Here is a 576716-nt window from a genome sequence, read left to right as displayed (position 1 = left end):
AGTGCAGTACTCAGATTATGGCTGTTTCTATTTGTGCTGCAGTTGACGCCAAGATACTCACACACCAGATGCGGGATCATGGCTGGGTCTACAACTAGGAGAGCACCACAATCCTGGAAAGGTTTGGCTCCCAGTTCTAAGTCAAACCCTGTGCAAGTGTTATATTAGTTAATGTTGCATCCAGACCTTCCAGTAATCCCTTCTATGCACACAGTATTTCATAGTGCAAACCCACTGACTTTGCTCTGTAGAGTGCGCTGAAGATGTCCTTGCCGCCAATGTATCCCCCTAAGGCAGCTTTCCCCAAGCATTGACTACTACTTGTTATGAGAGGTCCCGTAGCCCCTGTAGATATAGTACATTCTTCTACCATCTCCACTAAATGCTCCAGACCACCATTAAAAAACTTGGTGTTCTTCAAGTTCTTCCATATTTGCCTGAATTCCAGAACATCTGCTGCCCTTCGCTATAGCCACAATACAGTTCTCATTTAGGAGCTATAGACTGGCTTTATGTAGGATGAGCTACTTATGGAATTGGCTATCTCCAGAGGTGTGCAACCAATAAACAAAATGGTTATTAATGGCTGCATGAAAAAAACACAAATAAGCACAAAGTTAGAAATCCATATTATTTGGAAATCGTTTGTTTGGTTTAACAGTGCATTTTATCTTCTTCGTGCATTGTGTAATGTACCCGCCTGTACTTCCCAGTGAGTTAGTAAAGATATTTGTCTTGTTAAAAGTAGTGTTGGGGCCACAGAACTTCACTTAACACATTAGTAAGGAATTCGTTGATGTATAGCAATAACCAGCAGTCAGCGTTCAGGGAAACAGTGGCCAAATAAAATTAATCACAGATGGAATATGTACAAATTATCCTGGCCAAAATCGAAGACATTAATCTCATCCTAGCCTTGTTCCTGTAGTTTATTTTGCTGATTAAATACCATCTGTGTCACACACAAATGACACATCTGAGTTGAATGACTTTGTCTCTGAAATATACTGTTGAATTATATTTTGATCCTCCAATTATTTCTTACCCATTTCTGTTGTCGTTTAATGAATTACCAGAGGATCACCAATTATGTCTCTGTCCTTGGCTATGAATTCAAGGTTACCCAAATCTATATGAAACAATAGACTTGATAAGGATGACCAAGTGATCTCCATAAAATCAGTCATGAACAACACCAAAGATATGTATAAGAACAAACTGCAGATGCTGGTTTAAATTGAAGATAGACATAAAATGCCAGAGTAACTCAGCGGGACAGGCAGTATCTCCTGAGAGAAGGAATAGGTGACGTATCGGGTCGAGACCCTTCTTCAGACTCCAGAATTTTGTGTCTACCAAAGGTATGTGACCAAGTTAAAAATCCAGCACAAAGAATGGCTTGAGGCGACATCCTATGTTCTTCTACATATATTTAGGGCACATAAGAGCGCCTATTAACAATGCATCAGTATTGTACATGCTGCCAATTAGAAACAATTCTGTGTAGGAAGGAACTGCAGATGCTGGTTTACATCGAAGATAGACACAAAATGCTGGAAGAAAGCTGCATCTCTGGAGGGAAGGAATGGGTGACATTTCAGGTCAAGACCCTTAGGACCCTGCGAGTCAGGAGATAAGGAATCTAGAAATATGGAAGGGTTTCAAAGAGAATGTGAGGTGTGAAAATGACAGATCAAAGCATATGATATCCAAGGAAATGTAGAATAGTTCATTGTTGGCTGAAGGGAAGGAGTTCTCCCAATAGCTTCACTGTCCTCCGAATTAATTTTACTGCTTGTATGCCTCGTTGTCACCTTACCCTCAGTCACCAATGAACCATTCTACATTTCCTTGATCACCATCTGTTTTGATCTGTCGTTTACACACATCACATTCTCTTTGAAACCCTTTGTTTCAAACTCTAGTTTCCTGACTCAGTCTGCAGGGTCTCGACCCGAAATGTCACCCATTCCTAATCTCCAGAGATGCTGCCTGTACCACTTAGAAAGCAATTCTACTTGTTTCTTGCACTGTCAATCTGTTAATACCTAGAGTGCCATTTCTCATACACATAAAATCAAATATAAAACAAAAAACTATATGATGAACTAGAGCCAGGGAGGTATTTATCAAGGTATGTAAATATATGTAAACTAATAGTTTGGCTTTGATACAGAATACTTTTAGTACAGGTATTTTAGACTACAACCTATTAGGTTAGTTACATCAAGAAAAAAAAATACACTTTACAGTTGGCATTGCTCCTGCACTGTCTAAATTAGAAGCAGTTTCATCTTTTTATCCAGTCTATTCCTTCTGTTTCCCTTTTTTAAACATCTGGTGAATATTGTTTGGCTGGTAGTTTGGTTCAAATCACAAAAGGATTTCACTCTGTCAATAACAAACTTGTCTAATATCAGGAACAAAATAAAAAAGAGAAAAGGCTAGACTATTTAATATGTACAAATGTAGCTTCTGGGTTATTTCCTATTTACTTTCAGTCCACCTGACAATCACTGTTGTGTACTTTCACCAGTACTTTCACATCTGAGAAAAATATACATAGATTTTGCACATCTGAGAAATCTGTGTCAGGGAAGAGGAGGATTAAGTGGTCTTCTCTCATTTGCCTCATCTTAAAAGGGGTTTTTTCTCATGTGAAAGTACTTTTAGTCCTAGAAAAATCTTTAAAATCACAAAAGGATTATAATTTATATTATTTATGTACTTAAAAATCTGTAATTTTGAACAACCAAATTCCTAGAAAAAGATAGAAAGTGGAACCCACATTTTTGCCAATGAATATTTAGAATAATTTACAAATATTTACCCCAGATTCACAGTTTTATCTGCTCATTTGGCAAGTTCATGACAAACTTAGAATGGTCATACTTTCCATTGTGTAGAGAATGTTCTGTGTCATCAGTCAAAGAAGATACTGTATTTCTTTTTAATCTTGATACACAATGGCTGTGTGTTTGTCTGACTACAGTGGAAATGAACACTTTTGTGTAGAAATCCTTAAGAATGTTTTAACTTTTAAAAGTATTTTGTTGTATTATTTAAATTCTCTGGGGTTTTTTTAAAATGTTTTCAACCCTTTGGAGGTCCTTGAATGAATCTAGACATCTGAGCGTGCTTGAAGTTATGAAGTTTGAAGTTTGAAGCATAGACAATTTTATCAATTCCATTTAACTCAAGAAAGTTGCATGGACAGGAGTCAAAATGTATTTCTCTTTTTGTGGCAAGCTTTGTTTTGTCCGGCAATGTGATGCCATTGTGGCATGGTCAGCCTTCTCAACGTACAGGCCTCGACACCAAGGATTCCTCCCATTGATTTCCTTAACTTTCTCCTGAGCGGAACAACTGAGGAAGGCATTAATTTATTTTAGATGTCAGTGCCAAATCGCTATTAATATTCTCTCATTCTTGTTAAGTTGCTGCTCTCTGTTTTTACACACTGTATACTAATTGTGTTCGTTGGTGAATTTTGTACATATAAATGGATTCTAAAAACACCTGACAATGAGTCCTGTAAACATCACAAGTATAAATTCTTCTCAATTATTTTTGTTAAAAAATAGTCAAATTAAGATCAGAACCACCAGTGTTTTTGAAGAAGTGTATGATAATCTAATGGCACGTGACATCGATCAGGACATTACTACCTGCAGACCACTCATGAAGATACAGACTTCCATTTCATGTATGAAGGCTAATTTACGTGGCTTAAATGGGACCTCACTGACTTTATACCACACAAACTTAGGGAACCTGATTAAGGCCAGGCGCCTTTAAGTAATTTATTCACATGAGTTTCTTTCACATCCTCCCACACTCTCTACAAACTAATGACCTACAGCATTCCTCCATCCTCACCAACATTACCCAATTCTTCATCCACCAATCTCCCAATTTGAACTAACCCTTCCTATTCTCCTATGGATTCCTGATATCCCCATGCCTACCAACTTGCCATTCATCATGCCCCATCCCCAGAATGTTAAGTCATCACTTTAACTACTAGCACTCACTCAGAGGAGTTTCCATATCATAATTTCAGAGCTATACATTTTGATAGATTTTACAAATATGAACTTTATGCTCAAAGAGTCGGTGTGATGATCTATCCATATTGACTGGGTAAGAGTCATGGAGAAATTTAATTTGTTATGAAAAATTTGAACAAAGAATTGTTTGATGTTTTATGGCATCAAGGACTCGATAGAGTGGATGTGGAGAGGATGTTTCCATTAATGGGAGAGTCTTGGACCAGAGGCCTTGGCCTCAGAATAAAAGGATGTACTTTTAGGAGGGAGATGAGGAGGAAGTTTGTTAGTCAGGGGATGGTAAATCTGTGGAATTGATTACCACAGAAGGCTGTGGAGGCCAAGTCAATGTATATTTTTAGGGCAGAGATTGTTAGATTCTTGATTAGTAAAGGTGTCAGAGGTTGTGGGAAGAAGGCAGGAGAATGGGGTTGAGAGGGAAAGATAGATCAACCATGATTGAATGGCAGAGTAGATTTGATGGACTGAATTCTGCTCCTATCACTAAAAAAAATGGTACATCCTGCATTCATTCACATTGTTAAAGGTCTAACCTGTCACACTGGACTCTCTGACTGAGAAAATATTGGCAGCTAATCAGCTGAAGCTTGACACTCCACCCACTCAGATGGACTTAATCCCTACACTTCTAATGCATGGATATGAATTATGACACACGACTATCAGCAATACATTTAAATTGTGACTGAATTCATCCAACCATTCATTCTTTAAGAGCAGCATGTCAATTGCCTTTTGGGACAGAGTAAGTGACTGGGGTTGTTTGCTGTATAATAACAGTATTTTCTATTTGGTTGCTCTGACAAAAGAAACAAGGATTATCAATGATTTGTGTAGGCTCTAGAGGCATGTGGATAAGCCTTACTCGCTTTCTGAAGATAATTGTACATCGGGTAGTTGTTTACTTTTGATGGCAAGAAGAACAGCATAAGTGATGACATTTATATTGATGATAACAGTACACTGATCCCTAGAACAGAAACATATACACAGATTTTGATTGAATATTTTCATTGAGACCAAGTAGGATGTTTTAGAAGTATAATGCTTTTGCACAAAAGAAAGCTCTTGCATGGTCTAAACTAGGCAGCATTGATGTAAATGTCCCACATTACTTTTATCTGCATAATTATTTATCCTGAGAGGGAATGGCTGGCTTTTATTTTCTCAGTATTCAATCACAGTTGACAGAATATGTAAAATGGTGTAAACAGCTCCAGGTGATGATAGAAGTTGAAAAGCAACACCCAAGGCACTTATTGATAAATCTCTTATTCAGAATGTACTCTTTATTTCATATTCACTCATTTCTGTTATTTTGGTAAATTATTGTAAACTCTGCTTTCCATATCCCTGGGATTATAGCATCATACAATTAGACATTTTCTTCAGCAGTCCAGTGTAAATATATGGATCAAATAGTCTCCCATATTTGAGACTGAAGAAAGGCCCAGACCCAAATTATTGTGTCTATTTTTTCCACAGGTGTTGCCTGACCTTTTGAATTCCTTCAGTACTTTGTGTTTTGTTCAAAATTCGAACATTTGCTGTTCCTTGCTTCTTCCACATTCATTGATATAATGATGTACAATTTGTTGGTGAGGTTAAATGTAGAATATTGTGTTCAGAAATTTGGCCATCTTGCTCTAAGAAAGATGCCATTAAGTTGGAGAAATTGGAGTTGCTGAAGAGTGCATTTGTGAGGATGTTACCAGGTCACGAGGGGCTGCATTATAGAGAGAGGTTGGGCAGATTAGGGCAATATTCCTTAGAGCGTAAGGAGCTTTTGGGTGATCTTGATGTAGATAAATGTGACCAGCTTAGTGAGCATCTCAATCAGCATGGACTATTTGGATGGTAGGGCCTGTTTCTGTGCTATATGCCTCGATGACTAATTTAAAACAATATATTATTTCTTTGATGAGAAATAAATTTAATAATTTTTTGAATTATTACTAAACAATATTTGAAAATTAAAAACAAACTGCTGGTGTAACTCTGCAGGTCTTCCTTGGATGTAAAGGATTAGTCGACATTTTGGGTCAAAATCTTGCATCAGGAGTTCCTCCAGCAGTTTGTTTTGTTTCGGATCCCAGCTTTGCAGTCTCTTGTGTCTTCAGTACTTAAAAATGTACAAAATTAGATGTCATTAATTAAAATACTTGACACATTAAGCGTAATCTTTTTTGAATGCTCTCTATATATCCTTTTTGTTTGTGTGTTGGTGGTGGGGTGTTTTGTTTTGGTTGTGTATGTGGTGAGGGTGGGTATGTGGGGGGGGGTGTGGGGGGGGAAATCTTTCTTTTTTTTTTAGGTCTCTTCCGCGGGGCCTTCCATCGCCCGGCGCGGCTCGGCCGCGGGACTGAACAGCGCCTGGTGCGGCTCGGCCGCGGGGCCTTCCATCGCCCGGTGTGGCGCCGCCGCGGGACACCATTCTGCTTTAGTTAAACATTTTGTTCAAGATGGCCGCGCCGTTGTGTTTGGCTGCCTGCCACTGTATGTTTCTTTTTTTTTTCCTAATCAGATGTGCAGCACTTTGGTCAACGTGGGTTGTTTTTAAATGTGCTATACAAATAAAATTGACTTGACTTGACTTGACTATTAATAATCACTATATATAGTTCTGAAACAAAAAAAAAATCATGGATTATTTCTGTGTTTTAAGTGAAATTAAAGATTCTACCACAAGAGGGAGCAGAGGATTTCTTTGCAGTTGTTGAGAAATAGAAGACATCTGTTGATGGAAATAAATAATTTTTCTTCTCATCCCACAGTTTGACATTGGCCAAGTGAGTGGGCAAGCGAAAGTAAGATGCTATCCATCTTTTAGCCTAATTGTCTGCAGTCATAAACCTGCACAATATCACATCCCAGAAGAAGTGAAAGGGATTTTTGAACAGGTATTAGAGCAGATATAGATATATTCTTCAGGAACAAAGAGAGGCAGGAAAGATATGTCCAGATTATTTCCTCCCTTCTTCTTTCTTCTTCCTTTACCTCCTCCCCACCCAGCCTCACCCCATCGCCCTGCTCCTATATATCCTTCAGCTGTTTATCATGCAGTTAGTGGCAAGGGCTTTGCCTTCTTACCGCCAAGGTTGTACAGTCCACAGCAGATTAGCATCCACTCCACCCAGTGTTGCTAGAGTCTCCCAGAACTCTTGTTTCAGCTCATCAGCATTTTGCTCCATCAGTTTGTGTGGCAAAGCAGCAATCTTTCTCAGGTTGATGTTTTTATCTTAAGTCTTGAATGCTACCTTTTCTTTATAATTTAAAGTGCACTTCCAACTTGGCACAATTCCCAAACAGCCTAGTGTTTGCTGATGCATATTTAACCTCTTGTGTATTCTTTGCAAAATGCCTTTCTAATAATTTCAGTTAACCTTCTGCAAATAGTAAATCAAGATCCATTTTCCACATAAGAGCAGTTTGGGCCACTAGCTGCCACATGATTCTGGTCTCCAACTTGAATTTATACATTGAACTATTTTATGTAAAGATTATTTACCTTCCAGTAATTTTCCACTCTTTAGAACAGGGTTAAATAAATGCAACATCATGCAGTTTGCTGTTCTTTGTTAAATAAGGTAGATCACTGATGTATTTGCATAAGAATTAAGACATATGAAATGGAGCAGGAATAGGCCATCTGGTCATTCAAGTGTGGTCTTCCATTCATCACCTTCCTGTTTTATCTCCATTTCACTTGATTCTCTTGATATTTAGAAATCCATCAATCTCTCCTTTGAATGAATGCAACAATTGAGCCTCTGTATGTCGCCAGAATGGATAATTCCAAAGATTTACCTCTCTTTGAGTGAGAAATTTATTTTCATCTCCATGCTGAACAGCCTAATTCTTATTACCAGAACCATAAGACCATAAGACATAGGGGCAGAATTAGGCCATTCAGCCCATCGAGTCTACTCCACCATTCAATCATGGCTGATCTATTTTTCCCTCTCAAACCCTTTTTCCTGCCTTCTCCCCATAACCTTTACCATCCTTCCAAAACAAGATACTCTGACTGTAATCTCTGATTCTATATTCCTCGGCCAAGGTAAATATCCTCCCTGCCTCAACTTTGTTGACCTCTATGAGAATCTTAATTTTCGATGGGATCTCCTCCCATTCTTCTTAAATCTAAAAAATTCAAGCATTGTTTGCTCAATCTCTCCTCATATGACAGTCCCACTGTTTACTGAAATCAGTGTTCTAAATCTTTACAACACTCCCTCTATGGTAAGTATACCTGTTCTTTAGGTGTGATCACATCAAAGCCCTGTTCAATTGCAACTCAATAATTTTACTTCTCATAGAGTCAAACAGAGTGGAAACAGGCCCTTCAGCCCAACTTGTTGTCCCACCTGCCTGCGTTTGGCCCATATCCCTCTAAACCCATCTTATCCATGTACCTGTCTAAATGTTTCTTAAATGTTGCAAAAGTGCCTGCCTCATCTACCTCCTCTGGTTGCTCATTCCATATACCACCATCCTTTGTGTGAAAAAGTTACCCCTCAGGTTTCTATTAAATCTTTCCCCCTTCACCTTAAACCTATGTCCTCTAGTTCTCGATTCCCTCACTCTGGGCAAAGGTCTCTGTGCATTTACCTGATCTATTCCTCTCATGATTTTGTATACCTCTATAAAATCACCCCGCATCCTCCAGCACTCCAAGGAATAGAGTCCCAGCCTGTTCAACCTCTCCCCATAGCTCAGGCCCTTGAGTCCTGGCAACATCTTCGTAAATCTTCTCTGCACCCTTTCCAGCTTGACAGCATCTTTCCTATAACATGGTGGCCAAAACTGAACTCAATACTCTAAATGTGGCCTTACCAATGTCTTGTATAACTGTAACATGACCTCCCAACGTCCATATCCAGTTCTCTGACTGCTGAAGGCCACTGTGCCAAAAGCCTTTTTGACCACTCTGTCTACCTGTGAAGGGACTTTCAACCAACTGTGTACCTGCACTCCTAAATCCCTCTGCTCTACAACTCTTGCCGAGCCCTACCATAGCCTGTGTAGGCCGTGCCCTTGTTAGACTTCAAGACTGTACTCAAATTATTTTATAATAAAGGTTACCATATTACTTACCTTCCTAATCACTTGTACCTGATGTGTAGGAAGGACCTGCAGATGCTGGTTTACATTGACGATAGACACAAAATGCTGGAGTAACTCAGCAGGGCAGGCAGCATCTCTGGTGAGAAGGAATGGGTGACGTTTTGGGTTAAGACCCTTCTTCAGACCTGATGTTGACCTGACCTGATTTGTACCTGATGTTAGCTTCAAGTGACTTAGAGACTCTCTTTCACAAAAGAGAATAAATTGCATTCAGTTTGCTTTGGCTAGAGGGCTGTAGAAATTACTAATGATGGATTTTTATTTCACATTTATTTAATGGTTTGAATTTAATTCCCAGCTGCCAGAGCCAGATTCAAACTCTTGTCTGCAGATCAACTGTCCAGACCTCTATACTGTGAGACTGTAAGGATGCCATCTGAGTACCAGAATTATATTCATAGTACATGTATATGCTTGCAATAAAAATATCTTCAGATGCCATATTAATGAGGGCGTTGGTACATGAACTTGGGCAGACACTAAAACTTTTCAGAGTAAGCAGAATAGTCAGCATGCAATCCTGATTTGGCATCAGCACTGCCATTTTGCAGTGATGAGAAAGGCCCCAATGCCTCTAACTAGTGCTATTTAAAGAGATAATTCACAACTTGTGTTATGTTTTTGCTTGATTTCTTCTCACTGTTACTGTAATTCTGCATGTCTGCTTAATTCTAAATATAATTCTGGTTGCTAAAACCCATAAGGCTTCCTGTAAAAGACGCTGAAAGATCTTGCTATCTTGAGGTTTCCGCACAAATTAGATATGGGTACATTGAAAAGCATGACATACAATGAGATGAGAAAGAAGGTATATAAAGCAAGATTAGTGGCTGGAACTGGGTGAAGGACGGATAGAAAGACCAGGATAGATTGAAAGATAGAAGGAAGGAAGGGACGTATTTGCCAAGAATATTCAGGAAACAATTCTCCTCTCCATACCTCAATGAGAAACAGAGTGTGAAATGTCTGCTCTTTCTTGGGATGCGTAGCAAAACTCTGGGACAATGGGGTGAGAAACCCAAGACTTTGGTAGTGAGATGGGGTTATGAGACCGATGTTGTTTTCCTTAGGATGAACAGAAGGTTTGTGTTCAATCACACTTATCGCTGATGCCTTGGTATTCTAGAAATCAGAAATAGGAGCAAAAGGTGCTGGAAATACTGACCAGGCCGGCCAGCATCTGTGGAGAAACAAATGCACCAATGCACCATTTTGCAAATCTGTCAAAGTCTTCTGTAACTTGCCCATTGAAGTCAACTCTCTGCTGCGGAATTAGTGCATGACATTCTCATCGATAGAGCTGATACCTGAATTAACCTTATAACCTACCATAACTGCAAACATATTATGCGATGTGTATCTTCGGCAGGAATTTGACCCCAGGCATTGGTGAATTTAGTACCAACGCAGCGGCAAATTATCTTCAATGGAATCAGATTACTTAAGTGCAATATAATTCACGAATGTTCTTTTACTGCACATTTATTACAAACTGCACAAATTCCACTTTCTCCTCCATTTTATTTGCTACTATTCTTTAAATTTCATATACAGTATTTATACGTACGTGTGTGTGTGTGTGTGTGTGTGTGTGTAATATGTGTGTGTGCATCGTGTATATACATAAAATATACTGACAAAAAGCGATAGTTGTACTCTAAGGGGGGTAAAAATTGAATATACAGGCTAAGAACATAATTTCCAAAGTTTATAAATCAGAAAAGTATGAAAAGGGGAAAATTGCAGAATATATTGGATGCAGCCGGTCAGGCAACATCTGCGGGGAAAGAAGTGGAGAAACGTTTATTAAGAGAGCCATTATGGTCGAATAGCTGTCACTACGCTCAAGCTTTCAGATGACAGTATGAAATTGTTAATAATGAGTGAAGACGATGTGGGTTATATGAATGTTCGGTAAGAATCAAATTTGTAAAGATTCTTGCTACATGAATGATGAGGGAATGTTGAATTGAACAGTGTCAGAACTTCATAGCCAGAAAAATATGATGTTCAAAGATGCATTCACTTACCTTGAAATTGTATGTGAACCTATTTGTTCATTGTATCAAGGTCCACAAAGTGATTCTTGGCATTGTCCTCAAAACATAAGCCTTATTCCTGTCTCTCTGCAGATGGAGGACTTTGGATTGCATTTAAAACTTCCAATGTAGCTTAAAGCTTGGGTCATCCAACATCATGCCATTCTTCAAAGTTTCACAGGTCATATTCAGATGCAAAAACTTTATTGCACCTGATCCAGCCAAGCCTTGCCTCCCCTCTAACAGGTGGAGGTGAGCTGCAAGCAGTCCAGCTGAATTTATCTCATGTCATTTGTCCAGGATTTTCTCCCTTGCTGATGCATCTTGTCAATGAATTGCACAGTTAATCTGAATGCACATTGCAAATATGGAGTCAGTAGCCCAAAGTAGGTGTGCTATCTACATTCCACTCTCACGCAGACCAATCACACATTACTATTCCCAATCTTCATTTCGGGGGATAATTAATTTATTGTGTCAAGTCTTGAAGGGATATCTTTCTGTAATATGCTTTGAATGAGACAATTTGTATTTAGACAACAGACAAATTCTGCCAATAGATCTGAAATGAAAAGGACACTTTTTATGAAGTTATAATTATTTTCAGAAAATAGGAGAGTACTGTCTTCTCCCCTAGGACTATATTGTCCCGCTGTCTCACTGAGAGGCTTGGCAGTGCAGACACCAACACTAGGAGGTCGGAGGTCATAGCTACCCACAGAAATGTGGATCCGATGAAGGTTAGATCTTATCCAGTCGAATGTGCGTAAAATTTTCAATGGATGTCCAAATAAATACCAAATGCACTCCAGCATTGAAAATTAACTTTTGCAATCACATTTTGAAATGTCAATCCTAATGATTTGAATTAATTTTGGAGGTTTTTTAAAACTGGAAAAATAATCCCTTTCATATTTAATTGTATCTTAACTTCTGTCTTAATCCTATCTTTCTTTCCTCTGTTTCTGTGCATGATCTGAAATTAAATTAACGGACATTGCCTGAATTGGACTTTGTTCTGCCCTTAAATAGCCTTTAGGGTGATTGATGAAGCAGATAAGTGGTTCCCTAGCCTGTTCACAGGGGTCACAGAGGGCAGTGCACCAAAGTGGATGTTTAATTGCAGCAAAAGCCCACAGAATGTACATCAGCAAACAGAAGAGTAATCAAAAGCTTGTGTCATTTGTTTACTGCTGACTGCAAGATTCAGACTGCTAAATGTTCCCATGTTTGAAGGGAATGGAATCTGGAGACAAATGTGACCTTTATCTGCATTACTCATGACCAGCTCTGGGAATTTATGAGAAATTAATTAATATTTTCATTGTGGCATATATTTCTGAAACTAACTTGAATGTCTTGGTCCTTGAGTTATTCTAATTGATGTTAATTGCCTGATTTGTCATTCAAATTTTATTCCTCTAGTGCATACAAGGCTAAACTCCATGTTAAACTCTCTTGTATATTTTGTAATATCCATATTTCTGCTGGAAGTATCAACTCATTACAAGTTTCCCTCAACTTGTATTTACCAGTGATAGACACAAAAAAGTTGGAGTAACTCAGTGGGTCAGACAGCATCTCAGGAGAAAAAGAATAGGTGACATTTCGGGTCAAGACCCTTCTTCAGACCAACTGGTCTGGTGTTGCTTGCATTTCAAAACGTTCATGATTGTGTTGAAATCCTCTATGATGATATCCTCCCTACCTCCCCCCAGCCATACTTCCCTGCAAGATCTCATGATCTTCTGGGTATTTTTACTTTCCTACTCTATGCTCTCTTATTCTGTACTCCCTACCAAAAGAGCATGAGATTTTAGCTGACAGCCTTAAGATTTGGCATTCTCTTTGAAAATTTCCTGATCTTTCTATCTTTCTCTCCACATCTAAATCTGTCTTTGAACACTATTTCTGACCAAATCTTTGTTGATTTATCTTAAAATAATAACAGGAACACTGACCAAGTCAGGCAGTATCTCTGGAAAGAGAAACACAGTTGGCATTTCAAGTCAGACACCATGTTAGAACTTAGTTCAGGACTGCTGAATGTTTCCAGCATTTTTTTTTATTACCAATTTCCACCATCTGCCAGCCTTTTTTGATTGTTATTATCTTTAAACCTTTAAACAGGGCTGTCTAACCTGTTGATAGACACAAAATGCTGGAGTAACTCAGTGGGTCAGGCAGCATCTCTGGAGGAAAAGGATAGATGACGTTTTGGGTTGGGACCTTTCTTCAGACTGAAAAAGGGTCCCAATTGAAACGTCACCCAACCTTTTCCTCCAGAGATGCTGCCTAACCCGTTGAGTCTATCTTCGGTATAGACCAGCATCTGCAGTTCCTTTCTACATACATGCTTAACCTGTTGAGTACTTCTAGTATTCCCTTGAGTTTTCACATTTTCAGTACATAGTCTTTTTCCATACCAACTTCCTGTTTAAGCACTCCATTGATTGCATTTTTCCCTCTTGTGCCAGAAGACTGATGTTTTCCATCTCACATCCGGAGATTTGTGTACAAATATAATCAGTGAAACAAAGCCTCAGCACTGCACTGCCACGCATGCAGTAGCAACGCTGTGCTCTATTGATTATTTTCTAGTGTTTTCGAGATGGATAGTGAGACAAATCACAGTTAGCGCACTAAAGTACAGTATTAAACTCCACATTAGAAAAATATTGTAGAAACACTAAAGAAGGAGAAACTATTTTATTTTCAATTATTTTTCAGACGGGATACTATACTGAGACCTGGTCTGACCTTTTGGTACCACGTCATAGAACAGCAGGGGGATTAGTGCCAACAATCTGCCTGATATCTATCCCTCTGTCAACATCAGTGAATAAAAACTATATTGCCATTATCTTCTTGTTCTTTGTGTGAGTTACTATGTCAACATTTGTTGCCAAGATTCCTACAGAACAATAGTGATTGTTCTGTCGGAATTGTTCATTGAAGACAAAGTGGAATTTGCTGCCACAGAAGGCAATGGAGGCTAATTCACCAGACGTTTTCAAGAGAGAGTTAGATTTAACTCTTAGGGCTAATGGAATCAAGGGATATGGGGAAAAAGCAGGAACGCGGTATATTGATTTTGGATGATCATATTGAATGGCGGTGCTGGCTCGAAGGGCTGAATGGCCTACTCCTGCACCTATTTTCTATGTTTCTATGAAAGGTGCTCCGTGAATCCAAGTCCTTCTTTTATTTTACCACCTTCGTTCACATCATTCAGGATCAAAATCCTTCCAAGCGAATCACCATTTTAGTAGTTCTTATATCAGTTTCATACCCCTTGTGATACGGTTAAATCTAAATGAAAAAGATCACATTTAGACCTAACACTCATTCCTGTGTGTGGTCCTGACCTTCTAATTATCTGTCATCTTAATTCTCTGCTCCACAACTATTTGTCCTTAGCCAATGCAGCTCAAAGTAAACTCATCAAACAATGCCTCATATCTTGAAAAGGCACCTAATAGCCTTTTGGACTCAATGCTGGCTTCAGTAATTTCAGTTATCAACTCTGGTTATTCCCTTTTATTCTTCTTTTAGACCCGTCTTTTGCTTCTTAACAACTCACAGTAGCCCTTTCTTCTCCCTTGCATCATCCTGCTTTTGTATTTGATTTCTCCTACCTTTCACCACATCAGAGAATTTTTCTTTGGTTCTTTCCTCCCAGCCGCCTCTTTTGCTTAAAACCAATACTTTCAGTCCTGATGAAGACCTGAAATATCAATGTTTTTATTTTCTTCAAGAAAACTGCTGAGTATTTCAAGCATTTTTCCAACGTTTTTTTTCTTCCGATTTTCAGCACTACAGTGCTCCTCTTTCATTTTCTAATATCTATTTTTACAACTCAATATCAAATATTGTCTGATGGTACTCCTGTGAAATGTCTTTCACTATTGAAAACACTATAAAAAAAGCCACAAATACATTTGAAATTGCTTCTTACAGGTTCACAATCCCACACCACTGGTTTTTTATTCACCTTATTTCCTTCACCCCACACATGGCCTCCAATCCCTCAAATGCCTACTATCCACAATGGGATGTTGCAAGTGCAAATGTGGTATTCTCTATTCATAAATCCATTACACTGGAAGAAAAGTCAAAGTAAAGCAGCAGTTATAAGACTGTTACTTTTAGAAAGTCATCCTCGGCGGACACTCGAAGCAAGTATGACTGTCCTCTTTAGGACGCCTGTGCATGACTTTGTTTAACGTGGGGAGATTGGTGCACAGACCCACCACAGTCCTTGACAGATCTGGGTCAGGATCCAGTGGCATGGAGTCCAAAATGACCGGACACCCTTTTCTGCTGCAGTCTTCATCCGCCTTCCCAGCCGTTGTGACGCTCCACTAAAGTCAACCATCATCCTCCCTCCGCCTGTTCCACTGTTGAGGTCTTGGTTGGATTGCTCTTCGTCACGGACCTCCCCCTCGACCTCACCGCCATGGGTGACCCTACCAGGAGCATAGCTCCAGACGGCATCGCTCTCAGGACCATGACAAGGTGACAATCCAGGGAGAAGAAAGTGATGTACTTTTATCTGCAGTGTTCTAGGAAAAGGTGGTAGGAACATTTGAAATAGAAACAGGGTGTACATGTTGGTGTACAAAAAAAGACACAAAGTGCCAGAGTAACTCAACAGGTCAGGCAGCACCTTGTCAGAACCTTTCTTCAGATTGATTGTGGTGGGGGGCTGTGGGGGGAGGTGGGAGGGAAGGAAGCTGAATGAAAGGAGGGACAGGACAAATCCTGGCAAGTGAAAGGCGGATACTGGTGAGAGGTTTTGGACAGGCATACGGTTGCTCAATGACCAGAGACGAGAAGACTAAAGGCACGAGATAAGGACACAAAAGTTGGGAATTGTAAAATCAGAGGAAGGAATGTAGGTAGAAAGGGATGGGGAGGGGAGAAATGGGTGACTCCAAATGAGGGATAGGGAGAAGAGGGGGGGGGGGGGCAGGGAAGGAGGGACTGGTTTAGGTATGTTACAGAAAATTGGAGAATTCAATGTTCATACCATTTGGTTGTGAGCTTTTGGAATACGAGGTGATGTACCTCCAGTTTGCATGTGGCCTCACTCTGGCAATGGAGTAGGCCCAGGATGGAAAAGTCAGTATAGGAATGGGAAGAGGAGTTGAAATGATGAGCAACAGGGAGATCCAGTAGGCCTTGGTGGTCCGAGTGCAACAGATAAATGAAACGGTTGCCAGGTCTACGATTGGTCTTGCCGATGTAAAGGAGACCACATCAGGAACACCAGATGCAGTAGATGAGGTTAGAAGAGGTGCACATGAACCTCTATCGCACCTGAAGACTGCTAGGGTCTCTGAATGGATATGAGGGAGGAAGTCTGGGGGCATCTCCTACGGTTCCAAGATAAAGTACCTGGGGAGGGGTTGTTTGGGTGGGAAGGGGTGAATGAAGCATGGAGTTGCAGAAAGAAGAAAAGGGTATCGATGGGAAGATGTAACTGGTGGTGGTATCACATAGGAAGTGGCAGAACTGTCGGAGAATGATGTGTTGGATGCGGAGGCTGGTGAGGTGAAAGGTGAGGACCATGGGAACTCTATCCTTGTTCCATCTGAGGGGAGGGAGAGCGAGAGGAGAGCTACGACAAATAGAGAGACATGAGTGAGGGATCCATCTATGACAGCAGGGGACAAACACTGTTTACTAAAGAAAGAGAATATCTTGGATGTCCTATAATGGAAAGCATCGGAGCAGATGCAGCAGAGGTGAAATTGAGAATTTAGGATAACATCTTTGCAAGAGGCAAGGTGGGAGAAGGTATAGTCGAGATAACTGCGGGAGTCAATAGGTTTGCATTAGACATCAGTCGATAATCTGTCCCCTGTGATGGAGACTGAGAGATCAAGAAAGGAGAGAGAGGTATCAGAGAAACATTTGATAAGTTACCTTCTGTGCTTTGGGCAGATCATTGAACTTTGCAGCACTGTCCTGGAAGTTGTACTTGTATCAGTTCTCCCCCTCTCCAAATGACTAACATTTTCAGATTTTCCACCATGAATTTCCAGTAGCTCTGTCTCTTTTGAGCTCAAATTCATTTCTCAAAGTCCTGTTGTCTGTTTTTGCGAAATATCAACATTTTTTTCTCTTTCATCATGCTATGGCCCGCCTTGATTTGGCTGACACTGCCAGGTGTTTCTGTGTTGTAAAGTGACACAAAAATAGTAATGTAGCATGCACAAAATCTGGCTGAGTGAGCCAAGCACCACATCTTATGTTGCATTCTGATCCCACAACCTGCTGTTGCAAGTTTGAGCTAGACTGTGCCAGCTATTCTTAACGGTAGAAGTATCATAAAAGTTAAGAGAAATGAACAAGTTTTCAATCTGAAATCAAAATTATTGGTATTAGTTTATTATTGTCACGTGTACTGAGATAGAATGAAAAGCTTTTGCTTGCTTGCTATCCAGTTAAATCAAATTATTCTATGCACGAGTAAAATCAAGCCAAAACCAAGTACAACAGGTAGTGCAAAGAGAAAAGTGAAAAGGAATAACAGTTATGTCCAATTCTCGCCAATGATAAAGTAAGCTGAGGCCGGAAATTTCTGAAGAATAATTGTGTTGCATAAAACCTTTGTGCTCTTTTATAAGTTGCCCCACCCTTCCCCGTCTAAAAGTATTGTTCTACATTGTATGCAGCAGTCACCTTCTCCTTCCCAAGAGAACTGTTGTTGTCAATGTTCCTGTTGGTCACTTATAATCTTTTTCCCAGATGTAATCAGGGAATGTTACAATATGTTCACAACCAGTGCCTTATTACAAATCTCAGCCTATTTGTATGTGCACTGAAGGCCAAATTATGCTATCTGAAGACAATTATCCCAAAGAGAACTGTTGCTGCTCATCCACTTCCAGTAGGGTAAATCCTGAACTTGAGACATTGACTGTAAATGTGGGACAAGCTGTGTGTTAGACATTAGTGCAGTTCCACTTTGATAGAAGAAGTTTACCAGAATGCTGTCTGGGTGAGAGGGTATTAGCTAAAAGAGAAGTTGGACCAACTTGGATTATTTTCTCTGGAGCATCAAAGGCTGAGGGGAGACCCTGCAGGACCTATACATCAGGAGGTGCAGATCCAGAGCCAGCAACATTATGGGGGACCCCTACCACCCTAGCAATGGACTGTTCCAGCTGCTACGGTCAGGCAAACGCCTCCGCTGTCACGCTGTGAAAACAGAGAGGATGAGACGGAGTTTCTTTCCACAGGCCATTAGGACTGTTAACTCTCATATCACCAGGGACTAATTTAATTTATTGTATTAATTTATTTTTCGTGTTAAAAAAAAAAATCTATTCTGTTTTGTAGTTTTAGCACAATCCGCAGGCGTTGTCACTTTCATTTCACTGCACATCTTGTATATGTATGTGACAAATAAAGTTGACTTGACTTGACCTGACAGAAGTATGTAAAGTTATGAGAGGCAAACATAGGGTAGACAGTCGGAACCTATTTGCCAGGCTGGAAATGTCAAACACTATAGGGCATAACTATAGGATGAGAGGGAGTTAGGATGTTTGGTGGAGATATGCAGGGCAAGATTTTTACAGAGTGGTGGGAATGGTGGGTGGAAGGCAGATAAAATACTACATTGAAGAAGCTTTTTGATAGGTGCATGAATATGCAGGGAATGGAGGGATATGGATCACATGCAGGCAGAGATATTAGTTTAAGTTGGTATTGTGTTGGCCATAGGCATTGTGGTCTGAAGTGCCTGTTCCGGTTGTACTGATCAAGTTCTATGTTTCCACAAAGCTAAATGTTAAAAATTACTTGTTGGTTCCTTTGTCCACTTCTCTGAGAAATACCTATAGTTTGTACCTACTGTAGGAGGAATTATAACTGAGTAAAATTTAGTTGAGTAGAGGAGCATCTACACCTGGATGCCCAGTTACGTCATACTTTCAATTTCAATGAAGGGTTCAACTAGCTTCAGGGAGGTACTTTTGCTACCTTTACTGGAAATGTGCTTTGAGATAGTGGGATCTGAAGGAAGTCAAATGGCTGATTTTTATCTCTGCACCTGCTCGGCTTTCACCGATGAGTAGGTTTAAAAATTCTCTCGCTTTCTCTATTATTTCCAGCAAAGAGCATGAATACAATTATCACTTTGCAGTCATTTTTGATATACTTGCTTACTACTGTGGAATTAACTAATTGTAAATGAACGTGGTCTTCTCCTGAAATGTTCCTTAAATTTAACAAAGATATTGTATCTTTCGGAAACTACAATAGTTTCTTATAAGTGCAATCATGCCTGCAAACATGTCAGTAACCTTTCCAATTAATGTGTTTGAAATAAAAACCAAGAACCTCAAACATACCGGAAGCTGCTTTCAGAGTGCACTGGTTTCTTTATTCAAAAATATAACACGCAGCCATCAACAGATTACATAATGGGCCTACTGAGAAACAAGCTGATTTATCAATCATAGTAAAAAGCCAAGACTATTTTTTCAGGGAGAGTTTTTAAATTGTGAACTTCCTTTTTCTAGTACTTTTCTGCAAAATTGGTGTTTACATCATTTTTTGTTTCCTGATACATCTAATGACTAACTTCACCGACTTGTGGTTGAAAATCTTGTTAATGCAAACACATCCTGTCTATAAACCTTTCTTCACACACACAAGCCATATTTTCCATCACGGGTTCTGGTGGTGCTTTTAAGACAGCACTTAACTTTAAAATAGCATGTGCGTACATTTCATAACGCCCATGTAAATACTGTAAGTTGCTGCCATGATTTGTTAACAAATAATCAAATCATTTAACTTACTTTCCATTTCTTTTTCTTCCTGTAAGCTCTGTGTATTGATTACTTCTCAGCTCAACTATGTAGAGAATTGAGACAAAATACTTGAAACACGTCACCCATTCCCTCTCTCCAGAGATGCTGCCTGTCCCGCTGAGTTACTCCAGATTTTTGTGTCTATCTTCACTTGAATGCACGTGTCTGTAGATCCCAAATACTCACAGATGAGGAAAAACTTCAGCTAATCAAAATCGTGTACCATCTCCAAATAAGGCATCTACATAATTACTTAATGATTCCAGGGTTGTCACTGTGCAAAAGTTAAACCAAATGGTGATTGTACAATGCAAGGCAAAACCTGTTTTCACCCTGGAGTTATTTCTTACTAATTTAAGTGTCTCCTAGTTCTATCCATATTAATTCATTAGTATTGAGGTTTATCTAATGTGTTTCTGTTGTCTGCCCAAACATATTCAAACAATTTCTGTAATTTGGTCTAAAATGTAATGCAGTATACCCTGCTTTCAAAGAACTTTATAAAATTGGCTACAAAGTTAATGGGTGTACGGTTCGTGATTTTCCAATATCCCTACAATCTGTCAAGTTTATTGTCATATGCACAAGTACGGTGAGGTACAGGTACAATGAAAATTTTGCTGGCAACAGCACCACAGCCACATGGACTCAAACACACAAAAACATACATTATACATAAAGTATGCATTAAATTCTGCAAGAACGTTAAAAAAATAGACTGCAAAAAAACATTAGAGTAAAACACAGTTAGGGAAAAAAGCAAGTCCAGGGGTTATAGGTAGAGATTGATAAGTTGTTGATTAGAAAGAGTATCAAAGGTTATGGGGAGAAGGCAGGAGTATGAGAAAAATAGATCAGCCATGATTGAATGGCGGAGTAGACTCGATGGGCTGAATGGCTCAATTCTGCTCTTGTGTCTTATGCATTTAAGGCAAATTTATGGGACTTTGGTTCGGCTGCATTTGGAGTATTGCATATAGTTCTGGTCACCACATTACAGGAAGGATGTGGTTACATTGGAGAAGGTGCAGAAGAGGTTTACCAGAATGCTGCCTGGATTAGAGGGTATTAGCAATAGATTAGGAGATGTTGGACAAACTTGGATTCTTTTCTCAGGAGTGTCGGAGATCGAGTGGAGTTTCCGATAGAAATATATAACATTCTGAGAGGCTTAGGTCGGGTATACAGTCAGAAACCTTTACCCCATTGAGCCTTAACCTATTGGACCAGCCTAGCATGTGGATTGAGCAGACTTAATATGGATTAAAAAATATCATTTTGAAAATGTTTTGGAATATTTTAAGAATAAGAAAAAAAGTGTAATATATCTGGATTTTCATAAAAGTTTTTGACAAGAGATTATTAAGCAAATTCAGAGCAAAAGGGATTGAGAGTAATATACTGGTGTTAAGCAATGATTCATTAAGAGACAAAATATAGATTAGGATTGAAGGGGATGGGAAGGATAATGTGAGTGCACTAGTGCTCATAATCTATATGAATAATTTGGGTTAGGGGATCAAGTGTATGCAAGATTGTTCAAGGTAAAAGGATTGTTGGCAGGGTGGACTTTGTGGTGCTAGCAGAGAAACTTTGGGGGATATAGACTGGTTAAGTGAATGACTGAAGATGGCAAGTGGAATTTTGTGTAGGAAAAATTAGGTGATCCATTTTACAGCAAATTAGAAAGTTCATAAATTCATATGTCATAAGAGCAGAGGTGGATTATTTTTTAAATGGTGACAGAATGAAAGGTGTTCAGAGGACCCTGGAAGGTCTTCTACACGGATCACTGGAAGTTCATGTACAGGGTTAGAGAGCAATTAGGAAAGCAAACAGTATGCTGACCATTGTAAAAATATTAGAGTTGAAGAGCTATCTTACTCCAAATATATAAGGTTATGATGAGACCACATGTCAAATACTGTGTGCAGGTTTAGTATTCCTACCTCGGAAGGATATATTTGTGAAAGGGAGAATGCTGGGAAGGTCAATTCCTACAATGACTAGTTTGCAGGTAGCAGAAATTAAGCAGACTAAATCTGTAGTCTCTGAATGAGAAGTGATCTGATTAAAATATGCACATTTCTTGCAGGATTTAACAGGCACATGCAACATTGCTATTATCCTTGGTTGAGATATCCAGAAGCAGGGGTTAGTCTTATAAAAAGGAATATGAGAAGATAATTCTTCACCCAGTGTGAGTGAATCTTTGGAGGAATGGTCAAGAATAAGTCAAGTCAAGTCAAGTCAAATTTATTTGTCACATACACATACTCGATGTGCAGTGAAATGAAAGTGGCAATGCCTGCGGGTTGTGCACAAAAAGAATTACAGTTACAGCATATAAATAAAGTTAATAAGTTACTAAACATAGCACAAAAAGTGTCGACAAAAATTTAGTCTCTGGGGTTATAAAAGTTGACAGTCCTGATGGCCTGTGGGAAGAAGCTCCGTCTCATCCTCTCCGTTTTCACAGCGTGACAGCGGAGGCGTTTGTCTGATCGTAGCATCTGGAACAGTCCGTTACTGGGGTGGCAGGGGTCCCTCATGATCTTGCTTGCTCTGGATCTGCACCTCCTGATGTATAGGTCCTGCAGGGGGACGAGTGTAGTTCCCATGGTGCGTTCTGCCGAACGCACTACTCTCTGCAGGGCCATCCTGTCCTGGGCAGAGCTGTTCCCAAACCAGACTGTAATGTTGCCGGACAGGATGCTCTCTACAGCCCCAGAGTAGAAGCAATGAAGGATCCTCAGCGACACTCTGAATTTCCTCAGTTGTCTAAGGTGGTAAAGGCGTTGCTTAGCCTTACCCACCAGTGCGGCAATGTGCGTTGCCCACGTCAGATCCTCTGCGATGCGGACTCCCAAGTATTTGAAACTGCTCACCCTATCCACAATAGACCCATTTATCTCGAGTGGCGTGTACGTCCTTGGATGTTTAGCCCTTCTGAAGTCCACAATCAGTTCCTTTGTTTTAGTGACATTCAAGAGGAGGCTATTGTCCTGACACCAGAGTGCCAGATCAGCCACCTCCTCCCGGTAGGCCTTCTCATCGTTGTTGGAGATCCGGCCCACCACCACAGTGTCATCAGCAAACTTGATGATGGAGTTTGAGCTGAACCTGGCCCCACAGTCATGTGTGTACAGGGAGTACAGTAGGGGGCTAAGGTCGCAGCCCTGGGGGGATCCTATGTTCAGGGTGAGGGAGCTAGATGTGTGTTCCCCCATCCTGACCACTTGGGGCCTGGCAGTGAGAAAGTCCAGGACCCAGGCACACAGAGGGGTGCTAAGCCCCAGTTCCAGCAGCTTCTCAACCAGTCTGCTGGGGACTATTGTGTTGAATGCTGAACTAAAGTCAATGAACAGCATCCTCACATAGCCCCCCTGGCTGTCCAGATGAGAGAGAGCGGTGTGTAGAACCTGGGAGACCGCATCATCCGTGGACCTGTTCGGACGGTATGCGAACTGTAGTGGGTCCATGTTGCGAGGAAGGAGGGCGCAGATGTGCTTCTTGACTAGCCTCTCAAAGCATTTCATGACAACCGAGGTGAGGGCCACCGGTCGGTAGTCATTTAAACACGCTGGAGAGGCATTCTTTGGCACCGGTACAATGATGGATCTTTTGAAGCATGCAGGGACCACGGACTTTGCCAAGGAGAGGTTGAATATTGTGGTGAGCACTGGAGCAAGCTGAGTAGCACAAGACTTTAGTACTCGCCCAGATATACCATCTGGGCCTCCAGCTTTCCTCGCAAACCAATGTCATTGTCCTCTTCCAAACCAACAAATTCAGTGACGTGGCCCAAGTTACATTTATTTGTTTTTGTGTACACTATATTGCCTGCATGCTTAAATTCTATCAGGGGAAGAGATGACCAACTCATAGAAGGCAAGATTCAAGGATGCGCGCTAAGCCTCAAAGAAATGCAGCATCCCAACTGACTCCAAGTAACTTCTCAAAGTAGAGATAACATCTAGAACCTTGTGTCCATGCATCAGGAACACAGTTAAGCAACAGAAAGAATGCATCATCTCACACACAGACTTTCCCTGTGTCCACTAACACATGGACATCTATTACAGAGAGGGCAGTTCAAACTTTGGCCTCATCAGCCACTAAATAGTGCAAACAAGCCATCCTCCGTTTCTATGGATTGGTTGAGAGGAAGCAGCAAATCTTTATAATTCATTCACAAGAAACGATCAGCCCACTCAGTATGCTCCACATCTGACTACAAATGGTTAAATATTATGGGATATTAGTGTCAGTGAAGGGACTTGACGCTGGTGCACCGCGGTCTTATTGAAGAGCAGGTGTCAGTTTGGTCTCTCCTTGGTTGGAGGTCGGTTGTACCAGCCCCTCTCCCCTAAAGAGGCAACGTTCACCTTGCAGTGCTCGTGCTCCGCACGCTTCCCTCGCTTGGGACACGACGCCCGACTCCAGAGAAGTAATGAGCATCATGACACCGGGCGGCCACGCGCACACGCAGGAGAGCCGGGAGCGCGCAAGGAGAGAAGGGACGGCGGGAGCGCGCGCTAGAGAGTAGAGGCGGCGGGAGCGCGCGCTGCAGATAAGGTTCGGCTGGAGCGCGCGCTGGAGGGGGTGGAGTCATCTCGGAAAGTGGGAGGATCCGGGGGCGCGGGCCCGCCCTCGTTGACAACGGTGTGGAGAGTGGCGGAGGCGCGCTCGAGGGGCCGCGCAGGAAGGGAGGAGACGGGGGGACGCGCGGGGACACGCTTGAGGAGCCGCGGGGACGCGCCTGAGGAGGAGGAGGAGTCGCGGGGGCGCGCCTGAGGAGGAGGAGTCGCGGGGGCGCGCCTGAGGAGGAGGAGGAGTCGCGGGGGCGCGCCGGAGGAGGAGGAGGTCGCGGGGCGCGCCTGAGGAGGAGGAGTCGCGGGGCGCGCCTGAGGAGGAGGAGGAGGAGCTGCGGGGACGCGCCTGAGGAGGAGGAGGAGTCGCGGGGGCGCGCCTGAGGAGGAGTCGCGGGGGCGCGCCTGAGGAGGAGGAGGTCGCGGGGACGCGCTGGAGGAGGAGGAGGAGCCGCGGGGGCGCGCCTGAGCGAGGCAGTGCCGGCTGGGGCTGGGGCTGGGGCTGGGGCTGCGGACGGGAGTTGGTCTGTTGTAAAAGTGACACCAGCTCGCCCATGGGAGGTTGTGTGGGCTCGCACCATGACTCCTCGGGCAGCTTGAACGAGAATTCCGACGGCACAGGAGGTGAGGGCGGTCTGCGTGGCTGGGTTGGGCTGGGGGCTCGGCGTACCCGCCTCGACACTTACTCTCTCTCTCTCTCTCTCATAGTTTTGGGTCGGCGTTTCACTCTCTCTCTCTGACTGTCTGTCTGTCCCCGGCGGCGAGAGAGTGAAAGTCTGAGTGTGGGCCTCGCACTGGCTCCAGCCTCCGTCACCCACCCTCTCCCCTTCCTCCTCAGTCTGGGCCAGCCTCGGCTCCGAGTCTCCCCCTCCCTCTGCTCCGTCTGCCCCGGGCTGCTGGAAGGGGAATGCATTTCTCGCCTTTCATCCCCTCCCGTCTCTCCTCTTCCCTCCTCCCCTCCAACTCCCTCCCCCGATCCCCAGCTCCAGGCTGCGGCTGATGGTGGCTCCGAGGGATGCTCCCTCCGCCGACGGTGGGATGGCTCTGAGACTGGAAGCCCAGGGGCATCTTCTGCCTTTGTCTCTTGTCTTACATCTGAGCACTATGCTTCCTTTTCCCCCATTAAACCCAAACCAGGCATATTTTAAGACCTGGTCGAAGCGTTCGTTGCTCAATTATTTATCGGGAATGGATTTCAAGGTTTCACAGTTTGGGGTGTTGTTCATCTCTGTTCCCATTGTTGTTCTGATTTATTTTAAATGGATATTTAGATTTGTGAAGTTTTCCGAAGCGTCGATTTGCCAGGCGTCGTCATTTTATTTAACAAGCTGTAAAGTTGTGTCGAACAGCCCGAGTCCGAGTGGTGATGCTGTTCTTTAAACTACAACCTGACATCATGACATGGGCCTCTTGTGAACTGTGCGATCTTGTAGATTTGTTTATGTTGTGAAGTTCAGAAATAGCCGTTTAAAGAATTGGTATAAGTCATTATTTTTTAAAAGGAACCAGTCGTGCATCTATTTTACTACTTTAATATTGGATGCTTTGACCAAGTTCAGCCCATCAAGTTTCCTCCAAACGTCTTCAAGATTGATTGTGAAGTTTTGAAATATTTTTGGAAGAAATGATGGCCAGCTATTTTTTTTTCAGTAAATCGTCTACTGTGGGAAAGGGAGTTGCTTTGATTTGCTTTGGAACTAAACAACTTTTTAAAATGCAGTTTATTGATTGTAAAAAGAAAGATAAACTTAATAGTTTTTAATGAAAGAGGTGCCACTAAAATGCTGCATTAATTTTATGCTATTATTTTGTAATCAGTTAAAGTTATATGGTACATTTCACTCATTTTGCACTGCCAGCTCTTAAACATGGAATTAAAAAGTCCTCGGGCACTGTGAAGCTTTAGGTCAGAGGTTGATAACTTTTTTTGCTGTGCCAATTTTAGATGGAAAGACGTCTGAGCTACTTCCACCCCTTCCCGAGTCTCCATTGTAACTATAAAGATTAAATAGTAGTACACAAAATTGGTTCAATACGTTCTTTTCTGGGGTGAGGATGAGGATAACAAATCATGAAAAGTTAACAGAAATTATGTGAACTAACACCTAAACAGTAACTGGAATTGGTCCTAGTTCCTCAGCAAAAGGATGGAAATTATCGAAATGTAATCCACAAGCAGTTACACAAATTTTGCATCAGTGCCCAGTTTGATTCCTCCACGATCAATTAACTCAAGATGGCAATAATAGCCGAGAACCAAATGTAGACAAAATTATCAAATTCATGGAGTAAGATGTGTAGGGGGAAAAAAACTGCAGATGCCGGTTTAAATTGAAGGTAGACACAAAATGCTGGAGTAACTCAATGGGTCAGGCAGCATCTCGGGAGAGAAGGAATGGGTGACATTTCTTCAGTCTGAAGAAGGGTCTCGACCCGAAACGTTGCCCATTCCTTTTCTCCTGAAATGCTGCCTGACCCGCTGAGTTACTCCAGCATTTTGTGTTTACCTTCATGGAGTAAGATGGTAATTGTGCTTTAAGAATGTGACTAGGAGAAGATGAGAACAGTGCGTGTTTATTTTGATTTTTTTTTAGAAGGTTTTTGATATTTTCCCACAGAGGAGTTGATTAAGACGTGGAGAGCTCAAGGAGACGCAAGACTTTATATGCTGGTATCTGGAGCAACAAACAATATGCGGGAAGAACTCAGTGGGTCAAGCAGCATCATGCTGTTGCTCAAAAAAATTGTTAGGAGTTGGGATAATAGGTTGACATGGATTGAAAGTTTGTTGGGTGGAGAGCAGAGTTGGAATAAATGGATCTTTCACAGGCTAGCAGGGTATGACTATTGAGGTAACATAGGGATCGTGAGAATTTGGGTAATGTTGATGTACTTAAGGGCCTGTGTGTACTTGCACACTGGCCACATAAGCCAACATGCAAGTAAAACACATGATTCGAGAAGTAAATGGTACATTAGTCTTTATGTAAGGATTTGACTGCAGGAGTATAGGTATAGTTGTACAGTATTCGCTTCCTACCTGAGAAACGATATACATGTCATTGAGGAAGTGCAGTGAAGATTCTATAGACTGGCTCTAGCGATGGCAGGTCTGCCAAATGAGGTGAGAGTATGTAAATTAGGTCTGTAGTCTCTAGAGTTAAGTACGAGAAGAAATCCCATTGAAACTTGTAAAATTCCTGAAGTATTCAAATATATTTGGGCTTCAACTCCATAAGTCAAGAGTGTTTTATTGTCATATGTCCCAGAGAGAACAATCTCTCGGATCCCTTTCCCGTGACTTTCAGTCTGAAGAAGGGTCTCGACCCGAAACGTCACCCATTCCTTCTCTCTAGAGATCCTGCCTGTCCCGCTTAGTTACTCCAGCTTTTTGTGTCTATCTTCGGTTTAAATCAGCGTATGCATTCCTTCCTACATAGAACAATGAAATTCTTACTTGCAGCAGCATAGCAGAATATGTAAGCATAGTAAATGAGAAAAAAACCGCCTTGAAAGCAGCAACTCAAATAGATAGAGTGGTAAAGAATGCGTATGGAATACTTGCTTTCATGGGCCCGGGCATTGAGTACAAGAGTCGGGTGGTCATGATGCAGCTTTTTCCTTTTAGTTGCAGTTTTGGTTGCCCCATTACAGGAAGGATGTTGGGGCTTTGGAAATGATCCAGGGAAGGTTTACCAGAAGGATGACTGGATTAGGAGGTAATAGCCACAGGGGGAGGTTGGACAGACATTGGAATGTTTTCTCTGGAATGCTGGAGGTTTGTTTGGTGCTCTGATAGAAGTATATAAAATAATCGGAGGCACAGATAGGATTGGCAGTCAGAACCTTTTTTCCCCCAGGATGAAAAATCAAATACTTGAGAGCATATCTTTAAGGTGAGGGGCAAAGTTTAATGGAGATATGCGGGGCAGTTTTTTCACACGCACTGTGGTGAGTGGCGGGACACACTGCAGGGGGTGGTGGTTGAGGCATTATGAGGGTGGCATTTAAGAGACTTGTGGATAGGCATAAGGATATGCAGTGAAGGGAGGGATATGGATTATGTTTAAGCAGCTAAGAGTTAATCTTGACATCATGTTCAGCATCAACATTGTGGGCTGAAGGGCCTGTTTTTGTGTTGCACTGTTCTTTGTTCTATGTAAATGTTCAAACTCGCACATCTGTGGTCTGAGGTTCCCATCGGCCTCAAGAGAACAACTATGGAAAAGATACTTAGGGACAATATATATAATTATTTGGATAATCAAGGCCTGATTAGAAACAGTCAACATGGATTTGTGCCTGGAAGGTCATGTTTGACTAATCTTCTTGAATTTTTTGAAGAGGTTACCAGGGAAATTGATAAGGGCAAGGCTGTGGATGTTGTCTATATGGACTTCAGTAAGGCATTTGACAAGGTTCCACATGGAAGGTTGATTAAGAAGGTTAAATCGTTGGGTATTAATAGTGAGGTTGCAAGATGGATTCAACAATGGCTGAATGGGAGATACCAGAGGGTAACGGTTGACAATTGTATGTCAGGTTGGAGGCCAGTGTCTAGTGGAGTGCCCCAAGGATCTGTGTTGGGTCCACTGTTGTTTGTCATTTACATTAATGATCTGGATGATGGTGTGGCAAATTGGATTAGTAAATATGCAGATGATACTAAGATAGGTGGAGTAGTTGATTGTGAGGTAGATTTTCAAAGTCTACAGAGAGACTTGGGCCTTTTGGAAGGGTGGGCTGAAAGATGGCAGATGGAGTTTAATGCTGATAAGTGTGAGGTGCTGCATTTTGGTAGGACAAATCAAAATAGGACGTACAGGGTAAATGGTAGGGAATTGAGGAATGCAGTGGAACAGAGGGATCTGGGAATAACTGCATTGTTCCCTGAAGGTGGAATCTCATGTGGATAGGGTGGTGAAGAAGGCGTTTGGTATGCTTGCCTTTATAAATCAGAGCATCGAGTATAGAAGTTGGGATGTAATGTTGAAATTGTACAGGGCATTGGTGAGGCCGAATCTGGAGTATGGTGTGCAGTTCTGGTCGCCAAATTATAGGAAGGATGTCGACAAAATGGAGAGGGTACAGAGGAGATTTACTAGAATGTTGCCTGGGTTTCAGCACTTAGGCTACAGAGAGAGGTTGAACAGGTTGGGTCTTTATTCTTTGGAGCGTAGAAGGTTGAGGGGGGACTTGATAGAGGTTTTTTAAATTTTGAGAGGGACGGACAGAGTTGACGTGGGTAGGCTTTTCCCTTTGAGAGTGGGGAAGATTCCAACAAGGGGACATAGCTTCAGAATTGAGGGACAAAGGTTTAGGGGTAACATGAGGGGGAATTTCTTTACTCAGAGGGTTGTGGCTGTATGGAATGGACTTCCGGTGGAAGTGGTGGAGGCTGCCTCGATTTTATTATTTAAGAGTAAATTGGATAGGTATATGGATAGGAGGGGATTGGAGGGTTATGGTCTGAGTGCAGGTAGATGAGACTAGGTCAGGGAGAATGGTCGGCGTGGACTGGTAGGGCCGGACAGGCCTGTTTCCATGCTGTAGTTGTTATATGTTATATATGTTATACTCGAGTCCAAGAACATCTGCCTGACTGACTACTGTCTGGTCACACTTACATCCACCATAATGAAATGCTTTGAGAGGTTGGTTAAGGTGCAAATCAACTGCTGTCTCCAAAATGACTTGGAACCGCTTCAATTTGTCTTTTGCCATAACAGATCAACAGCAGACACTGTCTCATTGGCTTTCCACTTTGGCCTGAACCAGGAACACACATGTAAAACTGCTGTGCATTGACCACAGGTTGGCATACAACACAGTTATCCTTTCAAATCATGATCAAACTCCAAGACTTGGGCCTCTGCACCTCCTTTTGCAACTGAATCCTTGACTTCCTCGTCAATGCAAATTGGTAACAATATCTTTTCTTCACTAACCGTCATCACAGATGCATGTCGAGGCTGCCACTAACCATCATCACAGATGCATGTCGAGGCTGCATGCTCAGACCCCTGTCCTACTTAACTGGGTGTGTAAGCACAGCACCAATACCTTTTACAAATTTGCCGACGACACCGCTGTTGTTGGCCATATCACAGGTGATGGGCCAGCGTATATATGAGAGAACACCTGGTTGAATGATGCCGCAACAACAACCTGTTGGGTTAACAAAACCAAAAAATGAAGCGTTCATTTCCGAAAGGGGAAGGCAGGAGACCATGCACCAGTTTTCCTTAGTGGGTCAGTGGTAGAGAGAGTCAACAGCTTCAAATTCCAAGGCATTAATATTTTGGATGACATATCCTGGGCCAAGAAAATAGCTATAATCACAAAGAAGGCATACCAGCACTTCAACCTCTTAGAGGTTTAAACAGATTTGGCATGTCACTAAATAGTCTTGAAAAACATCTTGTATAATGTACTGTAAAAAATGTCCTGACTGGTTGTATCATGGCAAATTCAATGGAACGCAAGAAGCTGCAGATAGTGGTGGACTGGGCCTGGTCTATCATGAGCACAGCCCTCCCCACTTTTGAAAGCATCTATGTGAGGCACAGCCTCAAGAAGGCAGCATCTATCACCCGTGCCACGCTTTCTGCTCGCTGCTACCATCAGGCAGGTGGTACAAAATCCTGAAGTCCAAACACCACCAGTGGCAGGAACAGTTTCCCACTACCAGGTTCTTGAACCAATCTGTGCAACCCTAATGCTACCTTGGCAATGAAATGCTACCTCTTGCAACTACCATGGATTTGTTTTCCATTTTTTTTGCACCATTGTCTTTTTTTGCACAGTATTTCTTACACGTTCATGCACAATTTATATGTAATTTATTTTTAATATTTTGTATTGTCTGTTGACTGAGTCTATATGCCTGCAATGCTGCTGAATTGGAAGTGGAAATTTTCCAATGAAAATTTGATGAGGAGAATTTTTTTAAATTAGAAGATTTTGAGTCTTGCCATTGAAGATTATGGCATCTAAGTCATTGAGTTAATTGACCACATGGATTCAAGAGAACCATTGGATCTCGACGTAGTGCCAGGAAATGGCACTGAGATAGATCAGACATAATTTTGATGAATAGTAGTCTATACCCTAAAGTCACAAAGGATATAAGGATACTGTGGGGGGAAAATACACAGTGGTGGAAGATGAACATTGATCTCGAACGTTGGAGCAGGTTTGATAGACTGTACCCGGATATTCTTTCTTTTCTTTGTCAAGTTGTTATGTCCTGGGTATCAAGGCGCCTTTTGATCAAATAAGATAAGCCAATAATGAGAAAACTCTTGCCTAGTTTGACTTCTACTCAGGTTAAAGGAAGATGCTTGCAGTTGTTGATAGCCATTATCTCATCCTGATAAATTCCCTGGAGTTCCTCTGTGCAATTTATTCAATTCATAGAATTATAAATCATGTATGACACAATAAGAGACCATTCATTCCATCATGTCTACGTTGGTAGAAAAAGAGCTACTTGGACTAATCCCGTCTTCACAAGATGAACTTTAACTCTGCTGGTCGCAATTCATCAAGAAATCATGCATGCATTTCTTAAATGTGAGCACCTCTGACCGCACCACTTTTCTGGATGGTGAGTTACAAATTCCTAACATCCTCTAGGTAAAATATAAATTCATCTTTCTTCTTATCCTATCAAATAGTTTAAACCTCTGCCCCTTCTGATGAGGGACATAGCCCTATTCTACTTATCCCATTTGGGCCTCTTGTAATTTTCTAAATCTCATTTGCAGCTGTCTCTGTTCTAAAGAAAACTACCTCCATTTATCTAATATTTTCTCAAGGCAAACATTTTGTAGCCCTGACAACATCCCTGTGAAGCCTGCCTAACCCATTACATTACTTGTAATGTGATCAGGTCTAACTATCTTCAGCTGATCTATCATTGCCCTATGACAGGTGAGGAGGCCATTGTGCTCATTGAGTCTATGCTGGATCTTAGACTATTCTTATCAGTCCTAATCTTTTTCTCTACAACCTATTCTCTTTCGAATAAGCATCACTGATTCTCTTACTGAATACCTATTCAAGCGACAGTTAATCTACCAGCATAATAAAGGAAACTGGAACTCCCAAAGGAAACCCCATGTAGTCATACGGATAATGTACAAACTTCACACTGGCATTGCCAGAGGTCAGGATTGAAATCAGGTCACTGGAACTTTGCAGTTTCAGCAGGGCAATTTGCTGGACCACTGTGCCACCTACAATGATCCCCAGAAAAATGATGGACGATGTAATGGACATTGCTATCAAACAGCATTTACCAATGCCTAATTTGGGTTTCACTGAGACTAATTCTAGATCTATCATAGCTGTTGTCCAAACATGGATTAAAAGTGAATTCTAGAACTGATATACAATGCATGCGTTTGATATCAAGGCAGAATTTAACCAAGAATGACGTTAAGGAGCCTTGGTAAAACTGGAGCCACTAGGTAAATGATTTCATATTTCCACATGGCAGAGAAAGCCATTTTATCTATCAAGTCTAAGCTGGCTTTCAGAGTGATTCCCATTAATCCTGTTCTCTAAAATATTGCTATAACTACAGTGCCCTCTATAATGTTTGGAACAAAGACCCATCATTTATTTGCCTCTGTGCTCCACAATTTGAGATTTGTAATAGAAAAAAATCACATGGTTAAAGTGCACATTGTCAGATTTTATTAAAGGCCATTTTTATACAGTTTGGTTTCACCATGTAGAAATTACATTTGTGTTTATACATAGTCGTCGTCCCCATTTCAGAGCACCATAATGTTTGGGACATATGGCTTCACAGGTGTTTGTAATTGTTCAGGTGTGTTTAATTGCTTCCTCAATGCAGATATAAGAGAGCTCTCAGCACCTAGTCTTTTCTCCAGTCTTTCCATCACCTTTGGAAACTTTTATTGCTGTTTATCAACATGACGACCAAAGTTATGCCAATGAAAGTTAAAGAAGCCATTATGAGACTGAGAAACAAGAATGAAACAGTTGGAGACATCAGCCAAACTTTAGGTTTACCAAAATCAACTATTTGGAACACCATTAAGAAGAAAGAGAGCATTGGTGAGCTTACTAATCGCAAAGGGACTGGCAGGCCAAGGAAGACCTTGACAGCTGATGACAGAATTCTCCTCTCTATAATAAAGAAAAGTCTCTAAACACCTGCCGACAGATCAGAAACACTTCAGGGGTCTGGTGTGGATTTGGCAATGATCCCTGTCTGCAGAAGACTTCATAAACAGAAGTATAGAATTGCAAGATGCAAACCACTGGTTAGCTGCAAAAATAGGATAGCTGGGTTACAGTTAGCCAAGAAGTACTTAAAAGAGCAACCATAGTTCTGGAAAAAGGTCTTGTGGACAGATGAAACAAAAATTAACTTATATCAGAGTGATGGCAAGAGCAAAGTATGGAGGAGAGAAGGAACTGCCCAAGATCCAAAGCATACCACCTCATCTGTGAAACACGGTGGAGGGGGTGTTATGGCGTGACATGTATGGCTGCTGAAGGAACTGGCTCACTTATCTTCATTGATAATACAACTGCTGATGGCAGTAGCATAATGAATTCTGAAGTGTATAGACACATTCTATTTGCTCATGTTCAAACAAATGCCTCAAAACTCATTGGCTGGCGGTTCATTCTCCAGCAAGACAATGATCCCAAACATACTGCTAAAGCAACAAAAAGTTTTTCAAAGCTAAAAAATGGTAAATTCTTGAGTGGGCAAGTCAATCATCTGGTATGAACCCAATTGAGCATGCCTTTTATATGCTGAAGAGAAAACTGAAGGTTACTAGCCCCCAAAACAAGCATAAGCTAAAGATGGCTGCAATACAGGCCTGGCACAGCATCACCAGAGAAGACATCCAGTAACTGGTGATGTCCATGAATCGCAGATTTCAAGCAGTCATTGCATGCAAAGGATATGCAACAAAATACTGAACATGACCACTTTCATTTACATGACATTGCTGTGTCCCAAACATTATGGTGCCCTGAAATGGGGGGACTACGTATAAACACTGCTGTAATTTCTATATAGTGAAACCAAAATGTATAAAAATGTCTTTATTAAAATCTGACAATGTTCACTTTAATCACAGGTGATTTTTTTCTATTACAAATCTCAAATTGTGGAATACAGAGGCAAATAAATAAATGATGGGTCTTTATCCCAAACATTATGGAGGGCACTGTATGTACTGTTACTGCGGTGTTCTTAATTCTTTAGTACGTTGACCATCATTATAAATAATGCACTTTATAAACATAGACTGTGCAATCTGCTGTCTTCATGATAGACTACAGCATCTTGCTGAAGTATGCTTGACAACATCTTCCAAACCTGTGACCTTAATAATTTATGAAGATAAGGACAGGTACATCAAAACATCAGCAGGATCATATGTATGTCATTTAGATTCTTGGAAATATGATTCTTTCTTGTCGTTTAGTGAAAATCCGTAAATTCTATAAACAGTAGCAATGTGTAAGCCCTGTACCACGTGAGCCATAGTGATCCAGGACCCAATCTCACCACAACCTTTGCAGGAATAATTAGCAATAGATAATATGTGCTTGTCTGACCAGTTATGCTTGCATCCCTTGAAAGAATTTAAGCAGGATTCCACAAAATTGTCCAATGACTGTAAATGGAATGTGAATTTCCGAACTGTTAAGTGTGAAATGATGGATTATGTTAAAATGGGGAAGGCTGAACAGGTTGTGGCTTTTTTCTGAAGCATAGCCAAAGTTGGGGGATAATGTAATAACATCTTCAATCAAATGTCTTCCACTCACCATGCATTTACAGCCGCAACATTTGCTGCTGAAGAAAAAATATAATTCTCGATTTGCCAATTCAATTCCAACCAATGTCTGCAGAAAGTATTACTTTTAATATATCTAATTTGTCAATTGGAAACAGATAGTTTTATTTGTAATGTTGACTGGGCCTGTTTTAAAGTTGCAGTTGAGATGTTTACCACTTTTTTCTTCTGAAATTATACTCTGTTTTAATTTAATCATTGGCTATTTGATACCACAGTTTTTAATAGACTTATAACAAGAGGTAATTGTCACCTACATATAATACTACTTTATTTTTTGAAGTGCATTTTATATTTGGCAGGACTACATATCTTAATTGAGTTGCATTTCTGCAATATCAACAATCTGGTTTCTAAGTTACTACTGGTCAACACTGAGTTGTATTTGAGATGGTGAACTCTGTGAAATGTCCAAACCCAAATATAGCTCACTGTAAAGACAAGGGAGATGTTTCCCATAACATAGACTAAGTTTAATTGATTTAGTAGATATGACACTGCATGACCCACTGCTGACATTTCATTGGTGATTTAATATGAATATCCATCATTTCATGCTACTACAACTTAAAAGTCACCATAAGTTTAAAAATGCGGAAATGTTGTTACAATTGTACAAGGTATTGAGGTCATAGCTAGAGTGCTGCATGTAATTTTGAACCTAAGAAATTCAAAAAATCCACATGGCTAATTTCTGGGAATGAGAGGGTTGCAAGCAGCATAAGATATGGAATTTAATTTCTTTAGAGTTTGGTATAATAAGAGGTGAGGGTGATCTTATTGAAACAGATCATAACATGACCTTTGGGACATGACTGGGTTGATGTTGTGATTTTTCCATTAGCTGGCAAAACTCAAACTAGGGGAGGTAGTTACAAAGTTATGTTGTGGAGACTTGATCACGGGGGATGTTTAAATTGGAAGTGGGTCAATTCTTGAAAAATTAAGGAACCCTTTCTGAAGTCTGCACGCTAGTTTCAGAATCTTGGTCTATCCTGCCATGCCCTCAACCTGTAAAGCCCAAAGTTTTAGAGGTTCTAAGATTTCCTCTTGCTTCAACTTGCTCGTTTTAGACATGTTCCTTAAAACCTTATTTGGCTAGGGTTGGTATTATGCAATACTGCTTTCTGAGGCTCAGTATAAAATGTTTTTGACTGATGACATTCTTGCAAAATAATTAATTCAGGGACTTTGCACATGTAAGATTTTGTTAGTCTGTTTTTATCCTGTAAAATTGTTTAGCACTGTGAAGCCATTAGATTATCTTGCCCTATTGTGGTAAATGAGAACCTTTAAATATTAGATATGTCTAATATCAGACCTTTTAATGCTCATGGCAGCCAAAACAAGATACGAGTACCCAGAGTTTTGTCCTTGACCACAACTGGCAATATAGGTGTAAATTGTGGTCAAAATATCATTGTTTTACTAAACTGATGTTATAGTTCAGAGGGTAGTTAATCTGTGGAACTCATTGCCACAGAGGGCTGTGGAAGCCAAGTCAGTGGATATATTTAAGGCAGAGATAGACGGGTTCTTGAATTGAAAGGGTGTTACCTTTCAATTTCTTGAATTGAAAGAAAATGGGGAGATGGCAGGAAAATGGGATTAGGAGGCAGAGATCAGCCATGATTGAATGGCAGAGTGGACTTGATGAGCCGAATGGCCTAATTCTACTCCTATAACTTGTGAACTTGTGAAGCCTGGATCTATCAATCACTTGCCTGGCTTTGTCCCATCCCCAGCTCTCTTCCAGTTTTCTCCCCACGACTCTTCTATAATCAGTCTCAAGTAGGGTCTCGACCTGAAACGTCTCCTAACAATGTTCTCCATAGATGCTTCCTGACCCGCTGAGTTGCTCCAGGACTTTGTATCTTGTCATGGTTTACCTTGTGTGTTTGCACAAACTGCAAAACTCATGACATTGCATCATTTTGTCTGCGCTGAGCTCGCTCCGGCTGTCTGAATAGCACATTTACTGATTACACACACACACACACACACACGCACGCGCGCACGCACGCACACACGAAAAATAAGAGAAACTAGCAACTTCCTGAACTCCAGATTCAGGAACAGCTTCTTCCCACCAACCATCAGTCTATTGTACAGATGACAATTATACACACTTGAATATCTCTGTTTTCCACTGCCTCATTACACCTTTGCTGCTGAATCAATGATTGCAGAGTGGCAGAAAAGCTGTTGTCCAAAACTTGGAACTGTGATTGGAATCATAGTCATACAACTCAGAAACAGGCCATTCGGTCCAACTTGTCCATGCTGACCAAGACATCCCATTTACACTATTCCCACCTGCCCATATCCCTCTAAACCTATCCTATCCATAAACCTGTTCAAATCTCATTTAAATGTTGCTATAGTACCTACTCCTCTGGCAGCTCATTCCATATACCCAACATCCTCTTTGTGGAAAAAGTGGTCCCTCAGGTTCTTATTACATCTTTCCCCTGTAACTTTAAACCTGGTTCTTGATTCCCAGGCTCTGGGTAAACAGACTCTACATTCAACCTATCTATTCCCCTTGTAATCTTATACACCTCTATAAGATCGCCCCTCATCCTCCTGAGCCCTAAAGAATAAAGTCCTAGCCTGCTTAACCTCTCCCAATAGCTCAGGCCCTCGTCCCGGCAATATCTTCTTAAATCTTCACTGCACTCTTTCCAACTTAACAACATCCTTCCTATAGCAGGATGACCAAAATTGAACACCATACTCCAAATACAGCCTCACCAGTGTCTTTTACAACTGTAACAAAACATCCCAACCTCTGACCTTCATTCGTCAGGGTATTCAGTGCAATGTACCGAAAACCTTTTTGACCACTGTACCTGTGCCGCCACTTTCAAACAGAATGTGTTGACGGCAGGGCTGTGTGGACATGTATCTCTAAACTAAACTATTTGTTTATTTGCTTTGAAGGTAAGCAGAGTGCTAAATCCTAGTTATTTCCGTAACTGCGGACTGAGAGGATACCTCTGCCTGGCATGGCCACATTACAAAACAACAAACTATCTTTACCTTCTCAGGCACACAGCAGATGGAGAAATTAGTGCTCGCCGCATTCCAAGTTCCTTGAGGGTGAGGCCAACTAATTTTGAGAGCATAACATTCGTGCCAGATTTGCACGACTGAGAAGGATGGCGCGCTTTTGGTAAATAAGTGTCCCCCGTGTACAAAGCTCAGGTATCGTTCTTGTCTCTGAGGAGAAGGGGGACAATTTCTTCTACATTCTGGAGGAAGATTCCATCTCTCTGCCTCTTGGTACTATCCTTTTCTTGGCAGCTGGCTCACATTGAAGCTATCAGCTCACTCTAGAGTTGAAACATAGAAAATAGGTGCAGCGCCGCTCCCCAACGACCACAGTTTGAATGTGCTGTGTGATTATTCACCTGCCGGAGAATGGCCCGGTTTCTGACTGTTTGTGTGGATTGGACAAATTCCGGCGGATTTGAGCAGTTTGAGTGGATTGTGTGACTTGGAGGCACTGATTTAATGTTGCTCCCTAAGAGGGAGTGGCACTGAATCAGTGCTTCCAGGTCACACAGCAGGTTGTAGTCCACTTGGATTGCTTGAACCTGCGGGATTTTGTCCAATCCACAAGGAGCGGTCAGGGACTGGGTCATTCTTTAACGTTGGTCGTGGGTTCCCCATTGACAGTCCGGTTTGGTTCCTTGCGGCAGCCGGTGGACTGAGCCGGACTCTGCTGTCTTGGAGGGCATGCTTGGTTGGCTGGTTGGGCGGGAAGTTGCCGGGGTTTTTGATTCCTTCCCCTCCCCAGAGCTTGCAGGCTGGGACAACGTCCTTGGTAAACCTGCACACAATGCCAGTGGAGTTTGTGGTTGGGGCAGGCGGGCCCGGCTCCCGGGAGAGGGAGGTGCCGGCCATCAGGAGGAATGGGGGTCCAGGTTGCCCCAATGAGAACATGGTGTGCAGCTGGCGTTGTTGACACTGGGAGAGCTGCCCTTGGTGTCTCCAGTGCCATTGTATGTATGGAGCGGGCACTGACCACACTCACTGACACTGCAGTCGACGCCCAATGCAGGGGCGTGATGTGTTTCCTGCCCATACTCTGCAGAAATCCCTGCGGCATTTCAGTTGAATTTTGCACCGAGTTGGCCCAAGCCTGTGCATTTGAATCCTGGACTTTGGGACCTCACTGATTGTTGCTGCATTTTGTTGTGATTTCTGGGAGCCCCTAACGGAGGTTGTGTAGCAACTCGCCTCCTGGCCTGGGCGGCCGTCATTGGTGGAGCGGGAGCACGTGGTCACTGGCTGAGGTCACGTGGGGCGCGGGCGGTGACGTCACCTTGACCCGTATTTAAGACCCCTTTATAACATATGCTACGGGCCACGCTTTCAAGGAACTATATACCTCCACTCCTACATCCCTCTGCTTCAAGACACTCTTGGGGCCCTGCCAGTCACTGTGAAGGTCTGACCCTGGATTAACTTTCCAAAATGCAGCACCTTGCACTTATCTGCATTAAACTCCATCAACCATTCCTCAGTTCACTTGTCCAATTGATCAAGTTCCTGGAATAATTTTGAGATAACCATCTTCACTATCTATACTACCCACTTTAGTATCATCTGCAAAGTTGTTAACCGTGCCTTGTAGATTCTCATCCAAATCATATAAATCACAAAGAGCAATGGGCTCAGCATCGATCCTTGAGGCACATCACGTCACAGACCTCCGGTCCGATAAACTACCTTCCACAGGTCTGAAGAAGGGTCTCGAACCGAAACGTCACCCATTCCTTCTCTCCAGAGATGCTGCCTGAGTTACTCCAGCATTTTGTGTCTTTGATTTAAACTAGCATCTGCAGTTCTTTCCTTCCACAATCTTCCTTCCACGAAGCCAATTCTTGATCCAGACACACTGAATCGCATGCGATTTAACCTTCCAGAGCAGCCAACCTTATCAAACTTCAACCTTCCAGAGCGGAACCTTATCAAATGCCTTGTTGAAATCTATATAAACAACATTATTGCCATGTGCATTTCAACCTTTTTAGTTACTCAGTCAGAATCATAAGACTCAATCTCCCACGTACAAAACCATGCTGAGTATCCCGAATCAGCCCCCGTCTATTCAAATGCATAGATATCTTGTCCCTCAGAATCCTCTCCAGTAACCTGCCTTCCATACATATTAGGCTCATTGGTCTATAGTTCCCAGACATTTCTTTGTGGCCCTTCTTAAATAGAGGCACACAATTAGCCACCTTCCAGTCTTCCAGCACCTCGCCCATGTCTAATGATGATTCATAGATCTCAGCCAGGATGTCTGCAATTTCGTTTCTAGCTTCCCATTATGTTTTGTTTACTTTCGAAATACGGCGTGAAAACAGGTCCTGTTGGCCCATTCAGTCAGTGCCGACCCACGATAACCTGTACACTAGTTCCATGTTATCAAGGTTTCGTATCCTATGCACTAGGGGCAATTTACAGAAGTCAATTAACCTATAAACCTACACATTTTTGGAATATGGGAGGAAATCATAGCACCCAGTGAAAACCCACTTGGTAACAGGGAGAAGATATAAACTCCATACAGACAGCACCCTGTTGAGGGTGGCACAGTGGTGCAATGGGAGAGCTGCTACCTTAAAGCGGCAAAGAATCAGATTCAATCCTGACTACGGGTGCTGTCTGTTTGTACATTCTTCCTGTGACAGTGTGGGCTTCCTCTGGGTGCTCGGGTTTCCTCCCACATTCCAAAGACGTGCAGGTTTGTAGGTTAATTGGCATATGTAAATTGCCCCTCGTGTGTAAGATAGAACTAGTGTATGGATGATTGCTGGTCGGTGCAGACTCACTGGGCCAAAGGGCCTGTTCCCATGCTGTGTCTCTAAACCTAAAGCACCCGTCGTCAGATTTGAGCCCAGGTCTCTGGCGCTGTAAGACAGCAGCTCTACCGCTGCGCCACTGTGTCCCAAGATATATCCGATCAGGATTATTCAAGGTTTTTTCTCAACTAAATGTCTGTTTAGAATTTGTGTCGTTTAGAATTGTTTTAACATAGTTTCTTTCTCCTTTGATACATAGTCATTATATGAAGTTCGAAGTGATAATTTCTAACTTTGTGTGGGTTGGAGCATTGTTGAAAATATTGCAATCGGTATTTAACAATTCAAACCAAATCATCTTACAGTTCACACCTCCCTTACTGCCACTTCCCCCACCCCCCCAAAAAAAAAGTCAAATAGTAATGTTGAAAACCGGTCGCATTCCTTATGCAAAGAAATCCATTATTAAACCAAACAAGATATCCCAGGAAGGTTCAGCATACTCGACAAATTTATGGAGAGGTAACCTTTCATTAGAATTGAGAACATTTGGAGGGATCCATTCATAAGATGTAGAGGACAAGCAAACAAAAAGTCTGATAGGGTGGAAAGCGGGAGTGATTAAAGTCAGAAGTGTTGATGGTGAATAATTATCACGAATTAGCAAAAGAATGTGAAGTGAATGATGAAAATCTGAAATAAAATTTTGGAAATGATTATCCAAAAATGTTAAATTTAATGTTGAATCTCATAGGTAGACAGGCTAAAGAAAAGGTTGAATAGTGATCGCAGTTGGAAATCTATTTTAAGACATTTAAATTGTAACCGAGGTAGACAAATTGGAAAAGGCAGCATGGTCGCCCCAATGAAAAGAGCAGGATGAAGATAGTCAAACGGTCGCATCAGATCTCCGAAAATAAATCAATTCTGTTTGGAAGGAGTTATGAAGCAAGGATCAGAAAATATGTGGGAATTCTATAACAGCCCCAAACACTAATATCAGGTTGGAGCTTTGTGTATAAATCAGGAAATTGGGTGCATGTAACAACGGTAATGGTATAAGCATTGGAGACAAACCAATTAGGAACAACAGGCTGTAGGCTGAATTTATGGAGTAAAAGAATTTTTTTAACAACAATATTTCAACGGGGAACTTGGTGTGATAAGTAGACAATTTATCTGGTAGTTAAGGGACCATGAACATTTTATGACCAGGATTTATATTAAGATGAAATGTGATATATTTTAATCTGAAACAAGATTTTAAATCTAAATAAAGCAAACCATAAAGACATCAGATCAAAAGAAAAGGTTGTTGGTCGAAGGATTTTGGAATTCGGCAAAAGCGGACAAAGGCATTGACGTAGAAAGGAAAAGTGGAATGTGGGAAATACAAAAACACACTGTCAGACATCTGTTAATATGGTAGAAAGAGAAGATTAGAAATAATAATCATGGTCCGAAATAGGCAGAATTATATTCGGGGGAAATATATGAAATGTCAGAAATTAAATATTTTATCTGTCTTTGCAGATGTTATGGAAAAAAGTGGAAATAGTTGTGAGCTACAGGTCCAAAATAAATGAGGAGCTTAAACAAATTTGTGTTAGTAAAAAATTAGTATCCGATAAATTAATGAGTTTGAAAGCCAATAAATCCATAGAACCTGATGGCCTGCATCCTGGAACTTTAAAAGAGATGGTTATGGAAATAAATATAATCTTCCAATATTCTATAGATTTTCCTGCTTCCTGCAAAGACACTATCCCCTACTCCCAATTCCTCCATCTACGCCACATCTGTGCCCTAGATGCGTTATTCCATACCAGGATATCCGAGATGTACAAGAGTCCACATCTTGAACATCTGAGATGTCCTCATTCTTTAGGGAACAGGGGATCCCCTCTTCCATCATAGATGAGGCCCTCGCACGTGTCTCCTCGGTTGCCCGCAGCTCTGCTTTTGCTCCCCCTCTTCCTAGCCGCGACAGAGTCCCCTGAGTCCTTACCTTACACCCCATCAGCCGTTGTATACAACACATAATCCTCCCAACATTTTTGCCACCTCCAACGGGATCCCACCACTAGTCACATCTTCCCATCTCCACCCCTTTCCACCTTCTGCAGAGACTGTCCCCTCCGCATCTCCCTGGTTAACATCCCTGCCCACCCAAACTACCCCCTCCCCTGGTACCCTCCTTTGCAATTGCAGGTAATGCAACACCTGTCCCTACACCCAGTGGCGTAGCTAATGGGGGAGCATGGGGAGCGACCATTCCCCTAGAGCATATTTTGGAAAAGTGGCGCCTTTTCAACAATTTTTTAACTCTTTAGTTCACTTGGGCGATAAAAGTCGAATCTCATTATTTTGTTTTTGTTTTTTTATCGCATGGCCTTGGAAGAACTTTCAGGAGTCATTACTTTATTTGACCAACTTCCCAGTGTTTTGAACTGTCTGCTCAATCTCTTGTGATATGTTGGTGGTCGCTGGCATCGGGAACCAAAACAAACCGTGACGTCATAACCTCCTCTCTGACTGGCAGTTTACCTCGTCTTTCAGTACTAAAAGAAGAACAACGCAGTAAGATCAAATCTTTCGCACTGACTAAAGAAACTTTGTGATACTAGATGGGCGTCCAGAAAGTCAGCAACAGAGGCAGTCTTGCAGAATTTATCAGCACTGGTAGTTGTTCTACAAAGAATTCTGGATGGTGAGATAAAAAACTGTACTAAGTAACTCGCTGAGGCAAAGGGCACACTGGAAACACTCGGTACTTATGAATTTTTAGTTGTTCTTATATTCTGGAGTAAAGTGCTAGACAAGGCTTTCAATTTATCCACATATTTACAGAAAAGTAGTCTAGATCTGGTAACGGCTTCTCATTTGATTCAGCTTTTTGAAAAAGATATGAAAAATATGTGAAATGAATATGAATCTCAATTCAAAACTTTTTTATTGTGTTTTGATTTTAAATACAAAATAACAATTTATGTACTTCCTTTAAAACTGCATCTTCCTTGTGTTTTGATTTTAAACACAAAATATAAATATATAATGAGTTTTAAATTGTTTGGTATGTGTCATGGCACCTTTTTTTATGTGCTCGCTCCCCCTAACTTTAGAACCTGGCTACGCCCCTGCCTATACCTCCTCCCTCGACTCTGTCCAGGGACCCTGACAGTCCTTTCAGGTTGGGCGAGAGGTTCACTTGCACCTCTTCCAACTTCATCTATGGTATCCGTTGTTCAAGATGTGGACTCTTATACATTGGCGTGACCAAACGTAGACCGGGTGCTCGTTTCTCTGAACACTTTCGCTCCATCTGCCTGGACCTACCTGATCTCTTGGTTGCCAAACAATTTAATTCTCCTGCCCATTCCCACTCTGACCGTTCCGTCCTTGGTCTCCTCCATTGACAGAGTGAGGCCAAATCCAAATTGGAACAGCACCTCATATTTTACTTGGGCAGCTTACAACACAGCCATCTAAAAAAAAATTCTCGCACTTCAAGTAACTCTTGCATCCCTCTCTCTCTTCATCCCTCCCTACCCAAGTCATTGTACTAGCTTCAAAGTCATCTTGTTGAGTCTAATTGTCTGCATCTCGTTTTCACCTAGCCCACAACTAACAATGGCCTGTTTCCTTTATCATCGTTACTTTTTTGCATATCTTTCATTCATTTGTTCTATATCTCTATATCACCGTCTATATCCCTAGTTTCCCTTTCCACTGACTCTCAGTCTGAAGAAGGGTTTCGACCCAAAACATCACGTATTCTTTTTCTCCAGAGACGCTATCTGACCCGCTGAGTTACTTCAGCTATTTGTGTCTATCGTCAGTTAGCTTGCATCAGTAGTAAGGAGAAAGGCTGAAATCTATTATTAATGAACTGAAAAATAAAAAATAAATAGGATTGTGCAGAATCCATGTGGATGGATAAACGGGAAATTCTATTTGACAAATCTTTTTAATTTTTTGCAGTTTCTGAAAATATATGGGGAAACCAGTATTTGAACTTTCATGTCCTTTTAAGGTGCCACTGAAGAGGTTATTAAATAATATCAGAGCAAACCGTAATGAGGTAATATTAGATAGAAAGGAGTAAAATAGTCATTGTTGGAGCCATTTTGTTTGGACTGGTTGCTGTTCGCACATTATATTAATTTGTCTAGTTATATCTTGCCGGATTAATTTGGACACTTGGAGGCGATCGTTAGCCAGAACAAGGTGATATATATGTGTGTATGTGTATGTGTACTGGGAGGAGTTAGATACAGGGAGGGAGAGTACACAGTTCTTACCAGACCTGTGACTCGAGCTGTGAGCAGAAGGGGGAACAGAGCAGCCAGCTACGACTTGTATGCAAAAGAAGTACTGCCTGGTATGTTCATCTCCTTGTTTGTACAACTACTTCAATAAACAACTAATTAAACTGGAAAAATAACTGGAAGATCTGTTCTGTTGGGTTTGCGTAAAGATCACTCCGACTCCCTGTAGAGTAATGGCAATTACAAAGGAGTTTACTGGAAAGGACTGAAAGTTGCCATTACAGTCATTTTCAGATTGAGACCAATAGGGTGCCCTGTGGATGGATAAGTGACAGTGATTTGACTGAAAGAATGTTGTGTCATATATCTAGTTTTGCTGACAATGCAAAGCGTAGCAGAATAGAAACATAGAAAAATAGGTGCAGGAGTAGGCCATTCGGCTCTTCGAGCCAGCACTGTCATTCAATATGATCATGGCTGATCATGTAAAATCAGTACCCCATTCCTGCTTTTTCCCTATATCCATTTGACTGTGAGGGAGGATGGAGAGAGGTTTGAGCGTAAAAGGACAAAAATGGTCTGAGTGAATGGATAAAGTTGTTACAGATTGAATGATGTGAGCTCACCTGGTAGAAATGTTAAATTATGAGAAATTCAAAGGTGTTGCTGTTCAGTGTTCACAAATCACTGAAAGTTAACCTGAAGGTGCGCCAAGCAGATATGAAGGCAAATTATATGTTGGCATCCATGGCAAGAGGATTTGAGAAGGAAAGCAGAAATGTCTTCTTGTGCTAATTAAGACCCCAGGTGGGACAATATTATACAGAGGTCTGTTTGTGTAACAACAGAAGGGAAATAAAACAAAGGTTCACTTGGCTGATGGATCAAAATATTTTTTGTTATTAAGCGAATAACAGTGAAGAGTGAAAAGTCAGCCATGATAACCGAACAATGGAGCAGATACTCAGGGTGAAATGGCCTCTTCCGTTTCTTATGTTCTTTTCAATGGTATGGTTATTTGGAAAATTTATTATTCTTTAAGTGTTATGGGACAAATGTAGAAGTCAAGAGGTCAGAGGGGACATGAGACGGAGAAATAACATGACAGGAAGGCAACCTGCAGTTTTGGTTCATGTTTTTACAAAGATGCTGTCTTGTCTGCTGAGTGTTTCCAGCATCTGTTGCTGTTATTTCAAATTTTTGCTATCTATAGTTTTTTTTAAAAATATCATGTTCTACAGAGTAGTTATCTAATCTGCATTTAGTTTCCCCATTACAGAGTATGTACATTATAAAGTTTTGTTGTTATGTTATAAGCAACAGCATAATGTACTAAATTAGGAAAAGTGCAAGAAAATGATTGATTCATCTGAAAATTCTGTTTTGGAGAGTCGATAGCAGGACGAGAGAAGATGAGTGTTGTATCTCACGGTTGCAAGAGAAGTTAATGTGGGACAGGAAGTAAGTAGTGTTGGACTTGGAAGTGTAAATTAAGGTACCGGAGGTAATTGTCTCTTCAGCATGTTGAAAGTATGGTAAAGAGAAGATGTGTGCAATTATATCAACAAATTAGAGGAGGAGATGAGTTGAAGGTAAGGATAAAAGCATTCATCTCCTGGTACTGGCAGTGGAAGGAAGATTGAGAATAAAATGCAAGAAATAGAATGGCAGGGGCCATGAGATTGCAGTTCCTATCAAATTGTTGAAAAAATGATTGGATGCAGTGATATGGAAAGTAGTGTCATCAGAAAAAAATACAATGTAGATGGATAAACAAAGACAATGGTAGGCACCCATAAAGTGAGCTAGGTGGGAGCAAGCGTTGGTGGGATAGCTGTGAGAATCAGTAGCATGTTCAAAGTGAAATCAGACAGAGGATGGTAATGAAGGGATATATTCAAGAAAAAAGCAAATGGCACTTTAGCTGCCCTGGTCTGGATTGGACGTAAAGAGAGAATATTAGTATTTATTAAATCCATTTGCAGAAATGAACACTAATAGAAAACATAGTGGAGAGTGTCAGAAGTGCCGTGGATATGTGGGTGGAATAATCAAAAATAACAATGAAAATAAGGAATAAATAGGTTCCATAGGACAACGTCTACTATGTGAACTTTAGTTAATCATCTTGACAAGCAGTTCAAAAGGGCTATGCACATTTCCAAGACTAATTTTGGCAGCTGTGATGAAAAGATCCCCAGAGAAAAGATACCAACGAATGTCTAAGAAACAATGGTCTGATGTTTAGTGGTGAGATCATGCTCCATTAGGATTTATGAGGCCATCTCAGGGGAACTAGTTTTCAGCCTATGCAGTGTAGTGGTTACCACTCCAAACATCAGCAGCACCTTCCTTGACCTTTAATTCATTAATAATGTTGGATGTTGGACTTGGGCAATTCTAGGGCAAGAGGGGAAAAAGGTTACAGTGAGTGAGTGAAATGGGAAATATTGAAACACTAGGAGTTCACATTTTAAAAGCCAAGAGAGGTCACAGAGAGGAAATGTGGAGGAAGGGAATCTGGAATTCTGATGGAGATAAGAAGTTGTTGTGTTGGGTAAAGTCTCCAGGTCAAATAAATGAACTGGGGAGGCAAAGATGGTGTATGGTGATCCTGTGTCATTTGGGATAGGAGGGGATTAAATCTATTTTGTTGAATATAGGTTCAGATTCAATAATCACTAATTGTGGTGTATGACTTATTGAGATGTTATAAAATGTTTGCCACTTGTCTCAATTCACGGAAATAAAACTGTGTATTCACTCGCACCAAAAGACACTGTGGAGTGCAATGACTAATCTTTTTGTCGTATTTGAAGCTTCATATCCTTAATAGTCAATGGAGATTATCACTGCCAGAGTTCTTATTTGAGCTCCACTGAAGATGATGTGGAAGAGTGAAATAATCTGAGAAAGTTTGTGCAAAGGAAGTCTTTCACTTTGAAGATCAAACTATTTAGTTCACACCTCCAACTTTAGATAGTTCCTCTGTCCCTCTCTTCCCCTCCTCCTTCCCAGATCTCCCTCTATCTTCCTGTCTCCACTTATATCCTTCCTTTGTCCCGCCCCCCTGACATCAGTCTGAAGAAGGGTCTCAACCCGAAACGTCACCCATTCCTTCTCTCCCGAGATGCTGCCTGACCTGCTGAGTTACTCCAGCATTTTGTGAATAAATACCTTCGATTTGTACCAGCATCTGCAGTTATTTTCTTAAACTATTTTGTTCTGGTTAAGTAATCAAAATCTGAATTATTTCTTGACACTCTCGGTGGGCCAAGTGGTAACTTGGGCTTCAAGGCAGTGTATAGTATATTGTCAGTATGTAAAACTATTTAGAAAACAATGCTTTATGTGTGGTTAAAAATGAATTCTAATGTGAAATATCTGTCCTTCAACATTAAGGCAATTAAGCATAGGGTTCTGGATCAAATGCACCATATATGGCATCCATTGTTTACTCAGAGCTCAGCACAGGATGCCTCAACTTTGGAATGAATGAAAATAAGAGGGTTTTTTTAATGTATATTTTGTTGTTTAAATATTGCTAAATTCACATTGTCCTAATTTAAAGTTCCCTTAAATTTCTTTAAATCTGCGTCATTAATTCAAATGCAGTGTGCTGCCCTTCCTCGCCTGAGTAAGGTACATTATTGAGAGCATTTAAAAAATATGTTTGGAATGCAAGTACAATCAGAATTGACCAGGGTGTGAGTGCTTTGTGATTATGTTGATTGCTTTCCTGAGACAGAGTGAAATGTAGATGGAGTTGATGAGATTAAGGCTGGTTTGCTGTGTTTTGCAATTTGTAATGGTCTTGGGCAGAGCAGTTTGCAAACCAATTTGTGATGCATCCCAATAGGATGCTTTCTGCAGTGCATCTGGCTTTGCACAAGTGTTATGGTATTGGTTCATCAACAGTTTATGACTTAAAGGAGAAAATTCTTTTTTTGTTGTTGCTGGGAATGAAAGTCAGAAATATATTGAAAACTGGAGAAAGCACGAAGTTAGACATAAAATGTTTTAAGCTTTGATATGGCAAGTGTTGAGAATATCATGTTAGTTCCTTATGAAGCAGACACAAATATTGCATCAAGAGTAAACCTGGAGTATGACTAGTTGGCAAAATAAGTTTAAAAGTATGTACGGTGATTCATTACCGTGTGTGTATATGGTGAAAAACAGCTTGCTGCAGCTGTGGCAAAATTTGTTGATAAATTTGTACGGTTACTGGCAACAGAAAATCTATCGTCAGAACAGGTGCATAATGCAGATGAAACAGTCCTGTATTGGTATTGTACGCCAAAAAAAATTAAATACCAAATACTGAAGAAAACCCTTTTTCCCAAACTATTGGGAGTCCAATTGGAGATTAGCATTCCAAGAATAAGCACTCAATTCTAGGCTGCAGAAATGTAGTTTGCACACATAGAAACATAGAAAATAGGTGCAGGAGTAGGCCATTTGGCCCTTCGAGCCAACACCACCATTCAATATGATCATGGCTGATCATCCAAAATCAGTACCCCATACTTGCTTTTACCGTATCCCTTGATTCCTTTAACCCTAAGAGCTAAATCTAACTTTTGAAAACATCCAATGATTTGGTCTCCACTGCCTTCTGTGGCAGAGAATTCCACAGATTCACAACTCTCTGGGTGAAAAAGTTTTTCCTCGTCTCAGTTCTAAATGGCCTACCCCTTATTCTTATACTGGTTCTGAACTCTCCCAACATCGGGAACATTTTTCCTGCATCTAGCCTGTCCAATCCTTTAAGAATGATATTGTTTCTATAAGATCCCCTCTTATCCTCCTAAATCCTTGTGAATACAAGACCAGTCAGCCCATTCTTTCATCATGCGTCAGTCCCGCCATCCCAGGAATTAACCTGGTGAACCTACGCTGCACTCCCTCAATAGCAATGATGTCCTTCCTCAAATCAGGACACCAAAACTGCACACAATACTACAGGTGTGGTCTCACCAGGGCCCTGTACAAAGGCAGTAGGACCTTGTTGCTCTGAAACGCATATCCTCTCGCAATGAAAGCCAACATGCCATTAGCTTTTTTCACTGCCTAATGTACCTGCATGCTTACTTTCAGTGGATGGTGTAAAAGGACACCCAGGTCTCGTTGCACCTTTTCCTAATCTGACACCAATTCAGATAATAATCTGCCTTCCTGTTCTTGCCCCCAAAGTGGATAACCTCACATTATACTGCAAGCTGCCACTCAGCTTTTTGTCATCCACAAACTTTGAGATGTTACATTTAATTCCCTTGTCTAAATCATTAATATATATTTTAAATAAATGTCCCAGCACTGAGCCTTACAGCACTCCTCTAGCCACTGCCTGCCATTCTGAAAAGGACCTGTTAATTCCTACTCTTTACTTCCTGTCAGCCAACCAGTTCTCCATCCATGTTAAAGCCCAACCCCCCCCCCCCCCCCCAATACCATGTGCTCTAATTTTGCACACAAATTTCTTGCGGGACCTTGTCAAAAGTTTTTTGAAAATCCAGATACACCACATCTTCTGGCTCTCCGTTATCCATTCTACATGTTACATCCTCAAAAAAATTCCAGAAGATTAGTCAAGCATGATTTCCCCTTCATAAATCCATGCTGACTTTGTCCATCCTGTCACTGCTTTCCAAATGCGCTGCTATTACAGTGCAAGTTCATGCAAATCTGTGAAATTGTAAGCCTAAGGGCTTTTTATAGAGTTGAAACATTTTTTTGTATTATACCTGAGTCACATGAAAAGATAGAGGTGAAGCCTCTAAATTTAAAACTTATATAAGATGGCCGGCATCCGTGCGTGCGCAGTTACGATGATTGAATTCTCCTTCCAACTCTTTTTCCTACACCCCCTATCCCTCTTTCCAATTGCATTCCTGTCTCTGGCTTTACATTTCATTCCTCTTCTCTCCTTATCTGACACCCTTTTGGCTTTTCATCTCTCACATGTGCCACTTACTCCACCCATCATCCAATCAAAATCCCCATCGCCCTGTATCAACCTGTTATTTGCCAGGCTTAGTCTCACCTCAACGTTTGTTTTTCAATTTTTCCACTGCTGCTATATTTAGCCTGAAGAAACATCACAACTTAAAATGTCACCTATCTGTTCCCTGCACAAATGCTGCCTGGCCCATTTTGTGTTGTGCTATTCTTTCTATAACTTCTAATTAATGTATCTACCACAATGGTTCGGTGTTGCAATTTTTATTACCACCAGTGTTACTCACGTATTTTGAGTTGACCTGATAAAGACGAGCCATCCTTGAATATTGCTTGGAGACACTCTAACTCCATGAATGTCTTCTAGAGTAATTTATGCTTAAAAGTGGAGATTTTTATCACAATTTCCAGCTGTGTTTGTGTGTTTCAGATAGAAATTACTAATCCAATTTTCTCTGTTAATCAAAAAAAGTTTGGTTTCTCATTGTTTCCTTACTAAAGTCATATTTGGGTTATTTAACACCAGAAACCCATTGTGGAGAGCTGGCTTTTGTGTTTATCCCATTAAATTCATTTTCTATGAATCCTAGAAAATTGTTGATCAATATCAATCCTAGTCCACAAGTCCACTGCTACTAGGAAAACTTGTATTGTAGCACAGATTAAAAATCAGTATTAATTTAGTACTGAGCACTGAAGAGCCATAATCTGCAAGGGTTTAGACTGAGGTTTGGGAGTAACTAAAGTAACCCCTTTTTTGCTGTAATGTTCCCAATTTTCTGATTATGTCCAGTCCCCCACCCCTGCTTATGTGCAGAGACTATATGATTATGTAAACTGTTCTTAATACTGATGTTTACAGTAGTGCTATTGCACTACTTGGTATAGAAATGTCACATGTTTGGCTTCTTGCTGGCCAGTGAGCATTGAAGAACAATGAAAGGCACAGTTGCAATTTCCTGGTGATGCAATTGATTGTGGATGCTGGAACCTTGACCAAAAACAAACTGCTGTAGGAATTCAGTAGCTTGGTCAACATCTGTGGGGGAAGCGGATGGACAAACACCATTTCTTCAAACTATTGAGGTGAAAGGGAGCTAACTGGTAGAAAAGTGAGAAAGGTTTTCGGCAAGAGCTAGCAAATAATAGATGGATCCAGGAAAGAAGGGGTAGATTGACAGAAGGGGAGAGAAGTGTGAGATAGTAACCTAAGCTGAAGCCGATAACTGAAGAAGACAAAAGTGTGCAAATGTTGGAATGTAATAAGATAGGAAGGTGGGGGTGAATATTTGAACAAGAGGGAGGGATAGTGGTTGGACTGAAATGGGAGGAGGCAGTGTGATGTGGAGGTAAAGGAAAATTTAGGGCCTGGAGGAAAATGGAGGACCTGGAGATGTTGTTGATGAGGGGATTTGAAATGACTAGCAATCACTATCTCCAGCCGCCCCCTGCTGACAGAGACCAAATGTTCATTAAAATGGTTACCCAGTTTATGCTGCTCTTGATCTGGCCTCCTCTAGATCCTTTCCTTCTACTTCAGCTGCCTATCTCACTGAGGTCCCCCAGCAATTTCTTTTTACAACTTCCTATTTGTCTGAATCTCTTTGCTGTAAAAAAATCTTTATCTACTCTGTATCAGAAGGCAGCATACATTTTGACATAATTTGTTAATTTTTCAACATCTTCGCTGATTAGGATGTAGAGGAATTGTTTACTGGTTGAGTCGAGACTTACTGGCAATGCAATTGATCGTCTATTTTGCCTTACCCAAGGGAGATGACCATGGAGAACATGATCTCTGATTTATAATTACTATCTCTGCTGTAGTACAAGGCAGGTTTCCCAGTGGAAACTTAATACCAGTTCATGCAGTTTAAACAGTCAGTTTTTTTGTGGAAAATGTATTCTTTTTAGCAGATCCAGAAAATCATCAAATGATAGTGTCTGTTTCCTGAGTGCTACAGAATTATATTACATGGTTGTTCACCCATCTTTTTGGAGTAATTTGGGACTTGCATCGTTAAACAATTGCAGTGACAAGCGATTGTGATTGAAGTAAAATTGCCCGCCTTGGAACTTGCTGAGCATTTTTCTTTATATGTATCAGCGCTTTGTTAGCTTCACTAAGGAATTTATTGCTCTCAGCTACATTTTGGGACCCCACCACCTCTAAGTTTTCTCCCACATGAAATAGTCATGCAAAACAATAGATATTTCAAAAGTCAAAGAAATGCTCTCTCTTCCACTGAGATTTCCTGCCCTTGTAAGGATGACTTTGGTTTAAGTTTCCCCATAGTGAATGTAGAACCACTGTCATTCAAGTTGTAATAAAAATGAACTGCAGATGCTGGTTTATACCAAAGATAGACACAAAATGCTGAAGTAATTCAGCAGGTCAGACCGTGTTGCTGGAGAAAATGGATAGGTGACGTTTCGGGTCGGAACCCTTCTTCAGACTGATTGTAAAGGGGGGGGGGAGGGGAACTGGAAACAAGTTAAGACCAGGACAAATCAGGGCTGGCAACAGATGGCAGGGTAATCCCGATAGGCCAATTGTTGGCTAGGGACAGTGTGATCCCAAGATGGATACATTATTGCAAACTGTGGAACTGGTTAACTGACTTGATGGGAGAGGGGAGTGTTATATATCTATCTATCGTATATGCATGTATAAGACACACACCCAGGACTGATCACCCTGCGGTGGGCCGGCCTCGACTGAGGGTGGCTTGTGATAAAAGGCCAAAACACCCAGTGACGTTGAGGTACACAACTGAAGATGTGTCTGAATGGTAGCAACATCACCTAGTGGTCACCCCCAAGAACAACACCAGTCAATTGTAGTGCAAACCTTGGGGATTGTAACATCTAGTCCTACTAATCAATCTGTCCAAAACGGTACCCGACAGCGCAACAATTTTAGGCCCATTCTATTCACCATTCCCCCGTGGTCTGAATAAACCCACTTTTGTTACTTTTTAAAAACAATTTACCTAATAAACTTTAATAAATGTGCTCCCCCCCCCGCCCAGCAACGGGTCCACGGTTGGGCCGAGGGGGGGAGGGAGAGGGGGGGGGAGGGGCAGGGGGTAAGGGGTTGAAGGGGGAGGGAAGGAGGGGGTGCTACACCAATGTAGGAGAGGTTTGGACCAAACCGCTCCACTTGGTCAAGTAAGGTACCCAAAATTCATGCAGTTGGGTTGTAAGCTATCCAAACAAAATATGAGGTGCTTTTTGCATGTAGCCCCACTCTGGCAATTGAGGAGGCCTAGGACAGAAAGGTCAGTATGGGATTGGGAAGGAGAGTTAAAATGGTTAGCAAAAATCAAGAGATCCAGAATGGCTTGGCGGACCAAGCGTAAATGTTCATGGAAACAGTCGCCGAGTCTACGCTTGGTCTCGCCAATGTACAAGAGGCCACATCATGAACACAGGATGCAGTAAAGGTTAGAGGAGATGCATACAAATCGGCTATCTCACCTGGACGGACTGTCGGGGTTCCTGAATGGAGTCGAGGGCAGAGATATAAGGGTAGGTGTTGCTTCTCCTGCGGTTAAAGGGGTTGTACCTGGGGAGGGGGTGGTTTGGATGGGAAGGGACAAGTGAACCAAAGAGTTGCGGAGGGGGCAGTCTCTGCGTAATGTGGAAAAGGGTGGAGATGGAAAGATGTGATTAGTGATGGGATTATGTGGAGGTGAAGGAGTTTGGTGGGGTGAAAGGTGAGGACCAGGGGAACTCTGCCCTTGTTGCATCTGGGAGGAGGAGGAGCGTGAGCAGAACTACAGGGCGGAGGAGACTTGTGAGGGACCCACGTATGACAGAAGGGGGAACCATGTTCACTAAAGAATGAGGACATCTCTGATGTTCTTGTATGGGGAAAACCTCATCTTGGGAGCAGATGTGGCAGAGATGGAGGAATTGAGAGTAGGGAATTGCATTTTTGCAAGAAGCAGGGTGTGAAGAAGTGTTATCCAGATAACTATGGGAGTCGGTAGGTTTGTAGTAGACGTCAGTCGATAATCTGTCTCCTACGTTGGAGGAACATATTTCAGCTCATAGGTACTCTCTTGCACTTTTGTTGAGCACTGGGAACCTTTCTTTTCTTTGCTCTTAAACTGGAAGCCCACCATTTGTCATGTAGCAGTAAAACTTGAACCAAATTGTCCTTGAAGCACTTTTCATATGGACAACATGGCCTTAATCCAGCAGTGACTTTGGAAGTTTTAAAAAATTAGTAAAATATGCATGTAAATCTTGCGACACTTCATTCCATTGTAGAAACTATCATTTTATTGCACATGCTTCCATTTTCCACTTGCATTCCTCATCCCTTCCAGCTATACAGCCAATTTTCCCACCTTTCTCAGAACCTTTGCATAAAGTTGTGATTTAATTCAAAGCTAATATCTAGGCCATATGCCAATCCCTCCCAACTCTCTTACTATTTCCTCCTTTGAATGCCATAGGGCCTAGATATTAGCTCTGAGCCTTTAATGAAATCATTTGCAATTAATGCAAGCAATATAATTAGTGAGACTAATGAGACATTATTGAACAATTGCAATCTCCTGCACCAAACCCATCTTCTAGCTTCAAATGGTTATGTTTTAATTCAAAATCCAACTTTCATGACTTAATACAGTAACAATAACTTAATTTTTTATTGAGTCTTTAATGTTGCAAACTGGCCCCAGAGTGTGCTCATGAGCATAACCATACAACATTTAACATCAAGCATATATCACAGAACATCTTAAAGGAGAAAGTGTGTTGAAGACAGAATGTGTGAAAACATAATGTAATTAAAGTTGAATAAAGAGGCCAGAATTAAAGGAAAAGGAATGTAGGTATAAAGTTGGCAGCAAAAATGAGTCAAAATTAAGTTGTTGCTTTACTGAATACCATCATAGGTATCATGGGTGAAAGGTGTAGTACAAGTTAAGACACTAGGAATTTTTTTGTTGACGTCGAGGAATTTTGTCTCGAGTCCATTGAGGAACAAGTGAGAGTTTCAATAGCAGATGTATTGGGACGATCAATGTTGGACAATGTAACAGAGGTGGAAATAAGTATATTTAGATATGGCAATGCCTCCCAAACTCATCATGAGATCACGCATGACATTGATATTGCTTCAGTGTCAAACAATCACCAGAGAGAGGGTTGAGTTAGTGGCAAGGGCTGGAAACTGTGTAGTTGTAATGAATTTTTAACATAATATGAAATTTGTAATCAGAATCGTATGGCAAGTCCTTGCCTTCCTCTGAGTTGACACTATCGCTATTCTTGTATTGTTAGTTTAACCTCAGTCAGAGTGCAAGTCCAGGATACTATTAAATCGGTCATAAAATATACCTAGGAGGTCTTTGTAGGTACTTTTAAAACTTGCCTATAATTAATTTAAATGTTTAAACAATGCAGTTGCGGGTTACTCTGTCTAAATATTTAAAATGTATGCATGGAGAAGAGCTCTCGTGGCAAACAGGATTAAAGTTTCAGTCAACCAATGTAAATGGTTTTTTCCTGGCTGCAACTCAAGCTATAATTGTTGCTTTCAGGCTGATAGCAATTGTATCTTGGAGTATCAACTACCCTGGCTGTTTTAACTGAAAAATAATTACAAATTTGTTTGTAAATAAGTAAATATCTGAACTTTTGCTATTCTTATGGGATCATGATTAAAACTAATTCCAGATATTTTTTTAAGCTGTTGACATTCACAGATTTTAAATGATTGTGTTGCTGTGGTACTGATCTAGAAATAAAGAGAAATTGCTCTCTGAAGTGAATTAACATTGCATGTTTATCGCTTATTGTAATGTCCTGCATGACCTAAGATGCATGTTGAACTAAACTTTAAAATTGAGCCTTTGAAGCTTTTTTATTCGACTGATTTAAAAAATTGCCTTCACATTTTTTTAACATGATTCGTTATGCAAAGAACGTAAGTGTTCAGCACAAAGTGTAATTCTGCTAGTAACAATTATTCTGTCTCCCTGAAAATAAGCTGATCTGATATTAGTGTAATTTTTAAGTGCATAGTTAAAATTGAACCCTTTTCAACCCTTTTTTTAATTTGAAATAAAAAGGCTACTTTCACATTTAAACCCACAATTCAAATGCAAAATCCAGCAGTATGATCAATATTCCATTGAACAGAGCACCCTAACTATCTTGACTTTGCATGTCGAAGGATCATTCTAACCTCGCAAGATGGATGAGTTTGTTCCTGGTGAGACATTAAAATATTAATCTGATACAGGATCCCACCAATCTTGCACGTGTCCATTTTCATTGTTAATGGACACAGTATGGAGGAGGGAGTATAACCAATCTGTTTTCGGGAACTCTCTCCTATGCCAACCCTACAACCTCCTTCAATCCCATTGTTTATATAATCTCACTCTCCTTTGCTCCAGCATTCAGCTTCTGTACTATGAATGTAAATAATAGATCTGGATAATTGAAACAGCAACTTTGGTTTTTTGGATTTAACAGGCTTTATCTGAAGTCGCTGTAAGTATTTGTGCATTAATAACATCGATTGTTACTATTTTTGTTTGCAATTTGACAGCAAATTATGGACCGTGATTTCTGCTGAATTTGCCAGAAACAATTGAAGGTTTATAATTACCAAGATGCACATAAACTGAAAGAAATGGACTGGCTCATGCTCCCACTCCTCTTTTCTATTTATCAATTCCAACTGGGTGTGGAATTTGAGGACTCACTATTTGGCTTTGATGTGAATTTCCTCACACAATATATTGATGGACTCTTAACACCTGTGGAACTGACTGAAATTGGAAAATAATGCTGGAGGGCTAAGGGGAAACTTGAATCATTTTGTGCATTTACTGACCTGTATGTTGATATGAAGCAGATGTTGAAGCAGAGATGTGATTTTGAGTTGCACTGTTACAGGTGGTTTACTGAGTGAAACTGACTGCACTAATGTCATACGTCTAAGAGCACAATTTAACATTTATTAAGCTGTGTTTACCACAATGAAAGAATATTAAATACTTTTGGCAGCGATAGGCTGTTTAACCATTGAGATATTCAGCAATTTATTCTGCCTAATTTTTAACATTCGCTTCAGTTTCCAAAGATGCCATCTAGGTTTCAGGTTTTTGTTGAAAAACACTTGATAAGTGGCAGCTATCGATTCTTGTGATAACAGTAAATTTGATCCAAAAAAAATTACATTGCCATGCAGTTCCTCAGTTTTTAATCCTCACCTAAAACAAAACAATGAAAAGAGAGAAGAGAAATCCAGCAATAGGTTGTTGTGCAGAGCTGCTCCTGCCCTTTTGAAGCTCTATGCGTTTTGAAAATGATGTGCAAAGATGATTAATACTCACTTTGAATTTCCCAGGACCAGTTCAATGAAATTCATGACCTGGAAAAAAAAACTTTGTTATTGTTGATCAAAGGATTATTAGACCGGACTATCCTGAAATGGAACATAGTTAGCTTCTGTGGCATGAGGGCAATATAGAATCATATTTGTTAACTTTTTTCCACTCCTTTGAGCAGCCACGAGCATCTAAAGGAAGACAGAACTTCAAACCAAGGCCTTAGTCAGTCGACGCCAGGTGCACCCTAGCCCTTTGAAAATATACTATTTGGCTGTATTAATTTCCACATCTAATTTTGTATGTTTTAACACTTTTGAAGTAGTGTTTGAATTGGAATATTATTTTAAAACTTCCAATCTTAGACAGTTAAATAATGCCCCCAAAACATAGTTCTAAATTAGGAGTAACTGTCAGTGGCAGCAATAAGTTGTTGTGCACAGCTGTTCCTGCCTTTTTGACACTACACAGAAGTGCTCGTACAAAAGAAGGAGCATATCAAATCCCATTTGTAATGAGCATGGGAGTAGCGAAGTGGACTGTAGCAACTGCTGAATCCAATTCTCCTGCCAAGTACCAACATGCTGGTGTATTTTACAAAATGGATTGCATAGTTAAGCATTTAGTCATGGTGAAAGTTAGGAAGTGGGAAGAAGGAATATTGTAAGACATCCTGCAACCAGGGAAACCCAAATTTTAACAGAAGATATTTTAACTTATTTTGAGTGAAATGTTATTTTAGTTACTGGTAATTGCAGTTTTATTTATAATCTGCAGGCATGACGACTGTTGATGCTGGAATTTGGAACAAAATAAATTAATTGCTGTAGGAACTCTGTAGGTCAAGCAACATCTGTGACGCCAAAGGGATGGTTAACATTTCAAGATGAGACCCTGCATCAGGGCTCTGTGTGTGTATGTGCGAGAGAAGATGGGCATTATATGGAAGTGTGAGGAAGAGGTGAGACAGGGTTGGTAGGCAATAGTTGGAACCAGATGGTGGGGGGGGAGGGGGAAGGATGTCCAAATGGTGAGCAGAGGAGTCCAGTGCGAGGGGATTAATATTAAGGAAGAGGCTGATGGGTGGAATCAGCAAAGGGAATGATGTTGGACAGATGGAACTAGTGGGAGGGGGGTGATGAGAGAAGATAATGAATGGGAGAGGGGTGGAAAAGGTGAACAGAGAGAGAGACCCTGGGTGGACTGAGAAAGGAAAACTGGGAGTATTTAGAACGTGTTGATGGAGTTGAAATTATGAGTGGCATAAAGAAGCATAATGTTTTGTTGTGCACATGAAAAATGTTTGTCCACAGAAAGATGGTAGGCTTTCAGGCAAACTGAATTGCCACTTTATTTTAATGGAATGCTAGTGGCAATTCTGAGATTTGTAGCAATTACATGATTTCATTAATCTCCCAGGCCTGATCAGATATGCTGTGTTATATCTGGACTTTCAGAAGGCCTTCGACAAGGTCCCACATAGGAGATTGGTGTACAAACTTAAAGCACACGGTATTGAGAGTTCAGTGTTGAGGTGGATAGAAAATTGGTTGGCGGACAGGAAGCAAAGAGTAGGAATAAACGGGTCCTTTTCGGAATGGCAGGCAGTGACTAGTGGGGTACCGCAAGGCTCAGTGCTGGGACCCCAGTTATTTACAGTATATTAATGATTTGGACGAGGGAATTGAATGCAACATCTCTAAGTTTGCGGATGACACGAAGCTGGGTGGCAGTGTTAGCTGCGAGGAGGATGCTAGGAGGCTGCAGAGTGATTTGGATAGATTAGGCGAGTGGGCAAATGCATGGCAGATGCAATATAATGTGGATAAATGTGAGGTTATCCACTTTGGCGGCAAGAACAGGAAAGCAGAGTATTACCTGAATGGTGACCGATTGGGAGAAGGGGAGATGCAACGTGACCTGGGTGTCATGGTGCACCAGTCATTGAAAGCAAGCATGCAGGTGCAGCAGGCAGTGAAGAAAGCGAATGGTATGTTGGCATTCATAGCAAGAGGATTTGAGTTTAGGAGCAGGGAGGTTCTGCTGCAGTTGTACAGGGCCTTGGTGAGACCGCACCTGGAGTATTGTGTGCAGTTTTGGTCTCCTAACCTGAGGAAAGACGTTCTTGCCTTAGAGGGAGTACAGAGAAGGTTCACCAGATTAATCCCTGGGATGGCGGGACTTGCATATGAGGAAAGACTGGATAGATTGGGCTTGTACTCGCTGGAATTTAGAAGACTGAGGGGGGATCTTATAGAAACATATAAAATTCTTAAGGGGTTGGAGAGGCAGATGCGGGAAGATTGTTCCCGATGTTGGGGGAGTCCAGAACCAGGGGTCACAGCTTAAGGATAAGGGGGAAGTCTTTTAGGACCGAGATGAGAAAACATTTCTTCACACAGAGAGTGGTGAGTCTGTGGAATTCTCTGCCACAGAAGGTAGTTGAGGCCAGTTCATTGGCTATATTTAAGAGGGAGTTAGATGTGGCCCTTTTTGCTAAAGGGATCAGGGGGTATGGAGAGAAGGCAGGTACAGGCTACTGAGCTGGATGATCAGCCATGATCATATTGAATGGCGGTGCAGGCTCGAAAGGCCGAATGGCCTACTCCTGCACCTATTTTCTATGTTTCTATGAAGCTAGAAATTAAATTGTGGGATCTCTGGTTGAGATATATGAATCGTTGTTAGACATGGGTCATTTATTGGATGATAGGAGGATGGCAAATGTTGTGCCTCTATTTAAGGGGAAACCAGTGAGCCTAAAAATCTGTGGTAGGTAAGTTACTGGAGAAGATTCTGAAGGATAATTTGTCCATGCATTTGGATAAACGAGCTGATTAGGGCTAGTCAGCATGTTTTGTACTTGCTAACTATCTTGGGAGATCATATCTTATGAATTTGTGTTTTTTAAAGAGGTAACGAAAAAGGATGATGGGGGCAAGGCCATAGACATCTGTTCAGGAAGGTCTTTGATAAGGTTCCGCATGGTAGGATGGTGTGGAAGGTTACATCGCATGAGATCCAGGTAAAGCAGGCACATTGGATACAGAATTGGTTTCATGGAAGGAAGCAGATGGTGATGGCGGAAAGATGGTATTTGGACAGGAAGCATATGACAAGTTGTGTGCCTTATGGATTGGTGCTGAACCCATTGCTATTTGTGTTTTACATCAACAATTTGCATGAAAATGTACAATGCATGATTAGTAATTTTGCAGATGACTCTGAATTGGGTGGAATTGTAGATAGTGAACATGGTTATCAAACATTACAGCAGGCTCTTGCTCAGCTGGGCAAATAGGCTGAGGAATGACTAAAGGGGTTTAATGCACACAAGTGTGAGGTGTTGCATTTTAGGAAGTCAAACCAGGGCAGGGCCTTCACAGTGAATGGTAAGGCCTTGGGGTGTGTTTTGGTGCAGAGCGATCTAGGAGTACAGGTTCATCGTTCCCTGAAAGTGGCGTCACAGATAGATAACGTGGTCAAGATGGCTTTTGGTACATTGACCTTCATTATTCAAGGTATGGAGAATAGAAGTTGAGAATGGTGAATCTGTGGAATTCTCTGCCACAGAAGGTAGTTGAGGCCAGTTCATTGGCTATATTTAAGAGGGAGTTAGATGTGGCCCTTGTGGCTAAAGGGATCAAGGGGTATGGAGAGAAGGCAGGTACGGGATACTGAGTTGGATGATCAGCCATGATCATATTGAATGGCGGTGCAGGCTCGAAGGGCCGAATGGCCTACTCCTGCACCTATTTTCTATGTTTCTATGAGATGTTATGTTACAGTTGTACAAGACATTGGCGTGGCCATATTTGGAGTTCTGTGTTCAGTTTTGGTACAGGAAGAATGTCATTAAGCTGGGGGGGCATCGAAGATTTGAGGGGATGTTGCCAGGTCTCGAGGGGCTGAGCTATCGGGAGAGGTTAGGTAGGCTAGGACTTTATTCAAAAACAAGAGGATTTGTTGTGAAGGTGAGAGGGGCAAGATTTAATACAAATCTGAGGGGCAATTTATTCACTCAGAGGGTGGTGTTACATGAAATGAGCTGCCAGAGGATATGGCTGAGGCAGATACTATAACAGCATTTAAAAGTCACTTGGACAGGTACATGGATAGGAAAGGATTAGAGGGATATTGGCCAAATGCGGGAAAATGGGACTAGTTTAGATTGGGTATCGTGGTTGGCATGGCCAAGTTGGAATGAAGGGCTTATTTTCATGCTGTATGACTTTCTTTGGCTTTAATGATCTAAAGTGTGTCATTGAGTGGTTAGATGTAGACCAATTTCATTCAATATTATAACTAACTACAATTTATTATTGTCTAGTGCTGTGTATTTGTTATTAATCCCAAAATCAGCATCTCTAAAATAAATTGTCTTGCATCTTTTCAGATATAATTTCTACTTTTACTAGAGGTATTTAGACAGACACATAAATAGGCACAGTATGACAGGATATAGACCGATGCAAACAAGTGTGATGAGTGTAGATTGGCAAAAATGATGGCACGGATGTAGTGGGCTGAAGAATCCATTTCTGTGCTGTATGATTCTGATACCATCATTAACACTTGTAGGTACTTATTGGCTGTAAGCTGCTTTGGAATATCCTGAGATCAATGGAACTAAATAACTATATTTTCCAATTATGGGGCATGTCTATTGTCAACATTATCTACCCTCAATTGGTGATGTAAAGTCCTACTTTGAATTCTGCAATCCATTGTGTCAAGATAATCAAAATCAGGATCATGTTTGATAGTTTTTATTGTTAGTTCCCTGTTTATATATTTTGAAAAATAATGATTGGAATAACTTTCCTTGACATTTCTGTTTTTATTTTTAAGGTAAATATGTTTACTTTGAAGCTCATTCATCGATAAATGTACGCTCAATATTTCCTCCTGTCGTAGACTGACTAGAACTTGAAAGTAAAGCTGGACACAAAGACTTCAGTCTGAAGAGGGGTCCCGACCCAAAATGTCATCCATCCTTTTCCTTCAGAGATGCTGCCTGACCCACTGTTACGGCAGCACTTTGTGTCTATCTTTGGTATATTGCCAGCATCTGGAGTTTCCTTTCTACACATAGAAACTTAAAGTACCATTTGTGTCCTAATGGATACCAAGATTGATTTAAACTTCATAATACTGTGTGGGGGATGTAGGTATAATCTATTGGCTGCCGTTCAAGATAAGCCCTTATCTAAACCAAATCTCGAGGTACAATGCGTATTTGTAAATTTCCATGTGACCATACTTAAGGCATGTAGCAGTGAAAACTGGTGATCAGAATCTGGATGGTGAGGCCTAATATTGTATAAAGATACATTGTGTATATGTTACTCCTCCCTTCTTCGGACTTGGTTTTAAGAAAATATCTTCCTTGAGTCTAAAACTCATTTAGCTCCCCCACACTAAAAATAAATTTAAGTCAGTAATGGGAGAAAATGTAATTAAATTTGAATTCATTTGTTCCATTGATAACGTTTGGTGTTTTATTCATAACCTTAAGTAATATTTGGTATAGTATGAACAAATATCAAAGTATAGACATTGATAAATAGTGTTGAAAAATAAACAACAAATTGTGCCAAGTCTATTTTTTATTAGGCAAATGCACCGGCGTATAGATTACAATCATGTACAAACTGCACACTCCAAATATGCTTCTGACTGCTCCATTGATACTCACAAAAAGGACACATGCCTTTTTTTTAGTTTACAGTAGATATTACCAAATCTCAAAATATTTTGTGGCTCAATCAATCTGATGCACTTGAATCGTGTGGAAAGATTTAATCCTTTTCTTATAGACAGAAGATATATTTTGCAATATTCAATAAGTACACTGAACAGTACAGCACAGGAACAGGCTCTGTGGCCCATAATATAGATGGTTTGAGTGATGTCTGGGCTATATCCACAAAACTGCAATTTCTTGTGGTCTTGGAAGATCTTGGAACTTGTTCCCAAACCAGGTTATGATGTATTCCAATAAGATGCTTTCTACGACGCATCTGTCAAAGTTGATGACGGTTATTTGGCACATGACGAACATCCTAAGCCATCTAAGGAAGTAGAAGCATTGGTGTCTGTCTTGTTATTCAGTATGGTGCACAAAACAGAATAGCTGAGTTTTTAATAAGGTGAGAGAATGGGTAATGATGATGCTCAAAAGGTCCGGGTGTACTTGTGTGCAAATCACTGCGAGCCAACATGCAACTGCAGCAAGCATCAAAAGGCAAGTACGTTGGCTTTCATTATGAGAGAATTTGAATACAGGAATCCTGATGCAATTTCCGGAAGATCTGGGTGAGATCACATTTGGAATAATAGTCAAACAGCAGGGAAACAGGCTCTTCGCCACAACTTGTCCATGCTGACCAAGATGCCCCATCTATACTTGGCCCTCCTCGTGTTTGGCCCATATCCCTCTAAACCTTTCATATCCATGTACCTGTTCAAAAGTATTTTACATTTTCGTCATCATACATGCCTCAACTGCCTCCTCCACCAGCTAGTTCCATATCTCTACCACCTGTATGTGGGAAAAAAAGATGCTCCCAGGTTCCTATTAAATCTTTCACCTTAAACCTATGATCTCTGGGTAAAAGACGGTGCATCAACTCCATCTACTTCCCTAATGATTTTATGCACCTTTATAAGATCACCCCTCAGCTTCTGCGCTCCAAGGAATAAAGTCCTAGACTACCCAACCTTTCCTGATAGCTCAGGCCCTCATGCCCTGGCAATATCCTATTAAATCTTTTCTGGACTCTTTCCAGCTTAATTGCTTCCTTCCTCTGGCAGGGTGACCACAGCAGAACACAATGCTCCAAATGCGGCCTTGGTAACATGCTGTTCAACTGTAACGTAACATCCTAACCTCAGTCTGAAGAAGGCTCCCAACCTGAAAAGCCACCTTTCCATGTTCTCCTGCGATGCTGCCTGACGTGCTTATTTACTCCAGCACTCAGTCTTTTTTTTTCCTGTACTCGGTACCTTGACTGATGAAGGCCAATGTACCAAATGCTGCCTTGACTACCCTATGTACTGTGATGCCACTTTCAGGGAACTAAGTATCTCTGCTCCTAAGTCCCTCTGCTCTACAACATTCCTCTGAGCCCTACCATTCACTATGGAAGTCTTGCCCTGGTTTGATTAGCAAAATGCAACACCTCAGTTTTCTGCATTAAACTCCATTAGCCATTCTTTTGCCCAACTGATCAAGGTCCTTTTGTAATTTTTGATAATTATCTTCACTATGTATGATGTCACCCACTTTTTAAATGTCATTCGTGCCATTTGAATAATGTGTACAATTTTCATCTCCTTACTTAAAAAAAAGACGCAATTGTCATAGAAAGAATGCTGCAAGGTGATCTAATTTATACTTGCAAGATTCTTCGAGGAATCTATTGGCTAAATTGGTGAAGATATTTCCCCCGTGTTAGAAGTCTAGAACCTGGTGATCTATAATAAACTTTTAGGACCATGAAGATGAGAAATTTCATCACTCAAGCCACTTTGAATCTTTGGAGACCTGAGGAAAATAAGTCATTGAATTTGTTCAAAGCGGAGGTCAATGTTTTTTATATTAATGGAATTAAAGGCTGGCGCTATTGAAGGTAAAGAGTTGGATTTGTGATGATACCAACATCCGTAGAAACTACAGATGGTCAATACATTTATCCACTATGTAGGAAGCAATGATCAGCTTAGATTTTCTCTTTATTTCCCTGATCTACTCTCATTTTATCCTGTTAATCAATCTCAATTGGAGCGAGTCTGGATACTAATTTTAGTGAACAATTATTGTATTTCATGATCTTAATTGTCATCCAGTTATCAGTGTATGAAGAAAACTTTTGTAGTTTTTGGGCTCATGTCTCGATCCTGATTTTAGTGAACAATTATGTATTTCATGATCTTGATTGTCATCCAGTTATTAGTGTGTGAAGAAAGCTTTTGTAGTTTTTGGGCTAATTTCTGTCTGATGGTTTATATATGCGTCAGTCCCTTCATTTGACAATTGTGCAGTCATAGTGTGGAATATGAGGTGCTGTTCCTCCAGTTTGTGTGTGCCCTCTGGCAATGGAGAAGGCCCAAGACAGAAAGGCCAGTATGGGAATGGCCCAGGACAGAAAGATTGGCATTCCTGTTCCTAATCCCTTTCAGATTTGCATACCGACTCTCCTCTTTTCCAGCTTCCTCTCCACCACTACAATCAGTCTGAAGAAAGATCTTGACCCGAATCATGTCTATCCATGTCGCCCAGATATGCTGCATGGTGCAATGAGCTACTCTTAACACTTTGGGTTTTATCACTTGCAAACATTATTGAACACTTCTCTGCCTTATACTGTTGCATATCGTAATTGTCATGATATTCACAGTTTAAGGATAAGGGGGAAGTCTTTTAGGACCAAGATGAGCGTTTTTTTTCACACAGAGTGGTGAATCTGTGGAATTCTCTGCCACAGAAGGTAGTTGAGGCCAGTTCATTGGCTATATTTAAGAGGGAGTTAGATGTGGCCCTTGTGGCTAAAGGGATCAGGGGGTATGGAGAGAAGGCAGGTATGGGATACTGAGTTGGATGATCAGCCATGATCATATTGAATGGCGGTGCAGGCTCGAAGGGCCGAATGGCCTACTCCTGCACCTGTTTTCTATGTTTCTATGTAAACTGTATATGAGATGCAAAGGGGTGTATTTTGCTGGAGGATTGCTGGTGTCAACCCTTGAAACCAATAGAAGCCTCAGACTTTCATTCACTCATAAAGCAAGAATGTCCCACCACCACATTGGCAAATAAACCTGCTGTGCTCAAATTGAAACTGTAGATTTTAATTAGCATGGTAGACAAGAATACTTAGAGGCCAAGTGGTAGTAGGTACATTACTTTTGAATTATTTGATTTTAATGTTTGTAATCTTTACCATTATTTGAAAATAATTATTTTGATTTCAATTCTGATAGCTGATAAATGACTCTGAATGACGTGGGCATTAAAAACATAAAATTGAGACCAATTTCTTGGCTAGAAAAGCCCCTTCCCAGCTTTGCCATTGAGGTGGTCCTTGTACAGCTGACCCAGGTAAATGCAGACCTGAATAAATTATATGTGGCTACTTTGCACAGGAAGATCGGGCACTGCACATGTGATCCAGCACATCGTGTATGCTGTGTTATGTTGGTGGATATGGTTTTCAACTGTGAACCTGGAAAGTTATTTTGTAAAATCCACCTTCCTCTTCCACCAGCACTCCAGCCAGCTCACATCCCCCAAATATCTGCAACATACTGTAAAGTATGATTTAAACAGACTAATTAATATCTGAATTGATCACCGTTTCGTCCACACCATAGAAAATGCTGCCTGTCCCGCTGAGTTACTCCAGCATTTTGAGTCTACCTTCGGTTTAAACCAGCATCTACAGTTCTTTCCTACACATGGTGTTTTGATTGTTGTAATTTAAAACAATTGTTTATATCATAAATTTTGTGTTACAAGAACTCAAACTTCAATGCATTATTTCATGGTTGTTGATTTTGGAATGTAAATTCAATTATTAGACTACCTGTAAATCACATGTATTTACTTTTTTTCCCCCACCCCTGACTTTTTGCTTTTTGTTGCAGTGGCTTTGGGTCGCAATCAGCCTCTGAAAAAAGAGAAACCAAAATGGAAAAGTGATTATCCAATGACAGATGGACAGTTACGTAGTAAGAGAGATGAATTTTGGGACACAGCACCTGCTTTTGAAGGTCGGAAGGAGATTTGGGATGCCCTCAAGGCTGCAGCACATGCTTTTGAAAGTAATGATCATGAACTCGCTCAGGCAATCATTGATGGCGCAAGTATAATGCTACCACATGGTAGGTTGCTCTGTGCTATCAGAATTTCTGCTAAATTTGTATGATCATTGTACAGGTTGACTAATTAACATGCTTGTCAAATCCTGAAGCTTCATATGTCACTTATGTGGTTTAAAAAGTGCATGAGTATTAATTGTGTGGCACAAATGGTACTTCAATATTAGTAATGTTTTTTAAGTAAAGGAATAGCAATTACTGGCAAAGAGGTGGTCATTTGGATAATTATGTCCCTGAATGCAAAGAAAGAGGTAAATTGCTAATCCCATTTCTCAGCTCTTGGGCAGCTTTTCAGCCCATGGCCTGAACATTGCAGTTTTTCAAATGTTCATCAAAGTAACTACGTGCATGTGATGAGGATTTCTGTCTCTACAACTTCAAATGCACTTCCTTCATCAATACACAGTTACCTGGGCAGGAGATTGGGGGTGGAGATTTGATGGTTAGTGGGAGAACCAGAAGCACTAGAGCAAGGGAGTTTATCAGGGCAGTTAAATTTGAAATATTCCCCTCTTCCTAGCATCCTGGAGGACAGCAGGGAAAGGGGCAATATTAATATATGATGCTTTATTTTAATTAATATATTATTTCATAGACTGACAACCTCCACTATGATAACAGATCATGTAATTTGCTATAACGATCTCTGTTCTACTTTGACATTTCGTAATGTAAGATTACAGAAGTCATGGTGATGGTAAAATATTACAACTCTTAGTACGTATATCCTTTCTAAATAATTGACACTAGATCAGGGAAGTTGACTGGGTCTTAAGTACACGGGTGTTAACAATTCTCCCTTTTTTTTGGAATTCACGCTTAAAAATTCAGCAACCTGAGAAAAAAAAAGGATTGTTCTCGGTAATTCTGCTTCAGCAACCACTGTTCTGGTCTCGGTCACTTTTTCCTGTTTCAAAATTCTTGGAATTGTAATATAGACTTGTCATTTACAAAAATAATGACGTCAGGAAAGGATCAGTAGTGACCAGAGGGAATATAACCCGGCCAGTCCTGCTGCTTTCATTAATGTGAGGGTGGGGTTGCGAGTATCTTTTACCCCTCCTGTTGGAATTTTGGACACAAGATGATGATTCTTTGGAACTTCTCAGACAAATACAAAGCCAGCAGCACGTCTGTTCCTCAAGCAAGTCACATTCAGTAAATTTTACTAGGTTGAACAAAGAATGTTTAGAAACGGACAAAATGCTGGAGTAACTCAGTGGGACAGGCAACATCTGGACAGAAGGAATGGGTGACGTTTTGGGTCGAGACCCTTCAGTCTGAAGAATGGTTGATGTGAAAAGTCACCCATTCCTTCTGTCCAGAGATGCTGCCTGTCCTGCTGGGTTACTCCAACATTTTGTGTTTATCTTCGATTTAAACCAGCATATGTAGTTCTTTCCTGCACACAATGTTAAAAACAAATTGATTGAAAAATTTAAATAACTTGTCTAGAGATGTACAATGTGCAGATCACTCGGTGAAATCAAGGACACTGAAGATTAAATGTCGGATAGAACCGACAATGGGGAAGCATGGATCAAACTCTGGTCATGATGAATTATTTTATTGTTTTGGTAGGTTGTGATGAATGGAGGTAGGAGACTTGTGCATCACAACCACAGGCATGCATATCTGGAATGAAAAACTTATTTTTCTGCTGTTAATTATGTGTAATATTTCTATTGTTAATCCAAGACTTGTTCTGAAGTTTCTTGGTTTTATTTTTTGTTCTTGGCAAAGGTAATTTGTTTCCATTGTCGCCTTCATAATGGTTATGATCAATTTGAAATTTCATTGCCCCCAGTCCTTATTGCTGCTGAATTAAACTGTTCTTAAACTTTTCTAACCAGTACATATCTTTCAACTTAAAGTAACTTCTCAGAAGGTATATTTTGTGTTCAGATTTCCTGTCCTTGTTTATAAGATATCTTGGGTATTATGCCAATCATGGTGTAAAATGACAAGAAACAAGATAAAATACTTCAAAAAAATGTTTTAGTTGATACACCAGAGAGTCCCAGCTTATTTTAATTTTTACATTCTGGAATATCCAACAATTCTTTGACATTGGGTTAAAATTATTTTTGTTTAGGTTTATTGATATAGTTTGTCTTTTTTGAATGAGCCGCATTGAATGGTTAGTAGGCTAGATAAACATGAATTTATTGTGCGAAAAGGTACTGCTCAAATTGTACGTATTAGCATACAAATTACTGTCCAAAACTAATTTTGCCATTTCAACTTTATTTTAAATTAAAATAAATAGTGGCCATGTCCCAGCTTCAGCTGTGACTGATGAATTTAAGAAGCAGACCTTGTTTCAGATGAAAACATTAATTTGGTCTGCAAGAGTTGTGTTGGCTTGTTTACCAAAACAGTATAAATGAGACTTCCAGGCTAAAATCTGTGTCTCGATAAATTGTTTATTCTTTCTGCCTCATGTGCAATCCTGCTCTGCATAAATGATATAGTATGTTCTCTATTTATTCTTATTCTATAAATAACAATTGGTTGATCTGATTTTACCCCTGTAGCCAGAGGAGTAGACTATCCCCAATAACAGTTCATTTTGCTGTCTGTTCTGTGGTCTGACATTTCATTCTGTGGTGACATGGTGCACGATTATGGTGAAGTCAAAAATTGGTTTCCATTATGCTACAGTTAATGGAATTTCTTGTTTCTTTCTTTGACTCTAAGAGGCAATCGAGGAGCAGCATTGTTCACTTTACATTGCCTTTTAAAAATTTCACAAAGGCCTTTATCTCCATTAACAGGCACTATGGAGCATCCTTACCAAGCTTACTTGTTCACTCCTTGGTCAGGAAGATAATTATCATGTACACTGTCATCTTTCCTATTGATCTAGCTGATATCTGCTGTGCTTACCGAAGGTATCACAAAATGCTGGAGTAACTCAGCGGGTCGGGCTGATACTTGCCGCTCTGCTGTGCTTACTATTTCTTTGCATCCCCATAGATCTCTTTTCTACCAAAACACATCTCGACAAACCCCAAGGTAGACATTGGAATGTTTGTCATCCTGATAGTGTCTTAAATGTCAACAGCGAAGATTCCTAATCAAGATTGGCATTCCATTGTCCATTTCTGTCCTCCAATTTGTTGAAAAGTTCAGCTTTTTACATGAGTTGGGGTTGGTTGTAGGCCCTTCTTATTGATCTGGGGATTTTGTGTTTCAACATATCCTTAGTCATTCATTCCGTTCCTTCACCAATATAGATCCAGTGATTTTAGCTTTTAAACCATTCTGCTGCATCACTTGATGTTCTTTTTCAAGGCAAGGCAAGTTTATTTATATAGACATTTTAGCAACAGGGCAATTCAAAGTGCTTTACATAAAATATTAAAGAGTAATTAAAAGCAATCAAAAACAGTCATTAAAGAGAACAGAAAATAAAAACAAGCTAAAATAGAATAAGACAGGTATAAAATACATGAATAAAACTTGCAGTGCAGTGGAAGAAATTAATAATTATTTCATTTAATAAAAGGCAGCGTCAAACAGAAAAGTCTTCAGCCTTTATTTAAAAGAACTAATTTGCAGCAGACCTGCAGTTTTCTGGGAGTTTGTTCCACATATGTGGTGAATAAGAACTAAACGCTGCTTCTCCATGTTTAGTTCTGACTCTGGGGACAGAAAGCAGACCTGTCCCAGACGACCTGAGAGGTCCGGATGGTTCATAATGTAGCAGAAGATCAGAAAAGTATTTTGGCCCTAAACCATTCAGTGCTTTATAAACCAACAGTAGTATTTTGAAATCAATTCTTTGACGGACTGAAAGCAAGTGTAAAGACCTCAGAACTGGAGTGATGTGATCCACTTTCTTGGTAAAAAGGTCACCTACTCTGGAATCAGTTCTTTATTTGGGAGGGTTTTTATCTTGCTTTAATTGGGAATCGATGTAAGTGTATTGAGACTCTTGAAAACATCCAATCTTTCCATCAAAACATTCTGACGTTATATGGTTTATCTCAAAGCTTGTGAAAACAACTGTGGTTCACAGACTCTCTGGTCCTACTGTTTCAAAAATGTAGAATGCGTAGTTAACTTTCTGTTTATTTCCCTCTGATTTGAATCATTCTGAGTGGTGGAATTTTGCTTTATCCTTTTGCCATCAGTATAATATTTTTCAAGATTTTTGTTTGGATGTTTTCTTCTTTGAACTTTTTAGATTTTTTGTGTACAAACTGTGATGTGATATTACTTTGCACTTATGTACCTTTAGGATTATGCCTGCAAATTTGTTTTGATTACTGATCTGAATGGCAAGTGAATTTTTCCAATGACTTGCATATTTTTTTCATCTAGATTTCTGTTCCATAATCTTGTGTTCCCAATTATTGCATCCTTCTTGCAGAGCTTCTTAAACTGGTGAATGGTTCACCCAAGGGTGAATGAAATTATTTTGGGGGTGACTGAAACTAGATATTTTATACATATTTTTTCTATACTTAAAAAAAGGCTTTGCCATTAAAGTGTTTAGTAAGCTCTTATTGGTTTTAATGGCAGTGGAGCTGGAAATTTGATATGATTTTTCTCTCTACGTATGGTTTTCTAATTTCAAAGTAGCAGGATATTTCCCAAATTTACTAAGATGTTTCTAAGAATCTAATTCTAAGTTCTAAGACAGTTGTTTACTAACATTACTTTATGTAAACTTGAAAAATTCTAATAATTTTTCTGTTCTTAATTTTTTTTTGTCACTCCTAGTTGGGAGGATGGGAGGGCGCCAAGCTTTTCAGAACTAAGCAACAGACAATGTTGTGATGATGTTTTGAGCATGCATGTGACAGATACATGTCAGTACACATGCATAACTTAAAATATATCTGGATGTGGAAGAACCATCTTCTGGAGAGAAGTATACCAAATATGGCAAGTTGATATTTGGTGGTATTGTGAGCTTTCGTCGGGGAGAGTTATAGAAAGTTAAATTAGTTGGATACTAATATATTAAATCACATACTCCATAGTTTTTTGAGCTAGTTTTCCAAGAAAATATTTATTTTCCAAGTAATCAAAGCCCGAAAGAGTAGGATGGGGCTGACGCCCAATGTTTAGACGTTGGAATGGTTTTTTATCATTCCAATAGAATGATTTTCCAGCTCCAGTGATAATTAAACTTTTTTTCACTCCTAGTTTTCTTTACATATTTTTAAGATGTTCAAAAAGTTGAATAAAATAAACACATAAGAAATGAATTGCTCATGTGACAAAATAAATTATATATAAAATTATACATAAGGGCGAATAAGACGAAAATTACCAAAAGACAACAAAATTTAGTCGCGGATGAATGAAATGTTGTGATAAAGACGCAAGGGTGAATGACAGTGAAATTGTTTAAGAAGCACTGCTCTATGCAATGGATATTCTTTTGATCATTTTATATTATCTGCACTCTTTCTCTTCCATTTCCCCTATTTTTGCATTTCCCAATGGGTGAGTCATTTTTGTTTCTATTGTGAGAGTGCACTGACTCTGTTCCTTTTTGCAAGACTAATCCAGAAATTAGTTGATTATTGAGCATTTTCATTTGCTTGATTGTATTCATTTCTGCCCTATGTTATAGCTTATACAAAGATTTCTGCCATAATGTGATAGTTGCATTCCTAAGAAACCTTGTGTTATAGAAAATTACATTATAAAGACATTTGGGGAAAGGGGGTCAAGGGGAAAAAAGTTTCAGACTCGCAATAACAAAGTTATCTTTCCTGTAGGATTTACAAAGATACAGGCCCTTTTAGACAATAGACAATAGACAATAGACAATAGGTGCAGGAGTAGGCCATTCAGCCCTTCGAGCCAGCACCGCCATTCAATGCGATCATGGCTGATCACTCTCAATCAGTACCCCGTTCCTGCCTTCTCCCCATACCCCCTCACTCCGCTATCCTTAAGAGCTCTATCCAGCTCTCTCTTGAAAGCATCCAACGAACTGGCCTCCACTGCCTTCTGAGGCAGAGAATTCCACACCTTCACCACCCTCTGACTGAAAAAGTTCTTCCTCATCTCCGTTCTAAATGGCCTACCCCTTATTCTCAAACTGTGGCCCCTTGTTCTGGACTCCCCCAACATTGGGAACATGTTATCTGCCTCTAATGTGTCCAATCCCCTAATTATCTTATATGTTTCAATAAGATCCCCCCTCATCCTTCTAAATTCCAGTGTATACAAGCCCAATCGCTCCAGCCTTTCAACATACGACAGTCCCGCCATTCCGGGAATTAACCTAGTGAACCTACGCTGCACGCCCTCCATAGCAAGAATATCCTTCCTCAAATTTGGAGACCAAAACTGCACACAGTACTCCAGGTGCGGTCTCACCAGGGCCCGGTCTCACCAGGGCCCGGTACAACTGTAGAAGGACCTCTTTGCTCCTATACTCAACTCCTCTTGTTACGAAGGCCAACATTCCATTGGCTTTCTTCACTGCCTGCTGAACCTGCATGCTTCCTTTCATTGACTGATGCACTAGGACACCCAGATCTCGTTGAACTCCCCCTCCTCCTAACTTGACACCATTCAGATAATAATCTGCCTTTCTATTCTTACTTCCAAAGTGAATAACCTCACACTTATCTACATTAAACTGCATCTGCCATGTATCCGCCCACTCACGCAACCTGTCCAAGTCACCCTGCAGCCTTATTGCATCTTCCTCACAATTCACACTACCCCCCAACTTAGTATCATCTGCAAATTTGCTAATGGTACTTTTAATCCCTTCGTCTAAGTCATTAATGTATATCGTAAATAGCTGGGGTCCCAGCACCGAACCTTGCGGTACCCCACTGGTCACTGCCTGCCATTCCGAAAGGGACCCATTTATCCCCACTCTTTGCTTTCTGTCTGTCAACCAATTTTCTATCCATGTCAGTACCCTACCCCCAATACCATGTGCCCTAATTTTACCCACTAATCTCCTATGTGGGACCTTGTCGAAGGCTTTTCTGAAAGTCGAGGTACACCACATCCACTGACTCTCCCTTGTCAATTTTCCTAGTTACATCCTCAAAAAATTCCAGTAGATTTGTCAAGCATGATTTCCCCTTCGTAAATCCATGCTGACTCGGAAATTGGAGGAGTCATAGTGAGGCCCACTGCAAATTGGAGGAACAGCACCTCATATTTCGCTTGGCCAGCATACAGCCCAGCGGTATGAACATTGACTTCTCTAACTTTAGATAGCTCCTCTGTTCCTCACTTCCCCTCCCCCTTCCCAGTTCTTCCACTCTTCCTGTCTCCACCTATATCCTTTCTTTGTCCCCCCCCCCCCCTTTGACATCAGTCTCGGCCCGAAATGTCACCCATTCCTTCGCTCCAGAGATGCTGCCTGACCCACTGAGTTACTCCAGCATTTTGTGATACCTTGTATTTGAGTTTGCAGAACTCCAATGATTAGGCCCACTAATCCCTCCTCCACTCCCTTCAATCTGCATTTACTGAGTGTCCGAGACAATTGTAAAAAAAAAAAAGATCTTTTCACCTGTTTTTTGCCTCAGGCTTTGGAATTAATATTATGGATGACTTGATTTCAGAGCTTGAGTGCACACTGAAGTTTTCAAGGATAGCATTGTGATTTGTACCTTCTGTTTAACCTATTTAGAGTCGTAGAACCATACAACAAGGAAACGGACCTTTCAGCATCCCACGTTATTCATGCCAGCTGAGATGTCTTATGTGCATTGAAGCTAGTGTCATTGCCTGGGTTTGCCCCATATCCTTCTAAACCTCATCTGTGTACTTGTAAACATTATTATTGTATCTGTCGCTATAGTTTCCTCTGACAGCTCATTCCAGATACCCACCAGCTTCCATGTGGATAAAATTGCCCCTTGGGTTATTTTTTAATCTTTCCCTTTCATCTTAAAACTATGCTTTCTTGTTTTTTTATTCCCCTACTCTGCTCTGGAGGGGAGGGGGGGGAAGGAGGGAAAAAGACTGATCATAAATCATCACTGTGCCACTTATGATTTTGTATACCTCCGTAATGTTACAACCTCCTACGCTCCAGGGAAGAGCGTCCCGGCCTCTCCATATAAGTCAAGCCCTCCAGCCCAGTAAGATCCTTGTGTACCTTTTCTGCACCCTTTCGAAACTTCCTATAGCTGGTGACAAGAACTCTGCTCAATATTCCAAGTATGGTCTCACCGACAACTTGAACATTTCAGCATGATGTCTCAACTTGTCCTAACCAATGAAAGCAAGTATGTCAAATGACTCTTGTACTCATCTTTTCAAAAGATCTAATAATTTCTCCATTCCTTGTGCCTTTCAGAACAATACTAAATATTGGAATACATTTAAGTTTAGATTTTCCTAATTCTTCTACCATAGCATTGATCTCTCGGCCCATAAAAGCCTGAAATGTTGCAGAGATCGTCTTTTTTTCCCTGGTATTCACATAATCACATCATCTAGTATTTGTTTTCAATTTCTTCATTCAGACTTTAAATCAATAGAGATTTTTCCCCGCTGATTTAACCACTGCCACAGTGTTGCGTCTCTTTATTGTTTCCCTGGGTACAGTATGTTAATTGCACCAGACTGAAATCTGTGGCTCAGCAACTTATTCTTTTAGCTTTCATGTGCTGTGCAGCTGATACATTGTGTTCTCTCCATTCAGAATATTGCACATCATTAAATGACACAGTACAACAAGAACAAAAGTTAATCGCAAAATGGATAATAATAATAGCATTTTTCATAAAGTTTAATTAAAACAAACTCCTTGCTAAAGAGGATTTCACTGTGGACAGATACAAATGATAAATCCTTACGTTTGAAAGTATGGAATAAAGAGATTCATTGGGCCCTTGAGGGCTAAAATGCAAAGTTCTGACTTCATTGAAGGCACTTGTTTTAAATATTAGTAGGAAGAGATTTTAGTAAAAAGAGATTACACCTTTTTTTAAGAATACTCTTTAATGCTTTTAAGCTGTATCCTGTAATAGAAAACATGTTTATTTTGGAAATAAATATTTAGAAATATCCACCCATCCATGGATAACGTATTTAAATATCACATTGTTTTAAATACCTGCGGGGTTTTTTTGTCCTTTATTAATTTGGGATTCTGTTAATTTAATTCAAATATATGTTAGGCAGCATTAGTATGCCCATGTGGTAAAGAACCAGCCTAATTTTAATATCCCCTGAGAATGCCTTTATGACATGGGTGATTGCATTATTCTAGGGACCTTTACGATTTATATGGAGCCTGGCTTCTGATGCAGTGCATTTAAGCTAGGGCAAAAGACTCTTAGGGGAAATTATTGGTGTTTTAGATTCTCTGATCGTTTGCATTTGTTTACATTTGGACAAATTGCACACAATTCACGGTGCAGCTGATGAATTTTCAGCCACTGACGTCAGTTGCACTGAAGAACTGAGTGGAGCTGGTGTAAATTTGTGAGATGTGAAATAAATTTGGGTCACCAAACTGCAAATCTATGTGATTCGAATCAGCGATGTGGCATTAAAAAAACAATCTTCAAAATTACATAAACTGATTTTTTAAAAGTCAGATTTTCTGGCAAAAGTAATGCGTGTTTCGTTCCAATGCAGTCACTATTTTATTCACCAAAGGGTGTGTGCAATGCTGGTGTTGTGGTTGGGGAGCAGCTCGGAACCAGAACTGCAGATGTTTTTCCTCCGCTTTATTGAATCCATCTCAGTGCAGGCAGATGTTCAAATATTTTGCTGCAACCTCGCCTCATATCAAACTGTTGTGCTTTATATGTTTGTAGATCAATAGTATATGAACGATGATTGGCAGCCTATAGATGTGATCAAGACCATTTTTAGCTTGGCAACTAGGCAGCTATCTGGAATCTCCAATGGACCTTTTAATAAGTTTGAGACTCTCATGATATTTATGTTTCATTACTGCCAACCACCATAATTTTAAATTGCATACTGTTCTTATTGCTTGGTCCAATCAAATAAATCGTGGTTGTGTGCCATCCTGTACATTTTGCGGCTATTTACAGTCTATTTGTCTATTTCTTTCCCTTCATCCTGATCTCATCAGTGCGTCATGACTTTTGACAGGCCTCTCAAGGGACTGGTACATTTTGACCAACAAAAAGAATTGCAAGCAATTAATAGATGTGCGACAGAAGGCAAATTGTAGTGATCTAGGAAATAAAAAGGGAAGGGGACCAATGGAATTGTTGCACCACAAGTCTGGAGTATTGGCTGGAAGGAGTGATTATGTGAGTTAATGATGTTAATCAATTGGCTTGTTTGTGAAGGAATAGTCTTTTAATTAGCACATCAGTTCTTTTGTATTTGTGCGGAAAACATTACAAACTTGTCACAGTGTGCTGGAATGGGTTGGAGAACATGGATTGGGGATGTTTTGGGTCTGGGCCCTTCCCCAGACTGATTGTGTGGGGGAGGAAGGGAGCAAAGCAGGAAGAGAGGAAGGGGTAGGATAAAGACTGGCAGGTAATAGGTTGTTGCAGGTAAGGTTATCTTTGATCAACAGATGGTGCACAAAAGACAGAGGTGAAAAGACAGAAAGGTTTCAGACAAAAGGATTGAAGAGTTGTGATTTGTGAAGCTAGAGGAAGGAATGTAGGTTGATGCGAAGGGCGAGGGGGAAAATAGGTGTGACTGGTTCCTCCAGTTTGCGTTACAAAATTGTTTGTATTCGATGTATCTTGGCTCTTTCCAAATCCATTGATGGGGCCAGTTTAATTCTTATTGATCATAATATGGTGGTTTTGGTACAACTAAATGGCTTACTAGGCTATTTTAGGGAGCATTTGAGTCAACCATACTGTCGCTTGGCCTGGTATTGCATGAAATCACATTGATCTGTTTTCATGCATTATAATGTTGTGAATCTTCATTTTTAATGTATTCCTTCTGCTTTACCCAACTTTTACATCTATATGACACACCAAGTATTAAAGTAATGTCTTTTGCTGTACCTAACTTGTATTTCTATTCCTCATACCAAGTATACTTGTTTCGGTAGTGGTGACTGCCAAATTGGGTATTTTTTATACAAGACAATTTTGCTTTGCTCTTCGGCTATGAGTGAGAGCAAAGACGTGTGCAAAAAATGAACCATTGGAATAACTCAGTGGGTCACGCACCCTTTGTGGAGGGAATGGATAGACAATGTTTCGGGTCAGGACCTTCTTTTAGACTGAAGGTCATCCCCTCTACAGATGCTGTCTGACCTGCTAAATTCCCCCAGCTGTTTGTTTTTCTTGCGCAAGATTCCAGCATCTGCAATTTCCTGTGAGGGCAAAATCTTCTTTTCTTTTTCTCTTGTACCTTTTCAACTGGGAGTAGAAAATATTTCATCCTGTTTAGTTTGGACCAGCTAATCACAATAGTTGAAAAACAAACAAAACAGAAAAATGCTAGACATGCTCAGCAGATCAGGCAGCATCTGTGGAAAGACAAACGGAATTAATGTTTCAGATTGTAGATCCTTCATCAGAATGACATGACTTAATCCTAGGCTCAAAGAAGTGGTGTACTTTGTTCACAAAAGGACATTATAATTGACAGAAAGAACAAGCAATTTATATCCATTCTATTGAAGAAAGGACTCCCAAATCCTGAGGTGCACAATGATCACGGTATTCATTTTAATTGGTCTTCCAACTGAAAAGGGGAAAAAAAACTCTAGTTCAGAACAAGACTGTCATCAGTGGCCGTCTTCAGTATGATTGATTAAAAAGTACTTCAAATTATCCACAACCAGCTTTGTCCCACATTGTGTTTTACAAAGTTCAAGCAAGCCATTTATATTAGTTGCAACAGTTAAGAAAAGTCAGACTATTAAAAGAAGCAAAGACGAAATTTGCAGAGGCTACGGACATAATTTTTCAATCACCCCTGGCTTTAGGAGTGGAGCTTGGGTTTACTTTTTTTATTTTTAAAAGTAAGAAAATGCTAAACACAATAATTATTGGTCAGTAAACTTATCTTCAATAATGGGGAAATTATTGGGGGGGTTTTCAGGAGCGGTATTAACTTTGGCATGTTTTACTTGACTTGATTACATTTTTTGAGCAGGGTTAAAAAGGGTCATGTGGTGGTTGATGCAGTGCACATAGAATTCAGTAAGACTTTGGACAAGGTCCCACATGAGAGGCTGTTCACAAAAATGAATACATAACATTCAAGGGAGACTGCCAAGTTGAAACCAAAAATGGGCTCATAACAGGTTGACAGATGGTGTTACGACTGAAAGCTGGTTACCATGTGTTTCACAAGACACTGTACTCTGGCACTTGCTTATTGTTCACATTAATGATTTAGACATAAATGGAAGGGGTGCAATTTTGAGGATTAGGGTCGACACAAAAATTGGTTGTGGTCAATATGGAAGAAGAAAGCTTTTGACTTGGAGAGGACATAGATGGGTAGAAACTGTTAAATAGAATTTAATCCAAAAATATATGAAGTAATGCATTTGAGGAAAGGCACCAAATGAATGGATTAGAAAGTAATGAGAAATATGGAATTGAGCAACTGAAGGAAATATTTCCAGATCATTAAAGATAGGACAGATCGGTAGGTGGTTTAAAAAAGCATAAAGCATAAAGCACGCACACGCACGCACACAGACGCACGCACACACACAGACGCGCACAGACACAGAAGCACACAGACACACAGAGACACAGACACACACACACAGAGACACTAATAATACTTAAAATATAATAATGTAAGAATATAAAATGTTATATTGTATATCTATTAATATATATTAATCTCTTACAGGGGAGGGGGGCGTGGGGTTCTGACTGATGCCCGGGTTGAGGGGGGGTTGAGTGTGGGTGGGGGGGAGGGAATGAGGGGGGATGGAGTGGGTGAGTGGGGTGGGGGAGGAGAAGGGGGTGATGGGGGTGGGGGAGGGGAGAGTGCTAGACCAATGCAGGAGAACTTTGGGCCCAACGGGTCCACCCTGTTCTAGTAGCCTTTGACTTTTCAAAATGATGCGCTACTTAATTTTGTGTTAAGCTTTTCTATCTAAATCATGAAATCAGAGGCAAGTCTGCTGACTGCTTACAGTGGATTCCATTCAGTAGCATTGCCTGCTTTTTCCACATAGCATACAACTTATTTTTAAATTCCAATTTTACCCAATTTTAATTTTGAAAGCCACAATTGAATCTCACCATTGCATGAAGGCAGATGATTCCGTATCATAAACTGTAAAGTAAAATGTCCTTGCACCATTTGTGGATCTTTTGCAAATCACTTTTAATCTGTGTCTTGATCATTGCACTAAAGGTCCAGGTAGCCTCCAATTTCACTTTTCAACCTATCACGATTGTGTTCACTCTCTCTTTCTCTGCTTTGAAAAACAACCCAACTATGCCATTTTCTGCATTCCTTGCAACAGAAGTCCGTCAGCCCATAAAATCTTTTTTTCACTCTCTAGGGTCGTCACATCCTTGAGTTGTGGCAGAATCGATATCTTTGAGTAAAGCTTGCATTTGTGTTCCAAGCTCTCCTTATTTGTACTTTATTAACTGTTTTCTCAGCCTCCGTTATCAGACTCTTGAACGGATCTGTCATAAGCTTAAGAATATCCTAGTCAAGAGTGTTTTATTGTCATATATTTCCCAGATAGAACAAAATTCTTACTTGCAACAGCACAATATTTCTAAAACATAGAACAGAAAGAAGATCCTGAATATGTGATTGAGGGGTGATCATGTGATTCTTTTAACTGAAAAAATGTGAAATTAAATCGTTGGTTATTTGAATTCTGTAATAAAAATAGAAAACTGGAACTACACTACACGTATGGTTGCAACTGTTATAAGGAATAGCTGAAAATAATAATTTAACATAAATTAGTGGCCTGCCCATAATATTTGTGATTATCGTGTAAATTCAAATGATTTTAGTTTTGAATTATTTTGTTTGATATATTAAAGTTTACTCCTTCATTAATCACACTACTATTTTTGATCCCAAACTTTGGGCATGGGATCCTTGGCTCAAGATTCAGCTGCACTAAAGATTCAAGAACAAAAGAAAGATTAGGCCTTTGCTGCATGTCTTGGGGATATGGAAAATAATTATTGGGCCAGTGCCTCGTTTTGAGGGACGGGAAAACTGCTAGGGAGTGAATGTCCCAGAACTCTACTGAAGATCAAGTGTGGGAAAGAAGTAAACAATGAGGATAATTGCATAATGCTGGAGAAAAAAAATGGCATTTTGCAAGTGAATTTCCAACTGCGTGTTTTCTAAAAGGAACTTTCTTCACTAATTATGTACATCTACTTCCCACATTTAAAGATGAGACTGAGGTTCAAACTAGAATAGCTTGTATTGCTTATTTTTAATGCTTCTATGCACACAAAAATGAATCCTGCCAATGACAGGAAATGTTTGTCATTTGTGACTGACTGTTTCTTTTTGCTTCCACCCACAGGAGTCCTTACAGAATGTTATGATGAACTTGGGAATAGGTATCAACTTCCAGTTTACTGCCTTGCACCTCCAATCAATATGATTGAAGAGAAAAGTGACTTGGAGACTCTGGACATCCCAGAACCCTCACCAAACACTGGACAAGAATGTCAGCTGCGGCTGCGGCTCTCCACGGGAAAAGACCTGAAGCTTCTTGTCCGCAGTACAGATACAGTCTATCACATGAAACGGCGTTTGCACACAACAGAGGGAGTAGAGCCCTCCAGCCAGAGATGGTTCTTTTCTGGCCGACCGCTGACAGACAAAATGAAATTGGAGGAGCTGAAAATCCCCAAAGACTATGTGGTGCAGGTCATCATCAGTCAACCTTTGCAGACTCCTACCCCTGTGGAAAATTGACTCCTTTTGAATCTTTTTAGACTATTATTCCTATCTACGCAAGAACTTTCACTTAATGTCACCTGCAGTCCCATCCGTGATGAGGACTTCCAGAATGGTGTTCCTATTCCTGTTGTTCTACTTAAGTTTAGAGCACAGCAGTTTATGCCAAGAAAGCAACTCAGGAGAGGCTCCAGTTCATTCATATCTTTCCAGGATTTGCTTTTCTTATTAGAAGACTTTGTGGATGCATGTCTGACCCAGATAGGTTTTTTTCGATAAATGGGCTGTATTGTCCAGTGAAATAAATCTAGCTGCAAATGTGTGGCCACCATTTTATGCATTACTTAGCTACAAAGTTACTTTATAAATCGTAAGTAGCAGTTTTTAAATGGTGCACACATACTGTCAAATCATAAGACTACACACAATCATGGCATTAGATTTTCCTTCAGGGATAATAACGTCAGTGAAACTGAATCATTTAGAGTCGATTGTTTGGTTTTTAATTACTTTTAATTTTACAGCATGCAGACTTATGGAGGCTTATCTTTCTGGATTAGTGGCAAAGTAATTTATTGATAATGTATAAAAAGTACAGCCATTCATAAGTCAGTCTCTTTTTGTTTTGACTTTAGCAATTGTCAGTCTGTGCTGAGTTACATATTTTGTAGTGGAAAAAAATTAAACATTAAAATTGGTGAAGAGGGTTAATAGCCATGGTTTTGCTTGCATTTTTGTAATCTCTTTTTCAGTCGGCTGATGACTCCTAGAATGTGCATCTGCACAGGATTGGACCTGATGATGATATTGTTAAAGGTCAAATAGTCTGCTGACTGTCTTATGAAGAACTGAAAAAGGTGTTGTCTGTTTCTGTAAAACTGCAGTGCAGCATAAATTGTCACATTACAGTGAAGGAAGAAAAAAAATCTTCAGTTAGCTCCACAAACTAATTAGCCATATTCCACATGATCACCTAATTAGCATACACTCATTTGCTTTTTATTGTTTTGAATAATGTTTTTTTTAATTGAAAGCTGATTTTTATTTGGGATCTCAACTTTTTAAGCATTCCAAGAGCTTCAGTGTTGAAACATTAGCAGTTTAAACATTATTATTGAATGCAAAGAATCAGCTTAAACAAATACAACATTTTGTTTATTTGTCAAAACTATTCAATAGTTCTCAACATTTAAAATGAAAATACTTAATTTTTCTCAATATTTTTCTTTGCAGTGTACATTTTAGATCAGTTGTAGAACCTTTAGAATTATACCTTCCATATATCATTGTTCAAATAAAAATATTTATTTTTGACACCAAATGTTTGGCAGTAGGATGATTGTTAGGAAGGGAAAGTTGTGATACCATATTTACATAAAAAGTACAATTTCTTCGCATTTAATTTGATGTTTCATGTTAGTTTCCTAGTTTTTTATTGCCTATTTGGGAGCCATGAATACAATATTCTCAGTAAATGTATTATGTAACTCTAGTTAAGTATAAAAGGAATGATCATTTGGTGTTAGCTTAGATGTAAACATAGGTCCATGTTGTGCCTGAGATATGGAACACTGCTTTTAAATTAAAAGCTTATAGTTTTTCCTATTAACCTTGGGTAGGAAAAAGAAAGAGATTTCAATTTGTACGTTACTGTCCACCTAAAAAGTAATTGTAGTACTATTATTCCACTTCAACGTTCAATCATTTGGTATTCGATTTTTAATTTGTACCAGTTTGGAAAGGAATGTTGTTATACAGAAGATTGTTTCTAGTTGGATTATACCTAGTTGGATTTCATTTATGCATTGTCATTTTGGTACTTGCAGTACTAAACCTTATGAATAAATTGTCATGGTGTACTGGGAAGTGTCTTGAACATTTGTATATTCCAATGTAATAACTGTTCATTGACTGGCTTATTATTACTGAAAGGGCGGATATTGTTTCCCAAACCAATTGTCTAAAAGTTTCAGTTTCACTGATCAAAAGCTGTTCTGAAAAACATTTGTGATAATTTTAGATTTTCTTTGCAGTATTTATTTTGACCTTTATGCTACATAGTATAGTATTTAAAGTGAACTGGAGCAAATGCAGTAATTATCCCTTGGTAAAGCACAACAAAATAAACAGTTGTACAACAAAGTCACTTTTTTAAAAAAATATTGAAATGTTTTAAGCATTTATTTTGTAGTTCATAATAGTACTGGGGCTATTGAATTGGTTTTATATCTTACATTCAAAGTTGCAAAATAAAAGTCTTAATATAATGAGGTTTCAATCATGCTTTTCAACTTCCATGCTGCAGGCTTTTGCCATTTCCTCTTTAAGGAACAATAGTTTTTTTTTAATGTTTTATAACTGTACGTTTGAATTTTCACAGATGATGTTGGGACGGTGTCCTCTGCTTTATACACGTTCCAATACAGTTTGTGCTCTTAATGTGCAGTACAATGATGTAAGATCTGTACATTGTAATAAATGATTATTTGTCATAAAAGACCAGTGAATGTTTGGTTATGAATGCTTTATGATACACAAATAAATAAACCAAATGTTTGTAATTGCAGCCCATCAATCAGTTACCTGAATTACAATTTAACTCCAACCCCTTTCATTTATTTGAATATTCTAAGGAATGTTGCAGCAATCAACTTTTCTCCTTTGGATGAGAAGTGTTTCTCATTTGGGTTAAGAAAAAGCGAAACTCATAATAAACTTAAACTTGCCCTTTTACTGTTTGTGCGTTTCCATTTTCTAAACTCTTCTGTTAAGCTCTATAAATTTCAGCATTGAAACATTTCATTTACTTTGCCTTTATCAATTCATTTACAAACCTAATGCCACCGCCACCTTTTTGTTGTTATGAAATTCTACTTAATTTCCAGATTGAGTAACTTGGTGATGGTTGGGGATTAGTGAATGTTGTTACTCAGACAGCAATGGCTTTGATCTGTGCTGCCCACATCAACAACCTCCCTTGGCTCTCATGCCTATCTATATTAAGGGCAAAATACAGTGGTTAAATTGTACTGACCACTAAGTCAAATTTGTGATCTTGATTACCAACTTGTACAAATAAATGACTCCTTGTTAATAACTGAAAATAAATTATGTGTAGAATGGTGGCTAAATTTAGGAAAGCTTTCTCAATATGCTTACGTTAGCACCATAAATGAACTTAACATATTTGACTAAACTAAAACAAAGTTGCATAATGCAAAATATTATTGCATTTTTAATCCATTATGCAACCGTTTGAAGCATGTTCATTGCAAGGGAGATACTTAGTGTTTGCAGACAAAGTAGAAAACCTTTTCCTAAATTCTCCTGGAAGGAGGAAATGGATGTGGGTGAGAAAAACTATTAAGGTTTTTAAAATCATTTGTTAATAGCAAATTAACAAATATAATAATACCTCATAATCCCACAATAATAAACAATTGACTTTTTGTATCATGGGAGAAGTTTACCTATCCAATATGAATTCTTATCTAAACAAAAATGAATCTGTAATGCTGCCATGTCCAAAATAACTTGACATTGGCATTTGTTAAACTGCTGGTTTTTCCCAATGAAAATTAAACATATCAGTATAAAAAAAGTACAGTAAAATGTGGCTTGGAAAAAACATTCAACTTATCTGAAAAATAATCTGCAGTTTCCGGGAATATAATCTTTACAATTGGCATAATTAAATTTTGATGAACATTTACAAGAGGTTGCTTATTTCAGACAATGAAACATTGAGTAACAGCATAATTTTTTTTTCTGTTTAACAAAGTTATTTCTCGATGCTTCTGAAGCCAGTGAATTCAAATAGATAGAGAAAGGTCAAAGTAGTATAAAAGCAAATAAGTGCCAAAGAAAATAAGGTGGTGGTAAAAGAAAATGTTATTTATACCTGGGAGGTAAAAGAGTTATAAGAGGAGAAGGGGAGCAGGGATTGGTAAACACGTTTGACTTATGGAGCCAGAGGGCATGTCATGGCCGAGATGACAAATGAGTACTCTTATGGACTAATTTTCATTAGTCAAGATTAATGAAAAGTAAGTGTTGCTGAGAAAGATGCATTTGAGGTGGTTGTCTTGTGGATCACCTTCGCTCAGCCCACGTGAACCAACCTGATCTCCCGGTTGCTGGACACATTAATTCTTCCCATTCCTACACAGACCTTTCTGTCTTCGGTCTCCTCCACTGTCAGAATGAGGCTAAATGCAAATTGGAGGAACAGCATCTCATATTTTGCCTGGGCAGCTTACAGCCCAGTGGTATGAATATTGATTTCTCTCACTTCAGGTAGCCCTGGCAGTCCCTCTCTCTATCCCTCCCCCATCCAAATCGCACTAGCTTCTCATTTTCAGCCTACAAACAGCTTACAATGGCCTGGTTCCTTTGTCACCATTACTTTGTTGCATATCTTTTATTCACTGTTCTTCATCCACATCACCGTCTATCTCGTTTCCCTTATCCCGAACCAGTCTGAAGAAGGATCTCGACACGAAACGTCACCCATTCCTTCTCTACTGCCTGTTCCGCTGAGTTACTTCAGCTTTTTGTGTCTATCTTCGGTTTAAACCAGCATCTGCAGTTCCTTCTTACCCATAGATAGAAGTTGGAGTTGTTTTCCATGAAACCATAAATCAATGGGATAAAGAAGAAATGCTGGAAACATGCTGGTCAGGAAGCATTTGTGGGGGAAAAAGAAGGGTTAATGTTTAACATCAATGATACTTGGTCGGACTGGGAATAAAAAGGAAATAAGTTAGTTTTGTAGAGAGAATGGGCAAGGGATGTATAGGACAAGGGGAATCTCTTGACAATAGCACTCGGATTGTATTGCAGCTAAGATGGAGAGTTCGCCTGGTTTAATGGGTTTATGAAGATAGAGAAAATATGAATTAAAAACTGAGATGGTGGAAATAAGAATGAGAACGCAGGAATGAAAAAGTTGAGAAATGCAGGGCTGTTGAATATGCGCAACATGTCAGGTTGTAAAGAAAGAAAGGGGAGAGGGAATCTGGAAGAGCTGTTTAAAATCTTGAATTTGATTGGCAATGAGTGATTTTGATCTGGAATGCACAGCAGGGGTAAGTGCAGGCGGATTCAATTATTGCTTTCAAGCAGAAGGGAAGTAAATACCAGTAAGAAAAAAAGTGCAGGTGTACAGGGAGAGGGAAGGGGGACCTCCATGGATTGCTCTCGCATGGAATAGATTGGTCTCTTGCTGTAACAGTTTTGACTAGGTGATAACTTACAATATTGCTTAGCAAAACCAATTTTGCAACCTTAATGCATGTTGCATTAGACTGCTTTTCTTCAATATCTGGCCTGTTGTCAAAATGGAAGGTGATACCTATTTTATATTAGCAAACAATCTCTTGGCAATGGTCATAAGGCTCACATATTAAAGTAGATATGAAATTACTGTAGTTGGACAAGCCTTTTGAATGTAAAGCTTGAGGTAAAATATCCTTTAGCAGTGTTTTTGAAGCTGTAAGTGAATATTATTTTCCTGACATATAAATCTTAATTTGTACCACCAAACAGACTGTCTGAAGAAGAGTCCCAACTCAAAACATCACCTGTCCATTTCCATCTACAGATGTTGCCTGTACTGCTGAGTTCCTCCAGCAGTTTGTTTTTTGCCAGTTAAACCCATTGGTTTCTCTGGAAACATAGTGTGTACATGTTTTGCCTCATAACTGATTATTCCTCACTGCCAATGATGTGATTTTGGAAGTTCCACAAATTTGTATTGCACTGATGGGACTGAAGGCTGATAAATCCCCAGGGCCTGATGGTCTGCATCCCAGAGTACTTAAGGAGGTGGCTCTAGAAATAGTGGAAGCATTGGAGATCATTTTTCAATGTTCTATAGATTCAGGATCAGTTCCTGTGGATTGGAGGATAGCAAATGTTATCCCACTTTTTAAGAAAGGAGGGAGAGAGAAAACGGGTAATTATAGACCAGTTAGTCTGACATCAGTGGTGGGGAAGATGCTGGGGTCAATTATAAAAGACAAAATTGCTGAGCATTTGGATAGCAGTAACGGGATCATTCCGAGTCAGCATGGATTTACGAAGGGGAAATCATGCTTGACAAATCTACTGGAATTTTTTGAGGATGTAACTAGGAAAATTGACAAGGGAGAGTCAGTGGTTGTGGTGTACGTCGACTTTCAGAAAGCCTTCGACAAGGTCCCACATAGGAGATTAGTGGGCAAAATTAGGGCACATGGTATTGGGGGTAGGGTACTGACATGGATAGAAAATTGGTTGACAGACAGAAAGCAAAGAGTGGGGATAAATGGGTCCCTTTCGGAATGGCAGGCAGTGACCAGTGGGGTACCGCAAGGTTCGGTGCTGGGACCCCAGCTATTTACGATATACATTAATGACTTAGACGAAGGGATTAAAAGTACCAATAGCAAATTTGCAGATGATACTAAGTTGGGGGGTAGTGTGAATTGTGAGGAAGATGCAATAAGGCTGCAGGGTGACTTGGACAGGTTGTGTGAGTGGGCGGATACATGGCAGATGCAGTTTAATGTAGATAAGTGTGAGGTTATTCACTTTGGAAGTAAGAATAGAAAGGCAGATTATTATCTGAATGGTGTCAAGTTAGGAGGAGGGGGAGTTCAACGAGATCTGGGTGTCCTAGTGCATCAGTCAATGAAAGGAAGCATGCAGGTACAGCAGGCAGTGAAGAAAGCCAATGGAATGTTGGCCTTCGTAACAAGAGGAGTTGAGTATAGGAGCAAAGAGGTCCTTCTACAGTTGTACCGGGCCCTGGTGAGACCGCACCTGGAGTACTGTGTGCAGTTTTGGTCTCCAAATTTGAGGAAGGATATTCTTGCTATGGAGGGCGTGCAGCGTAGGTTCACTAGGTTAATTCCCGGAATGGCGGGACTGTCGTATGTTGAAAGGCTGGAGCGATTGGGCTTGTATACACTGGAATTTAGAAGGATGAGGGGGGATCTTATTGAAACATATAAGATAATTAGGGGATTGGACAAATTAGAGGCAGGAAACATGTTCCCAATGTTGGGGGAGTCCAGAACAAGGGGCCACAGTTTAAGAATAAGGGGTAGGCCATTTAGAACGGAGATGAGGAAGAACTTTTTCAGTCAGAGGGTGGTGAAGGTGTGGAATTCTCTGCCTCAGAAGGCAGTGGAGGCCAGTTCGTTGGATGCTTTCAAGAGAGAGCTGGATAGAGCTCTTAAGGATAGCGGAGTGAGGGGGTATGGGGAGAAGGCAGGAACGGGGTACTGATTGAGAGTGATCAGCCATGATCGCATTGAATGGCGGTGCTGGCTCGAAGGGCTGAATGGCCTACTCCTGCACCTATTGTCTATTGTCTATTGTACATTTATTTCTTCACTTAAGATTACACTGATGTTCATAAGAGTTTATGTTTTAGTCTATACCACGTAAAATTTAGCAGTGCCTTCTGCATTGCGTCTCCTTTTAACCATGGTCGCATGGGAGAGAGGAGGATGATGGCAAAACTATCATCACTGCTGGACGACTCCTCCCACCCCATGCAGGACACTGTCACTGCACTGAGCAGCTCCTTCAGTGACAGACTTCTTCACCCCAAGTGTGTGAAGGAGAGATATCGAAGGTCCTTCCTTCCTGCTGCTGTCAGACTGCACAATCAGCACTGCTCCCAGCAGACCAGTAAAATAAAGATAATTACTGTTATTTATTTTTTTAATGAATGCTTATTTATTTTTGCTATCCATTTTGCTGCTGTAACCCTGCAAATTTTCCCGTTGTGGGACGAATAAAGTACTTATTATTATTATTGTTATTATTATTATTATGTTCTTGGATGGATCCTGATTCCCAGAATTATCATGCTTATGTCGTACAATTACCACCATCATCTATTGTACACGTGATGGCTCCCACTGATTGTCGCCGGACGCTTGCGCCCTTTTCAGGACGGACGATGACAGTGATGTAACGTTTGAAACATGGATGATGGACACGAAAGAGGAAGAAGAGTACAATATCTGGCTGATGCATACCTTACAGTACATTGGAGGACATTGTAAATGGCTTTGGAACAACACGTTGCGCTTTGCTGGGCCTAGAACATGTTCTGCCTTATGGAACTCAAAACAGCTTCACAGATGGAGATAGACACAAAAAGCTGGAGTAACTCAGTGAGACAGGCAGCATCTCTGGAGAGAAGGAGTGGGTGACGTTTCGGGTCGAGACCCTTCTTCATAAATGAAGATCCTCAGCAATCCTAATAATTTATTAAAGGACTAATTGTTTTTGCATCTATAGCTATGTCGACAGAAGTCTGAGCAGGCAAAGCATGTTGCCAGTATGAACATGGAATTCCAATTTTAGGTAACTATCAATTTCCTGCAACCCTCATTCCATTTCCCCTCCCCCCCCCCCCCCCACCTGTGTCCCTCCTGGACCTACACTTATTTCTCCCCTCCCCTCAACCTACATTTCTTTCTTTAACTTCACAACTCTTCTACTTACCTGCCCGATCCACTGAGTTACTCCAGCACCTTGTGTCGTTTTTTTTGTAAGCCAGCATCAGTTCCTTGTTTCTAGGTTTCTGCTATGTTTGTAATGGAAGTGCGATATCTGCCATCAGGCACCGAAATGAGGTTGGGTTTGCACTCTTAATAGAGTAGCTGCAACGTTCTTGCTGGAAAGAATGGGATCTAAACTCTGCAGAGCACTAGGAAAGGTTGTACTCTACGAACAACCTTGTCAGTGTCCTCGGCAGCAGTATTCCTGTGCATAATAGGAAGATGGTAAAATGAAAATCCTGTTCCATGGAAATTGAAAATAAATTTGTACTATACATTTAAATTAGAAATATAGGAACTGTTTGGACAGATTAAATACGTGAGGAAAATCTCTAATCACCTTATTAAAAATATACGCTACAGTGTTACTTTGGCCAAATGGGGGCACTGTTTGGTAACTGAACTTTGGATTTAGTTGAAAATTGTGAGTCCAGATAGGGCCTTTCTCTGCCTGCTCTGGGGTGTACTGGCATTACTTGGCACTACATCCCTACCAAAGTGACCATTCATTGTTAGTCTATACGTTATTGTGACCCGAGGAATACAGGTTCAAGGACACCAGTGGAGCATTGATTTATATCCTTCAATTATATTGACCATCACTACTTGTCAATGTTTTCGTACAAATATAATTTGCCTGAGGTGTCTGTCAAATACAGATGCAGTCAGCAGGAGCTGATGCCATCAGGAGAGAAGGAAATAGGAGATTTTTTACATTTAAACTAAAAAGGGGTTTACATTTTTCTGAAAATGCTTTTTTAAATCATCTAATTCCACTTCATTTTGGACACTCATCCACAATCGTAGCCTAACAGCGGGTATTTTCACAACGTTTAAGAAACATTTAGACAAGTACGTAGATAGGATTGTTTTAGAGGAATATGGGCCAAACGCATGCAGGTGGGACTAGAGTAAATGGGGCATGTTGGTCAGCGAGGGCAAATTGAGCCGAAGGGTCTGTTTCTATGCTGCATGACTCCATAACTAGAAGATGCTAAATTTCCTCCAGATTTCTTAATAGTGCTTTCAGCAGGTATTGGTTTAACATAATTTGATTTTAGTAGAGAACTTAAAATACTTTGGCACATGAAGGAATCAAGGAGTGTAATGTTTGCAAATTGTTTAGGAAAACACACTTCTGAATACATTGAGTAAATGCAATGTATAACTAGTCAGTGACATGTGATTTTTTTTTCTGTTCACCTGTTGGGAAATATGGCGATGTCCTATGATGAGAGCTCTAAACAGATCATTTGTGTTGTGAGGTACCATCTGTGAGGTGCGAGGTTGTGGGGTGAAGGCAGGAGAATGGGGTTAGAAGGGAGAGATAGATCAGCCATGATTGAATGGCGGAGTAGACTTGATAGGCCGAATGGCCTAATTCTACTTATTACTTATGATCCATGCAAAATGGGATTAATTCAGTACAGATTTAGCAGATCCAATTTGACCATCCATGCAGCACATAAAGCCTACTGCAACAATAAAACAATATTCTGCGATTTGTAACCCTCTGTTCTAATGTAGAGCTCACTCTGTCATTATTATCAAGCCAAAGGAACAGCACTAATTTATTAAGTGGAGTAACGCATGCATGGAGTAGCACCAGACATACTGTATATGTGTATGTTTGTGTATATATGTGTGTGTGTGTGTGTATATATATATATATATATATATATATATATATATATATATATATATATATACGGATGTGTACAGAAGATAGACTACAGAAAAAGCTGGAGTAACTCAGTGGGTCAGACAGCATCTCTGGAGAAAAGGAATAGATGAAGTATTGGGTGGGTCAAGCCATATGTGTGCGCATATGTATATGTAGATGTGTATCAATATGTAGATGTGTGTCTATGTATATGTAGATGTGTGTGTATATGTAGATGTGTATCCATATGTATTTGTAGATACGTGTGTTTATGTAGATGTGTGTCTGTATATGTAGATGTATCCTTGTATATGTAGATGAGTGTATACGTAGATGTGTGTCTGTATATGTAGATGTGTGTGTATATGTACATCCATGTGTACATTTATGTGTGTGTGTATAAAAATAAAGTGAAATTTAAAGCTGTAATGTAAGTCAATGTACACAGTAATCAGAAAAAAAAAGAACAAAACCTTTTTACTGGGTAAAAGCTCTTTAGTCCTGTCATGATGAGTTATTAATGGTGGTGAACAATTAAACAGCTAATGGGAGGAAAGAGCTCAATAAACATCCCCATCCTTGATGACGGAATCCAATATAACTTTTTTTTTTAACTAGCGTTTTTACAGCATGTTAATTTCTCAATTATTATTGCAATAACATCTCGTGACAATGTCATGTGACTAGTTTATCACTCATGACAGTTATACAAAGGGGAAAGTATCTTTAAATGGTGCAGCGCACATTGTCCATTGAATATGTTTACAATTATGTCTCAATATAAATTGAAGTTTGTAAATTGCATTTTTGAGAAATAAATATAAAAACTCAAAACTTCAATCTATATTATCAGTTGGTGATCTGTGCACAAAGTCCTTTTTTGATTGGTATTGCTGCACAGTGTCACAGCGGGAGAGATACTGTCTTACAGCGCCAGAGATCCGGGTTCAATCCTGACTATGGGTCCTGTCTGTACGGAGTTTGTACGTCCCCGTGACCTGTGTGGGTTTTCTCCAAGAGCTTCGGTTTCCTTCCACACTCCAAAGACGGACAGGTTTGTAAGTTAATTGGCTTGTTACAATTGTAAAGTCTCCGTAGTGTGTGTAGGATAGTGTTAATGTGCTGGGATCGCTGGTCAGTATGGACTCGGTGGGCCGAAGGGCCTGTTTCCGCGTTGTATCTCTAAACTAAACTAAATATGTTTTACTTATGGTTTCAGGAAAGGAGCAAATTATCGTGGCAGGTAATTATCCATGTGTTCGGAAAAATTAGCTTAAAGAGTAGACAAGGTATTTAATTCTTTCAATTTATCCCTTTCTCAGATTGTTTTAAAACAACAAGCAAACTTTGGACTCATTAGTTTAAATACCTCCTTGGCACTATATCAAATAACATTTATGTTTTATATTTCCTCTTTGCCATGCATTCATTTTCAGTCAGTTCCTTATTGTTTATATGTGGTATCTCAATTTAAACTCAATTTGTCCCCGATAAGCAATGAGAAATAAAACCAAACAAAAAATATACCTTTCAGGATATTTAAAAATGTTTTGCATCCATCATGGCACTTTCTTTTTTCTTGAAGTGCAGTCCTTGTTGTAACACAGGAGAAAGAATTGCTGTGTGGAATGAACACATGACCCTTTCACTGTCAACAATGTAATCATGACGGTTTGTTTTCAATGGTATTGATTGATCAGGTCACTGGAATGACTACACAGCATTTCAAAATACTACCATGGGGTCGTTTGTCTCATTTGAAAAATAAGACATTTGACAGGGCAGTACATCCACAAACTGTGCAGGAATGTCAGACGAAACTTCTGCGTTGCTGGAGGAACCAGCACTTTATAACTCAGAGGCAGAATTACAACCAGCTGCGCCAGATCTACCACAAAAGAAAAATAACTAACATACTTTTCAAGATCAGGAAATCTCACTTAGCAACGGCAGTTTTAATTGTTAGCAGTTGCATTTGGACAAGATGTATTTTGATAATACCTTTCATGTAATACTTCTGTAATGAACTCCCATGGTAATAGCAAATGATGAGCTCTGTTTTAAAAATACTGGTAGCTATCAGTGTGTAATTAGTCATAGAGTCAAAGAGTCGGTCAGCACAGAATAGTTACTGTGGTCTAACTCTGCCATGCAGACCAAGATGCCCCATCTAAGCATTTTTCTATATCCATCAAAATCTTTCCCATCCATTTATCTGTCCAATTTTTTTAAATGTTATTGTACCTGCCTCAGCGACTTCTGGCAGCTTGTTCCATTAACCCACAACCCTGTGATAAACCTGACACCGCAGATTCCTATTAAATCTTCCCCCTTTTACCTTAAACCTATACCTCCTAGTTCTTGATTGTATTGTCATGGTGAATCACAGAGACATTTACAGGTTGTGAATTTCCCATGAGCATGCTGCCCTTGTTCTATCAAGTGGTGGAGATTGTGAACTTGAGAGCTTCGGATGAGTATCTGCAGGCATTTTACAGATAGGCCACACAGTGTCAACAATGTACGTGATGGTGGAAGGAGTGTATCTTTAAAATGGTGCCAGGCAAGCAATTTGTTTTGGCCTGAGAGGTGTTAAGCTTCTTGAATACTTTTGGAGATTTGGAGAGTATTCCATCAGAATCCAGAATGTGTGTCACTTGTTTCAAATGTACAGCTTCTTTTGATCTAGTCACAGAATTCATGTAAGTGATCATCAGGTCAATGTTGACACCATCAGGATGCAGATTGTGTAGGACCTGGCTGTATTATTGTCATTGAATGTCATCGGGAGACGGCTTATCTCTGTTTTAGTGATGGGCGCGGTTTGGCATTTATGTAAACCCAAACTGAGTGGCAATAACCCGGTTATTTGATGAGTCAGCACATCTTAAAAACACTCTTGTTATCAACTTCCCATCATTTTTATAGGATTGAGAGTAAACTTATTGGAAAGCAAATGACTGTATTTTGCATTGTCCTGTTTTGTGTGGGCAAGGGCACAGTGGTAGTGGCACCAGAGACGCGGGTTCGATCACAACCTCGGGTTCTGTCTACGTGGAGTTTGCACGTTCTCCCTGTGACCAAATGGGTTTCCTCTGGGTGCTCTGGTTTCCTCCGTCAAACATTATCCCAAAGATGTGCAGGTTTGGAATTGTAAATTGCCCCTAATGTGAAAGGATGGATGAGAACAATGAATAACATAGAACTAGTGTGAATAGGTGATTGATGGTGGGATGATGGGCTTGTTTCCATGCTATATAACTAAACTAAACTAAACAATTTGCCACATTACCCAGTACGTTTCAGAGTTCAATAGTCGTTTATTTGTCACATACACATAAATGTGTAGTGAAATGAAACATTACCCGCAGTTGAAACACTAAGACCAATAAGAATAATCAATAAAAATGCAATAACACATATAATCATACACTAACACCAAACAAAAGAAACATCCATCACAGTGAGTCTCCTCCAGTCCCCTCTCACTGTGATGGAAGGCCAGAATGTCTTTTCTCCTCCCTGCCGTCTTCTCCCGAGGCCAGGCTGTTGACCTTGCCACGTCGGGGCGGTCGGGGCTCCCGACATTGGAGCGCCGCGCCGGATGGTGAAAGGTCCACGGCCTATTCCAGGCCGCGCCGGATGGTGAAAGGTCCGCGGCGGGCCGACCCAAGCCCCGCGATTCGGGGCGGGTGAACACGCTGCCTCTGCCGCTGCCGGTGCTCCCGATGTCGGCCCCCACCCAGGGGCCTGTGGGCTTCCGACGTACACGAGTACGAGACGAGTCGCAGCCGCTCTCGCAGCATCCGCAGGCAGCCAGCGCCGCAGGTGGTGAGTCCGGGCCGTGGGCTCTGCGAACCAGAGCCCCAGGTGGTCCCAGGTGCATGGCCGGTGGTAGGCCGCAGCGGGAACGGAGACACGACACAGAAACAAAGTTCGTGTCTCCGTTCGGGAGAGAGAATTTTTAAGTTGCAAATGTAATAGAAGAGCTTGCAAGGAAAGGGTTGCTATTTCTCATCCAGATAGGCTTTACATGGTCCTGACACTACCACTTGCAGATAGCAGAAGTAGTATTTTAAGTAGGGTTGACAAAGAGCTCAGAGATGTTTGTCTTTTATTACTGGTAACAATCCTAAGTAATTATACTTTTGTGCTCCTTCGGTTATGCATATACTGGTGTCATTAGATAATTACAGTCTTTTGTCACCTGTGAAAGTGATTTATATCATTGGAAAGCAAATGCACCATGTGAAAAGAAGCCATATTTAAACTTGGAACTATTCCGACATTTACTTCATTATCTGCACTAAGTCACGTGGTGGCAAACTTGCAGCGGGTTGAATATTGCATTGGTTCCTGTTTCATCCCAGTGAACAGATAAGAGGAATTGGAGGAGGACTATAACTGATCATTCTTATAACGTCACTCTCATTCACATTGTATACATATGGATGACAAGCATAAGGGAGAATTGATCAAATTAGCTGTTATATCTTTTTGTTCCCAGGTGTGAGAATATTGAATTTGAGTCAAGGGAGGTTTGTGCATATTGCAAATACTGCATGAATATTCAATATCTCCGGTATAAATTTCATGTAGATTTCATAAATGCATCGATGAAATTATTTCATGGTAACTACTACTATCTTTTCATTGCGTATGGTACTGCTGCAAACATGTTTTTCTTTTTAAAAATCATGATATGTTTGGAGACATTTGCGATGGAATACTGGAAAATAACTTAGCTCAAATTATTCTAGGTATTTAGATTGTATTTAATTTTAAACATAAGTCAAGTTACATTGCTAGCTCAATTGTCTGTTATTGACCTGAAGCTTGTGAGGAATTTCTTTTCATGAAAATAAAATAAGTCATTAACTAACTTTGGCTTTGATCAATTTCAATATTTTCCCTTTCAAACAGAAAATATACCTTTTAATGAAACCATTGAAATGATCGCTGAATCAGTCCAGCATGCCATCTGAAGTTAGTTCTCGCCTTCTGTGACATTTCCCCTTATCCTTTCATGTCTTTCCTTTTCAAATGCTAAACCATTAGAAAAATTTATGGAAAGCAATGTTTGCAGGAGCCATAAACTCAAAGTTCTTGGACATAAAGCACTCAAAAATTCAATTTCATTAAACCAATAAGGATCATGATAATTTAATGTTATTGCCATTTAAAATAAGCTCTGAAAAAAACATATTTTATTTCACTTTGCTCTCGATATAGAAAAGTAATTGGATACAAATAATTGATAGTGGAATGTGAACAATCAATGGATTTGTAAGAATTGAGTGAAATTTATGATCAACAAAGCGCAATTTATTCCAAAAATAGCACACCCATTCAACGCAAGGTCAAAGGGGTAAAGCTTATTGTCTTCCTAGAACTGACTGAGCATAATAAAACTGAAATAAGGATCATTTGGTGAATTCTAACTTGAATGTGGTTTTACACTTTGGCAACTGAGCCACTATCATGTTATCTTTAGAACTGTGCACCTTGAAAGATGGGTTAATGAAATAAAGACAATAAACATTCAGCCATCTGCATCTGGGTGGTAATGCAAAGGTTGATACTGTAGCTGGAGAAGCAAGCAGTTAGCCGGCATCTTTCTGATTTCAGTTCACATTTACCGTTGTCGCTAATTTATTTTCTCTTTTTATTTTGTAAGGTAAGAATCAAAGCTCAGCATCAATGTTACTGCTTAATTCATTTAGAATTCTACTGCACAATTGTAGAGTCATAGAGTGTGCAAACAGGCCCTTCGTCCCAACTTGCCCACGCCAGCCAACATGTCCCAGCTACACGAGTCCCACCTGCCTGTGCTTGGTACATAGCCCTCCAAACCTGTCCTATCCATGTACCTGTCAAATTGTTTCTTAAAAGCTGGGATAGTCCCAGTCTCAACTACATCCTCTGGCAATTTGTTCCATGCACCCACCACCCTTTGTGCAAAAAAGTTACCCCTCACATATCTATTTAATCTTTTCCCCTTCAGCTTGAACCTTTGGTCTCTGGTCCTCGATTCCCCCTACTCTGGACAAGAGACCCTGTGCATCTACACAATCTACTGTATTCCACATGGTTTTGTACACCTCTATAAGATCACCCCTCATCCTCCTGCTCTCTAAGGAATAGAGACCCAGCCTGCTCAACCTCTCCCGAAAGCTCACACCCTCTAGTCCTGGCAACATCCTTGTAAATCTTCTCTGAACCCCTTCAAGCTTGACAATATCTTTCCTGTAACATGGTGCCCAGAACTGAATGCAATTTTCTAAATGCGGTCTCACCAACGTCTTGTACAACTGTAACATGACCTGGGGATGAGGAGGTCCTGCACCTGGATCTCCTTGGGAGGGAACTGGGAGGGCTTGGGGGAGAGGGAGATGGGCAGCATCTTTAATTAGAAACAAAGTACTGTAAAATAGATCAGGTAACATCTGTAGAGAAAGAGAGTTTATGTTTCAGGTTAATGATCTTTCATCAGAACTGGGCAAAGTTTGAGTTCACTTTATTGTTACGTGTGCCGAGGTACAGTCAAAAAGCTTTTGTTGCGTGCCTGTCAGCGGAAAGACAATGCATGATTACATTCGAGCCATTGATGGTGTACTGATACATTGTAAAGGGAAATAACATGAATAATGTTTATTGCAAGGTAAAGTCCGATCAAAGCTAGTCTGAGGGTCTCCCGTGAGGTCGATAGAAGCAACAACCTGTTCCAAGTTGCAGAGGGAGGTAGAAAGGAAGAGGAAGTTTTCTGCGATTTTGATTTTACTCCTATCCCTTGAAGCAAAATGAAAAGAAGGTCAGAGTAGTGGTACGGGAAAGGCTGAAGCACAATACTGCAGCCTGGGATGGTTCCCGGCAACTCTAGAATACAGGCTTGTACTGGCTCCAGATGATCAGTGCAGAGGAGGAAGTGGAACAGCGACATATCATGGGGACAGAAAGACCACCATGGGGAGAGTAGGTTCCTGTGTGCACCCAACTGCAACAAGGAGATCAGAGGAGACTGAGATCACGATGAAGGGAGACTGAGATCACGAGAAGGGTCATTTGCAAGGCAGAGAGATTGACATAGAGGGTGAGATAGCAGGTCTTGTGACTAATCAGTCACAGGTAGGGAGAGATCATGAGGATGGAGGCATCGTGTACTCAGCCAGCTGTGCGTGCCAGGAGAGCTATCATGCATTTGGAAGGGACTGCCGGTTGGAAGAAATTATAAGGGGAGAAATCGCGAGGAGACATTGTGTGGTCAGCCAGCCGCAGTGAATAAGGGATGATGGCAGAAGAGATGTCTGCAAGGCTACCAGAGATCTCCTGGGCCAAGAGCGTCGCTGCTAAAACATAAACCTGTCGGATCCATCTGTTCACACCACCTTTCAAAATAAACTCCCACTCATCCATGAATTGCAGCTGGTAGATAGTGGTTATATACATCCAGAGGGGAAAAGAAGATATCCAGGAGCAAACCTGTGGTTCATGAATCCATGGGGAAGGCTGCAGCTCTGTTATTCTCTCTTGAGCACATGGATTCCACAAAGCACACACTGGTCAGGGCACTTCCCCTTGACCCACTGACGCTGCCTCACAGCGATTTTGTTAGTTTCATCTCGCAGCTTTGTTTTGCAAAACTAATGCACTTGGCAAAGTATAGTTAACAAATGCAGTGCCACTAATTCAGATCTGGTAGGTCACGTAGGACAAGAAATGCCATTTAAAGTCTGCAATGTGCGCTGAAATTCTTCTGCCCTTCTGCCTTACAATGGAGGATAAGAGCCTGAGTCAGTAAGAAGAAAATAGCGGCCAAGGTACTAACTAACTCCCTTTGCTGGAAATATAAATATGAATGGGTAAATTTCAAGCTCAGCCATTAGGTTCACTGTCAAACACCCTGGCTACATTTACTATAATTTGCCAAGTAACTAAAATGTTTATGCATATCCTATCTTTGTTAAATTTTACTTATTTTTATCAGAATATTCCAGTTTACCTACCAGTCCTTGCTCAAGACAACAGGGAGATAAACCCGAATTGTCATATTCAAGCCTGTCACTAGGAGGCGCATGGCAGTACTGCATTTGCTGCGTCCACAAGAAAAGGTAGTAAATTCCGACTCAGAGTCCAGATCTTTCTGGCATGAATCAGGAACCTTCACTGAGTTAGTAGAGGCGGGGGCAGCCATGGGAATCCTCAACAACGATTAATCATCGTTAAAGTTGTATATCCTTGCATGCTTGTGTATGATGTGTTACTGAGACTTTAAAACATGGCTATTCTCATCTATATACTAAAACTCTCGTTTGTTTGTTTATTTGTGATCGACCTACAGCCAAAACGGTACACGATAGTTTGACAATTGTAGGCCCACCTTTCTCACTGTCACCCCTTTAATGGTAAAGCAAGTAGTTTTATTGAAATCGGTGTTATATTTTTTAAGTTATTCACATTTTTAAGTTTAAATCTATCCTAGGGAGAGAGGAGGGAGGGAGGGGGGAGGAAGGTGGATAAGGGGGGATAAGGGGGGTTGAGGGGAAGGGGGAGGGGGGGGAGGAGAGGGTGCTGCACCAATGCAGGAGAGGTTTGGGCCCAACAGGTCTACTTGGTCTAGTAAGCAATCAAATTCTTGCACACACCTGTGCACACCTCAAGTGGCGCAGTGCTAGAGTTGCTGCCTTACAGCGCTTACAGCACCATAGACCTAGGTTCGATCCCGACTATGGGTGCTATTTGTATGGTGTTTGTACGTTCTCCCCGTGATCGCGTGGGTTTTCTCCGAGATCTCCAGTTTCCTCTCACACTCCAAAGACATACAGGTTGGGAGCTTTATTCACAAAATGCTGGAGTAACTCAGCAGGTCAGGCAGCATCTCGGGAGAGAAGGAATGGGTGACGTTTCGGGTCGAGACCCTTCTTCAGACTGGGAGGTTAATTGGCTTGGTATAAGTGTAAATTATCCCTAGTGTGTTAATGTGCGAGGATCGTTGGTCGGTGCAACCACAGTGGGCTGAAGGGGCCTGTTTCCGCGCTTTATCTCTAAACTAAAATAAAAAAACTAAACCTTATAATGCATTGTTTTTATATTGGTGAACTGGTAACCCAAGAATCTGGTTTTATAATTCTGAACATGTTACTCAACCCTTTTGGAGCCAAACATTTATCTCAAACTCTTAAGGATTGTTTCCAATAATAAAAAAAACCAGGGCTATGATACTTTTAATACTGTGCCGCTTTTAATAGGCACATGCATTTTCTGGGAAATGAACGATATGGATCAGATGTAGGCAGAGGAGATTTGGTTAACGTTATCATGTTCAGCATAGATATTGTGGGCTGAAGGGCCAGCTCCTGTGCAGCACTGTTCTCTGTTTCAATTTGAAAAACCCCTCCAGGATAGAGTGGCACAGTGGCACAGCGGCACAGCAGTAGAGCTGCTGACTCAAAGACCAGAGACCCTGGTTTGACTCCGACTATGGGTGCTGTCTGCACAGAGTTTGTACGTTCTCCCTGTGACTGCATGGGTTTTCTCAGGGTGCTCCAGTTTCCTTCCACACACCTAAGACGTACAGGTTTATAAGTTAATTGGCCTTGGTAAAATTGTAAATTGTCCCTGTTGTGTAGGATTGTGTTAGTGTGGGAAAGGCTGTGGCACGAAACTGTTAACATTTAGGCAACCCAGAGGACAGTTGCTTCCAAAGCCTGCCAGTTTAAAAAAAACTTGAAATGATAAGTTTGTATTTATTTAAAAAAACATACCAGGAAGGTATCATTCTTTCATTGAACAAAAAATACAACTGATTCATTAGTATCTTTAAGAAATGAAAATTCAAAATTGATACCTGGACTCATTTTGGCCTGTACATAACTCCACTCCTCCCAATGGCAGCCATATGAAACAGCATATCAAGTCAAATAAATTCAGAGCAATAGGGCGAATCCAGATACATCTCAAGCCTCTCAATAATGTTTATTTTTTAAAGCTTGATTCCACTCCTCCTTCTCTATTTCACTGCATTATAACGTGGTGAATAGGCCTTAGCATTGTTTCAAGTGATAAAATCCATTAGCTTTTTCCTGGGTTCGTAAAGTCACAAGCCTAATATTTCAATCTGGTGCCAGATGTTTTTATGTGCCAGATAATTGAATTGAGGCGTAAGATTGATTGTGAAATATGATTGAATTCCAGTGCAGCATGAGCCCTTAAACATCCATGACATGCCTGAGCATCAGTTACGTAGGACATGCAATAGTGATGTCGCTGGCATGCAACACACATCTCACATTGCTACAATATTTGAAGCGTGACTCGAACACAGCATACAGCAGGAGTCTAAAGAAGGGTCTCTACCCGAAATGTCACCATTCCTTCTCTCCAGAGATGCTTCTGTCCTGCTGAGTTACTCCAGCATTTTGTGTCTACTCGCTATTGAGGGACTGAGATTACATGGACCATTGCTGAAGAACATAACTACTGATTTAACTCCCGTGCAATGATGGAACAGATTTGTTTAGTTTAGTTTAGAGGTACAGTGCGGAAACAGGCCCTTCGGCCCACTGAGTCCGTGCCGACCAGTGATGCCCACATACTAACACTATCCTACACACACTAGGGATAATTTACAATTATACCGAGGCAATTAGCCTAAGTCTTTGGAGTGTGGGAGGAAACCAGAGATCCCGATGAAAACCCACGCAGGTCACGAGGAGAACATACAAATTCTGTACGGACAAGCACCTGTAGTCAGGATCGAACCCAGCTCTCTGGCACTGTAAGGCAGCAAGTCTTAACACTGCACCACTGCGCCGCCGGTTTGATGATGAAAATGAAGTCATGTTTTATTTCAAGGTCAAATATTGTGACAATGTGAGATGCGTGTTACTATTTCAAGGGTAAGGGAAGGGGATGGGGTGGGGAATGGAAGCTTAACCACTCTGATCCTCTCCTTAATATACGTGACTATTGTGCTATGACCCATACAGCGAGATGCCCATTCCTGGGGCTGTATTTCACATTGGATTACAATGCCACATGCATATTTCCAGTTGAGGACCCCACTGTTATAGTAGCTCCAGGCAAGGTGAAGAACATGCATTTTCTGTGCACAATGAGCACTCAACCCCTTCAATGTATACACAATTATTGCGCACAATCACACCAGAGGCCTGGAAATTCCCTTACTTATGTACATAACGCCTTGCTCAAGGTCCATGTGCAAATAACTGTGGTGGAAGTCCCTCTTCCACTCCTTAACCCTCTTCACACCATTGCAGAGCACTTAATTTCCACAGTGGATCTAAGTCTTCTATATATACTGACTGCCGCTCAGAAGCTCCTATTCTTTGGGACCATTTGGGGAAATTTGAATCAATGTGACAAAACATATAATTAATTCTGTATTAATTAATGATCGTTACCTTGGACAATATAAGTACACACCTTTGTTGATTTGTGCCACTACTCCATTCAGCCAGGATTTTTGCTACTTATACACAGCAAAATAATGTAGCTGCTGGAAATTTGAAGCAAATCGTAAAGTTCAGGCTGTAGACGTTTTCTAGGTAATTCCAATTTATCTGCCTGTCTTTAAGATTTTTACCAGAATTTGTGAAGTAAATTGAAAATATTCTGGAATAATTCTTGAGGGATTGCTGGTTTGCTAGAAGCTACTGAAGAAAACTTTATCTGTGTGCCACATAACGTGGCAATCTTATTAAAATCCAGATATTTGTCATTTCATGTTGAAGTTCACTAAGTTTCCAACCAAGCATGTAAGTTTGCAAGTTCTGATGAGGAATATTACAATTCGAATGTAAGATTATTAAACAGAAACATTAATGGTGTTTCTCTCTCCACAGAAGCTGCCCGGTCCACTGGGTATCTCCAGCACATTCTTTTTATTGCAGTGGCAGCCTTTGACCTCTGCATCTGCTGACATCTCCAGCCGTTAAAAGAAATGATATGCAATACTCAATGTGTTTTAGAGATACTCCTTTAATATTTGTTTGCACTCTTTGAGTAAAAAATGAAGATATAATTGAACGTCATTTTCTTTGTTCAATCTATGTAAAGGAGTGGAGTGCATAGTACGTGTTATATTTCACCAAGAACAAGGCAAGGCCATTTCCACCGAACAAAGTACAAATATAGCACTCTCTGAGAAATCCATTTTGATTCATTTACCTTTAAAATTCTTATTCTGGAGTTCAATCAACATAAATTAACATTACTTTTTACCAGTTTGATATTTTGTATCTTAAAATAATTTCACTCACACTAAAAAAAATAGGAAGGATCCCTGGAAGCAATAAATTAAATTTGGAAAATTAGTCAGGCATCTTGGCATTGAAACTTACCTGTACCAGCCTTTTTCTGCTTTAATTTCGACATTTTTGCTTGCATTTTATGAGGTTAGGTAGTTATGTTCGAGAACCATCCCTTCCAAGAAGTAGACATTTACTGATTCTCCAATAGACAATCAAAAAGTCTTTATGTGTGCCAAATACCTGCGACAACATTTCATAATGACGATAATTCACTATCAGATATTTTTGGAATCCCAATTGTTCTACGTCTGGCTCTCCAGATGCTGATTCCACATACATGTTAACACTTCTGGCTCCCAAATCCTGCTGATCCTTTAAACTCACCTGAGCCTCAGTTCCAACACTCTCTTTAAACTAATTGTGGACTGGTTCTGGCACTCTGTTAAAACTCACCATTTCTCACATTCCTTTTAAATTTACTGGGTTTTGGTTCACTGGTAAATGTATAATACTACTGTGTAACATCTAAGAAAAAATAATTATAAATGTGTTTGAATACTAATTGAGAATAATATCCATCAGTCCAGTAACTTTGCCAGTCCAGCAACATTGAAGTGCCAAGCATGCCAGATTAACAATTTTATTGTATTTAAACTCTCATGTTGGAATCTAGTATAATTTCAAGCCAACTGGTAAAGATTCCAAGTGCATTGAACCAACACTCCAGGCAAGATATGTTTGGTTCAAGGGCCTGACCATTTCGTGCAAAGACATTCCTTCTATTCAATCTAATACCACGGGTTAAGCTCAAACCCCACCCAACCTGTCTTCATCAATGCCTTGAAACACATCACCATAACTCTGATGCCTGCTCCCCTAACAGATGTCCCAGCCATCTGACCCAGCTTCTTTCCAAGGCATTCTCTCATCCTCTCACACCAACCCACAACATGACCTGCAACATGTGTACAAAATCATGAGAGGAAGAGATCAGGTAGATACATGGAATCCCTAGCCTAGGGTAGGGCAAATGAGAACCAGAGGACATAGGTTTAAGGTGAGGGGGGAAAGATTTAATAGGAACCTGAGGGGTAACATTTTCACGCAAAGAGGGGTGTATGGAACGAGTTGCCGGAGGAGATAGTTGAGGCAGGTACTATCACAATGTTTAAGAAACATTTAGTTGGGTACATGGATAGGACAGGTTTAGAGGCATATGGGACAAACACAGGCAGGTGTAGATGGGACCTGTTATGGGCAAGTTGTGCTGAGGGCCAGTTACCACGCTGTAAGATTCTATGACTCTATCCCAGAGTTCTTTGGCTCTCAGCACAATGGAGGTCATAATGAAAAAATATTACTGAAAGTACTTCCGATTGAACAAGGACAATGTCATGAATTTAATTCTGAAAATCTAACCAGGCTTCGAGCTTCGTGGTATGGTTACGATAGGGGGAAATAAAAGCTATTTTATGATTTTTTTCTGATATTTCTTTGAAAATGTAGTTTTCTGACTGTTGGTGGTTCTTTAGATATTCAATGATTTCAATGATTATCTTCCTTCCACAATAGATAGTAAAGGGATACTTAATTACTGACATAAATCATGACGCACCAGGTTAATCTCACAGCAAGGGACGGGCAATCAAGATGGTTTTATTGTAATTATGAAAACCTTCCTGGGACAGATTTTGCTGAAGAAAGTAATTGCAACTGAAGAACACAAGCTATTATTAGTGCACAAATCAACCTGCAGCCAAATTTGAGGATGTTATACTGTGGATTGTGAATCACCTCAAGTTCCCAGCTAATTTGTGGGCCTCATATAATCATCTTGCAGTTAATCTGCCTGAACCTGCTACATTTAGGTATCAATTCCCCATCAAACTTGGCGCAGAAAATTGCATTTTATAATAAGTAATGTAAATAATTGATGCTAAAAAAACATGAGGAGGCTGAGGGGTGACTTTATTGAGGAGTACAAGACCATGAGGGCATGGATAAAGTGAATGCTCAAAATCTTTTCCCCAAGGTAAAACTAGAGAGCACAGAGCTAAGGTGAGAGGAGAGACATTTAAGAGGGATCTCAGGAGCAACTATTTCACCCAGAGCATAGTCCGTATCAGAAATGAGCTGCCTGAAGAAGCTATAGAAGTGGATACAATTATGATTTTTAAAAGACCATTGGACAGATTTAGGATAGTAATGCCTTAGAGGTTTATGGGACAAATGTAGGCAAATGAGACTCGCCCCATATGCCAACTTGGTTGGCATGGATAGGTGGGCAAAAGGGCCTGTTTCTGTGCTTGCACCTCTATGACTATGTAGAAACCATATTCCTCCAATTCTGATCTTTGTTAGAGTCATGATGTTATACAGCACAGAAACAGGCCCTTCTGCCCAACTGGTCACAGTGAGCAAGTGTCTAACCAAGCTAGTCCCACTTGCCTGAGCCTGGCCTGTAATCCCTTCAATTCATGTACCTATTTCCTCTATTCATGTACCTGTCCAAATGTACTGGAGAGACTAGGCTTGTACTCGCTGGAATTTAGAAGACTGAGGGGAGATCTTATAGAAACATATAAAATTCTTAAGGGGTTGGAGAGGCTAGATGCGGGAAGATTGTTCCCGATGTTGGGGGAGTCCAGAACCAGGGGTCACAGCTTAAGGATAAGGGGGAAGTCTTTTAGGACCGAGATGAGAAAGCATTTCTTCACACAGAGAGTGGTGAGTCTGTGGAATTCTCTGCCACAGAAGGTAGTTGAGGCCAGTTCATTGGCTATATTTAAGAGGGAGTTAGATGTGGCCCTTGTGGCTAAAGGGATCAGGGGGTATGGAGAGAAGGCAGGTACAGGTTACTGAGCTGGATGATCAGCCATGATCATATTGAATGGCGGTGCAGGCTCGAAGGGCCGAATGGCCTACTCCTGCACCTATTTTCTATGTTTCTATGTTTCTATGTTACTCTAAACTTCGTAATGGTACCCTCCCCTATCACTTCCGCTATCAGCTCCTTCCATATAGGCACCACTCTGTGTTCAAAAGTTTTCCTTCAGATCCATTTTAAACCTTTTCCCTCTCACCTTAAACTGAAAATAAACTCTGCCAAATCTCAAAATAAATGTTAATTGTTTCTGGCTTTTCTCTCTGATGCTCTTTTTTTACATCTCCGTCTCAACCCAAGCTTCCTTATTTTTCAATTTCAGTACCTAATCTGATGTTGTCATCAACAATCCCTTCTTTTATTCCTTGTCTAACCTCCTCTATTTCTAAATCATTAAATCTCACAGAGTAAGGAGTTTGATCCATTCACAGATGCCTGTACCCCATTCTCCTCCCCTGCCACCTCTCCAACTGCACTGTCATCAGCTTGCACTTCCACCAATGTTGTGGCCGACATATTTTTAAACCTGTGTATAGGAAGTGCAACAGAACGTGCTCTAAGAAACCTCATTACCACAAAATTTGGTTTTGTGAAATAAAATGAATGAAAGATAAAAGTGCAAAGGAAAATTCCATGATTTGCTGATAATGTCTAAGTGAAGGCCTTGGTGAATTGGGATATGGTTGAATACAAGCAAGTTTATGGATTGAGAACACTTTTCAAACTGGTTAATTTTTGAAAACATATATCTTTTATCCCCGTACTGTGCTCCTAACTAATTGATCAGCACAGCGTTCTTATTGTAGATATAACGTCTTTTATCTCTCTATCAGATCATTTCTTCATGCCTCGCTGTCCTTGCTGGTATATAGTTTAACGAGAGCAAGCATCTTTTTCAAATAGCTCCATCCCTGTATGAAGGAATGTGTAGGAAGGAACTGCAGATTCTGCTTTACACCAGAGATAGACACAAAATGCTGGAGTAACTCAGCAGGACAGGCAGCATCTCTGGAGAAAAGGAATAGGTGACATTTTGAGTCAAGACCCGTGGTTGAGTCTGAAGAAGGGTCTCGACCCGAAACGTCACCTATTCCTTTTCTCCAGAGATGCTGCCTGACACGCTGAGTTACTCCAGCAATGTGTGTCTATCTCTCCCTGTATAAGTTGTGATGGAGAATGGAGGTTGACTCAGATGATGTTGAGGGACAAATAGACCGTCTTTGTACTCTCTTCACTAGAAATATCTGTACATGTTTATTTGCGTTGGGAATGTGCAGCTCCCAGAATGGCAAATTAATACAACTAATATCACAGGTAGGAATAGCACAAAGTATAACTGGTGCATATGACTCAGTAATCTCTGTACTATCGGGGAGGTTAAAATGTCATGTTCATGGAGGCCTGTGGCTCAGGGCCAGAACGTCTGAATTAGTAAGGAGTTTAGTTTAGTTTCGTTGTGGGGTCAAGTCTCATTCCAGGGATTTGAGTATGGTCTAGGATTAGTCTCTAATGCCAGACTGAATAGAATAGAACACTTTATTGTCACATATGACAAGTCACAGTGAAATTCTTTGCTTGCATACCTTGCCAAGGTATGCAAGTAGTCGCCCATAAAGGGCGCTTGCAAAGTTACAGATTTCGCCCCCAGGATTCCCCTTTGTTCTTTCTCCCCCCCCTCCCTAACGGCGGTCCCCCCACGCCGGGTCCTCCATTGTCCATTGTTCTTCACAGGCGGTCCCCCCCACCCCGAGTCCTCCATTGTCCATTGTTCTACCCCCACCCCAACCCCCCCTCACGGCGGTGCCCCCACACCGGGTCCTCCATTGTCCATTGTTCTACCCCCACCCCACCCCCCTCACAGCGGTGCCCCCAGAACGGGTCCTCCATTGTTCTACACCCCCTTCATGATGGTCTCCCCACACCGATGGGGGCTGCAGAAGGAGTGCTGCAGAGTCAGAGATTATATCTTGTGGATGAGACATTAAAATGGATCCCATCTGTTTGCTTAAATAGATGTAAAGGATCATATCACAAAATTTAAGAGAGTTATTCATTCCCTTTCGACTGATATTTATCCTACAGCCACCTTCCGTCAAAACACCACACAATGAGTCATTCTTTCTTTGTACATTCAGTTAATACATTTTTAAGAATTAAGCCTGACAATTACAATAGAGTATATCAGTAAAGAAAGACTTTCCAAGAAGAACATCTAGATAAAAAGCAGTTTTTAGACTTTAATGTAAGTACCTCTGGTACAAATCCACAGAAAAAGTAAGATGTTTTTGTCTGTGCAAACATGTTATAATTATTTCTATTTCTTCTTTGAAAACAGATTGCTTCGATGGCATGAGATTACAAGGTATATGAAGAAGGAAATAATGTCGTGTGCAATTGTTTCTTTTTCCTTCGATCTTCATTAATTTTTTCTTGCTTATCTACACAGGCCATGATGAATAATTTGAATTCACTGTAGGTCAGATTCTAGTGTACACAAATAAACAATGTGAGAGGCAAACAGGGCAATTATAAGATTACACTTTCTATCTTTGTTATCCTTAATATTCTAATCCTTCATCTCCAACTGCGTGACATTAACCGCCTCAAATTCTCCACTCCCCTGATTAACTCTAACCTCTCCCCTCCTGAACGTGCAGCCCTCCACTCACTCTGCAACAACCCTGACTTAGTCATCAAGCCCGCTGACAAGGGAGGTGCTGTGGTAGCCTGGCGGGCTGACCTCGACCGGACCGAGGCCATACGACAACTCTCAGGCACCTCTTCCTACTTATCCTTGGACCATGACCACACCAACGAACACCAGACCTTAATCATCAGCACCATCACGGACCACACCATTTCCGGCGCTCTACCCTCTAATGCCTCCAAACCTTATCGTTCCCCAGCCCCGCACGGCCCGATTTTACCTCCTACCTAAAATCCATAAACAGAACTGCCCCGGCAGACCCATTGTTTCTGCCTGTTCATGTCCCACCGAACTTATTTCCACCAACCTCGACTCCATCCTATCCCCACCGGTCAAATCCCTCCCCACCTACATCCACCTCACATGCTCTCCATCTCCTCGATAACTTCCAGTTTCCAGGCCCCCACTCCCTCATCTTTACCATGGATGTCCAGTCACTCAACACTTCCATCCCCACAAGGATGGTCTTGAAGCCCTCCGTTTCTTCCTCAACCGTAGAACCAGCCAATCCCCATCGACTAACACTCTCCTCTGCCTAGCAGAGCTGGTTCTTACCCTTAACAACTTCTCCTTTGACTCCTCCCACTTTCTCCAAACCAGAGGCGTAACTATGGGCACTCGCATGGGCCCTAGCTACGCCTGCCTCTTTGTCGGGTACGTCGAACAATCCCTGTTCCGGGCGTACACCGGCCCCATCCCTGAACTCTACCTCCGCCACATCGACGACTGCATTGGTGCTACCTCTTGTACCCATGCAGAACTCACTGACTTCATACACTTCACTTCCAATTTCCATCCTGCTCTTAAATATACTTGGACTATCTCTGAAATCTCCCTCCCGTTTCTGGACCTCACCATCTCCACCACAGGAGACGGACTAGTGACTGACATCTACTATAAACCCACTGACTCGCACAGCTATCTGGACTACACTTCTTCCCACCCTGTCTCCTGCAAAAAGTCTATCCCCTACTCCCAATTCCTCCGTCTACGCTGCATCTGCGCCCGGGATGAGGTGTTTCACACTAGGGCATCAGAGATGTCCTCATTCTTCAGGAAACGGGGCTTCTCCTCTTCCATTATAGACGAGGCTCTCACTAGGGCCTCTTCTACATCCCGCAGCTCTGCTCTTATTCCCCCTCCCCACATTCGTAACAAGGACAGAATCCCCCTCGTTCTCACCTTCTACCCCATCAGCCAGCGTATCCAACAAATCATCCTCCAACATTTCCGTCACCTACAACGGGACCCCACCACTGGCCATATCTTCCCATCCCCTCCCCTTTCTGCGTTCCGCAGAGACCGTTCCCTCCGTAACACCTGTCCGTTTACCTCCCCCCTTAACTCCATCCAAGGACCCAAACAGTCTTTCCAGGTGAGACAGAGGTTCACCTGCACCTCCTCCAACCTCATCTAATGTATCCGCTGCTCTCGATGTCAACTTCTTTACATAGGCGAAACCAAACGCAGGCTCGGCGATCGTATTGCTCAACACCTTCGCTCAGTCCACCTTAACCAACCTGATCTCCCGGTGGCTGAGCACTTCAACTTCCCCTCCCAGTCTGACCTTTCTGTCATGGGCCTCCTCCAGTGCCATAGTGAGGCCCATCGGAAATTGGAGGAACAGCACCTCATATTTCGCTTGGGCAGCTTGCAGCCCAGCGGTATGAACATTGACTTCTCCAACTTTAGATAGTTCCTCTGTCCCTCTCTTCCCCTCCCCCTTCCCAATTCTCCCTCTATCTTCCTGTCTCCACCTATATCCTTCCTGTGTCCCGCCCCCCTGACATCAGTCTGAAGAAGGGTCTCGACCCGAAACGTCCCCCATTCCTTCTCTCCTGAGATGCTGCCTGACCTGCTGAGTTACTCCAGCATTTTGTGAAATAAATACTTTCGATTTGTACCAGCATCTGCAGTTATTTTCTTACACTGAAGAATTTTAAAGTGAAATTTAAATTTGACTGAATGAAAAGAGCTCCTACTTCAAACATTTAGTCGTGAATTATTATTCTGGCTTGTTTATAGCCAAGTATTTACCATATGTAAATTTTCTCATTGTTGCTGATGTTTTAGCTCTTCAATGTAATCTCCCTTTTGAAGGAAGAAAGTCAAGAACAAAAGAAGGGATTTGGGGCATTATTTCAGATTGCAGCTCAATAATGGCTTGCATTTTCTAGGCCTTTCATATGAATCCAAAACTGCACAGTTTGGCTGCAACCCACAATGACCAAGTGCCAAGTTTATACATGTCTTTTCTTCCAAGGAAACACTAGTAGTGCAAGATGCGGGATTCATGCACCAACCCTTGATAACTGTAGATACAAATTACAAATTAAATCAAGAATAACAGATAGAGATAACAAATGAAAATCAGGAAGTGAGACAAATGACAACTAATATCTTTTTGCTACCTGTCATTTTATTTTCGAAGAATATTTCAGCTATTGATTAAATTGTCTTCCAAAATGTGGTCATGACCTCAGAGTATGTCCACAGAGTATTTTAATTGCTATTACATGGGCAAACTATTTGTCCATTGTACATTGACTCTTGAGGTTGGAATATCCTGTTACAGAACCCAACCATTTCAAGAAAGGTTTGGGTGGAGATAATAGTGAAGGAATGCTCTGGAGGGTCAGGCATTGTATAAAACAATTTGTGAAGGCCAAGAGGAGGACTAGTGTTCTTATAGACCTTTAAACAATGTTTAAAAATTATTCATTTCACAACACACTGCAATGATCTTTTCAAGGACTGCTCGTGAGGCCCTTATGTGGATAAGTGTGAGGTTATCCACTTTGGTGGTAATAATAGGAAGGCCGATTATTACCTGAATGGTGCCAAGTTAGGAAAAGGGGACGTACAACGAGATCTGGGTGTCCTAGTGCATCGGTCACTGAAAGGAAGCATTCAGGTGGAGCAGGCAGTGAAGAAAGCCAATGGAATGTTGGCCTTCATAACAAGAGGAGTTGAGTATAGGAGCAAAGAGGTCCTTCTGCAGTTGTATAGGGCCCTAGGTGAGTACCTGGAGTACAGTGTGCAGTTTTGGACTCCAAATTTGAGGAAGGATATTCTTGCTATTGAGGGCATGCAGCGTAGGTTTACTAGGTTAATTCCCGGAATGGCGGGACTGTCATCTGTTGAAAGACTGGAGCGACTAGGCTTGTATACACTGGAATTCAGAAGGATGAGAGGGGATCTTATCGAAACATATAAGATTATTAAGAGGTTGGGCACATTAGAGGCAGGAAACATGTTCCCAATGTTGGGGGAGTCCAGAATCTGGGGCCAAAATAAGGGATAGGCCATTTAGAATGGAGATGAGGAAAAACGTTTTCAGTCAGAGAGTTGTAAATCTGTGGAATTCTTTGCCTTGTGGCCAATTCTCTGAATGCATTCAAGAGAGGCTAGATAGAGCTCTTAAGGATAGCTGAGTCAGGGGGTATGGGGAGAAGGCAGGAACAGGGTACTGATTGAGAATGATCTGCCATGATCACATTGAATGGTGGTGCTGGCTCGAAGGGCCGAATGGCCTACTCCTGCACCTATTGTCTATGTTTATACAATTTGCCTGCTGCATGCTTTGCCCATTTTTCCGCAGAATTCTGTTATGGTATAGTTAGCGGAATATGACCCAGGTCTGGGCCAAAGAAACTCCCACCAAATCCTTCCAGGCACTAGCAGCAAGCAATTCTATGATCCAAACCGGCTGCAGTTGAAGAATTTAGGAAGGGGAATGCTGTAATTCCAAAACAAATTTTAGATTAAAAAGGAAGTATTAGATGTCCTGCTGGTCTTCAAGGTGGAAATATCCCCAGAGCCCAATGGGGGGTACCTCAGGCTACTATCAGATGCAAGGCAGAACATTGCTAGGGCCACGATGTTAGGCTGCAGGTGAGATGCCAAATGACTGGAAGACAACAAATGTGGCACTGTTACTTAAGAAGCCCAGCAGGGATAATCCAGGTAATTACACACCAGTGACTCTAACATCAATCGTGCCAAAATTATTGGAAACATTTCTGTGGTAGATTAATAAGCACTTGGAGAGGCAGGTCTTAAAAAGGTGTATCTGTTGAATTTGATTGAATTTTCTTGAAGAGATCATTAACTATGTTAATGGAGGTAATGCGGTTGATGTAGTCTACGTGGACTCCAGTAAGGCCTTTGACAAGATCTCATATGGAAGACAGGGTACAATTGGAATCCTTTGGATTCGGAACCATTTGACAAATTTAATTTTAAAAATGGAACAAAAAAGCTGAGATCCTCCTACTGGAGGAACTCAGCAGATTGAGAGGCATCTGTAAGGGGAAAGGAATAGTTAACACTTTGGGTAAAGACCAAATACTTCCTAAATATGGCAATTAAAATTTGACATTTTGTTTAAAATCAAATTGCCCTGCCATAGGATGATCTTTGTAAACAGAAATTGATTGAAAAATTAAAAGCAATTTATAAGTGAGATTTGGCAAATACGCAAAAACCCATCTTATATGGTGGTGAAATAAACTGAATAAGGGACTGCTATCATTTTGTTAATGACATATAATTTATATTTTGCACTAGGAAATACATGGGAGTAAAAAAATGAATTGATGCTGCTCTGAAGAAAATAAAATGGATGGTAAAGTGGCAGTTCCTATCAATGGTTCCAACAGTGGATGCAATCCTAACCTCTGGTGTTGTCTTTGTGGAGTTTGTACTCTATGCCTTTGACAGTGTGTGTTATTCCTGGCTGCTTGGGTGTGCTCCCATATCCCAACGATATACCAGTTAGCAGCGTTATTGGCTATAATAAATTGTACCTGTAGGTAGAATGGTAGATGAATTTGGGTGGAGTTATGAGATGCGAGGGAAAATGTTACCAGAAGGTAAGTGAGGGATTGGAATTGTTCTGAGAGCCCACAGAGACTCGATGGATTGAATGGCCTCAGAGGTGGTGAGGAATAAATGAAAAACGTGAAAATCCTTATTACTGTTTTCGACAGCAGCCAGGAAAAGCTGGGTGGAAATATATATTTATATTGCCGCTTCAGCTTCATTACATCTGGAGATTGTGGAGGGAAAACCCACCTTAGATGACACAAGATCAGGAAAGGAGGATCCAGACAACAGGGAAAGGATACTATTCCAAGGTGCAAGATTTAATGTCTTTGGGGCCTTAGCTTTTAATATTTAAATGCAAAGGTTGGAAGAATGAACAAAGGGTGTGTATTATATGTGCAAATATCATCCTAGTTATTCAGCACACTGGATCTAAAAGGAATATGGGCAAATTGAAGCAAAGCCAAAGCAAGTTAGAGTCCATGTGGGGTTATCCGCCTTGAATCAAGGAAGACAGATCCAAATGTTTTCAAAATTAGTCATGATGAAATTGTAGATGAGCAAAATGACTTAGCTGTCCTTGTACACAAAACTAAAAGATGGTGTATAAACTCAAAATGATCCAAAAATGCTAAATGAATCCCATTACAAAGCAATTGAAATACAAGAGGTAATATCAGACCTTCATCATTCACCATCCACATTCATGTATTTATTCCTGATAAAATATATTGGCCTTAGATGATATGTTGCGTAGATTTAGCAAACTGATACAACGACTTAAAGGTTTAACTTTAGATAGGTTACATAATGTTGCTTCTACTCCTGACAATTCAGAAGACTGAGGAATGATCTAATGGAGGAATTTAAACTGATAAAAGGATTTGGTAATTGAAACCATTTCCTTTGCGAGCAGGCATAATCTTAAAATATGAAATAGACCATAAAGCAATGAAATTAGGAAGCATTTTTTCCTTGCAAAAGATAGTAAGAATTTAGAACTCTCTATAAAGAAATGGCCTATAGATGTTCGATCAAATTAATTTTTGAATATCAAGATTAGCTTTTTTTTCATTGCTTAACATTGTGCTGGTGCTGCCAATTTAGGCTTTGCTACAAATTCCTTCTCGTCAGTGCCCGGCTGACACTTAAGTACGCCGACCCAGTTAAAATATTGGAAGTGCTTTTAAACCCAATGGAACACCAGCTTAGTGAGAGTCATTGCTTCCACAACAGATAAGGAGAACATTGGGGTGGGGGGGGGGTTATTCGAGTATCACAATGTTACTATCTTACCTCACTGTTACTTGCACTATAATCCTGAAACATCTTCAAAAAGGCACGTCCTTTGATATTGAAGAGAAATCCTGCACTGTAAAATTCAGCTGGGGAAATGGTATGTCCCCCATCCATATCAAATAGGTCAAAGATGGGGCGAGAGTGACGATAAAGAAACTGCTGTTCCATTTTATCCTGCAACATTTAAAACAAATAGTTAAGAGTCAAGGTAGATGCAGAAAGCTGGACTAACTCAACGGATCAGACAGCATCGCTGGAGAAAAGGAATACTGACATTTCCGGTAGAGGAAGGGTCTTGACTCAAAACATCACCTATACCTTTTCTCCAGAGATGCAGTCTGACACACTGAGTTACTCCAGCTTTTTGTGTCTATCTTCGGTTTAAACCAGCATCTGCAGTTACTTCCTACACATTAGTTAAGAGTCATGAGTGTTTATTGTCATATGTTCCAGATAATGATTATATATAGGTATGTAGGTTAATTGGCTAGGTAAATGTAAAAATTGTCCCTAGTGGGTGTAGGATAGTGTTAATGTACGGGGATCGCTGGGCGGCACGGACTTGGTGGGCCGAAAAGGCCTGTTTCCGGCTGTATATATATGATATGATATGATATGATATATATATATAGATGTACAGGTCCAAAGACGTACAGGTATGTAGGTTAATTGGCTGGGTAAATGTAAAAATTGTCCCTAGTGGGTGTAGGATAGTGTTAATGTACAGGGATCACTGGGCGGCACGGACTTGGTGGGCCGAAAAGGCCTGTTTCCGGCTGTATATATATGATATGATATGATATGTGATTTATCCAGAACATGCCGTGGTTTGACTTTAAACCTTATATGGTCTTAATGAGCAATTTTTAAGAGACCTTGACCCAAGAAAAAATCTGCATTATCTAGTTTAACTTTGATGGAAGTGACCTGAGGTACAGTTCACTGCGGAACATGTCTGAGGCTATAACAACATGAAAGGCATTCTTGTCACTCTATTGGATTTTCACACAGATATATTGAATGGCCATTTGGCTTCCTTTTGCCAATTGTAGTCAATGAAGTCTGAAGGATTTGCAGTCAAAATCTGCTCAGGGTACAAATCGGAAGCGAGAGACAAATGTCGGTGTTTACTCATTTTACAATGAATATAAACTTTTCACACTCCAACCGTCCTGCAGCCCCTCAACTCGACCACATCCCACGCTTTAGTCTTCATAATGCAGGTTCACATCCCCCATCAGAAACGCGTCCATGCTGCTAGGAATTTGCATGTTTCACCCGATACAGAAGAACCAATGAATGATGATATTAATGTACTTAATGGATTTGTGGCAGCAGGATTCTTCAATTTTTTTTGGAATATCTCAGTAGTTGCATGGATAATTAAGGGTTTATATGTGGCTGCCACAAGACGCCAACAGTGGCACAGTGGTGGAGTTGCTGCCTTTGAGCGCCAGAGTCCCGGGTTTGATCCTGACTATGGGTGGTGTCTGTACGAAGTTTGTACGTTCTCCCCACGACCTGCATGGATTTTCTCCGGGATCTCCGGTTTTCTCCCACACTCCAAAGATATACGTTTTTAGGTTAATTGACTTGGTATAATCGTACATTGTCCCTAGTATGTGTAGGAGAACGTTTGGTGTGCGCGGATCGCTGTTCAGCAAGAGGCTTTTTCCGCGCTATGTCTCTAAACTAAACTAAAAAAACTAAGCTAAATTAAGAGGCCATAGAGTCATACAGCGTGCAAACAGGCCCTTCAGCCCAACTTGCCCACACCGACCAACATGTCCCATCTACACTAGTCCCACCTGCCTGCATTTGGCCAATATCACTCTAATCCTATCCATGTACCTACCTGTCTAAATGTTTCTTAAACCTTCTGATAGTAGTGCCTTTGTATGATTTCCTTTGAGAGGATTTCTTGTGATGTGGCCTAATGTTTATTTTTTTACCTGACCATAAAGTTACTTTTGGACAATTCAATATTTCCTTTAATGTTGGGTGCTGAACACGAAGGAGGTTTGATGGAAGCTCTGCATGAGGCTTCTCCAAACTGGTTGAGCTTTGTCCTTCTGCTGGAGTTGTCTCAGCTTCTTCGGCATATGGGATGCAGTTCCTTTTCTTGTCTTTCTTTTGTCTCATTCCCTGTTCTGACAAAGGGTCTTTGCGCTGAAACTTTAACTCTGTTTCATTTCCCAGAAATCAACTAGCCGTGAAAGTGGATCGTACTGAAGGGTGAGCCCCATACCCATCTGCCACAGAACCTTTTTCCCAAGGTGTAAATGTCAAAGACTTGATGGTGTAACCTTCAGGTGAAAGTGGCAACATTTAAAGGAGATGTGCAGGGTAAGTTGTTTACACAGAAAGTGATGGGTGCCTGGAACACGTTGGTTCACCAAGGGTGAAGACTAACACGATAGTGGCATTTCAGAGGCTTTTGGATTGGCACATGGATATGGAGGGAAATCGACCACGTGCAGGCAGAGATTAGTTCAATTTAGCATAATGTTCGGCAAGGACATTGTGGATCGAAGCGTCTTGTTCTGTGTTGTACTGTTTTCTATGGTAGACACAAAATCCTCAGTTACTCAGTAACTCTGAGTACTCGAGCACTTTGTGTCTATCTTTGGTTCAAACCAGCATCTGCAGTTCCTTCCTACACATTTCTATGAATGCAGCATGACCTGATGAGTATTTTCAGCATTTTCTATTTAATTTTGGCATATGAATCTGTTTCCAGGAACAATTTATTTCAGTATTTAGGCTCTTTCCTTCTGCTGGGTGTCATTAAAGAAATCACTGGTATTTTGAAAAAAAAACATAGGTACTAAAATAAATCTGTACCTTGTTGGCAATAATGATGCAAATTAACATGTAAAACTCGTCAAATCCAACCTCCCCTGAGGCTCTCCAATCAAACATATTGAAAGTCTTTTTGATATGTTGTGCGGTCATGTCTGTGATACATCGAAGGAAGTGAAAAAATTGAACATCTGTAATATAATCATGAAAATGAATGTGTTATGACATGTTTCAGGATTACAAATCTCTCATTTTATCCCATTAAATCCCCTTTATATAGCACCACTCAAGGATATGCCTTTCCTGTTCCCACAAACATAGTTTTAATTGGCAAAATGCCTGCCCTTTTTATCTGGTACATGAGATCAGGCGTTATTTTCATCTGCAAATGAAAGCAATAAAAAGCAAATAATCTAAATGAGTTTTGAATATATTGAATGCAATCCATTTTCATGTTTGGCATTGATTTATATCTGAAATTAGCATTAGTCAATAATTCTATTAACTCCAGCAGATCAGCGTAGTGTTATGTTGATTTATATTTCAGAGGTCCATAACTCTGGAAGATTGATAGTGGATTGATTCTGGAATTCTGAAAACATTTCAGAGAATGCTGAGCAAATTCACCAGGATGTTGCCTGGGATACAGCATTTCAACTATGAACACAAACTGGAGAGACTCTCCTAACCAACTTCCCTTTACTAACACTCTTCTCCGCCAAGTGGCGCTGACCCTCATTCTTAACAATTTCTCCAACTCATCCCACTTCCTCCAAATCAAAGGCATAGCTATGGGCATTCGCAAGGGGCCTCAGCTTTGCCTGCCTCTTTGTTGGGTACTTTGAACAATCCCTGTTTCAAGCGTACACTGGCACCATCCCCAAACTATATCTCCGTTACATTGACGACTGCATCGGTGCTACCTCCTGCACCCATGCAGAACTCATAGACTTCATTACCTTCACCACCAATTTCCATCCTGCACTCAAATTCACTTGGACCATCCCCAACAACTCCCTTCCCTTTCTTGATCTCACCGTCTCCATCACAGGAGATAGTCTATCGACTGACATCCATTATAAATCTAAAGACTCCCATAACTCTCTAGACTACACTTCTTCCCACCCTGGTTCCTGCAAAGACTCTATCCCCTACTCCCAATTCCTCTGTCTATGCAGCATCTGCGCCCAAGATGAAGTGTTCCATACCAGGACATCCGAGATCCTAGCTTGACATCGGAGGCTTCGGCCCTGTGGACCGCAACATCGGGAGCTCGCAGATCCCTGGCTGGTAACCGGCTTTCGGGAACTCCAGCCATAGCAGCTTCGACCGCCCCAAATCGCGAGGCTTGATCGACCCGCTCGCAGGACCTTCATCGCCCTGCGTGGCTCGGCCGCGGCACTTTCCATCGCCCAGTGGGGGCTTAGGACCTTCATCGACTTGCTCGGCTCGGCCCTGGGATCTTCCATCGCCCGGCGGGGGCTTCAAGAGTCGGGAGCCTCGATCGCCACGAGGCAGCAGTTTGACTGCCTGACCGCGGGAGAGGAACGGAGGAGGAGATGACATTTCTTTGCCTTCCATCACAGTGAGGGTGTGCCTGGAGGAATCACTGTGATGGTTGTCTGTGTTCAATTGTAATTGTGCGTCTTGTGCTCTTTATTGTTTGTGACTGCATGGTAACGACAATTTCGTTCAATTCATTTTGAATGACAATAAAAGCTATTTGATTTGATTTGATTTGATTTGATGTCGTCATTCTTTCGGGAGTGGGGATTCCTCTCTCCCACCATTGTTGAGGCCCTCACACGTATCCCTTCGGTACCCCGCAGCGCCGTTCTTGCTCCTCCTCCTGAGCTGCAACAGGGACTGTCCCCCTAGGCCTTACCTTTCACCCCAGGAGCCGTTGCATACAGCACATAATCCTCCGGCATTTTCGTCACCTCCAACAGGATCCCACCACTAGTCCCATCTTCCCATCTCCACTCCTTTCCGCCTTCCGCAGTGACCGTTCCTTCCGCAACTCCCTACTCAACATCCCTTCTCACCCAAACCACCCCCTCGCAGAGTTGGTAAGTTGATAATCTTTCCCCCTCAAACCCATTCTCCTGCCTTTTCCCCATAACACCTGACAGAGGAAGTTAAAGGGGACACAATTGAAGCATATAAAACTGTGAAGGGTATAGATCAGACATATTACTGGAAAAATGTCCCCATATCAGAGATGGTTAAAACTAGAGGACATAAATCTAGGCTATGGAGTAAGAGATTGAGAGGGGATCAGAAGAAGACCTTTTTTCACTCAGAGTGGTGAGTACCAGGAATGCACAGTCTGAGAGGGTGGCAAAAGCAGAGTCAGTGACAGCATTTACGAAGTGTCTAGATGAGTATTTCAATCACACAGGCATTCAAGGCCGCAGACTAAATGCTGGAAAATAGGATTAATATGGAGGATGCCTAATGGACAGCATGGAGATGGTGGGCCGATTGGTCATACAACCACACCAAATAGGCAATGGCAAATTCCATGAAAGAAGTAACCCTTGCATTCCCTCTCTCTCCATCCCTCCCCCACCCATGTCGTACTAACTTCAAAGTCATCTTGTTGAGCTTCATTATCTGTACTCGTTTTCACCTAGGCCACAGCTAACAATGGCCTGTTTCCTTTATCATCATTACTTTTTTACATTTCTTTCATTCATTTGTTCTATATCTCACTACATCACTGTCTCTATCTCTCATTTTCCTTTCCCCGGCTCTCAGTCTGAAGAAGGGTCTCGACCTGAAATGTCACTATTCGTTTTCTCCAGAGGTGCTGTCTGACCTGCTGAGTTACTCCAGCTTTTTGTGTCTATCTTCTATGTGATCATCCCTCATCCTCCTGCGCTCCAAAGAGTAAAGTCTTAGCCTGCTCAACTGCTCCCTATAGCTCAGGCCCTTGAATATCCTTGTAAAACTTTTCTGCATCCTTTCTAGCTTGACATCATCTTTCCAACAACATGGTGATGAAAACAGAGCACAATGCTCCAAATGTGACCTCACCAATGTCTTCTATCTCTGCAATATGACTTCCCAACTTCTGTACTCCTGACTGATGGTCAATGTGCCGAAAGGCATTTTGACCACCCCATCTATCTGTGATACCACTTTCAAGGAACTATGTACCTGCACTCCTAGATCCCTCTGCTCTACAACACTCCCCAGAGCCCTACCTTTCACCGTGTAGGTTCTGCCCTTGCTAACTTCCTAAAATGCAACTCCTCCCATTTCTCTGTATTAAATTCCATCAACCATTCCTCAGCCCACCTGCCCAGGATCAAGATCCTTCTGCAATTTTTGACAACCATCTTCATTATTTTCGATATCACCCATTTTAGTGTCATCAGCAAACTTGCCAATGATGCCTTGTTTGTTCTCATCCAAATTATTGATATGTGACAATTAGCAAGAACCCAGCACTGAACCCTGAGGCACACCACTAGTCAGAGGTTCTTCTCAAGGATCAACTCTGTTTTCATCTCCATGCTACTCCTTGGTGGGATGACTGGGAGTCACAACACCAGATCCATTTGCGCTAATGGCACTGAGCACCCTCTCTGAACCATCACTTAGAGCACTGTTTATCTGACATCAACTACTGGATGTGCAAAACTTTCCTACTACCGAACATAGAACATCGAACTGTATAGCCAGGACCAAGCCCTTCAAATCACTATGTCAGTGCCAAACACAATGCCAGATTAAATGAACCTCCTCTGCCTGCACATGATTGATATCCCTCCATTCCCTGCATATCCATGTGCCCATCTAAAATTCTCTTTCATGCCTCTATTTTATCTGGTTCAACCAAATGGTACTATCAATGGGACTTTGTCACATGTACAGTGAAGTTCTTTTTTGCATACAGTTCCGTACAAGTATTACTATGCATAAGCACATCTTAGATGAAGTTTATAGAAATAGCACACTGAAACAGTATACAAGAGTCGCCAGTTTTGGCACCATTTTTGTGTCCCTGTTGTAAGTGCTGAGTTCTTAACCTGGCCATGCAGGCCCATTATCCTGGCTGCGTTGTAGGGTCGGCCTGGCTAAGTGAAGCTGTTGGTGTCCTCCACTGTTGTTCAACAGCTCCGTGCAGCTGAAGGTCATATCTACCCCACCTCATTACAGGGATTGGGGCATCCATCATGATCTGTGGAAATTTTGCATTCCAAGCACCCATCACTCTCTGTGCAACAAACTTGCCCCACACATCTTTTTTCAACTTTACCCCTCTCACCTTAAAGCTAAGAGCTCTAGTCCTGAACATTTTCACCCTAGGAAAAAGGGTCTGACTGTCTACAGAACATAGAACATAGAACATAGAATGCAAACACGGGGAATAATGAAACCATTCTGAAGTCATAGAATACTGAAGCACATCTCTTTACCACCAGGTATCACAAATGCTGGAGTAACTCAAGCAGGTCAGGCAGCATCTAGGAGAGAAGGAATGGGTGACGTTTCAGGTCGAGACATCTTCTCTCCTAGATGCTGCCTGACCTGCCGAGTTACTCCAGCATTTTGTGATGCCTTCGATTTGTACCAGCACCTGCAGTTATTTTCCTACTCCCTTTACCACCATGTACCCAGTTAAACAAATTTCATTCCCCAGAACTTGGCCTAAAAACATCAAACCTACAGCATTAAGAGCTTGGCAAAATACTTCTTAAATATTGTGAGAATATCTGCCCCCATCACCCTCTCAGGCAGGGCATTCCAGATTCCAGTCACCCTCTAGATGAAAATAATTCTTCCTCAAATAGCCTCAAAATCTCCTACTTCTCACTTTAAACCTTATGTACTCTGGTTATAAGCAACTCTGATCAAGGGTAAAAGTTTTTCTATGTCCACCATATAATTTTGACTATCTCATTCTCTCAATCTCAACTCCACTCAGCCTCCTTTCACTCCAAAGGACGCAAACCCAATCTATCTGGGCTCTCGCCTTGGATGAAATATTGCAACCCAGATGATACTCAGCTGAATTTCCCCTGCTGTTCTTCATGTATCTGTACACTCTGGATGGACTCAATTGTAAACATGGATTGTCTTTCCATTGACTAGTTAGCACGCATCCAAAGCTTTTCACTGTACCTCGGTACACATGACAATAAACTCAACTCAACATGACATTTATCTGAACTTTATGGCTTCAAGCCATAGTGGAACTTAAACATACAAACATTCTTAACACAAAGCCAGGTGTGTTGCCAGCTAAGCCATGATGACAGCTAAAGTAAACAATCAGAATATCTCAGATTTTTTTTAAACTACTGAAAATATTCAGTGTTAGAGTTAATGTTCTTCCAGAACTTAAATCTTACCATTTAAAGTCCTGTTGTCATGAACATCCAAAAGTTTAAAATATTCTAAAAGGAGCACAGTATTTCTAACTGACATCAAAACATGAATTTTGTCAAGGTACAAAAAATTAAAAATAACTCCAAGCCTTAGTCTCATTTTGAAAAGTAGCACTACCAGGTTCAGTAACAGATACCAGCTCTACATTCACTGTTGTCAAAGTGAACAGCCGAGACAAGTCTGAGCCAAACGGAAATGAATTCTATTGTTAAATAACAAAGATGTTCAGTGTGATCTATGTTTTGTGATGCAATAAAAGATGACTTTCAAAGATACATTCTATTTTGTCATAAACCATGACCTCATAGTGAGACTGTTCAATATATTAATAGTGACATCATTCAAAATTGTTCAATATTTATTGAAAACGGAGCTGCATTTTTATTAAATACAGTGGAGATATTACGGATTTGGTTTTGTTGCGAGAAAAAAATGAATATTCTGCCAACTAATTAAAACCACCAAGGGATAACTTTGCGGCACCCCAGTAACAACAGTGCACAGTGAGGACCAAGCTGAGAAAGGGAAAGGAACACCCAGTTATCTTCCCAGTCTGTGATCACACGGGGGAAGTCAAACAGAAGGATTGTCACCCTGAATGTGTCACCTATTCCTTAACAGTGAACACACCAGCCCATCCCAACACAAAGGGAATATAGTTTATTAGATGCAGCCATCTCTCAATGAACTTCAACAGCACAACTGTCACAAAGTCCATCATCATCAATAGCCTCCATTTTACTCCTAGCCAGGCCTTAAGTGGAGCAGCCACATTATATTGTGGCTACAATTAAACTGCAACGTGATCCTGCAAAAATAAAGCACCTCAGCTTCTCAAAGCATCTGCCCTGTCTACAAAGATCAGATAAAAACTGTTTCATGTGAGAAGATGGATGCTTCCACACATGAGCTCCAACAAAAACACTGACCACATAACAATTCATTTTGCACAGTTTAATTAGTTAGCTAGTTTGATTAGTTATTAAGTTGAGAGCGATGTAACTGTGCATGGTGATAATACAGCTTTCTATAATTGGATAAACATTTGTTGTGTGGAACGTACTTACAATGTAAAACGTACATTACTAAGTTTCTCGAGCAAAATAAAACAAATTGCTGGCGTTACTCAACAGGTCAGGCAGCATCTGTGGAGGCAAAGGGATAATCAACATTCTGGGTCAACACCCTGCATCAGGACTGAGTGCAAAGGGAAGATAGCTTGTAAAAGGGGGGAGGGGAGGGGAGGGGTGAGGCAGGATCTATCGTCCTTTAAGTGGATCTAAAAGGGTTGATGGGAAGGGGAACGAAGTAGGGGAGGACGTTTGGAGGAATCCACAGAGTCTGGGAGGTGATTAGTGGAGGCAACAAAGGGCGGCTGATTATTGCTCCAGTTTTTTGCTCCAGCTTCCAGCACCTGCAGTTTCTTACCATAATCCTCAATCCTTTGTTGTCTCTGCTGGTCACCCCCTAGCCTTTGCTATCTCATTCTCTTCCTACCCCACCTGGCTCCATCTGTTCATCAACAAGCCTCACCTGGATCCACCTTTCACTTATTGACACAAAGTGCTGGAGTGGGTCAGGCAGCATTTATGGAGAAAAAGGATGGGTGAGGTTTTGGGTCCGAACCCTATGCAACTTCTGTCTCACCCGTCCTCCTCACCTCATTACACTGGCGATCTCCCCTTTGCCCACACAGTGCAGATGTGGGTCTCAACCAAAACATCAGCTATTTCTCTTCATCCACAGACGTTGCCTGAGTTTGTCCAGCAACTTATTTTCTGCGGCAGATTCTATCATCTGCAGTCTTTTGTGTCGGACGTAATATCCTTCTGTGATTTTGAAGCTTTATATATACATACTTTTCAAATGACTTTCATGGGGGAAGTTAAATATATTGAACGATCATATTTTGAAAAGAAAACAAGGTGAATTCTTTTAGGAATCCTGTTCAGGGCCGGATTAAGCTAGTGCGGGGCCTGTAGCGAGGGTTGCCAACTTCCTCACACCCAAATACGGGACAAGGTGACGTCACCGCCCCACGTCCCACGTGACCTCACCCAGCCAGCGGCCGCGTGACCCACCCCATCTCACCCGGCAACCCGGTGACAGACCCTCACCCTCTCACACCCGGCAACACTGACCGTCACCCCCCCACACCCGGCAACACTGACCGTCACCCCCCCCCACACCCAGCAACACTGACCCTCACCTCCCCACACCCCATACATACCCGGTAACACTGACCCTCATCCCCACACACGCCCCCTCACACCCGGCAACACTGACCCTCACCCCCCCACACCCCAGCAACACTGACCCTCACCCCCCCACACCCCCCCACACCCCAGCAACACTGACAACACTGACCCTCACCTCCCCACACCCCAGCAACACTGACAACACTGACCCTCACCTCCCCACACCCCATACACACCCGGCAACACTGACCCTTCCCCCCCCCCCACACCCCTGCAACACTGACCCTCACCCCCCCACACCCCGGCAACACTGACCCTCACCCCCCCACACCCCTGCAACACTGACCCTCACCCCCCCACACCCCTGCAACACTGACCCTCACCCTCTCACACCCGGCAACACTGACCCTCACCCCCCCACACACCCCAGCAACACTGACCCTCACCCCCCCCTCCCCCACCCCCGTACACACCCGGCGACACTGACCCTCACACCAGTTTCTGCCCCAAACCGGCCCCAACCCACGCCTTGTCAAAGCACCAATTGACGATGCTCACCCCACTCTACAGTCTACCCCGATCTCTCACCTGCGTGCCGCTGGTTATCTCTGTCTCACTGCCTGTCTCTGTGCCTCTGCCTGTCTCTGTCTTGCTGCCTGTCTCTGTCTCTGTCTCTGTCTCGCTGCCTGTCTCTGTCTCGCTGCCTGTCTCTGTCTCACTGCCTGTCTCTGTCTCTGTCTCTGTCTCTGTCTCTGTCTCTGTCTCTGTCTCTGTCTCTGTCTCTGTCTCTGTCTCTGTCTCTGTCTCTGTCTCTGTCTCTGTCTCTGTCTCTGTCTCTGTCTCTGTCTCTGTCTCTGTCTCTGTCTCGCTGCCTGTCTCTGTCTCGCTGCCTGTCTCTGTCTATGTCTCTGTCTAGCTGCCTGTCTCTGTCTCTGTCTAGCTGCCTGTCTCTGTCTCTGTCTCGCTGCCTGTCTCTGTAGGTGAGGCAGCCATTATGCTTTGGGTGCTGTCTGTACGGAATTTGTACATTCTCCCTGTGTGGGGTTTCTCCGGGTGATCTGGTTTGCTCCCACACTCCAAAGACATACAAGTTTGTAGGTTAATTTGCTTCGGTAAAATTGTCTCTAATGTGTAGGATAGTGCTAGTGTACCGGGTGATCACTGGTCGATGCAGGCTCGGTGGGCCATAGGACCTGATTCTGCACTGATTCCCTAAAGTCTAAAGAGAGGTTGAACGAGTTAGTCTTCCTTGAAACAAAGGATGCTGAGGATGCTTAGTTCGGGTGTATAAAATTAGAATGGAGTGAACATGAAGGGCTCATTATCTTGAAGTTGAAGCATCAAATAACTAAACTTAAGATGATTTGTAGATGGATTAGAGGGAGGTTTAGGAAAAATATTTGCACACAAATAATAATGGGGCTAGGAAATCATCACCTAAATGAAGAGAAAGCTCTGCATCGTACATTAATACATTGGACAACAAATCAACAGTTGGAAAGTGGGATTTGCCTAAATAACATGGACAGAATGGGCCGAATGGCCTTCGGCTGTGCTAATGACTTTTCATGGTTATAATTACACACCAGCTTTCACTGCACTCTGTGGACTAACTCTTCTTCTGCAGAGATCCATTCATTGCTACAGGTTTCACAATTACAATCTAATGTTCCCGGATCCTCTAAAATCCTGCTTGAATTATAGAATTGTACTTCAGTTTGACGTTTGTCACACAGATGGTGAGGGTGAACTGTCAATTTGCTTGTCCTGCCAATTCAGCTGTTACATTGCTCTAGATATTACAGACTGGGTGATTTCCAATAAATCCATGACAGGTGACTAGAACTGGGTGTTATATCACTATAATCAAAGCTTTTGTTCTTTGCTGAAAGGACAGCACTAGTATCTCTCTGGGCACAGTGCTCTACACACAGTGAGAGTTGTCTTAATATCGAGGCTAGATCAACAACAGGGTGATGAAAAACGCATTCAATATACACGTTGACAAAAAATATAACTAGTTACAATAGAGTGTATATTTCAGTGTGGGTAGATCATTAACTGCATTCGGTGCACCAGATGCGGCCTGTTTTCCGTCGGCTAGACCAAGTACAGACCCAAGCAACTGTCTCGCTGAACACATGCTCTGTCTGCCAAGGCCTGCAGATAGTTGCTCACTCCCTTTCCTATTCCCATACCAAGCTTTCTGTCCTTAGCCTCCACCATTGCTGGAGAGAAGCCGCACGCAAACTGGAGGAACAGCACTACATATCCCCGGTTAGCTGACAAACTAAGGGCAGCCATGGTGGCGCAGAGGTAGAGTTGCTGCCTTACAGCGCCTGCAGTGCCAGAGACCCGGGTTCGATTCTAACTACGGGTGCTGTCTGTACAGAGTTTGTATGTTCTCCCCGTAACCGTGTGTGGTTTCTCCGAGACCTTCCGTTTCCTCCCACACAATTGTTAATTGGCTTGGTGTATGTGTAAATTGTCCCTAGTGTGTGTAGGATAGTGTTAATGAGTGGGAATTGCTGGTCGGTGCGGACTCGGTGGCCCGACGGGCCTGTTTCCGCGCTGTATCCTTAAACTAAACTGAACTAAACTATACTAATGGTATGAACATTGAATTGTCCAATTTCAAGTAATACTCTGCTACCCTATCTCTTTTTCCTATGTCCCAACCCTGTTGTGCAACCATTCTTCCCACTATCTCACCTCCCCATCTCCTTTCCCCTCCTTCATACACTCATCTACCATCCCCGAGTCCCTCATTCCCTTTTTATTCTTTTCCTCTCCTCCCCCTCTCCCCCTCTCCCCCCTTCCCCCTTCCCCCCTTCCCCCCCTTCCCCCTTCCCCCCCTTCCCCCCTTCCCCCCTTCCCCCCCTTCCCCCCTTCCCCCCTTCCCCCCTTCCCCCCTTCCCCCCCATCCCCCATCTATACCTTCCTCTGGCTTTATATTTCATTCTTCTCCTCTCCTTATCTGACACCTGTTTGTCTCCTTTCCACCTCTAGCCTTTGTCACTTACTCCACCCATCTGCCAATTGAGCCCCCTTCACCTGTATCCATATATTGCTTGCCTGGCTTTGTCCTGCTAGCACATCTCTTTTCCCGTGTCCTCCTCCCCACTACGATCAGTCTGAAACATCACCTGTCCATTCCTTCCACAGATGTTGCCTGACATCCTGAGTACTTGCAGCACTTTGTGCTTTGTTCTTGAGTTGTTCCAGCTTGTTTGCTTAAGACTTTTGTAAATGTGTTCCCCTGTGCCCTTTGGTTTTTACAGCAATTTGGCTCTCTTCCCATCTTTTATCATGCCACATTCCATAAGGAAGGGCTATTAAATGACTATTTCTGTGATCGATAATTAAATTCAGCAATCTTGAAGTGAGGCCAATCTCTATTGCCTTCTGTTACTTAACTCTCTGGAGACTCCGCCAACTCTGGAAAAGCACTAAATGCAAGTTGGCTCTCTCAGAACTAAGAAGAACTAAAAAGGAGGTACATTCCTTTAACATCTCTCCCTTCACAGTCTAGGTACTGACATCGCAAATCTCCCTGATTCTGGCCTTGGCTCCCCACCTCCTTGATCATCCTCCAACTGAAGCCCTGATTCTCTTGTGTGACCCTACATTGGGGGATCACTGGCCTGAATATTTCCTGACTCTCACTCTAACTCCATTATCCTCCCAAATTCCCAAGTTATGGCCCAAATCCATGATCAGAGCCTCATACCTCATACTACTGGCCCCATGAAACTTGGTGCCATCCTCACTCCACACTGACACCACCCACTAATCCCATCTCAACTGAAGGCTATTTCCTAACTGGAAAAGTCCACCCCAGTAAAAGCACCATTCACCATTGGCCATTCACATTTAATGCCTTGGACATACCGTATAACCACCACATTTTGCTGCTGCAAGCATGACACGAAAGCAGTTGTCGGCATGGCTCAGAACTCCAAAGACGTACTGGTTTGTAGTTTAATTGGCGTAGATACAATAATTTGTCCCTGGTGTGTGTAGGGTAGTGTTAATGTGTGGGGTTCGCTGGTTAGTGCGAACGACGTGGGCCAAAGGGCCTGTTTTCACGCCGTATCTCTAAACTAAACTAAGTTAAACTAAAGAGCCTATTTTTTCTTACACCAAACAATTTTTGGATTCTTTTATCACATTGAGGAATCTTCTGTCTGATTGATCGAAGGGCCACAGAATTACTTCCCTGCTGATGGATGATGTTGATTTGTTAAGGAGGGCGATGTTTTGGAAATTAACTTGAGAAACCTTATATTTCTGCCCAAGCGCTAAAAAATCTCTCTGGGCATTTGTGATGTGGGATTACTGCTTCACCACCAACCATAAACTCCAGAACATTGTTTCATTCCACACTAATTTCCACATGTGAAGAGAGATAGATGACTGTTTTATAAGAGAGACACATTTCTCTCATTTCAAGTGACCCTTGCATTCCTTTTATCTCCGTCCCTCCCCCACCCTAGTCATCCTACTAGTTTCACTGATCGTATCCCTTCGTTATCACCTCTTCCACAGCCAATAATGAACCATTGTGGGATCCACCTTTGCTGGGTCATCGGTGCTACCCTGATTTGTTCTGTCCTATTCGTACTTCTAGTTTCTCACCAACTGACTCTCAATCTAAAGAAGGGTCCCGACCCAAAATGTCATTTATTCCTTTTCCCCAGAGATGCTGCCTGACCCGTTGAGTTATTCATTTCGTGTCTATATTTGGTGTAAACCAGCATCCACAGTTCCTACCTACACAAGAAATGTGTGTCTTGAGCAAACATACAAATGGCTGGAGAAACTCAGAGTGTTCGTGGATGGAAATGAGAGTGGAAATGTAAGGACAGGTGTTACATCTGCTGCGGTTGCAGGAGAAAATGCCTGGAGAGCTATGGGTTGGTTTGGAGGAGATTAACAAACTACAGAGTTGCAGAGTGCTTTTTATAGAAAGCAGAAAAGGGTGGTGATGGGAAGACGTGACTGGTGGTGGTGGAATCACTTTGAAAGTGATGGAAATGTCAGAGAATGATAAGTTGAATTCTAAAGCTGGTGGAGTGAAAGGCGAGGCCCGGGGGGGGGACAATCCTTGTTCCATCTGGGAGTGTGGGTCGTGAAAGCACCAATTCAGGACACCAGGAAGGGGGCCTAGGGCATGGGCTCCATCCACAACAGCAAAGGAAAAGCGACTTACTGTAGGAAGAGGACATTTTGGATGTCCTGCAGTGTAAAGCCTCATCTTGGGAGAGGATGTGGCAGAGGCGTTGAAATTGAGAGATTGGTATTCTTTCAGGAAGCAGTTTGGGAAGAGGTGTAGGTAAGCTAAAAGTGGGACCTAGGAATTAGATGTTACTGAGGTGGTGAAGAGCATGTGAGATGTCTCATGTAGTTGGGAAGTGACTGGACAAGGGGGAAGAATTTAGAATCAAGGTAGTGGAAGATTTTGGTGGGGCAGAGCAGGCATAAACAATGGGTCTGCAAAGGGTATCCCGGCACACCCATTGTTTATATCTGTTCAACCCTTCCAACCTGCTTGTGGATTTGGGAAAGGAGATAGAAATGGGCAATACAGGGTTGGGGATCTATAAGTTTGGAGACCTTCATCCAAATGACTCAATGGGAAGCCATTGTCCCAATGGCACAATGGGGAGAATAATTCTTCTTTCTCTTTGTTCTTTTAATTCTCTAAGCTGTAAGTTTTGAAAGCTGTTGATGCTAACCATGCTTTGCTTCTTATCAGTGAAATATGCTATGTAGAATTGAGTAGTGCAACATGAGAATCTGCATCATGTTGTCTTTCAGTTTAGTGCAACCAGCCGATCAGTTGTTATTGTCATAAAGATTATATTGAATAGTTCCTCATACCCATGATCTAAGTTATTGATGTACACCAAACAGTTACAGCTTGTTGTAAATTGAAACTTTAATGCTGAATATGTTCTCTATGATTTATTATTCCTCAATCAAATTTGGCCTTACTTTGATATGTTTGGTTGTAGCCATCAATATTTTTTTTTCAGAAACAGTAGGATTTCCCTGCTTGTCAAAGAACGTTTGTTTAATGTAGACACAAGGAACAGCAGATGCTGGAATCTTGAGTAAAATGGATCAGACAGCACCTGTGGAAGGAATGGATCGGTGACATTTTGGGTCACGGTCCTTTTTCAAGGAGAAAGCTGGAAAAGAGAGGTCTGGGTTGTCCAAAGCCTGACAATTGACAGGTGATGGGAGGCTTGATTGGTAGATGGATGGACAAAAGCCAGAGATAAAAAGGATACAAAAGGATATCAAATAAGGAGAGAAGAGGAGTGAAATGTAAAGCCAGAGGGAGGGATATAGGTGGAAGAGGACAGAGGGTGAAGGGGCGAAAGAGGGGCTGTATAGTGCGAGAAATGGGTGGGATAGTGGGGAAAACATGTTCAATGTAGCCAATAAAAGGAAGGAAAGGTATAGCGGAGTGGCCTATTGGGAGCGGCCATGTTGGGAGAGATGCTGTGTTGACATGAAGTGCTGTCTTTGAGAGTAAGTGCAGTACTGAGGCTTCAACGAGAGGGCTGTGCAAAGGGAAACAGCAAATTAAGGTTCAGTCTGCTGCTCTGGATAATTCTTCCTTGGTGTAGTAGAGATGCCAGGAGGGATAAAGTGAAAGATAGGGAAGTTGGAAATCAAGTGATTTCAAATGCCCCTGAGGACTACACCTGCAATAAGTGCATTCAACTGCATTTCCTTACGGACCACAGTAAGGAACTCGAGCTGCAGCTGACTGGACTACCTCACGATTATCCAGGGGTGTGAGTGTGTCATAGATAGGAGTTCCAGTGAGGTGGTCATGCCTAAGGTGCAGGTCAAATGAAGATGGGCGACCACCAGGAACGGGAGTAGGCAGCGAGTGCAGGAATCCCCTGGGATTGTTCCCCTCGACAACAGGTATGCTCCTTTGTGCTGGAGGACTGTCGGGGGAGAGCAATAGTAGTGGTCCGGTCTGTGGTTTCGGATCTGGCTCTGAGGCACAATCAGACAGAGTCATAGTAGATAAGTCAGACAGACCCAATAGTGATGGGAGACTCATCATTTAGGGGCACAGACAGGAAATACTGGGGCATCAAATGAGGCTCCAGGATGGTGTGCTGCCTCCATGGTGCCAGAGTCTAAGATATCTTCAAATGGCTGCAAGACATTCTCAAGGGAGAGGGCAAGCAGCTGGAAGTCGTTGTGTATGTTGCTCTCCCCGAGACTATGTAGTCAGCCAAGTTTAAAATGTTAGTGCTGCCAGTCACAGAATAGGCATTGTCCTGCATTCACAAGCATACGTTATTCTATTCCTGGTTATTTAAATCTATGATAGACACCAAAAGCTGGAGTAACTCAGTGGGACAGGCAACATCTCTGGAGAGAAGTTTCGGGTCAAGACCCATCTATCTCCTCCTGTAACATTAACTATAAGCTGGTGAAGCCTGTTAAAGAATAACTTTCTTGCTGAGGTCATGTGATTATGCTGGCGGAAGGAGGTGTCAAATTCCTGCCCCAGTCTGCACAGTCATGCATAAGACAGTGTATTGACAAAACGTGCTCTCACGCAAATATTGAATTAAGACCAAGTTTTTCATGGGTACATCTCCTTTGGGTTTTGTTTGCCAATTGTATATTGGGCCAGAGGTTTTGCAGAGATGCATTTAAAATAGAAAACCCATAATAAGGAGCCCAGATTACCTCATTTAAAAATGACAGGAAATTATTTTGTAAATAGCCCATTATAGTCAATCAAACTGTTCTTTTGCAAATATTCTGAAATAAAGTATATATTTCAGTTTAAAAAAAACAAGTTTTTCATTGGTACCTCTCATTTGGGTTTGGTCTCCCCTGCACGACTCACATTTCTTCCTCTGCTTCACAATTCGCAACTCTTCAAACCTTTTGTCTCACATCAAAAGATGTATTAGGAATCTGAGGGGTAGCTTTTTCACACAAAGGGTGGTGGGTGCATGGAACGAGGAGATAGTTGAGGCAGGGACTATCACAACATTTAAGAAACAGTTAGACAGGTACAGGTGTAGGACAGGTTTGGAGGGACAAGGGCCAAACGCAGGCAGGTGGGACTTTTGTAGCTGGGACATGTTGATCGGTGTGGGCAAGTTGGGCCAAAGGACCTGTTTCCATGCTGTTTGACTCTGTGACTCTATGATTCTATGGCACTATGACACATCATTTCTGATTAATGCGCTTCCTCCAAATGTTATGAATGATTGTCATTGTAATTTGTTAACATTAAATGACGGTAATTCACTTTACATACATACTCATCAACTCATACATTTACTTTCATTCTTATAGAGTCATGGAGTTACTCAGCACTGAAAGTTTGACACAAAACACAAAGTGCTGGTGTGAATCGACGGGTCAGGCAGCAGCGGTAGAGTTGCTGCTTTACAGCGAATGCAGCGCCGGAGACTCAGGTTCGATCCTGACTACGGGTGCTGCACTGTACGGAGTTTGTACGTCCTCCCCATGACCTGCGTGGGTTTTCTCCGAGATCTTCGGTTTCCTCCCACACTCCAAAGACGTACAGGTATGTAGGTTAATTGACTGGGTAAATGTAAAAAATTGTCCCTAGTGGGTGTAGGATAGTGTTAATGTGCGGGGATCGCTGGGCGGCGCGGACTTGGTGGGCCGAAAAGGCCTGTTTCCGTGCTGTATATATATGATATGATATGATATGATATCAGTAGAGGGAATGGATAAGTGATGGTTTGGTTCGGGACCTTTCTTCAGACTCTTATTCTTCAGTTTGCAACAGCAGGAATGTCCCAGCTGTCAAGACAAGACAAAATAACAATAGTAAATAATAATGCACCTTTACCTCCATCTTCAGCAGCATCTTGGACATACTTTAAGACTGGTTCTATCTTGTCAGTTGTTTATAGCTATTAAATTGTGTCTGGAGTTGATTCATTGGGTTAATATTCCAGAAACAATCAACATAGCTGGGATCAGTCAACCCATAAAATATTAATAAAAGATTAACTTCCATCCATAGAAATAGCTAGAGGCAGAATAAAACATTTTGAACATATACACATGTTTCAACAGCATTCAGTAAAGTAATAAATCTTTTCACTTTAATCCACAACTTAAAATATATTATAATAATGGGAACAGAAATATACTTGTCTGACAAACATTGAATTAGAAGTGCCTTTGATTGCCTTTGGCCACTTTAATGCATTCTTTCAAAGATTACAGAAACCACATAGAGAGAGACGGGAGGTGCATCTTATTGAGTTCCTTAATAAGTCACAAAATGAGTAACATGATGTCAGCTTGACTCATGGCCTTTCAGGACAACAAAGGCTTAGTGTTTATGTGTGCAGATATTTCATACATCACGATAGCCTGTTAAAATCTGCTGCACAGGTTGTGGCTCTAAAACCTCAATCTGGAATGATGTGCATGCAGCATGTCATTGTCATTACGCAAACTTGAACTACTTAAATGAAGTTACTACTTTTTGAAGAAGGGTCTCGACCCGAAACGTCGCCCATTCCTTCTCTCCTGAGATGCTGCCTGACGTGCTCAGTTACTCCAGCATTTTGTGAATAAATATCTTCGATGAACTACTTAAGTGCTCGTTCTAGTGTTTCCTCTAACAATTTCTCTCATGATCTGCTAACATGATGGCACCCATCTTAAATTACGCATTCCAATCATTCACTTAGTTTCCTCAGGATATCCCTAAACCGCAGCACGTTGTTCTTTAGATACCGTAATTCTCCAAATTCTTGCAATTTCTGTTTTACTTTTTATTTTACCATCTTAAAGGAATTACGGAAAGAAGTTTAAGCTTGCAGAGGAGGTGCATCCCAGCTGTCAAGACAAGACCAAATAACAAAGGCCAACAACAATGCACCCGTACCTCTATCCTCAATAGCACTTTGGACACACTTGAAGGACAAGATATGTTAACTTATACAAGTGAGTTGCATTGGTGTTATCTTTAGATCATTTGAGTTAAGTGTAGAATACTAATGAAATTTGTCCTTAGTGTATTATTTTAGGTACTTTTTATAAAATGGTTAATAACTGGAAAATTGGACCCAGGAGACTACAAACACTAGAATCTTGAGTAATAACAGACTGTTTTAGTTTTAGAGATACAGTGCAGAAATAGGCCCCTCGGCCCACCGAGTCCACAACGACCAGCGATCGCCACATATTAACACTATTCGACACATACTAGGGACAATTTACACTTATACCAAGCCAATTGTAAGTCTTTGTAGTGGGGGAGGAAACTGAAGATATCTGAGAAAGCCCACGTGATCACGGGGAGAACGTACAAACTCTGTACAGACAGCACCCGTTGTTGGGATCGAACCCGGGTCCCCAGTGCTGCAAGCGCTGTCAGGCAGTAACTCTACCGTTGCGCCACCGTGCCACCCACTGCTGGAGAAACGTAATGGGTCAGGTAGCATCTGTGAAGGGAAGTGGACAAATGACATTTCGATCAGATCTGAAGAGACACAAAACATTGTCTTTCCATTCCTTCCACAGATGCTGCCTGACCTGCTGAGCTCCTCCAGATATTTGATTCTTTATAATTCACTGTAAAATTGTACCTAACCCTGGAATTGCAATCAATTTATAATTGTGACTTGTCTATAATTAGATCGTTTGCAAAAGATGCGAAATAAATTTGATATTTTTGCATGAGTCTTCCTTTCACTGATTCAAATGTACATATCAGGGCTGGTGTAGCCCACTCCACCGTTCAATAATACCAAAGCTGACCTAACTACAATCTCAATTTTGTATTGCTGATTACTCACTACAACTTTTCACCCCCTTGTTATCCACTGTCTTTGTTGCTCTGCCTAAAAAAGCTCTGCTTCCACCACCTGTTGAAGAAGCGAGATTTAAAGATTCTGAACCCTCTGAAATAGGAAACATAAATCATCTCATTTATTTCAAATAGATAACCCATTATTTTAAACAGTGATCCCTGGTTCAATATTTCTTCACAAGCAGAAACATCTTCTTCACATCCATCCTTTTATGTTTCCATCAAGTCCCCTATCACTCTTTTAAACTCCATTGAATCCAATCTTCCCTGCATAAATTAACTGTAATTTCTCTACTTTGTGTGTCGTCCTCTCTCAAGAAACAATAATATGGCCTTTTCAGGCCTTTTTACCCATTTCAGGCCTCTTAATATCCTCTTCATCCAAGTCATCTTGTAACTGGCCATCCATTGTTGCTAAATTACATATTTTTCTTTAAATTCAGAATCGGCAGCGAAAATATTTGAAGAACTGAAAGTAAAATCTAAATTTCAGTCTGCCTATCATCGTTTCTAATGACGATTGCATTTTATTTTTCTATTTCTGTTGACTATTGATTGCCTAGATGCTAAATCTGCCACTATTTGTAATTGCTATAATTACAAATTAAGGAAATAATAGACTGTTCACAATATCAAGATCAGACCTGTGTTAATGATATTTACACTGCTGTTCATTCCATCAGGAATTTCTGAGCTTCATGTTTATTGCAATAAATATGTTTGTTGAAATCCTGAGACCCAGCTACTGGATTCCAGCTGCAGAAAGTTAAAAGGCAGTTTTGCCTTTTATGCTACAAAAATCTAACCACACAAACCCAGCCTAAAGTCAGCATGGTGCTCCTGCCTAATCTCTTCCAAATCTTTGTTTCTCAATTCAATCAGTTTTCTTTGATGTTTAAAACGGCACTTAACTTAAACACTTAGCCTCCAATAAAATTGGATACAGATGAATTGTAGGTCATGACAATGAAAAGTATTAGTCACAAACTATGATGGGGGATGGGGCTGTAATAGTGGAGAACGGTCTGATTTCTCCATTTGGACAGTCTTCCTGCATGGGAAAACATTTCTGTATTCAATGAAAGGAAAACTGATTTGAGAAGGAAGTCCTGCAAGCCTCCATTCCCATGGGGGTTGCTGGACATCTTAAGCAGTCTCTTAAGGCAGTCAGAAAAGAATTGCCGATTTCATTATTCCATTGAGAATGTCAGCGGTCATTCATCACCAGTTACCATAAATTTCAAGACAACAAAAAACTGAGTGAGCGTGAAAAATAAAACAAGGGAAGGAAAAACAAAATGAAAGCAAACCATTAGGCCTGTTCATGCTTTAAAACCAATGAAACGGGTTAGAAGAGCCGTCACTGGGGTTATGTAGGAGAAGTTCAGCAGGCAATGTGCTGACGGTAAAATAGGAAATCTGAAATAAACAAAACTTACACACAAGAAGAAACAAGGTTATGATGAAATGCAGGACAGCAAAGCAAAATAAGGTTTACTTTGGACTTCTATAGGAAGTAGGAGGACATTTATTGAAAAAGCATGAATCATAAATTAGGGGATAAATGATTTTACAGATTAACTTAATAGTGTAATATTAAAGAATTTGGTTTTTTTGATATTTGTCACAATGATTATATTCTGCATGGAAAATTCGATCCAATTGATTTCTACTATTGTGAACTTCTGTAAAACTTCCTCCAAGGTTTGCCAAGGTTCTTCAACTTACAATGAACATGTGAATGCCTACAATTTTGATGGGAAATGTTGTAAGGCAGTTAATCTGAATTTCTGCTTTTAACCCCCGCCAACACTGAACAACAGTACTGAGAATCCGCCAGCTATAAAAACCCAACTGCTTTAATTTTGTTTCTTGGGAAGGCTTGGTATGGCACTTTTACTTACAAAGAGATAATAGATAAATGAAATCTACAGTTTAGTGTACAAAGGAGAAGTGAGGTAACAAGTGTGGAGATATCAAAATAAATGAAGAGGTTTTAGTATCATTTAATTATTTCTTAGAATAATACTGGGGGCTATTATGTGGTATGCACTTGGATGGCTCCTTACAGGAGCAGTATAATTAATCCCTTGTCTGACTTGGGAGGTCATGGGAGGTTATGTTGCAGTTGTATAAGACATTGGTGAGGCCACATTTAGAGTTCTGGGCACCGCGTTATCGGAAAGATGTTATCAAGCTGGAAAGGGTACAGAGAAGATTAATGCGGATGTAGCTAGGACTAGAGGGTCTCATCTAGAGGCAGAGGTTGGCTAGGCTGGGACTCTATTCCTTGAAGCGCAGGAGGATGAGAGGTGTATAAGATCATGAGAGGAATAGATTGGGTACTTGCACAGAGTCTCTTGCCAAGAGTAGATGAATCGAGGACCAGAGAACATTGGTTAAAGGTGAAGGAGAAAAGATTTAATAGGAATCTGAGAGGTAACTTTTTCACACAAAGGGTGGTGGATGTATGGAACAAGCTGCCAGAGGAGGTAGTTGAGGCAGGGACCATCCCAACATTTAAGAAGCAGTTGGGCAGGTACATGGATAGGACAGATTTGGAAGGATATGGACCAAATACTGGCAGGTGGGACTTAGTGTAGCTGAGATGTGCAATTGAATAATATTTATAAAAGCCTTGTAAAAGAAAATATTGGCTGGGGTGGGCAAGTTGGTGTGGGCAAGTTGAAATAGCCTGTTTCCACACTGTATCTATGACTCTATGAATGTTGCTGTTGAAACTGTGTTCAACATCTAAACTATTCTCTAAAGCATCAATTTTTTTTTAAATACTGAAGTTGCAAGTTTTGATATTGTGTAATGATGCTCTGAAAGACATGAGGGCTTTTGGCCTTACTGTGAGATAAAAAATATATATTCAATGTTGCTTGAAAAGCACTTTGATATTCAAGGTAGGAGAGACAAAGGTGAAAGCATAGTTATTGTGTTACCTTCCCAGCACACATGTCTTGCACCACTACTCTGTAGCCATTAGGATGAGGGAGCTGTGATCCTTTCAGTCAGCACTCGTGACCAGCAATGCAGCTTGGATTAGAACCAAATTCTAATCCAAGAGTCTGTTCTTCCAGTCAGTTCTGCTGAGATAGTCTTCAGTGCCAACAATATTAAAGTTCAGATTTCAATATCTGGATATTATTCTCTCTCCTGGATAAAAAGAACGTTAAGCGGTCATAATTCCGTCCAAGTACAAACAGAATCTTGTAAAGATGTGCCATGAAATAATTTGGGAACGAAATGAAGGAATGAAACACTGTTCCTGACTTAATTACTGAGTGCAACTGAATAATATTTGGTAAAAGCCTTAGGAAAATGTTCCCTTATGGTTCAAGTGTTTATTCATATTTTACTGTACATGTAAGCTTGCACCATTGAGCTTGTTCCAATAACTGTTGGCGTCAGTGGGTTAATAACTGGATTGACGAATAACCTGTTCAACAACCTGTCAGTTATTACACAGGAAATGACTAGTTAGTTCACTTAGTGTTTGCTATATTTACCCTTTAAGCGTGCAAAGTCTAGTTATTATACCAGTGCATAAATAATAACCCAGGATTCTGGAGGCAGCTCAGAAATACTGAAAATGTATAGCCTGGCTACAAATTGCAAAATTATTTGCATCAACTGGTGGGCATTGAAAATTTTCATTCAAACGCCACCAATCTTGAGGCGTGCCAGAGCTCAGCATTTTTTTAAATCCCTTCTCACTTCCTACTTTTTAATTTTATTTTTCTTCCGGTCATCTAGCACCCCACCCAGTGAAACAGCTTTTTATAAATACATAAACATAAGTGCTTTAAAAATTGAAGGAAATAAATGCAGGATGTTCAAACATTTCATTTAGTTACTGGTGAGTCCAGCATTTATTGCCCCTCCCTGAATGCCTGTGATAAAGGATCGGTAAACCACCTTCGAACTGCTGCCATCCTCCTGCTCTTGGTATTCATACAATACTGACGGAACACCCACGTTACAATTGGGTAGCGAAGCTTTGAACTCAGTGCCCACAACAATAAAGCACGAACAATACATTTTAAATTAGAGCAAATGCAGATTTACATTTGCCATATCTGAATTCAGTGCCAAGCTCAATGCCAAATGGTTTGCCTGTCATTTTATTGGGGGGTTTTCTGTTTTACCAAAGTAGTTATGATACAGCCGAATGCCTTGCTTGGCCATTTCAGATCATTGTTGGAGTCACACGCAAAGCAGACTTGAATGATGACAGGGGGTTTTTCCTTCCATTCTGGGGATTTCCTTCCATTTAGTGAACCGGTGGTAACAGCAATCAGATAATTTTGTGGTTACTGTTACAAGGACTGGATATCAAATTATTTAACTGTTTAAATTCAACAGATGTTCTGATTAAGTTTGAACTCACATCTCTGGATTGCTAGAAAAGGACTTTTCCTCTCCTGCATAACTACTAGTTTTGCTTTACATTTTAGTTTTGTTATTGTTTTACATTGTGTTCCAATGACAGTAATTTAACCCTGTGCTGCGGCTGCATTGAATCATATTAAAAAAGTTATTATGGTGAGTGGTGAACTTGTGCCAAGATTGCAGTCTGAAGTTCAAAAGTTCTAGAAGCAGAATTAGGCCATTTGGTCCAGCAAGTCTATTCCGCCGTTCAAACTTGGCTGATCTATCTTTTACTCTGAACCCCATTCTCCTGCCGTCTCCCCATAACCCCTGATATCCTTACTCATCAAGAATTTGTCAATCTCCGCCTTATAAATATCCATTGACTTGGCCTCCACAGCTGTCTGTGGCAATGAATTCCACAAATTCACCACCCTCGGACTAAAGAAATTCCTCCTCATCTCTTTTCTAAAGGTATGTCCTTTTATTCTGAGGCTAGGGCTTCTGGTCCCAGACTCACCCAATAGTGGAAATATCCTCTGCACATTTACTCTATCCAGGCTATCCTTCCTATGAAGAGGGGTCCCGACTCAAAATATCACCTATCCCTGTTGTCCAGAGATGCTGCCTGACCTGCAGTTACTCCATTACTTTGTGTCTTTTTGTGTAAACCAGCAACCACAGTTCCTTGTTTGTATTCTATATGATGTCCCCCTAGGATCAAATCTGGAGTGTTGCAAAGAACTGCGAAAACCAATGGAAGGTCAAAGGAGTGACTTTTAAGGAGAATCTTACAGTTGGAAAGATACAGAAGTGGATATTGTTTGGGCAGGGATTTCAAATAATTAGAGACAGAAATAGTGGGGCAAATAAAGTTGGAGATATTAAGTGGACTAAAATGGGAAAAATGCAGATACCAGAAGTTTTAGGATTGTGACAGATGACAGATTAAGAATGGGAAAGGCCATAGAAGCATTTGGTTTAGTTTTAGTTTAGAGATACATCACGGAAACAGGCCCTTCGGCCCACTGGGACAGCACCGACCAGCGATCCCCGCACATTAACACTATCCTACACACACTAGGGACAATTTTTACATTTACCAAGCCAATTAACCTACAAACCTGTACGTCTTTGGAGTGTGGGAGGAAACCGAAGATCTCGGAGAAAACCCACGCAGGTCATGGGGAGAATGTACAAACTCCCTACAGACAGCACCCGTAGTCGGGATCGAACTCGGGTCTCCGGCGCTGCAAGCGCTGTAAGGCAGCAACCCTACCGCTGCGCCACCGTGCCGCCCCTATTTTCAAATAGCAGCATTTAAAAACAAAATGAAAATGTAAGGTTTTACACAATTAGGCATCAATAAATATCTGTGAAACAAGGGTGGTAGTTGAAGGTGGCTTGGTGCGGATTAGAACATAAACATCACCCATTCCTTCTCTCCCGAGATGCTGCCTGACCTGCTGAGTTACTCCAGCATTTTGTGAATAAATCGATTTGTACCAGCATCTGCAGTTATTTTCTTATAAACATCACAGGTTTGGATAAACACAACTTTATGAACTGTAGTTTGAAGGAGGCTTGTAAGGAGTTTTGTTGTCAGATTATACTGTAATGAAGGCTTGAGGAGAGGATCAGCAATTTATGAGCTGAGCCAGAGGCTGGGCCGGAAGAGGAGATTTACGAGGACGGTGCCAGGACTTGAGGGGCTGAACTACAGGGAGAGGTTGGGCAGGTTAGGACTTTATTCCTTAGAGCACAGGAGGCTAAGGGGTGGTCTTGGAGAGGTGTATAAAATCATGAGGGGGATAGGTAGGGTCTTTTACCAAAGGTAGGGAAATCAAAAATAAGGGGACATAAGTTTAAGATGAGAGAGGCAAGATTAATACGAACCTAAGGGACAACTTTCTCTCAGAGGATGGGAGATATATGGTAGGGGCTGCCAAAAGAAGTAGTTAAGACAGGTACAATAGCAGCATTTAAAATACATTTGGATAGGTACATGGATCGGAAATGTTTAAAGGAATATAGACAAATGTGGGCAAATGGGACTAGCTTAGGTGAAGCATCCTGGTCAGCATGGAAGAGTTAGGCCCAGGGTTCTGTTTCTGAGCTGTATGAATCTTTTACTCCATAATGTGCAGATGGTTCATATGTCCACTAAATCTAGGGTCAGATACAACAGGTTCCATTTCAGGGAGGACTGCATGGTTCCATTTCAGGGAGGATTGAGTTAGAAAATTGGAACAGTAGATAATGGGGGCAAAGGTGACAATTTTCTAGATTTTTTAGAGTCATAAAGTGATACAGTGTGAAAACAGGTCCTTGGGCCCAAGTTGCCCACACCAGCCAACATGTCCCAGCTACACATCCCATCTGCCTGCATTTAGCCCATATCCCTCCAAACCTGTCCTATGTTGAAAGACTGGAGCGACTGGGCTTGTATACACTGGAATTTAGAAGGATGAGAGTGGATCTTTTTGAAACATATAAGATTATTAAGGGATTGGACACGCTAGAGGCAGGAAACATGTTCCCAATGTTGGGGGAGTCCAGAACCAGGAGCCACAGTTTAAGAATAAAGAGGAAGGCCATTTAGAACGGAGGTGAGGAAAAACTTTTTCACTCAGAGAGTTTTAAATCTGTGGAATTCTCTGCCTCAGAAGGCAGTGGAGGCCGAATCTCTGGATGCTTTCAAGAGAGAGTTAGATAGAGCTCTTAATGATAGTGGAGTCAGGGGGTATGGGGAGAGGGCAGGAACGGGGTACTGCTCTCCTCTGCTCTACACCCAGCCCTCACCCACTTGGACACTAAAAACTCATATGTTAGGATGCTGTTCATAGACTTTAGCTCAGCATTTAACACCATCATTCCCCAGCAGCTGGTTTGTAAACTAACAAATCTGGGCTTCAGCCCCCTTCTCTGCAACTGGCTGCTGGACTTCCTCACTGCCAGACCCCAGTCCGTACGGGTCGGCAGCAACACATCGGACACCATCACGCTGAGTACGGGTGCCCCACAAGGATGTGTGCTAAGCCCCCTGCTCTTCACTTTGCTGACCCACGACTACACACCCACCTACAGCTCCAACCACTTCGTCAAGTTTGCGGATGACACAACAGTGGTGGGTCTCATCAGCAACAACGACGAAACCCACTACAGGAAGGAGGTGGACCAGCTGGCCGCGTGGTGCACAGACAACAATCTCTTCCTGAATGTGGAGAAAACAAAGGAGATTGTTGTCGACTTCAGGAGAACGCACACCCAACACCCCCACCCACTGACCATCAATGGTGCTGCTGTGGAGCAGGTGAGCAGCACCAAATTCCTGGGGGTGAACATCACCGAGGATCTCTCCTGGAGCAACAACATCACGTCCATCGCCAAGAAAGCCCAACAGCGCCTCTACTTCCTCCGCAAACTGAAGAGAGCGGGAGCCCCCACACCCATCATGTACACTTTTTACCGAGGCGCCATCGAGAGCATCCTCAGCAGCTGCATCACTGTGTGGTTCGGAAGCTGCACAGCCTCCAGCCGCAAGACCCTGCAGCGCATAGTGAACACTGCTGAGAGGATCACTGGCGCCTCACTCCCAACACTCCTGGTCCTTTACACCACCCGCCTCACCCGCAAAGCATTGAGCATTGTGGGTGACCCCTTCCACCCCTCCAACAGCCTCTTCACCCTCCTGCCTTCAGGGAGAAGGTTTCGCAGCCTGAGGTCAAGCACCACCCGACTAAAGAACAGTTTTTTCCACCAGGCTGTCAGGATGCTGAACTCTCTCCCCTCCCTTCCTCCTCTCTCCCCTGCCCCTATTGGACCTGGACTTTAACACCCCACACACACGCACATCCAGCACCAGACACTTTAAAAAAAATTTTTTTTAACGCATTTGAAGTGACTATATTTTATATTTTATATTTTATGTTGATTGTTGTTTGCTGTGCCTTTTTAATTTTAACTTAGTTTTATGCACTTTGTTCCTCGGGATTGTGGGAAACGGTATTTCGATTTTCTGTCTGTGTAAACTGGCTGAGGATTGACAATAAAATTGACTTTGACTTGACTTTGACTGATTGTGAATGATCAGCCATGATCACATTGAATGGCGGTGCTGGCTCGAAGTGCCGAATGACCTACTCCTGCACCTATTGTCTGTTATCTATCCATGTGCCTGTCATTGAACCATACCTTTGCTCAACCATTGCTGCCATTGGAGAACTTAGAGAGTGCAACTGGGATCAAGTTGATGAAGTTGTGGAAATTAGTTTTAGATTATGTTATCAAGGGATGCGAGAAAATAAGAAACATCCGAAGATAGATCATTGGAAAACATCTGCGATAAGAGGAGGTTTGTGGGTGATTTTCAGGCTACAACGAGATAGCAGTGGAGTTTCATCAAAACCAGCGGGGAAGAGGTGTTGGAACAGGAGCAGTGGTCGAAGGTTGCAAACTGGACTGAGAAGGGCAGGGGTTAATTGGTCACCTTTGTCACAGTTACTAAGGTTATCATTTGTAGATTTTATGAGAGCCGTTTCAGGACGATGATAGGAACTAAAAAAATCAAATCTGCAGAACTCAAGCATGCATTCATGACAAACACGGACCCGGGTTTGAACGGTTCAAGTACTTTGTAAAGGGATGGGTGTTAAATCGAAGGTAGACACAAAATGCTGGAATAACAGCACTGAAGCAATCCAGCTGCCACTGCCCTCCCTCACCCCACACACCCCACCTCCAGTCCAGCGGTCTGCTTAGACGGCATTGGCATTGCGGAGCATTGAAAAAGTCTGGTCTACCCCAACAGCTGCTGACGACATTCGACCGCTGCACCAAAGAGAGCATCCTAACACATGGCATCCCTGTGTGGTATCTCAGCTGCACGGAGGCAGAGAGGAAAGCTCTTCAGCGGGTAATCCATAGAGCTCAGTGGACCATCGGAACACAGCTACCAGCCTTGGAGGGCATCTACAACACACGATGCCTCAGAAAAGCCACCAGCATCCACAAAGACTCTTCACACCCCTGCAACAGTCTGTTCGAACCTCTACCATTGGGCAGACGATACAAGGCCTTCTACGCCCGCATCTCCAGACTCAGGAACAGCTTCATCCCCAGGGCCATAGCTGCTATGAACCGGTCCTGCTGAGCCGGGTGGTCACATGCTTTGGCAGGACAGACTAGAAGGCTCGATTAGGGAGGCTGTTTGGGTGGAACTCAGAAATGAGAAAGGTTTAGCAACACTTATAGGGGTGTATTATAGACCGCCAATTAGGGAACGAGAATTGGAAGAGCAAATATGTAAGGAGATAGCAGATATTAGTAGTAAGCACAGAGTAGTGATTGTGGGTGATTTCAATTTTCCGTATATAGACTGGGAATCACATTCTGTTAAAGGGCTGGATGGTTTGGAGTTTGTAAAATGTGTGCAGGATAGTTTTTTGCAGCAATACGTAGAGGTGCCTACCAGAGAAGGGGCAGTGTTGGACCTCCTGTTAGGAAATGAGACGGGTCAGGTGACGGAGGTATGTGTTGAGGAGCACTTTGGGTCTAGTGATCACAATGCCATTAGTTTCAATATCATTATGGAGAAGGTTAAATCTGGACCAAGGGTTGAGATTTTGGATTGGAGAAAGGCTAATTTTGAGGAGATGAGAAAGGATTTAAAAGGAGTGAAATGGAACTTTTTGTTTTATGAAAAGGATATAATAGAGAAATGGAGGATATTTAAAGGTGAAATTTTGAGAGTACAGAGTCTTTATGTCCCTGTTCGGTGGAAAGGAAAGAATAATAATTTGAAAGAGCCGTGGTTTTCCAGGGAAATTGGACACTTGGTTCGGAAAAAGAGGGAGATATACAATAAATATAAGTGGCAGGGAGTAAATAAGGTTCTTGAGGAATATAAAGAATGTAAAAGGAATCTTAAGAAGGAAATTAGAAAAGCGAAAAAAAGATATGAGGCTGCTTTGGCAAGTAATGTAAAAGTAAACCCCAAGGGGTTCTACAGATATGTCAATAGCAAAAGGATAGTGAGGGATAAAATTGGTCCATTAGAGAGTCAGAGTGGACAGCTATGTGCTGAGCCGGAAGAAATGGGGGAGATATTAAACAATTTCTTTTCTTCGGTATTCACCGAGGAGAAGGATATTGAATTATGTGAGGTAAGCGAAACAAGTAGAGTAGTGATGGAAATTATGAGGATTAAAGAAGAGGAGGTACGGACACTTTTGAAAAATATAAAAGTGGATAAGTCTCCAGGTCCTGATAGGATATTCCCTAGGACATTGAGGGAAGTTAGTGCAGAAATAGCAGGGGCTATGACGGAAATATTTCAAACGTCATAAGTGTGAGGTGCTGCATTTTGGTAGGACAAATCAAAATAGGACGTACAGGGTAAATGGTAGGGAATTGAGGAATGCAGTGGAACAGAGGGATCTGGGAATAACTGTGCATTGTTCCCTGAAGGTGGAATCTCATGTGGATAGGGTGGTGAAGAAGACATTTGGTATGCTTGCCTTTATAAATCAGAGCATCGAGTATAGAAGTTGGGATGTAATGTTAAAATTGTACAGGGCATTGGTGAGGCCGAATCTGGAGTATGGTGTGCAGTTCTGGTCGCCAAATTATAGGAAAGATGTCGACAAAATGGAGAGGGTACAGAGGAGATTTACTAGAATGTTGCCTGGGTTTCAGCACTTAAGCTACAGAGAGAGGTTGAACAAGTTGGGTCTTTATTCTTTGGAGCGTAGAAGGTTGAGGGGGGACTTGATAGAGGTTTTTTAAATTTTGAGAGGGACGGACAGAGTTGACGTGGGTAGGCTTTTCCCTTTGAGAGTGGGGAAGATTCCAACAAGGGGACATAGCTTCAGAATTGAGGGACAAAAGTTTAGGGGTAACATGAGGGGTAACTTCTTTACTCAGAGGGTGGTGGCTGTATGGAATGGGCTTCCGGTGGAAGTGGTGGAGGCTGGCTCGATTTTATTATTTAAGAGTAAATTGGATAGGTATATGGATAAGAGGGGATTAGAGGGTTATGGTCTGAGTGCAGGTAGATGAGACTAGGTCAGGGAGAGTGGTCGGCGTGGACTGGAAGGGCCGAACGGGCCTGTTTCCGTGCTGTAGTTGTTATATGGTTATATGGTTATATCGCACAGTGAACCGGCACAGATCTACTTGCACTTTATTCTGTTTTAAAACTGTTCCAATTTGTTTCATTGGGTTGTTTAAATTAATACTGACTAGCTAATTAATTTATTGCATCGTATGGGAGGCGCATTCCCAATCTCGTTGTACCCCTGTACAATGACAATAAAGATATATTGTATTGTATTGTATTGTAGAAAACAGCGATGTTTGGATTGGATTATATTATATTTGGATTGTATTGTATTATATTGTATTGTAGAAAACAGCGTTCAAAACTTTCCCCTCCCCGGTCAGGGGTACAGTTCAGCAGCTGACACCGGCCCTCCCTCCTGTGGGAGGGGAGAGGCTGTGACTGATGCCTGGATTGTTCAATTGGCAGCCAGAATGGCCCTTTATTATTTTAACTGATGGGTTAATAGACGCACGACAACCAATTGAAGCAGGGGCAAGGCTGGCGGAGATTATATCAAGGGTCGCAGCGCCGCAGAAGCGGGACAGGTGGGTGTTGGAAGCCTGGCTGTTGCTGGGCTAGTGTCCAGCAGATAGATGACTTGTTTGGATCAAGTTGGCGATCTTTGTTTCAAGTGGAGCTGCGAGGAGGGAATGAAAGTTACAACGTGAGCGGGCGGCGTGGAGAGGCTTGGCCCCGCTGGGAGCGCTCCGAGCCCAGAGCAAGAGGCAGAGAGCAGAGTAGAGCAGAGCAGAGCAGAGCAAGAGGCAGAGAGCAGAGTAGAGCAGAGCAGAGCAGAGCAAGAGGCAGAGAGCAGAGTAGAGCAAGAGGCAGAGGCAGAGGCAGAGGCAGAGGCAGAGGCAGAGGAGAGGCGCGACTCCCCCGCACAGATTGCCAAGCGCCTTCCCTCCTGTCCCCTCCTCAACCTGCACTACAACCCCCCCCCCCTGCTCCTCTCCTCTTCCCTCTGTCCCGGCCGGGCATGGCTTTCGCCAACTTCAAGAGGATTTTGAGACTCTCCACCTTCGAGAAGAAGAAATGCAAGCAGTACGAGCACGTCCGGAGGGACTGCAACCCCGAGGAGATTTGGGAGGTGATCGGGGAGCTGGGAGACGGCGCCTTCGGCAAAGTCTACAAGGTAATGGAGCAGGGACCTTCTTTCTGTGCTTTGTTTGGGAGGGGTGGTGTGGTTTCCATTATTGAGTTTCTAAACCCCCCCCCCCCCCCCCCACCCGCCTTCTCCAACACACGCCCGTCCCGCCTGCCCCTAGTGTTTCTTTAAAGTTGTTCACTCCACAAACTTTGAGAGAGACATTCTTAGCGGAACAGACATTGTTGCAGGCTGTGTGATTAGCTACTTCACGTTGCCCTGTTTCCTTCCTCTCCCTTGGCTGTGAGACAACCCCACACCCACCCCTGAATGTACTTTGGGGAGGGGGTGTGGGATTGTGATTTTGCGCGTTGGACTTTTGTTTAAAATGTTTAAACAATGGCCTTTACTTTCTTGAAAGTTAACATTGTGTTTCTTACACTTGAGAGTACAGGACTGTCTTCTCTTTCTGCGTTCCGGCGGATGAACCCGCGCTCTCTGTGTTGTTATGTGGGCTTTCAGAATGAGAACTAGATTTATTCTTTTTTGTTGGAAGGGCGAAGTTTCATTGTTTTCCTCGGCGTTTCAGGTCAAGTTTTACAAACATTGTTGGGCGGGTTTTCCGGATGACGCACTAATACTGTTACGAAAAGGAGACGCAGAAGTGATTTCCTATTCAAAACACGAGACTGTAGGACTGGCTCAGTGTGTCAGGAAGTGTCCCTGTAGGGAGGCGAGGGCAAAGCACAAGTGTGTGTGCTGGAGGCGCGAAGTGACTTCTTCTTAATTCACGCCGTCCCTGTATATTTTGGGGAAGGCAATCCGGCCAATGTTCACACATCTTGCAACATGACCGTGTGAAATTTCAATGGTCCCAGATAAAAGTAAACAGCAGAGTAGAAGTCAGTTACAGTAAATTCCATTCTGCGACCCGTGCTGTAATGGGCACGCATAGTATTGGGCACCATGGTGTCCAGCTAGTTTTAGTGTTCGTACCCATTGGTTATCACCTCTTCCACAACCATCAATGGATTATGGATTATTGCGGGCTCCACCTTTGCTGGGTCACCGGTGCCGGCTTTGCCTTTGATTTGTTCTGTGCCTTTTCATAACTCTAGTTTCTCTCTCCCCTGACTGTCAGTCTGAAGAAGGGTCTCACTCAACCCGAAATATCACCTATTCCTTTTCCCCAGAGATGTTGCTTGACCCGCTGAGTTTCTCCAACATCTGTGTCTTCCGGAGGAACTCAGTTGGCAAGGCAGCACCTGTGGGGGGAAATGGACAGAAGATGTCTCGGATCAGCATCTGCTGTCCCTTGTTTCTCTGGTCTTACTGGGGGTAAGACAGATTTCCCAAATGGAGTGGTTTTACCACTATACAATGTCAGTTCTATTTTTTGTTTTCTCGGTTAGGTCAGCAAATGTTGAAGGTTTTCATGTTGGTTTGCTGTAAGTTATTGGCTTTCTTGGGTTCACCGCACAACAACCGGTTGTTCCATCACTTGGACCAATGTTCATCGAGTTCCACAAATAGTGCCCGATATCAGATGTCTGTTGTGTTATAACCGAGTTCAGACTTCACTTCTGGCTTAACATAATCTAGGTTGGAAATTTAATGCAGAATTGTCTTCACTGATATGTGGACAAATTCCTTACTTTCTGTCATAATTAGAGTAGATGTAAAGGATGATAACATTTTTATTAGCATGTAACCTGCTCAACGGAGCCCATAATTTTGTCCATGGGGATAGACTGTAAACAAAGTTATCTGGTCAATGAATGGGAGCAGTTGGAGAGTGAAAACATAGAATGTAGGAGTTGTGAAATTCAGAGCAGAGGCATGCAAGCAACAGGCCAAACTAGGAACATTCTCCACTTCCAGAGGTAGAAAGGGGGAAAAAAAGAGCTGAACCAATTTCACAAATGGACAACTGATAGAGATATAACAAAACAAATTACCTGATTTTGTAAAATTTATTCTGGAGCCCAGAAGGCTGCAATGTGTCCAAACAGAAGATGAGGTACTGTTTATCAAGCTGGTATTGAGGCACAGATCCAAAAGTCAAAGTGATAGTGGAATGGAGAATTGAAGTGACAGACAACATGAAGCTCGGTGCCACACTGTGGACAGAAGGCTGGTGCTCTGCAAAGCTGAAACCCAACCAAAGCAGCATTTGGTTTTTCCGTCTTAGCGCAGTCCACATTGTGAACGCTGACTGCTATGCACCAGATTGGAAGTGCACATCACTTGCTGCTTCTGGAAAGACTGTTTGAATCCTGAGAGGGTTGGAAGGGAAAGAGTGAAAAGACATGAGTTGCATGGCCTGTAGGGTACTACAGGCAATAGTACCCTGTAGTATTACAGGCACATGGGATCATCATCGCTTACTGGTTTATCTCTAGTTTGTACACTATCCTGATTTGGATGTACCCAAATTCTTTTTTTAAGTTTGTGAATCTTCCTTCATCACCATAGCAACAGTGTGGGGTGTATTTCCATCAACAGGACTGCAGCAATACAAGATGGCGACCACTCGCCATCGTAATCACCAAGAGCAGATGAAAATGGGCAATTTAATACAAATGAAAAACAAATTAATAAAGCATACACTCAGCAGTGTTTATCTTTCAAACCCACAAATAGATCCTTGTTTAGCTGTGTTTGGATTTGCAGCTCAGTCTAAATGCACATCAGATAGTTAATTATTTCTAAAATGCTTTACGTCATTCCGAAAACCTCAATGATATTTAAAGCCTACAGCTGACATTGGGTGCTAGTGGGCCTGTTGTTATCTGCATTCTTCTCGTGTAAAATTTCTTCTATAGGGAGTTGGTAAAATATCATCTAACATTAAAAGTTATGAATAACATTGAGGCAATTACAGGTTGCACATACACCAGCTGTTGATATTAACCTATGTTATGTCAGAATTTGATCTTTAAGAGTGAAATCATTATGAATCCTGGATTGTTGGGGCTGTGGTTCTCTGGGAGGGGCAACGCAGTGGTAGGATGTGGCTTTGTTTTACTCGTTTCTCTGTACAGCAAATTCATGATTTGTCATGTCTCGGTGTCGAAGGGCTGAGTTCATGTGGTAATGAAGTGTACAAGAGATATTGGTTATGAAATTGTTTTGTGGAATGCAAGTGTATGAGCAACTCATTTTATGATCCCTTTGCTATTTTTGGATTTATTTAAAATTAAGCTCCACTAAAATGGCAGTGAAGAAATTCACATTGATTAAAGCATTCCCAACGATATGGCCATGTACTCCTCATGTGAACTTCATGTCAGCAAACATTAACCAAACCATCTATATTTATGTCCAAGTGCTTCATTTTTTTTGTATGGCAATTCATTTGACTGGGGATTTTGTAGACACTTTCATTTAAAAAAAATTCAAAATAGACTATTCAAGAAATAAATATATACAATACGTGATCCTTACAAAGCTCCATTCGACATTCTCGGAGGCTATACATACAATCCAGTTTCCCCAATCACAATTTTACCCCACACCCTTGCCACTCATGTGGCCCACTGGTGTGGAATCCCTACCCTTATTTTGAGGGGCGTCTCCACCTCATCCTGCCCCCCATGACCAGCAGCGGAAGGACCCTGGACTGTCGCCCTTCCCCACAGAGCCTTGGCGTTGGCTGCACCAAGCTTCAGTGCATCCCTCAGCGCGTAGTCCTGTCGTCTGCAGCGGGCCAGTTGACAACATGATGTTGATATATGTAATTTCCAGCAAGGTATTTGGTTGTCTAAAGAAGAAAAGTGGTTTATTTTAATCCCCTCACTCACTATAGAATAATACATCCAGCAGTATCTCTGGGTTGCATCCTGAGAGATCTGTCAACACAGCATAATAAACCCTCAACGTGTGGCAGAACTGGGTTGGCTTGGTTAAGTCACCATGTGATGTGTTAATTTAGAATTATAGTTAGAGATCCAAGGAGTGGAGGAAGAATTTGACTTCTTTACTTTTTTTTTTGGTGGGGGCAGGGAACTCGATGGAAAGGATAAATAAGTTTAGGCAACTTGGTAAAGTTGATAACCGTATCCAAAAATACAGAGCATCAATCAACAAAGATAATTGTATTTTCGGCAGCATTGCAAAACAGTGATAAAGTTGTAAACGGGGAAATTCTGTAACCATCTAATCAGACCGAATCTAAATCATACAAATAAATCCTGCTGGTCAGACAGTGTTACAGGGCAGACAGAAACAAACCAGAAGGTTAATTCCCATTGTTAGGGCTTGATCGACAAGGGAAGACATACTTACCTAGAGTTTTCACGTTGGAAATGAGCAACTGAAATGGTTATACACAGGATTATTTTGTACATTTTCATGTTTTAAAAAAATAACCCAAGATATTTGAAACTGTAGAACTAGAAGGCATAGTTTTAAATTTGGCAAAAAAGGGTACAGTGGAGGCAGAAAGGGGGAAATGCTGGAATGATTGAAAATAAATATTTCCCTGCTATGCAAGGAGGTTACTTAAAGACCAGCTGAAAATTGTTCATCTTCTGTAATTATCTGTTGCTCATAAGGGACAGGTGACACAGCAGTTTATTATTACCCCCTGTGCACAAATGATTGCTCAAAACGTTATGCCTCTTTCCATCTGAGTGTAATGCAGGTCACTCCTAACCGCTTAAGCTTAAATTGACATAGAGGTTGTGGAAAGTAGTGATTCTCCTTCCACAAGTTTAAATTTGTAAATTTTAATAATACATTATTGATATTTACCCAAAATTCCTCTCATGAAGATCACAGTTGTAGCAGTATTTTCACTTTTAGAGTCCAAATTTTAATAAAAGGATACAAATAGCAGCAAGGATACAGTGTTCTGCCTGCCCCAAGGGAATGCAATTAAGGGAAGAGTTTGAAAATTGGAAGTGTTTTTAGTGTAACAAGGTATTGAAGTATTTGATCTTGTAACCAAAAATAATGTAATATTGAGGCTGAGGATATAGGAGCAAATTGTTTCCAATGATTAAGGGTTTAGAGACCCAAGGTGTACGATTGTGGATAATTTGATCGTGTGCAAGTATAAGGTTGCAGCTGTTGATTTAAGCACTAGATGAAGTGATTACGTCAGCACCTAAGAAATGGTTAGTTATGTAGATGAAGAAATGGGGAATATTGCTATTAAAATGGATATAACAAAAAATGTTTTACTCTTCGGCTCTTTTCCCTCCTGGAGGCCCAAGTGGTCTGCTTTGCCTGGTTATACCTGTTTCACATTGAACTATTACCCTTTCACTTTCCCCTAAGGAAATGAAGTAGCAACGGAAACCCATATATATCTAAACTATACTGTGTTTTTGAGGTCTATGTGAAACTTTCCTTATTTCAAAGTTAACTAGGTCGCTTTCTGCATCTTTTCCCCGCTATATCAATGGCTATTTCAGGCAATGCTTCCTGTCCTTAACTTGAACTTAAATGTTTCATCACCATTCCTGCTGATTACGACTTTTACCTTCAGATAGCCAGTCTTTTCCCTCCCGTGGATCCTCTCTCTGTTTCAGTGGTTAGGTTCGCAATCAGAATTTAAAATAAGTCCACGGACTCTAAGTTTTCCCTAAATATTTTATATCGTATCATATATATACAGCGCGGAAACAGGCCTTTTCGGCCCACCAAGTCCGCACCGCCCAGCGATCCCCGCACACTAACACTATTAACGCTATCCTACACACTAGGGACAAGTTTTACATTTACCCAGCCAATTTACCTACATACCTGTACGTCTTTGGAGTGTGGGAGGAAACCGAAGATCTCGGAGAAAACCCACGCAGGTCACGGGGAGAACGTACAAACTCCTTACAGATGGCGCCCGTAGTCAGGATCGAACCTGAGTCTCCGGCGCTGCATTCGCTGTAAAGCAGCAACTCTACCGCTGCGCTACCGTGCCGTTTACTCCACTGTCTCTCCTCTACAATGGAAAACAGGATCCTCATTTATAACACCTCACTTGCTTACCTGAATAATGATAGGACTGCTGGGTTGTCTTGTGTACCAGCCTACAAGCCTCCTCATTCAATTATATGCGATCATCAGAAACATCACCTATTCCCATTTCTTCATTCCAAAGGTTTTGTTCATAATCTCATCTTTGCCAACAAGTGTCTCTTATGATAGAGTCAAGAATGTTTTATTGTCATATGTCCCAGATAGAACAAAGAAACTCTTACTTGCAGCAGCACAACAGAATATGTAGACATGGCACAGTGTAAACAATACAATAAACGAGAGAGAAAAAATCCAGTATGAGTGTGCATACATACACACATACTCACGAAATACATACATATATGCATGCACAGACGTGCGCGCACACAGCTTATTTGAGGTTGTAGTGTTTAATAGATAAATGGCTGTAGGGAAGAAGCTGTTCCTGAACTTGGACGTTAGTTTTCAGGCTCCTTATACCTTTGAGTTCGACCATTGGAGATGCTATATCTGCCCCTTTGCCCTCTTTCCCAGTCTCCAGAGCCCAGACACCCCAAATTAAATAGCAATTTATTTGTACAGCTTACTATTCAGTGTACTGTACTCATTGCTCACTGCAGTCTTATCACCGGGGAAGCTACAGTCCGATTGCTTGATGGCTTTGCAGGACGCTTTAGTTCCAGTTATGTGCCTCTTTAAATCTTCAACTCTTTCCCACTCTGGATTTGGTTTTCAGCTTCCGATGTGGTTTGAATGAAGCCCAACACAAGCACCGCTCCTGTCTAGGAACATTACAGCCCTCTGATGCCATACTGGGTTTAACAAATACAGATATTCAGCTGTTCCAAACCTCGTAGCTCGGATTTCCAGCATTCAGTTATTTTTAATTTTTGCACCTCTTTGTTGGTAACTTCAGATACGTTTGTCTTCTATTTTCCTCCACTGCTAGACTTGACTATTATTAGTCATGTGCTTTTACCACCCTCTTTACTGCACTCCCAGTCTTCTGTCAAAATCTCTCCTGTCCTTACTTGGACCTTTCTTTGTGCTCTGCCTTCTCCCAGTCCCCCCCATATCTTTGACATGATTACAATACAATACAATATATCTTTATTGTCATTGTACAGGGGTACAACAAGATTGGGAATGCGACTTCCATACGATGCAATAAATTAATTAGCTAATCAACACAAATTTAGAGAAACAAAATTAGAAACAGTTTTAAAACAGAATAAAGTGCAAATAGGTCTGTGCCGGGTGTGCGATGTGACCATCCGACTCAGCAGAACCGGTTCGGAGCAGCTATGGCCCTGGGGATGAAGCTGATCCTGAGTCTGGAGGTGCGGGCATAGAAGGCCTTGTAGCGTCTGCCAGATGGTAGAAGTTCGAACAGACTATTGCAGGGGTGTGAGGAGTCTTTGTGAATGCTGGTGGCTTTCCTGCGGCATCGTGTATTGTAGATGCCCTCCAAGGTTGGTAGCAGTGTTCCGATCTGTGTGCTGGATTTGATGTGCGAGGACCAGCCTTTCAAAGCACTTCATGATTAGAGGAGTTAGGGCAACCGGACGGTAGTCGTTCAGGTTAGTGATTTTTGTTTTTTTCGGCACCGGCAAATTGTGGTTTAATCTCTTAACTATTCCCATGAAAGGTGAATGCAAACTCTAATTCATCTCCACCGATGCTGCCTATTTTGCTCAGTATTGCCTGCATTTTGGTTCCTTTTAAGAAACATTTTGATTCCTTTTTGTGGATTCAGTAAGAACCAAATACCTTTAAATGAGGCAAGTTGGTCAGTCATTCAATGAAACAGATTATAAAGGAGATTCACTTTTATTTAGAATGTATTGTCTGTCACATTTTTTTCATGCCATTGACTCTTCCACCTGAAAATGCAAATTGAGATGACTTGAAGGTGCGGCACAGTGGTGCAGAGGTAGAGTTGTTGCCTTCGCGTCAGAGACCCGGGTCAGTCTTGACTGAGTGCTGTCTGTAACAGAGTTTGTACGTTCTCCCAGTGACTGCTTGAGTTTGCTCCGGTTTCCTCCCACACTCAAGACGTACATGTTTGTAGGTTAATTGGCTTCAGTAAAATTGTAAATAGTCCCTCGTGTGTGGGATAGTGCTAGTGTATGTATGGGATGATTGCTGGCCAGCCGCGACTTGATGGGCTGAAGGACCTGTTTGCACGATGTATCTCTAAAGTCTAAAGTAAAATATGCACACCCTACAAAATTGATATCCTAATAAATTTGAATACTCGCTATTGATTCTTTGGGTATTTTATATAATTTATTATTGTTGATGGTACCATCTTATGTAGCAAGATGTTAATTCACAAAAAAATTACACCCCACAAGGCAATTAGCTGAAAACAGAAGATTTCTTAAAACGTGCTTTTGCTTTAACCTAACAATTGCTCCTAAGTGCAATTAAGAAATATTCTGTCTACAATATACGTAATCCAGGTGTATAAAATATGTTACAGACGCCATGAGCATTGAAACATCCTTTGACCCACTGAAACCACACTGACCATCGTGTACCCATTTGCACTCATCCTACGTTAATCACACTGTTAACTTTTCCGGCATTTCTATCAGCTCTCTCGAGATTCTACCACTCGTCTATATAATAGGTGGGGATTTGCAATGACTGCTTAACCTAATAACGTGCATGTCTTTTGGATGTGGGAGGAAACTAGCATCTGGAGGAAATTCATACACGCATTACCTGAGGTCAAGATTAAAACTGACTCACTGGAATTGTGAGGCAGCAACTCTAGTGGTGTGACAATTTTGTGTCTGCATCGCAGCTGCATGGATATTACCCAGTTCACATCTGTAATAGCAACAGCTGTGGGACAGAGTATTACATTTTACTTCAATCAAAATGTATATCGATATAGTTGCTAGTTGCTAGTGTTTGATTTAAAATATGCATAATCTAAGCAAATTGTTATTTAGATCTGAATGATTTAGAAGTTGTGGTAAGGCCTATTAATGATTCAATCATTGCTGATCTATCTTTCCCACTTAACCCATACTAATCAAGAATCTGTCAATCTGCCTTAAAAAAAAAATACCCAATGACTTGGCCTCCACAGACATCTGTGGCAATGAATTCCTCAGATTCACCGTTCTCAGATTAAAGAAATTTCTCTTTATCTCCTTTCTAAAAGTATATTCTGAGGCTATGCCCACTAGTTTGAGACTCCCAAGAGTGGAAGCATCCTCTCTACATCCCCTCTATCAAGCCTGTCACTATTTAAGTTCCTGTGAGGTCCCCCCTCATCCTTCTAAACTTCAGCGTGTACAGGCCCAGTGCTGTAAAACACTCAAACATATTTGAATATCACTCGTGCTTTGAATTAACGATAGTGTAAGAGGATCAATCCCATTTGCTAATTCGTGGCTTTACTTTGTGTTTGGATGTGCTTTGAAATTTAGTCTTTGAAGACAATGTGATTTAACATTTCAAACTAACTTCAACCACAGTAGTCTCGTACTGAGTGCCTAGCTGCCCTGAAATTAATTTAAGCTCTATATTCAGTATTGTACATGTTTAGTTTTGCAATAACAGGCTTGGAACCGCCATGTGTGTGGGCCTGAAGCATGAACTCAGAAAATCATAGTCCATTGGTCTTTGGTCTGTGGGTGTATCATCCTTGGTCTTAGATTCCCCAGGTCCATACTCATTTGGCTCTCCTTGCATTAGGTGATCTCTCAGGACCTACATCAGCAGCAGGAGGTTATCCAGTTCTATATTGGGTCATCGGCCATTACCTTCACTGTGCTGAGCCATTTTCCCATATGCTCCTTGAAGACGCAGCAATCCCTTTTAAGGAGGCTGCATTATCTTTGAAATCCTGTGGACTATTGGTACCCCTACTACCAGGGCAGCCAGTGTGGCATGGTGGGCAGGGCAGACCCATCCAGAGTGTAAGGTCCCATTTCCTGGTGCAGGTTGGGGCAAAAGCTAATACGTTGTTTAACAAAATTACAGTTCTCTGCATTTTTATTCCAGATCCATAAAGTGTGTTGGGTCTTCTAGTTATGTCACTAATTGGAGTTTCTGTGCTTATAAGGTAATTTGAAGCAATTTTTAAACATTGCAATGTTCCTTGGGGAATGCAATGTTTGTACTCTGCCTGAGATATTCTTGGAAAATGTTGCAGCAGTGAGGATACTGTTGGCACTTGCCTTTTCGGTGGATTTTGAAGAAGTAGTTTGAATTTAAATCTTGCAAACTTATTTTTTGAGTGAGACTCCAATCCTTTATAAGCTTTGAGCTCATACCACTGGTCACCCAAGCATCATCTTAGTCCCAAGATCAGCTGATGTAGTTGATTCACTTTGCCCTTTCAAAATAACCTTTGTTACTTTCCTCCTCTTCAAGGTAGAGCACAACACATTCTAAACCTCTTGTATTTGCAAAATGTCTACCTCTTCTATGTACTTTGTTTGCACTATTATAGCCTTGTTCCTTGTGTAACAGTTTATAGACACAAAAAGCTGGACAGTGCATTGTATGTCATGCATTGGTGAGCTAGTGGAATACAGTAAGTTAGCATGCAAATAAACTAATGTTTTTTTTTGCTTGAAATAGTCTAATTTTAAGTATTAGGAAGTGGGTCAGCACAATTGTAACGAGGTACTCTTGAGCATTGGTTGTTAGATATGTGGCAATTGAGAAAAGGAAATTCCTGTTTTGTAATGCACACATTATGAAAGACATTTAACTTGCGTTTATGTCTAGCATATGCTTTCCTGTATTGTTTGAGCCTAATGTTGGTATATAATATAGTTCTAGTTCAAAATATTAATTTGAAGTCAGGCATTTTCAATAAATGTCTTAAAATTTGTTGCACGATTGAAACATTGGGAGCAAGTCGTATGCCCTGGCACAACACGAGTTAATTCTGTTGGTCTTGAGTTCCTTCCTCATTTTAGTCTGGTTATCTGCCCTGAGATCTCTGTGCTGTCATGCAATGACAGGTTTAGTTTTGGATGGGTATACTTGGAATTAGTTTGCAATAGGTTTCATTTGAGACCTGGGATGAGGGGGTATTCTTAGAAAGAAAGGTTGAACAGGTTGTTTGTATATTCACTGAAATTAAAAGAATGAGATATGATCTTATTGAAATGCAAACTTGATGGGGCTTTTTATTACTATTGGTTATTATCGTCACTTGCATCGAGAAGCAGCAAAACATTTTGTTTGGAGTGGATTCTTGGCAAATTGTGCCATACAAGAGTACAACAGGTACAAAAAGAGAAGGAAAAAACAAAGTACAGAATAGTGTTGCAGCTGTGCAAGAGATGTTTAAGAGACAGATTGGGGGTTCAGAAATTCATCATTTTGAGAAGTTGATTCAAGAATCCGATAACAGCAAGGAAGTTGTTGTTCTTGAATTTGCTGGTGTGTGCTTTCAAGCTTTTGTACCTTCTGCCTGACAGGAAAGGGGAGAAGAAGAAATAAGTGGGGTGTGAATGGTCTGTGATTATGTTGACTTTTTTTCAAAGAAGCATGGTATAGTTGGAATTGACAGGGAGAAGGTTGCTTTGTTTGATGGTCAAGGCTGTGTACACAATCACAACAATTTCTTGAGCAAAAATCAGTGTTGAAGGAATCTAGGGAATGGGCAAATGATGTTTTGGGTTGGGATCCTTCTTCAGACTGATGCAATTTCATGCCAGGCTGTAATGCATCCCAACAGGATATTTTCCATGATGCATCTGTAGATGATCAGTCTGAAGAAGGGTCTCGACCCGAAACGTCACCAATTCCTTTTCTCCTGAGATGCTGCCTGACCCACTGAGTTACTACAGCATTTTGTGTCTACCTTCAATTTGAACCAGCATCTGCAGTTATTTTCTTACACATCTGTAGAAAGTGGTCAGAGTAACTGGAGACATGCCCACTTTCCTTTGATTTCTGAAGAAATAGAAGTGTTGGTATGTTTTTTTGGCTGTATTATTGATGTGGTTGGATCAGGACATTGTTGGTGATATTTATGCCTAGGAACCTGAAGCTTTTGACCATTTCCACTATCGCACCATTGATACAGACTGGGGGGGTGTATTCTGTCCCACTCCCAAAGTCAATGACTTCTACATTTTTATGGCATTGAGGGGCAAAGTTATTGTCTTGACACCATGCTAAGTAGCTCTCTTTCTCCTGCCTTGTCATTATTTTAGTTCCAGTTGACTACTGTGGTATCGTCTTATAACATTTGTAAATGGGGTCAGAGCAAAATTTAGATGCACAGTCAAGAGTGCAGTGATATAATAAGGGACTGAGCACACATCCTTGCAGGGAAACATAGAGGGTGTGTGATCATCTATCTTGATTGATTGTGGTCTGTGGGTTGGGAAGATGAGGATTCAGTTGCAGTGTGTAGTGCTGAGCCTACATCCACAAATAGACCTGCCAAGTGGTCTGAGCATGTTTTGATGACACAGTGAGAGACTGTATCTGAGCCATTGGCTTTCTGTGGGTGTATGTCAGGAAGGCTGATGTGAAGTGTGTGAGGCTGACCATGGGTACAGGTGCACCCAAAGCTGTTAGGGTGGGTAATATCACTCTGGTTTAGTTTATCCAGTCTGCAAAAAGAGTACACATGACTACAATCAAGCTGTCCACAATGTTTAGATACAGGATAAAATAAATCATTGTCTCTTAGTGTCCCCGATGGCTTTGTGAAGGTCGCACCTAGATGTCTTGTCCAGGTTAGGATCACTTGACCTGAATGCCTCTCACACTTGGTCTTCACCAGGGATCCATGTTTTCCGGTTTGTGAAACTCAGATTAGTGACTTTGGCACACTTACTGATGAAGTCTTTGACGGCGGTGGTATAATCATTGAGGATGGGCGCAGAGTCCTTTGAATATGGACCAGTCCATTGATTCAAAGCAATCACGAAGGAGTTCATCTATCTCCCTGTGATAGATGATGAAAGGGTTTTCCCCCTGCTAGGATACTTGGGACAAGATGGTATAGTTTAAGAATAAGACACTATCCACTTAATCCAAATACTAGGAGGCATTTTTTCAGACACAGTTAGGACCAAAAAGAAGTTTCTTCACCCAGAGTTTTGGTATCTAAGGAATTCTGTACAACAGAGCAATGGAGGCTTAATTGAGTATATTCAGAGCTCAGAAGGCCGGATATTTACTCTAGAGTAGTGGAGGTGTATGGGGACTAGGCAGGCCAGGGAGACCCTGATAAGATCATCCATGACCTCAATGCTTGGCAGTGGCTTGAGGTGTCACGTGGCTTATTCACGTTTTCCTTGCTGTTTTTCCCCCAAAACAAATTCCTGTTAACTTTGTGAATTATCACACAGATTAAATCTATGCGTTCACAACTCTTTGAAGTATGTCTCACACTTTTAAAAGGCCTCATTTATAATAAGTTTTGTCGATTTATTAAAAAATGTCTGTAAATAATTTCTATCAACAACTTGATGTTTTGTATGCTGATTGTTTATGCTGGTGGAGTTAAATGTACATAAAGGTATTTTGCCGATCCAAGCTTGAATAAAAGGAAGGCTGTGCACTGAATGCTGCAAATGCTGTTTACAACTTTAGCTGCATTAAAGGTACTGTTGTGAAAGAGTGAGCAAAATGGAAAGTGAAGCAAAGAAGGCAGATAAAGAGGAAACCGTTTTAGCAGATGGTATTTAATGTTGAGAACACTTGGCAGATTCTTAAAGGGGTATATTTTCCATAGCAATGCCTTGTGCTAACTAAATATGTCAAGATTACTTGGGTGTTGGGTGAGATGGACAATGGACTGAACGGGTGGGTGAATGGTCTCAGCCATCCATTCAGATGGGCTGCTGTAAAATTGTATCTTGAATGCATCATGATATGGAGACAGGAAATGGGTGGACCAGATAATTCTATGCAGATTAAAAGAAATTTAAAACTTTGTATTGCCCTACCTTAATGCTGGTCCCACTCCTCACTGAAGCCTGTTGTCACCAGTCTGCATTTTGACCTTGCAGCAGTGCTTCAACATTAAAGTTGCCCTTCCCAAAATGGCTGCTACCATTAGAGTTGGCCTCCCTTTAAATTCTAGGCCTGCTAGCAGGAGCAAAACTTCATGCTGGAAATGGAGGTACAAATTGTCTTTGTATTCCTAGGCCAAACAGATATGATTTGGTACATGCCTAATTCCAAAGACTTTAGTTTTTGTTTCATTACAAATGTTTACGTAAAAAAGTTCAGAGTAAATAATTAGCATTTTTTTTCTCTGAAGGTTACTCATTTGGAGAAGACACTTAGTTCACTGCTGAACTGAATAGAATTTAATATGTTCAATGTTCATCAGTGTCATTGAAACACTAATAGAATTGAAAGGATAACCAGATCTGAAGAATCCAATGAGCACAGAATTAAGCCATCTCATGAGTCTGTCCAAGACATTTTTGGTTGATGCAATCTATATACAGGCTACTGAGCTGGATGATCAGCCATGATCATATTGAATGGCGGTGCAGGCTCGAAGGGCCGAAAGGCCTACTCCTGCACCTATTTTCTATGTTTCTATATATCTATCTATCTTCTATATACTACGAAAACTCAGATCTTGTGTATGAATTTATATATTTCTATGTTTGTTTGTTTCTATATATCAGTGATTTCGGCAAAACGGTGAACCGTAGCGCCACAAATTTTGCACCGCCTTAATCACCACGCTGAACGCTGGTGGAAAATGATATTTTCATTTAATTTGGTCCAGCTCCCCCTCCTCCCTGCACGATCCGTAAGTGCTTTTCGCCGCCGTCGGTAAGTGCTTTTCGCCGGGACCACGGGGGGGGGGGGGGGGGCTGGTAGGGAAAGGGGGGTGGGGAGGGTGGGAGGAGGAGAGAGTGGGGGTGGGAGGAGGCAGAGTGGGGCTGGGGAGGGGGACAGCGGGGGTGGGGGGTTGGTGCTGGGGGCAAGAGAGAGTAGGGGAAAGGGGTGTGCTGGGGAAAGGGGGGGTGGGGAAGAGTAAGTGTCTGGGGAGAGAATGGGGGGGTCTGAGAATGGGGACTGGGGAGGGGGACAACAGGGGTCGTGCGGAGGGGGCTTGGTGGTGGGGGAAAGGGGTACTGGGAAAAGGGGAGGTTGTGGGGAAAGGGGGGGTGTGGGGAGAGTAAAAGGGGCTGGGGGAGGAGAGAATGGGGGGGTGTGGGAATGGGCTGCAGGAGAGGTTTGCACCCAATGGGTCCACGGCTCGCAATAGCCGCCCGGCCTCTCCCTCCCCCTTTCTTCTCCCTCTCCCTCTCCCCTTCTCCTCCCTCGCCCACTCCCTGGCCGGTAATGGGTCCAAGGGTCGTCAGTTGGGGAGGGTTGCCGGGCCTGCAGGAGAGGTTTGGACCCAACAGGTCCATGCCCGTCTAGTACCCAATATAATTCTATTGTGCCATGCGAATAACTGAGTTTGTGCTAACAATTTGCCTAATAGGCACCTTATTCACCTAATTAATTGATGTATAGTAAAAGTTGCACAACCATAGAATTAGTTTGTCTGCTATAAATTGTACATGCGAGGAAAACCTCCCACTCTCTCTAAATTTGGTGGCCAATGATGTCTGGAAAAGTCAGTAACTGAACTGTCACAAGAATGTGTCAGAGTCTTTGATATATGGTAAATTGAAAGATAACGTTTTAGATGCAAGTAAAGTGGTAGACTGTTTCTTTGTATTGATGTTCTGGAGCATTGTTTGAGCTGCTTTAGTGAATCAGTGACCTCCAAATATGAGTGCATTTGATTAGTAACTGCATTTACTGAAAAGTGGGTGTTTTTGTGGCTTCACAGCAAAAATTGGTTTGTTATTGCCAGTAAGCTTCAGAAACTGCAACTTATAAAATTTTATCTTGAAATTGCATCATGACATGGGGACAGGAAATGGGTGGACCGGATAATTCTGTGCAGAATGAGCATGAAGGAACAATTTTAGCATTTAAGGAACTGGAAATTTTGGTGGTGTGGGACATATCATGTTACGGATTTCAATTGAACTGCGCATGGTTTCTCATTTAAATAAAAGAACAATTTTGATGTTTTAGAGATAAAGCGCGAAACAGGCCCTTTGGCCCACTGAGTCCCTGCCGACCAGCGATCCCCACATATTTGCACTATCCTACACACATTAGGGACAATTTATAATTTTACCAAGCCAATCAATCTACAAACCTGTATGCCTTTGGAATGTGGGAGGAAACTGGAGATCCCAGAGAAAACCCACGCAGGCCACAGGGAGAACATGCAAACTCCGCACAGGCAAGCACCCGTAGTCAGGATCAGAGCTGTAAGGCAGCAACTCTACTGCATCCTCCTTCTTCAAAACTGCAAGAATAGTTAAAATATGATCTAAGTGCAGTTATTAAATATAAAATGAGATATCTCATTTCATTGCTAAATTTAAAGAATGTATCGAACTTTGGTTCGGATGCATTTGGAGTTTTGTATGCTGTATTTATTGCCCCTCTAAGGGAAATTGAGGCTTTGTTGAGGATGAGGAAGTTTACTATGATGCTTCCACGATTAGAAGGTATCAGATATAACGAGAGGTTCAGCAACTTGGATTGTTTTATCTGAGGCGTCGGAAGCTGAGCGGAGACATGATAACCGTATATAAAATTGAGAGGAATAGAGAGGGTAGATGGTCAGAAGCTTTTTCCCACAGTGGAACTGTCAAAGACACAGCTTTAACGTCAGAGGCTGAAAGGTAAAAGGAGATGTGCGTTGCAAGTATTTTTTCTAGCGTGGTAGGTGCTTGGAATGCTATGCCAATGTGGTGGTGGAAGCAGATATAGGTATCAGTTCTGGGCACCACGTTGTAGGAAAGATGTGGTCAAGCTGGAAAGGGTACAGAGAAGAATTACAAGGATGTTGCCAGGAATAGAGGGCCTGAGCTATAGGGAGAGGTTGAGTAGGCTGGGACTCTATTCCTTGGAGTGCAGGAGAATGATGGGTGATCTTATAGAGGTGTATAAAATCCTGAGAGAAATAGATTGGGTAGATGCTCAGAGTCTCTTGCCCAGAGTAGGTTAAACATAGCTTTAAGGTGAAGGGAAAAAGATTTAATAGGAATTTGAGGGGTAACTTTTTCATGCAGTGTGGTGGATGTGTGGAATGAGCTGCCAGAGGAGATAGTTGAGGCAGGGACTGTTAAGAAACAGTTAGACAGGTACATGGATAGGACAGGTTTGGAGAGATATGGGCCAAACACGGGCAGGTGGGACTAGTTTGTTTATTAAAAGCAAATATGGTATGATTAGGAAAAGCTTTAGCAGTGAAACTACCGGATTAGAATTGGGCATATGGTTTCTATATACTACCAATTATATTTGCAGCGCCTCTATTTTTATCTGACAATGCAGTAATCAATAGCCTTTATGGTAGACATTGACTTATTCACCTGAAATCAGGCATGTTGCTTTTACAAGTGTGCACTAAAGAAAACGTGTGTATGGCTTAACTTTATTTTTTTTAAACTGGATGAGAGCCATTAGATCAATTTAGCTAATGGTACTGTTTGGCAGAATCTTAGTGTTCTTGCAAAAGATAAAGAATGAACCAAGACTGTTGTGGACCAGGAGGATTGCTAAAACTGCCCATCTGGTGTGGCTCACCCCCTCATTTGGAAATTAGCCAAAGGGTATAAATAAGCAATTGTTTGATGCATGTCTTCTTGACCCCAAAAGCAGTAGACATCTGTACAGTTATCCCAAGAAAGAATTAGCATGAAGCCCTCTTTAGGCATTTAACGAAAACCTTCACCTTCATATTTGCTATCAGTACCATTCCTTCCACCCGTCCCTCCCCTCTTATTTGGAGTCATGTGCCTTTATTCACTGTTTTGAGAGTCGGTGGGACTGATGTCAAACATTAGCTTTGTTTATATTACTCGGTTCCTTTCCAAGTGAAAAGGAGTTGGGTACACGAGATGGGCTTTTTGTGGGACCCTTCTCGTCTAGATGTTGGCCCTGGTTCGTCAACCTTTTGTTCATTTTGTGCAAAAATGTTTTGTGACCTTCCTCAGACACTATCACAAGTTGACCAAAGGCTTTAGTGGGTTGTTATCTAGTTCTCGTGCCAATGTTTCTGAATTGTGAGTCGATATAGCTAATGGATCATGCCTTAACCTTTTGCTGGCAGTTACCGTCTTAACTCTCAGTCCATGGGCTTTCCTCATTGAAGGTTTTCTGTGGTATTCTGCTGTCCTCCCATCTCACCCCTCATTTGTTGACCCCACTAAGCTGCCTATAGAGCTCAGCCAGCCAATCCCAAGGTAGGTGGTCCCCCTTATTGGGCATCAGAATACTTTACAGCATTGACCTCAGCAATATTAACCTCACCAACTGTGTCCTTGGTTGTACTACAGACTTCAGTTCTTGCACCATTACAGTTACCTACTATTGTGGTTATTAACTAATTGAATATTTTAAATATTTTGTGTATTGCATTTATGAACCTGCTAAGCAGCTGCAAGTAAGAAATGCTTGTGCCATTGTTGTTACATTAGACATTTAAACCCACACGACTCTCGACTTTTATCCATAATCTAGTCATGCCGATGTCAGCATATCTGGACTGCTGGCTGGCAGGGGGTAGATCCGTGTCCTGAGAGTAGTGCAAGTACAGGTGCTGAGAGTTAATTGTTTGGATGTATGTGCATTGTCTAGGCTGTGGGTTGTTAATGTGTTGTTTTATTAACTTCTGTATTGTCATTGAATGTATACATTTCTTTGCTGTTAATCTCTCAATCTTTCACTTTTTACACTGACTTTTCATTATAGGCCTCCAAAGAATATCACTATTTTTGTTATCGTGAGCTTCACCTCTCCAGACCATCATGCTGCCCAGGTCTCCCTGGAGTCCATGGTTAATTTACAATCTACTGTGTACAAATTAATTTATTTATATATGGTCTTCCCTACATTCATGGAAACAGAAGTAGGTTAAATAGTTTCTTGAGGTTCTCGAAACATCTGCGCACTGGCTCCTGAGCCAAAACATCACTAATCCATGTTCTCCAGAGAGGTTGAGTTACTCCATTGAGTTACTCCAGCACTTTTGTGTCATTTTTAAAAAAAAATCATACGCTGGGCCAGCCATCTAATACACTGGTTGCAAAAGCTGTTTAAGGCTTGGTGCCCTGTGTCACGCGACTCTCTTCCTGATTAATGCCTTTCAGATGGTAAAAATTAAGTGAGATGTGTGATGCTGTTCTGTCCACTTGCCTGGATAAGTGCAGCTGGAATGCTTAGTGCCACCCAGGCAAAGGATTCTCTCTGGTACACATGTCTGTGCTGTATAACGCCTATGCAACAATTTACCAAGACTCCTTAGGCAGTTATCCCAACTGATCTCCCCCACCTAGAAATATAATGACAGTGTACAAATGGATATTAAACTTCCTTCAGATTCCCTTCAGGATGGCCCACCTCTTTCTTCACTGGAGCTCCCTACCTATGAATGCTGTGAGGACACCATCATTCCCATGAATTAATGACATTCTCACATTAATTCTCAGGCTTGGAGAAGTGAACGGCAGTGGAGATGTTAAACAAGATTGCCTTTGCATATGAGAAATTTTAACATGATGAAATATGCCACGTATGAAAATATTTTTACTTGTCTATTTGCAGGCCATAAACAGAGAAACTGGAGTTCTAGCTGCTGCAAAGGTTATCGAGGTCAAGAGTGAAGAAGACCTTGAAGACTACATGGTGGAAATTGAGATTCTGGCCTCATGCGATCATAAGAACATTATTAAACAGCTGGATGCATTGTTTTATGAGAATAGGTTATGGGTAAGGATGACAATCTATTTTTATTCTACAATATTAGCTCCATTTGGTTGTGGTTAAGGTTGAGAATGTAAGGAACCTGCTGCAAGACTTTGATCTTTTTCTTCTGAAGGCTTTGGGGATTTGTATTGGAATTGCTTTGAAATAATTTCCTTCCATTGCTTTTCGTTACAATTGGATCGCATTTTGAGAATGTAACAATGGGCATCTCCTCATCATATTCTGTGTTCCAACTTATTGATTTGTATGAGAGTACATTAGTGAAACAAAAACGACCAAATCTCTTGGACATGCAAGGGGAATTGCACGGTTATTGTGGAGGCTCCAACTTCACAGTACTTTTGAAAACAATGTTGAAAATATCATTACCGTTGCACTATTCCTATATGATAAAGAGCTGTATGAAATTGTGTGCAGTTTTCTTTTAATTTTTCCCCATCCCTGTTCAAATCTGGATAGCATTGTTTGCATCGTTAACTCCACATGCCAAAGATTAATTTTTCTCTTGAGGCCTTCTTTGTGAACACTAACAGGTTTCTGTTTCCAACTCCTTAACTTGTACTGGTCCTCATTCCTTTCAAATCTTTGTTCTCTGACTTCTCACTTTCGCGTGTTCATTCACCCAGCCATTCCCTCACTGCATTTTGAGAACCTTTGTTCATGATATTTCCATTCAGTGCTGTTGTCTGACTTGTTTGCTTTTTTGTTCCCCTCAGCCGTATAAACCTTTCTGTAAATATGCTCTGTCCCTGAAATCTGCCACCTCTGGATTCCCATGAACTCCCAAGAGTATTTTGTCCTCCATTCTGATAATAGCACCTCTCACAGCCACCAGCCATGTTTTTCAATGCTAGAGATCTTTTAACTCTCATCAGTGATTGCTATTTAGGAAGGATAAATCTTCCACTGGGCACATTGGAGCTACCCAGCTGTTATCAGGCAACTGAATCATCCTATCACCAACTAGATAGCGGTCCTGACCTACCATCTACTTCATTTGGAGACTATTGGACTGTTTTTAACTGGAATTTACTGGACTTTATCTTGCAGTAAACATTATTCCCTTCATCCTGCATCTGTACACGGTGGCTTGTTTGCAATCATGTATAGTCTTCCTGCTGACTCGATAGCATGCAGCAAAAAGCTTTTCGCTCTACCCCAGTACATGTGATAATAAACTAACTAAGTAAACTAAACCAAACCTCTATATAGAGCCACTTGTATGATGGAATTTTAGCAGGGCAGACCAGTTTTGGTTTTTTCACATGCACTAGACATTGCTGTGTCCTGTTCAGCTGCAATTTCCCCACCTCCATGACCACCTGTACTGTAGATGTATGCAAAGTTCCATCGCAGTCCAGGTGGTAAATATCTGCCTGTATGTTATCGTGTACCCCCCTATTCCTTGCATATCCATGTGCCTAACTAAAACAACTCTTAAATGCCACTATCATATCTGTTGGCACCTGTCAGCATGTTCCAGCCATTCACTGCTCTGTAAAAGTAAAACTTGAACCACACAGCTTCTTGAAACTTTCCCCTTCTGACCTGAAAGCTATACCTACCTTTAGTCTTTGACATCTTCATCCTAGGGTAAAGGTTCTTGCCTCATTACCGTATCTATGCCTCCCATAAATTTTATGTATTTCTATCCGGTCTCCCTTTAACCCGTGATGCTCCAGAGAAAATAATTTAAGTTTGTCCAACGTCCCTTCTACCTTAGACCCTCTAATCCAGGCTGTATTCTAGTAAACCACATGCACCCTCTCCAAAGCCTCCTTGTCATTCCTGTAAAGGGGAATAAGAGCTATGAACAATGCTCCAAATGTGGTCTAAGGAAAGGCTTATAAAGCTGCACATCATGACAATAGACAATAGGTGCAGGAGGAGGCCATTCGGCCCTTCGAGCCAGCACCGCCATTCAATGTGATCATGGCTGATCATTCTCAATCAGTACCCCATTCCTGCCTTCTCTCCATACCCCCTGACTCCGCTATCCTTAAGAGCTCTATCTAGCTCTCTTGAATACATTCAGAGAATTGGCCTCCACTGCCTTCTGAGGCCCTTCGGCCCAACTTGCCCCCGCCATTTCAACTGACTGCAATGAATTATCCCCCTTCACCTGTCAAACAAAATAATGTCTTGGTCCTGGTACCGTAGTTCTGAGCCAGCAATGTTACCGAATTTCACTCCGATTCTGTGTCCTTGAATCCACTGTTCACTGAGTTTGTCATCCAGCCTTCGTGGTCCATTGCCGTTCCTGCTACAGTAAGCTTGCGTGCTAGCTGAAGTTGTAGTTAATTTCATTTCCTCTCTGGATTTCCCCACCCAATCTTATGTTCCCCAAACCAATGTAAAATATTGCCCCTCTTTTTTAATGTGAATTTGCCGTCAGCACCTAACAGAGGGGTCATTGACTCTACCTTCCAAGCATTGCCTCCTTCTACTGTGTATCACTATAGGACTGCTGTCAGTTGCCTCCACGGTTATCCCCCTCGTTATATTCAGAATGTCACTAGCAATCATTTATTTTTCTGCCTCCAATTTTTCTGTTGGCTTTGGAAATGACTGGGTCATGACCCATGTTGTCAGATGAGAGTTATAGACAGATACGGCAGGGGAACAGGATCTTGGACCAATTGAGTTTGTGCTGACCATCAATCGCAAATCCTACATTAATCCCATTTTTTTTAGTTTTCCCTGTATCCTCATCAACTGCTGGTGCAATTGGACCAATTTGCAAAGGCCAGTTAATCTAACAATTTGCATATTGTTAGGATATGGAAGCAAATTGGAGCAGCCAAAGGAAACTCGTGCAGTAACAGTATGGAAACTGCATACGTGCAGCACCCAAGATCTGCATTGATCCTGCTTCTCTGGCATAGAGAGACAGTGGGTATACCAGCAACACTCTGTAAAATCCCTTAATTGCTCAATATGCAGTTTTAAATGTGCCACTGTTTCCCTGTTAAAAATGAAGATTAAAGCCATTACCTTTCCCCCTTTGCCACAACTCTTTATTCTTGCTCTTAATGTCTTCTTGTTGACTCATTTTGGATGAACTTCATCTGGCACATGGTCCAAAGCTGTTATAAATTGTGCGTTTGCCAACGGGGCCTGATTCACTATGTGACTCACAGTTTCAGAAGAAATGGCCTGCAAAGTAAATTTGCAAGCATGACTTCGCCAGGAAATGCCCAAATGTTGTGTAGCTCCATATTTCTAGTGATCTTGTTCGAAAATAAATGTACCCTTCTGTGGACGAAGCTCATTGACTTATTTAAATCAGATCTGATAATTATGATAGGAACAATAAATTCAAGCAACCTTTTTGTTCCCTGATATTTTCTACTGAGCACCATTCATGTGTTCATATTCGCAGTGCTGCTTCAGGTTACATGTTTCGTCCTCGTTTAAAGTTGACAATAACGTACTTGACCACTGCGATGTTTCACTGTATTTGATATTTTATAAAGAAAGAGCAAGTGTACAGTGAGTTGAATTGTGTGATTTCTTTATCCAACCAAGATTTAAAAGAATGCTAATGACACAGGAGACTGCAGATGCTGTACCCTTGAGCAAAAGACAAAGTGCTGGAGGATCTCAACGGGCCAAGCATCATCTGTGAGAGCAAAGGCAGAGTTGACATTTCGGGTTGAGACCCTGCATCGGGACGAATGTAGACTGGAGATGGCCAGAATTAAGAGTTGAGATGGAGGGTCATGACATGGGCTTGTAGGCAATAGATAGAACCAGGTGGTGCGGGAGCTAATGGGCCAATGGAGCCTGGTGGGGAGATGGGTTGGAGTTGTGAGGTGATGGATGATGGGTAGAGGGAGATAAATGGATACCTTCAGCATTTAAAAAAAAAAAAAACTTCAGTCGATCACTGTCAAACCCAAATGCAGTGAACCACCTGTATGAACAATACTTGCCAAGTTTTCTTTTTGCCACAGGATAGAAAAAATGTAGCTGCAAATTCAATGTTTTTTTACATAGCTGTCAGAAGATTGGGACTCCTGCAGCCAAACACAAGCCCATGAATTCAGAACTCCCTGAAAGATCCCTGCCATTAGTCATGCCATAGGCATTCTGATATTAGATTTCCCATGGCGACCATTGAAGCCCCAAATTTTTGGTACCTTTATGGTGGGGAATCTACTCGCTGAACTTTGCTCTATTAGGCTGCCTCTACTTCAGTGACTCTATTTCAATGAAAAGGAATAGCTGTGAGGGAAATGCTCAATATTCCAGTAATGGAAATATCAGAGAAGTTTGCGATCATTCATGTTTTTGACAATTGATACAGCTTGAATTCACCATTTGTGTAGATTTCATAAGATTTTAGATTGGAGCAGCAGGGCCAGATTAATTGGGTTGAAACTTCAGAAACCTCTTGGCAGTGGATTCTTTCAAGAATAGGAGCTGGGTGAGTGTGGATGACTCGGATAGACACAATGCTGGAGCAACTCAGCAGTTCAGGAAGTATCTCTGGAGAAAAAGCATAGATGATGTTTCAGGTCAGGACAGACTGCATCTGCAAACTAGCGTCTACAATTCCTTCCTATCACTCTGGATGGCCTGTTGCTCTCAGGAAAGTTGTTTGGGCATCTGTTTTTGATTACACAGTTTTAATCTCAGGTGTCACAGGTTATATGAGAAGGCAGAAAAATGGGGTTGATTGGGAAAGATAGATCAGCTATGATTGAATGGCGGAGTCCTTGATGAGCTGAAAGGCCTAATTCTGCTCCAAGAACTTATGAACTTATGAATCTAAAATATTTGGATGCCAGAAGTACTAATTCGTGACCTTAATATACCACAAGAAGTAAAGGATTTGCTAACTTGATGTGTCATAAAATAGAGAGGTAGATGAGCTGTGAACTTTGTCCAGTGAAATTGAATTCCAGCTCAGAAGCAAGAAGCTGATGTGTATGGATGCTTTGCAGTGGTACTGTTGATTAAGTCAAAGGCTCATTATGCACATAAGTATTAGTGAACACTAGTAATTGGTATAAACCAATTTGTGACAGACAAGTAAATCCATTATACAGTTGTATAGTGCAGATATTCATTTTAACTATTTTTGGATATTTCAAAGACTGGAACCACATGAAAAAATGCTGAAGCAGCTGTTCTCTCTCTTTCTGCTAAGGCAATCCAAACGGGATTTTACAGTCATCTGTTGTTTAACTTTCAATTCTATATTTTAATTTTCCAAAGCACATGAAAGCAGTGGAGTAATAGGCTCATGACAAATAGGATTTGAATTATGTTTTTAGCAAAAAAAAAGCAGCCAAATTGGAGGGAAAAAAAATATTTTTTCTGTTTCAAAATTTGCCAAGCATAAATAGAGCACATGGCGCCTTTAAACTTGCATTTCTTTACTGATATTGTGTGTGGCTTTCAAAATGTACCCCTATATTGACCAATCCCAATTGCTGCATAACTTGATGTTATAGTAGTATTGTTATAAATCTTTTGATAAGATAACCTGATTTTGAATGTTAACCTATTGTCATTATGATTTCAATTTGGTCACAAATTATTGAAGTCAGTAGTTGATGCAAGCTGTCAGTAAAATTAATTTTTATAATCAAAAAGTACACAACTTTGTTAAATACTTAAAAAAAAAAAAAAAGGAATCAAAAGTAAAAGCATTTCAAGATCTGGCACATTACATGATCTGGGCTTGAGATAATGTGGAACAGTTTAAATTGTTCAGCTTTCCATGAATGGTCTTTTTAATAACCATGCTTTTAACAAGTCCTCTGGTTTAATTGGAAGTTGCAGTAATGTGGCCACCAGAATTGTACTTTTTCCTCTGTCTGTAGTCCCTGGATAGGTGCAAACATATTTTATTTTCCAGTTGTAGAGTCTAGAACATTAGCAAATTTGCAGATGATACAAAGCTGGGTGGTAGTGTGAACTGTGAGGAAGATGCTATGAGGTTGCAGGGTGACTTGGACAGGTTGTGTGAGTGGGCGGATGCATGGCAGATAAAAAAAAATTTTTAAAATCCAAAATAGCTTTATTTGTCATTCGTTCAGAACGAGATTACACTAGCCAGCAGTACAAAAACACAAGACACAACCCCAACACAAACATCCATCACAGTGACTCCAAACATCCCCTCACTGTGATGGAGGCCAAAAACTTCCCCTCTCTCTTCCCCCATGCCCCTCCCATGTACAGACAACTCGACCCCTACCGAGGCGACCGACCCGCACAGCCCCCGCAAGGAGATGGAATGTCCACGCGGCTGAGCCACACCGGGCGATGGAAAGTCCCGTGGCCGCGCCGCGCTGGAAAGTCTCGCGGCCGAGCCGCGCTGGGCGCTGTTCAGTCCCGCGCCGCACCGGGCGATAGAAGGCCCCGCGGCTGAGCCGCACCGGGTGGATGGAAGGCCCCGCGGCCGTGCCGCACTGGCCACTGTTCAGTCCCGCGGCCGAGCCGCACCGGGCGATAGAAGGCCCCACGGCTGCACCGGGCGCTGTTCAGTCCCGTGGCCGCGCCGCACCGGGCGATGGAAGGCCCCGCGGCCGAGCTGCACCGGGCACTGTTCAGTCCCATGGCCGAGCCGCACCGGGCGATGGAAGGCCCCGAGGAAGAGACCTAAAAAAAGAAAGATTCCCCCCCCCCACACATACACCCCCCCCCCCCACACATACACAACCAAAGCAAAACACCCCAACACACAAACAAAAAAGGACAAACAGACTGCCAGCGAGCCGCAGCCGTTAGGCGCCGCCGTGGATAAGTGTGAGGTTATCCACTTTGGTGGTAAGAATAGGAAGGCAGAGTATTATCTGAATGGTGTCAAGTCAAGAAAAGGGGACGTACAACGAGATCTGGGTGTCCTAGTGCATCAGTCACTGAAAGGAAGCATGCAGGTACAGCAGGCAGTGAAGAAAGCCAATGGAATGTTGGCCTTCATAACAAGAGGAGTTGAGTATAGGAGCAAAGAGGTCCTTCTGCAGTTGTACAGGGCCCTAGTGAGACTGCACCTGGAGTACTGTGTGAAGTTTTGGTCTCCAAATTTGAGGAAGGATATTCTTGCTATTGAGGGCGTGCAGATTAGGTTTACTAGGTTAATTCCCGGAATGGTGAGACTGTCGTATATGTTGAAAGACTGGAGCAACTACGCTTGTATACACTGGAATTTAGAAGATTGAGAGGAGATCTTATCGAAACGTATAAAATTATTAAGGGGTTGGACACGTTAGAGGCAGGAAACATGTTCCCAATGTTGGGGGAGTCCAGAACAAGGGGCCACAGTTTAAGAATAAGGGGTAGGCCATTTAGAACTGAGATGAGGAAAAGCCTTTTTCAGTCAGAGTTGTGAATCTGTGGAATTCTCTTCCTCAGAAGGCAGTGGAGGCCAATTCTCTGAATGCATTCAAGAGAGAGTTAGAAAGAGCTCTTAAGTATAGTGGAGTCAGGGGGTATGGGGAGAAGGCAGGAACGGGGTACTGATTGAGAATGATCAGCCATGATCACATTGAATGGCGGTGCTGGCTCGAAGGGCCGAATGGCCTCCTCCTGCACCTATTGTCTATTGTCTAACAAGAATCCAAGTGGTTGATGTTAAAGGGTTGTTGCAAAATGCAGATTCTTTAATGGCATTTTAAGGTAAGAGGAAAGATTTCATAGGAACCAAAGGGGCAACTTGTTCACAGAGGATGGCACGTATTTGGTTATTTACAACCGGAAGCCAAACCCATCCCCAGGAAAGAAAATGCCACTATTGGATGTAATGTTCCCTCAAAATTGCAGTCATTGCAAAAGCTGAGGAAATAATTTGTTTTTATGTCCTGTACAATCTGATATTTGAAATCTTATTGCAAATAAAATCTGATCAGCCAACTTCTTGCTGAATGTTGAAGTAGACTTGAGGACCAAATAGCCTAACCTAGACCCCCTACTTGTATTCTTCACTCTGAGCTTGTTATCATGGCTGGCACAGACATCGTGGGTTAAAGAGTTTGTCCTCTGTTGAAGTGTTCTATGTCCTGTGATTACTAATGAATAATGCAAATTGTCTTGCCCACAGAATTAAATCTTCCAAGCATTTTTCAGGTATATCAAATTGAAATGTAAATATTTTAAATAAATCTATGTACGGAATACAAGGAGGCGAGTATATTATTCTTAGATTGGGCCTGATTAAGTACATTTTGCAAAGTATGTCTATTGCATCTGGTCATTTCATTTTGTGCAAACCCAAGTCTGAATTGGATATTTTCATTTAATTTTTGCTGATTAATATCAGGGAATAAAATCAACACAATACAACCTGCTGTTCAGTAAATTGTGCCAAAACTGAACTCTAATTTGATACCAAAAGGAGTACCCAAGTGGGACTACAAGCCTTGTTTTGACTATGTTGTTGATAGACTATTATCATTAACCAGTTATGTTGCTTATCTTTTGCAATTTTTAACACTCGCAACAATTTCAACTGTGAACATGAAGTGAGAGTATAAGCCCACACATGAATTTTTGAACATGGAAGATTAGTTGAGCCATGCAGTTTATGAAAAGCATTCTTTGAGAGCATGGCATCCTCTTCATTTCCGAAGCAATAAAATAAGTGTTGTTCTGTGGTGGTATTATGTGGAGATGAGGAAGAACTTTTTCAGTCAGAGAGTGGTGAAGGTGTGGAATTCTCTGCCTCAGAAGGCAGTGGAGGCCAGGTCGTTGGATGCTTTCAAGAGAGAGCTGGATAGGGCACTTAAGGATAGCGGAGTGAGGGGGTATGGGGAGAAGGCAGGAACGGGGTACTGATTGAGAGTGATCAGCCATGATCGCATTGAATGGCGGTGCTGGCTCGAAGGGCTGAATGGCCTACTCCTGCACCTATTGTCTATTGTTATATGGACTTTTCCATCAACGTCTCACTTTTCCAGTTCTGATGAAGTGTACTGCTCCTGAAATATTAAATGTTTCTCTTTCTACAGATAAATGTCTGAGTTGCTGAGCCATTCCAGCATTTTCTGTTTTCACTTCAGTTTTTAAATTTTAAAAAAATTAATCGAACCTTGCTTGGTAATCAATAGCTAGAATGATTCTGCTCTGATATTAGAATTAATAACAAAACCTTGAGTAGTCATGCTTGCATTGTATCACAATCCCTTCAAGAAACTGATTTGTTGACAATAAAATGGGTTGATGGGTTAGTTGTGGGACAATCCATTTTCATTTTAGAAGTACATGCACATGTACAAAAAAGTACATGTGACTATTTCATAGTTCACCTTAAAATTTCCATTAAACATTTTGTACAGTGAAATTGTCTTTTTTTGACAAATCATTTGGTTTGCTATTTTGAGAACAAAATCCAACCACTGTCATTTTAATTTTGGAATAGAAAATGAGACCCGAGTATATTTTTCACCCTTCTCCCCCTCTCTGGCCCCTCACCACCCCTGCAGTTTTAGGCCAGGCACAAATATTTAGGATTTTCCCCAACCGTGATTGTATGGCAGTATCCCTAAATATGGGATGTTACATGTACTGCTCTGGGAAGACGAGATATTAGCAAGAAAATGAGTGTGATTAATGAACATAAAATCATTATTGTGAGCCTCCATTTCTGATATTGACTGAGGGATAATTTACTAATTATGCTGATTACCTGAAGAAGCCATGCAGTTAATTTCTGGATACTCTCAAGACAAGACAAGCTTTCTACTTTTTCCGGTGTTCTCATAACAAATAATTCCATATAGGGCTTTGGCATGGAATTTTCCAAAGTCTAGCTGCTCAAACTCTTCTACTGCTTTTGGCAATACTTCAATGTGCTTTCTATTTTAGAACATTTAATCCTTCTATTAAAGTAAAACTATGCAATGCCATGAGGTAGCAAAGAATGTCTTGTACTTGCACACAAGGCCTCTGATTCACAGGACAACAAAACTTAAAGACTGTATCTGTACATGAATCTAGTACATATTTTCCAGTAATAAACTGCACTTGACTGATGCCTTTGTGACAAGTTCCTTTCCAGCAGAAGTGGGAGGAACCTCACCCATCCAGAGGTTGGGTGGGTTTAGTTGTGTTGGAGTGCTGGTAAAAAGCACAAGCTAGCTAGGAGAAGTGTCCCTACCTGAAACGTAAACCATCCATGTTCTCCAGAGAAGCTGCCTGATCCACTGAGTTAGCCAGCATTTTTCCTTTCTTTCCTAGCTAGTACCAGCTGGCTTACATTTCTAGGTTTTGAGAGTATGATAATTAGGACATCTGTGCTATTGACCCTACAGGAGATTACAGTGCTCTTTTTGATACCGTCTGTATCCATGTCAAGGATTTAAAGTTTTTGCTGTTTGTGGCTTTTCTGGAAGCTTAATTAATGCCTGTGGGTATGAAACAGCCCTTTCTGTGTCTGCTCTAATTTCACTTAGTGCCCAAATAGAAGATTGAAGCTCCCGTTGTTTGGTATGCAATTTTGCAACATGAATTATGTAGCATTTTTGATTTGTATGCAGACATGCTGATAAAGCCATAAAAATACATCTGCAGGAGATTTATCTTGTATTCTATTTGGTTTCTCCAGTGTGGACATGGATTAGTCGACAATGTGAATGTGACACAACACCCATGAACTACACTCAAAATGCATACTTTAATAAAATTCTATTCTTGTTGTTGAAGGTCTAAAGATTGATCCAAAAAAAGTTATGCTTTAAAGGGGAAATAGTGTTTTTTTTTCCATTGGTATGGGTTGGGCTTTGTCTGAACAATCCAAAATTAAGCAAACCGATGTAGTGATGATCTAGGCTCTAGATTTGGCTGGAGTGTGGGAGGCTGAGGTGTGACCTTATTGAGATGTGCAAGGTCCTAAGGGGCCTGGATAAAGTGACTGCAGAGCTGTTTCCCATGTTAGAAGATTGCAAAACCAGATGGCATACGCTAACGGTGAGTGGGTGGAAATTTAAGAGGGACTTTGGGGAGCTTTTTCACTCATTGGGTAGTTCATATCTGGAATGAGCTGACAAATGAATCTACAGAAGAGGATATATTTGACTTCTAAAAGACATGTGGACAGATATGTGTAAAGGAAGGGTTTTGAGGCCAACATGCCAAATGACAGCAAATGGGACTAGTTCAGTATGCCAAATTGGTTGGCATGAACAAGGCGAGCCGAAGGACCTGTTTCTGTACTGTACCACTATATGACTCTACTTCTCGGAAACATTCACACCACCTGGGGAACTATGCACCTCAGTGTCTAAAAGAATTCCAAAGGGGTTGAACATGTTACTTGTTTTTTAGTGAATCAGTGAAGGCAGTGCCTGCAGGCTGGCTCACCACATTTATATTATTACTGTTCATTCCATGAGCTCTGTTACAACTGTAGATACCGACCTGGTCATTTGATCTTCTCCTGAAGTTTGGTACATATGGTTTCTTTTCAAGCTTTTTAATTAAAAAAAAGTTGTTGGCCTTCAATCAAAATTAATCTATTGCTAGAGCACCTTGAAATTGATTAGCAACTAACTATCATAAAAGTACAGTCAGAAAATGCTGAAATACTCGTGCTGACAGGCAGCATTCATGCAAAGAGCACCAGAATGAATGTTCCAGGTCAAATAACGTTCATCTTTAACGTGAAACATCAATTTTGTTTTTATTTCCAAAAATGCTACTTGTTAAGCTGAGTATTCCAGCATTTTAGATTTGCAGTGCGGAAACAGGCCCTTCGGCCCAGTGAGTTCACACCGACCGGCGATCATCCCGGATACTAACACTATCTTATGCACTAGGGACAATCTTTACAATTTTAGCAAAGCCAATGAACCTACAACCCTAGCCCAGGTCACCAGGAGAAATTCTGCACCGTCACGGAGAACGTACCAACTCGGTACTGACTGCACTAGTATTGAACCCGGGTCCCTGGCATTGCAAGGCAGCAACTCTACCGCTGAATACACCGTGCCGCCCGGTTTTCTGGCTTTGTTTTTATAATAGTTAGTTATTAGCCAATTTTAAGAGAGCTATAGCAATAGATGGAGTTTGATTTGGAGGTGGCTGAATAGTTCGAGCACTTTGTTTTTATTTCAGATTTGCTGCATCTGCAGCCTTTTTCTTCTTGTTATAAACAGAAATGCTCGCTTCTTGGCCAGGGACACCTGGCTGTGGTGTCAACATCCTTGATTCAATCCAACTGAGGCTGTTAAAAATACAAAGGTTACCATGTTCATTGGAGTTTTTCCAGTGAAACACAGCTGGGATTGTACTTGAGTTTGTCCTGCACCTTATTCCCATGTTTGTCCTGCTCCAATCAATCACAAACCCTTGCTGCCATGTTTGCCTCAAAGTGAATAATAACCATGCTTCTGATGGCAAGCAATGAGATGCTTTCCCTGGTGGCCTTAAGAGGTGTTTAAAAATATATATATATTGAAAACACATTTACCTGTTGCAAATTAATTGAAAATATTACTTAAGATAAAGAGCAAGCAGGCAAACTGCTTGCTCTTTCATTGGATATGTAGGGCTGCTCTAAACATGGCAGCAATGTACAAAGCAAAGACAGAGAATACTGAAATGCTCAGCTTGACAGGCAGCATTTTTGGTGGTAAGAGAAGCAGAGTTAATGTTCCAGGTCAAAGAATCTCATCTTCAACCTGAAACATTAATTTTGTTTCTCTTTCCACAACTGCTGGTTGTCAGTATGTGTATTCCAGCATTTTCAGGTTTTCTTTTTGATAATAAACATAGCACAAAAAGTAAGGAAATTTGTGTTTGGTAGATTATTTCTTTGTTGTAACAATGCTTCTTGGCAATAAATCTTATACCGTTGGAAAGCCTGTTTATTTCCCTTTTAAATGGTGCCACATTTGTAAGGAACATGCATTTGTGGGATGAGCAGCAGAGCTGAGTATGTGGGTTGTGCCCATGAAAAATCTGCCAAATCTTCTCTGCCAATGCCAAACAGCTTATTCTGCCATTGACTCTTGTTCGGTGTTGTTTGGTGGATTGGATGATTGAAGTCTGAAGAAACAAGTCATATTGGCAATTTAACAATTTATTCATTTAATAAACAGTATTATAACAGTATTATTCCTCAGTAGCGTGTGGAAGAACCATACACAGCCACAACAGCCTGGCACCTCCTCCTCATGCTGGTCACCAGCCTGGTCACACACTGTTGTGGGATGGCATCCCATTCTTCAACCAGCATTTGTCGCAAGTCAGCCAACGTGGTTGTGTTGGTCACTCTGGCACGAACAGCACGCCCAAGCTGATCCCACAAGTGTTCAATGGGGTTGAGGTCAGGACTGCTGGCAGGCCATTCCATCCTCTCCACTCCCAAATTCTGGAGGTAGTCTCTGAGAAACCCTGCTCTGTGGGGGCGAGCATTGTCATCTTGGAGGATAGAGTTCGGTCCCAGACTGTGGAGATATGGGATTGCCACTGGTTGCAGAATCTCATCTCGATATCTCTCTGCATTCAGATTGCCTCCAATGATGACAAGCCTCGTTTTTCCAGTGAGGGAGATGCCGCCCCACACCATCACACTGCCTCCACCAAAAGATGTTACTATCGGTGCAGCAATCAGCATAGCGTTCTCCGCGTCTTCTCCACACTTTGACCCTATGATCCAACTGCCGTAGGAAGAATCTGGACTCATCGCTGAATATAACGTTCCTCCACATGTTCAGGTTCCAGTGCACGTGTTGCCGACACCAGCGCAAACGGGCCTGACAGTGAAGGGCAGTCATGGCAGGCCTCCTGGCAACCCTATGAGACCGGAGATCGGCTGCGTGCAGTCTGTTCCGAATTGTCTGGGCAGAGAGCCGTCGGCCATAATCGTCCTGCAAACCGTGACTGCAAATCTGTAGAAGACAGCCTACGGTCTTCTTCGGGTGTCGTCTTCTTGGGACGCCCACTTCACGGCCTGTCTCTGACATCCCCCGTTATATGGAACTTGGCCTTCACTTTGGAGATGGTACTAGGGCTCACTCCAAATAATGCCGCAACTTGGTTTTGCGGAACACCAGCTTGAAGTTGCCCTATCGCACGGGCCCTATCCAGATCAGTCAAACGTGGCATGCCGATTCTTGGAGCAGACACCTACGGACCACTGTAGCAGGGCCCATGCTCACAGATGCTGCCAATCAGGCACCTGATTGTCAGCACCTGGGGGTACCAGAAGCTCAAAACAAGAGTCGATAGCAACAGCAGAATAAGCTGTTTGGCATTGGCAGAGAAGATGTGGCAAATTTTTCATGGGCGCATCCCATATACTCAGCTCTGCTACTCATCCCACAAATGCATGTTCCTTACAAATGTGGCACCATTTAAAAGGGAAATGAACAGGCTTTCCAACGGTATAAGATTTATTGCCAAGAAGCATTGTTACAACAAAGAAATAATCTAACAAACACAAATTTCCTTACTTTTTGTGCTATGTTTAGTTAGCTCTTTCCATAATAGCTACCTTTAAAATTGAGGGTCTCGATACAAAATGCATCTGGCCTTCAGCTGAGGATGATCCCAAGCTACCACTAGACTCTGAATTTAAGCACAGACAAAAAATGAGTGTTTTATAAACATTGTGATAGGCATTTTTAAACCATGACTGGATGTTATTTCGTAGTGTAAGATGCCAGATCGTGATGTATGCGTCCTTGTTTCCTTGAGATCTTACTGACACATCCTTAACATCTATCTATATACTAAAACTCTCCTTTGTTCACTTGTTCCTGAACTACAGCCAAAACAGTACAAGATAGCGCAACAATTTTAGGCCCACCTTTCTCACCGTCGTCCCATAGTCTGATGGAAGAAGTTTCATTGAAATTGGTGTTATATTAAAAAAATTATTCACATTTAAAACTTTTTAAAAACCACGCATGTGCAGTTGGGGCTCCGTTGATCTGGTACTTACGTAAGATGGCCGCCGCATCCACTTGTACGCAGAGCAAATGTGTCTGCACCTGCGCAGTTGGGGCCCGTTGAGCAGGGCTCGCCCGCCTGTCTCTTTGGGGCAGGAGAGCCAGGCCTGGAGCCGGGGGAAGCAGCCGGAGCCTGAGACTGGGCCTGGATGTAACCGTGAGCCTGAGGTGGGCCAAGGGGAAAGGCGGCAGCAGCAGCGGCGGTGAGGCCAGGTGTAGGTGGAGGCCGTGGCCTGGCGCTGGGCCTGCCCTCGGCTCCCCGTTCCCCCTCCTCTTCCTGGCTGGCCCAGCGCCTTCCCCATGCCGCCCAGAGTCCAGCGGCTCAGCAATAGTGAGAGAGCCACTGCCGTCTACCGTCTAACACTGAACATCCCTGCACCGGGATGGGACAGGACTCTTTGACAGGACTCCACCAATGGCGGCTGCCCAGGCCGGGCGCGTTGCTCCCTGGAGGAAGGGAGGAGTGGGGGAGGAGAGGGTACTGCACCAATGCAGGAGAGGCAACCCTATGCAGGGGGGTGGGGGGGTGGGAGGAGAGGGTTCTGCACCAATGCAAGAATGGTTTGGGCCCAATGGGTCCACTTGGTTTAATAATTAATAAATATGCTGTAGCGGGACGAGAAGGAGTCCCGCCAAAAACTAATCGGACACGAGTTGCATGCACTAGACGTGTTTATTTCCTCCAGTACAGTTCCCTACTACTCCCCTAGTCACAGGCGTTGCCCGACCTTAAATATCAACTCAGGTACCGACCCCGTGGCTAGCGCCTCCCACACCGAGACGCCACCCTCTAGCGCCGATAGTTCGTTCTGCCCTTGGGTTGCCACCAGGTGTAACCACAATGCTTGAGTTATACACTTGCAGGACAAAGAAATCCTAGCTTAATTTCAACCGAGTTAAACTTACAGGCTAAGAGATGTAAAAACCAGAATTGTGTGAGGACGGAGATTTGTTAGTTATTGCTTCGGGCAGTATAGAATAATTGTTTTAGCTGAGCTGTATAGGTTTAGTTGTAGCCGGCAGCCCGTGCTGAGCTGTATAGGTTTAGTGGTGCCCGTCTAATTAGAGTTTGTTCTTTAATGAGGAATGTTTGATGCGCTGGGACTTGCATACTGTCATATGAGACACGAGCCAGGTAGGAACTTGCTTGCTGGAGCCTTTAATCACCCTGTTGGTTGGATGCACGGCAAACTGTGTTGGTGACTTGTCAAGATACAGGCCGTTTAAAGTTCAGTCACAGTGAACTGAACAGTCGTACTGTTTTAAAAATTGATTTTCATGAAATGGATCGTGATAAATGTGACTGAGTGTTGCATGTGGTGTTGGTGTATTTTGTTTTAATAATCATTCAGACCCACAGTATGTTCCTTTCAATAGCAGTTCTGATGGCTGTTGTGTATTGCCAAAACAGGATATTTGGCATGCCCTGTTAACATTAGCTGGAAAAATGTTTTTTTCAATCAGCCTACAAGTGTGTTCCTGCCTTTTGCCAGTGAGCCAGAAGGCACATCCTCTAATACCAGGAAGCTTCCTTGGTATTTGGAAATACCTGTTTCTGAACTGTTTTTTATTTTATGGTGTAGTCAGTCACTCACTGATTGTTATAGGGTCTGTTGTGCGATTAGTGTCATTTCAACAATAAAAAGGAAATAAAAACAAAGGTCAACTGGAGAAAGAACAAATGTATGCTGCTGTGGGTGATTATAATGTAGGATAAATGTTTGTTGGAAAAGCAACACTTTGTATTCCCCAAATGTTGTTTAACCTGTGCATTTCTGGTCTCCCTTGGCTTGTTTTTGCTTCAAATTTCCAAATTTTGCACAGTTTTGACTAAGTATGTCAACAGATTTGTAAAGTTTTTTCCGGGTGTTAAGGAATAAACATACTAGCTTCAGTTTATTGGAAGCCGAATATCTGACATCAAATCTACTTATAACATTGCATGCTTGGATTGCATTCTCTCCTTCAAAGTGACGAGGCTCTGGGCAATTCTGCAGTCCAAGTTCTCAACCAACACTACTTCCTGTACTACTTGTGTTTGTCCTGTAAACTCCATTGGCAAACCTTACCACAATCTTGTCACATTAATAAATCCACTTGTTATGTTTCCCTGCACAAATCTATTTCTTTTTGTTGAGGTTCTCTGTCTCTCTCAAAATTAATGATTGCTCATTCATCAGTTATGTTTCTGCCTCCTTTTGCTTTGTCAGTCGAGTAAAACATTTCCAAATGTTTGAGGTTTACATTAAATATCAAATTTTCTACATCCCATTATCATTGACACCCATTGTTCTTGTTGAGAAGACTGTTTCCAAGTTGTAGAATGAGCAGCTGAACATTTCTTAATGTGAAAGTATTTTCTGGACCACAATGAGTATGTATCTCCTTTATGGAAAAATGGTCCTGCTTATTGCAAAGGAATGAGTTTTCAACACGCGGCTGTCCTTGCATATGGTGATGACATGGCAAAGCATTAACAGGAGAATAATGCTTTTACAGTGCATGATGCCCTCAATGATTGAACGTTGTTTGTATTGATTAAAAGACACTGGACAATACCAATATGAATGTATTCCTGTAATAATGTCTTGCATGAACTTTGGTGGAAATCCTAAAATTTTAATGTGCCACTTTTATTCTCTTTCTCTTTGTAAAGATTATGATCGAATTCTGTGCAGGCGGCGCAGTAGACGCAACAATGTTGGGTAGGCTTCCAATTATTTAAATGTGGTGCATATATTTGAAACGTTTGTTATTTGTAAAATGTATTTCAGTCATTCTAAATTGTGACCTCTCTTCCTAGTCCTCCGTTCTCTCTCATTACAGCAGTCTAGAATTTTGGTACAGTATAATTTTATGCAAATTTCCATTTCCACATATCTTTGAATACCTGTATTTATGTTTAGTTCTGTCGTCTTGAACAGTATGATTCAACTTTGGGGCTTTCTTCATGACCAGCCAAAGATCAGGAATTTACATGGCTTCCATTATCAAATCAGCTTCCCTATCTGGGGCATGTGCTTGCAGATAAATTGGGGAACGAGGGTCAATGGTATCCAGGTCCTCCAAATGGTGTGCTATGTGACCTTTGGGTTAGTCAGAAACAAATGAATTGATGAGACAAGCTGTTCTGGCTCCAAGTAAAAACCCTGAAAATGTTACAACTTGGTGTGCGAGCTGAAACCAAGTATTTAATTATGTTCTAGGACAAAAATACTGCTCAATGAACTGTCCAACCCCGAGTTATTTCAAAAACAATCCCTGCAGTTCAGAATACTTTAAAAAATATTTTCTGTAACTGCCTTTTTTAGTTTTTACCTTGGTTTTGTGCGCATGTCTCAATCTCGATTACATTTTGAAAAATGTTTGATTTCGTGTCTGAATTCTTCAAAATACTTCATTAATTGAAAGTACAATAAAAGACCTAATAATACCACTTTTGACAGGTGCTAAAAATGCCCCTGAGGTTTATGACTGATAGCAATTGAAATTGGGAAGGGGGGGGAATCCATGGTTGCTATATTTTAATAGGCAGTTTTCTTTAGGCAACAAGCAAGTAGCAGTACTTTGCTGTGGATCACTGAGTGCTGAATTCTTGGCATTTGTATCGTAAGAGCAGGTTTTTGAATGGTCTTGTTATAGAGCTGTAGTACAGTCACCCCTCTGCTCTTGCTAACCTGGATTTCGTTTAGGTTCTGATTGCAGAAGGCCACTACTTTTCGTCATTATCTCTTCCCCTTCCCCCTCGCCCCACAACTTCCATCCTCCTTGCTTGAGGGCGTCATCTTCTTGTTTGTTGATTGTCATTTTCTTCAACAGAATTGGATCGTGGGCTGACTGAACCACAGATCCGTGTTGCAGCTCGGCACATGTTGGAAGCTGTAGAGTACCTTCACAGCCAGAAAATCATTCATCGGGACTTAAAGGCGGGGAATGTTCTGCTCACTCAAGATGGTAACGTTAAACTAGGTAAGCATTTGCTCATTTCAAATAATAATTAATTGAAAGGGCCATGTGCTAATTTGTAAGGTCTAAAGGAAAAAATAAGTTTGACTAGAAAATGAAGCAAAACATTTTGACTTTCAATGAGGTGCGAATCAAGCAATATTAATTCTGAATAGTTGTTCATAATTCTTCAAGTAGAACTTCCTGCGTAATGGGAGTATGTACAATTTGTGTTCCATACTTTGGTGACATTTGAAAAAGTAGCTACTCTTTTGTTGAAAAGTGGTTCTCCATGGAAGTTGCTGCAGTCTATAGGAATCACTTTCACGTATGCTCCTTCATACAAGTGGTTTTGGAAGTCTGTATGATTACAACTTAACGTGGTACCATGGTAGAACAATTTCTAACAAATTCTGAAGTAGTCTTACTCTCTGAGTCTCGGGCAAAATATAATCCAGTAAAAGAAGAAAATAGATGTTCCTTCTGGCAAAAGCACAGTAAATGATGACATTTTCAGGATCCCAGAATTATATATTTGAGAAGATGTCCCATTGTAACACTTTTTAACAAGTACTACATCAAAAATGTTGAGTTTGCTTAGAGGGCACTTTGAACAATATGTTCTATATCCAGTTGGAAGAACAGGGAACATATTAATTTACAGACTGTCTCAACACTTTTGTAGTCACTTCCTACAGGGCTATTTATAGATTGGCAGTCAGACCCAGAGATTAACAGACAAATCTAGTACTGAGCAAATTGTACACTTGAGTGTTACTTTTCTATTCACAATTTTAAACAGAGGCCCCTGACTCTGACCTCTTGCATTGACTTAAAGGATCCCATGGCACAATTCTGACGAGGAACAGGAGAGCTCAGTTGCGAGTCAAATTTTATCCTTCAGCTGGCATTAATAAAACTGGTCATGCTGCTATTTCTAGGATCTCGTTGTGTATAAATTAGATGTCAACGTTCCATTAATAAAAACTGACAGCATTTCAGAATTGCCTCATCAGCTGACCACCGTGAGATTTGAATGATTCTACATAAACTCATGTTGTTTTATTGATGTTTTATACCCTTGAGTTATTAAAAACCTTTGACAATCACTACAATTTTTACATGGAAATTTGTAAATTAACAACACAATCTTGTTGCGTGCTTGTCTTCAATTGACAAAATCTGACAAAATTTGTTCTAATGACCCAAAAATCTCATGACATTCTAATTTGGGACTGGAAATGTTTCCAAATACACAGGACAAGAAGTTAGAAATCCAAAGTGCCAAATGTCAACTTGCTCCCGGTGGTAATGGGAGGCTTATGCACTCACCTATGCTCCTCCGATGTTGAGAAAGGCTAGGCAGACACATCATTGGGGTTATCAAGTGGGCACCTACTTTCATCGACGTTTCGCTGATTGGACCCACGACGTCTCCAGTAGGCTCAGCAGTGCATTCTGGCGTCCCAGAACCACCCCCCCTCTGCGTCTGCCTAGCCGGCTTATTTGGGAGACCAGATGGGGCCTTTCCTCTTCAGCCAGAGCCACTGGCTACTCCGCTCTGCCACCTGTGATGTTTCCTTGATAGCCTGGCGTAGGGCTCGTCCGCTGATCCCCAGGTCCTTCATCAGTCTTACGGTATATGTTGCCACAAATCCTCGACATCCAAGTTCTACCGGGCAGATCTTTACTCTCCAGCCCCACTGTTCTGCCTCTGCTGCAAGGTCTGTGTAGCGCAGTTTCTTTCTTTCAAAGGCTTCCTGCACAGCATCCTCCCAAGGGACTGTGAGCTCCACAAAATACACCATGCGCTGAGTTGGACCAAAGAAAATGGCAAGAGCTCACTAATATTTTAGCATCCTGTTTTTGCATGAGATGCTTAATTTGTTCAGCCATATAGTGTGGAAACAGGCTATTTGGCCCACCAAGTCCACGCCAACCAGCAATCACCCATACACTAGTTTTATATTATCCCACTTTTGCTTCCTACGCACTAGGACATCATCCATTCCTTTTCTCCAGAGATGCTGCCTGTCCTGCTGAGTTACTCCAGTATTTTGTGTCTATCTTTGGTGTAAACCAGCATCTGCAGTTTCTTCATACACAAAAGAAGCTGTACCTTTAACTATTTGGAATACAAGGCTGACAGTGGAGCCTTTGTCAACAAACTTTTTATCAGACATCTGAGAATGGTAAACTGGGGCCCTTTCTGTGAAAATTGTCATAAAAGCTGGATAAGTTGCAACTCCCATTTGAGACACAGGAAAAAACAAACGGCGGGAAGGACTTAGCATGTCAGGGTAGTGTCTGGAGGAAATGGACTAATGATGTTTTGGGACATGCCCTGTCACAGAAAGAATTTGCTTTTGTTGAAATGAACAGGTTTTTTTGTGCAATGAGTGTGATGACCTAGCAAAGTGTGTAAATTGTGCCACATTGATCAGCTGTTTTTAACTGGACTGCGATTCAGCCTTGATGGGCTGCTCCTGTTTGTACATTCCTGAGCCAATAAATGTTTACAGGACAACATTGCGGAGAATTAAGAAATATTCCACCAAGCTAATCTGCATTGGCTATACCACTGATTAACTATTTTAAAAGGGAGTTCATCGAACTAGAAGGAAATTAAAAATAGAAGTTGCACAAGAAAATGGAGATGTAGTCGGAACGAAAAATTATGATGGGTTCTCAATTCCTATTCAGCAGCATGTGCAGGAAGTACATACGATGGGCATGGACATAATTGAGCTTTTGGCTGTTTTGCAGTTTGTCTGTAGTTGCAATTTAATTGTGTTTTAAGTTAACTTGCCAATTGAAATGAATGCATTAGATAAATATTTCTACCTTTGAACATAGTTTGAAGAAGTTAGTTTTTTAAAAATCTATGCTTTATTGGTGAGTTTCTTTTAAAAGGTTTATGTAAACGGTTTCACATTTGGTTGCAGTTTTGCCAGCTTTACGCTCTCAAAGTGTTGTATTGTTCCTGCTTGAATTGATAATATGAGACTTTTGCAGTTACCAAAAGTGTAAAAGCAGCACCACCCAACTTCCCTCTGTCCCTGCCGTGAACTCGGCAACTGAGCCTCAAGTGCACATGACCAGCTCTATTTTTATATTACAAGCCATCTGCTGGGGTTCAAATCTCCAAATTAATTGATAAGATTTTTTATTTCAAAATACTAATTGGAAATGAAAGAAAATGTAACCCTCGTGATAATGAGAATTAATTTGCACATGAGCTAAATATTATTTGAATCTAAATCCATCCACGTACAATTTAGGAGAAATCTGTATCCCCCAGTTAAATGTTTCTGATCAAGATTGGAACTTAAAGCTAGTAAAGATAAAGGATCTTGCTACGCTGATTTTCTATTCAAGCTGAGAACGCAACTGCCAAGTGTTCAGAAAGATAATTTTGTTGCTTTAGGAAACATCCTTTAAGACTTGATTTTACCTTTTTGAAGTTTTACATTTAATGTTAAATGGGTAAATGTGACAGCCTGTTACAAGACATTGCAAAATCCTGCAGAGTTACGACCAGGGCAAAAGTACAGAACTCTGATGGGAGATGAACGTGCAGCCTTGCACCAAGAGCAATGCAGCGCGAGAGACCTGTGTCATGTCAGCACACTAACATGCTATTTTTCTATTTTGTTCTATGTTTGTGACATTTTTAGTTTAGAGATTAGAGATACAGCATGGAAAAGGGCCTCTTTGGCCCACTGAGTCTGCGCCGGCCAGCGATTCCTCACACATCAACACTTTCCTACACACTAGCGACAATTTACATTTGTAGAAAGCCAATTAACCTACAAACCTGTACGTCTTTGGAGACATTTCTTGCAATTTATCAGCAACTTATTTCACCTTTTTAACTGTATTTTTCCTGCTGTATTCATTATGTTTGGTAAAATATATATATTTTTTATTTGTACTCATTGGTAAATAAATATGCAAATCATTGCCAAACACTTGGCTCATCAGTAGTGGATGTATTAATAGAGCACAATATTTAGTTTGTTTCTCTTGTTATCTTCTACAAATATGATAAGTAATAAATATAAATATTGGATTAGATGCTGGTTGGTATTCACTCTTCAATCCATTGTAAAATGCTTCGGTAGCAAACATGTAGTTGTGAAAAAGGCTAAAGTTTTAAGAGAAGATTGTATATGAAATTGCAGTACTGTAAACTCTTGTTTTAATGGACCCCACTTATAATGGATTTCAGTCATTGCAGACTGACCTGTACATGTACGGCAGCGAGCCCTCCTTCAGTCATGTACGGTCCTGTTGAAGTGGCTGTTGTTGCGGCTCGCATTGTAACCCCATGGGGACAACTCTTTCTTCAGGCCGCTGCCACCGACCAGACACGCATTGTCACCATGGAGCTCTCTCCCCTTTCACCACCTGCTGCTTCTTTCGTCCTTTTGTCAATTCCATGCTCCTCCGCCTCCCTTTGCTTTGCCCACTTGGCCCCTTCCCCCCCACGCCCCCTCCAGCACTGCCCCGTCCACCTTTTCCCTCTGAGTCGCCAACATACTCCATTCGGAAGATGTCAGTGACTGTGGGAAAGAAGGCAGCAGTGGAGCGGAGAGCGGACAAAGCAAAGGAAGACGCAGCAGCTAATGAAAGGGGAGGAAGCCCCATGGTGACAGAGTGCATCTTGTAGCTGGCAGCAGCCTGGAGAAAGACCTGTACCCAGGGGCTACAACATGAGCCATCTCAACTGGATAATGTGGTAACTGGTGAAGGGTTTGCTAATGCAGACCATTGGCATTGGCGACTAGTTTTAAGGTAAAAGAGTGACTCAGTTTGAAGAAGGGTCCTGATGTCACCTATCCAGTGATGCTGCCTGACCTACTGTGTTGCATTTTGTGCCCTTTTGTGTATTAACCATCATCTGCAGTTCTTTATTTCAACTACATACAATGGTAACATCTTAGTTGTACCGGACGATCGGCAATAACGAGCATCGTTTGTGCCTCTCCAGTTCAAACCAGCATCTGCAGTTCCTTCCTACACAATCCTTCCCCATGGTCTGTTATAACGAGGATTTAATCTATTGTAAAATTCCACCATATTGCTGCTTAACATTTGTGCAAGTTTGTTGTACTCAGTATATATTCTGCTTAGCACTTCATTACATTTTATTATTATTTTGTTTTCCAATTGTGGATAACTAACATAGAAAAAAATACAATCTTTTCGATGTTTCACGGAGCCTTCTGTTTTGAAATTGTTTTAACATTGTGGGAAGAAACCATGAACAGCTGAATCTTGTGCAAGTAAAACTGGATGGATATTCAAGGCTGTAAAAGAACCAGATATTTTGCAGGCATTTTTATAAATAGAATAATCTTTTGAATTTTTCATAACTTTAACACAACAGGATCTCAAAACATCAAGAAACATAATTTGACCAAATTGGGGCAAATGACCAAATTCTTAGTCAGAAAAGTAGGTTTAATCAAAAAGGAAAGATTGAACCAGATCTTGGGATGAATTTCCTGGGCTTGGGATCTTAGGCAGCTAATCTCTGGCTGCAATGGAGAGTGGGTTTGGAGAAGATCATTAAGCCAGCACTGAGACATTACTGACTGATGGTGTTTTAGGTGATAGATAGGGAGGCACAAGACCATGAATGGATTTGAAATTAAGTAAATATTTTGAGAATGTGCCCCTGTTTATTTGGGAGCTTCTCTAGGTCAACAGGCACAAGGGTAATGGTCAATGGTGCAATGCAAGAAATTGGCAGCAGAGGTTTAGATCTCAGATTTTCAAAACACATACAGAAGGAAGCTGATTCAAAGCATTGAAATGGCCCAGTTTGATTGAGAAGTTCCATTGTCTGTCAGCTGAGGTAGAGGATGAGTTGATACCTTGATGGAAATTGAAGGCTTGGTGTTGCCATGCATATGACATGAAAAGCTTATGCCAGAGTTAAGCATATTATCCTGGTTGTGAGCAATCAGATACAGCTTTAGACAGTTGCCAAAGAGTTGAATGGAGTTGGTGATTGTGGGTGAAACTTTATGGTGAGGGATCAAAGACTGAATTTTGCCAGTGTTTAATTTTGACCAGACTATGCAATTTAGAGACACGGGAGGGCTTGAAAGAAATGGCCATTAAGCACTGGATGTCATTAGTGTACATGGGGGGAAATACTCATGGATTAAGTCATGCCTTGTGATCTTGTTTCTATGAACATTTGAGATTTAAATTGTGGATGTAGCATTCCATGCATTTGGTTCCTGGTCCTCTGTTTATCTGATGTGTTAATGTAGAGAGTACCTTGGTCATAGTTGTGAAATACAATAGTGTGCATCATGTATCTATACGCTATTTAATAGTTCATCATAAATGTAGCCTGTGTTATCCACTGGCCATAGAATGTTGTAATTATTCCAGCACCCCTGGAGACCTGCTTCAGCATGGCTTGACCAGAATGGACAATGGTTTGGCATCTGACTTTGCCATCTTATTATCCATTATTATGTTAAAAGCTTACTACTGGAAATGTGAACCTTTGATAATTAGCACTGTTACTACTCCTGTGGTGTATAGCTTTGTGTCCAAAGACAAATGAGCAAATTGATGGTTGTCTGAGCACAAAGGTAATTTTACAAGTTTGTTTATGTCTTCTACTATTTGGATAATCAGTCTGATGAAGGGTCTCGACCCGAAACGTTACCCATTCCCCCTCTCCAAGATGCTGCCTGACCTGTTGAGTTACTCCGGCATTTTTTGATACCTTCGATTTGTACCAGCATCTGCATTTATTTTCCTACACTGGATAATTATTAGTTTAGTTTAAACCCTCATGGAATTGAACTGAAACGGATTTTTTTGTCAAATCCCATGAAATATTGTTATAACTTCAGTTCTGCTCTTTTCTCAGCGGATTTTGGTGTTTCAGCGAAAAATACAAAAACATTGCAAAAGAGAGAAACGTTCATTGGAACACCCTATTGGTAAGCAGACAATTTCCTTGATTGTAAACATTGTTCCCACGTTATGGTCAGTTTATTATGATTTGGAACTTTATATGGAGCTTTCATTTTCTTTTGATTATTATTTTCTTGCTGCTCTGTAAATACTCACATACAATGGAAGGCATTTTTATAATAAATTGAAACCTGTTTCTACTTTGGAAAAAGTTGTTTTGTTTTCGGTTTGGTGCACTGATAAAATGGGGGAAAGTCATTTTGTTCTCCATTTTCCTGGTAAATTTTCCAGAGCATAGCACATTTTTAGTTCTTGTTTCGGAGTTCTTTTCGTGAACCTTTTTGACTTGGGCTTTACCACCTTTTTTTAGATATCTAACATCTACATTCTGGTTTCCCTGTGCCCAACTATGTTAAAGCCCAAAGATAAATACAAAATGCTGGAGTAACTCAGTGGGTCAGGCATCATCTCTGGAGAAAACAAATTGGTGACGTTTCAGGTCGGAACCTTTTGAAGAAGGGTTCTGACCCTTAATGCTCCCGATTCCTTTTCTCCAGAGATGCACCAAACCCGCTGAGTTATTCCAGCATTTTGTGTCTATCATCGGTATAAATCAGCATGTGCAGTTCCTTCCTATACATTTTAAAGCCTGCAATGACTGACAGATAAAACGCCCGAGGCTATTTTATCACATTGATGAAAAACGATCAGTGAATCCATCAAAACCTACATATGGACCGTCTGAACAAATGTCATTCTATCCTACTTTCATCCATTATTATGTAATATCCTAGGAGAGGCTAGAACATATTCAAGTTTCCAAGAACAGTTGTTCAGTTTTCAAATTATTAATTAGCAAAATGAAAATAATCTCAGATTATATGTTGTTTAGTTTATTGCCCAAGATACCAGCCCACAAAGTCAGCTGTGGAAATCTGCTATGGGAACTGATCTGCCAGCTCCCAGAGCCCTGGCCATAGGCAGCAAATTCAACCTGCTGATTGGCCACAGAAATCGGCTATGGGAATGGATCTGCCAGCTGCAGCTGGACCGGGGTTCTAAAGTCCCGGCCGCAGGGGACAAATTTGAACGGCGCGCAAGTCCCATTGAGGTCAGGAATGGTTGCCTCACCCGGCCTAGGCACCACTTTTTTGGGGGGGATTTCAAATGCCCTCTTGTAATTTTGAGCAGATTAAGGCAGAGCACCACTTTCTGGAAAATCGGTGGTTGACATGTACTTGTATTTGATTTGACTCAAAGTTTTTTGTTGGATTCTGCTTTTTTTTTAAATGACTTTATTCATCAATAACGATGAAGACAAATTCTCCAAATGCTCAATTATACTTAACTATATACTAGACCGTGGACCCGTTGGGCCCAAACCCCTCCTGCAGCACCCTTGCCTCCCTCCCTCCCCTTCCCCCCAGGAGATAGTTTTTACCTTTAAAATGTGAATAACTTAAAAAAGATAACACCGATTCATTTAAACTTCCATTAGCATCAAAGGGACGACAGCGAGGTGGGCCTAAAATTGTCACGCTATCGAGTACCTTTTTGGCTGCAGTTCAGAAACAAACAAACGAGAGCTTTAGTATATAGATAGTGCCAATAATATTTATTTATCAACAGCACTGGAACAATGAAATACTAATGATACATTTTCTTTGTTTTTTATTTCATTGTTTTCTAGGATGGCCCCCGAAGTGGTGATGTGCGAGACTATGAAGGATACTCCATATGATTATAAATCTGACATCTGGTCCTTGGGTATAACCTTGATTGAAATGGCTCAGATCGAGCCACCACATCATGAGTTAAATCCAATGAGAGTTTTGTTAAAAATCGCGAAGGGAGATCCCCCAACACTGGCAAGTCCATCCAAATGGTAATTACTTCATTATTGCAGAGTTCTGTAACTTGTTTTGGCAAATGAAAATATGCATTTCATCAGAAATATGTGTACATCAGAATTGTTGCTTGAAGATTTCCCAAATTTTTATGCTAAGCTGAGGTAAACCCTGAATAACTATTTAACAACAAAATTATTATGATCTGTTGATGTTCTCTTACCAGATAAAATAGTTTTCAGGTGGGAATTTCAACCTTTTTTCACTTTATAGCTGCACATACCTTAAGGTTCACATTCTATAGGAATCTCCATCACCAATGTGCTGCCCACTATTAAGACATTATTAAGACAAGGGCCAAACCAGGGCAGGTTGGGCATTTTGCTTGGCATGGGCAAATTGGGCTGAAGGGCCTGTTTCCACACTGTATCTACTAACAGCCTCATGAAATATTCGTTACTGAAAAATGATGTTGATTTTTCAAACTTCTCAACGATATGCTATCACTGTATCTGCGGCAGGTTTTTTTGGTCCAGTTTAGTCCTTTAGGAAACGCTGAGCCCACAATGCTCAAACTAAAAGATGTTTAAGAGAAAAGACCTATTAATCACATGTATGTTCAGTGTTGCTGGGCTTGCCAAGTTGAATGGCAAAGCTAATGATGAATGGTGAGCATCGTACTAATGATTCTTGTTCCACTTTGGGATTTTCCGAAAGACAAACTTAACCAACCTGTGCAGCAGTGTAGTTTACATGTCATCAGAAATCTTGATCTTAAATTCTTAAAACTGATTTGACTTGGTTCTGGATTAATAAAATTATAAACATGAGATGTTGAAGAAAACATTAACATTTAAGCTCTGGATAAAAATGGCTCTTTGTATCCAATGAGTCTCGCAGAAAATGAAACTAGTATGTCTTCTAAGCAACTGTTGTCTGAGGTCCACTCTGTAGCCCAGCTGTCATGTGCAATTTTAATCTGGTTTAAATTTAATCAAGTGTGAAAGATGATATCACTGCTTTGTGAAAGGAAATTTCTAAAATGGTGTCAAAGGCTCCATTTACTCAAGTAATTTGTGAAAGTAGTGTTATTGGACTTCCAATGTGTACTGGAGAACACAAATCTACTTTTTTTAGAGGAGGGAATGGGCTGTATTTTATTTCCTATGAACCCAGGACTCATAATAATATATTTGGGTGGCTTTCATCACTTTGATTTAATATGATACTGTTAACAGTTCAATCATTATTGGGTAAATCTTCTCCCCTCCCAATTTCTGCAAGAGTCTCTCTGTGCAGTCATCTCCCCAGGGAAGTGTGGAAATGATTTTAACATGTTACAGAAAATCTTTATCCACTTCACACAAGGGAAGGGGCAGTGGGTTAGTGAGAAGAGGTTGAGAACAGAGGCAAACTCTCTGACCCATCACCAAGTAGCAGGAGGTCTTGAATAGATTTTTTTGTCTGCCAGAAACTGTTAAGTATCTCATTCATGATGAGTAAATGTTGAATATTACTGAATTTATGCAAAAGTGACATTAGCTCATCTGCAGAATCCTCTCCAAATTGCACATCTTGCTCTGGAAATATTTTGCCGGTCCTCCATCACTGGGTCTAAGTCTAACGTAATGCATGTACCTTCATCAGAAGGATTGTGACAGTTCATGAAAGCACTCACCAGTACCTTCACAAGGGCAGTTAGGGATGGCCATTAAATCTTGGATGCCCAGATGTTGAAAATAAATATAGGAAAAAATAAATAAATAAAAGTCAACAGGGGGATGTCTTTACTTGCTACCTACCTGAATATCCAGAAAGTTTTTAAACTGTTGACCAGGCTGAAGCTTTGAAAATTGAAATCAAATTACAGACTGGGTTCGATCACTCTTCGAGTGAGGATTGCGGAAGAGGTGAACGGTTCGGTACCAACGGTTAAGCAAGATGCAAATGCGGATAACCTGCAACAGTCTGGGATGTGATGGCAGCTGTTTGGTCTATTTATAAATGACTTAAATCATAGAAAAGCAAGATGAGAAAATAATCAAAACAGTAACAGAATGCTGATCTATATTTCAAGGGGCAAACATTTAGGGTAAAGGATATGCTATGGCTATTTAAATTCTTGCAATCACAACTGTCCAAGTTTAAGTGCATTTCTGTGCACCACCCCAGACCCTTCGAGTGAGTGAACCAAGATTTGCATATGTAAAATCTATATAATGAGAAATTACAAAACTTAGATTATTATCAATGGTACTCTATGGGTTATTGGATAACTTGGTCTAAATTTTCCAATTATTAACTGATAGCGTAACATAGAGGACAATTGTTGCTGTTTATTAAACCAGACTAAGAATAGAATATAGTTTTTCAAAATTGAGAAATTAGAAGGTCTTTCTGCATTGAAAGACTGGTAGAAGTTCAGAAACTGTTTAATCAAATGGCAGTGAATTTTAGATCAGTTAATTCTAAATCAGACACCCAGCTTCTTGGTCAGTGAGAGCTAAAGGCGAGTGGCAAGAGTTGAATTATGCCTCATCGAAGGGCGGAACATCATTTAAGGAGCTGAATAGCTGACTCCTGTTTCTAGGGAACCAGGCAGAAAGCTGGTGATGGGTTTTTGTGCAGCCAAAATAGAAATGGAAATGGGGATGGCAGCTGTTCAAAGGCAGCATTGTGCGTGTGAGCGAGAGATTTAGGGGGAAAAAACGCGCACAAGCTTGCAGCATTCTGCACGTTATATCGAATAATAGAGCAGGCTGGTTCACTGCAGGTGTCTGGAAAGATGATGAAATTCCCATTGCAAGCTGATCTGCATAATTCAGCAAGTAAATGCTTTTCCAGGAAAAGTAATTTTTACCAAATAAGAATTGTAAAGTTTGCAAGTGATCCAGCTTCATTTTATAATATTCACTTTAAACTAATCACCAGCTGTAGCCCTGTTTGTGTTCAGGATCTTAGGATGTGGTGATATCTTAACTAACCAGTATTCAAGTTGAACTTGGTTAACTGGTTATATGTTCCCTAATTAATCACACACTAGCTCTGCCTTTATTTCCTAGTAAGTAGGTTTGGGGGCTACGCTTGCCATGTGCCCCACTGACTCAAAGCAAAGGTAGAGATCAATCATAGTCACAAGCACATGTTCAGCATTTAAATTACAATGCTATGCTTCATAAGTGGCTTGCTAGAGTTGCTTTGGATTGCCCTTGGAAAGTGGATGATTCTAGCAGAATGAAGTGTTTTTGTTTGCTCATGAGTAGAGCCAGGATTTTGCTGTGTGCCTTTTTTGATGGTTTCAGCAAGATAATGCCTTTTCACGATCGAGTGCCTAAATCAGCCTTTTTTTGCCGTGTTAACGTAACTTACAAGAATATTTCCACCGGGGCGCCACCAACGGTCATTCATTCGTGGGTATTGGACGAGGCCCCTGTCTTGTGCAGTCAGGCTGTAAGTGGGTATTATGTGGCGATTGGAGAGGGGTGGGTGGGGAAGGGTCCAGTCTTTTCAAACTGGAGTCAGGGTGTGAGTAGGTGTGAAGTGTTGGTTTGGGGAGGGGGTACCAGGGTTAATTTTCTGTTTATTGAACCAGCAGTAGAACTCGTTCAGGTCGTTGGTCAGCTGACGATTGTCCAAGGAGCGGGGGGGGGGGGTTCTTCTTGTAGCTTGTGATTTCTTGCAAGCCCTTTCAAACTGAAGAAGAGTATTAGCTGAGAACTTGCTCCTCAACTTCTCAGTACCTTTCCTTGGCAGCTCTGATTCCTCTTTTCAGCTTGTACTTGGCCTGCCTATAGAGGTCTGCATCCCCGCTCCTGTAGGATCTACCCCTGCAAGCTTCAAATGCCTAAAGTCAAGTCAACGCCTTGTAAAAAATCTGAACGATTTGGTGAGTGTATGGGAGTGATATATTCTCTATAGACAACTGTGTACTGTTTTGCAAAGCATGTGAGAAAGCAGTGAATCACAAGAAGAAATATTTCATCTCCCATCATGTACAGACAGCTAAACGCAAGTCAGCGGCAGAGAAACTGAAGGCGGAAAATACACAAGCTTGTCTCCTCACTCCGTTTACTGCTGGCTCCAATTGCAAATCTAAATTTTCGAGTGATCTGTGCAAGGCATTCATTGATGCTGGAATTCCACTGTGGAAATTGGAAAACAAATCTGAGGTTTTTTAGAGAAATACACAGAGGAACATATATCGAGCGAATCATCATTATGGAAAAAGTATGTTGACAGCAACTTCAACATTGTTGTGCAGAAAATTAGAGATGAAGTTGCATGCAACAAAATATGGATCTCAATAGATGAGACAACCGATGCTGTGGGGAGATATGTTGCCAATGTGATCATCGGTAAACTGGAGGCAGGTCAACCATCAAATGGAGTATTTGTTGACTTCGGAAGTATTGGAGAAGACAAACAGCTCAACTATTACTCAGTTGTTTACATCTTTACTTGCTGTACTTTGGCCAGAAGGTATAAAACACACGAATGTTCTTCTGTTTGTGACTGATGCAGCTCTGTACATGAAAAAAGCTGCTCGTGCTCCTCATGTTTTATTCCCCAAAATGTTGCATTTGACATGCTTAGCTCACGGACTCCATAGAATTGCCGAGCACATACATGGCTTGTTTCCAAATGTCGATCGCCTAGTTTCCAATGTCAAGAAAATCTTCCTCAAAGCACTGTCACGTGTGCAGTTGTTCAAGGAAATAGCACCCTAAATTCCGCTACCTCCTCAGCCCATTTTGATTAGGTGGGCTACATGGCTCTCTGTTGTACTCTACTATGTTACAAATTTTGAAAAGATAAAAGAAATCATCAACTGCTTTGAAGAAGAAGAATCTGCTGCAGTCAGGATCGTCAGTGAAATCAGGCAGAAAAAGTCCCTCCACCGCAATCTTGTGTTTATTGCTTCCAATTTTGCAAACTTCCCACAAGCTGTCACTTCCCTTGAGAAACGTGGCGAAACATTAGTGAATAACTTGCAGGTTTTCAACAAAGTAACTGACGAAGAAGGGTCTCGACCCGAAACGTCACCCATTCCTTCTCTCCCGAGATGCTGCCTGATCTGCTGAGTTACTCCAGCATTTTGTGAATAAATCGATTTGTACCAGCATCTGCAGTTATTTTCTTATGATATTTGTAAAGTTCCTGGCGATTTAGGTAAAGACATACAAGGAAAATGTGAGAGTGATTTTTGGTAACAAAGATCTTGAAGAAATACAAAACATAGCTAAAGTTCTCAAAGGTAGTTGTTATGCACAAGATATCGACATGAATATAGAGTCTGTAGCTTGTTTTGAGTATTTACCAGTGAGCTCAGCTGGGTAGAAAGAAGTTTTTCACAACTGAGGCATATTCTGTCTGACAGACGGCATAGTTTAACACCAGATAATTTGAAAAAAATGCTAGTATTTAATGCGCAACCAGGCAACTTTAGTCATTTAATGTAGTATACTTTTATATTATCATTATATACATGCCTTTTTGTGCCTTTTGTCAATAAATGTATTTTTCGTGCCTTTTTTGTGATTTTATTACGCCTATTTGCCTGCCTATTTCAGAGATTTTTAGCGCTGAAACATCCTGGCTCTACTCATGAGACATTTTATTGCTTTGGGGCTTTTGAACATTTGCAGGTTTGGTCGTTATGAACTTGCAATTATTTTGAGCAGTGATGAATGTGTGTATCGAGGCCAGATTGATCTGTGATTTTTGAAGGGAACTAGACCCAGCAATGTTCATAAGTCATAGGAGCAGAATTGGGCCATTTGGCCCATCAAGTCTATTCTGCCATTTAATTATGGGTGATCTATCTTTCCCTCTCACACCATTTTCCTGCCTTTTCCTAATAATCCCTGACACACAAAGCAAGGATTTGTCAATCTCCTCTTTAAAAATACCAATGACTTGGCCTCCACCCTGTGACTAAATAAGATCTTCCTTACCTCCTTTCTAAAGGTATGTCCTTTTATTTTGAAGCTGTGCCCTCTGGTCCTAGACTCTCCCACCAGTGGAAACATCTTCTCCACACCCACTATATCCAGGCCTTTTGCTGCTTGGTATTTTTCAGTGATATCCCCCCTCATCCTTCTAAATTACAGTGAGTACACCAGCATTCCCAAGTCCCTTTGCAACTCTGACTTCTGAATCCTCTCCCCAAAAGGCATGCATAGAAAAGTCTACACCTTGGTCTACGACCAAAATGTATGATCCCGCACTTTGCTACACTATATTCCATCAGCCAGTTCTTTGAACACACTCCCAACCTATCCAAGTCCTTCTGCAGAGTCCCTACTTTCTCTACACTACCTGCCCCTCCATCTATCTTCGTATCATCTGCAAACTTGGCCACAAAGCCTTCACTTCCCTCATCCAAATCATTGATACACCCCTCCCAACCCTTCCAAATTTGGCGGAAAGTTTCCGCTTTCTTATTTCAATTCCGCCATTCCAATTTTGCCTCACATTTTTCCGCAAAAGTCCGTAATTGCAATTTGTCAATTCAGCCACTAGAGGTCGCTAGGGGTTCCGTGAGAAATCCCCCCTCCCTGGAAGTCTCCCCGAAAATGTGGCACCTAGGCTGTGCAAGGCAGCCAATCTCAACCTCATCAGGACTTCCATGGCCGATCGGTGGGTTAAATTTGCAACCTGCAGCCGGGGCTCTGGAACTCCAGCCCAGCTGGAGCCAGCACATCTATCCCCATAGCCGACTTCCTTGGCCATCTGGATAAACCAGCAAAGCTCTGGAACCAAGAGGTGGAACTGTAATGAGTAAATATTAAATTTAAGTGCAAGATTATATAACTATAATTAATTAAGATGTTAAAATATAAAATACAGCAGAAAAGCCAATTATCACCTTTTTTGGGCTGATTTTCAATTAATGTGCAAATTTACTTCAAGTATGCTTAGTTGATTCGCATATATAAACTGTTCCTTCATAACTTAATCATACATTTTATGGCCATTGGTCTTTTATTCAATACCAAGAGAATTGGGATGTGTAACGAAAAAGCAAAATAGAAAAAGCAAAACAAAACAATTTTTTGTGTTGCAAAAAGTATCTGTTCAATAACCTTTCTATAAATAGCAGATTATACTCATAGGCCTGACATTATACATGTAGTCCAAGAAATAATAGTCGTTTTTCACACATGTATGTAGCGCAACGAGTATGAGCATTTGACGTGCATACTTTTTTTGCTGAAAAGTTGCATTATGCTCCGTATTATGAATTTTGATGTAAAATTCTGAATTTTGGACATCAAAATTATGAATTTGTAAAATCAAATGTTGGGAGATCTGTTGATATTTGACGTGAACAGTAGCAGTCCCAGCACAGACCCTTGTGGAACACTGCGAGTCACTGGCAGCTAACTAGAAAAAGCCCCTTTATTCCCACTCTTTGCCTTCTGCCATTCAGCCAACCTTCTGTCCATGGTAGTATGTTCCCACTAATACCATTGATGCTGACATTTTTTTGATTGTACATTTAGCAATGGGGAGATGCCATTAAAGTAATTAAAAAGCAACCTGAGTGAATTGTGGACAAAAGTTGATGATATACTCTGCGGGGTTCCTCTCAGTAAAATACATTTGTGATAATGATTGGGGTGATTGAGTCCAGGTCCAGGATTTGACGTAAATTTACAGCCCTGGATGGTGTTCAGCTGTACCCATCGTTTCATGGTCCTAATTTTGACTTGTGAAGGTGGAAAAGAATGGGTGACAACCTGTTACCTTTCTGATGTAAGCTCAGTTGTAAATTGGAACTGTTGAATATCATTTTCAGCACTTGGTTTAGTTCCAGACGGATGTAAGCCATGCATCTAATCGCAAAATTGTAACTTTTAAGCATCTGGGTCTTCTCATCTCTTCAGGTCTACAGATTTTAAAGATTTTCTCAAGAAAGCATTGGATAAGAATCCAGAAACCCGTCTAAGTGCCACACAGTTATTACAGGTGAGAACTTAACAAATGCATCCTTGTTTGAATGGATGATTTGCCAAATTAATTGTTTTTAGCAATATTTTCTATTTAAGTTATTGAATATGTGTTACTGTAGTTCCTCCGTACCTGCTAAATATGAATGAATGGAATGTTGAAAGACTGCACCACCTATTAAATGAGGTAACCATGCTGACTTTAAAGGAAGAATGTTGAGATTGGATTAAATCTTTAGGTTCCCTTCTCGCTATTCAATCTAATGGATTTTGATCCTATCTTTTGCTGTGATGGGGTGTGTCAATGGATTTGGGAAAGATGATCAGTAGCAGAAAGAGACATTCTGAAATGAAAAATTTGTCCAAGTCTTGGTCGCAAAGTAAAGATTGTGTCTGAGATTTCAAGTGTTCCTGTCACGCGGCATATGGCTATAATCAACGCAGAAGTAATCTTTAATTTTGTATTGCCTTATTTTTTATTTTTGTTTCATATTAGATTTGTTGATTTCTAATTTTTAATTGTGCGTGTTAATTTCTATTATTTTAATTGTCTTTGAGTGTCGATCTACACGCTTGTTAATTAAGCGATACAGGTTCTAATTGATGCTGAGAACAAGCTGCATTTAGTCAATAATCACTTAATTGCTGATGTTAAATCTGGAGTTTGCAGAACCATCCACCTCCAGGTCATGCCACAACTGAGATTCAAACATGGGCTAAATAACGGAATTCCATAGGTAAGGTAGCAGTGAAAGTCCTTGACATAGGATGCCATGGTGGCACAGCAGTAGAGTTGCTGCCTTTCAGCGCTTTCAGCACCAGAGATCTGTGTTTGATCCTGACTACAGGAGCTGTCTGTACGGAGTTTGTACATTCAACCCCATGACCACGTGGGTTTTCTCAGATCTTCGGTTTCCTCCCACACTCAAGATGTACAGGTGCAGGTTAATTGGTAAATTGTCCCTAGTGCGTGTAGGATAGTGTTAATGTGCTGGGATCGGTGTGGACTCGGTAGGCCGAAGGGCCTGTTTCTGCACTATCTCTAAACTAAACAAACTAATCAAGGCACCATTTTAGTGAGTGGAGTCCAAGAGCTTTGCTAAAACCAAACTTGTTCAGGATTAATGGGATAACGCTACACTGGCTGGACTTGGACTGTGCTCGAAAGGTTAATCACCAGGTCAAAAGTAAGAATAATCGCTGATGGAAATATATCACTAAATCCATCTTTACTGGGTCTAAATCTTTGAACTTCCTACCCAACAGTACTGGTAACACCTTCTCTAGAAATACTGCAGCAAGAAATCATCATCACCGCCATCACAGTGAGAGCAGTTAAGAGGAATAATAAATGTTGGCCTTGCCATTGGTATTCTGATAAATGAATGCAGATGTTAAATTTGGACTTTGTCAGTAAATAAAAATTTTAACACAAAATTAACATCTTCTCTTCAATCAATTAGCATGCTACATATTTTTTCAAATGTGTGCAAGCAAAAAACTGCCCCCAAGTATTTTATATCTTTGCGACATTTTACAATTACAATATGGCAAAATGTCTTCACACTGAAAACCCAAGGTAAGCTTTTTTTTAAAATGAGCTTTTTGAGCAATATAGAAGGCAAAGTAAGATACAAGCTTAGAAAGGTTCATTTTTAATTGTAACCTATCAACATGGAAGTGGTTGTATTTTTCTGAGGAAATAACTGCTGAGGTTTTTCTTTTGACGTGTCGAAAAATATTTAGTGCTGTTGCCTTTTATGGATGTTCAAATGATGTATGTTCGGGAGAGAGAGTAGGATGAAATCGTGGAAGAATTTGTTTGTTTGCTGATTCTAATTAAGTCTATCCACTGCCAACTTTATACCATATAATAAATTCATAACATTAGTGCTAAGGGTGGGAGTTCATGGGTTCCTAGTTATCCATTCTGCACCAACCTAGAACACTGAACCTGCAGTTTTAGCTCGGAGATTTTCTATAGGGTACACATGATGTGTTCCTTCCAACTCAGTTGGGAATGCCACAACAAAGGCACAGGTTCACATCACCATTCAGGGCAGCAATTTTCTGAAACTTATGTATTTTGAACCAACTAAATTCAACCAGGAATCAATATGAATAAGAATGCAAGGGAAAAAAGCCACGAAGCTTGCCCTACTTTTGATTCTGTGTGTTTCTCATATTCTCGAGTTCCCTTGGTTTGTGAGGGAGTATTGATCTCAGCTTGAACACACTCTATGCATTCACAAGCCTTAAAATGGAGAGCTGCAAAAATGTGACATTCTCTGTATAATGAAGATTCTCATTCCACCACAAGAATAAAATGTATCTTGTAGCTATAGACAACCCCTAGACTTTCTACAACAATTAAATGGCCCCATAATCTTGTTTGTGTCCTAAAATCCACTGAGTGGTGCCATTCCTAATCCTTCTACAGGTTATTTTTATGAGATTGAATGGTGTTGATACTAAACATCTGCCTCATTTATGCTACTTCTAAACCTGTGAATGGATTACTGTGATCTTGCTGACACTAATTACCTGGTATTGTTCATTTTGGCTCTTAGCTATCTTTCTCAAAAGGAAAAAAAATCAGAATGTAATGCATAACAGTGAAAAATGCCATCCAGACTGGGTACAAATTTATGGCAGTTTAAAAAAAAATCTGTTTCTGTTGGTAACTGTCAATTCAACCTGTTGTTTTAACAGCACCCTTTTGTGAGTGGTGTCAATAGTATTAAGCCACTCAGTGAATTAGTGGCAGAAGCAAAGGCTGAAGTGATGGAGGAAATAGAAGACAATAGAGAGGAAGCAGAAGATGACGACTCATCAGACCCTATATCGGTAAGTACAAAACTGTAATGAAGTTTACTTTTAAAATGTGTTTTTCATGACTGGGCCAGGACTAAGTTACCGTACTATGGTCTGAAGCCCTTTACAGTATCTTGACTATGATTGGGAAATCACAGATTTGACCTGAAAACAAATTATCCTCAACTTCGTATACTTCCGTAACTTTATTTTAACCTCGTGTTTAAAACGACTGGCAAAACTTTCTGTAAATCGTGGAAGGTGTAAGAGGATTGGTATCCAGATGGAAAACCTGCGACAAGTAGTGTGCTGCAGGGGATAATAATAATAATAATAATAATAATAATAATACATGTTATTTATATAGCGCTTTTCATATACTCAAAGACGCTTTACAGAGATTTTGAGAACATAGGGAAATGAATAAATAGATAAATAAGTAAATAAATAAATGAACAGAGAAAGGAGACAGAAGGTGAGGTGACCTTCAGTGGTTGAAGGCAGTACTGAACAGGTGAGACTTCAGCGATGTTTTGAATGTGGTGAGTGTGGGGGAGTCTCTAACGGTTTGGGGTAGTGAGTTCCATAGGGTGGGAGCAGCGATGGAGAAAGCCCTGTCCCCCCAGGATCTGAGTTTAGTTCGGATGTGGGGGGATAGGAGATTGGCAGCGGCAGAGCGGAGGGTGCAGGTGGGAGTGTGCCTGTGGAGGAGGTCGGTCAGGTAGGATGGGGCCAGGTTATGGAGGGCGTTGTAGGTTATGAGGAGGATTTTGTTCTGGATTCTCTGGGGGATGGGGAGCCAGTGGAGTTTATAAAGGACGGGGGTGATATGGTCACGGATCGAGGTGTGTGTGAGTAGACGGGCAGCGGAGTTTTGAATGTATTGAAGTTTATTGATGATTTTTGAGGGTGCGCCATAGAGGAGGCTGTTGCAGTAGTCCAGACGGGAGGTATGTTGGTCCACTATATTAGTGGTTATTAGTCGTTTGTCAGCTATATTAATAATTTGGATAAATGTTGGTAACATGGTTAATAAGTTTGACACAAATTGGTGGACAGTGAAGAAAGTTATCAAAAATTATAGCAGATGGACAGGTAAAGTGGGCCAAAAAATGGCCAATGGATTTCAGCTCAAAAGTATGAGGCCATTGCATTCGGTAGGTTAAACCAGGCCAGGATTTGCAGTCAACGGTAGAGCCCTGGAAAATGTTGTAGAACACAGTGGTCTAAATAGATACATAATTCTTTGATGATTGTAACATGGGTAAATAGGGTGGTGAAGAATGTTTTTAACTTGATTTCATCAATCAGGGTGTTGAGTACAGGAGTTGGGGTGTTACAATTTTCCGAGTCGTTGGTTAGGCCACACTTGGAGTAATGTGTGCAGTAAACTGGAAAAAGTGCAGGAAAAAATTCAATAGGATGTTGCCAGGACTGGAGGACTTGAGTTATAAGAAGAGGCTGGATAGGTTGCAACATCTGGATTGCAGGAGGCTGAGGAGTCCTATCATAGAGGTATATAAAATCATGAGGGGTATGGTTAAGCAAGATGGTCAGTCAACCCTTCCAGGTCATACACGTCTTTCTGAATTGAGGTAAATTATTCTGGAACTAGTGGACATTGAATGGCAACTTTTCCCACATAGAAGGCAATGAGTATATGGATTGAACTGCCAGATTAAAATGTAGAGCTGGGGTCATTCATAATGTTTAAAAAACAGTTGAACAGACACATAGATAGGAAAGATTTAGAGTATGTGTTCGCTGCAAGCAAACGGGGCTTGCTCAGATAAACTCTTGGCACAGATGAGTTTGGCCAAAGGGCATGTTGTACGAGTCTATGGCTCGTATCACTGCTTCATCTTGATTTGGATTATTGTGTTCAATTCTAAGTATCACATTTTAGCTGGAACTAGACTGGGTGCACCTCTGACATGGAATAATTTACTTGTGGAGAGTGTGGAAAGCTAGGTTTTTCACCAAAGAGTAAGAAGTTTAAGGGTATTTCGTAAACAAGGGTCAATGAATAGTGAGGATTTTGATAAAGGAAAAACAGTTGTCACTGGCAGGTGGCAAAGTTACGAGGCACTGGATGAGCTGAAGGATGGAAGGTTAAGAATTTATGATTTGGAAAGTAGTTTTTGGAAAGGTGGTGAGCAGAAATTTTAATAGAAATTGGAAAACATAAAGTTTAAGAAAAACAAGGACATGGCCAAAAAAACAGGAATGCTTAACTGATTGGATAGCTTTTAAAAATATTAGCCAAAAAATAAGTAGAACAGTGCAGCACAAGAACAGGCCCTTCAGCCCACAATTTATGCTGAACATGATACCAAAACCACTCTTGTCTGCCTGCACAAAATCCATATCCCTCCATTCCATGCATATCCACATGCCTATCCTGCATATCCACATGCCTATTCAGTGCTGCAATCGTATCTGCCTCAACCACTACCCCTGGCAGCACATTCCAAGCATTCACCACATGCTATGTAAAATAAAATTTGTCCTGCACATCTCCTTTAAACTTTCCCCTCTCACCCTAAAGCTATGCCCACTGATATGTTTTATTTCCCATCCTGGGGAAAAGGTTCTGTCCACCTATCTATGCCTCTCACAATTTTATATACTTCTGCCAAGTCTACTCGCAACCTCCAATGTTCCGGAGAGAAGCAATCCAAGTCTGTCCAACTTTGCTCTGTAGCTGATACCCCCTAATCCAGGCATTATTCTAGTGAAAGGGAGTGCAGATGCTACTTTATACCATTCTGGTAAACTTTCTCTGCACCCCCTCTAAAGCCGTTACATCCTTCCTGTAATGGGGCAACTGGAACTACACACTATACTCCAAATAGGCCATTTGTCAAAGCATTCTATGATTTTTATCCTGTTTGTGAGATATTTTAGTTGCATGCATGTTTAGTTCTGTCTTATTATTGTGATGTGAATGCGACTGATGCGAATGCTGAACGTTCATCAGGAAATATAGGATTGCATTGTTTTAAAGGATACATTCATAGAGAAGTAACTGTTTGCACAGAACATTCAGTTGCCAATAAATCAGGAGATTTTATAGGAATTATGTGGTTTTTATAACCAAATACAGTGAAGTTAATTTCATAACCTAGCAATAATTGGCTAAACTTTGATGCATAACTGAATTAAGATGTTGTTCTTCAGCCCCTTCCAGGTCATGCACGTGGTCCTTCTGAATTGAGCCAAATTAGTCTGGAAGCAGAAAACCTTGCCAAGAACTCTGCATCTTCAGAAGTCAATGGTGCTGATTCTCAGAAAGTTGGAAAACCTGATAAATCCAATGAAGGACAATTGGACGAGGGCATATGCAGTGGTGATAGTGACAAAGCAGAAAGTGAGAACTCGGTAAAGACCATCAGCTCTGACTCTGGAACAGATGATGGAAAGAACAGTCTATCTACCAAAGGCGCATCTAAAATGGACCAGCAAATTAATGAGGGGAAAATTGAAAGTATAAGTACTGCTGAACAGGTTTCAGAAACGAAGGTATTAGGAAAGAAATCCACTGAACAAAAGCAACTAAGTTTGACAGTCAATTCTGAGACTGTCCAACCTACGGATAAGAAGATCACTGTTTCAAAGAATGAACAGAATACTTCTGATAATCAAGCCACTCTTCCTCCAAATTCATCAACTCCCAATGGGGTGGGAGACACTCCTGATGGAATTTCAAAGAGAGATTCGTATTCTGGTAGTATGTCTGCTTCTGACAGTATAGACTTGAATGCTTCTCTTTCAGCTGAACTGTCATTAAACAAGGAGACTGGTTCTATATCCATACGGGTAAGAAATTTTGATTTTTGTCAATTCTTCGGAACTAAGTTTTATCAACTTGAAGTGTAGATTAGGTGACATGAAGTTACGTACCTTAAAAAAAAAACACTTACACTTACTGCTTGTTGTAAAACGATTGTTCTTACTTGGGTTACTTGGTCAAAGAGCACACAAAATATAGGGGGAAAACCCACATCTACATTGATGCCAAACTGCTGACTTTTTGGATGTTGATTGACCAGCTCAGTTTCTTGCCGCTTCTGATTTTATTCCTGAATTAATAGAACATCATTTAAAATTCCATGGGTATCCTCCAGTTCCACCTTCATCAGAAGTATTTGTTAATGGTTTGCATTTCTACTTTCAGCATTTGCATCGTCCAGATGTTTCAGTGTCCTGAGATCACCAGCCAAATGCACAATGCAGTTTTTTTTCCTAACAAGTTCCCGGGTGTAATTTTCTGCTGTGACGCTGGCTTCTAGTTTATTTGCATGGTCCTGGGCATTCAGGGCTTGTTTGTGTACATGTGGCCAGTTGTGCTATCATTTGTTAAACCCAATCCCCAAATTTGTCAAGCCTCAAAGTTGTCATCTTGATTGAACATTTGTGCTCAATGGAACTTGTTTCTAAATACATGTGCAAACAATTTAAAGCATTTGGACTACCTTAAATCAAATGAAAATCAGTATTTGCCTTTGTCTTGGCAGATATTTTCTCTTTTTGGTTGGATTGCAAAGTTCCAGTCCAATTCATTCAATTTTGATTAACTTTTTTCAAAAACTTCTTATGATATTAATGGCTAGAACAGAATCAATGCTCTAATCTTGTTCAAATCTATTGCTTTGAAATTCAGGAATTGTTTTATTATCATTATTCTGAAGTTGCAAATTATTTTTCTCCCATGAATGAATTGCAATTGTTGCTATTTGTGGGTAACTTAGAGATGCATGGTAGGATGTCAACCCCACTTCTATTCAGTATTCCAAGGGACACATTGCAACTATTGTACTCTGCTTTTTCTCTGTAATTAATAGAATGCTGAAACGGTAACATTATGTTCTGCACTCTGATATTTTTCTTTTTGCACTACCTGTTGTACTTGCTTGATTTGTATTGTATGACTTGATTAGCAAGCACTCAAAGTTTTTCACTGGATCTCAGTACATGAGACAATCATAAGCCAATACAACTATACAGGGAACAGTCGGTTTGATAGCCATGGGGAAACATTGAACCACCAGCACAGGGGTGTTGGGGATTATGGGGAGAAGGCAGGAGAATGGGTTTAGGAGTGAGAGATCGATCAGCCATGATTGAATGGTGGAGTAGACTTGATGGGCCGAATGGACCAATTGTGCTCCTATCACTTATGACCATACTAGACTGAATCCTATTAGCTAAGTCAATGATTTGTTTTGTGCCCTTTGGTTAAAATAATAAGGTCACTACTCATTTGATTAAAAATGTGTTTTTTTAAAATTAAATAAGCAATGCATGATTACTGTTTCCATTGCCATCCAGTAATAAAATCATCAATTTTCGAGAAGCATTATTAGCTTGACAGCTCTTTTATGATTCATGACATTAAAATATGTAACTCCAACCGTGCAAAAGGTATTAGCCCATGGCTAAATGTACCTCCTGGCATTTGAACAGGATAGAAGATTACTCCATTAAGAAGAATCTTTGTGCTGCTAAATTAGCTTTAAAACTTGTATGGCTCCAAATGCAAAAAAATAGATCATATACCAAGTATAGAATGCAATTGAATAATTAGGTATGAATCACTTAGTGCACTTTCAAAGTAATCATTGTGATTATGTGCTTGTTTGTATAGGGTAATAAAGCATACAACAAAACTCTGAAGCGAACTAGAAGGTTTGTTGTAGATGGAGTGGAAGTAAGTGTTACGACATCAAAGATAATTGGTGAGGATGAGAAGAAAACAGAAGAAATGCGATTCCTAAGGCATGTGGACATTTTTTTTAAACCTAAAAGCATTGAATCTATTAATTTTAGACTTTAGAGATATAGCGTGTATCTAACCCCGCCGTATCTCTAAAGTCCTTCGGCCCATCTAGTCCATGCCAAACAGCAACCCCGTATGCTAGCACTATCCTACACACCAAGGACAATTTACAGAAGCCAATTAACCTTCAAACCTGAATGCCTTTGTAGTGTGGGATGAACATGGAGCACCCAGAGAAAACCTATGCGGTTACAAGAGGAACTTACACCAATGAGCCAAAACATTATGACCACTAACAGGTGAAGTGAATAACATTGACTATCTGGTTACAATGGCACCTGTCAAGGGGTGGGATATATTAGGCAGCAAGTGAACAGTCAGTTCTTAAAGTTGATGTGTTGGATGCAGGAGAAATGGGCAGGAGTAAAACCTGAGCGACTTTGCCAAGGGCCAAATTGTTGTGGCTAGACAACAGGGTCAGAGCATCTCTGAAACGGCAAGGCTTGTGGGGTGCTCCTGACAAGCAGTGGTGAGTACCTACCAACAGTGGTCCGAGGAGGGATAAACCACAAACTAGCGACAGGTGTTGGGCGCCCAAGGCTCATCGATGCGCGAGGGCAACAAAGGCTATCCCGTCTGGTCCGAACCGACAGAAGGTCTACTGTGGCACAAGTCACAGAAAATGTTAATGGTGGTCATGGTAGGAATGTGTCACAATACACACTGCATCACACCCTGCTGCGTATGGGGCTGCGTAGCTGCAGACCGGTCAGAGTGCCCATGATGGCCCCTGTCCGCTGTTGAAAGCGCCTACGTTGGGCACATGAGCGTCAGAACTGGACCTTGGAGCAGTGGAAGAAGTTCGCCTGGTCCGATGAGTCCAATTTTCTTTTAGATCACGTGGATGGCCGTGCAAGTGTGTGCCGTTTACCTGGGGAAGTGATGGCACCAGGATGCACTGTGGGTAGACGACAAGCCGGTGGAGGGAGTGCGATGCTCTTGGCAATGTTCTGCTGGGAAACCATTCATGTGGATGTCAATTTGACACGTGTCACCTGCCTAAACATCGTTGCAGACCAGGTACACCCCTTCATGGCAATGATATTCCCTGATGGCAGTGGCCTCTTTCGACAGGATAATGCGCCCTGCCACACTGCACACATTGTTCGGGAATGGTTTGAGGAACATGAAGTGTTCACGGTGTTGCCCTGACCTCCAAATTCTCCAGATCTTAATCCGATTGAGCATCTGTGGGATGTGGTAGATTGACATGTCCGATCCATGGTGGCTCCACCTTGCAACTTACAGGACTTGAAGGATCTGCTGCTAATGTTTTGGTGCCAGATACCACAGGACACCTTCAGGGGTCTTGTAGAGTCCATGCCTCGGCGGATTGGCGCTTTTTTGGCAGCACATGGACGACCAACAGCATATTAGGCAGGTGGTCATAATGTTTTGGCTCATCAGTGTACAAATTCTGTGCAGACAGCACCTGTAATCAATATCAGACCTGGGTCTCTGGTGCTGTAAGGCAGCAACTCTACCACTGGTTGAATAAATAGATTCTTCTAGCTTCAGAATCTACGTGGAACACTTATTTTATGATGGAAGCTGCTGAAATGACTATGGGTCATTAATGCAGCTTACCACGTTTAAGGCAACCATTTATACACTTGTATATGTTTAAAACATGGTGTGTTTGATTTTGTGGTGAGAAATATTTGCTAAATTTGGTACATCAAAGGTTTCAAAGGTCTTTTATTGTCACGTGTACCAATTAAGGTACAGTGATATGCGAGTTACCATAAGTTGATGCTTAAGGTTGATAATCTGCAGTACATCATGAGCTTTGAATTCTTGTTTTAAATCCACAGGAGACAGGAACTGCGAGAGTTGCGCTTACTGCAGAAGGAGGAACATCGAGCTCTAACGCAACTTAATTTGAAACTGCAGCAGCAGCTGGAACAAATGCTTCGTCGATTTGACCAAGAGATGAATGTATGATTTGCCTTTTTTTCTCTCTTTAATCAATTTGTGATATGCGATGAAGCTCAAATTTCATTGGTCTATAGATAAAAATGTCCCTCCCGCTGTGAGAGCTGGTGACTTATAGCAGTCATTTTCATGAGCAGCCTAAAGAGTTGGGTGCGAAAGCGTAGGTTTCAGTTTGCACCTCATTAGTAAATGCTTTTTGGTGCAAAGTGAGTTTAGTTTTGTTTACAGATACAGCTCAGAAACAGGCCCTTCAGCCACTGAGTCAGTGCAGACCAGTGATTTCCTTACACTAACACTATCCTACACACTAGGGAGAATTTACAATTTTCACTGAGGCCAATTATCCTACAAACCTGAACGTCTTTGAAGTGTGTGAGGAAACGGGAGCATCTGGAGAAAACCCACGTGGTCATGGGGAGAACATACAAACTCCGTAAAGACATCACCAGTAGTCGGGTTCGGCCCGGGTCTCTGGCGCTGTAAGGCCGCAACTCTACTGTTATGCCACTGAGGATAAGTTAAGAGGAGGTAGCAGAAGTTTGCTGTCGAGACTTAAGCAAAAGTGTTTACAAAATTACCAAGAAAATTGGGGTACCATGTTTTATCACAGCTTGATATTTTTAGAAATCACTTTTCTAGCCAGTGTGTTTTTGGAGCAATATTGAAGTCCACTTTGTTCTTGTTTGCTCAGAAATAATTTGGAGACGTATTAAAGTTATTAGCTCTTTAATAGTGATGGCTGAGATAAATAACTTTTAATAATGAATACATTCGAACAATTTTCTCTAGGCAAAGAAAAAGTTCTTTGACACAGAGTTGGAGAATCTAGAAAAACAACAGAAACAACAAATTGAGAAAATGGAGCAAGAACACACCAACAGACTGCGAGATGAGGCCAAACGAATTAAAGCTGAGCAAGAGGTGGAATATGCCAAATTCATAGAACAATTGAAAGCTAAGAAGAAAGAGGTAAAAAGTAAATAAAATACAATAGAGTATGTTATCGTTAATATCTTAGTAAGTTTGCATAGAAATGTTGTTGAATCATGATCATAATGAGCCAAGTTTTCAGAATGTCTGAATGATTACTAGTGCCGATTATTCGGAACCTTTCGCTATGTTTGGCATTTCAAATCACTTTGTTTTCTTAATCTCACTTATGTTATTTCTGACTGGCTAAGGTCAAAACGTAGATAGCATGCATAACCCTTGAGTAATGTGGGTTTGGATTTCCGGTTGCAGTTTTTACATTTGAAGAGCCATGCACTGAAACTAGATAATTTAGCTACTGATTATTTCTTTGTTTCCAAAGCTGTGGTGCTTTCATTTTCCTTCAATTTCCTTTTAGCCAAAACAAAAACAAAATCTTAATTGTGTGTGGGATGTGATATTTCCTGTTGAATGTCTGTAAAATCTACATGGTTGTTCGCTTTTGATCTTTGTACCTGATGATCATTACAACTATTTCACTATCAAAATGTATGGTTTGTTAGCAGTGTTACTGCAGAAGTCGTGTTTTATTTAATGTTGCAGCTTCTCACTTCATATTGTGGTTAAAACAGCAGTTGGTATTTGGTAATGTCTGCATATTTTGTACGTCTTTCTCTGCTAGGTGCACGCTATTAAAGATTTTCAAGTACCTTTAACATTAGCTCATCACAAGGGACTGTTTTAATGTGTGACAGCATAATGAGGGAGATGGAGGAAGAAATTGCAGATGTTAGTTTAAACAGAAGATAGGCAGAAAAAGCTAAAGTAACTCTGGGTCAGACAGCATCTCTGGAGACAAGAAATAGGTAATGTTTCAGGTCGAGACCATTAATGCATATTTTTTGCATTTCTTTCATTTGTTCTATATCTCTCTACATCACTGTCTATATCTCTCGTTTCCCCTTCCCTAGACTCTCAGTCTGAAGAAAGGTCTCGATCTGAAACGTCACATTCCTTTTCTCCAGAGATGCAGTCTGATCTGCTGAGTTACTCCAGCTCTTTGTGTCTATCTAATGAGGGATGTGATACTCTTTGACCCTCTCAGTCCTCTACAGAGTATTTGTTACCTATTGTGTGATTGGCACGATGGGAGGTGGATATTGTTAGGCTAGGTAGTAAATGCCACATTTTCACATGTGATGTTCATTGTTTAGTTTTTTGTGTAATTCTAAATTATTCAGGAGATAAGAAAACTAATTTTACTGTTTAATAATTGAATTTATTTTGAGCATATTGATTCGATGTGTTTAGCTCCTTGCTTTGATAGAAAAGACATCTCAGGATCTAAGATTCTTTGAGATTATTACAAAGAAAAAATCAACAGGTAATGTAGTGTTGTAGAACAATTCATTGGGATGAACAAAAACATACCAATTTTCCATTTGCCAGTTTTTCCGGTCCCTCGGTTATCTGGTATAGAAGTTAAATTCTAGGGACGTCAACCCAAGATCAAAATGGAAAAAAATCCAGAAATTCAGTTGGATGCAAATCTCTTTATTCAGATTACAGCTGCCTTTCTATTCACAAATCTTCAGCAACATCCACTTCGGAAGAAGTGGTTGAGTTTAAAACTACATAGAATAGGAATAGGCCTCTTGACCTAGTTGGTGTTTGCAGCTGCTCCCACCATACCTCCTCCTTGCTGTCTTGCCACAATGACTCTACTTGCATTTTTCTTGTAAGCATCAGGACAATCCTTAAATATGACATTGCTCTCTGTTTCAGCCTTTTCATCTGGCAGTGTGTTCCATATTCTCATTGCTCTTGAGTAAAGAAATTCTTGTGGAGGAGGAGGATGGTGTGGCTCCTCTTAACTCTTTTGTACTTCTGTGTGCGGCATTGGTAAAGATGTGTTTGTTATGTAATTCATTGCTGACTCTTTGCCTCGTGTCTGTTACTTAGTGCTAATATCTCTACTGCTGTCTACAACTTTTCCAGTAACTCCTTTCAAGCTACAAATAAACTGCTTGGAACATTTTCCTCCCCATTAATGTTACCACGTCAAACCGAAGACTCGATCTGTCATTTCCTGTTTCATTCTCCAAGGACTTCAAAGTATCTTTTGGGCTGTTCTTCTAATCCATAATAACACTCTCATTCTCCTTGCCATATATAATGCACATACATAATTGTCTTATCTCCGATTCTGAAATTTTTGTATTAGTATCCGGACAATTACTGTTCAATGAAATTCCCTTTTCTGCTTTTTCAGTGGTAGTGACTCTTTATTTTCTTAAAGTAATTAAACTCTTTTGGGAGACATTTTCATCTGATCACACTGAAGAAAACTATTAAATATGAAGTACGTTTTGTAATATGGAGAAGGGTGGTTAAACATTTCCAAAGGACGAGGAAAGCCTCTTTTCACCTACTTACCATGGCTCTTGTTTTACATCAAGTGAATTCAGATTTGATCTGGCTGCAGAGTACAGACCTGTGATTGCTCCTCCGGAAGGGCGAGTTGCACTGTTCTAACATGCCACCGCGTGGATTGTAGTTCCACTGAGAGCACATACCTGCCCTGTGATCCTTGGGACCCTTATTGAACTTAAATTGTGTTCTTGTCTCCAGGGTTGTGTAATTCGGATATAAAAGCTGAAAATGCTAAGCAGGTCAGGCAGCATATGCGATGAGGGGGCAATGGCTGATATTTCAAATTAGTGACTGAGAAAAGTTTCAGATGTACAAGTAGTAGAACCAAGGAACTGCAGGTGCTGGCTTACACAAAATAATACAAAGTGCGGGAGTAACTCTGCGGGTCAGACAGCACCTCTGGAGGAAAAAGGTTGGGTGACTTTTTGGGTCGGGACAAGGGTCCCGTCCCAAAACGTCACCTATCGGTGTTCTCCAGGGATGATGCCTGACCCACTTGAGTTTCTACTGCACCTGTGTCCTGAGATTTGACATGCTTTGAAGAGAGAAAGATAAGGTTTGTGATGGGATGGAAGGTTGGAGAGGTTAACAGAAAGCACAGTGATGTGAGATAAGGGATGGACAAAGAAAAAAGTAGGTTGAAAGATGTAACTAGGATAGGAGAGTTACCAACGTCAGCTGCTGTGTGAAGGAAAGTAAGGGGTTATTATTTGAATCTGCTCATGCTGGTTCTAGGAGGTTGTAATCTGCTTCATTCCAAGTTCTGCTGATCCTTAAACCTCTGAGCAAGAGGCAGTTCAGAGATAACAAAGTTAACTGGAAGTTTGGGTTCACACTTGTATACTGAAAGGATGTGTTCTGCAAAGCCATAACACAACTTTGCTTGTGTTTGTAATCTAAATTTAGTGGAGATTGTTGTCAAGAAAGTTGAAATTAAATAGCAATGTCACTTTGAATTAGGAAAGTGGAATGGTAGAAGATGGCAGAGAGGGTGATTGGGGGCCATGTACAGTTGGTGGTGATATTGGAGTCAAAACAACTGTTAAAGCAGTTCCCACACCCAAATGGAAAGAGGTGTGAATGTTGGACTCTGTTAATCAAGGTGTCTCAGAGAGAGTGGTCCTCTTGGAGATTAGATGTTACCTGACTTGCTGAGCATTTTCCATCTGTTTTATTATTTTAGATATCCAACTTCTGGATTATTTATGTACCGATATATAAAGTAGACATGGCTGAAATTTAAATCTAAAGTACAATGGAACATAATTTATAAAGCAATAAAAAAAATCTAAATACTTTTACAATTTATTTTACTTAACCAGAGTGGACCAAGTTAAGTGGACTTCTTCATACATAGTTTGACCACTCTCGTTCTTAATCCTGAAATCTCTGCATTTGGTGCAGATTATTAAATGAACTGTTAAAATATGTACTTTTTTGTTGTACATTAGGTAAAGAGTGAGGTTGAAAACCTTCCCAGAAACCAACGCAGAGACAGCATGAAACAAAAAATGGGAGAATTTGCACAGAAGAAAAAAACACAGGTAGCAGCAGCGAATAGCAATAATGAATTAGAATGGGTCTAAAATTGAGTAAATAAGCTGCTTCCACCCGTTCTTGATTTGAATTGGCCTAAACTTGTTGAGATCCTTTTATCTCTCCACTCCTACACAGCTTAATTTGCTTTCACTCTGCTTTCCTCTATTATTTATGTATTGTAAGCCAAAAAAAAGGAGGAACTCAGTGGGACAGGCAGCATCTGCGGAGACAAAGGGAAGGCTGAAGTTTCTGGTCAAGACCCTCAGCAGAACTGAGAGGGAGGGGTTGATAGTCAGTACAAAGGTGAAGGGGTGGGACAGGGACTGGTAGGTGATGAGTGGAACCAGGCGAGGTTGGAGGCACATAGAGCCATGTGGGGAGGAGTGAGTATAGAGATGATGGGTGGAGACAGATAAAGAATAAAGACAGATGAAACCAACTCGGTGGAGTTGGGATGAGAGATGGAGGCATGAAGGTGATAATTGGAACCAGATAAGGGAAGATTAATTAGATGAAACAAAGGGGGGAGAGGGTAGGAAAGGTAGGTAAATGGAGAATAAACGAGTGGATGATAGGCAAACGGAACAAAGTAGATGATGAATATAGGTTATGAAGAGATTGGGAATGAGTTGAAAAGATGAACAAAGTGAAAGAGAACCTTGATGGACTGGTTGGTGTGGGTAAAACACAAGGGTGTATTTTACCTAAAACTGGGAAAATTCAATGTTCATACCATTGGGTTGTAGGCTACCCAAGTAGAATGTGATTTTCCTCACTGCACGACTGGTGACTGACTATCAATTAATTTAATAATTAACTCATAGATCTAACCCCACACAGCAAATGTGGATATCCTTTCCTAACTTAATTTGGTCTCTCTTTGCTCCCTCACTCTTTTTTCCTTTGCAAAGCTATGAAAAATATTATTCCATTAATGCATCGGAGGTGATCTACTGGGAATTTGGTTCTTATTTCTACAAAGCCATGTATATTGAAGACATTTTCTCATATTTCATGTTTTTAAAAATAGAGGCCGCTCTTAATATTGGATACTTGATTTGGATAATCTCTATTCATTCTTTTCCTATAGTTTACATGTATATGTTAACAGCATTGGGTGTGGATTAATTCTAAGTGTCATTAACATTGTGAATGGTGACTCAATTGGATTGAAATACCAAAGTGCAAGAAATAGCAGCAGGTCTATCCCATAAAAGTCACTAAACATTGTGTTTTTACTATCCTTGACTATTTGCACTGAGTACTGATGTGTTCAAGTTGTATTTCTACGATAACCTGTCTTGCTTGTGTTTAGAAGAATGTTTAAAATGTACAATATCTTGGTGTAATCCAACACATTTTCACATATCTTATAATTTCACAAATAACTGCTTAACTAGTTTTTTAAAGTGCAGAAGATATTTAAACTTTTGAGAATATTTCACAATAAGGGCCTATACTTTAGTCACTCCCTTTGAAAGGCAAAAATAGCATTTTGTAAGGGTGAAGTGTCAAGGTGCGGCTGTACAGCAGAGCTATTTGAGACATCGTCTTTCACTACTAGACCATGAAGGTATGCAAAACTTTCTGTGCCCATTGTATGCAATAACTGTGGTTGGCTGGTAGGTTGATTAAGGACCCAAAAAGCTATCCCTTAAATTTTAAAATAGATTCTATTCAGAAAATAGCATTAAATATATATTTTTTGTTTTTAGCCCCTGCCCCATCTATTGCTGAAACATTTAACAAGTTCTTATTTAAGGAGCATTGTATATGATTGTCATATCGTTTTAATAGTGAAGTCGCAACTCCAAAACCTGAATTGAGATAAGGTGTGAAAGTAAATTCAACACATCTGATATGCTATGCACCTTTAAAATAAAATGAGTTGTAATAGCCAAAATACTAAAATCTCAAGTGATATAGTCATGCCTTTGAAAGAAGCTGAGCAAATGACCAGATTCAATGACCCATGCAATTTCACAAAATGATTTCTCAAGAAATTGTCAAATTTCAGTCTGCAGCAATAAACTACCTGTGTGATCACATTTGTGCCGTGTAGTCTGCCCTCCATTGCCAAAATTTATGTTGGGGCCTTAAACGGAACCAGATTTCCAAGGCAGACTATAACTCACTGATGCTACTGTACTGCATGTTTGGCTCTAGGGAAGTCAAGGGAAGTACTTTGGACGCTCTCAAATCTGAGTTGCCAAAACTACAGGCTAGATGCCTCTGGCATTAAAGTGATGATATGGAAGAGCCTCATGTTCGTGAACAAACGACAAGAAATTCCAAAACTAGCTTCACAGATCATCACTCTTTTGCTGTGCGAGGTTGCACTAAAACCGATGTTGGTTTCAGCAGGAGATATTATCTATGTAGCACGTACTTAGTTGTTACAGTATTAACATGGTAGCTGTGATCTCTGTAGGTAGTTCTTAAAGGGACATACCATTTTACAAACTACAGGGGATTGTTATTGATGAATGAATGGCTACTCCGGTGATGACATTGATGTGGAAGTGTGCCCCCTAGTGGTTAAAGGTCTCTGAGTAGGCTGGTGGATTTCTGCACAACCCATGTTATACAGTCATAAGTGATGAGAGCAGAATTAGGCCATTCAGCCCATCAAGTCTACTCCGCCATTCAATTATGGCTGATCTATCTCTCCCTCCTAACTCCATTCTCCTGCCTTCTCCCCATAACCTCTGACATCTGTACTAATCAAGAATCTATCTCTGCCTTTAAAATATCCACTGACTTGGCTTCCACAACCTTCTGTGGTAAAGAACTCCACAGATTCACCACCCTCTGACCAAATACATTTCTCCTCATCTCCTTCCTAAAACAACGTCCTTTAATTCTAAGGCTATGACCTCTAGTCCTAGACTTTCCCACTAGTGGAAACATCCTCTCCACATCCACTCTATCCAAGTTCTGTAAGCATAAGAGCCACAGAGAACACTCGAGTCCACAGCCAGGCACTTTTCACAGGACATTGCCAGGGATGTCTTGGTAAACACACAAGTGCAATTTATGGATGTTTTCGCTTTAGGAAAGTCTGCAATGCGGACAAATGCATGTCCACTCTGCATCTTCTCTTTGGTTGTGGGCAATCAAGAGGGCTAATTCCCTTTATGTGGCAAAGTGGAAGATGTGGCAGAGATCAACCACCTGGAACGAACTCTCGGCTGGGAAGCTGAAATGAAATGTGACCCTGACTCCTCACGAAAGAGTTGAAGTGCCCAGGAAGTCTCAAAACTTTAAAAAAAAGAAATCGGGGTACAAGCAGAGTCCTTTTTTACAGCGTTGTTTTAGTGGCAATGGGATCAGTAAAACCTGAGCCAATAACAATCCCATTTTTTATACCATCGAGAATGAAAAAAATTTGCTTCAGACAAATTATGCAAATCTCAATACAGTTGTCATTTGAAAACGAGTGAATGAAAATCCCATTGAAAAATTAGGTGGTGAAATTCCAGATGGGGCCAAGGTCATTCAAAGTAGTGCAAAATTGCTTCATTTTGGGTCATGTTTTTTCCCTTAACAGCACTGCATAATTTTTTTTTGTGGAATCATGTGAATGAATTTCTAGCCTGATGACTAAGGCAAATGCACAGGTTGCAATTTGCTAATCCCAAGTGCAGGCAAAGGAACTTTTTTTTTTAACACTAATAAAATATTCAAAATCTTGTATTATTCATTTGCCTTCCATCCATTAACATTTAAAAGCAATTCCAGGGACCTGGAAAAATAAAGGTTTGTTATTGTCTTAACATTGTTGTTGAACAAAATATTGCTCCCACGAGGTTCTGAAACACTTATCTGAATTGGCATTTTACACTTTCTGATGTGTTGCATGCACAAAACCCAATATCAAGTTTTCATAGGCTCTGTTGTCAAAGCCCACTCATCCTTCTTTTACAGCTTTCACTTCTGTCATCTTAACCAGGCTTTAGGTTTTTTTAATTTTTATTTAGTTTTATGAAATTATTTTTTAAATACTTACAATTTCCATTAATAAAAGTGCACATTTATCAATTGTTTAGCCTTCCCATCAGTCTGAAGAAGGGTCTCGACCCGAAACATCACCCATTCCTTCTCTCCAACCCATTCCTTCGCTCCAGAGATGCTGCCTGACCCGTTGAGTTACTCCAGCATTTTGTGTTAGCCTTCCCATATCTCTGTAATTACATACTTAAACCTCTGATGGACACAGCCCATTATATCTTGTGTGTTCAATAAAAGTCCATTGCAAGGATCACACCAGGCACATTGTCTTCATGAATGGAGTTTCTCAAACTTCTGTTGAATCTTTAATCGGTTTTCTTTTTCAGAATTTATGTTGAGCCGCCAAAGTTGTTTTTGCCATTTAATTCTTAAGTGACTCAATAATCAAGCTGGTCTCCTTTTTTGTGCAGTGATCTTTACCTTTAGATTCTGGAAAATACACTTTAAATAAATGTCTCAGACGATGAGCATTTAATTTGAAGTGATAATTGTTGGTCTTCATAATAAGAACAGATTTGTTTATAAGAATCAACTAACATTCAACACTGGAGAATTATTGTTGGTGTAAAAAAAACACATTCTCTTTAACGTCAGGTTATTAGTTGAACAATAATCAATGTACAAGTGAAGACATTTTGATGTTCTTTTTATTTGAGGAAATTTCCAATTCCATAAATTGTGATTTATGATTAACATCACAATTTTCCTAATCATGATTTTTCTTCAGAAGAATTAATCTTGGTTTACAGTTGCATCTGGTAAATCTCATGCCCACTCAATTATATTGGCTCCAACCGCATGTAAAAGCAAACCTCGCCTGCAATTCGTGCGTTTGCACCAGAGGTGCACTGTTGCCAATCAGCCCTGAGAATTTTGGTGCAGCGGAGTGCAGTTTTTATTGGCATTATGGAGGAAAAAGAGCTGCCCTTGTCTGTGCTTTCTATTATCTAAAGAAAATACTACTTTTAATCATTGATATTTTCTTATTGGGGGGAAAAAACCCCATTCCAAACTAAATTAGAAAAATTACAGTGCATTCCCTCATGTAAAAAGAATAGTTCCATTCAGCAATTAAATTGCTAATTGGTTACTAGACACCATATAATCCATATTGAAGATTTGTTTTCTAAACTATCATAGATGGGTTTGCAATTGGTTACTTTTAATTTTTTTTTATTGAAGTGACTGAGAATTTGTATAATGAGGAAGAAAGCTCATTTTATTGTTACCACAATATCAAATTGTTGCTTGTAGCTATTTATAGCTTTGATCAATTGTTTAAAGAAATGACTGAACTAGCTTCGAAGTTAATTCCCCCTTCAGCCATGTAGATAACAAAATTTAAGTAGTCAGTGTTTTTTTTAAAGCTGAATTATGTTTTTTAACATTAGTTTTTAGTTTTTAATATTCTGGCATTAGTAAATATGCTACACAGGATGCTTAGACATAACAAAACACTGCATTAACCTGGGCTTAATTTCTGCTTAAGCAATTATCATTGATTATGTCATTGTCTTTTAGTATAACTATGATTATGATCTACATGAACATCTGTTTTTGCACACATGTATAAAAAATGTTATTTGCTAGTGTCGTACCTTTAAGTCATGTTCAGAATAAAAGAATGTATTAATGAACCAATCTTTTCTCCACTCCTCACTGGCATGAAGTCAGATGTTACCACACTAAAAATAAGATTTTGGAAGAAGATTGTATCCTTTCTGAAATCCTAAATCTCAAAAGAATTTCTTCCGTCGTGACCCCATCATCCACATCTGGAAACAGCAGAATAAGCCAAGGCACCTAAGAGATACCATGAGCATCTTCGAGATGGGAGACAAGTCTGACTACAACAATGCCTCTGCTGTTTGTCTTGTAAAAGTCATTGCCAGGGCCCTACTTCAAGTGGCTATAGAACCTAATTCAGTGTACATTCTAGCCAACTGTAGACAGTGGATGTGATCTGCACACAAGCTCAGATAAGCTTCTGAGATGGGAATACCTACAGTAGGCATCTCAAAGCTCTGGAAAAGCCACCATATGCTGTATTTATAAAATTTCAATTTGTTGGTAACATGCATGGATAAAGCGGTGTCCTTTCCCACCCCAATATTCCCAACACTGCAACTTTAGTTATTCAAGGTGCATATATGGTAGGCCACAATGCTTGCAGGCCCAACAGCAGTCCACCAGGATAGACTGTTCTATGGGTGACAACTACTGCACTGTCAGTGGAAACAATTTCAATAATATGCTCATAGCCTCCTCAAACAAATCAAAATCCCGGGAGGCCTTTGTAGTAATAGCACAGAAATAACAAACTGTTGGGCCACTAACCATCAAGTACCAATTTGCACTCATCCTGCACCAGTTCCTTTGTATGTCGCTATATTCCCATCAAGCCACCTGAGATTCTACCACTCAAGCACATGCCAGGGACAATTTGCAGTGGCCAATTATTCTACCAAATCGCACATCTTTGGGGTATGGGAGGAATCTCACACAGTCACAAGGAGAATGCAAACAATACGCAGACAACATTGGAGGTCAACGTTGAACCCAGGTTACTGGAACGCTCCCACCCTGCTGGGATTCCTGATAACCACTAGTTCATTGAGAACCTTGAGTCCATGCATCAGAGCCACACGCACCCAATATATTTGAGTGCATCACCTCCATATACTCATCTGCCTGCTAGTCAAGCATCCCATGCTCCAACCAGCAATAATCTGTGGTGCCCACATTGCCCTGATTAATCCTACAAAATTAGAATATAAATAATTTATACCCAAACCAGAGGGGCTACTTAGGCAGTAATTTTTCTTTTACAATCCTCTTCTTCAATCCTTATTTTAAGTCACTTATTTTTCTGTGGGTTGATAATATTTAGATGGGTTTTCCAATTTAAACCCAATTCAGGGAATCCACTTAGAATGATAGGAATTGTCTTGTTCTTTAATGTTGTGCTCTTAAGGCTGTTAGAGTCATAGTGATACAGTGTGCAAACAGGCCCTTCGGCCCAACTTGCCAACATGTCCCAGCTACACTAGTCACACCTGCCAGCATTTGGTCCATATCCCTCCAAACATCCTATCTATGAACCAGTCTAACTGCTTAAATGTTAGGATTATGCCTGCCTCAACTACCTCCTCTGGCAGCTTGTTCCATACATCCATCACCCTTTGTGTGGGGGAAAAAAACACTTTCACTGTGTTATCACTTATCATTGTAAAAAGATTGCATTGACAGGATTCAAATAATATAGTCAGATTGCTTTCTTGAGAAAGAAGGATTTAAATCTACTTGGGGTGTTTCCAATGGGTGCAATGACCGATGGTGAGAGTAAGGTATCCCAATGAAGTTGTTGGTGGGGTATTAACATAGACTTGAAAATTATTTAAATTCAAAAAACGCTTATGTAACCACTTAGGAACAGAATTTTCAATCAAAACAGCACCAAGAGCTAGATCTGGCACTGAAAAAAATAATTGCACAGAATAAGAAGGAAATTTCTGACCAAGAAAGGGATTGTCTTGCAAAGAAACAGCAGCTTATGAGAGGTAAGAATCTCTTTCGGAGTCCTATTTTATTGCGTGTATATAGTACCACAGTAGTAAAAATGGAATGCATTTTCCAATTTTGCAACAGATGAAAATGTTTAATGTTATTGGGAGTGAATGACATCCGATTTGTAAAATGTGGATATACCAAGAAATAATTTGAATTTTTGCCAAGAAGAAGTTTTTAAAAACACGTATGCTGCATGAATAAAAAGGTCAATTGGGGAAATTGCAGAAGGGAACGGAGTAAAAGTTTTCAAGAAAGAGGGAAAATAAAGTATATAATTAATTACCATATTTTTGCACTACTTTCATTATTTTGGATCTAATGTACAATGGACACCAATGCGATAGAATTTTGGACGGTGCAGTTGTAATGCTTCAATCTTCTCCATGCAGACAGGGAAGCTGCAATCTGGGAGCTTGAAGAGCACCATCTGCAGGAGAAACATCAGTCCCTCAAACAGCAGTTAAAGGACCAATACACCCTGCAAAGGCATCAGTTACTCAAGAAACACGAGAAGGTAAAATAAAATCTACTATTGAAAAATAACGTCAAACTCGGTCATAAGTATTAGGCTTGTTTGTCCACAAGACTGGAACAGTATTCACTTCAATGATTTAACTATGGTGAAGACAATTTGGGTAAAAATATTTCTTTTTCTATTACATCAACTTTTATTTTGGACTTTAAACAAAGTTTCATAAGAATGGACGTTAAAGGAACTCTCCAATTAGTATTTCAAAGTTACAGCCTTTTCTATCAACCAAAGGAAACATAGCAATTAAGCAGGTCCCAAACAAGCACCCTGCTTTGAAGTCCATCGGGGAAAGTCCCAGGAGTGAAAGGAGAACACTTCAGTCCATCCTCGAAGCTTCCAGAAAAAAAATGGTATATGTCCACTTAAATTGGTGGAAAAACACAGGGATGCACTTTGACACTCTGGTAAGAACAGGTGGAGCCCAAGAGAATGGAGTCATCTCCTAAATAATCCATCAAGCACCTCATCCAGTGTGGCAGTATGTTGTTTTCACCTCTGACATTTTGGTCACAGAATTGTATTGAAAGCGGGTCCTCTTTCATGCTAAAAGAACATTTAGGAATAAGATGGCCCAGTGCTGTGGCCTTTTGTGGGGAGGGATTTTCCTTTAGAGAATAAGAGATGGGTTTGTACCTACGTTTGATTTAATGCTGGGCTGCAAACTGCTCTGAGATAATCCTCTGGTTGTTTTGGGTGCCCAATGATACTGCTTTTTTGAACAGCATGACACTGATTATTGAGTGACATCAGAGAGCAGCCTTATATGGAGAATGAGTCACCCCTTTGCACATGACACTTAGGCCTGCAAAGGTGATTACAGCCGGTGATGCTAAGTTGCCAGAATGGTCTGTTTTGACCTTGAAATTGTGTCAATTTTGTTCAACGTCATCGGTGTGATTTTCTTTTCTGAGACAGCGCTGACGAATATCATGCAATGTATCTGAAATGTTATGCTAATAGCTTTTAATCTTAACTTATTGTAATATTCAATTATTGTGATCTGCAGAGATATTTACAGCATGTTCTAGAAGAAACTTTGCACAAGAGGAATTTTGAATATAATTTGATTTGGAGACCTGTAATTGTAAAATAGCAATTTTCTATACATCTCTATCTTTTTCCCCAAAATGTCAATATCAGTAAATGTTAAGTATTGGGGCAGGTGGAGGAAGCTTAATGCTGATTTTGATGGGGGAAAAGCCAATTAAAGTGCCTTTTAAGTGTTACGATCTAATTAGGAGAATAGCTATTGGCTTTGTCGATACATTTTTGAATAGTTTTACTTTATTTTAACAAATAAGACTTTTATATTGGATTATTTTGTCAAGATTATACTTGCGTGGACCTTAGATCCATAAACATCTTTTTATTTATTCTTTTTTTGAGATCGGTGCCACTGGTTAAAAACAATGTTTATTACCCTTATGAACATTCCTTGGACCACGGTGGGCCATCTGGTGAATATACTCCGACAGGGTTGGGTAGGAAGTTTCAGGATTTAGTCACATCGAAAAAGGAGGAACAGGGATACTTTTCCAAGTCAAGAATGTGTGCAGCTTGAAGGGAAAGCTTGCAGGTTTTGTTACTCCATATGTCTGAAGCCGATATTCTTGGTGGTAGAGATTGTGGGTTTGGGAAGTGCTGTTGGAATAATCAAGGGATCCAAGGTTCCATGTTGTATGGGTAAATGCATTGCTGGTATTCTGCGTGCTACATTGATCTAGTTGTTGTTCTCCAAATGGCTTTACTGTCCTGAAATCTGGAAGATAAATCGTTGCACACCTTGAGATCAGTAACATTTGCCATTACTTAAGGCCTTGATGATTCCTGGCTGTGATATCTTTTATCAGTCAAGTACTTGGCAGGCCCTTTGTATTCAAACTCACGAGTGAAGAAGGGCTAATAGGATTAGTTTCTGGAAAACGATTGAAACTGAGTAGTGCCATCGGAAGGCTGGAGCATCCAAAAGGGAATTATATAACTAAGAATGTCACAAAGAAAAATGAATTCAAACAGTATATTCAACTTTCTATAGTGGATTTTAACTGTATAAACACTCTTTGCATGTGTCATCTCATCTTGTCGGTTTGCCTGGTTAAACCCCAAAGGAGTTGGAGCAGATGCAACGTTATAATCAGCGAATGATTGAGCAGCTAAAGATCAGGCAGCAACAGGAGAAGAACAGACTTCCTAAAATACAAAGAAGTGAGGGGAAGACCAGAATGGTGATGTACAAGAAGAGTTTGCGTATTAACTCTACAGGGAGTCAAACAGAAGACAGAGAGAAGATTAAGCAGGTAACTGTGTGGCCCATGCTCCAAATCCTTGGCATCTGCTTGGTGGATTCAGCTGGTGATTTTTCTATAGGTGCAAAAATTGCATTAAATTTCTATGTAAACAATTTATTAAATGCAATTACATTTATTCTAGTATTTGGTTCATGCTGAACACGGTTCATTGGAGAAATTGTTTAATTGTATATTCTCATTCCCCAGTTTATTCTTCAGTCTTTAAATCTTGCCAAGCTGAACTGTAGGGATTCAGCAAAGTGGCTCTTTCACGTTGCCAGTGAAACCAATGGGTTCCTTTCAATGATTTAAAAATCTGCTGATTCCATCTGCTGATTTGGCAATGTTGAAATTCGGAACATGTTGAATTGACACGTGTGCCGATTTAGAGAGATCTGAGGAAAATGTATAAAATGAATACTTTGTATTATGTTGCCAATAAGATCTTTTGTGGCATTAGTTGCATCCATTAATTATTTTATTAACAAATAAATACTGCCTTCAATATCTCGCAATGGAGAATGGTTGATTAGTTTGTTAAGTGCTGTCTAAACTGTAGTAAATAACTAATATGGACCAGTTTTTAAATAACTTGCCAGTTTCTCTCAGTGATGAAGGTTGTAAGGTCAATATTGACCATCACATCAACCTTCTTCCCTTTTCATCTATAAATGCATGCCATGGGGTCCCTTGTAGCCTTCTGAATGATCAGGTAATTCCTCAATTTAACAGCTATGGAAAAGGCAGCATTAGTATCACCTCAGTGCTCTATTTTGAAAGAATGAGCCAACTTTGTGGTTGACTTGGAAGTGAGCCAGGAGCCCATAAACAACTGATTCTGATGATCTAACCGTGACACCAAGCAATGTACTTTTATGAATGTGCAATCTTTAAAAGGAATAATTTAATCTAAATAATATTTAAAGTCACCACCTTCTGGTTAAAAGGGTTGCAGGACACTTCCTCAGTTTTCAATCTGATGGGTATACTTATCATAGATTGGGAAGGGGATCTTGAATCATTTACATTCTCCATACACCTATATGATTTTAATTTGAAATGAAAATTTCAAGAAAGATTATCTACTGCCGCAGAAATACAACAGGGGCTTGGGTGTAATATGTTTCTGTTTGAAGAATAATGGTGGCTAGCAATACAAGGTAATCACTCATCTGCGAGTCAAGAGTGTTTAATTGTCATATGTACTGAAACCAGAACAATGTCATTCTTTCTTGTAGCAGCGCAAGAGGTCTGTAAACACAGTACTCGTAGATAACACTATAAGCAAAAGAAAGTTCAATTAAAAAAAATTTTTAAACAATATTAGTGGAAACAAAAGTCCAAAGACCCCAGTGTAACTGGGACAACACTTTGTAGTTTAGTTCGTGTTTGTAATGTTCAAGAGTCTGATGGTTGTTGGGAAGTAACTGTTCCTGAAGGTGGAGGTACTTTTCAGACTCCTATACCAACTTCCCGATGACAGGAGTGAAATGAGATCATGGCCAAGGTGATGTGGTACCTTGATGCTGACTGCCTTTCTGAGGCAGGACCTCCTGTAGATCCCTTTTGATGGTGGGGAGGTCAGTATCCATGATGGACCTGGTAGTGTTCACCATTTTTTGTAATCTTTGTTCCTGGACCGAACCAGGTTGAGTTACCGAACCAGGCTGTGATGGAATTTGTCAATCTGCTCTCCTCCAAACATCTGTGGAAGTTCAGGAGGGTATTTGTTGACGCACTGAACCTCCTCAATCTTCTAATAAAGTAGAGGCGTAGATGGGCTTCCTTTATGATGACATATTTGTGCTCTGTGGATAATGGTTAGGATAACCCTAACCATTATTGGTCAATCCTTCTTATTCCTTAACTCATGGTATGATTTTTGCTTTCAAATAGTTTGGACATCAGGAAGAGAAGAGGCAAAAGATGGAAAAGCAAAATCAGCAAATAAAACACGAAAGCCAGATCAGAGACATGCAACTGACTTGTGAGAATAACATCCATGAGCTCCAGCAACTGCAGGTAATTAATTTGAAATTTATAATTTGTTTGAGACTGGCTAGACTAAATATGGACCCTTCACGTATGATAGACAGGGGCTGGGGTGATGGAGGTCGGGGCCAATTTGGAAATTTGGCTGGAGTAAGTGAATGAGAGGGTGCGAGACGAAGGAAGAAGGATAAAAAGATGTCGGGTCTCAATCCAGTGTTACACAGCAAAGTGCACTGGGATAACATGGACTTTTTCAGGACAAATTTGTCTGAAGCAACATTTTTTGTGGTTGTTTTCATGGAAGAAGCACAAACCTTGAGAGTGGAGAATAGGCCCAAAATGAATGAGCAACTGAACAAATTAGCACTTAGTTTAAGAGATGCTGTTAAATGAATGGATCAGAAGGTTAACAACAGTGAGGACCAGTGTAAAGACTATTTACATCAATTATGTAGGTGAGCTTGATGAGATATTATCTGGAATAAATGAGACAGCTGGCGTCACTCAGCCCTTGAGCCTTGCACAGTGATTCAATATAATCATGGGCCATCTGTGCTGGCTATAACTTCTATTTCATTTCCCCATCAATCTCAATCCATTGATCTTTCAAATATTTTCCTATCGCCACCTTAAATATATCAAATTATTTGGCCTCCATGATGCCTTTGCAGTAAGGATTAAAAATTGGGTGACAGATGCAATATAAGAAATCTTCCATTCAGGACAGAGGGTGGTGAATTTTCCAAATTCTTTTCCCGAGAAGGGGAGGGGAGGTTTGGGAAATTAAACATATCAGTAGATTTATGGATTTGAGGGATATTGGGGAAAGACAGGGAAATGGTGCTGAGGCAAAAGATCAATGATGAACCTGTTGAATGGAGAGATGGCACAAGATGCTGAATAGTCGGCCCCTGTTTCTGTCCTTGTATTGTATATGTTTGATACTGGGAGGTGCCATTTGATATTCCCAGCCATGTGGAAATGATCGTTATCGTGCTTCACTTTGCGGGAAATATATCTTCAATCATACTGCGCTAAAATAGACTGCACTACATGATATAATTTCTCAGCCCATATGCTTTATGTAGCAGAAACAATTTGATGCTTATCTTGCACATTTTCAAGCTGCCTGTGCATCCCCACCAGAAATTCAGATCATTTTTGTCTGATTCTTAATAGTTTTGATGGGTATCATTACATGCTGTCAGCTTTGTATGGATTGCCGTTATTATCATTGCTCCCTCTGTGTGAAATTTCCCCTTCTGTTCTTACAAGTTTTATATGGCAAAATGCAGCATTGTCCTATTCGCTGGAAAAACACCATAGCCATCTGAGCTATTCAAAAATATGAACATAATGTTTGATAAGGACTTGCAACAGACAAGAAATATACACAGCTATAGAGGTTGTAATGTATCATACAATAGAATGATTCAGTCATTTCAGTTTATTATCGTCTGCACAATAACAGTGAGGTGCAAGTGCGATGAAAATCTTGCCCGCAGCAGCATCACTGACACGTAGACTCAGTCAGCACCCAAAATATATAAATTATACAAGACAAGAGAAAAAAACATAGATACAAAAACAAGACATTAATTAGTGCAAAAGAATTAGAAAAACAAGTCCACTTTAGTGCAAGAGTTGGTCCATGGTGCTCAATTGTTGAGGTAGGATTAGGGTGTGCAAGTCAGTTTAAGAAGCTGATGGTTGTAGGAAAGGTTCCTGAATCTGGTGGTGTGGGACCTTCGGTTACGGTACCTCCCACCCGATGGTAAGAATGAGAATTGCCATGGCCATGGCCTGGATGGTGCAGATCCTTGATGACAGATGTCACCTTCTTGATGCAGCATCTCAGATGCTTTTGATAGTGGGAAGAGCTGTGCCCGCAATAGTCATAAGGTTGGACAACACAGAAATGAGTCCAACTTGTCACTGCTAACTAGGATGTTTATTTGAACTTGGCCCATATCCTTCTGAACCTTTATTTATGATCCGATCCAAATGTCCTTTAAACATTGTATCCCCACCGGTTCATCTGGCAGCTTGTTCCACATGCCCACCACACTCGATATGGGAAACATTGCACATTGGGCTCTTTTAAATCTTTCACCTCTCGCCTTAAATCTCCGCCCTCTAGATTTGGACTTCCCAACCCTGGGGAAAGCACTGTGACCATCCACTTTTTCTATGCCCCTTAAGATTTTGTATACCTCCACATGATCACCCCTCAGCCACCTATGCTCCATGGGGGAAAAAAAGATGCCTTATAATTCAACCCGTCCAGTCCTATTAGCATCCTTTTAAATCATTCTGCAGCCTTTCCAGTGGAATAACATCCGATAACTGAGCGACCAGAACTAACAAGTCTGGTCTTGTATGTTATATTTACAGTTGCTACATAACATCCTAACTCCTGAATTCAATGCCTTTAACACCACCCTTTCTACCAGAGTTGCCACTTTTTTAGTTTAGTTTATTGTCAGATACCAAGGTGCAGTGAAAAGCTTTTGCATGCTATCCTGTCAAAGAAAAGACTATATACGATTATAATCTGCACCCCTAGGGGTCACTGTTTTACAACATTCTTCAGGGCCTTACCATTTACAGTGCAAATCCTGCTCTGGTTTAACTTGCCAAAGTGCAACATTTAGCATTTGTTTGAGTTAAATGTCATCTAATGTTCCTTGCCCCACTTAGTTCATCTAGATCCTGTTCTAATCTTATACAACCTTCATTGTCCTCTACACGACTAATTTTGGTGTCATCTGCAAACTTATCTATGTTAACAACATTGCCATCCAAGTTTTTAATATAGATGACAAACAGCAGTGGACTGATGTGGAGTACCAATGATCACAAGCCTCCAATCACAATCACACCCTCCACTACCACCCTCTGCCTCGACTCCTTCCACCAACCCAATTTTATATCCAATTGGCTAGCTCAACTTGGATCCCATGTGATTTAACCTTCCATTAGCCTACCGTGAAGGACCTTGTCAAAGGTCTTCCTAAAGTCCTGTAGATAAGATCTACTGTCCTGCCCTCATCAATCCTCTTCCTCACTTCTTCAAAAAGAAACAATGAAATTAGTGATACCTAATTTTGCCCACACAAAGCCATGTTGAGTATCTCTTATCAGTCCTTGCCTTATCATATGCCGCCAGGTCCTATCCCTCAGAATTCCCTCCAGTAACTTTCCTACCACTGATGTCAGGCTTACTGGCCTGGCTTGTTGCCGTCGCCATTCTCAAATTAAGGCCCAACAATAGCCATGTTCCAATTTTCTGTTATCTCCCCTGTGGCGAAAGATGCTGCAAATATCTCTGCCAGGGGCCAGACAATATCTTCCCTAGCTCCCCTCAATGTGATTGATTACAATGGAGTGGCCTCGGGGGATTATCCACCTTTATAGCTTAAGACTCCTCTGTTGTAATGTAGATGTTTTCCAATGCATCACTCTTGATTGCTGGTATCACAAAAAGCTGGAGTAACTCAGCGGGTCAGGCAGCGTCTCAGGAGAGAAGGAATGGGTGATGTTTCGGGTCGAGAACCTTCTTCAGACTGACGAAGGGTCTCGACCTGAAACGTCACCCATTCCTTCTCTCCTGAGATGCTGCCTGACCCGCTGAGTTACTCCAGCTTTTTGTGATACCTTTGATTTGTACCAGCACCTGCAGTTATTTTCTTACATTCTTGATTGCTATTCATTCCTTGGCTTCCACAATTTTCACCCATTCCTTCTCTAGCCTTTTATTAGGCTAGAAATATGAATTTGAATACCTTGCCCATCTCCTGTGGTTCACACATAGATGACTATGTTGATACTTAAGATAGCCTATTCTTTCCTTTTTGCTTTTAATATACTTGTAGAACCTGTTAATATTCTCCTTTTAACCAGAAACCAAAGCTATCTCATCTTTTTTGCTCTCCCTCTAAAGTCGGCATTGCTCCTGCCTGACAGCATGAAAAATCAGCATTCAATCCTGATGTTGGATGCTGTCTGTGTAGAGTTTACATTTTTTTTTAATGACTGTGTTTTCCTCTGGGCACTGCAATTTCTTCCCACATCCCCAAATTATGCAGGTCAGTTGGTTAATTAGCCACTTTAAATCACCCCTAGTTGTAAATGAGTGGTACAATCTGGGAAGAGTTGATTAGAATGTAGGGAGAATATTTTTAATTGTTATGAATGTAATGTAAATGGTGGGCTGATCATTGGCGTCGACTTGGTTTACTGAAAGGGCCTGTTTCTGTGCTGTGTATCTCCATGACTTGAGTACTCCTACATCTCTTGTTTGATCTCAGCATCCACCTCCTCTAACCTGACATGTGCCTCAATGCCCCTCGTTATCCAGGGTTCCCTGATCCTGCCAACCTTGCCCTTGACTCCAACAGGAACATGCTGGCCCTGCACACTTCCTATCGGTATTTAAAGCTTCCAGGTGTCCCTTTACTTGCAAATAGTCTCTCCCAACCAATCTTTGCAAGTTCCCGTCTAATGCCTTCAAAACATGCCTTGCCTCACTTTATGACCCTCTATTTGTTCCTCTAATGCCCACTGACTATTGGGAGGCCAAAAATACAATCCCATCAAAGTGATCATCCTCTTATTTCTTAAGTTTCATCCGTGTAGCCTTTCTGGATGATCTGTCGGGGAAAAAATCCTCTAAGTATCAGTGATATTCACCCTTACCAAAGATACTTCTCCCCTCCTCTCTTACCTCCGCTTCTATCATGGGTGCAGCATCTGTACCTTGGACCATTAAGCCATCAGTCCTGCCCTTCTCTCAACCATGTTTCTATTGTGGGTATAATATCATAGTCCCATGATCCTATCCATTCCCCAAGTTCATCTGCCTTACCTGTCAAGCTTCTTGTATTAAAATAAATCCATTAAAATAAATATATTTGAATTCATCTTAAATTATCTTGCATAAAACATCCAGGAAGCTTGATTCTAAGTACCTATACTGTTAGCTGCATATTAAAATATTTGCATGAGGCACATTTGAAAAAAATAAATCGGTAGAATCGCTATCAACAATGATCTCTTTGAACAATGATTAATAGATTTTGCCAGCAATTCGCCAATCATTGTAACTGTACTAATATTGCAAACAAATGTAGCCAATGGTCTGTTTGCATTAAACAGAATTTGTTGCATCATTGTTGTACCTTTACCCTTTTGAATGCATGAATGAAAAATATTTATTTTGGAACAATTTGCTTCTGTTTGCTTTTTGCTTTTGCAAATTGCTTTTGCTCTGTAACCGCCAATGATTTACTTTAATGACTAATTGTAGATTGCCAGTAACTATGGGTTAAATCACATGTAAAATACCTTTCTGATACTCGATAGAGCTCAGTTAACAAGTTGTGTGGAAATAAATAATTGGATGCACAACTTTAATTATCCCTAATCATTTATTCATTTAGAATGAAAAGTGCCATCTTTTGATTGAACATGAAAACCAGAAGTTAAAAGCACTTGATGAAAATCACAGCCACCAACACAAGGAATGGCAAGAGAAGCTGAGGCCAAGAAAAGAAGTAAGTAGTAAAGAATTTAATATTTCCCTGTTGAACATTAGATTTTCTTTCAAAGGTAGAAGGTCTGAAGGATTGGTTAGTCTTCGGTGCTACGTACCTGGTTTATTTCCCAATTAATTCTGGTCAATATCTATCCTTTAGTTGACACCAAATGAATGCATTTAATGAGCAAGTAAAGGAAGTCCATTCAGATATTCTGGACAGTCCATCTACAACGGGTTATCTTATGTTTAGTTTGAAAGCCTGCTGCATTGGGGTACAAAGCAAGGCATTAGAGTCAATTTTCCTAGAATTCTTTCTGCAGTGTGATGACCAGACTGCACAGTCCTCCATCTACACAAAACAAGACATTACATTTAATTTTCCTGGTAAAATCCCTTCTCTAATGCTTTTCTGCAGTTTTTATAATTAAGTGGCCTACTTGAACAGGATTCCTAGTGCCAGAATTAAAGGACTGGAAGCTATTCAGATAAGACCCCTTATGCCAAATTAGGTTTCATAAATATTTTGAAGTCTTTTCCTTTCCAGATGAAAAGCAGTATAATTTGCTGACTGGACATTAGCGCTAATGTGACCGTCAAGGCATCTCTGTCTGATTTTGGGACAACCTGTAGTGAATCCTGATATTTCTATTACAGTCTATTCTTCAGTAAAATTGAATTGCAACAAAGCTTACTGCTGTGCAATTCAAATTCTAGGCAGTGATCAGGATAGTATTAATTTTCCTTCACTTTCTTTCACAAATTAGCTGCTGCATTTCCATTGCAATAGTGACTAGTTCATATTTTGAAGGGAATGCAATGCGTATATATAAAGTAAGACTGCTTCTCGATTTAAGTCAGTCATTTGAATTTTAGGGAAGCCTTTTCACGTCTGAGTTAAATGTATCAAATGTGGAAATTCCAATAAAGGCTTTTGTTATCTGTCCCCCTGATTTTCGAGTCAAAGTATCGTCATCGGCAAGTTAATATAGGCATTGGGAACAGTTTGTGGGATTGATCTGTTTTCTACTTTGGCAAAGGAGACATTATCTTGAAGCTAGAGACTAGCCTTGTTTTGAGGTGCAGCTGTGAAAAATTGCTGAACTCCAGTGTCTTCCATCTGGGCTCATTTAGTGTTTTTAATCATGATCTTTCTCCTTTGGTCAATAAAGGCCAGACCCCATATGCTGCCTTAACTACCTAAAGCCTACAACTCTCTTAACAGTGTAAGCCATGCTACCAGTTTCAGTGTCATCAGCAACGTTCTTCACTGTGTCCAGTCCAGTCAAGAAGGGGAATAATCGTAACTCCTGCAGGATCCCCTGCACACAGCTCTCCAGTCACTGAAACTCCTCTCAATCATTACCCTTTTGCTTTCTGCTGCTAAGTCAAATTTTACGCTAGCTTGTCACCGTTCCTTGGACCCCATATGCTTTTACTTTCTTGATTTGTCAAGCGCCTTGTTGAAATGCACTTAGGCCCAATCAGATGCTTTTTTATCCTTGCACTTTTCATCTAGAGCATTAAAGTTGAACATAATCTTAAGAATTCCACACTTTCAGAACTTGGTTAACCTGTGCCTCTTCAGATGCTGATCTATGCTATTCCACAAGACTTTTTCCAAACTATTTGTCCATTAATAATGAATGTTGTATTTGTCTGTTTTTAAATAATACTAAACCAAGTGAACCCTTTGGCCCCAAACCACTCCTGCATTGGTGCAGCACCCTCTCCTCTCCCTCTCCCTCCCCCCTCCCCCCCCCCGGTCCCGGTGCGGGATGTTCAGTGGTAGACCGCGGCGGCTCTCTCACGGTTGCTGAGCTGCTGGACTCTGGGCGGCGTGGGGAAGGCGCTGAGCCGGCCGGGGAGAGGAGGGGGGGATGGGACAGCCAAGGGCAGGCCCAGTGCCAGGCCCAGACCTCGGCCTCCACCTCCACCAACGCTTGGCCTCACCGCCGCTGCTGCTGCCTTGCCCCTTGGCCCACTTCAGACTCGCGGTTACCTGGTCACGTCCAGGCTCCGGCTGCTTTCCCCAGCACCAGGCCTGGCTCGCCCGCCCCCAAGAGACAGGCGGCTGAGCCCTGCTCAATGGGTCTCAACAGCGCAGGCACGGACCTTCCCAGAATACCCAGTCTCTGATCTCCACTTATAATCATAATAATTATGTGGCTGATTCAGTTGTGCTTCTGGTCAGTGGTAACCATGATACAGGTAGTGGGTGAATCGGATAGCAATGTGATGGCGTTACAAGATGGATGATTAGTTTGTACATTGACAGTTGCCTGACACCTTCATTAGAACTGCAGCAGTTCAAAGCAATGGCTCATCCAAGGACCCTCCATCATCCACAAGGTGCAAATCAGGTGGCTTCATGAGCTATTCTCCATGAGCCTGAATGAACTCTGTACCAAAAGCTATCAAGAAAAGGTACTCTTGCAAAGTTATTAGGAGGATGTGTGACTTGGAAGGACACCTGCAGTTGGTGGTGTTCCCATGCACTTGTCACCTTGGTGGAAGGGGTTGATGATTTGGGAGATGAGGTCTAGTTGAGTAATTGCAGAGTATTTTGTGAACAAGTGCTGTTATATACCAATGGTGGAAGGAGGAATTATTAGGGTTCTAATTAAGCAGGATGCTCTGTTCTCGATAATGTCAAGTTTTTTTTAATCACTTTTGGTACCGAGTTCATCCAGGCTCATGGAGAGTAGTTCATGAAGCCACCTGATTTGTACCTCATAATAATGGAATGACCTTGGGGGTTAGTCACACTTCACAAAATACCCTGTCTCTGATCTCCACTTATAGTCATCATATTTGTGTGGCAGTTGTACTCCTGGTCAGTGGTAACCACAATATAGGTAGTGGGGGAATCTGACAGCAATGCAACTACATTACAAGATGGATGATTAGTTTGTCCACTGAGAGTTGCCTGATGCTTACGGCATGAATAATACTTGCCACATATTCACCCATACCTGAATGTTGTCTAAAATAAATGTTGCAGAGTCATCAGTGAATATCAACGCCTGTGTTCATTGAAAACTGGTAGTTAGGAAACCATTAACTCTAAAAAGATGAATGGTGTTTGATGAATTTAGCATTATTGTTAGTCTTTTGAATGTTTTGTCAAATTATTAATAGTGATCTTTTTGATGCAGGCTTTGGAGGAAGAATTGAACCAGAAGAAAAAAGATCAAGAGAACTTCTTTAAAATTGGTGAAGAAGCAGATTGTCAGAGTCCAAGTTCTCCAAACAAGGTTGCCAAATTTTTCCCTTTTTCTTCGGAACCATCCTAAGAGAGATTGAAAGCCATTATTTCATCATGAACTCAGGAGTACAAATATATGAACAAGTCTTTAATTTATATTTTCTAAACTTGTATCAATGTTTTCTGACTTGGAGGGGGAAAGTGCGATATTTACTACTGATATCTTAAAGAATATGAACTGCTGAATGTTACAGTATTTGTTTTCAAATATTGCTATGAATAAAAATCTATTCTTTAGATGTATAGAAGTGTTCTTTAGTTGAGGGACGATATTTTTGTGCCCATGTTCTTTGCTTTCAGGACTTTATTTTCCTTGTATGACATATAATGCAAGATTAGAAAAAAAAATTCAAGGTATTTAGTTTATACCAAAATACAAATTTTACTAAATGATGCCTAAGTCGCTCATGAAAATCTGGGTTCAGACAAAAAAAAAAGTCTTATTTTAAGTGAACCAGAAGTGTAAAAGAACTGCCAATAAATGTTTATCTGCTTCATTGATTGCTGCTTGATTTATTCTTTGGTCAAAAACACTTCCTATTCACCATACTAAGGTGTTCCACATCCATAACTCATTGAAATACTGACCTCCAAGAGGAGGCCCATAATTTTCCAATTTTTAAACATTTTTTCAATTGATTCTTCAGAGGTTAGCCTCAATCTTTCTCCCCAGATATTCTACATGCAAAAACATCAAGGAATGAAAATTATGCCCAGGAGCTGACTTACAGGTGAAAAGCAGATATGTTAGGGCATCAATTTATTGCTCCATTGAACTGTTCAGCTCTCAGACCTTTACCAGAAACTTAATATGGCAATTTGACGAGCTTAGAATTATGTACAGTCACGTACAATGGATAAAGTATAGGAACACAGAATCCAAGTTGATCTTTGACCACTTGGAGTCTATTCAAATCATTGCACTTCAATTCTAATTGCCAAGATGTAAAGGAAAAGCTAAAGTGCTGAAAGCAGCCTAGAGAAGAAGCACGAGTTTGGTTTCTGCACTGTGCCTCTCATGGTGTCGGAAAACCAAGTATTAAAATACTATTGAAGTAATTTGAGCTGTTCAATTAATGATACTATATTGTCACATATACCTAGGTGCAATTAAGTTCTTTGTTTGCTTACAATACAGATTCACCACGTTTCTGCTGCCAACAACGTTGCAAAAGTACTCGGAGTCATGTTGGTGCTCCTTAGTTTGCCGTAACTACCCCCTTCACCAGATCCCTCTTCGATCTCTGTGCCCCCCCCCAACTGGGTCTCTCTTTGATCACAGTGCTCCATCGCCAGGTCGTTTCTTTGTTCTCGGCAGCGTGGCTCATACGTTCAGAAGGAATAGGAGTAGAATTAGGCCATTCGGCCCATCAAGTCTACTCTGCCATTTAATCATGGCTGATCTATCTCTCCCTCCTAACCCTATTCTCCTGCCCTCTACCCATAACCTCTGACACCTGTACTAATCAAGAATCTATCTATCTCTGCCTTAAAAATATCCACTGACTTGGCCTCTACAGCCTTCTGTGGCAAAGTATTCCACAGATTCACCACCCTCTGATTAAATACCTTTCTCCTCATCTCCTTCCTAAAAGAATGTCCTTTATTTCTGAGGCTATGACCTCTAGTTCTAGACTCTACCACTTGTGGAAATATCCTCTCCACATCCATTTCAAAGGACTGCTCCCTCAGTGGCTCTTCCTCGGCCCGACTGCCTCTCCTCAATATAACACTTTTCTAAGGTATCACACATGGGAGTAAAGTCTGGAAAGTTGCTGAAAAGCTGATGAAGATTAGTAAAATGCTGGTAGACTTGGGCCATCAAAGCAGTGCTGGCCCCTTCCAGCACCCTGTTTGTCGTGATCCTTCCCCATATACCTGTAAATATTTGAAATCGCCTCTACTGCTTTTGTAGATCACCTGTAAATTTGTGCCTTTTGGTTATTGACTTTTCTGATCATTACCTTTGTTTATTACATCAAAACTCTTAACCAGTGTTAGTCATTCTCTGTGGAAAAATGAAAGATGACCAGAAACATTAGCGGGCCCTGCTCTCATTTGCCAAAGCTGTGCTCTGCAACAACAATTGGCGATCAGTGACCAGTCTTGCATCTCACTAATTCACAGATGAATGAGATCCATGGCCTCACCAGCCGAACCGTAACTGGGATGTACAAAGCACCCGGTAAGTATCAGTGTAGGAAGAGACTGAGATGCCTCTGATGACTGCATGATTTTAAAAGTAGCTTTTCTTAGTCGGATGAAATTTCTGTTTACATTGGAACAATCTTAGATGCCTAAAATTCTGCACAACTCTAACAGTGAACCTATTGTTTATCGTGTGGCAGCCCAACATCTTGTGATGGTCTGTACTCCTGAAACCTTCAGTGGGGTGGCCAGACTCATTCATTCCACCCTCAATGAATCAACTTGCACATATCTGCACTGGATTTCATCAGCCAAATATCTAATCACCAATATATTTACTTTATTCTCAAGTGTGCCACTTGGAAGGGCAGCATTTAATGCCCACCCTAAATTGCCTTCCTGAAGGTAGGTATAATGAAAGCACCAGTTTGCACCATCTCTGCCATGAATATGGTAAATGACTCTCCCTGTGTATCCCTTTGTGTAAAAGTATGCTGGACCTATGATCCTCTGAGAGAAGGAATTCTTCCTCATCACTACCTTATTCTAAAACCAAGGCCTCTAGTTCTAATGTAGAAACAAGGGAACTGCAGATGCTGGTTTACAAAGGAAGACAACGTGCTGGAGTAACTCGGCAGGCCATGCAGCATTCCCAGAGACCATGGAAAGGTGACGTTTTGAGTTAGGACCCTTCAGTCCGATATGGAGACCCAAATGGAGCTATGGAGACCTAAAAGTATGCACAGTTTGTTTGGTGCTTCTGACCAGCATCCTAAAGTTGCATTAAAAAAAACTCCCTTGTTTCATATTCCACATCCATGGAACAAACACCAACGTTCAATTAATTTTCCTAATTACCTTCATGGTAATTTTTTTGGGGAGGTCACGTACTTTGGCACCCAGATCCCTTGTACTGCAATACCTTGTCTCACTCTAATTAAAATGATCAGTTTCTTGTCCTTGCTTTTAAAGTGGATTTCCCCACATTGTACTTGATCTCACGGATCCTTGACCACCCACTCACTTACCCTATTCATATCTTGTGTCCTACTCTCTGCATGCTAACTCACTTACCTTTGTACCATAAGCAAATCTGATGACAATTTGCATGGTCCCTTAATCCAATTAATCAAAATAGATTATGAACAGTTGAGACCTCAAAACTCATGCCTGTGTTATCCATTAGTTACTGATTGCCAATTGGAAAATGATCCATTTATGTTGATTGTTTTCAGTGTTAGCTCCAACCACGTGCTCACTTCTTTTGCAGCACTTTTTTAGCATCTGATCAAATTTCGTATGGAAATCTAAGTACATTATATCTCCCCATTCCCTTTACCCATTTCATCCTCAAATAGCCCATTTCATCCTCAAATGGACTATTTGACTAATGAGCTTCCTTGACTGTAATTACTTTGATTTTGAGGTTACAGCTATTTTAGCTATGACGTAAATACAGATAAAGACATACTGTGTTCAAATATTTTGGCTTGTGTGTAAAAAAAATTAAAGCCTTTCATTGTTATAAATATATTTGAAAATACTTGTAAGAAGTATTAATCCTGAAACCTAGACAATCTATCGGTTGCATAGGTTTTATCAATGGGTAAATATACATCTGACCACTAGATGGTAGTCTTAGTATTCATTTCTTTTTACTTACCTCAATAATAAATAAGGGCAACTATTTTGCAAGGCACATGTGATCACATGGTCACCTACAGAAAGTCCAGTGTGGTCAAATTATTCTTACAGTAGTCCCAATCACCACACAATTACAAAAAAAAAGCAAATTAAGAAATATCCAGGATCAAATTTATTGTACGTTTTAGGTGTAAGTTCTGATATTTTCATGCAAAAAAAACACATTTTACTTATTGCAACAAATGAAAAATTGTCATGAATTCGAAGGAAACCTATTAATGATAATGGTGGAATCCATGTCTCTCCTAACAGTAGGTCTAGAACATATGCCTATGTGTACAGGGATGCAGCTATCATGCCTGTAGCAGCTGAACCCATCTGGAAAGAAACTTAATGTGATGATCCTGCACATTGAGCGTGCATCTCAATCCATGAGAGCAGGTATGATGATGCATCAGCATCAGTGCACATCAGACCTGATGAAAGCCCATCTTTGCAGGTGGTGATGCCTGGTTGAAAGCCTGGCAGGCAAATGTGAGGGAGAGGTGGGACATCCAGTTGGTAGAGATGAGGTGCATTATGTTTCCAGAAAACTGAGGAAGTGTCGTGCGGCTTTAGAATATTGTGTCAGCAGTGTGGAAGAAAGGTATCACCAGATGTGGATTCATTAAAAAAAAATTAAAAAAATTATCAACGCATATATCTTCAGAGACATAACTCTTTCTTTGAGAGTTATAGATATACAGTGCTTCCTGTTGGAAAATTTGGATGCATGTGTATTTTGCAGCTGGTCAGCAGATATTACACCAAGTAAAAAAACAAGAGCAAAAGTTACAGAACTCTGTGTAGATAACCATGAGACCACTGGATTGAAGTGGTTAAAAGATAATTGGACCAGAGGAAGGTATCCTAATGGAATTGATATTCTGAGTCCAGTGCCAGTGAAAGACAGTATATTATGAGTAGCCAGAATCAAGTAGCAGCAAAGTGTCAAAGGATTTAGCATTTCCAGTTCTGTGTGGCCATTCACTAATCTCAAAGGCAAGCACTTTAGAGGTCAACTCTGTCATCTATATGAATAACTTGAAAGTTTGTAGATGTCCAGAAAATTATCATGACAAGTGTTCACAAGCAAGGTGAAAAGCAACAGTCTCAACATGTGGTGCTGTTGAAGGAGATGTTAACTGGGTCCAGCAAAGTAAACAAAATGAACAGGTGTGATTTGTGCTGGGTTGGGGAAGAGCTAGCTCAGTGTCCACAAAAGCTCTTGCATTTCTGGAAATGCTGAATGGAACAATTCAAATGCAAGTAGAGTAGGAAGCTTTGAGATAGGACAGCGATGCAAAATGGGAGCAAGTTATGTTACATGGACTTAATAATGTCTGCAATACAATGGAGCCAGTGAAAAAGGATAATGAGTGAGTGGCAGACAGTATGAAAATGGAGGAACCGAGATTACGGGTTTCAAGATGCAACCTAAGGGGGTATTGTTACAATTAAGTTTATGGTATCCAAAATAAATCACCAAATACAACATACCATTGTAATTCTTGCAGTTATTTGATAAGAGTTATAAGAACCTTTCATTTTTTCTGTGCTTGGTTTAGTGTCACCACTAAACTAATATGACACCATTAAAATATCGTTTCGTTTATTGTCACGTGTACTGAGGTACAGAAAAAAGCTTTTGTTGCCTGTTAACCAATCAGCAGAAAGACAATACATGATGACAATCGAGCCTTCCACAGTGTACATGATAATAGGAATAATGTTTAGTGCAAGGTAAAGTCCAGTCTGAAGGAGGATGTCGACCCAAAACGTCACCCATTCCCTCTCTCCAGAGATGCTGCCTGTCCCGCTGAGTTACTCCAACTTTTTGTGTCTATCAAGGTTTGATTAGAGATAGTCTGAGGGTCTCCAATGAGGTAGATAGTACCTCAGGACCGCTCTCTAGTTGTTGATAGAATGCCTGATAACAGCTGGGGATAAACTGTTCCTGAATTCCAGATGTGTGTGTTTTCACACTTCTGTATCCCTTGCCTGATGGGAGAGAGGAGATGAGATGAGATGGGATAACTGGGGTGAGATTCGTCCTTAATTATGCTGGTGGCCTTACGGGGGCAGCATGAAGTGTAAATGGACAATGAAAGGGAGGTTAGATTGTCTGATGGTCTGGGCTGCTTCCACAATTCTCTGCAATTTCTTTTGAATTGAATATAGTCTTATCTTTAAGTAGTTTAATTGATTACCCAAATGTATTTCCTTTTAAAAGAGAAGTCAGTGTAACTTAGAATGAAGATAGACACAAAAAGCTGGAGTAACTCAGCGGGACAGGCAGCATCTCTCCAGAGTTGCTGCCTGTCCCGCTGAGTTACTCCAGCTTTTTGCGTCTATCTTCATTCTAAATTACACTGACTTCTCTTTTAAAAGGAAATACATTTGGGTAATCAATTAAACTACTTTTTGCGTCTAACCAGCATCTGCAGTTCCTTCCTACACTAATAATTTCTTAAGATTTTTTCAAGGACTTGTTAGTATCATGTGAAATGACTCTGATACATTGTTGTAAAAGCAGTCGCAAGTTATTGTCTTCAGTAAATGATGTTCCGCTGAGACACGAGGAACTGCAGAAACTGGGATCTTAAGCAAAAAAGTGCTGGAGGAACACGGCGGGCCAGGCAGCGTCAGTGGAAGGATTGGGACCCTTCTTCAGACTGATGTATTGATATTCTATGTACAGTCGTGCTTTTTATATATTAACTAATGATTGCAACACAAGGGCCACAGACTCCATTGTTATCAGTAGTAGATTTCCTTCGAATTCATGACGAACTTTCATTTGTTGCAATATGCAAACTGGGGGTATTTTATTGCATGAAACTATCAGAAGTTGATTGTATGAGGGACTTGTTTATGCCTTTGCACCATACCGTTTGTTTTTATAATGAACTTTTTGTTGTCTATCCTGGGGGTCTACTAGGTAGGAAAATAACTGCAGATGCTGGTACAAATCGAAGGTATCACAAAATGCTGGAGTAACTCAGCAGGTCAGGCAGCATCTGGGAGAGAAGAAATGGGTGAGGTTTCGGGTCGAGACCCTTCTTCAGACTGACCTGCTGAGTTACTCCAGCATTTTGTGATACCTTGGTGTCTACTGAGTACAATGATTGCTGATCCGTTGTGCCGCTGCAAGTAAGAACTTCATTTTTCAGGACATATGTCAATAAAAAACTCCTGACTCTTGAACTTAAGAAATAACAGCTGCTTTTATGCAACGAATTTGATCATGGATATTGCTTAATTTGCTCCTTTTTTGGTGGTGATTCAGATTGCTGCAAGAGTCATTCGACCACCGACGTTGTACATTTCCTCAATGACACCGTGTGGCTTGGGACAAGTTGATCACTCGGCATCCTGTAAGTAAAGATAATTGTTTTCACGTGACATCAAGCTCCGATCCAATTGACGTGCGATCAGATGGCATGCAATCGTTCAGTCTCCAACACACCACTTTACCAGGGTCTTAAGCGTCCACAGGAAATGTTTTAGTAAGCATTGCAAGCAACGTGAAACTGACGTTGTTGATCTACAAGCCTTGTTTCTGATCTGGGTTCTTGGGTGGACTACAAGGGCACAACTTCAGACTGCTGATTAAGCCTTGGAGAAATACTGCAAGGTTTTACTCTGAGACCTGACCCAGCTTTTAAACCTCACTGTACACCTAACTCCTCCCTTTGCTGCGGCGTGCAGAAGGCCAACTGGCGTTTTTCTCTGGGTGTCTCCTAAATGCACTCACATAGCTTATTATTAAAGTTAATCTGAAGAAGGGTCTCGATCCGAAACGTCTCCAATCCATGTTCTCCAGAGATGCTGCCTGACCCGCTGAGTTACTCCAGTACTTTGTGTCATTTTAGTTTATAGTTTAAATCCCTTCCCCATTCGTCCATATTGTAACGTGCGGTTTCTTTGATGTTGACTGTAGCTGGCTGACAAAAGTGCCGAACTCGGCTTTTTATTTCTTTTTGTTTTTCTTATTCCCCTGAGTTTCGGGCCGTAACCATATCCAGATTTGCAGTTTAATTGAATTCAGCCATTTATTTGATTTGAACATGACAATACAATTCCGTTAAATGAAGTAATTAATAGCATGTGAGATTTGCTCATGTGTCTAATTTATCCAGCATCCTTTCTCATGTGTTAGAACTCCAAGCCGCTACTTAGTCGATCATTAATGATGAGCGATTACAATCTCATTTCGTGTGTATCACAGTTTAATGTAGGTGTTGACCCTTCTTGCAACAAACTAAGGACACTTTGCTAATATCGCAGTCTAAAATGATACAAGTCACAATATGCAGCAATAAATAATGGCCAATTTAGTTTTTTTTAACACCAGATATCACGCCTGTAGATGGCGATCACTGATGCTTTATTTACCTCTTCAACAAAGAATGGCTTGAATTTGATGACTGCAAAGGTAGTTCTGCGATAACTCGATAGTTACATCCCTAAGAAACCTCGCGCTGTAGAAAATCAGGTTATAAAACCAATTGGGGGGGGGGGGGGGGGTACAAAAGGGCTGGGGAGTTTCTGACTCGCAAAATACAAACCCCCACCCCGCAGGGTTTTCAAAAATAAAGTTTTTTTTGAACAGCCATGTTTATTTTGGTTATTGCAAGCTGAAAATACCAAAGGGTGTATTGTTTCATTATTTAATAATCATTGCACAAGCGTTAATAGAAGCACAAGTGTGCTTGTCAATTTCAATGACCACCTACAATGAAACTGATACACTGTGTTCTTGAGAGGGATTACTGTGGGGAGGTTACATGGAGACATATTTTCCTCCCTGGACTTTTTCCCCTCAAAGCAGCTTTTTACTCAGCTTGTCAATTTCCAAAGTAACTTTTAAGTGGTTCTCTAGTTCACGAATTTGTGTTATATCCCAATTTGACCCAGGTAATGCAAAAGGGATTGAATCAGGGCACGGTGGTGTGGCAGTAGAATTGCTGCCTCACAGCGCCAGAGTCCCAGGTTCGATCCTGACGACGGGTGCCGCCTGTACGGAGTTTGTATGTTCACCCCATGACCTGCGTGTGTTTTCTCCAGGAGCTCCGGTTTCTTCCCACACTCCAAAGACGCACGGGTTTGTAGGCTCATTGGCTTGATAAAAATTGTAAATTGTCCCTAATCTTAGTGTTTGGGATCGTTGGTCAGCATGGACTCAATGGGCCGAAGGGCCTTTTTCAGCTCCATATATCTAAACTAAACTAAACTATGTATTCCCTAATTCATCAATTGCATTATATTGAGTGTTTGAGGGTGTTTAAGAAATGGTTGTTTAAGAAAAACTACTCATATTTACAAGTGTGTATAGTAGGATAATTTGCAATGTTTCATCTGAACCAGTGAATATGTTTTTGTTGCTTGCACCTTACCCTGAGAAACTAGGATGAGGAGAAGGCCATTTGGCCTTTTTGCCTGCTTCACCAGTCAATAAAACCATGGTTGATCATTTATCACAGTACTACTTTCCTGCACTGATCTGATTCCTTAATATTTAAAAGCCTGTTGAGTTCTGTCTTGAATGCACGCAGTGACCCTGTCATCACAGTCCCCTTGCTGAGAGAATTCCAAAGATTCTCTCCCTTTCGGTAAAGATATTCTCCTTATCTCTGTGAACGACTAATCTTTTCTTTTAAAACTATGAACATCTGGTTCTAAATTCCATTCAGATAAAGTGTCTTGACCCAAAATGTTGATTGTCCATTTCCATGCATAGATTCTGCCTGTCCAGTGTGCTTTTTAGTTCTAAACACTTCAGCCAGAGTATCTATCCCATACAAGCCTGAAAGGCTGGAGTAACACAACAGGACAGGCAGCATCTCTGGAGAGAAGGAATGGGTGATGTTTCGGGTTGAGACCCTTCTTCAGACTGAAAACTGGTGAACATTCCCTGCATTCCCTCCACTGCAAAGATATCTTTCATTCTCATTGAAATGCACCGAACAGTGAAAGGCTTGGATAGAGTGGATGTGGAGAGGATGTTTCCAATAGTGGGAGAGTCTCGGGGACTATAGGTCATAGCCTCAGAATTAAAGGATGTTTCTTTAGGAAGGAGATAAGGACAAATTTCTTTAGTCAGAGGGTGGTGAATCTGTGGAATTCTTTGCCACAAAAGGCTGTGGAGGCCGTTAATGGATATTTTTAGGGCAAAGATAGATAGATTCTTGATTAGTACAGGTGTCAGGGGTTATGGGGAGAAGGCAGGAAAATGGGGTTAGGAGGGAGAGATAGATCAGCCATGATTGAATAGTGGAGTAGACGATGGGTCAAATGGCTAATTCTGCTCCTCTCACTTATGACCACTTATGATCTTATTTAACTGGGGAGAGACAACTTGCACATGGTATTCCAGATGGGGTCTCTCCAAATATCAGTATAATTTAAGGCAGAATACTCATGTTTTCAAATCCTCTTACAATAAATATTAACATGCCGTTTGTTTTACTGGTTGCTGCATGTTAACCTTCAGTGATTCATGTATAAAGACACCCAGGTCTGTGTGAACACAAACACCATTCAATCTCTCACCATTTTTTAAGTTAGTTAAGATTTAGATTTAGATTTAGAGATACAGCGCGGAAACAGGCCCTTCGGCCCACCAGGTCCGCGCCGCCCAGCGATCCCCGCACATTAACACTATCCTACACACACTAAGGACAATTTTTAAAAAACATTTGCCCAGCCAATTAACCTACATACCTGTACGTCTTTGGAGTGTGGGAGGAAACCGAAGATCTCGGAGAAAACCCACGCAGGTCACGGGGAAAACGTACAAACGGCGCCCGTTGTCAGGATCGAACCTGAGTCTCCGGCGCTGCATTCGCTGTAAGGCAGCAACTCTACCGCTGCGCCACCGTGCCGCCAAGACATCCTATAGAACAATACTAAAGCACTTAAGTCTTTTGGAGATGTGCTGGAAAAAAATAGGTTGCTGACATCACTTTCCAGACAAAAAACCCGTAGACATTTGTATAAAATACGTTGCTGTATTTTTTATTCTGAATTCTTGCCCAGTGCAATGCTTAGGAAAATTAATGGATTCATAAATGTGGTTTTGCTTTGTCATAAATCATGGAAACAGGCCCTTTGGCAACTAATGTCTGTGCCAATTATCAAGCACCCATCTACAATAATTCTACGCTGATACCATTTTTTTCCCCACATTTTAGTCAAATCTACTCAGGCTGTACCATTTGGCGATGCATTAGTAACAATATACATTGGCCAAACATCTTTCCAACCTGTATGTCTTCGGGAGCTGGGAAGAAACTGGAGCTCCCAGAGGAAATTCACTTCAACATGAATTTATTACTTTAACTGTACCTTAATAATTTAAACTGACATCAAGATTTCAGAATTTAAATGTAAAATGGATAGAGTTTGCAGTAACCCGAGGGACAGGACAACATATTGTATTTGGGCCACACTTTGCCAGAACAATCCAGTTATACAACATTTCTAGTACTTTAGAATTAAAATTCTAATCCTTAGTATTTCAATCATTTCGCATATTCTTTCAAGTCATCTTTTAAAAAACATATTTTGGCCAAGGTTTTGAGGCCAATCCCAGCAATTATTACAAACAGAAATACTGGAAATATACTGCAGTTGAGTCAGCATCAGTGGGGAGAGAAATGGAATTAACTTTTTGGGTCAATGACGCCCTTGTCAGAACTGAATCTATTTTGTAGGGTTGCCATTTTTTTGATTATCTTGAGATTTTAAATCATCTTGAGATTTTTTCCCTTACATTACAGCTGTTGTCTAAACACATTGCAGATGCTTTTACACTTTTTTCTGGAGTGTTTTTTTGATAGTTGTATGATTCTTATTTTTAAGCACGATTTTGGATACATAGTTCCACTGTGTACAACGATCAGTCTCCCGTGGAGTGTAAATGTAGGGAGGGATAAGACTGTTAAAACAATTATGGGTGAAGGCATTTCCCCTGATATCAGTTCTAAATGGCAAATTCCTCATCCTGAGGTTTTGGTGCCTGTATTTTAACACTCATTGGGAATATTCTCCCTGCATCTAGTCTGTCAGTTAGAATTTTTAAGTTACTTTGATGTCCCTTCTAACCTCCATAGCCTAGTAAATATTTGCCTAATTAATGCCATCTCTCCTTGCACATTAATTGAGCCATCCCAGAAATAAGTCGAGTAAATATTCATCATACAAGCTTCATGGCAGGAATATCTTCCTCAAAAAAGAGATCAAAATTGCATTCAAAACTCCACAAGTGATATCACCTCACCCCTACTGCTGAGGCAAGAGAGCCTCGCTTCTTTACTCAAATTCTCTTGCAATAAAGTCCAACACATCACTTTAATTATTAACTGCTTGCTGCACTTGAATACTTGTTTCAGTGAATGATGTGCAAGGACACTCCGATTTGCAATCCATTATGATTCAGATAACTGTCATTCTGTTTCTGGATCTCAAGCAGATAACCTCAACATTAATTCACATCATGCAGCATCAGTCATATATATGCCCACCCAACGTGTCTAGACCACACCGGAGCTTCTAGCCTCCATTTTGTGTTGTCTGGAGACATGGAATTGTTACTTTTTAGACCACTCATTCAAATCATTAATGTATACTGTGAATAGCTGGATTTCAAGCATTAGAGCCTGTGGCAAGCAAATTTATTTTCCGTTAGGTAAAGTATGTATCCAATCATTTAATGTTTTCCTCAATGAATTCAATATTAGTAGGTTTCCTTGATGCCGCACACAATTAAATGCTACATTCATGTCATGAACAGTCAATCGCAACTGATTTCAAGAATTCAGCTTCATGGTCTAAATTTGGGCCAGGATTCTAAAGTCTGATCTGGCAATTGATGAGAAGGTGCCTGGAGAGTAAGTGTTGTTTATAGCACTGTTGTCTTTCATCACTGAGTTAAGGTAATAAGTGTAAGGAGTAGAATTAGGCCATTCGGCCCATCAAGTCTACTCTGCCATTCAATCGTGGCTGATCTATCTCTCCCTCATAACCCCATTCTCCTTCCTTCTCCCCATAACCCCTGACATGCATACTAATCAAGAATCTATCTATCTCTGCCACAATAAGACCATAAGAGACATTGAGTTAGATGGCAGGGAATCAAGCCCTTCAACCCAACTTGTCCATGCCAACCAAAGTGCCTACCAAAGCTAGTCCCATTTCCCTCATTTAGCCCATATCCTCTTCCTTTCCTATCCAGTTTGATCCAAATGTCCTTTACACATTGCAATTGTACCCTCCCTACCTCCTCCTCTGACAGTACATTCTGTACCCATTGCCATCTCTATGAAGTTCTTGTCCTTTCTCACCTTAAATCTGTGCCAACTTGTTTTAGACTCCCATGACCTGGAAAAAGATTGTGATTCAGCTGATGACTGAGAGCATATTAATTGGGTGGAAATTGGCTGGAATAGATTTTTTCCTGCTTTTAGTGCACAGGATATCCGTGGGCAGATTTCCATTCTTTTTGTGAGATGCCAGAAGATTATGGGGTTAGAGCAGAGAAGGTGGTGTTGAAATAAAAGATCTGCTATGAATTTAGAAGTGGAATTGAAAATGAGTACAGATGTATTTCTCTATTCATGGGGAATCATGTTGAGACCCCTTATGAAATATTGTGTACATGTCTCGTCTCCCTGCCTAAGGAAGGGTATCCATGTGATCGAGAGAGTGCAGTGAAGTTCACCAGTTTGATTCCTGGGATGGAATTTTTGATATATGAAGAGATTAATCAGACTACATATTTATTCCAAGTATAAAACTAGAGGCTGTCTCATGCTTTCCAGCAATGGTCAGGGCATTGAGTACAGGAGTTATGTTACAACTGTACAAGATGTTGGTGAGACCACACTTGGAGTATTGTGCACAGTCCCAATTTCTAAACTATACAAAATACGTAATTAAGTTGGAAAGGCTGTGGAAAAGATTTATAAGGATGTTACCATGACTGGGTAGATTGGCTTATAAGGAGAGACTGAATAGGCTGCAACGTTTTTCCCCTGGAACATAGGATGCTGAGGAGTGACCTTGTAGATGCAGGTACAATGAGGAGGGGTATTGATAGTGTGAATGGTCATTTTGCCAGGATAGAGGAGTCTAAAAAATGAGGGCCTGCTTTAAGATAAAAGGGGAAGAATGTAAAGGAGGTTTGAGGAAAAGGGTCTACACACAAAAAGTTGTGGGTACATGGATCGAGCTGCCTGAAAAAGTGGTAGAGGTGAGTGCAATTGCAATGCCTTCGGGCAGGGGTGTCAAACTACTGGCCCGCGGGCTGGATGCAGCCAGCGAAGGGGTCCAATCTGGCCCGCGGGATGATTTGGGGAAAAGCCAGCGCTGGTAGATTATACACAGAAAGTGAGCTGCATGACCACTTAAACTTGCAGTAAATATGAATTTTGCGCCAAAGGAACATGCAAGTCCAATCTACAGCTGTCACCTCCCCATTATCCAGCTCCCGGGGATGAGTGGAAGCTACGCCCATATCCGGCCATGCGGTGACGTGGGCGGGAAGGGGCCAGCGCTGGGGAAGATGGGGAGTCTCAGCTTTGTTGTGGACACTGGAAAGTTCCTGGGCTGCCGCCAGAGAGATTGCCACCATGTATCTGCGACGCAGGTGAGTGTGTGGATAGAGGCTGGTGGGAAGTCGCCGCACTGTGAATGGGGCCGCAGCCAGCGATCCAAAATCTGAGCTGCTCTCCAGGGTGGGGGCTCTGGGTTTGGGTTAAGGTTAGGTGGGATGTTAATGCATGCTGGTAGTTATGCGGGAATATGGAAGAGAAGGGAGAAGGTGGTGGTAAAGGAAAAGGAGGAGGAGCAGATGAGGGAAGGGAGGGTTTTTAGGGATGAGGAAGGGAAGAGAGGTTGTCGAGGGAGGGGAGTGAGGGAGTGGGTGGTAAAGAAAGGAAGTAGGGAGGGAGGGGGTGAGGAAGGGAGCAGATGAGAGAAGGACTGGTGTTTAGGGATGAAGGAAGGGAGGGGATTTAGGGACAAGGTAAGGAAAGAGAGAGGATGAAGTAAGGGAGGGGAGTGGGGGAGTAGTTGGAAGGAAGGAAGTGGGGATGAAAGAAGGGATAGGCTGAGGAAAGGGAGAGGGCAGGTGAGAGAGAAGGACATGAGAAGTGAGGGGAGAGGTTGTGAGGGGAAAGACGAAAGACATAAGGAGAAGGATGGGGAGCAGGGCCTTCAGGTGAGATGATGGACAGACCATCTTTCACCATGCCAGGTAGCTGCTGTTTGGCTGTTCACCACCCAGCCAGCCCATTGTGGGCTAAACATAAACAATTTAGGAATACTATAAGGCAGGGGAACAGAATTAGGCCATTTAGCCCATCAAGTCTACTTTGCCCTTCAACCATGGCTGATCTATTTTCTCTCTCAACCACATTCTATTGTCTTCTTTCTCCCGATAACCTAATCAAGACCTATCAATCTCTGCCTCAAAAATACCTAATGTCTTGGCCTCCACCGCTGTCTGCAGCAATGAATTCCACATATTCACCACCCATTCCTCCTCATCTCCATTTTGAATGCATGACCTTTTATTCTGATACTGTGACCTCTGGTCCTAAACTCTCCTATTTCTGGAAACATTATTTCCACATCCACTCTATCTTGGCCCTAGATACCAAACATAAAATAATGCTTGCTCGGCAATCTTTTTCATAAGAAATGAAATTCGTAAAGTGAAACACTTTGTAGTTATAGTAGAGACTGAGACACATGAGAGCAGGTTGAAAAAACGAAGGCAATGAAAGCTGTGAGACATAGAAAACATAGAAAATAGGTGCAGGAGTAGGCCATTCGGCCCTTCGAGCCTGCACCGCCATTCAATATGATCATGGCTGATCATTCAACTCAGTATTCCGTACCTGCCTTCTCTCCATACCCCCTGATCCCTTTAGCCACAAGGGTCACATCTAACTCCCTCTTAAATATAGCCAATGAACTGGCCTCAACTGCCTTCTGTGGCAGAGAATTCCACAGATTCACCACTCTCTGTGTGAAAAAAAACGTTCTCATCTCAGTTCTAAAAGACTTCCCCCTTATCCTTAAACTGTGACCCCTGGTTCTGGACTCCCCCAACATCGGGAACAATCTTCCCGCATCTAGCCTCTCCAACCCCTTAAGAATTTTGTAAGTTTCTATGATCCCCCCATAATCTTCTAAATTCCAGCGAGTACAAGCCGAGTCTATCCAGTCTTTCTTCATATGAAAGTCCTGCCATCCCAGGAATCAATCTGGTGAACCTTCTCTGTACTCCCTCTATGGCAAGAATGTCTTTCCTCAGAGACACGTATGTGTGCGTTCACGTGTGCGCAACTGATCCGGCCCGCATGAAGTCGCATTTTGCCCATTCTGGCCCGTGACCTAAAATGAGTTTGACATCCCTGCCTTAAAGCAATTTGCACAATTGCATGCATAAGAATGGTTTGGAAAGATGTGGGCCAAATGCAGGCAGGTGGAACTATCCCAGGGAGGTAAGCAAGGACAGATTGACCCAAAAGCCTTTTTTTGCGCTGTTTAATACAATGACTCATTAAAAAGTCCAAAATTCACACAGGCTTTGTCAAGGCCAGATGTGGAGTTAATATTCAAGGTCAAGGTCACAATGTATGGTGGGGCATGTATCCAATATTGAATATCCTACTCCAGCTTCAATCTTTGATGTTCATTTGTCAGTGTAGTATCTGTACTGGAACAATCTAACTGGAGGTACGGCTGGTTCTGCAGCAGAAGGCTTCAGAGCTGGAGAACATAGAACAGCACAACCATGAACAGGCCATTTGGTCCACAATGTCAATGCCGAAAGTAACGGCAAGGTTAAGCTCATCTGCCTACACATGATCCGTTTCCCTCAACTATCTATTAAAGCTCCTTAAACGCTATTATATCGTAGCGTAGATTATTTGTTATTAAAGTATTGGAGAAGAAAGCAGGAAATTTGATTGGAAATTAAAATTCCAGAAATAGGTTGAATCTGTCTTGGTTATCCTAGAAACAACATACAAAAGCAAAATATTGTAATAATTAAATATTAATTATAATTAAATATCATTAAAATAATTGTAAAACAGGCTGGAAATGCGTGGTCGTCAGGCAGCGTTCGCGGAGAAAGAAACAAGTTAATCTTTCAGATCCATGGGTCTTTTAGAATCTGTCACGCCCATGGGCATACTCGTTCAATGGAGTATTTTGGGAGATTTTGTGTTGCAAATTTGTGACTTTAAAAAATCATTCAAAAAGTGTTTCTTATTTTTTGTTTCAAAGTAATCAAGATACAACGAGCCACAGAGACTTGGTGGCGGCGGTCCCTTTAATAGTTGTGTGGGCTGGGCTTGTGGGGCTGGAGGTTGGGCGGATACTGCTCTGGTCTCCCTCTGGCTGGGATTCCCTGGGAAAGCTTATAGTCGGACTCAGTGCAAACAAAACATTGAGGCTGATGGCACCAGGGACGGGGGTGTGCGAGAGGATCGGGGGCTGCAAGTGAACGCGGCGGATGAGGAATCGCCGAAGAGCGGCAGCGACTGCAGGCGGCCGGCCGGCCGGGCGACTTGGTATTTCACTGCAGGCGGTTGGATCGGCTCGGCTCGGACCATGCCTCGGCCACCCATTGTAGACGTGAGGGTGCAAGACGTGCAGAAACGACGGATCCCGAATAAACACTATGTATGTGGGGCTGCTGCGTTTGGAGTTATTTAGCATAATACGGAACCGCCGCGGTGGCTTTTCTTTGGAATGGGAAGAGCGTTACAGCCGAGGGCGAGGGAATTTGGGCATGAAACTTGTGTTGGCTGATTGTTTTAAGATTGAACGCGTTAGACTGAAATGTAAACACGCTGCCCTATCAGTATTTTTCTGTTAAATAGATGTCGACTCAGTTTGTTCCTTGCATTTCGTGTCGCTCCACCAAATTTATCCATTTCGCCAAATCTTGAGCAAAATCAAACTTCATGATAATCGCCTTTTGCATCTGCATAGCTCAAGTAACCTACTGTGGTGGTGGGGGTTGGGGGGTGGGGGGATTCTTCCAGCCACGTAATGTTTCAAGTAGTTTTCATCAACTCGAGGGGGAAAAAACTATCCATGAATGGGGAGTTGGTTACAAAGAAAACATTCTTCAGGCAGGAAAAGTTATCTTTCAGCGCATGTTAATGTTGCAGAAACATCGAACAACACAGAGAGGAAATGTGCCACTTGGCAGTTTTTCCAGAACAACCACAATTCTCATTGAATGTATGGCGAAGCCAGATCGATGGATGGCTCGCGTAAGCAGAGGTAGATGGATTTCCGCTGGGTTTGATGTTAATGTCGGGTGGGCTCTGCTGTTTAATTTCACCCTGAATTACTGCTAGCAGCTTTTGTAATGATTCTCCCTCCCTCCGTCCCCAGTCGCAGTGTTAATGCCGGAACCACCAGTCAAATGAAACTCCAGTTATTTAATTTGTGGCGCTTTAAATCAATCGCAATTGTTTTTCATCGTTGAAAACTCTCTTTCCCCTGAGAGATTTGAAAGGAGTGCAGATTGCTCCTTAGCGGGAATGAGTGCAGAGTAGGGACACCAATCGCCTTTTTGTATTAGATTACTGTGATTGGTTCTCCCTGAGCTGAGTTTATCCTTTGTCGGTCTGTGTTGATGCCAGCAATATGTCCGGATAGCAGTTCCACAGTTGTAGTTTTTTTAAAAGGTATTTCATCAGTTCATTATTAGAAGCTTAACTATTGAATGTTAGTAAATTGCTCAATTAGCGGGTCCAGCAAACTCCATTCTCATCTGCAGACTCTCTGTTTACACAGCAGGGATGGCCAAAAGCAGAGATTCAATTTTATGCCTCGGGTAATATTGGTGAACTCAGGACAGACGTAAAATAAGATCTGGACTGTGTTCTTTCTTGATAAAGAACAAAGTCCAGTGCATTTATTCACTGGGCCAGCAGGGGAAAGTATATGCTGTATATGTATGTGTGTGTACACTGTGTTAGAGTCATAAGAGTCCTACAGCACAGAAAGGGGCCCTTCGGCCCATCGTGTCTGCGCCGCCTGTTACCAAACACAGTCTAATTTTAATCCCATTTTCCCGCATTTGGACCGTAGCCCTGAATGTTGTAGCATTTGAAGTGCCCATCCAAATGCCTCTTAAACGTTGTGAGTGTTCCCGCCTCCACCACCACCCCAGGCAGTGAGTTCCAGACTCCAACCACCCTCTGGGTGAAAAAGTTCTTTCTCACATCCCCCCGAAACCTCCCTCCCCTTACCCTGTATCTATGTCCCCTTGTTGTTGAACCTTCCACCTGTGGAAGAAGTTCCCTGCCATCTACCTTATCCATGCCCCTCATGATCTTGTACACCTCGATCATGTCCCCTCTCAGCCTTCTCTGCTCCAGGGAAAACAACCCCAGTCTGCCCAGTCTCTCCTCATAGCCGAGGCCCTTCATCCCTGGCAGCATCCTGGTGAATCTCCTCTGCACCCTCTCCAAAGCTATCACATCCTTTCTATAATGTGGTGACCAGAACTATACACAATACTCCAGCTGTGGCCTCACCAGTGTTCTTTACAATTCCATCATCACCCCCCTAATTTTATATTCGATGCCCCAGCTAATGAAGGCCAGTAACCCATATGCCTTTTTAACCACCCTATCCACCTGTCCTGCTGCCTTCAAGGACTTGTGTACCTGTACTCCAAGGTCCCTCTGTACCCCTGTCTTCCCTAGGGTCCTTCCATTCATGGTGTACTCCCTCTCCAAGTTATTTCTGCCAAAGTGCATCACCTCGCACTTTTCAGGATTAAATTCCATCTGCCACTGCTCCGCCCATCTGACCATCTCATCTATATCTTCCTGCAGCTTGCAGATCCCTTCTTCGCTATTCACCACCCCCCTACCTTTGTGTCATCTGCAAACTTGCTGATCATGCCCTGTACGTTGACATCCAGATCATTTATGTAGATTACAAACAGTAAGGGACCCAACACCGATCCCTGCGGCACCCCACTGGACACCACCGGCCTCCAGTCACAGAAGCACCCTTCTACCATCACCCTCTGCCTTCTGTCACTAAGCCAGTTTTTTATCCATTTTGCCAAGGTGCCCTGGATCCCATGGGCTCTTACCTTCTTGACTAGTCTCCTGTGTGGGACCTTGTCAAAAGCCTTACTGAAATCCATGTATACCACATCCACTGCACTACCCCCATCTACCTCCTTGGTCACCCCTTCAAAAAATTCAATCAAGTTAGTCAGACACGACCTTCCCTTAACAAAGCCATGTTGACTATCCTTAATTAACCCTTGATCCTCCAAGTGAAGACTGATTCTGTCCCTCAGAATCTTTTCTAGCAGCTTCCCCACCGCCGATGTCAGACTCACCGGCCTGTAGTTCCCAGGTTTATCCCTACTGCCCTTTTAAAATAATGGCACCACATTAGCTATCCTCCAGTCCTCCGGTACATCCCCTGTTGCAAGAGAGGCTCTGACGTGTTCTGGGCGGGATCTTCTCTAATACCTTGTTAAAAAATATTTTTAAAATTATTTGCGTATGGTTATATGAATATTCAGAAAATACCATATGGTTGTTTTAGGATTAGCTTTCAATTAACTAATGATATGAAAGCATGTATATTATGTAATGTAAAAAATAAGCTTTGTATGAAGGATAAATGAACTATATGCTCTTGTTTAAACAATTGATATCCTAGTTTTGAGTTAAGAGAAACAAACACAATTTATAAATATATATTTTATTTTGCACGATAAATGGATTCCTTTCCATCATGTACAAAAAAGCTCCAGATCCCTCTTGCCTATGTTGATCTATTACCTGCCACACTTTGTTCTGCCTCCCCTTTCCAGCTTTCTTCTCCCTCCTCCTCCCCCCCCCCCCCCTAAATCAGTCTGAAGAAGGGTCTCAGCCCAAAACGTCATCTATCCATGTTCCCCAGAGATGCTGCCTGATCTCTGATCTGCTGAGTTACTCCAACACGTTGTGTCCTTTGGAGTATCCACATACTGGTTATGTTACATTACAGATTTATTGAGATCTCGAGATGAAATTTTCCTTACTATTTAGCAATGGCATTTTCAGATTTTTTTTGATCAGCCACCTCAGCAAAAAAAATATGGCAGACAAGATCTCAGTAAAACAATTGGTGCAATGAAGTTCATTTCATTGCTTGGGGAGTAGTCAGGGTGAGGAATGGAATGTGGGGATTGAAGCTCATAGTTATGTGATGAGTTGCTGAATGGGAATGAGAGGCTGATTGTGTAGAACGCAGCTCATGGTTGTTAAAGCATTGAAAGGTTTCTCTGTATCTGATGTTCTGGGGATATATTTTATTCAATATTAATTTTGCTATATTTCAGTTTGAACAATCCTAGGTAAATTGGAACATTTAGGCTGTTTTTTATACCGTTAACTATTTCTTGAGACGAATGGTTCTGGTAGACGCACAGAGTCTCTTGCCCAGAGTAGGGGAATTGAGAACCAGAGAATTAGGGGGAAACTGAAGGATAATTTTTTTCACACAAATGCTGGTGGGTGTATAGAATGAGCTGCCAGAGGCGGTAGTTGAGACAGGTACTATCACAAGGGTTAAGAAAGATTTAGACAGATAGAGGGATAGGACATGTTTAGAGGGATATGGGCCAAGTACAGGCAGGTGGGACTAGCATAGATGGGATATGTTGGTCGGTGTGGGCAAGTTGGGACGAAGGGCCTGTTTCCATGCTGTATGACTCTATTACACCATGCCAACAATAGCCAATAACATCGTCCCCACGGTAAGGGTTAGTAACTTTCCTAATCAAAAGCCTTGGGTGGACAAGTCTATTCACGTTGCCTTGAATGCTCGCACCGCTGCTTACAACTCTGGCCTGGCATCCGGCAATATGGACGACTACAAGGTAGAGTCCTACCGACTGCGAAGGATGGTGAAGGACGCAAAAAGGTGGTACAAGGGACAGGATAGAGTCGCAGATGGAGCAGCAAGACACCAGACGCCTTTGGCAGGGGCTACGGACTATAACTAACTACCGGTGCAACCCCCCCTCAACCGGAAGTGCCGGCACCTCCCTAGCTGATGACTTGAACTCCTTCTATGCACGATTCGAGATGGGCAATATTATCCCTAGCTCGCCGTCTAAAAACAACACCGCCAGCATGCTGGCCAGCGAGGCTGGAGGGGGATCCACCGCTGGGAATGTGCACACATTCTCGGTGTCCGAGCACAACGTGTGGAGGTCTCTGACGCGTGTGAACACGAGGAAAGCTGTAGGCCCAGATGGTATATCTGGGCGAGTACTAAAGTCTTGTGCTACTCAGCTTGCTCCAGTGCTCACCACAATATTCAACCTCTCCTTGGCCAAGTCCGTGGTCCCTGTATGCTTCAAAAGATCCATCATCGTACCAGTGCCAAAGAATGCCTCTCCAGCTTGTTTGAATGACTACCGACCTCGGTGGTCATGAAATGCTTCGAGAGGCTGATCAAGAACCACATCTGTGCCTTCCTCCCTCGAAATATGGACCTGCTGCAGTTCGCATACCGTCCGAACAGATCCACGGATGATGCGGTCTCCCAGGTTCTGCACCGCTCTCTCTCATCTTGACAGCCAGTAGGGGGGCTATGTGAGGATGCTGTTCATTGATTTTAGTTCAGCTTTCAATACAATAGTCCCACCAGACTTGCTGAGAAGCTGCTGAAACTGGGGCTTAACACTCGCCTGGGTCCTGGACTTTCTCATTGCCAGGCCCCAAGTAGTCAAGATGGGGAGACATACATCTAACCCCCTCACCCTGAACACAGGTTCCCCCAGGGTTGCGTCCTTAGTCCCCTACTGTACTCCCTATACACATGACTGTGTGGCCAGGTTCAGCTCCAACTCCATCATCAAGTTTGCTGATGACACTGTGGTGGTGGGCCTGATCTCCGATAACGATATTCTGTTTTGTAGTTTTAGGCATTGTTTTAAGCACAATCCGCAGGCATTGCCACTTTCATTTCACTGCACATCTTGTATGTGTATGTGTATGTGACAAATAAAGTAGACTTGACTTGACTTGCTGAAAGCATTGACTCATGGGATTTATGCAGTTGGGAGCACACTTATAGAATGTTTATTAGAGGGTTCAATAAGGCTGGTAGAGAGGAAAATCCAATAGAAACAGTCTGAAAACCAGATTAGTGTGCATGAATGACAGATGTCACTGCTGCTGTATTGGTTACTAGTTATTGGAGGACATGGTTCCAATCTTGATACGTTCTTTGCTCTGCCATTTGAATATTGTCTTGAAGAGTATACTTGGCCATCAGAGTACTGATGTTGAAACCTTTTGGATATAACAAGTTAATCTGCATTATGTGTGGAGTTAAATTGAACATGGAGTCTCTTTCATGTCTCTTCCTGATGAGTCAAGATTACTTCAGGGTATAAAGGAAAATGATGTGACGCTTGGCTTTGTGTCTGATTTCCTGCTTCTTGTGCCTCATTGCCTGCTTGTGGTTGGCAGGAAAACATTGTCAGAGTCTGGACCCTTTTATTCTCCCCTATCCCTGAATTAATCTTGGGGCTCCAAGAAGATGAAGATGCAGGCCCAGAAAGTGTAGCAGTCAGCTCAAATTAAACGTGAGCAGTAGATTTTTTGAAATGTGACATTTGTAGGTGGTTCTGTTTTAGATTTGGTTTATGACTGGGCAACAACTGTGTTTTCTACATTGCTTAAGTTAATAAGAACTTTCAGAGGAACATTTGATTTTCTTTTTAGACTTTCAGTATGGTCTTTTGATTGTCTCCAGTGCAGAGCATGTTTGCAAATGCTCCAGTAGATATAGTATATTGAGACAGAACTAATGCTGCATTTTGAAGGCTTTTCAACCCAACGTATTGGTGAGTCATAAAGTCATTTAACACAGAAATGGGCCTTTCTAGTCCAATTTTTCCATGTCGACCAAGATGCTGACCTGAACTAGTCTAATTTGCCTGCATTTGACCCATATCTCTCAAACCTTTCCTCTTGCTGAACTTGTCTAAATGCCTTTAATGTGTTGTAATTGTAACTGTCTCTACACCACTTCCTCTGGCAGCTCATTCCATACACCCACAAGACTCTGTGTGAAGCAAGTTGACCCTCGGGTCCTCTTTAAAATGTTCCCTCTCATCTTAAATTTATGCCCTGTGGTTTTTGACTTCCATACCCGAGGAAATAGACTGTGACTATCTCCCTGTCTATATGCTTCATGACTTTATAAGCCGATATAAGATCACCTCTTGGCCTCCTTTGCTTCAACTAAAGCAGTCCAAGCTATCAAGTTGTGCAAAATGTAAACATTTGAGGAGCTCAAAAGGGCAGGCAGCATCAATGGATGGAAATGGACAGATTATGTTTTGGCTTGCAACCCTTCCTCAGACTAATCCTCCAACTGTTTGTTTTTATGATGCAACAAAAAAGATTCAAGATTGAATCTAGATTCCAGCATCTACAGTCTGTGTCCCCAGCTATCCAGTCTTTCCTTATAACTCAAGTCCACTGGTCCTGGCAACATGCATGTGAATCTTTTTTGCACTGTAAGTGTGTTAGTGGTTACGAGGCGAAGGCAGGAGAATGGGGTTGAGAGGGAAAGATAGATCAGCCATGATTCAATGGCAGAGTAGGCTTGATGGGCCGAATGGCCTAATTCTGCTCCGAAAACCTATGAACTTGTGAACTCCTTAGCTTAATCACATCCTTCCTATAGCATTGACCAGAATTGCACGCAATAATCCAAGTGTGGTCTTACCAACATCTTGTACAGCTGTAACATGACATCCCAACTCCTGTACTCATTGCCTTGACCAATTAAAGCAAGCATGTCATTGTCTTCTTTGCCACCCTTTTTAATGAAGTTGCCACTTTGAGAAAGCCATATCCAAAGTGCCACTATTGTACAATATCCTCGGGGCCCTTGCCATTCACTGTGCATGTCCTGCCCTGATTTAACTTCCCAAAATGAATCATTTGCATTTGTCTGCATTAAATTCCATCTGCCATTCTAGCACCCATTTTCACAGTTGATCTAGGTCCTTGGATAAACTACTTTTCTGTCCACAAGACCCCAATTTTGGTGTCATCCGGAAACTTACTGATCATCCCACCTAACATTCTTATCCAAATTGTTGTTATATATGATGGATAAGAGGGGGCCCAACACTAATCCCAGTGGCAGACCACTCAATGTGATTGATGATGTTGTTTTATGACCATCATTGATTAATGTCTCCTAACTCCTGCTGGTGACATTATCTGCAACTTTACAATTAAAAATAAAATGACTTGAACCATGTGGAAACTGCTTAAGAACTTGTAATAATAATAATAATAATAATGATAATAATAATAAATAATGGTAGTAGGAAGCCATCTGGGCCCTCAAACCTACTCTACTATTCAAAAAGGTCAAGGCTGTAACGGAAAGGTATGTCTATTTGTGTTTGGGCATTGTTTTAAAAACTGCATGCTGATGGAGGGAGTATAAATTCAGAGAGGGAAACAGGCCTTCAAAGACTGTTTGAACAGTCAAGATACTATGCTGTATCTCCAATGAATTAGTGCAGGATCACCAGCTAGGAGAGAGAAGGATTGATAAATTTGTTGTCAAACATAGAACAAGACGAGAGACGGGGAAAGAAAGATTGAACAAACCAGCAAAACGAAATAGTTTATGAACAGAATTGGCAGTAAAATCTCCATCAATTAATAACTGATAGACTGAGGTTCTGTAGTTGTAAAAGTTAATCTTCAGTGGCAGCAACCTTGATTTGCAGAATGAACAATTATCACATCGAAACAGAAGAGTGGTGTGTTTGTAACGATGAACATTTGCTCTCAAAGTGTATTTTGTTCTTATCGACTGCACAAATATTGAAACTGCTTGACTTTCATTAAATCCCCCTAAATTGTTGAGCAGTGCAAACTTGAACAACATTCAGACATTGGCATTTAACTATGACTCTGCTTGGCTAAAGCTGCTCAACATTAATCCAGAATATTTCCTTTTGGGTGCAGTCTGTAGAAGCCAAGATTAGATTCCATTTTTTATGGGCCAAAGTCCAATCAGAGATAAGTATATAGGTGAGTTTTCAATGCTGCCTAAACAATGCCATGACATTTATGAAGAAATTAAACTGTTAAATGTTCTTTTCCTATCTGCAGAGTAGAGTTAAAAAATTACACGTGGATTTGTTTTTTTAATGCAGAATTGAAATAATATAGATAGAATGGAATAATAAAATAGAATGGAAGTAATTTTAAAATGGATGAGAGAATTTGTGCATTCAGGGCTCCAAGTAGTAGCTTAATAATAACTATTATGTTTGGTACCAATGTTTTTACAAATACCTGTTCCAAGACTTAGTTTATATGGAAGATGCACTCAGTGGTCCAAGATGAGCACTATGCAATTAACAATTTGAGCACTATACAATTAACGTGGACTTTACCTGCGACCAGACAAATAAAAAGAACATTTCTAGCTTGTTTCACAACACATTGGAAATTCCATTGCATACTTTTGTACTTGAGTCAGGCTTGTGTGCCTGACATGATGCTATTTTCCATGTAGTTCCCCCTTTGTAGTCTTGACTAGGAAATATTAGTGATCCAAGTTGCAGCTATCATTAGTTTAATTTAGAGATACAGCGTGAATACAGGCCCTTCGGCCTGTTAACTGGGGGAGTTGCAACCATAGATACTGTATCAGTCTGCATTGCCATTGTAAAATGAAGCCACATCATCTGCGCATGCATCAAGAAATTCAAGTTTGAAAAAATAAAATTGTATTGGTTTACTTTTTTGCATGTAAATTTTATACAGTATCTCAATATTTGTACGTAACCCGAATGGCCATTAAGCAGGATCGCCTGTGGTTTATTGTCCCATTACTGTAACCTTCCTCTTTAAAAACTTCCCGCATTTATATAGCTTCGTTTATAATCTTTAGATATCCGTCATGCTTTTAGTCCACAAAGTGCATCTGCAGTGTTATTGCAGTTGTAAAGTAGGAAATAAAACAAACAGTTTCTTACAGAGGAAAGTTCCAAAACTAGAAATGTACTCGGTATTTTGTCTAATGGTCATGGTTAGAAAGTGCAAGCCTAGCAGCTAGTAGGAAAGTTATTTGCCAATATATTGTTCTGAGACCCTTTACATTCAGCAAAGATGACAGAGTAGGCCTTGGTTTGTTATGGCCTCACATGGTGCAACACTCCCATGGTACAGCATTGAAGTCTCAGCTTATCGTGTACTAATCTGGAGTAGAATTTGAACTTGCTGCCTTCTGACCCAGACGAGAATCCAGTTAACTGAGTTAACGTCTGTGCCATCTGCTAAAGATCTAAAGAAGTATTTGGTTTCCTGCACTTGCACATCTATACTTGGAAGAGATACAAAGTTGTCAGGGAGTCTGCAATGTGATTCCCATTTTCTTCTCTTGCCCAGAGACATGTGCACGAGTGTTCTGGTCTCTACACCTTTTAAATGAGCTTTGGTTCAATGAGTGCTGCCGAGGGATGGAACAAAGGAGGGCCCAATGTGGGGGACCGCTGTGAGGGAGGGGAAAAAACAATGGATAATGGAGGACCTGGTGTGGGGGAGACATCTGTGAGGGGGAACTGGCACGGGGGAGAATTTGTAACTTTGTAAGCACCCTTTATGGGCGACTATTTGCATACCTTAGCACGGTATGCAAGCAAAGAATTTCACTGTGCGTTGTCACATGTGACAATAAAGCATTCAATTCAATGTGGCAGGATGATGGTCTGCCCGACTCTATTCCTGCCTGTGTTCAGAGTGGAGGGTTGGCGGCTGGCCAACAGATATTCCATTACTCAGCGGGAGTGACGACAAAATCTGTCAGGGGTTCATTCATTTTCCCCCAGACCGCATAATTGCAACACAGACTTGCTCCCTCCTTAACTGGAAGCCAGGAGGATGTGATGGTAATTTTAAAAACTCCCCAGTTTTCTGATTTTCGTGATGTGTTTGCGAAAGAGAAGGCACTCTCTTGGTCAGACTATTTAGTCAGTTCCTTGGGGAATCACAAAATGACCACAGGCAGGATATCCATTAGATGGTATCGAGTTTAATTTGTAGTTAAAGCTAGGAATTGATTTTCATTTATAAATGTATTGATTATAACATAGTGATCTGTTACTACATTCGATGCTTTAACCTGTAGTTTTAATTCTTTTGCCCACTGATGCAGTCCCTCAGTAAATACATTTTAGACCATTCTGCCATGCAGCAGTGTGCTTTAATTAACAATGGTTCCTTCTCGAGTGCATTGATAAGTACCCCAAAGTCAATAGTTCATAACATGTGTGTCACAGATGTTTCAAAGCACCTAATACAAGTAATGAAAAAATATCACCAAAATGTTGAACTTGTAAAGTAGTGAGTGTACAACCACAGGATGTTTGTAGTCAGACTTGGAGGCTATGTATCAGCAAACCTGCTTAGAGTATTCATGAGTTTTAAGCATTTCCTCTGGTACTAATCACCCCAGCAAGGTGTCACTATTATTGTGTCCATTTTTGATTAATGGAAACCTTTTTTTTCTCCAAATTATTTAGCTTTGGGGTCAAAGTCTGTTCAAGGGTAACTGAATCGACAAGCAAGCACTGTTTCTTTTATCCGCTCATTTATCCAAACCTAGATCTGCACTTATTTATTCCATATAAAGTATAACTCGGTAGTATTGCCATTCAGCTGCAAAATTTATACACAGAAGGTAGTCACGCACGGGTGCTTTTTGTCCTTGGGGAAATTTAGGTTCTGACTTTAAGTGGAATTAAAACCTAGGATTGGTAACTCCTTGCTCTTTTTCATATTGCCCCAGTATTTTCAAGTGTTTTTGGTTGAATAGATTTGGAGCTTGGTCTCACAGTGGCTAAAGACCAGTGAGAAGGCATGGTGATGAAGATGGGACGGAAGAGTCTGAAGAAGGGTCTCGACCCAAAACGTCACCCATTCCTTCTCTCCTGAGATGCTGCCTGACCTGCTGAGTTACTCCAGCATTTTGTGAATAAATACCTTCGATTTGTACCAGCATCTGCAGTTATTTTCTTACACTACTCCATCAGATGTGTGTCAGCTGGCTACCTGCTCCAGTGTCCCAGACCTTTGGCCTTTTAGAAGCTGTGTAATGATCCCAACAAAGACGAGTGAATGTAATGTAGAACAGCAGCAACCATCCTCCCAACCCTTTGATGAAATCAGACTAATCTTCACTGATTGCTAGAGGTTCAGGGAGCCCAGAAGCAGCTGTAAGTGTGAGACTTTTGTCCTGTTTTGTTTGCACCTTGTTTTTTAGCTGTTAGAAGATTCTTGCTGCTCAAGTTGTTGTGCATTCATTTTCCAACAGCGCTAGAGCATATGTTGTCTCTGGTTTTTATCCCCCTTGAGGATATTTCACAAAGACTGGGCGGATGTTTCATTGTTTATAGGGTGTCAATGCCTCAACAAAACGGTTGGTATAAATAGGTTTCTGTTTCGTAAGGGTTGCTTTAGGTTCCTGGTGGTGTTACACTGACATTGTCAATGACAGCATGCCATCTGAGGAATCTTGACCCCATTCTGAGTGCCATATCCGGGTGTGTTATGATGCAAAGAGCATGTTTTAATTGCATGGACGGAATGGAACATTTTGCCCTGCTGTCCCACGCATCCAGCAAATGCCTTTATCAGTAGCTTTGAGGAGGTGACCCAGCTATTTTTCGTCTGTGTTAACAATAATTTAAAAAATTGCATATTGTGTTAGAAATGTGATTTGGTAGGCAGCTGAAATAATAGTAAATAATGATGGTACAAATCAAGATGTGGTCGTAGAGTAGGAGGGCAGGAGAAATCATACAGTAGGAGGGCAGGAGAAATCATAGAGTAGGAGGGCAGGAGAAATCAGATAATGATGAATGTAATCACAAATTACATGACTAACAATTCCTGATCAATTTAATTTTCTTTCAGGTTTACATCATTCAAGTTACTTGGTCCAATGGCTCCACCGAAGTTATCTACAGACGCTATAGCAGGTTCTTCAATCTGCAGGTAAGGTTTGCACAGCACCCACAGAACAGCTACAAAAAGACACATTTTTTTCTTTTTGCATTTCCATGGCTGACTTCAGTTCTTTCTCTCAGCATGCTAAAGAGGTTTAGGTGCATAAACAAGCAAAATTATTTTTCCCTATTGTACTTCGCTTCCCCACGACCCTCTAACGTCATAAGAGGAGCCCTAGCTTTATTTATGCTGCCACAGTAAGCTTGTTTATCCCTGGGGGGATCCACACATATGGTATCTGTTTTTCCCGATGTGCTGCTGATCTCTCCAACTGTGGGAGAAGATGACACAACCAAATGCAGAATATTGGTCAAAAGTTATGAATTTGGTTTCTTTAATAAAATAACAATATGGAAGTTAAAATGAATCAGAGGATAAGGTTACATAACTTAAGTATTAACAATTTTATTAAAGAGAAGGATTTTTTGTCTTGAGCTAGAATAAGATCAATAGTTTAATTTAGTTTAGAAATACAGCGCGGAAACAGGTCCTTTGGCCTACCAAGTCCGCGTCAACCAGCGATCCTCGTACACTAGCACTATCCTACACACTAGGGATAATTTATACCAAAGCCAAGTAACCTACTACCCTGTATGTCTTTGGAGTGTGGATGAAAACCGGAGCAGCCGGAGAAAACCCACGCGGTCCATGGGGAACGTACAAACTCTGTACAGACAGTACCCGTAGTCAGGAATAAACCTTGATCTCTGGTGTTGTAATACAGCAACTCTACTGCTGGGCCGCCCTTTAGGTCCTATGTCATGAATTCCTTGGCTACGTTTCAAGTCTTGCCTCTTTGTAATAAAATAACAGGTGGACAGGTTGGTGAAGAAGGCTTTTGGCAAGTGGGGACATTGTACTGCACTTTTACAAGAGATTGTTGAGGCTGCACTTAGCAGGTTTGCAGGTTAATTGGCCTCTGTAAATTGCCCCAGTGTGTAAAGTGGGGTAACATTGAACGAGTGCGAATGGGCAAATGATGATTGGCATGGACTAGGTGGACCGAAGGGCCTGTTTCCATACTGTATCTCTAAACTCCAAAGGCGTACAGGTATGTAGGTTAATTGGCTGGGCAAATGTTTTAAAAAAATTGTCCCTAGGGTGTAGGATAGTGTTAATGTGCGGGGATCGCTGGGCGGCGCGGACCCGGTGGGCCGAAGGGCCTGTTTCCGCACTGTATCTCTAAATTTAAAAAAAATCAAACTAAACTTAGGCATTTTTTTCATCTTGGGGGAAATAAAAATCAATTGCTGAAAAGCAGGTTGGTGATTCACAATCATTCATTGAACAGAACAGTCAGAACTTAATCCATTGCAATCTAAAATAATTGATTTGGTGAATACAATAATTGTAAACATTTTTGACTACTTGAGCATTCTTTACTCAACTACACGTAATAAGTGTTCCAAAACAAAAACATGGGTTTGGCAAATCTCCACCCACGTTAAAGTTTAAAAGGCGCATATTTAGAGGCATGGGTGGATAATTTTGAGCAAATGCTGCAAGGGAGAAAACATGATGATTTTTGTTTTTGTTAAACAGTGGTTAGTGCTCTGTTGATTCATGTTCGAGCTTTTTGTTAACTCAATCTTCAATAATACAGCCCGAGTTTGATGAATACACACTCTGGCTGTGCCAATAAGTAAACAAAAGAGACTGCAGATGATGGAATTTAAAACCAATAACGTAATGCTGGAAGAACTTGGTCAAGCAGTACCTGCCGAGGCAGAAGGTATAAGTTGATGTTTCAGGTTGAGATGCAGTGTATTGATGGAAACCATTGTTGAAAGGTGTATTGATGCACCTTTTTCCTCTATAAATGCTGCTTGACCCATTGAGTTCTTGGTGTATGCCAGTGTTGTCCTGTCTGCATCTTCCTGAAAGTTCAAACTCTTTTCTGTGACAGTTTATCTATTTATGGCTTGGCATATTTATTTTTTGAGTATAGCTGAAATCCACAAGTTAGTTTTTGTTTCCTTGTGGAAGCACCAACCTATTCTGTTATGTTCCAGGTTTGTGATTTTGCTCTGAAATCTTTAGACCCATGTTCTGAATTCCTTTGCATTTAGAAAATCACTGGATAAAGTCACAGCTTTCCATTTATATTGTCCCAAATAAACATGAGAACTGCCCATGCCAATCAGAGATTGGCGTTTCACGTTCTTGCAATATCATATCATATCATATATATACAGCCGGAAACAGGCCTTTTCGGCCCACCAAGTCCGTGCCGCCCAGCGATCCCCGTACATTAACACTATCCTACACCCACTAGGGACAATTTTTACATTTACCCAGCCAATTAACCTACATACCTGTACGTCTTTGGAGTGTGGGAGGAAACCGAAGATCTCGGAGAAAACCCACGCAGGTCACGGGGAGAACGTACAAACTCCTTACAGTGCAGCACCCGTAGTCAGGATCGAACCTGAGTCTCCGGCGCTGCATTCGCTGTAAAGCAGCAACTCTACCGCTGCGCTACCTTGCCGCCCAATAAAGTCAGCAGTATTTAAAAGCTTTAATCTGGTGGATTTATATTCAATGTGATAAATTTTATATGGAGGGCATTATGCATATCTGTCATCCATCAGCCATCTTTCCTAAAATGAAGGAACTGCTGTTGCAACTAATCTGAAAACGGTCTTTAGGAATGAATACATTTTTGGTGGAAAACATGTACAGAAACAGCGCATATCACCATGTACCTTATTATAGCTCTGATTACTTCCTGTATTAGAACTTGCCAATTAAAATATAGATCATGTGAGGTTCTTCTGTATGTGTATGAGTTGCATTGCTCTAATGGGCTGAGAGGATTTTTAATTATGAAATTTAACTAATTTGAAAGAGAAGATAATAAAGCCATAACAAAGTCAATACTATTTCAGGCACATAGGAGCAAATGTAAATCTGCGTAATTTCCACATATCTTTTCAATACAAAAATCATGCCCAATTACATGAAACTTTATTAACCACAGTTGTTAATCCTTCTAAAGGTTGCCGATAAAAGAATGGGCTTTTAACGTTAAAACTATGTCTTCCATTGCAGCCTTTGTGCATTGTGAGTGTAGTATGTTGTTCCAGTGAAATCTGCCTTGAGTAGGTTTTATCAATTGTAAGTTCCTACTTGCCCACAGTCACTCGGGCTACGATTTTTCTTTCCCAATTAGTTAATGAATTTAAAATCTCACCAGATCATCTGCTGTTTGCATTTGAAAATTAATATTTTACTGGCTAAAATGTAATTCTATTCCATGCTGCAAGTATCTGAAAATTGCAGTCTTTTTAAGGATGCAGCACAAATAGTAATTTAAGGTTATTTTTAGGCAATTACTTAAGTGGCTTTTCATAAGCAGTGCTTTCATTTCGACAATGTTTCTGTGTCACGTACTTGCAACTCTCTTAGTTTCAAAAAGATGTGCATAGTAGAAAGCCTTTACAAAACTTAACTATTTCAGATCCTGAACCAATTTCATTGCCGGAGTTCCATTTATTTTTCCCAGTTCTTGAATCACCACTCCATTTAAGGTCATAAGTTAACCGTATTCAAATTGACTGCATCCTGTCATTGTCTGTTGAGCTCATTATTTCACTCTATGCAGTGCTACATATGGAGAGGGAATGGTATGCATTTAATTTGTAATTACTTCAGAAGTGCCGTCACATTTGTTCCATTTCCTTCATGTTGCAATGGATATACTTGCAACAACATTCTTCCTGTTGTAAGTAACAAAGCAGTGCCATGTGAAAGCTATTTTTAGGTGAAACATGGATGACTGGGGTAGTTTGAACATGGTAGCTAGAGGCATCCAGCCCAATAAATTGATTCCAAGTTGTAATTGTCATTTGCTTCATATCCAGGACAAGTGAATTTTTTTTTGAATAAACCTCTTGTATGGACATTGATCATAGTGCAAAGTATATTGCAATCAATGAGTTTTGGATATACAGTCTGGATATACCAATAAACATAAGACATGGATTTGGTCTGCAGTGATTCATATCTGCTGCAATTCCTTTGAAATTTAAATTTGCTTCAAGGTTAACACTGCTCTCATTCATTTTCTATGGAACATTTGTAGAGGTGAGTCAATGCATGGTGTTATTTTGTATTCTCTGGGTTTATGGCTTTAATAATCTACGAATATTTGCAGTATTTTTTAAAAAGTACAAATGGCAGTATGTAACAAAGATTCAATAATATTTGGTTATTTGAGGTCAACAGTGGTACATAAGGCTCAAATATTAATGCAAGTTAGCAGCAAGGCTGCAATGACATAATGGTGCTGATTCTGCCTTTTTTTTCCAATAGATGTTTGAATATGTCTGTGAATTTGGCCTGGAATCAAAATCTGCCATAATTTCTTGACATATTATCCCCTCTTGAAAGTTTAACAGTATGTGTCATGCCATATGGACTTGGTTAACAATGTAGACCATTTATTCCTCTGGTGAATCAGAGAATTTGTATTTGGGTGCGTTTAGATTTTTGGCTAGCTCAGTGTCACAGTGGGAAAGGGTAATTTTTGTTTAATGAACTTGGTGAGGTGAATATTTCCAAATCTCCTCCATTGTGGGTAAGTAAGGGGGGGGGAGGGGATTAGCAAGGGTAATCATGATTAGAAGTCATCTTATGCGGCTGACCAAGATAGGACAGTACAGACATTGTTGTGATATTTCCTTCCATTTGTCTGTTAATACTCAGTATTCGGCTTTAGGCAAGAATAATGGCTGGCTTCTAAGATGCACAAGATGGAGCATTTGAGTGGTTGGGATTAAATATGGAGACAATGAATTGTGGAAGTAAATATATATACAAATGCAAAACAGTAAATGTATGTACAAATGTAGAATATTGATATGATTTTAATGAGGAAGCTGGAATAAAATGCAGAATAACTAACCAAAATAAAAATCTATTATGTTATTCAATTTTATTTGGGTATTGTGCACTGGACGGTGCAAAAGGTCAGTGCTTGTCACTTTAACCTCCTGACTTTGCGTTTTAAGATGCTCTTGACTGGTATTGCTATTCCTTATTTCTTGCACAGCTGTGCAACTGCTGAGTGAAATGGGGTTAATCATTTGGCTCTCATTCCATTAGGCGCAGATGCACAATACAAAACTGCCCATAAATCAGCATGACATTGGCATACATTCATGATATTAATGGAAATTCTATGGCATTGCTCACAGTGAACTGAAAGACGTGACCAACATTTGTGAGAGATGTGGACACTAGTTAAAACTGTCATGATTAGTTCCCAATACATTTTTGTCAATTTGGAAAGCAAGGTGTGTTTTCTTTTTGGGCTGCCAGCTGTATTAAACTATGGGCTTGGGAGTAATTTATACAAAGTGTGAATAATAGATTGATATTTGAAATCGGCAGCACTGACATCCCTCCCGTTGATGAACCACTCCTTAAAGAAAATACAATTGTGCTCATAACTGAGCTAAAGTAACAGGCATAGATGCACCCTTTGGTCATTAAGCCTTCATCTGCTTCCCCAAATTCCTGGACTGTTATTTTGTTTACTATTGTTTTGAAGTGTGTGATTATGCTTTAGAAAGGTCAAGTTACCTATGTTGGCACAGCAGTAAAATGTTGAAAGGATGTGACCACTTTATGGAGGCTTTTAAAGCTTAATGGCCATGTGAAGGATTGCAAAGCGTGGGGAAGTTAGCTTGTTGAATTTAAACATCTTGCCCTTTTGAAAATCAGTTTGTATGAAGGCAACTAAGCTAGGGTTGAGAATGACACCTTGATTGTTTCTACAATTCTAGACCAAGGAATACAAATTCAAAGAACTGTGAAGATTGATGTAATCTGGCAACTGCAGTAATGTTAAAGGAAATTCTCTTTCAAGACTTGGCAAGACATTGAGGGAGAAAAGTAGAATAACAAACATTTCAAAGTGGGAGAATGGGGAAGACCACACTTCAGAAATTTAGTGTAGCAATGGATAACGTTGCTGTAATTTCATCATTCACGTTTTCACACAATTATAAGCAAAATCTGAACAAACACTGGCATAAGGCTGGCACAACTGCAACTTTGCACTGGCAGAGTTATTAAATAGTTCAGTTACATACACCTTTCCTTTGCTACATGGCTAATTGTTTTAAACTTTAAACGCGAGAGCAGGGGGGAGGACACTTTTCGCTCTGTCTTATGGTTGAGATGCTAGAACACAACTTTTGAAATTGCTTATATGTTTAGGAATGTCAACAATATGGGTGGGATTTCACATCTGTTTTTAGGCACTGAGGCAAGTTTCGTTTTGAAGTTCTGCTAAACTAAAAATGAAAAAATTTGAAGGGTGATAGTTCTTCTATTTGGAAAGTACAGTTTAAAATACAGTTTTTGAGGCCAATATTTTCTGCGTCTTGACATTATCAAATTTAGTAAAGGCAAGATTGTCTAACCTTATGTAGTTTGAGTCCAAGGTGATAAAAATATTCAATGTCAGAATACATTAAAAGTTAATATGAATAGTGAGATGGCTTCATTAGAAAAAAGTAAAAAAAGTTCATATTGTTGGAATGGTATTATGGTAACAAATAGGTTTCTTGGAGTTTAATCAATACATATGGATTCTTAAGTGTATTTTTTATTTCCTCCATGCAGTTTATTTTGGGGGAAACTTTATTTCATTGACTATATAATTGGCAAGATTGCACTTAAATCTTTGCAGAACACAATTCCGAAATATATACATATTATTGTGGATGGTCATGTGTAATGGGAATCCTTCAGCTAAACAGTACTTGCAGTGCTAAATTGCCCACTCACCAAAGTGCAGGATCTACTTTGTTGAAATTATGTACCTTATGTTTTTGTGTACTGATGGGAGCAATTAACATATAATGTGTGGGAAAACTGATATTTTATTGGTATTGTACATCAATATTTGACAGTAACAGAGAAATAGTTCTCTCTAGATTGTCCTTTCGGGACATACATAGATATTTGCGAATTACAAGAGGGTTTTCTCAGAAACATTAGTTAAGTACCTGTTCTGATTTATGTTTCAAAGTGTGTGTGTGTCACTCATGCAAAATTACAAAGCATTGTTTTGAAATAGACAATAGACAATAGGTGCAGGAGTAGGCCATTCGGCCCTTCGAGCCAGCACCGCCATTCAATGTGATCATGGCTGATCATTCTCAATCAGTACCCCGTTCCTGCTTTCTCCCCATACCCCCTGACTCCGCTATCCTTAAGAGCTCTATCTAGCTCTCTCTTGAATGTATTCAGAGAATTGGCCTCCACTGCCCTCTGAGGCAGAGAATTCCACAGATTCACAACTCTCTGACTAAAAATGTTTTTCCTCATCTCTGTTCTAAATGGCCCACCCCTTATTCTTAAACTGTGGCCCCTGGTTCTGGACTCCCCCAACATTGGGAACATGTTTCCTGCCTCTAACATGTCCAACCCCTTAATAACCATATACGTTTCGATAAGATCCCCTCTCATCCTTCTAAATTCCAGTGTATACAAACCTAGTCGCTCCAGTCTTTCAACATAGGACAGTCCCGCCATTCCGGGAATTAACCTAGTAAACCTACGCTGCACGCCCTCAATAGCAAGAATATCGTTCCTCAAATTTGGAGACCAAAACTGCACACAGTACTCCAGGTGCGGTCTCACTAGGGCCCTGTACAACTGCAGAAGGACCTCTTTGCTCCTGTACTCAACTCCTCTTGTTATGAATGCCATCATTCCATTGGCTTTCTTCACTGCCTGCTGTACCTGCATGCTTCCTTTCAGTGACTGATGCACTAAGACACCCAGATCACGTTGTACGTCCCCTTTTCCTAACTTGACACCATTCAAATAATAATCTGCCTTCCTATTCTTACCACCAAAGTGGATAACCTCACACTTATCCACATTAAACTACATCTGCCATGCATCCGCCCACTCACACAACCTGTCCAAGTCACCCTGCAACCTCATAGCATCTTCGTCACAGTTCACACTGCCACCTAGCTTTGTATCATCGGCAAATTTGCTAATGGTACTTTTAATCCCTTCATCCAAGTCATTGATGTATATTGTAAATAGCTGCGGCCCCAACACCGAGCCTTGCGGTACCCCACTAGTCACTGCCTGCCATTCTGAAAGGGACCCATTTATCCCCACTCTTTGCTTTCTGTCTGTCAACCAACTTTCTATCCATGTCAGTACCCTACCTCCAATACCATGTGCTCTAATTTTGCCCACCAATCTCCTATGTGGGACCTTGTCGAAGGCTTTCTGAAAGTCGAGGTACACCACATCCACCGGCTCTCCCCTGTCAATTTTCCTAGTTACATCCTCAAAGAATTCCAGAAGATTAGTCAAGCACAATTTGTGGGTTGTGTTGAATATAATAAACTGAGACGACAAAGATCCCTGGATTGTCTCCTTTCAAAGTATAGATCTTTAAGTGATTATCTTGCAGGTCAAACCAGTTTGAAAATCATATTTTTAAATGTCTAAATTTGGTGAAAATCGCAATGCTGGTTGAATCCAGTAACTTGTGAATGAAAGCCATTTTGTGAGATGGTTTGCTATGATGACATAGGAGAACCTTTATAACAACTGACACAAAAATCAGCATGGAAGTAACATAATTAAGCTAAAAAATTGTACACTATTTGCAAGAAGTGTTGGCACAGCTTCTAATTGAAAATATTCTTTTCACCACACTGTTCAAACTAGGCAAGAAGAATCAGATACATGCTTAATAGTAATAGTATAAAAAATTAATATAATAAAAGGGAATTGCAGATGCTGATTGATATCAAAGATAGACACAAAATGCTCGAGTAACTCAGCGGGTCAGGCTGCATCTCTAGAAAAATGGAGAGGTGACGTTTTGGATTGGGACCATTTTCTCCAGAGATGCTGCCTGTCCCGTTGAGTTACTCCAGCATTTCTGTCTATCTTTGAAAATAAATACATTGGGTTGTTTTAATTTGCAAACACAATGAGCATATGTATGTACGATATAGTTTCAGCTACTGAATGTTATGCATCATTGAGTGCTAGAAGATTGAGATTAGGAATTGGTGTAGGAAAATAACTGCAGATGCTGGTACAAATCGAAGGTATCACAAAATGCTGGAGTAACTCAGCAGGTCAGGCAGCATCTCAGGAGAGAAGGAATGGGTGACGTTTCGGGTCGAGACCCTTCTTCAGACTGAAGAAGGATCTCGACCTGAAACGTCACCGATTCCTTTTCTCCTGAGATGCTGCCTGACCTGCTGAGTTACTCCAGCATTTTGTGATACCTTTGAGTTTAGGAATTTAATTTGTTAGACAGTTTGTATGTAACCAAGTCATTTGATTTAGCTTGGGAATAGGACTAGGAGTCGAGATGGCATTTTATCATCTTGTTTTTCATTTAAAGTTGAAGATGCAAAGCTATTGAGAAGAATTACAGTAGGGGAGGAGAGAGAACAAAAAAAATGTCTGTGTAGTAGAATGGAGACGAAGAAAATAATAGTGCCACAAATGGTCCAAACAAAGAGGGGTATTAGCTTGTTAATCATAACTGATGTTCAGAAAAGGTGTAGGTATCAGGAGATGAATGTCTTTTTCAACCCCTGAGTGATGGGAGGAGGAGCTTGATTGAAAATGCGGGTATTCTATCTCCTATGGTTACATGGGATTATGCCTGGGGAAAATAAGTGGTTAGTGGGGATGGAGGAGCAAACCAAGGAATCATGATCCCTTTATAATGCTGGGAACGGCAGGGGCAATGTGTCTGGGAGTGGCATGGTACTAAAGGAGCCAGAAATTATATATTCAGGATAACTCATTGTATGTGGAGGCTGGTGGGGTGGGAGGTAAACACATGGGGAACCCTTTCCTTGCTCTAGTTGGGGGCAGATGGATTAGAGGAGGATTTAGGGCGTATGTGTGATTGGAAATCTTGGTACAATTGTATGAGGAGAAGAAGAGTTAAGGAAAAGGGAAGACACTTGAGAAGCACTGGTGTTGAAAATCGGAACCGGTTTGGTGAAACTATAGAAAATGAGAAAATGGAATGGAGATCTTGCAGGAAATGGGGTTGTTAGAGGTTGGACTAGATAACTGTGCTAGTTGTGTTTATTGATTGCAGAGATCTCTCTGAGATGGAGATAGAAGAGTCAAGAAAGGGAAGTGTCCGATATTGACCTTGTGATAATGACAATAGAGTGGAAATTGGCAGCCAATGTAGGAGTTTTTATTTCTCTATTTGTTGTTACACTTCATCCAGTATTAACACTCATGATGCAATAGAACTGGCTACCAACCAGTTCATTGTATACACTGCCAGGAGGGTTTTACGATGTGTAAATTTTAACTGCTAATTAGTTTTTCACTTATTAATTGTAATAGCAAGAAAGCACAAGATAGCCACAAAGTGCTGGAGTGACTCAGGAAAGAAGGAATGGGTGACATTTCAGGTCGAGGTCCTTTTTCAGACGAGTCAGGGAAAGGGAAACAAGAAATAGAGATGGTGATACAGAGAAATATAGAACAAATGAATGAAATATATGCAAAAAAAGTAACAATGGTAAAGGATTCCTTCCTACACATAGCAAGAATGCATACTGGATAAGGAAGAGGAGATGGTTTTGAAATGACTGATTATAAAGTAAAGCAGAGGAGACTTTCACTGAAAAATAATCAGTCACCTATACCCATCTATTAACACGGAAAATTTTGAACCTCAAACCACATGAAAGATATTCACATGAAACATATTTTGGCCATTATTTTAGGTTTTCTTCAATATTGAAAATTTGTATGGTTAAAAGTCAGTTGCTGCGTCATAAAGAATTAAACAAAGTTTGCCGTTAAATTATCAGTCATCAAAAGCCTGAATCTCGTATGTGTAAAATCCAAAGCTGCATCTGAATTAGTATTTTTCCAGATAAGCCGCTGGGCTTTATTTCCCATCTCCCATCATAAAAAGGAGAACCTTTGTAAAGGACTCTTAAACCATAGAATATGTTAAAGTGCTTTGCAGCTAATGAAGCATTTTTGAACTGTATTCGGAGTAATGTGGGCAAGGCAGTGTCAATGATGTGATTGTCATTTAAGACTGATGCTTTGTTGACTGTGCCAATAATTTTTCTTTCCACAAATGGGCAATTATTGAGGTTTCTGGAGTAATCAGATTTTGTTTTGAAAATGCACCGACCTTTTAATCAAATGAAACATGAACAATTTAAATTAAAGAGGTAACTTTGCAAGTAGAAATCCATTCTCTAATGTCATATTAGGGTCAGCCAGCCAGTCCTTTGAGAGATACAGACTGATGGGAATGCTGGTAGGTAGGGTAGCATTCTGAGTGTTTTTGTAATATATTGTAGGTAGATGGTTTGGTTGAATTGCTTTTGCATTTGACACACAAACGGTTTTTCCATACGAATATTATTTATTCCAAAAAAACAAAGTGCTGGAGGAACTCGAGGGACATGGACAGGCACTGTTCCGGGTCGGGACCCTTCTTCAGACTCCTCTGTCCATTTCCATCCACAGATATAGTTGTAGAGTCATACAGCACGGAAATAAGCTCTTTGGCCCAACTCGTACTTGCCATCCAAGATGCCCCATCTAAGCCTCTTATCCCCTCTCATCAGGTAAGAGGTACAGAAGTTTGAAAACTCGTATCTCCAGATTCAGGGGCAATTTCTTGCCAGCTGTTATCAGGCAACTGAACCATCCTCTCACCAGCTAGAGTGCAGTCCCGACCTGCCATCTGCCTCATTGGAGATCTTTGAACTATCTTTAATTGGACTTTATTTTGCACTAAATTTTAACCTTTAACCTTTATCAGTACAGTAAGGACGGCTTGATTGTAATCATGTAGTCTTTGACTGGATAGCATGCAACAAAAAGCTTTTCACTGTACCTCAGTGCATATGACAGTAATAAACTAAACTGATCCCATTTGCTGATTGACTGACTGATGCTAGAAACAAGGAACTGCCAATGCTGGTTTATACAAGATAGACACAAAGTGCTGGAGTAACTCAGCAGGTCAGACAGCATCTCTGGAGAAAAAGGATAGGTAACATTTCGGGTTTGGACCCTTCTTCAGACTGACGAACTGACAAATGCTGACTGACTCTCTGAGTTCCTGCACCTTTTTTTTACTTAACCTTCCAGCATCTGCTGTCTCTTGTATCTCCATTATTTGTATCCTGACAGCATCCTTGGATATACAAAGCATTAGTTGTGCTTTTGCGGCATTGGTGCAGACTAAAAGGAATGTTGCTTTTGTTATAGTGCTGCAATCAATCCGAAAACAATTAACCCTCTTCCCGAAATATCCCATCCATCTCTACTGGATGATCTAAATCTAATACTTTTAGCGTTAGTTATTGATTATTGGATTTTTTTTTCAATGGAACAAAAATGGAGAAATCTATTTCATTATTTTTTCTCTCTGTCAATCGGATCATGGGAGAAGTTGGTAATTTATATGCATCTGCCAATGTGCAGGATAGCTTCTCATCCACCTATGTAACAAAAGGGGAAAATTAGGTGAATTATAAATCAGGCTTCATATGAAATAGGCCTATCCACATCTGTGGCTTGTGAGCATTCCCTTTGTAATAGTTGTAGGATCTGATGCTATGCCTGAATAACAAATGTTAGGAAGGGAAGTGGCATATTGATCTTTTATTGCAAGAGAGATGTGGATCACAATCATACAGAGTGTTGGTAAGACCAACCTAAAGGGCTGTGCAGAGTTTTAGTTCCTTTTGGAAACAATATACTTGCATTGGAGGCAGTCCAGAGAGGTTTACTAGGCTAAATCAATAGATAAGTTTTTCTAGGCTAAATCATAAGATAACCACCTCAATTGTATTGAGGTGGTTGTCTTATCATGAGCAGTTAAATAAATTGAATCTGTATCTTTTGGCAGTTAGACGGATGAAAGGCAGTCTAACTGAAACTTACAAGATCCTAAGAGGGCATGAAAGGGTAGAGGTATATAAATATTGCAATTTTGTAGGCCAAGAAGCTTAATTCATTTGTGTTACTACCAGGCTTTGTGTCAGCAAAGCCTTCTTTTCTTAAGCCGTTACTTGGGATAGAGGACAGTTTGCTTCCACTCTGTTTTTAGGATAGAGGAGAACTTGCTTCTACAATGACTAATGGGATTGGCGTGGGAACCCCAGACTCCTCTACAAATGGGATAAAGTTGTGTCTGAGGGGCAGGTGGTAGAGTAATTTGAGAGGTGGTCTGTTTCTTGCATTGCACGTGTCAGATCTCAAGTTCCTGATGTCCTCATGTTCCTGGCCTTGAGGTTCTCAAAATCATCTTGAATGCTTCTACTTGGATTTGCCGTAGGCCAGAGGATTTGGTGAGGATGGTGCACTTCTCCATATTAGGATTCAAAGATGTGTCTAGTGCACCACTTTGAATTTTTCTCCATCCAACTATTAATCTTTGCAACTATTAATCTCAGCTCAGAATAGTGGGTGCTTTTTGGGAATCTGGTATTAAGCATGCAGTGACATGGCCTGATTAACGTAGCTGATTGAGTGTAACTAATAATAATATTCATTTATTGTCATTGCAACGAGTACAACGAAATTAAAAAATAGCCAATCCTGACGGTGCGTAAAAACATATATGCAATAAATGCAAAAAACAAATAAATACAATTATATTAAGTACAAAAGTTTTAACAGTGTTGCCTAGTGCAGAAAGTAGTGTTCAGTTCTCGTATGGCCCTGGGGTAAAAACTGTTCTTAAGTCTGTTTGTTCGGGATTTGATCGACCTGAAACGTCGACCAGAGGGCAGATGAACAAACAGACGGTGGCCGGGGTGGGATGGATCTTTTATTATTTTGCCTGCTCTACTGAGGCAGCGTAGGCTGAACAGGTGCTCCAGGGAGGGCAGTGAGCAGCCGATGATCTTCTGGGCCATCGTGATGACCCTCTGAAGGGCCTTCCTGTCCTTTTCTGAGCAGCTGGTATACCATGTGGTTATACAGTATGCCAGCACACTCTCGATGGAGCAGCGATAGAAGGACATCATGAGCTTCTCCTACAGGTTGGTCTTCCTGAGGATCCTCAGGAAGTGGAGTCTCTGCTGTGCCTTCTTCACTGTGTAGTATAGAGATGTTGGGAGTACACAAAATTGGTAGCTTTACAGTGCTTTAGATTCCTGTTGCAGGAGTCCATGTCTCAAAGGCATATAGAAGGGCCACTTCAGCAAGATTCCTATACTATGACTCGACTGACATATAAACTAACCTAGCATATAAGCCAAAAGCCATATGCTGCACATCTTCTAATTTATGTTAAAGCATTAATATTTCCTCCTCTTCCAATACCAATTCTTAGAATACCAATGTTTTCTAGTTTTTTAAACAAAATATTCAAAAACTAAGTGGGAGACAGGATAATGTAGCACTTGTCTACATTCTGCCATCTTTTTACATACTTAACTGGATTTTATCCCTTTGCAGCAGCTTAGTTTTCCACACAGCTTACTTTCCAGCAAGAAATAAAACTGAATTCCAGAGTTAGTTGTATTCTAAACCTCCCTAGGGGGAATGGGGGAGAAAGTCCAAATTTCAGCTCCAAAATATAATGAACAGATGTGATTTTTGAAAGATTTTTGGAAGAGCTTCCTTAAACTATCACAAATCAGGAGTCCCTTCAGAACTTTCTTTTGAGTGTTATAAATGTTTACATCTGTCAGATTAAGTCAAATGTGAGATGGGTATTTTGTGATTTAATATAGGTTGCTGTAAAAACATAAGCATTAGGAGAAAATTATTTCTAACAATAATATAATTCAGTTTTATTCATTTTAGACCAGTGTACACAATTTTTGTGCGCTTTTGCAGCTCCTTAAATAGTTACATTAATCACAATTTTTTTTAAAAATCCAATTTTGTTATGGAAAATCATTGGGGTTTATCCTCAACATAGTTTACTCTTCCTGAGACCACTGTCTTTATTTACTCTCATTTTAACTTTTGTTTTTTTTTACATCTGTGCCCTTGAGCTGTATTGTGTTTTCAGTAGTTTAAAGTAGATCCAGTAAGGTCCTGCATTCTATGTGAGTTTTAACTATTCAGTAAAACCACATTATACAAGAAGACTAGTGAGTAGAGGAAGCAGGTCTAATGTGGTTGGCCCATTTGGGACCAGGCTCCTCTTAAAATATTGCATGTGTTGGCTGGAATGTTGAGACTGGAAGCAACACTGTAGGAGGCTGAGTAAATGAAAGTTTAAATTTTTTTTCTTAGCAGGACATGGGAGAGAGTGGGTGCGAGCTCTTGCCAATGGCAAAACCAAACATAACACTTCTGTCTTTCTAAGAACCTGACTCTGTATTTTTGCATCTATTTCCAAGCTTCAACAGCATCTATGTTCTCGAAGCTTTCTTGAAACAATGTGACATCCTTATCAAGTAGTTTGGAATCCCTGGCCCATGATCAGTCAAAATTGGAAGAACAGCATCCAGAATGGCACTGGGAATCTCACATGTCTATGTTAGGAGCACAATGAAAATGGCAGATTGAGGTGCCGCCTGTACTGCTCACCGTCTATTTTATTAAGCGTGTCCCGCCTCACCTCTGCTCGACTACGTATATATCCCTCATAAGCCTTGCCAGCCACTTCAAAACCCATAGAACTGGGAGTGGAAAAAGTAATTGTTATTTTCAACAGTCAATAAAAAAATCTAATAATCTGGCTCGGAACCGTGGTGCAGGATCAACCGATTTTCCAGACAGATGTTATTTCTATTTCTACCCCAAACAGTCTGAAGAAGGGTCTCGACCCAAAACGTCACCCATTCCTTCTCTCCAAAGATGCTGCCTGACCCGTTGAGTTACTCTAGCATTTAGTGATACCTTCGATTTGTACCTCCATCTGCAGTTATTTTCCTACCAATCTTTTTAATTTACCTTTTCTAACAAAAAGTTGCACAGTTTAAAGAAAGGTCCCGAAATATCACCTATCCATGTTCTCCAGAGATACTGCCTGACACACTGAGTTACTCCAGCACTTTATGTCACTTTAAGTTTAAAAGGTGCATGGGAACTGGGGCCCTGGTGAGCTTCAGAGAAACCTCACCTGTGACCCAGATGTCAAATTATCAGGATTTCTGAATAACCTGCGAGAGGATTATGAGTTTTATGCAGTGTCATTGTTTCTTTTTGTTTTAACTTCACAAAGGAGCTTGTTGTGATTTCATACCACATCCCAGGGTTGAGGGAGTGCTGCACTGATCCCGGATCTTTGTGCCTGGGCAGGGTCTTGAGTCTGCCGGGTTTGGCATGGATTTTGTGAAAATAAGGTTCACAATTAGAATCTACAAAGTATTCAGTAGTATGAAATATTTAAGTTCCAGATCAGTGAGATAAGACACACAAAGCTGTAGTAAAAACTGACCTCAGCGGGTCAGGCAGCATCTCTGGAGTAAAGGAATAGGTGACTTTTCGGGTCGAGGCCTTTTTTCAGCTTGAGAGTTAGGGGAAAGGGAAACGAGAGATATGGGCAGTAATGTAAAGAGATATAGAACAAATGAAAATGAAAAGATAAGAGTTGGGTAAAAATATTAAATTTGCCACTGAAACATGCCAGCCAATCAACAATATGTGTGGACTAACATGTAAATAGCTAAACTTTAGTTAAATCTGACTTTACAAAACTTGCTTACTAGCCTCTTTCCACCCCTTTTGGAAGGCAATTTAAAATATGTCTCTTTTAATACCTACTTCTGTTCAGTTTGTGTGATGACCAATTTATCATTGGAGATTGAAATTGTTTTGGAGGTTTTTCTTCTGGTAGTGTCTAGACAGGGGTAATTAGCAATTTCCCTGAACTGCATTGGTTCATTTGGATTTTGAAATGACTTTCCAATTTGTGCTCATCTCCACAGTGCAGTTTCACGCTATTATCGCTGTCTAGACATCCGTGACTACTGCATAACGAGGTGTTAAACTAATTAGATGAAGAATAAATAAATCACATCATTGCTGAAATAAGACACAAAGCTTTATGTTTTATCAGCAGTCCAATATTTGAAATTGTTGCAATCATCCCTGCTCAATTTGATACTACTAGTAGTTATTTCTCTATTATACTGTTAAAACTGTATCATAAATTGATAAATACTTCAGCCATGCGAACACCATTAATGTTTTCTACAGTCAAGCCAAATCAGTTCCACTACTCGAAGATGGATTGGATTTGGTCTTACCCTCGTCTTCCTCCATCACAAATATAAATCAGTAGGAAGCGTGGAGCAAATAGTTTCTTGTGAGGAAGAACAACATTGGCAGGCTAATTGTCCTTTGGTGCCATCACACTTTTTTGTATGTTTGGTTGGGACCAGCATTATCTGAAGTCTGCAAACTGATTAGCTCTTTTTTTTTTCAACTAGGGTATGCAATATGAGAGAAGTGACTGTATCTGAAAATCTCGTGCTTTTAAGAAAGATCTGTTTTACTTGTTTTAGACTTGTTTTTTCCCCTCAGTCTTCTATTGTGTTGCTTCCAGTGTAAAAATCCAGTAATACTTAATTAACTCAAATGTTTTAAAGTGTTTATGTCAGTGCAATGTAATGGATGAACTTTCCTCTCCCCCAACAACTCCCACCACTGCTGTCTCTGCCCAGTACTCCTGGATAATTTGGTGAGCAATAAGAGAGACCCTGGCTCAGAGAAACAAAGGAACAAATGCACAGTTATTCATTTGGGGTGGTGACTTGGATGCTTGTAGATTTGGGCTATGGGAGGTCTCCCTTCATGCTTGGTAACTGATTAGCATTACATCTTTGTGTCATCATCAGAATCAAAGGTATACGGCTGCAGCAACCCTCAGACAAATGGTCTTTTGCAGGAAATGTCTCAAAAACCAAAGGACAATCTGAAAAAAAATCTACATTGGAAGTGCTGTTGCTGCTCTAAAGTACTGCTACAGAAGATAAATAGTATTGATATTGTTATTAAACCAGCTAAAGTTTTGAGATTTAAGTAAAATTACATGTTAATGTCTGAACTGCATGATTGGGTACGTCTAAACCTTCTTGTAATTTCTCAAAATATACGTGTGGCAATGAAGCAAGGTTTCCAGGTTGCTTCACGGCACTCTGCTATTAAGTGACCTCACTGGAATTGTGACTGCTTTAATTTACGCTGTGAGTAAAATGGGAATAAGCCACTAGGATCCCTCCCACAATGGATTGCCTCATGCCCCTTAACTGCTGATGATCTCCCTGGTCAACCCCTCCCACAAAAGTACCATCAAAGATGGATTTCCTGCAGAGTCTTGCATCTCAGAAGCAGTCCGTTGGGGTCACCATCTCCATACGGAACATCAAGTATCAAAATATACTAATTTTATTTACCAGTGCTTGGTGCGTAGCCTTCTATGTGAGCGAGGAAGTCCCAAACTTGCTGCCTCCTTGTCAGCAGGCTTGTCTTCGGTGTGCTCTGACATTGTACTTGGAGCACAAAGTTGTGCATTAAACAGCACTGAGGAAAGTATGTGAGGGAAAGGGGGCACAGAAATGATACTCTAACCGCATTGGCATTTCAACTGAATTTGGTTAAATTGAATTGTTTCAATAGTTAAGTATTTAACTACGTCTCTTTAGCTTTAATCATTTTGAATGTTTATATTGAGACATTTTCAAAGCTTTGACCATCTTTGACAGCTGGCTCTGCTTGGAATGGGCATTTCTTCCCTGCTTTTCATGGGCGAGGCTTATTTTAGCCTCACTACGTAACATTTAAGCATGCAAGACTTTGCTATAACTATTCCAAGGTAATATCAAAGAAACGTGAGAAAGATACAATCAATTTACAGAGCAGTATCAATTTGTTTTGCGAGAAGGAGTCTTAAGACAGGAGGGAAATGAGGCAGAGAAGGGCACATACTAAATGCCAGAATAAATTTACCACATAGATTAACATTAAGTGCAGTACGCTTTATGCTTGTAGAAAATGCTGAGTTCTGTAATCAATAGTTGTCCCTTGATCTGTGGCACACTTAAATTTAATCCCTTCCACCTCTCCTGTAAGACCATTTTAAAACTTGCCTCTTTGTTGACCCATTTGATCACTGCACTTTTTTCTGTATTATTCAATATCCATTTTGGGGGGGGGGGGGATTGGCTCTCTGATATTTGTTTGTCTTCCTGCATTAAAGGCACTGTATGAAACCAAATTGCACTGGGAGTCTAACGTTTATTCACTTATCCTGTAGCTTATCCTGAAATGAATGAGCAACTTGGACAGTTTGTAATCCTAAAGCATTTTTAAGCATTATTATGTGCGAAGGACATCTCACTGGAAATGTGATTCTTCTCTCTGCATCAGCAAGTAATAAAGATATGTAATTATATGGCCAGAGTGATCGCGAGCTTTTTATTTAATCAGTGTGAAAGTGGGGAAATGTGTTCATGTGGTCAGCAATTAATTGTAACACGATGGGCAAGGACGAAATAGTACAATGGATATTGGACTGAGCTGGCCTGGGCTGAAGTTTCTGGTGAGATTTGTCCTGCCCTATTTAAACTTATTCATTCAATGGGTGCATGACAATCAGCATGCAATTGGTGAGATGAGGAAAAACTTTTTCAGTCAGAGAGTAGATGAGGAAAAACTTTTTCAGTCAGAGAGTAGATGAGGGAAAACTTTTTCAGTCAGAGTTGTGAATCTGTGGAATTCTCTGCCTCAGAAGGCAGTGGAGGCCAATTCTCTGAATGCATTCAAGAGAGAGCTGGATAGAGCTCTTAAGGATAGCGGAGTCAGGGGGTATGGGGAGAAGGCAGGAACGGGGTACTGATTGAGAATGATCAGCCATGATCACATTGAATGGTGGTGCTGACTCGAAGGGCCGAATGGCCTCCTGCACCTATTGTCAATTGTCTATTGAGCCAAGCGACCTGTTTCCATGCAGTATCTGTTTATGCCTCTGACATTCCCCTCCTGCATCTTAGATTCTCTGTGCATTAGTATAATTTGCCGCTGCCACAATCACTTCACTTTTGCACACAATGAGCTACAGTTTGTTTTGCCATTATAAGTTCTTATTCTGATGCCATCCTTGTTAATCCATTCTGCATCTTCTGCAGTGATGATCATACTTCTTCCTATGCAGATTAGAACTGTGCAGAGTAACTGGGCAGCTGCAATGTCTGCCCATTCTCCACATTTCTCCTGGAAACCATGGATCTATACATGAGAAACATTGCAATTATAATACTGACCGAGAACTCTACTCAAGTTGAAAGTGAAATGTTGCATCTTTAATCTGTTTCATAACAAATGCTTATATTCACTGGCGATATGGAGATTTATTACAATGCCATTATGTTGTGGATGAACCATCAAAGTTACAGAGTAATCCCTGAAGGGCAGAAGATTTCTGTTGCATTGAAATGACCTCATGAAGACATTTATAATCGAGAGATTTAAGAACCACTTGACGTGTAGTTGATCACAGAATACACATTATTGCAAAATATGGTGGCATATTTTGAATATGTATTTGAAGGAGATGTACCTATTCAAAAGGTGATGGTGATGAATGCAGTGATCTGTGAAGGTGATCTTACAAATGCAGCTTGTCCTTCATCATGACTTTTTGTGGATGGTGAATGAATAATTTTCGACTTCTCAAGGGTGGTCAAATTACATGCGGTCTATTATGTCATTTTCTAGAAAAAGCATTTGGGTATCCTGAGCTCCTGAAATATGGGTCCTTTTTCTCTAACTGTTATTGGCGATTCAATGGTTTTGTACAGCTTCTCTTTCTTGTTCTATCCACGCGAGTGCACATCCACAATATTGTGCAATCAGAATAAGGTTAGAGTCATACAGCATGGAGACGGGTCCTTCAGCCCAACTCATCCATGCTGAGCAAGGTGCCCACATATGCTAGTTCCATTTGACCCATATCCCATTACATGCAGGTGACAAAAGTCATTGGCTAAAGCACTCCACACCAGAGTATCTGGTCCACCTAAACCAAATCTCATTTTTCCTCATATCATCAAAATCTATCAGCAGAGTGATTGATTTCCTTCTCGTGTGCATGTGTAGCCTACCCTTGAATGTATCTATACTATTCACTACAACTACTCCCTCAGGGAGAGAGTTCCACATTCTCAAATGGATTTCTTAGTGACTATCCTTGATCAATGACCTCCAATTATGCTATTCCTCATACGGAGACATTCTACATCTAACCTATTGAAACTCTTAATTTTTAAAAAGGATTTCTGTAAGTTGTCCCTTAATTTTCTTTTCTCAAGAGAAATGAGACCCATTAATACCCTCTCATTCATGGTTTCATTCTTTCTCCAGTGCTTCAATTCCTCTTCAATATGATTAACAGAACTGGACACAAGACTACTCAGTGTAGTCTGATCAAGGTCCAACATAACTTTCTCTCTTTTCATTTCTGTCCTGCTCAAGATAATCTCCAGAGTTTGGTAATGCTGAGTATAGTATAATTATTTTAAGGTTGAAATTGCAGAGGCATCATGTGTCAAAGCATTGGTTAAAGCAGAATTGCTTCCAGCAGAAACACTTGTAACCCACGTGTCAAAGGTATAAATACGGGATCATAAAGGTTATGGTTAGTTTTGCAATTCACTCTGGAAATACACTAAAAATTATATTAATAACATTTTGTTGCTTCTGTTCTTAATAGCTTGCCTCGCTTTATTAGCTTCTATTTTGATTTTTAGGAGATAACTCGAATCTATGTAGTTTAGAGATTTATTACATTTACTGCATAACCTCTCAAAATTGTGCCTCTTCCACTTAGAAGGACACAATCTGCAGGCACATGAGGACCACTGCAGCCCAGTCACATACCTTTCTGATACTGGTGTATAACATTTCCATCATTTATCCTGGTTCCAAGTCCTGAAAATTCCTATCTCACAGCACGTGTATCTTTGTCATACTGATAACAATATTTCAGGCAGGCAGATCATCATTTCCTTCCAGGCATTGGGGATGCAGTATATGTGCCACCCTTACTACTGACACTGCTATTAAAGTCATAGGGCCATACAGTGCAGCAACAGGCCCTTCGGCCCAACATCTATGCTAACCACAATGCTGCATCTAAGCTAGTCCCATTTGCCTGTTTGGCCCAGTTTTCCTCTCAACTATTCCTTTCCTTGGACATGTCCTAGTGTCTTTTAAATGCTGTTATAGTACCTGCCTCAACTACCTCCTCTGGCAGTTTGTTCCGTATACCCACCACTGTCTGGGTGAAAAAGTTTCCCCTCTGGTTCCTATTAAATCTTTTCCCTCTTGCCTTAAACCTATGTCCTCTGGTTCTTGATTCTCCTAGTCTGTGGAAAAAAGCTCTGCATTCACTCTATTTATTCCCTCATGATTTTATACACCTCTATAAGACCATACCTCAGCCTCCTGTGCTCCCAGGAATAAAATGCTAGCCTGCCAAACATTTTCCTATTGCTTGGGCCCTTTCTGCCCTCTTTCTGTGAAATAGTTAAGAAACCAATATGGAGCAGGTATTGTTTTTTCAATCGTTTGGAAATGGATCACAAAAATGAACTGCAGGAAAAAGAAATCTGTTTGCAATTCTCTATTTGTGGTTGAGAGCATTTGCCTGATGAATGGTGTAGGTTTTGGATTGTAATGACTATTACCGGTGGTGTGCACATCTATGTCTAGATAGATCAGCCTCTATAAACATGCACTGTAATTAGCCTTATTGGTTTTTGCAGCTGTACTTTTGGGAATTGATATTTATTGATTCTTTCGTGTGTTTGGATTTGTGCATACTTAAATGTGTTCTCTTTTAGTGCTTGGCAATGAGCCCCCTAGTAAACCAACTATCAATATTGTCTAGTTTTAATAAACCTTCGATGGAGGCATTATACACATAACCTGACCTTGATTTATTTTTTCAAGGATTAAAACATGGCTTCATTTTTGGAGACAAAAACAGTTTACAATTCCGACAGAGATACTACTCCAGACACGTAAAAGATCATTGTCCTGAAACAATAATTCCCGATCTGCTGTATATTTCCACCATTTTCTATTTTTATTTTGGATATCCAGCATCTGCAATAGATTGCCTTTGATTTCATTGTTACAAACAGTAAACCCCTGCAATAACAGACAACTATATAGTGGATTTTGGTTATAACAGACTGAGGCTCTTGTTGAAGCGCCACCCTCCACCCTCCACCCCCACCCCCCCCCCCCCCTCCACCCTCCACCCCCCCCCCCCCCCCCCTCCACTGACCCACGTGATGTACGGGAGTGGGGAGAGGGAGCAGCATGAAAGCGTCATGAGTACCGGACCCATCCCTGGTGCACTGCGTGTGGGACCGGGGGCTCGGTGGTCCCGGGCCTGCAAATTCCCAATTGTTTAAACCCCCTGCCCAATGCTGCTCTTCTTCCCTCCCAGCCTTGGGTTAAACTTTATGCCCCTCAGTCGGTTATAGTGGACAATCGGGAACAGTAGACGGCGTCCTCTTTCTCCCCACCCCCACCCTCACTCCGTCATTGCGAGGGTTTACTGTCTTGTATTCCATTATAATGAATGTTGTTCCTTCACTGCCATTGTTCCTTCACTGTATCATTGCCATTTAGCTGCTAGTAATTAATCTACTGTTTAGACGTTGGCTTTTGCAGATTTGATATTTTTAATCTTGTAAATGCAGGGTAGTATGCTGTCAGTAGCTGGTGGATTCCAAATCTTAGTAATCTCTGTGTAGAGTTCACTAATTGTGGTTGATAGTTTGCAAATGACTATTAAGGGGTTTTCTTTCAAAAGATGTGTGCAATCCCAGTGGCCATAAATGGGCAAGAAGCTTGGTATTGTCGGAAGTTTTAATTTCCAATCATCAATTAGTAAATAAACACGATAAATATTTTATTTAGTGCTTCAGATCATTGTATAAAGTTTTCAACTTCTGTTCACCAACACGAGCAGTCAGCAGTTAAGTCCCCACATGAAACAAAGATAAATAGACCAATACAATTTTAGGTCTAACCTTCTTTGTTTTTCCTGAGCTAACTGTGTCTATAAGGTACTAAAATGAATCTTGTCATCCTTTACCACAGAAGTTTTAAAAAATCAATTATGATTTATGGATTTCCTTCGGAAACTACTTGTATATGTATTTTGGGTGAAGATAAGATCATGCATCACTGAAATTTCCTGAAAGGATTTTGCTGTCTAAGCCTCGTATAAAATGCCAGCTTTATATAAACTTGCACAAGAGAGCCAATGTTCAGTCCATCAGAGACATCTTGTCAATTCTACTTCTGATTTTCTTCACCTTCCAACATTTTCTCAATGTCTATTTCTGTCCTCCTGAACAGTTTGACTCTTCACAGGTTCTCTTATGTCATGTCACAGGAAGTGAGTGGAATTTGATTGATCAAATTACAGGAAACCCCACACATTGACTACGCGAGGTGCATCCATCTTTTACAAATGGGTTCCATTGTAAAACTTGTGAAGGTTATGTCCACAGTCAAAGTCAGAACCCGGGATGGCTTCTTGTCTCCTCCAAACCTGAAGTCTCTCAAACACTAAAAGTCTTCAGTTGCAAGTGATCTGTACCCAAGTTATAAAATGTTGGAAAGCAGAGAGGAACAGAGTTAATGCTCTGATGCAATTTCAGACTCTTGCGATCAAAAATGACATATAGTCATACAACATGTAAACAGGCCCTTTGGCTCAACCTGCCCACACCGACCAACATGCCCCCTTTCCCCCTTACCGTAAACCTATGTCCTCTGGTTCTCAATTCTCCTACTCTGGGCAAAAGAGTCTGTATGTTTACCCAATCTATTCCTCTCATTATTTTGTACATATGCTTCCATTTTAGTTTTATCTGTTATAAGATGTTTGACGAGGTCAATGTGGACACCACAAACTCTTACACACATTGCAAGAAGTAGACTGTTCCTCCTGCTTTTTATGCAGGGTATCTGTATGTTCATGGACATTGAATTCTTGATATTGGTAATCCAATGTGCAAGGACTCATTGGTGGTCCAAGTCTCAAAAGTATTTAGTAAATTGGAACATTTGCCACAACTGAGATCTTAATTTTCAAACACATACGTCCTCAATTAACCAAGGGTTGTGTTGGCACAATGAAAGCGAGGGAGAGTTTCATCATCAATGTCTGCCTTTTTCCAAAAGGTCAATGACTGGTGAACTTGTATCTCGCTCCTCAGATATTGCCTGACTGTTAAGTAGTTTCAGCCCTTTGTTTTTAAAACATCACCTATAATTGTCTAGACTGAGGTCAATTAACTAGGTGCAGATTAAATTTCAAACCGTGCCCCATCATGATCTGTTTAATTACATTGCTCTCTGGATGAAATTTAAATCCACTTTCCACAGAACACACATTCCTCACATTCAATGTGGTATTGAATGTACCACCAGGGGGTGCCGCGCGATGGCTGCCTCGCCTACAGTCTGTCTGTCCTTTTCAAACTCTTTTTGTTATTTTTGGTAAGTTTTAAAAGTTTGTGTAAATGTTCTCTGGTTTGTTTTATGTGGAGGGTGGGAGAGGGGGTCGGGGGACACTTTTTTTCAATCTCTTACCTTGTCAGAGATGCGATTGTTTTCTGGATCGTTTCTCTGGTCGCTCTGCGACCTAACATCACGGAGCTGGAGGTCTTGCCTGGGAATGACCTTGAGTCCCCGCGGGGGCGTGCACTTATCATCTGGGCCTGCGATCCCTTGCCTGGGATCAATGCTCCAATGCAGCCTGAGGACTTTAACATCAGGAGCTCGGAGTCTCGGGTTGAGATCGGTCGGGAGCTCCAAAAGCTGCACGAGGTTCGACTGGTCCCGACCCGGGGTAGATCGCCGTCGCGGGGGAGCTGAGACCCCCCACCCCCGATGCAGGAGCTTTATCTCCCTGACGAGGAAGGCTCGGGAGTCGAGATCATCCCGTCAATGGAAGGTTAGAGCCCCCGACCACTGGAGGACAAAGAAGGAAGAGATTGAACTTCTTTTTCACCTTCTATCACAGTGAGGAATGTGAAGGAGTCACTGTGGTGGATGTTCATGTTAAAATGTATTTTGTGTGTCCTGTTGCTTTTTATTGTTATGACTGTATGGCAAATGAAGTTCCTCTTATGTTGCAAAACATACTTGGCTAATAAAGTTTTATTGTGATTGTGATTGTATAAAAGCAGCATAGTTGCGCAACAGTAGAGTTGCTGGCCTCGCAGTGCCAGAGACCCAGGTTTGATCCTGGCTATGGGTGCTGTCTGCGTGGAGTTTGCACGATCTTACTGTGACCACATGGGTTTTCTCCAGGTGCTCGGGTTTCCTCCCACATTCCAAAGACGTGCAGGTTTGTAGGTTTTTTGGCCTCTGTAAATGCCAGTGTGTAATATGCAAAAGCAGGATAACGTGTGAACGAATGATCGGCATGGACTCGGTGACAGGAAGAGCCTATTCCCACGCTCTATCTCTAAACTAAACGTAATGACACATTCAGCACGAATATGTCAAATTATATATTTATGTAACGTGCATCTTTATGAATATGACCCCCATCACTTTTGGACTTTGCAAGCCATGCGAAGAAGCGAGCAGAATTGTTTGTAATGAATTCTCCAATCTTGTCTGCATGACTTAGTAGAAGGAACTTCTTGTGGTGATTTGCTTATTTTCCAGTCATTTTATGACATTTGGTGCTGGAGATCCTACTCAGTACTTGCTCATTACTAGATGACATCTGCACATTTCAGCACCAGGAAAAGTAAATGTATGCATGCACATATGTTCCCAATCCATTGGTCATGGTTGACTGCTAGATCCACTTGCCAAAGAGCTAGACTTTTCAGTCTGGGAAGCTGTCAGTACATCTGCAATCAGTAGGTTCTGAAAGTAAAATATTGCATTTGTTAGGAACCTCTAGGAATGCAAGCTAAAATTCCTGACTATATGCACAGTCAATGTGATTTAACACACTGAAATAATGGATTTGGAATGCAATACTTTTCAAAAAAAATATTTTCCAAACTTGCAGGTTAATATTGTGTTGCTCAGAATTTATTCCAAGGCGAAAGAAATGGCTTTCAGTGGTCTAGTACTTTTGTGACCTTCCAATGCACCAAGGCTCTTAAGTGCAAATTAATCATTTTTGAAATGTATTAGCAGTGTTATATTGGAAAAGCAGCAGGCAACGCCTGAAAAATAGTTCTATGATGATGACTGGGTAATCCGTTTTTAATGATGATTGTTGATGGATGAATGTTGGCTAGGATTTGAGAAAGAAAGTTCCAACGTTCTTTAAAGTATATATCTGGCAGTATTCATTTTCCATTTAGGTCATTAGGGATTCCTAGGCTACATATGGTCTGGCCACAGAAATAATTTACATTTAAGTTATTATTGTATCCCTCACAACAGAGGATTCGCAAAGGATTCATTTGATATTTGAGCACAATAAAACCTACAAAAATTAAAATAATGATTAACGCTAATTGGTGGAAGAGTTGATGTTGGTCCCTGCTGCTATTTGCAGGATGGCTTGGGATCCTTTATGTCAAGAACAATTAGCCTAGGCCACACAAAATTCAATGCACCACATGGGCACCTGTAACAATGGAGTTCTCCTTCATTTCGCTTCAGGTTTTGTTTTCTTGCTCTGCATAAGGATTGTAAACAGTAACTTCAGATGAAAATTCTATTATGGAGCTACACTGCATGGAAACAGACCCTTTAGCCCAAATCATCCATGCTGACCAAGTTGCTTAGTCGAACTAGATCCATTTGTTTTGGCTGGGGCCATATTTCTCAAAACCTTTCTTCTCCATGTATTCGTCCAAGTGCCTTTGAATATTGCAATTGTACCTGGCTCAACCGCTTCCTCTAGCAGCTTATTCCATGTACACACCACCCTCTGTATGGAAAAAGTTGTCTCTCTGGTCTCTTTTAAATATTTACCTCTCACCATAAACTTATGACTCCTAGTTTTAGACCACATTACACTAGAGAAAAGACTGGTTATTCACCTATCTATGCCTCTCATAATTTTATATACGTAGTGTAAGAAAATAACTGCAGATGCTGGTACAAATCAAAGGTATTCACAAAATGCTGGAGTAACTCAGCAGGTCAGGCAGCATCTCAGGAGAGAAGGAATGGGTGACGTTTCGGGTCGAGACCCTTCTTCAGACTGATGTCAGGGGGGCGGGACTATCTGGACTACACATCTTCTGACCTGGTCTCCTGCAAAAAGTCTATCCCCAACTCCCAATTCCTCCGTCTACGCCGCATCTGCGCCCGGGATGATGTGTTTCACACTAGGGCATCAGAGATGTGCTCATTCTTCAGGAAACGGGGCTTCCCCTCTTCCATTATAGACGAGGCTCTCACTAGGGTCTCTTCTACATCCTGCAGCTCTGCTCTTGCTCCCCCTCCCCCCATTCATAACAGGGACAGAATCCCCCTCGCTCTCGCCTTCCACCCCACCAGCCAGCGTATCCAACAAATCACCACCAACATTTCCGTCACCTTCAACGGGACCCCACCACTGGCCATATCTTCCCATCTCCTCCCCTTTCTGCGTTCCGCAGAGACTGTTCCCTCCGTAATGCCCTGGTCCACTCGTCCCTTCCTACCCAAACCACCCTATCCCCGGGCACTTTCCCCTGCACTCGCAGGAGATGCAACACCTGTCCCTTTACCTCCCCCCTCAACTCCATCCAAGGACTTAAACAGCCTTTCCAGATGAGACAGAGGTTCACCTGCACCTCCTCCAACCTCATCTATTGCATCCGCTGCTCCAAATATCAACTTATTTACATCCGCGAAATCAAATGCAGGCTCGGCGATCGCTTCGCTCAACACCTGCGCTCAGTCTGCACTAACCAATCTGATCTCCCGGTGGCTGAGCACTTCAACTCCCCCTCCCATTCCCAGTCTGACCTTACTGTCATGGGCCTCCTCCAGTGCCATAGTGAGGCCCACCGGAAATTGGAGGAACAGCACCTCATATTCTGCCTGGGCAGCTTGCAGCCGAGTGGTATGATCATTGACTTCTCCAACTTTAGGTAGTTCCTCTGTCCCTCTCTTCCCCTCCCCCTTCCCAGATCTCCCACTGTCTTCCTGTCTCCACCTATATCCTTCATTTGTCCTGCCCCCCCTGACATCAGTCTGAAGAAGGGTCTCGACCCGAAACGTCACCCATTCCTTCTCTCCTGAGATGCTGCCTGACCTGCTGAGTTACTCCAGCATTTTGTAAATAAATAATTTTATATAAGGTCAATCCACCACTTCCTATGCTCCAAAGGAAAAAAGACCCAGTCTATTCAGCATCCCCTTATAACTCAAAACTTCCCGATCTGGAAGCTTCCTTGTATATCTTCTGTGCACCTTTTCCTCTGCTTTCTCATTTGTCCCACTTCTGCTCTGGTCCCACTCCTTAGAGTAGCTCTAGTGAACCTCCCTGCCATTATATTGATTTCCCCCACCCCTAAGTTCAGATACAACCTGTTCCTCTTGTGCTCCTCCTGCATTTCCTGGTGGTCACCCAACTACCGTAACTATCACTCAGCCAAGCTTGTTTACTAATTCTGATTGAATGTTTGAAGTTCCAATATTGGTCGTCATCTTGTCACATTCTGAATTTGTGTCCTCTACTGTAGATACAGAATGAGTTAACCCCACCACTTTAGGTAAGTTTCAAACCTGAGTTATATAAGTAAATGACTCTGATATCCTGAACACAACCCAAGTGTGTTTGGTCGAGGACAATGCTCCCTTTGCTGGTTGTGCTCTAATGAGCTGTAAATCATCCTGACTTAAAAGAACAAATAGAGTTCTAATTTACTGGTTTGTAACCTCCTACACGTTTCTGTAGAGTTGCCAAGACTGCATTTCCTCTTGTGTGTTGCTTAGACATTTGCATATAATTCCAAAGATGTGGATGATCCAAAACAGCCTGCTTGTGATTAGTCTAATACAGGGGTCTCCAAACTATGGCCCGCGGCCCACATACGGCCCGCGGGCCACATACAGCCCGCCAAGAGATTTTATCTGGCCCACCAAGAGATTTTAACAAGTTCCGTGCTGCAGCTCGGCTTCACCCGTCTTCTCCCATCAGCGCTTCTCCGGTTCCCTCCCGGCATTCCGAGTGTCCCGACACCTCTCCCCGTTCCTGCGCTCCTCGCTCCTCCAGGTTCAGCGCCCCTGCTCCATGCCTCAATTCCTGTGGTTCTTCGGCCCCTCACCGCTCCTGCTGTCTCTCCAGCCCTTATCCCCGCTCGCCCTCTCCGTCAGCCGGGCTGCCAGGCTCCGTTTCCACTTGGCCCGCGCTCAACAACACGAGGCTGGGGCCGCCGAGCAGAGCCGTGGCCTGGTCCGCCTCGGCTCCCAGCGCCCAGCCCAGCTCTCGCTGCTGCTTGGCCTCCACTACCGATCGACCTCTCCCTGGTCCTCTTCCTCTTCGGGCTCGACACTCCGCTCCTCCTCTTCCACCGCTTCCTCCTCCAAGACCGTCGAGCACGGCCTGGGCCCTTCACCCTCAGGCGGGTCGCCGACCTCCAGCCCTTGCTGCTTCTGCCCCTGCAGACCCTCCAGGCCCCTCGGCTCGGTTTCTTCCAGCTGCTCCTCTCCCAGCTCATTCAACCCTGTCCTTTCCTCCTGCTCTTTCTCCTCCTCCTCTTCTTCCCCTGCTGGCCGGTCGGCGGCCCTCTGCTTCTCTGCCTTGCTCTCCTGCCTCCCTTCCCGGCCGAGTTTCCCCCTCTGCCACCGGCTGGCCAGACGTCTTCCCAGCTGCCTCTTGTGTCCACGGGGTTTGCAGCCCTTCTCCCAGTTCCTCTTCCTCTGCCAGATCCTCCGGCGTCTTTCCCATTTTTTACAGCACAAACATTGACCATTTTGGTGTTTTTTTCAAGGTAAGAATGTACCTGTTGCATGTGTTACGAGTGGATGCCGGAAGCTGCCATGTACTCCAGATGGCTTGAATTTCTTCCATTTGTTGTACTTTAGTTCTTTTTTGAGTTCATTAAATTTATAAAACTGACATTTCTTAAATTTTTCCTACGGCCTGCAAAAATGTGCCAATTATATAATGTGTCCCTAATGCTGAAAAGCATGGAGGCCCCTGGTCTAATATATATGACCATTGGCACTGTTGAGAGAAAGTGGGCATATACTCTACAGAAACTGTTTGGCTGGTACAAGTGTTAATAACCAGCCTTTGATGCTTTTTCAGTGACTGAAGGAAATTTGCAATAACTGGAATATTTATGAGGCAGTTACAGGGTGTGTGTATAAAATATACTGATTGTTATCACAGGCTAGAAAATTGAGGTGATATGAGATATTTCCAATGAAACAAGCTGTTGTCTACTGAAATGCACGGCCTGAAAGGTAGGTAGAGCCTCGGTGGGTGGCAGATGATGTTTGCAGTTGAATAAATAATTCAAAGGTAAATTTGTAAATTACAGGGCTGTGGGGTAAAAAGTGAGCACACATTGTTTTGAAAGCTTGTTCCTTGAATATTTGATTCGTTGAACTTTGCAATCCATGCCTTTTACAATTCATGACACGTGTGCTCACCTCTATCAGAGTTTGAGAACCTATCTTGATACATTATTGATGTCCTCATCCTTGCCTTGACACCAAGGCAACATCTCTTGACACCAAGGCAACTTGTCATATCTCGGCTGGCTTTGGTGAATTTAGAAGCCGGGACAGCTGTTGTGCTACACAGTATCACAATCCATTAAGTCAGTGGGGTAGTTCTCTAGCACCATCTGAATCAGTAGCTACGATCAAAACTGGGATAGTTCTGAGCTTTGTGGAGCCTGTCCAATATAAATTGGGAGCAAACTCTATAGCCAAATATAGCATTCCAGCAAATCGCCACTGATTTATTACTATTTCTGTCTGCCTCTAGTGAGCTCATTCTCCCATGCAGTATGTTTCCCTTAGTTAACTTTTGTTTGGCATACAAGTTTAAGTTGGAAACAATTAAAAAAGTATATTTCTTCTATTCTGCCCACGCCTTCCTCACTCCTATTGATTCATGAAACTAGCCAATGTATAAATGAAATGCCCTTCAATGTAAACGAATAGAAAAGGGAAAAGCTGACTGAGTGAATAACGCCTCTGTCTGTCAGTTCAAATGAAAGTTGCCACAACTTTAGCTCTGTTAGTATTCTGCTGGGATGAAAGGAGAACATGTTATTAATGATGTTTTGGGGGGCTTAAAAATGAACTTCCAAGTCCATGCTTTGAGTTGACTGCTAATCACAAGGAGAGGTTGTATAACTACACTCGTTCCCTTGTCAGTAAACAGGCATGCAGATGTAATTGCATAAAAGCAAAATCATGCTAACGGTCCTTCTAATTCTTCACAAATTGGAGTTTTGCAACATAGAAATTCTCGGAGAAAGAACAAAATTTTAAGAACTGCTCTGAAACACAGTTGTAATTTATACATAGTGAAACCAAAATGTATATAAATGGCTTTTATTAAAATCTGACAATGAGCACTGGTGATTTTTATTTCCACTACAAATCTCAAATTGTGGAGTACAGAGGCAAATAAATAAATGATGGGTGTTTGTCCCAAACATTATGGAGGGCACTGGAGAACTTGGGAAGTTCAGGAAACTGCTGGGATGAACTTTCAACTTGGTAAGATAAAATTTGCAGGATTTGAAAAATGCAACTTGTGTGGTGGGAGAAAGTGGCATTCTTGTTGGAAGCTTTGGGGCAAGTTAACTCCTCGAACAAGCTACTCTTTAAGAAGTAGACCACGTCAACTGATGCAGGTGTAGCTGGATAAACTACCTATCTATGCAGAAAATGTCAGACTTGTGTATACTTAAACTTTGCCACTTCCTGCCGGTTATTTAGAGCTACGGTCATTTAATGAATAGAGAAAAGCCCATTCAAATGTGCCTCTTCGTACTTTAGTATTCAGTGCTCAGACTTACAGCAATACCATTGGGCTGGTTAGAATGATAGAAGTTAACCACATAATCGTCAAATGTAATGATTATTGTAATGCTGAGCACCAGAGGCACACATAATTATTAACATGCTTAAGTACTACGGCTGAACACACTGCAAGCGGTCCTCGGCCCACGCCACATTTCCCACATTTTTCAATTAGCCCTTCAATGGATTAGCCAGAAATTTCCGAAGTCAAAGGCGGGAAGTAAAACATGAAAATCCAGAAGTCACACACGTTGCTCCTGTGCTGGCTGCAACACACCAGTTCCTCATCTAATGGATCGCTGAAGTGTGGGAACCTCACCCTGGCTACGGTTTTAAATCCACCATTGCCTTATTGTTCCTCCTTGTTCAAAAGAGGATCTGTCCTCTCCAACATATCAATTCAACTTTTAAACGTGTAACATTGTCTATGTGGTGCAAACCAATACCATTGTGGTCATCTCCCAATATGTCGAGGTACCTGGAATGCATCTGTGCAATGATGTTGACTTGCTCAGTTGTGTTTCCTATCGAAAGGGAACACAACTTGAGTCCTTTTTTTGCTTGGCTTCCTCACAGCCTTTTTTTTTTTAGGAGTATCCCTTGCCTTCAAATCACCAGCCAATGAGCCTGCATCGGACTGGAAAGAGACTAAGGGTGGTGCACTGTTGAAGAACAAATATATCTTGGCATTGGGAGGAACTGCACTGGTTTGCACTGGAGATAGACACAAAATGCTTGAGTAACTCAGCGGGTCAGGCAGCATCTCTGGAGAAAAGGGCAGAACTTGTCGGAGAGAGGAGGAGAACTTCTTCAAAGTAAGCATAGCTTAAGGAGAGTTTGCAGCGAGGCAGATTAAATGTGTAGGGAGTAACTGTGGATGCTGGTCTGAAGAAGAGTCTTGACCCGAAATGTCACCTATTCCTTTTCTCCAGACATGTTGCCTGACCTGTTGAGTTACTCCAGCATTTTGTGTCAATCTTAAATATATCTTGGCTCTTGTCAGGGTGCCTGGACTGGACCTACAGAAAAATCCTGTGGTGGTTACAGTCCAGGTGCACAGTTGATGAAGTATCAGCACAGAACTGCACGCAAATTGTTGTTAGCACAGTATGAACTACAGATTATTGCTGGCAAAGCAAAGGAAAATCCTTTTGGATGAATGTGTAGGAAGGAACTGCAGATGTTGGTTTAAAACGAAGTTTGACACAAAATGCTGGAGTAACTCAGTGGGTGGGACAGGCAGCATCTCTGGAGAGAAGGAATGGGTGACGTTTCGTGTCGAGACACTCCAGACTGATGTCAGGGGAGAGGTAGATACGTAGATAAGGCAGTGTAAGGTGTGAAAACAGGACAAAGGGGATGAGGTCAAGGGAATTGTTAAATTGATCATTGTTAGCTGGGAGAGGTACTCGTACTTGTACCAGCATCTGCAATTATTTTCTTACACTAAAAGGATAATGAATGTTGACTATGAACACCAAGTCACACACTGACTAATATACCAGTAATTAGTGGTATAAGAAAATAACTGCAGATGCTGGTACAAATCGATTTATTCACAAAATGCTGGAGTAACTCAGCAGGTCGGGCAGCATCTCGGGAGAGAAGGAATGGGTGACGTTTCGGGTCGAGACCCTTCTTCAGACTGATGTCAGGGGGGCGGGACAAAGGAAGGATATAGGTGGAGACAGGAAGATAGAGGGAGATCTGGGAAGGAGGAGGGGAAGGGAGGGGCAGAGGAGCTATCTAAAGTTGGAGAAGTCGACGTTCATACCACCGGGCTGCAAACTGCCCAGGCGAAATATGAGATGCTGTTCCTCCAATTTCCGGTGGGCCTCACTATGGCACTGGAGGAGGCCCATGACAGAAAGGTCAGACTGGGAATGGGAGGGGGAGTTAAAGTGCTCGGCCACCGGGAGATCATTTTTGTTAATGCGGACCGAGCGCAAGTGTTCAGCGAAGCGATCGCCGAGCCTGCGCTTAATTTCGCCGATGTAAATAAGTTGACATCTAGAGCAGCGGATGCAATAGATGAGGTTGGAGGAGGTGCAGGTGAACCTTTGTCTCACCTGGAAAGACTGTTTGGGTCCTTGGATGGAGTTGAGGGGGGAGGTAAAGGGACAGGTGTTGCATCTCGTGCGGTTGCAGGGGAAAGTGCCCGGGGTTGGGGTGGAAGGGACGAGTGGACCAGGGAGTTATGGAGGGAACGGTCTCTGCGAAACGCAGAGAGGGGAGGGGATGGGAAGATATGGCCAGTGGTGGGGTCCCGTTGTAGGTGACGGAAATGCTGGTGGATGATATGTTGGATCCGCTGGCTGGTGGGATGGAAGGTGAGAACGAGGGGGATTCTGTCCTTGTTGCGAGTGGGGGGAGGGGGAGCAAGAGCGGAGCTGTGGGATGTAGAAGAGACCCTAGTGAGAGCCTCATCTATAATGGAGGAGGGGAAGCCCCGTTTTCTGACTCTCCTTTGACTCCTCCCACTTCCTCCAAACCAGAGGCGTAGCTATGGGCACTCGCATGGGCCCTAGCTACGCCTGCCTCTTTGTCGGGTACGTCGAACAATCCCTGTTCCAGATGTACACTGGCCCCATCCCCGAACTCTACCTCCGCTACATCGACGACTGCATTGGTGCTACCTCTTGCACCCATGCAGAACTCACTAACTTCATACACTTCACCTCCAATTTTCATCCTGCCTTTAAATATACCTGGACTATCTCTGACATCTCCCTCCCGTTTCTGGACCTCACCATCTCCATCACAGGAGACAGACTAGTGACGGACATTTACTATAAACCCACTGACTCGCACAGCTATCTGGACTACACTTCTTCCCACCCGGTCCCCTGCAAAAAGTCTATCCCCTACTCCCAATTCCTCCGTCTATGCCGCATCTGCGCCCGGGATGAGGTGTTTCACACTAGGGCTTCCGAGATGTCCTCGTTCTTCAGAAAACGGGGCTTCCCCTCCTCCATTATAGATGAGGCTCTCACTAGGGTCTCTTCTACATCCCGCAGCTCCGCTCTTGCTCCCTCTCCCCCCACTCGCAACAAGGACAGAATCCCCCTCGTTCTCACCTTCCACCCCACCAGCCAGCGGATCCAACATATCATCCACCAACATTTCCGTCACCTACAACGGGACCCCATCACTGGCCATATCTTCCCATCCCCTCCTCTCGCTGCATTCCGCAGAGACCGTTCCCTCCGTAACTCCCTGGTCCACTCGTCCCTTCCTACCCAAACCACCCCAACCCCGGGCACTTTCCCCTGCAACCGCACGAGATGCAACACCTGTCCCTTTACCTCCCCCCTCAACTCCATCCAAGGACCCAAACAGTCTTTCCAGGTGAGACAAAGGTTCACCTGCACCTCCTCCAACCTCATCTATTGCATCCGCTGCTCTCGATGTCAAATTATTTACATCGGCGAAACCAAGCGCATGCTCGGCGATCGCTTCGCTGAACACCTGCGCTCGGTCCGCATTAACAAAAATGATCTCCCGGTGGCCGAGCACTTTAACTCCCCCTCCCATTCCCAGTCTGACCTTTCTGTCATGGGCCTCCTCCAGTGCCATAGTGAGGCCCACCGGAAATTGGAGGAACAGCACCTCATATTTCGCCTGGGCAGTTTGCAGCCCGGTGGTATGAACGTCGACTTCTCCAACTTTAGATAGCTCCTCTGTCCCTCCCTTTCCCTCCTCCTTCCCAGATCTCCCTCTATCTTCCTGTCTCCACCTATATCCTTCCTTTGTCCCGCCCCCCTGACATCAGTCTGAAGAAGGGTCTCGACCCGAAACGTCACCCATTCCTTCTCTCCCGAGATGCTGCCCGACCTGCTGAGTTACTCCAGCATTTTGTGAAAATACCAGTAATTACTTGTACAACTAGATCGCATGTAGATTATGATTACATATGAGTACTGGGGGTACACAAATAGCATATAATTATCTGTTACTGCTGGATGACACACAAATTATAGATTACTAATTATTCCATTGGTTCATGATGTGACTTGAAATAAATGTAATATCTGTGTACACAGATTTTAATACTTTAAAAGAAAGATAAACATGCAAATGCAATTTGTCATCTGTCGTGTCAAAAATTTATGGTGTTTTTTAAAATGTATCTCTTTGTTAAAATGATCAAAAGTGGAACATTAACTAGCAAAAAGAATAGGGGAAGTAATAAGGAGCAAGACCAGCTGCAGCTGAAAAAAATATTTTTAATAAGTCACAGGATCTGGATGTTACTAGCAAAGATAGTTTTTTTTAAATTGAACATGTTTAATTGCAACTAAGCTTGATGGCTTTCTGAGGCCATTCAAGACCCACATTGCTGAGAGTCTGGAGTTGGAGGCAATACTTTAGGCTCACTGCTTTATAGCCGAGTTGTGCATCTCAGTAGCAATGCGCTACCATGTATGCGGCCGTTTCCGTAATCCAATTGGCTGTTCTCACGGATGCTCCCATGTGGGCTCCCATATAGTGGTCTTGTCGAATAATAAATTTACACATGTGTAGTCGCACTTCTAACTCTTCTAACATCTAACTTGTGCAAGGGTCTGCGAGATGTAACCTTTACGTAAGCCGGGAAGTGTTTGCATATTGTTTCCCCAGCTCATTACATTTTGCATATCTTTCATTCATTTCTTCTAAATGTCTATATCACCGTCTCTATCTCTTGTTTCCATTTCCCCTGACTCTCAGTCTGAAGAAGTGTCTCAACCCGAATTGTCACCTATTCCTTTTGTGCAGAGACACTGCCTGACCCGCTGAGTTACTCCAGCTCTTTGGTTTAAACCAGCATCTGCAGTTCCTTCCTACACATACAATAGGCAATAGACAACAATAGATATTTTACCATTCATCTCTACTTTCCCATATTACCCCTCTATCACCCAATTTCTGTAATGTATCAAATTACTAATATTGGCTTTGTATAATTTGAACATCCTTTGTCCTTGGCATCGAGGATTCCAAAGATTTGCAAGCCTCGCAATTCTCCTCCTTGATTTTCATCCCCTGACTCTAATCTCAACACTATGACTTCTAGTTCTAGCTCACTAGCCAGAAGAAAAAGTTAGTCAGCTCGGCTGCGGGACTTTTCACCGCTGGTGCGGCTCGGCTGCGGGACTTAACATCGCCCGGTGCGGCTCGGCCGCGGGGCTTAACATCGCCCGGTGCAGCTCGGCTGCGGGGCTTTTCATCGCTGGTGCGGCTCGGCTGCGGACTTAACATCGCCCGGTGCGGCTCGACCACGGGACTTAGCTGCGCAAGGCTTGGTCGCGGGCCTTTCATCGCCCGGTTCGGCCGCGGGACGTTTCAGCGCCCGGTGCGGGGACTGTGCGGGTCGGTCGGGGACGAGCTGTCTGTCCGTGGGCGTGGGGAAGAGAGTGGAAGTTTTGTTGCCTCCATCACAGTGAGGGGGTGTTTGGAGTCACTGTGATGGACGTTTGTGTTGGGGTTATGTGTCTTGTGTTCTTTTTTTTTTTATGACTGCTATGTAGTTTCGTTCGGTACTTCGGTACCGAACGACAAATAAAGCTCTGTTATACCTGTTATACCATGTCAAGGCTCAAAAAAACCTTATCATCGTCAGAAAGATTACTGCCGCACCTTTTAAACACCAAAGAACATAAACTTAATCTGTTTAATCAATTTTTACAGGACAATCCCCTCATCCCAGAAGTATTAAATAGTAGATTGAAACTATGCGGCAAATATAAAGACACAAGGGACTGCAGATGCTGGAATTCTGTGTAGAACAGAATGTGCTGGATTAAGTCAGCAGGTCAGGATTCAACATTGCGAATCGTGACTCTTGTTCAGACTAGTAGTAGTGGGAGTAGGGGGAACTCCCTGGGGTGGTGGGGGGGGGGGGGGGGGGGTGGGGGGAGCTGGAAAAGAGATGGGGGAGGGGAAAGGAAGGTCACTGTTCCCATATTGACTTTCTGGTGTGGGCCACCTCCACTGCCAGAGTGAGGCCACACACAAACTGGAGGAACAACATCTCATATTCTGCTTGGTTAGCTTACAATCTAGTGATATGAACATTGAATTCTTCAATTTTTAGGTAATCCCCAATCCTCCCTCCTCTCTTACCTGTGTCACTCTCCCCCCCCCCTCGGAATACTGCACAACCATTTTTCCACTATCCCTTTCCCATCCACCCCCATCTCCTTACACCTACATCCCTCACTCTAACTTTACATTTCACTCCCTAACCCTCCTTCTCTGACTCTTTTGCCTCCTTGTGTCCTTTTTGTTTCCTTTTGCCATCTTTTTGTCTCCTTTTCCTCTGTAGCCCCATGCTCATACATATGCCATTTAAAATCCCCATCACAACTATCCACTATCATATGTCTAACTTTGTCCCACCCCAAATTTTTTTCCAGCTTTCTCTCCCCTACTACAATCAGTCTGAAGAAGTATCCCGACCCAAAATGTCAACTATTCATGTTTTCCACATATGCTGCCTGGCCCACTGAGTTACTCTAGCATTTTGTGTTCTGCACAGCAAATATGTTAAATTATCCTGGTATTTTCCATTAAAAATGTATGCAACCCAGATTTTGAATTTAAAATAAAATTTCTTTGGTTCTAATTAACCTAAACTGTGAAATGTGGAAACAGTTAATATTCCCTTCACATACTCTTTTAGTTTCCAAGCATCTTATATGAGTAAGAATTATGAGTTTATAGCACAAGTGATATATTTAACAGTTTTCCAGATGCTTGGTGCACTAAAAGCAGGAAAGAACTTTTATTTTCTCTTTGTGGCATTATGTGAACTTTGCCAATTTAATTTGCAGTTGAACATTTTCTCTTAATGTGCCTTCAAATTTTCAAGCTCCATTATTCTCCAATTTTCTGCCATCCTCATTTTCCATCTTCATTTCAAAACATATTCTACCTGACAGCAGATTGCAGTTTGAAGAAGACTGGAAACTGCAGAGAAAGAGACTGGTTCATTTGGGTTTTTGCCAAATCTTTCGTGAGCGATCCAATTAATCCCAACCTTGATTTCCCTGCCACTATCCATGCAGTTTTTTTTCCCATCTAAGTGTTCACTCTCCTCCATTTCTTTTACTGAAGATTATCGTTAGATCGGTTGAAATCAGGATTTGTGTATCAGTGAAAGTACAGGTGAAATCCTTTTCTCCCTTTTGCCAAGACAAAGCAATTTCTGTATTTTGGCTTTGGCTTTGTACTGAAAGGAGGGAAAACATTGTCTGGGAATACTTCCTTATTCTGCCCCCTTATCATGCTTGGTGAGAAAGCTTTGTCTGTCATTTAAGAAATTTGACTAATCAAGCCATTGGTACCAATTATTAATTAATATAATAATTGAAGAATGCACATTGCTCCATTCCTCTTTGTACTTGTGTTACTGATCTTATGTGAATAGTGAAGGATTTATCATTGACTGTGCAATTGTCCTTTCATTGGTGCTGTTTTTGAAATTTGACAAGTATAGACTTTAGGATAAAAAATTGTTTCATGATGCTTCTATATTTTAACCTTTCAAGTATCATGCTGTTGAGCTAATTGCTTCTACATAGAAACATAGAAAATAGGTGCAGGAGGAGGCCATTTGACCCTTTGACCCAGCACCGCCATTCATTGTGATCATGGCTAATCATCCACAATCAGTCACCCGTGCCTGCCTTCTCCCCATATCCCTTGATTCCGCTAGCCCCTAGAGCTCTATCTAACTTTCTTTTAAATTCATCCAGCGAATTGGCCTCCACTGCCTTCTGTGGCAGAGAATTCCACAAATTCGCAACTCTCGGTGAAAAAGTTTTTTCACACCTCAGTTTTAAATGGCTTACCCTTTATTCTTAGACTGTGGCCCCTGGTTCTGGACTCCCCCGACATTGGGAACATTTTTCCTGCATCTACCTTGTCCAGTCCTTTTATAATTTTATACGTTTTATACTAGGCGTAAGATGTAAAGCCGTTATACGTATCCATTACTGTAGTTGTTCATATATTTATAATTTTACCATTAATCGCTATACTATACTGTTTCAGAATATAATTCCATGGATGTTTTATGTACCTTTGACTGTGCTAGGATAATGAACAACAGGAATTTTAGACAGACTGCCTCCCCTCCCCTTTCACTGCCAATGCAATTGATTTTATTGTTCAAACCTTAGGGCTTAACTTTCAGGTCAAAAATCATGCACTATAATACTTCTGTACAACATGTTTCTGGCAGGAAATTGGCTTGAAGTAAAATGGTCTTCTGTTCAATATTCTGAGATGAACAAGTCCAAAGGTTCATTCCTCCCTGGGTTGACATTGAAATGTTATCAGATAATTTTCATTATTTAGCTGCTCCAATTTAGAATATGGCATGTCACATGAATCATTCGTGCCTGCAACCCCCAAGTAATTTATTAATTTGGTTTCATTCATGATAGTATGCTGTATCTCCAAACATGAAAGGTAAAGAATGTACGCTTTTATGTGTGTGTGGGGTGTATAAATCTCAAAGTGCTTGTTCATTCTTTTACCTGACAGATTTTGATGGTTGTGATATGTTAACCATTTGCTTTAATTTCCATCGCAAAATGTGCTTTGAGCACCTAGATTTGGCATAACTGCATTTGGACTTTGCATTATGAAGGTTACAAATGAAAATATCCACTTAATGGATGCAAATGGCAACTAAAATATCTACTGGATATTAAGAATCAGATAAATTAAGGGTAGTTTAAATTGAGATTTCCAGCATGTGCATCCAATTCTCTGAAAGCACCAGAATTGAATTTGCATTTAGTTGACAGCACTGTGAACCCTTCAATGAATGCTAATTACATTTTTCATAATACAATGTAACATCATTTCTGACGTATGATTGATTATTTTCACACAAGCCTCTGGCATCACTTGTAAGGAATTTAAAGAGACAATGCAATCCCTCTTTAACTATTCTCTTCATTAATTCTTAATAATGATTCGCCATCCAGCAGCTTCCACCAGCAGCAGATGAGGAAACTCCAGGGCATTGTAATTAAGTAGCCCAGAGCATTTTCAATTGGAAAAGGGACATTTGCTAATCCACTTAATCCTAACAAGTATAAGTAATCTCTGCTGGGTTTTTTTAATGGTCATTTGATGGAGTCAATTGTGTGCAGGTCTCAATGCCCCATTATGGGAAATTTGTTGAGGTCTGGAGAAGGTGCAGAAGAGGTTTACTCGGATGCTGTCTTAGATTAGGGGATATTAGACATGATTGCTGTATAAAATTGAGGGGGATTAATAGGCTGGACAGTCAGAATCTTTCTCCCAGGGTGGAAATGTCAAAGATGAGAGGACATAGCTTTAAGATCTGAGGGGAAAAGTTTGAAGCAGATGTATGGGGCAATTTTTTTCTTACACAGGTGGTGGGTGGATGGTGGTGTTTAAGAGGCTTTTAAATTGACCTGCATGAGGCGAGAGATTATCTCACACAGGCAGGGGAGACGTGTTTAACATGGCATGGTGAGCTGAAGAGTCGGTTCCTGTGGTGTACTGTTCTATGTATTTGGTGTTCGCAGATATTCCTTTTGCTGAGTCAGTCATAGAACAGTGTGTAAACTCTGAACATTCAAATATGTTCATTGTGTTCAAGATCACATGTTGAGCACGTGCAGAAAGTTTCTGCATTTGATTGAAGAGTAAAAATGGTTTTACCTGTAGTTACTGTTGCACGATTTGTCTAGAGAACCCTAACCCAACCCAAAAATAAAAAAGTAAAAAGTAATTTAATAAGCAACATGAAGGTTATTAAATATATGGAATAGGCTGTCAGAGAAGGTTGAGAGACAATGGATGAGAGACACGTGGACAGGTACATGGATAGGAAAGGTTTAGAGTGAAATGGACCAAATGCAGGCAAATGGGAATATCATAGATAATTTACATAGATTGGCATCTTGATCTTCATGAACAATTTGGGCCAAAGGGTCTGTTTCCATTGTGTAGCTCTGAATGTAAATATTTCCATTATCACAGACATTGATTTCATATAGTGTGCATGCACTGCCATTACCTGTCCAATTTATTGTATGATTAATAAAATATCCTATCCAACATTAATCTGCATAGTCGATATTGATGTAGATTTTGATATGGTTTGATTCAGTAAATTGACATTTCTTGAAACCTCTAGGAATCTGAGCACACAGAAACAGACCTTTCGGCCCATCGAAACTGGGCCAAGGTGCCCCATCACACTAATCCCATTGACCTATGTTTGATCTTTATCCCTCTAAACATTTCTTATTCATTACCTATCCAAGTGTCTTTTAAATATTGTTATAGTACCTGCCTAAACCTTTGCCTCTGGCAGCTCATCCCATAGAGGTGCCATCCTTTGAATGGAAAAGCTGCCCCTCGGGTTCCTGTTAAATCTTTCCCCTCTTACTTCAATCCTTAAGTAGCTTTTTATTAATGTGAAGGAAGTACAAACTTAAGTAATACAGTTTATTTTTTTCACTGCAATTTGAGCAGTAGAGGGACATAATTCATCCAAACTATATCATCCCATTTAGAATAATATCTGAAAGAGTTGTGTATCAGAATAATGAGGCTGAATTGAAAAGTGAATGAAAGAATATTGCTCAAATTTCAAAAATTTTAATTTGTGATGTAAATATATGCAAGGATGAATCCATGACAACTGTTTTATTACATTTCTCAGAATTAAAATATTTTGGCCAGTCAATTTGTTGATGCAAATTTGTTGATATTGCCCCGTCCGAAGTGACACCATGCAAAGAATTTGAACTCGTGTTCGTTGAAGTTTCAGAGATGAGAATGCAATGTACTGGAAAGTTTTGAAATTGAAATTTTGGATGTACTGCATATAATGAGCAAAAATAATGTTAAGGCCATAGTCCAAGCACAACTGACTTAGCATCACCTTGCCTTCATGACCTCACCTGATGGGAGCTCCTTAAGTGATGGTTTCCATTGGGGAATATTGTCCTGTGTTCTGCTATCATATTGGGACCATATGTCTTTGGATGTTGAAAGGGGAATGAGAATGCGCCCCACAAGTTTGGAACCACGAGTGAGACCATACTGACATAGATGGACAACCACAGTAGAGAAGTTCGTTTACAGTTTTCCTGGTGGAAATAAAGGAATACTGATTCGGCTTCAGGGACAACCTCTAGATTATCATACAGCAGACCATGCTACGCATACAGGAAATATCCTTCGCTTCCATTGGTTTTAAGTTCTAAAGACATTTTGTTACTTGATGGAATTTCTTTGCGTTTATATTCTTTCACTGAACATATATTTAATGTCAAAATTCTTTTTTCCAGAACATATGACGATGTACTTGCTCAGCAGATTGCCCAAGAACAATGAATGCATATCTGAATTAACATGCAGTGAAATCCAGTGCATATATTTCATTTAGGGCAATGGAGTCGATACAGCACAGAAACGACAGCCCAACTTGTCCATACTAACTAAGATGCCCCATGTAAGCTGGACTTATTTGCTTGCATTAAACTCATATCCCTCTAAACCATTCCTATCCATGTTCCTATCCAAATGTCTTTTAAATGTTGTTATTTTACCTGTCTCAATTACTTTCCCGTTCCCTGTACCCACCATCTTTTCTCTGAAAAAGTTATCCCTCGGGTTCCTATTAAATCTTTCTCTTATGCCCTCTTAGGCCTAAGCCCTCTAGTTCTTGATTCTAATACCCTGGGAAAAAGACTGTGCATTCACCTTATCTAATCTCCTCATGATTCTATACACCTTTGTAAGATCACTCCTCTGTCTGCGCTCCAAGGAATAAAATCCTCGCCTGCCTAACCTCTCCCTACGTCTTAGGCACTTGAGTCCTGGCACCATCCTTGTTAATCTTCTCTGTACTCTTTCCAACTACGCATTTAATTATTTTGTACCCTATATTGTTGCCTTTCGGCGAATATATATTTAATGTGGGATCAAAAGAGCATGGAGTGCAGTCGCATTCACTCTCTCCTCAGTCACTCTATAGAAGCAAAAAATAATAATTCAAGGTTGACCTCATAAATCAGGTCTGGCTCTCCATTTGAAAAGAAAAGTCAACCACTCTCCTAAACCAGAACATATTGCCCAACATTATTCTTTGCCATGCTATAAGTGGAGCTTTGATCTCAGTGTAGGTCTGGAAACTGCCACTGAGAACTTTTGAAACTGATCCTATTTGCACAGGGTTGAAGGAGGTTCATTTTTCCACACTGAGTGTGGTGAGTGAATCACAGATGTCTGACACCTTGGCAGTAATTGTGGTGGAAGACGGCTCCAAACTGAAACCTCAGAAGCATGAAGAAATATCTGTAATCGCAGGTCAACACTCTGCCTGTACGCAAGGCTTCATCATAGAAGGTTAAGCATTTCTGGAGAACCAAATATTGGCTTTTATTCTGCAACTTTTAGTCAACACCTAGATTATCTCGGTGGGACTGCAGGTGCTGGTTTACACTGAAGATAGACACAAAATGCTGGAGTAACTCAGTGGGTGAGGCAGGATCTCTGGAGAAAAAATAATAGGTGACGTTTTAAATTGAGACTCTTCAGACTTAGATTGTGTACACCTGCTACTTTCACAGGTCCTGATGTATCAAAGTACATTCAGGTCACATTCAGGCTTCACCTTTGTCCTTGTTAACCTGTCAATAGATCTGCCCAGCAGCTGGACTTGGATGTAGATTTAGATGCTGGCAGTTTGGACCTGGGCAAGTCTGGTTTTCACTCACTGGCCTCGATTCAGAGAAGGATACCAGAATAGTAGGAGCCTGGAGCAGGGCAGGCAGCAGTGGGAGTTTTACCTTCAGGGTGGGACCCAGGCAAGATCTACACAATTTGAATGAACATCCATAATAATAATAATATATTCCTTTATTCGTCCCACACTGGGGAAATTTAAGGAATAGTCATTAGATTTGGCAGGTATGTTAATAGAAGAATAGACATTATCATAGATGCAACAATGGTTACTTTATCTGACAATTTTGAATTTAATTTTATTGCTCTGCACTTTGTGGTTAGATGCCCCTTAATTTTAAAAAAATTAAATGAACCCAGTGTTGTCTACTTTTTTTAATTGATTGATTCATTAGGCTTAATTGTGGTCCACTGTATCCACTGGGCATACCCACAGGCTGCTCTCCCCACATACTTGTGCCTGGTGCACTCTGGATGGTGAGATAATCTCGCACAGCCTCCTAGAGCCCAGTAGCAAGGATTGAATGCCAGCTGGAGCCAGCACGGTGCAGTGCAGAGGTCCCGCTCCCAAACATCTCTGTCAGCCTTTTAGAGGGAACGAAGAAGGAAAACCCTGGCTTCTGTCAAAGCTCGATGCATACAAACATTTTAAAATATACTAACTAGCCCGTGGACCTGTTGGGCCCAAATCTCTCCTGCATTGGTCCAACAACCCTCTCCCCCCCACTCCCCCCTCTCCCTCCCCCCCCCCCACTCACCCACTCCATCCCCCTTAACCTCCCTTATCCCCCCCTTCCTCCACTCCCCCCTCAGCCACTCACCCAACCTCTCCATCCCCCTCAACCCCCAAACCTCTCCTGCGTTGGTCACTCACCCACTCTCCATCCCCCTCAACCCCCAAACCTCTCCTGCGTTGGTCTAGCTCCTCCCCACTTCCGCCCTCCCCTTCCCCCCACTCACCCACTCCATCCCCCCTCAACCCCCCTTATCCCCCTCCTCCTCACCCACTCCATCCCCCTTATCCCCCCTCCTCCCCATCCCCACTCCATCCCCCTTCAACACCCCCTTATCCTCCCACCTCCCCCCCTTATCTCCCCTCCCTCACCCACCCCCCCTTATGCCCCCTTCTCCCCTCCCCCCCACTCACTCACACCATCCCCCCTCAACCCCCCCCTTATCCCGCCCTCACCCCCCCCCCCACCCTCGCCCACTCCATCCCCCCATAACCCCTGTTAAAACTCCCCCAGGGGTTGTTTCAAAAACTAATATAAGCACAAATAAACAAACACTCCCACAAATATGCAAGATCAGAGTTTTAGTAATGGATAGATATCTCTTCAATCTAAAGATTTTCAAGAATTTTCTTAGAACGTTTTTATTTTAAATCACAAGATAATTTAAAAGCCATTTGAAGTAATGAAAGACATTGAACCAAAATAATAATTAGGTCTGAAGAAGGGTCTCATCCTGAAACATCACCCATTCCTTCTTTCCAGAGATGCTGCCTGTCCTGCTGAGTTACTCCAGCATTTTGTGTCTATCTTCGGTGTAAACCAATGTCTGCAGTTCCCTCCTATGAATCTGCACTTCCTATAAAATCGTATTTTTCCTCAAATTGTAGTCTGAGAATCCACCCCTGCAATCGACAGGTTGTCAGATCTGTGTAGTGTCCAAGTACTGATATTTCTCTTATAATGCTGAACAATTCAGACAAGACTGGGCTCCGCCTTTGAACCTCATAAAAATCTGTTCATAACCCGTGGAGTTCTCGTACATGAATACACGACCGGGTCAGAGTTTATTTCGAGGAGCTGTGGGCAGTGGTTGCATTTGGACAGAGTTATAAACAGAAGATAACTTTAGCAGTTTTTTTTAACCAGTAAAGCATTGCATGCTATTTTAAAGCTTATGTATGTGATTGCTCTGTCAAGCATGCTGGAGCTGTGTTGATGATAATGTTTAAATCTTTACAAGTTTTTGAAACCTGTGCTTGGAGAATAAATTTGTGAACGTCTTCACTTTTTTTGCCATGGCTCAGCTGTTGAACACAGCTCTGAATTGTCAGTCGACAATAGGCACATGACTGTGTATCTGCTAATTAGAAACACCACCAGTAATTTCAAGCAGATCCTCTTATTTTATTTGGAACAGGTTTTTTAGTGCTGGCCTCTTGTTATTTTGTTGCCGCAGGCATTTTGGAAGTGGACGCATTAACTGTGTGCCCTTGCAACGGAATACTGGATCCATACAAATATCCTCTTGTTTCAGTGGAGACGAAGGGTTATAACGTTAGGCGTAGCATTCAGTTCTAATGATTCACTTAACCTCAGAAGGATACAGTGGCATATTTTGGAGCTATTGTGGACAACGATTAAATTGTTCCTTTTCCAAATGAAGACAACTTTTGTTGCTCCTTTTGTGGACAGTTATGAGATTGTTCTTTCACCAGATGAAGATGACTTTTTGTTAATCCTATCCAGTGTGGCAAGCATCAGATCTTAAGATGGTTGAACAAGCTTGGTGTCTGGATTCTGTAATTTCAGTAATGTTCATCATAGACTCCAAACCACCCTGTTACATTTTGTTCCAAGAGCTGGGTGGCATGGGATCTCTTGCATAGTTTCTGTCAGATTTTAGGCTGCTCTTTAAGGCTTCTTGTTGAAAATAGTATGTTATATTTGATACCAAGTTAATATTGCTTAATTTAAATATCCCTCATCATTACTAACATGCACTAATCCTGTTAGAAATGTTCCATTCAAATGATAATCTATAAATACATTGGAATTGCACATACCCTGGTGATGGAAAGGCAGTATATTGGGGAATTAAGATCATTTTTTAAAAACGCGAGGTTATGATCTGAGTATAGTGAAGTTTATATTCCTTTGAATGGCACCGTTAAATGAAGTGGGAGAAAATACAAGAAAGATCAATTGAAAGTAAGTTTAAAAAAAACTGAAAACGAAATTGAAAAGCAAAACCAAATGAAATTAAACATTCCAAACACTAAAAGATGTTCATAATTTTACTGTGTCGGAAGGAACTGTAGATGCTGATTCAGACTGAGTGAAAAAGGGTTCTGAGCTGAAAGTCACCTATTCCTTTTCTCCAGAGATGCTGCCTGACCATTGAGTTACTCCAGCATTTTGTGTCAATTCTTCATAATTTCACTTTTGCTTATCAATTTCTATTATTATTTTTCCTTTCTTTTTTTTTTTACTGTATTTTTTTTCCCCATTTCCTTCATTCTTATTTTTATATTCTCCTTGAGAGTGACATTTTAATAGACGGGCAAGAAGCCAGTGGATTTGGGATCAACTGTCCACAAGTCTTTCCGGCGGGTACAATTGGTGTTATTTCCTGGGCATTGGGCAAACATCTAGCTAGCTGCCTTGAGACGACCCACTGGTGCTTGGGTAAATCAAAGGGTAAGAACTTGACTGTGTCAGAGGTTGCAGAAGGCCAGATTAATCCCAGAGCAGTATATTTACACGTCAAGGTGCCAGAAAGGTGTTCAGAACTTGTCTTTTAATGTCAGCACTTTTGCTTTCATCCATGTTTCGGTGAAATCTGGAGGAATAGAATGCTTTACCCTTGCTGCCCATACTGTTAAAATTTTATCCAGACTCGGCATATGAAGAACAAGTTTATATTGAAATCAGTGCAACAGTGAGCCTCCATTCAAATAAACATAGCACAAAAAGTAAGGAAATTTGTGTTTGGTAGATTATTTCTTTGTTGTAACAATGCTTCTTGGCAATAAATCTTATACCGTTGGAAAGCCTATTTATTTCCCTTTTAAATGATGCCACATTTGTAAGGAACATGCATTTGTGGGATGAGCAGCAGAGCTGAGTATATGGATTGCGCCCATGAAAAATTTGCCAAATCTTCTCTGCCAATGCCAAACAGCTTATTCTGCTGTTGCTATTGACTCTTGTTTTGAGCTTCTGGTACCCCCAGATGCTGACAATCAGGTGCCTGATTGGCACCTGATTGGCAGCATCTGTGAGCATGGGCCCTGCTACAGTGGTCAGTAGGTGTCTGCTCCAAGAATCGGCATGCCACGTTTGACTGATCTGGATAGGCCCCGTGCGATAGGGCAACTTCAAGCTGGTGTTCCGCAAAACCAAGTTGCGGCATTATTTGGAGTGAGCCCTAGTACCATCTCCAAAGTGAAGGCCATGTTCCATATAACGGGGGATGTCAGAGACAGGCCACGAAGTGGGCGTCCCAAGAAGACGACACCCGAAGAAGACCGTTTCCTCACCCTGTCAGCACTTAGGAACCGTAGGCTGTCTTCTACAGATTTGCAGTCAAGGTTTGCAGGACGATATGGCCGACGGTTCTCTGCCCAGACAATTCGGAACAGACTGCACGCAGCCGATCTCCGGTCTCATAGGGCTGCCAGGAGGCCTGCCATGACTGCCCTTCACCGTCAGGCCCGTATGCGCTGGTGTCGGCAACACATGCACTGGAACCTAAACATGTGGAGGAACGTTATGTTGAGCGATGAGTCCAGATTCTGCCTACGGTAGTTGGATCATAGGGACAAAGTGTGGAGAAGACGCGGAGAACGCTATGCTGATTGCTGCACCGATAGAGTAACATCTTTTGGTGGAGGCAGTGTGATGGTGTGGGGCGGCATCTCCCTCACTGGAAAAACGAGGCTTGTCATCATTGGAGGCAATCTCAATGCAGAGAGATATCGAGATGAGATTCTACAACCAGTGGCAATCCCATATCTCCACAGTCTGGGACCGAACTCTATCCTCCAAGATGACAATGCTCGCCCCCACAGAGCAGGGTTTCTCAGAGACTACCTCCAGAATTTGGGAGTGGAGAGGATGGAATGGCCTGCCAGCAGTCCTGACCTCAACCCCATTGAACACTTGTGGGATCAGCTTGGGCGTGCTGTTCGTGCCAGAGTGACCAACACAACCACGTTGGCTGACTTGCGACAAATGCTGGTTGAAGAATGGGATGCCATCCCACAACAGTGTGTGACCAGGCTGGTGACCAGCATGCGGAGGAGGTGCCGGGCTGTTGTGGCTGTGTATGGTTCTTCCACAGGCTACTGAGGCTCCTGTTTATTAAATGAATAAATTGTTAAATTGCCAATATGTCTTGTTTCTTCAGACTTCAATCATCCAATCCACCAAACAACACCGAACAAGAGTCAATGGCAGAATAAGCTGTTTGGCATTGGCAGAGAAGATTTGGCAGATTTTTCATGGGCACAACCCACATACTCAGCGCTGCTGCTCATCCCACAAATGCATGTTCCTTACAAATGTGGCACCATTTAAAAGGGAAATAAACAGGCTTTCCAACGGTATAAGATTTATTGCCAAGAAGCATTGTTACAACAAAGAAATAATCTACCAAACACAAATTTCCTTACTTTTTATGCTATGTTTATATCGGATAGAATGTGCACCTTTAATGCTGATTTCTGAATAAACTATGAACTAGTCTCAGGACAATTTGTGGAGAATAACTGTGTGAATCTCACGTGGTAAGGCCATGATGGGGATGATGTGGATGCAGGAGGTGCCAGAACAGCATCTGAACAGGAAACAAAAAGTTGATGAGCTAATTTAAACAGCTGGTTCAGCTGAGCGCAGTGCAAACTTGAAGAGATGTTACTCTCCTTCTGACCAGGCTCATTGCAACCCTTAGGACTGGACATAGAATTCAACAGTCATGCATAACCAGCCTTTCCACTTTTATGAGAATTGGCCAGTTCTGATGAAAAGTCATTAACCTATATTGTTAAGCCAGTAGTTGTTCTCCACAAATCCTGCCTCTGTTTTATTTTGTCTCGCGTAGTTGTGGCGCTTTCTTTCCTTTCTCTCTTTCTCATTCCCTTTGCACACTTCCTTCAGACCGTTGCAATTTATGACCCAGAGTCACCAGAACCACTTGAACATTCAGTCTCTCTTAGTCTCAAACTCATCACACACATTCTCTTTGTTCGTTTCATCTCTCTTCCTTCCCACAATTTAAAGCGCGTTTGCTGGCTAAGTTTTCTGGTTCTGAGTGGTAATTATTTATTTCATTATGTCTCCAGCCTGATGTGTTGAGTAGGTGTAGCACTTTTTTCCAGATATTTCAGCATCTGCAGTGTTTTGCTTCCAATGTTTTATATCTGTTTGTTTTCTTTGCCTTTTGCATTCAGTTCTCTGTTTTCATTCATCTCCTATTTACATCTGCAGCAAGGTCAAATATGATCAATAAACCTTTGCCAATGGAGCCACCACCTCTGTCACTTATGTAATCTGTTTTCACAAATCTCCTGTGTAGGAAGGAACTGCAGATGCTGGTTTAAACCGAAGATAGACAAGACATTGGAGTAACTCAATGGGTCAGAGAGCATCTCTGGAGAAAAGGGATAAGTGACCTTTTGGGTTGAGACCCTTCTTCAGACTTAGACTCTAAAGAAGGGTCCTGATCCGAAACATCACCTACTCCTTTTCTCCTGAGATGCCGTCTGGCCCACTGTGTTACTCCAACTTTTTGTGTCTGTCTCTCGTTTCCTCCTGAGTACAAGTTTTCTTTTTGTTCTTTACACTTCCCACCTACCTCTTGTGCAACATAAAACATGTTTAATTTCTAACTTTATTCTGACGAAAAGTAATCAGCAACATTATGTTTCTGCCTTTATTGATATTGGCTGACTTTTTGAGTATTTCCTGCATTTTTCGGTTTATGCTTTTCAGAATTGCAAGGAAGATTTTAAGAAGCAAATACTTGTGCATGATTTTAATGCCTACTTTTTTTTACCACTTTCCACCACATTCGGAATAAACACTCTGTCGGTGTACTCCTTTGTGATCTTTGCGATTATCATTATTTTGAGTGAAACATTGCTACAATAACTTTGCCTCAAGTTGAGCTGAACAAACACTAAGGTAAAAACAAAAATCCTAAAATTTCTCTCTTATGTGTTGTCAAATATAGGATGTCTTGATTATAAAAGAAGATCAATGAAGAATCAGTTTACATTGAAACAATTCTGTACCTGGTTCATGGTTGAATGATGAATTGATGTGGTAATAGTGTGGAAAATATTTCTGCTGTAGGCAGTAAGGGAAATATATTAATAATGAGATCTATTGAAAGGTCTCGTTTAAGCATAGCAAATGAGTTAAACAGCATATCTGGGCAAATTGCATTTCACACTAATTAATGCTTTATTCACAGAAAGCTTCCTGTTTTAATTTGTTTTTAAGTAAATAGGTTTACCATTTTGTTTTTGCAAGTACTTTTTCTCATTCTGCATATTGTGTTGTGCAGATGCAGCTGTTGGATACGTTCCCAGTGGAGGGAGGCCAGAAAGATCCCAAGCAGCGTTATATTCCTTTCCTGCCAGGTAAAGTAACACTGCTGTCTATTTTCTCCCCCCTATCATCTTTCTCCCTTAAGTTCTGTTCTTTAGGTCCCAAAGGTGGGACTGGCAGATGTCTATCTGCAATAGTCAGAATATAATGCACAAGTGCACAATGGATTTTGGTTGTAAAATGTTACAATTGTCTTCATGACATCAGTGCTATGATTGCATGTCTGAAAACAAGATTTGCTCATTCAGATAATGCTTCTGGGATTAAATGTACTGGGTGTGTGATCCACATAAAATAGCCACATAAAATAGCAATATTGCAGATTGGAAAGGCACACTTTTAGCTCTGCTCAATGTGTTGCATTGGGAGTGGAAGAGATGTTTTTAGCCATTGTTCCCATTCAAAATCCAGTGATTACAAAGTTGCGTGTGACTGGGTGTGCTCATAAATAGCTTGTATATCTTGGATACATAGAGTGCTTGCATTGTTTGTGCGTACACAGGTGAGTCGTCACTATTACAAGCCAGGGGGCGAAAGATAATACATGTGTTTCAGAAGCACAATTTGTGATAAATACTAAATTTATGGATTCATATAAAAAATTGTTACACTAACTCCATAAGCTGCATAAAGAGGCATCACAGGCAAATTTGGTCAGCATTCCCCACTGCTGGAATAGGTTAGCTTGAAGCTGGGGAAAAAAAGCGCTTTTTTTTTCATTTGGTTAACAGTAGATAGGGTGGCACTGTGGACAGTGGTAGAGTTGTTGCCTTAGAGCATCAGAGACCCAGGTTCAATTCTGAATATGGGTGCTGTCTGTATGGAGTTTGTACGTTCCCTCGGTGATCACGTGGGTTTTCTCCGGGTGCTCTGGTTTCCTCCCACACTCCAAAGACATACAGGTTTGTTGGTTAATTGGCTTTGGTAAAATTGTAAATTGTTCCTAGTGTGTAGGGTAGTGCTAGTCTATGGGGATCGCTGGTCGCCATGGACTAGGTGGGCCAAAGGACATGTTTTAGCGCTGTATCTCTAAACTAAATAGTATAGCCTGTGGGTGAGAACATGGTGGCAAAGTCAATTCAGCGAAGTTTAGTGACCATGCGGGGTTTTGTTTTTACAATAAGGATTGATTTATAATCCAGCACACAATAATTTACCTAAATTGGTTGATTATTTTCAATAAAAATATCATTATTTGTGATATAAACAACATGTTGGTAAGCAGTTTCTTTCATATTCAACTGATTAAAAAATATATAATCTAAGATGCCATTAGCCCACTGATTCCATAAAATGTAATTGTGGTTGGTAAATGGACTTAGTGCAACAGTTATGTAGTTGAAAGACCAGTGAGCACCGAAGTCTGCTATGATATTAGACAAAATGTATAAAGAGAAACTCTAGCTATTTGATTATATGATCGTGCACAAAGGTTGATATCTTAGCAGCGGTTTGACAGCATGTGTGATGTGATGAGACTGGAACTGATGAGAACCAGGAGAAAGACACAGTAGTACTTTTTTTAAATTTAAAAGTTCAGCTTTCAAACTCCTATTTCCAGCAACTTAATGCTTTATTATTTTCCAATTTCAGCTCTCTGCCATCTTGATTTATTATTTTAGAATTGTAATCTCAGTTTTCTCAGTCTGCAGTTCGTCTTGCTTTCTTTGCTCATCAGAGTGAGGGGGTGGTTTGATATTTTGCAGTTCCAATAGCACCATTGCTCAGCAGACTGAATGCATGAGCTTTCAGTTCCAGCCAAATATCTGACCCGAAGATTTGTTCTGACCTTAGTTTGAAAGGGCACCTCGCTGAAAGAAGCACCATAGTCACAGATTCTTGCTGCTTCGAGCTGCACTTTTTGCATTTGTATATTGTAAACTTTCCAGTTAAAGTAACAATGCTTTACGTATAGAATAGCTTACTGTACCAGCAAATATAAAGCTTAATACCGATTTTCATTGTCCTTTTAGTTATCTGATTGGTTGTTATGTACAAAATTACAAATGTGCACAAATGTTTGACCATTGATTTTGCAGAGTCTGGAGTTGTTATTCCCTTGTGCTTATGTCTGGATCTCAGCTTCATATTTCCCATTTTCTAACAAAAGCGAAGTAAAACTGAAAGTAGCATTGAAATGAGCAAATATAGCCTCCGTTGCGGGTGTATTTTTTGTATCAGTTATCGCATTATGTTTAGCGAGCATTGGTATTTATATTTACTGAGTTTATCCATATTATTTAAAAAGCTGCAAAGTATAATGTATCAAGAGTCAAGATCAAGAGTGTTTATTGTCATATATACCGAATGGAACAGTGAAATTCTTACTTGCAGCAGTCGTACAACAGGTTGATAAACACGGTTCTTAACAGATAATATAACGAACGAACAGAAGAAAATGCAGTTCAATAAATTAAAAAACCCCAATATAGTGCTAAAACAAGACAAAGCCTAAAGTCCTTGGTGAAACCCAGTTAGTTTGTAGTTCGATGCTGATGGTGTTTATAGTGTTCCATAGCGTAATGATTGGTTGTATGGAAATGCACATTAAGATGGTGCTATAAATTGTAACTACGCTACTTCTTTGCAAGCATGCCATTCCAGAAACGTCAATGTAGCTACAAGAAACACAAACAGCCGCTGACTTTGATCTCATGACGAGGTAATTTCCATTGAGAATAGGGTAGGCAGTGTGTGGGGTTATTCCTGAGTAACACTAGAACACAGTGGCTAATTCCATTGAGAATGTGGGCCTGAATTGGAATGATGGGTTGGAGATGGGAGAAGATGCTGAAGCCAGGCCTCTCCAAGTGATGACCATGTAACATGGAAGCGATGCTGACCACCAGGGGCGGCATCCGTGTGATTGACTCATACTCCCACCAATGAAGAGGTCCTTCCTCGGACCATTCAGCTATCTGGCTCGTCGTAATTTAGACTTTAGACTTCAGAGATACAGCGCAGAAACAGGCCCCTTCGGCCCACCGAGTCCACGCCGACCAGCGATCAGCCTGTATGCTAACACACTCCTACATACTAGGAACAATTTTGCAACTTACCAAACCCAATAAACATACAAACCTCTATGTATTTGGAGGGTGGAAGGAAACCGGAGCATCCCACGTGGTCAAAGGGAGAATATACGGACTCCGTACAGACAGCACCCGTCGTCAGGATCGAATCCAGGTCTCTGGTGTTATAAGGCAGCAACACTATCGCTGCGCCACCATGCTGCCCTTGTTCATGTGGTGGTCCAATTAATATATCCTGACAATGGCTCCGGCAATGACTGCTCCTCATTGGACACAAGCAGACCTTCACCTTCCTGTTAAGGCCTGTCATCCCAGTGAATGGACAAGCAGTTTCTTCAATGTATATTTGTGTTCCGATCTTGAGAAATGGTTTTGGGTAGACTGATGGGACTGAAGGCTGATAAATCCCCAGGGCCTGATGGTCTGCATCCCAGAGTATTTAAGGAGGTGGCTCTAGAAATAGTGGAAGCATTGGAGATCATTTTTCAATGTTCTATAGATTCAGGATCAGTTCCTGTGGATTGGAGGATAGCAAATGTTATCCCACTTTTTAAGAAAGGAGGGAGAGAGGAAACGGGTAATTATAGACCAGTTAGTCTGACATCAGTGGTGGGGAAGATGCTGGAGTCAATTATAAAAGACGAAATTGCTGAGCATTTGGATAGCAGTAACGGGATCATTCCGAGTCAGCATGGATTTACGAAGGGGAAATCATGCTTGACAAATCTACTGGAATTTTTTGAGGATGTAACTAGGAAAATTGACAAGGGAGAGTCAGTGGATGTGGTGTACCTCGACTTTCAGAAAGCCTTCGACAAGGTCCCACATAGGAGATTAGTGGGCAAAATTAGGGCACATGGTATTGGGGGTAGGGTACTGACATGGATAGAAAATTGGTTGACAGACAGAAAGCAAAGAGTGGGGATAAATGGGTCCCTTTCGGAATGGCAGGCAGTGACCAGTGGGGTACCGCAAGGTTCGGGGCTGGGACCCCAGCTATTTACGATATACATTAATGACTTAGACGAAGGGATTAAAAGTACCATTAGCAAATTTGCAGATGATACTAAGTTGGGGGGTAGTGTGAATTGTGAGGAAGATGCAATAAGGCTGCAGGGTGACTTGGACAGGTTGTGTGAGTGGGCGGATACATGGCAGATGCAGTTTAATGTAGATAAGTGTGAGGTTATTCACTTTGGAAGTAAGAATAGAAAGGCAGATTATTATCTGAATGGTGTCAAGTTAGGAGGAGGGGGAGTTCAACGAGATCTGGGTGTCCTAGTGCATCAGTCAATGAAAGGAAGCATGCAGGTTCAGCAGGCAGTGAAGAAAGCCAATGGAATGTTGGCCTTCGTAACAAGAGGAGTTGAGTATAGGAACAAAGAGGTCCTTCTACAGTTGTACCGGGCCCTGGTGAGACCGCACCTGGAGTACTGTGTGCAGTTTTGGTCTCCAAATTTGAGGAAGGATATTCTTGCTATGGAGGGCGTGCAGTGTAGGTTCACTAGGTTAATTCCCGGAATGGCGGGACTGTCGTATGTTGAAAGGCTGGAGCGATTGGGCTTGTATACACTGGAATTTAGAAGGATGAGGGGGGATCTTATTGAAACATATAAGATAATTAGGGGATTGGACACATTAGAGGCAGATAACATGTTCCCAATGTTGGGGGAGTCCAGAACAAGGGGCCACAGTTTGAGAATAAGGGGTAGGCCATTTAGAACGGAGATGAGGAAGAACTTTTTCAGTCAGAGGGTGGTGAAGGTGTGGAATTCTCTGCCTCAGAAGGCAGTGGAGGCCAGTTCGTTGGATGCTTTCAAGAGAGAGCTGGATAGAGCTCTTAAGGATAGCGGAGTGAGGGGGTATGGGGAGAAGGCAGGAACGGGGTACTGATTGAGAGTGATCAGCCATGATCGCATTGAATGGCGGTGCTGGCTCGAAGGGCTGAATGGCCTACTCCTGCACCTATTGTCTATTGTCTATTGAGACACCAACAGCCAGCACTCATTGCACACTGCTGATTTCTCCCTGTTTCATGCCCAGTAACTTCCAAGCATAACAAGTGGCAATTGGATTTCACAATTGATATTTTGCTTTAAGCCTGTTGTGCAAAGCTGCATGTTGAACTTTAATCTCCATGTTTACATTGAAACTGGCAAATTAGTTGATGGTTAAAACTTTTCCCTAGTGATTGTACTGCTATATATTATCTTATGTCAGTTGTCAATGGCAAAAATAAGCATGTTCCCACAACTGATTTCATCAGTCAAGATCATGCACCACCTCAAGTTGAAGACTTTGCAATCACAAAACATTCTACAGCTACCATTAGAATATATTGGCTGGTGATTAAAGTTATCGTGATAAAACCTCAGAATTTTAGAACTCTGTTGGCATAGGGGCTATGATATGGATTAAAAACTAAGTCTTGTAAATGCAGTCCTTGATACGTGAGGTCACTGGTCTGTAACTCATTGCTCAAGTAGTCGGGTCACCTGCATTCATTGACCTGAAGATTGTGCAGCATACTTTTTGTTTATGTAACCCATGGTTCAGGATCACTGCGTGAGCTTCCAGGAACAGAGCTTTGCTGCAGGCTGTGATTTCCCTATTTGCTTCCACTATTTTATCACATCCAAAGGTACTAATGGGTCAAACTTTGTACTTTATTTACGGATCAATGTGTAGCAGTGGGCAGATGGAAGGAAGAGACAAGTGGCCAATGTGGACATTTGTGTGCAAGTGAAATTTAGGAAAACAGGGGCAAATAAAAAGAAATGTCACAGGCATATGACAGAATTTCTGAAAGTTAATAATTCTGAAAAGGGTATTTCAACTCGATATAATTTTTATTTTTAATTCTGGCTAAAAAGACACGAAATTAAAACATGGAAAAGTAATGGATAAGAAAACTCAATTTACAGGTGAGTTTCAATTCAAGTGACCAGAGGCCCAACATCAAACAAAACATTTTATTGTTCCTGAACTGTGTTGCTTGGGGTTGACAGATAGAGGCTTCCCTCTTTGCCTCTTCATTGCACCAATCAGTAGGTCCATGTAGATGGAAGGAGCTACAAACAAACACAGCCATAACAGATGTGTATGACGCTGTTTCTTCAATTTCTACTTTTGAGCTTTTTTGAGGAGGTGATGAAGATGATTGATGAGGTGCACATTGTCGACATGTATTTTAGTAAGGATTTTGATAAAGACCCTCATTGTAGACAAAGATAAAAGTTCAATCAGAAGAATTAATCAGAAATTTGACTGTCCTCCTGATTAAAACGTTATCTTCGTATGCCTCGTTGTCGCCTTCCCCTAGCTAGCAATGATCTATTCTACATTTTCCTTGAGGTTCATCCCCTTTGATCTCTCATTTCACACCTTACCCTTCCATACCTCTTTCTCCAGCTCCCCTGCCTCTCAGCCTGAAGAAGGCTCTCTCCCCGAAACATCACCCATTCCTTCTATCCAGAGATGCTACCTGTCCTGCTGAGTTGCTCCAGCGTTTTGTGACATCACAAGTCTTCTGCTTTTTTCCTAACTTTCACCACCCCATTCATTATTGCTCCTGAGCATGCTGTCCTACATCGTTAAAAGGTGCTGAGCTCGTAAGGTCCCATTTGTGTTTCCAATTCATTCATGGCCTATGCTCTATTCTATTAACCTATTCTACAGTAGCTGTAATACTCGCTCATTTAGTTACTTTTCATTTTACAAACATCCCCAAAATTGCTCTGCCATTGATGGCCCTAAGCTGTGGAATTCCCTCTAATATCTCTGTGCCTCCTTATTGTGGAAGCTCCATGAAACCTAGTATTTTTATGTAGGTTTTAATTAAATGTCCAAATACGTGTGATAAGTCCATTTTGTTTTGCATGTTAATGGTGCCATGGGCCACTCTGTGCTACACAGGTCTCAATGTATTGTTGATTACCATTGGTTACAGGTAATACATTGGGTTAATAAAGCTGTTACTAGCTTTATTCGAGACAGAAGAAACTGCAGATGCTGGAATTATGCTGGAGGAACTCAGTGGGAGGGATGTGTTGTGCTGGGTCCCTTTTTTTTAGTCTGATGGAGGTGATGGGCGAGAGGTGGGTGTAGTAAAGCCTGTTTTTTAAAAAAAACATCTTTTTAAAGCAAAAGACTTTGAACCTTTTTCAATAAAAGGCTCTTAATGTGAGGAAGACGCGAGTAAGGATGATTTTCTGCTATTCCTTTGTTACTGTCTTACATTGTAAAGCGTCTTTGAGTATATGAAAAGCGCTATATAAAAAAATAAATAAAAAATAAATATTATTATTGTTATCTCAGTGTTTAAAAACAAAGCATTATGTTATCCTTTGGATGAATTATCAGATAATGAGTTATCTACAAGGGGGTCCTAATAGGTTTTCCCCTGCTGTTCAAGCAATTTATCCCATATAGTTTAAGGAAAGATTGTAAATTCCTTCAATCTCACCATGTGCTCTGGTTTCTGTGTTTCACTGAGCCACACATACACAAACAAAACAAAGTTTAAGCATTTTATCCTGTCTGTGGAGTCTGCTGGTCGAATAAGATGTGTCATGTCAGATCAATGCAAGACTAGCTTGAGTCTGTACGTTACATTTCTCAATTCTTGCAGCATCATCGTGGTCAAGAACCAAGCAGGAACTGACATGTCTTTTTCAATCATGTCACTGTTCCCCATTGAAATGTGATAAATTGGTAAATCGGGATTATTGCACAAGCCTTAGCAAAAACAAGATTTGTTTTTGTGAAATGCTAATCTCTTCCCAGTGATGTTATGTTTAGAAGCAAGGAACTGGTTTACACAAAAGAACACAAAGTGCTGAGTATCACTCAAAGTGCTGGCTCTTTATAACTGGGTTACATTTCCTGGCGACCCAAGGTGACATTCCTTGTGCTACTTGTGAATATTGGGGGCATTAGAGCTCAATCTGCTCCTTGTCAGAAAACGATGTGAGTGTACTTTCCATCAGATGCCATTAGAACTTGATTAGGATCAGCAATACTACCTGCAATTTCTTCCTCTGCCTACCTCCCTCCTTAACCCAAGTGTTCTGAAGTCTAACTGCGTCTCTCCAGTTTTTGTGACCTGGCACTTCGGTGTTATGTTAAAGAAGAATGTTTTTAGTAGATTCAATGTAGCACATCTTTTGCTTATTTAATCTTCCTCTTTATTTGATACTAGCAAAGCGGGCCCGTTGGGCCCGTCCCCACACCCCCCATTCTCTCCTCCCCCAGCCCCACCCTTACTCTCCAAGTGTGCCCGTTGGGCCCGTCCTCCTGATCTGTGTATGTCAAGTGACCACTATAACTTTCTTTTTTTTTTTTTCCTAATCAGATGTGCAGCACTTTGGTCAACGTGGGTTGTTTTGAAATGTGCTATACAAATAAAATTGACTTGACTTGACTTGACTTGACTTGCAATAACAAAAAAAAACTACCTTAAAACAATCAGTGCTTTTCTGGAAACATTTCGAAACAATGTAGCCGTCACAAGCTGAAGACTAAATCTGCACCGCAGCGCCCCCCTGAAAAAGGGGGGGCAGCGCTTTAAAACCTCTGTAACTTAAAAAACACGCGACCAAATTAAATGAAAATATCACGGCCGAGCGAGCGCGAGATTGGCGATTGAGGCAGTGCGAAAACCGTCGCGCTACGGTTCGCCGTTTTGCCGCAATCGCTGTTACGTATATATCAGGCCAAACCACAAAAAAAAACATGTACAAGATCTGAGTTTTAATAGTATACTAGCAAAGCGGGCCCGTTGGGCCCGTCCCCACACCCCCCATTCTCTCCTCCCCCAGCCCCACTCTTACTCTCCAAGTGTGCCTGTTGGGCCCGTCCTCCTGATCTGTGTATGTCAAGTGACTAACAAAAAAACCCACTTTAAAACAAGCAGTGATCTGGAAACTTTTTGAAACAATGTAGCCGTTTTTTGAAACAATGTAGCTGTCACAAGCTGCACAAGCTGAAGGCTCAAGCTGAAGGCTCAAGCTGAAGGCTAAATCTGCACCGCAGCGCCCCCCTGAAAAGGGGGGGGGGGGGGGCAGCGCTTTACAACCTCTGTAACTTAAAAAACACGCGACCAAAGCAAATGAAAATATCACGGCCGGTCGTTTGGGAGGTTGGCGATTAAGGCGGTGTGAAAACCGTCACGCTACTGTTCACCGGTTTTCCGCAATCGCTGTTACGCGCGAACATATCAAATAATTCAGGTCAAACCCAAAAAATATATATATAGAAGATCTGAGTTTTAATAGTATACTAGCACAAGTGTGCCCGTTGGGCCCGTCCTCGTAGGGTTTCCATTGTAACCGGGAGGGGAGTGGGGGGGGGGAAGGGGAGGGAGGGAGGAAGGGGGGGAGGGAGGGGGAGGGAGGGGGGAGGGAGGAGGGGAGGGGAGGGGGGAGGGGAGGGAGGGGGAGGGAGGGGGAGGGAGGAGGGGAGGGGGGAAAGGGGGAGGGAGGGGGACCTCCCCTTTTCCCAGTACCCCGCTTTCCCCGTTGGGCCCGTCCTCGTAGGGTTTCCATTGTTACCGGAGGGAGGGGAGGGAGGAGGGAGGTGTGGAGGGAGGTGAGGAGGGGAGGGGGAGGGGAGGGTTGGAGAGGGGAAGGGGGGGAGGGGGAGGGAGGTGAGGAGGGGAGGGGGAGGGGAGGGTTGGAGAGGGGAAGGGGGGGAGGGGGAGGGAGGGGTAGGGGGGGAGGGAGGGGGGAGGGAGGGGGAGGGGAGGGGAGAAGGGGGAGGGGAGAAGGGGGAGGGGAGAAGGGGGAGGGGAGAAGGGGGAGGGAGGGGGACCTCCCCTTTTCCCAGTACCCCTCTTTCCCCGTTGGGCCCGTCCTCGTAGGGTTTCCATTGTAACCGGGAGGGGAGTGGGGGGGAGGGAGGGGGGAGGGGAGGGGGAGGGAGTGGGGAGGGAGAGTGGAGGGAGGGGTTATGGGGAGGGGGAGGGAGGGGGGAGGGAGGGGGACCACCCATTTTCCCAGTACCCCTCTTTCCCCGTTGGGCCCGTCCTCGTAGGGTTTCCATTGTAACCGGGAGGCGGGGAGGGAGGGGGGAGGGAGGGAGGTGGGAGGTGTGGAGGGAGGAGGGGAGGGAAGGGGGGAAGGGGAGGGGGGAAGAGGGGGAGGTGGAGGGAGAGGGGAAGGGAGGGGGACCTCCCCTTTTCCCAGTACCCCTCTTTCCCCGTTGGGCCTGTCCTCGTAGGGTTTCCATTGTAACCGGGAGGTGGGGAGGGAGGGGGGAGGGATGGAGGAGGGGAGGGGGATGGAGGGCGGGAGGGGAGGGGGGAAGGGGTGGGAGGGGGAGGGGGGAAGGGGGGGAGGTGGGAGGGAGGGGGGCCTCTCCTTTTCCCAGTACCCCTCTTTCCCCGTTGGGCCCGTCCCCGAGGGGTGAGGGAGGTGGGGAGGGATGGGGAGGGAGTTGGGGGGGAGGGAGTGGGGATGGAGGTGGGAAGGAGTGGGGAGGAAGGGGTTGAGGGGGGAAGGGGGACCTCCCCTTTCTTTTTTCGTAACACTTGCCCCGGTGGCCCACGAGCATAGGGGCCCCATGCTGATCTGTGTATGTTAAGTGACTTGCAATTAAAAACACAACTTTAAAAAACAACCATTTGCTTTTCGCAACAATGTAGCCCAAGCATTGTGACGTCACAAGCTGAAGACCTTTGAAAAAAAAGGTTAAAAATTAAAAAATGTAAATTTGTAAAGAGCAGACACCCAATAGCAGCTGCTTGGCACAGGGGCATTGTGACATCACAATGAAGATTAATCCGCACCGCAGCGCCCCCCTTCTGTCAAAACTTCGATAAATCAGGGGGGGCAGCGCTTTAAAACCTCTGTAACTTAACAAATATATGACCAAATTAAATGAAAATATCGCGGCCGGTCAGACGGGAGGTTGGTGATCAAGGCGGTGCAAAAACCGTGACGCGACGGTTTACAGTTTTGCCGCAATCAGTGATACATACACAAACCCAGGATACAAACATATTTATAAACAAGAAGTGAGTTTTAATAGTATATAGATAGAATAAGGAAAGGGCTGATTGTTTAGACTCTTGAGTGTTTTCCATGGAATTTTCTTGTCCTATATAGTACGATCCCTCTTTTCTTTAACTTTAATTGTTTTTAACTTTTCACTATTTATTAGGTCCTCTTTCTTGAGATCTAGTGAAGGATATCCTTATTCTTGTCGATAATGAAATCAACAGTTTAACCATTTACTTAATTTGTTGATGCCAGTTTGCAAATTAATGCTTCTATTTGAACTGGTTACTGTGTCCTCTCCTGTTTCATTGACAAAGTTGACGATTTTAAATTGCATCAGCTAAATAATTTAGAAACATAATGAGTAAATTGCATTTGTTACACAGATACTTGTGGGATAAGGGATGTTAGATCTTCCCTGTTTGAGTATATATCTGTCATCTCTACTCTTTGAATTCTGTTGCTTGACTTATTTCCAAGTGGGTTCAATCATTTTGTTTCTTTCACCAGATTCCATTTAAACCATTAGTCTATTCTGAGGAATTTTATCAAAATTCCGAAGCCTTCTAAGGAAGTAGAGATGTCAGTGTGCTTACTTGGCCATAGCTTTGATGTGGCTGGTCCAGGATAAATTGCTGATTTTATTGACAATGCTCTACACAATAAAATCAGCAATTTATCCTGGACCAGCCACATCAAAGCTATGGCCAAGTAAGCACACTGACATCTCTACTTCCTTAGAAGGCTTCGGAATTTTGACATTTCCCCAACAACCCCCAACCAACTTCTACAGATGTGCCATAGAAAGCATCTTATCAGGATGCATCACGACCTGGTTTAGAAACGGCTCCATCCCAGACCGCAAGAAATTGAAGAGGGTTGTGGACCAGACCATCAGACAAACCGGCCTCCCTTCCATTGACTCCATCTACACTTGGCAGTGCCCTCAACAAGGCCGCCAGCATAAGCAAGGACGAGTCTCACCCCAGTCACTCCCTCTTTCCCCTTCTCCCATCCAGGCAAGTTTGAAAATGCATACCTCCAGATTCAGGAACATTTCCTTCCTATCTATTGTCAGGCAACTGAACAGTCCTCTCAGCTGCTAGACTGCTGTCTTGACCTCCCATCTACTTCATTGGAGACCTTTGAACTATCTTTAATCGGACCTTGTTGGACTTCCACCGTATATGTTGCACTACATTTTTGTACCCTTTATTTGTGTACTGTGGACTGCTTGTTACATTTGTGCCTAGTCTATTCTTTGACTAGATAGCATGCAAACCAAAGCATTTCACTGTATTTTGGTGCACTTGACAATAATAAACGAAACTAAACAAAATGCTACTTTCGTAAGGTGTCAAAAATACATTTCAGATTTCAGGAATGATCAATCTTTCTCAACTACAAATAAAAACTGAAAATGTTGGAAACACAAAGAAGCCCGATGCTGCCTAACTTGTTGAGTGTGCCCAGCATTTTCAGTTTTAATTTCAGATTTCCAGCATCTGCAGTTCATTTTCTCTTTAACCAACTTGTAACCAACTGAAAGATTTCAAAGTATTCATTTATGCTAAATTATATCATGGACTCTTGAGTTCCAAGACACAAAGTTACTGGTTTTGAGTAGCCAAAGTTTGGAAGATTATTGTTAGTTAAAACAGAGGTAATCAATTTGTAAACCATTTGCCACAAAACCGTGTTGTAGAAGTTCAATCACTAACACCCTATTTATACCCAGGTAGATAGCCTTGGAGTTGAACTCTTAATATATGCCATACTTCTTTAAAAAATGATAATTATTCACCATTTGTTAAGTGAAAATTACTTTTTCCTAAAAAGAGAAATTTCATTTTTGCATAGTCGATGCAATTGAGCTTTCTTAGTGCTTGCAATGGAAAAAGTTGTCCATTAATTTTTCCTTCATTTTTCCTTGTGTATAAAATATTTCTGCAGTTCTGTAATGCAATACTTTTCTCAGCAGGTAAAGACAGCTGTTCCCCTCTAATATCACTCCTTTGTTGCAGTTGCATATGCTTGATTATTAATTAACAGCCAAAATTTGGTAGAAATACAATCTTAATTTTATGAAAAATAACACTCAATTTCACTCGGATCAAATGCGATTTGGATTTCACCAGAGCCCTGGCAGCTATAATAGATGATTAAAACCATGAAATTGCAAAAACGTACTGGAGCACAGTAAACTGCATTCAGATACTGAAATAGTGTATTTTTATGCATGTTTAGATATTTTGCCTGATATAAATAATCACCTCTATTTGAATCCAAATAGATTGCTCTGTTCTATTGGGCACTATTTTGTTGCAAGTGTTTCTCTACTTTGTAAAGCATTTTGAATAACCATAGAGTGAAAGTCTGGAAAAAATTGAGATATATAGGACAAAGGGTGTGTTTTTTTTCACATTTCCTAAGATGTCGGCTGCATTTATTTTAAAATTGTCAACACTCAGTGAGAACATTTTTTCCAGATGATTTTTGGTGCAATGTGTTGCATTATCTTCAGGGATTTAAGTTGCTTTAATAAATCAGCCACAACCAACGCTTCAGAATTTTTAATATTTGCAGATTAAGTTAGGCTCATATAAGCAGACTTCTAAAATTGAGGCTCCAGCCAACCTTGGCAAAGTGTATGCATTGTTGCTCCAGAGACAGAAAAAAATCATAGTTCAAGACCCAGTCCTTGTCTGACATTTCAGTGCTTTACTTGGGGTACACAGCACTGTTAGAGGTTTAAAAAATAAAGTGCTGGATGAACTCAGTAGGTCAGACAGCATCTGTGCAGTGAGGATCAAATGACCTTTCCAGTTGGGGCACTTCTCAGTGTGAAACATCATCTGTCCATTCCCTCTGCAGATACTGCCGAACCCACTGAGCTTCTCCTGCACTTTGTTTTATTTTCACTCTGGATTCCAACACTTGCAGTTTCTTCTGTCTCCACTATTTGAAGTGAAGGATTTCAGGAGAATCTAAAAGCTTTAACTTTCTGCTCCTTTGGGTAGGAATAAAAAGAAATCCCATGATCAAATGTGAAGAAGGGCAGAGATGTTCCTATGCTATTTTTTTGACCATATATTTCCTTTAACCAAACACCTCTTTATAAAAAGAAGGATCCCAACCCAAAACGTCACCCATCCTTTTTCTCCCTAGATGGTGCCTGACCCACTGAGTTTCTCCAACACTTTGTGTCTATCTTAAATGTATTTGTTCATTTGTCTTTTGGCAGTTTGGCGATGTTTCTGATGCATCTCCCTTCATAGTGAATGTGAGCAGTATGGTGAGCAGTTTTGGGCCCCATATCCAAGGAAGGATGTGCTGCTGTTGGAGAGGGGTCCAGAGGAGGTTTACAAGAATGATCCTAGGAATAATTGGGCGAACATATGATGAGCATTTGAAGACACTGGGCCTGTACTCGTGGAGTTTAGAAGGATGAGGGGGGGACCTCATTGAAACTTACTGAATAGTGAAAAGCCTGGATTGAGTGAATGTGGCGAGGATATTTCCACTAGTGGGAGAGTCTAGGACCGGAGGCCATAGCCTCAGAAGAAAAGGACATACCTTTATAAAGGAGATGAGGAGGAATTTCGTCAGTCAGAGGCTGGTGAATATGTGGAATTCATTGCCACAGGCAGCTGTGGAGACCAAGTCATTGGATATTTTTAAGGCGGAGATTGATAGATTCTTGATTAGTAAGGGTGTATCCTGGACAGTATCCAGTGAGGAAGCTTTTCTGATTTTTGCCATTAGACCACCTGAAATAATCTGGGAAGCATGCATATCTGATCTCAATTTTTTTTCATATTTGTTTAAAGAAGGTCGCATTGCCAAGACTTTGCATGCCTGTGAATCATGTTGAGGATGAGCCCTACACAGAGATTCACTGACCTATCTGACAGTTTGCATTAGAGACTTTGAAACAGTCGTTGCTCAAAGCTGTGCTGAACAGCTGAACAGGATGGGATCTGGTGGTCCTTGAAATGAGGTAATGCATTCACTTTGTGTGCGAAGCCAGTGGAGATCCTGTTATTTGAACAGCACTGAGGAAAATAGATTATAACCAAAATTTTCTGAGCTCCAATTATTTTCTTTAAATCAACATCATTACTTCTCAGTGCCCAATGTTTTCTGCTTTTCAGGCTGCACAGTAACCCAATTATATTGCAGTGAGGGAATTAACCAAGTTTACATTGAAATGCTTCATGTCCTGTTTGGTTTCATTTTTCTCCTGCATTTGTGATCCTTTTCTTAATGTGCTGAAACAAATGTTATTGTTTCTTTAATGAAATATACACTGGAAATTTGCAGTTCAAAACATGTTTAAATGGCTCAGCAGGGAGGAATCCGCAAGAGTTTATTCTGGTGTCATAAACACGCAATTTCCCTCTGTCCACTTTGTGCTAGGACTTGGATGATCAGGGTGGTGTTTTTACTTGTTTATCTGCAATTGATGCAAACAATTTCAAGAGTCACATGGGGGCGAGGGAGGGGGGTGGGGAGAAGGGGGAATGTTTTTTGAGATGGACTGGGCTACATCCACAACTCTGTAATTTCTTGAGCAGAGCTGTTGTCAAACAAAGCTGTACGACTCTTTCACGATTATTTCTGGTACATCAGTAGAATTTGTTAAGGTCCATTGGAGTCATTCCTTGCACTTTGTCTCTTTATTGTTCAAGATCCAGCTAGCGAGGTGTCATCTGCAAACTTGTAAATAGAATTGCAGCAGAATTTGGCCGTGTTATGAGTGCAACCAATTGTGGTTTAGGAGTCAGGAAGTCGAGGATCCAGTTGCAGAGAGGGGAGGGGGGGGGGGGGGGGTGCTAACCCCTAGGTCTAGGAATTTGGAGATGTTGGAGGTGAACATGTGATCTATAAATGGGGTTCTGATGTACGTCCAGATATTCCAATGTTAGGGCCAGGGAGATGGCATCTGCCATGTACCTGTGCAATGATGGGCAAACTACAGTGGATCAAGGCTTTCTGGGTTGCTGAAGTTAAAGTGTGCCAAGACCAGCCTCTCAAAGCACTTCATGATCGTGGATGTTAGAGCCACTGGCCAGCAATCCAATTGAAGAATTGGACACCAGGAGAGATGTCTACGATGCATGGGGATGACCAGTGAAGGTGAGTTGGGGAAATTCCCAGGATGGCACCAGGAATGTAATGGAAGAGCAGTGAGAGGACGTTACTGGATAAATAAAAAACGTGAAAGGATTTGATCTCAACACAAGATAAAGTTTGGGGACCTCAGCACATTTGAGCAAAACTTGTAGAAACTTTAGAACGTCCTACCTGTGAGAAAGTGCATATTCACAATCAATCTTTTAACACCAATTCATTGCTCAGACATATATCTTGCAATTTATGCAGCTGATCAGTCATTAGAACATGACAAAAAAAAAATAGAAGCACAAAAGCGATTCAGACCCTCGTGTGTTCTGTCATTGATGGGGTCATGGCTGAACCTTTACTTCAGCCACAGTTTCCTGCATTGACTCCACATTTCTTGATTATCTTACCATTCAAAAGCCGATCAATTTCTTGCTCAACATCTGTGTTTCAACAGCTTTTTCTTTAGTAATCTTTCCCAAAGAAACTGTACGCTGCAATTAAAGATACTACTTCTCTTCTCGATCCTTGAATACCCTTATCTGGAATCTGTACCACTCCAAGTTCTTCACATTGCAATCAAGCAACAGCTCAACTTGTATCCACCCTGCCAAGCCCTGTAAGAATCTTGTATTTTTTCAGCTTTTTGCTATTCTAATCTCAAGAGAGTCAAAATCCAGTCTGGTTAATCTCTCCTCTTGCAATAAATCTGTCAATTCCTAGATTCAATCTGGTGAATCATCATTGTGCTCAGTTAGAAATATTTCCTTTCTTGGATAGGAAGGGCAGACTGAGGCACAACATTCCAGGTGGGATCTTATTTTTCTTTATTTATATATATATATATTTCAGACAAGATATATGTGGTCTTGTACTGAAATGTTTTTCCAATGAAGCTCATTAAAACTATTGACTTTCCCTTTTGCTTCCTGCATCTACATTAACTTTCAGTGATTTGTGTACAAGAACACCTAGGTCTTCTTTCCAAATGCAATAATATTCAGTCATTAATTGTTTTAAAAAATGACCTGTGTCTATTTTCTCTACATTAACGTATGATCTTACAGCTTTCCATCTGCAATGTTTTTGTACATTCACTTAACCTCCCTTTATTCTCTTGTAGCTTTTCTGTATTCTTCTTTACAGTGCACACTGCTGCCTTGCAGCATCAACAAGGTTAGATACATTGCTCTTTATCCCTCATTCACATTTAAATCGTGAGTAGATGTGGCTCCTGCAGTAGCTCACTATTTGCATTCTCCCATCTCAAAAAATAACTAATTTATGCCAGTCTTTTTATTTCTAGAACTTTAAATTAATCCTCAGTCCATACCAGTATATTATCATTACTATGTGGTGCCTCACAGAAGTCTAAGTACAATTAAACTGGTTTGCCCTTCTTGATTCTGCTAATTACAACCTTAAAAATTCAACAGATTTGCTCCACATAATTTTCTTTTCATAAATCCATGTTGATTCTGCCCAGCCCTACTATTATTTTCTAAGTACCCTATTACTGTTGCCTTAATAATAGGCTTCAGCATTTCCCCTGCAACTTATGTCAAGCTAACTGGAGACTGATGATAGAAAACATAGAAAATAGGAACATAGAAAATAGGTGCAGGAGTAGGCCATTCGGTCCTTTGAGCCTGCACTAAGGCAGGAATGGCAAGATGGCAGGAATATTATTTATACTCCTTGCAGCTCACTTAATAATACTTGTCCCTCTCTTGCTAGAGAATGTGAAATGGCCAAGTGCAAAATTGGAAGTGTAGGAGTAGCAAAGCAATTAAGATGCGACGTTGTCAGTGTAATGTCTTGCTGCATCACGACGTGCCTGGCAGGCCAGTCCATACAAATAGGAAAAGGAAACTTGAGCCAAAATGATAAGAGGCAGAAATGGGTAAGAAGGAGCTGCAGATGCTGGTTTAAACTGCAGATAAACGCAAAAAGCTGGAGTGACTCAGCGGGATAGACAGCATCTCCGGAGAGAAGGAGTGGCCGACATTTCGGGTCGAGACCCTTCTTCTTGGCAGAAATGACCTGTTTTGATACAGTCAGAAAGAGAGAATGATAATTGAGATCTCATCCTATTGTCGATACACCCATTGTTCTACTCGTCCTCGCCTTTGCTGCTACTGAAAAACCCATTTGCTCTCTTTCCCATTTCAAAGGACCTAGACGTGACATGTTAACAGTTTCATAATGAAAGACTGAGACTGGCATTGAACATAGAAAAGCACAGCACAGGAACAGGCACTTTGGCCAGCAATGTCTGTGCTGAGCATAAAGCTAAGATAAACTAATCAAATCTTCCTGCACATGATCCATCTGTGGTCCGTTTAATCTCTGTGCCTATGCTGCAACGTACCTTCCTCTTCCTAAGTAGGGAATGAATTCTCCTCGAGCACAGAGCATTTATGGCATCCAGTCCACAGCAGTGGTTACAATTTGAGAGACATGCACATATCAGATGCTGTCAGCTAGCAAAATACAATGGCTAAGAGTGTCAGCGTGACTGTGACATTCATGGATATATAGCTGCCTCATTATTAATTTTGAAACTCTTAACCTCTGCCTGCATGCTATGTTGCCAGCTCCAAGATAGCAGCATGGCGCTTGGAATGCTCTTGGGTTTCAGGCAACCCTGCTCACGGCTTCCAGCGTCTTGGAGTCTTGTCTGTGAGGGAGGCATTGCTTTTGGCTTCTGTCCTGTTTCTCCTTGGTTTGCAGGAAGCACAGTACAACTAAACTTTGCATTGTTTTAAGACCAAATGCGGCCTCACCCTAAATGCTTTTATACCTAAAGAGATGCTGCAAATCTAATCTTCAGTGAGCCCAAAGAGCAGGTTACAAGTGATCATGAATGAAGCTTCAAATAAGCGATGATCCTTTTAAATGGCACAGATGAGGGGCATTTCCTTGCCGTTCTGACCCGATTTTCTATACGCTCTTGTTAATTACATATTGGAGTAGAGATGCCGGTTGTGTAATGGAAAACAATTGAAATCACTCCTGTATGCTCTGTATACAAGGCATATATGTGTGATTGATATTCTCAGTGGGTATTATGTGCAATGCAAGTTATTGCATTAATGCCACATTTCAATCTTAAAGTGGATATAAAACGGTCAATATGATTGGATCCCACTACTGGCCACATCTTCCCATCTCCTCCCCTTTCTGCTTTCTGCAGAGACTGTTCCCTCCGTAACTCCCTGGACCACTCGCCCCTTCTTACCCAAACCACCCTCTCCCCAGGCACTTTCCCCTGCAACCGCAGGAGATGCAACACATGTCCCTTTACATCCCCCCTCGACTCCATCCAAGGACCCAAACAGTCTTTCCAGGTGAGACAGAGGTTCACCTGCACCTCCTCCAACCTCATCTATTGGATCTGCTGTTCCAGATGTCAACTTCTCTACATCAGCGAGACCACACGCAGGCTCGGCGATCGTTTCACTCAACATCTTCGCTCAGTCCGCCTTAACCAACCTGATCTCCCGGTGGACCAACTCCCCCTCCGACTCCCAGTCTGACCTTTCTGTCATGGGCCTCCTCCAGTGTCATAGTGAGGCCCACCGCAAATTGGAGGAACAGCACCTCATATTTCGCTTGGGCAGCATACAGCCCAGCGGTATGAACATTGACTTCTCTAACTTTAGATAGTTCCTTTGTCCCTCTCTTCCCCTCCCCCTTCCCAGTTCTCCCACTGTCTTCCTGTCTCCACCTATATCCTTTCTTTGTCCCGCCCCCCCGACATCAGTCTGAAGAATGGTTTCGACCCGAAACGTCACCCATTCCTTCTCTCCAGAGATGTTGCCTGACCTGCTGAGTTACTCCAGCATTTTGTGATACCTTTGATTGAACAAATGGGTCATTGTTGATTAATTTCTCCGTTTGTATAATGTTATTATATTTGTGCAATACTTATTATTATCATAACCCTTCCTATCCAAAATAATCCAAGAATCAATTTATCAAGAATGTAGAGTCCACTGTTAATGTTAAACTGTCGATTTTTTTTAACATTATGTTTAAATACAGAAGTCCTGGTCTTGAATAGAACGTTTTGTGTGGTCAAAAAGATGAATAATTGGAAGTATACACAACCTGAACCATTATGAGAACATCGGTTCAATTCATATGCAGGGTGCTGATTGAGGTAAAATCATTATGAAGGTTTTGCATATCCAGAGGGATGCTGCACAATTTGTAAATGAAACATTTATGGATGGTTTGCCGACCAATTTGTTTCCATAATTTGCTCAACAATGTTTTTTTATTTGTTTTTGTTTTTAAGTGTCTCGTGTATTTCCATAGTCGGGACACTTCAAGAAATTTGGAAGAATTAAATTGGACACCAGTTTTTGTTTAGCAAAAATGCAATGCACCAAATGAAAGTTAAAAAAATAATATTTACCCATATACCCTGAACATTGTAAAGTGAAACAGAACTAGCTTGCTTAAGAAAATTCCCTACTGTGCTTCTACGTGGAAGGCAAAATTAATATATTTCCAGACAATAAAAAAAAATAATGGAATGTGAGCAATACTGACATCTCAAGGGGATGTGTCGTGTTATTAAACGCTATTTGAAGGAAGAAAATTATTTAATGAAGCACACAACATTAATATGATAAAATAGAAGTAACTGGGAAAAGCCAGGAGAAATCCAATGCACTGAAGCTTAAGCCCAATAGCATGACATCTGATTATATGTTCTGATGAAAGGTCATTGACCTAAAGCACTAATTCCTTTCTATGCCTGACCTGCTGAGCATTTCTTGCAGTTTGTTTTCATTTCCAATTAACTACTTAGTTCTGAATAATGGTCAGAATCCCGGAATGGATTACAAATCATTATGTTAAAATGAAACTCCAATTATGCTGTTTATATCCTGCAGTATATTGGGGAGTGATCTGTGTGCCACCACTGTAGAACTGGAGAGTGCTGCATTAAATAATGACGACTAGGCACAATGCACTAATCTGCACAATGTGCTAATTGAAGGCTAGCAAATAACTACCATGTATGCTTGCAACATGTGCAATTTCATCATTAACACTGTCAATTACAATAAAATAGCTAACTGATAGTTTATGAAGGAGCAATTTTATCGTTTCTTAAAATATGGAAAGGAAACATTACTGCATTTGATAATGTTAAAATTGTATGGCAGTAACAAAGGGATTTTGCCAAAGCAATATGGATTTGACATATAACTTGAATTTATTCAAAACTAATCAAATTGCATGCCATTAATTGACTGGAAGATTACACCGGTACCCCAAACTTGTAGAATTTGATTGTAAATTTAGGCACATGCTATGGATCACAAAATATGGCAGTAATTCAAATCAAAACATTGTGTTGCCATGCAACAATATTGCAGAGTTGATTGCTGTCTCCTGTTCTGCCATATTTGGTTCACTGCTCATTTGCTTCCTTTAGTTCTGTTTTTTAATACTCTCATATTTCATTTTTTGGACGACTTTAAATTATAATAACAGCTTGCCCCATTCTGCAATTTTGCAGTTCTTGTATTTAATGCATATTTATTATCATTGATACATTCTGTTTACCCTGTGAACTTCATTTTGGACAAGACATTTCATTGTACCCTGGTATACATGACAATTAACTAATCTGAATTTGATTTTATTTTGATTTTATGCTCTTATCATTAGGTCTTGTTTCAATGCTTCATAGGCATTGATTGTTAAATTATTTTGACATCTTGCTATAAAATGGAAATGAGTGTTGCTATATTGCAAAGATTTTATTGTTAGTGGTGTCCACATCTGGTTATTTATGTTTCATTCAGTTGTCGGCCAATTTCAATGAAAGTGAATCCCATCAGGTGTCTTAAAATAGCACCTAGTGCTTTTTCTTGAATTTTTCCATATTTACTTTTATCTTTTCCTGTCATTTTATTTTCTTTCCAAGTGGGGGTGAAAAATTTAAACAATCTAAACCCACGTATGGTCATGAACAAATACTTCTAGGTGGTCTAAATCTTTAAATCGGTATAGGCATTAGGTTGGGAGCTGTCTTTTGTTTTAAAGTGGTCACGTTTCTTGACTCTTGCGATATCTTCAAATGAAGAACATATGTAGTGCGTACAAGGAAACCAAAGTAGTCATTGAGATCAATTGTAGCCACTACACCACAGACTACTTTTATGTCATGGCTTTTGCATAGAAAAGTGCCTCAAGATGCTTCAGAAAAGAAAACGAGTGTGTGTCAAGTCTTTGCGGGAATGTGAGGAGAGCTGGCCAACAGTTTGATTGCAGTGAAATATTTAGAAAAGGCTTTGAGAGATGTGGAGGAAGTTCCCAATAGCAACGCAAAAATGGCTGCAGATGACTGGTGTGTGTGTGGAGAGCAAAGGAACTACAGAGTTTGAGAAACTGGAGGACATTGAGATGGGTGTAAAACAAGGGGAGGTTTGCCACCTAGGGTGTGGTGAGGCTTTGGAGGATTTATCGAAAAATCTGGAAATTTAAAAAGTTCATTCTGGCAAGCAGAACCGAGTGAACCTTTGTGTGGAGGACATTGAAGACAATGGAGTTTAGACATTTTTAAATTTGTGAAGTTGAAGTTAATTTAGAAGGAATTGGGGAAAATATAATTTCAATTGATGATCACACGTCGTAGTGGCAATATCTGCAGTGTAATATTGTTTCAAAGAGAGGACTGCGAATACTTAAGCAAACAAAACTAAGAATGACGTGAGCATTAGGCTCAAGAAAGTTGGAGAAAACGATGAGGTGTTGCCAGGTAAATGCCAGATTTAGGATGAATAAGGGGTTGTGTACTCGTAAGTGGTGGAAGGGAGGAGATGTACGTCACACATTTTGTCAATGGTGTCAAGGATTGAGACTAGGATCTCTGAGCTTGTCTCACTTAGTATGTGAGGCGGATGGGGAATGGGAATTTAAGGAGATTTTGTGGGAGAACTTGGTGTTGTCCTTGAATGATGAATTCAAAATTAGGTGCCTGATGAACTCGATCCTGCTATCTACATCATCCATCTTCCTAACTGTATCAGCTGAAGTATTGCATGCTTTTTGTTGCAGTCAGCAAAACTTAGAGTATGATCAGAGTCGAACCATAAAAAAGGCTGGCGCTCGAGGCAAATTTCCCAATTTATCCCAGTAACACAAGAGCTGCCACAGCTGTGCTCCAGCATGCTGTATTAATCTAAAAAGCCCACACTGAGAAGCCAATTCTGCCCATGGAAACTTTCCCAGACTATGTCATCACTTGGAAGCCTGTTACATGCACAGAGTGGTTTAAAGATTGGAGCGGTAGATTGCTGAACCAGTTTTCCCGGTGCACGTATTAAGCTTCTCAAAATCTGTATTCATTTTGCTTCTACTCATCGCTGTGAGTTTTGTATTACTGTCCTTGCAGATAATGTGTTGCAGCCCTAGTGTCGCACACCACACACAAGCAGGAGCCAGGGCTGCACCAAGTGTTTAATCATTGCAATATACTCCCATTGGGGTGAACTTTCGAAGCCCCAGCTGTGTCAGCAACCACCACCCAATTTATTTTCCTCAGATGGAAGCAGTAACTTGAATCCAGATGAAAGTTAGCGAAAAAATAATGTACTGATCTATTGATTTTTGAATTAACATTTATGCAATATGGTTTAATCCATGTGAATAATGTTAACACAGGCAGCGTTGACATCTTGCATCCACGTGGCATCGTTTTGAGATGTGTTTGCTGATGAGACCTTGCTTGGATAATACCATGCAGATTCTTTTCCACGCCTTATTGTATAAAGATATCTGTGACATTCTTGGATCACTTGCTTGAGAAAGCCATCAGCTAAGAAATGGAAATATTTCTCTGAAATCGTATTGATTGCGCGTCGTTAAGAAGCGAAATGGCTTCAATGTCATTAAAAGCATCATCGGCTACAATGCCCTGGAGGTTCTCTGTAAAATGGGGCTGCAAAGAGTTGAACCATGATGTGTACTGGATAATTTTCTTATTAATTTTAATTAATTTCTCATCTCCCTCAGATATTCCCTTCCTATTTTTGGTATCTTGTACGTCATTAATTATTAGTTCTGGTTTTTGGTGAAAATACTGCATGAATTGGAATGGGCACATTGTCCTTGTTCCCCTGATGCTCTTTTGGTGAGAGCTCAGTTGCAAGCATGCCGAATGTCTGGCCTTGTGGATGATAGAACAGTTCTCTGATACCCTGGGTGTTCACAATAAAAGATACTTTATTTGTAAAGTCAAATGTAAGTGAGCATCTTTCGTATGCCCAAGTCAATAACCATACATTATTAAAAACAGATTATCTCCTCATCCAATTCCTATTTGTAAAGGCTTTGTATGCACAAATTGACTGCCACAGTCCTTGCACAGCAAATGATTATGTCTCAAAAAGTACTTTCTTGAGTACAAACAATTTGGTTATCCTGATGCATTGAAAAGAGCAAAATAATGCAAGTTTTTTCTTTTTCCTCTTCTTGATGATCTCTGAAATAAATACATTACATATGGTTCCAATTGGTAGTTTTGCTTTGGAGCAAACTCATCATTATAGTTAGTGATCCTGTAGCCAAAGCTGGCTGAGGCTTATATTGGTCCCAGTGCTGTTTGAGGTAAGCCTTTTCTTGGGAGTCATGAAAGTGATTTAGAGAGAGTAAAGCGTGTAAATATTTTACCATTTAAATATTATATTATGGTAATTATGCTCTTGTTCTAGAAAATTAATTTAAATTGTAATCAAAAGTAATGCAAAAATCTAGCTTGAGCATATCTTCAGAAATGATAGCTTTCCAGTTGTGGGTGTTATCAAAGCAGTTACGTATTTGTATTATGACCACCCTTAATATTGATTCAGCTGGAGATTGGGGAGTTGGGGGGCGCAATTGGTTTCCATCAACTGAGTCAATCTCTGTTGCCAGAAAAGCTATTGCAGTAAAATATTCAATTTTTCTTTCCAGAATAACATCAAATGAGTCCCTGATAAATCAGATTTTCTAAAAAGAGTCTTGTTGTTCTTTTTTTCCCCCTTTCATTTTTATCCCCGTTCCTCTTCGAACAAATTCCAGATTTATCAGAAAGAACAAACAGCAGATGCTGGTTTAAATTGAAGAGAGGCACAAAATGCTGGAGTAACTCAGCGGGACAGGCAGCATCTCTGGAGACTGAAGAAATCTCATCTCTTCTGACTGTAGAAGGGTCTCGACCCGAAACGTCACCCATTCCTTCTTTTCAGCGATGCTGCCTGTCCTGTTGAGTTACTCCAGCTTGTTGAGTTTAAGTTCCAGATGTACCTTGGTGACACTAATGTTTATTTCAGCAACAGCCATCTACCAGCATTTTGCATTGATCTAAAACATCCATGCATAATTCCAGCGACAAATGTGCACACAGCCCTCATCCTGCATGTGAAAATCATTGAAATCCTGCTACTGATACAAAGATATTTAAACATTAAGTAGCTGAACCAGATTCTGTGGAGTGTGTGCAAGAAGAAACTGCAGATGCTGGTTTAAACCAAAGATAGACACAAAAAGCTGCAGTAACTCAGCGGGACAGGCAGTATCTCTGGAAAGATGGAATAGGTGACGTTTCGGTTCGAGATCCTTCGTCTGAAGAAGGGTCTCCACCCGATGCCTGAAACATCACCCACTCCTCTCCAGTGATGCTGCCTGTCCTGCTGGGTTACTGCAGCTTTTTGTGTTTATCTGAGGAGTATGTTGCTTGTTTGCCTATGATTCGACAAGTGCCAAGTGCACTCGACTCTCTTGTCCACGGGTCCATGCTTCATTAATGTCCTGTGACAAGGATGTCAGAAAGTTACTTGACCGCAGAACTCGTCTTAGCCCAGCTGAATTGTTGTTTCGAAAGGAATTCTTCACAAATATTTGCCAACAAAAATAAAATAATATGGAATCATTAATGCAACAGAATTTCCCAAGGTGCATTATATGTCTGTTATGGGGAGGGTCAAGGTTTGCTAGTGCTACATGTGAGGGTTTGAACTAAAATAAAATGGGGTGGGAGGAGGGGCTGACAAATTGGGCGTATAAAGATGGAGTTAAAGGGGACGCGAGTACAGGAAAAGCTACAAAAGACTCCCAAATTAATGGGAAGAAAAGTTTGAGAAGGGATAAGAGAATAAGGTCAGGGCCGGTGTGAGAGGGGAGGTGAATATCGAAGTTAAGGTGCTGTATATGAATGCGCGAACTATAAGAAATAAAGTGGATGAGCTTGAGCCTCAGTTAGAAATTGGCAAGTATGATTTTGTGGGAATTCCAGAGTCATGGCTGCAAGCGGACCAGGGCTGGGAACTGAATATTCAGGGGTATATGTCCTATCGAAAAGGCAGAGGGGGTACTGCGGTAGCTCTGTTGGTAAGGAATGATATGCAGTCCCTTGCAAGGGGTGACATAGAATCAGGAGATGTAAAGTCAGTATGGATAGAAATGAGGAACTCTAAGGGTTAAAATACCCTAATGGGAGTTATCTACAGCCCCCCAAACAGTATCCTGGATATAGGGTGCAAGTTGAATCAAGAGTTAAAATTTGCATGTCGCAAAGGTAATGCTACAGTGGTTATGGGAGATTTCAACATGCAGGTATACTGAGAAAATCAGGTTGGTACTGGACCCAAGAAAGGGAGTTTGTGGAGCGCCTCCGATATGGATTCTTAGAGCAGCTTGTACTGGAGCCTACCAGGGAGAAGGCAATTCTGGATTTAATGTTGTGTAATGAACTGGATTTGATAAGGGAACTCCGGGTAAAGGAGCCATTACTAGGTAGTGACCATTATATGATAAGTTTTAATCTACAATTTGAGAGGGAGAACAGACAATCGGAAGTGGCAGTATTACAGTTGATCAAAGTGGACTATGGAGGCATTAGGGAGGAGCTGGCCAAAGTTGACTGGAAAGAGACCCTAGCAGGGAAGACAGTGGAACAACAATGGCAGGTATTTCTGGGAATAATACAGAAGGTGCAAGATCAGTTCATTCCAAAGAGTAAGAAAGATTCTAAGGGGAGTAAGAGGCGACCTTGGCTGACAAGGGAAGTCAAGGACAGTATAAAAATAAAAGAGAAGTATAACATAGCAAAGATAAGCGGGAAGCCAGAGGACTGGAAAACTTTTAAAGAGCAACAGAAGATAACTAAAAAGGCAACATGGGGAGAAAAGATGATGTACGAAGGTAAGCTAGCCAAGAATATAAAGGAGGATAGTAAAAGCTTCTTTAACTATGTGAAGAGGAAAACAAATAGTTAAGACAAATGTGAGTCCCTTGAAGACAGAAGCAGGTGAATTTATTATGGGGAACAAGGAAATGGCAGATGAGTTGAACAGGTACTTTGGTTCTATCTTCACTAAGGAAGACACAAGCAATCTCCCAGATGCACTAGTGGCTATAGGTCCTAGGGTGACGGAGGAACTGAAGGAAATTCACATTAGGCAGGAAATGGTGTTGGGTAGACTGATGGGACTGAAGGCCGATAAATCTGAATGGTGTCAAGTTAGGAAAAGGGGAAGTACGTGATCTGGGTGTCCTTCTTCCTCAGTCACTGAAAGTAAGCATGCAGGTACAGCAGGCAGTGAAGAAAACTAATGGCATGTTGGCCTTCGTAACAAGAGGAGTTGAGTATGGGAGCAAAGAGGTCATTCTGCAGTTGTACAAGGCCCTAGTGAGACCACACCTGGAGTACTGTGTGCAGTTTTGGTCTCCAAATTTGAGGAAGGACATTCTTGCTATTGAGGGAGTGCAGTGTAGGTTCACAAGGTTAATTCCCAGGATGGCGGGACTGTCGTATGTTGAAAGAATGGAGTGACTGGGTTTGTATTCACTGGGATTTAGAAGGATAAGAGGGGATCTTATTGACACATATAGGATTATTAAGGGACTGGACACGCTAGAGGCAGGAAACATGTTCCCGATATTGGGGGAGTCCAGTACCAGGGGCCACAGTTTAAGAATAAGGGGTAGGCCATTTAGAACGGAGATGAGGAAAAACGTTTTCAATCAGAGAGTTGTGAATCTGTGGAATTTTCTGCCTCAGAAGGCAGTGGAGGCCAATTCTCTGGATGCTTTCAAGAGAGAGTTAGTTAGAGCTCTTAATGATAGCGGAGTCATGAGATATGGAGAGAAGGCAGGAACGGGGCACTGATTGTGGATGATCAGCCATGATCACAGTGAATGGTGATGCTGGCTCGAAGGGCTGAATGGCCGACTCCTGCACCTATTGTCTATTGTTAATTCCCAAGAGATGGGCTTGCAGAAGCTCATCACAGTACTTCAATGGAAACCTCTGAGAATTGTCAATTCAACAAAGGCTTCTGATGTAATGAGAGACCTCAAGTTTCAGTCACTTAATTACTTTCTAATTTATCATCTGTGATAATAAATTTATTAAAGTTAAAAGAAAGATGCTTGTAATTATACTTTTTGATACTTATTAGGCAAGTGATCTTGTGTGCCAGTGTTTCATGGGAAGTGTGCTGTGTTGAAAAACAAGTAGAGCATTTATTATATATAGAGTCTCCTCTATATCCCGCAGCTCCGCTCTGCCACCCCCTCTCCCCATTCATAACAAGGATAGAGTCCCCCTTGTCCTCACCTTCCACCCCATCAGCCGTCGTATACAACAAATTATCCTCCAACATTTCCGTCACCTCCAACGGGATCCCACTACTGGCCACATCTTCCCATCTCCACCACTTTCTGCTTTCTGCAGAGACCGTTCCCTCCGTAACACCCTGGTCCACTCGTCTCTTCCCACCCAAATCACCCCCTCCCCAGGTACTTTACCCTGCAACCGCAGGAGATGCAACACCTGTCCCTTTACCTCCCCCCTCGACACCATCCAAGGACCCAAACAGTCTTTCCAGGTGAGGCAGAGGTTCACCTGCACCTCCTCCAACCTCATCTATTGTATCCGCTGTTCCAGATGTCAACTTCTCTACATCGGCTCGACCAAACACAGGCTCGGCAATCGTTTCGCTCAACACCTTCACTCAGTCTGCCTTACCCAACTTGATCTCCCAGTGGCTCAGCACTTCAACTCCTCCCACTCCCTGTCTGACCTTTCTGTCTCCATTGTCATGGTGAGGCCCAGCGCAAATTGGAGGAACAGCATCTCATGTTTCGCTTGGGCAGTTTACACCAGAGCGGTATGAACATTGACTTCTCCAACTTCAGAAAGCTCCTCTTTCCCCTCCCCCTTCCCAGCTCTCCCACTGTCTGCCTGTCTCCTACTACATCCTATCTTTGTCCCGCCCCCTCCCCTGACATCAGTCTGAAGAAGGGTCTCGGTCCGAAACATCACCCATCCCTTCTCTCCTGAGGTACTGCCTGACCCGCTGAGTTACTCCAGCATTTTGTGTCTACCTTCAATTTGAACCAGCATCTGCTGTTATTTTCCTACACATTTATTATCGATCTGTCATCAAATCGTGTGCAGCTACAAATTTCATTTGTTGTCATGTTTCTTTCAGTGCCTTTTTTCCCCCACTGTAAGTAAATATTGGAACTTGTGTTTAACTCCGTGTTAATTTGCTGATGCAAGATAGCAAGAATGCTGGAGTTGAGCATCCCAGCATCTTGAGCTGGCAGACATTTGGAAAAAAACACGAGATTCTCACGCTTCCACCCGAGAATCTTCATGGAGATATATTGCTTATCAGATGTGAATTTATATGAATTATGGCAATTTAATGGAGATTCCCAACACTAATGTTGCAAAGTTTTGGCAAAGTCCATGAGTCAGATACTGTTGGCTCGTGGATCATGCTGTGGTGCCTGGGATTTACAGAGAATGACGGAGTCCAAAAGAAGCAGAGAACCAGAGCCAAACAGGTCATAACAGGACTGGAAATAAAACTCTTCAAAAGGAGGACGTGGCTGGGAAAGGAACAACTTGGTGGTGTTGGGAATATATCACTGATGGTTTATGAGTTGTGAGTCAGTGTTTGATGGATCCCTTGAGCCCACTGTGGTAAATCTGCAAAAGTAGCAACTCTGGTGTAAATGCTTGTTGTTTTATTTTGTTTTAGAAAAGGTGTTGTCCCAAATTTTCCTGGAAAGCAACTACTTAGAAATGACACAATTTGTATTGGTTTCAGTGCTAACTCTCAGAGGAGTTTGCTTGTTTATATTTAATGTAAAAACTGGGGTAAAAATGATTACGAATGCAAATCCTAACCAGTAAAGGAATTTATAAGCTTTTTTTAAAAAAAAGTAATCTTTTCATGAAACAATGGGAAGAACCTAAGAGATTCTTCCACAGTGGGACAGGCAAGTTAAAATGGCAGTGTTTTTTTTGATAACACATGGATTCTGTGAGAGACATTTGCTGCAAAATTCCATCGTACACATGTTGGAGAAAGACCTGCAGTGGCGAGAGGCTTGGATCGCTGGTCAAGGGAGGGGGCTTTGGAACCTGGTTTTGTCACGGAAAGGTAAGAAGGAACTACAGATGCTGGTTTACACCGAAGATAGACACAAAATGCTTGTGTAACTCAGCGAGGCAGGCAGCATCTTTGGAGAAAAGGAATAGGTGATGTTAAGTGTTGAGCCCCTTCTTCAGAGATGCTGCCTGACCCGCTGAGTTCCTCCAACATTTTGTGTCTATCATCTTTGTCAGGGAAGGATGGGTGTTCTGATCATTCCAAGAAGCGATCAGGATGCAATCTGTTGATGTGGATAATGAAATTGACCTGGTGGGTGGTGGAGAAGTCTTGAGAGAAACATCAACAAGGACTGAGCTCTTAATAGTCCACCCTCTTGGACCTCGTCTCCCAGAACTGAGCAGGACATTTGCAAATGAAGTAGTCAACATCCTTCAGTGATCAGTCTCTGGTAAAATTTATTATACTGCATGTATAAACAATTTGCATCACAGTGAGATTTCCAAGCTGTGATATGCATGCATTGCTTAGATGAGTGCTTAGTAAAATCTGATAATTTAAATGTTTGTAGTGTGAAATGGATCACTGGCATTCCACAGCACCAGTGTATATCTTTTAGTAATTTAGTTAGAACAATCAAAGCCTTCATTATAGGTCTTGAGCTAAAAGGAGTTTAGGGCGGCACAGTGGCGCAACGATAGAGTCACTGCCTTACATCATCAGAGACCCAGGTTCGATCCTGACTACGGGTGCTGTCTATACCACATTTCTCCCTGTGATTACATTTTCTCCGGGTGCTCCGGTTTACTCTCACACTCCAAAGATGTACAGGTTTGGAGGTTAATTGGCATCGGTAAGTTGTAAAATTGTCCTTAGTGTGTGTAGGTTAGAATATGGGGTGATCGCTGGTTGGCACGGACTCGGTGGGCCAAAGGGCCTGTTTCTGTGCTGTATCTCTAAAGTCCAAAGTTAGGTCCAAAGAGTTAAGATACAGTTACTGTTAAATTCTGATAATCAGGCAAACTGAACTTTGAGGATACCAAATTGGCAGACTTTCTAGCTTATTGGATTTGCTTTTTTAAAGATGTTGTGCAATATTATAACCATTTTTTAATGAATCAGATAAGTTAAAAAGCAGAACATTGGGTGGAAGGTGAGCTCAGGAACTGGTGCTCCTATGAGTTGGAAGGGAGTGAGCCCAGGAACTGGGTAAATGGGCAGGATGCCTGGGAATGAGGGCACCTGCGCAGGAGGGAGCCTAAACATTAGAGACCTGATGATGAGATGGGGAGCTGGGAACCTGGGTCGAGGTGAGGGGGAAGGGAGTCTGGGAACCAGGGCTCTAGTGAGTGCAAAGACAAACATTACCTGGTGAGCCAGATGCCGAATGCTGGATTTCTGAATAACTGGAGAGTGGATCATCCGAGTACTTTAATATCTTTGCAAAGGTAAAGGAGAGTAACCTATTTCTCATTTAGCATTACATGAACAATTGAAAGGGTCTGTTCCTGTTCACATTCAGAAAGATGAATTTGCATGTTCTTCCTAGTTGCCAGATTTAGGCAAATTTGAACACTATTGTCAAAACGCCATTGTGACCAACATTAAAGCCTGATGTTCAATTCTGAGTGACCGTATACCAAATCAACAACTTCAATCTCTAAAACTGTCATGCAAGGGGTGTGACAAAGTTGGGGGCAGTCAGGGAAATAATTGCTAGAGAGTATTCAAAGCAGGATGAAAACAATGCTCTTTCTGTGGGGAGTGGTCAAAAGAAGCTTTGATAAGTTGGTCACTAGAGTGTGCAGAGTCTTTACAGAAAGAGCCCAGCTACAGCATTGGGTCTGTTTTGCATGAATATTGGAGTCTTCATCATGGAATAAATCAATTCTGTTCTCTCGGGTAGAAATAGCAACCCCAGAGTGTTGTGATGATTTTAAAATTCCTTCAGCTCTGCAGTGACAGTTTTATCTTCAGAAATGTGTGGGAAGGAACTGCAAACGCTGGTTCACACCGAAGATAGACAAAAAATGGTGGAGTAATTCAGCGGGACAGGCAGCATCTCTGGACAGAACAAACGGGTGATTTTCAGGTTGAGACCCTTCTTCAGACTCAATTTATCAGTCTATCTTCAGAAATATGACCAGATATTTTGGGGCCATCGTGAAGTAAAACCTGTATTCAATTAAGTTATGCACATTTCAAATTTTAAAGACAATTTCAGGTGAATTACAAGAATTTAACTGTTTTCTTGCATGAAAGCAGTTAGGTGATCAGCTCCTCATTGGACGACCTGCCTGCCTTCTCTGAGCACAGTAATGTCGAGTAGTACAGGGGCAGGCTGAGGAAATAGAAAAATGTGCTCTGTGGCTCCAGAAGAGGAAATACTTTAGTATTTTCTTTGAATGGAAAATTACCTTGTGTGGTCTTGGCCCTTGACATAACACATTTGCAACTCGAGCTTGGATTGTTCACATTTTATCATGGCGACAGGATGCGTGGTTTCTATGAAGTGTCTGACGGAACCTCCAGTGTGAAGCTCTTGAGCTTCATGATCATTTGCAAGGTTTGGGGCACACAAAAGGATGTAGGATGCGAATCAGATTTTACAGATAATTGCGTAACTCATCTGTTTGAGTGCCTAAATGTTTGCAGCTGCAGTTGTTTATATTTTTGGACATCTGACAAGGTTTTGCGTCGAATTCATAGGCTCCTCAGTCTGAAGCGATGTTGACCTAAGAGCATATATATTTAAATGATTATTATGTTTGCGTTTGTTCAATGTCATAACCACACTAGACATTAACTTTGGAACTGTCTCTGGAGCCACCAGAACTCTTGTGGTCTTCCGTTTGTTTGGTCTGTTGGATAAGGAGTAGTGAGCTTTGGAAACTGCACCAAGATTTTTGTTGGAGAGATGTACATTTTAGCAGAATATAGTTATTACTGAAGTTGCAGTTAATGTGGCTCTTTTTTAAAAATTGGATTTGTTTTGTAAGATTTCAATGTTTCCAAGAGAAGTTTTTTTCAAAACAAAATTGCATTGAAGATGTAAATGAACACTTTCCAGCATTTAGTGAACATTCACAGGTCACGTATTCTTGGTGAAAGTTCATAGCTCAAGTATTCTCGACGAAGGGAATAAACAGTAACAAATAACTGTATCAGCTGCTTCCCCACAGAACTCCATCTCCAAGTGCCTTTACTCCATCTTATGCCCCCACTCTCCCCCTTCACCAGTCTCTTCTCACCAATATCTGAGACGCTTCACACACCCTTCAACTCTTCAATAGCTATCAGTTTCCAAGGCCCTATTGCTTCATTTTTATCATGGATTCTCAATCCTGTTACACCTGCATCTCCCATCTGGAAGGTCACAAGACCATGTGGTTCTATCTTGAACAGAGACCTGATTGCTTTCTTTCTACTAACACTCATCTTTGCCTGGCAGAATATGTTTTTTCCCTCAACAACAACTTTTTTGATTCTTCGCATTTTCTCCAAATTAAAAATGTAGCCATAGGCACTTGCATGGGCCCCAGCTATGTCTGTGTTTTTGTTGGTTACATTGAACGGTCCTTGTTCCAAAGATACGCTGGCATCATCCTCCAACTCCTCTGCTATATTAACGACTGCATCAGAGCTGCCTCTGACACTCTGTCAGAACTCGTTGATTTCATTAACTTTACTACTAGTATCCAGCCTGCCCCCAAATTCACTTGCACTATCTCTGACACCTCTGTCCCCTTTCTTGATCTATCTGTTTTCATCACGGGTTACAGACTGTCTACTGACATCTACTACAAACCCACCGACTCCCACAGTTATCTGGACTACACCTCCGCCCTCTCAACATCTACCAGCGGCTCTCGGGATGAGGCTTTCCATTCTGTGACATCTGAGATGCCCTCTTTCTTTCATCAACAAGGTTTCCTCCCTGCTGTCATAGATGGATCCCACAACCATGTCTCCTCTTGCTCCCTTTCCCCTGTCCTGCCCCCAGAAGGAACAAGAATAGAGTTCCTCTGGTCCTTGCCCTTCACTCCACCAGTCTCCACATCCAGCACATCGTTCTCTGATATTTACACCACCTTCAACATGGTACTACCATCAATCACATCTTCCCACCGCAACCCTTCTGCAGAGACCTCTCCCTCCATGACACTTTGGTTTGCTCAGCCCTCCCCACCCAAACAACCCCCTCCCCAGATACATTCCCCACCTATCATAGGAGATGTAACACCTATCCCTATACCTCCTCCCTTCCATCTATCTAAGGCCCCAGCAGTCCTTCCAGGTGAGACAGAGGTATACGTACACCTCCTTTAACCTTTGCTACTGCATCTGATATTCCCAATGTATATGTCGGATATTTCCAATGTACCCCCTTGTACAACAACAAGATCAAGCGTAGACTTGGCAATCGTTACGTCGAATACTTGCGCTCAGTCTGCCAAGGCCTGGTGGATTTCCTGGTTGCTAACCATTTTAACTCCTCTTCCCGTTCCCATATTAACCTTTTTGTTCTGGACTCCTCCATTGTCAGGGTGAGGCCACAGTCAAACTGAAGGAACAACACCTCAAATTCCTCTTGGGTAGCTTACTACCTAATGGTATAAACATTGAATTCTCCAATTTTAGGTAACTGACCTACAAACCGCCTCTCCATTCCCCCCATCCCATCTTTTCCCCACAACCTTTCTTATGCCCTATCTGGATATGGCCCTTCCCTTCCACCTATATTCCACCTTCTGGGTTCACAATCTGTACTTCTATCCTTATCTCACACCCTTTTGTCTTTTCATCTCTGGTGTTTATCCATATATTTGCTTATCAAAATCAACCTCGCCTGAATCTATCTATCACTTGCCAGTCTTTGCCTTGCTCCTCCTCCCTTCCAGCTTTCTCTTCCCCCCCCCCCCCCACCCCAACACAATCAGTCTGAAGAAGGATGCTGACCTGAAGCATCACTTATCCATGTTCTCAAGAGATGCTGCCTGACCCACTGAGTTACTCCAGCACTTTGTGTCTTTTTTTTCAAATAAACCTTAATTTTGCAAAACCAGTGGCAAAAAAAATATTTCAGGTTGTAAGCTCAAAAAGCCAGGATTCAGCAGTTATGTTGCCCAGGTTTTGTTAAATGGGTACATTGAAGCTTCCTATTACTGTTCCATCATTTTGCAATCATTAAATATTGCAGGATTCATTTAATCATTATCCTCTCCACTGCAGTATAGAATAAAGCACGCTACTGATCAAAGCCAAGATTTGTAATAGAACTATAGAATAGGATTATCAATTCGTTTGTTGAGTACATCGTGGATCCCTGTAGACTGATCCAATTTCCTTGCACCTTTTCCTGAGGATAAACATTTATCCTCAAGTTCTTGTCCAATTTCATTTTAAAATCTGTGGTCGACTTTTATTTCCAGCATCTTTACAGACATCGAGTTTCAGATCTGGGCTACATTCCCCGCTTCTCTCACTAGCCCTTGCTGCTCCCACTTGCATTGTCTCCAGAGCTGCTTATACTTTGCCACAACCATCGCTGCTCATTTAAGACTATCAGGTTTCCCTGTGATTAATGAAGCAACAAGGTTATTGACCTGAAGCAACAAATACATTTGTCTCTCCACATATGTTGTCTGCATTAACAACATTCAGTTTCTTATTTCGGATTTCACATATCTGCAGATTTTTACTTTTGGATGAAATATTTACTCTATTTGTTCTTGTGTAAATGATTGGGTTTCACACTTTTAACTGCTCTCTTATCTGAGTAGCAATAAAAGAACCTCTTACAGTAATATTGTGTGTCAATGGTACCTTTTTAAAATTCTAAAGATAGAAACAAAATGCTGGAGTAACTCAGCAGATCAGGCAGCATCTCTGGTGATGTTTTGGGTCGAGACTATTCTATTTGTTTGCCCGGCTATCCTTGGAACAGGTTTTGAATTCCTTGTCGTCAACCAAAGAGAACTTTTCTCTCATGAAGATTTGTTAATGTCTTTCTTGCCTTCGTACCTTTTTCTTCATCTGGGGGAATGTGTACTATTCCTGTCAGTCTAGACCATTTAATGAATGCAGAAGAAATTATAAATGTCACAGTTATATTAATATATGAAACAGTTTGTGAAATTTTCTGTCTGTGGCAGTGGATCTCGAACCAAAATGTCTTCGTAATACTTACAACAAGGATGAGCTTGTTTTAAATAGGTCAGCTCACCAGCTCTGACTTACACATGATGACAAATGTATTTATTGGCAATAAATGCAGCTTATTCTGACTTGCATCTCTGGTAAGTAAAAGTGTGCTTCTGCCTGCCAGGGTTTCTCGGTTCTTGAAATATACTGAGACCGCTGCACTAAACAAGAGCTTACTAGTAGATTAGTTCCTGGAATTCTGGATTTGCTTTGCTGCATGCTATGCACAATCCTGAGAGACTTGTTGATACGTGTTTTTTTTAAAAAGCATTAGAATGTTATATTTGAGATTTGCAATTTGTGCATTTTGAACAGCTGGACACCTACAGCTCTTAATTTGATTTAATCACTCCTATAAATTTGTTGCCTTTTGTGTATGTTTAGAAATATCTTGGCAGCATGTAAACTTACTTTGGGTAATGTTAAAGCCACTTTGATTAGTGTGCATTAAATAGACACTAGTGCCTGACAGTTTTTTTTTACAAAATTGTAGCTGATGCACACACTAAGTTAAAACTTAAGTGGAGTTCCACAAATTTATCTCGATAAGCAAAAAAATTATTGATATAGACGAGGCATGTTATATGATGAGCAACGTTTGTACTTTTTGGTTCAAATGAGCAGTTATACATGAGGAGCATGTAGTTCTCTTAGCTTGGCTAATACATGTCAAAATGGCACCAGTTGGCTAATTCTAAATTGCTGCCAATGCAGCGGAGTCATATTAGCTATGTGACACAGAGGTCTGTTCATCCCTGCTGGTTATTTTATTAAAACTATAAATATGCACTATTTAAAAAAAAATAAACATTTGAAATGAAACGTTTCTAAGGTTATATGTGGCTCTGCCAATTGGAGTGGTTGCTGTAATATAGTCATATATTATAGGTTTCCATTGAATTTGTCTTTGCCAGTTTTTTTTCTGTTATTTTTCTCTCCAGAGATTGCTGGCTCCTGATTGAGTATAGTTCCATGAGCACTGGTTAGTCTCAAGTACATTGCCAAGTAACTGCCTGTGATCTGTTACTGACACCGAGTGTTGGTGACTATTTAGTGGTGGAGAAAAACTGATCTAATCCCAGTTCTGTCCATTCCCCTACATCTACAAAGTGAACTTTCCAATATGAGTCACTGAAAATCAAACAGGAGAAGGGATCATTGCTTACTTTTTCCCTCTGCTCGCTCCAGAGACCCAGGGATCGCTTACACTGTCTGAAGTGCTGCTTCTGCTTATTGCTAATTGTGAAAACGAATGGTTTAATTGACACCAGTTTGAAGCTAGAAATTGTTCATTGAGGTTTTACAGCAGAGAACTTGGAAAAAAATTGTAATTGGTTTGATGGAGAGGTAAGGAACTGCAAATGCTGGAATCTTGAATGAATAACAAACTGCTGGAGGAACTCAACCGATCCGAAAGCATCTGTGGAGGGAAACAGAAGACATTTCAGGTTAAGGTCCTTTTTCAGATTGGTTTGCTGTTTCTGTTGAAAGTACTCAGCAGGTTCGTCAGCATCACATTCACCAAGCGATAAATGTTTTGGATATAACCCAATTGAATCATCTCCATATTGATTTGAAAAAGATTTAGATTGTTTTATTTCCATTTTATCTGATCAGAATTAAAATTGCATAACGCAAAAGCGTCTTCAAAAAGCTTTACTGCCTGAAGGACATGTAGAAGAGAGCTAATATTAAGAGCACTGCTAGGAATGTGGATGTTCCTTAAGGAGATCTAGGGGCAACTGTGTTGCAAATTGGTCTCTAAGTACCCCCTTAAGGAACTATAAACCATTGATTCCCTTGTCTCGCATTCCTCCACTACTATTTCCCTTTTCATTGAGTCCATGCATTTTGTTTATTTTTCTTTAAGAACAAACACTTCTGTCTTTGACCTACATGACCTGTTTAAAATCCACCTTCATAACTAAGCTTTTACCCTGTTGTGTTCAGTATTATGTATTCTGGTTGGTGCTCTAAAACGTATTGAGTGATTTTATTTTTTTGCATCTATGGGCACTATTTTAAAATATTATTGCATTTGTAATTGTGATTCATTTATCATACTTCTTCCATCTTCGAATCCACGTTGTTGTACCTGTTCTGAGGGCCAGTGATGTTAGGCTTGAACAAGGGTAGGATGTGAATGAGATGGTCATTGTTTTAGGATTTCTGAGAGTAGGGAGGACTCGTCAATGGTCTATCTTGTTGCAGGATTTATATCCGACTAATGACACGAGCGATCTAAGGCAACGCTCTGGAAAGGAATAATATGTGCTCAGGAATGTACATTCTGTCACAAGGTCATAAATGACAGGAGCAGAATTAGGCCATTTGGCCCATCAAGTCTACTCTGCCATTCAACCATGGCTGATCTATCTGTTTCTCCTTACCCAATTCTCCTAGCTCCTCCCCATAACCCCTGACACCCGTACTAATCACGAATCTATCTATCTCTGCCTTAAAGATATCCATTGACTTGGCCTCCATAGCCTTCCGTGGCAAAGAATTCCACAGATTCACCACCCTCTGACAAAAGAAATTCCTTCCTAAAGGAACTTCCTTTTATTCTGAGCCTATAACCGCTAGTCCTAGACTCTACCACTAGTGGAAACATCCTCTCCACATCCACTCTATCCAAGCCTTTCACTATTCTGTATGTTTCAATGAGGTCCCCCCTCATTGTTCCAAACTCCAGTGAGTACAGGCCCAGTGCCGTCAAATGCTCATCCTATGTTAACCCAATCATTCCTGGGATCATTCTTGTAAACCTCCTCTGGACCAAAGATAATAGAGGAACAAGATGGACCATTCCGTTGAAATCGCCTATACTGAAGTGTAGTACGCAAAGCAGTGTAATGTCCGCCATTATCAGTTAAGGTTATGGTTGGCATTAGTATATTAACTTGAAGGATGTCATTGCATAAATTTGAATTGTGATAAATAAACATACCTAAACTAAAGCAGCTCTTTCTGTGCTGTGAAGCAGAATTATTCTATTGGGATTGATGTTGGCTTGAAATGAAGAATGTGTAATTATTCATGATCCAAAATATACATAGCCTAAATATACAGTAACTACTTTGTACCATATCAAGATTTTGAATTTTTAGTATCTCAAAATAAATTACTCTTTCAATGTTGTATAGCTCAAACCAGCACAAAGTACTTTAAGGACAACATTATCCTCAAATCATCAATGCTTACACTGGTCACTTAACTTTTACTCTTCACATACTTAGGATTAGTTTTATGATGTGTACTATTCAATGTGTTCATTGTATTTTTTAAATTCATTTTTCTGGTCGCTGGGGATTGCTAAGAAGGCCAGAATTTATTGTCCATTCCTAATTATTCATAAGGAGGTAGTGTTGAGCTGCTAGTAGTATAAGAAAATAACTGCAGATGCTGGTACAAATCGATTTATTCACAAAATGCTGGAGTAACTCAGCAGGTCAGGCAGCATCTCGGGAGAGAAGGAATGGGTGACGTTTCGGGTCGAGACCCTTCTTCAGACTCAGTCTCCCGAGATGCTGCCTGACCTGCTGAGTTACTCCAGCATTTTGTGAATAAATAAAAAAGTGTTGAGCTGCTGCTTTGAACTGCAGTGAAGGTACTTCCACAGTGAGCTTTGAACTGCAGTGGTACTCCCACAAAGCTGTTGGGTGGCAAGGTTAGAGTAATGAAGGATCAGCAGTATAATTCCAAGTGCTGATGGCGTTTCACTTGGAAGGGAACGCTGATAGTTTTCTCGTGCACCTGTGGTTCATACTACTTGGTGGCCAAGGTCATGAGTTTGGCTGGTGGGGGAGGGCGTTGCTGTTGGAATAGCCTGGGATAAATACCTGCAGTGCATTTGTAAATGGTATGCACAGCAGCCGGAAATGCATCTTTAGTCTGATGGGTAGGCTGTCAGTCGAGTAGCCTGCTTTGTGTTGAATGTTTTGAGTATTATTTGAGCAGCTCCATCACATTCTTGATGTCAATGTCAACTGTACATTGAATGTTATGTTTTTTTTAGAGAAAGAGGATATGAGCAGCTTCCTCTGTGTAACAAAAGCAGAATGCTGGATGTTGAAGTACTCGTAGTCTGTGATAAAACAACTCAAGAAGTGCTTGGCCATAAACAGTGAATTGACCCATTTAAAATATTTTCTTGTCCATAGGTGGAAGACAAAATGGTCAAACATTTTCAGCAATACCCACTCTTATAGTTGTCTGAGTTTTGCAAAATGCCTATATACGTGACAGGAGTATTTACAATGAATTAAATATTTTGTGTGCATGATCTTTGGTTTTGTTCATTACACTTCTTTGTCTCAAATGCCTCCTTTGTCTCCTACTCGATCTCTCCTAAGTAACTTGCAAGAAAGTAAATAGCTTTATGTAGAGTATTTGCAATATATTTTTTATTGTATTGAGCAGTTGGTCATTTGAGAACATTGAGTCATGCCGCATGGAAGAGGGCCATTTGGCCCACTGTGTCCATGCCGACCAGTTGGGACCCATTATTTACCAGATGTTTAATAAACAATCGGATTATTTTGTTCAGGACTCGAAGGTATTTCTAGGAAATATTTTTCAAGTGGGGATGGACGAGGTTTTAGCTACATTATTATGCATTTCTGGAACTGGTAGCAATGTGCAGCTATTCCCAATGTAAATGTGATTTGCTGAGCAGGTGTGATCTCTTTTTATTGCAGGTAAAATCCTCTTCAAACGAAGTCACATCAGGGATGTTGCAGTGAAGCGACTGAAGCCAATAGATGAATACTGCAGGGTAAGTCTCTGCCGAACGCTGGAGAAAATAAACTGAGAATGTTGCATTCATTTCTTTTTTTTTCCCCCCATCTTTGCGACGTGTTTGTTTTTGTCGTCAGACCAGAGTTGAGACGGAGTAGGTGGCAAACAGGAAAGTGCCATAGTAGAGTTCTCTGTTTGAAATCATAGATTTACCAGGTCTTTCCCAAAATACACGAATAAATGCAGCCATGTAATCAGTTACTCCCACTTAAAAACTTGGATATGAAAGGGATCTTATATTCTGTTCCTAAAAGTTAAAACGGAAAAGAGAGCTACTTTAGGGTAAAAATGGCAATTTCCGATTTCAAATTTTGGTAAAACTCTTGATTATCAATTCATGTCTTCTGAATTACTAGGGTATAAGCCAAGAGATTTCAGAGAGCTTAGTCAACTAAATCAGCTACCTCAGTACAAATTCTTATCGTAGTAAGTGCACCTGATTAAAAATGTTGATTTCACTATCAAGATATAAAGACGATCATGAAACGAATTGACCCGAATGCTGAAGTGACACAGTTGACCACACTATTCTCCAGTGTCTCCACTATTCTCCTTTGACATCCAGATTGATGGGACTGACCTCCGGTTCCTTTCTTTCTCTGTCCAGTTGAAGCCAGGGAATTCCAAGCAATGGTTTCCCTTCTCATCCTGTGCCATCACGAGGATCTATCCTTGATTCTCATCTGTATGTTTCTGCCAATGTCATACACAATGTCAAGTTACACATAAAGGCAGCACACATCCCTCACCACTACTTTTCTCGATCCTGTGTAATCATACTATTTGTTTTACAACCATATTATATGAGTTGAAACTTCCTCCAACTAAATATTGTGAAGAGGTTTAAGAAAATAACTGCAGATGCTGGTACAAATCGATTTATTCACAAAATGCTGGAGTAACTCAGCAGGTCAGGCAGCATCTCGGGAGAGAAGGAATGGGTGACGTTTCGGGTCGAGACCCTTCTTCAGACTGAAGAGGTTGTTATTTTTTTCTTGAACTCTTCCATCCCTGGCCATTGATTCCATCCCTCTTCTTGAAGATTGATCGTAATTGACTGTCCAGGATCTGGTGGTCATTTTGATCTGGAGACAAGCTCCTGAACACATTTCCCATCAGCTGCTGAGGCCGTCGACATCATTTTCCTTTATTTTGCTGGTCCCTTCTCCAATCATGGCTTGCCTGATGTTGAAACATTTAACCCTGTCCACAGGAGGTTTATAATAATGATCCTAGGAATGAGTAGGTTAGCCGATGATGAGCATTTGTCGGCCCTGGGCCTGTACTCGCTGGAGTTCAGAAGAATGAGGGGGGGACCTTGTTGAAATATACAGAATAGTGAAAGGCTTGGATAGAGTGGATGTGGAGAGGATGTTTCCACTAGTGGGAAAGTCCAGCACTAGAGGTCATAGCCTCAGAATGAAAGGACGTTCATTTAGGAGAGATTTCTTTAGTCAGAGTGTGGTGAATCTGTGGAATTCTTTGCCACAGAAGGGTGTGGAGGCCAGGTCAGTTGATATGTTTAAGGCAGAGATAGATAGATTCTTGATTAGTACAGGTGTCAGAGGTTATGGGGAGAAGGCAGGAGAATGGAGTTAGGAGAGAGAGAGAGAGAGAGAGAGAGAGAGAGAGAGAGATAGATAGATCAGCCATGATTGAATAGCGAAGTAGACTTGATTAGGCTGAATGCCCTAATTCTACTCCACTTCCTTAAGACCTTATGACCCTGCTTTAGTTACCTCTAAACTCAACATAGTTCAGAGGTCCTTCCACTGAACATCTGTCCACTTTCCATCCTCTGCAAACTTGAGCTCTGCAAACTTCAACTCTCGACAGCCCAAATCCTAATTTACATGATGTTCATTTCACCCATTATCTGTGTGTTCATTGACTCTGTTGATGTCAAATCTGACAATAGTTTGGCTTCAAATCAATAATCCATTGGCTTTTTCTTTCCATATTTTCAAACAGCTGCATAATCCTTTGACCACTTTCCTTTCCCAGATCTGACCTCTTGCATGTCCTGATTATAATCACTTCGCAATTGATGGGCAGGTTTTGAGTTGCAGATGAGGGTTTAAAATGCTGGTGTGACTAATTTATTATTGATAAGGTAGCAATGAACGAAAGTATGAAATATGATTTGTACGGAGTTTGTACGTTCTCCCTGTGACAGCGTGGGTTTCTGTTTCTCCAGGTGCTCCAGGTTCCTTCCACATTACAAACAGGGCCAGGTTAATTGGCTTCTGTAAATTGTCCCTAATGTCTAGGATAGAACTAGTGTACAGGAATTGCCAGTTGGCGTGGACTGAAGGGCCTGTTTCTACGCTGTATCTCTAAACTATTCTAAACTAATTTTGAAACATTTCAAAGACATTTGGACAGGTACATGGATAGGAAAGGTTTAAAGTGCCAAACGTGGGCAGGTGGGATTAGCACAGGTGGGGCATCTTGGTCAGCATGGGCAAGTTATGCCAAAGAGCCAAATTCCATGCTGTATGGCATTAAACATGTAGGTTGGTTACTAACTCACTAAGTTGGCTGTTGACAAAAGAAGCAGTGGAGTGGAGTTGGCAGTGGAAGCAGGTAGAATAGTGGTGTTGAAGAGAATCCAAGGTAAATACATGAATATGCAGGGAATGGGCGGATATAAAGAGCACACAGGCAGACACGATCTGTTTAATTTGGCATTGTGTTCAGCACAGATAACATGGGCCAAAAGGACTGTTCTTATGATGTATTATTTTATGTTCTCACAAATAGAAATTGTAGGTAATCCAATAGAACAGATTAAATTTACCAATCTGTTATTAAAGTTTATAATCAAGGATGCTTCATATAGTTAACATGGCAACTGCCTTTATATGAAATGATTTAATATCAGTGTTTGTGAAAGACGTTATATTTAAGTATTTTTGGTGCGTAGGTACTGTATAGCCTGCACTTTAAATTACATTTGTGTGCCAAATAATGAAGGACTGCTCAAGCCTGTAAAAATCTGAGTATAATTAATGCTTTATGAGCGATCGTGAATGAATGTCAACCAACCCTTGAAAATATTAGATTTGACAGCCAACTTTCAGTGACAGGACTTGTCTCAATGTTTTCAGTTTATATAATTTTAGGCATGAAATCTATAGATCTAACAATTCTGTGATTTGCAAGTGGTGACTCGTACTGAATTTTATCATGAACTACTTAATGCAATCTAAGCACTGTCAAAAATTTGCTATGGTTCTTTTCTGTTTATTAAGCACTGATGCTTATTAAATGGACATGTATATTTTGAATTATTTTGTAGAAAATTTGTGTATGCATGCAAAACCTTTGTGTCAGAAGTCTGAAGAAGGGCGTAACCAGAGGGCTGATGGTGGTTGAAGTGGGAACAGTTTGCCTGGTCTATTATGGCGGAGTTAAGGTTGCCGCATCTTCCACCTAGATTCTCCTTTGAGAGACTTGGTCATGGTTTTGCTGCCCATCCTCTCGCAACTCTTTTTCCTGATAGCCATGGTTGTGATCCAATGACTCCCAATGCTACCACACCAATTCTCTCCATAACAATCCCCCCTCCCCCAACTCCAAGCTTTTATCATCTCCCTGATAAATCAGAACTGGACTATGCCATTTGAATCCTGAAGTCTGTTCAATCATTGCATTATGTTGTGGCCAGACTATATTTAAACTTTGACCACTTTTTTGCTCTATTTCACTTTATCCATTTGTACCACAAAAGTCTGCTGATGGTTTTGAATTTTATCAGCTCAAAATATTATTTGTAAAATTATTATTTGTAAACTTTTAGGCAAGTAATACAGTTATTGCTAACACGTGGTCAATAAGTAGTTCCTGGAGAGAAATTGAATTAGGGAATATTCCGAGGAAATTGAAGAGGGAGAAAAGAGCGGAATGGTGGCACAGCAGTAGAGTTACTGCCTTACAGCGCCAGACACCTGGGTTCGAAACTAACTATGGGTGCTGTCTGTAGGAGTTTATACGTTCTCCCCGTGACCATGTGGGCTTTCCCCAGGTGCTCCAGTTTCCTCCCACACTCCAAAGACATGCAAGTTACTTTGGCTTTGATTTTAAAAAAATTATAAATTGTCCCAAGTGTGTAGGATTGTGTTAGTGTACAAGCTGATCTCTGTGGCCAAAGCGAAGGTATTAATTCACAAAATGCTGGAGTAACTCAGCAGGTCAGGCAGCATCTCAGGAGATAAGGAATGGGTGACGTTTTGGGTCGAGACCCTTCTTCAGACTGATGTCAGGGTGGCGGGACAAAGGAAGGATATAGGTGGAGACAGGAAGATAGAGGGAGATCTGGGAAGGGGAGGGGAAGAGAGGGACAGAGGAACTATCTAAAGTTGGAGAAGTCGATGTTCATATCACTGGGCTGCAAGCTGATCAGGTGAAATATGAGGTGCTGTTCCTCCAATTTCCGGTGGGGCTCACTATGGCACTGGAGGAGGCCCATGACAGAAAGGTCAGACTGGGAATGGGAGGGGAAGTTGAAGTGCTCGGCCACCGGGAGATCAGATTGGCCAATGCGGACCGAGCGCAGGTGTTGAGCGAAGCGATCGCCGAGCCTGCGTTTGGTTTTCGCCGATGTAAATAAGTTGACATCTGGAGCAGCGGATGCAATAGATGAGGTTGAAGGAGGTGCGACTATCTGTGGCCAAAGGGCCTGTTTCTACACTGTATTTTTAAACTACACTAAAATAATTTAGAATTGATATCTTTGAGTGCTTTCTTGAAGGTGTACTGCAATGTATGATATAAATTATAATGTCAATCCTACTTGACAGCAGTTTTGAAAGGCTACATTATTTACCCTACCAATAGATTTTTTTTTAAAGCTGCACAGCAAGACAACATTGGTGGAATCTCTGGGAGTAACATGCATATTTAACACGTGATGTGAATTTGGTCAGAGTACATGCTGCTTGCTGTTCTTTGAACTCTTGCCTGCTGGCTCTTTGATCCGAGGGATCAAAGTAACTTGTGATCCACTGTTTACAAGCCAGTAGAAGAGTTTACCGTTTTGATTTCACCTCTGATTAGTCTTTTCATGCCGTAAACATCAATATCCATGGTATATTTAGCAGGGGATTCCTTGCCCTTTTTATGACATTGGTCTTTAAATAGCTTTGGTCTGTTACATAAAAACCATGCACTAGGTTACATGAAACTGGAATGTCGCAACAAATTAACGATTGGGTGATGTATTGCCATCAGAGGGAACCATGGGATATTAATGTCACAAAATACCTCCTGTGTTTCTCTCCAGGGGCATAGATATTTACATACTTCTGTAGAACCAAGCAAATATCTTCCGAAATTCTCAAATGTTGGACACATTTTCCAATAAATGGCAAAGGTACAAACAGGCACTTTCTTGAAATATACATCTGGGCAGAATGGTGACAATGGAAGTGTAGCAAGGCATAACGGGCGAGAGCCATCTGCTTTTTGTCACCCGTTTTTCCTAATGAAGAAATTGTCTACAGATTACAGTGGGATGTGGGACAGATTTTTGTCTTGTGCCCTTGGTTACCGTTCATTTTTTCTTTTGAGAAAGCTCATTCATTCTAAAATGGCCTTTGTCTAAAGCGGTTTTGTCTTGTAATCACTATTAATGTTGGAAATAAATTCCATGTTGTTTAGGTCACTGTTCTCACAAATAGCAACTAAGTAAGTGACCCGACAATGTTGTTCTAATATTGGTTGCAAGAGAAATCTGAACCCTGAAATAGAGTTGGGAGAGGATGTGCATGAAAACCAAGAAAACTACTCAATGAAGAGTCTACCTGGAAAATGGTAGCTACCTGGAACTCCACCATAATGGACCAGGTAAAGTTTACCCACTTCAACCTCTGTCAACCCTCTAGTTAAGCCCTGCTTCAGATGTCCATCACAAGAGCTTTGCATGCACAAGCAAGTTTTGTACAAATGGATTAACTACACCGTTAATTGAGAAATACTATTATTTGGTTAAAGCCAATATATGAATTTGACATCCTCCATAATCCAGCACATCAAACATTGTGCTGGAGTTGCTGTGGTAGAGTTTGACATCTGGTTAGGAATACTGCCACACAGCCAAGGTTGAAACATTAGTGAGTTTAACATTCAGTACAACTGGTGTAGAGGTCAAGGTAAATACTGTTGGATTCAAGAAGCCTTAGCACAATTGAGTCATGAAATGAAGGGGTAATTTGCATTGGATTTCTATCTGTGGGGAAAGTTAAAGTGCCCATAATGAAAAAAATTGTACTATTTCTTAAAATTCAGTCCTATTTTAAGAAATGAAAAGGTATGAGTGATCATATCTCGTGTAACCAGCATTGATTTATTGCGGTTCCCCTCAACATTTCATGAAATTACAACAATATTTGTATTACACATGACTCGGGTGATAAGATCACCAAACATATCACGATGAGCAGATGTCAACAGATAAATAGTGAGTAGACCTTGGAGTCGCACTTAAACATGAAACTAGTCACCAAATTGCCTTTTTTTTTTAGCTATCTGTTTTCAGATAAATGCTGGTCAGGACATTAGAAGAACATCACCGACAACCTTCCAAAAGCGTTTTGGAACACTAGCATGCACTTGAGAGGGCAGACTGATTAATGGCTCGTCCAAACAGTGCAGTTGACAATATAGCAATTGTTTGCTGCCCTGAAGTGCCAGTCTTGATTACTGTCTGGAAATTCAATTGTAAGACTTTCTAATTTCAGATTTACTCAATGCAATTGAGCATTGGTTCTTGGTCCTCCAAAATATTCCAAATGGAATTTAAACTGGAGGTGGCGGAGTATGGACTTGAGCAAGAAGGGCTTCTTGGAGAAGAAAAGCTGCCTTAAATTTAGTTGCGTCTGGTTGAGAACTATAGTAGGGTGAAGACTATTCCATGCTTTAATTGTGCGATGGAAGAATTAATTACTATACACATCTTTCTTGATAGTTGGTATCTCAAATTGGATCGAATGCCCTCGTCTTCCAATTGATTTCCAGAGTGAAGTATGAACACAATCTATTCCATTCCATCTAACTTCAAGTAGCCCATGCTTTCCCTCTCTCTCCATCCCTCTCCCATCCTAGTTCTCTGACTAGTTTGACTGTCTTCCCTCCTTGTTTGCCTCATTGTCATCTTCCCCTAGCTAACAATGATCTATTCAACATTTTCCTTGATGTTCATCCCCTTTGATCTCACGTTTTCACCCTTCCATATCTCTGTGTCCCCCCTCTCCCCTGATTCGCAGTCTGAAGAAGGATCTCGACCCGAAACATCACCCATTCCTTCTATCCATAGAGATGCTGCCTGTCCCGCTGAGTTACTCCAGCATTTTGTGTCTATCTTCGGTTGAAACCAGCATCTGCAGGTCCTTCCTACACATGTTGCTTTCATAAGTCTCCACAGCATCTTCCTGTCGATCACCATTGTCATCCCAATGCTTTTCAGCGCACCATAGAAAGGAGCGTTCCCACCACATGCCTCCCCCTCCACCCATTTTGAGTCATAGAGTCACAGGGTGATACAGTGCGGAAACAGGCTCTTCGGCCCAACTCGCCCACACCGGCCAACAATGTCCCAGCTACACTTAGTCCCACTTGCCTGCGCTTGGTCCATATCCCTCCAAATCTGTCCTATCCATGTACCTGTCTAACTGTGTCTTAAACGATGGGATAGTCCCAGCCTCAATTATCTCCTCTGGCAGCTTGTTCCATACACCCACCTCCCTTCCATACACCCACCACCCCTTATCCTCCTGCACTCCATGGATTATCCCCTGGGCAGAGGAATCTATGATTAATTGCTTTTGACCAATTGTGTACTATAACTTTAAATTATATGGGGGCAGGAATATTGGGAACTTAATATTTGTTTACAATTATTCAGCAAATCAGCAGATCTCTTGCTGTTTAGAAGTTAATCTTACATCATTACACTTTGTTTAGAGCCATAGTTACACAGTATGGAAACAGTGCCCTTTGGCCCATTTTGTCCATGCCCACTGTTGTCTAAACAAGCCGGCCTCCCTAACCATCCCTAACCAATCTGAAGAAGGGTCTTGACCCGAAACGTCACCCATTCCTTCTCTCCAGAGGTGCTGCCTGTCCCGCTGAGTTACTCCAGCTTTTTGTGTCTAAGCTGGTCTCACTTGCCTCACGCACCGAAGAGCAAAATTATCTAAAAATATATGTTGTGTCTGATGTTTCAACACTGTTGATGGTCATACACAGTCCAGTGTGGCATCCACACACTCGTGTTTACAGCACATCTGCAGTCACATTAGGATGGCCCCGTGTGCAAAATGCTGCCAAATTGCACCATAATGCTGCAGATGATCATAGGGACATCTAAAGGCCATACTGTGTGACAAAGCTGGTATAATTTATTTGCAGACACAAAAAGCTGGAGTATTGCATCGGGTCAGGCAACATCTCTGGAGATGTCTGAAAAGCTTTTTGTTGCGTGGTAACCAGTCAGCCGTCGTCGCCGATCAACTGAACTCCGTATGGCACGGTGGCGCAACGGTAGAGTTGCTGCCTTACAGCGAATGCAGCGCCGGAGACTCAGGTTCGATCCTGACTACGGGCGCCGTCTGTACGGAGTTTGTACGTTTTCCCCGTGACCTGCGTGGGTTTTCTCCGAGATGTTCGGTTTCCACCCACACTCCAAAGACCTACAGGTATGTAGGTTAATTAGCTGGGCAAATGTAAAAATTGTCCCTAGTGGGTGTAGGATAGTGTTAGTGTGCGGGGATCGCTGGGCGGCGCGGACCTGGTGGGCCGAAGGGCCTGTTTCTGCGCTGTATCTCTAAAAAAAAATCTAAAAAACTTGCATTCGTTCACAATTGCGCATAAAATTCCCACTCTTATCCACAACGGTCCTCCTTCCTATGTTCTTCATGTGACCTGGCCCGCAGGGTCGACCCTCCGACTGCCGTGGCTCTGGCAGGACCACGTTCCTAAACGGGGGTTGCAAACCTCCCCTTGCAATTGCTATTCCTTCTCTCTTCGGCGCTGCAATTGCTACTCTCTCCCTCACTCTTCGGCAAATAAAGTGATGGCGTAGTTCAATTATTCTACACAGGAAGAAATTTGCATTCCAGTGAATTGCCCCAGGTTCAGTCCTATTGTCAGTTATTAAAGATGTGATAGCATCACATTTGGAAAGTGGTGAAATCATCGGACAAAGTCAGCATGGATTTATGAAAGGCAAATCATGCCTGACGAATCTTATAGAATTTTTCGAGGATGTAACTAGTAGAGTGGATAAGGGAGAACCAGTCGATGTGTTATATCTGGACTTTCAGAAGGCCTTCGACAAGGTCCCACATAGGAGATTGGTGTACAAACTTAAAGCACACGGTATTGGGGGTTCAGTGTTGAGGTGGATAGAGAATTGGTTGGCGGACAGGAAGCAAAGAGTAGGAATAAACGGGTCCTTTTCGGAATGGCAGGCAGTGACTAGTGGGGTACCACAAGGCTCAGTGCTGGGACCCCAGTTATTTACAATATATATTAATGATTTGGACGAGGGAATTGAATGCAACATCTCTAAGTTTGCGGATGACACGAAGCTGGGTGGCAGTGTTAGCTGCGAGGAGGATGCTAGGAGGCTGCAGAGTGACTTGGATAGATTAGGAGAGTGGGCAAATGCATGGCAGATGCAATATAATTTGGATAAATGTGAGGTTATCCATTTTGGCGGCAAGAACAGGAAAGCAGAGTATTACCTGAATGGTGGCCAATTATGAAAAGGGGAGATGCAACGTGACCTGGGTGTCATGGTGCACCAGTCATTGAAAGCAAGCGTGCAGGTGCAGCAGGCAGTGAAGAAAGCGAATGGTATGTTAGCATTTATAGCAAGAGGATTTGAGTATAGGAGCAGGGAGGTTCTGCTGCAGTTGTACAGGGCCTTGGTGAGACCGCACCTGGAGTATTGTGTACAGTTTTGGTCTCCTAATCTGAGGAAAGACATTCTAGCCTTAGAGGGAGTACAGAGAAGGTTCACCAGATTGATCCCTGGGATGGCAGGACTTTCATATGAAGAAAGACTTGATAGACTAGGCTTATACTCGCTGGAATTTAGAAGACTGAGGGGGGATCTTATTGAAACGTATAAAATTCTTAAGGGGTTGGAGAGGCTAGATGTGGGAAGATTGTTCCCGATGTTGGGGAAGTCCAGAACCAGGGGTCACAGCTTAAGGATAAGGGGGAAGTCTTTTAGGACCGAGATGAGAAAACATTTCTTCACACAGAGAGTGATGAGTCTGTGGAATTCTCTGCCACAGAAGGTAGTTGAGGCCAGTTCATTGGCTATATTTAAGAGGGAGTTGGATGTGGCCCTTTTGGCTAAAGGGATCAGGGGGTATGGAGAGAATGCAGGTACAGGTTACTGAGCTGGATGATCAGCCATGATCATATTGAATGGCGGTGCAGGCTCGAAGGGCCGAACGGCCTACTCCTGCACCTATTTTCTATGTTTCTATTGCTCAAATATGAACTGCCACGGACTCGGGACTGGCCTGGCGTTGGGGCTCAATTTTGTTTCCCCTTACAGCAAAGCTAAAGGTTAGACATCTTGGTGGGACCTCCATGGAAAGTGTCGATGTCGCTCAACAGAACTCTGGCAACTTGCATTCATATTTACTTGTGCACAAGGAGAGCAGCACAGCCCCCAAAAGGCTATACATGATTACAATCGAACCGTCCACAGGCACAGGATAAAGGGAATGACTGGAATAAATGAACAGTCCACTTGCAAGGTGTTCAGCAAGAGGCCATATCTGGCAAGTGTGTTTCGAGAGAAGTTCTCTGGGCACTTCACTACGAAGCAACGCATCAAGGGACTCTCCTTTGGAAAGGTGATTTAAAAAGAAATGTGCCACATCAGTGACAGGGCCACAAATGAAACCTGTAGGTCTGATAAAGTAAAAGAAAATAGCCAGCAATGCTGCTGGCTGCATAAATGCTGCAGAATTATTTTAGGTAGAGTGGAAAACTGCAGCAATTCATTGTTTTTGCAATGTACTGCTGCCGCGTCAAGGATGCCACGGAGAATATTTGTCCAAATGACCAGAATTCACCCACTATTCCTTAGCAATATGATGTGCACAGGATCAAAGGGTTTGGAAACTCTCCAGCGGTGCTGTGTGTCATTGCAAACGGCCGTTTCATTTTCAGATGGCTACATTTGAACTCGGGTGCATGTAATCTCAGGGGCTTTCTACCCACTCCCCCACCCCGACCGTACAGATAATGTGCATTTATTCTGAATGAATGCGAGCGTCTGCTCAAAGCACCAGATCAAATTAAATACAACAAGTTTGTCACTAAGTACCTGGCTCTTGGCTTTAATGAGCAGTCTGTTGAGATGAGGATAATGTGCACAGTGAATCCTATGCTGTCAATAATAAATAATTGCACTGAGTGTTCTGCGGGAACTGGCTTAGACAATGAAGCAAGGCTTGTATTTCCTGGTGATCATATATGTAGATCAATGGGAAAGACAATGGGGACCTGGCATGGGGGGTCCGCTGTGAAGAACGATGGGACCTGGCGTGGGGGGGATCGCCGTGAGGGACAGTGGGAGAACAAAGGGGGACCTGGTGTGGAAGGGGGTGGGGGGCACTCTAGCTTAGAATCCTCTGCCCAGGGGATGTCTGTGTCATTTGTTAGTTCATTTGTTCCGGTGAAGGCGTTATTCACACACCAGCCAGCCAACAGTCGCTTGTCTTTTTCTTTTTGTTTTCACTTTTAATTTCAAGTTTTTGTGTACCTTGTGTGTTGTGACTGTCGGCAGACCAATTTCCCTTCGGGGATGAATAAAGTTTTATCGAATCGTATTGTACTGCAACACCTTACAGCCATGCAAGTTCAATCCTTGCCAGAGGAAAAGGATCCTGTAGTGAGAAGCTAAAGCAATTGAGAAGAGTGCCTATCCATGTCTTGCAGAGATATTGCCTGACCCACTGACTTACTCCAGTACTTTACTTTTAGATTTTAGAGATGGAGAGCAGAAACTGGCCCTTCAGCCCACCAAGTCTGCGCTGATCAGTGATCACTCTGTACACTAAAGCCATCCTACACACTAGGGACAATTTACAATTTTTACCAAGATCAATTAACCTATAAACCTGTACGTTTTTGGAGTGTGGGAGGAAAATGGAGCACCTGGATAAAACCCAAGTGGTTACAGGAAGAACGTACAAACACGGTACAGGCACCAGCTCTACTGCAATGTCACTGTGCTGCCCTTTTTGTACTGCCAGTACTTTGTGCTCTACGCAATTGGGAGTGTGATTGCTCGTAACCTAGCTGTCCCTCACTCCGCAGATACTACCTAACCTGGTAAATATTTTGTGTAGGAAAGAAGGGTCTTGACTCAAAACATCATCCATTCCTTCTCTCCAGAGATGTTCCCTGTCCCGCTGAGTTACTCCAGCACTTTGTGTCCACCTGGTAAATACTTTGTTTTTTTCTCCACCTATATTTCAGATCTCTGGCATCTGTGGGATTTTTTTTTGCATTTCAAAGAGCATATTTAATTCTGGCTTGATCCATGATAATGAGCAGGCAGCACCAGTTTTCACGTAGCCCACAGCTGACAATGGCCTGTTTCTTTTTTATCATTGTTACTTTTTTGCACATTGTTCATTCATTTGTTCTATATCTCTCTATATCACCGTCTATATCTCTTGTTTCCCTTTCCCCTAATTGTCAGTCTGAAGAAGGGCTTCGGCCCAAAATGTCACCCTTTTCTTTTCTCCAGAGATACTGAGTTACTCCAGCTTTTTGTGTCTATCTTCGGTTTAAACCAGCATCTGCAGTTCCTTCCTACGCAGTAAACAGTTTTGTGATGGACCGTTTACCAATGTAAACGGGCAAGGGTTAACTCTGCATCGTGATGCATTGCATGTCTTCTACCAATTTGTCCCCCCAAGAATCTTTAAAATTAGGTTTACTCTGTCTGTGCTCTTGCTAGTAGGAATGCTGTGCTGGCAGATTCCCTTGATAATCACTTTAAGATTGATTGCTTCGTTACTCTTCTAGCTGCTTTGAGGAGCACTAATAGTATGTTGCAGCTTAGCTTCTAAACAGAATTTTGATTCCCGTAAGTGTATGAAGTCTTCAACATTTGAGAAAGGGAACCTCAAAGGACAAATTCTGAGAAGTGGATGAAGCTAGAATTGCAGTTGTGCATAAAGAGTCTGCCAGGAAGTACCTACGATGACTTTGAGTGAATGTCGTTTAAAATGGACTGGATTTGTATTCAATGCACTGCTCCTCCTCTCTCAGTCCAGACAATTAGTGTAATGCAATGTCATGTTTTGGGTTCAAATTCATCAGTAAAAGCCTTATGCCATTATGTGCTTCCTCTGTCTGGTGCATCTCAGCAGTTTCCTAATAGCTGAGGTCACAAAGGTGGCAGGATGTAGATTTATACTTGAGGAGTCTGTCGAGAAGGAAGCATAAATTATAACACTGGCTTGTGGTGTACGTATAATCCTACTAATGATTCCGGTGTGTTCTGTATGTGTTTTTCTACACCTGGCCTACTAATCCTTAAGAAATAAATTTTATAAATGGCAGATGAAGGACATTGCATGGGCAATGTTTAGTAATAGTATTACCTTGACCTCTATACCAGTTGTACTGAATGTTAAACTCACTAATGTTTAGACCTGTGTTCTTTGCAAGGAACTGAACCAAGAGTTAGTTGCATTTCCTGGAATCTACAAAGTTGAAGTGTTTCTAAATCATTTGTGGAAAATCTTTATGTTAATAATGTTATCCAAATTATAGGGATTTGAGTTTAAGGATACCATGGCAGCAGACCCTAATCTTTTCGATTTAGTTTATTTCACCCTGAAGATACCAAAGGATATTTCTTAGACCTAAATCTTCCCATTCAGTCAAATTCAGTATATGCACCAAGGTTCAGTTCATTCCTTGGCATGCAATTTGGAGTGTGCCAGTCAGCAGTATCTCCAAGGCAGAGTCTGCCTGTATGTCCCTCAGTTGACTTTGAGTGAACGTCATTTAAAATGTACTGTATTTGTATTCAATTCACAGTCTTGAAGAAGGGTCACAATCTGAAACATCATCGGTCCTCATCCTTCAACAGTTATTGCCTGACCCGCTGAGTTCCACCAGCAGTTTGTCAGTTGTTTTCAGCATATTTTGTATCTCCTTCTCCTTTTAGAACTTCTTTATGAATTAAATGTAAAGTTTCAAATCTTCCATTCACTACGTTAGGCACAGCCCTGATACATTTTAGGCATATGATGTGTAAGGAATTGAAATGTCTTTTTTTTTAGTTTAGAGATACAGCGCAGAATCGGAAACAGACCCTTTGGCCCGCCGAGTCCACACCAACCAGCAATCCCCACACACTAACACTATCCCACACACACTATGGACAATTTATATTCATAACAAGCCAATTACCCTACAAACCTGTTTGTCTTTTGAGTGTGGGAGGAAACCAAAGATATCAGAGAAAACCCATGCAGGTCACAGGGAGAACGTACAAACTCCATACAGGCACCACCTGTAGTCAGGATAGAACCCAGGTCTCTGGCGCTGTAAGGCAGCTACTCTACCGCTGCGCCACATGAAAGATTATCATTCTCATAATATCATTTCATTCTGATGCTGTAACAATGTGTTTGAAACTTTAGAAGATACAGCATTGCAGGAAAGTGTATAATAACTGCTTATAAAATATAAAGTATGATTTGGGTCCTGGTAATTTTCTGGGTGTAAATTTACTGCAGGACTGAGTAAGTGCTAAAAAAATTGCAGTTTCTAGACTTTGCAGGAAAGTGGAAATATGTTGAAAACCTTCCGAGGTTTTTATTTGAATTGGCCTTGTGTCAATTTTGGCCTTGTGTCAAATATGTCAATTTTTTTGAATTAATATAATGCATGTCACCTCGCTATTGAAATGTTTTGAAATATTTTATACAGTTTTGGGTTCATACAATTTTTGTGGGTCAAACTATTTTTTATTGTTTCCATGTGCTGCCAGATGTCTCTCTGTAGGCAATTCATCATGTTGGGCACTTCAGACTGGCCAGAAAGTGATTAACATCAGTGCGTTGCAGTTAACACCAATTTTACATTTGCCACTGATGGCCTTTAATGTTCCTTGTTTTCTCTGTGTAAAATCACATGTGCGCATTCGTGACCTCCCACCTCATTAATATGCACTGAATCCAAGAACCAAAATCTTGATCAAAGAACTGGTCCAGAAATTGTTTTGTGCATTCCTGAGTACGTACCTTGGATTGTATCAGTCGAAGCAGTAGACACGATATCAACATTTTGGCAGCATTTTGACAGGCATTGAATAGAGGGGTGTAGACCATGTGAAGAAAGATGGAATTAATTTAATTTGACAGTGTGGTTTGTGTGGGCTGAAGGGCCTGTTCCTGTGCTGTGCCATTCTATGTCCATAGAAACATGGATTTAGGCGGCTCTGCACATTTGAGCAGCACCAGTTTCCTTCAAGGTCAGATGCCAATGATATTTTTCTGCACACAATGTCAATGTATGGAATTCATAAATCCAAGGCTTTGTGCACACAATAGACAATAGACAATAGGTGCAGGAGTAGGCCATTCGAGCCAGCACCGCCATTCAATGCGATCATGGCTGATCACTCTCAATCAGTACCCCGTTCCTGCCTTCTCCCCATACCCCCTCACTCCGCTATCCTTAAGAGCTCTATCCAGCTCTCTCTTGAAAGCATCCAACGAACTGGCCTCCACTGCCTTCTGAGGCAGAGAATTCCACACCTTCACCACTCTCTGACTGAAAAAGTTCTTCCTCATCTCCGTTCTAAATGGCCTACCCCTTATTCTTAAACTGTGGCCCCTTGTTCTGGACTCCCCCAACACTGGGAACATGTTTCCTGCCTCTAATGTGTCCAATCCCCTAATTATCTTATATGTTTCAATAAGACCCCCCCTCATCCTTCTAAATTCCAGTGTATACAAGCCTAATTGCTCCAGCCTTTCAACATACGACAGTCCCGCCATTCCGGGAATTAACCTAGTGAACCTACGCTGCACGCCCTCAATAGCAAGAATCACGTGGAAACTATTTGTTTCCCTGAAGTTTATGGCGCAATCTCCTGGCAAGAGGCATCACTTCAAATAATGGAAGTGCTTTGGGACAGAGTTACCTTCGGATTATAAATGGGTACCGAGTGAAGGCGAGCATGTCTCAAATAGCTGATGGTATATTGTGTCATGTTGATAGTTACTTGCAACAGGAATGAAATTCATCGGGAGCCGTACGTTTCTCTTACGTGTACAACCAAAGAGCCTATTCCCTGTATATCTGTATATCTAAACTGAAATAAACTTAGGAGCAAGTTATATTTTTAAGGCGGAGATTGACAGATTCTTGATTAATAAGGGTGTCGGGGGTTATGGGGAGAAGGCAGGAGAATGGGGTTGAGAAGGAAAGCTAGATTGGCCATGGTTGATTGGCAGAGTAGACTCGATGGGCCGAATGGCCTACTTCTGCTCCTATGACTTACGAACTTATACGTTCAGGTGCAAGCTGCATTCAACAAGTTACAGACTTTTCTCTTTAGAACAAATTGCAAGTATTATTTCTTTTTTTTTAAAGTACAAGAATGTAAATGGATGAAATCTGATGGATTATTTGTAGATCTCAATCTGGTAAATCCCTTTGGTTTATATTGAGGAAACTCTGTGACTTGAGCAATCTTATACGAAAGTGAGCACACTGAAGGAGAATTAATTATTGGCCTTTGTAGCCAACACTTTTTCTGATGTTTTTAACAGATGAACGAACTCTGCCTGACACAACAGAAATTGAATGAAGTGTGACTAATGCATTAGCTACAGTTCATTTAGCAAATCCCGGTTTGTTTGAGATCTCTTTCTTCCTGTTACATTTTTAAAGATGCAATCTACTTTTTATGTGGGGTGACATGAAATTCAACTGTGGTAAAAACATCATGCGCAATTTTTCAAGTTTATTTCAGTGAGCGATTTGTGGTCCATTTAGTGAGTTTAAGTCTGGTTGTCTTTGATCTCTGCTGCTTTTAGGGTTTTCTATTTCCATTGGTGCTTGCTCCTATGTCTGTAAGGCGTGTGCATATCAATCTTGTTATAGTGTCACAAAACCAATTCCATGTGTTCACTGCATGGGTCAAAATCTCCATACACTGGAGGAAGGAGAAAAACCTTCAAGTGTAGGAAAGAACTGCAGATGCTGGTGTCGAAGGTAGACACAAAATGCTGGAGTAACTCAGCATCTCAGGAGAGAAGGAATGGGTGATGTTTCGGGTTGAGATCCTTCTTCAGACTCTAGATTGCTTTAAGAAATTATCATGATTAGTTGTGGTTCATTTCAGTAGTGAGGATTAATTAGTGACATTCGAAAGCAATTGCTATTGGGGACATTTTGACAAGCTTGAATTGTACTTGGAATTTGTATTGGTTAAGGTTGCGATAAATATTGATGAGGCTTTGTACCTTGTGAAATGCAGCACTAATAATTTAGACTATCTGCCTTTGATTTCCAATGAATGACATAGAATTATCTAGAATAATAAAGAATAAATACCACAGAAATTCTCCAAAAAGGTCCACAAATCCATCATTGTATTTTGTTGTACTTGTCTTTTCCCTCCAACTCTATCAGTAAAACACAAGGGGTTCATCTGCAATCTTTCTTAATGTTTTATGCATTGCTTGAACTGCATCATAACAGTCAAGCCACATGAAAGCATTTTATCCTTCTGCTCTCAAACTCCAGGTTGCTTGCACTCCTTCCTTCATCCAGCAGAATTTTAATTGAATGGAAAGCGCAAAAGTCAAGATATTTTTTCTCTAAAGTTGCATTTAGAGTCGTGCAGCGTGGAAGGAGGCCCTTCGGCCCAACTTGCTAATGCCAACCAACATGCCCCATCTACACTATTCCTACTTGCTTGCATTTGGGCCCATGACCCTCTGAACCTGTCCTATCCATGTACCTGTCCAAATGTCTCTTAAATGTTATGTTTGTACCTGCCTCAACTACCTCCTTCAGAAGCTCCTTCTCTATACACACCACCCTTTGTGTAAATCAATTTTTTCTCCTCAGGACCCTATTAAATCTTTCTACCCTCACCTTATTGACACTTATTCTCTAGGAAATGTAATCTCTAAATTTGTGATGTTTAAGTTTCCCAAGTAATGGGTGTGCTTGTCACCTTCCCACCTGGTGTTGCAGTTTGATTAATGCCTTTATAAAATATCACTATACAGAGTTGACTTCCATCAGTAATGCAACTAACAAAGCTGCTGCCTCACAATTCCCATGATCCAGGTTCAAACCTGACAATTATGAATGGGTGATTGATAGTTGGCGTGGACTTGGTGGGCCGAAGGGCCTATTTCCATGCTGTATCTCTAAACTAAACTAACGGGGGTTGGTAGGTCAATTGCTAACTATAAATTGACACAGTTTAAATGATTATTATAATCTTAGGTGCATTGTGGAGAATGTGGGGAGAATAAAATGGGATTAGTATAGCTGGATGCTTGATAGTTGACATGGATTCAGTGGGCTGAAGGGCCTCTCTCTGTACTGTACAACTCTATGGTGCTGTTAGTGAGGGGGAATATTTTTTGAAAACCATGTTACAATTCCTTCCACAGTCAGGTTGATTAGTGCCTCTAATAATCTTTGATTTGTTTGTAATTGAAGATGAGCTAATAAATCTGTAAATTTCTAGTCCTGACATTTCATTTCTTCAGCACTTATATCTTGCTCTTAGGGCGGCGGTAGACATGTTGCCTCGCAGCACCAGAGATCCGGGTTCTATCCTGACTACCGGTGCTGTCTGTGTGGAGTTTGTACATTCTCCCCGTGACAGTGTGTGCTTCCTCCCACATTTCAAAGACGCGCAGGTTTGTAGGTTAATTGTTTTCTGTAAAATTAACCTACAAATCTAAACAGAGGTTCTGTAAATTGCTGCTACTGTGCAGGATGCGAAACTGGGATAACGTAAAACTAGTGCGAATGGGTTGCTCGGCGTTGGCCGAAGGGCCTGTTTCCATGCTGTATCGCTAAACTATACTAAACTCTTGTTAATGAGAATTGTCTCAGAACCTAGACCTGTAAGTCCTAGTAATCCCAGCCTCAGCAGCCTGGTCTGGGATGGAAACAGCTCATTTTGCCCAAAACTATAACTATATCTTCAACTCTCCTCATTTTAGCATGAAATAGTGGCAATTTCGCATTGCTTTGTATTATGAAGATTGAAACATGGTGGTCTCTTAAACCTTTGTCATTTATCGGTGATGACATTTCTTGACAGTAGCTCGTGCATTCACTGAGTTTTCTTCTTCAGGAAGTGCAACGATAAAACATAGAAAGATAAAAACAATTTGGAAAGATCCAGCAGTCCTATTTCCTGACCATGCCTTTCCTTTAAATCAGTTTTTGTACTGTTTTTTTTCTATGTCTGCTTGGTTTCTACCTGAAAATAAATACTGTGGAAGCAAAGAACTATTTTGTTAGCAGACACTGAGTGCTGGAGTAGCTCAGCGGGTCAGGCAGCATCTCAGGTAATCATGGATAAGTGACTCTGGGTAAACATGGGTCTGAACTCCTCAAACTGATTATAAGGAGGGGGGGGGGGGGCAAAGAAAGCTGGAAGAGAGGTGGGCACGACAAAGCCTGGCAGGTAATAGCCAAAGATTTATTTCTCATTCCCCTCTCCCCTGACTCAGTCTGAAGAAGGGTCTCTACCTGAAATGTCACCTATTCCTTTTCTCCAGAGATGCTGTCTGACCTGCTGAGTTACTCTAGTTTTTTGTGTCCATCTTCAGCTTTTGCAGTTCTTTCCTACACAGGTGATAGGCCAACATAGGCGAGAAGGGTTAGCCTCGAACGCTGAGGCACATCACTTGTCACAGGCCTCCCATCTGACAAACAACCTTCCACCATCAATCTCTGCTTCCTTCCATGAAGCCAATGTTCTATCTTTGGATTCCATGTGATCTAACCTAATGGTTCTAATGGATAGGTGATTATTTGAGTTGGAACCCTCTTTTGGACTGATTGTGATGGTTGCAGGGGGAAGGGGGGGGGAGGATAAAGTTGGAAGAGGGGAATTGCAGGACAAAGTCTGGCAAGTAATAGGTGGATACAAGTGAGGGTTATTTTTAATTAGACAGATTGTTGGGCAATGGTCAGAGAGGAAAAGACAGAAGGTGTGAGACAAAGAGATTGAAGAGTTGCAAATTTTGAAGCTAGAGGAAGGAATGTAGGTGGCAGGGAGGGGAGGGGATAAATAGGAATCACTTCAGCTGTGGCACAGGGGAGGTGGGGGGGGATAAGGATGGTTGGTATATGGGGGAAGAAGGGAGAGGGTGAGGGTTATATAGTTACCTAAAATTGGAGGATTCAGTTCTCGTATTGTTGGGTTGTAAACCACACAAGCGGAATATGAGATGTTGTTACTCCAGTTTGCATGTGACTTCACTCCTGCAATGGTGAAGGCCCAGGACGAGGAGTTTAAATGGATAGCAACTGGTGAGATCCAGTAGGACTTGGCGGATCAAGAGTAAGTGTTCGGCAAAATGGTCACCAAATCTATGCATGGTCTCGCTAATGTACATGAGGTCTCATCAGGGACATTAGATGCAGTAGATAAGCTTATAAGAGGTGCATGTGAACCTCTGTCTCACTTGGAAGGACTGCTGTGGTCTCTGCATGTAGGTGATGGAGGAGATACATGGACAGGTGTTAGATTTCCTGCAGTTGCTGGGGAAAATAACTGGGAAGGGGGTGGTTTGGGTTGGAAGGGATCGTTGAGCCAAGGAGTTGCAGAGGGAACAGTCTCCTTGAAAGACTAAGGAGTAGTGATGGAAAGTTGTGATTGGTGGGATCACGTTGGAAAGCGACAGAAAATGTCAGAGGATGACATATTGAATGCGGAGGCTGGTGGCATGAATGGTGAGGACCAGGGGAACACTATCCATGTTTCAGCTCGAGGGTGGTGGGAGAGAGAGACCAGTGCTACAGGACGCAGAGGAGACACGGGTGAGGGAACCATCTATGACTGTAGGGGGGAACCATATTTACTAAAGAACAGGGACATCTCGGGTGTCCTAGAATGGAAAGCTTCATCTTAGGAGTAATTGAGAGCAAGGGATAGCGTATTTGCAAGAGGCAGGTTGGGAGAAAATGTAGTCTACATTATTTGGGAGTCAGTGGGTTTGTAGTAGTATTCTGTTATATTTTCTTATATTTTAGTGTTTCACCTTTTGGGAAAAAAAATGTTTTTATCAGAGGTTTGTCTCGAGATTTGAGAGATACAAGAGATTTTGCTGCTGCCAATGATAGTACTTTTGTTCTTTCTTTCGATCCTGTTTTAAAACATAGAAACATAGAAAATAGGTGCAGGAGTAGGCAATTCGGCCCTTCGAGCCTGCACGGCCATTCAATATGATCATGGCTGATCATCCAGCTCAGTAACCTGTACCTGCCTTCTCTACATGCCCCCTGATCTCTTTAGCCACAAGGGCCACATCTAACTCCCTCTTAAATATAGCCAATGAACTGGCCTCAACTACCTTCTGTGGCAGAGAATTCCACAGACTCGCCACTCTCTGTGTGAAGAAATGTTTTCTCATCTCGGTCCTAAAAGACTCCCCCCTTATCCTTAAGCTATGACCCCTGGTTCTGGACTCCCCCAACATCGGGAACAATCTTCCCGCATCTAGCCTCTCCAACCCCTTAAGAATTTTATATGTTTCAATAAGATCCCCCCTCAGTCTTCTAAATTCCAGCGAGTACAAGCCTAGTCTATCCAGTCTTTCCTCATATGAAAGTCCTGCCATCCCAGGGATCAATCTGGTGAACCTTCTCAGTACTCCCTCTAAGGCTAGAATGTCTTTCCTCAGATTAGGAGACCAAAACTGTACACAATACTCCAGGTGCGGTCTCACCAAGGCCCTGTACAACTGCAGCAGAACCTCCCTGCTCCTATACTCAAATCCTCTTGCTATGAATGCTAAAATGTTTTCTTCTGGTTTCAGAAGCCCTTTGTAATTTTTCATCCTTTTTGATATCACAACGCAGAGTTTCATCTTGCACTCATTTTGCCGACAATTCTCACATGTTGCACTCCAGCGACTGGAACAGAAAAATCTCACACTCATACTGAAAGAGTGCTCCACCTTCAAAGATGACATTTTTGTATTGAAAAGCTAAATCAAGACTCCATTTGCCTTCTCAGAGTTTAAAAGATCCCAAGTCCAGGCTATTATTTATTCATAGTTCAACATTTCTAAAAAGAGATTGTGTATTACCTGGTATGTGTTTTAGAAGAAATTTATTGAGTCAAATTGATCCTGCATTTTCTACGTAGCAGTAGTGACTGCAAATTTAAGCTTCTAAAAATTGCTACACATAAGTGGTTGTCCTTTTTGTTTCTTGGTGGACTAAGCTTCTAATATTTTTTCTGTTCCATAATTGGGTATAAAATAATTGTTCAAACATACAAAGAAATCTCTTGTGCTTAACTGTCATAGTAATGTGTCTTGTGTTTATAAATTGTGTACTATAATCTTGATTTCAAACTATTTTCCCACTAACCTTTGCGTCTTGTGGAGTGGAAAAAAGAAATCGTGGTTAAGATGACTGAAGTACTTGGCCAGTTTATTGTTCAGTTAAGGTGTGCTAACCTTCCATCCCATCTCATAATTAATTTTTGTTCTGCAATTACTTTTCTGATTCTGGTCGGTAACTGTATGGTGCCGATAACAGAAAATAATTTGAATTGCTTCTTAGAAGGCCAGTCAAACAAAACTTGAAGTTGAGCTTATGCAGCTCAAAAAGTGACTCAAAAAGTTTCATTAGTGATTTAAAAGCTGTCAAAGTTAGAGATGAAAGTGAGAATACACAGAAGTTATTCCCATACCTGTGTAGCTAACACTTTGTCTGCTAACCTTTTTTGATAGGCTCCCATCTTTTATATAGATTAGGATTTCAATAGCCTTTGTGTGTTACAATGAAAATTCAACATGATTAGGATGCATGGAATAGCCAGATGTGGATCTGGTCTGGTGTTCTGTATTAAATATGCACCAAGGGAATGGGAAGAAGATCTCACTTTTTTTATTATGAAAGGACAATTTTCTTTACGTTTTTTTTTCTGAAGCATTGATTTCTCTACTGGAGTAGAGATCAGAGGACATCTCTCCACCTCTTATTTAACTCAACTGAACTATGTGTAATTCAGCTGAAGCAAGCATACTTGCACATGCTCCAAGAAGAAAAATGATATGTCAGTGACACCCAGCAAATTTCCCCCTCCACAAAACCCAGAGAAAGAACTACCCTTGGTGGAGTCTGTGAAGTCAATACCCATGACGAATGTAACTAGAAACTGTTCGTTACCAACTGCTCCATTGAGAAAACTGCAAATGAATTGGGTGGGAACGTGAGGACAGTTGGAAAATTCTTGGAGGAATGGGATTGCTCTATAAACCAAAATTGATCAAATGGGCCAAAATAACACCCTTTTATATCATAACATAGCAATTTACTTAATATCATAGACAATTGTAATATTCTGTTAGAACTTGAGCAATTTTATTGTTAGATTCAAAACATTTCCTCTTATAAAGAACCTGATCGCATAAAGTCAGTAAATGTTATCACTGTTTTGGAAAGAGAGAGACTGGAAATGTCCAAACTAGGAGATTTAAATTCAAACAATCCCAGTTGGATTTAACACCAGATCTGCGAGGGATAATTTTTGTATTTACTTTTTTCACACTGACTCAAAGAGAATAACAAACTGACGGACAACTCAAAAATCATTGTGTACAAAGCCTCTGTTATCGTTGCTTTTATAGTAGTGACCCCTGAATTTTGTACTCTGACTAAGAGAGGAGACAAAACATTTTCCATATCCTCTGCCCATGACAGAATCTGAATATTTCTCATAAACGTGGAGTCAGAAGTTCGAATATCCAAGACTCCACAAATGATAAGCATGGATACACTGAATGGGCAATGTCACTTTCAATGACCCGAGTATAGTCACCGGATGAATGATAAGGGAGCTCCAAAGATGTTTGCTGCGAGAATTAGCTTATTGGAAATTGCTAATTGAGATCCACCAACAGATCTTTGTAGATAATCTGTAAGAAGGTGCCAGACATCAACGTGGAAGACTGGGGCACAGCTGCTTAGGATCACAGGAACCACTGACTACACAAAGACCTTCAGAAATCTAAAGAAAAGCACTATACATAGGGGAGAAAAAAAATGACAGGAAGAACAAAACACTCAGTCACAGATAAGACCACCTTCAAGTTGAACAGAAACTGCCCACACTCCTGTGTGGGATTTTCCAGCAGATAGTTTCCTTTATCTCAGATGTAAATCTGTGGCGTCTTGAGCCTGAAGGAGCCCGTGAGGCATATAGAAGAATTAAACCCAGCTGTTGTTTTCAATTTGGAGATGCTTAAGTTTTCATAATTTATTCTTTTATTCCTTAAAGATCTTTCACGTGTAGCATTCCCAATCTTTATATTGTTCCAGTGCTGGAACATATTGCGACGAGCTGCTCACAGCTGGATGAGAGATGGGACTGCATTGGCTGTTCTCCATGCAGTGAATCACTGATCTGATATTTGGTTCAGTGAGGAATCACCAAGAGAATGTTCAACCAGCTGGGGCTCAACTTGCTGCCATCTCTGATTTTTTTTTTGTTGTAAACCAGCATGTATAGTTCTCTGTGTCTGCATCTCTGAACTGCATCCCACTGCTTTCGTTTTGGTTGGGGTTCGGAATGAAACGGTGAATTCCTCAATATTGTAGAGGATTCCAAAAGTTTACCATTTTGTGAGTGAATGAATTTCTCTTTATTCTTTATTCTCGGACTTCGATTCTTGATTCTGGACACCTCAGCCAGGGGAAACATCCTCCCTGTATCCACCTTATAAAAACCCTTTGGGAATTCTTTATTTTCAAAAAGACCTTTTATTCTTTTGAACTGTATATATAACTATATATGAATAAAGACCCGGCCTGCTCAGTGTCTCCTTATAGAATTATCCATCACCCCAGGAACCAGTCTAATAAATCTTTGTTGTGCGACCTTGATGACATTTCTGCTTTTTTAGGTGGCGAGGCTCAAACTATGCACAATAGATCAGGTGTGTATGGTCTCACCAAGAACCTACATAATTAACTTTTGGCATCTTTACTGCCGTACTCCAGGTCCCTTTGTACAACAACACTTTACAATCCATTACTAATTTTTTTTTAAATGCTTTGGTCTTGTAGACATAAAAGACTGCAGATTATGGAATCTTGAGCAAAACACAAGATGCTCGAGGAAATCAGTAGGTCATAGAAATGTAGAAAATAGGTGCAATAGGAGGCCATTCGGCCCTTTGAGCCAGCACCGCCATTCATTGTGATCATGGCTGATCGTCCCCAATCAATAACCCGTGCCTGCCTTCTCCCCATATCCCTTGATTCCACTATCCCCTAGATCTCTATCTAACTCTCTCTTAAATCCATCCAGTGATTTGGCTTCCACTGCCCTCTGTGGCAGAGAATTCCACTACTTCACAGCTCTCTGGGTGAAAAAGTTTTTTCTCACCTCAGTTTTAAATGGCCTCCCCTTTATTCTAAGGCTGTGGTCCCTGGTTCTGGACTCGCCCAACATTGGGACCATTTTTCCTGCATCTAGCTTGTCCAGTCCTTTTATAATTTTATATGTTTCTATAAGATCCCCTCTCATCCTTCTAAACTCCAGTGAATACAAGCCTAGTCTTTTCAAGCCTGAAACATCACCCATTCCTTCTCTCCCGAGATGCTGCCTGACCCGCTGAGTTACTCCAACATTTTGTGAATAAACCTAGTCTTTTCAATCTTTCCTCATATGTCAGTCCCGCCATCCCAGGGATCAATCTCGTAAACCTACTGCCTCAATTACAAGGATGTCCTTCCTCAAATTAGGAGACCAAAACTGTACACAATACTCCAGATGTTGTCTTACCGGGGCCCTATACAACTGCAGAAGAACCTCTTTACTCCTATACTGAAATCCTCTTGTTATGAAGGCCAACATTCCATTACCTTTCTTCACTGCCTGCTGTACCTGCACGCCAACGTTCAGTGACTGGTGTACAAGGACACCCAGGTCTCGCTGCACCTCCCCCTTACATAACCTAACTCCGTTGAGATAATAATCTGCCTCCTTGTTTCTGCTGCCAAAGTGGATAACCTCACAGTCAGGCGTTATCTGTGGAGAGAATGGACAATTGGCATTTCAGGTCCGTTCTGAAGAAGGGCCCCCACCTGAAATGTCTCCTGTCTATTCCCTCCATAGATGCTGCCTGACCAACTGAGCACTTTGCATCTTTTGATTAGAAATGTATGGAATAATAATGTTTTTATTATGAAAGTTCCCTTTCACTGTGTGCATCTGAAAATAAAACACTTCTAATTGCTTTCTGATCAATTGCAGGCCCTGATCCGACTACCGGCCCACATCTCTCAGTGTGATGAAGTCCTCCAGTTTTTTGAAACAAGACCCGAAGACTTAAACCCACCAAAAGAGTGAGTATATTGTGGTTAAGTTACACATTACATTCCAATTATTGAGGTATCAGTACAATGCTGAGAAAACTGTACAAGGTTTGAAAAGGTGACTGTAATTTGTCTTGAGGAAATAATGAATTAACAGTTAACTCTTTTAATAACATGTTATTACAAATATTTCATTTTGTTCAAAATGGTGCATTGTTACATATTTCAGAATATTGCTATTAATTTGCAAAATTACAAATAAGGGCAAGACAAATAGAGGCATTGGAATACTACATATAATTGTACTATTCCTTGGCTTAGATGCAGTAAATCGGCCTCTTTGCCAGTTCCTGATTGCCATCTGGTGCCTGGCTAAAAAGTGACATTTATGAACATTATATGAAGAACTAATGAGCCTGTCTCTGCTAGTATCTGACAACCCATGAACAAACACTAATATTTTTGCATGTAAAAAATGCTAAGGTAACTGATGTACATCACATTGTTCAATACTCACAAAGCCAGCAGGAATCAGCACTGAAATGAGAGGACAATAGGCCTAAACTTGGTTTCAAAATTATGAATTAAAAGTTACCATTTACTCTTCCTCTTCCTTAACCTGGTTCTTTCCATTTTGTTGAACAATTCAATGTATCTTGGAATACCATGCATTTAACTGATTAAATTTTCCTGCTTTTCAACCAAGTGGTAATACTAGATATTTGGGCACCCTTCTTTTGAAGTCATATTATAGTGCTCAAGTGTTATTGCATAAATATGATCTGTCTCATAGGAGAAAAGTTTATTGTAACTATGAATCTCTACTTTCTATCATTTATATCTTAAGAAAGTAACAAATATAACAAAGAGCACAATAAATGGTATGAAAGATTACACATTTTTGATTCCCAATGAACAGCAATAATGAATAAATCCCAATAATTAGTTTGGCCCTTGCCGGCTGTGGTTACATTCTACGTTTGTTTTGGGTCAGAGAGATTTTGAGGCCAAGATTACAAGTCAATAAACTCAATTGAGTTTTACGAAGCAAAGAAGTGGCATCATTAAAGTTATTCCTAGTTTAATATTTATAACCATTCATGTGCAATTATTTTTTGTTGGCTTTAAGTTAAATGTACATCTTGTTTGATCACTTAATTTTTTGAAAATGTCCCGTAATGTTAAACTGATTTAAAATTAATGTGTTTTTGCAGCAGACTAACTTCCGGTCTCCAGTTTTTCCAATTATCATTGGATTTTTTTTGCAATCAGCTGCCCCGATCTTCTGGCGTCTGGGTGATGGGATGGTTTCTAGTTAGTCCATCCTCATCCAGTCCAATTAATTGCAGGAGTGCCAAGACCATGGGTGAGATTTCTGGGTAGTGGGAGGCAGGGCCCATTGAAACGTGAATGCAAAGTGTAATAAACTGAGTACAATTCAAGACATCGCACTGTAACAATTTCTTGGCTATTATGTTTGAGTGCCATTATTTTGGAAGCTGAGGAAACTTGTAGATTTGCCAGACTCATCAGCAATATTATTCAAGTTAAATTTGAAGTTCTGCTCTGGAATATACATTTAAACTCGCCAGTATTTTCCATTTCTGCATGAGGTTGCATAAAGGTCACCTTACATAAAACTATTTCAACCCACGCATTTCTTTCTTAACCACATTTAGGTCCTATGCATCGTGTTTGAACTATCGTGTTTATTGCATCAAATTCTGTATTTCCAGGCATAAATTCATTTGATCTCTTTTTCTCATAAACACCCATATGCAACTGAGAATGACAACATCATTCCTGCCTTAAAACTGTAACTTATTTTACTTTGGGACAAGCTTGAAATGTTTCTGCTCTACTTCACATCCTACAGCATGTGATGAAAAGATATGTATTTAAAATCTCCCTGTCAGAATAATCGTTGGACTGCAGGTCATGTGGTGAAAATATTCCCACAAGTGTTTGGAGAGAGAGTTCCAGGTTTCTGCTCTGATGACAGTGAAGGGTTGTGCCGGGCTGACGTGGATGTGCACATTGAATCTGGTGTCATGATCTGTTCTGGGTGGTCTATTTGGTTTTATTCCCCTTGTTGTGTATAACAGAATTTGGTGTTCTTGGGGCTTTTAGATTCGAGCAAATTGTTGTGGCCAGGAGTAATAATTAGACCAACACAGACTGGGAGAGGCAACAAATTTCTTCCTTGAATGTGTGAACATGTGAATAAGTGGCACGAGTAGCTATTTGGCCCCTTGAATCTGCTCTGCCAATCTGACTGTAACACCAACTCTACACTCCCAACTATTCATAGCAACCTTTTACCCGCATGCTGATGGAAAAAAAATGGACTAACCTCTGCTTTAAAAATGTTCAAGGACTCTGTTTGGGGATGATTGTTCCAAAGATAAGATAACGCCTCTTGTGCCTTAACTGGTGATTCCATATTTTTAAACAATAACACTTATTTCTTGAATATCCCACAAGAGGCAACTTTTTTTCCAAATACCCCAAGCATTTAACATTGAAGGTGGGGATTTTATTGACAGACCTGAAATAGTTATCATTTTTATTCTAGGTTTACATAACTGACCTGAATGCTAGATTCATGCTTGTGTTTCCATTTCACAGCTTGATAAATAGTCAATTTTATACCATTCACTATAGCTGCCTGATAAAAGGAATGAACTAAAAATGCTCTGAGAGTCAGCAGCCAAAAAGATAGCATAGAAGATGAGGACTATGAATCTTTGAAAAGAATGAAGGTGGGGATTGTGTGATCACTGGGGAGAATTTGAATTAAGGGTAAAATTAATGTAATCTACCTTAACGAATGAAATTGATCAAATTTGATGTATTGAAGAGCTTAAAAGAACTATAAGCTAAATTGATTAACTCGATAATGTATAATTAAATGAATAAAATTAGGTTGGAGACAAGTCAGAATTTGAAGAATCCAGAGAACCCAGATGTCCAGAAAAGTGAGCATCAGAAAAAGAGATTTACAAAGATCTGAAATGATTTCTGTGCAGAGAAAGGGGCAGATTGGTGACAAATTTGTGAGTGTTGAGATAGGGTAAGCACTCAAAGTTTGGTTACTGACTGTACAATACATTGCCTTTTCCCCCATTGGCTGAACATCTTTTGTCACGTTGCTAGTCTCAGATACTCCTTGTTTCCTGTCCTACCTCTGCAAGAGCTTCTGTCAGCAGATTGGTTTCATAGCTTGTGCGAAAAGGCCAACAGCTTTAGAGATGTAGAAACAAAGAAATGCAGATGCTGGCTTATACCAAAGATAGACACATAGTGCTGGAGTAACTCAGCGGGTCAGGCAGCATCTCTAGAGAAAAAGACTAGGTGACTTTTCGGATCGGGGCCCTGCTTCAGTCTCCTATCCTTTTTCTCCAGAGATGCTACCTGACATGCTGAGTTACTCTAGCACTTTGTGTCTAGCTTTACAGAAGTGTTTATTATACCTTTCCAAAGTAACTGGCAGGGGGAGTGGTGGACAGGCAAAAAGATCTGGGCAGGGAATAGTATGCAATAGTATGCATGCCAGAAAATCTATTTTGACATCCCATCAATACCCAAAGAAGCTGATTGAACCCTACTAGTCACTTGGAGGCTCTAAATTGTTAATATTGCAAGTTGCAGCGGTTCTTCTTTTTTGTCTTTTATGGACATTTTAAGCCCTGTAGTCACGTTTTTCTTTGCTTTAGGTCCATTAATGTGATTGAAGAAATGTTTGCTTCATGTTAAGCAGCAGTTTTACTCTTACATCCTGACAAATATTGGAAATAAATATTTTTTTAAAACTGGGAATAGGTACAAACATGAGTTTAGTTTTAATTTTGTTTAGCACCCATGTGGCCTGAGTTTTGTATTATGGAAAATAAATCATTATCCTTATTCTATGTTCAACAGAGTTTTAATTTTACACGTAGGAAAAATTGCATTGATGGGGGGGTGGGTGGGGGGGGGGGGGGCAGTTTGGAGGAAGTGTGTAAAATAGATTTGAATATGGATTGCTAGGGATTTTGGAGCCATCCTGGGAATCCTGAAGCAATCCTAGAGGAGAAGCCGAGTCCTGGCCCTTTAGAAATAGTGCCACGTCACCCTCCTGTCTGTCTGCTGGAAGTTACTGTTGCTGTGCTTGGACTCAGCTCGACCTCTGTTTGTGGTCCAGGTCATGCCAATGAAATTGTAGTTTGGACACAGAATACCAAAAGCATTCACGATTATGTCATGCATTTGGTGCAGGCAATCAAGGAAGAATTTTCAGCCCTTCAGGCTTTGTTGAAACCATGAAGTATATATCTTCCCCATGGAAAAATAGATGGCAGGGGTGAGAGGGGTGTAATTGTGGAATTTAGACGTGCATAAACTATCAAGTTTTACCATGAACAGGTTGCAGAATTGCACAAAAGTTATAATTAAGTTTCAACCTCGTACTTAAATTTCAACTTTCCATAAATGTGCTCCTTGTGATAATGAGCTAATTTCCTGTGTGGCAGAATAGGTGGCAGACTTGTCAAACACCAAGCAAGATGTTTATCTAAATAATTGGATAAGAGACCTGGATTATGTCTGTGATGGTCGTTTAAAATTCACAGCCTAGCAATCATTTAGTTACTTTCAAATTTGGTGAGGATTCTCTTGCTTCTTCATGATTGATGTTTCCACATTAAGATTCCAAGTGTTAATCCTTGGGCTAATACTCTTTGGGCTAATTTTGCAGTTTTTTAAGAAAAGTTTTCATGTTCCAGGTGGATAAATCGTGGTTACCTGAAATTATTGAATCTCACTACAGAAATTTCATATGTTATATTTAATTTTACATTAAAATGTTGAATAAAATAATAATTTACTCTAATAGGTGTTTTGTAGTAGGATTGCCACTGTATTGATTATGCGCTAAACAAATGTTTGTGCAAATTTCAATGGCTTTGAAAATCATGGAAAATTATGATCATTAGTCGGAAGAAGGATGCCGACCCAAAATGTCACCTATTCATGTTCTCTAGGGATGCAACCTGATCCAGTACTTTTGTGTCACCTTTTTCATGGACAAATTGACCCAAATGGCCTGTTCCCATGAAGTACGACTCTATGACCTTTGCTGCTATGACACACAACCCTGTAACAATTACATCTAATATGAACGCTATTGAATAAACAACCAAATATTGTTCAGGTGGGATATAATTCAGATTAACGTGAGGTTTTGCATTTCGGTAGGATAAACCAGGGCAGGACTTGCATAGTAAATTGTTGGGCGCTGGTGAGTGTTGTAGAACTGAGAGACCGAGAGGTGCAGGTACATAGTTCCATGTAGGTTGCAACATAGGTAAACATGGTGGTGAAAAAAGTATTTGGCTTCATCAGTCAAGTATTGAGTACAGGAGTTGGGATATCATATTACAGCTGTACAAGACATTGGTAAGGATACATTTGGAATACTGTATACAGTTCTGGTTGCCTTGCTACAGGCAGGATGTCATTAAACTGAAATGGGCAAGTAAAGGATTTAAGAAGATTTTACTAGGGTTTCAGGTGAGGCTGGATAGACTGGGTATTTTTCTCCCGGGGCATAGGAGTCTGAGGGGGACTTTTACAGATATACAGTATGTGAAATCATAAGGGGCATGGAAAAGGTAAACAGGCAAAGTCTTTTCTTGGTACGGGAATCAAAAGCTAGAGGTAGTAGGTTTAAGGTGAGAAGGGAACATTTTTAAAGAGACCTGAAAGGCAACTGAATCACCCTACCACAACCAGAGAGCAGTGCTGAACTACTATCTACCTCGTTGCTGTCCCTCGGACTTTCCTTGACCAGACTTTGCTGGCTTACCTTGCACTTAACATTATTCTGTTATGTATCTATACACTGTAAGTGGATTGATTGTAATCAATATTGTTTTTCTGTTGACTGGTTAGCATGCAACAGAAAGCTTTTCACTGTACCTCGGAACACGTGACAATAAACTAAACTGAAACTGAGCCTTTTTATACCGAGGGTTGTTTCCATGCAATGAGATGCCAGAGGAAATGGTAGAAGCAAATACAATTATGACATTTAAAAGTCACTTAGGCAGGAACATAGATAGGAAAGGTTAGGAGGGATATATGGGCCTGGTTCAAGCAAGTGGGAATTGCTCTGTTAAGCAACTTGGTAAGCGTGGATGAGTTGGGCTGAACAGCCTGTTTTGGTGCTGCATAGCCCTCTGACTCTTCCTGTTTTCATTTTTTGAAAAGCTACAAAGTATTTTTTATGAATTTCTCTGCCAAGATTCGTTCAAGCTGTTCACTTGACATATTTGCTTGTTGCATTTCAAATCCAATTTTAAATCAAATACCAATTGTCCCATGAAATATAAAATGGGACACTTACTCTCTCATTTGGGCAGTTGAGATCCTCATCATATGCAGTCTGCACACTGGGGTCCTGTCACTTAGATAGGATCGCAAAACTAACAGTGTATTGAGTCTGAAGAAGGACCTCGACCTGAAACGTCACTCATTCCTTCTTTCCAGAGGTGCTGCCTGTCCCGCTGAGTTACTCCAGCATTTTGTGTCTATCTTCGGTTTAAACCAGCATCTGCAGTTCCTTCCTATACAGTGTATTGAATCATACTTTCTGTAAAAAGTACTTTTGTGGACTCCAGTGAAAATGGTGGCCACAGCCCCTGTTCTGCATTCGCAAAACAATCTACAACCTCACTGTTACCGAATGACACAAGATCTAACCTGTTATTTTCCAAAGCAGCTTACCTGCTCAAATCCAATTGAGACCAATTGTTAAAATGAACAATTCTAACTCCTCCTAGGCAATTTTAGGCCTAGGAATTGAGTTTTTCATGAAAATGAAACTCAGCAAGTAAATTTACAATGTTTATTATTATTTATTATTATTAATAAATAGTCTCATGAAACATTTCTGAAGTAATCTCTTTTTTAACTTGTAGAGTGGTTGGTAGATATGCCCCTGTATTGCATACAATCAATTTGTATATGATCTGGTACCTATCAATTATATATTAAGCATTCATGGAGGCAAAATATTATTACCATTTTAATAAAACTGCAACAATTCAATTTTCACAGATTCCTTGAAAAATCATCTGATTTGATAATTTGGATTCTCTGGGATATGCAGCAAAATATTTATTATGCATCAAAATATTGACATTGCACTTCAAATATATTATTTTTTGAATAACAATTTAAAATGTTTGATCAAATAAAAATACATAAATGTAAATCGTGAAATTGTACATCATAAACAGAAGAAAAGCATCTTAATAATGACACAAACCTAGTTGCAAAGTCCAAGATTTCAGTAATTAGATTTAGTCAGTTGGATTTTTGTAGGTGTTTGGTGACTGAATTATAGGTAGGTGATTGGAATACTTCAGCAAGGTAATAAAAATGCATCTGTTTTCTATGAAACAGCTGGACATGCTGAAACTCATGCATTGAAAGAATACATTTAACTTTTTGCTCCCTAATTTCTAAGTGTACAGTTTATCCTATCCTGTACTATCCATAGTTAAGCTGTTGAATCTCCCACAAGACAAAAATAATCTAAGTTCATAAGTCATAGAAGCAGAAGTAGGCAATTCAACCCTTCACGTCTACTCCACCATTCAATCATGGCTGATCTATCTCTCCCTCTCAACCCCATTCACATGCCTTCTCCCCATAACCCTTGACACCCTTACGAATATGTGAAAACCCTTCCTCGTGTTTATGGCTGCCTCAGCAAAAATGCCAGGAAAATAAATCTAACATTGCAATATTTTTAGGGGGAAAAAAAACTGCAGATGCTGGTTTAAATCGAAGGTAGATACAAAATATTGGAGTAACTACGCGGGTCAGGCAGCATCTCGGGAGAGACTTCAGTCTGAAGAAGGGTCTCGACCCAAAACATCACCCATTCCTTCTCTCCCAAGATGCTGCCTGACCCGCTGAGTTACTCCAGCATTTTGTGTCTACCTTCATTGCAATATTATTTTTTTCTGGTTAAATCTCTCAATTGTGGGCATCTCCATTATCCTATTGAATGAAACAGGGCCATATAATGCATTCATTTTTAAATAGGTCTCCACTCCTCCTCTCTCACCCCCTTCCCTGAGCTTAGTCACCCTGCCACATCCACTGTTTGCATCCTTGTATCCCTCTTGTTATCACCTCTTCCCCAACCAACAATGGGCCATTATGGGCTCCATCCTTCCTGTAGTCATCTGTTGCCACCCCTGATTTGTTCTAGCCTTTTCTCACCTCCAGTTTATTTCCCCCTCTCCCCTCTCCCCCCAGCTCTGAAGAAGGATTCCGACGCGAAACGTCACCTATTTCTTCCCAGAAGTGCTGCCTGACCCGCTGAGTTACTCCAACATTTTGTGTCTATCTTCGTTATGAAGCAGCATCTGCAGTTCTTTCCTACACATTTTCTCTGCTTTGCCTTTTGTGCTTCAACTCAGTCCTCAGAGAATTAATCAATGGTAGAAATACATAAGAAGACTCGACCTGGAAGCTAAAAAAGAATGTGCATTAAATAAAAAAGTCAGTTGAGGCTGGAAAAATAAAAGAGGGAAGTGATATTTCTGTTCCTGCTGCAGACTTCTATATTTTGTCAATCAGCACTTTGTGGCTGGTTGCCTGAAACTGGTACTGAAGTTATGTGCACAAGACAGGCAGAATCCATGCTGTCAGCTTATTTTAAAATCTGTTCTTGACAATCTGTTTTACATTATTTTATATAGTGCTGATGTAAGCCTCGTGAATCTTCTACTCCACCAGGGAGTTCTGTCTGAATAAACAATCATTAACATACCCACCATCCACATATGGGGGCTGATTTGATGTGGAGGTCCAAAAATTTTAGAAGACTTTGTTTAAATCTAATTCAGCCACAAGGGTGTTGTTGTTTGTAAATCTGATGGATGAAAAAAATAGGAGTGGATTTTTTTCGGCATAGTGGTAGAGTTACTGCCTTGTAGCGCCAGACCCGGGCTCGATCCTGACTGCGGGTTCTGTCTCTATGGAGTTTGTACGCTCTCCCTGTGACCCGCGTGGGTTTTCTTCGAGATCTTCGGTTTCCTCCCACACTCCAAAGATGTACAGGTTTGAAGGTTAATTGGTATAAATGTCAAATTGTCCCTAGGATAGTGTTAGTGTGGGGGGCTTGCTGGTCGGTGCAGACTCGGTGGGCTGAAGGGCCTGCTTCCATGCTGTGTCTCTAATCTAAACTAAACTAAATTCATGACTAACTTCCTAGAATGCTATTTTCTTTGTGGTGACAGTGTTTTGCTACTGTGGGCTAGCAAGATAATGCTTGATGAGCCTGACTTGACTAAGCTTGGAAAAAGAAGAGAAGCAACAAAAATATAAAGCACATCAGAGATTTAAAATAGACATGTTTTATAAGGAGCTTAAATTCGAGGAACTGGAATCACTGCAAGTGAGTTTGAAAAACAAAACAAGTATTTTATTATGTTCTCTTTGTGCTCAGCTTTTTCTAAGTGCACGATCAACATATTTTTCACCAAGCGAAAACAAATGTTCTGAGGATTTATCACTATTCAACACTCATCAGTCAATTCATATAAAAGAGACTAGCTGCCAATGATACCAGCTGTTATAAGTTCTACAGCACAGAAGCAGGCCCTTCATTCTAACACATCCTTGCAGACCAATATGTCTTCCTGAACTAGCCCCATTTGCCTGCATTTGGTCCACATATCTCTAAAACTTCCCTATCCGTGTACTAGTCCAAACGTCTTTTATATGTTTAATTGTGCCTGCCTCTACCATATCCTCGGGCAGGTTCATTGCATATACCCACTGCTCTCTTTGTGAGAAACTTGCCTCTCGGGTTCCTTTAAATCTTTTTCCCTTACCCTGAAAAATAAAACTCTGACAATCCACCTTATCTATGTCCATCATTATTTTACAAAACTTTTATGAGATGACCCCTCAGTCTCCTTCATTCCAGTGAAAGCAGTTCCACCTACCCAGTCAAGCCTTCTAGTTCAAGCAATATACCTGTGAATTCTTTCCACATCTTCTCTAGCTTAATCACAACCTTCCTATAGTATGGTAACCTGAACGATATACAATATTACATTGCGGTCTCACCAACATCTTGCACAGTTGTAACATAATGCCGCAACACCTGTACTAAATACTTCATCTGATGAAGAAAAAGGTGCCAAACTCCTCCTTCATCACCTTGTCTACCGGAGTCGCTACTTTCAGGGAACAATGCAATTTTGCTTCTAGATATTTTTTGTTCTACCATACTCCGCGACACCCTGCCATTCACTGTATGAGTCCTGCCCTAATTAACTTCCAAAAATGCATGACTTTGCACGCACAGTTTAAATTTCATCTCTCATTTCTTGGCATATCTTCCCACTTGATCTCTATCCTGTTGTAGCTTTAGGCAACCTTCTTCATTGTTTACCACGTGACAAATTTTGGTGTCGTTTGCAAACTTACCACTATATTTTCATCCAAATTATTAATGCAATATGACACACAATAATGGACCCAGCACTGACCCCTGCTTTTACTGTAGTTTAGTTTAGAGATACAGGGTGGGGACAGGCCATTTGCTGCACCAAATCTGCGTCAACCAGCAATCACCCATACACTAATTCTATCCTACATACTAGGAACAATTTACAGAAGCCAATTGACTTACAAACCTGCATGTCTTTGTAACGTGGGAGGAAACGGGAGCACGCAAAGAAAACCCACACGGTCACAGAGAGAACGTACAAACTCCTTAAAGAGAGCACCGATGGTTAGAATCAAACCCAGGCCTCTGGCGCTGTCAGGCAGTAACTCTACCACTTAAGAGGGTATTTAATGGTCAACCACAAACAGAAGGCCCAGAGTCACACATCAGCCAGACTGGTTAAGGATGGCAGATTTCCTCCCCTGAAATATAATAGTTAACCAGATGGTGTTCTATGATCATCCGGTATTTTTCACTGTAATCATTACTAAGATATTTTGGTGTTTTTGTCACCGACCTGGCCTCATCATCAGCTGTTTGTGGGTGCTGTAAATGCTAGTACTTCAGGCTTGGAGATCTAGGAGCCATAGAGATAATGGCTACAGTTTAGCTGCAGCTTTCAGTAACACATTTTAGGTATTGATTCAAGGATATTATATTTCCTAGAAGCCTTGCTTTAAAAAAACAGATCCTATTTTCTTTATTATTGTGCAGTCATAATTTACAAAAGTCCTTGTTTACCCTTCAGTACAATTGGATTGGATTTCAGTGTGATTGGGACATTTCTGAAGAATTGCCAAATTTAAAAGACAATCTTAAGGATTGAAAAGCTACCTGTGGTTAATCTGTCATTTCCAGAATTGTATCTCATCAATTAGATTAGTGGGTTGCATTTTAAACTGAATTGTCAGAAAGCCAAGCTGCCGCAGAGAGAATAAGAATTACTTTGCAAGGATAAACTGACATGAGAACATCTTCTGCATCAAAAAGGCCTGTCATGGTAAATGGAATCCATATTTGAGGTCAATTGTATATAGCTCATTTTTTTTCAATTGTTTGCCTTGTACTGACCAAGACTTTGGACTTGAGAGATATAACACCAAAACAAGCACCTAAGTCCACCGAGTCTGTGCCGACCAGCTATCACCCTGCAAACTATTACTACCCGACACACTAGGAACAATTTTACTGAAGCCAATTAACCTACAAGTCTTTGGTGCGTGGGAGTACCCGGAGGAATCCCACGCGTTCACAGGGAGAACTTATAAACCATTTAGACAGCACCCGTGGTCAGGATCGAACTCGGGTCTCTGGTGCTGTAAGGCATCAGCTCTACCGCTGCGCCACTGTGCTGCCCCAAAAAGCTGATTGAATCTGCAGCTCTTATCATGCGGTGTATCTGTCTCTGGGCTACTAGTCTCTTGATCCTTTTGTACATGGTTTTTATTGATCTTGCATGATTCTGTCTTCCAATGGATAGTTGTATTAATGGTTAGCCTGGCTGTGGAAATGTGAAGGCACCACACCTGCTTTTCAGTTGCTAAATTTGCATCTTAATTCCCATTTTGGCAGGTGGCAACTGTATGCTTGTTGCAGCTCTAGAGTATTGGTGCTACATTTTGCACACATAGAACTAAAAAAAAACACATCACTTTTGCTGCCAATTTCCATCCAGCTCTCAAATAGTCCATTTTTGACACTTTCCTTTCAAGATCTTTGCCTCCATCTCAGAAGATAGGCCAACCACCAGCATCTTTTACTGGCTCTTAGTCTCCCACAGCTACCTTGAATATATACACTCTCGCCCTACCTTCTGTAGGAAGCTATGCCCTTCTTCCAGTTTCATCATCTCCATTGGAGGCCTTCAATTCCAACATTTTTGAAATGTCCTTCTTCCTGAAACATGGCTTCTCCTTTGCCATACATGATGGCTCACATTTCCTCTGCTGCTCTCACATCTATTCTTACCCCCTCTCCCTGGGACTGAACAAAGAGTTCATGTGGTACTCGCCCTCTACCTCAGATATTCTAAAGTGCTGGAGTAAGTCAACGGGACAGGCAGCATCTCTGGATAGAAGGAATGGGTTTGTTTTGGGTTTGGGCCCTTCTTCAGACTTCAGTTCACCTTCCATCTCACCGACCCTCTGATTCAGCGCAGTGCAATATGATCCCACCAGCTATCGCATTTTTCACTCTTTGCTCCTTCAGCATTTCACAGGTTGTGGTCTGTAGTTACATCCACGCCTACCACTCTCTCTCCCAGGGCACCTTCCCATGTAACTAGAGATACAACACCTGTCGATTTGCAGCTTTTCTTCCCACATTTGGTCATGAAAACAGTGATTCCAGGTGAAGCAGTGTAGGAAAATAACTGCAGATGCTGGTTCAAATCGAAGGTAGACACAAAATGCTGGAGTAACTCAGTGGGTCAGGCAGCATCTCAGGAGAGAAGGAATGGGTGACGTTTCAGGTTGAGACCCTTCTTCAGTCTGAAGAAGGGTCTCGACCCGAAAACGTCACCCATTCCTTCTCTCCTGAGATGCTGCCTGACCTGCTGAGTTACTCCAGCATTTTGTGTCTAACTTCCAGGTGAAGCAGTGATTTGCGATGTAATTGAAAATTTGTAAAAAGAAAACTATAGATGGTGGAAAACAAAAGCAGAAAATGCTGGAAATACTGAGCAGGTCAGAAGATGCAGCCTGACCTGCTGAGCATTGGCAGCATTTGAAGCAGCGATTTCCTTGCACCACTTTCAATCTAGTCTGCTGCATTCAGTGTTCACGATGTGACCTTATCTTCACTGGAGAAATTAAACGGAGATTGGGCAATCACTTTCAAAGCACTTGTGCATCATCACTGCGGGTTTGCGAGCATGTCATTTCGATTGTTAATCCTATGCCCACAGCGATGTGCATGCCTGTGCCCACCCACCACCCCTCCCCCACACCATCCCCCACCCACCATAGTGAGGCGTAATGTAAACTAGAAGAATAACATTGTTTGGTCTATCCAGGCACTTTGCAACCTTCTGGAATAAACATTGAATTTTTCAACTGAAGATAAATTGTTTCCCCATCATTTTCCATGAGCTTGTGCCAATATCCCCTTTTCCTCATTGCTTTGTAATGCCTGACAGAAAGTACTCGTACTTTTAAAAAAATCATTTCAATTATCTTAACCTTCTCCATAGAGTAATAAAGAAATATAGTGATAACATGCCCTTCTGCCCACTGAGTCTTTGCTGACCATCAGCCCCCACTTTACACCAACCCTATATAATTGATGAGTCTTGCTCGCATTTTACTGCAACTTGAGAACAAGAAATAAATTTATCAATCAATCATTAATGTCTGCGATTTGAATTATCCTTTTTTAGTGTTCCTGCATTTTACTCATTTGTTATGGTTGATCTAGCATACTTATTAACATAGGATTGTAATTGTTTATCTGTAGCAGGAGACTTGACTTGAGCATTTGGTTCATCTCAGCACTTCTCCAATTTATAGGCTTTCATAGACTGCACCCATGTCCTTGCATAGATCTCCTTGCCACCGGACAGGGCAACTCTCCTACACCTCGAGTCATTTTAACATCCATCCATTCAGTAGCAATTTTACCCTGTGGCTGGAAGAGTGAGAGTGTTACTTGTATTGTTGTATGTTCCTTTGAAAGTTAGGTGCAGACAATGGCACATTCGATGCAAAGTGCTTGCAATGCATCAAGTGGGAATACTGAAAATTAAATGTCAGTGTTTCAGAAAGAAACTTGACAACACTTGTGCACATCATGATATTGTTGATATATTTGTATATAGCAAATAGCGTCAGGGTGACCCTGCTGTTTTCATCCATTAGGCAAAACTGCAAGAACTTGCATCCTGTTGAGTTGAAAGATATTTGAATTTGATGCAACTAAAAAAATAAAATGTATCATTGTGGAGAGGCTTTATCTTTTTTGCAAGTGGGCTGCTTTGAGGGCAAACAGGCAGTAAAGCTTCATGCCAAAAGAGAAAGCAAAGGAGTGAAGCAATAATATTAAATGTCCAGTATATTCTCATTAGCACTCAAAAACAAGTTCCATTGATGGAAAATGTAAATCTAATCATCATTATTATTCTCTCTGTTTATCTAAGAAAAAATAAAGTAGCTTAATCAATCTTACGAAGAGTTAGCATTTTATTTAACCTCTCTGTCACTGGAGAGGTTAAATAAAATAGATGCTCATAAATGCTCATAAATCATTGTGCGTTATGTCCCGATCAGAAGGAAACACGTTTGGAACAGCCCTGGAATAAGCAATTTCATTAATAGATATTGGGTAGAATGTATCAATTCTCATAAAAATAAGATATGATTCCAGCATTCTGACAATTCTGTGCAAGAATAGCCTTTTTTCTGAAGACGCGCTGATATTAACCATTTGTTCAGTTGGACCCCCGCCAGCCAAAAGTTGAGCAACCAATAAAGAATTCACAAAGATGAAAATTCACAAAGAGTTTTTTAATTACCTTTTTACCCTACGTTAAATTTAGAACATGACTAGAGTAAAAGATGAACTGCAATGATGATTATTTAGAATCTAAAAGCTGTAAAACCCCATTATAACTTGTCAGGCTCCTCCTAGCTAATCGTTAGAGGCAATCTGTTGGAGTTTTTTCCCGGAGGTAACAAGCAGGACGGACAAAGCGGAGTTGGTAGACGTTGTTTACTTGGATTTCAGAAGGCCTTTGGTAAGGTGCCACATAAGATGGTATTAGAGGCAAGGTAACAGCATGCATCGAAGATTAGTTGATCGGCAAAAGGCAAAGAGTGGGAATAAAGGGGGCCTTTTCTGGTTGGCTGCCGGTGACTAGTGGTGTTCCACCAGGTCGGTGTTGGGTTCACTACTTTTCACATTGTATGTTAATGATCTGAGTGATGGAATTGATGGGTTTCTGGCCAAATTTGCGGATGATACGAAGATAGGTGAAGGGACAGGTACAGTTGAGAGAAACAGAAGGATTTGGACAGGTAGGGAGGGTGGGCAAAGAGGTGGCAAATGGAATACAGCATATCAAAGTGTACGGTCATGCACTTTGGTAGAAGGAATAAAGGTGCAGGATATTTTCTAAATGGGGAGAGGATTCAGAAATCGGAGATGCAAAGCGACTTGGGAGTGCTGGTGCAGAGTTCCCAAAAGGTTCATTTGCAGGTTGAGTCGGTAGTAAGGAAGGCAAATACAATGCTAACATTCATTTCATGGGGACAAGGATATAAAAACAAGGCTGATTACTCTTAACAGCACTCCACCACTCCATGATCTCTACCATCATGAAGGATAAGGGTATTAGATATGTAGGAACCCCACCAATTTTTGGTTCCCTTTGAAAGTGGGATGCCATCCTGCTTGAATTCCCGACACGGCAACATTGCAGAAGTATCTTCACACAAAAGATTGCAGCACTTCAAGGCACCTCAATAACACATACTCAAGGACACACAGGAACAGGCAATAAATACTGGCCTTACCAGCAAGGCCAAAATCATGTAAAGTGAATAATAAATGTGGTGCTTGGATTTTGCAAGAAGTAATTTGTTGAAAAACATTACTGTTCATGTACTATTGTTATTGTAAAACTTGATAAATTTAGAATACATTATGAATATTATAAATTGAAATCGATTTAAAATTTGTTGTGTACCTATCACAGCTGCTTTTTGGTCTTGTTCACTGATAAATTGTTCCCTATCTTCAATACCTGGTTTAAGTTCTGTCCTCCAGATAATGTGGCCACACATTGTAACTCTGCTTCCTGTGGTGAAACAACACTGTCTCCACTGCTGCCCTGAATCTGTTTTCATGCTGATCCTAATTGTCCAGTCCTTTCACATTGTAGTCAAACACTGTGTGAAGTATTTATTCACCTTATCGCCTTCCCTCAATTTCTGTCAGCCCAATAATTTATGTGTTGTTTTGTACTCCCAGCTCCATTTCCCAGCTCTGATCAGTAATCATCAAAATAACTGTTTTGAATCCATCCATGTGTCAATTGCTGCACGTTAAATAGAGATTGGCAGACAATCAGTTTCTTCAGTACTGGCAAAGGAACAGGAATTCTTTCCACTGCATTTATGGTGCTTTAAAAAGATTGAAAATTGCTGTCAATATAATATTGATGATTGGACCATTCCCATATATTGTTTCTTGAATTTTAAAACAAAATCTTGATTAAAAATGCTAAGATGTCTTGTAACTATTGTCTATGTCTTGTTACTATTACTGACAAAATAACAAACTATTTCATTCACTCGTTAAAACTCATTTCTTCTTATTTCAGGGAACCAGTTGCAAAAAAGAAATCCGGTAAGAAGCATTTGATTAAATTTACCATGTACAAAGTATTTGTTACCAAGATGCTTTGTTTGTTGATGCATTTTAAATTTATTCCAAAAATTATAGTTTACTGAGTTATTGTGAATGGGTAAAGTTGGTTTTAATCTGTTTGACTAATTTACCTGCACATGAAGATTTTTCTTTAGAGCCTATTGACTTTATCCCATGTGTGGCATAAATATAATATGATGATGAGAAATTCTGATGACCAGTCCAAAGAACCACTCATGGGCTTCTTACCCCAGTGCAATTGGCAACAAGATCCCTTTCCAACCATGTTAAAATTGTGAGTTGAAAACAAAACTTGTTAGAAGCTGTAACATTTATTCATGGGAGTCTCATGAAAACAATCAAGTGAACAAAAATCAGTAGAACTACTTTTTTTTTTAATGATGGAGACTATGGACCATAATGGGACAAAACATTAAATTGCCAATTAGCCGGAGAAGAATCGTTAACCCAAATGACTTTTGAAAATGAATCAAAGGTTTTGGCTATTAATCAGGAAACACTATTTCAAAGGTTATTTGATACTGCTCCAGACATTCTGAACAGACTTTACCAGGATTTCCTAAGCAAAAAGAAAGGTCCAATGACACATTTTTAATTAAAATCTAAGCACGAGCACGAAAAGGAATCTTAGCCACGGTACACAGCCTTCAGAAGAGAGTGGGAAAGGTGTTTTTTGATTTAAGGTACAAATCAAAATACACCACTTGTTCACAAGCAAATTTATTTGCAGATTCATTTCTGATGCAAATTTCATTTCAGATTGCACCTCTCAGACATTGCTTTGGGGATTATAATTTAATACGTACAAATTTAATTTTAGGAAACATGATCTTATCATCTATGGATGAGTCAATTTCTGTAAATAGATGGCTGCATGTGTCACAGCAGTTAAAAAAAATCTGGAATAACCTGACAAATTACCACAAGATTTATATTCAAGATGGGCATCCCTAATCATCATCATCATCATCATATATATACAGCCGGAAACAGGCCTTTTCGGCCCTCCAAGTCCGTGCCGCCCAGTGATCCCCGTACATTAACACTATCCTACACCCACTAGGGACAATTTTTACATTTACATTTACCCAGCCAATTAACCTACATACCTGTATGTCTTTGGAGTGTGGGAGGAAACCGAAGATCTCGGAGAAAACCCACGCAGGTCACGGGGAGAACGTACAAACTCCTTACAGTGCAGCACCCGTAGTCAGGATCGAACCTGAGTCACATAGGATTCGGCGAAAATGACCTAATCAGTTCAGCGTGTGCAGTCGAATGCTTGAATGATTCATGTAAAACAGCTAGAAAATACAAGTATGTACTTTGTTCTCATTGTGTCTCATCTGGGGTTTCAATGATTCATTATTGGGTCACGGGTAGAATACTGCATACAGTCTTGGTCACCCACATTATAGGAAGGATGTAACGGCACTAACGAGAAAACAGAAAAGATTTAAGAGGATGTTATTGAAGGTGTAGAATAAAGACTTTGAAGATTAGGGTGGGATTATATTCATGGGACCAAAGGAAGTTGAAAGATTTAATTATTATATGCAAAATTATTTCGTTTAGTTTATTGTCGTGTGCACCAAGGTACAGTGAAAAGCTTTTTTGTTCCAGTCAGGGGAAAGACTATACATTATTACAATGAAGCCATCCACAGTGTACAGATACAGGATAAAGGGAATAACGTTTAGTGCAAGTATAATCCAGGGTTTCCAATGAGGTAGATGGTAGATCGGGACCGCTCTCTTGTTGGTGAGAAGTTGATTGGTCCTGACATGTTTCCCTTAGCAGAGAGGTTAATAACCAGGGGAGATGAATTTAAGTCAATTATATTGGAAGGAGTTGGGAAATTTTATTTTCACTGAAAACATTGATGGAGTGGAACTTGCAGGTTGAAGGGTGATGGTGAAAGAAAGCCATGGGTGAACATGGAGCACCATAGCCTATGGCACCATAGTCTAAGAATTGGGAGTAGCCTAAACAGCTCTTTTTGATCAGCATGAATATGGTGGACCAAATAGCCGCCTCTGGTGAGGTAGATTTTCCAATTCCGATTTTGCGGTGCTGGCTCGAAGGGCCGAATGGCCTCCTCCTGCACCTATTGTCTATTGTCTATTGACTAATTTTCGGTTCTTCATGTAGGCTCTACATACTTCATTTATTAGACTGCAAACATTTAAGTGTTGATGCCTGTTTTGCCAAATACATACATTTTATTGTAACATATTAGATTTATAAGAGGATTACTTGGGTATGGTATCTTGGACAGATTCTGATTTTGAAAAACACATTTTTTGGAATGTTTTTGATGTTTAAGTTACCACCTACATAGAACACATGAAGCCTATGAAAATGCTGAAAATTTGAGACCAAACATCAAAAAATTCTTGGATGTGCTGATTTAAAAACAAAAAACAAAGGTGCAGTTTCATTGTCATAAATTATTTCAAGATTGTTAAATGTTCAGTTTAGTTTAAAGATCAATGTGGGAACAGGCCCGTCGGCCCACCAAGTTCACGTTGACCATTGATTTCATATTCAATCTAGTTCTATGTTATTCTACTTTCTCGCCCACTCGCAACACATTAGGGGCATTGTATGGAGACTAGTTAACCTACAAACCTGCACGTCTTTGAGATAGGGGAGGAAACCGGAGCATCCAGAGGAAATCCTCGTTGTCATGGAGAATGTGCAAACCCCACCCAGACTGCAACCGAGCACAAGGTCAAACCTGAGGCAGGCACAAAATGCTGGAGTAACTCAGCGGGTCAGGCAGCATCTCAGGAGAGAAGGAATGGGTGACGTTTCTGGTCGAGACCCTTCTTCTGAACGAGGTTTACCTTCGATTTAAACCAGCATCTGCAGTTTTTTTTCCCTACACGTCAAACCTGAGGCAGCAGCTCTATCAGTTGATCTCAAAGCATTAAAAAAAAATCATAAGATCTCAAAGAAATGTTGATCTCAAATCAAAAGAAAGTACAATTGTAACTGCTGCAAGTGAAAAATCATAACTCCAATTATATGTTCCCACATTTGGTTATCTCGACTGGTCATATGAAACTCTCTTCTGATCTGTTTGGACCACAAGTAAGTTGTCAAAATTCACATTGAACTGTGTGGCTTCTTGCTATTTGTAAGATCATAAATATTAACATGGTATAAGCAGCTGACTGGCTTCAGACCTTTTATGTGTTGTTATTACAGGGTGTCAATGCAAGCAATGAGTTTTGAATGCCTGAATTGAATAAATGAATTATGCACGTATATAGGATAAATAATACTACATTGCATGTAGTTCACTTTCTCAACATCTCAGTTCAAAACCTTCTTCAAATTATTTCATTTTCCTCACATGTACTTTCATTCATTTTCCTTCATTAGGGCTTGCAATAATCCAGAGAACGGCATCGTTTCTAAAGAGAGGTATTAGAGAAACTTGCTTGGCCATATTTTAACTGATCCTTAACACTGCTGGATGGTCTTAAATCATTATGATTTTGGACCACGCAGCTTGCTGATTGGCAATGGTTGGGGCCAGCCTAATGCTAAATGCGGTGTGGTTCTGCATGCTCAGTACCTGTGTAACATTGATTAAAATGGGATTAATTTGGGACTGATTTTTATTCTTTCACTTCCTTCAACTTTTTCTTGGTGTGTTCAATCAAAAAGGTTTCACATAAAGGTTTTTTCTCTCTTCCATTTAATAATATAGGTGCATTGTCGTTCAAGTAATGTTCTATTAACCCTTTCATCGGCACACCCCAATTTGGCCATTACATTTCCCAGCTTTTTTCCCCCAATCTTGATTTTGGTGGAATATATCAAATTTTGAATTACTTGCCAATCCTATTGAGTAACGGATTCAATAAATGTAAATATTAAATTGAGCAAAATGTTGCAGCACCTCAGTTTAACTTGAGGAAACAAGTAGCCTGTAAGAGGGTTATTCAACAGCAATTTATTTAAAACTACAATTAGTCCAAGCAATTTCTCAGGACTGTCTATCTTATGATGTAACCTCTTGGTAATTTCACAGTTTTACTTCACACCAGTTTTCGCTGCTGTTGTTAATGAATGTGAAATGCAAGTTAGTGGTTTATTCCAGCACAGAATAGATGTATCCTTTTTTGCTTGCTTTGGTATTGATTGGCATCATATGTGCTTTGATTTATGGTAACAATTTGAATATGTACACTTGAAGTTGAAAGTAGAATACAGAAGTACTTTACTGCAGAAAATACTGAACAAAGCTAGAATATGCGCAAAGCGAACGCGATGAAAACAGAAAATGCTGGAAACACTCAGCAAATCGAGCAGCGTTTATGGAAACAAAAAGAAAATTAATGTTACGGCCCTTGGACCGACCTGAAACCTTGACATCTCTTTGAGCAGATGCCTCCTTACCTGCCTTGTATTTCAGTATTTTCTGTTTTTCAAATTTCCAAAATCCACACTTGTTTTAAGTATGGTGGAATATCCTGTCTAGTTCATTTGTTTCACTTTTAAACTCTTAATCTTAGTTTATAAAAAGTATAGGTCTGGAAAGGTATCTGAATGGCTGCTCACAATTATTCTTGACTATTGCTTAGGAAATTTTTAAGATAATTAATAAGTTTTGTTTTTAAAAAAAGTACAATTATACCCTGTTTGGAATTGTATGGAAAATAGTAGATTCGTCACTAGTGTATGTAGTAATTTACCTTTGGTCAGTGTCATTGATGCAATTCTCAACGCTATCAATAAGGGATGTTGGCTTACACTTCGGATTTATAATGTGGAAAAATGTTCTCATTTTGTTTAGAATTACAGCTGATGTACTTATTTTTTGTTAAAATTATACAGTTTTCAATTTCTAGAAGTAGCAACGTGATGCTTCCCATCACAACCAGAAGTTATTGCTCAAAATAACGTGCAACTTTTTCCCCCCTAAAAGTTAATACAGTTTTCAATTCTTATCTTCTATTTTTTATTCTCTTGGAATGCCTGGTTTATGTAACAGTATAATTCTACGTCCTGTATTTTAGTAAAGTAACTTATTTTTACCTGTAAGTAAAGTCAGGATCATCACTAGTATCAAATTACTGTGCACTGTTTTCTGATTCAAAATACAGATTCAAAAGGAGATCAGAAAAATCAATATTAACCAAATAGGGCACCTTCCTGATCTTGATGCTCTGGTTAGCTTTGGCTAATAGATTTTCCTCTTGACCCACTGAAGAGTAGATAACTGGATTACTATTAATAACAACATTCTTAAATTGTGACTAGCTTAGCAATCATTTAGAGAGGCCGTTAAGGTAAGATGTAAGAAATGAACAGAGTAATGCTCCTTAAATTACTACAGTCTGAAGAAGGGTCTCGACCCGAAACGTCACCCATTGCTTCTCTCCAAAGATGCTGCCTGTCCCACTGAGCTACTCCAATATTTTGTGTCTATCTCCAGTTTAAACCAGTATCTACAGTTCCTTCCTACACATTATTCCTTAAATACTGTATATTGATTACTGTATTCTCAGGCCTGAAGGTTCTTATATTTGTACATACTCAGGGTGAGCTCTCGACCATTTCAGATTCCTTCACTTCAGCATACAAGAGGACGTGCTATCTGTAAGACGATGGTCCTTTACTAATCAGCCCCTATTGCACAACGCCATTCTCTGCCAATCAAGAAAATTTAGAGTTAAGGGGGTTTAGTTTAGAATTTTAGTTTAGAGATACAGCGTGGAAACAGGTCCTTTGGCCGACCAGCAATCCCCGCACATTACACTATCCTACACACACTAGAGCCAATTTTTACATTTACCAAGCCAATTAACCTGCAAACCTGTACGTCTTTGGAGTGTGGGAGGAAACCGAAGATCTCGGAGAAAACCCACGCAGGTCACGGGGAGAATGTACAAACTCCGTACAGACAGTAACCGTAGTCGACATCGAACCCGAGTTTCCAGCGCTGCATTCATAGTAGGACAGCAACTCTACCGCTGCGCCACCGTGACCACTCTAATGTTTAATTGTCATATGTATCGACAATGGAACAATGACATTCCTACATGTAGCTTCTTAACAGGCATGTAAACACAACACACATGGACACTTTTTTAAATTCAGTAAATGAATAACCATAATAGCAGTAGAACAAAAAAATAAACCAAGTCCTTGGAGCAACCAAACACAGTCCATAGAGGTTCATAGTTTTAAAGGTTAGTGTTGTGTAATGTCTGTTGTTTGTTGGTAGGGAGCTATTCTTTAACCTGGTGATCACACTTTTCAGGCTGCTGTGCCGCATTGCTGATAGCAGGAATGAAATGCAAATTTGGGCATGGTGTGGGTCTTTGTTGATATTGGCAGCTCTTTTGAGAAAGTGTCTCCGACAGATCAGTACATGTGATGTCATCAATAATAGCGATCCCCAAGAAGAGTAGGGGGACATGCCTCAATGACTACTGACTCATGGTACTAACATCCACAGTGACAAAGTGCTTTGAAGGATTCGTTGGGATGTATATCAACTCCTAACTTACGATTAGCCTACTGCCACAATAGATAAAGGGGGATGCAATCTCGCTGCCTCTCCACTCTGCACTGGACCAGGTGGGCAATAAGAACATGCACGTCCAGCAGTTGTTCATCAACAGCAGCCCAATGTTCAACACCATCATCCCCTCCAAACATTATTATCAATCTCCGAGAACAGGGTGTCTGCTCATCTCTACAAAATTGGATCCTTGTTTCCCTCACTGACAGATCACGATCGGTGGGAATTGGCAACAGTTCAATGGAGCACCTCGGGGCTGTGTGCTCAGTCCCCTGTTCTATTCTCCCTACATCCATGAATGTATAGCCAGACACAGTTCCAAATCCGGCAACGATACCACCGTTGTGGATGAATAACTGGTAATAATGAACCAGAGTGGAGGAGGGAGATTGAAAATCTGATTGAATAGTGCCAGAACAATAATCTTGAATAACAATAATGTCTGAAGAAGGGTCTCGACCCGAAACGTCACCCATTCCTTCTCTCCTGAGATGCTGCCCAACCTGCTGAGTTAGTCCAGCATTTTGTGATACCTTCGATTTGTACCAGCATCTGCAGTTATTTTCCTACAGAACAATAATCTTGCTCTCAACATCAGCTAGGCCAAGGACTTGATTGTTGACTTCAATAGGGAAATGCCAAGGATACATGAACCTGTCTTCATCAACGGGACAACGGTGGGGAGAGACAACAGTTTCAAGTTCTTGGGTGTCCACATTTCTCAAGATGTAGATAGACACAAAATGCTGGAGTAACTCAGCAGAACAGGCAGCATTTCTGGAGGGAAGGAATGGGTGATATTTCGAGTTGAGGGTCTCGACCCGAAACGTCGCCCATTCCTTCTCTCCAGAGGTGCTGCCTGTTCCGCTGAGTTACTCCAGCATTTTGTGTCTATCTTCAGTTTAAACCACATTTGCAGTTCCTTCCTACACATTTCGTCTCTCAAGACGTATCCTGGGCACAGCACATTGATGAAATCACAAAGAATGTTCATCAACGCCTTTACTTCCTTGAAAGATTGAGCAGATTCAGTATGTTTAACGAATAATCTATCGAACTTCTACAGGTGTATGGCAGAGAGCACATTGACTGATTGCATTCTGGCTTGGTTCCACAACTCTACCATGGCCATCAGTATGTCACTGCAGCCTTTGCCCAGCTGAAGAAAAGACTGTTCAAAAATTAAGATATTATTCCTGGCACCAAGACCAGGGCTCATTGAACCACCATGATTCCCTATCTCCTGGATGCTTTGGAGACATGTTCAATCAACAGTGAATTCTCAAGTAGTGGAGAAGTATGACCAGCACAAAATTCTCCAAATGTACTAACATCCCCAGTATCGAGGAAGTAATCATATTTAACCAAGTCCAATCAGTGGGGATACCATCCATATTTGATACCAGATTCATGAAAGAAATGGGCGTGCTGGGTCTGTCACAGTCAGTGTTTTCCAGGAGAACAGAAGGCATTTCAAGTAATACCTCAAAACCCTCTTGAAAATTGCACCATCCTCTCTAACTCATGAGAAGTTCCATCCCGTTACTGCTTAAATAATCAGAAAAGACTTGAACAGGAGCATTGGGGCCAAGCACAAACTGAAGGAGAGGCAGATAACAGTCCATCCACTCACCTGCTCCATCATGACCAACTGCTCACCTGCATCAGGATCCATCCTTCCCGCACAGAACTCCTTTGTCACCTTGAAGTTTGTAGAACCGAGATAAAAGCAAGTCGTATTTGACTCCGACCGGCTGTCTAAGTAGCATCAATTCTGAAAATGTTATTGAATCATGAAAAAAAACATAATTTTGCATTAATCCATGCTCCACCATGCCTAGAGTATTTGACTGAAACCAAGGTCATCTCTTTTGGCTTTGGGAAAAAAATGTGTGTTAAATGTTTGAGACATTTAGCATTGAGTACAACATAGTATTGTTATACAATATTATACAACAAAACATTGTATTTATAAGAGTAGCAAGGTGCTAAATCTGCCAGGTCTAATGCTGTTGTATTCAAATAAATTATATCTGTTTGGGATTGAATATTCAAGTCAGTACACTGCAAAACAATAAATAGTAATGTCGAAGTTAAAACTTTTGGGTATAGTTAAAAAGCCTAGCGATTAGTCATTGCTTAGTTTGTATCAAATGGTGAATATTTGCTGTATAGTTTCAGAGTTGTTAACACACTGGCTTTTCAGAAAATGAGTCATTTGTTTTGAAATTCAAGGAACAGAGATAAGTATATGCTGCAATGCATATGTTGCAATGATTGCTTTTAGCTACAATATTAACGTTGGTCAAGTTCAAGCATGATATTCAACTTGGTGTCCTGGCCTTTCACATTCAGTTGTCTTAAGCGATTCTCGTGAGAAATTGAAATGTCACTGATTGCAAACCCGTTTACTGGTTACGAACTGATGCAAAGTATTTCTATGGCACAGTTTGTCATATTTGTAAATTAATTTTGTACCTTGATCGTTTTCCATCACCAAACGCAAGAGGGGTGGTGGTATGATTCACCTTCCTTTCAGGCAACAGCTTGACAGTGTTGTGCCGTAAAGAATTCACTTTCGACTTAATTAAACAATTCCTCATAGTTAAGGCTTGAGTGTGTTGTCAGCAAAACAGCAGAAACCATCATGGCTTATGTGTACCGTCTGATTTCTCACAGACCCAAACGAGAATCCTTCTCTCTTTCCCCTGCAGCTCCCTCCCGCCCCCAGCAACTCAACAAAAGGCTACTCATGGTTCCCAGGAATCCCTACTTATCACCTTCAGAAATCCAGAACCATCCTCTCTGGTGTCAAGTCAGGTACTTTATGAGTCCCTTGTCCATATCTTCAAGATTTGCACTGATTACAACAGACCAAGATGAGAAGACCTGACAACACATGCATTCAATCTCCTAATCCCCAGGTTATGTTCAGCCATTTTTTGTTAATATTTTTCAAATAATTGTTCTCCCTTCCCACTATTAGCCCACATCCATCTTCCAAAACATCCAGCTTTGGATTTTTATTCTACATCTAACACTGGAATACAGACATGGTGGATTGGGCATTCACTTCATAAGGTATCATTTATAGTTTTGTAATATAATTGTCATCCCAGCCAAATCTGTGACAGTCACATTCATTCAAGATGAGGTCTCGGCATGCGAAGGACTTAAAATACGAGAAGGTTTTGATTTTGAATGTTTCAAAGGTCTTTTATTGTCACATGTATTAATTAAGGTACAGTGATATGCGAATTACCATAGAGCCATACGAATAAAAAGCAACAAGGCACCCAACTGCATGAAAGGTAACAAACATCCACCACAGCAGATTCCACACATTCCTCGCTGTGATGGAAGGCAAAAAGTCCAATATTCTTCCTCTTATTCTCCCGCGGTCGGGGCAGTCGAACCATTCGTTAGGGCGATCGAAGCTCCCGCAGACGGCAGGTCGAAGCCCCTGCGTCAAGGCGGTTGAAACTACCGCGTCGGGGCGATTGAAGATCCTGCAGCTTGGAGTTTCCAAAGTTGGTCTCTGACCAGAGACCGCGAGCTCCATGATGTTACGTCCACAAGCACGCATGGTTGGAGCTCCGAGGTCGACCCCTGGCAAAGGGATCGCGGGCTCCGCGAATTTAAGGGCCATAGGCTCCCCGCGGTGGAGCTCTCAAAAGTCGGTCTCCAGTAAAGGCGCCAACTTGATGTTAGGCCGCAGTGCGGACGGAGATATGATATGGGAAAAAATCGCATCTCCATCGAGGTGAGAGATTGGAAAAAGTTTCCCCCCTCCCCCTACATAAAACAAGCTCAAGGACACTAAAAACATACATTTAACACATACTATCTAAACACAAAGATGGAAGGGACAGACAGACTGTTGGCGAGGCAGCCATTGCTGGCACTACCAGATTCCTAACTGCTCTAATTTTGCGGAATGGCATGTACTTACATATAATTGCGATGGAAGCATAATCTATATGTTTGTGGGGACAAGTGTGGGAGAAATGCAACATCTTGCTATTAGTCTTTTTTTTAGTTTAGTTTAGAGAGTGTGGAAACAGGCCCTTTGATCCAGTGAGTTCGCACCGACCAACGATCCTGCACACTAATACTGTCCTACACACACTAGGGACAATTTACAACTTTACCAAGCTGATACGCCTGCAAACCTGTATGTCTTTGGAATGTGGGAGGACACTGGAGCTCCCGAAGAAAACCCACACAGGTCACGGGGAGAACGTACAAACCAAAGATAATAGAGCAGAGCAAGATAGACCACTCGACCCTAAAATCCGTAGTATGTCATGGCGCCATTTTAGTAGGCAGAAACTTGTACAAACATTTTAAAAGAAAAATAACAAAAATATGTGAATTGATAGATGAGATATATTCTGCATTTATATGGTATCATCACACATACTGTTCCCCCAAAACACTGATTACACTAGGAGAGGCATAGCGAACAGCGGTTTGCTTACTATAATGGCGGACGTTCCGCTCCTTTGCGTACTACACCTCAGTATGGGCGAGTTCGACGGAGTGGTTCATCTTGCTCTAGTATCTTTGGTACAAACTCCGTAGACATACCCCCTTAGTCAGGATCAAACCCAGTTTTCTGGTGCTGTAAGGCAGCAACTCAACAGCTGTGCCACAGTGCACCCTTGTGTAGTTTATATAGAAGATTTAATCCGGTTATTCAAAGATTAAAGCACAAGGGGAAATTGTTCCTTGGCAAATTGAGCAGCCAGCAATGGACAGAGATTTAGATTACATCATGTACTAAATCTGTTGCAAAAAGCACCCATGTGAGAGTTGATCCACGAATAGTCCAGTACAATGGCAAAGATGAGCCGAGAGGATATATTGTAACTTCCCTGCTTTGCCATTAGATATTTTCTCACATGGTTTCACTCAGTTTGGACAGATGATCATACCTCACGATTCTTGATTGAGATCAGATGTACATTTTTCCACACAAAGCACACTGTCCGTCTCATGACTACTTGTCTTGGTAATTACTAGGTGACCATTTTTATCATTGCTGGTTCAGCTTCCCGTTTCCTTCAGATGGTTCTGTTTGGGAATCTAATGAATTGTACAGTCCATTAAAATATGGGTTTTAGACTTTTTTGTGCAACTATGCATTTAGAACAGGCTTGCTGCAATCCCTTTTTTTTGTGTGCAGATGACAAAGGAATCCCTGTTCCTAAACAACACAGAATGAATACAAAAACTACTGGATATGCTGTTCTGTTCTATTTTCTGCCTCTCTTGTCAAGGAAGGAATTGTCGGTTCTGGCACCTTCAAAGAAGTGATAAATGTAATGAGCAGAGTGAAACTGCAAGTGATTATTTGGCATTCCACATTAGAAACATAGAAAATAGGTGCAGGAGGAGGCCATTCGGCCCTTTGAGCCAGCACCACCATTCATTGTGATCATGGCGATCATCCACAATCAGTAACCTGTGCCCAACTTCTCCCCATATCCCTTGACTCCACTAGCCCCCAGAGCTCTATCTAACTCTCTCTTAAATTCATCCAGTGATTTGGCCTCCACTGCCCTCTGTGGCAGAGACTTCCACAAATTCATAACTCTCTGAGTGAAAAAGTTCGTTCTCACCTCAGTTTTAAATGGCCTCCCCTTTATTCTAAGATTGTGGCCCCTGGTTCTGGACTCCCCTAACATTGGGAACATTTTTCCTGCATCTAGATTGTCCAGTCCTTTTATAATTTTATATGTCTCAATAAGATCCCCTCTCATCCTTCTAAACTCCAGTGAATACAAGCCTAGTCTTTTCAATCTTTCCTCATATGACAGTCCCGCCATTCCAGGGATCAATCTCTGAGATTGTGCCTTCCTTAGTGAAGACAGATCTGAAGTACCTGTTCAACTCTTCCGCCATTTCCTTGTTACCCCTAACAATTTCACCCGTTTCTGCCTTCAAGGGACCCATATTTGTCTTTACTAATCTTTTTCTCTTAACATACCTAAAGAAGCTTTTACTGTCCTTCTTTATATTCTTGGCCAGCTGCGCTTCGTACCTCATCTTTTCAGCCCGTATTGCCCTTTTTGCTATCTTCTGTTGTTCTTTGAAAGTTGCTCACTCCTCTGGCTTCCCACTACTCTTTGCTATCTTATACATCTTTTCTTTTAGCATTATTCCATCTCTAACTTCCCTTGTCAGCCACGGTTGCCTCTTATTCCCCTTAGAATCTTTCTTCCTCTTCGGAATGAAATGATCCTGCATTTTTTGGATTATGCCCAGAAATTCCTGCCATTGCTGTTCCATCGTCATTCCTGCTAGGATCCCTTTCTATTCAACCTTGGCCAGCCCCACTCTCATGCCTACATGGTCCCCTTTGTTCAACTGCAACACTGACATTCCTGGTTTAACCTTCTCCCTCTGAAATTGCAGATTAAAACTAATCATATTATGATCACTACCTCCAGGCGGCTCCTTTACCTTGAGTTCCCTTATTAAATCTGGTTCATTGGACAACACTAAATCCAGAATTGCCTTATCTCGTACCCTGCAAGATTCAAACAAATTAGCCCATATGCAAAGGTCTTCAATATGTTTTCTTACTGTTTGATTAAGGAGATCCACAGTCAGGTTGCATCATCCCAATTAAATACAAATTCAGTTTGGTGCTTTTCAAATATTCTAAAGTTTCATTCTGTAAAATGTTATAGGGTTCTATGTCTGCGATAACAAAGCTTCATTTTTATTTGGATAACGTGGTTCTGCCCATTTCCCTCTCATCCATCCTCTCCAGCCCCCTCTTGTGCATTTCCCTTGTATTGCTCAAACAAACACTCTACACACATGTAACTATATATATATGTTTGTGTGTTTGTGTGTGAGAGGCAAGATAGAGATAAATAGATCTCAGTTCCTTCTCATGGATCAGAAGCAACTTTGATTTAAAGCAACGCTCTATTTCTCTCCATCTTATTTTTCACATGATGTACATAAACCATAAAGGCGATTCGACCTCTTTGGTTTATGTATATGCATGCATATATATATATATATATATATATATATATATATATATATATATATGAGCATGCATATACATAAACCAAAGAGGTCGAATATATATATATATATATATAGTTTCTTTCTTGTGATTTCCTCTAATTATTTGTTTAGCAACCTTTTTCTTTCAATCTCTATATCTATCTATCTCTCTATATATATACCATGTGCTGAGAAGTACAAGAAAATAACTGCAGATGCTGGTACAAATATATATCAGCCATGCACACACTTCTCAGCACATGATTCTCCCTATCATGATCACTGTTCTCTCACATACATTTCATTAAGGCCTACCTATACATATTCGCAATCAGTGACATCAAACTTATTTCCAGACGCAATGTTTGCAGATACCATTAAGACATCGTAGTGTCTGGGGTGAATGTTGTATCCTCCCATGGTCACTCCCTGTTGACTGTTCGTATGTTTGATGAATCTTCCTGCCAATAGGACTGAATATAACTGGTGAATTATCACTGAGTGTGGGATATTGGGAGAAAGGAAAAATTCTGTCGATATACTATCAGGATCTTCCTTGACTAATTTGTAGGTCAGCACAAAATTATCATGTGATCAATGCTAATGATGCTTCTTCGCTGATGCCAAGTTGATGCTGCATGGTCCTTTTAGTCCTAATTTCATTACACTTTGTTTTGGTTGCTTGGTATAACTTCATGGTTTGCATGTATCATTTCAGAAGCCAATGTAATTTAATACCTTGGGTTTGAAGTCACATTTAAACCAGACGGGGCAAGGACATTAGATTCCCTTCACTGCAGGACGTAAGTGAAGCAGATGAAAAATTTTGAGGAGTGTTTGTTGTACATTAATCATCTGTAGAACAGGCTATTTTTGAGCAGAATGTACTGAAGTGCTAAATCTGTCACGATAGCCATGTATAAGTCGATGGTTGAGAAAGTAATTATCCCAACTCCAACATGGTCAAAACATTGAACCATTTGATTACTTTTGGAGTGCAGCCATGATTTTCAATGGGCAAGTACAACCTCCAATAACTCGAAGAGCTATGATCATAGGTTTCTGAATCAAGTTGGAAGATGGGACTGGGTACTTCTTTCTTTTGGCTGCCACAGGCAAAATTGAATTAATTATCTTATAGAGGATAGAGGAAATAGTGGCGGTACTAATTAAATATTTTGGGGAAAAATCGCCAAGAATGTGGTGAATATGAACCGGTACTGGAAAAGAGGGTATGATTTAGATGGGAGAAGTTCAGGAAGTAAATCAGCAAAGCATTCATGAAATGCACTGATGATGTGAATCAAGAATGCTGAGGGAAGTAGGGTTGGTCTTATCTGAAGATTTATTTAACCAGAATATTTTAAACATCAATCAAAATTGAATTATATTCCGAATACTTGTGTTTTTGCAACATGTCATCAGATAACCAGAGATTCATTAGTGTAATACTGAACAGCAGTAAGCAGTGCAGTTGATTGATGTCTACTGACTACCACAGTTATTTGGATTATACCTCCTCCCACCCTGCCTCATGCAAAGATACCATCCCATACTCTTAATTTCTCCTTCTCTGCCACTCTGCTCCCAAGATGTGGCCTTCCACTCTAGAACATCTAAGATATACTCTTTCTTTAGTAAATGTCCTCTTTCCCTGATTTTTCCCCTTGTTGGTGTACATGGAATTCTCACCTGTATCTCCTCAGTGTCCTGTGGTTCTGCTCTTGCTCACCCCAGATGGAACAAGGATAGAGATCCCCTGGGCCTTATCTTTCACCCCACCAGCCTCTGCATCCAACACATCATTCTCTGACATTTCTGCTACCTTCAACGTGATGCCACCACCCACCCGCTTCCCATCTTTCCATTCCCACCCTCCCACTCCCACTCCCAGCAGGCAGTGAAGAAAGCCAATGGAATGTTGGCCTTCATAACAAGAGGAGTTGAGTATAGGAGCAAAGAGGTCCTTCTACAGTTGTACCGGGCCCTGGTGAGACCGCACCTGGAGTACTGTGTGCAGTTTTGGTCTCCAAATTTGAGGAAGGATATTCTTGCTATTGAGGGCGTGCAGCGTAGGTTCACTAGGTTAATTCCCGGAATGGCGGGACTGTCGTATGTTGAAAGGCTGGAGCAATTAGGCTTGCATACACTGGAATTTAGAAGGATGAGGGGGGATCTTATTGAAACATATAAGATAATTAGGGGATTGAACACATTAGAGGCAGGAAACATGTTCCCAATGTTGGGGGAGTCCAGAACAAGGGGCCACTGTTTAAGAATAAGGGGTAGGCCATTTAGAACGGAGATGAGGAAAAACTTTTTCAGTCAGAGAGTGGTGAAGGTGTGGAATTCTCTGCCTCAGAAGACAGTGGAGGCCAGTTCGTTGGATGCTTTCAAGAGAGAGCTGGATAGAGCTCTTAAGGATAGCGGAGTGAGGGGGTATGGGGAGAAGGCAGGAACGGGGTACTGATTGAGAGTGATCAGCCATGATCGCATTGAATGGCGGTGCTGGCTCGAAGGGCTGAATGGCCTACTCCTGCACCTATTGTCTATTGTCTACCTGTTTCTTCTTTCCATGGAGAGGACTCCCTCCGCAACTCCTTGCTTCATTCATCCCGTCCCACCTAAACTGTCCCCTTCCTTGGTACTTTCCTCTGCAACCTCAGGAGGTGTCCCTCTACCTCCTCCTTCACATCTAACCAGAGACACCAGCAGCCCTTCCAGGTGTTCACAGGTTCATATGCACCTCCAACCTCATCTACTGCATTCGGTGCTCTGAATGTGGTCGCCTTTACATTGGGTGACTGAGCGTAGACTGGGCAAAAGTTTTGCTCAACAACTTGTGCCTAGTCTGGATCTCCTGCTTGCTAACCATTTTAACTAACCTTCTCATTCCCATACTGACCTTTCAGTCCTGGGTCTCCTCCATTGCCAAAATGAGACCACACACAAACTGGAGAAACAGTACCTCATTTTTCGCTTTGATAGCTTACAACCCAACAGTATGAACATTGAATTCTCCAATCTTAGATACCAACCCACCCCCAACCCTCCGTTTTCCCCCTCTCACCTCTCCTCACTGTGCACACCCCACCCCCCTACCACCCTCCCCACCGTCCCCTTCCATCTATTATCCTTCCTCTGGCTTCACATTTCACTCTTCTTATCTTATGCTCTTTTGTCTTCTTTTCATCTCCAGCTTTTTCCACCCCTCTTTATCTGTGTATCATTAGCTTGATATTGTCCCACCCCAGCTAGTTTCCAGCTTTCTCCCCCCTACTACAATTGCTCTGATAAAGAGTCTTCGACCTGTGCTAATGGGTTTGATGGACGTTAAATGTTTAGGAGATGAAAGAGGAAGTTATTGATTTGATTCTTCGTTTTGTTTTTTTAAAATTTTATTTTGGTTTTAATTAGTTTTTATTTTACGAAGTATACTTCAATTATGATAGTTTTTGATATCAGAACCATTTATAAACTAACAAGAAACACTAATGCAAATTACAGTTGGGGTTGGGCTTTTTAGCTGTGAAGAACACAGAGGGAAGTATGGAGCATGGCTTTCTCATTGCTTCACTGAGACCCTATTGCTTTTTGGGTCAGTCATATTGTTGACTTCTAGGATGCACAGTGCACAGGAGTGGTTGCTATTCTGGCGGGAGGGAACCTGATCAATGAGGTTTGCCCCATAACTTCGGACTCTCAATGTAGAAGAGTGGAGACTATTCAAATGATTACGATAGATTTCTTTGAAAACGAGAGGATCCATTTTATTAAAAACAAGCCCATGGATTGCAGGATTTTGTAGTTAGGAGCATGGAATGTAGAATCATTAAGTTACCTGTGTGATAGTTTCCAAGGAGAATCTTAAAGATGTGAATATGATGCAGAACAATTAATTGAGATGAAACATGAATGCAAGAACAGAATGACTAGAAAAGAGGAAAAGGATTTTAATACAAAGGGGATCAAAGATCAAGAGAATGTAGATGCTGTTGAAAAGATGGAAAATTGAGTAGTGTTTAGAAAAGATAATTGGAAATTGGATTGTCCATCTAAAGCACTAACTGTAAATCTAATTTATCCATCATTACTCCAGTAAAGAACATGCACTGGCTAAAAGGTTGAATGGTAATTGGGTGTTTTTTTAAGACATTAGTAAGTGTCCGAGATATCAATATTAATAGCCAGAAAGTGTATTTTCAGTTCATAATTTGCCATTTTTTAGTTTTAGTTTCAAGATACAGCACGGAAACAGGCCCTTTGGCCCACCGTCCGCACCGACCAGCAATACCCACACATTAACACTACCCTACACACACCGGGGACAGTTTTACATTTATACTAAGCCAATTAACCGAAAAACCTATACACCTTTGGAGTGTGGGAGGAAACCGGAGATCTCGGAGGAAACCCATGCAGGTCACTGGGGGAACGTACAAACGCCGTACAGACAGCACCCGTGGTCAGGTTCAAACCCGGGTCTCTGGCGCTGTAAGGCTTTACCGCTACGCCACTGTGCTGCCACAATATTGACAACTGGAGCCGATGATTGGAAAAAGCACTGCATTTCTTTGTGTTTGCAAATAAGAAGTCAGGTGTAAAATTGGATTGCCCTGAATACACTAAGTGCTGAGCAGACTATAGCCAGAAGAGCCACGTCACTGGTAGTGACACAGCTCTCTGGAATTCCAAGCTTTTTCTTTCATCTGCCTGGTGTTCAAAGTTCTCCAGTTTCATTCAAGATGAAGATACCATTGCCTGTACCGATCCAATCAAGGATAATTTCCAGCACCCAGGCTGATTTAGACACATGTGTGAAGAGTGGTTTCTTAGTAATAAGAATGTAACAAAATTGTGGATGAAACTAGTGGGGATGTCCTTTGTTTTAACAATTAATTTGTAAATGGTAAGAATTTTAATTACTGGAAAAGATTTATATACTTTTTAAAGTACAGAGCTTCTATGTGCAGGACGATTATATTTCAACAAGTGTTTTTGTAATATTAACAGTCAATTCTGGAGAACTTTGAAGTCTTGTTGTTCATTTTGATGTCAAACTGTACTGTTAACGACTGTGATCAACTTGTAAACCCTCTTGGAGAAAATGCTATGACCCTCTTTGCGAGCTAAGGAAAACATTCATATAAGATCCATATTATGGTTGCTTGGAGCACAATAAAACTCTGGCATTATGTTGCTGACTGCTCAAAATATTGTTGATTTTCCCCCCCGTTTGATGCTATTCTCCTAAGGTTGATTCTTTGCTTGCAGGTGGAGATGGAACATGCGCAGACCAGTTTTTCCTTGATCAGTATGTAGCAGTGACTAACTACGAGAAACAGGAAAGCACTGAGATTAGTCTGTATCAAGGCCAGGTCGTAGAAGTAATAGAAAAAAATGAATCCGGTAAGTTACTTCTGGAAATATTAATAATTTTGTTGTCCAATGTTGAGATCTGAATGTGTAGGAAAGAACTGCAGATGCTGGTTTAAATCAAAGGTAGACACAAAATGCTGGAGTAACTCAGCGGGACAGGCAGCATCTCTGGAGAGAAGGAATGGGTGGCATTTCGGGTCTGAAGAAGAGTCTCGACCCGAAACGTTACCCATTCCTTCTCTCCAGAGATGCTGCCTGTTCTGCTGAGTTACTCCAGCATTTTGTGTCTACCTGTTGAGATCTGAATATTCGTTCAATTATTTTCACCCTAATATCTTGCACCATTCTAGTAAAACTGAAGTGGTGGATCATTACAATTCTAATTTTCCATTAAACATTATGACTGTGAACTTAATTTTACCTTTTGTGATCCTTGCCGACTGTAAATTCAGTTGTTTTCATCAACTCAAAGAGATATACGTCCAGTCCTTGTAAAAAAATATATTTTTCACAGCCATATCTTTCTGAATCCAGCAGAAAAATTAGAAAACCAGTTTTCTATGTTTGGCGCTCAATTATTTTTTGTAAATAACCTTGGAATTAATCATTAACATTAATGCTTTGGGTTGTTGTACTGTATTAACCTTAAAACCATCCATCTACATAATTACTCATTAAATTTCCCAACTGCTAGCACACTAGAACAAGGCCTTATCTACAATGACAGTGTCAACACATTAACAAGTCATAGCATGACAAAATGTACATTGTGATCTATTATCGGACTTGCTGACTTTTGGTTGTGATTTAAAACAGTGTCCCTTTGCCCTCAGGGTGGGGGGAGCGTAGGAGACAGGGGAGAGGGCATGAAAGATCTCATGATGTGAGATCTTTCATGTCCCAAGGTGTAAAAGTTCTCACTGGATGCTGGCCAATATTTATTCCTCAATCAACATCATCAAAAACAGACTGTTTAATTATCATTTGATTACTATTTGAAGCAGAAACTGCATAAATTGACGGCCACATTTTATGTGCACACTTGAAAAAATGCTTGCTGGAAAGAGGTCTGGAAAGTCCAGAAGTCTGGAAAGACATTTAAAAGATATATATTAATTTCTCCTATGTCTGGTTTCCATGTCCATATCTATACACTGAAGTACGTTAGGTCATAGGTTGTAAGGAGAGTCGTAAAGCACAGAATTGTCAATGCCAATCATTGTATGTATCTTTACTAATCCCATTTACCCACCTTTGGTCTATAGCTTTCTAAGAACAATATTCAAACTGGAGCCATTGTTTTGATTACTTTAAAATGAAGTATTTATTCATAATAACAGCATTAGAGTTGAAGACTTTTTGTAGCTTTCCTCTAGTATAGAAAATTCCCGTTGAATGAAATACTACATAATCCATTTTTTTCCCAAAGATTTAAACTCTTGTCGAGTAATACAGCAAGGAAACAGCACCTTTGGCCCAACTCATCCATGGTGACCAAAAGAAAACTTGAAAAAAAACTTGTCCCGCACATCTCCTTTAAACCTTGCCCCTCTCACTTTGAAGCTATGCCTTCTAGTATTTAATATTTCCATCCTGGGGAAAAAGGTACTGACTGACTACCCCATCTATGCCTCTTACAATTTTATCAGGTCTCCCCCCAATCTCCAGCATCCTAATAATCTAAAGTCTGTCCAACTTGTCTTTGTAGCTAATAACCTCCAATCCAGGCATAATTCTGATAAATCACATCTGCACCTTTTCCAAATCTTCCACATCCTTCCTGTATTGCACACAATATTCCAAAGCGGCTAAACCAGTCCTACAAAGCTGCATCATGACTTCATGGCCCATACTCAGTGCCCTGACAAATGAAGACAAGCGTACCACATGCCTTATCTACCCGTATTGCCACCTTCTGAGAATTATGGACTTGGTCCCCAAGGTCCCTCTATACATCAGCGCTGTTTAGGGTCTTGCCATTAATTGTACATTTTCACTGGTACTTGACCTCCCAAAGTGCAACATTTCACACTTGCTCAGATTAAGCTCCAACTGCCATTTCTCTGCCCATTTCTGTAGCTGATCTAGGCTCCGCGACATTTCGATGCCATTTGCAAACTTATTAATAACCCCATCTCCATTTATGTCCACGTCATTTATATAAATCACTAACAGCAGAGGTCCCAGTGGAATTCCATTGGTAATGACCTCCAGCCTGAATATTGTCCATCCACCACAACCCTCTGCCTTCTATCAGTAAGTCAGTTATACTTTACTTTTCCTGGTGGTCACCCATTTATTTTCTGCCTGCACCGTTGGCATGATCACCTCACTAAAACTGTTTGTTATAAAGCCTGCAGCATCTCAGATGATTCTGAGGTCATCCAGCTGCAATTCAGTTCCACTTTCCCCATGCAGTCAGGGACGAGCTGCAGCTGTGCGCATTTCCCACACGTCTTGTCCTCAGGGACCCTGGAGGTTTCCCTGATCTCCCACATCCTGCAGAAGGACTGCATCACTGCCCCAACTGCCACCGTCACTGCGCTGACTAAAGAGGACCTGATCTCAGCTTTTACCTCTGCTCAGCTGTATATCCATTTCAAAAATCTAGTGACAAATCCATAAATTTAACCATGACTTCAAAAGTAAGATCATTTCAAGTTACGTTGATGGTTATCCGAATAAAGTTAACTCTGAGGAAGGATGTGCTGGTGCTGGAGAGGGTCCAGAGGAGGTTTACGGGAATGATCCCAGGAATGAGTGGGTTAACATATGATCAGCGTTTGATGGTGCTGGGCCTCTGCTTGCTGGAGTTTAGAAAAATGAGGGGGGACCTCGTTGAAACTTACTGAATAGTGAAAGGCTTAGATAGAGTGGATGTGGAGAGGTTGTTTCCACTAGTAGGAGAGTCTAGTCCCAGAGATCATAACCTCAGAATAAAAGGATGTTCCTTTTGGAAGGAGATGGGGAGGAAGGAGATGGGGAGGAATTTCTTTAGTCAGGGGGTGGTGAATCTGTGGAATTCATTGCCACAGAAGGCTGTGGAAGCCAAGTCAATGGATATTTTTACGGCAGAGATGGATAGATTCTTGATTAGTACAGGAGTTTAGTTTAGAGATACAATGCGGAAACAGGCCCTACGGCCCACCGGGTCCGCACCGACCAGCGATCCCCACATATTAACACTATCCTATACCCACTGGGGACAATTTTTACATTTACCAAGCCAATTAACCTACATACCTGTACGTCTTTGGAATGTGCGGGGAAACCGAAGATCTCGGAGAAAACCCACACAGGTCACGGGGGGAATGTACAAACTCCATACAGACAGCACCCGTAGTCGGGATCGAACCCAGGTCTCCGGCACTCCGGGTGTCAGGGGTTATGGGGAGAAGGCAGGAGAATGGGGTTAGGAGGGATAGATAGATCAGCCATGATTGAATGGCGGAGTAGACTTGATGGGCCGAATGGCCTAATTCTGCTCCTATCACATATGAACTTATGAAGCATGATTTCTGCTGCAGTCTTGGAGAAAATTCATTGAGAGAAATTGTGGTAAGCTACTCCTTTTGACAAGTCTACTGCCTGATTTATGGCCGATTTTACCAGTGCCAATATTTCTCTGGGTGGTCTTGAGGCAATTGAGCAACTTATGTTGTCTGACAAAAGCAGAAATATAAATTTACAACTGAATCTCTCTTGGAGGTGCCTGTTATAGTAGCTACCATTGTCCATCCTTTGCCAGGACATTAAAATTGCAAAGTCAGCCTGTGGATAATTTCTGGATCTTTTTTTTCTTTTCTCACACACAGATGAAAAATCAGCAGCTAGGATATGAAAGCTTCTCAGTTTCTCTTTGACCATATATGTTCATACATCCAAGATGATAGAATATAATTCAGTTTGTGTAAATAATGTATCTCTGCGGTCAAATATATTGGCTTCTAATTCCCCTTAAAATAGCTTGGCAGCATAATGCTGGTTAAGACTCAGCTCCTGAAAACTACTGAATTGCCAAATATTAAAACAAAAGTTCAACAAAAGATTGTTTCCTGTAAAGCAGCATTTGTAACCCAAACATAAACTGATTGAAAAAAGACTCCTGAAATCTCCAGACCTGACTATTCCAATGATATCTTACTAGTGTTCCTTTTATCAATGCCTTCATGTTCATTCAAAAATTTGCTGCCAACTTTCTTTTCCAGGACTATTTAAATTCTTCAGGGCCTTGCTCTTCCCTACATCTGTACATTTTCTTTCAGCAAGCAATACTCTGTGCCTCTCTAGCTCGGGATTTTCTTACCTCATTTGCTCTGTGGTCCACTCTCCACTCTTGACCCGTCTTAACATATTTCTTTGATAAAACTTTTAAAATGCATTCTAATCTTTCACTTCAGAAGCTCCACAGAAATACAGTACCTTTGGTCATTTTTCTACACGAAAGATTAACGTTTAATAATATAAATTATCATTGAATAATAAAGGGTGGAACAGTGGTGCAGCGGGAGGATTGCTGCCTTTCAGCACCAGACACCTGGGTTTGATCCTTACTATAGGAGCTTGTCTGCACGGAATTTGTACATTCTCCCTTTGACCTGCATGGGTTTTCTCCGAGATCTCTGGTTTCCTCCCATACTCTAAAGATCTATAGGTTTGTAGGCTAATTGGCTTGGTAAAATTGCATTTTGTCCCTAGTGTATGTAGGATAGTGTAAGTGTACGGGGATCGCTGGTCAGCGTGGACTCATCAGATCAAAGGGCCTGATTCCGCGCTGCATCTCTAAACTAAACTAAACTAAACTAAACTAAACTAAACTAAACCTAACTAAACAAAAACTAAAATGCAGAACGCCCAAGTAACTGATTCACACAATCTGATGTTACAGATTTCTGTCCACCTAGGTGAAGCAAACTTATTTTAATGGATTGAGAATAGTTGTCAATATGCTGTAGAAAAAGAAAATGTATAGATGTAACAATTGATTTAGCCTATTTTGCTTCTTTCTGTTCATCATTTGATCTGGAATTAAAGTGTATACCGACTGCTTCTTGTGTTAACATTAGCATCCCATATTTTCCTCTTGCACTGAGATTGTGAACTGATGATTGCCAGACATACAGAAGGGAGCTAGCAGTTCTTCATGTTTCCAGTCTCCCTTAATATTCTTATCTGTGAAAGTGAAAATACATTCTGTATATGGCTAAGTAAAGTATAATCAGGTTTTCAAATAATATATTTTAAAATAAGTTCAATAAACAACATTACGATATTTCCTGCAGCTATAAAACAATTAAGAGAAATGATGAGTGAATGATAATTTGATCAAGTATGGGCCTCCCCCAGCAGCTCTAACCATAGATTTTAATTCATATTTTGGTTACAAAACAAAAAGAACAAAAAATGTAGTGCTACAATTTATATTGTCTGCTCCTTGCGACATTGAGAGGCAATGGAATGATGGTGTAATTTCAAGATGCATGGGAAAGTCATACAGTTAAAGCAAAAATGCTATACAAAGAGAAAAATGCTATACAAAGAAGAGAATAGCATAGGTCACTTCACAGTAAAAAACATTGACATACACATGGAACGGATTCAAGTCAATCGGGATTGTAAGGAAATAAGTCTAGACTATTGGCAACAGTCCATCGTCATTTGTTCATGTTACAGTTAAGTTCTGAAAATCCTTTACAAGGAAGAGCTATTGAATTGTGGTTTGTAATAAACATTAAATAAATGTAGTTTGGTAGCCCAAATTTTAGCCCCGGTGATAAATGTGATTGCTTTTATCAGTAAAGTATAGCATAAGATTAGAATGACGTGCTACTTAAATATACTTTGTCCTTTCTTCGACAATGTTAAGTAGAGGTGCAGATGATTCCATTCAACTACTGAAAGTCTATGAGAGAGATATGAATATAGCACATTGTCGCCTATCACTTTACTTACTGTATCAAGTAGCTGTATGAACATTAGCGAAGGAGGGAGAAGACAGAGCAGGAGACTTTGGATGGAGAATTTCAATATTTATCACCAAAGGTGTCTTATGGGCACCCACCATCACCAAACTAATTGAATACTAAAGGAGAAAGTGGTGAAAGAACCAACATAGAGGGGGAAACACTACATCACCTCATCTTCACGAGCCTTCTTGGTACATGCATTCATACATAATAACATTGGTAAGAGCACTCTTTACTCAGTCCTTGGAAAATTTAAGTCCTGCCTTCAATTTGCAACACACTCCATTTTGAGACAGACATGGACAGACGGCCATACAGCAAGGAAACTGGCCCTTTGGCCCACTTAATCCATGCCAGCCACCAGTCACCCATTCACACTAGTTCTGTGCGATCTCATTTTTGCATCCACTCACTGCAAACAAGGGAACATTTTCAGAGACCAATTAACCTACAAAACGGCACATCTTTGGGATGTGGGAGGAAACTGGAGCACCTGGAGGAAACCCACACTGTCATAGAGGGGACATACAAGCTCCACACTGAGCACACCCAAAATCAGGATTGAACACGGGTCTTCGGCGATAGGAAGCTGCAACACTGTGCCGCCCTGTTAGGCTAAATGAGTTAGAGCATACACAATGCACTGAATGCTTTGTCAGATATTAACTGTAGGACAGTTTTCTGTGGTATTTTGGAGCATGTGCTCAGTATAGCTCCTGAAAAAGAAGAGGGGCTCGGGTATTTTAACTCCATGTTTGCAATTTAATCTCGATGGCTGACTTTCCAACCTTAGCAAGAAAATGGTGAGAAACAACGGATGTCGGTCATCTGCGATATCATTTGATTGGTCGTTCTATGCTGGCTTTTGTGATCCTGAGTCAGAATGGATTATTTCAGTGGATGTCTACATTTCCCCCAGGAGAGGACGCTCAGTGATGTGTTTCTGCTCTTGCACATGTAACAGGGTACTTGCTAATGTTTCACTGACCCTCCATCTTTGCTGAATTTAGGAATTTCCTGCATTTAGGTGTTTACTGCACTTTCATGTCACGTTCTCATGCATAATGCACTTTCAAACAAGAGAATTCAATGGGTAAATAACCTACACCCCACCAGAACCTATATTTCAGTCAAAGTTATTCACTACATAAATTTTAGTCGGCATTTGTGCCATAGAAATGCTGCCTTCTATGAGGACAATGCAAACCGTTTCTAAAATTCCTTTGTCAAATGTCACATTAAGTGTGGAGCATTGGGATCAGAGAAATTCTAATCTGCAATGGTGAAGAAACTATGATTGAAACAAAGAAAAATGGTGGGCATACTGGAAAGAAGACTGAAGCAATATTTAAAGCCCTGAGGAAGTCATTAGTCAGAGAGATCTTGCAACTGCAACAGGTCATTGCAAATGTATTAAACAATCATTAAAGAGATTTATACATTTGATGAAATGTGACGTTTGTATTTGCAGGGTGGTGGTTTGTCAGCACGTCTGATGAGCAGGGATGGGTTCCTGCCACGTGTCTGGAGGCCCAGGATGAAGCTCAGGATGACCTTTCAATTGTCAGCGCCAAGCCAGGGGAAGGTATGCAGCCAAAACAAACAAGGAGTTTTATTCAGATAAAGCTTGTTCTGTTCCAACCTGAAAATGTTTATTTATAACTTGCTTTCAGAACTGACTATAAATATTAGTTCATTATATAGTAAATATTATATGCATTTGTTAATTATGAGTATGATACGATTATGAATATGTTAAATTTAGTTATTTTGTGCTGGAAACAAACAAAATATATTTTAAAACCATATTAAAGCAGTTAAAAAATTCTGACATCTTCCACATATGCAAACCATTTAAACCCATTTAACAGATTTTAAAACATTTTTGATTAGAACACAATTTTCTTTGAATACGTACATTTTTCCTCAAGAGAGGGGAATAACGTTGTTTCATTTGGTTGGAACTTTGTCAAAAGACATCATCAGCCTTGGCTCAATGAAGACTTCTTGCTTCTACATAAAAAGGTCCTGGAATCAAGCCCGAAACAGGGTTTGAGGCCATAACCTGACTTTTCAGTGAAGTACCAAACCAATGTTGTTTGTTGAAGGTGTCATCTTTTTCATGCAAACAGAACCCATCTGCCCCCTCAAGTAAAAGTGAACAAACTCATGGACATTTTTGCAGAAAGCAAAATATGTTCTTCCCATGTTCCCGATCAACATTTTATATCTCAACCACCATTGTTTTTCTTAAAAGAGTAACAGAACATCTGGTTATTAATCTCAATGTTGACTGTGGGACTGTATTTTGATATTGGCTGTTATGTTTCCTGTTTTAGAGCTGTGATCATACTGAAAAGTATCACTTGACTATAACTTATGAAAGACACTAAATTCTCTTGCCACTAAATGTTTTGTTATGAAAGATACAAAATTATCTTTTTTGCCATTATTTCTCCTTTCTCCCAAGTAATCACACTTCCTTGTACTTCAGCAGTTAAACTCACAAAAGGGGCTTAGAATCACACAAAAAGCACTCACACTATGTAATTAAAATCGATGTGTTTATATTTTTTAACTATCTAGTAGCAAATTAGTTCACGAATATTCTATACAGAAAAATGAAAGATTTGGAGTGGAGTCAGAGGGTTTTAAAGAGGATGAATACTGGAAAATAAAAAAAACTGCAGGTGTCGGAAATCTAAAAATAAAACTTTAAAATGTTGGAAATATGCAACAGATAGGTCACATCTGTGAGAAGAGAAACAGATAACACTTCAATTTGAAGACTCTTTGTTAGAAGGGTTTTGGTTCCTCTGGTTTTGACGAAGGGCCTTCAACTTGAAATGTTAACTCTTTTTCTTCCCTTAAACGCATCCTGACCTGCAAATTATTCCCAACATATTCTGTTCTATTTTAGACATATTCGACAGTGGTTTAAGATCAAGGATAATGATTTCCCACCAAGAACTGCTTCAATGCGCTATTTCCACAATGTCAATAAATCAACGTGTCTCGGGTTTTTGTTATTCATTAATACAACTCCTGAGGTACTGAGTGGAAAGAGAGATTTAAGGATCATCTTCATTATGGTTATTGGACAGAGAATAAACTGACCAACATGCACAGATATAATTTATTCATTTTGAAGTATTTTTTGTTCTCTATCTGTATCTCTATGGAATGCCCAAATGCATTGTGTTCTGCTCCAATTATATTCTCTCCTACCCTTGGCAGTGCTTTCAATTAGATAGGAGCTAAAGATTAAACCACAAAATGCTGGAGTAACTCAATGGGTCAGGCAGCATCTGTGGAGGCGATAGATAGACAATATTTCTATTTGGGACTCTTTTTCAGCTAAAGATTATTCAACAAAACGAAAGCTGACGTTTATAATGAGATTAAATATAAAGGGCCTGTCCCAGTTACGCGATTTTTAAGGCAACTGCTGGCGACTGTCAAAGTCATAGCAGATTGCCGAAACTTTCTTTTACCCTATGACAATGACCACGACAATGCCGAGTCAGTTACTTTTTTTGTGAAACTAACACCTGGCTAAGAGATTACACCGTCTTCGGAAACATCGCAAAATTCCCACACTTACCTGACCGTCAAACTGTCGCCTCCAATCTATCTGTCAAATGTCCTGACGGTAAATAAATTGATGAAACAAAACTATCTTCTGGTGTCTTCAAATGCCTTTTCTTACTTTAATATTACGTGCTTCTAAATGCATCTGCGACAACCTAGCAAACCTGGGGACAGCATGTGACAGCGCCCGCAATAAGCTACAATACCTGGCGACAAGCCAGCTGTCGCCGAGAAATTTCTATCAGGAATTTTTTTTCCGCAACGCGCCGAGATCTGCTACGATTCATTGAAGACTCCTCACGATCATGCACGCGACACCCCGGCGAACGTTCGGCGACAGCCTAGTCGCTGGCAGTCGCCTTAAAATCGCCGAAGTGGGACAGGCCCTTAAATCATCTGATAAGAATGTTGTTATAGTTTTTGGTTAATATTTTATTTTACAGTTACTTGAATTTCTCCAGAGAGTTGAGAATTATTTTTTGTTTTAATTAGAAATGCTTCAATTATTCAAGGGAATAAGGAACTTTTTCCATATCTTAATGTTTGACAGTTGCAACAACTGTTATTATTTTATTTAGCTTGGCCTCTGTATATTCGTATGTCTTTCTGTCTCCATTTATAGTTTAACATCTTACTATTTATTCATATTTTAAAGAATACATCTTCAACAGGTGTTGATTTTTAAACATTATGTAATATTTTCTATGTTCTGTTGTGATAATTTTGCAAGTGTGTTTGGATTACTCTATGGTAAATCGTTTTCATTGCCCATGCTAAAATTTTAAGAATGAAACAAGTTTTATCAGAGTGCATTTAGAATCATTAATGAAGTTTTTATACTCTGTGATCACTTCTCATTTCCCAACATGCTGACAGTCATTAAGCCATTCTGGTCTTTGCCACGACATGTCGGCCGCCGGCGGACTTTAGGAGACTTGTACATCAGTATCTGGGGTCAAGGTGGATGGACACAAGTGCTTGCTGTTATGGAGTCTTGTGTATCTGCTTGCTACATCTATTCACGTGTCTCGTCCTTGTGTTTTGCATGAACTTGCTTAGCAGAGTTTGCTTTGCTACATTTAGCTTTGATTTATATTGACCGTACAATCCCCCAAAATATTCTCTAACTTCTGCACTCATTGCCAATAGATAGAATCTGTAGTCTTGCTCCAACTGTCGAATATTGTGAATGGTGGCTTTAGCAAGGTCATCCTTGGTCGTTATAGAAGCCTGATAATGCCATGATACATTACCTGTCCACTACAGTTATTTGAGTTCTTCTATAGAAAAGTCATTTTGCCCCTTTCTAATTTGTACAGGGCGCATCCTAATGTGCTCCCATCAAGTTGCAAATTTTGAGTGAAAAATATCATTCAAACATTTTAAATTCCAGGTGAATCTTACAGAATGTTCTGTGCCGTCATTCCATTCTAATATCCGTCCTTTCATAAATTAGTTGATTGACATCAAGTATCCTTAATTGTCACCCTAATTCAACTTCCACCTACCTATCTACATTTGCACTTCACAATTCCTAATCAGTGTCTATTTGTTTTGTTGTGTTAACGTGCTGTGAGGCCCTGTTTCTGGCTGTCATTTTCTTTCCGTTCAGAACCTCATGTGCATCCGACGGGTTCAAATGTGTGGCATGTCTTTTGTGACCATGTTTACCAAGTTAGAGAGTTAAACAGCTTCAGAACTTGCCCTTTGGCTGTTACTCATATGCACTAATCTATTTTTTTAATTCTCCCAACATTCCCATCAACATCCCTGTTTCTTTTACCGCTCACCTACGCACCAGTAGCAAGTTACTGTGGTCAATTAATCTACCAACCAGCACATTTTTGGGAGGTGGGGAAAACTAACACACGGAAGAAAACCATGCTGTCACAGAGAGAACGTGTACACTCGACACAGACAACATCGGAAGTCAGGACTGAACCCAGATCGCTGGAGCTTTGAGGCAGCAGCTCTACCAAATGCACTGTATGATTAGTCTCCTGTCTCACTCATTGGGTACATCTTTCTTATTTTAATCATAATCAGTGCCGGATTAACATAGTAGCAAAAGTAGCATTTGCTATGGGCCCCGAACTTACGAGGGCTCCGCACTAAATGCTTGAAAGCTAAATGCTTGATATTGGCATCCCACTGAGGGGTCGTACCTCTCTCTCTACTCTTCTGGCCCATACTCCCAAAATCCTGCGACTCCCTCTCACCCATCCCAAAAGCTCGGGCCCTCTTCCTCACCAATCCCCTGGCCTCCTCTCCTCACTTCCTGGGCCCTGTCTCTTCCTCTACTCTTCTACCACTTCCTCTACCCACACCTTGCATGCCTCTCAGCATCCACTGCTCCAGCACTCCCTACCCCTACTCCGTCCCTCTCACCCCTATACCTCCAGTCCCACCTCTATTCCCTCCTCTGGCCCTTCCTTTTCCACATTCCTCCAGCCCTCCTTGTCTCTACTTCTCTGGCACCCTCGGCTTCCACTCATCCGGCCCTCTTCTCGCAATCCTCCATCATTCCCCCCATGGCAGCGCAGCGGTAGAATTGCTGCGTTAACAGCGCTTGAAGCACCGGAGACCCGGGTTCCATCCCAACTATGGGTGCTGCCTGTATGGAGTTTGTACATTCTCCCTTGACCGCGTGGGTTTTCTCCATGATCTTCGGTTTCCTCCCACACTCCAAAGACATACAGGTTTGTAGGTTAATTGGCTTGGTGTATATGTAAAATTGCCCCAATTGTGTGCGGGGATCTCTGGTCGGTACGGATGGTAGACCGAAGGGCCTGTTTTCGCGCTGTATCTCTAAACTAAACCCCTCCATCACACACTCTCTGAGAGTCCCGTATTAGGCCACTGTAGGCCCCGACACTGTCGGCCCGGACAGTGTGGCTAACAGAGCTCGTTAATGGTGTTCGGGGAGGGGGGCCAAGTGTGTTCCGGGAGCAGGGCCGAGTGTATTTGGGGAGCGGGACCGAGTGTGTTCCAGGGAGCGGGGCCGAGTGTGTTCGCCGAACGGAAGTTGCAACCCACCTCCTGGCCTGGGCGGCCGTCATTGGTGGAACGGGAGCACTTGGCCGCTGGCTGGGTGAGGCCACATGGGGTGCGGACGGTGACGTCAACTTGTCCCGTATTTAAGGCCCCTTTGTAACACATGCTACGGGCCCCTCACTAGCTTAATCCTGCCCTGGTCATAATCCATTAAACACCGTGAATTTATCCACATTAATATATTTTGCCTGGAAATTGAATCTCACGACATCACTTGTTCTCTATATGATTTCATTTTTAGTCAACAAATACCTAATGAAGTAGAAAATTTGGGGCAAAACGCATGAAGTTCAGGATTTTGTTTTCTTCTTCTTGAGGACATCTACGACACGTACTTACTGCCTGTACAGGAACCATCAATAGGAATGCACCTTAGCTGGGTAGTGAATATATTTTTAGTAACCCTTGATGTCACCCCTTTTGTCAATTTTGAATTTGAGAAGGGAGACACAAAATGCTGGGGTAATTCAGTGGGACAGGCAGCATCTCTGGAGAGAAGGAATGGGTGACGTTTAGGGTCGAGACCTTTCTTCAAACTTGAATTTGAGAAGGTTGTTTTCAATTCCAGACACTCTTCATTTTCAATGATAAACTCGTCAATATGTGACCCAGGATTATCCAGTTCAGGTCTAATACCAGGATAACTCACATGTACTCGTATCCAGAGAAAAGCACTTTTGTGAGAATTTATAAATTATGTTTAACCTAAATTTAATTAACACTTATTGTACATCATAAAGTCAATATATAATGATTCACAATATGTGATCTCTCAATCTTAATCAGTGTAGATATATATTTGTAAGAACTCATTTCAAGAGTCAAGTCAGAAAGCAAGTGTTTATTTGTCATAGATACAGACAACATAACGATGAAATACTAATTGCAACCGAACAGGCCCATAAACACAAAAACATGGAGATTGTATATAATAATCAAAAATACATTACATTAATCACTGTAACAATAATAGTTCAAATAGTGCAAGAATAAGTCTGTTTTGCAACCAAGGGCACAGTGTCGCAGTGGTTAGTTCAGTACAGTTTACTTTATTGTCACGTGTACCGAGGTACAGGGAAAAGCTTTTGTTGCGTGCAGACCAGTCAGCGGAAAGACAATACATGATTACAATCAAGCCATTTACATTGTATATACACATGATAAGGGAATACTATGTAGGAAAATAACTGCAGATGCTGGTTCAAATCGAAGGTAGACACAAAATGCTGGAGTAACTCAGCGGGTCAGGCATCATCTCAGGAGAGAAGGAATGGGTGATGCTTCGGGTCACGTTTAGTACAAGGTAAAGCCAGTCAAAGATAGTCCGAGGGTCACCAATGAGGTAGATGGTAGTTCAGGACTGCTCTCTAGTTATGATAGGATGCTTCAGTTGCCTGATAACAGCTGGGAATAAACTGTCCCCAAATCTGGAGATGTGCGTTTTCACACTTCTATACATTTGCCTGAAGGGAGAGAGGAGAAGGAGGGAGCGGCCAGGCTGCGACTTGTCCTTGATTATGCCGCTGGCCTTGCTGAGGCAGCGTGAGGTATAAATGGAGTCAATGGAAGGGAGGTTGGTTTGTGTGATGGTCTGGCTGGGTCCACAATGCGCTGCAACTTCTTGTGGCATGTTGTGTAAAGTTGAAGAGAGCAAGCATTAACTAAGTTCAAGAGCCGCAACAGTTAAACACAATTTCAGTTTAGGTTTTATTATCTAATGAAAACAGTCTGCTTTCCCCTGTTGCCAAAAGACCTCATTCAGTGTGCTGGTGAGAGTAAAATTACTGCCCATATAGAGCTGTTCAAAATTGCTTTCCTTAACAAATTCTGTAACTTATTTCATGTGTCTGGAGCACAGTGATAATATTATTTTCTGATGAAACTCACCACAACAGCTGAGCAGGGGAAATTTAGTTGAAAAGCCTGCATGATGGTCATGTTTCCTGTAGTCATAATATACCCGTCATCTTGCCCATTTGGTTTCTCCTACGTAACCATTCCTTCCCTCCACACTGCTCCTGCTACAGCATGAAGTGTTAAAATATTTAAATTAATTTGCTATCGATCGATAAAAACGCATTCCATTAATTTGGACACTGCACAATTCAGTGTTATGTTTTCAGTTATTCATAAAGTTAAGTGTCATTTAGTTTGTTTTCCAGACCTTCAAACATCATTGCTAATCATGCTTTAGTTTTGCTAACTTTTGCGACGTGCTTTTTTGAGTGCAATGTAAACTTGGTTTTTTTTTCAGAGGAGAATTTTGTGGTCATTTATCCATATACTGCAAGAGATAATGATGAGATTGATTTGGAAAGAGGTGCAGTGGTGGAAGTTATACAGAAGAACCTGGAAGGCTGGTGGAAAATCAGGTAATTCAGATAAACCTTTGAGGGAAATCATCATTGCTGTAAGTTTATACATTTTTTATTTGAGACATGAGTGTTTTATAGTCATTTGTCCCGAAACAGAACAATGAAATTCTTACAGCAGCACGACAGATATATAAATATATATATATATATATATATATATATATATATATATATATATATAAAATTCTTAAAACAAGCAATAATAGTGCAAAGGCAAATATAATGCCCCAAGTCCATGTAGTTCAGACCTTATTTGGACGATGTAGCGTTTAATAGCCTGATTGGTGTAGGGAAGAAGCTGGTCCAGAACGTGCATGTTGTAGTTTTTAGGCTCCTGTACCGTCTTCTCGAAGGCTCTCTGATGATGCTAGCTGCCTTTTTGATGCAGCGACTCTTTGTACATCGCTTCGATCGGGAGGAGGTCAGTACCCATGATGGACTGGGTCGTGTTCACCACTTTTTGCAATCTTCTTTGTTCCTGGACGTTTAATTTGCCGAACCAGGCCGTGATGCAACCACCCAATAATCTCTCTACTGTACACCTGTAGAAGTTCAAGATAGTATTTGTTTACATACCAAATCACCCCCAATCTTCTATGGAGGTAGAGGCATTGATGGCCTTTCATTTATGATCGCATCAATGCACTGGGTGCAAGACAGATCTTCACAGATATGCATGCCCAGGAATTTGAAGTTTTTTATTCTCACCTCCACCATGTAGATCCTTGACCTTCCTCTTCTAAAGTCTTTGATCAGTTCCTTGGTTTTACTAACATTGAGAGCAAGGTTGTTGTTCTGGCACCATTTGGTCAGTAAATCCATCTGACTCCCATACTCTGACTCATCGTCTTCTGCAATTTGGCCAACAATAGGGGTGTCGTCGACAAATTGGTAGATGGGGTTGGAGCTTTTTTCGGCTACATATCATGAGTACAGAGTAAGTAGAGCAAGAGTGTGAGCACGCAGCCTTGAGGTTCTCATGTGCTGATGGTTATCGAGGAGCAAGTGTTGCTGCCAATTCACACAGTTTGCGTTCTGTTGATGAGGAAATCGAGTATCCAATTGCAGAGGGATGCACAGAGACCCAGTTCCATCAGCTCGATAACCAGTTTGGAAGGGATTATTGTGTGAAACACCAAGCTGTAGTCTTTAAGCAACAGCCTAACATACGTGTTTTTATTGTCCAAGTGGTCCAGTGCAGAGTGGAGAGCCAGTGAGATTGCATCCTCTGTTGACCTGTTGTGTATTTACTTTACTAAGTTTAATTTCCACCTGAACATTTATTCACTTATTCTATGAGGCGCAAAATTTGTTTGACGTGGGAACAGGAACAGCCCTGATCCCCTCCTCAATTTGAACTGTCTGCTGCTTATATGAAAAGTCACCCCAAAAGAAAAGCTTGTCAATGGTTTGCCTGAAGCCTACAACATAAAATCTATTGAAAGGCCAGCTTTTAAATGGCAACCGCTCTGTTTTAATGCTAAGCACTGATGTTGGCAAAAGAGGTCATTACTTCCTTATAGTTACATTATAAATGTCAAAGACAAACTTGGCATTGAATGAAAGTACTGTTACAGACTTATAAAAACATAGAAAATAGGTGCAGGAGGAGGTCATTTGGCCCTTTGAGCCAGCACCGCCATTCATAGTGATCATGGCTGATCATCCATAATCAGTCACCTGTGCCTGCCTTCTCCTCATATCCCCGTATTCCACCTGCCCCTAGAGCTCTATCTAACTCTCTTAAATTCATCCAGTGAATTGGCCTCCACTGCCTTCTATGGCAGAGAATTCTACAAATTCACAACTCTCTGGGTGAAAAAGTTTCTTCTCACCTCAGTTTAAAATGGCCTCCCCTTTATTCTTAGACTGTGGCCCCTGGTTCTGGACTCACCCAACATTGGGAGCAGTTTTCCTGCATCTGGTTTGTCTAGTCCTTTTATAATTTTATACATCTCTATAAGATCCCCTCTCATCCTTCTAAACTCCAGTGAATACAAGCCCAGCCTTTCCAATCTTTCCTCATATGACAGTCCCGCCATCCCAGGGATTAACCTCATGAACCTACGCTGCACTGCCTCAATAGCAAGGATGGCCTTCCTCAAATTAGGAGACCAAAATTGCACACAATACTCCAGATGTGGTCTCACAAGGGCCCTATATAACTGCAGAAGGACCTCTTTGCTCCTATACTTAAATCCTCTCATTATGAAGGCCAACATGCCATTAGCATTCTTCACTGCCTGCTGTACCTGCATGCTTACTTTCAGTGACTGGTGTACAAGGACACCCAGTTCCCGTTGCACTTCCCCTTTACCTAATCTGACACCTTGAGATAATATGTCTGCCGTAATTGTCTTACTCACTTGAGTTATATCAATGGTTCCAAGCTGCGGTCTGTGCCATGCAAGGCATTGCTGTTGCATATATCTACCTTTCTGGTAAAATAATCCAGAGATGTAACAATAGACAATAGGTGCAGGAGGAGGCCATTCGGCCCTTCGAGCCAGCACCGCCATTCAATGTGATCATGGCTGATCATTCTCAATCAGTACTCCGTTCCTGCCTTCTCCCCATACCCCCTGACCGCTATCCTTAAGAGCTCTATCTAGTTCTCTCTTGAATGCATTCAGAGAATTGGCCTCCACTGCCTTCTGAGGCAGAGAATTCCACAGATTCACAACTCTCTGACTGAAAAAGTTTCTCCTCATCTCAGTTCTAAATGCCCTACCCCTTATTCTTAAACTATGGCCCCTTGTTCTGGACTCCCCCAACATTGGGAACATGTTTCCTGCCTCTAACGTGTCCAACCCCTTAATAATCTTATACGTTTCGATAAGATGTCCTCTCATCCTTCTAAATTCCAGTGTATACAAGCCTAGTTGTTCCAGTCTTTCAACATATGACAGTCCCGCCATTCCGGGAATTAACCTAGTAAACCTTCGCTGCACGCCCTCAATAGCAAGAATATCCTTCCTCAAATTTGGAGACCAAAACTGCACACAGTCACAATAGTACTTTTGGGTTTTTAACTATTTCACCCTTTCTAAAAACAAATTGAGTAAATTGTTACTAAGATGAACTATGCTGTGCATTGATATTTTATTTTACAATAGATGAATGTCATGGTAATCAGTGAATTCACTTCATTTGCACCATACATCCTCTCAATGGTTAGCAATTAAACACATAAAAATGATACTGAATTCCCCAATAATAATATAGCACCTAATGCAAATAAGATGACTTTAACTGCTCATGCAGCATTTCTGTCCTTTTTGGTTTTGGTGAAAGCCTTTCAAGCTTTTTTTCCCTTCAAAACAGCATCCGGTATCAAAAAATGTGCTGGCAGGCATTGTCCCAACCTCTAGTTTATGTCTTGCTGTTCACAGTCAGAAAGTGAGCTCAGAGACTTTCCAGCACAGTGGAGCGGAGGTTCTCTTTGATTAACAACAGTCTAAAAAATTGTGGGTGAAAACAACATTACTGCCAGCCTGCCGCTTTGTATTTTGCATTTTCTGCAGTGTATTTATTCACATATAATTTAAATGCTAGTTTTTAAATATTTTAGCCAAGAAGTTGGATTTCATCCATATTTAGTTGCACCAAATATCTACACTAATGTTAGCCAAAATACCAAATCAGAAATTGGAAAAACTCTGCTTTAAGAAATTGTTATCACATTCGTTTAATTTCCTGTAAGAAATAACAAAACCTAAACCTCTCTTCACACCAGGCATCAGGGCAAAGATTGTGGAGAGGGGAGGGGCGGGGTGGAGTTTGGTAGATAGTCAGGAAACCGGTAAGGGGACAGTAGATTACAGCTTAATGAGAGCAGTCCAGTAGCTTACCACGGCAACAGAACTACTACACACAGTTTCAGATTTTGCACGCAATATTTCCATTGGCAAAGAAAATGCTGAAAGGTTGATTGTAAATTTGCTGGTTACTGCGAGAAGGCACTCAAGTGTGTTACCTGCGTTTCCTTTTTCTCAAGAAAGCCTATCACCTGGCAAGGATGCTTGTCCACATATTGCTGACTTTAATAGCAGAAGCAACCAAGAGTCAATGCATTTAGTGTGAAGCTCCATAAGCACATAAGGGAGAAAGTAATGGAATGATAAGCGGGTAGGATTAGGCGCAATCAGGAAGGAGAAAGGTTGTTTGCTGCATAGAAGAATTGGGGTCTGTGTCATACTCTCATGACTAGAACCAATTTTCCTTAAAACAAAATTGAAGGTTACATTGCATGAAGAAAGTGCTAAATGAAGTAGGCACATGTCTCTAATTTTCTTTTTAACAACTTGCGCACAAGAATTTCCCTCTGCTTTTTATGGAGGGACCAATTTAACCATTCATTCTATTTCAGATGGGGCAGTGATTTAGCTTAATTTTTGCCCTCACTCTGAACTGTAATGTTATAGGGCCTGTCCATCCCTACTGAGACTCACTTGTCACTGGTAAGGCTTGAATTAAATGTACCGTCTTTATAAACAGTAAGTCTTGTGTGTAAATAGTTAACTTATTTATCCAGTTTGAAAATCTGAGGTAACTTTCTTTCTTTAAAAACTGCTGTCCTAAGCAAGCTTCGTTTACTTGAAGTGGTTTAGTTTAATGGTGCCACTTCCTTTTCCCAGCTTCTTTTCCAGAATAGGGCTTATTATAGTTCTCTGAGCAAATAGCCAGCATGTGAATAATGAGTCATTGGAGTGAGGATGAACAGATGTTAAGAGCTGAGCAGCTTGAAATTTTTTAATTACCCAATGTTTTGTTTTTTTGTTCTTGCTCATCATACTATTTTATACATTACAACTTCATACTAAAATACACGGTGGGCATTCAGTCTCAGCATTGAGAATGCCGCATTAAGTCAAGATGAGAGTCTTCCCTTTGACATTCTGCTGCTCCCCCCCCCCCCCCTTTCTTCAACAATTACTCAGGGCTCAGATTAGACAGTGCTTAATAATGGGAAATAATTGCCATTTTGCAATGGGAATTTCAGTAAATCTTGTTATTGCCCCATTTTTTGGTTAAGCAGACCAGTAGGAATGCTGAGCTATTAAACCACAAACATGGTATTGGTTCCACGGAAGAAGCATTCACTAGCCAGGATGCTGTAGCCATAACAAAACAACTTAAACTTCTCCACTATGGCCTTTCAGAGTGTTCCTAAGAAATGAAATATATCCTTCTGCTTTCTTAATGGCTGCATCAGTAATGATGGGACCCAATTAGGTTGCTGGTGATATGGATTCCTTGGAACTTAAGGCTGTTGACCATCTATACATCATCTTTGTTGATGAGGACAGGGTTGTATTCATCACCTGGCTTCCTTGGGTCAACAACCAACTCTTTTGTCTCGCTGATATTAAGGGCTGTTATTATCCTGACACCATGGCACGCATTTTCTGTCTCTTTCCTATACTTCACCCCATCATGATTGTTGATCCAGTTGCCAACAGTTGTATCATCGGTGATCTTAAAGATTGAGATAACATTGTACTTGATTATAATGTTATGTGGGATCCTGAAGTGTTGTAGAAGTGTTGTAGAAGTATTGTAGTACCTTTGGATGCAGGTACATAGTTCCATGAAAGTAGTGACGCAGATGGACAAGGTGGTGAAGAAAGCGTTTGGAACACTTGCTTTCATCAATCAGGGCATTAAGTACAGAATTGGGAATGTCATGTTCCAACTTTACAAGCTTTGGTGAGACAATATTTGGACTATTGAATGCTGGTCTGGTCGCCTGAATGAAGGATATCATTAAGCTGAATAGAGTGCAGAAAAGATTTACAAGGATGCTACTGGTACTAGAAGATGAGTTAAAAGGAGAAGCTGAAACTTTCTTCCCTGGAACATAGGAGGCTAAGGGTTTGACATTGTAGATTTGCATTAAATCAGATAAGGTGGATGGTCATGGTCTTTTTCCATGAACGGAGGATTTTAAAACTGGAAGGCATAGGTTTACGGTGAGAGGGGAAAGATTTAAAAGTGTCTTGAGGGGCAACATTTTTTACACAGAGGGTTGTAGGTATATAGAATGAGCTGCCAGAGGAAGCTTTTTCACGATTACAACCTGTAGAAGACATTTGGAGAGATTCATGGACAGAAAATGTTTCGAGGAATACGGCCAAATGCAGGCAAATGGGACCAGCTCAGGCAGACATCTTGCTCAGCATGGACAAGTTGGGCAGAAGGGCCTATTTCCATGCTGTATAACTCTCACTAGTACTGGACCAAAAGTTGAAATCCAAAATTGGGGCAAGGCCAATTTTGATGGTGTTAGACAGGATCTTTCAGAAGGGGCGGGGGGCTGTTTGCAGGTAAAGATACATCTGGAAATTACAAGAGCAAGAAAACAAGAGTTCAGGGCCAGAGTGTTTTTGTTAAAGTAAAGGCTGAGGCTACAGGCGATGATCAGATTTACCAAAATACAGTCTGGAAATGGAGCGGGGGTATTCGTCTTTGATGGTTTATTAGCAATGGTCGAGGGAGTTGGGGCCACTGGTTGGGCAGGAGACATACTGAAGTATTTTGGTAGCACGATCAGTGCTGAGTCCACAGTTGTTTGTTATTTATATTTATAAAATAAGGATGGGCACAGATAATGCAAGTAGCCCGTCTTTTTCCCAAGAGTAGGGCAAACTAAGACTAGAGACAATAGATTTAACATGAGAGTGAAAAACATTTAAATTGAACCTGAGGGGCAACTTTTTTCATACATTGAATGAGCTGTCAGAGGAAGTGGTAGAAGCAGGTACAATTACAACATAAAAAATACACTGGACAAGTAAAATGGATAGGAAAGATTTGGAGGTATGTAGGCCAGGCGCATGCAAGTAGGATTAGCTCACTTAAGCAATTTGGTCAACATGAATGAGTTGGACCGAAGGGCCTGTATCCATGCTGTATAGTTCTGCGACTCTAATATCCGTTACTTTTAATGGGCTCGCCCTATTAGAAAGTTTCTATATAACTGCAAGCTGGTGTTGCAATGTAAATTTGGCAAATAATGTTTTTGTAAGAAAGTCACTAGATTTTTGCCATCTAGCTCATCATAAATGTGCCTTTGTTGATACTCTAAATCACTGACCATTTCCAGTATGAGGTTGAATAAAAAATTTCACACATTGGTGCTGGATGTATGGAACAAGCTGCCAGAGGAGTTAGTTGAGGTAGGAGCTATCCCAACATTTAAGAAACAGTTAGACAGGTACATGGGTAGGACAGGTTTGGAGGAATATAGATCAAATGCTGGCAGGTGGGGCTAGTGTAGCTGGGACATGTTGGCCAGTGTGGGAAAGTTGGGCCAAAGGGCCTGTTCCAACACTGTATCACTCTATGCCCTACAGTGCATTCAGAAATTATTCAGACCACTTCAATTTTTCCACATTTTGTTACGTTACAACCTTATTTTAAAATGGATTAAATTCTTTTTTTTATCATCAATCTACACACAATACCCCAGAATGAAGAAGCAAAAGCAGGTGTTTAGAAATTTTTGCAAAGTAATTAAAAATAAATAACTGAAATATCACATTTACATAAGTATTCAGACCCTTTGCTATGACACTCAAAATGGAGCTTGGGTTCATCCTGTTTCCATTGATTATCCTTGAGATGTTTCTACAACTTGATTGGAGTCCACCAGTGGTAAATTAAATTGATTGGACATGATTTGGAAAGGCACACACCTCTCCATATAAGGTCCCACAGTTGGCAGTGCATGTCAGATCACAAACCAAGCCATGAAAACGAAGGAATTGGCCGTAGACCTCCAAGACAGGATTGTGTCGAGACACAGATCTGGGGAAGGGTATAAAACAATTTTTGCAGCATTGCAGGTCCCAAAGAGCACAGTGGCCTCTGTCAGTCTTAAATGGAAGAACGTTGGAACCACCAGGACTCTTCATAGAGCTGGCTTCCTGGCCAAACGGAGCAATCGGGGGAGAAGGGTCTTGGTCAGGGAGGTGACCAAGAACCCGATGGTCACTCTGACAGAGCTCCAGACTTCTGTGAAGATGGGAAAACCTTCCAGAAGGACAACTATATCTGCAGCAACCCACCAATCAGGCCTTTATGGTAGAGTGGCCAGACGGAAGCCACTCCTCAGTAAAAGGCACATGACAGCCCACTTGGAGTTTGCCAAAAGGCACCTAAAGGACTCTCAGACCATGAGAAACAAGATTCTCTGGTCTGATGAAACCAAGATTGAACTATTTGGCCTGAATGTCTGGAGGAAACCAGGCACCGCTCATCACCTCGCCAATACCATACCTACGGTGAAGCATAGTGGTGGCAGCTTCATGCTGTGGGGATGTTTTTCAGCGGCAGGAACTGGGAGATTAGTCAGGATCGAGGGAAAGATGAACGGAGCAAAGTACAAAGAGATCCTTGATGAAACCCTGCTCCAGAGCGTTATTGACCTCAGACTGGGGCGGTGGTTCACCTTCCAACAGGACAATGACCCTAAGCACACAGCCAAGACAACGCAGGAGTGGCTTTGTGACAAGTCTCTGAATGCCCTTGAGTGGCCCAGCCAGAGCCGGACTTGAACCCGAACGAACATCTCTGGAGGGACCTGAAAATAGCTGTGCATTGACGCTCCCCATCCAACCTGACAGAGCTTGAGAGGATCTGCAGAGAAGAATGGGAGAAATTACCCAAATACAGGTGTGCCAAGCTCGTAGCCTCATACCCAAGAAGACATGAGGCTGTAGTCGCTGCCAAAGGTGCCTCAACAAAGTACTGAGTAAAGGGTCTGAATACTTATGTAAATGTGATATTTCAGTTATTTTTTAATGACTTTGCAAAAATTTCTAAACACCTGTTTTCACTTTTTTAATTATGGGTTATTGTGTGTAGATTGATGATTAAAAAAAAAGAATTTAATCCATTTTAAAATAAGGGCGTAACATAACAAAATGTGGAAAAAGTGAAGGGGTCTGAATACTTTCTGAATGCATTGTATGACTCTAAAATAGATACTAGGACAAGAGCTACAGGAGAAATATTTAATGGTGCATTAAGTAAGTGAAAACACATGCACAGATGAATATCAAGGTTTGGAACACAGATGAAAGAAGGACATTGACTGCTAGCCAGTTAAGAATTAAGTACTGTTAATCAAATGTTTTTTGTCTGAATTTGGTGCTACTGTTGATGAAATGATTACTTCATGAGCTATGAGGGTATGGGAACTTTAGCTGTAATGCTTAAGACTTTTGACATGCTGAGGAAAGGAAATTGAGAACTTAGGTCTTCTTGTTCACCAGTAGGTCTGGCTAGGGAAACTGATGATCCTTTTGACTACCCTTGGAAACTATAAACAGACTTGTGTTAATCTCAGTTGCATATGCCCACTGTAACAGCAAATTTTCCTGACTCACACATTGTGTTGCTGCGAGAGTGTTTACTTTTGTTGTGTTTGACGATATTTGAAGTGCCAGTAGGTTTAATCCATAAGGAAACACAAGTCGAATGCGTACCATTTATTTAACAATGCGCATACTCTCCATCAATGGGCATTGTGTAGATTTGGCATTTTAGTTTAACATTATTTAGTCATATGAAGACAAAAGAGAAATAGATGTACAACAGCACCATCTATAGGTATCGCAGGAGCAGTCAATCCCAACAGTGCTGGATTGTGAAGTCATTCTTCCACCACCTTCAAAAACAAAAATCACAATTACATGCTATTGAGTTGATCAAAATGTTCCAAAGAAAAATGCCATGATTTCAATTTGTTGCAAACTGCTGTATTTAACTTTTTGGCCTAGAAAAGAGTTGAAAAGAAAAGCAAAATCCACGGCATTGAGTTGAAATGTGATAATAAAGGCAATCTGTGATGCAGTTACACCTCCAATTCAAACTGTACACAACTTGATGGTCAAATCACATTAGTTGTATTTTTTTCAAATGTGTGGCTGCCTGGAGCTGAATTGGCAGCCCTCCCCCCCCCACTCCAAGTTATTGAAATTGCTTAATTTAATTGCTTAATACAAATTCATCTTTCACAGCCAATTAAGCTTGAATAATTTATATCATGTTAACATGATTTATAGCCTTGTGTAGGAAAATAACTGCAGATGCTGGTACAAATCGAAGGTATCACAAAAAGCTGGAGTAACTCAGCAGGTCAGGCAGCATCTCAGGAGAGAAGGAATGGGTGACGTTTCGGGTCGAGACCCTTCTTCAGATTGAAGAAGGGTCTTGATCCGAAACGTCACACATTCCTTCTCTCCTGAGATGCTGCCTGACCCGCTGAGTTACTCGAGCTTTTTGTGATACCTTTGATTTACAACCTTTAGTTGCCACTGAACCAGTAAAGGAACAATGAAATTGCTCGGATGATCCTAGAAGAATTTTAAATACTTTATATATTACCTTTTTACAATCCCCTTATTTACCTTTTCTTCTTCTATATCTAATTTGACTTTAATTCCTCAATTCTTTCCATCTTTGCTAGTTTTCTCCTTTATTTTTAAATTCAATGGAGAATTGGAGGCTGAGTGGAGACATAATGGAAGTTTATAAACTTATGAGAGGCTTAGAATGGGGAGACAGTCAGAACCTTTCTCCAAAGATAGAAATGTCAAAGATATTTTTAAGGTGGAGGGGCAAAGTTTCAAGGAGACGTGCATAAATGATAATTTCCATTTTAGTCACTTGTGTCTTTCATTATATCTGCAGGATATGAATAATTCATTCAAGGATTAGTCACATTCCTATTGATGTAACCAATAGAGGATGGATGGATTAACATCCTTTTGGTATCCTGGTCCTACAATTGAAACAAAATCATATTCCAATTCCTGTGAATGGATTTGTCATGGAAATTGTCTTTGTTGACTTAACCCCTAAAATAGCTATGAAATTTGCCAAGTTTGAAAATGATGTGGAGCTCTCAATAGATGCTTATATGATTGTTTTAAAGGAATACAATCCAAAATCAGCTTCTGAGTCCGTGTTTACAGCTTAAAGGGATTTATAACAAGACAAAAACCTCAAAGCTAATGGCAAGCTACTGACATCCCTGCCTTTCTCTATGCTTCAGAGATATAAACAAGCTGTAGAAGGCACCAGGATAATAGTGGACTTTTTGAAGCAGGTGGCAACCTCAGAATGGAGTGGTGAGAGATTAAAGAATGTCAGTGAATACCTCTGCCAGCTGAGGTATTGTGGAGATGTGCATAAATGATATTGGCATTTAAGCGGCTTTTAGATGTGCATATAGTATTGCAAGGGATGGAGATATATCTTTCACATGCAGGCAAAGGAGATTAGTTCCATATGACATCATGCTCGATACTGACATTGTGGCCTGTCCCGGTACTGCACAGTTCTATATTCAATTGGTTGAAGATGATTTCACTGGAACCATACATTCATTCACAGCAGAATCTATTGTTAAAATGCAAGGGATTGAGAAATCAGAAATTTACAACACAAAAAATGGTTGGACTAAGAATTGCTAAAACCCACAGAAAGACAGGACACAAATCTGCTTCTATTCTGGCCATGCACTTTGAAGTGAAAGTATTGAGGTGGATACATTTGCAAAAAAAAGTGACTGACATTTGGCACTTTTCGGCTATAAAATTGGAACTTTGGGCATACTTCTACTAACTATGAATCCCACTCTAGCAACTTTGATATGTAATTTTCCAGCAGACTGCATTCCAATTAGGAAGAAGGAATGCTGGCCGTGGAAGTGTCTTTTAATTCACCATGTAAACAAACATTCTAATGGATGAGTATTATTGGTAATGAAAGTAGAGATCCAAGTTGAAACTGTTCCCACTTTCAACTAATAGTGTAACAAAATAACTGCAGATGCTGGTACAAATCGAAGGTATTTATTTCACAAAATGCTGGAGTAACTCAGCAGGTCAGGCAGCATCTCAGGAGAGAAGGAATGGGTGACGTTTCGGATCGAGACCCTTCTTCAGACTGAGATTTTCAACTAACCTAATATGGAGATTACTAATTCATCAAATAAAACCTTGACATATGTCATTATTTCATGATTACATTTGGCTAATGCATTGTTGTAATATGTAGATGTCTCAACTATAAAATTTGAAGTGTAATATGCAGGAATTCATTACTTTTGAAGAAATACTTGCCGGATACTGATAATTTCCGTTTTAGTCACTTAAGTGTCTTTCATTATTGCTGCAGGATATGAATAATTCATTCAAGGATTAGTCACATTCCTATTGATGTAACCAATAGAGGACGGATGAATTAACATCCTTTTGGTATCCTGGTCCCACAATTTAAACAAAATCATATTCTAATTCCAGTGAATGGATTTGTCATGGAAATTGTGGTTGTTGACATAACCCCCCCCAAATAGCTATGAAATTTTCCAAGTTTGAAAATGATGTGGAGCTCTCAATAGATGCTTATATGATGGTTTTAAAGGAATGCAATCCAAAATCAGCTTCTGAGTCAGTGTTTACAGCTCAAAGGGATTCATAACAAGACCAAAACCTCAAAGCTAATGGCAAGCTACTGACATCCCTGCCTTTCTCTATGCTTCGGAGATATAAACAAGCTGTAGAAGGCACCAGGATGATAGTGAACTTTTTGAAGCAGGTGGGAACCTCAGAATGGAGAGGTGAGAGATTAAAGAATGTCAGTGAATACCTCTGCCAGCTGATCCTCACAGGTCCCGAAGACATGGCCAGGGACTCCGTCCAGAGGTCAATTGGGGACAGTGAGCATGGCTTTATACACGGCTGGTCATATCTTACTAAATTGATTTGAGTTATTTGAGGAGATGGTGAAGGTGATCAATGAGTATAGAGCACTTGATGTTGTTTATGTGGATTTTGGTAACGCATTTAATAAAGTCCCCCATGGTAGGTTGATCCAGAAGATTAAGATGCACAGGATTAATGGTGACTTGTTTGTATGGATTCAAAACTGGCTTATTGATAGAAAACAGAGTTGTGTTGGATGGACATTATTCAGGCTGGCGTTCTTTGACCAGAGGAGTTCCGCAGGGATCTTTGGTGGGACTTTTGCTGTTTGTGATGTATAAATGACTTAGTGGATGTAAAGGTAAATGGGTTGGTTAGTGGGTTTGCAGATGACACCAAGATTGCTGGGGTTGCGGGCTGTGGGAAAGGCTGTCAAAGTATACAGCGGGTTATAGATCAACTACAGAAATGGGCAGAGAAATAGCAGATGGAGTTTTACCTGAGCAGGTGTGAGGTGGGATGTTAAAAGCAAGGGGAAAATATAAAATTAATGGCATGACCTTTAACAGCATTGATGTACAGAGGAACCTTCGGGTCCTGGTCCATAATTCCATGAAAGTAGCTACCCAAGTAGATGGAGTGGTACAGAAGGCATCATGGAGACACAAGGAACTGCAGATGCTAGTGTACAAAATAAGACACAGGAGTAACTCAGCGGGTCAAGCAGTATCTTTGGAGAACATGGATAGGTAACATTTCAGGCCGGGACCTTTCCTCAGAGAAATGGTAGGGTTGGCCTTCGTAGATGGAAACATTGAGTATAACTGTCAGGAAGTCATGTTGAAGTTTTACAGGATGATGATTAGGCTGCATTTGGAATATTATCGAAACATATAAGATTATTAAGGGGTTGGACACGTTAGAGGCAGGAAACATGTTCCCAATGTTGGGGGAGTCCAGAACCAGGGGCCACAGTTTAAGAATAAGGGGTAGGCCATTTAGAAAGGAGATGAGGAAAAACTTTTTCAGTCAGAGAGTTGGAAATCTGTGGAATTCTCTGCCTCAGAAGGCAGTGGAAGCCAATTCTCTGAATGCATTCAAGAGAGAGCTAGATAAAGCTCTTATGGATAGCGGATTCAGGGGGTATGGTGAGAAGGCAGGAACGGGGTACTGATTGAGAATGATCAGCCATGATCACATTGAATGGTGGTGCTGGCTCGAAGGGCCGAATGGCCTACTCCTGCACCTATTGTCTATTGCATGCAGTTCTGGTCACCCCTATATAGGAAGGATGTGGAGGCTTTGGAAAGGATGCAGAGGGGATTTTCCAGAATATTGCCTGAAATAGAGCTCTAAAGGATAGCGGAGTGATGGGGTATGGGGAGAAGGCAGGAACGGGGTACTGATTGAGAATGATCAGCCATGATCGCATTGAATGGCGGTGCTGGCTCGAAGGGCTGAATGGCCTCCTCCTGCACCTATTGTCTATTAGCAACAGGGAAAGGTGGGACAGACTGGGATTGTTTTCGCTGGAATAACAGAGGTTGCAGAGAGACTTGATTAAAGTATTTAAAATTATGAGAGACAGACAGGGTAGACACTCATAATCCTTTTCCCAGGATGAAAAACATAAATACTATTGGGCATAGCTTTGAGGAGATACAGGCAAAGTTTAAAGTTGATGTGTGAGGCAAGTCTTTTCACAGTGGATGGTTATTGCCTGGAATGTGCTGCGCGGAATTGTGGTTGAGGCATATACGATAGTGGCACTCAAGAGATTTTTGGATAGGCATATGCATATGTTGGGAACAAAGGCATATGGATTATGTACAGGCAAATAAGGGTTGGTCTTGACATCCTGTTCACATGACACACTGGTCAACCTGAGGAGTACCCTCAGCAACAGACTGGTTGCACCTAGATGCAGGACAGAACGCCACAGAAGATCCTTCTTCCCTGTGGCTACCAAACTGAGTAACTCCTCCCCCTTCTGTGGTGGGGTAGACTGAAACTGACTCCCCCCTCCCCCTCCCCAATTTTTGCACATCCCCAATCCTTTCCACTCGTCACTTTAATTTCATGTTTCATGTATTTTGTGTCTTTATGACTGTTGGCAGATCAATTCCCCCCCCCCCCTCCCCCTCCCCGGGATAAATAAAGTTCTATCGTATCGTATCATAACAGAGTTATGATCTCAGCCATAAATTTAGATACGTAATTGTAAAAACCCAGGAAATGTCTCAGTTGGGGTGTTCTAAATGCTTTCCCCTCCATCGAGCTGCTGATTCAGCAATAGATAGGACAGGAAAGTGACTTGTTCTCATATCAGTCACAGATGGTGCATAACAGGAAGCAAATTCATCTCACAATGTACCAGGAAGGTTTTGTGGCCTGATTGTTTATGCTGGATGATTGGATTTCCCTGTAATTGGGGAAGTAAATAACACCATTTAATTCTTTCTTTGAGAAAAAAAATCTCAAAATATAATAGCTTATGTTAACTTTGAGGTGAAATATGTGATTAACTTAAATACAATTTTGCCCAGATTAGTAGAACATAACTTGGGAGTTCTTCGGCACAGCGGTAGAGTTTCTGCCTTACAGCGCCAGAGACTCGGGTGCGATACAGACTACAGGTGCTGTCCATTCAGAGTTTGTACGAACTCCCTGTGACCATATGGGTTTTCTTCGGATGCTCCAGTTTCCTCACTCATTCCAAATATGTGCAGGTTTGTGGGTTAGTTGGCTTCTCTAAATTGTCCCTTGTGTGAAGGATAGAACTAGTGTACAGGTGATCGCTGGTCAGTGTGGACTCGGTGGGCTGAAGGGGCCTGTTTCCACACTGTATCTCTAAACTAAACTAAACACAATGATCAACAACATTTATTATAGCAAACCATACATTTTCCTTCACCAGGTATCAGGATCGGGAAGGCTGGGCTCCTGCTTCATACTTGAAAAAGGCTTCAAATGATCTCTTGGGGCAGCAGATATCTTCAGGGCATTCTATCCATTCGAGTTCATTGGACCTGGATGGAATTGGCAACCAATCAAGCTCCGCTAAAGAGATCAGAGAGATAGCATCAATATTTGACCAAAAAGATGAAAAAAATGAATACCGAGGAGCAGCATGCATTGAATCAAAAGGCAGTAAGTATTCATTTAGCTCATGTAACAACTTAATAAATGTAAGAGAATGGTGAGAAACATGTGTAGGAAGGAACTGCAGATGCTGGTTTAAACTGAAGATAAACACAGAAGGCTAGAGTAACTCAGCGTGTCAGACAGCATCTCTGGAGAAAAGGAATAGGTGACATTTTGGGTCGCGACCCCCCTTCAGTCTGAGAGTTGGGAAAGGGAAATGAGAGATTTGGATGGTGATGTAGAGAGCTGTAGAACAAATGAATGAAAGATATGCAAAGACGTTTCCGTGCTGTATCTAAACTAAACTAAAGTAACGTTGATAAAGGAAACAGGTCATTGTTGGCTGTTTGTTAGGTGAGAACGTGTATAGACAATGAGACTCAACAAGACGACTTTGAAGCTGGTACAACCTGGATGGGGGAGGGTTGGAGAGAGAGGGAAGGCAGAGGTTACTTGAAGTTAGAGAAATCAATATATATACCACTGGGTTGTAAGCTGCCCAAGCAAAATGAGATGCTGTTCCTCCAATTTGTGTTTGGCCTCACTCCGATAATGGAGGAGGCCTAGGACAGAAAGGTCAGTGTGGGGAGGGGAATTAAAATGTTTGGCCACCGAGAGATCATGTAGGTCCAGGCTGACTGAGCGAAGGTGTTCAGCAAAACGATCGCCCAGTCCATGTTTGGTCTCGCCAAAGAGTCAATACCTTGATGTGCAAGAGTCAATACCTTGCACAACGGTTACAGTAGATAAGGTTGGAGGAGGTACAATTGAACCTCTGCCTAACCTGAAAGGACTGTTGGGGTCCTTGGACAGAGTCAAGGAAGGAGGATTATGTGTTGTATGCGATGGCTGATGGGGTGAAAGGTAAGGACTAAGGCGACTCTGTCCCTGTTGCAACTAGGGGGAAGGAGAGCAAGGGCGAAGCTGCGGGTTTCCAAAGAGATATGTGTGAAGGCCTCATTTATGATGGAAGAGGGGAACCCCCCGTTCCCTAAATAATTAAAACATCATGGATGTCCTGTTATGGAACACCTCGTCTTGGGCGCAGATGCAGCGCAGACAGAGGAATTGGGAGTAGGGATTGGGTCTTTGCAGGAAGCAGGGTGGGAAGAAGAGTAGTCTAGATAGAAACAGATGGCAACACCTTGGTGGAAGCATATCACTTCTAGATTCAGAAGATATTCTTTCTGAAGGTTGCTAGTGTTGGGACAAACCTAAAGGACGTGTGGTAGTTAGGACTTAAAAAATACAACAGTTGGTGTGTTCACTGTAATTGTTAAACAAATGTTGGGTTTCATCTACTGGGAACCTTTACAATTAGTTGATTGAGGTCAAAGACCTTTCTAACAGTGGTGGAACCATGAGGCAGAGTTTGCCTTCAGCCCAACTCGTCCATACAGATCAAGACACCATCTACACTAGTCCCATCTGCCCGCGTTTGGCCCATATTCCTCTAAACCATTCCTATCCATGTGCCTGTCCAAGTGTCATTTAAATGCTGACATAGAACCTGCCTCAACTACCTCCTCTTGCAGTTCTACATACCCACCACTGCCTGTGTGAAAAGGTTGCCTCTCTGGTTCCTATTAAATCTTGTCCCTTTCACCTTAACTTATGTCCTCTGGTTCTTGCTTCCTCCACCCTAGGTGTTTGGACTCTAGGACGCTGCATTAACCTTGTCTATTCCCTTCATGATTTTATGCACCTTTATGAGATCACCTCCTTAGCCTCCTGCGGTCCAAGGAATAAAGTCCTGGCATGCCCAATCTCTCCCTGTAGCACAGATCCTTGAGTCCTGGCATTGCATGATGCTATATTACACCCAAAACTGGTTTTATAATTGCTGACTTTGGTCAGTGCAGTGGAGTTCCACTGTGACTCTTTGGAAACCAGTTCACATTAAAAAATATATACTGGCAATGTATTTGTGTGCCAAGTTGAAGATGTGTAAGTGCCTACTGTTAAGACGAGGGAATTCCCACAGCCTTCTTCGTTATCGTACTTTCAAATTGAGCTTGCCTCTTCTTTAGAGGGCAATATAAATATTACCTTTGTTTTAAATTGCCTAAAGATGGTGAATGTACGTGCAGATTGATCTCTTGTGTCAGAAATAGAATGTGATCTAATGTCTCCAAACAAAGAAAGTTAATTGTATTTATTTTAAACAATACAGAGTTACCAAATGCGAGACAGAGGCCACCACCACGCAGAGATCTTACTGTGGTGAGTAACAAAAGGTTTGCAAGAGTAACTGGTATTTTGTAGACTTTTGAAAAAAGAAATCCTTACATTACATCAAAAGAACAAAATGAATGAGTTGAGATGGGAAGAGTGAAATTAGGGATGCACACATGGACAAGAGTGCTGAATTTGAAGAGGTGAGTGATTACACAGGGTGGCACGGTGGTGCCGCCGCGGTACAGTTGCTGACTTCCAGTGCTTGCAGTGCGAGACCCGGGTTCGATCCCGACTAAGAGTGCTGTCTGTACAGAGTTCTCCACGTGACCTACGTGGGTTCTCTCCGAAATCTTCGGTTTCCTTCCACACTCCAAAGACGTACAGGTTTGTAGGTTAATTGGTCCTGAAAGTTGGCATGCAGGTACAGCAGGCATTGAAGAAAGCTAATGGAATGTTGGCCTTCATAACAAGAGGATTTCAGTAAAGGAGTAAAGAGGTTCTTCTGCAGTTGTATAGGGCCCTGGTGTGACCACATCTGGAGTATTGTATACAGGTTTGGTCTCCTAATTTGAGGAAGGACATCCTTGTAATTGAGGCAGTGCAGCGTAGGTTCACGAGATTGATCCCTGGGATGGCGGGACCTCACATATGAGGAAAGATTGAAAATACTATGCTTGTATTCACTGGAGTTTAGAAGGATGAGAGGGGATCTTATAGAAACATATACAATTATAAAAGGACTGGACAAGCTAGAAGCAGGAAAAATGTTCCCAATGTTGGGCGAGTCCAGAACCAGGGGCCACAGTCGTAAAATAAAGGGGAGGCCATTTAAAACTGAGGTGTGAAAAACCTTTTCACCCAGAGAGTTGCGAATTTGTGGAATTCTCTGCCACAGAGGGCAGTGGAAGCCAAGTCACTGGATGGATTTAAGAGAGAGTTAGATAGAGCTCTAGGGGCTAGTGGAATCAAGGGATATAGGGAGAAGGCAGGCACGGGTTATTGATTGGGGACGATCAGCCATGATCACAATGAATGGTGGTGCTGGCTCGAAGGGTCGAATGGCCTCCTCCTGCACCTATTTTCTATGTTAGTATAACTCTCTCTGACCCCACTTTTGAGTTATTTTCACCTCAGCATCTGTCCATCTGGACAAAGAAGTATGCATGTGCCTGGTTGTCTCCTCACAACTGAGATGTCAATGATAGAATTTAAAATTCTTTTGAATTCTGATCCTTCATTAAACTTGTCCACATCCCATAACATGCTGCAGTAGCACAACTCAGATTTTTGGATTCTTTCAACTCTAGTCTCCTGCAGACCCTTGCCAAGTGTGACCAAATAGCATTTTGCAAAAATGTATTGCTGGAGGTATTCAGCAGGCCAGGAAGCATCTGTGGAAGGAAAAAGACAGATGGTGTTACAAGCTGGGAACCTTCCTGAGCCCAACACTAAATAATGTCCATACATTTCCCTTCACATTTGCTGCCTGGCTTGCTGTGTTTCTCCAACACTTTGCTTTTTGATTAAGATCCCAGCATCTGCCATCTCTTGTCTCTCGCTCACTTTATAATATGATTGCTTTGTTAAACAAATGCAACTATTTTGGAGGAGGTATTGTAAAGCCACAAGAGCAGGGAACTTTTGCAGGGAGTTCTGGTAGAACCTAACCAAAAGCTTAACTGGAACATTCACATAAATGTAGGAGCAAGCCAATGGCTGGATGTTCTCTAGTGAGAGACTCTCCTCCTGTTCTCCCTCTATATAGTAGATGTCAGGACTGCAAAGACATTTTCCACTTGCTTTGCTGCTCCAACACACAAAAAAGAATAGAACATTCCATTCCCAATTCTAGGAATAAATGCTGGCACACGAAATGTACTTCAAGCTTCTTTGACCAAACCTCCTAACCTCATCGCACCCGTTAGCAATAAAGATAAGCCATGGGAATAATACAACCTCCAGTTTGCACATCTGTCAGCTTGGAAATGCACTATTGCAATTTATTCCACTGTTTAAGAACTCCACCCACCAGATACCAAATGATTCGGGAATAGTGGCTCATCACCTTCAAGTGCAATTTGGATAGCCAGTGAAAATAAATGCCGGCATTATTAGTAGGACCTTCATCCTATAAGGAAAATAATTGTGCAAGATATTTGGTTAAACGTGAAACTGCTTAGATAGGACTCCAAAGACATACAGGTATGTAGACTAATTGGCTTGGTGTAAATGTAAAATTGTCCCTAGTGTGTGTAGGGTAGTGTTGATGTGCAGAGATCGCTGGTCGGTGCAGACTCGGTGGGCCGAAGGGCCCGTTTCTGCACTGTATCTCTAAACTAAACCAAAAAACGGACATGCCTCTCCATCCTTTTTGTTTTGCATTAGTATTACTGTTATTTATATATAATGATCAATATACTAAAATTATCTCTGTGTTGTATTTACGGGCTGTTAAGATGTTGCAAGTAAGTATTTTATTGTTCCATTGTCTGGACATATGACAATTAAACACTCTTGACTGGATATATTTGTGATTGAGATGATGTTGGAGCAGCTTTGATAAGTAACTGCAGTACATGTTGTAGGCAACACATGATGCAGCCACTGTGTATTGTGTTTAGGGTAGCTGATGACTTGGGTGCTGTTGAACTGTTTGCATGTTGTTGGAACTGCACTCACCCAAAGAGGTATTCCATCACAGTCCCAATGTGTATTTTAGGGTGGCAAAGTGGGAAGAGAGTTTACTCATCAAAGGTTACTGGGTTTTTGACCTACTCATGCAGCCATTTGTGGTTGGTTGAGAATATAGTCAGTGTGTTAAATCTGTGGATTACTGAGAACCAAAATTTTGCACAAATGGAGTTTTGCTCCCTTTAGCTTTTCATTATATATTTTTTCTTTTCCTGCTTGTTTTTCTAATAGAGGCAGAATGTGAAAAGGATGGAGGCCAAGTCAGTGGATATTTTTCTGGCAGAAATAGACAAATTCTTGATTAGAATGGGTGTCAAGGGTTATGGGGAGAAGACAGGATAATAGGATTAGGAAGCAGACATCAGCCATGATTGAATGGTGGAGTGGACTCGATGGGCCAAATGGCCTCATTCGACTCCAAAAACTTGTGAGGCAGTCTTCTCTGTGTTGTGGTGATGCATTGGAAAAGTTCTCTCCTCCCATCCTCCCCCCCCCCCCCCCCTTATACACTTAGTCTTCCCCAAGTGAATTTTTATAATGCCTCCTGAGGCACTTTAACAAATGTCTTGTGCAATTATACTTTCACTGTTTAACTGTATACCCTTTTTGCAGAAAGATGCAAGCAAGATTTTTTTAAATCTCTGCGCGGAAACAGGCCCTTCGGCCCACTGAGTCCGCACCGACCAGCGATCCCCGCACACCAACACGCCAGGGACAATTTTACACTTTTACCCAGCCAATTAATCTACAAACCTGTACCTCTGTGGAGTGTGGGAGGAAATCGTAGATCTCGAAGAAAATCCACAGAGGTCATGGGAGAACGTACAAACTCTGTACAGACAAGCACCCTTAGTCAGAATCGAACCCGGGTCTCTGGCGCTGTAAAGCAGTAGCTCTACCACTACGCAACCGTGTCTGGTATTAGGAACAGTCGAGCACTCATATCTGACTAGATGTATTACATTTACAATTGTGGTATAGCAGGGGTGGGACAGCATGTGCCTAACCAAACAGCATGCTTAGACGAGGTAAAACAAGTACAATGTGTATCATTTTTCCCCCCTGTTTTTTGAAGCAATTGCAGACAAAAAGTCTGGTTCAAGCCTTGCAATTAATGAATAATCTATGCCTTTGTTTTTTGTTTAAAATGACTGATTTAAAATATAGTGGGCATTAATAAGTAGTTTTAAATTGTTCACGTTTTCTAGCCTCATGTGGAAAATCAATGATTCACATAGAGAACGTGAATTATTAATGACAGTGCATCTGGTTTCAGTAAATTACTCAACATCTTTCCAACTTTATAAACAGCCACGTGGATTGAATCTTCCCAAACCACCAACGCCTCCAGAAGTGGAAGAAGAGTTTTACACAATAGCTGCTTTCCAGACAACAATTCCAGATGGTATCAGCTTTCAAGCAGGACAAAAGGTTGAGGTAAGCAGTTAAATGCTGCAGACATATTAGGAATCTAACTGTCTACATGATTTCATTGTATTATCGCCTAAAAAAAAGCTGGCCAGAAATCACTGGAGCATTTTGTTTTTTACTAGTTGGCAGCACGACAAATGAAGGATCACTTCCTGGGCCTTTTTGAAGGCAGAAGGGGAGATGAGCCGATGGAGTTTTAATAAGACTATATTTATCTCAATCTTGACTAATGACAATGAAACATGATTTTTTGCTACATTAAGAGAAACCGATGGGGGGCAGCATGGTGTACCATTGAAATTAGATGGTAAGAAAGTAGTAGCAATATGCAGTGTTAGATAACCAATGGGGAAAAGAATGCCACTTTATTTTGATAGCAGCACAGAACTAAATGAGCTTCTCTCTGCTTCTCTATTCCAATATTTGCTTTATCAAGTTGCAATTTTGATTTTTGTTGTATTCAAGGGATGCAGTAAATGCAAAGATAAAACATTTCCTTTCAAGATCATCTGCATATTGGTTATTAACTTTTTCTTAAATAACACGACAAAGCCCTCTTTAACTTGGTAAGATGGCTCCAGATTGCCATTGGTTATACTATTACATTATACAGATAGGATACTCAAACTTATTTTTGTTTGCTTGCAGGTAATAGAAAAGAATTTAAGTGGCTGGTGGTATATACAGATAGATGATGAAGAAGGGTGGGCTCCGGCTTCTTTCATTGATAAATACAAGAAATCAAGTAATGCTTCAAGGGCAAATTTCCTGCTGCCTTTAGCACAAGAATTGGCAAAGCTTAAACTTCCAGATGCAGCCACAGGAAGCAGCACTCACGGAGACTGTGCCTTTATAAACAAACCTTTGCCCAAAGAACCACAATCAAACAATGTAGACGTACTGAAGGATCGGCGAGCAAGGGATACAAATAAGAGTCCATCTTCTGACAAGTTCAACTCTCCATCAAATATAGAATGCCAGCCCAAGTCATGTTCACCTTTAAATATAATGAACAACGATGCTTCCAAGTTTAACAAAGAGAAACCGGTCCTTCCACACAAAAAAGAATTAATTAATAGCAAATTTGAGTTGGAGGTAGCAGAAAAACAACCAAAGGGGCTTTCACCCAGGATCCCTGTACCTGGGGGCATTTTACCAGTGTTGCCGCCAAAAATGACATCTAAAGGAGACAAGAAGCCAATTGCTGAAGCAAGTAAAATAACACAGCCAAAAGGACCTGAGGCAGGGCCTAAGGTATTAGCAAGTGAAATTGCTAGGCCTAATCTGAGGCCCGTCGGAAGGCAAACAAAGATAAAGTCTGATGTGGAAGATAAGTTGGTGGAACCGTCTCCAAATCTACCACTAAAGCCAAAACCTCTGCTGCGACCCAAGCCACTGCCCATCACAAAAGCGGAAAACCATTCGGAATCTGAAGTTGATATCTCTAACCTCAGAAGCAAGTTGAGAAGAGCAAAATTGCCAGAAAAAAGGGGGGAGCTGGACTCTTCCCAGAATGTTATAAGCAATCACAACTACTCAAATAATCAAGACTCAGGGGACACACGTAACAACTCTCAGAGAAACACAGAAAATGGACCTCAAGTGAAACAGGATTTAGGAATGAGCTCCAAAATAAATAATTTGAAAGTGCATTGTGGAGAACAAAATGGTGTAATTGAACAAAATGAACTAAATCACAGGGATGATGCTGATGAGAAAACCTGTTTTTCCAAGAGCTTGAAGTCCATTGAGAAGAAAACAGATGATGTACAACTGAAAGGCCCACCTGTGGCAAGCAAAGAAGGTTCACCTCGCCCAATTGTGCCACCCAGAAGGCCCCCACTGCCAAAGAAAACCTCTTCAGAACCTGCAGAAATGATAGCCCAGAAAGATACTGCCTGGGGACAAAATAAACCTGCTTTACCTCCACCAAGATTTAAATCTGGCACATCTCAGGATTACAACAAAGATTATGTTAAACCTAAAGGAGGTTCAAAGGACTTCCCCCCGGCAAAAGGAACTGTTGCTTCCAAAATTCACGAACAGAGAAAGGGGCCACTCAGTTCCCCAAAAGTGACAGAGAGACAGACTGAGAAAAAAATTAACACAACACCCATGTCCAAAGATGACAAATCCTCAACTCCATCTCTATTTGTAGCTCTTGCAGATTTTGGAGGAGACGATGAGACAGCCGGATTTAAGGAGGGAACTGTTTTTGAAGTATTTGAAAAGAATATCAATGGATGGTGGTACTGTAAAAGGCTGGACAGTGAGCCGGCATGGGAGGGCTGGGCCCCTTCCAATTATTTAGTCAAAAAATAAGTGTCTTGGTTTAGTTCTGTTTCTAAACGCTGCAAGATGCTTTTTCATTTGTAATATTTAATTAGATCAATAATTTATAGTTTAACGCTTTCCAAAAGCAACTTAATACATTCCTTATATTATTTTCAACACAAGTTGGAACAACATAGTGTTTATGGTTACAAAGATTTTGGTGATTATTACATTTACTCATTTTTATATAACATTGAATTATTTAGTCATGATTGCTTTACCAGTCATCAGAAAGCAAGTAGTTTCCTGCTGGTAACCTGGTGCCAGCTAGTATTTGGGAAACACACTTTAGTAATGTGTCAAAGTGTTTTAAATCGTAACCAGAACACTGACTATAAGGATACTAATCATCCCAAATACAAGTCCAGTTAAAAACATCCCACAACATGTAATGGCTACAGAAATAACCTAGCAAGCTATTGTGCTGTGCAAATGGTTGTTGAGAGAGAAAAATATCATCATTAGCAGGAACTAAGGAAATAAACTTGCTCAGTCTACAAAACTTGTGCATAGTGTAATAATGGGATTTTTCTGACGAACAAGGAATTGAAAATTTGTTCATTTATTCCAAACAGAGTTGGATAAATAACAAGTAGAATTTTGAATGCCTCTATTTTATCTAAAAAAGGTACTAATTGCAGGTTTTTTATAATGCACATCTTGTATGAATATATTCAGCCACAACACTGTTGTTCCTTCTTTAAAATGATAACATTAATCTGCATCACTTTTTGTATTCTAATTATTTTATATTGTAGTAAGGTCCCAAAGTAGATTATGTATTTTAAAACACCTTCATTCATATATCTTGCTTCAGAAGGCCATAAAAGTTACAACTGTTTAAAAGGGATGTAATAGCTTAGCCACTGATATAATGCACGTAAAAGGTTAGGCATTCACTTATACACACTGACAACTACAAAAAGACAGTACATATATATTTATGTAACCTATACATAGTGAAGACTATACATACAGAGATACTGTTGGTATATTTCAAATACCTTAGAGAACAATGAGCTGTTGTGTGGATGGCTGACATTTTCATCCAATCAGCTATTTTGCAAGGTTCTGTAATAATCAGGGAGATTAAATTTTAAATAAAAGCATCAGGATTTATTAACAGCTTCAAACATTGAAATTCATTGTTATAATCAGTGTATTGAGAATAACTCTCAAATTAAACAAAAATACTTCTCTTTTCAGTTTTAGTTACACAGAATATGCTTCTGGCTAATTCCTCGAATGTAAACAACATTGGGTCTTTCTTTACAAGAGAATACCTGAAATCCATTAGTTGTAATGTAGCATCAAATATATATTGGGTTTATTTGCTTTATTTGGACTTGACTGGTATCAAGTTTAAGTCACTTGCTTCAAGAGTCTAGAATGTGAAATTTGTTGTTAGAACTGTGTATTAACATAACTTGATAAAATTAAATAACATTTCAAAGTAGCAGAAGTAGAATACCTCACATTTGAGCCAGCGTTCATCAAACAGTCTCATGTCAAGCAACACCAAGAAAGAATATTGATATAAACTTAATGCAAAATAGAGCATACTTACAGTGTTCTTTCAACATAATCAATGTTTATGCAACACTGGAAATTACATTAGTCAGATGCCCATTCCTATTCTTTAACTTTGTTCTTGCCTTACAGTCAATATTTCTAAAGCACCTAGCCTACTGTCATCAGAATAAAACATTAATTCAGGGTGTTTGAACACATGAATGTGATACTTCATCCATGCACTTCATAACTACACTGGTTAGTAAAAGTTACCTTTGACACTGAAGGTGATGTGTGTATTGCCAAATGTAACTGGAATGGAAAGTTGACCAAGGGAATTTCCATGAATTTTTGAGTTTGCCCATCAGGTGATATGTATCTAAAATAATACATTTTGATATTGACAAACATGTATTAAGTGCCAAATTGTGTATATACATAAGATATTGAGTTGCTAAAATCTAAAATTTCAGCTCCTAAAAAAACCCATTGTGTCATGTCTACTCCTGAAACATTATAAACCTTATTTGTGCAAGTGCTGGCAAAGATTTGACTGTTAATAAGTTTGACACCACGATACCTCAAATTTATCACAAGCTACTACTTCCTTTACTTGAGATATTTGTTCAGCTGCATTGGCATGCCGTGATAGAAACAAAATGCTGGAGCAACTCAGCGGGTCAGCCAACATCTCTGGAGAAAAAGGATAGGTGATGTTTTGGGTCCGGACCCTTCTTCAGTCTTAGTTTTGCAGAAATGATGGATGTGTGGTTTAATATTGCACATCTTAGTAAAAAAAAAGATTAGGTCACCTATCATTATTTTACCCATACAAGTTTTGAACAAAGATTAAGCAACATTTGTTACAAAAGAAAATGTTTAGAAATGGATTGTTATTGATGCCGGCGCCTATCGGGGTGTCCCGTGTTGGAGGTTAGAACACTTCAATAGGATTATTTTTAATGAAATTACTGTCATTTTTAAAAAAAATGCAGCCAATATGTACCTTTCATGAATAATGCAGACATTATAGGCTTTGCCTGATCACTGCTGAGCTCAGGAAGCAGCAAGAGTCATCCACATTGCTGGATCTGAGCTTGTTTGTAGGACAGCCAAAGTCCCTCTCATTCGGGTAATTTAAAACCCTACTTGGTTCAATCAAGTAATTTAATGATCATCATTAAAGACTAGCCTTCAAAAAAGTCAAACACATTTAAAATAATCAAAATTCCCCCTGCCTGATATTACTATTCTAATCTGGTATACAAAAAAAATCACTACTCATTGTACCAGAAGTTAACAAATATCAAAATTTTAATGAAGTATTGCTTTGAAGGAATGAATACGTTTATTGACCAAGTATGTACACATACAAGGAATGTGCCTTGGTGCTCCGCTCGCAAGCAACAACACGAACATACAGTAAACAATTGAGAATAAAGCATAAAACATTAAAACATTAAGAATACATGCGAGTGAAATAAACCAGAGCAAAAAGAGACTACAGACTTTTGGTTATCGAGTAGAGCTACTACTCGTGGGAAAAAAAGTTGTTTTTATGTCTGGCTGTGGCTGCTTTGACTGTCCCGAGTTGCCTTCCAGAGGGAAAAATCTTGTTACACAAAGAATGCTCAAAAAAGGAGCATACTTTTGGATAGTGCGTTAAATGATAGGTGTTTAGTGCCAGAACATAATCCTAGATAGACAGATTTCAAATCGCTATATTTGAGAATTTCCTGAACTAGAAGTAAAACTCCCATCACCCATACACGCACAAGCAGAACAGATACTTCCCAGCAGCTAGTTACTTTGAGACACTGCTCGCACACTTGAAAGCAATCTATTAGCCACTAACATGCTAATCCAAAAGAAAAAAAGAGAATAGGAAGGAATAGCATTTTATAGGTCATAACCACTGCTCAGAATTACCCACCAGAGCTCTAATTTAACATTGTGGTGTAATTGTAAGTGAAGCACCCTGGAAAGTTTAAGAAAATGCCAAAAAAAAAGGCATATTGTAGGCGGAAAGTAGGAATGGAAGCATTGGTATCGATGGAGAACAGTTGTGAACTTCAAAGTTGTGCAAAGATGATTGGGTCAGTTTAATCTAAGGGTACTTCTAAATGCCACAGGACACATGATTGAAACATTATTTTGTAATGAAAATGAAGAATTTCATTGTTAACACAAATATGCTTAAGTGCTCTGTATGTAAATGCAGCCTGTTTATGTAAAGGTTAATTTAATACCAGTGAAATCCTGATTATTAATTGAAAAATCAATGACTTATGGTGATCATTACATGACAGGTGATGGATAAAACAAGAGCTTATTTGTTACTGACTAGTTATAAAAGGGATGTTGACCTTATTGTAATGTATGCCATTGTTGTGCTTGTACTGTAATTCAGATACAATTACTAAAGAAACCATTTTACATTGACAGTTTTTCATTTGTATTTCAGAGAAGGGCTCTCAAATTGCAACTGTTTTTGTTATGAAGGTTTATTTTGTAGAACATTAAACGAAAACAGCTTTTGTTGTAAAGATTTCTTGTACACTATATTTTTAGAAAACATAGTCTAAATGTTGTCACTTCATTTTAAAGAGTTTCACTGATAATAGAATATTGCTTAAATAGGACCCTCATATGTTTACATCACCATACCGTCCTGACTCCCACGCATGCACATTTACAATGAGGATATTAATTGGAAACCTGGACATCTCTCCACCAGCAGTGCATCACGGCTACAGCATAGCATATGTACAAAATGGCCAACAGGTAGATACCCAGGCTACTCTGACAGCACTTGCCAAACCTGCACCCTCTTCCAACCACGACATTGTGGGGTTTCATGGGAGCAACCATCCGCAGCACATTATCCCGACTTGGAAACACATATCTGTTCCCTTACTTGTCACTGGGTCCAAATCCTGGAACTCCCTCCACAACAGCATTAATGGGAACAAAAGGAATGCAGCATTGCAAGAATGTCACCACTTCATCAAGGGCATTTGCAGAAGACAAATGAATATGGGCCCTGCTGCTGACACTCAGACTCCAAATAAATGAACAATAACAAACAAATGATGCCAGGGTTCCTTTGCCATCCCTGCCATGTTTCATCTTCAGGGGTCTCTATTGCCTTTATTATGTGCAAAATGAATCCAGGTCTATCATCGGTCAAAATATCACCATGAAACCAACCTTTAATACAGTTAGCCTTGGGCTTGATGGTGATAAAAGTTTATGGCAATCCCAGCTGGTCTGGTACATGGATTCACAAAAGAATTGTGACAGGAGGTAGCTATTTGGCCCATCATGTTGTGAGCTAATTGAACTAGCGCAATCCAAACTAATCCTAAATTCCATCATCAGCTCCAACCTTGCTGGTCATGGCTCTTCACTGAGCAATCCAATCACACTTTTACTGCAGAAATCAAAGGGAGAAAATTGCTTGTAAACTCAAGAGATTTTAAAAGGGAAATGTTAAGAACAGCATTGAAGGATCATAAAATCCACATTTTGAAATATATGTCACAAAGCAAGATAAGGATTGATAAACTTCAACGATCAGAATGCTAAAGGCTAAAATATAACATTACAAGTATGAAGGTTTGGGTTCTCGAAATCAGGACTCAAAGGAGAAACGTATTGACATGATTCAACAAGTAGTATTAACTACAATTAATGTAATACTATAAAAGTAATAACATGACCATGACATTTCAATATGGACCAATCAGCATCCCCTGGTTTAGGAAATTTCACATTACACAATATTAAATAATTCTGTAACTTCAGGTTTTTTTCTGTAAATAAAAAGAAATCAGATCGGGCATTCTGCAAGCTGAAAACCTTTTCATTTCTGACGTCAAACACTACATATTACTCATTTCAAAATGATCTATACAGATAAAATTCCTGAATGCCATGCATACAGTATAGACAACCAAAGGGGGAGGGCTAGTTCAGTCCAATTTAAGGGGCCCGATCTCAATTGGACTGCTCTTGGGATTCCATAGAGCCCATCTTCTAAGCTGGTCAATGCATGAAGCTTTTTGATCACTGCTCCCTGTTCTCCTCTCCCCCCACCCCCCACCACCACCACTTTGCCATAAGAATAGAGTAAGCTATACAACCCTTTGAGATGATTCCACCATTCCACAAGATCATAGGTTACCTGACTCGTGCCCTCAACTTCACATTTCTATTCAATTCACACAATCTTTGATTCCCCCAGAGTCCAGAAATCTGTTTTATTTCCAATATGAACATGACTCAGTCTCCACAGTTTTCTGGGGTAAAGATTTTAAAAGATTCATAATCCTCAATGCAGAAATTCCCCTCATCTCTGTGATAATGGGCAGTAGTTAAAACCCCACCTGCTCAGAATGCAGTTTTACTCAGATCACACCTTATTCTAGACAACAAGAACAAAACACTTAAATCCATCATTAGCAAGATGTACACAAAATGCTAGAGTAACTCGGTGGGTCAGGCAGCAATTCTGGAAAAAAGGAATAGGTGAAGTTGAAACCCTTCTTAAGGCTGTCTGAAGAAGGGTGTGACCCAAAACATCACCTATTCCTTTTCTCCAGAATTGCTGCCTGACCCTCCGAATTACTCTAGCATTTTGTGTCTACGATATAAACCAGCATCTGCATTTCCCTCTTCACATTAGCAAGATGTGGCCTGCTATAACCTGTGAAGTGGCATAAATGGTGTGGGGCCACCTAATGGTCAAAGCTATCAACTGCAAGGAGTATAAGAAAATAACTGCAGATGCTGGTACAAATCAAAGGTATTTATTCACAAAATGCTGGAGTAACTCAGCAGGTCGGGCAGCATCTCAGGAGAGAAGGAATGGGTGACGTTTCGGGTCGAGACCCTTCTTCAGACTGATGTCAGGGGGGCGGGACAAAGGAAGGATATAGGTGGAGACAGGAAGATAGAGGGAGATCTGGGAAGGAGGAGGGGAAGAGAGGGACAGAAGAACTATCTAAAGTTGGAGAAGTCGATGGACTGATGTCAGGGGGGCAGGACAGAAAACAAAAGGACAAAGGAGGCTCAGTTTACCGTTAAAAGCAAAGCTGTTTCAATGGGGATTGAACGACAGGTTTGACATGAAAAATATCACTGCTATATTATTCTGAGGAATGACGGGGATCAACAAGTTTAATTGTTTGAAATTTCTCATTGTTTCTTTGTCATGTAAGCAATTCAAAATTGTTAAAACAGATTCAGCTGCTCATGTGCATTCAAAGGGGCAAAAGTAAGAAAGTGCACAGACATAATAGGCCAGAACAATGACCAACCAATTCATCCAGCTTCTTCAACAGAGTTAGGAAGTTTGGTACACCACTGTGTGAAGAATCTCAGATCTGATTTAACCTAACATGTTAGGCAAGAACAGGTCAAGTTGAGTTTGAATGCTTGATTAGTAACAGATATGTACTGATTTGAACATATGCAAGCAAATCTAAGAATAATAGAGCTATCGTAGTTAGGGATTTTAAGTTTGACAAATATTGATGGGATTGCCTTCATGCAAAGGAATTAGGTTGGATGGAATTTGTTTTGTTTCTTGAGACAATGTGTGGAGCATCCGACTCGAGATGGGGCAGTACTAAATCTAATTGTAGGAAATGAAACTGGGCAGGTAGTGCAAGAACATAAAACAATGCAGCACAGGAACAGACCCTCTGGCCCACAATGACTGTACAGGACATGATGTCAAGACCAATTCTTATCTGTCTGTACATAATCCAAATACCTCCATTTCCTGCATATCCATGTGCCTAATTTAACGGTTCTTAACTGCCACTATCGTATCTACCTCTACTGCCACTTCCTCCATGTGTTTCAGGGCACTTACTCTGTAAAGAAAACCCGCCCTGCATATCTCTTTTAAACTTTGCCACTTACAGCTATGCCCTCGAGTATTTAATATTTCCATTCTGGGAAAAAGGTTCTGACTATCTCATGTATCTATGCATTATTTTATATACTTCTATCAGGCCTCTCAACCTCTAGCATTCCAGTGAAAACAATCCAATCTATCCAACCTCTCACTATATCCAATACCCCCTAGTCTTGGCAGCATTCTGGTAAACTTCCTTTGCACCCTCTCCAAAGCCTCCATATCCTTCCTGTAATGAGGCACCTATAACTGCAAAACACCAAGTGCAATCTTCTTGTACTTGTCTAACTGTTTCTTAAACATTGATACCTCAACTGCCTCTTCTGGCTGCTCGTTCCATACACCCACCACACTTTGTGTGAAAAGGTGACCCTTCAGATTCCTATTAAATCTTTTCCCCTTCACCTTACTGCATTAGTAAGGTTATAACTGCATCTTCATTTGCGACAGGCGAAATGATCGAAGACTGAAGGACAGCCAATATTATTCCTTTATTTAAGAAGGACAGCAAAAATGATTGTAAATTGTCCCTACTGTGTAGGATAGTGCCAATGTATGGGGATCACTGGTTGGCATGGACTCAGTGGGCCAAAAGGTCTGCATCTCGAACATAAACTAAACTAATGTGCTCCCCAAGAAAGAAGGAATTGCAATGTTATTGCGGGAGGGGGGAAAGTTTTCAGGATTGGTGTGCGAGAGCGGAATACCATTACAGGCATGTGAATAAATGCCAAGGGTATGAGGATGTGAACTGAGTGCAGCGTGCTCCTGTCTAAAGCAAAGGTGGGTAAAGTGTTTTCTCCCAATTAATGGCTAATTTAGAACCATTAATTGTGTTAGGGAAAGAATGATGCAAAGAGAGGTACAGGAATTGAATGCTTTCAAATAATTCAACATTTCCCTGTATCAACACTGTTCTGAGGCCGATTTCTCCTTTGTTACACATTGAGGGAAACATGTTTTCCTGCCAATTTCCTATGGAGCCCCTCTACTGATTTATCTCCTGCAGTGTCAAGAAAAATTGGAGGGGGAAGCATTTGGTTACAATTTATAACGGGCAAAGTATCTCACTATGGGAAGTATAAGTCAGTCTTAAATTCAGTCTGAAATTTGCAATATTAATGCCTCATTAGGCAATTTGCCAATGAACACAAATAGCATGAGCAGTCCGTCAGATCACTTCAAGGAACTTGCTCCAAAAATTTGGGATTTTGATTGCATCCATGTGATTATGTGCTCCAAGTTCAATAATCCAAATAGTGATATATATATTGCACCCTCTCAACAATCTATCACTGTCATCCTTTCTCGTGCGAAGGCAAAGAAAACAAACGGCAGGAACCTTGATGCTTTTAGAATAATTGCATCATGCCTGCTAAGCAGATGCTGATTATTTTTATCTCAGCCAAATGTAAATTTGTGTCTACCTGCGCATAATTAAAGCACCTTGGAAATTACATAATCTTGACTGCCTCTGAATTTTCTATTTATTCACAAAATGCTGGAGTAACTCAGCGGGTCAGGCAGCATCTCGGGAGAGAAGGAATGGGTGACGTTTCGGGTCGAGACCCTTCTTCAGACTGATGTCGGGGGTGGGACAAAGGAAGGATATAGGTGGAGACAGGAAGATAGAGGGAGATTTTCTATATCTGAATTTTCTATATCTTTTACAAAATACCCATACAAAAATTTTGATCAATTCACATCAGGTAATTTCCCCACCCCCTTATTCATTTGAACTTGCATGCAAACATTTTAAAAAAAACATCTGGCAGGCTCTTTGTACATGCCAACCTGTTTTATTAAGCTAGAACTTGGACCACACGACTTCACAGGACAATTACATTCATAAATTTTACTCCGAGTTCTAACAAAATATACTGCTTCTCAGGATACACAAAGGGTGGTGGGGAAATGGAACAAGCTGCCAGAGGAGGTAGATGAAGCAGGAACTATCCCAACATTTAAGAAACAGTTAGACAGGCACGTGGATAGGACAGGTTTAGAGGAATACGGACCAAACGCGGGCAGGTAGGACTAGTGTAGCTATGACATGTTGGCCGGTGTGGGCAGGTTGGGCTGAAGGCTGAATCTCTTACCTCGACAGAGATGCAATTTTTTTCCGTATTGTATCTCCGTCCCCACTGCAAACAAACATTGTGGAGTTGGCGGCCATTCCTGGAGACCGACGGGTGCTCCAAGCTGCAGGAGTCTGCGGGACTTCAACGTTGCGGAGCTTATGATCCCTTTGACGGGGATCGAAGTTCCAACCGCGGGGCCTGTGGACTTTAACATCGTGAAGCCCGTGGTCCCTGGTAAGAAGAGGCCGACTCGGGAGCTCCATGCCGCGGAGAGAGTTTCAACCGCCCTGATGCGGCGTTTCGATCACCCCGGCGGGGGGCTTCGATCGTCGGCTGTAGGGGCTTTGATCGCCATGACTGCAGATGGTTTGACTGCCCCGACCACGGGAGAATAAGAGGAAGAAGATGAACTTTATTGCCTTCCATCACAGTGAGGAAGTGTAATCCACTGTGATGGATGTTTATGTTAACTTTTATGTGGTTGTGTGGCTGTATGGTAACTCAAATTTCACTGTACCTTGATTGGTACATGTGACAATAAACTGACCTTGAAACCTTGAACTTCAATTGCAAATGACACCAAAACATAGCACGATTTCAAAAGGTGAAAGTATGCCTGCATGTCTTGCATTTGCATGGCTGGGGTTTGTAGCAGAAATCAGCAAGATTCATTGGGGAGTGTTGGGCTATGGAGTGTGATGTGAGAGCCTCAATGGTATAAATGAATATTTACAACGGTTGGTGCTGGATGGGGAAGATTTTGTCCCAGGAGTGATCAATGACAGACATGCCCACAAATTAGTTCTCTTCAGCTGTTGCATGCATCTCGAAGCACAGGCCCGGACAGTGTATGTCCAGAGACCCATGTGCCAACTAACAAAGGTTGCGTAGCAACACGCCTCCCGGCCTGGGCGGCCGCCATTGGTGGAGCGGGAGCATGTGGCCGCTGGCTGGGTGAGGTCAAGTGGGGAGCGGGGCGGTGATGTCACCTTGTCCCTTATTTAGGAGTGAGATAGTTGGCACCCTTGCTCAACACTTACCCCCAAACCCAGCACCTGAACATACAGCCTTACTCAAAACAACCATTTCCAACAGTCCACTCTGCTAGGGCCTGCCTTCCTTTTGTATGCCACTAGAATCAATCATTCACTGAAGATTATACCTGTTTTTTAAATCCATGCATCGCTCCTCCTCCTGGCTGCTCAATCATACCTGACAATAACCTTGCCTCACAGTATCACAGATCGTGTCATTTAAACCCTTTCTCATCCAGGAAGCTGGGTGACAATTCTGACTTCTTCTTGGTCCTACTCTTGGACCTGGTCCTCATTACATTTTAAGCCACTCTTTTGCACACACGTTCTCCTCTGAGAATTTTCCTCCACCGACTTTGCCAAACTGAGTTCATTCCCAATATCCCCGTATAAAATTTCTCTGATAGATCCATTATTGCAGTCTGTTTTTTAAATCATAATTCTTTCCATCTCCACTTGACTGTTTTCTCCTTGTCTCGTCTTTCTCCACTTGCATTCACGAGTATCACATTACCCTCTGTATTTTAACACTTTCCTGGTCCGAAATCTCACATTTTCCACCCTGGTCATCCAATTCCCAACCAGGATTACATAGGGGGCCTCCATTCTTTCATCAGGTTGAACATGTTTATACATTGAACATCTTATTCTTTGACTCCATTCACTTCAAATAAACCACATTGCTATGAGAAGTTGTCCATCTTTTCACAGGATATGTGAAGCATTCTTTGTTCCAAGTTTAGTTATGACCGTTATGAGATGTTAGTTATGGACCTCTCCTTATCTCTTTTGAAAATTGGTTGTTATGTCGATACTGTTTCCCACTCTCAACTTAAAATGTAAAGTTTCATTAACATTGTTTTCAGTTGAGTTTAGTTTATTGTCACATGTACCGAGGTCCAGTGAAAAGCTTCAATACTTTTTTCATTCTCCAATGACCTCCTTCTGACACCTCACCTCCTGTAGACTATTTTCCAATTTGAGCGAATGTGCAGGCTGCGAATTCCCAGTTAAAACCAATGTTGCCACATTTACCTTAAATATATTTATTTCCAAAGAGTTCTCTTTAGGGACTCTACAACTCCTGGTTTCTCAGTGTCAGATGTAGCTATTCGAATCACCACCTTCCATACTAGCACTTCTGATACAGTCCCCTTCCCTGCATTCAATGGATCATCTTGCCATATCACCCCATCAACATTATTTTGCATGCTATCCAATCAAATCAATAATACGAAATATAATGCTGTTGAGCCAAACTTAAGTACTATAGGTAGAACAAAGCGAAAGGTGCAAAATGAAGAATATAGTTCTCAGCTTTGTAGCACATCAGTCCCAAAGGCAAAGTCTAATGTCTGCAATGGTATGAAGGTGAATCAGACAGTAGCCTAGCTTATAGAAGGACCGTTCAGAAACCAGATAACAGAGGGGAAGAAACTGGTCCTGAGTCTGGTGGTGCGTGTTTCAAGCTTCTGCATCTTTTGGAAATAAGGCAATATGAAAAGTCTTAATCATTTGTAGTTAGTTGATCTTTTGATTTCTGTAAAAAGATTGCTAGGCATCTGCTTGGCATCAGTAGACAGGGCGATGTTCAAGGACTTTGCAATGAACCTGAACAAATACAACACAGTTATTACCCAGGGATTCTAGTCTGGTTCCACCTAGTCTAACCAGTCCACATGAGACCTTGATAAGAACATCAAGAAAGCAATGAGACTCAGTCTAAACCGGAGGATTCGCCAGACATTCAGCAGCCGTGGCAGGGCTTGCAAGGCCATTACTTCCTATGAGACAAAACCAAACAGTAGGTCAAGTGACAACAATGCATCACTCTCTTATGAGCTCAATCCCTTCTAAGTTCGCTTCAGAAGGGATAACATCAAAGTACCTTCTTGGTCTCTACAGCACCCTGTAATCTCAGTCACCAAGGCTGACGTCAGAAGATCCTTCATGAGGATGAGTCCTCGGAAACTGTCCGGTCCTGATGGTGTATCTGGCTGCATTGTAGAAAAACTGTGCAGCCAAACTGTCTGGAGTTTTTGTGGACATCTTCAACCACTCATTACTATCGTGAAAGTTCCCCATCTGTTTTAAAAGGACATCTATAATACCTGTGCACAAGAGCAAGATGACATGCCGACTGGCCACACTAATATTCTATGCGATTAAGTTACCTTTGAAAGGTTGGTAATGATGCAGATCAATTCCTATGTTAGCAAGGACCAGGACTCACTACAATTCACTGACTGCCACAACAGATTAACAGAGGATGTGATTTTGTTGGCTCTCCACTTGGATCACTTAGACAATAAGAACATGAATGTCAGGCTGTTATTCATCTAAACCTATCATCAAACTGAAAGAACTGGCATCTCTGCTGATCCAGGTGTCATTGGGTCATTGTCAGATCTCAATTAATATGATTGTCAATAAGACTTCCTCCTTGATAACCATGGACACTGGAGTACCTCAAGGCCATGAGCTCAGTCACCTGCTTCACTCTCTCTATGACTTTATAGTTGGACACAGTTCCGGTACCATCTTTAATTTCACAGGCGATACCACTGTTCTTGGCTGAATAATGGGTGATGAGTCAGAGTACAGGGAGGAGAGTGATAATTTGATTGAATGGTCCCGGAACAACAGTCTTGCTCTGAACATTCTGGTCTGATAACTGAGTATTACTGTTCATTAATTTAATGCATTATTGATTATTGCTTATTTATTTATTTATTTTTTTAAAAAAAAAATTTTTGAAAAGCATATGCACAGATAGAAATAAGAAAAAACACATTTGTTACAAAGTTCTTACATAGCTTCAATTTTAAATTTTTGAAGAGAGAAAGTAAAAATAAAAATAAAAAACTATAAACTTGGGGAGAGAGAGTAAGAGGGTTAAAAAAAAAGGGATCTAACAATAAAAATTAAAGGAAGTAGATCCGGGAGACAATAACCACAGTTGTACATCCAACCCCTAACTCAAGTTTCAACTTTTAATTTAAATTTTTTATTTTAGTCCTGTGCCAAACCCATTTACTTTTCTAAAAATTCAATAAATGGAGACCATATTTTTAAAAACAACTCAGGTTTGTCGATTAAGGCAAACCTTATTTTTTCCAAATGCAGGGTCTCTGTCATTTCCGTAGTCCACATTTTAATTGTGGGGGTTATTGTTTTTTTCCAAAATTTAAGTATTAATTTTTTCGCAGTTATTAGACTGTAATCAAGAAAATGTACCTGACTTACTGTAAAATTTGTAGTATGTTCTGATAATCCTAATATAATTAATTTTGGATCCATATCTAATTTTTTATTAATAACTTTAGAAACTATTTTTAAAATCTCCAACCAGAAGTTTTGCATTTTTATACAAGTTACGAAAATATGAGTTAAATTAGCTTCTTGAAATTGACATTTATCACAAATAGGAGAGATACTAGGAAAAATCCTATTTAATTTCGTCTTCGAATAATGTAATCTATGTATTATTTTAAATTGTATTAAGGAATGTCTAGTATTCAATGAACTTTGATGTATATGTTGTAAGCTTTCATCCCATATATCTTGCATTATAAATTGATTCAATTCGTCCTCCCATGCTCGTCTATAAGATTCTGATGACGGAATGTCAGTGTCAAGGAGAGTATTGTAAATAAAGGATATTAATTTATTTGAATTATAATGTCAATTCAGGCATACATCAAGTGTTTCTGGACCTCTAAACTTATATTCTTGCATGTGTGATTTTACATAATCTCTAAGTTGTAAATATCTAAAATAATTATTAACATGTAATCCGTACTTCTGCTGTAAATCCTGAAAAGAAAGAAAAGTTCCCTTATGATAAAGATCTCCCACCCTTTTAATTCCATAACTTTTCCATTGAGCAAAGCCTCTATCTAAGACAGACGGTTTAAAAGAGGGATTATTCGCAATAGGAAGGAAAACAGATAATTTACTCAATTTTAACGTAAGCTTTAATTGTTTCCAGGTACGGATAACACTGTGTATAATGGGATTACCTCCATATGTTTTTTTATTTAAATTTATTGGAGCTAAGAGGATCGCACCAATATCGAATGGTAAACAATCCTCTTTCTCCATCTTTAACCAATCCGGTTGTTGATCAGAATCATCCAACCAGCAGGTTATATTTTTAATATTAACCGCCCAATAATAAAATAAAAAATTAGGTAAAGCAATTCCTCCATTAATTTTAGACTTACATAGATGTCTTTTATTTATTCTATGAGTCTTGTAGTCCCAAATAAAATTAGTAACAATTGAATCAATTTTTAAAAAAAACTTTTTTGGAAGATAGATCGGAATTGCTTGAAATAAGTATAGTAGCTGTGGAAGAAAGATCATCTTTATAGCATTACTACGACCAACTAATGATATAGGAAGTGTTTTCCAAAATTGGATATTTCTGTGTAATTTAGTGAGTAAAGGAGGAAAATTTAATTTAAATAAAGAAGTATATTTCCTAGTCACGTAAATTCCAAGATATTTAAACTTTTCATAGGCAATTTTAAAAGGAAATTGTTGAAGTATGGCCGGATTATGCTCCATTATTGGCATAATTTCACTTTTATACCAGTTAATTCTATAACCTGAAAATGAACCAAATTGAGTTATGAGATTTAATAAATTCGGAATGCTAATTTCTGGCTTTGTAATATATATTAATACATCATCCGCATATAAAGAAATTTTATTGGTTGTATGTTTAGTGTTATAGCCATGAATATCTGAATTTGATCTAAAGTGGTTCTATAATAAGGGCAAATAGAAGCGGTGATAGTGGACATCCTTGTCTACAACCCCTAGCTAAATGAAATTTAGATGACAGCATTTGATTAGTTAATATTCTAGCTGTTGGGGATGTATATAAAAGTTTCACCCATGAACAAAAATTTTCACCTAGTTGAAATTTTTCCATCACTGAGAAAAGATAGGGCCATTCTACTTGATCAAATGCTTTTTCAGCATCTAGCGAGATGATTGCTAAATCTTCATTTAATAGTCTATTTGAATAAATTATATTAAACAAGCGTCTCAAGTTGAAAAATGAATATCGTTTGGCTATAAAGCCTGATTGATCGGGGTGTATCAATTTATCTATAACTAGACTTAATCTCTGAGCTAAGATTTTCGCTAATATCTTCTGATCAGTATTTAAAAGAGCTATCGCCCTATACGAACCAGGATCTTCAGAATCCTTATCTTTTTTAGGAATGAGGATTATTGTTGATTCAGTCAGAGTTTGTGGTAATCTCTGTTGTTTAAAGGCGTGACTATATACAGTTTGCAAACGTGGAGAGATCAAATCACTGAATTTTTTATAAAATTCATTATTTAAGCCATCAGGGCCAGGAGTCTTCCCATTTTTCATGGATTTAATGGTCTCTTCAACGTCTTTCATAGTTATTTCTGCGCCCAGTAAATTTCTATCACTCACATTCAAACCAGGAAGGTTACATTCCTGCAAAAAGTTTTGCATCTGCGCAGAAGTATCTGTTATTTTTGATGAATATAATGACTGATAAAATTGCAAAAATCTCTGATTAATATCCTTAGGTAGTTTAAGCAAATCTCCATTTTCTGATCTAATTTTATGAATTGTAGAATCATCTTCTAATTTACGGAGTTGACGTGCTAGCAATTTCTGTGGTTTGTCTCCAAATTCAAAATGTTTTTGTTTAGTATATTGAAAAAGCCTTAAAATATGAGCTGAGAGGATATAATTTAACTTATATTTGAGAGCTGCAATTTTATTATGTATTTCAATAGAGGGAGCGATGGCATTTGTTATGTCTAACTGTTTTATTGCTTATTTAAAGTGTGTTAATGGACCTGTAGAGCTGCAGCTAGTAAAAATCTCATTGTTCGGTTGTCGATACATATTTAGTTTTGTTTATTATTGTCACCCTTACCGAAGTACAAGCCCTCACACATGTCTCCTTGGTACCCCACAGCTCCACCCTTGCTCCCCCTAGTTGCAACAGAGACACAGTCCCCATAGTCCTTGCCTTTCACCCTATCAACACATAATCCTCCAACATTTTTTTCCTCCAAGAGTAATCTACTCATTTCTAACCTCTGGTTGATTCTCAAAAAAATGTTCTTGGCTATTCACTGAACCCTGGTTTGTATTTTCGTATTCACAAACAAGACATGGGCATTACTGGCAAGGCTAGAATGTAGTGCCTAAAGCCCAGTACAGCAGAAAGTTTTCTGATGTAAAACTATTTCCAAATCTGAACAGGGTGAAACACAATCGTTGTGAATTTGCCCAACTTTCCCAAGTTTCCATTTCTGAAACTAAACTCACACCCAATAAAATGCCGGTGTGTTTGACAGACAGGGAGTTGATCTAAGTAGAGACCTGCGATACGCAATCCTTCTTTGTGAAAATGGAAATGAAAGTGGATCCACTGCAGGATAGAGACATACAACTGCTGCTGCTACTCCTATTTGACCAGTGTTTTTTTTTTAAAAGGAAATTTAAAAAGTCCCTATTTTATGATGTTAAAATTACAAGAGATAGAAATATAGAAACTAAGAATATAGGTGCAGGAGGAGGCCATTTGGCCCGAGCCAGCATCAACATTCATTGTGATCATGGCTGATCATCCACTATCAGTAGCCCGTGCCTGCCTTCTCCCCATATCCCTTGATTCCGCTAGCCCCTAGAGCTCTATATAACTCTCTTTTAAATGTATCCAGTGAATAGGCTTCCACTGCCCTCTGTGGCAGAGAATTCCACAAATTCACAAATCTCTGGGTGAAAAAGTTTTTTTTCATCTCAGATTTAAATGGCATCCCCTAAATTCTTAGACTGTGGCCCCTGGTTCTGGACTCCCCTGACATTGGGAACATTTTTTCCTGCATCTAGCTTGTCCAGTCCTTTTATAATTCTGTATGTTTCTATAAGATCCCCTCTCATCCTAAATTCCAGTGAAGACAAGCGCAGTCTTTTCAATCTTTCCTTGTATGACAGTCCCACCATCCCGGGGATTAACCTCGTGAACCTACGCTGCACTGCCTCAATAGCAAAGATGTCCTTTCTCAAATTAGGAGATCAAAAAAGCACACAATACTCCAGATGTGGTCTCACCAGGGCCCTATACAACTGCAGAAGGACCTCTTTATTCCAATGCTCAAATCCTCTCGTTATGAAGGCCAACATGCCATGAGTTTTCTTCACTGCCTGCTGTATTTGCATGTTTACTTTCAGTAGTAGGTGTACAAGGACACCAAGGTCTCGTTGCACTTCCCTTTTTCTGACACCATTGAGATAATAATCTGCTTCCTTGTTCTTGCCGCCAAAGTGAAAACCTCACATTTATGTACATTATACTGCATCTGCCATGTATCTGCCCACTCACTCAATCTGTCCAAGTCACCCTGCAATCTCCTGGCATCCTCTTCACAGTTCACACTGCCACCCAGCTTTGTATCATCTGCAAATTTGCTAGTGTTACTAATAATCCCATCATCTAAATCAATAATATATATATATTGTAAATAGTTGCAGTCCCAGCACCGAGCCTTGCGGCACTCCACTCACCGCTGCCTGCCATTCTGACAGGGACCCGTTTATTCCTACTCTTTGTTTCCTGTCTGCAAACTAATTCTCTACCCATGTCAATACATGATTGACAGTGAAATCTATAATATACTAGACCAAGTGGACCCGTTAGGCCCAAATCTCTCCTGCATTGGTGCAGCCCCCTCTCCTCCCCCTCTCCCCCTCCCCTGATCTCCCCCCTCCTTCCCCCCTCACCTCCTCTCCCCCTTCCCCCATTCCCCTCAATCCCTCTTATCCTCCCTCCCTCCATCTCCCTCCCTCCCTCCCTAGGAGATAGATTTAAACTTAAAAATGTGAATAACTTTTAAAATATAACACCAATTTCAATGAAACTTCTTCCATGAGCACCAAAGGGATGACGGCGAGTAAGGTGGGCCTAAAATTGTTGTGCTATCGTGTATTGTTTTGGCTGTAGTTCAGGAACAAACAAACAAACGAACGAGAGTTTTAGTATACAGAATGTACAAGACACTGCCACCTAGTGGATGTACTTTTATTCCTTTACTACCTTTGTACCCATTTTAGCATTACCCCACAGAGAACCAGTCCATTATGTTAGGATCATAGAAACATAGAAAATAGGTTTAGGAGTAGGCCAATCGGCCCTTCAAACTAGCACCACCATTTAATATGATCACGATTGATCATCCAAAATCAGTACCCCGTTCCTGCTTTTTCCCCCATATTTCCTTGATTCCATTATTCCGCTGTTGTTCTTGGCCTCTCACTTTGAACACTGTCAAAAACACTTCTACTTCCCTTCTCTGTACTTTAAAAATGGCAAGCATTCTAGCTGTAGGTTGCTGGAGGTCAGAAACCTGGTGTGAACCTCTGCCACCTGATAGTAGTGCCACAGAGGAGAATGGTCCATGGCTTGGTGTGGAGAGACTCTCAGTGAAGAGTGGGTAGAGCTGTGCGAGTGCTCAATGCTGAGATGCAGGGCTCGGGTGTGCACCCTGGCTGGCAGTGTGGGTGCGGCCAAAGGTGTGGATGAGCATCACTTGCCCCACTTGTCCCACTTGCCAATAGACCGCTCAGATCCAAGGCATACATCAACTGCTGCTGGAAGATCATCAACTCGGTGAAAGAGGTGCGACCCAAAACTTAGATTGGTCTTGCAGTGCAAAAAGATGTCTGCACCTGAATGCTCCCAAGTGTCCCATTCCAGGCTGAAGGGGTACATGCAAAGGGACACCTGCAGTTGTACAGGGCGCTAGTGAGACCGCACCTGGAGTACTGTGTGCAGTTTTGGTCTCCAAATTTGAGGAAGGATATTCTTGCTATTGAGGGCGTGCAACGTAGGTTTATTAGGTTAATTCCCGGAATGGCGGGACTGTCATATGTTGAAAGACTGGAGCGACTAGGCTTGTATACACTGGAATTTAGAAGGACGAGAGGAGATCTTATCGAAATGTAAAAGATTATTAAGGGGTTGGACACGTTAGAGGCAGGTAACATGTTCCCAATGTTGGGGGAGTCCAGAACAAGGGGCCACAGTTTAAGAATAAGGGGTAGGCCATTTAGAACTGAGATGAGGAAAAACCTTTTCAGTCAGAGAGTTGTGAATCTGTGGAATTCTCTGCCTCAGAAGGCAGTGGAGGCCAATTCTCTGAATGCATTCAAGAGAGAGCTAGATAGAGCTCTTAAGGATAGCGGAGTCAGGGGGTATGGGGAGAAGGCAGGAACAGGGTACTGATTGAGAATGATCAGCCATGATCACATTGAATGGCGGTGCTGGCTCGAAGGGCCGAATGGCCTCCTCCTGCACCTATTGTCTATTGTCTATTGTCTATTGACACCTGAGGCTCAGTACAGCTAACACAAAGGCTTTGTGCGAAGGACTGCGATCCTACTATTACTGGACACCAAGGGGCTGGGCCCTGTGTTTCAGTTTTAGAGATACAGTGTGGAAACAGGCCATTCGGCCCACCAAGTCCACACCGACAAGCGATCACCCATGTATGGGTTCTATCCAACACACTAGGGATAATTTATAGAAGCCAATTAACCTACATGTCTTTGGGATGTGGGAGGAAACCAGAACACCTGGAGGAAACCCATGGCATCACAGGGAGAAGTGCCGCCACTGTGCAACAGCCTCTCAAACACTTCAAGATTCAAGATATCTTTATTTGTCATCCAAAAAACAAGTTTGTTGGACGAAATTTCGTCACCCACAGTCCAACAATAAAAGCAATAAAATAAGCAAATTACACAACCCCAACCAACACACAAAAAAAAGAAACATCCATCACAGTGAGTCTCCTCCAGACCCCTCATCCCTGTGATGGAAGGCCAGAATGTCTTTTCCCTTCCCCTTCCGTCTTCTCCCGCGGTCAGGCTGTTGTGGTTGCAGGCCGCGCCGGACGATGAAAGGTCCGCATCGGGCCGACCCAAGCCCCGCGATCCGGGGCGGACGAACACGGTGCCGCTGCCGGAGCTCCCGATGTCGGCAACCACGCGGCCCGAGCCTAAGGCGAGTCGCAGCCACTCCCACAGCCTCTGAAGACGGCCGTCTCCGCTGATGGTGTCCAGTCCGCGGGCTCTGCGAACCAGAGCCCTGGAGGCCGCCAGCTCCAGGAGTTGGGCCGATGGTAGGCCGCAGCAGGAACGGAGACCCGACCCAGAAAACAAAGGTCGGGTCTCCGTTCGGAAGGGACACATATTACAATTTTACAGTTCCCCCCTCCCCCCCACACACACACACATAGTACTCAAACACAAAAACACGACATCACATCTACAATTAAGACCAAATAAAACAACAAAACACAAAGACAAACGGACCGCAGGCAAGCCGCAGCTGCTAGGGCAGCGCCGCCATTTTGGCTTTTTTCGGTGCTTGATGGGTATATTGTTCAAAGAGGCCTCACAAGCGGCATTGCAGCTTTGTAAATAGAATTTGGTTTGAGGGCACAATGAATGTATTGATTTGATGACACCATGAATGTAAAAATTTGTTGTGTCTGAATTGTGTTTCTGTATATATTTATGAGTTTAGTTTTGAAGTGATAATTAAAGATCGCAGGTCTCCCTCATCATCATCAGGTGATGAAAACGCCTCTCTTTGTTTGATTGCTGAGTTCTTCAGAGACCAGAGATTCCTTTATTTTAGTCAGTACCCACATAACAGCAAGGGCCGGAGTTCATGCTAGCTTCATGGCACTTCAGCGCCATTAGTAAATACAATATAACGTAGTCATGAGGATGTGCTGCAAGCACTAGGGCAGCACAGAGGAGCAGCGATAGAGTTGCTGCCTTATTGCGCCAGAGACCCGGGTTCGATCCTGACTGTGGGTGCTGTCTGTACGGAGTTTATATGTTCTCCATGTGGCCGCGTGAGCTTTCTTCCCACATCGCAAAGTCATGTAGGTTTGTAGGTTAATTGGGCACGGTAGCGCAGCGGTAGAGTTGCTGCTTTACAGCGAATGCAGCGCCGGAGACTCAGGTTCGATCCTGACTACGGGTGCTGCACTGTAAGGAGTTTGTACGTTCTCCCCGTGACCTGCGTGGGTTTTCTCCGAGATCTTCGGTTTCCTCCCACACTCCAAAGACGTACAGGTATGTAGGTTAATTGGCTGGGTAAATGTAAAAATTGTCCCTAGTGGGTGTAGGATGGTGTTAATGTACGGGGATCGCTGGGCGGCACGGACTTGGTGGGCCGAAAAGGCCTGTTTCCGGCTGTATATATATGATATGATATGATATGATAAATTGTCCCGTGTGTACGATAAAACTAGTGTATTGGTGATCGTTGGTCAGCGCTGACTTGATGGACTGAAGGGCTTGTTTCCATGCCGTATCTCTAAGCAAAACCAAACTAAACAAGCTACCTGTATAATAAGATTTATTGTGTTGAACTGGAAGGTGATAATTATTTATAACATATCAAGTGCTGAACCCAGAGCAGTTATATATTCTCTGTATTACTACATTCCCCAGTCCTTCTGCATCATCACTAGTGCTGCAGTAAGAAAACAATCCATTCCCACGCCTGGGCCAATGATACGTTAAATTTGATCATTATGTGAAGTGGGAGGAGGCCAATTTTCAGATTATTCTCCCCTTTGTCAACAAAAATATTAATCATATTGCTTGCAAACAATTGCGTTTAAAAAAATGCAATTTATTAGGTTTATTAGAAGTTTATAAATCTCTGAAATGTAATATTTTTAAATCTTTTAAAACCTTAAACTGAAGCACAAAAGGCATAAGTATGAATTGTGCATTCAAAGAGCATTTTTCTGGATCAGTAGGCCTGCCAGACTTTAATTCTTGGGCATTAATGGCATATTCAAGGAAGATATTCCTGGAGGAACCTTAAGGTAACATCATTACTTATAATGTAACAAAATCATATGTTAACATTTGTACACATAGAAATTTGTTAAATGTTAACATTTATACACATAGAAGGTATTTATTTCACAAAATGCTGGAGTAACTCAGCAGGTCAGGCAGCATCTCAGGAGAGAAGGAATGGGTGATGATTCGGGTCGAGACCCTTCTTCAGACTCCAGCATTTTGTGAAATAAATACCTTCGATTTGTACCAGCATCTGCAGTTATTTTCTTACACTCTTTATACACATAGAAATCATTCATCAACATTTTGCCATCACACTATTTATTAACTGCAAATTAAACATTAGCAAATCAAAACAAGTTTGTTTTTATTTGGATTGCAGATGCTAGTTTACAAAAAAAGACACAAAGAGTGGAGTAACTCAGCAGGTCAGTAGCAGATCTGGAGAACATGAATAGGGGATGTTTCGGGTGGGGAGGTTTTGAGTCAGAAGAAGTGTCCCGACCTGAAAAGTCAGCTATCCATATTCTCTGGAGATGCTGTCTGACACGTTGAGTTACTGCAGCTCTTCGTGTTTTTTCTAATTACTTATTCACAGTATATGGTCATCTCTGATATACACTGTCCACTCCCATTGTACTTGAAGCAAGGTAACAATCATGAGTCAACAAATTGGGGGGTCTGGAGTCACAGAGACCAGCCAGCAAATGTCCTTCCACAAGGAACATGCGAGCTAAATGTGTTCTTGACAACCCATTAGGATTTGCAGTTCAAGATCAGCTTTAATGCAAGTTTATTGAATTACTCGATTCCAAATGTACAGTTGCCTTTCATTCAAACACATGGAGCTAGATTGAGGTGCAGAATGCTGGCTGCTAGTTCAGACAATTAACTATTACACTAACGTAACCTAATAACTTACAAATTCAAAGATTATTTCAATAGTATTCTTCAGTAAGTCTTATTGCAAAACTCTGTGATTAATGCAAAGGATGGTCAACTTATAATGTGATTAATTAGATGTCCTATTCCTATACCTCACTCCAACAATGCCATTTGACCATTCAAACATACACAGATAGCCAAGTAATCCTTTCTGTTTAAACTCATGTTTTAATATTTAATATAGAAGCCCAGAACACTCCCCTTCTTGAAGGCATAATGATAAAACTAGATAAACAACCCAGATACTACAAGTTAAACCTTTGTAAAGGAAGTTTATTTCAAATTGAATTTAAAAGGTGTGGGCTAGCAAACCATAAAGTAGCCATGAAATCCAAATAACTGAACACCCTTTAACTTTGGAAACATTGTCCCTCCTATAATGTATGGCCAATTTGTGACTAATATCACAAGTCACTGTTAACTCTCATGCCCTCAAGCCAACTAGTAAGAGTCAACTAATACTGATCTTTGAAATGTGTCCCTTGTTCATATTTTCCACAGGTCCTGCCCTGGGATATAGTGAAGCAGCCAGAACTATCATCATATCATATCATATATATACAGCCGGAAACAGGCCTTTTCAGCCCACCAAGTCCGTGCCGCCCAGCGATCCCCGTACATTAACACTATCCTACACCCACTAGGGACAATTTTTACATTTACCCAGCCAATTAACCTACATACCTGTACGTCTTTGGAGTGTGGGAGGAAAACTGCTCACTTTATCCAATTATGATCAAACCAACAATCCATATAAATTTGCTACCATCCTCCTGCTATTGCACTTCTGTTCCTCTCAACATGAATCCACATGTTTGTTCGTCCTTCATAAAAGTCACCCCAAGAAAAAAACAATTCAATTCTAACGCTTCTGTATATTTAAAGTAGTGCTAAATGTACCAAAGGCATAAGGAATTTCCTTTCTTGCTATTGCTAAATTAATCCACGTGGTGGCAGTAACGGACAAGGTTGTTTTTATTATACACCTCACAATTTCTCTCACATTTACATTGAAACGCATTGCCAAGAAATCTTGCAGCCTGACTTTAAATGACATTTTAAACTTCTATGTTGTATTCTATTTTGCTTGGACTACTAATGATTAGAAAATTAAGGGAATGGTATGGAGCAAATATGAAGACCAAGGAGCTCTCTGGTACTGTCCCTGCTTCACAGTGTTGCCCAGAAATAGGATAGTGCAATGCCTGTATTTTTAAAGTTGCTATTCACGTAAACATTCAATTTTACAACCTGTATCAATCACTTGCTGATTACAAAATATTACACTAATCACAATTAGATAAAGTTAGATAAAGTACTTCCATGCACTGCCCATGTTAGCTTGCCTGATATTTTCCCAGGAACATGGTTGCGACTAATGATGACATTTCATGTAATGCTCATTACCATCTACATTGACATAAAATGGAGCTGAAAGCTTCGCAACATCAGTATCTTGGAACAATGTCAGAAGAACACATGGCACTGGTTTGTTGTTATGTTTTCCTGCTGTCTATCAAGAAACCCGTCTTGGCAATCTCAGAGGTTTGGCAGGCATTTGAGCTGCCTACACTGTCCACCACATGTACTTAAAGTGTTTTTGCGAAGGGACATTCATTCCATGGGTGCTTCAGCAGAGGGAGTGCTGGCAGCAAGTACTCCATCACTGGGTGTATCAACTTAACCATGACTGGCCAATCAAGAGGGTCAGGAAGCACAGATGTGCTCATCTGCAAAGAGCTCACATTGAGATTCTACACTGCATCCTACCAGGGCATCTTTGATCAACCATGTATACATGGGTCAGGCTTTCCATTGATCTTGACCCGGACACATCCCTGGATTGCCCCCTCCATGAAGCTCAGCCCATCATGACACGAGACCCTTCCTCCCATCCTCCAGACCTGAGGAAGGGTCCCTGACCTCAAAAGATTAACCAGTTTCTCTTTTCACAGATGCTGCTTGACTGGCTGAGTTCTTCAAGCAGTTGTGCTTTTGTTTCAGATTCTAACATTTGTATTTCAATTTGCACACTCCAGTATATACCATCAAGACAGCATGCCAATAAATCAGAATCCAAGACAAATGAATAAATCAACATTCCAATTGCCTAAATGGCTTGCGATCATTCCTGTTTCCTGATAGATTACATCTTAGTTAAAAGATTTTATGTAAAGTTCACTTATTGACACTGACAAGTTATAGAATCATAATTGACACAAATATATATAAAAAAAGGCAATTATGGAAAATGACATCAATTCCCAATTATTCCTCGTAGTCAGACCACCATGTTCTAAAATGTTTTAAAATAAAGTTGTCTTAAAAACATATAAATCAACACCCTGTAATCTTAGATTGGCAAATTATATCACTTTGGGTTGCAGCCAGTCAAGCTATTTCTCTGAAGATGCATCACAACTCCTTCATCACATCTCCACCTATTTCATCAATCTATCTTTAACATCTAGATGTCTACTGGTAAATTATTGACCATGAAAGTAAGTTGTCACGTTTTCTATCATTATAAATTCAGAAGGATTGTACACACACACACGTGGGCCTGCATTATTTATGTAAATTAAACACATCCAAAAATTGTTACTTTGGAAACTTGATTGCAAACGTCTGTCAACACATTGATCTGCATCTACTCCTCACTGCCTCTTATTCCTGATAACATTTTGCACCAATGGAGGAGCACTGTGGAACGGCTGGGAAAGCTGCTGCCTCACAGCACCATGGACCTAGATAGAATCCTGACCTCGGGTGCTATCTGTGTGGAGGTTGCAAGTTCTTCCTGTGACCGTGTGTGTTTCCTCCGGATGCTCCGGTTTCCCCCCACATCCAAAAGATGGGTCGTTCTGTAGGTTAATTGGCTGCTATAAATTGCCACTTATGTGTCTGGCATGGGTGAGAAAGTGGGATAACATTAAACTAGTTGAACGGATGATCGATGATCGTTGCGCAGTCGGTTGGCCAAAGGGATTTTTTCCATGTTCTATCTCTAAACTAAATCAAACATCTCTTTAACGCTCTGTAATTCAATTTTCCTGGCAAGCCAGAATGTCTGCTACGTTGAGTGGCCATTCACAGGGAATTTTCCACATTGTCATTATTGTAACTACTGGAGCAGCTGATCGGGTACCAGCCTTCTTTACTACTGACAAGATGTTGGCTGAACCCACCGGTTATATTAAACATATCCAGTGCACGCAACTAAATAACACAGGGAACAGATTGAATTGATTTAAGACAGGTTTCCTAGGTGAAGGCCTCTAGGGGAGGCCAAAATGGATCACTCAGGTGACACTGCAGAATGAAGCTGATCGTAATTTTGTTTTGCCATTTACATACGAGCTTCTTCCATTATTGAGAGTGAACATAGTTGTAGGAAGATGGTCAGGGTTCTCTCCCTCTCATTCAATTCTGCTTTAGAAGATCTACCAAGGGACCATTAGTTGCTCTGGATGATTCAAACAGTGGCAGAAAACCATCAATTTAAATCAAGCAGAACCTAATTACCAGTTCATGCTACACCATGGAAAACCCAAAACAATGATGTATCTGCCTCTCCTGGTGCTATTCAACTTTTGCATATTATATACGAATGCAAAATTAATGTATCCACGTAGTGTGTATCCAAACTATCAAAAAAAAGATAAGTAGCATATAAGGAAGTGTCTCATCCTGAAAAGGCATCTATTCCTTTTCTGCAGAGATACTGGCTAACCCGCTGAGTTACTCCAGCTTTTTGTGTCTATCTTTGGTTTAAAGCAGCATCTGCACTTCCTTCCTACTTATAAGGAAATGAACGTAGATACATGTGCAAAAGTTGGTTTAAAGCTCTCAGGCAAGTCAGTGTTTCAATGACTAGTCACGCACTGTGATCCCCACACATATCTCTCTCTACCTGTCCATGTAGAAAAAAAGCCCAGATAACATTTACACAATGTGTTAATAAAAATGTGGAAGATTTAAGTTTTAAAATGATGACATTTACATTGGTATATCTATGGCTTAATTGTTTAAGTGAAACTAAGACTTAATGAATATGCATAAATTACTAACCACAAAATAGTTGAAAGCAGGAGTGAAAGAAATCTCCAGTGTGTTGAGGGTCCTCAGGGAATTTTGTGTCCATTTTAATGCCTGCTTAACAAGCAGATGGCTTAGCAGCCACTAGAGGGTGTCAGTGTGCCCATCACCAGGATACAGTGGGAGATCTTCAAGAGTCAAGAGTGTTTTATCATCATTTGTCCTGAAACAGAACAGCAGCACAACTGACACGTAAACATGGTACTCTGTAAACTCTGCAGCAAAATCATTAGAAAGATAAGTAGCAGAGAGGGAAGTGAACATGAGTTGTCTCTTGGTGCTCCGGTTTCCTCCTACACTCCAAAGACTTGCAGGTTTGTTGGTTAATTGGCTTGGTATATTTGCAGATTGTCCCTCGTGTGTGTAGGATAGTGTTAATGTGCGGGGATCGCCGGTCGGCTTGGACTCGGTGGGCCAAAGGGTCTGTTTCCTCGCTGTATCTCTAAACTAAACTAAAAGGTACAAACAGGTGATGGTGTAAACAGGAATCTCTTACCTTGCCCCATTCTTTACCAGAATGCTACCCTTATGCCTTTCCTCCTATCAGAAAACCAAGAACAGCCAGTTGACCATGTTAAAGTAAAGAAAGGAGATTTAAAAACTTAAACTGTCAATTGATCCGATGTTCAGATACTTAATTTTACCAACCCCAGTGGTTTGAGTTGGCATTTATGCACTGTGAGCTAATGGGGTCATTGTCTGTGACCGGAGGACAGCCCGGGGAGTTTGGCAGTGACGGTGGAGATGCAATGGCAAAGATTTATAGACCGCATGGTTGAACTCCAAAAATTGTTCATCCCTGTCTGCTGAAAAAATAAAATGGGGAAGGCAGCTCAACCGTGGCTAATGAGGGATATCTAGAATAGTGTTAAATCCAAGGAAAAGGCATATAAATTGGCCAGAGGAAGCAGCAAACCGGAGGACTGGGAGAAATGTAGAACTCAACAGAGGAGGACAAAGGGGTTAATTAAGAGGGGGAGAAAAGAGCATGAAAGAAAGCTTGCGGGGAATATAAAAACTGGCTCTAAAGGTTTATTTAGATATGTAATTTATGAATTTATAATGGAAAACAAGGAAATGGCAGAACAGTTAAACAAGTACTTCATCATCATAATCATAATAGTACTTTAATAGCCAAGTATGTTTTGCAACATACGAGGAATTTGATTTGCCACACCAATTGCCATACCAATAAAAAGCAACAAGACACCCAAATAAATGTTTAACATGAACATCCACCACAGCGACACCCCCACATTCCTCACTGTGATGGAAGGCAAAAAAAGTTAAATCTTCTTCGCTTCTTTGTCCTCCTGCGGTCAGGAGCCACGAACCTTCCGTTGTAGGCTCCCGCAGCCAGCGGTCGAGCCCTCCGTCTCAGGGCGATCAAGCTCCTGCATTGGGGGGATCTCAGCTCCGCCGCGCCGGGCGATCGGACCCCGGGTGGGGGCTGGTCGAACGTGCTGCGACTTTGGAGCTTGCCGACATCAGTCACTACCTGAGACTGTGAGCTCCTCGATGTTGAAATCCGCAGGCCGTGGTTGGAGCGTCGATCCCAGGCAAAGGATTGCAGGCTCCGATTGTAAGTCAATAGCCCCACAATGGGGCTCGAAGTCAGTCTCGAGCAAGGCCACCAGCATCATGATGTTAGGCCGCAGAGCGACCAGAGATACGATCCAGAAAACAATTGCATGTCCGGCAAGGTAAGAGATTGAAAAAAAGGTTCCCCTGAACCCCCCCACACATAAAACAAACCAGTGTAGGAATTAACAGGTCCTTTTCAGAATGGCAGGCAGTAACTAGTGGGGTACCGCAAGGCTCGGTGCTGGGACCCCAGTTATTTACAATATATATTAACGATTTAGACGAGGGAATTAAATGTGACATCTCCAAGTTTGCAGATGACACAAAGCTGAGTGGCAGTGTGAGCCGCGATGAGGATGCTATGAGGCTGCAGGGTGACAATGGGTAGGTTGGGTGAGTGGGCAGATGCATGACAGATGCAGTATAATAATGTGGATAAATGTGAGGTTATCCACTTTGGTGGCAAGAACAGGAAGGCAGATTATTATCTGAATGGTGTCAGGTTAGGAAAAGGGGAGGTGCAACGAGACCTGGGAGTGCTTGTACATCAGTCACTGAAAGTAAGCATGCATGTTCAGCAGGCAGTGAAGAAAGCTTAAGGTATGTTGGCCTTCATTGCAAAAAGATTTGAGTTTAGGAGCAAGAGGGTCCTACTGCAGTTGTTGAGACCGCACCAGGAGTAGTGTGTGCAATTTTGGTCTCCGAATTTGAGGAAGGACATTATTGCTATTGAGGTAATGCAGTGTAGGTTCACCAGGTTAATTCCCGGGACGGCGGGACTGACATACGATGAAAGAATGGGTCGACTGGGCTTGTATTCTCTGGAATTTAGAAGGATGAGAGAGGATCTTATAGAAACATACAAAATTCTTAAAGGATTGGACAGGCTAAATGCAGGAAAAGTGTTCCTGATGTTGGGGGAGTCCAGAACCAGGGGCCACAGTTTAAAAAAAAGTGGTAGGCCATTTAGGACTGAGATGGGGAAACATTTTTTCACCCAGAGAGTTGTGAATCTGTGGAATTCTCTGCCACAGAAAACAGTGGAGGCCAATTCACTGGATGTTTTCAAGAGAGCGTTAGATTTAGCTCTTAGTGCTAAAGGAATCAAGGGATATGGGGAAAATGCAGGAACAGGGTACTGATTTTAGATAATCCGCCATGATCATATTGAATGGCGGTGCTGACTCAAAGGGCCAAATGGCCTACTCCTGCACCTATTTTATTATGTTTCCATGTTTATCCTTCAAGGGTGAGGGTTAGAAACGGAAACATAGAAAATAGGTGCAGGAGGAGGCCATTCGGCCCTTCGAGCCAGCACCGCCATTCATTGTGATCATGGCTGATCATTCCCAATCAATAACCTGTGTCTGCCTTCTCCCCATATCTCTTGATTCCACTAGCCCCTAGAGCTCTATCTAACTCTTTCTTAAATTGCATGCTCTGAAGGACTGACTTTTTGTAGTTGAAAGTTACAGCATGGAAACAGGTATATCTCTCTACATCACTGTCTATATCTCTCACTTCCCTTTCCCCAGACTAGTCTGAACAAGGGTGTTGACCCGAAACATCACCTTCTCTCCAGAGATGCTGCCTGTCCCGCTGAGTTACTCCAGCACTTTGTGTCTATCTTCAATTTAAACCAGCATCTGCAGTTCCTTCCTACACAAAATTTAATAGTTCTTCATTTTGTTTTTTACTTTCATTTGTTTTATTAGTTTTGATGGTATAACATAAAGTATCTCTCAGTCTGAAGAAGGGGCTCGACCCAAAACATCACCCATTCGCTTTTCTCCAGAGATGCTGTCTGACCCGCTGAGTTACTCCAGCTTTTTATGTCTATCTTATGGAAACAGGCCCTTTGGCCTACCAAGTCCTTGCTGATCATCGGTCACCCATGCACATTAGTGATACATTGTCCCATTCCTCCATTAATTTTCCTTCTAACCCACATTCCCATTAATGCACTCAGCATTTATCACACATCGATATCAGGGGCAATATGCAGTGGCCAATTAACCTACTAACCCAATTGGAAATGATGAGTAGTTATGACCAGTCTGAAGAAGGGTCTCGACCCGAAACGTCACCCATTCCTTCTCTCCCGAGATGCTGCCTGACCTGCTGAGTTACTTCAGCATTTTGTGAATAAATCGATTTGTACCAGCATCTGCAGTTATTTTCTTATAGTAGTTATGACCCATTGTGAACAGCAAATCTTGAGAGAGATGGATTCTGATGGGTATCCCTAACTTCAATGTGAAAAAAAAGCTTAGTGCAGAAGCTTGTTACCAAGGATGCATTATCAGCAGCATGGAGACACAAGAGATTGTAGATGCTGGAATCCAGCACTTCAAGCACTTCAACTCACCCGCCCATTCCCAATCTGACATTTCTGCCCTGGGCTACCTCCATTCTCAGAGTGAGGCCCAGAGCAAATTGGAGGAACAGCACCTCATATTTCACTTGGGCCGTATGAACATTGACTTCTCTAACTTCAGATAGCCCTTGCTTGCTCTCTCCATCCCCTCCCCCTTCCCAGTTCTCCCACCAGTCTTACTGTCTCCGACTACATTCTATCTTTGTCCCGCCCCCTCCCCTGACATCAGTCTGAAGAAGGGTCTCGACCCAAAACGTCACCCATTCCTTCTCTCCAGAGATGCTGCCTGTCCAGCATTTTGTGTCTACCTTTGATTTAAACCTGCATCTTCAGTTCTTTCCTACACATAATAAATAATCTGTTACAGGAACTCTGTGGGTTGGGCTGAATTTGTGGAGGGTTGCCCAGATGAAGAGTCCCAACCTGAAATTTACTGAATGGTGAAAGGCTTGGATGGAGTGGATGTGGAGAGGATGTTTCCACTAGTGGGAAAGTCTAGGACTGGAGGTCATAGCCTCAGAATTAAAGGACGTTTCTTTGGGAAGGAGATGAGGAGGAATTTCTTTGGTCAGAGGATGATGAATCTGTGTAATTCTTTGTCACTTGGAGGCCAACTCATTGGATATTTTTAAGTCAGAGATAGATAGATTCTTGATTAGTAAGGGTATCAGGGGTTTTAGGGGGAAGGCAGGAGAATGGGGTTAGGAGGGAGAGATAGATCAGCCATGATTGAATGGCAGAGTAGACTTGATAGGCCAAATGACCTAATTCTACTCCTGTCACATGACCTTGTATCAACTGCCCATTTCCCTCCACGGATGTTACTTCACCCACTGAATTCTTCCAGTTGATTGCTTGTCACTTAAAAAGCCACAGACACGCTTGCCGTCACACACTTCTAAGTATGGAATTGGGGCCATTACATGGTACAATTTCTTTCACAATTTCCCCTCCTCCCCCTCTCAGAACTGCATGCCCTCCTCTGAATGACTTTTACTGATTCTCTGCCAAGTTGTGCTCTCACAAAATGGCTACTGAATTACATACAGTGCATTCAGAAAGTATTCAGACCCCTTCACTTTTTCCACAATTTGTTACATTACAGCCTTATTTTAAAATGGATTAAATTCATATTTTTTAATCAATATACACACAATACCCCAGGATGAAGAAGTGAAAACAGGTGTTTAGAATATTTTGCAAAGTAATTAAAAAGAAATAACTGAAATATCACATTTACATAAGTATTCAGACCCTTTGCTATGACACTCAAAATTGAGCTTAGGTACATCCTGTTTTCATTGATTATCCTTGAGATGTTTCTACAACTTGATTGGAGTCCACCAGTGGTAAATTAAATTGATTGGATATGATTTGGAAAGGCACACACCTGTCGATATAAGGTCCCACAGTTGACGGTGCATGTCAGAGCAAAAACCAAGCCATGAAGACGAAGGAATTGTCCGTAGATCTCCAAGACAGGATTGTGTCGAGACACAGATCTGGGGAAGGGTATAAAACAATTTCTGCAGCATTGCAGGTCCCAAAGAGCACAGTGGCCTCTGTCAGTCTTAAATGGAAGAACTTTGGAACCACCAGGGCTCTTTTTAGAGCTGGCCGCCCGGCCAAACTGAGCAATCGGGGGAGAAGGGCCTTGGTCAGGGAGGTGACCAAGAACCTGATGGTCACTCTGACAGTGCTCCAGAGTTCCACTGTGAAGATGGGAGAACCTTCCAGAAGGACAACTATATCTGCAACACTCCACCAATCAGGCCTTTATGGTAGAGTGGCCAGATGGAAGCCACTCCTCAGTAAAAGGCACATGACAGCCCGCTTGGAATTTGCCAAAGGGCACTATCAGACCATAAGAAACAAGATTCTCCGGTCTGATGAAACCAAGATTGAACTCTTTGGCCTGAACGCCAAGCATCACGTCTGGAGGAAACCAGGCACTACTCATCAACTGGCCAATACCATACCTACAGTGAAACATGGTGGTGGCAGCATTATGTTATGCGGATGTTTTTCAGCGGCAGGAACTGGGAGACTAGTCACTTTGGCGGGAAAGATGAATGGTGCAAAGTACATAGAGATCCTTGATGAAAATCTGCTCCAGAGCGTTCTGGACCTCAGACTGGGGTGGAGGTTCACCTTCCAACAGGACAACGACCCGAAGCACACAGCCAAGACAATGTAGGAGTGGCTTTGTGACAAGTCTGTGAATGTCCTTGAGTGGCCCAGCCAGAGCCCGGACTTGAACCCGATTTAACATCTCTGGAGGGACCTGAAAATAGCTGAAAAAGACATTCCGGCCTTCCATCACAGTGAGGTGGTGACTGGAGGAGACTCACTGTGATGGATGTTTCTTTTTTTTTGTTTTATGTTGTGTTGGTTGTGATTGTATGTGAAATTGTTTATTTTTATTGCTCTATTGCTGGATTGTGGGTGACCTTTCATTTCACTGCACATCTTGTATGTGTATGTGACAAATAAGCTTGACTTGACTTGACGCTCCCCATCAAACCTATCAGAGCTATAGAGGATCTGCAGAGAAGGAAGGGAGAACTTACCCAAATACAGGTGTGCCAAGCTTGTAGTGTCATGCCGAAGAAGACTTGAGACTGTAACCGCTGCCAAAGGTGCCTCAACAAAGTACTGAGTAAAGGGTCTGAATACTTATGTAAATGTGATATTTCAGTTATTTATTTTTAATTACTTTGCAAAAATTTCTAAACACCTGTTTTCACTTTTTTTATCATGGCGTATTGTGTGTAGATTGATGATATAAAAAAAAAAGAGTCCATTTTAAAATAAGGCTGCAACGTTACAAAATGTGGAAAAAGTGAAGGGGTCTGAATACTTTCTGAATGCACTGTATACCTGTGATTGACAGGTATTTACAGATGCCTTGATCTCAGGGCTAAATATGCTTGCTCATGCAATCCCGTTCCCTGTAGATGTTAAAGAAGCACCAAATACTAATTGAATCAAAGCAATGCAGTCAAAATCAATCATCAGCTAACCTGGAAGTAATCAGAATCAGAATTACCTTTATTGTCATCCAAAAAAACCAAGTCTTTTGGACGAGATTTCGTCACCCACATTGATGATTCCTTCAAATACTGTTCTAGGGGTGGGTAGAGAGAGATGAGTATTGAATTGAATTGAAAGATACAGCTTGGAAACTCTTTAGCCCATAGAGTCCACACTTACCATCGATCACCCGTTCACATTAGTTTTTATGTTTTCCCCCTTTTGCACCCATTCCCTCCACACCAGAGGCAAGTTACAGAGGCCAATTAATAAGGATCTCGCCTCTTTATTTAATATCACTTGCTCTTCCATCCTGGATTCTATCGCTCCCCTTAAAATGAAAAAGCCTAAGCCCAAAGGTCGGCCGTGGCTCAATGACTCCACCAAAGCCCTAAGAAGGGAGTGCAGAAAATCAGAAAGGAGGTGGAAATGTGACAAGCTTCAAATTTCCTTCGAAATTCTGAGAAACAATCTTCTCAAATACCAGGAAGCAGTAAAGTCTGCTAGAGCACAATACTTCTCCGACCTTATTTCCAAAAACTCTCATAACTCCAAGGTCCTATTTAGAACAATTACCTCTGTCATATGTCCCGCCCCCAGTACCAGCTTAGTTGGGTCCCCTGCTAAGTGCGAAGAATTCACTAAATTTTTCACCAACAAAGTTGAGAACATTAGAATTAACATTTCCCCTCCCACCCATGACCTAGCTGTCTCACTAGTCTGTTCATCTAAATTGGACTGCTTCCAACCCGTCACTCTATCCTCCCTTGCAAAGCTTGTCTCCGCTATGAAACCTGCAACCTGCCCCCTTGATCCTGCCCCCACTGCCCTTCTGAAGGATGTCATTGCAATAGCCGGTCCCAGCATCCTCTCTATTATCAACAGTTCTCTGGCCACTGGCACTGTTCCAACCAGTTTCAAGCACGCGGTGGTCCAGCCCCTACTGAAAAAACCTAACCTAGACCCCACCTTGCCTCGCAACTACAGACCCATTTCCAAACTGCCATTCCTGTCAAAAGTCCTTGAAAAGGCAATCCTAAACCAATTAGTGCCCTACCTGCACCAAAACACCATCCTGGAAAGTTTCCAGTCAGGTTTCAGAGCCCACCACAGCACAGAGTCTGCCTTGTTGAAGGTACACAACGACCTGCTTCTCGCCATCGACACCGGCGACTGTGCAATCCTGCTCCTTCTCGACCTCAGCGCAGCGTTCGATACAGTGGACCACACCATCCTTATTGACCGTCTCCGGTACGCGGTTGGCATTGATGGCACTGCCCTGAGCTGGTTCGCTTCGTACCTCAAAGATAGGAGTTTCGCCATCAACATAGGCTGTTATTCCTCTGCTCCAGCTAGCCTCTCCTGCGGAGTTCCACAAGGCTCCATCCTAGGCCCCATTCTCTTCTCTCTATACATGCTCCCCCTTGGCCAAATCATTCAAAGGCACGGCATTTCTTTCCACTGCTATGCCGATGACACTCAGCTTTACCTCCCCCTGAAACCCAACAACCAGTCAAATTTAAACAGCCTCTTACACTGCCTTGAGGACATAAAATGTTGGATGGCACAGAACTTCCTCCAATTAAATGAGAGCAAGTCTGAGATCATCCTATTCGCCCCCCCCGACTCCATCAAATTGATAACAGGCAGTCTTGGAAGTCTATCCTGCCTAATCAAACCACATGTCAAAAACCTCGGCATGATATTTGACTGCATTAAAATTTGATAAGCAAGTCAACGCTGTGGTAAAAGCCAGCTTCTTCCAACTTCGAACCATAGCTAAAATCAAACCTTTCCTCCAATTCGACGACACAGAAAAAATTATTCACGCTTTCATTTCCTCCCGCCTAGACTACTGCAACTCCCTATACACTGGGATCAGCCAATCTTCCCTGTCCCGCCTGCAACTGGTCCAAAACGCCGCAGCGAGACTCTTGACGGGTACCCGTAAAAGGGACCACATCACCCCGATTCTGGCCTCTCTCCACTGGCTCTGTACGGTACAGAATCAACTTCAAGCTCCTCCTATTCACGTATAAAGCCCTAAATGGACACTCCCCCCCCTACATCAAAAATCTTCTAACCCCCCTCTCTAACTCCAGGTTTCTCAGGTCGGCCGACTTGGGGCTACTCACTATCCCGCGGTCTAGGCTTATGCTCAGGGGTGACCGCGCTTTTGCGGTTGCAGCTCCTAGACTGTGGAACAGCATCCCTCTCCCCATCAGAACTGCCCCCTCCATCGACTCCTTTAAGTCCAGGCTCAAAACCTATTTCTACTCCCTAGCGTTTGAGGCTCATTGAGGAGGCGCTGTGAACTGTTTGCGTGCTACTGTATGTTTCATTTTTTTTCTCATTGGAACCTAATCAGATGTACAGCACTTTGGTCAACATGGGTTGTTTTTAAATGTGCTATACAAATAAAATTGACTTGGCTTGACTTGACTTGATAACCCCGCATGTCTTTGGGATATGGGAGGCAACCCACATGGTCACAGGGAAAACATGCAAACTCCACACAGTCAGCACCTGAGGTCAGGATCGAACCCAGGTCCCTAGCACTGGGAGACAGCAGTTCTACCAGCTGCACCAACGTGCCACACTTAGTTAGTCTCATCTGAATCTTTCTGTTTGATTCTCGGTGTTCATTGAATGTTATCTGTTTTGTTGAGCTCCAGGTGACATTACTGGTGTCAAATTAACATGATTATCTTCCTGTACCAGTGAGCATTTGCAATGTGTGCCCCAACCCTTTCCCATTATGGTGGCAGGTTTACTTTTCATGACAAGTAAAATTCTGATAAACCAGCATCTGATTGTTCAGAAATATTGATAGCTTGGTATCCGTCTCCCTCGTTAGTTTGCGATGTGAGACAAGAAGATGAGGGTGTAAGTAGGGTGAGCGGCCAGAGCTGTGTTTCAGGTCGAAAACACCAGGGGTCAGTAGCATGTGTAGCTTTGTAGCCAGAGCCATGGTCCAGAGATCTTCTATATTTCCTGCTTCCTATAAACTCAATGGGTTCAATGGAATTCTATATACTGCTGTGTATCATGTAGAAAAACATGAAATAAAAGTGTGTTTATGTAATAATAGGAGTAAAATCCAATAATCCACAGCAACGGTGGCGCAACGGTAGAGTTGCTGGAGACTCGGGTTCGATCCTGTCTGTACGGAGTTTGTACGTTCTTCCTGTGGGTTTTCTCCGAGATCTTCGGTTTCCTCATACATTCCAAAGACGTACAGGTATGTAGGTTAAATGGCTTGGTATAAATGTAAATTGTCACTAGTGTGTGTAGGATAGTGATAATATGTGGGGATCACTGGTCGGCGTGGACCTGGTGGCCCAAAGCGAAGTGTCTCTAATCTAAACTAAAAAACTAATCCAAAGTATCAAGGATGCTGGATTACACCACATCTTTGGATACTTTATTTGAAACAAGTTGATGCCTACAGTGCATAACGGCAAATTAGTCCAGTGATAAATTTTGCCCCAACTATTATTATTTTTAAAAGCGATTAACAAATGGTGGGGATTGGATGGGAAAATACTTTTCACGTGCAAATACAGCTTAATTAGGAGATATTATTTTATGTTATAAATCGGCCTGACAACAATGGAGCCAAAATGAGTGAAAAGTGAATTTGTACATAAAGCAGCATTTTTTGTCAAACAAAAACTATTTGTATTTGGTAATTTGAGGATTAGACTGTGAAACTTAGTGAATCTAGAATAGATGAAAGAGCAAAAGATTGTTCTCAGTTGGTTAAGATATAACAAACACACTAAATGGCACAGGATAGGTCTCAAAAAGACTTTATATACCTGATCATTTGAGCAACATGGGAAGCATTTGGTCACAGAACAAAGGAATGTTACAATTATGCAACTGTTTACAACAGCAACAAAACTGCATTATTTTTCTTAAAAACCCAGTATACATAGTGAAGCAGTCTACAGTGAAACTGTACAACATGTATTTATTAAGAACCAGAATCAACATAATGTTTATCTTTACAAAAGATTTCAGGAACATAATTTTTGAAATGCTTTCATAAAATAATATAGTCTATATTTCAACCCACAACAAAAGGGATGAGAGAAAGAACTTTTATCTGATACTCCCTTTGAGAAACTTGTTTTCTTTGTTGAATTCACTTGTTTTCATTGTTAAATTCCAGATGGGAATCAATTTTTAATTTATCAAAATATTTTGAGCAATTTTCATCCTGACATTACCTTGGTTATTTTTAATCACCACTCTGTATAAAAATAACATACGTCATGTATTGTCAGGTCCAGCTAGGCAAATGAACATCAGAAATATTGACAAGTTATGCTTTTAGTAAAGGGAATATCCATATAATTTGCTCTTTCCTAATTAACAAATATAAAAACACAAGTTAATTGAAACAAAGCATCTTTCTAGCTCCTATAAAAAAGCTCAGAAAATATCTTCAAATAATGGGCAGGATTTTAACCTGATTTGTGGCAATGACAAGCAATCAATATATATATATATATAGGTCAACTGAGATATTAAGGTGCTAAAAAAGCTGCATGTAATTTATTGCTCGGTGTGATCAAATCAAGGCATAATAAATAACCATGACCATACCAACTTACATCAACGTTTTTTTCCCCAACAGCCACATAAACCTTATTGCAGGATTTTCCCAGTAAATGCAAGAAAAGTTGTGAGCTTTGATTATTAATGTTAGCCTACTTTAGGAATTAAATCAAATCTTGCCACAGATAATGAAATCACCAGCTGATGCCCAATCAAGATCTACATCACCACCATCAGAAGGTTAAAATTGGGACCATTATATTTTCAGCGCAAGTAAGAGAGATGCCAAAACTGCTTACAAATCAACTAATGCTGGTGCCTTGATTTTTTTTAAACTAAGTTACAATGTTTCTGAAAACAGACGGAAACCAAGAAAGCGATGAAGAGAGTGGAAATCCAGATAGATACTAGCTCGAAACTTGGAGGATTGAGAACAAAACGTAGCTGAAAAAACTCTTGAGAATTGTTCAATCAAATCGATACCCTGTTTCTTTATATCTTACCGAAGCTTACACACACCGTGAAGCGTATCTTGTGAAGAGTTGACAGCAGTATGCCATTGTGAAACCCTGTCATCTTTGGTCTGTACAAGGTTACATTCCAACAGTTGTACTGGTTTTACATTGGAACGCTGGCCTTATTCATGTGGTAACACATTAATCAGAGAAAATATGAACAAGCATGAACAATACAGTTGTTTTAATGAAAATCTAAATGTAAATCAGTGGGAAACAACGTTGTTTTTAGGAGGCAGCCAGATTTACAATCCCAGCCATTTCCTACGGCCACTCACAGGAAACCAGCTTTATTTAAATATACACAAGAAGATTCTGGTAACTTAAACTATGTTTAAACACACAAATGCCACAGTTCTCACTGTTCCCCTCGATAACTCCTTGCTGCTCCACTTGTCACATTCCAGAGTTCCTTTCCATCTTACCAATGACATCGATGTCATCAAAATTCATTTTAAAAGTAAGGACTCCTTATTGTTGTGTAGTAACAGTTGAAACAAGCTCAACCACTATTTAGATCCCGGGGAGACCCTGAGACAGGCATTGCGTACCATGGTTTCACAGTACTGTAGCCTACTTCTGATTAAGTCCCATTTCTCAACCCATCGAGATTAGAAAGTTAACACCAAGAGCAGCAAACCTCATGGGGCAGAAGGTAATGCTGTGGCTTGGGTCTGATAATGTGGCTGGGACAGCTGGCATACTGAGTACACGGGTTGCCTAATGAGACTGCAGCTCATCCCGTGGGAATGTGGGGCGGCTAGTGTGCAGAAAGGCCAGATGGATGTGTTGTGTAGGCTGGATGTGACACATAGCCCGCATGTGGTACACCACGGATTCAAGCCTTAACTTTAAATAGTCAGTAGTTTATAAAATGAGCAATTAGTTTTAACAGATTCTGAACAGGCAAGGATAACCGTGCAGGAAAGAAGTGCAGATGCTGGTTGAAACCGAAGATACTGTAGACACAAAATGCTGGAGTAACTCAGTGGGACTGGCAGCAACTCTGGAGAGAAGGGCATTCCTTCTCATGCACGATGAGTGCCTTCTGAAGTGAGAGGAATGAAGAAAAGGAAATGGATAACCATAGTCAGATCTGGGCAAAATCTGCTGGAAAACTGAAGGTCAATACCAGAGAGTTGAAGACATAATCTCCAACAGCACAAAGATGCAGAGCTTCTGACACATTAAACCAAGGGCATATCTTCCCCCTCAGGATAAAAGGTCCCATATGAAGAATACGAGATTGCTTCCATATTGTGGGCAATATTAATTCTTTAACAAACAACAACAAAAAAACGAAGATCTTGTCATTTATCTCAAGGAAATTTGCTCTGTGTAATTAAAAAGTTACTCCACTTCACAATAAAGTCTATATTTCAAACTAGTACACACAGTGCACATAGTAAAGCACTTTGGTAAAACCTGAGGTAATGAAAGGTTATTTAAATTCATTTTCTGCCTTAATTTCTTTATATTAGGCAAATAAAAATTAATACCTGCAAGCTCTTTCTAGTTCTGGTAGCATTGCAATCCTCATTGTTTCTTGACTTTCTGCCAGTGTTTACAATAAATCTATATTTCTAGGGCAGAACATTCCTGCATTTACCAAAGAATGCTAACCCTTCATTAAGAAACAGTGTCTTTTTCTGAATCTGATTCGCTGATGCATACTTTCAGGTAGACACAAAATGCTGGAGTATCTCAGCAGGTCAAGCAGCACCTCTAGCAAAAAGGAAAGGGTGATGTTTCGGGATGAGATCCTTCTTCAGACCTGATCCGAAACGTCACCCATTCCTTCTCTCCAGAGATGCTGCCTGACCCGCTGCGTTACTCCAGCATTTTGTGTCTGCCTTCGATTTAAACCAGCATCTGCAGTTTTCGTTCCTACATACTTTCAGGCTGATACTTTGTTCATTCAGATTGCAGATTTCTTCCTGCACAAGGGTAATCAACGTTGAAGGCAAATTGCTCACGACTCCTTTGTTTATTGATAAAGGATGGCACATTAAAACCGGGAAAAGTGAAAAGCATAGTTTTTCAACTACATTACTCATGCAAGGAAATAAACAAGCGCTAAAATTAAAGTAAATATTGACTGATCATGCAAGGTAGTCATGCAATAAGAGATGGAAGTAATAATGTGCAGGTAAATGATGCTGGGGTGGAAAAGAGGAACATAAAATGTGGGAAAAGCAAAACCACATGAAATTAGCAGTGAATTTTAAATGAACGTAATTACATATTTAAATCCTAATTTCAACATCAAGAAATATTCACGGATTTATCGTATACCTGTTCATATTTTCCTCAAAGAATGTGTTACCAAATGATGTGACCACTTTTGGGTTCTCAGTGGCAATCTGGTCATTCCCAGGTAAATGCTACTCACATTTTTCATTCTGTCCTTTATTAATCTTATTAATCTTACCATTCACAGTGCTAGCACACACAAACACACAAGTATTCTATATTTCTCCACTTTCTATCAGTGTCACACAAGAAACACAACCTTGGACAACAAAAAACATTTAAATTAAGTGCAAAAAACCCCCAAATTATAATGCTTTACGCTATATATTGCAGGCAAAATTTGTACAAAGTTTCTGTTGAAGTTTAGGACTTACGCCATCATCTTCAATACTGAAACAATAAGCTAATGAAACTAGATACTATTTTTTTGTACAAAGTCAGTAAATTAGGCAAGATATTAAATATATTTGTGTTACATAACATTTTCATTCCATTATCAAAAGGAAAATATTTTTGTGGTTGTCATGTGAGTTCTATAAAACTACTTTGCCTTTAATCAGTGAATCTATAATAGTGGCAGTCAGAGTTCAAGGGGAGATTGGAAAAAAAGTTCATCACCTTCTTATGTAAGGCACCTGTAGCTTTAAATCATCACAAAAAAAAAATCCAGCATAACACTTCATATCTGTTAAAGTCATGCTAAATTTGCAATATCTCTTTGCTGGCAGGTTAGCTTGGACTGCAACATACAGGTCAATTTAAACGTTAGTTCATGGATCCAAGCCTTTCTAGAGTGTGTTCCCTTTTAATTTTTCTTCCATTTTTGAATTCTTCTCTGTACTAACCCATGGATTATTGGGAGGCAGATCTCCATGCAAAAACAAATTGCATGGCTTGACTCCTTGCAGGGACTCACAACATACCGACCAGCTGATTAGAACCGAAACACATGACCCTGTCCCTGTCAGCATATGCAAGTAAAAAGGCCAACTTCTAAACGGATAATCAAATGGCATTGCTTTTAAAAAGGGCCAAGTTATTGCAATTTTCATTAGATTGCAAAATATTATTGAACTTGCATTTATGCCAGAAAATGATATTGCAGTTTTAGTCATTATACTAAACCCATCAAACTCCTTAATCTTTGAATAAAAGTCACTGCTTGTTGTTTAGAACACTCAAACAAAATAGATTTGGGCCCCGTCACGACTGGCAATCTATCAATTCAAGCATGTATGTAACATAAACAACAGACTAGCAAATTTATATTAATTAATCTGTTAGAAGTGTGTTTCTTTTCTTCAGATTAGTTTTGAAAACGGACACTGAAGACATGTTTCAATTGAGTGTGAACATTTGAGCTTTATCTGAAAACAAATTGCAGGCTGTTGTATATGAATCAGACATAACAAATACGAGTCTGCAGGGATCACACAGAGAAAGAACCATTTCTAACCTCTGCAAACCAACTGGTAACTGTTTGGGATAAATATCCTGCTTATGATGAATCATCATGGGCATTGTGCTTGGTATGATCAAAACACAGGGTGATAATTATGGAAAAATATATTACCTTCTCAAATTTATTGGTCAATGTTAATGATAAATATCTTTATTTTTGTAACCACAGACAAAAAAAGCAAATTACACGAAAGTTGCTCTTCATCTGATTTGCTGTGTTTTATTTGTCAGTTTGAGCTCTGCTCAGTTTAACTGCTACACAATGTCCAAATTTCTCCATTTAAGTTGCCCAACAATGTTGGTCAAACATGGAGTGACATTGTTGCCACTGATGGAGATGTGAGCGTCCAGCTTGGTTTTCTACATGCAGGTGATTGGCAACAGGGAAAGAGAGAGAGGAAGAGTACGAAGAGAGAGAGAGAGAGAGAGATAGAGTGTGAGAAAATCAGTCAAATAAACACACAGCCACACTTTGTGAACACATATAGATGAGATAACAGTGAGCAATAGAAGCTTTCCTTATCTATAAAAACTATATTTAAAAAAAATTATAGTGTGGATTATTAAATAGTCCTTATAGGAACCAAGTTTCATGGACGGTATATCTTAATGACATCCTTTATGACTCTCCTGCAGATAGGGCAGCAGGCATTGATCTGCTTCTTCAGCTTAAGACCACATTCGTAGCAGAGACACATATGTCCACAGGTGTAAATAACGGTATCGACCTCACTGTCAAAGCAAACAGCACACTCGCCGTTTTTGCTGTCCGGCGGTTCGGGCGGGGAGAAGGACGGTGACAACTGAGGGCTCAGTGGGGAGCTGGGCGCAGTCACTGTGGAAAACAGGAAAAAAGCATCGTCAACCAAGCGACATTGTGGCAAAAAAAGCAAACGTTTTTACTCCTGAATAAGAAGTCTAAGAAGCAGAACAAAAAGAGCATTTACAAAGTATTGAAATTCTTATCGGCTCTTTGGTATTACAAAAAAACAGATGAAAAGATTAATGTCTACAATCTTATGCAGAAGTAACACACGGCCATACGGTTCTAAAAATGTCAAGGAATTACTTATGCAAAAATGCAAAATGGTCCCATGTTTTTATACCTAACTTATTTCAAACTTTATATTTTGTTAATTAAAAAAAATCCTTGACCTGGAACCAGTAAATCAGTAAAGCTGTCTTTCTTCGCCTAATGAATGTTTTGAATGTCCGGGACTGGCATTTTGGCTTTAAATGCCTGGTTACTCTGACCATGCTCACTGAATAAAGTAACTTTGTCAACCATCTACAACTCCTACTCCAAGACATGCTGAATTGCTGACCGTTTACTTTCCATATTGGACATAATTCTAACCCATTGGTGGCTAAATGAATCAGGATGGCTGGATCAAGTCTTCTGTGATTGAGGAAGATGTATTACTTTATAGATGCCAAGATTAAGATGGCACGATCTTGAGTTGCACATTGAAATATTTGTAATTAACTACTTTTCTACTACCCAAAAATAACGTTTTAAAAAAGTTGAAGTTCCCGGGAGGTAACCACTGGTTATTCCACTTTCTGGAAAGGCAGACCGATTTGTATTATTGCAATTCCATTGTTGCCAGATTGTCGGACAATCTATCCATGAATGAGCACAGAATGAGTACAGAATAAGCAGAAACTTTGCTCCCTCTGAACAAGGGGCAGTTTAAAAGCATTCACTTCTATTGCTGACATAAACTCAGAACTCAAGCCACAATTCCACCTCTACTTGACCTGAAATGTTGACTGTCTCCCTGCCTCCCTGCCTCCCCAGATGCTGCCTGACCTGCTGAGTTCCTCCAGCAGTTGGACTCAAAATGCTGGAGTAACTCAGGGGGAATCTCCAGAGATGTTGCCTGTTACTCCAGCATTTTGTGTCTATCTTCAGTTTAAACTAGCATCTGCGGTTCCTCCCTATGAGTTCCTCCAGCAGTATGGGTTTCATTTTTCACTCTGCCTCTCTCCCCGTCCACTGTCTGAAACTGAGCCAGTCTGCACGCAAGCTCATCTCTGGATTGGGCCATATCTCTGTGCTATCATTAGTTCTGTTTTGTTGTTCCTTTGTAACCTCATGCAACCTTTTGTCCTCGACCTATTTGCTGCAAATACCTTTATGCATGACTTTTTTTGATGCCAGATCTGTTTATTCCTCTGCACTCCCAGTTGCTCTTTCACGCTCTCCCCTCACCTGAATCTGTGTTCTTACTTGCACCAAGATGAGTTCACCATTCATTCCCCTGTGCAGTTACCTACACATGCCGCACAAAACAAAATCTCATCTTGATTTTGAATCCCTCCTTTATTTTGCATCCCAATCATCTCCTCCAGTGTTGAAACCGTCCGGACTGTTTTTTTCCCTCCTGGATTTATCTGCTTCACTAAACCCTTCATTTGTAAAGTTCATAAGCCCTGAAATTCCCTTCCTAACTCTCTTTATCTCTCTACCTTGCTTCCTGCCTTTAATTCACCAATGAATTGGTAAGCAGTTTAGTCATCTGCTCCAAATCTACTTTAGTGGCTCCTCACGTTAAATTTTATTTGATTATTCTGGTAAATGGCCTTGGGATTCAATGCAAATTGTGATTGCCCAGCTGATTAATCTCATCATCATCATCATCATATATATACAGCCGGAAACAGGCCTTTTCGGCCCTCCAAGTCCGTGCCGCCCAGTGATCCCCGTACATTAACACTATCCTACACCCACTAGGGACAATTTTTTTTTTTTACATTTTACCCAGCCAATTAACCTACATACCTGTACGTCTGTGTCCTGAATTTAAATATGTTTAATAAAAAATGAGGCAGAAGTTTTTCCAGGCATTGCAGAGGGCTCTGCTTTGCAAGCGATTGTGCCGTTCTGTTTGTGCGGGCATTGACACACCATATTCCTGTGTTGGATAATATTTTATTTATTTCGATAATGTCCTGCCGAAGGTGAAATATGATGAAATTTGGGTAGGTCATTGTGGTCAGAGAAATTGCTGCAGCCCAGAGCCTGGAATATTGTAGCTGAAAAACTACATGGATATATCAGTTTAAAAAATCATCACGTGTCAAGGCTGAGAGGACAACACAGAATCAGAACAATGAAAGTACTTTGCAAATATCCCTTTAGATGGCACTCATGGTTTTCCTTTCCGTGCAGTGAACTCGTCTTAAACTGTTTTTCTCCAGGAAATTCACTTTGGCGTTATCATAATCCGTTGTAAAATTCCCATGACATCGACTCAGTCCTTTGGCCTCTACGTCTATTTTTATTTAAGTAAAGAGTAATCAGTCCATGAACCTTATTCATCACATACAGCAGGACTCTCCAGTTGTTCAAATATAGGCTTTCTTTCTTTGTTGATAAGAACCGACCTTGCACACAATTCAAATTTGCTAATGGTAAAATATGTGAAAATAAACAGTGGTTTCTTAAGTGGTTTTCATTACAAATGTCAGGTTCACCCGACTTCCATTATGATAAGCTGGAGGAACAGCATAATTTTCCATCTAGGCACATTGCAGCTTCTGAACACAATATTGAATTTCAACAATTACAGTTAACCCAGTTTCTCAGTATCAGAACTAATATAGGCCATCCACCTACAAAGTTCACACAGCTTTCCTCTCTCCACTGCTAGTGTCTGACATGCTGGCTATGTCCGACAACTCTGGCTTGCATTTCATAGCTTTTAACATGTTTTTCTGTTGTCTCACACTCTAATTGGTTAATCTAGCAACCAGGTGGCTCCATCCACATTTTATCACTATGGTAACCCTGACCTCCCCTTATCAGGAAAACCTCTCCCACTTCCCCATCCTCTCTGCAACTTAAAATTAACTTTTGCTTTCTCTCAGCCCGTTTGAGACGTCAACTATCCACAGATGCTGCTCGGCCTGCTGAGTTCTTCCAGATTCCAGCCTCTGCAATTTGTTTATTTGTTTACTCTCTTTTCTGCTCTCCCAGGTAGATCGGGCAGACATGTCTTTTGTATGCTGGAGAGGTAGTGCAGGTTGAGCCACTGCTTCACTGCTCCATTGACAAGGGTTCATTCCTTATCCTGGAAGCTGTCTGTGTGGAGTCTGAACTTTCTCCCAATCATCATGAATGTCCTCTAGGTGTTGTGGCTTTCTCCCACTGTGCAAAGAAGTGAGGATCGGTAGACCAATTGGCTGCAATGAATTGCTGCTGGTGTGTTACTGAATGGTAATATTTGGGAATAGTCTTTGAGAATGTGGGGAGTTTAATGGGTAGGAAGGAAACGCAGATGCTGTTTTTTCCCTGAAGATAGACACAAAATACTGGAATAACTCAGTAACTCATACTGGAATAACTCGGCAGGTCAGGCAGCATCTATGGAGAAAAGGAATACAGTGCATTCAGAAAGTATTCAGACCACTTCACTTTTTCCACATTTTGTTATGTTACAGACTTATTTTTAAATGGATTAAATTCATTTTTTTTATCATCAATCTACACACAATACCCCATAATAAAAAAGTGAAAACAGGTGTCTAGAATTTTTTGCAAAGTAATTAAAAAGAAATAACTGAAATATCACATTTACATAAGTATTCAGACCTTATACTCAGTACTTTGTTGAGGCACCTTTGGCAGCGATTACAGCCTCAAGTCTTCTTGGGTATGACGCTACAAGCTTGGCACACCTGTATTTGGGTAATTTCTCCCATTCTTCTCTGCAGATCCACTCGAGCTCTGTCAGGTTGGATGGGGAGCGTCGATGCACAGCTATTTTCAGGTCCCTCCAGAGATGTTCGTTCAGGTTCAAGTCCGGGCTCTGGCTGGGCCACTCATGGACATTCACAGACTTGTCACAAAGCCACTCCTGAATTGTCTTGGCTGTGTGCTTAGGGTCATGTCCTGTTGGAAGGTGAACCTCTGCCCCAGTCTGAGGTCCAGAACGCTCTGGAGCAGGTTTTCATCAAGAATCTCTCTGTACTTTGCTCCATTCATCTTTCCCTCGATACTGACTAGTCTCCCAGTTCCTGCCGCTGAAAACATTCCCACAGCATGATGCTGTCACCACCATACTTCACCGTAGGTATGGTATTGGCCAGGTGATGAGACGTGATGCTTGGCATTCAGGCCTAAGAGTTCAATCTTGGTTTCATCAGACCAGAGAATCTTGTTTCTCATGGTCTGAGAGTGGTTTAGGTGCCTTTTGGCAAACTCCAAGCGGGCTGTCATGTGCCTTTTACTGAGGAGTGGTTTCCATCTGGCCACTCTACCATAAAGGCCTGATTGGAGTGTTGCAGATATAGTTGTCCTTCTGGAAAGTTCTCCCATCTCTGGAGCTCTGTCAGAGTGTCCATCGGGTTTTTGGTCACCTCCCTGACCAAGGTCCTTCTCCCCCGATTGCTCAGTTTGGCCAGGCAGTCAGATCTATGAAGAGTCCTGGTGGTTCCAAAGTTCTTCCATTTAAGAATGATGGAGGCCATTGTGCTTTTCGGGACCTGCAATGCTGCAGAAATTGTTTTATACCCTTCCCCTGATCTGTGTCTCGACACAATCCTGTCCCGGAGGTCTACGGACAATTCCTTCATCTTCATGGCTTGGCTTTTGCTCTGACATGCACAGTCAACTATGGGACCTTATATAGACAGGTGTGTGCCTTTACAAATCATGTCTAGTCAATCTAATTTACCACTGGTGGACTCCAATCAATTTGTAGAAATGTGTCAAGGGTAATCAATGGAAACAGGATGAACCTATGCTCAATTTTGAGTGTCATAGCAAAGGGTCTGATACTTATGTAAATATGATATTTCAGTTATTTCTTTTTAATTATTTTGCAAAAAATTCTAAAAACCTGTTTTCGCTTCTTCATTCTGGGGTATTGTATGTAGATTGATGATTTTTAAAAAAAGTTTAAATTTTTTTTTTAAATCCATTTTAAAATAAGGCTGTAACATAACGAAATGTGGAAAAAGTGAAGGGGTCTGAATACACTGTAGATGGCGCTTCAGGTCAAGACCCATCTCTAGACCGAGAGTCATGGGAGAGGAGAACTAGAGGTATTAAAAGGTTCAGAACAAATCAGAGAACAAAGGTTCAGAACAAAACCAATGACCAATGAAAGGTGGAGCGTACATTGGTCCATTGTTGGCTGTGGAAGAAGTGATAATGAAAAGAGATATGGATGCAAACAATGGAACTAGCAGGATGACCAGGGTGGAGGAGGGATGGAGAGAGGGAATGCAGGGTTTGTTTAAATTAGAGAAATTAATACTCATACTGTTGGATTGTAAGCTGCCCAAGCAAATGTAGGGTTAGCATTAAAGGGTGGTTGATGGTTAGCTTTTTAAGGCAGAGATAGATAGATTCTTAATTAGTATGGATGTCAGAGGTTATGGGGAGAATACAATATACAATACAATATATCTTTATTGTCATTGTACCCAGGGGTACAACGAGATTGGGAATGCGCCTCCCATACGATGCAATAATTTAAGTAATTAACAGCAACCCAACGAAACGAAACAATTGTAACAGTTTTTAGACAGGGTAAAGTGCAAGTTGATCTATGCGTTGTGGCCATCCGGCTCAGCAGGACCGGTTCATAGCAGCTATGGCCCTGGGGATGAAGCTGTTCCTGAGTCTGGAGGTGCGGGCGTAGAAGGCCTTGTATCGTCTGCCCGATGGAAGGAGTTCGAACAGACTGTTGCAGGGGTGTGAAGAGTCTTTGTGGATGCTGGTGGCTTTTCTGAGGTTATGGGGAGAAGGCAGGAGAGTGGAGTTAGGAGGGAGAGATACATCAGCCATGATTGAATGGAGGAGCCGAATGACCTAATTCTGCTCCTATCTTTTATGACCTTATGACTTGATGCGTCCTAGTGCACCAGTTTCTGTGCACTATCTCTATAGCCTTATAACCAGACTCAACAGTTGTTAAAGCTGTAGCACAGGTTGACAATTTAGTTGTTGGTTTTCACATCCATCAACATTAAAAAGAAGCCTGGAAGTATTACAACATTACCATCTATATACTAAAACTCTCGTTTGTTTGTTTGTTTGTTTGTTCCTGAACTACAGCCAAAACAGTACACGATAGCACAACGATTTTAGGCCCACCTTACTCACCGTCGTCCCTCTGGTGCTAATGGAAAAAGTTTCATTGAAATCGGTGTTATATTTTTAAAGTTATTCGCATTTAAAATTTTAAATGTATCTCCTAGGGAGGGAGGAGCGAGGATAAAGGGGGTTGAGGGGGGTGGTGGGGGAGAGGGGAAGGTGGAGGGGGGAGGTGGAGGGGGAAGGGAGGGAGGAGAGGAGGGAGGGGGAGGGAGGGGGGAGGGAGGGGGGAGGGAGGTTGGGAAGAGGGGAGGGGGAGGGGGGGAGGAGAGGGTGCTGCACCAATGCAGGAGAGGTATGGGCCCAACGGGTCCACTTGATTTAGTAACATTTAAATTTTATGGTAGCATGTCACCTTGGTTTTAATTTGGCCAGTATGCACCCATTAAGTCCCAGTGCAAACAGCCTATGGTCAATTGATTTTTGTTTTTTCTCAGTTGCCATAGGAACCCATGGCACTACCTGAGGCACTGTGTTAAAATTAGAGATTTGCTTGAAATTGTGGGAGAACAATTATCCGCCTCGCTATGATATTACAACGTAGAACTTAAAAGAACCTGCCAAACAACAAATTAAATTTAATAAATAACATAGGCAAGTTTTTTTAAGCTGACTGAGTTGAGTGATAGGCCGTAGAGAACATACCCAATTTGACATCCTCAATCTACTTCTTTCAACTACTAATTTCCACCATTGAACACAAAGCAGCCTCTTGAATTTATTAATATGATCATCCCCTACACCAGTCACTGTTGTAGAAAAGGCATGCAAGAAAACAGAGTGTTGGTGAACTGTGCTCACATCTGAGTGAATCTGTGGTCAAACTGCCTCGGGAGAGAAGCCAACATAATCAAAGACTTGTCACTCCCTCTTCTCCCTGCACCCGCCCGGCAGAAGGTACAGAAGCTTGAAAGCGCGCACCACCAGACTCAGGAACAGCTTCTTCCCCTCTGTTATCAGGCTTCTGAACGGCCCTTCCATAAGCTGGTAGTTGAGGCCAGTTCATTGGCTATATTTAAGAGGGAGTTAGATGTGGCCCTTGTGGCTAAAGGGATCAGGGGGTATGGAGAGAAGGCAGGTACGGGATACTGAGTTGGATGATCAGCCATGACCATATTGAATGACGGTGCAGGCTCGAAGGGCCGAATGGCCTACTCCTGCACCTATTTTCTATGTTTCTATGTAAAACTGAGAGCACACAAAATATTTCTGCGCAGGGCCCTTACAAATGGAGCAATGATAGTTTTATCCCCCTGTCAATTCAACCAAAAGGTGAGTTAGTACACAGACTACCGCAGTCATAAATATTATATACACCGACTACCTCAGTCACAAATATTATATAATTAATTGCAATACTACCTTGGGAAGCACAAGTTTTCAATCATTCGAAAATAGGGTGTATTATTTTTATCCGATCGAGTGTACATTTTTACTTACCCAGAGATGATTCAGATGCCGATGAAGACCGATTAACACTGAATGCCATGTCAGAGTCACTGTCATAGTGGGATCCACCCGGAGAACCTGAAGGAGATACATCTACAGGGGTCGACTGGGATGTACCTGTAAAGGGGATAATACTTCCCGTGAGAGTTCGTTTCATTTGATGCACATTTTTCTTGTAATTCTCAGCATGGGCCTGGACAATTTCATGATATGAATTCTGTTGCAAATGCACATCATGCATGGTTTAAAAAAAATATTGCAACCTTAGGGTAAAAAGAAGAGATATCTATATTTAACTACAGATACAAACTGTCTTTAATGATTATTAACACTCGGTTGAGGCCGCGGCAAAAAGACGAATACATTGTTCTCATCTATATACTAAAACTCTCGTTTGTTTGTTCCTGAACTACAGCCAAAACGGTACACGATAGCGCGACAATTTTAGGCCCACCTTACTCACCGTCATCCCTTTGGTGCTAATGGAAGAAGTTTCATTGAAATCGGTGTTATATTTTTAAAGTTATTCACATTTTAAAGTTTAAATCTATATGCTAGGGAGGGAGGGAGGGAGGGAGGGAAGGGGGGAGGAGGATAAAGGGGATTGAAGGGGATGGAGTGGGGGGGAGGGGAAGAGGGATGGGAAGGGGGTGGGGGTGGAGGGAGGGGGGAGTGGGAGAGGAGGGGGAGGGGATAAGGGGAGGGGAGAAGAGAGGGGGAGGGGGAGGGGAGGGAGGGAAAGTGTAGAGGGGGAGGGGTGGGGAGTGGAGGTAGGGGTGGGGGAGGAGGGGGGGGAGGGAGTAGGGAGTGGTGGGGAGGGGGGTGGGGGGGAGGAGAGGCGGCTGCACCAATGCAGGAGAGGTTTGGGGCCAATGGGTCCATTTGGTGGAGTCCTATTTAAATGGCCTGCATTGGCAATAAGCTTAGTGCCTGATGGTGGCACTAAACACTTTTATTTTGTGAGCATATCAAGACAATGGTGTCTAGCTCTGGGAAATAGAATGTATTCTAGTTTGGACAATCAGGGACCATTTTGGCACCACACCAAGGACAAATGCCCAACATCGAGAAGAAAAGCGAAACTTTCTCTACTCTGCTCTAATAATGTGTCTTGATATTAACCTCATGGGATTACCCCCAGAGCATGTTAACATCTATTCCACATCAGCTTGATCTGTATTTTGTATTTGTTATTAAACAGAACAGAGGTTTGTGGCAGCACCAAAGAATAAAATGTATGTTATTGTATTCATCATGTTTGTACCAAATACATTGGCACCAAGCCTTTATCAACAATTCTAGGTACTACAGATAATACAAACCACTTTACACTTCTTTTTCCAACTAAATGCTATTTCAGTTACAGCAAGCTAGTAACCCCAACCAAAGGCCTAAAGCGCCTAACTAGAGGAGAAAGTCCAGCATTTATTCCCATCTGGCTGTGTTTTGCTGGTCTAAATCAGGATTTTATCCAGGTTAGCATTATTTGCGTAGTATTACCTTAGTATTAGCAAATACTACTACTAATAATAATAAACCCTACCTCCATATATTCTCTAATGCTAATCAGTACTTGGTGTTCATAAAAGAGATCAACAGCATGTTTAAGCACACTCTCACTATTCAGCAGGGTTAGGGGAATGGAAAATGGAGATCCCACTTAGGCTGCTGGTAATGACCTCTTCACAGATATAACTTGTATGTAAAGAGGTTTCATCTTATGTTTTTCAGCTTTTCAATGCATCCAGACCCCACTTCCCCTCACACCTGGCCTGCACACTCTCTAGACTAACCTCCTACTTTCCCAACACATTCCTGCCCCATGCACCTCCAAAATTAATTTGAAGTGTAACCTTGAATGGACCTCGGCAATCTGTGGATGTGCAGACAGTAAGTCAGCAGATAATGAGGCCATTATATATTTATCTCGAACTTTGGGTCAATAGGATTCAGGTCATTTATGTAAAACACTATAAATTCTCAAACTGTTTGGATTGGCTTCCGTGCGGTTTTAATTATATACACAGGCACACTTCTATCAAAGTGTCGAGCAATATTTGACACACCAGCATTAAATTTAGATTGAACTGGAGATATAGTCTTTAAGTCTGCCCAAGTAAGGTCATATTTTAGCTCTTAGGGCTAACGGAATCAAGGGATATGGGGAAAAAGCACGATCGGGCTACTGATTTTGAATGATCAACCATGATCATATTGAATGGCAGTACTGGCTCAAAGGGCTGAATGGCCTACTCCTGCACCTATTTTCTGTGTTTCTATAGACTGGTTATGAAGATAATTCATACCAATCACCCACGGCCTGGCTAAAATGAAATGTAGTGTGTCACTTGACAAGTTTGTGTCCAGAAGGCTGTTAGTCAAGTACAGTACCATACCATCTGTAGAGATTTAGTGTGAAGGGAACTGCAGATGCTGGTTTACACTGAAGACAGACACAAAATGTTGGAGTAACTCAGTAGGACAGGCAGCATCTCTGGTTAGAAGGAATGGATGACGCTTTGAGTTGAGACCCTTCTTGAGACTGGGTCAGGAGAGAGGGAGACACAGAGATATGGGTAAGATGTGAAAATGAGAGATCAAAGGGGATGAAGTTCAAGGAAAATATAGAACAGATAATTGTTAGCTAAGGGAAAAAGATAAAATTTAATCAGGAGGACAGACAGGCTGATCAGAGAATGAGGATGGAGGAGGGATGGCGAGAGAGGGAAAGCAAGGGTTACTTAAGGTTGGGGTTAGATCTAGTATGTCTACTAGTATCTAGTAGACATACTAGATCTCTTGGGCAGCTTACAACCCAGCGGTATGAATATTGACTTCTAATATTGAGTCATACCATTGGGTTGTAAGCTGCCCAAGAGATCTATTATGTCTACTCAATGAAATCTCTACTACTGAATGAGACCCTGTTTTTTCCGAGACATTTGGGTGCAGAAAGTTTCATAGATCTGTTTCCATAAATCTGTTCTTCCCTCTGCGCAGGCAAATGTTCATTCCTTAACTAACAACATGCACAGAAAACACAATGTAGATCTTGAACGGAGTTTGAATTCATTAAGACTCAATTCAAAGTCAAGATTTATATTCCATGTACTAATCTTTTATGTCATGTGGAAGTGAGACTCATATTTGAAATGTTACTGAATATTACTGTGTGAAAGTGACATGTGCGATCATGTATAAATGAGGTAACAGATGGAGCAATCAGGACCAAAAGATATTGATTGACTTGCAAAGGCTACTGAGAAAATCAACTCTGCTCAGAATCAAAATAATTTATGATAATGAACTCAAACAGGGTGCCATAATTCTCTAATGAATATAATTTTCAATTCAGGTTGATTTATTTCAGATGATCTGTCTCAAGCCATTTAATGTTTAAATAAAATGTGAAAAATGTTTTACTTTTTTTTCATGGAATTGTTCAAAATCCTAACTACCTTTTGTTTCAAACCTGCAATTGTTATCTAGCAAAGGCAGACAGATAAATGAAGCAGTCCGTGAGCAATGAACTGAGGGCCAGTAAAGACAGCATCTGCTATTTATTAAATAGCAAAAGGCAGTTCCACTGTTTGGCAACATTGCAACAAAGGTCACGAGTCTAAAATAATTACAAAGAGATCAGATAGGAAATTGGAAATAAAAAGATCTGTACAGAACATGGTTAAAATGCCCATCGCAAGATGTGTTGAAGTTAAGACGTTTTAATTTTTTAAAGCAGAATCAAGTTTATCGCCTTAAAAGAAAGCCTACTAAAGACTATTGGAAATGGGACCAAGTTAGGTGACTCATGTACTTAACTGGACAAAAAGCCTGGCATATTAGTCAATGATAAAACATCTGTGATTCAAAGAGCTTCGCAATTGAGTCCATTACATTAATGCGTTGAGTCCATTACTTCAGGCTTTGTGAATTTTGCTGCTAAATTTCTCCAAAGCGATGATAGTGAAAGTCAAAGGCATAACCACTGAAGAGCACACTTAAGTACATATATATAAAATACACAAAGATATATAAATATCTTTGATGTATAATACATATGTTACCATATAAAAACGATTTGTTTGTAGATAGAAATCCCTGTACAGAGTCCAATAAGTGATTGTGAAAATAATTTAATTCTTAAATCATTTTACATGATTCCTTCCAATATCTTTCGGAGAGAGGCATTTCAATGTACCGTACACGTGATCATCTCCTTGGTCAGGAGGCACACCAATGAACTTTTACAATGGAAAATTTAACATCTATCCTCTAATAGAAATCTTGGCCAACTTTCCTGCACAATCCCTAAGGCTCCTGCAGCCCACGTAATTGGGAATAACATGCGGCTAACTTTATCGATGAGCATTCCACAGAGGAGCACATTTTGAAAGCATTTAAACAAAGGAAATACTTCAATATGTTTTGTTGGTTGTCTTCTCACCAAAAGCAGGGTAAATCGACAAGTAGGTGCACACTTACCCAGTATCCTCAGCTGGTTGACCACTCCATGTAAGCTGAAGAATACCCAGAGTGACTGTGTGGTGTCCACATAGACCAGCATCCCTATGTTTATTCCATTAACACGATGATGTAGCTCTCCATTTGGCAGAATGGTGAAACTGAAAATATCACCGCTGTTGGGCACTGAGAAACCTCTGCACACTACCCAATATTCCTTACGGTCAAGTAGGAAATCTGGATCCGCTGGGAGCTCGTTTGTTCGCAGCGTGCTGGGGTCGCAAGACGTTACACCAAAGAGAAGGGCGCCATAATATGGTAACCCTAACTGCCCCACCTCCACATACAGGGTTTCCCCAGTATGCAAAGGGCGATCCGAGAACACCAGGGTCCTAGTGCTCTCCTGCCAGTTCGTACACACTCCCATCCTATCCTGAGAAAGGGTAACATCAGGCCCTCGTATGTAGTGAAAGTGAAGGTCGGTGTCGAGAAAAGATGGCAGGCCTCGCGATCTGAGCCGTCTGTTGGTACAACAAGGTAAATTGTGATTGTCTGGCGCAAGGCTGGGAACATCGCTTAGATTTAGGTTTGTTATTTTTGCCACTACAACACTGTTCTCCAGTTCGTTATTATTGAAGTTGGCGTTGTCATGACTAGTCTGAGGAAGGCAACTGTTGAGCCGCGCTGTGCTGAGTCGTGCTGAAGTGATGGTTTCTGCAAACATACTCTCTGCAACAAGAAACAAAGAAATCATTAACGTTACATCTTTAAACAGCGAAAACATATGATTCCCGTGGACAGGTACAATACTCCGCCTTGTACATTTTGATTTTGCACAAATGCCATTCACTTTAATCAAAACACCCACACCGTTTAACTCTGACAATCAGTGCCGGATTAACATAGTAGCAAAAGTAGCATTTGCTACGGGCCCGCACTTTCGAGAGCCCCGCACTAAATGCTTGCAAGCTAAATGCTTGAAATCGGCATCCCGCTGAGGGGCGCTGCGTTGCGTGCGTCTCCTCCCAACCACTGCGGTTTGAATGTGTTGGCGGTAGGGCTGCGCGGACCAATGAGCAGCCGGCGCGTCACCGCCCAACAGCCCAGTCTCCGGCCCTCTTACTCCACACACCTCCGGCCTCACCCAAACACCTCACTCCTCCGGACCTCTTTGCTCGAATATTGACCTGGTCTCCCCACACATCCCGGCCCTCTCACTCCTCGTTTAGCGGCTCTTTTCTCTCGAGTCCCCGGGCCAGCTTCACCACACCATCACCCCCCCCCCTCCATCGCCCCCACTCCTCTGGCCTTCCTTCTCCCTACTCCTCCGGCGCTCTCTCCCCACTCCTCTGGCATTTGCTCCCCCGAATCCTCCGCTGCTCACTCTTCCACATACCTCCCAGCTGTTCTTTCCCCACCCCTCCGTCCCTCCCTCTCCTTGCTAGGGCCTTCTCTCTCTTCACTCCTGCGGTCTTCTCTCTCTTCCCACTCTTCCGACTCTCTCCTTCTTCGCGCTCCACTGGGCATCTCTCTCCCCAATCCCTCTTCCCTCGCGCCTCCCAGACTTTCATCCCCTCCAAACAGATACTGTTCCAGTCCTCTCTTCCGCCAATCTACCTGCCCCCTTTATTCACAGTCTTCTGTCCCACTCTCCCTCCTCTTCTCCATCCCACTCTCCCCCCTGCGCATCTCCATTACACTCTCCCTGTTTCCTCCAAACCTCTTTCCCCCACACCTCCCTCCATGCCCCCACCCCCCTCCTCCGGCCTTTACTTTCCATTTCTATAGGCACTTTCCCTCAACTTTCGGCCTTTTCGCAGCCCCTACCCGTCCGTCCCTCTCTCTCTCTCTCTCTCTACTCTTCTGGCCCATACTCCCAAAGTCCTGCGACTCCATCTCACCCATCCCAAAAGCTCGGGCCCTCTTTCGCACCAATCCCATGGCCTTCTCTCCTCACTTCCTGGGCCCTATCTCCTCCTCCACTCTTCTACCACCTCCTCTACCCACACCTTGCATGCCTCTCAGCATCCACTGCTCCAGCACTCCCTACCCCTACTCCGTCCCTCTCACCCCTATACCTTCAGTCCCACCTCTATTTACTCCTTCGGCCCTACCTTTTCCACATTCCTCCTGCCCTCCCTGTCTCTACTTCTCTGGCTCCCATTCCTCCGGCCCTCTTCTCAGAATCCTCCGTCTTTCTCTCAGAGTTCTCTCAGAGTTCTCTGATGACTCTGCCATCGTCGGCCTCATCGCGGGCGACGAGGACAGGGCATACAGAGAACTGATCAAGGAGTTTGTGGACTGGTGCCAGCGGAACCACCTCCGGATCAACGCGGGGAAAACCAGGGAGATGGTGGTAGATTTCCGCAGGCGTAGCCAGGTCCACTCGACACCGGTGAACATCCAGGGAATGGATATCGAGAGGGTGGATTCTTATAAGTACCTGGGTGTCTACCTCAACAATAAACTATACTGGACTGAAAACACCGATGCGCTATACAGAAAGGGCCAGAGCAGACTTTATCTGCTAAGGAGACTCAGGTCCTTTGGAGTGCAGGGGGCATTCCTAAGTACCTTCTACAACATGGTGGTTGCATTGGCCATTTTCTATGGTGTGGTCTGCTGGAGCAGCAGCATCTCAGCGGCGGAAGGGAAGAGACTCGACAAGCTGGTCAGGAAGGCCAGCTCTCTCCTGGGTTGCCCCTCGAGTCAGTGCACGTAGTGGAAGAGAGGAGGATGATGGCAAAGCTAACATCGCTGCTGGACAACGACTTCCACCCCATGCAGGGCACTGTCACTGCACTGAGTAGCTCCTTCAGTGAAAGACTCCTTCACCCCAAGTACGTGAAGGAGAGATATGGGAGGTCCTTCCTTCCCGCTGCTGTGAGACTGCACAACCAGCACTGCTCCCAGCAGACGAGTCAACAATAACAGCTAAGAACACACAGAAAACTGATGAAAATTGATGTATCTTTTATTTATAATGAATAAACTCTTGCTCTCTTGCTATCCACTTTGCTGCTGTAACACTGTAAATTTCCCCGGTGTGGGATGAATAAAGGAATATATTATAATATTATTATTATTCTCCCCACGGTGGTGCAGCGGTAGAGTTGCTGTCTTACAGCTCTTGCAGCACCGGAGACCCGGGTTCCATCCCAACCACAGATGCTGTCTGTACAGAGTTTGTACGTTCTCCCCGTGACCGCATGGGTTTTCTCCGAGATCTTCGGTTTCCTCCCAAACTCCAACGACGTACAGGTTTGTAGGTTAATTGGCTTGGTGTATGTGTAAAATTGTCCCTAGTGTGTGCGGGGATCACTGGTCGGTACGAGGGTGGGCTGAAGGGCCTGTTTTCACGCTGTATCTCTAAACTAAACCTCTCCATCACACACTCTCTGAGAGTCCCGTATTTTGCCCACGGGCCGCTGAAGGCCCCAACACTGTAGGCCCCGACATTGTAGGTTAACGGAGCTCATTAATGTTAACAGAGTTCAGGGAGTGGGGCCGAGTGTGATCGGGGAGCGGGGCCGAGTGTGTTCGCCGATCGAAGATTGCAACCCGCCTCCCTGGCCTTGCGGCCGTCATTGGTGTAGTGCGAGCACATGGCCGCTGGCTGGGTGAGGTCACATGGGTCACGGGCGGTGACGTCACCTTGTCCCGTATTTAAGGCCCCTTTATAACACATGCTATAACTAGCCGCACTAGCTTCATCCGGCCCTGCTGACAATATCTACGATAATTTGTCCTTTCTGATAGTTTCTGTCTACTTAGCTTCTTGCTTACCCTTTTCACAATACATTCAAATAGTCATAGAGCCATAGAGTGATATAATATTGAAACAGGCCCTTCGGCCCAACCAGCCAACATGTCCCAACTACACTAGTCCAACATGCTGTGTTTGGTCCATATCCCTCTAAACTTGTCCTACCCATGTACCTGTCGAACTGCTTCTTAAATGTCCCTGCCTCAATTACCTCCGCTGGTAGCATGTTCCATACACTCATCACCCTTTGTGTGAAAAAGTTAATCCTTAGATTCCTTTCTCCCTTCACATTAAATCTATGTCCTCAAATATTCGTCAGTCAATGATTAACACAATACCGTTTTCACCTCAGAATCGCTACAGGTATCGGGCTGTAAATGAGACTATTTTGATGGTATATTCCCAAATTAACATTTACGTTTGTTTTAAAACTCAGTGGCCTCATCAAGAAAAAATTGGGGTTTACAGAAATTCGCAGAACTCTCGAACACGGCCTTTTGCCCTGAAGGCATTTAGGGCGCTCACATTGTTTGCTGAGAGAAGAGTGTTGGGAAAACAGGCACTGTATTCAATGCAAACAGAAAAAAAGTATCATGTGCTCTCTGTTCAGAAAGCCAAATATTATATTAAGAATATTTAAGTCACCCTGACAAGTTCTCAAAATTGAGATACACATTCCTGCATGACAGCAGGATGCATTTTCCGAAGCCTTCACATGGCTGCTCACAATGGGTAGTATAGCACTTAAGGGCAATTTTATATTGTGCAGGTTTGCCTTGCCTTTTGCCATTGAGGTTTGGATTTTCAACAGAGAAGTCCATTCATTACAAGAACCTTAATAAAATTCACAGGGGAGAATCGATCAATCAAGCGTGAAGCAGAGAACTAAAAGGATATAAATGGGTGTTCCGCACACAAAACCAGAATGTTGTAACAGATGATTGAATACAGATTGGACTGCAATGAGTCATAGTACTTGGAAGATCCTATGTGTGGTGAGGATTGGGGTGGAAGAGTTCGATTTGTTTCTCCTGGGTCTTTATGGAGTGTGGGGAAGCCCTTGAATAAATCCTTGAAAATCAACTAGGCAAAATGGATGTGCAAATAAGTGAACATCAAAAAAAGCAAATGCTGGAAATCTGAAATAAAAACGTCAAATGCAGGAAATACTCAGCAGCTCACATCAGTAGGAAGAGAAACAGAGCTAACATGCCACCATTTCCCTCCCACGGAACTGCTTGACCTGCTGAGTTTTTGCAGCCTTTTCTGTTTTTAGTTTAAAATAGAGCTGCACTCTAGAAGAAGTGGTATTTAAACTATTTACTTTTAACAGAGGCTCTGCTAGCCAAACATCCAGCATTCTGTATACACCTGTAAACTAAACGTCTCTGCTGCAATCTCAATTATTAGGATATTTTTGTTTTAATTAGTGCTGCAACCCTTACTATTGAAATACTTTTAAAGACTGTTACTAGTAGTTATGGAAAAGACAATAAGAACAAAGAATGAATCACAAGGAGTGAGGAGGAAATCGTTATCAGTTCGACAGTGAGCATAATTTCAACGCCTGACTGCTATAAAATCATTATTTTTAGAGCCCCTTCCACAGCTGTACATGGTACAAATGGCAAGCTTAGTACCAGCAAACACGCATAATACGTTACATCTTGCACGTTGATGAAATTGAAAGTTGTGGTTTCAAATGACCTCCTTTCATGAAAGCAATTGAGCCGAAATGAGGTAGCTGTCTGAGTATATCAATAGCTTGTGCCATGGGCAAGCTCTTAATCGTTTTCCTTCATTCGCTCTTCCACTGAATGTCTTGGAATGAAACTCTATTTATGTTTAAGGCTCTTCACGCAGGAACTAAATCCATGGCAACAAACACTGTCTCTCTATGAAGTTAACAAGAAGTATCACACTTTACAGTTTATGGATATTAGCACTGGTTTTCTGAAATTGATTTGTTTGTCACTGTTCAACATAATACTTGGTTAGCTTTCAATTGCTATTGGTTGTTTTTCATAAACGAGGGATGGTCACCATGCACGTATCCAACTTCTGATGGAAATTTGCTTCCTTTAAAACAACAGTCACAAAAGATACAGCTAATTATCATTTTAATTTGTCCCCAAGGAGACTTCATGCTGATGTCCGGGCATGGTAACGTATTGGGAATGATGTGCTATTTTGGTTCCAGATGTTTCCTCTGCATCATGAGGTTGGAAAAGGGAGTATTTTTGCAACTGCACATCATTTTTTTCCCTTGTTTTGAACAGTACAAAATATTCACCAGCCATCTGGAATCAAAGGGATTATTTTTTTTGCATGAAATAAACAATTACATCTACCTCCATCATGGCTGATGACATTTTATTTATGGATTAAATAGCAGTAGTTAAAGCACTGATCTGTGGCCATATATCACTATGATGGTGGATTATTTCAAATAAAAAGTACCAATTTGCAATCAACCTCACCTTTTGCTTTTGGAATATGCTGGAAAGAATTGTTAAGTTTTTTAAACCACATGTCTCCTGTGACAGCTTATGGTCTGCTTTCTCACATGACAATGGATAGTGAATGAAATGGGACTAATGTACTACAATGCTGAGGACTATATTCTGCACCTTTTGCTCTGTCTATTGAACTTGAGTTTGCCTTGATTGTATTTATCGTGTTAACTGGTCTGATTGTACAGTCATAGAGTGATACGGTGTGGAAATAGGCCCTTCGGCCTAACTTGCCCACATCGGCCAACATGTGGTCCCAGCTCACTAGACCCACCTGCCCACAGTTGGTCCATATCCCTACAAACCTGTCCGATCCATGTATGGCATACAAAACGCTTTTTACTGTACCTTCGTACATGACACAATGATAAACCTAAAACCTAGGAATGCAAAGAGCACCAAGTGGTTCTAAAGGAAAACAATATCCAGACCAGACCTTCTGAATCCAATAATTATTGGGTCTAAATCTACTGCTGCTGAGGCTGTATATCACGTCAAGAAAGCAATCATTAAAGCACAAAGCTAATGGCATATATATTTTTAACCTCAAGTGTTTTGCTCTATATTTTTCCATTTAGTTTTCTATAAATAACCACTTACTCAGACATCTCCTCCAATCAATCGAGGAATTCCATGCATAAAACATGAATTTACATATATTTCAATTGATTTTCCCATGCACAGATGCATTAACTGCATTAATTTTGAAGGAATATTGTGAGCTCAGATGCACTTTGAATTGCTATCTTATTTATGTAGCAGGAGGATTTAATGACTGTGCCTAGCATCCCTGTGGCAAATAATGTTACCTGACACTTGAAAATTGTCTCTGTGTGTATTGTACATAATCTACACTTTTAAAAATAGAATCTTTTTAAGGAAACATTCTCCATGAAATATTAGATGCACAGTATTGCATAGTTATTATTTGGAGGACTTTTAGAGATTCTAGTTTCTTGTTACATCATTTGTCAAATTAGTATTTTGATTTGAACATTTCTTCATTAATATTCATTTCCATAAGTTGGTGATAGAGATGATAGGCTGTTTGTTTATTCTACTCTGGGACACTGGTCCGATGCCCAATGCCAAATTGCATCGTCATTTTCTTCTCCGCTTTTTAGATTGTGGTCCTACTCAATAAATCCCAAACTTTACTCAGTATTTGCAGCTTAGACGGGTTTAAATAATAGGCAATTTAAATTTGTTGGAGAATAGTTACTCTATAATTTGTGTTTAGTTTAGTTTAGTTTAGTTTAGTTTAGTCTAGAGATACAATGCGGAAACAGGCCTTTCGGTCCGCCGAATCCATGCAGACCAGCGATCCCCACATACTAGCACTATCCTACACATACTAGGAATAATTTTCAATTTTTTACCGTCAATTAGCCTACAAATCTGTACACCTGAAATCTGAAACCGGAACAACTGGAGAAAACCAGTGCAGGTCAAGGAGAGAACGTACAAACTCCATGCAGACAGCACTCATAGTCAGGATCGCACCCTGGTCTCTGATGCTGACGCTGTATGGCAGTAACTCTACCGTTGCACCACCATGCTGCCGTATTCTGCCAGGTATCATCTCCTGGTTCTAATTAGGTATTCGTTTTAATGCTGGAATACTCACCAAGCATTTGGACTTCTTGTGTAATTCCATAGATGTCGATCAGCGCCCAGAGTGGTCCTGAAACATTAATGCCACACTGGAAAAGAACAGGCTCTTCATCATTCACAGCATAAAACACTCGTCCGTGTCTGTCCACCCAGAAGGCAAGGACGTTGTCTTTCAGAGCAAACCTTTCCGGTAACGCCTTGGCCCAATAACCAGGTCTGGTTACCAAGTCAGGACATGCATACTTTGGGATGTCTGCGGAGCTCATCAGAGAGGGATCATGACTTGTAAAACCAAACCGCAAAGCACCACTCCATCCATGAAGGACCACTGATAATCGCAACCTCACTTTCTCATAAAGGTGGACTGGTCGGTGGCTGAAGGTTACACCATTGCAGAAACTATTCTTCCGGGACGCTTTTCTGAAATGCGAGTCCAGACGAACATTTTTTCCTTTGGCCTGTGAGTGAAACCTTGGAGGCTCGGTAATGTTTGGATGTGCCCTCCGTTCATGACTGCTAGGTGGAAGTGTGTAATACTGCCGAGCAGATCCTGAGCGGGCATGGTGCGATGCATCTGTGAAATAAAATAGTAATTGGCATTATAAAGGGCAGCTGAACTTACATCAATATAATTAACTACATTGTTTCAAGCAGGAATACTGATACCCAATAATGACCTAGAAAATGTATTATTAAAACTGATTAATCATAAGTGAAGCTATTTGATACCAGTGATTGATTATTATCAAAGGAAATCGGGTTGGTTTATAGGGTTGGTTCCTTATTCTTTGTTAATTTTTCATGTGCAATCTCAGCCAGAAATGGTATAGAATAATTCATGTCAATGAAGCCTCAGCTGTGTGCCACAGCCTCCTTGTAAGAAATGTGACCAAGCCTAAAGACCATGGCACTGTAATTTTTTATTAAAAACATGAAGCCTTTGTTGGTAATACTACTTGATAAATTTTGCCAACAGGGGCAGCGGGCTTCTAGGAAATCCCCTAATCTCACCCTTACCGCCTTTAATTTAACAATCAAAGTCATTGGATAGAACTAGGAATAACCATGTCTTCAGTCAAAGTTCTCACAGTTTGCTTTTCTTTCAGATTCAACAGACTTCTCTAACTGTTGTGGACAGGTTAACAAGATAAACAAATCAAACTTACACTTAGGACCCAAAGTGCTGGAGTAACTCAGCAGGTCAAGCAATAGCTCTGAAAAACATGGAGAGGTGGTTTCGGGTCAGGACCCTTCTTCAAACTGCTTCATATTCATAAGATCATAAGTTTATAAGTTCTAGGAGCAGAATTAGGTCATTCGGCCTAAGTCTCAAGTCTACTCCATCATTTAATCATGGCTCATCTATCTTTCCCTCTCAACCCCATTGTCCTGCCTCACCCCATAATGTATTCATTTTGACCCAAAACATCATCTATCCATGATATTGAGAGATGCTGCTTGACCTGCAGAGTTACTTCAGCACTTTGTGTCTTTTGTGAATCAACCAGAATCTGCAGTTCCTTGTTTCTGCAAGCTTACACTTAGAATTGCCAAGCCACATCAGTTGCTTGAAGAGTTAACTGCATATTGGTCATTGGACCTGCCTGATCTGGACTTGACCCACACCAAGTGTTTACCCCTTGCTTAATCTTCACAGCAGAAACAACTTTTTGAGCCCCACGAGATCAGTTGTGCTGGAGGTCTCCTCCACATGGCATTCCATGAGGCAGGGCAGGGATATGGACCAAGCCTCAGGCAGCAGAAGCTGACACTCGTGACATTTTGTTGCAAAAAAAAGCAATTTCACTGCTTTTAAAGCCGGCTTTGACATTCCAAGGCATTTAAAAACAGCTGAAATGGATTTAAATAATAACAAAATAAATAAAAATAAATAAAACTGCTACAAATGAATTAAAAGGATAGAGTGTAATAGGGAAAAAATAAACACAAAGTTAAACTTTTTTTTTTAAGGGGCTGTCATTTTCACATAGAGCTGAGGGTTTGTAACTGGTTCATCAGTCAGACACCCAAGAGATGGCAGATGTACCACAGCCTCAGAAAGAAAGGATGTAGCTTTAGAATGGAGATGAGGAAGAATTTCTTCAGACAGAGGGAGGTGAATCTGTGGAATTAATTGCCACAAATAATGGTGGAGGCCAAGTCATTGAGTATTTTTAAAGTGGAGAATGATAAGTTCTTGATTAGTAAGGGCATCAAAGGTTAGGGTGAAAAGGCAGAAGAATGGGATTGAGAAGGAAAAATAGATCAGCCATGAACGATAGGCGGAGCAGATTCGATGGCTCGAATGGCATGATTCGATTCCTATGTCTTATGATCTTCTGATGGGAACAGCTGCCACAGCTGCCATGTCTTAGCTTAACCCGGCTCATCAAAACAAATTAGATCTCACATCTCCTACGCAAGATGGTAAAAGATATATACAATATTCGGTTAAAAGTTGTACTGACAATTTATTGTTTAATATCCATACAATTTCATTACTGTACATCAAGCCTACTTTGGAAAACTGTATGTAGCAGATAGATTTGAAAACATTGCATAATTAAGGAATTCATCGATGAGGTTGGGAATGTTTCTTGGCTACATTGTTCAAACCTGGTGCAATCTCAGATTCAGATTCATCTATTGTCATCTACACTTAAGGTGTAATGAAAATCTTTGTTCAAATTAAGCCGCACATACTCTAATGATAAATAAACAATAAATATAACTATGAGTGCAAAACAGCAAAATAGTGCAAGATTGCAGTGCAACTCCAAGTAGAACAGAACAATACAGAAGTACGATAAAGCAGAAGAACTGAATGGGGTAGAGGTAACAATAAGGGTATGTGGTCGCATGACAGAGAAGCGGGTGTAAATGAGGTGATTGGTTTAGGAGTCTGATAGCGGATAGTTTGGACGTCTGGTGTTTCAGGAATCTGTATCTTCTCAAAGAAGGCATAAGGAAGAAAGGGAATGGCCAGTGTGACAGGCAGCCATGACAATAATTCCAGTCTTCCTAATTTAATGCGCTGTGAAGATGGACTGGATGGAAGGACGTGACGAGTCTTTGATAGACTATGTTCATCACTTTGTGTCTATGATGGCCCAATGTTCATAGCAAGAGGATTTGAGTATAGGAGCAGGGAGGTTCTGCTGCAGTTGTACAGGGCCTTGGTGAGACCGCACCTGGAGTATTGTGTACAGTTTTGGTCTCCTAATCTGAGGAAAGACATTCTAGCCTTAGAGGTAGTACAGAGAAGGTTCACCAGATTGATCCCTGGGATGGCAGGACTTTCATATGAAGAAAGACTGGATAGACTAGGCTTGTACTCGCTGGAATTTAGAAGACTGAGGGGGGATCTTATTGAAACATATAAAATTCTTAAGAGGTTGGAGAGGCTAGATGCGGGAAGTTTGTTCCCGATGTTGGGGAAGTCCAGAACCAGGAGTCACAGCTTAAGGATAAGGGGGAAGTCTTTTAGGACCGAGATGAGAAAACATTTCTTCACACAGAGAGTGGTGAGTCTGTGGAATTCTCTGCCACAGAAGGTAGTTGATGCCAGTTCATTGGCTATATTTACGAGGGAGTTAGATGTGGCCCTTGTGGCTAAAGGGATCAGGGGGTATGGAGAGAAGGCAGGTACAGGTTACTGAGCTGGATGATCAGCCATGATCATATTGAATGGCGGTGCAGGCTCGAAGGGCCGAATGGCCTACTCCTGCACCTATTTTCTATGTTTCTATGTTTCACCACACTCTGCAGCTTCTGATGGCCAGGAGCAGACCAGCTGCCATATCAGACGGAGATGCATCCCAACAGTTATTTCTATAGCACATGCCAAATCTTATCACACGCCCAAGAAAGTAAATATGCTGATGTGCTTTCTTGATCTCTGCACCAGATTAGGTTGATGGTGATACAGATGCCTAAGAACTTGAAGCTGTTGATCAGATTGAGAAATACATTTTGTCATACCATATCAACACACTTTCCTGACTTATTATGTGCTTAGTAAGACTGCATTCTGCAGTAGCTCCAAAATAGATAAAACACCGGATGTAAGAATCTTTCCAAAATTGGCAAGTCATTACTTTAACATTGCTGACTGGCCATTATGCTTCTAACTGTATTGAATACTTTGATGGTGTGCTTTTAGTCCTTTTATTGGCTATTATTGTCAATAAGAATTATTTACACGTAACATTTCCATGTTAATAACGCTTAAACAAAGAAAATAGATAATCGGAGGGATAGATTCCAATACCATTGAGTTGTTAAGGAATTGCTGGCTGGGTGAATTTGAATCGATTACATTAGCAAATAGATTACTGGAAAAGCAAAGTCAAGCTTTAAACATGGAAATTATTGCTCTGGAGGTGGAAGGCTGTGAACATAAACTAGAAAGTTGACCCTGCAAAAAGCAGAATAAATGGGTTTTTAAAATCCCACTTGCCAAGAAACTGGACCACATAATCCCCAGCGACATCAGGATTGGCAGAAATGGAAACTGACGTTTCAGGGAAAGGTCCAGACCCGAAACATCACTTATCCATGTTTTCCAGAGATGCTGCCTGACCTGCTGAGTTACTCCAGCACTTTGCTTTTTTTTTGTTGTAAACCAGCATTTGCAGTTCAATTCAGTCTATGTCAGTTTATAGCAGCAACCAGCTGAGTCAGGACTCATTCATGTTCATCCATGGACACAAGGTCCAGCAAATGCTGGTTCACAAAAATGGACACAAAGTGCTGGAGTAACACAGCGGGTCAGGCAGCATCGCTGGAGACATGAATAGGCGACATTTCGGGTTGAACACAGGAGTCACCTGTCCATGTTCTCTAGAGATGCTGCCTGGTCCGTTGAGTTACTCCAACACTTTGTGTCTTACTTACGTTATGCTGACGCTGACTTCACACACTCCCCAGTGTGTGGTTAACACGCATGATACAAAACCAAGTGTGAACAAATTAAAGTGACAGAAGAAAGCCCGTTGTGCAAACAGAAAGCGAATTGATTCTACCGCACAGTAAATCTTTGGTGAATCCGCTTTTCAAAAGTAAAATTCATCTCGTGTACACATTCCTCTGACCTGAAGAATCAGAACTCATGTCTTGGTCACCCCACCCCCACCCCCACCCCCACCCCCACCCCCACCCCCACCCCCACCCCACCACAACTTTAAACACCTCATCTCTGGCATAGAGAAGGTTGTGGAACATCTGGAGTGCTCTTTTGCTAGTGTGGTCAGCAATGTTCAGGTTAGGAGCAAATTGTTGGCAAAAGTTAGTGACAGAACACCTGAATATCTAGTCTGGCATCTTTCCAAGGGTCCACATGGATACAGCTTCCATTGCCTTTTCTGATCTTTAATTCTCACCGTTGCCTCCTGCAACTCCTCTCCCCACCTACATTATTATCTGCTATTTAAATAAGGCCACCTTAGGACCTGGATATAAATTGTGTTAAAGAAATAACAGTGTAAATCTTTATGGAAAAAAGTGATTAAAAGGCACAAAATCATTAGAAATAATTCTGTTCGCTTCTTCTACCATATAAGAACACAAGAAGAACACAGGCGAATAGGGGCAGAAGTAGATCATCAGGCCTCTCATCTGCCCACTATTCAACATGATCATGGCTGTTCTACGCTGGCCTCAGATCTTCTTCAATGTTATAGGGACCAATTATGCTTTCATATACTGCAAATAGTGAGGATGTTCATCTTTTCTATACTCATTTCGACATGTCGTTAGTTTATATTTAAACCTCAGATGGCATTGTACCCTGTTAATAACATAATTTTAATATTAAGAATTCAAAGAAAAATATTTATTTTATAGTGTTGGCCATGGTACATTAAAGAAGCTAAGTGTTTTCAAAAACATTTTACACTTTTATCATAGGAAACAATTATCAGATTAGTGTTGACCCTTAGGTCAAAGGCCAATGTTGTGTTGTGTTGTGTTGTCAGGACAACAGCCTGACGTAAACGGCTAGGCTTTTGTTATGACACCATGGCACAAGTTTCGCGGTCACTTTTCTCTACTGTCTAATTTTTGTTGATCGGCCGACAACAATGGTATAATTGGAGAACTAAAAGATGAGTTGGCATTGTACTTGGCGATGCATGCAGTCATGGGCATACAAAGAGCACAACAAATAACTGAGCACACAACCCTAAGGGGCACCAGTGTTGAGGATCAGGGTGGAGTAAATATTATGACCAATTTTAACCGACTAAGGTCTGCCGGTCAAGAAATAGACATTAGACAATAGACAATAGACAATAGACAATAGTCAAATTCAGAAGCAAGTTTCAGATGGAAATGGAAGGTGAAGAAGTTTAAGGATGAACTTACTGGTATTATAGTGTTGAAGGCTGGAATATGTAGGAAAATAACTGCAGATGCTGGTACAAATCGAAGGTATCACAAAATGCTGGAATAACTCAGCATGTCAGGCAGCATCTCAGGAGAGAAGGAATGGCTGACGTTTCGGGTCGAGACCCTTCTTCAGACTGATGTCAGGGGGGCGGGGCAAAGGAAGGATATAGGTGGAGACAGGAAGATAGAGGGAGAACTGGGAAGGGGGAGGGGAAGAGAGGGACAGAGGAGCTATCTAAAGTTGGAGAAGTCAATGTTCATACCGCTGGGCTGCAGTCAATGAATAGCACCCTGACATAGGTGTTCTTGTTTTGTGAAGGTGATTCAGAGATGAATGCAGTGCAAGGGAAATACCATCGACCGCAGATCTATTTTTCCTGTATGCAAATTGCAGCGAGCTAGGTTATCCAGAGGACTGGTGCTAATGAGGGCCAGTACTAATCTTTCAATGCATTTCATTAGAGCGACTGGACAGTAGTCATTGAGAATGGTTTTCTTGGACACTGGATGGAGGTTTCCTTGAAGCAGATATGGAGAGTAAACTGTAGAAGTGAAAGGTTTGTGATGTTGGTGAAGACTGTGGGATTGATGCACAATTTCAGAACTCATCCAGCTATTCCATCCTGGCTGACTGCTCTCCAAGAGTTTACCTGAAAGTAGATCTGACTTCTGCTACAAGATGTATGGAACAAAGCCAGCGGGCATTGGGGGGGTTGCATGTTATAAAATACATACATTTATCAATCATTAAATTGAACTGTATGTACGTAAATGAAAATAGCAATATTGAATAAGAAACAGGAACAATAGCAGTGGAGAACCTATCTGAACAGGAATTTAAAATAATACCAGGAGCCCCACCCCATAACAAGCAAGGCTTCCACAGGTATGGATTAGCAACACCTACCTGCTCCTTACTGACTACTCTCTCTAGACCCATGACTGTATAGCCAGACAGAGGTCCAACCTCACCTCTACATTCGCCGAGGCTACCACCACTATTGGACAAATAATGGTCCAATAACCGATGAGTCAGCCTACAGGAGGGACATTGACTCACTGATTGTGTGGTACCAGAACAACAATCTTCCTCTAAAATATTAGCAAGACCAAGAAGCTGATTGTTGACTTCAGCATGAGAATGCCGAGAGACCAAGCACATGGCTTCATGGGTGGGATGATGGTGGAGAGAGTCAACAACTTCAAGTTCTTGGGCATGCACATCTCTGATGATTTGTCCTGGGCTAGAACGTTAATGCAAGCACAGAGAAAGCTCATCAACACCTCTACTTCCTTAGATGTTTGAGGAGATTCAGCATGTCGTACACTGAAAAGCACACTGACTGGTTGCATCGTGGCCTGATTTGGAAATTTGAATACACATGAATGAAGGAGGCTGCAGAAACTGGTGGGCATTGCCCGTCCATCACGGGTATTGACATCCACTCCGTCAAAGGGATTTACAGGAAGAGCTGCCTCAAGAAGACAGCTGATATCATCAAAATCTCACAGCATCCTGGTCACGCTCCCTTCTTGCTGCTACCATTAGGAAGGTACAGGAGCCTGAGAACTCAAGGTTTAAGAACATATCCATCATATCAACCATCAGGTTCCTGAACTACCCTACCTCAACCACCTCAACGCTACTGGACCATTACAGAGTCTGCACTACCATGGTTGCTCCACATACGGTACTTCAGTTTTTACAATATCGTGGTCTAGTTTGCTTGAAATAACTGATAATTTATAGTGTATTATTGTTGCTGCTGTTGTCTTTGCACATCTAATGTCTGTGAAACTGAATCATGTAAGAGTTTCATTGTTCCAGTTCATTTCTGATGCATATAATAACTAAGCTCTCTTGACTCTTGATTCTCTGCGGGACACTAGTTTATTGCAGCTGACAACTCACATCTGTTTGGAATAGGGAGATGCTGACGACAGTGCTTCTTTCACGATTAGTGAAGACCATGACTTAATTTTTTTTTGAGGCTCTACATCAAAGAAACTTAAACCAGAACATAACTTTTCTCATAAATCTGCCTTGTTCATGTTATTTCACTGAAATATGTTCCTTGAAAGTTAAAATGGACAAAATCAGCATTGACAATTTCAGTGGAAAAAATACTAATACGTTAGTTTATTTTTATTCCTAGAACAAGCTTGGCAACAATTTGGCTTGCAAATCTGCCATCATTACCTTGTTTTTCTATTTGTGACTCCAGACCCACAACATTGTGATTGGTTCTTAACTGGGTTTGTGGGAGGTGATGAGTGGAACATTCATCGTATTGGAGGAAGTGACATCCAAACAATTATATGCAGAAAATGTCCCTTCTTCACACCATTCGCCATTGTGTTAGGTGGCAGCAATACTGCTAAATGGGAGAGAACGGATTTGGTAGCCCAAATCACGAGGTGATGTGGACTGCCATCAGCAGCAGAAATGTACAATTCGACTATCCATGATCTCATAGCACCCCCCTCCAACAGACACATTGTTTATATATTACTGAAGGTCTTTCATGGGATTGCAGTGAACCAAGGTTGGGAAGGCGTAGATGACTCTGTTGCACAGGAGGGGGAAAAAAAGAGTTGTAGGCTGCAGTGATAGGCAGTTTAATTGTAAGTGGAACGGTGTTTCTGCAGCTGTAGGATAGTGTGCTAGCTCCCTGGAGATGGGATCAAAGATATCATGGAACGGATGCACAGCATCCTGGAATGGAAGGGTGAACACGTCAGTCGGTGGCAATGGTTTGGATTGGTACCAGCGGCATAGACTGAAAGGGAAAAGGCCCTGCAAGATGAACTTAAAGAGTAAGGAGATAATTGAGAAAGTCAATCCTCAAAGGCAGTAACAACAGATTATTTCCAGTGCTACTTGTTAGAGAGGATTGGGGGTTGAGCACAGGGCTAACAACCCCGCCTCGTAAAACGAATATGTTACAGAAACAACAGCTGAAGGAATCAACACTACTGGGCGTGACGGACTTCCAGGGCTATCGACAGACGCTAGGATGAATGTCAAGGATTCAAACCAGATGCGTGAAAGGGAGAAACAACTGTGTTGATGTGAATATGGGGAATAACAATGGGGTTAGACCTGGCTAAAGTGGAGACGGTTGATAGATTCGCATAAAAAAACAGGAAGAGAGAAATGGCACACATTTGTGGAGGCAATTCATGACACCCCACAAAAGTAAAGAAAAGTTCTAAGGAAGTAATGAAACTGCCATGGCCAACCAAGTAGGTTAAGGAAGGTATTAAGATAAAAGAGAAAGTATATAGGGGCACAAAAGTTAGAAGTAGATCGTGAGACTGGGGTAAATTCAGAATCCAAAAAAGATTGACAAAAAGATAGTAAAGAAAGAGAAAATAGTCCATGAGGGTAAACTAGTGAGAAGTAAAAGAGCAGACAATTCACTTTTTTTAAGTACATAGAAAAGAAGAAAATGATCTGTGTGATCATTGTCCATTCAAGAATGAGACCGGGGAAATGTTCAGGGAAACCAGGAAATGACAGAAGAGACAAATATATATTTTGCATCAGTTCTAATGGTAGAAGATGCTATGAACTTCACAGTGAGGGAGGAATTTTAAACTATCACCATTTGAGAGTTGGTATTAGGCAAACCAACAAGGTTAATGACTGAAGGTAGACACAAAATGCTGGAACTCAGCGGGTCAGGCAGCATCTCGGGAGAGAAGGAATGGGTGACGGTTCGGGTAGAGACCCTTCTTCAGACTGATCCGCTCATTTTGCCGACATTTTGATTTTCATCAGACATTTTGCCGCTCCACTGCGAAATCTCCTCAAGGTACATCAACTTTGAAGAAGTTCTCCTCCTCTCTCTGACGGGAGTTCAGCAACATCCTCTCTCTGCTCCACCTCTGTGATTCGTCCTTCCCTCCGAAAACAGCATTTTGTGCCTACCTTCGATTTACACCAGCATCTGCAGTTTTTTTCCTATAGGTTAATGACTGAGCTCCCCGTTGGATTGCAACCTTGTCGTGGTCGGGGAGCTTGTGTGTCTCAGTGACCCCTAGAGCTATGCCAGCGGGAGACTCGTCTCCTGCTAGGGTGTCCCATGCTGGACAGGTTGAAGGGTAGAGACGAGACGAAGAACGATCCACTGGTCCTCCAGGTTGGGGGTTGAGCACAGGGCTAACAACCCTGCCTCGTAAAACGAATATGTTACAAAAACAACAGCTGAAGGAATCAACACTACTGGGCGTGACGGACTTCCAGGGCTATCGACAGACGCTAGGATGAATCTCAATGGTGAAAGCCGAAAGGAAGAGAACCAGACAGCATCCCAAGAATAGCCCTGCACATGGCGCATGGCGTCAAACTGTAGAGGAGGAAATGAAAACTATGGAATTGGCCTGAGGTAGTGTCCAGAAACTAGCCCAGAAGTGGAGGCATAATGGGCAGTAAGTAAGTAATGACTGAGACTGTTCCGATGGGTTTCTCCTGGATAATCCTGGTTATTTTATGAAGAAAGGATTGTTAGGTTGGGACTCTAGTCGCTGAAGTATAGAAGAATGAGAGATCTTATTGAAAAGCATTTGATGCTTAGTAGGGTAAATGTTCAGAGTATATTTGTTCTTATGGGAGAGTCCAGTGTGAGAGGGTATGATCAGAATAAGGTAGTGCCCATTTAAGACCAAGATGAAGAATTTCTCTGAGAGGTTTGTAAGTCCTTCGAACATCTTTCCATAGCTATAGGGCAAAGTCTTTGAATATATTTACGGCAGACATGGATTTCTAATTAGTAAAGATATCAAGGCTTTGGGAATGGGCAGAAAATTGGATTGAGGGATGGAAGATTAGCCGTGTCCTGATAGAATGGAAGAACAGGCATGAATGACCTACTTCTATCCTTAATTCTTAGGGTTTTATGATCTAACTGTTGAATAGACTCGCTAAAGATTTGTCATCAATGGCTAGAGCTTACAATCTCATTGAAACGACTACATGTACAGTGAAGAGAGATCAGGCAAAAATAGAGAAAGTGTTGCTGCAAGTCTACTGAAAGATGTTAAGACAGCATTCTATATTCCTGATACTACTATACATTAAAGAAATCAAGTCCTAAACAGGTAGATTCAGGACTAAACATCAGCATTTGTGGCCTTCCATCACAGTGAGGAGAGGACTGGAGGAGACTCACTGTGATGGATGTTTCTTTTTTTGTGTGTTTTTGGGGTTGTGTAATTTGCCTATTTTAATGCTTTATTGTGTAATCTGCCTATTTTAGTGCTTTTATTGTTGGACTGTGGGTGACTGAATTTCGTCCAAAAAACTTTTTTGGATGACAAATAAAGCTATCTTGAATCTTGAATCTTGAATCTTGAATCACATCAAGTTCCTCCTTGATACCAGTAAGGGTATGTGGGAAAATTAAATTGCATTTATTTTTTTTAATAAATACTTATGCAGGCTAAATTAGGGAAGTCATCTTGCAAGCCTGCAACCTAAACTGATATTTCCCAGAGGTGACTGGTTACCTTTTACGTTACTTGCACATTTTTTTTTCATAAGGGCGATTGCTGTGTGAACAGAGGCTCAAGTGTACTCTGCAATGTGTGAGGTAGAAGCAAGGGATGTATGATTAAACGCATATCCCTACAAAAACTGTGTGGGTGTACTTTCACCAAAAAGATTGCAGCAATTCACGGAGGAGCTTTATCTTCTTGTGGGCATTTAGGATTTTCATGAATGTAAATTAATTTCATGCATCACGCAAATAAAATTAATTTGATGGACCACGTACATCAAAGCTAACATATGTAATTGCAAGTTTTCCCATTTTTCGACCACTTTCAAACAATTAGTATCATACAATAAAATTCAAGGATATGGTCATGCCCATTTTATGGGCTAACTATAAAAAAATAATAATTTGATGAAACTAGAAACTAGACTCACACAAGCATTAAATCTTATTCACAGAATTGGATATAAAATCTCGAGCAGGTTAATGCCATTTGGCCCCTTGTACCCACCATGAATATTATTGTGGTTTAGTTCAGTTTAGTTTAGCGATACAGCGTGGAAACAGGCCCTTCAGTCCAACGAGTCCGCACCAACCAGCAATCCCCACACATTAACACTATCCTACACAATCGGGACAATTTACAGTAATGCTAAGCCAATTAACCTACAAACCTGTACGTCTTTGGAGTGTGGGAGGAAACCGAAGATCTCGGAGAAAACTCACGGGGAGAACGTACAAACTCCGTACAGACAGCACCCGTAGTTGTGATCAAACCTCTGTCTCAGGCGCTGTAAGTGCTGTAAGGCAGCAACTCTACCACTGCACCATCCCATATCTTTTAACTTTGCATACTTTCCTGCACTTGTCCCATATCCCTTAGTTCCTTTAATCCCAGAGATTTTATGTCACCTGGGTGAAGAAGATTCTTCTTACTTAAAGCCTGAATGCTGAACATCTTAATTTTGAGACAATGATTTCTGGACACCAAAACAAAGGGAAACATCTCCCTGTTTCACCCTGTCAAACCCATTAAAAAATTGTTTCAATGAGGTAACTTCTGTTTATTCCAAATTCAAATACAGCATACCTCACCATCCCTCAAATGACAAACTTGCCATCCCAGGAACCAACCTTTGTGCACTACCTTCACAAGTATAAACTTATTAGGTAGTTTTATTAAATTGTGAGAACAGGCCTCTACGCATGATAATCTAGATATAAACAAACAGGACCCTACATAATTGGAGCTAATTGTCTCCACTCCTGTGTACACATTCTCTTGCAATGAAAGGTAAAATAATTGTGTCTTCCTAATTGCATACTACTTGCTAATGCTTTATGTTCAAGGACTCCAAGATCCCTTTGAACATTAACGTTCAAATGGATGACCTCACATTTTTCCCAGATTCTGTTTCATTGGCCATGTTTTCAACTGTTCATTTAACCTTCCTACATATCTCTGAAGACTTTGCAAATCCTTATCCCACCCCATTCAGCCACCCAGCTATGTACCACCACCAAACTTCGATATATTGTGCATTATCCTCTCGTTCAAATCACTGTTGTCAATTGTGATCAATTGGCACATCAGACTCAATCCCTGTAGCGCCCCATTTGTTTGTCTTCTCTCACCATTCTTAGGTAAGACTTTTACCTTCCAATGTGTGGGAACTGTGTATTCACTATCTCCATGGCCACTTCCTTCAAAATCCTTGGTCACTTGGCTCTGGGATTGTAAACCTAAAATGCCATTATTTTTTCCAATGCCTTTATCTTACCTTTGCTAATTTCTTTTTGCTCCTTATGTACAACAGATAAATTGTTTAATTCCAAAAATTCTGTCTCTATCTATAAGTAACCACATAAACTTTAGATAATCTTTTCTTTCAGTCATAACAATATATGACTTCACAAGTTGCTTTTGTTTCTCGCAAGCCTATTCTTGCTTTCTCGTATTCTTTTTCAATTTTCTGTCTCTTTTGACAAATTCAGAATTTTTCCCAGTCAGCCTCTGCTTTTTTTGGCAACATTTTATGCTTTTTCCTTTGATCTATTACTATCTAACTTTTCTTGATCATTGGATGATTTTCTTGTTGGGTTTCTTTGTAAACTATGTATAAATTCTTTAAATGTTAGCATAGCTTGTTTACAGCCACGTATTTTACAGCAATTTCTCAATTTACCATAAATTCGTGCGCCACGGTTTTGTAATGTGTCTTATCCAATTCTAACACCCTGATTAAATTCTGATCAAATGAAACCACTATCAATTTTATTAAGCGACCATTGTCCCACACTTGACTACCAGATCAATAATTAGCCCTTTCCTGTAACAACAAATAGGACTAAAATAACCTGTCCCTTTGTTAATTCCTTAATTTTGTTTTAAATGAAGAAAAACTTTGCTTATGCACATCATGAATTCACGCTCTATGTGATTACTGCCATTTGGGTTCCTAGTCTACATGTGTATCAAAGTCCTTGATCATCACAGTATAACTGTTGAATCTGTAATTTCCTAATATATACTCTGCCTGCATATCCACTAGCGTTTGTGGTCTATGTTAAACTTCCCACAATGTTTTCCACCTCTCGCAGTCGCATGCAGTCTCCAAACTGATTTAGCTTTTAGATTTTCCAAATAAAAATCCTTCCTTTTTACTCCGTTTATGCCACTTTATAATATTGAAGTTGTACAGACTCCTGTTTTGTTCTGCCTATCTCCTCTTAAAGTTCAGTATTATGGAACATTTAATTTGCAACGTTTTGTTTAGTTTGCCATTTAATGGCATTGGATCACACCCACTTAGTTCTATTTCATTAATTCACTTATGTTCTTATGAAGTAGTAGTAGGAAAACAACTGCAGATGCTGGTACAAATCGAAGGTATCACAAAATGCTGGAGTAACTCAGCAGGTCAGGCAGCATCTCTGGAGAGAAGGAATAGGTGACGTTTCGGGTCAAGACCCTTCTTCAGACTGAAGAAGGGTCTCGACCCGAAACGTCACCCATTCCTTCTTTCCAGAGAAGCTGCCTGACCCGCTGAGTTACTCCAGCATTTTGTGCTATCTACGTTCTTATGAATGTTACACACATTCAGATAAGAACCCTTCAGTTTGTTTTTTTACCATTCTTCTTTCCTATAACTCTAAATACATTTACGTTTGTATTATCCCTTCCAGTATTCTCTGGTTATAATGATTTTTTTTATTCCCTGCACTATTTTTTGTGTGACTCATTAGAACCCGTTTCACCCAATTTGTTCACAACTCATCTCAACATTGAATTCTCCAATTTCAGGTAGCCTCTCACTAAACTCTTTTCCCCCAACACCTCCCCCCCTTTTCTGCCACATGCCCCCCCCCCCACTCCCCCTCCCACCATCCCTCTCCTCTCCCTTCCCTGTGCCCTGGACTCCCACCTATTTCTCTAATCCCCCAATACTTTTTCCTTCTGGCTTCACAATTCTCAACTCTTCAAACCTGTTTCACACCTTCCTTTCTTATCTCTGGCCTTTGTTCCAACAATACAAAACCTTTTGCCTATGTCAACCTATTACCTGCCATGCCTTGTCCTGCCTCTTCACTTTTCCCACTTTCCTCTCCCCCACCCTACAATCAGTCTGAAGAAGGATGTTGACCCTAAACATCACTATCCATGTTCTCCTGAGATGTTGCCTAGCCTGTTGAGTTACTCCTGCACGTTATGCCATTGTGTATTAATGACTTTATGTCATTCTGCAGTTCTTTTTTCTACATTTATCAACTATGCATGTTCTCCAGAGATGCTGCCTGACTCGCTGAGTTATTCAGGCATTTTGTGTCTTTCCTTAATAATTAATTATATATATTTTTCCCCACTGCTGATGCCAGGCTAATTAGTGTGTAGCTCCCACTTCTCACTCACCTTACTTTCTTAAACAGTGAGGATACATTTGCTACCTCCAATTGTGGGAACTGGTCTAGAATCTAAAATAAAATGAATTTTCAGTGCATTAAATGTCTCCACAGCCACCTCTTTCAAAACTGTGTCTTGTAGTTTATTAGGTCCTGGGGAATATTGGCTTTCGGCCCTGAAAATTTCTCCAATTCTGTTTTTGCAGTTATCCTGATATTAAATTTTTCAGGTCCTCGTTGACTTTAGACCAGTTGTTGGCTACAGTTTATGGGAGATTTGCTGTGTATACAACTGAAAAGAAAACTGACTTACTTCAGCAGAATTATAAGACAGGGGTTAAGTTCTCGTGACATGATGAAAGAAAATGTATTTAAACTAATCCAGTTTCAAGCATACAGAATGAGATGATAACCTGCATATTTCACGCATGTCTAATGGTAGCCATGAGCACAAGACCCTGGTTTTATCTAGTGCAATGTTAGAAGTTATTTGACAAAGATATATGGACAACTGGTTTCAAAATATTTATACGAATCTGACCTGCAATAAACCTGTTGCTCTCACTGAGTTTAGAATGAGAATGATTAGTATTATTATCTGTATTATTAATGGGTCTATTAATTTTAATCCAGAGATGTGCATGAAATGGAAATGGAAAATAAACTAGATAGTTTGCCTGCAATGAAATGGATGGATATCATATTTGTCGTTTGTTAATAAAAGCAAATGCATACCAATCTATTTTGGGAAAAGGAAGCCCAATCACATGTATGCATAACAAGTGTATTAAAGAAGAAATTATCCAAATATTTATACATAATTAGCTCTTAATGATAATGAAAACTGGAATATTTATTGAGTACTAACTGAACAATTACTTTAAGTTACTAGTCTTTCAATGTAAATCATGGGAATTTTAAAATTGAAACACAGAAAAATTAAATGACAATTCAATGACATCTCCTTAGTATGTTCTATAATTACTGCGAGTGCCAATGATAACTCTTAAGGATTAAAGATACAGGCATAGAGTTACACAGCACAGAAACAAGGCCTTCGGCATAACTTGCTCATGGTGACTAAGATGCTGCATCTACACTAGTCCCACCTGCCCACGTGTGGCCCATATATCCCTCTAAACCTTTCCTATCCATGTACATGTCCAAAAGGCTTTAAATGCTGTTAAAGTACCTGCCTTAACTATCTCCTCTGGCAGCCTATTCCATATACTCACCACCCTCAGTTGGTAACCTCTCTTAACATCCTATACATTCTGCCACAAATGGGCTTCCTTTTCCCAAAATAGATTGGTATGCATTTGCTTTTATTAGCAAACGACAAATATGATATCCATCCATTTCATTGCAGGCATACTATCCAGTTTATTTTCCATTTCCATTTCCTGCATGTTCAGAGGTCTCCTTGGATTAGATGTTGCCGAGAATCAGTAAGTCGGCAAGGCTGTAGTTGCCTAAACAATATAACATTGTTGTTCTCAGCAAAGCTACTAGAATGCATATAAACAATATTTTTCCCTCACAAGAGTCCAGCTGAGAACGGACAATATTTCAGCAGTATTAACTCAGGTCACATTAAAGAACTGACCTCCATTCAAGTGGTAAATCAGTATACAAAAAGCGTGCTTTGTAATTGAGTTGGGAAGTTAACAGTGCCATTGTCAAACAGCATTTTGTAATTGATTTGCCTCTATAGAAAATTCCACCCAGGAAAAACAGATGGTGAACTATTTAAACTATGTAAACTTCTTAAGAAGGTTCAATATAATGAACATAACCTGATTGTTAGCTTTCACCCTTACATGTTTCATGTACATTTAAAAAAAATAGGATGACATGGGTGGGGAGATAATTGCTATTTACAATAATGCATTCACAATACAAGGAGGGTGCAGGAGTTCACATGGGTTGGCAGTTCCTAATAATAATATTTAGCCAGGGATGTTATGAAGCAGAAACCACTTTGTGAAATAATTTTTAACAAGATGACAGCTTTTGTTTAATTACAAAAGAGATTCAGCCCTGCAGAAAAATGCTTTTGTTAATGCATAACTTTACTGCTCTTTCTTTGCCATTTACAAATTTGAAGACAAAACATATTTTCGTAAATATTTTCTTATAAGCATTTTAAAAATGAGGTGATTTTTGAGTGATTACAAAGATAACCTAACCACAAGAATAAAAGGGCAATTTTTTCCCAAAGTACTGCTCCGGTCACCTTTTATATGTTTGTTGCAGCTAATTTTAATGCTAAATTATACAAATAATAATAATTATTAGATTTTAAAAAATTTGATTTTGTTTTAGAAAATTATAAGCTTATATTTCAAACTAATGTTCCTGTTCTGAAGCCAAGCTTAACTATAAAGAATATCACAGCTGTGCCTTCCCATTAGCAAGTCTTCTCTTGCTAGTACATGGTATTGACAAAAATACTACATTACAGTTCTCTTCATGAAATTGACGTAAGTTTAAAAAACTGATAAAAAGAACTATTGGGTTGCAAACTTTAAAACTTTTTAAAAAGTGATGCTAACAATTCTGGCCGATTCTTGGAAAATTCTACATGGTACCTCAAGTCACATTTCCTCAAATATTAAAACATTGAATAGCTTGGGTTGTGTATGCACGGTTTCCTCATATGTGGTATCATGCATAGGAGTATGGAGACAGGAATATCTAATAGTCACCAATATCTAATTTGGGAGCGCTGCTACACAATAATAAACAGGAACACTACCGCTCCTGCCTGGAGCCTACCATTCCTGAGCTGCACTGATACGGAACTAATTTGCAAATCATATAAAATGCCAGTGTCTTTGGCTTGATCTGAAGAAAAATTGCTGTTAATTCATATTGTTTTGTTGGAAAATCTAACAACCAGAGAATACTTTTTTGTTTACCATAGAAGCATGCAAAAGGAAACATCTGGGATCTAAACAGTGCACATATTGTATGGAGTAATTTTCTTTTGCATTGCAAATGTTGTAGTAAATTTAAAAAATGCAACATGACAGAAATGGACTCGAGTGAATAATGGCATGTGTACAAAATATAAGGGTGAACATCTATTAGTGTCTACAGGAGATTCTGCAGTGGTAGCACGTCTTTTATTTATTGAAGGCTGATCTATTCTTACTAAGTTTCAAAATTAGTCAGGAGACAGTCAGTCTGCTCATAATACACATGTATTTAGAATTCATTTAAACAATTACTCTGACATTTGGGATAGCATGATAAAAATATTAATAAATGTAGCATTTTGGCCAGGGTTGTAAAGCTTAGCTTACAAAAATGAATTTAGCATTGCTGTTTTGTCTCGTAATGTTATAAATAATGTTTATCAAAATCTAAAATGGCGCAATACACAGCAGATCAGATGCATCAGGAAGCAAGATAATTCAGATCACCAAATTTTATTGGAATGGTTCTGATAAATACAAGATATTGGATAATTGGATAAATGGATTACAAGATATGTATTCACTTTTCTGGAAATGGGCCAGTAACATGGCCGGTATTTATTGCCAATTGATTAAATTGCTCTGAAAAGAGTTTGCTTGGCCATTTTAGAGTACACTTGAGAGTCAACCACAATGTTGTGGATCTGAGCCACATATAGACCAAGCATGATAAGAATGAGAGATTTCCGCCCCTGAAGAACATTGGGAGCCAGATGGGTTTTCTTCTGACAAACTATTGGCTTTGTGATCAACAATGTATCTTAGTCACATAATTAAATTTCATAACTTTATGTGAACCTGGGTCTCAGGGTTGGTTGTCTAGGTCCTCTAGATTACTTGTCTGGTAATTTAACCATTACACTGTCACTGTACCCCACCAAACTAACATTGCGGGTGACTTGGGGGATGAAAGGTAATTGATCTGTACTTTCATTTATTTCTCATTCCACAGATGGTAGCTGATCTGCTGAATGCTTACTGCCTTTTCTGTTTTTATTCCAGATTCATGGTGTCCTTAGTAACTTGGTAAATAATGTTCATATCTTCACAGTTAGTCTACTTCAAACAATACCTTGTCATGAAATCATGTGCAAAACTGTAGTTGTCTTGCCAGTCTAAGATCCATTAATCAGAGCAAGTCAGCAACATCTCATGATAAAGGAACATAAGAAAGAAGAGAAATTAGGTTTTAGCCTGTTCCAGTTATGTGACTACTCGTGCATTTTAAGACAATGGGAAATCTTGATGGGCATCTAATATATTCTCCTGCAGCAGACTGAATTAATGAGATGAAATGATAGAGCAGCGATTTGTCAACTTATCTGTGGCAAATATTAAAGGCAGAGTTTTCAGATCATAAGAAATGAAGCAGAGGAGAAACCCCTAAAGCAATGTAAGATATTGGTTGGAGATCAGACTAAGCCTCTTTTTACTTAAGAATAATCTATTCCTTTTAATACAAGTTAGCTTTTGTGTCATATTAAAACCCCAAGCAACATGCATGCTTTATCTCTTTTTCAGGTCACTTTTACTAGACGAGGACAATGCCAAATTATCTGGTTCCAAGATGTTGGCAAACATTCATTATTTTCTAAATTCTAGAAAATTTGTGTTATTGCTCCAGGTTACCTCTGTTCTCTTTGGATAAACATATCAGTCTCCACCAACTAACTGTCTTCAGTCACTATTGAAATAGAATAAACTAATTAGAAACAGAAAGTGTAACTCTATAAGTCCCCTATTCTACACCATAATAGGCTTTTCAAAATGGGCACTGTCTAACTTTATCATAAACTTTTGTACTGCTGTAAAACCTATCTAGCAGCTTAGAATGCCAGTCTTTTACAACAGTCTCCCACCCTCAGCACCATTGCCAACCCCCACATCTCACCCCAAAGAGCCAGCCCTTCATTAGTAAGCCAAGTATTACTGGAATTCAAATGTGTGCTACGGTGACAAGCACACAAAACTACATGCCACATTGCCAGTCCGCTTCGGCTGTCCTCCTGAGAGTAGAAAATAATTCTGAATTGTTTTCATGGTGTCAAACACAAAAACAAAGAGGTGAAGAAACAATTGGGGAGAAATAGGAGAAGTTCAAACAGAACAAAACCAAAAGTCCTCCAGGGCAGAAAGTGTTTACATTAGACGTTTAGCACCGAAAGGCTCAGCTTATGTTCACAAACAGAGGGTTCTATGTTGAAGGATATCAAATGTTGCAGGAATTTTACTTCTAATTCTCACACGAACCTCCACAAATATAATCTCTTTCCACTCACCTTTTACAGGCATAAGAAAGTACACATGCATTTGGGGATTTTGCATTTGGGGCTCAAAATATCACTTATTATTAGATCTATTTAACAACATCCTATCCTTGTTCCCCATTTTTTTCTTTAATTTCCATTTCTTTTCCAACCAATTACCTAATTATCAATTCTCTAAAGCAAGCAAACAATATTTCTTGAAGTAAAGCAAAAAATGGAAATATGCCAGTGCTGCAACGTATTAAAAATCTTGACCACCATGCGAAGAAATTAAGCTTATTATACCAAAGTTGAACAATAAACAGTTGTTCAACACCATTTATTTGTGTTAGCAATTTTTCCTAATTATTATGAGAAGTAACTGTAACATATATTTACAATAGTTTAACCCCAATGGCTGGAATTATTCTCTGTGGACATTTATATAGTCAGCATTTTTGAAGAAAATTATAGAGTAAACAAATTAAGAAAGCATTTTAGGAAACTGTCAGCTCTAACTGTGAGGACTTTCAGCTAAAAACATGCCGAGGAGAGATTTCATATTCCAAAGAAAACAAAATTACATTAAACATACAATCCATAATGATAAAAAACAGATTTCTATTTTAAAAACACCATTGTTTTCTATTTATTCTGAATAGGGTCCCAATGAAAAAGTATATTATCATTGGATTACTAGCCTGTTATAAATGGCACTATAATAAATCTTGATAAAACCAATATTTGTTAAAAATAGATTTTTTTTCCTGGTTGCTCAAACTGTTTGTTCATAATTATTATGTAACTATCAAGAAGTTCAGAAATCCATCCTCTTGTATTTTTATTAGTACAGCCTAATCCACCCTGTGCCTTTTCACATGACGGGATACATTATGCAGGGGCATAAAGCAAACAATTTCTGAAAACAGCTATCTGTGTGGTGTGGTGTTTTAAAACATCAAACAAGGGTTTTATGACTAACAGGAAACATTTATTCTAAAATTCACCACTGTGTTAGGTCAAGAAATTCTGTCACTGAACATGATCAATAAAAGCAATCCGTTCTAGACATTTGCTTAAATCAGTTTTCAAAATCCAGTTTATCACATCCATCGCAGAGCATCTTTTTATTTTCAACGATGTCAGCTAAGTGGTGAAAATGTATTTGCAGTGTTGGGCTAATGGTGCTTTCACTTTGGAAAAAGTTAATTTGTAGATCAACCACAATCGCCCACATTCAGAATTTTGCAGTTTCAAACAGCGATACAATGATGTGACAATATTTGAGAAGACCATGTAGAAAAAAACAATTTATTGTTTCAATTGCAAATTGTCAATGTTTTCAAAGAATAGAAAGAAAATGCACAACTGTGAAGTTGAAAAGTCTGTAACTTTATAGAATCTTGAAGTCACTAGTAAGATTTAAATAGGCAGCAGTACTGTATCAATTATTATGGCCTTTTTCATCCATATTATGAATAATTACTTTAAGTTGATTATGAATATCCAAAGTATTAAATTAATATGGGTGATTGCATCATATTTAGTCTACCACAGACCTCCCCTTGATTAAGCAACACTGCTCATGTTGTCGACCTCCCTGTGGTGAGCCCTGTCAACTGACCTCGGTCAGGCGAACGACAACAGAGACAGCAGAAGCAGAAGCAGAAATAGCAGAAGTAACAACGAACAAACAACAACAGCTTGCAGCCCAAATGCAACCTCAGTCGCTGCAGCTTGGCGCCGACTCGGAGCATGCGCCCTTCTTAGGGCGGGCACCTACGGATGTCGAACCGGATGGCATCACCCTGCCGCAGCTGAATGCAGAAGGCCTCACTAAGGCGAAGACCACCATCATTGAACATCTGCTACAGACCAACAAAGTGACTGCAATCCTGCTCCAAGTGACAGCTCCCATCTGAAGATCCCTGGTTATACCCTGGCCGCCTACACCGAAAACGACACCCACGGGATCGCCACTTTTGTCTACAGCGCCTGGAGGGTGTTACATAACTTCTGCTCCCTCTCCCCCTGCATTTCCCTCCCCTCTCCCCCTGCACGTTCCTTTAGGGTAGACCCTTCTTCATACTGTCTGAGGCTCGATAAGGCGTGTGTCAGACCGCATTTGGAATATTGTGGGCAGTTTTGGGCCCCGTATCTGAGGCAGGATGTGCTGGCCCTGGAGAGGGTCCAGAGGAGGTTTACAAGAACGATCCCAGGAATGAGTGGGTTAACATATGATGAGCGTTTGACGGCACTGGGCCTGCACTCGCTGGAGTTTAGAAGAATGAAGGGGGACCTCATTGAAACGTACAGAATAGCAAAAGGTTTGGATAGTGTGGATGTGGGGAGGATGTTTCCACTAGTGGGAGAGTCTAGGACTAGAGGTCACAGCCACAGAATTTAAGGACGTTCTTTTGGGACAGAGATGAGGAGGAATTTCTTTAGTCAGAGGGTGGTGAATCTGTGGAATTCTTTGCCACAGAAGGCTGTGGAGGCCAAGTCAGTGGATATTTTTAAAGCAGAGATAAATAGATTCTTGATTAGTACGGGTGCCAGGGGTTAAGTGGAGAAGGCAGGAGAATGGGGTTGGGAGGGAGAGATAGATCAGCCATGATTGAATGGCGGGGTAGACTTGATGGGCCGAATGCTCCTATCACTGATGAACTTCTCATCAGAATGAAATCTGTGTCTCCAGTCTTGCCATCATTACATCAGCAAAGTGAAGCTTGTGCATTAGTTCCCCACTTCAGTGGGTCGTGTAGTCCGTGTTTAACCACGTCACATTGCACCTTTGATCTGGATGGAAGCTTGATTATTGTGTTTAGCATCTGCAGGGCCGAGATGGCCTGACAAACTGCCCCCCCCCCCCCCCCCCACTGCATGCGGCAACAAAGAACTGCAGATGCCGGCTCACAACGGAGATAGACACAAAGTGCTGGAGTAACCTCCCGGTCAGGCAGCATCTCTGGTGAAGGAGTCTGAAGAAGGGTCCCCAACCTGAAACATCACCTATTCCCTTTTCTCCGGAGATGCTGCCTGACCCATTGAGTCTTCTTTCGTGTCCATCATCCATGTTTCAATTGTTACATCATGCTTACAGATAGCGGAGTCAGGGGGGGTATGGGGAGAAGGCAGGAACAGGGTACTGATTGTGAGTGATCAGCCATGATCACATTGAATGGCGGTGCTGGCTCGAAGGGCCGAATGGCCTACTCCTGCACCTATGTATAAGATATATAAGAAGAAGAAGAAGAAGCAACACTGCTCACTATCAAATGAAGGTACTGTCTTAATTACACAATAAATCTTACCCCTAGTGTCTAATATCTACTCAGTATGTGCAACAGGATGTTCTAGTTGTTATCTAAACTAACATCGTGTCAACACAATAATTTCTCCAATTTCAATGTCGGGGAATGAAGTGCATGATTTGAAAGAAAAGTTGAGACAACTTTACAAGACGTTGGTAACCCCACACATGGCATATTGGTGTACAGTTTTAGTCTAATTTAAGGACATACTTGCTTTGGAGGCAGTGCTGAAAAAGGTCACTGCATTGATTTTTGATATGAAGAGTTTATCTTTGGTGAAAAGATAAAACAGAATGGGCTTGGTTCAAGAAAGGGAAGATGTCTTGCTTGTACATTCAAGACACTGAGGGTACTTGGCAGAATAGACACTAAAATAATCTTTCCTCTCATGGGGAAATCTGAAATGAGGGTGCTGAATAATGTATTGTCCTTTAAAGGCAGAAATGTGGAAGAATTTCTTCTCTCTTTGCTATTCTTTCTCCCATGAACTATTGTAGTTGCCTGATTGAATGTGTTCAAGTCTGATATAAATTAGATGGACAGATCTTCAAGAATCAATGGTTATGGAAATCAGATAGGAAATGCAAGGGAACAAAAATAAGATCATCTATGATCTTAATGAATGGAAGAGCAGTCTTGCTCCTTTCACTTTTATGATCTACTGAGAGACACACTGATGAAGAAGATAGTGAGGCACAACCAGATGCAAAGCTGTCTTAGTTTAAAGTCAGCAAAAAAGCGTACCGATGATGTTATAACAATTCTCCCTCACTACAAACTAAAATCAAATATTCCTCCACTGTGATGGCAAAAAAAAATTACCCTGAGATTAAAATATTTGTGTTTGGCCATTTACCAAAGTGCTGATGGACTCAGCGAGTCAGACAGTATCTAAAGAGGGAAATGAACAGACGGTGTTTTGGGTCAGGACCCTTCTTCAGCTAGTTATGAATGGTCCTGATCCAAAACATCATATTCAGACAAAGGCTGCATGTGTAATATATGCAAAAAGAATTTCACTGTGCAGTTGCACATGTGACAATTGAACCACTAGCGACTCACAGTTGGGTTATGGATACCCGTCTGCACTTTCCAGTGCCTCATACTTGACTTGATCAGTTTGAATTTTTAAACAAATGCCCAGACCACATCCCTTTCCCCCTCTGATTAACTCTGAATGGTGCTTGTTCTTTTATTCCTTGTGTTTCTCGGAATTTGGTGCAGTGTACCCTTTACCTAATTTGATGGTGATGATGTGCTGGGAGTTGTTGGTTGTAAGGAGAACAATGGTGATGGGGTAGTGATAGCTGATGGAGCATGCAAGGCTGACTGGTAGAGCTGCCACCTTAACTAGCCTCAAGTCACCCAAAAGCAAATTCTTACTAGTTCCGTTTTATCAGCACAAGAAAAGCACTATGTCCCCAGTGAATGGTTAACAGGAAAACTGAAGTTAGATAAGAAATTACACATTGTCCCAAATTGCTATGGATATTACTTTCAATGGCTATTCCATTAACATTCCAATCTTTCCTTTGTCTCAGCAGCTCCACCATTGCTCTTTGTTAAAAACAACAAAGAGGCGGCTGTATCCTAAATGCCAGAACATGTTTTCATTTCATAAACATTTTATAGCTTTAAACAAAAATCCCCTCCAGATGAAATAGTTTATGATGCCTAATTTCGATATGGTTGATTAGAACATTGCACTTTTTCTCATTTTCAAAAAAGGACCATCATTTTAATAATTAGGAATTAGTTTAACAAATATGAAAGCTAGAGTTTATGCTACACAACACAGTTTCAAATGCTCTGGTGAAATCCAATCAAAGAACTGTGGTTTCAACTTTATGTTTTTCAACATACTCAAATTTTGTTGCCAAATCATTTTATGGCTTTATAGTAAATTATACTTTGGTGCATGTAAAGGCATGTCAGTGACTTTTAGTTTATGAATAGAAGGCATTGTTGGGCTGCCCACACACTAACAAGTGAAGGGTCTCTACAAGCAGTTACTAAGTGATTTGTGATCAACAGGATTAATGTTAGAGCAGCAGGTCAAATGGAACAGATAGTTAACTCAAGTCGAGTTTATTGTCATTTGCACAAGTACGGTACAATGAAAATCTTGCTTGCAGCAGCCTCACAAGCACACAGATCCAAACAAACACACAAAACATAACATACATAAATCATACGTAAAATTCTATGTGACAGCAAAAAGAAAAACAAACTGTGCAATAATTTGGACAATAGTACAAAACACAATTAGAATACAACTGCATGTTATCAGCAAGTTGTAAATTTGATTTTTATTCCACAATTAAAAGTGTCAATAAATCAAAGGTTACTGCCACAGTCATCCATTAGAATTTCCATGGCTTTGCCATTTTCCTTACCAATATCCTTGAACACTCCAGCTTTATTCTAGCACAAAGTATTGGAATAAACTATTTACAGATTCTTACAATCTAAAAGTTTGTTAACATTTAACTTCAAACAGCTATAGTGATCTGGAAACAAAGCGGACAATGTTTATGCTGAGAATGAGTTAGTGACTATCAAGTTTTCTGACAATAGTTATCTGTTCCCAACAGACTATATCGCTATTGCGGAAATGCAAAAAGAGGAACTCAGCGGGTCAAGCAGAATTCGTGGAGAGAAATGGATAGACAGACATTGTCCACATCTCATCACCTCTGGAGATCTCCCCTCCACAGCCTTCAACCTTATAGTTCCCCAGCCCTGCACGGCACGCTTCTATCTCCTTCCAAAATTCCACAAACAGGACTGCCATGGCAGACCCATTGTTTCTCCTTGCTCCTGCCCCACAGAACTCGACCCATTGTTTCTCCTTGCTCCTGCCCCACAGATACGTTGATCCCATCCTATCCCCCCTGACCATTCCATTCTGATCTACATCCGAGACACCTTACAAGCCCTTCAGCTCTTCAATAACTTCCTATTCCTAGGCCTCCATTGCCTCATCTTTTCCAAGGACATCCAGTCCCTTGATACCTCCATCCTCCACCAGGAAGATCTCAAGGACCTATGATGCCTGTGCTTCCTCTATTTAGTAGCCTGTGTTGAACAAACTGTTTATTTTTGGACTGCCTATAAGAGTGCTTCAGATTGCCTCAGTATCCAGTTGTCAAATTGACTAAGGGATGGGTTGTTAACAGTTTATTCATATGCCTAACTTAAATATCTGCTATCAGCCAGACTAGATTTCTTAAGACAGACACAAAAGGCTGGAGTAACTCAGCAGGTCAGGCAGCATCTTAGTAGAAAAGGAATAGGTGACGTTTTGGGTCATGACCCTTCTTCAGATTTCTTATCTCTTCAGTCATAAGAACCTGATCAATTCTCATCCCAGAATCCCGAGCACTAATGTGTACGGTAATGTTCCAGTGATAGGTGCAAAATGCTGAAGTACCTCAGCGGGACAGGCAGCATCTCTGGATAGAAGGAATGGGTGACGTTTCGGGTTGAGACCTGTAGTGGTAACTTTAGTCTTCCCTATAAAGCCCAAAGCTTACCGTTTGACGAAGGAGGGGAGCGATGGTTCTTTACGCAAATAACAACAACAGAGAGATCTTCGCGACGTTGCAGTCTAATTAGTCATTTATTGAAGTAATAATACAAAACAGATTAGTATATCTCCTGTCGTTAATTTGTTTGTTTGACTTGTTTGACTTGTTTGTTTGACTTGTTTGCTGAGAACTAGTAACTCACCATCACTCCTTCGTATCCTGTTACTGACTTACTAAACCCTATGTTTAGTAGGTGTAGATCAGTGCATGTTCCTTTAACATAGTGACCTCACCACTACTAACCACTCCCCATTGTCTTTGGTATAATTGTAACTTCCCCACCTCCAGCTCGCTCTCTAGTGCCAGTGATGACCACGGACAGCTAGGGCATAATGTATGTGCAGTGTTATGAATAAACTTATATATAGTAAAAGACTCTGCCTACGAGTGGCATCCTTTTACATGGTGTCAGATCGGTAGACTTGCGCCTCCTGTTTATCGGTTTTTTATTTTATTATTTGTTTCTCCCAATTGTGTCCCCTCCTTCCACTTTGCCATGTCTTCCTCGTGTCGTCGTCCGGACACGCTCGTTTTCGATGAGGACATCGTGCACCGCTGGACTGTCTTCCAGCGGGACTACGAACACTATATAGCCATTGCCCATCCTGATGCGACTGCTGCGATAAAAGCCCACCTGCTCCTCAACCTGGCTGGTCCGGAGGCAATGGAACGCTATGCGTCGTTCCAATTCGTCCCTCCAGAGGACCGCTACGACCCGGTATGTCTCATTGCTAAGTTCACTGCCCTGTGCGACATACCCACCAACAATATCATCGAACGTTTTAAATTTTTCTCGCGGCGTCAGACTCCAGGGGAGCACGTTGACGCCTTTATTGCATCTTTAAGACATATGGCTCGGCGGTGCCGCCTTCAAACGATTACACCCGACGAGATGATCAGGGACGTCCTGGTCAACGGTCTCCTAAACTCCAGGCTGCGGGATGAGCTCCTAATGAAGCCTGACCTGTCGCTTACGGACGCAATACATGCCGCACGAATGGCCTCTGCTGTTGGCTCAGTATCCCGGCAGGCCCCCCAGGACATAAATTTCACCAGCCGCCGGCGATTGAATGACCCACAGCCCAGGGTCGCCCCCTCCGCGCCCACTATGGCCACCCCTCGCAGATGCCCAAACTGCAACTTCTCGTCACACAGGTATAACATTTGCCCAGCGCAGGGCAAAACTTGTAATTCATGTGGGAAGCAGAACCATTTTTCTGCAGCCTGTCGTTCTCGTGGGAGACCTGTCCCTGCTCCTAGAGGGAGTCTAAACAACCTTGCAAGCGATAACGCAACCGGTTCCCGGTACCAACATGAGGTCCTCGATGGCTCAGATACGACTTCCTCCCATGGAGACTCTCTGGTGTTTTCGCTCTTGGGAGCACCTGCATTGATAACGGATCCATCCGTGCAAGTTACAGTCAATGGACACTCCTTCCCTGCCAAGGTCGACACTGGGGCGTTTGCCAATGTTATGTCTGTGGGCCTCTTCGAGCAGATAAATTCGGGGGAGAGGGTTACTCCTGACAACTCCCGCCTCCATGCCTATGGGGGAGGCGTTCTGATTGCCGTGGGAAAGGCAACGGTTGTCTGTACTGTTCTGGATACCTCTCGGCCCCTCACGTTCCTCCTGCTAGCATCTGAAAACGTCACCCTGCTGGGCGCCCGTGCATGCCAGGACTTTGGTTTGGTCTCATTTCACCGCGACATCCACCTGGTGCAGGCCCCCATGGACCCCCTGGTCGAGTACCCTGACCGATTTGATGACGTCCTGGGGAAGCTGCCCTGTGCCTACAAGATCGTTGTGGACCCGGGGGTCGACCCAGTGGTCAGACCGGCCCACCGTGTGTCTTTTGCCATGAAGGGCCGCGTGGAGTCCACACTACGTGGCATGGTGGACTTGGGCATCCTCAAGGAGGTGAGTGCCCCCACCCAGTGGGTCTCCACCATGGTGGTCGCTGCCAAGAAGGACGCGAGCGAGATCAGGATCTGTATCAACCCCAAGGACCTGAACCTGGCTATTAAACGCCCGCACTACCCCATGCGGACGGTGGAGGACGTCGCGGCACAGGTCGGTCCAGCCACAGTTTTCTCGGTCCTGGATGCCAAGAGCTCCTTTTGGCAGATCCCGCTGGACGCACGTTCCTCCTTCCTGACCACCTTCAGCACACCGTTCGGCAGGTTCCGTTTCCTCCGCATGCCTTTTGGTATCAACTCGGCAAGCGAGGTTTTTCAGCGTACGATGGAGCAGCTGTTTGCTGGGTTGCCGTGCGCCATCATCGTGGATGACATCCTGGTGTATGGGAGGGACATTGCTGAGCATGACCGACACCTCCGCCAAGTCCTGGACAAGGCTCGTGAGATAAACCTCAAGCTTAATCGAAGGAAGTGTCGGTTCCGCGTTGCGGAAGTCACCTACGTAGGCCACGTTTTCACGGCGGGGGGCCTGAAGCCAGACCCCGAGAAGACGGCGGCGATCACCGAAATGCCCGCTCCCACTGACGTGCCCGGCCTGCAGCGCTTCCTGGGCATGGTCAACTACCTGGGTAAGTTCATACCCGACCTCAGCGAACTAAGTGCCCCCCTGAGAGAGCTGACCAAGAAGGACAATGCCTGGGTCTGGCTCCCTCACCACCAATCGGCCTTCGTAGCCCTGAGGTCCAGACTCGCGCGGACCCCGACTTTGCGGTTTTTCGACTTAAACAGGCCAATTGTCCTCACCTGCGATGCATCTCGGTTCGGCCTGGGTGCTGCCTGCCTGCAGCTCTACGACGACCGACAGCTGCCCGTCTCCTATGCCTCTCGAACAATGACCCCTGCTGAACAGCGCTACGCGCAGATTGAGAAGGAGCTCCTTGCCGTGGTGTTCGCTTGCTCCAAGTTCAGAGACTACGTTCTGGGAAAAACTTTCACCATCGAAACTGACCACCAGCCGCTGGTCTCGATTTTAAACAAGCCCATCCACGCAGCATCGTCCCGCCTGCAGCGAATGATGCTGCAGCTGCAGCGTTTTCAATTCGAAATCGTGTACCGCAAAGGCAAGGAGATGTTCGTGGCAGACACTCTGTCCCGCGCCCCACTACCTTCCATTTCCCGCCATCCGTACGAATCGGCGGACCTGATGGTGTTGAACGTCAACATTGTTCCATCTTGGCAGCTGCAGTCCCTGGTCACACACACTGCCGCGGATCCGGACCTCCAACAGCTTGCGGGCGTCATCCGCCGTGGCTGGCCTGAACGACGGTCTTCCCTGCCGGCTGGTGCCGTGCCCTACTTCCTGGTTCGGGATGAACTGGTGCTGCACGCGGGTGTGGTGGTGAAGGGCCACAAGGTTGTGGTGCCGGCTGCGCTGCGCGATCACTACTTCCACACCGCCCACAACGGACACCCAGGGGTGGAGGCCACGTTATCCCAGGCCCAAGCACAGTTTTACTGGCCTGGCATGGTCAAGGAGATCCGGGACAGGGTCTCCGCCTGCGCTGCCTGCAACAGCCTATTACCTCATCAGCAGCGTCAGCCTCTCCTGCAGCAGCCGGCTCCCGAGTTGCCGTGGACGGCTGTTGCCGCCGATATTTTCGAGTGGCGTGGCAAACACTACCTGGTCCTGGTGGACTCCTACTCAAGCTGGTTCGAGGTGGACCTGCTGCCGTCCCTCACGTCTGCTGCCGTCATCGGGAAGCTTCGCCGCCACTTCTCGACCTTTGGTTCCCCGGCATCTCTCCAGTCCGACAACGGCAGCCAGTTTACCAGCGCGGAGTTTGCTGTTTTTGCAAATCGCTGGAACTTCCGCCACATCACAAGCAGCCCCGAGTACCCGCAAAGCAATGGACTTGCAGAGCGCGCTGTCCGCAGCGCTAAGGAGCTGATGGAACGTTGCCGGCTTGACAGTTCGGACTTGTACCTTGCCCTCCTCAACCTCCGCAACATCTCCCGGGACCCCGCGCTCGGTTCCCCTGCGCAGCGCCTCCTGTCCCGCACCACTAGACCCCCCATCCCCGTCTCCCAGCAATCCCTGAAACCCACGGCTCGGAGCCCTGCCGCTGTCAGGGAGCGCATCACTGAGAAGCAGCTCATTCGGAAGCGCTCCTTTGACAAATCGTCCCGTCCCCTTCCACCTTTGTTCGCTGGTCAGGTTGTCCGGATGGAGTCGTCCTCCGGCCACCACCGGCTGGCCGTGGTCGTCGGCAATGCTGACTCTCCACGGTCGTACCTGGTCAACTACGAGGGCACCGTGTACCGTCGTACCCGCCAGCACCTGATGCTGGTAAACGAACCTGCACCGCCCCCCGCGATCCCGTATTCGCCTCCCGTCCACTACAAGGTGCCTGATGTGCCTCCTGCTCCGGTACATCCGCAGTCGCCCCAGCTACCTACCCCTCCCTCGCCTGTGCGTGCATCGCTTCCCAGTCCTCCTCCTTCCCCTGGTTCCCCGGCCTCTGTACCCGCACCCGTTCATGCTGCTCCTTCGACCGGCGGGGATGGTGGGTTGCGCACCCGCTCTGGGAGAGTGGTCAGGCCGCCTGTCCGGTACGGTGTGTACGAGTAGTCTGCTTGTAGTTTGAGCCTAGCGCATGAGCCGTGGTCACTTTGTTTCCAAGAGGAAGGATGTAGATCAGTGCATGTTCCTTTAACATAGTGACCTCACCACTACTAACCACTCCCCATTGTCTTTGGTATAATTGTAACTTCCCCACCTCCAGCTCGCTCTCTAGTGCCAGTGATGACCACGGACAGCTAGGGCATAATGTATGTGCAGTGTTATGAATAAACTTATATATAGTAAAAGACTCTGCCTACGAGTGGCATCCTTTTACAGTAGGTTTGGCGTGTCTTGCATGGCTTGCTAAACCCTGTGTCTCGCAAACTCCTGACTCCTCCAACAGCCCCTCCCAGTCGATATACATAAGACTCCAACATTCATCTCAGGACAATCCCCTTGTGTACAAAAACAACACAGCAGGATACAAAGTAATATGATAATATGCAAAAATAACGAATAAATGCAAAATGGCTCCTACAAGACTCTTCTTCAGACCCTTAACGTCACCCATTCCTTCTATCCAGAAATACTGCCTGTCCCGCTGAGTTACTCCAACATTTTGTGTCCATCTTCGGTTTAAACTGGCATCTGCAGTTCCTTCCTACAACGTAATGTTCCAGTATATGGCTGAGGAAATCCAATGCAGTTGGAAGTGCCATTGTTTGAACAAGACGTTAGACAAAGACCCTACCTGCCATCCCAGATAATGCAAATGATGACTATTTTGAGGGTGAGCAGAGGAATTATCCTGGTGTCCATCCAAAATGCAAAACAACTTACCTGTCAGTGTCATATTTCCGTGTGCTTGCTGTCTGCACATTTTCTGGTGCATTTCCTATGGCACAAAATGACTAAACTTCAAAAGATCGAAAATTTAGCTTTGAAGCACTTTGGGAAGACCAGTGTCCATCAAAGTTGCTGCATTAATCTTGCACTTTTGTAAAACACCATAATAATGCTAACCCCATCATTCTCAAGCTAGCCAAACAGAGTCTACTCCAAACACTGTCATTCAAAGATATCATCAGGTGAGCACCCTCAGTAATTCCTGGCTCATGGCTGTTCAGAGTGGAAAAGGAGCATTTGACATGGTATTGACAAGTTCAGGTCCATAGATCGGATGCACATAGAAGCCCTGCATATACATAGGAAGGAGTGTTTTTCCTCACAAACTCTATGGGTTCTTGCTTGAGCAATACCTGGATGGACCAATGGCTGTCCGTGTCCTTTTCCAGGCTACCATCCTGTCCACCCCATTAAACACTTCCTGTGAAAGAGTCTGTGGATCCCACATTGGTTACATTAGCCACCGCAGGACCAACACAATAACCTCGATCCTAAGGGCCTGCCTAAGAAAAAGCCCCTAGATTTAAAACATTATCCAAATCCCTTGCTCCAACCTATGCTTGCAATCCTGCCTGCAACTCCCTAAGTCATCTTGTTCCCCTCCAATTCTGGCATCATGCACATTCCAGATTTTAATCACCCCATGGCTTACAGCGATACCTTCTGGAAGCAAGGGCCAAAGTTCTGGAATTCTCTCTGAAGCCCTCTTAGTTTTATTATCTCCTTCGATCAAAGAAGTAATCTGTCATAATATTGTCTTAGGTGGCTCAGTAAGCTAACATTCCTCCGAGAATAGACCCAGTCTTTCTGCCACATTAAATAATCCATCTGGCAGACATTGGATTAAGAAGACTCTATTGATGTACTTCGAGATCTTGGGGTAATATCCAGAGCAGCATGAAAGTGGTGACACTAATAAGGTAGTGCAGAGCCATTTGCCATGCTTGGCTTCATTGGCTGAGCCAATCAATATAAGAGTTGGACAAAATATTGGTTAGAGATCCATTAGAGTATTCTGTACCATTCTGGTCACCACACTGCAGTAATGGTATGGTACCAATAGAAAGACAGCAGAAGAGGTTCACCCCAGGATGTTGCCTGCAATTGAGGGCTGTAGTTGTTAGGAGAAATTGGAAAGGCTGGGTTTATTCTCACTGGAAGGTAGGAGACTAAGGGGGTGTTGTTACAGAAATTTAACGAATCGGATAGGGGAGTCTAGAAGCAGGAGGCACAGGTTTTAAGGTGAGAGAGAAAAAAATTAAAGGAGATGTAAGGGCTAGGATTTTCACACAGAGGTCTAGAATGAGCTGCCAGAAAATGTAGTAGAAGCAGATGCAAATACGACATTTAAAAGCTGTTTGGTGTACTTCCATGGGAAAGGCATAGAAGGATGCAGCCAAATGAGATTAGCACAGATAGGCATCACAGTTGGCATGGAGGATGTTGGCCAAAGGGGCCCACGTCTGTGTTGTATGTTTCTACGATTCAAAGAAAATAACCTGGTGTTCTGGTGGAAATGCACTTTGCTGCTTGATAACAGAATTGTAATGACCCTCGTGCTCAAACTGATCCAGATAGTCATCTTCAATGCTCATCAATGACGTTCAGTGATTTCACTAATGTGCTGCTGGCTGAGGATTCTAAAAGGATTTAACACTTGCAGGAGAGAAAGGTAGGTAAAGAAACAAAGGAAAAAGAATCACCACACAGGCATCACTAGTTACCACAACTACAGAGAAGTGTGAAGTGTTGCATTTTGGGGCATCTAGAAAGAGCAGGACCTACACAGTGAATGGTAGGCCTCTAGGGAGTGTTGTAGAGCAGAGGGATCTAGGAGTGCAGGTGCATGATTCCTTGAAGGTCGAGTCGCAGGTAGATAAGGTGGTCAAAAAGGCTTTTGGCACATTGGCCTTCATCAGTCAGAGTATAGAAGTTGGGAGGTCATGTTGCAGTTGTATAAGACGTTGGTGAGACCACATTTAGCATATTGTGTTCAGTTCTGGGCACCATGTTATAGGAAAGATACTGTCAAGCTTGAAAGGATTCAGAAAAGATTTACGAGGATGTTGCCAGGACTAGAGGGTGTGAGCTATAGGGAGAGATTGAGTAGGCTGTATCTTTATTCCTTGGAGCGCAGGAGGATGAGGGGTGATTTTATAGAGGTGTATAAAATCATGAGAGGAATAGATTGGGTAGATGCGCAGTCTCTTGCCCAGAGTATGAGAATCGAGGACTAGAAGACATTAGGTTCAATGTGAAAGGGAAAAGATTTAATAGGAATCTGAGGGGTAATGTTTTCACACAAAGGGGGGTGGGTGTATGGAACAAGCTGCCAGATGAGGTAGTTGAGGCTGGGACTATCCCAACGTTTAAGAAACAGTGTTACAGGTACATCGATAGGACAGGTTTGGAGGGATATGGACCAAGCGCAGGCAGGTGGGACTAGTGTAGCTGGGACATGTTGGTCAGTATGGATAAGTTGGGCCAAAGGGCCTGTTTCCACACTGTGTCACAATGACTATGACTCTCACTAACTTTGGAGGGTTTTCATCTCCTAAATTATTCTCCTGTTGCTACAATTCTATTTCAATTTACAACAGGGATTGTGTTCATTCAAAGCAGATAGTAATAGATTAATGATTAGACGACCCATGGACCCGTTGGGTCCAAACCTCTCCTGCATTGATAAACTTCTAAACACAATTTTATTTATCCCAAAAGCGCTCAGCAAGATCCCAGGGTCGAGGGCTGCCTCGGGGCCTGGCAAGCCTCCCCCAAATGCAGACGCACGGATAGCGGGCCCGGCAAGCCTCCCCCAACATACGACCCGTGGATTCTCCCCCACGGCCGGAGGTGGGCGAGAGGAAAGGAGAGAGGGAGCCACTCACCCCGGCCTAGGGTGGACAACAGCAGGAGAGCGGCCGCAAGGCTCTGCCGCATGTTCGTCCTGCCGGCGGCCATCTTCTTTGACCCTATGCCGCCATGCTGCATCAAGAGAGGAAGGTTAGGCACGGGGCAAGCCGGGACGGGTGCCGGTCCGCCTGGCGCTGCTGCGTGGTGGGGGGCGGGGGAGTGCATTTATTAAAGTTTATAAAGTTAATTACTTTTAAAATCTAACAAAACTTGATAAATACACATCCGCAGGTGAATGGTGGGTAAGGTGGGCCTAAAATTGTTGTGTTATCATGTACCGTTTTGGCTGTACTTCGGGAAAATACATACATACATACATACATATATATAAGATGAGACATTTAGTTATATAATATATATATATAGATATAGATATCAGGGAGTATGGGGATACTGTGGGAAAATGGCAGTGATGTCAAAGATCTTTCAAATCTTGTGTAGCAGGGAACTGCAGATGCTGGTATACACCGAAGATCAACACAAAATGCTGGAGTAACTCAGCGGGTCAGGCAGCATCTCTGGATAGAAGGAATGGGTGATGTTTAGGTCGACACCCTTCTTCAAGAATGTTGATGAATGGTGGAGAATACTCAAAGGGTTATGAAGCCCAATCACACATCCATTACTTCAGTTCTTATATGTGTTCAATGTAATTCCTCTAATGCCACAAGATTTACAGTACAGTAACAAATCATTGATCACAAACAGAGATGCTGAGGCTCTGTAAAGTGCTGGTCAGGCCGCATTTGGAGTACTGTGAGCAAATCTGGGTCCCATATCTGAGGAAGGATGTGCTGGCTCTGGAGAGGGTCCAGAGGAGGTTTACAAAAATGATTCCAGGAATGAGTGGGTTAGCAATATGATGAGCATTTGACACCACTGAGCCTCTACTCGCTGGAGTTTAGAGAGTTGTGGGGGGGACCTCATTGAAACCTACAGAATAATGAAAGGTATAGATTGAGTTGATGCGGAAAGGATGTTTCCATTGGTGGGAGAGTCTAGGACCAGAGGTCATAGACTCAGGATTAAAGGGCATTCTTTTAGAAAGGAGGTGAAGAAGAACCTCTTTGGTCAGAGGGTAGTTAATCTGTGGAACACAGTGCCACAGAGGGCTGTGGAGGCCATCAGTGGATATTTTTAAGGCAGAGATAGGCAAATTCTTGATCAGAACGGGTTTCCTGCCTTGGGGCGAAGGCAGGAAAATGGGATTAGGAGGCAGAGATCAGCCATGATTGAATGGCAGAGTAGACTCGATGGGCCGAATGGCCTAATTCTACACCTATAACTTGTGAACTTGTGACGTGGTGAAAGTCAGAGTACATGCTGCTTCTGACCCACCTCATATCCAATTTCTTCTAACAATATAGCCATCCTTTCCTTTCTCCCTTAAAAACCGGGACTCTCCCTTGACTAATACTGTATTAATTTTCTTTAAAGACAGCTACAGACACTGATCTTGCTAGTGCACATCAATGAAGTGTTGATATTGATGTACCAGCAGTGATTGGTACAATCATTCCAAGTGCCGACAAATTTCTCTGTAATATTTTCCTCAGCTACATTGTGACTATCTTAGAATTCTGACCCTTTGTTTGAAACATCCTCACCAGTGGAAACTTCAGGTAGAACATCAGGTAGAAACTTGCCTTCTTCACCCAGCACTAAACAATTAATGGAACCCTATCTCTGGCATGCATATGGTGGTGCTGAAGGAGATCTGGGCAGTTGATATTTTAACATCAGTCACCAAAGGCAAATTTCTAAGCCATCTTCTCTTTGTCTTCTGTATTAAAGAGATTCATAATTTTGGAGAAAATATTATGCAACCAATAATAATTGTATTATATCTTTTGGACAGTGTTTGTTTGGTGGGTGTTCAGGATTCTTGGCATTAGTGCTGTTCCTATAGATTTAGAGTTGTTCTTCTGTTACGTTTTCAGTGCCGTGACTAAATATTTGAACATTTTTTCCATGGCAATGCATTCTCCTTTGAAATTGAAGCATCCAATGATTTAATCCGTTGTATGGATGTGACTCTATTGACAGATATTAGAAAACCTGAACGAAAAAAATGAGGAAAAATATAATAAAACTTTCCAAAAAAAATGTTGTACATAAAAATATCTTATTGTTTAAAATATTTTATGCCCGCTTTATATGCTTCAGTTAGAGAGTTATGGCTATTTTCACCATAATGAAGCTATAGAAAGTATGCAGATGAGTTTTGCTAAAACGAGTTGAAAGGTCTTTGGTGTGAGTAACTTGAAAAACTGTTTTTTAATCTATTAGAACAAAGTAGCAGCAAATGTACGAAACAATGAAAGGTTCAGTTAATGTAAACAGCAACAACATTTCCACTGGTCAGTGGATAGGTACATAACCAGAAGGCAGTAATCAAATATTGATGTGAACATGTGGAACCTTTTGGTTTCTCCTTGGGCCATTTTTAGAATGAAACAGCACAGCTAAATTCAAAATAACGTACTGTCTTCTTGCTGTAAGAGTTCCCTCTGTTGCTATTTTTTCATGGAAAGAGTTCACTGGCACTCACAGTAAGTGATTGCAAAAGCCCCACGAGAAGCCCTACAAAATAGATTGGCCACAAATGTCATTTCAATATCAGAAACAAGGAAATCCAAAAGCTAGTTTACCAAGGAAAGACACAAAATGCTGGAGCAACTCAGGCATTATCCCTGGAGAACATGGATAGGTGACGTTTTGGGTCGGGACTCTTCTTCAGACTGATCATTTTGTGTCAATCATTTCAAATATTGTTACCCAGAGATATAAAGCCAAATAAATGTCCCTGAAACCAATCAGCAGGGGCCACAGTGGAAATTTAAAACCAATGGTTGAGGGACAATCCTTTCTTGGCAGCAACTATCATTCTTTGACTGACCAATGGTTCAGTCCACTTTTGTCATTCAGTTCCACTCTGTAAGTGGGCCATTGAACTGCTCAGTACTCCCATCATTTCCGTAATGTTGGGGGCAACCATTTCATTTCTCCAGGCTTCACTTGTGCCGATCTCTGCCCACAATCCTCCCAATGGTTCACGCCCCTCATCCCAACTACCATCTCCAAGGAAGAGCTATTTAAATTACTCTATACAAGATTGTGGACACCTGGAATATCCAAAATAATGTTGGAATCTCAATCCATTATAGTTTTCAAACAAGGATGTGCACTCATGTTAAGGAAAGGACAATGTAAGGGAATGGTGGGTGGTGATATGTAGTGAATCGATCTTTCTATGAGCTGGAAATAGACACAAAATGCTGGAGTAACTCAACGGGTCAGACAGCATCTCTGGAAAAAAGGAATAGGTAATGTTTCCGGTCGAGGCCCTTTTTCAGACCTATGAGCTGGTGTAAAAATAACCTGTACTTCTGCACCTAAATATTCCAAAAAATATTTGGTAAAAAAAATTGTACTTTCGCTTTTCTAAATGAAAAGTTAAAATATAACCAACACGTGTGGAAGATCAGAAATACAGCTGATCATTGCCTAAGAAGGGTTAATTTCAAAATGTAAGCCGCCCTCACACGCAACCATCTTTGTGGTACGTTTAGTTAAAACGTTGCTTTAATCATGCCAAACATCTCTAAAGATACAAAAAAAACTTCGGCAGTGCAACAAAGCAACAACCATCTTCCAACCCACTCTCGCTTCTCCTAATCCACCAGAAGCTCCAGTCGAGCACATGTTGATTGTATCATCCCCTCAAATAGGAACAACATTGAACATCTATCTTCCAGGGCACACCCTCGCCATGTCGCGGTTAGTTTAACTCCAAGGAACAGCTTTAATGACAGCTTGTACAGTTTGATTCCGTCAGATTCTGCGATTCTTGAATTGAAAAGGCACGCAGTGCTAATTTCGCCAAACGCTTGGAAACAAATAGGAATGGTCGGCATACCATGTCTCATACTGCACGGGATGCAATGTGAAATGTGCTATTTCTAACAATATTGTTCCCTGCAAATAAGTGGCGCTGCTATACCGAATGAGCCTTCTTCCACCCGCGTTCAGATGCCCCCCGTGGCCTGCCTTATTACGCGAGGAAGGTTGTTAATCGCAGCGCTGGTAGACGGGAGCAACTGACAACATCATCTCATCTTCACCTGTTCGGAACTTTTCTTCGACGCTCAAGGCAATGAAACGCCCTCTAACTGAAACCCCACTGCCCTCCGACAGCTGAAAAGTGGAAACCCCCACGTAGCAGTTGGTTGTAACTAAAGATAGCAGATCTTTAACTGTCACACGGAGCTTAGTACAAAGGCACCAATAAATCTAGGTTTTTTTTAAACGGCAACTGACAGCTCTGGGAACTGGTTTCTGGTATCCTCTCTATGTAAACCCATCCACACCCCTTCGCCCCCGCTGTTCACATTAAAAAAACACGCCCTCATATGGCCCCATACCTTGACATCTATAACCAGCGCCCCTTTACATTAATAACCAGTTAGGTCAGGAAAAGTCTCCCACATCTATTTATATTTCGTTGCAATGACTAAAGATCAGAGGCGTCTGCCCGAAAGAAATGTCGAGCGTTTAATCTGCGAGAAGTTGATACATTTAAGTTCATTGTTTATCAGTTTATGCATTGACACAATGATCAAGCCAACAAAAGGCACATTTGACAGCCCCGGGTCATTGTGTCTATCCAGTTCCCAAACCTTCCTCGGGGTTGGCGGTGATAAATCACGATTCATTTCGTTTATAAATATCGACCACTCTCGACCGAATGCGATTACATTTTCGTGCCCGGCGCTCAAACGGGGGCAACTAACTGGTTCCCCGCTGCCTGGGAGGTGAACTGCCCGTCGAGACTGCGTTATGCACCCACGTTAACCGGCTCACACGCCGCTGGGGATGGGTGTGGGAGGGAGACCCCGAGTCAGTGGAGTTTCTACCGAAACTGGGCGCAGCGGAGCGCAGGCAACGCCTGGAAATCAGGAATGGTTTGGGTAAAATCCTCTCCTTTACCCACCCATCACAATCCCCGGCAGAGGAAACCCCCGCCCGCAGCCTCTGCTGTGTGAAATGTGCTCCAACTCACTGGGGTGGCACACGTTACCAGGCGAGACCTCCTAACCCACACAAATGTCAAGGCGCAGAATAATGCCAAATACGCTTTATCCCCAAAATTGAATGGGAAACATTTAGCCGTTCGCAGCTTGTTGTTAAAAACCCTGTAGTGCAAAGAAGGAGAGCGAAAAGGGAGGCAAAGACAGAGAGAGGGAAAGACAGAGACAGAGACAGAGAGGGAGAGAGATTCCTACCTGCATGTGTTTTCTGAGCACTGTTTCCCATCACTTCCTTTCATTTAAAGCAAGGCAGAACTGGGGGCTTTCTGTGTGGATATGACCAGGGTTGTGATCTCTCCCCTTGGCTTCAGAAGGTCCATCTACTCGGGTCAAAGCGAGTTGGTTTTGTTTTTAAGAGGAACGAAACGAGCGGGGAGGTTTTGCGGCTCAGATGGGAATCTCCGGAGCATCGCCTGCCTTCCACACAAAGGAAATCTGGGCAACGAGAGGCTGGTTGCGGACGGTGATCTCCATCGGGGAAACTCCAAGCCCGGCTTATCTCTCTGTAACCGAGCCGTGTGGAAATGGCCACGCCGCGAGAGAGAGAGAGACACACACACACACACAAGGCGACGCCTCGCCAACCCACTGCTCCCCGACTTGTTAAAAGTCAACTACTTCCGACTGCAATCTATAATGATCCTAGCAACGGCGCTGCCCATCTCTCGTCACCGTCTCCCACCGCACTGAAATCATTAAACCCATGCCGCCAATCCCGCGATGGTTTTCAGCCCAGCACTTCAAGCCCATTGCTTAAATGTCCAAACCCACTGATAAGCCCCAGACACAGAACCAACATCCTCATTGTTTTCTGTCAAAGGGTCTCCCCGCCCGACAGACACACACACACACACATACAGTCACTTTGTGATCAGAAATCTGATTCTTAATCTATGGCTGGTTTAGTGTAAAGACGACATCATTCTTTAGGAATGATTCACATAACCTATCGTATTAGAGTAAACCTCTGGGATACCTCCAGCGTAGACTAGAGAAGTAATGAA

At 41.3% G+C, this 576716-nt stretch overlaps 5 protein-coding genes across 7 annotated transcripts; 3 read left to right on the top strand and 2 right to left on the bottom strand.

The window, feature by feature from the left end:
* Positions 1 to 25131: 25131 nt before the first annotated feature.
* On the top strand, positions 25132 to 86328 carry ubtd2 (ubiquitin domain containing 2). Its single transcript, XM_078411580.1, has 3 exons — positions 25132 to 25283; positions 68570 to 68806; positions 83250 to 86328. Exons 1-3 carry the CDS (start codon positions 25214 to 25216, stop codon positions 83645 to 83647), a joined length of 705 nt encoding a protein of 234 aa, XP_078267706.1. The 5' UTR covers positions 25132 to 25213; the 3' UTR covers positions 83648 to 86328.
* Positions 86329 to 111361: 25033 nt separating this feature from the next.
* Positions 111362 to 126140, bottom strand: LOC144599857 (EF-hand calcium-binding domain-containing protein 9-like). Its single transcript, XM_078411115.1, has 4 exons — positions 126005 to 126140; positions 120684 to 120832; positions 117837 to 118013; positions 111362 to 111490 (listed from the first exon to the last, which is right to left on the bottom strand). Exons 1-4 carry the CDS (start codon positions 126138 to 126140, stop codon positions 111362 to 111364), a joined length of 591 nt encoding a protein of 196 aa, XP_078267241.1.
* Positions 126141 to 151105: 24965 nt separating this feature from the next.
* stk10 (serine/threonine kinase 10) lies at positions 151106 to 244203 on the top strand. 2 transcript variants are annotated; one of them, XM_078411578.1, is made up of 19 exons: positions 151106 to 151711; positions 171272 to 171436; positions 188993 to 189041; positions 190156 to 190305; positions 197183 to 197255; positions 198920 to 199114; positions 206966 to 207047; positions 209741 to 209875; positions 213023 to 213661; positions 215490 to 215620; positions 217496 to 217619; positions 218406 to 218585; positions 222431 to 222523; positions 229960 to 230089; positions 230489 to 230613; positions 232740 to 232928; positions 234816 to 234941; positions 240353 to 240466; positions 243606 to 244203. In XM_078411578.1, the coding sequence occupies exons 1-19, from the start codon at positions 151556 to 151558 to the stop codon at positions 243741 to 243743; spliced, it is 2994 nt and encodes a 997-aa protein (XP_078267704.1). In that variant the 5' UTR covers positions 151106 to 151555; the 3' UTR covers positions 243744 to 244203. The 2 variants fall into 2 exon arrangements, with proteins under 2 accessions (XP_078267704.1, XP_078267705.1); XM_078411579.1 differs by lacking the exon at positions 222431 to 222523.
* A 16824-nt stretch (positions 244204 to 261027) lies between these two features.
* sh3pxd2b (SH3 and PX domains 2B) lies at positions 261028 to 474203 on the top strand. 2 transcript variants are annotated; one of them, XM_078411576.1, is made up of 14 exons: positions 261028 to 261250; positions 273574 to 273654; positions 326662 to 326737; positions 368177 to 368253; positions 394819 to 394910; positions 411713 to 411738; positions 430628 to 430762; positions 438170 to 438283; positions 441166 to 441249; positions 445598 to 445715; positions 461352 to 461584; positions 463752 to 463801; positions 467759 to 467884; positions 468527 to 474203. In XM_078411576.1, exons 1-14 carry the CDS (start codon positions 261179 to 261181, stop codon positions 470198 to 470200), a joined length of 2958 nt encoding a protein of 985 aa, XP_078267702.1. In that variant the 5' UTR covers positions 261028 to 261178; the 3' UTR covers positions 470201 to 474203. The 2 variants fall into 2 exon arrangements, with proteins under 2 accessions (XP_078267702.1, XP_078267703.1); XM_078411577.1 differs by lacking the exon at positions 441166 to 441249.
* A 34323-nt stretch (positions 474204 to 508526) lies between these two features.
* Positions 508527 to 576310, bottom strand: neurl1b (neuralized E3 ubiquitin protein ligase 1B). Its single transcript, XM_078411575.1, has 5 exons — positions 575908 to 576310; positions 534421 to 534981; positions 526536 to 527243; positions 522045 to 522170; positions 508527 to 514331 (listed from the first exon to the last, which is right to left on the bottom strand). Exons 1-5 carry the CDS (start codon positions 575936 to 575938, stop codon positions 514087 to 514089), a joined length of 1671 nt encoding a protein of 556 aa, XP_078267701.1. The 5' UTR covers positions 575939 to 576310; the 3' UTR covers positions 508527 to 514086.
* Between the last annotated feature and the right edge of the window lie 406 nt (positions 576311 to 576716).

Source organism: Rhinoraja longicauda, chromosome 14 (assembly GCF_053455715.1).
Source record: "Rhinoraja longicauda isolate Sanriku21f chromosome 14, sRhiLon1.1, whole genome shotgun sequence".
Taxonomy (NCBI): domain Eukaryota; kingdom Metazoa; phylum Chordata; class Chondrichthyes; order Rajiformes; family Arhynchobatidae; genus Rhinoraja; species Rhinoraja longicauda.
Note: the sequence above shows the minus strand (reverse complement) of the source record. Positions and strands in the feature narration are given on the sequence as shown.

Bases quoted from the DNA above. Each gene is read 5' to 3' on its own strand.
- sh3pxd2b (XM_078411576.1), top strand. From the start codon at position 261,179: ATGCCTCGGCCACCCATTGTAGACGTGAGGGTGCAAGACGTGCAGAAA. The intron at 326,738-368,176 runs GTAAAGTAACAC...TTTTTATTGCAG, and splicing joins TTATATTCCTTTCCTGCCAG to GTAAAATCCTCTTCAAACGA. The intron at 467,885-468,526 runs GTAAGCAGTTAA...GTTTGCTTGCAG, and splicing joins AAGCAGGACAAAAGGTTGAG to GTAATAGAAAAGAATTTAAG.
- ubtd2 (XM_078411580.1), top strand. From the start codon at position 25,214: ATGGGAGGTTGTGTGGGCTCGCACCATGACTCCTCGGGCAGCTTGAAC. The intron at 25,284-68,569 runs GTGAGGGCGGTC...TTTTTGTTGCAG, and splicing joins GAATTCCGACGGCACAGGAG to TGGCTTTGGGTCGCAATCAG. The intron at 68,807-83,249 runs GTAGGTTGCTCT...TTCCACCCACAG, and splicing joins AAGTATAATGCTACCACATG to GAGTCCTTACAGAATGTTAT.
- neurl1b (XM_078411575.1), bottom strand. From the start codon at position 575,938: ATGGGAAACAGTGCTCAGAAAACACATGCAG. The intron at 527,244-534,420 runs GTGAGTATTCCA...TTCTTGTTGCAG, and splicing joins ACAAGAAGTCCAAATGCTTG to AGAGTATGTTTGCAGAAACC. The intron at 522,171-526,535 runs GTAAGTGTGCAC...TCCCCTTTACAG, and splicing joins CAACCAGCTGAGGATACTGG to GTACATCCCAGTCGACCCCT.
- stk10 (XM_078411578.1), top strand. From the start codon at position 151,556: ATGGCTTTCGCCAACTTCAAGAGGATTTTGAGACTCTCCACCTTCGAG. The intron at 197,256-198,919 runs GTAAGCAGACAA...ATTGTTTTCTAG, and splicing joins TTCATTGGAACACCCTATTG to GATGGCCCCCGAAGTGGTGA. The intron at 217,620-218,405 runs GTATGATTTGCC...AATTTTCTCTAG, and splicing joins GATTTGACCAAGAGATGAAT to GCAAAGAAAAAGTTCTTTGA.
- LOC144599857 (XM_078411115.1), bottom strand. From the start codon at position 126,140: ATGAGACTAAGGCTTGGAGTTATTTTTAATTTTTTGTACCTTGACAAA. The intron at 120,833-126,004 runs GTAAGATTTAAG...ATTATATTACAG, and splicing joins TGACAACAGGACTTTAAATG to ATGTTCAATTTTTTCACTTC. The intron at 118,014-120,683 runs GTACAGATTTAT...TAAATGTTGCAG, and splicing joins GCATCATTATTGCCAACAAG to GATAAAATGGAACAGCAGTT.